General features: G+C 42.7%; 8 protein-coding genes and 1 long non-coding RNA gene across 36 annotated transcripts; 4 read left to right on the top strand and 5 right to left on the bottom strand.

Moving 5' to 3' along the window:
• Positions 1 to 24,602: 24,602 nt before the first annotated feature.
• POF1B (POF1B actin binding protein) lies at positions 24,603 to 41,982 on the top strand. The gene is made up of 15 exons (XM_050310326.1): positions 24,603 to 24,935; positions 30,722 to 30,760; positions 31,156 to 31,257; positions 32,315 to 32,515; positions 33,739 to 33,869; positions 34,874 to 34,901; positions 35,739 to 35,813; positions 37,770 to 37,862; positions 38,516 to 38,629; positions 38,771 to 38,923; positions 39,007 to 39,117; positions 39,567 to 39,695; positions 39,974 to 40,047; positions 40,379 to 40,493; positions 41,482 to 41,982. Exons 1-15 carry the CDS (start codon positions 24,603 to 24,605, stop codon positions 41,485 to 41,487), a joined length of 1,704 nt encoding a protein of 567 aa, XP_050166283.1. The 3' UTR covers positions 41,488 to 41,982.
• Positions 41,983 to 45,615: 3,633 nt separating this feature from the next.
• On the bottom strand, positions 45,616 to 65,975 carry ZNF711 (zinc finger protein 711). 3 transcript variants are annotated; one of them, XM_050310322.1, is made up of 9 exons: positions 65,858 to 65,975; positions 60,981 to 61,085; positions 59,578 to 60,108; positions 52,039 to 52,197; positions 51,566 to 51,712; positions 50,842 to 50,979; positions 49,647 to 49,694; positions 48,977 to 49,120; positions 45,616 to 48,521 (listed from the first exon to the last, which is right to left on the bottom strand). In XM_050310322.1, the coding sequence occupies exons 2-9, from the start codon at positions 61,057 to 61,059 to the stop codon at positions 47,344 to 47,346; spliced, it is 2,424 nt and encodes an 807-aa protein (XP_050166279.1). In that variant the 5' UTR covers positions 61,060 to 61,085; positions 65,858 to 65,975; the 3' UTR covers positions 45,616 to 47,343. The 3 variants fall into 3 exon arrangements, with proteins under 3 accessions (XP_050166279.1, XP_050166281.1, XP_050166282.1); XM_050310324.1 differs by having other exon boundaries at positions 49,085 to 49,120; XM_050310325.1 differs by lacking the exons at positions 59,578 to 60,108; positions 60,981 to 61,085; positions 65,858 to 65,975 and adding an exon at positions 55,524 to 55,808.
• Positions 65,976 to 66,823: 848 nt separating this feature from the next.
• LOC126637334 (uncharacterized) lies at positions 66,824 to 75,692 on the bottom strand. 3 transcript variants are annotated; one of them, XR_007628309.1, is made up of 8 exons: positions 75,330 to 75,692; positions 73,010 to 73,115; positions 72,037 to 72,210; positions 71,232 to 71,334; positions 70,172 to 70,266; positions 69,253 to 69,391; positions 68,708 to 68,870; positions 66,824 to 67,329 (listed from the first exon to the last, which is right to left on the bottom strand). XR_007628309.1 is itself a non-coding variant. In XM_050310511.1 (7 exons), exons 1-7 carry the CDS (start codon positions 75,499 to 75,501, stop codon positions 68,862 to 68,864), a joined length of 798 nt encoding a protein of 265 aa, XP_050166468.1. In that variant the 5' UTR covers positions 75,502 to 75,692; the 3' UTR covers positions 68,241 to 68,861. The 3 variants fall into 3 exon arrangements, 2 of the variants coding, with proteins under 2 accessions (XP_050166468.1, XP_050166469.1); XM_050310511.1 differs by lacking the exon at positions 66,824 to 67,329 and having other exon boundaries at positions 68,241 to 68,870; XM_050310512.1 differs by lacking the exon at positions 66,824 to 67,329 and having other exon boundaries at positions 68,241 to 68,870; positions 71,232 to 71,331.
• A 2,356-nt stretch (positions 75,693 to 78,048) lies between these two features.
• On the bottom strand, positions 78,049 to 91,558 carry APOOL (apolipoprotein O like). The gene is made up of 9 exons (XM_050310661.1): positions 91,516 to 91,558; positions 88,680 to 88,784; positions 87,693 to 87,812; positions 86,565 to 86,619; positions 86,102 to 86,200; positions 85,641 to 85,732; positions 84,482 to 84,568; positions 83,442 to 83,598; positions 78,049 to 81,751 (listed from the first exon to the last, which is right to left on the bottom strand). Exons 1-9 carry the CDS (start codon positions 91,525 to 91,527, stop codon positions 81,654 to 81,656), a joined length of 825 nt encoding a protein of 274 aa, XP_050166618.1. The 5' UTR covers positions 91,528 to 91,558; the 3' UTR covers positions 78,049 to 81,653.
• Positions 91,559 to 91,899: 341 nt separating this feature from the next.
• LOC126637552 (connector enhancer of kinase suppressor of ras 2-like) lies at positions 91,900 to 265,131 on the bottom strand. Its single transcript, XM_050310900.1, is given in 25 exon segments — positions 91,900 to 98,979; positions 99,618 to 99,817; positions 100,142 to 100,306; positions 100,309 to 100,648; positions 101,989 to 102,092; positions 102,811 to 102,881; positions 113,328 to 113,399; positions 118,889 to 118,962; positions 120,401 to 120,576; positions 121,962 to 122,010; positions 124,679 to 124,727; positions 128,985 to 129,019; positions 138,075 to 138,329; positions 139,513 to 139,598; positions 142,252 to 142,457; positions 142,938 to 143,071; positions 147,193 to 147,339; positions 156,807 to 156,875; positions 160,600 to 160,659; positions 169,907 to 170,026; positions 174,086 to 174,127; positions 180,390 to 180,477; positions 181,756 to 181,958; positions 201,448 to 201,611; positions 264,834 to 265,131. Coding segments are annotated over 25 exon segments (3,192 nt in total). The 5' UTR covers positions 264,901 to 265,131; the 3' UTR covers positions 91,900 to 98,763.
• Positions 265,132 to 284,894: 19,763 nt separating this feature from the next.
• On the top strand, positions 284,895 to 326,217 carry HDX (highly divergent homeobox). 2 transcript variants are annotated; one of them, XM_050310901.1, is made up of 11 exons: positions 284,895 to 285,051; positions 288,877 to 289,022; positions 292,411 to 292,557; positions 294,881 to 296,005; positions 299,687 to 299,740; positions 308,098 to 308,244; positions 311,840 to 312,047; positions 314,912 to 314,991; positions 317,711 to 317,794; positions 319,831 to 319,953; positions 320,189 to 326,217. In XM_050310901.1, exons 3-11 carry the CDS (start codon positions 292,411 to 292,413, stop codon positions 320,312 to 320,314), a joined length of 2,094 nt encoding a protein of 697 aa, XP_050166858.1. In that variant the 5' UTR covers positions 284,895 to 285,051; positions 288,877 to 289,022; the 3' UTR covers positions 320,315 to 326,217. The 2 variants fall into 2 exon arrangements, with proteins under 2 accessions (XP_050166858.1, XP_050166859.1); XM_050310902.1 differs by lacking the exon at positions 288,877 to 289,022 and having other exon boundaries at positions 284,918 to 285,051.
• Positions 326,218 to 342,675: 16,458 nt separating this feature from the next.
• On the top strand, positions 342,676 to 379,056 carry RPS6KA6 (ribosomal protein S6 kinase A6). Of its 3 annotated transcripts, none has more exons than XM_050310298.1 (22): positions 342,676 to 342,799; positions 350,634 to 350,693; positions 354,370 to 354,486; positions 356,763 to 356,844; positions 357,604 to 357,684; positions 358,224 to 358,303; positions 361,116 to 361,222; positions 361,502 to 361,539; positions 362,498 to 362,640; positions 363,419 to 363,489; positions 364,736 to 364,824; positions 365,248 to 365,312; positions 366,886 to 366,988; positions 368,034 to 368,158; positions 368,466 to 368,588; positions 369,041 to 369,130; positions 369,737 to 369,895; positions 370,309 to 370,470; positions 370,880 to 370,956; positions 371,631 to 371,748; positions 372,959 to 373,099; positions 374,016 to 379,056. In XM_050310298.1, the coding sequence occupies exons 1-22, from the start codon at positions 342,728 to 342,730 to the stop codon at positions 374,139 to 374,141; spliced, it is 2,229 nt and encodes a 742-aa protein (XP_050166255.1). In that variant the 5' UTR covers positions 342,676 to 342,727; the 3' UTR covers positions 374,142 to 379,056. The 3 variants fall into 3 exon arrangements, with proteins under 3 accessions (XP_050166255.1, XP_050166254.1, XP_050166256.1); XM_050310297.1 differs by having other exon boundaries at positions 368,463 to 368,588; XM_050310299.1 differs by lacking the exon at positions 342,676 to 342,799 and adding an exon at positions 343,215 to 343,276 and having other exon boundaries at positions 368,463 to 368,588.
• Positions 379,057 to 411,786: 32,730 nt separating this feature from the next.
• On the bottom strand, positions 411,787 to 415,060 carry POU3F4 (POU class 3 homeobox 4). Its single transcript, XM_050310278.1, has one exon. The coding sequence runs from the start codon at positions 415,020 to 415,022 to the stop codon at positions 413,907 to 413,909; it is 1,116 nt and encodes a 371-aa protein (XP_050166235.1). The 5' UTR covers positions 415,023 to 415,060; the 3' UTR covers positions 411,787 to 413,906.
• Positions 415,061 to 415,764: 704 nt separating this feature from the next.
• Positions 415,765 to 502,075, top strand: LOC126637227 (uncharacterized). 21 transcript variants are annotated; one of them, XR_007628280.1, is made up of 13 exons: positions 415,765 to 415,963; positions 416,105 to 416,214; positions 440,700 to 440,827; positions 459,554 to 459,666; positions 461,522 to 461,705; positions 462,400 to 462,498; positions 465,907 to 466,020; positions 467,652 to 467,938; positions 491,154 to 491,264; positions 492,000 to 492,283; positions 493,969 to 494,280; positions 494,386 to 495,783; positions 496,787 to 502,075. It is a non-coding gene; the product is annotated as an uncharacterized LOC126637227 (long non-coding RNA). The 21 variants fall into 21 exon arrangements; XR_007628291.1 differs by lacking the exon at positions 415,765 to 415,963 and adding an exon at positions 492,530 to 492,806 and having other exon boundaries at positions 415,974 to 416,214; XR_007628292.1 differs by lacking the exon at positions 415,765 to 415,963 and having other exon boundaries at positions 415,976 to 416,214; positions 496,787 to 497,520; positions 501,063 to 502,075.
• The last annotated feature ends 2,226 nt before the right edge of the window (positions 502,076 to 504,301 follow it).

The raw sequence follows: 504,301 nt of genomic DNA, 5'->3' as shown, positions 1-504,301 counted from the left end.
ACAGGTTTATTTTGCAGAAATGCAAATTTTGCACAATGGTGGCATTTGGAAATAACTGCAAATTCTCTTTATGGATTTCACAAAATCAACATTTCTCTGAGTGCCACCTGTAGGCAATGTGAGCTCACATCCCACAAATTAATGACAGTTGAAAATGTAACTTGCTTTGAGTTTTTGATAATTACAGCCTTAACAAATCCCATGAATATTCTGTCCTTTACATAGAAATAGGGGCACAAAATTACACTATTTTTGTTCCTTGTATGTAACATAAAACATGACAAAAGAATACTTTATTATGAGTGCTTGCATGCAAGTGTTGTGAAAAATACTGCAATGGTTTTACATTAAAAGAAAATGTATTAAGCAATATATTTAGCTCATGTAAGCATGAAAACCCCATAGAAAACTGGAATCAGTGAATTCATAATTTCATTTGATGTAATTATTCCACATTTGATCATGTGCTCAGATCAGGGTTTGTTAAAAGTGAGTTTATTTGGTTTATAATCATATTTACTGAGGTGAGGTTTTTTTTAATCTTGATTATAACAAGGAAATCAAAAGCTTAAGAAGGAAGCCCTATTTTTCTCCTTTTCCCCAATTTCTTCTTTTCTTTGAAGTGCCATCAAAAAGGTAAGTTTTGACCAGGCTGTGTAAAGGAAGCAGCTAAAGTAGAGAAACTTCCAGAGCATCTATAATGGATATCTGCTTATAAATCATTTCATTGTCAAAGTTTGCCATGGCTTTGAGCATTCCAAATAATATGATACAGTGTTTTTTGGGCTTTCTCATCTTGCTTGCTGAGAGGTCGGTGTGGGAGAAGAGGTTACAGATTGTGCCTCAGAAAAAAAACAACAACAGGGATGTTGCCTGTCTTTGAATTTCCAGGGATTAGTTTTTGTTGGGGTTTTTTTGGCCTGGCAGTCCCAAAAGTTGGCTTTCCAAAACTAGCCCCAAACTTGCTTTTCCAGCTAGAAGAGCTCTTTGTCAACCCCAGTATCAGGGAGAGGGGGCAGGTCAAGAACATGCCACGAAACTGCCTTTCCTGTGGGGCTGCTCAGCTGCCCCCTCAGCTTCTGGACCAACAGGTTAAGCTTTTCTTCTGAAAAATTAACCAAACATTAGGCCACAGAACATCAAAAAAGGTCTGTGTCACCCTATGGGCCACAAGTAGTAAGATCATTGTACAAGTGTACCCTCTATCTCCATGGAAAAGCTCAGTTGTAATGAGAAATCCTTGGCACAGTTCTTAAAATCAAGAAATTTATGGATATCATACTAAAAAGTAGTTGAGCCAGACACAAAGGATACTGGGAATGACTCACTAGTTTAGCTTTTAACTTCTCCTGGACCACACCTCAATCCTGAAGTGTTCTCACTCTGTAATGCCACTGCTTGCAGCACTGACTTGAAGTTTAGTTGCTGAACTCCTGTTCTCATTCACTTTTTTTTTTTTTTTTTAAACCCATAAAGCAGGAATCTTCCAGTCATCCAGAGATGGAGTTTTGCTTATTTGGAGCAGAAAATTATGACAAGAGCTGCCTCTATCACTGCTGATGGTGTTTCTTTAAATGAGTCATCTCCTATCCCTGAAGGTACAGCACAAATCCTATTTCTTTTTGCTGGGTTTTTAAAATTCTTTTGGGAATGCTTAGCACAGCAAAGCCAGCCTGCTTGCACGTGCATTTTAATGCCATGCCTGCATTTGGCCAAACTCTGTCCTTTTGTAACCCACTGGTTGCAGGGGGGGATCACAGATACTGCAGCTGAACAAAGTGAGAGTTGCCTCTGGAAATATTGAATAAAAATCCCATTTAAAAAAAAAAAAGAACCCTGCACATGTGGCACTTACACATTTCCTTTTTCATGTATGAAATGCAAGATAAAAAGTAATTTAAAGTGTGAAAAAGCATGAGAATTGCAGAAAAGACTAATAATTAATTTGTACCATAGTTGTTTATTAATCTCTTACAGTTCAGTCCTGAATTGTGTGAACTTCCTGGAGATTGTTGGATCGTGCCTTTCCCTTTTGGGAATGCAGCCACATCAGGGGCTTTTACAGTCAGGCTTGACTTTCATCATAATCAAAGCACAGGTACAGACAAGGAAAGTAAAATTCAAACTGATCTCAAATTTGGCTTGGGAAAGACACCCAAAATGTGTGGATGTTTTATTCAGAATTTATTTTAAATTAGCTTTGGTGGTGAATTTCTGATCCAGCTGAACCCAGGGGCAAATTTCCCTTGGACTTAGAAGTGGGGGGGTTGGATATAATGGTTGGGATAAGGAGAAGTGATTGAAAGTAAATGCAGGGTGATTATTCACTTAAAAAGCAGATAATTGTCAGCAGGGTGCTTTGGAAGAAGTAAAAGGCAGTACTTGTTCACCGAAGGTGGAGCTTTTAGTATGAGAAAAGGCCACAGTCTGGCTGGGTCCTTATACTTCTTCCTTAAGGATTGGCTCCTAGACCTTGAAGACGAGTTCTTTTGCACTGTGGCAGTTCTCTGATGCCCTTATTTGATTAATTAGGATAGTTATGGAGCCTAATTCTTAGAGTTTGGAATATAGTGTATTATCCCGGGTGCATTTCTACTTCCAGCTTTGATCCAGACCTACTCCAGCAGTATGTTTTCAGGAAAGCACCAGCAGAGAGAGCTGTTCTCTCACTTTCCCATCAGCGGCGACTCTGACGTCACTCCTGAAAATCAGGTTTTCCCCATGATTTGAACGATCTGTGACTCCAACAGCTCTTACAGCACTTTAAACGCTTGGTGTCTAAAACAGAAGGTGAAATAGTGTTGTAAATGTCCAAGAGACTCAGCATATCCTCCGGGACTGAATGTGAATGTGGCCATTCAGGCACTTGGAAGGTTTTGTGACATCCAAAGGCAGACGATTCTGGTTCTCAAAATTCAAATAATCCCACCAGGGCTGACTCCCAGACATATATTTTAATGAAAGTAATTTTATGGATTTTGAGTGTCTGGAAAAACGTGATCATTGTGATTGTTTTTAAATTTACTTTTGAAGGTCAGATTAATTTTTAAAGCATGATTCCAAGTTCTGGCCTCCTTGCGGTTTCCTAGGGCTGGTTTCTGTGCGCTCATACAAATCGGGATGCGCTGAGCTGCAAGTCCTTCCCCTCCTTATTACTGTCCTTTGTTGCTTCCTCGTTCTTTCATTGTCCCAGGAATCCAGCGCGTTCCTTTTCCCCTGTCCTGCCCACGCTCCTGTTTTCTCTTACAGCCTCCCTGCATTAATCTGCACGTGGTTTCCTCTTTCGGACACTCCTTGTTTCAGGGCTCAAGTCTCCTTCTCTCTCACCTGTCCCTGCCCTCTGTGCCTTTGGGGCCATTTGCTCCGTGTATTTCCCACACGGGAGGACCCTCAATTTGATATATTTTCATGTATTCTCTTATCACCCACTTATCACCGTATTCGGACCCTTATTCCTCTTACCCTCCCCTTGCCTTACTTCCTAAAATCAGCTCTGCTTCTGTTGAACCACGGGGGAAACAGCAACACACTGTCGAAAGGTGTGCGGTCTCAATCCCAACAAAAACACGGGGACAGAGGCAAGTCCCCCCGAGCCAAATGTCCCCAGACAACCTGCCACAGTTTGCGATGAGCCAAACACTGACACGGAGCTGGTGGTGGCAGGGGAAGTGCCCGCACAGCCCCAGCTGGACGAGGTTTGTTCTGCCGGGGGGTGGAGATGGGTTCTGTCACTCCAGACACACGGATTCCTTCCCAGCTCCTTCCAAAGGGCTCTCACCCGACCTCACTTGTAAATGGGGGGAACAACACCTGCTGCCTCCGTGTGGGGTCTCTGAGCAGTGGGGTGTTTGAAGCCCCGGCTCTCGGCTCCGGCCCCACAGCCCGTCCCTGCCCCGGACGGGGCTGTCTGTGGCTGTCCCCGCTGTCGCTGCCGGTCACACACACGCTCCCAGCCGGGCAGCCATATGGCACACCCGCTCCTGGGCCGTGCCCTTGACTGGGTATTTTTCTTTCAATTAAGCGGGGATTGCCGGATCTGAAAGAGAAGCCCGAGGAGCGGCCGCTGGTGGCTGAAGGAGAGGGCTGGAGGAGCCGGGGAGGGAGCGGGCAGGGGATGCGAAACGGGCACAAAGTGTGGGACCCGGCAGGTAAAACCGCGGACAAGAGCACGGAATTACACACCCACAGTTTCGGAAATGGGGTTGTATAGGTTAGCAAATTATTAGCTTTTGGTTTTGCTTTACCAGAAGACAGAAACGAACTCTTTGTTAACCCTGTTTATCCTTCACCCGATGAGTTGTTTTATATGCAAATTGGAGTGGGACATTAATTTTCACGTGTCTGTTCTTTCCTGTGCGGAATCGCAGAATCCCGGGCTGGTTTGGGTTGGGAGGGACCCTAAAGATCACCTCGTTCCACCCCCTGCCATGGGCAGGGACACCTTCCACCAGTCCAGGGTGCTCAGAGCCCCGTCCAGCCTGACCCTGAACACAAAGCTGTTTATGACATGTGCTCCTGTTAATCTGGGAGTATGAAAGTATGAAAACTTGATTGGTACATAGATGCAGTTCATCTCTGTAGATTTGTAACAAATAATGTAAAACCGGCATATTTTTTTCCCCAGTCTTTAATTTAATTCCTGCTGTATTGTTTTCAGGATGGGGGTATTGATAAGTGCAGATACCTGAAGCAAACTTCTATCACTTTTCCCAAGAGAAAATAGTTTAGACTGAAGTATTTTGCAACATGGACAGCATAAAAAATTATGCAACTTTTACTTAATTGGTAGAACGTCCATGTAGGCACATTTATAGAGAAGTGTCTAGTGCTTGCTGGGGTTTTTTTACCATAAACATTAGTAAAAACCCACAGTCAGTAATGATAGGAGTGAATTATTTCTGTTTAGGATGAACATTGCACTATTTTGACTTAAAAACCAGAGAGGAATGCCCATAATGCTGTTTGCTGACAGGTGAACATGGAATCTTAAAGACCAAGACTGTATTTTCACAGAATTTTCACGAGCAGTTATTTAATTTAGGATTGTAGTTATTGTGTCTACTCATATCAAGTCATGTAGTTGCATTATACAGATATACACTTTTAGACACAATTTTTATTTGCATCCAGAAAGAAAATGTCATTAGGGAAAATTATTTCAGATCAGCCACTTTTGCATGTCCTGTGGAATTTGGCTGGTATGGAAAATCTGCTACTGAACAAAGTAGCATCAAAGATGGAATTCCAAATTCACCCCCTAGAATTTGGCAAGGCTTAAATGATGGAAAATAAACTGCTGGGGCTTGTCTAGTGTGTAGTACAGTAAATTTATTTTTCATCTCAGTGATAGTTCTGTGGAATCTAAAAAAATGTTTGATTTCTTACAGGAAAAGTTACTAAGAACTGAGTTTTAACTGTGTCCTGATAAATGGGATTTTGTGTGGCACTTCATTTCAGAAGATTTAGTGAGGACTTCACAGTGATGTCAAATTCTGAACAAGTGAGCTCATGAACAGATCCTCCCCGTCCAGAAGGTGAGGGGAGGCTTCTTGATCTCACAGTTTGGTTAAGGAGGAAAAAGATCTTGGATTTGAGTGTAGCGTCCTAGAAAGGTCCTGAGGGACACCAGAACCCTAAAATCAGCATGGAATAAGCAGACTCAGCCATTCAGCTTGAGGCAAGTTGGTGTTCCTCCACTCCTGTGGCTGTGCCTGTGCAGTGAATTGCTTCAGGTGGAATTATACTGAAGTCTCCCTCCAAGAAGGTAAATTCATAACCTGACTAAGAGTGCTCACTGGGCCAAAAAAACTCTGCACAGTTTAAAACAGTAAAGAAAGAGACATTAAACACGTCCCTGAGATCAGATGTGTGAGAACTCTGGAACCCCAGGCTCTGGCACATGTTTGTTCCACATGTCTGTCAGCTCAGAGTGTGGTTTTTATGACATGTCAGCAGGACATGTCATTTAAGTGTTGATTTCGGGGGAATAAACATTTGAAAGTGAACAGGCTTGCTGCTTGCAAAGTATGTTTGAATGACAGCTGTTCTGTTTTCCTAAATTTCAACAGGGAAAGTGTTCAGGAGCTAAATCTGTCAGCTTTCTGATACAAAGGAAATTTTGCAAGGCTGGAGCACTGACAGAAGTGGGGGTGGAAGCACAGTGGCAGAACAAAAATCAGAAACAAATACAGCTTTGCTTTACATTCCTGCCATATTTTAGAACCCAAGGCAGGGGTACTTTAAGGCCACTGCTAGTAAAAAATATTTTTGAAAGGCTGTGGGATTGTGTTGTTTGCCTTCCCCAGCACATCCAGGGACAGTCAGAGCTGGGGCAGAGCTGGGATGTGAGGCAGAGGAAGCACAGCTGGGGCTGGGCATCCTCAGGGGTGACCCCCTGCATCCTGCACTTGCCATGGGTTTACTGCACTTGGGAATGAATGATAATGGTGATGCTAACCCCTCATCAAACTTCAGTATCCAGTGCATGGTTAGAAATTAATAATGCTTTGGGTATCACATCTTTGCTTCTGCAACTGCTGCTAATGAAAGCTCTCCGTGTGCAGATTTTATTTAAATCCTCCTTTTCTTTTGATCTCGCTGTCAGCATTTGAAGTTGACTGATATTTATCACTGCGTGCTCACTGCCTGCCCTGCTTTCCCTGGTCCATCCCCCATGGCCCTCTTGCTTAATGCTGAACTGGCAAAGATGCTGCCAAGCACCAGACAGGCTGATGAAGTCTGACTAATGACTTAGGCTGGGTTCTGATCCTGAAGCTCTGGCCATTTTGGTCGAGGTATTTTTGTGTTTTGATTTGGTCTGCGAGAGGTAGGGGGTGTTGCACCCAAAAAACCCTCTTGGTGTGGGGCAGATACTGAGTGAGCTTAGCTGGGCTGAGCTTACCGTTTGGGGAGCATTCAGTGATCCATCCTGCAGGCCTGCAGCGAGTCAAATAAGTAGTTTAATTCATGGTTTTCTCCTACTTGTGGGTTATTCATGTGAAAAGTGGCCATATTTTACTGTCAGTACCATTTGAAAAGGAATAGTGCTCGTTTCAGTATAAATGAGAGGGAAGTGTTACCACAAGACAAATTTGTGACGAGTGTTCTTCTGTTGGTACAGATGGCATCTGTGTATTTTTATCACTATAAATCACTCACAGTTGGAGTCATACTTGGTCCAATATCTTGCTTTATGTTTATTGACATAATCACAGTTTTAGAGACGATATTAATCAGTTCTTTGGAAACATTTGGATTGGTAGATGGAAAAACATATTTATTTTGAGAAAGCAAATGTTGCAATTAATTTCCACATATTTATACATTTACAAATAATAAACAAACTATATTGCAAAACAGTGAATTAGTACATTGAAATATTGGTTTGTAAGCCTTGTTTTTCTCATACAATATGCTGCAAGGGAATGATAAATTAGGACTTCTATAGTACCAGGAAATGCAGTGGGGAGAGTTACCTACATTTAAATGCAAACTGTGTTTTTTCACGAGTTTGTCTAACTTGTACTATAACATGTACATAAAATGGACTATGAATGCCTGCAAATGATGCTGGAAACGTTCCACATCACAACAGGAATGAGCTGTGGCTTGTGCTCCCCCGTGTCTTTGCAGAATGGTAAAGAGGGAGCAGGTTTGCTCCAAGCTTTGCAAACGAGGAGCTACAGCCTGGAGGAGAACAAAAAGAATAATTTCTTCATTCTCTCAAATGAAAAACATTTAATCTGTCCCCTGCTTTCCATAGGCTGTGTGAGGAAGGTGGGCCTGCACATCCAACAGATGTGAAGTGATGCTGACTGGTTGTGTACCCTCTGTGACCCGACCAAGGTAAATGACTTCTTACCCACTGGGTTTTTTCCATAATTAGTGCAGTTTTCCTTTTCTGAACCCCAGCAATTACCCAATTGAATTCACTTTTAAAGACTGGTATTCAAACTATGAAATACTTAAATTCAGCTAAGATGTAGCCAGATAATTTTGCACCAGTAACACTCATTGAAAACTAGAAGAAAATGTGTGTTTCCATAGGCAGACACACCCAACCCAACCAGTTTCAAATTTGTACACACTTGCATTAGCAAATTGAAGCTTGCTTTGCTCAACTGAAGCATGAGTCATAAAGATATCAAAGAAAATAACATCCAGAATTCCACCTGAAGAGCAACACGTAATTATAAAATTGGTTGACTCAAACCAACAGCCTTCTTCCCAAGCAGAATTATCTTCAATGCCCTTCTATCTCAATGTGCCTTCGCAAAGGGCAGCACTCACTGTCCCTGTGCATGGGAACCCTCTGAGCAGAAATATTCCAAAAAGTCAGGATAGCTTTGGCACTGCTGGGGTGCAGGAAGGTGGGAGGTGGGTTTTAGTTTGTCTGTTGTTCCTGTAGTGCAGGTATCAGCTGGAATGGAGTGTGAGTTACTCTGGGTGCACCAGAACAAGGCATTTTTACCTGTGGCATAAAATCTACTCAGAAAGGGTTTCCTGTCTTCACTGGATTGGTGAGGGAATGGAAAGGAACAGGAAAAGAACAGGGAAAATTCTTCACTTGAATTTTCCTGAGGGGAGTAACTCCATGAACTCCAGGGCAGTGTGCTCAGTATTTACTGCCATGTCCCTGAGGTCACAGCGTGCCCCCTCGGATTTGAGAACACTCAGAAGACAGAGGTGAGAAGAGGAGGTTGTGATGGGGAGAAAGGAGTATTGCAGAAAATAATTTGCCTAGGCTGTTTTATAAATTCGTATTTACACATCCCTGCATTTATATTTACATATTTACACATCATAGAAGAGGGACATCAAAAGTCCCCCAGCTGTGATGAGCTGGATCAGCTTTGCCTGGAGCCTGTTACATGAGAAGGGATAGTTTACCACTGGGACTTGGAATTCTGCACTTCACAACACGGTGCAGGCAGGAGATAGAAAGGTTTTACCTTGATTAACCTGGAGTTCATAACAGAACCTGAGAGAAAAAAGCCTGATCCCCTACAAACACATTTTCCTATCGACTGAGAATCTTTGCTGTCTTACCATTCTAATGATGGATCTGTCACACTTTCCAGCTGACACATTCAAATAGTGGGGCTTTGTGGGGGACTGGCTGATAATACTTTACATATTGAGGTGTTATTAATGTTTAGAATAAATCTGGATGCATTAAATGTACAGCATTAGCCATGTTCATAAACAGAAATTCATGCTATTAAGAGATAATTGGGTGTATTTGTAATCAAGTAACATTCTCTGGTGAAATGACACACATTACACTTCCTATATTAGTTCAAATGTCATTAATATTAAAATACAAAGCAGACTTCCTTTAAAGTAACACCAGAAAATTTTCATTTTAAAAAATTAGGTGCAAGATGGAGTTATTTTCCTGTGCATCTTTCTGTATCCGCAGAGTCTGGAAGGAAGAGCTGGAGCTGTAAAAGCTCGGAATTGAGGTACTGCTTTGCAATTCTTTTGGAATTTCTCTGCAGAAAATTAAATGTCCAGCATGTCTGAAATGCCCTTAGAATCACAGTGACCTCAGAAAGGAACTTTTCATTTACTTCCTCCTCCTTCCCCTTTATCAGGCAGCACAAGATACCAGCGTTCATTCACTTGTATAATCTGTAATAATGTCATGATGTCATAGAAAACACAAAACCCTATGGGGACTTTCTGTGAAAATACTGTATAATTATTTCTTTCTGGCACTGGATTATAAGGTAAAACAACAAAAAATAATTTAATTCACACATACAAAATATTGCTGGAGTTACAAACTGGAAATTGTCAGATATGAGAAAGCAGAATTAGTTTTTGCCCACATGTGCAGGAATGCCCTGGGTGAGTTCACAAGGCAGATTGTGTCATTTTTCTACCAAATTTTGTAAGATTGCTTTGTGAGATCTCTGCCACCTGCACCTCATTTCAGTGGGACCAGCTGTGCTGGTGTTCCTTTGACCACATCCAGTTCATAATTGCAAAATTCGTCTTTTAGGTTTTTGGATTTCATCCAAAATACGATTTGCAAAGAGAAAAAAATATAAAATGGCAAACTGCAATGCCAGATCCTGCCCCTCCCATCCCTCTGCACTTTGGATGCAGTGGCCTGACATGTCATACTCTGGCTCAGCTCCAGAGTAAATGGGAACGAAAATCCAAAAATCCCATCAGAGCCCCTTTTATCTGAGTTCCTATGGAGTATGTGTAGCAACAGGTTATACAATGGCATAAAAGCAAGAGATTAGATAGTATTGAAGCAAGGTTTTATAAATCTGTCTCAGACATCACACATGAAAGAGATGTTTAATAGATGGGATTAAAAGTATTCATAAGTATTACAATGATTTAAAAATTCTTCTTGATAACTTGCTGCCTTGAATAAAAGAATGCATGAACAGAAAATTCCTGGCATGTATTTACAATTGTTACTGAGAAAATAGTTGTTTTAGATGTTTGATGTCAAAAAAAGATAAAATATTTGGGTATGAAATGGTATTAAAGTCTGTGTGCAAAACACATCAGAGTAATTCTAATAACTAAACCTTTCCCATTATTAGAATGAGAAACCTTTCCACTGCACTCTTCTGCTTAAATAAAATGTTATTTCTATAAATATTTTTCTCCCTGCAGGTACTAAGACTGTCCTGATCATTAATCTTGACACAGCACTTAGATTAAAACCTGTAATGATCTGTTGTTTGCTAGGATTATAACCAAGTTTTACCATTTTTATTTGTGTACACAGGCTCAGCTGCTGTGACTCTGTTGGCAGGTGAGAACCACGGTTGTTCCTACGTCTTGTTTGTGGTTTTAGACGAGTATTTTCAAATGCAAATGACCAACATTAACTAATCTTGGCCTAATCTTCAGCCCTGACACCCCTGCTGCATCAGGGAATATTCAGTGGTTTGAAATGTCCTTTTACTGGCTTGGAATATTATCTATTTCTTTCCTACTGAAGCTCAGAAGTGCAGCCTGTGTTCATGTAAGTCCTCTGGCGTTAGCTGCTGAAGAAAGGGAATTTATCAGATGGAATAGTTAATCCAGGGACTGGTTTATGTGTTTGATAATGCAACTTCTTCTGCAGTGGCTGTGGACAGGTTGCAGCTTGCCTATAATTATAGATCATATAAACACATTACAGCAGGAGTTTCTATAGGCACGGTTCCAGGAACAATCTGGGTTTGTTCTAAATAACAAATATAGCAGCAGTGCAAAGTGTGGGAAACAGCACATCCCATCCAGGGCAAGTGCTCCTGCTGCTGGGGCTCCCATTTGGCTGTTGTGCACAGGAGAATGCAGGAAAAAAATTAATTAATTGGAGATTGTTAGGAAGCAGTTGGAAGTAATTGTTTTGCCAAATTAGGAGCCTTGAAGATAAGACCAAGTTCACAGGAAAATTCCTTCCTGTCACTATTTGGCAGGAATTTGTGAAAGGGAGGTTAATTGGCTGTTCTTTACAATCATTTTTAAAAGCCTTTTTTTTTTTTTTTTTTTTTCTGAGAAAGCACCTCCTTCCTGGCAGCCACTGCTCCTGCCCAATTCCTGCTGCAGGTACATCCAGGGGAGGGATGGACATGTGTGAAGAATGTGCAGAAGCATTTTTGGTTGATGACACGGACCAAGCTGGGAGCTCCTCGTGACTACATTCCTCTCTTCATCCTGAGAGGGAATGTTCTCCATGGCAGAGTAGCTCCTGGAATTCAGGCAGTAGCTTTCACTGCATCTTTGCATTCAAACCTGATGATTTCTTCTGCTGGTTCTTCCCTGTAACTTGTTCTATCCCTATGGGACATAACGGATACCTGGCCTTTCCAAGAATGCCCCGTAACAGCCTTTCCCAACCAGCAATAAGGATATCTCTGGTGTTTTTTGTGCTGGGTGGAAGTGGCTCTCTGAAAAATAAACATACAAAACCTCACAACAAAAGAAATTGGCCTCAAATAACCAGCTATTACATGTGCTGGAGGAATCGGGAAGGCAGGAGGAAAAGATACAAAACCCACAGTAGGGACTGCTGATGTTCATCGACTCCTCCTTTCTTTTTCACCCCAAATGCCTCAAAACCTGCACTTTTTTTGAGTTTTGGTTGGGTTTGGGTTTTTTTGTTGTTGTTTTTGTTTGGTTTGCTTTTTTGTTTGATTATTATTTGGTTGGTTGATTGTCTGGGGTTTTTTCTCCTTTTTTTTTTACATTTCTGTCACACTTTTATTGTTTTCAAGTTTTACTCAAAAGGTCTGGGGGATAGGTTTAAAACACCCATTTACTGAAGGACAGTTTATAGAATTCCTGTGCTACAGAAGTAGTTAATGGATTTATCTAATCCGTATATTAGTATATGGATATATATATAATAGTATTAATAGTATTTATGAGTTGTAGTGAATCAATCATTTGCCTTTACTTGCTCTGTAATACGGTGCAAAATGACAATTTTTAATTAATGTGTTCTGACTAAAAAGAGCAAATTATTTCCCCTCTTTATAGGGATAAACAGATGCAGTACAATGGCAGAGGATTGTTGTTGTTTCGTTTGATGAGTAGGAGCCGTGGGATTCTTTGCAAAGTTTCTCTTTAAAGAAAGAAATTTATCAGGAGATGTTCCAGGGAAATATTTTGGGCAGTCTTTATGCTCTGGAACGACTTGTCTGTAACAGCTTTTAGAAACGCTGGCCATGGGATCTTGGCTCGTTCTCAGGACTTTGGTGATGATGCTTATCATTCTTATTACTATTATTATTATTTTTATGTAGCTGATTAAATGTCATAACACTTGGAAATTAGTGTCCTGTTTAATTACAATAGAAGGACAGCTGTTAGGTGTAGTGATGACTGGTCTTTATTTCACTGCCTTTGAAGTTTAACTCCACCCTACAAAGCACCCTCTTCCTGATTTATACCCAGGATTCTCCCTGTAAAATGCTTGCACAAGGCTGGTGTTTGTTGCCATCGACTCAAAACAACACCAGGGTTACAACCAAAACTGTTTTGAGTCTGAGCCACCCGTGAAGTTGCCTTGTCACTTTTCTCTCCCAGTGCTTTGGGTAAGATAATTCTGTAATACCCCCATTTCTGCTCTGATCTGTAAAGAAATTACACAGCCTGGTCTGTGCTGTTCTAGAGTTATCTGACTAGAAACATTTGATTATGAAACTAAATTACATACACTTATTTTATTAAAATTAGCCAGATCACTTATGTGCAATACTATTTTATTTTGTAATTTTTCTATATTTTCTATATTTTCCTATATAAATACCTTCATGGCAATTTCTGTCAGCTTACTCACTTTCCCTCTGTGTTGTATTTTGTCCAGTTATTGGCAGTAGTGACAAAGCTACTTCAAATTCAAGACCTGTTTTCAAAGTTTGTTTGTATTTTAGAAATCCCAGGACCAGGTAACTTCTAGAAATTATAACACAGAATTGATCTCAGTGGGAGAATTAAGGTGCAGAACACAGAACATAATCCATAATTTGTAAAGGTAAGGAAAAAAAGTTGAAGGTTCTCAACATCGTGTTTTATTGTTTGTCTAAAAGTACTACACAGAGTACAAACTATCTCCATTACAGGGATGCTGTGGGTTTATTTACGAGATTATTGAATTTGATGTCTCACAGTCTTTGTGAGAGGAAATAGCATTTTTCTTTCTGTTTACCCTGAACAGTTCTAGAAATAATGGTCTTAAGTGGCAGCAAGGGAAGTTTAAGAGAAACTTGAGGAAAATACTGTGATGACAACAGTTTAGCTGTGGAATAGATTGCCTACAGAGGTTATGCTGTTGCTAGAAAGGGATTGACAAAGGTTAAGATGCATTTAGGCGTAGCTGATCCTGCCTTGGCACGAGCACACATGGGACAGGACCTCTCAAGGTCCTTCCACTTTCCATTGTCAGTGAATTAAGAAAGAAAATAAAGCTTGTCTCATTCCTTTTTGGCCTCAGAGAGGCTGGATTAGATTCCTTTCCTTTCCTTGTCAGAAGTTATGACCCTGACATGCTTTTATTCTGTTGGTTTCTTGGCTTATCACCTCTTCAGTTAGTGTGGCTGGAGAAGCAGGTTTTGCAATGGCCCATGACAGAGACTGTCACGGTGCTTTGGAGTTGTCTTTCATTTTTCTTCCAAGGCTGACAAAGGATTTTACAGCATGAATGGAATCATAACGGGCATTCTTACAGGCTTGGGATGCCACAGTGATAAAATACACACCAACAAATGCAAGCCCACACAGAAATGCTGAAGGACAGAGATGAGATTTCCATCTGCAAAATCCTGTCCCTCAAAACAGGACACTGGAGGCGAAAAAAAAACCACCAAAGTTTGTCCCTAGGGAGATATTCTGCATTTTTTCCTTGAAATATCTGTCGTAGGCAAATTCAGAGTTTGTCATTTCAGCTCTGAAATCCTGATCTGTGAAGCCAGCACCGTTTTTCCAGGTGCAAAGGTGTCCAGGTCGCTGGGATGGGGGAATGGTGGCTGAGCTCATTTGCCAGAGAGCTCTCTCATGTCCGAAATCCCAGAATGAAATTCTTTGCACGTGTTTATGCATTCAGTGAAATCAGAGGTCTTTGTACTGTGTTTACTGAACAGCTTTTCTGAGATATAAATACCAGCACATTCTGGTGGGTTTCTAACAAACAGAATGGTCTGCTCAGCCCCAATATGGTCCTGTGTTAGAGCAGATTGGATGGTACCCTTCCACGATGGGAAATGCATTTAAATCCCATCCAATGGCAGGGATGGTTTATAAATTTAGAGGGGCTGTGGGTGTAGAGGAGCTGATTGTGTAGCATTATTCCTTACATGCCTTATATCAAGTTTTGGCTCCTATCCTGTTCAGTGATTGCACATTAGCATTCTTCTTGATCTTTGGTGCATGACGCTTCCTGCAGGACTGGTTAGAACTAGTCCTCCTGCTTGAAGAAGATTCTTTCTTCTGCTCCTGTCATTAGAAAAACTTATTATTGATAGTTGATGATTTTCCAGAACTCTTCCCAGTTCCTAAAACTCCAGACTGGATTCTCAGAGGCCAGCCATGTCTCTGGAACAGCGTTGGTAGGTGGAGAGATGAGGGACTGATGGATCATTTAGGAAAGCCTCCTGATGGTCACCTTCTACTTTGGCCACAGGGAAAAGTTTCTTCTGTGTCTTTCTGGCTGATCAGTTGGGTTGGCAGCTGAGTTATAATTAAAATAATGAGACAATTACTAAGTTGAGTTCTGGAAGTGATAGTGGAAATTGCACTGACCACAGAATGAGTAGCTTGTGAGGAACACAGTTCTCCCTCTTCACTGTCACCGACTGCAAAGCACCTGCCTCTTTCTACCACACTGAGTTTATTCTAGCCCTGTGCTCTGTGGTGTAAAATACCTTCTTTTCCACTTTGAGGATAATCTTCCTTAGAGACAGAGAAGCTGGGCTGCAAGGAATGGGGAAACATCTTTTCTGATACAGTTAAATGGTGGTGGTGGTCATTGCTGTAGGTATTATTGAGCCAGATTTTTAGCAGCAGCTTTAACATGTGATAAGAATAGCTGAGAAGTGAATAAAGCCAGGTATGGCACAGAAAATCCCCAAGGACAAACACCTAGTGAATGAAATTTGCCACCTCTTATTTATCCTTAAAAAAACCCACAAAAAACCCACACCAAACAATTCCAATATTCTTATCTTACAATAATAAATCTTGTTTTTCAGACGGTATAAATTAGCATGAAAGACCAAAGCAGTGGAAGTAAAATGCCAATTTCCATTGCAAAGGAGGTACAAATGTCTCAAGCTGATAACTTTCAGCAGCCTCCCAAGCAAGGACCGTTCTCTTTTGGGTATTACCAAATATCCCATGTTGCCCTTAAGGTCTTATGCAAAGAGGGTAGTCTTAAAACAGCCTCTTCGAAAGTTTTTAAGCCTCTCTTAACTTGCCTCAAAGCCCCAAGCTGTTTATGACTGAAGATCCCAGCTTGTTCACTGGTCTAACAGCAAGAGGAAGTGGGGAAGTTGCCTGATATTGATGATTATTCGAGATACTTGTATCGATTTGTGTAGGTCAGTGACTGAAGTGACTAAATAGGAGTGAAAACTTTGCTGCCAGCCCCAGCTGCCTTAAGGTCACTTCTTTCAGCTCTGTGGACAGAATAAAGGTCTAACACAGCCCTTCACTCAAGAGAAGCAGTTTAACTCTTGGTGAATAAATTGTCTGCATAACAGATAAATTGAGATGGAAAATGTGTCTTCCTGAACGCTGGAATGTGCTCCAGGCAGAACAGAACTGCAAAGTGCTCCAGAACCTGCTGCTGTCTGAGCAGTTGGTAGGAAGGGGTTGTGTTACTCAGGTTGTTGTTTCAGGACAAAAGAAACTGAGTGTTAAAGCAGGTTCTTTAGAAGTGAACTAATGCAGCAATAGAACATCAATAGCACATCAATAGCACATCAATAGTCCATCAATAGTACATCAGGCAGAGGCTTGTTTTATGTCTGTGTCAGTAAACTTGCTTTTTGGTGTGTGTATACCTGAGAAATTATGCAAGTGAAGACTACTCTTGACAAATACAATAATGCACGAATAAAAATAGCCGTAAAAGAACAGTTATGTGTGAACCAGGCAGCTGAAAGCAGAGCAGGGAAGCTGAAGTGTTACCTGTGTGTGAATAAGGTAATGTAGGAAAACACAGTCTGGTGGGGTTTAAATGCATCTTTGTCAAATGGAAAAATGTTTGAGGAAACAGTAAATCATCTGATATAAACACAAAAGCACCAGCTAATTCAGACTGAAGTAACAGCATGAAATGTTGGTATTGTGCCCATCTAGACTCGTAAACCTCCATAATTCATCAGCAGTCCCACAACAGGGAACCTCTCCCGAGTGCTGCTGGCTTAGAACACCAAAATCCAGGGATGAGGGGAAACTGCTCGTTTGTTAAGCTGCTGTAAACGAGGAAAGGGAAGGCAATTAGTGAAAGCCAAGACTCTTTAATCTCTCACTGCTCCATGGACTTTGTTCTTAGTCTGTGGCTTTTATAGACACTGTGTGTGTCTAGACCTACCTGGGAGGAAGGTGCAAAGTGTAACCTATTCCTAATAAACAAATAATCCTCCACATCACCACGCCATGATACTCCAGATCACCCAAAGGTGTTTGAAAACGTCATTTACAGCCCAGCTGAATGTGTTTGTCCGAGCCAGGAGGAAATTTATAGAGTTGAGGAAAAGAGTTATCAGATTGAGGGGTTAAAACTAGAAAGGGCTTTGAGTCTGTGACAGTACTCCCCAAAACGGTGAGGTGTGTGTCACCCCACACCTACCAACTGATTCCTGAAATGTTAATGAGGGGGGAAAACTGAAGGAGAGAATCCTGCAGGATGGATGTTTGTGCTTCCTAAAGCTCCTTTCCAACGCTGGCTGTGTTCCTGGCTCGGGTTAGTGGCTGTTTTTGCCACCAGCATTGGACAGGGGTGGCTTTGCTGGGGTACAATTGATTATTTATTCTAGTTTGGGTAGAGGGGCAAAAAGCAAACTGGGCAGCTGCTGTGCTTGCAGGGGGCACCAGCAAAGCAAAGATGAGAATAGACAGTGGAACTGGGCCACAATAAAAATGCCTTCCTCAAAAAACCCCAGCAGTCATGAGTTTAAACCGCAGTTGTTCAAATTGTGAAATTTAAATCAAAATACGCATTTAACTGGAATGGTTTGATTTTGATTTTTTTTTCCAACTTGAAATGTAAATAGAGTGGTTATAAAATTAAGTGTAACAGCACATTCTGTGCCTATCAGCACAAGGATCTCACTTTTGGAAGAATAAGTTAAAACTTGTCAGTTGGCTTGTGGGCTTAAAAAAAAAATAAATCCAAAACACACCACAAATCATCCAATACAATCAGAAAACCAAATATTCATCACTTTACATGAGGCTTCCCTCTGAATTCCTTCTTGTGCTAAAAGGTTTTAAAAGATAACACAAACTTTTATGCTCAAGTGGGTGATAAAAGCCTTAAACGGGAGCTCTCGTAACCAAAACGCCGAGTCCCATTTAAAGAACTGTTTCGTGTTTACTCTGCCAAGTTGCTGATGGTGCATAAAGTTGTTCTCTTAATAATGAGCTGGGTAGAGGAACGCCCAGCACCCAAAAATGTGTTACCTCCTCGGAGATCTACATTTTAATCAGCTGATGAAACAGATGTGGGAGGATTGTCAGGAGCTCTGGCTCTGAAATCCCCGAGAGGCAACTACAGATCTTGGGGGGGAAAACAAAATGATCAGGTTGGTTTCCTGCTTTCTATCTGCCCAGGAAGAAACAAACCAGAAGTTCAGCTTTTTCACAAATGAAAGTCCTAATTTAAGGACTCAAATTGAATATATTTTTTTAAAATTAAATCCAGCAAAACCAAAAACTTGGTAAATGCATCCACAACCTGGAAATTTTTCCACGTTTGCATAAAGACTGTATTCAGGGAAAATTGAAATTTCCGGTATAAATTCTAGGAATATAGCAAAACTTTCATCACTTGCAGGGAGAGGAACTATGGAAAACCCCTTGAATTTCATGACAGAAAGATATATGTTATGATACATAATATATTTATCCAAATAATCTGGTGTAGAAGAGAGGCTCTATAGGTCCCAACACGGGACAAGGTATTTCAGTCAGCCTGTCTGACAACTTAACAACTGTTAATAGTTACTGGTGGCCCAGTAGCATGGAGCAGGTCAAACCACCCCTATTACTATTCCAATTTCTATGCCCAGATTGCCCAAAATATTCAGATATTTTGATCTAATCTGTGTATATCCAGGACATGCATCGAGCAAAGATTTCCTCGTTACACTTGTTATTTTAAATTCCAATCACCCCTCATACCTGGCCATAGAAATCTTACAGCAGTTGAATAACGTGGAGATAGATGATGATGCATCAGAAATTAAGTATACCTTAAGCCATTCTTTCATCTTGATAAGTTTTTGGGTGGAAAAATAGCCTATGAAATCTATAGTAGATTTTATTTACAAATGTTAAGAACTTATTCACTTGCTTTTAACAACTTCATATTCTAACCACTTTTCTCTGTTCCTTGCTTAATGATTTCAGATTTTCTTTACAGACAGACCAGCTGTTTCTATGACACATTCTAGTCATATCCAAGTAACAGCAAAGATAAATAAATAACCCAAATATCTCCCTTGTTTGCCTAAAGAAATGCAAGGTACCAACCTTTATTTTAGTGTGTCACAATCCCAGCTCCTTTATCTCCTTTAATAAAGAGGATTGTTCCTCGGGGAGTCTGTCCAGGAGAGGGAAATGCAAATTGTTGCTTTGGAACTGAACTTGTTTCCTGCTCTTTGGTCATAATGAATGCAATATCTTGGCGTGAAACTTGAAATATCTGAGTGCTCAGCTCAGCTGCTGTGTTCACATGTCTGCAGGCCCTGTCCTTTATCAGTTTGCTTGGAGCATCCCTGAACTAGAAATTAGAACTGACAGCATAATAGAGACACCACTGCTGGCTGCTCAGAGGGCTTCTGCAGTGTCATGAAGAAAGTGTAGCATCATCTTTTTATTTTGTACTAAGCTTTATCAATGGGTAAAATCTCGTGTTTATCACACAGTGTTATCTTCCTGAGGTTCTGGGTTTTTCCCTGGTCAATATTTGGTAAATGATAACTGCCAGTGTTTTATTAAACTGAGGCTTTCACTCCTTAGGATGCTGAATAAGGTCTTTAATGGGTGGCAGAAAAGTTGCTCAGCGAGGTGTTTTTTCTGTTTGATCACCAATGTCCTGTGTAGGATCAATTATTTGAAACCAAGTAAACTGACTGGTTAAATAACCTCAATAATTCAAACAGGTAAATGGTTAGGAAAAAGGAGTGACTTCTGCTTCGGGGTAAGGACAGCAGGGTATTGTTTCACTTCACAGAATGATGTTCCACCTTTTGAGCAGCTGAAGATCCTGACAGCCCTCACACAGTGTCCTTATGAAACAAAGTCATTTTATTCCATCTTGGCACTCCAGGTACTGTTGTTATAATATAATACAAAGATTATTTTGCCTCTCTGCTGGTACAGGAAAAGTAGAAAGCGTGTATGTGCATGTTCCTTGACAATTTTAGATTATAATAATCCTAACTATTAATCAAGAGATACAATTTTTACGTCTAGATTTTTTTGTACTTTCCAGTGATTTCTCTTTCTTTTTGAAGTGTATAAACTTCAACTGATATCACAATTTATTACAAGGAATATATTAATTGGATAAGAGAGTTCTCCTTCAGACTTTATGATCTGATAATGAGTTAATGCCATCAAGGTAAATAATAGTCTTTAAGCCTAATAGTATTTAAGCCTAAACTCTGTTCAACCCTTATTTTCTTACCACTGAATGTATAAAGAGAATTAAAATTCTGAAATCACAAAAGAAACACTTCAGATCCAATCCTGCTAGCTGTACTGGGAGATATCTTGTTAAAATACATTACTAAATAAAATCTAAAATGATAGAGTAGATAAAAAGTCATTGTGGGGGAGTACACAGTGATGCTTGTGTGGAATATGGGAAATGATGAGCTCTGAGCAGCCTCTTGCTGCTCCAGTGCAGGACAGATAATTCCAGGGAAAAATCAGTTTAGGGACAGTCAAAAAAAAAAAAAAAAAAAAAAAGCAGCAAACCAAGCATTAGAAGCTGTTAAGAAAATAATAGAGAACAAAAAAAGTAAACATAATTGAACCATTGTGTAAATCCGTGATTTTTCAACACCTGGAATACTGTTCAAGGAACAGTATTAGAACAGGAAAAGGGTCATGAAAAAGACATTAATCACCCATTATATGGAATAACATATCTGTGTAGATGATTGAATAGGGCTGTTCTTTTCTAGACTGGAAAAGAGAGGATTTAATGGAGAAATTATGAAGTTGTCTAGAAGAACTGAACTAGGAGCCAGGATCAAGAGGAGGTTCTTCAGTGGCAGATCTGCTGGAATTCCAGAGGACTGTGTGGGTGCCAGGGGTTTACATGAATACAAGGACTGTACTGAGCAAGGCCATATATGTGAGACCAGAGGTTACTGGTGAGAAAAAGAACATATTGTCCTTATGGAATACCCAGAGCTGAAAATAATTAATGAGTGGGAAAGTACTGAGAGAGAAGTGTTACAGTGACTCTTCCTCTTTGGACACTTTTTGGAATACACTGGTGGTTCTTTAGCACCTGCTACTGCTTGAGGTCTAGTTGGTGTCTTGATCTGAACTGGTAGAGTTGTTCTTTTGTTTTTAATTAAAATATAAATAGCCAAGTACTGCTGTCCTAAAACAATTCAAGGTATTCCCATTATGTGCCTTTAAATTTTTTTCTTGTGGGAAATACAGTATGCTGTCATTGCAGAGGCATGAACCAGAAGGGCGAAGGATGAGGCAGTATGAAAAACAACTTGTGATCCTTTCTCTCAGCATTCCCTACCCTGAAACTGCCGTGGAAATGTGGCAGATGGGGCTCCAGGTGCCACAGAGCCAACACTCCAACGCTAGCTGGGTTTTCCCCAGCCAGACCTTTGCTCTGTACCCTTCTGGTGTTTCCCCTTCCCCACTCACCTCCTGCTGGCTCCTCTAAATCCCCTCCACCCCGGGATGGACCCCAGGAAGCACAATCTGCTTATCCAAGCAGCTCCAAAGGAGGCAAGGTCAGGAAGCCTGACCTGCAGAAGGGGGGATGTAGCCATCACCAAGTCATTTTTGCTGTGAACACACAACTTCTGACTGAAGAGAGCTCGGCTTTTTAAAAGCCAGTGATGTGCTTGTGATAAGAACAGCGAGTTCTAGACACCTGCTCTCATGTCTGGAAATGCCTTGCATCGTCCCTACAGGCACTGGATGGTGCTCAGCTTTAGCTGGTCCCGGAGCAGAGCCCTGGAGCCAGGCTGTCCCAGCCATCTGCAAGGAGGAGAGAGGCATTTTCCTGCTTTGATTGCCCCTCTGCCAGGTGTTGTCCCACTATCAGCACAGCCCGATCCAGGCAGTCCAGGGTTAAGAGGTTAACAGGGACACAGTGGGTGCACTGGGCTATCTGGATCAGTGACAGGCACCTTCCACCAAACCTCAGGTGCACTGATGGCTCTGCCTTCAAGGGGAGGATCACAAAAACAAAGCCTCTGCTCACCAGCTGGTTCTGACTTCACTTCCATCTCTCAAGCCTTCCTTTCAGCTGAAAGCAGATTTTTATCTCTGCCTCATCAAGCTGCTTAAGGGCTGCAGCTGCCTGCCAGGCTTCTTAACCCTCCCTGCCTCATCCTTCAGACAGCTTCTCACCCCCACGTGACAAATAACTTAAATAATGAAAGTGTAAATGTTGTAAATATTGTTTCTTGTAGTGGTCTTCCCAGGTGAGTACTTCCCTCTCCTATTTTATACCCAAACACAATTTTGTTCCTCCCAGCCCCAGCTGCCACAGCCAGAACTCCTCCAGAACAGGCCACAGTGCAGTACCACCCCAGGTTTGGATGTCACTTTGGTCACATTAAAATTCAAAAGCTTTGTTTGAGGCCCTTTTCATTACCTGGTAGGGACGTTCCTTGCTTTTGTGATTTATGACTCCAATAATCCTCCACATCTACAAAGCCTTCCAGAAGTTGTTCCGTATTTCCATTACAATGGGATGACTTGGGGCTTGCTTTGTGCTGACCCTTGTAGAAATGTCTTTATTAAGCAGGGCAATATGCTGCACACAGGTAACATTCCTGAGCTGGCAAACCCACAGTGTTCCCACATTTTATATTACAGTGCCTTTCTTTCCCCTGAGGAGCATTCCTGCAGTTTCTGTAGTTTCCTACTGAAGGATAGAATGGTTTCTTATGGTCTATGTAAACTAGAGACTGGGCTGTTGTAACCATATTTTATTCCTTCAAAGAAATGGCCTTCTTTTAAAATTGTTTTGTGAAAAACCGTCAACAGCTTTTCCAAGCTGGTGAACCAAAAATAGGGGTTTAAGAGAAGGTTTTCTTTGCATGTAGTTCCTTTGAAATCAGTGGGATAGAATTTACCTCAAATGCTTTTTATACACACTCCTATGTAAAGTAGGATGTCTGTTTGGGTTTAATGCCTGAAGGAAGAGGAGAACTCTGTATATATGTGATGAGTATGTCTCCGGATTTCACACTTCCTTAAAATATTGAATTGTTGTAGGCCCTCACCCTAAAATGCACGCTTCCCACAGCCCATTGAACAGATCTGGTGAGCACTTCCTAATTTCAGAGGCAGAGCTTCAGTGACTGGCCAGTGTTGCTCTATCACCTCAAAGGAGTTTTGCCCTAAGACGGTCCTATAGAAACTCCTTTTTGTTTCTGTGTGACTGTACTGTGTGACCTTACAGCACACTAAGCATGTAGGGGAAACAAACTGACAAAATTAAGAATCTCCAAGTTTATTATTAAGGATAATATTTATTACACAAGATTGTACTTGTATGTTATTGCTACATTACCTTGCAGAACAAAGTTATGTTCTCAGTTAGGGCTTGCCTCTGACGCTGCCAAAGGAACCCAAACCAAAATATGCTGGATTGAGAAACTGAGTTCACAATCTTGTCTGCACAGTGAGATTTTGAATTAGTAACCAAAGCCATCCTTTCTAGATAAGTGCCATGTTGTATTGATCTGTGATGATGAGGGACTTCTGACAAGGGCCTGCAGTGACAGGACAGGGGGAATTGCTTCCCACTGCCAGAGGGCAGGGTTAGATGGATATTGGGAAGAAATTCCTCCCTGTGAGGGTGGTGAGGCTCTGGCACAGGTTGCCCAGAGAAGCTGTGGCTGTGGCTTCCAGGGATCTGGAAGTGTCCAAGGCCACGTTGGACAGGGCTTGCAGAAACCTGGGACAGTGGAAGGTGTCCCTGCCCATGGCAGGTGGAACAGGCCGTAAGGTGCCTCCCAACCCAGCCCATTCTGTGATTCTGTGAGCAGTACCGTTCCCAAAGGTGGCCTGTGCTCTCCATGCAGGTGCAGGGATTCATTTAGAGAACATTCTCCTTTCCCAGGCAGAGTTTGCTGCATGAGGGTCAAGGCAGTGGCTCCTGCAGATGTGAAGGGCTCTGTGGGGAAGTTCATCACCTCCTGTTAACTGAGTAGCAGACAACTAAGGATTTACACTAACCCCACACACGCTGTAAACAGATAATAACAAAGGGCTTCACTGAACGCAGTGGTGCTTTATTTTATTAATTTTTGCATTACAGGTGCTGTACCAGAAGCTCGGGACCGTGGCCGGTACCGGGGGAGGTGGGGGGGGCAGGTAACTGTGCTGCAGCCCCAGCCCGGGACCCACAGCGGCCCCGCTCCGGCGCCGTGTGCCATGTCCCATATCCTGTATGCCATGTCCCATATCCCGTGTGCCATGTCCCATATCCCGTGTGCCGTGTCCCATATCCCGTGTGCCATGTCCCATATCCCGTGTCCCACATCCCGTGTCCCACATCCCGTGTGCCATGTCCCGTGTCCCGCCCGCGGAGGGGGAGCGGCCGGCGCTCCCCGCCCCAGGTGCGTCCCGCCCAAGGCGCGGCTCTGCAGGTACTAATCCCGTCCTGCCGCCCCGCCGCAGTCGCCGCCGCCGCCGGGATGTTCGCGGGGCAGCAGCAGCCGCAGCCGCCCGCGCTGCCCCCGCACCTCCCGCAGCCGCACCAGCAGCAGCAGCAGCACTACTACCGGCGGCAGCAGCACTACAGCACCCTGCCCGCCCGCCGGGCCTGCCCGGAGCCGCCGCCCTGCCCCGAGCCCCCGCCGTGCCCGGAGCCGCCGCGGCCGCTGCCCTGCCTGGACCAGCCCCCGGACGGCGCCGTGCTGTACGACCGGGTGCGCACCTACGGCCCGGGCTGCCGCCGGCTCAGCGCCTCCTGCTCCTCCCGGGCCGCCTCGCCGCTGGACTGCGGCCACGGCTGCGACCCGCCGCAGGTACGGGCACCACCCGGCTCCCGCCCCGCCAGGGCGCTGCTCCCGCGCTCGGCTCGCCGCCCGCCGGGCTCGGCTCCGCCCGCCGGGCTGGCTCCCGCCCGCCGGCTCGGCTCCCGCCCCCGCCGGGCACTGCTCCCGCACCCCGGGCACTGCTCCCGCCCGCCGGGCACTGCTCCGCCCCCGGGCACTCCCGCCCGCCGGCTCCGCCGGGCTCGGCTCCCGCCCCCCGGGCTCGGCTCCCGCACCCCCGGGCACTGCTCCCGCACCCCCGGGCACTGCTCCCGCACCCCCGGGCACTGCTCCCGCCCCGCCGGGCAGCTCGCCGCGTCCCGCACGCTCCCGCCGGGCATGCCCGCACCCCGGGCTGCTGCCCCGCTCCGCCCTGCACGGCACTGCTCCGCCCGGGCTCGGCTCCCGCCAGCCCGCCGGGCACTGCTCCGCACCCCGGGCACTGCTCCCGCCCCGCCGGGCACGGCTCCCGCACCGCCCGCCGGGCACGGCTCCCGCACCCCGGGCACGGCTCCCGCACCCGCCGGGCACGGCTCCCGCCCCGCCGGGCTCGGCTCCCGCACCCCCGGGCTCGGCTCCCGCACCCCCGGGCTCGGCTCCCGCACCGCCAGACCTGCTCCCTGCCTGGCCTCGGGTGCTGCTCCCGGGCACGCCCGGGATGAGCCGTTCCCCGGCTGCGGGTCGGGGCTGCGGGCCGGGCCGGACTCCCCGCGGGGGTGGTCTGGTTCCAGCCCCTCATAGCCTCGTGGGTTTTCCCCTGGAAAATCCTCTTTTTCCAGGCGGCTGCCCGCCGTCCCCAGACCCGCCGGGCTGTCCCGGTGCAGAGCCCCCCTCGCCGATGGGCGATACCCCGTGCCCGCCCCACTCCCCAGCTCCGTCGCCCCTTTTGCCCCAGGACACCGTTTTTGCCCGTTTTTCCCGTGGAACAGCAGCAATCCCGGCGGAACCGCGGCGGGCGCTGCTCCCTTCCCACGCCGGGATGTCCCCAGCGCTGCTCTGCTGAGTCGGTGCTGCCCGTGTAAATACAGCATAAACCTGAGTGCTTGGTGGTGCTCTCTGAATCGGTGATGCTTATGAGGTGCGCACCGAGGTGTTGGAGCTCAGGTTGAAAAGCCCTCACCATGCAGTTCAGCAGGTTTGCGCTGTGTGTGTGTTTCAGGACGTGGCTTGAAGGTATCGATGGAATTTAATGAAATTTTAACACATACAGTTGGTGTCTGGAAACTAGAAGCCAATAGTTTAAGAACAGATTTGACTATGAAAACAGAAAAGGAGAGCAGACTTTATTCTCAAACCACTTTTTCCTCGTACATCAGTCTGTCATTAACATCGGTAGGATTGCTCTGCTATACTCTTTTGGCAGCGCACAGTTGCTTCAAGATGAACTCCTACTGACTTTTTTTTGTGTGTGGTAACTGTCAAAAAGAATTGAGGTTAAGACCGATACAAGGTCTGATTTCCTTTCAAAGCAATGTTTGCCCAATTTCAGGTTGCCTTCCTCTCTAGGATGGCTCAAGGACAAGAGGAAACAGCCTCAGGTTGTGTCAGGGAAGATTTAGGTTGGATATTAGGAAAACTTTCTTCATGGAAAGGATGGTCAAACATCAGAACAGGCTGCTTAGTGAAGTGGTGGAGTCACCATCCCTGGAAGTGTTTTAAAAAACATGTTGAGGACGTGGTTAGTGGTGGCCTTGGCAGTGCTGTGGGAATGGCTGGACTCGATGATCTTAGTGGATTTTCCAACCTGAATGAGTTTGTAATATTTTTATCTGACTTGGTTATGGCAGAGCCATTCCCGCTGTTTCCGAGCTGTTAATCCCTCTTTTGCAAGATGTAGGACGGCAGGAGTGTAAACACTGGTGTCTCACCTCCCAGATAAGTGATCTGCTCACCTGGGCTGGATGATAGTCTGAATTGCAGTCAATTAATTAAATATTCATTGGAGTAAACACTGCAGTCCCAGGCTTCCTCTGCCTAGATAAGTCGAGCAGTGATTACAGACTCAAATGCTGTCGCTGCCCTATGAAGGATGTTTAATTTTCAACATCTTTTAGTCACTGAATCCATTAAGTCCTGCTGATGAAAACTAATTTCTTGCTGAAGTGTTTTGCTGGACGAGACTTTAAAGACAAGAGGGTGTAGTTCAGTGAGGCTCTGTGTGGGTTGCAGTTTCAGCGGTGGAGAGGGAAGGTGCCTCGATACCGATTATTAGGAAGTTAATAAAGAAGAAAACAGTAATAGGGAAGTAACACACTTGGTGCTGAATGGGAGTTGGCAGGGAGAAGCCCTGGGAGGGGTGTAGGACATTCCCAAGAGCTGGTTCAGTTGCACTTTGAGCTGATTGAGAAGTAAATAATGGAACAATACCAAACTCACATCCGTGTTTCAATGGAACACGAGCGTTTTTGGGCAGTGACATCCCAGAGCTGTACTTGAAGCTCTGTACTGCTGGAAAAGCAAAGGGCTCTTGGAGCAGTATTTAATTTGCTCTTGCAGACCTTGTGGGGATTAATGATAAATATCTGCATCCTTGCTGATATGGCCCTGGTGTTTAGTCACATGGTTGGTGTGTGCTCCTGTGTTCATGTATGGTTTTAGGGAGAATGAGAGGGAGGGAGAATTTGAATTTGAAAATTGTTGTGTGCACAGAATACAAGTGTGGGCATTTTTTGGGGTTCAGGATTCAGTTGGGGTTTTTTTGTTTGTTTGTTTTTTTGTTTTGTTTTTGCTTTTTTGGTGTAACTCTGTAGAGGCCAAATGCTGCTCCCAGCCACCGCAGGCTTCATCTGGTCTGATTCACAGCAAATTTTGCTCTGCTTGATCTAAGTGAAGAATGTTTAGAGTGATTTCCAGTATGGCTTATATGTATGAACCCCTTCACCATGGTCATGAAAAGGCACATGCCAGTTGTTTGCTGTCAGTGCAGAGGGCAAAACCCTGACAGGCTTTGTAGGGGTTGTCTGGTTGTGTGAGAAATTTTGTCTTTCCACATCTGGGCTCAGCTCTGTGACGTGCAAAGCGCTCTCGTGAGAGTGGTGTAACATTAACCAGCTTTAAGGGTTGGTCTGTGTCGTAACAGCCCTCAAACACAGCCTGCCATTTCCCCATTTCACCTACCAAATGGAACTCATAAATCCTGATGAGATGACTGGATTGCTTGTACTTAGCAAGGCAATGTGTTATGGATAAAGGGTTTTGACAGAGGTGGAATTCTGACCTTCATCGCTGGGTTGGCTGGAGTGAAGGTAGAGCTGTTGAAATAAAAGTGAATTTACTGATTGCTTCTGCATAACATCGCACAAACTAAGTGGATGAATCTATCAAATGCTTCTCTTAAAATTTAAAAATCTGAAAGACCAGCAAAAATATTTATGGAAGTGTTAATGTTACCTTTTGAAATTATCCTTAGAAACCCGATGGCAGGGGGTTGGAAGTGGATGATCTTTAAGGTCCCTTCCAACCGAAACCATTCTGTCATTCCATAAAATAGACCCAGATTGATTGGTCAGGCTGTTAAAAATTCCAAACCCAGTCATGCCACTGACACACAACAGCACTGAGCTCTCCCCTTTGCAGTGCCACCTTGCCCTTCCTTCTCCCATGTAGAAAATACTGCACCCCCAAAGCATTGCTGGAAATGGGAGAGTAGCCAGAGCTGTGGCCCTTGGGAATGATGGAAAATGAAGTAGTCTGAGGTCCCCTCCCATGGTCCTGCCGAGGGAGCAGCTCCAGAGGCCTCGGAGCTGGCTGTGCAGATTGAAGAGCCACGTGTGGGGCAGTCCAGGCTGGCACAGACACAGGGTCCCCTCCCAGCCTGTGCCAGCCCAGCCTGCTCGGCTGGAATGGGAGGAAGGGCAGGCAAATCCGTGTTTGTAAAGCAGCCAGGGAAGTGTATCTGCATCAAAGTTCTCTGGAAATGAAAGAGTTTGGGTATCTCAAAAATAAGCATAATTTTATCCAAGCAAAACATTCTTAGGTTCTGTATGTTATTGCACATAGGATTAGGGCCTTGTGAATATTGTAAAGGCCTATTTAAACTTAAAATTCTCCAGTCTTCTCTGTTCTGGATGTGTTCCTCTGGGAGCACACAGGTAACGAGGTAAAATAACTTCCTTGGTATCCTCTCTAAACCAGCGAGAGTTACGTATCCCACGGCCCTGTGGCAGCGTGGTTTACTCCAGACAGGTTTGTCCAACTTCTCAGTGAATTCAAAAAGTGGTTTTTGTGTCACACACAATGGTTACCTGGTTCCCATGTGCCGTTCTGTCAGCGCTGAGTGGAACAGTCCCTGCCCTCCCACGGCTCTCGTGTGTCGCGGCTCCGAGTGCTCCGGGATGGACGGAGCCAGTGACAGGCACTGGGATCTGGGCCGTGCCTGCTCTGAAACTGGGCTGGAGGAAGGACCAGTGGGCGTTCATTTGTTGGGTATTTTACTTTTCAGTTCAAGTCCTGCAGGTGTCAGTGGTGCAGGACTGGGCTGTAAGTTCTAGAGCTCTGTGTTGTGTCCCTTCCATGCCAGACCTCCCTCTGGACAGTGTGGGAGGAGCACTGAGCAGCTTTCTAAGTTTCTGCAGCAGTTACTATTTTTAATTTTGTTCTAGTTTTTTAATTTTGAAATGTCTTAATCACTGCGATATTGCTGCTAAAACAGTTTCTTTTCTACTTCGGCTTCTCTTTCCTGGTGCTGTTATGATTCACTTTTGGGAGGTTTGGAAAACTGCTCCAGGCTTCCTAAACTTATGCAACAGTTGACAGGAAAGCTGACCTACTTCAGAGCTGCTCTCACCTAGTTGACAATGTCTCCAAGACTGAACTGCAGCCACATAAACTTCCCCACAGGTTTGGGGAAGAAGTGATTTATTATGAAAATTGGAGGTTTGTGCTGTGAGGAAGAATAATCAGGATGCTGTAAACTAACAAGTTGCCAAATCCTTAGATTGGATTAAGTGGGAATTTTGCTTGCTTTGCTACAGTATTGGTTGTGGAGACTTGAAGCACTGTGTGCAATTTGTTAAAACTGGTGGTGGCTGTCAGCATGGGGGATAATGTCTGCAATTGCTTCTGGACAGTGCTGGGGAAAAAATATGTTTGGAAAAATGCACAAAGCTGCTGCCACCTATGGATTTCTGGAATTTAAAAAGGCACTTCTCATTTTTTCCCTCAGGAACGTGCAGATGTTCCATGTGGTTACCATTTCCATAGCTGGCAATTGTGAAGTTGTGCCCTCTGGATGTGACCCAGTGGGGTTGGTGGGCAGCATCTCTGCCCCTCCAGTTCTGAATTTAGGGAAATTACAAATTTTCTTTGTGAAATGTTTTCAGTAAAAAGTGTTGAAGACGCACCTCCATTTACATCAGCTGACCTTGGTATGTAAAATGAAAAATCAAAAGTGAAGGAGGGTGTCTGTGGAACAGGGAGATGGAATCCATGGAGACCTCATCCAGTTTTGATTTGTAGCCTGTTCTGCTGCACTTAGAGAAAATAAGGACTAATTCCATCATACCTGCAAGGGTGTGATTGGGAAAACCCAAACTAATAAAAAGGAGAATGATGGAATGTGTGGTGCTGTGCTGTGTACGGGCTAATTCCTTTGGGGTGGGAAGGCTCTGGATTTAAAACATCTCCAGGCTGATTGTGGCCCATGGATCCCAATATATTTACAGCCAATGACTGAATCCAGACACTTTGGGAATCCATGTGATCCTGAGATCTGTCAGGAATGTTTCAGAGGTGGAAGTGCGGGAATACTGAACCTTTGCTTATTTTCCTCCTTGCAGGGCACTATTCGAAGGATCATTATCGAGAATCCTGATCAGGTAGGGAAGTGTTCAGTGCTGGAGTTCCCTCAGTTACCCTCATTCCATAAAGTCCTCTAGGGATGAGAAATACTTTGGGATCACACAGCTCACACCTCTGATGGTGAGAGATGGCATTAGTAGGGGTTGAAAATACTGCAGAATGGCCAGTCGGGCTGCCACCCTCAGCAGTGAAGTTTTATTAAGATTAATTACTAACTGTTCCACTGTATTTATTTCACGTGGTCTCCATGGAAATGGCCATGCACTCAAATGGACACATCCTAAAGGAATGTCTCACAGTGCATGTATCTTCAAATCACAAAAACCCCTTGTAGTTTTTAGTCAGAATGACACTAATCCTGAATTTGCTGTTTGACAACATTGATGGATGTGTTTATTTCCATGCTTTCCAGGAGCCATTATCCCCATTTCTCAGAGCGGGGAGTTTCGGTCCTGGAAATAATGTCATCTATGAAAAGACAATAAGAAAATATGAGCTATTAAATCCCCTCCAAGTAAGTTGGGTGTTTATATTATCTATTATTGATATTTCTAGATTGGTTGGGTTCTGGTTTTTTGTTTGGTTTGGTTGGGAATAGCTGCCAACCTGAGAATTACCTTGCTGTGATATAGGCCACAGTCTCACAGTAAATGAACCAATATTTAAGGAGAGCAGAAACTGGAATGTTTGCTTTATATTTCCTAACAATTTATTCTTTCAGAATAACAAACTGCCATTGTATCTCTAATACTATCAGCTCAGCATCTGAATATTGACTGAGAATTGTTTTCTTGCAGTAGCTCCACAACAGAACAACAAAGATAATTGTTTACAAAAAATACATTAATAAGGTGCATTTTTTTCTCAGTCTTAAAAAAATGTATTTGGCAGAACTGTCTGAAATTTCCTCTTAGAATTGTTGTTTTGTCAATTGCAAAATAGTACTCCTTTTTTTATTGCTCTGAAACATTTCCCAAGGAAAATAATTGAAATTAAGGGTATTTCAGAATGGTTTATCTGGCTTTTTTTTACTTTGTTATTTAAAACTGAAGTTTTCATGCCACTCTGGATTTTAATAGGTGAATTAGGTGTAATACCCATTCTCTGAAGTGGAAAAGGTGGGGGGGAGGTAATTATAAATTATAGCTTTTTAATTTCCACAGCTGGTGTGTAAAGAAAATCATAAAAAAATTGTGGAGTCATATTTTTTACTTCTGGGTTGTTTGTTTTTTTTTTTTACCTGGGGTATATCTAGATTTAAGTCAAATCAGGAGTGTAGTTTTGAAGAAAATTTCCACGTGCAGTGGAACACACCATGGGAAAGGTGTCTTTTCTGTGCTTCTCACTTGCACCCTCTAAAACGTGAGGGGCTGGTGAATTCCAACCCTGAAGTGTGAAAGTGTGAGGCAAACTCAGGAAAAAAAAAAAAAAGGCAGTTTTATTGGGATTATTAAAATACCTGAACCCGCCATCAGCCTTGCCGGTCCCAAACCCATTTCATTCCCTTCGGTGTGAGCTCCCGGCTCACTGGGACGTGTCCAGCGGCTGAAAACACCCCTCTCTGTCGGCAGGAGAAGCAGTACCAGGTGTCCCAGCTGTGCCAGCAGGCAGAGCAGTGCCAGCCCTGCCCGGAGCCCGCCCCGGTGACCCAGCAGTGCCAGCACACGCAGACCAGCAGCCCCAGTGACGCGTTCCCGGCGTTCCCGGTGCCGGGCGGCGATGACTGCCGGGCACACCCCGTCAGGAGGGTCCCGCTGCACTCCTGCGAGCAGGTGAGGGCCACGGGCTGGGGGTGCTGCTGTTGGGTTGGTTTGTGTGCACAGGACACAGTCTGGGGGGTGAGCGGGTTTGTGTGTCTGTGATCTGCGGTTTTGGTTCACACTCTTGGTGTGTGGTGCTGAAACAGCAGAGTCTGGGCTGCGCTGCAGGTAACTTCGTGTGCTGATTGCAGACTGGCCTGGGGCTGTCCAAGGCTTTCTCCTGTGCTGTTAGTGGGGGGGGAAAAAGGTTGGTTTAGGTGTTGCATCCTATTTCTCGTTTGCACAGACCTGTGCTCAGGTGTTCTGAGCATCATTCTGAGGTCCTTTAACTGTGTGAAGTCTTGCTGATTTGTTTGGTTTTGTTTTTCTTTATCTGGGAGCATTACCATTGACTGAGTCAGGTTTCTGCTGTCAGTCTGTACAACAAAGACTTGAGGGATGCACAACTTCTGCCCCTAGTTTTGGAGAAAAGACATGTTGTTCTATAACCTTGACGAGCATCAGTTCAGGATTTCTTTCCTCCTACAGTGATCAACAAGGGCTTTAAAATGTATTTCCATTTGATGCAGAGGTTTTTGACACAGATCCACTGGAAACACTAAATGAGCTTTCTGTTGTACCTGTACCCTGTTAGTGGAGCTGGGGAGGGAGTGCAGAGTCCCTACTGAGCACCCAGTCAGTGTTTGGGTGACAAGACAAACATCCTGGGGACCTTGGTGTCAGACCTGTGAAGGACCTTCATTGCCAGGCACTCCCATAGACCAGCTCGGGCACACTTGGCTTGTGCTGCCTCTGGAATTCTTTCATTGTTCACACAGGAAAACATTTGGACTGTGCAGTGCAAACCCCACTGCTGCCCTAGGAGATCCTGCACCCACCTGGTCCCATCTGGGTGCTGCCCACGGGTGTTTTATCCACCTCAGCTGTGACAGCAGGTGTCTGACAAGATTTCCTAGTTCCCAACACTTCCCATTTTAGCATCCTGACGTTTATATTGCTGTGGAAAAGAGTACTTTGCCTACTCCTTGTTGTAAAGGGATCATTCATTTCTGTACAGTTTACTGAGAACCAGGAGACACAAAAGACTCGCTACCAAGGAAGAGCACAGTGTAAACAAATTGCAGATTAGTAGGAGCAGAGAAGCCCAAATCCATCACACCTGTAGCATTCTCATGTTCAGCTTTCATCCCAAAGGAGGGAGCTCCCTTCTGACGGCCCTGCCTGTGTCCTGCCAGGTGAACTGCTCCCAGCAAAGCCCGGAGCAGCTGGACTGTCGCTACTTCGGGGAGCTCCTGGCTGAGCTGCACCGCAAGGGCAACGACCTGTACAGCTGTTTGCTGCAGCACGTGGAGAAGATTGGAGGCAGGTACTGCCACTGGATCTGTGCTGCCATTCCCATATCCCATTAATCTGTGCACTGCACAGCTGAGAGGACGGTGTTGGTTGAGAGATGTACTTTTTTTTTTCTTTCCTGACGACTGGAACTGACTGGGTGTTTTACATGCTCATAATGTGCAGAGTAACTGAGGATACAAAAATGCTGCAAGCCAAGAAAATTTATTGAATTTGATGCTTTTTCAAATTCATTAAGGAATATGTATCCTGTGCCTGTTTGCACATCAAGCAAACAAGTACTTACAGCACACTCTGACTTTTATATTTAATGACATGATTCTACTGCTGTGTTCTGAAAAAACGACCCAAACATCCAAACTTCCTCTGTCCTGTTGTGCTGTTGGGTCATGGATTAAAAGACAGCCACCATGAGGTATAAAGCTCGGTCTCTACATGCAAATTAACACCAAGCATGTTTTCTGCAGAGCTCTGCAGACTGTCTGTGGGAAGAAATGCAGAGTCACAGCAATCAGTGCTCTGGGGCTGCACAGCCTTCCCACCCTTCCCTCTTCCCCCTCACTCCCAGTCTTAGTGCTTCCCAAAGCCACTGAAATAAGGAAAGTGGTCCCTGTAGCAGGGAAAAGGGGAACTTAACCATCACAGAAACCCTGACACTGCCAAGTAAACACTTTTGGCATGTCAGTGGATTGCAGCAGAGTTGTGGGCGCACCATTACCCAGGCAATTAATGTAATTGGGTTAACTGCCCATAATTGAGGTAACTGCCCAAAGAAATGGGCATAGTCAGCCTGTGTCAGCTGTGCTGCTCTTGGTACTCCAGGCTCCTCAGGAATTTCACCATGGAGTGGTGTTCAACAGGTCACATTGCCTGGCACCTCCGAGGGAAGGAAACGGCTCTTCAGCTGATCGAGGCCCTGCCCTGCTCAGTGTTTCATAGACAGTCATTCAGTGTTGGATGTGGGTGTGGATTCTTAAAGTTCTTGTTAATGGATCCTTTGGATTTTGTGTTTTACAGGAACCACGACATCGAGTTCACGTCTCAGGTGAGCACAGGCTGATGTCAGTGCTGGTACCAGTGGTGGGGGGGCTGCAAGGGAATTAAGCTCAAGCCACTTCCCATAAAGCAGGCTGGTCTATGTTAGTGAGTGATTCCTGCTTGGCATTAACATTCAGAGCCTGACACTTACTGCCAGGCAGGTATTTGCAAATGTGATAATGCTGAAAGAAAACTTCAGTAATTTGCATTATTCCAGTACAAGAGTCAAATTTTGGAAGTCTTCCCTGCAGTGTCAGTAATGGTTTTAGTGGAAAACAACTTGCATAGGTATCTGTATTTCACAGTGTGCTTTTGAAAAGGATCCTTCACTCTCTTGCCAGTACAGCTGTGCTGAGCAGCACGAGCTGCACCTTTAAAGGCACTGTGTGTGTGGCAGAAATACTTGTCCAGGGTTCAGCTGCAGGAAGCAAATGCCACTGAACAGCTGGCACAACCTGCTGCTGGTCACCTCGTGGTCAGTGACAGTCTGTTCACTGCTCAGAAACACGAGATTTGCCCCCACCATAAAGTGCTGGGAGATGCTGTAGCATCAGCTGTTTTCCCTTGGGAGAGGATTGGTTTGAATACTGCTTTTAAAATCAATGAGAAACTTGAGGATTTGAATATATGCTTCATGTACCACTTCATCTCACTTTGTATCTGCCCCACATGTAAAAGACTGGAGATTTTTTGGATATTCTTTAATCCATTCTCATTCTTATTTGCCTCATTCTAAACATGTTTTTCATAATAGAGCTGTGTAATTAATGAAGAAACCACATTACTATCTACCAGGCAAAATTCCTAATCAAGATGTCTCCCCTTTCCTCCCTTCTTTGCTCAGTCTGAAGATATTGAAGAATTAATTCCCAAAGGACTGTCTGAGGCAACAAAGCAGCAGATTCGTTATCTCCTCCAGGTATGAGAGTGTGGAAGCCAAGAGGAACTTCAGACAGCACTTGGCTTACTCACAGCAGGGCCTTTGTACAAAACATACCTCAGAGTCCACTCTGTATTCCCCTCATTCCATTTTTCTGGTGTGCAGGGATGGGATGGTACAGGTAAGGGAAGTGTGGCAGCTGCACCCACAGTCCACATTTTTTAAACTGAGCTTTTATTGAGCTTTCCTGCAGTTTCACTGGAAACTGTCTTGGCTTTTGATCACTGACAGCAGAACTGAGACCTTTCATCTTTCTGTGTTGTGTATTAATACTTTGCTTTAAAAGCCAAAACCAAATAGCAGGTGCTCAAAACACATGGCAGAAAGTATTGCAGTGCTGGGAAACAACGAAATGCCAGCCAGGAGCAGAGCCTGCATCCCAACTGCTCACAGCCCGACCCCATGGCTGGGGAGGGACCTAAAGAACCAGATCAGGAGGACAAAATCCTTTATAAATGGAACTGCAGCAGGAACAGGGCTGGTTGTTCCCCAGTGCCACAAGCACAGCTCAGCACTTACTGCTGCATTTGCCAGGCAGGAATGTTGGGGCAGGATCCAGAACAACCTGCACTGCTCTGCAGGTGTGTCCTGAGCCAGGCTCCCTGAGGTGGGGGTAGGGTGATCCTACCTGGGAGCTGCACCTTGGAATTGCTTCCTGTTAGAAAAATATCCATTGAAATGAAGTTGTGAACAAGCAGCCTGGCCTGAGCTCAGAGCTGTCCTGCTTTAAGCAGGAGGCTGCCACAAGATGAGCTCCCAAGTCCCTTCCAACTTCTCTTAGAAGGGAGATGGACATTGACACCCAAGTCACTGCTGAGTGGGGTTTTACTAAAGTTTTTATAGTCTAAATTCAACCATTTTGACTTAATTCCTTCTTTTAAACTGCTCTATAGTGTATTTCACGGTAAACCCAACAAAACCAGGAGTCAAAACTGAAATTCCACTTTAATTAAAAAACAAAGAGGTGAGTGACACCAGAAATGTGATTTTTTGAAGCCTCAGTCACACAATGGCACCAGTGGGGATAAAAAAATCACACAAGGGCCAGTCCCCACATGGATGGAACTGCAGCACATCCTGCAGTTGGGATGAGCAGCAAATCAAGGGAACAGACAGGAAGGGTCACTTTTGTCCAGACAGTAAAGAACAGCTTTTGCACAGAATATTCAGCCCTTCCAAGGGAGTCACAATTTAAGGATTTACTTGGGTGTCCTTTCAAAGTCTGTATTTCTTCTTTCAAATACCAGAAACGTATCATGAAATGCAACAACTTGTGTTTTCACCTGAATCAACAGACAGCTGTTACAGGCATTAAAATTAACATTCCAAAGGAGAACAGTGCTTGGCTGTGATGCACTCCTGCCTTTGTCTTTCATCCAGGTGACTCCTTTCATCTTTGGGAGCCTTCTCCTTTTAAAGGGAGGAGTTGGTTGTATGAACTTTTTTAATTTAAATTTTTGAAAATGTTAATTAAATTCCCTCACCCTTGAGCCCAAAGCTTTGCAGATCTCAAACATGACTCATTCCATGGCTTCTCAGGCAGGGCAGTCATTTTTTTTAAATCAGTGTAAGCACAAAGCTTTGAATGCTCAATAATTGTGCAATATTAGCACGTTCATTTTTCCCTTTATTGGTATACAAAGGCAGTTCCTTGCCCTCTTATTCCTTCCATTTTAGAATGTTGCCCTGTGTTGCAAGGCAGCAATTTAAAACTGGCACTTGCAGAACAAAGTGCATGAAAATATTTCTTGTAGAAACTGTGGGCACTTCAAAGGATGTGCAGTAGTTTAAAACTTATTTTCAGCTGTACAGCAGTTTCTGTTCTACCTCTTGTCAAGCATATTGTAAACAGAGCTAATGAATCCTAATTATCCATTTCATTTTGTAAACAGGGCTAATTAATCCCAATTATCCATTTCATTCTTTCCCTCCTAGATGAGAGCGACGTCGGATAAATCCCTGAGACTCGTGCTTTCCACTTTCAAGAATCTCCGTGAGGAGCTGTGCCATTTGCAGGATGACCTGGGGGTGAGCGGGTTCCTCCCTTCCCAGGGCTCATCCACCTGTTTTCCCTGGCAGCAGGAGTGCAATCTGACATTCCAGTGCTGGATCCAGGTTGGGGCTGCTCTGTTCACGCAGCAGAGGAGTTTGGACGGTGCTGGTGGCTTTGGCAGCTCCAGAGGTTCTGTGGGTACAGCATCCCGGTTTGGAAGCCGGAGCTCTGTGGCTGTGGATACAGACAGCTGTTAGGGAAGCAGGAACGTTTCCCACACCAGCACAAGTGCTTGGTACCCCTGGGAATGTCACAGGATTCTCCTGTAAAATGCAAAGTTTTAGGGAGAAGGTGTTTTAACTGTCATCTTTAACAGAGAACAAGGAGGTCTTAGGTTTAGGTTGGTTGTTTTTTTTTTTTTTTTGGGGGGGGTGGGCTTTGTTTTGGGGTTTCTGTTTTGGGTTGTTTGTTGGAGTTTTTGCTTGTTTGTTTTTGTTGGCTTCTGTTTAAATTCATTCTGGGGCAGACTGGAAGAGCAGTGTCCAGGATCCCACAAAGCCACAGACACTCCAGTGTGTGACTATTTTCTCAGTTCTAGAACATCACGAGTGACTCAGTGTGTTGCACTTCATGGGAAGAGTTGACTGAAAAACTGCAGCTGTTGACTGTGAACACTTTTGTCCCACAGAAGCTGGAAACAGACAATGTCTTGCTGAAGAAGGATTTGGCTTTTAAGGATTCTCAAGTGAAAGAATATGAGACTATGTTGGCTTCTCTGAGGGAGAACAATCGTCAGCAGCAGGTAAATCTAAATGTAATTCAGATTTCAGTGTATTCCAGTCAGCAATTTGCTGACTTTTGGGTATTCCCTGCTGTCTGGTGTGTGTGTGGTGCTGCTACTCCCTTGTGGAACTCGTGCCCTCATTCCCTGTGTGTTTTCCAGCAAGGGCTGAGGGACAGCACTGCCAGGTGCCGCTCTCTGGAGGAGCAGCTCCTGTCCCTGCGGCTCAGCGAGGGCGAGAAGGACTGTCAGCTGAAGGAGCTGGAGTATGGCAAGAGGGCCCTGGAGCAGGAGATCCAGAGCCTCAAGCTGCAGGTAACACTCACCTGCTCCGGGGGCAGCAGCTGGTACTCACAGATAGATTAAAGTATGACAATAAAAATGCTTATTTCCTGCAGAGCTGCTCCAGCCCCACACTGCAGACCACCACGGATGAGCTCTCCAGCCGATACGTGGAGATGATCAATAACCTGAGGGAGGACAAGGACCGGGAGATCCGCAGTCTCAGGGTGAGTGGTTCCACCTGGCACCTGTGTGGGAGCAGGGAAAGAGCTGCTCTTGTCCTTAACAACAGGAATGGGCATTGGTTCTGCAGTTCCTTGATTCATAGACACTAATGATGGCTCAGAAACCCTTATATAGGACATAAAACCTTGATTGAAAAAACCCCAACATTTGTTAGATGTAGAAATTAGGGGTCAGTTCAATTAGCAGGGTTTCCTAAGGGGTTATCTTGTGTGTCCTGATAAGGTAAGAAATTAGTCAAAAGACTGAGTTATTAAACTACTGAACTAATACTGGGTTGAATTCAGTCCAGTCAGCACTTTCTGAATTTACTGTGCAGCTCAGCTTTCTGAGTTGGAAATCAGTGGGTCTTACTGTTCATGGTGGTAATGAAAAAAATACACCCTTCCTGCCCGGAGCACACACCCCTGACTGCTCCTGCCCTGTTCTGCAGTCCCAGTTATGCCAGTTCCAGCAGGACATCTCCAGGAGGGAAGGGAGCAACAGTGACTTGCAAATGAGGCTGCACGAACTGACATCGATGCTGGAGGACAAAGAGGCTTTTATTAAACAACAGCAAGAGGTAAAATAATACAAGTTGTTTCTCTTTTAAGAATTTGTATATTAAAATCTCCAAGTCCTGTGTAGGTGGAAGCTCACTGGGAAGTCACTTGTCCTCTCCTGGCTCAGGAATTGGGGTTGGGATTTGTTCTAACTGAATCCTCTGCCAGCCTTCTGGAAGGACAGACTTCTCAGACTGTTCTCTGGGAGGAATTTCTGCAAATATTTTGTAGTGACTTTGTTGAACTGATACTTCAGAAAACATTATTTCCTGTGAATGTTTTCTGTTGGTTTTCTCAGGAGCTCTTCAGACTGAAGCAGGAGAAGTTATCGGGCAGTCAGTCCCCTGGAGTGACAGCCATCATCACTAAAAAGTAACGTGCTTATTCACCTTCCTTAAAAACATCCTTTGGCTTTTCCTTTGTTTCCCCTCTGCTAACCAAGCTGTTCCTGCAAATGTCTTCATCCTGCCTGTTCAACCTAAAGGGGTAAAAGACAAGAGAGGTTTTCCTGTACAGGGAGGGTTCAGCATAAAGCACTGGGAGAGAGGTCTGGTGTGTCAGGGTGACACTGAGGTGTCTCTGCTGGCTTTGAGCAGGTTTTTGGGGATTAAGTAGTGGCAGGGCTGTGGGGCAAGGTCAGAGTTAGGGATTTGGACACAGGTCTGCAGCTCTCACTCTACAAGTTGGCAATTCTCTTTTACAGGTACAGGAATCAGTATCCTATTCTGGGCCTCCTGTCTGATGACTACAAGGTCACATCACCTGTCAATAAATCCCAAACTATTGTCATTGAGAGGACGGGGGAGATATGGAAACATGTAAGTTTACCTGGAGATGGACTATTCCCTCCCTGCAATCCCCAAGTGTTCAGTTTAACTCCAAACTGGCAGCTGAGAGAGGCTGTCACGTTAACTTAACTCTGCAAAAAGCAAAGTGACTGATTACAGTCAAGGAACTGTCCTGGCTCTTGCAAGCTGCAGTAATTGGTGGGTGGGGTACAAATAAAACCTTTTGTTGTTTTCTCTGGCATGTAATTACCTTGAACAAAAGCAGCAGCGTTGCTCTAACACCAGTCCCGAGGGTGTTGCTGTACTGGGCAGGGGGGAGGGACTGTGTCCCTGCTGTGCTCTCAGGTGAGGAGGGTTTTGGGTGGGCAGTGCTCTTTTGAATCAGCAGCATTAATGACTCCAAGCTATTACTAAAATATACCAAACACCCCATCCCTGAAACTCACCTTGAGCCAGGGCAGTGGCTAACCCAGGAATGCAGAAGAGTGGTGACAGTTGAAGCAGTGATTCAGAGTGCAAATAGAAAACAGGGCTGCAGAAGCTATTTCTGTTACAGGGCACGGGCTCGTGGTGCTGAGTCTGGTTACACCAGGCTGGTGTAAAGTCCAAGGCTGGAGAAATATCAAGGTGCTGGTCCCCAACCAGGTGTTCTGGTGCCTGCAGGTGGAATGACACAGCAGCACAGGGACACAGGGTGGTTTTGGGGGGATACAACCAAGAGACAGTTGAAGGGTAACACACCTGGTGTATGTTACCTGCAGGAGGATGAAGTAAGTAAAAGGCAGAGGTCACTGGCAAACAGCAGAGTTTTATTACTGATGCCTAGAACTCACTCAGTTGCATTGCAACCTGCACTGTCAAGCAATTGAAAAATAAAGAGTTTGGTACAAAGGAAGGGCTCACTGGTTCCCACAGACACTCAGGCTGCTGGAGAAAACGAGTAAGATGCTTCATAGTAGGTAGTTTTGTTTTAAAACAGAAATAAGTTTGTTTCTAACAAGCTGCTTGTTTCTTTCAGGAATGAAAGAAACCTCTGGGCCGTCAGAGCTGTTTGAAGGAGTTCACAGCCACTACAGCTGCTTTACTTTCTGCTACTCTGCACCCAGAAAAGGTTCAGTCTGAGAGTGAGGAGGGCTGGGAACACATTGAGGACTCACTTTTCCCTCAGAAGAGCAGGATGCCATCCCTCTGTGGACTTCAGCTTTTCTTGACTAACTCTTGTTCTTCAGCCAGTCCTGAAGTGATCTAAGAGACAAAAGGAACACACCTGAAACCTTTTCCTCTTCGTCCTGGTACCCATGTTCCTCTGTCCTGTCTCCTCATGCTCAGAGTGGGAATGGCACCCATGTCAGTCCCACACAGCATGGGGCTGCTTCCAGTGCAGTCTCAGGCTGCCCTCTGGAGATGATACAAACCCCAGAAACCACCTTCACAGGGAACTTCAAAAATACCTCACTGAAAACTGCTTACCTTCACCTGCCTCTGTGTGGGAAGCTCAGACACAAAGGACAATCACTTAACTTACACCAGCCACACAACTCCTCAAGCCCAGCTTCTGACCTGGGTTACCAGCTGTAAGTATTTATTTGCTGTGCTTGAAATCTTCAAGAACTTGGTATATTTTTATATAGAAGAACGTTGTATGAAAATAGCTCATGGACTAAATTTCCTTATCAGAACAACCTGCCTTTTACAATTTCTGCTCCTTCCAGGACCACAGAAATTCTTTCAAAATAATTTGGTATTCATGAGTAAGTTGTTGTCTGAGCAATACAGCACACAAGAGAATCACAGGGCAAAGCTTAAACCAAAGGTGCTCTTTCTAGTGGGGTTCTTGCTTTGCTTTACTTCTGCAGCCATGTATTTCTGTTCACAAACACTATATAGCACAGGCAATGCTGTACCTGTAACCATGAAATAAACCCAAGTGTAACTTTCTGAATCATGTCTGTCTGTCCTGGAAACAGCTGGAGGGGGGAGTGAGGTGGTGCTGAATTCTTCCACCTGAATCTTGACAAGTGAAGGACCAGTGCTGGGTCCCTTTCCTGGCCCCTGATCCCAGGCCTCCCCAGAGGTGATGCTGGATGTCCAGCTGAGCTCGTGCTCTTCAGAACTTGGAGAAAGAGCCACAAGGAGAACCTGCCCCTGATGCTGCTCTTTGAGTGTGCCCAGGCTGAGATGGGCCAGGAATTTCAGGAAATAAGTAAGAGTTTGCACCAGCAACTGTCAACCACTTCAGCCTTACTCTACAGAAAGAGGGTTTAATTAGTTAAATCCCATCCTTGGAATGAGGATGGCCATGCCCATCTGAAATCAATTATTATTCTAAAACAACCCCCCATTTCTGTATGAGAGGTGGGGTACATCTATAGAGCTAAGAGTAGTGACACAGAACACAGAACACACTGTCTTCTATCCCAATAAATAATCTTAGGCTGTCCTTAAATGACTTTCCACCTTTGGTGATCTACAAAACAGAACAAAAAAAGGCTTAAAAGCGGTAGAAGGTCATGTGTGTTTAAAGCCATCACTTACCTGTGCCTGACTGTGCAGGTGTCCCAGCACCATGGGTGTCTCGCAGCCCTGGAGAGGCTACAAAGAGCAGAAATGTGAGTTACTGATGGGCACAGTTACTGTGTGCTGGTGTCAGCCGTGCCAGGGCTGTGCAGATCTACTGACCATGCCCTCAGTGACACCAAGCCCGTGTTTCCTGTCCCTGGCACAGCACAACACGCTCAGGGAACGCCCTGACACAGGCTCTGAACAGGAGCTCCTGGGTGTGGTGGGACAGTTCCCTGACAAAGGCCACCATTAGCTAATGATCTGTTTTGCATATGCAGCTGGCAGGATGGCAAATCCCAGTGAAAACACCATGCCTGTTCCCCACACTGGAACAGAGAGGAACGTGCAGCCTGTTTAAAACCAGCCCAGGTTTGCTGCTCAGGACAGGTGGCTGTACTGGAGGTGCAGCAGGCTCAGCTCCTCGAAGGTTTGGGGTGTATTTGAAGATTGTGCACTGTAAATGTAACAGAGCACAGGTTGTAACTACACACTGTACCCACAGACAGAGCAACAGAGAGTTGTTAAAAAGCTAAATTAGACTAGCAGGTAAAGCATATGGCCGTTCATTTATGGGCTGGGCTTTGGTTTCAAACCAGATTTATTTAAAAAGCAAATTTAGTATTTTTCATTATAAAGTACCTGTTACTTGCTGTGGTCTCAGCTGTCGCCCCTCTTCTGTTGCACTGGACCTGATTTACCTAAAAGTGCTTTCTGCTGGAGTTTACAGAAACACATTTTTCTCATTTACTCAGCTCTGTAAATGCTAGTTGTAAACACTTCGCTTGAGATAATTTCGCACCTCAATATCAGAGAGGTCCACCAAGATTTCTACATTTTTTCAGGAACAAATTAGAAAAATCAGACAGCATTTACTTCATATATTTACAACAATAGACATTCTGCCCTATTTGACTCTCTTTATCAACAGTGGTATTAGATAACCTCTCACTGCCTGAACAGTCTGAGTTTGCACTGAAGACCAGGAGAAAACTGTCTTCTGGTTTTTATGACTGACCTTTCTTTAATAGGGAAGTTTCTCTCCCTCAGCTGTGAAATAAAAGCCAAAGAGAGCCCCAGTTCAGAAGTTCCTGACAGCTCTGGAGTCACACAGACCACACCCAGATAACTCACCTTCACCTCCAGAGTGTTGTGCTGCTCTTCTGCCCTCTTTTCTCTCTATTTTAGTTAATTGTGGGCATTTGAAACCTGAAGAAAGAGAAACACAGATGATCAAGACATAAGTCATTTTTTTAACTGCACCTGTCAGTCCGTCACTCCAATAAAACTGCACCAAACAACTCTGCCATTCCAGAGCAACCCTTGCAGAGTTTGTGAACTGCCCTTGCTCAAGCCCCATTTGTCCACTGTCCATCACATCCAGCATGGCAGGAGCAGAGGAGGGACACAAACAACAGCTGAGCTTCCTGCACGCGCTCCCAGCCCTACCCACAGCAGGTACTTCACCCCAGCCCTCTCCCACTCCAGGTTCTGTGGAGTGACATCCCATCACCAACACTGGGAAAGGGATGTGTGGAAGCACTGACAGACACCTGTTACTGTGACTTGACAGGAAGCATTTTTAAAGTCGTGACACCTCCACGGTGACAACACAACAGCCACCAAAATCCTCTTCAGTATGAACAGGGAAAGTGCACTGAAAAGGATCCAGGGACTGTGCCTTTAACTGCTGAAGAGTCAGGTGACATTGCATTTCTTGCATTCCAGAAGACTTAAAACGCCACTTTCTAGTAAAATCTTATGTCAAGAACAGCAACCACCCTCTTGCTTTGCCATAGAATTATTACCTGATTATTCTATCCATCTGTATGGTGTGGAAATGAGCCAGCAGGGCTGTGGGCTTCGGCACAGAGCCAGGGTGATCATCTTCGGGCCGCTACAAAGAAACTCCTTCAGTTCAAGTATTCAACATAATGCTCAGGAACAAAACATTAACATGGTCAGAAAAGCACAACTTTTAAGACTTTTTTTGAATGCTACCTCTGACTGCTGGGCATGCAAAGCAAAGCAGCAGCAACAAGAACCAGATAAATACATTCTGCCTGTTTAATTTCTGCTTTTTGGTGCAAAACCTACGAGTTCAGTGGCTCAAAGCCCGTGGGAAATCCTTGATGAACTGTTCATTTAAAATCACACTTCCTTCTTCAAGTGTTTAATCTATTACTGATGTTGTAATTCAATTATCCTAAAAAGAGAGGGAATTTAAGGATAGCAGCATTTTTAGTATTTCACTCTGTAAGCTGTTCTTATTACACAGATAAAAAGAGAAAAACCCACCTACCTGGGTTTTCCCAAAACACGTGAGAAGTTTTATGTTCTCTTAAAGGAAAAAAAAAAGTCAAAGGAATGTATCACATTTGAGAATAATTTTAGAAATAAACAAAGTAAGCACATTACCTGTAAGTTTAAAGGGTTAGTCAAATCAAAGCCAATGCTCTCCCCTCCATAGTCTGACAAATATACCTCCAGTAACCTGCTTACTTGAAAGGTTATTACATACTAATGAGCAAATAACACAATTAAAAATAACAGCTAAATTTCCACAGAATGAGACTTTCCTAAACACCACAAATGAAAAGCAAACTCCAAAACATTTGGAGTGCAAGAGATGCGTTTTATTGTATGCCCGTTACGATGAGTAACACATTTAGAAATAATAATCCCACAGAACAGTGACAATCTTATTTTACAGCGTGTACATCATTTTTTACAGCCACATAAAACACGTATTTGTCTAAGAGATTTCCCAAATTTAACTTTCTGAAGTTTAGAAATATAAAAAAAATTTATTCTCAAGGAACTGATTCTCATCTGGTGCAAAAAAAACCCCCAACAAAATATGAACATTATCTGGAACACAAAGCCACAATATAGCATGAAGTTATAATTTCTCATGTGAACAGCTGTGTGCAAACATGAAGCAACTAAAAAAGTAAAAAATACACATTATATGCATAACATTTATGACCAGGTTTTTCATTAAATAGCCCTAGACCAGCTCGTTATATAAGCGCCATTGGATCTGCAGCATGCTAACACAAAGCATTGTAAAGGGATGCATATTTTAAATGTATACACTGTAAACTCAAGATCCACCTCCAAACTCTAGTGGCAGCAGATTTTTCTGGTTAAATACTGCATATATACTTTCTTACAGATTGAAAATGCATGTTTATAGCATGGTATAGATCTTTTTATTTTAAAAAGAATCCATCGAAAGGTGCAATTTTATGTCTATATGGAAAATTTCCTATTAGGAGGTAGGACAGTAATTGTCATACCTGTTAAGAACACTGCCCTAAAGAACTTCTAAGTACTCTGAATTTTAATTAAAAAAAAAAAAAACAAAACTCTACAGTTTTCAACTGTTTTTAATATTCTTTTTAAAGAAGATTTTTAAAGTAGCGAGAAGAAAAATTAGTGTTGAGTCACAACACTATGAGCTGCATCCATTTTATCCTTAAAAAAAAGTCAAATTCAAAGTTAATTTTGTTATATGTGCCATACTGAACAACATTCAACTGTAGTTTCAGATAAAAAAAGGGAAATTATGTACATATATATCTTTAACCCTAGCACCAGAACACCACCTCTGAGACCATAACATAGTGCTCTATTTCAAACATCAAATCCTGCAATAAAATAGGTTAGCAGCTTTGAAAACCAGTAAAAAAATGCTTCTTGGACCTAAACTATTAAAGGAAACCAAAAAGTTTCCTGATGAAATGTTCAAAAAAAAAAAATTAAAAAAAAAAATCAAACCAAACAAGGGACAACCCCCGCAAATTTGAGCAGTTCTGGAATTCAATTTCTAGGCACAATTAAAACGTTGGGATGAAGTGACTGACTGAACCCCCCCGTTCAAAACTGCACAAGAAGTGAGGACTGGGCTCCTTTGCAAACCTTTTGTAACTCACCCCACCACGACTCTGAACTGTTTTCATATTGGAGACAAATGTTACTGACAAAATGGGTCACACAATCAGCTCTGCTCTGTCTTCTGTACTTAGCCATGGGAAATAACTGTTCACCTGAAGACATTCATCCATCTTTCTGCAACTTTAAGACATTCATCCAACCTCTCCATTCTATAGTGCTCTTTAGGTTCTGATAAGCAACAATCATAGGGCTATGAGATCCCCTGCCAACCCTAATACTTTTAAGACTTTTAATACAAAGAATGTAAAGTTATGGTTTAATATCAAGCTTTGAAACCAGGAGAAACAGTTCGTGAGATTTATTTTTTTCCCCAATTAGCATTATCACAGTTTCTACACCGCCTCCTTCTGCAGCTCCTCTGTCACATTATGGCCTCCTTGTGGTGCCTCATGATGTGCTGATTTTTCTCGGAGGGCCTGCGGAAGCCCTTTTTGCAATACTCACACCTGTGGGGGTAGTCCTTGGTGTGGATGGAGATGACGTGCCGCTTGAAGCCCGACGCGTCCGTGGTGCTGTACTCGCAATACTGGCACTGGTACACCTTCCTCCCGCTGTGGGTCTTCATGTGCTTCTTCAGTTCGTTCTGCTGCCTAAAGCCTCTTTTACACCGTTTGCATTTAAAAGGCAGGTCCTTGGTGTGAACTGAGAGGATGTGCCCGCTAAGTACAAAAGGATCTGAGGTTTTGAAGTCACAGTGCCTGCACTGGTGGATCTTTTTCCCTTTGTGGGTCTCACTATGCTTTTTGAGCTCGGAGGGCCGGTGGAAGCCCTTCTCGCACACCTCACACTTGTGGGGGAAGTCCTTCGTGTGAACCGAGATAATGTGTCGCTTCAGGTCACTGGAATTGGTGCTCTTGTGGTCACAGTGGGGACACTGGTGAGTCTTGTGCCCTTGGAACAACTCCATGTGCTGCTGCAGCTCCTTCTCGTCGGCGAAGGCCTGGGGACAGTGCTCACACTTAAAGGGCAGGTCGGTGCCGTGTTTGGTTTTGATGTGAGTTTTCAGGTTGGACTGGTCAGCACACCTGAACACACAGTGCTGACACTGGTATGGCTTTTCCCCCGTGTGGGTCCTCATGTGCTTTTTCAGCTCCGAGGGGTGGCGGAATCCCTTCCCGCACTCCACGCACACGTGAGGGAAGTTCTTGCTATGGACTGCCAGCAGATGCCTGTTGAGTAGTCCCTGCTCTGCAGTCTCATAGTCGCAATATTTGCACTTGTGTAGCTTGGGCTCCTTGTCCCTCAGGATGAGTTTGTTGGAACTCAAGGGGCTCGCTTCTCTGTATCTTCTCGTGTACTCCGTAAACTCGTGCGTTTTATCAACCTTATTTATAAGTTTATGGCTTTCCAGATGATTGTGGAAACTTACTTTTTTGTTAGTTGTAAAGTCACAGTCTGTACACTGGTACTTCTTCTTAATCATATGATCGGGATGGTTCTTCATATGCCTTTTCAAGAATCCTCTGGATTTAAATTTTTTCCCACAAATATGACAAGGGTAAACTGTTAAGGGCTGTCCATCAGGACCTATTATAACAGCTGTTTTTAAACAAACAAAAACAAGTTATGAAGGAAACACATTTACTGACGAAGTTTTAAATCAGCCAAGTGCTGTTCAGATTCATGCACTTACACTTGCAGCAGAGAGAGTGGTTCAGTAGTTTAAAAACAACCAATCCACAGCACCTATAGTTTATATAATTTTAGGAACCGCTCCAACAGATCAGGAATTATCACATGTGCAGTGAATATAGCCATGGTTACTTTCTAATAGCTTGCAACATTCCAATGAATTGCATCAGCCCTGAGTGTACTGACTCTGAATAGCAAAAATATGACATTTTCTCTGCACAGAACTGGAGGGGGGAAGGACACAGGAAATATGCAAATCATCATTTAGAGCTTTTAATTCTGCATCAGCTTAAACAAGAGAAAAGGAATAGCACAGGAGTAGGTGGCACTCCATGACAATACCGTAGCCATCCAGTGTTTACCTGTTTGCCATTGCCTGGCCTCTCCTCTCCTCCTTTTCTTGGCTTTTTGTTTGAGCACTCTATTAGTGCCAATGCTATCACAAATCTGCAGGTACTGTGTTGCATTACCGTTTTTGTTTTCTAATCGTGTATCCAAGTTATTTCCTAGAAACAAAAATTAGACACCATAAAAAACCTTAAACAACTTGTTTCTTTGGGACTGACGACTGGAATTGCACTGCAGCATTTTAAAAACAAATACTGCCCTTTCATCTACCATGTACACACATAAAGAAGAGCAGTGCCAATATAAAGCACTATCTCTCTTTCCTGGCAAAAGTCAGGAATATAATTGCTTAAATACTGATTAATTTTTAAATATATTCCTTGATCTCTCTTACTTCTCAAGACATTCATTTCTTATGAGTTATGCTGATTGTTCCCTTTTACTTAACTTGTTTTTACTTCTTAAGAGCTGCATTATCCCTTTTCTGTCTGCAAAACTGCATTAACAACCTGGCAGTGCCTCCCAACTTCCCACCCCTCCAAAGGCCTACAGACAACTACAACTGTTTTAACTCAAAATAGCAGAGAAAGACTGTGGAGTCCTTCAATATAGAATTCCCTGACACATAAATGCACATATTTTCAAGGACAGCACAGCAGTTTTAATGTTGTTACAAGTTCTCACCTGCCGCTTGACCATCTTCGTATCTTCGGGGAAGCCTTCTTTCATCTCCTGCAGAAAATGGTATTTTAGTCATTATAAATTAAATTTATTTTTAAACACGATGGCTTTGAAAGTCTGATAATGAGAGAAAACTAACTTATGTAATAAATAACAGCTTAACACCACCCAAAGGGAGATGTGCAGCTCACAATCAGATCAGTGTTCTGTAATCACGAGCCCCAGGAAACAAAATCCCATCTTTGTGGAGAGTTAATATCCACTAAATCTGTGCTTGCATGCCTTGCCACGCTGGCTTTCCTGCTTTTCAAAATTAACATGCTTGTTTCTGCAAACTTGCAACCTCATCCATCAGCTCAGATACCAATCCAGAGGCTATCTGCAATGTTCCTGGGATGGAATCACGTTATCTTTCTGGAGTAGGACCAGGCTGATACGAGGACTTGGCCCCGATCAGCCTCTCATGATCTACATGAGGCCCTGTGGAGTTTTGGAAGATGTGTAAGGAATACCTTAGGAGTGTATTCCTCATTTTGCACTGGAAGTGTTCATTGCTATGTGCCAAAGCTCTGTAGTTCTGAACCCTTTCATCAACCTGGGCTCACATCATCACACACAATGAATTTAACTGACTTGATTACTTAATTGTAACATAAACCACAGACGACCCAATACCCTCTTAATAAACATTTAACACACCAAAATCCAAGAAAATCATATAAAAGAATAGACAGAATTCAGAATATATCCTAAGACAGTTCCAATATTTGAAACTCTGTTTCTAACCTGAAGGACTAACAGGCCTAGAACACTTATATAAACTGAAATTATTAGGAACATGTTTACACATTTACTCCCTACTTGAGGTTTTTCCCCCTTCCTCCCAGCTAATGTAAAACACTTAAGGCTGTTCTTGTTGTTCTAAGATCTTCAACAGCCACCATGAACCATCAAACCCCACACACGCCTGAGCTGGGATCGGGAACTGCATAAACCTCTCCTAACAGCTCTCCTTTCTCTACTCCATGAAACAAAGCACCCAGCAACGCTCTCCTTATCTGACAGACATCAGGAGGAGCTGTTTCCAAACTCCTAGAACAAGGTGAGAGATTGTCACGTTTGCCCAGATATTCTGGAAGCTGGATGAGGGGAGGGATTTCAGGAATGGGAAGGCATTTCAGGAAATAGAGATTCCTACCGTAAGCAGCAGCCCAAGCAACAGGGACAAACGTTTTATTCACGCCAGAGTCCTCGAGTTGGGTGTCTGGAAGGGATGTAGCTTCTTCTTCACCTACAATAACTTCCATATAAACTTCATCTGCTATTTCAGCACAGCCTGGATGAGGGGAGAAGAATAAATCTTTAATTTTATTCTGCTCATCCTAACTTTTCCTTTATTTAATTTGCTCTCACTCTGCTTGATACCCATTATAAATTACTTTTCTTTCTCTGGCATGTAGGACCACCCCTGCCCTTAGAGGATCACTGTTTATTCAGACATTCCTTAAAGAGAGAAAACACTTACCAATAAATATAAATCCAAACCAAATACCAACAGAATTTCAAATATGCAAACTTACAAATTTGCAACTGATAGCATTTGCTACTTTGCCAGAAAACAGCTTAATTCACAGAGGGAAAACAGAAAAATGAAAGTCTGACTAACCTCATTAACTTCATCCATGGGCACGTTAAATTTAATATAAATAATGAAATGATTGCACAAAGTATGCATAAAGTGCACTATCCACAACACTTTAAAATAATCATAGACTGCTTTTTATTTTTAGGGAAGATGAACTTAGTTTTCTACTATTCCAGGCTGAAGAATTCTTCAGAAAAAATTAAAAATGTCCTTGAGATGATGGTTATATTGGCATACAAATAGCAAGAGAAACAAAAATGTTTCTTGTTATGCTTACTAATATCTTCATCTTCCTGAGAGGAGTCCTTAACAGCCATGTAAACCATTTTTTCTCGTTGCATTCTCCCAACACCACCTTGCTCAATCACTCCAGCTACAGAATGGCCATTGTGAAAGTCACTCTCAGTGACAATTTCTGTCCCACCTTTAACAAAAAGAAGTCACAAAGTTACACATGTTTAGTAAATGTGAACAAAGCCACCGCTAATTTCACATTTAAGTATTTTTTTCCTATTTACAGAAAAACTGTTTGTCATAAAATTCCAATTAAGTGTTTTTACGTCCAGGTCTGTCATAAAACCACACAGGTTTGATACTCCAGAACAGAGGAGGAAAAAGGTCTCTCGGTGTACCCTGAAAAATTCAAGCCCAAACACTCCACTCACTGGGTTACACGGAATTCAGAACAACACACAAAAAGACCCTGAAACTCCTCATACTACTGGAGGAATAAAGAGAATTTAAAGGTACCTATTTCAACATCATCTTCAGCTTCAGCTTTAAATATGTACACTTTGATAACTTCTGAGCCAAACCCGTCATCTTTGGCAACGTCATCGTTCGCCACCTCGGTGCTGATCTTCAAGGGAGTGCTTCCCATGTGGTCCAACTTCTCCCCAACATCATCCACTGTAATGAGAAGAGAACAATGATGAGGCTTCAAACACGTTTTTAGAAGTCAAAGTAACCAGCAGCATGATTTTCTCCACTATTCTCCCCATGCACAGTAAAGGGTTGTATTCGTAAGTGGCCTTTACGAAACAGCTCATCTCAAGGAGATTCCACAAGTTCAATATCATTTTACTGCAACTCGGGAAACACAGCAGGAATTACAGAACGAAGGACACAAGAGGGAGCCTGTCATCAAAGGGAATGAGGTAACTGGCTATGGCTGAAACTATCACACTTAGAGACCAAAAATGTATCAATAATTAAACATCTATCCAACAATGTTAAAAACTAACCCAGAATTTCCTGTTATAGCCTAAGAGTCCCCAAAAGTTTCAGTACTCTGACACACTGGTGACCCAAATTTAGTAGCTGAAACTCGTCAGTTGAGTTATATCCCCAGTTTAAGTGTGCATCAAAAATCTGACACCTTCTCCCTAAAAGAAATTATGATTTTACCCACTTTATCACTTGAAAACATATTAATGAAGATTATGGTATAATATAGAGCTGATTAAATGATGCAGTGACAATAAATCCAAATACTGCTACGTGAGATTGACTTCTCATCCTTTATGCACACAACTCACTGGTTAGTTGGTCTACATATCCAAAATGCTCATGTAGTTCTACAACAAAGAATACACTCAAACTACTAAAAGCAGGGCATTCTTATAGATGTCCTAAGATTTATCCCAAACTGCCAGCACAGAGGCCACTGAACTAAGCATCTTTCTGACATATGTACCCACACACTTCTCTCGGGGGATAAAATTAGCTCCTGTGCAGATGGGCAGCACAAACCTGTGCGATGCTCAACACCCACTGAAGGGCTCAAAACAGAATTCCACAGAATGGAAACCAAACCTGAATTAAACCCATTCCAGGGAAACAGTAATTTACTGCACAGGTGACATTAAACTCTGTGTACACTAGGAAGAAACAGGGTGGAAATGAGTGTCTGGGGAGAGCTGTGCTGCTCCCCAGCTCCCTGCCCCAGTGCAGTGGTGACAGCGCCTGCCAGGAAATGCCCCTCCTGCAGCAGGGCAGGAATCCACCCCAGCAATCCCAAAGTAAGCTCTTCCCACTCACAAACAGCCTTCCACAGAACACTATCCAGCTACCACAGCACTGAGAAACCTCATCTCTGCCTCACTAGCCCTGGACTGCAGCACATGAGCACACAAGTTACTGAGGACACAACTAGATAAAATGTAGGTAAGTACAAGGAAGTATTTCTTTTAATTTCAGAACCTCTGTAAGGTATACATTCCAATGAAAATTAAATGGAAAACAATTAAAAAATGCTGTGGTATAGAACAGATTAAGTCCATTGCTGAAAAAATATCAAACTTGGATCAGGAGAAAAAAAAAATTAAAAATCTGCTTGGCAAATTGGGTTTTTTTAATAAAAACCATTCTAAATCTCCACTGAAATTGATGCCAGCAACATCACACCTTAATCTGGGAGAGTCTGACATGCAGTGCAAGGGTGCTCAAGTTACCTGGCAGGACAGAAGAGTCAGAGTACAAACACCAGACCTGAGAGAGACACAGAGCCTGGAATATTCTTTTGACACTCAAGTTTACCAGCACCAGGTTATTAGAACCCTTTTATATCCATCTGCTGTAACAACCTGACATTTGTTATGCTGCCATGGTGGAGTTATTAGAACTCCAAAAGGGAAAGTGGAGATGCTGAAATATACTTATTTTGGAAAAAGTATTTCCGTACATTTACTATGGTTGAATTTATTAAAGACCATTTTATTTTCTGCCAGGCTTTTATAATAAAAAGTTTCTTACAGAAGTTATTTATAAATAAGTTTGCCATCCATATTCTTCAAAATGATAAATGTCTGATTTTAGTCCAATGACCATTTCCACTGCATGTCTGAGTCTTTGAAGGACTGGAGAGAACTCACAACTCATACAGAGTTGTATGACTAGAAATGCTGCCAAAACCCAGAGAGAGTATTTCAAAGCTTACTAACTGTAAGCTGTTCCTGTAAATCTAGAACTGGGAGGTGGTAATAAAGTTGTTTTCCAATCTTCAACTCAAGTAACACCAACTTTTTCAAAACTCCCAAATTTTATGATATTGTAACATTATAATTTTATAACATCAGTTTAACAGAAATGAGTACTTTGTAAATTGGGAAGTTATTTAATAATGGCAAGTTCCTGTAAAACAGGGGGGTAATCCCATATGTGCTAAGTTTTCTTTATGGCAAAATTTCCAACTATTTAACCACCACTGTGTGGCAGTGACTCTGCACCACTGTGGAGCTGGTGAAATCATGTAAGAAAAAACCACACAATTTCAGATAGTTGCCTTACCAGGACATCAATTGCAATGCAACAAAGATCACATAAAGGGAAAAAAATGAGGATTTTTTTCAATTTTTATAAGAATATTTTCAGGAAAAAAACGCCCAAAACATGAACAGAGCATGTACACTCACACACTGGGTTCTACCATTTCAAGTAAAGCTCCCAAATCTTCAATATCCTTTAAAAAGTGGGGAGTTCCATCTTGGAGGGGCAAACTTACAACGGTACTTTAAAAATTTATGGTTACTCCCACAACATCAACCATCGTGTGCTTATTCAAAGACCTTCAGTCTTTGCAATTTAAGCTTAAAAAAATGGAAACCTATCAGGAAGTCTGGGTATCCAGGGCCTCTGGAATGACTTTTCTACGAAAACAAATGCATAACACAATGAAATTTGGAAAATATAAACTGGACTGAGAAAATGATACCAATATAGACTGTTATCTACAAGATGTGCCTTTTGTTTCAAATACCACCACTACAAAACACACTGAATTGGCAATTGCTGCTGCTTAAATTGCTGTCTGAAACGAAGGGAATTTCATGGCTTCCATCTATTTTTTAAACACGTTTGTATAAGAGGAAAGCAACCAACACAGCAGGACAAGTAATCTTTGTCAGATTAGAAAATATTGCCTTTTTTAAAAGCACATCATGAAAATATTCTATTGTCTTAGTAATGACTTCAATCACTGCTATCCCATGAGTGCTAAATTATCCCTGCTTTTCGCAGGGATGCCTCACAGCAACAGGAATGTTTACTTTCTGTCAATGGAATATCAAAGTGTCTTCCAGATCTGACTTATCCACCAGAAGCACTACATATTATTATCTTGTCACTTAAAATCGAGTGAAAAAACACAGCAGAGAACCTTAATAAATATATGCTGAATCCTCCTGAATAAACAAGGTTTAAAGGAAAACTCAGCACAGCTCCAGTGTTAAACTTACCTTCCTTGGCTGTTTTCAGGTGTGTGATGTCCAGATTCACCGTGGATTGCCAGCTCCCAATCCATGTGATGCCTCAGCATGCACTATGCTGGTGATATCACACCCACCACAGGAGCCAGAGGGACAACACGAGGGCAAGATAAGTCCCATGGTTTGACAATTCTCCGTGTTTTTCTAATGTCTGATCTACTCGTGTCCCGTAAAATAGAGGAGCAGGAAGACTAAAATGCTTAGCAAATTATGCAACACTGTACTGTAAGACACTAAAAAGGAGGTGTTGGTGGCACAGTACCTTACCCCCGGGGCCAGCTCCAGGGTGGATCTGTGGTGGGATGGGGGTCACCAGCACAGTGCATGCGGGGCCGGCACACGGGGCGGGGGCTGGCAACCCGCCGGGGCTCTGAATATCGCAAACCTGAAAAACAAAAGAGGGGATGCTTTCAGCTCCAGCCTGCCCACTGCCCCCTGCACACACAGGGGGCTGTCACAGCCTGCCCACTGCCCCCTGCACACACAGGGGGCTGTCACAGCCTGCCCACTGCCCCCTGCACACACAGGGGGCTGTCACAGCCCACCACTGTACTCATCTCCTCTCCATCAAGATATTCTGATTATCTAAAACAAGGGATCGTGAATATACCCTGTGGTATTCACGCAGAGAGGAGTTGTAAAGGTAGCAAATAAAGATTTTTTTACTTTATGCTTATAGAGCTGGTTTAAAAAAAGCTCAGTTCATCTGCACTGAGACACAGTTGAGGTGATAACCTTGTGAACATTTCCAGTCACAAAGTCATACGCAGCTGGTCACACAACTATCAAGACAAACGTACTGTTCTCCAAAAAAAGAATATCATTATCAAAAGTGTATAAAGTCCCTACATGGGAATGTCACCTCAAAATGGTGAAAAATCACCTTTCAGCAAGGTCCCTCCCAACCCAAGGTTCTATCATTTGAGCTGTAACTCCCAACAAGTTAGAATTCCACACTCAGCCCAGCTCCATACCCTCAAATGCAGTATTCTGGAAGTTCCCAAACAAGGAATTCTCCAAATGATACACATTCTCCAAATTATACAAATAAACTAATTTCTGTTCCACAGAACAGCTCATGGCATTCCCTAAGGACATCATCTGGCATTTTATGCAAAGTCTCCCCTCTTCAGGTGCTAAAAATTTCATTAAAAGACAGCTAAGTATTTTGAGATTCTTTAAGGCTGTCACTTTGATGTGATTTACATAAAGAAATAGTTCAACAGTCCTATATGTCCCAAAGGAAATATCATGAAGTTCACTTTCTACACTATTTACTGAACATTTGACAAATTAAAAATATAAGTAAATAAAATGGGTTTTGATCTGCTTGATTTTTTTTGAGGTCTATATATTCTACACAACAGATTATATATATATATATATATACAAAACATATTCAAGGCTAATTCAAAAAAACTTTTAAAAACACACCAAAATACAACTGCATAAGAATGATACATTTTTGCTGGCAAAAATACAACAGTAGTTTGTGGGGTCAGGCTGCCACACCCAGCACAGCCTCAGAACAGCAGGGACAACAGACCTGCAGATGACACCAAGCTGGGGGAGTCTTGATGTGCTGGAGGGCAGGAAGGCTCTGCAGAGGCAGCTGGACAGGCTGGATCCATGGGCTGAGGACAGCGGGGTGAGGGTCAACCAGACCAAGAGCCGGGTCCTGCACTTGGGTCACAACAACCCCATGGGAAGCCACAGGCTGGGGCAGAGAGGCTGGAAAAGACCTGGGGGTGCTGGTCAGCAGTGGCTGAACATAAACCCAGACAGCCACGAAGGCCAAGGGCCCCTGGGCTGTCCCAGCCATGGGGTGTCCCAGCCCCAGGGCAGTGCCTGTCCCTGTGCTGACCCTGCTGGGGCATCCCCAGTGCTGGGGCAGCTCTGGGACCCCCAGACAAGAAGGACATTGAGGGGCTGGAATGTGTGCAGGGAAGGGAACAAAGCTGAGGAAGGGGCTGAAGCAGCAGGAGCAGCAGCTGAGGGAGCTGGGGGGGCTCAGCCTGGAGAAAAGGAGGCTCAGGGGGGACCTTCTGGCTCTGCAACTCCCTGACAGGATGGGGGAGCCAGGGGTGATCGGGCTCTGCTCCCAGGGAACAAAGAACAGGACAAAGGGAAACGGCCTCAAGCTGTGTCAGGGGAGGGTCAGGTTGGATGTTGGAAAAAATTCCTTGCCTGAAAGGGCTGTCCAGCCTTGGCATAGCTGCCCAGGGCAGTGGTGGAGTCCCCATCCCCAGAGGGATTTAAAAGCCCTGTGGATGTGGCACTTGGGGACATCATTAGTGGTGGCCTTGGCAGCGCTGGGGCAATGCCTGGAGTTATCTTAAAGGTTTTTCCCAACCTAAACAATTCTATGACTGCCTTAATTTATCTAAATGATTGCTTAAAACAAAATCCCAGATGAATAATGTAGCTTCCAACTGTGATTATTCAGGCACATCACGATTATAAATATTATTTCAGTAATTTGCTGAAAACCAGGTCTCAAACTGGCTTTGACTCATTGCAAACACCATGGGTGGGTCTGAGAACACCTGACAAGAGCAGGAATGTGTCAGACACACCTGGGGCCAGCAGGTAACTGGAAGTTTAGGATGCTCTGGTCGAAGTGCAGCGATCACCAGCATCAATGACGCTTTCTCTGTCTGAGAAGGAATTCCAAAGAGGGCTGTACTTACAATTACAAGGGTGCAGTGGGAATAGCGCAGTTACAGAATAACAACTCAGCAAGTACTCTGTCAGAAAGGAGGAATTTGTTCAGTGAAACAACTGACTGTGAAAATGGTGCTCCTTTAGTTACAAAAACACACAGGATTGTTTTGTTGAAGGTCTAAATTACTTCAGAGGTTCATTTTTTTAAGTTAAGTTCTTTTTCAAAAAAACCCCACCTTCTACTACTGATGGTATTGCAGTAACGATTGAATGCTGTAAAAATCATTGCTGTTCATTCCATACTGAATAAGTATCAAAAAATATTTTGTATAAGGGACATAAATGCTACAAAAGATTGAAATCATAACCATGAATTAGTTGTGTCCTCTGTCATGAAATTTTTAATAAATGCAGCTCATTGTAAATAGACTGACACTTTGACACACTTGGCATTGACTTTTTTTAACATATTGCTCCTGACTAAATAAAATCTGTTTTGACCTACTCACATTTCAACAACTGATTTGGAGAAGTCAAAAATTATAAAATTAACTATCATACACTTTATCAAATTTGTGTAACAGTAACAACTGGTACCTTGGGCATAATTTAACCACTGAGGAAACACAATACACTCAAGCTCCTCTCAGCAGTTTGCACTCAACAGGTAGCAGAGGACCATACAACTTCCTGGAGTTAATGCTGTGTGGGAACTGGAATGGGAAGCCCCTTCCCAGTGTTAATGAACCAATCAATTAATGCACGTGACCCCCTAATGCCAAGTTCAGCCCAAAACAGCACAACAGACAATGAAATGCCAATTATAACTTTTTAATACACTAAACAAACTGTAGTTTGTGGACACACTGAGAAAACTTTGAGAGTCAGAGATCTTAAAACCCCTTTTTCTTTGTGGATTCTCCTGATTAAACCCAACATGCTATTTTTACAGGAATCTGCATAACATTGTAGTATACCTGTGGATTTTTTTAAAGAAGCGTCATACTTAAAATAAATGGAGTGTTTAGCTTTCCAAGGTGTTTTCCTTAATTTCCTGGAATATCTTGTTTAGCTTTCCAAGGTGTTTTCCTTAATTTCCTGGAATATCTTGTTCCAGAAACACAAACATACACACACACTCACTCGACAGCATGAATGTCCTTCTCTTTTTTGCTGTATCACCAATAAGGGATTTTGCACCAAAATACCCCAAATCCAGACACCAAGAATGAACAGGGCACCAGCCTAAGTGAGCATTCCAGGATGGAGTGAGGCAACAGTCCAGTTACAGAAACTTCTCCCCACCAGACCACTTGTACTGCAGCTACTGCCTGGCTGTGTGTACCTCTGTTGAACTTACAAGATATCATTAAGTAGTCTTCAGACGTGCTCTTGCCATCATCGTCATCCTCTGCTTTGATGGTCACTGTGGAGCCAGGCACAGTCCCAGCTGCCTGGATGACCGCTTCCGAGTCCGAGTTCGTCACCAGGACCTCCTCCGACACCACGGTCGGGGAGGTGGCTCCGGACACAGAGTCCTGCACCACGTGCTCCAAGTGTCCCTCGGCACCCGCGACGAGGTCGGCCACGAACACCTGGTCGGGCACTCTGACGGTTTCTGTGATGAGGTCGGAAGTCAACACGTGGTCACTGGTGTCCAAAGCCTCTTCGATGGCAACGTCAGCCTCCAGCACAGAGTCGGGGACAATGACCCCCTCCGTGACAACGTCGGTTTCCGTGATGATGTCGGGCCCCTGGACAACCTCAGCTGCCAGGCCGTGATCCAGAGTGATCCCGTCATCCGTGACGACATCGGACACCAGGACAGCTTCGGGCACGGACACCACAATGTGGTCTCCATCGATGTGGGCAGTGCCAGCCATTCCAGCCACTGTGGAACAAGGACGAGCCAGGAGAAAAATGTTACAATCACTGTACGAGGAACTGGTTAATGTAAGGAACTGAATTATCACAGAGACAAGTTACACACAGATGTAAGAATCTCTTACTTCTCAACATCCACATTTCGCATTTCACCCAATAAACATTATCCAAAGCAGCCTTTAAATTAAGAAATTTATATTTAATTTAAAGTATCTTTTAAATTAAGAAAAACAAAACATACCACTTCAAGATATAATGCAAAGTTTTCCCCAAACTTAGGTCTGATAATACTGATCTGTTAAAAACTACAGGCCAGTTTATAATTTAAGACTTTTTTTTTTTTTTTTTAAATTCCAGTTAGAAAACATTTCATTACAGCAGCAATTTGAACATTCACAGAATTCTTGCATGAGGCTGGAAGTGAGGTGACAAACCATTAATTGCTGCTACAATAAAAGGACTCTTCATCCCTTAGATTGCATGGGCTTTGAGATAAATAAATGCTCAGTTGTATCCAATATTTATAGTACAGTTTCCCACAACTTGCCACATCAGAAGGAATGGCCAAAGGCAGAAACCTGGTTTTCATTAACAGACTTGACTGGCTGACTACTTTTCTAGACATAACAAAGAATGCACAGTGAATTATTTTAACACACCCATAAATAGCAATTTTAACCTTAATGAACAAAACACTCAAGAAAACGGTTCTTATCAGAATGAAAAAAATAACCGGCATTATTCAGTATTGTATTGCGAATGCAATTATCCTGGTACACTCTGAGGGGTGTTAATTCATGAGAGAACAAAGACATGGTCCTTCCTGAGAAGGTCATCTCCTGGATTTCACTCATTATTTTTAATAGTTAAAATGTTTACCAAAATCCTGCATAATCATAGTGTGAGGCATTTTGGATTCTTGTGTTTGCAATCCCAAACTTCCGCCACCTGGATCCATATTCAGCTAAGTGCATTCACAGATAACTGCAATAAAACAAAAAGGAGAATTTACGGTCAGCGATGCTATTGTGTTATCGGCTTGACTGGATTAATGTGTCACACTGACACACACAGAGAAGTATTTACCCAAAAATGCAAGGAAAACATAAGCAACACTTTGTACAATTCAGTTTGCTTTATTATTTTGTTTTCTACCTTAGCATAATAATATTTTTTAGCTACTGAGCACAAAGAAGTCACCTTTGCTCTGCCTGTCTGTCTTGAGGATGCTGAATCTCTTTGTCGAGGCACAGCTACACAAAGTCACTTCCAGAGCAGGAGAAAGCACGTTACCTTTCTTTGACAGACAGCAGGATAAATCAGCATTCCAACATGCTATTTGCATTGCTACACTGAAGTGTGGGGAATCTGAATTATTTTGCAATTTGCTGCAACCCAAAGGACTTTTACCCAAGTTCTCAGTGCAGATGAAGTGACTCCAGGTCACACAGAGCTCAAGGTTTTCCCTTTCCAGGTGAGAAACCTCTGGCCTAAAAAATTCTCTGTTGCACAAGACTAAAATCTTGTACTGTCCTACCCTCTTGTATCCAAGAGTCAGAAAAAGTGACAGTATCACGCAGAAAACAAAGAGTTTTAGGAGCTGCTGGAAGTGAACAGAGAGTAAGAGCTGAGCTCAGAACCACGTGAACCGGGTGGTGCAGAGAGGAACTGGGAGTGCAATTTCTTTGTGAGTCTCAAAGGTGTAGTCCTTTCACTGTTGTAGCACCAACCTTGACTTTGCTCTTCAGGATCTCATAAAAGAAAAATTACCATTATCCTACCACAAGAACTGATTACGTCTAAGCATCTAAACCCAAACCATGATGGAAACTCCAGTGACTTTGGGGTAGAAGACACCTGACAGCCCCACTGCAATGAGATCCACCCCAGGAGTCCAGAGCCAAAATGGCCAAGGCAGGTGAACAATAAAACAAGCCAGGTTGTCAGAATAAAGGCTGCAGTGCCCAAAACCTGTGACACCTCTGAGGCAGAATCAGGGGACCCAAGAAGGATCTAACACAGCTCCTGGACTCTTCCAGCAAGTGGTGCCCTGACATGGTAATTTCAAGGGGAAGCCACTGATCCACCCCAGAATATGAGACTGAGAACACAAAAGATCCCCTGACCGTGTGCTGTCAGCCTTTCAACACTTCCTCCCTCCCAAGGCATTTACCAAACCTACTTCTCCCAAACTGGCTTTAAAGCTCCAGCACTAACTCCTGGGGATGATGAGGTAACATCCTTCTTGCAGAACTACAAGAATTTCCCAGTGGAATTCCCTGATGGTGCCATAACAGAGTAAGTCAGGTCCACAGATCAGACAATAATATAAACACAAATGTGAAACATTATCAATAAGGAAAGTTGCCAAGGATTTTACTAACTCAATTCCGCTCCAAAATCAAATTCTTTCACTATTTTAAGGATTACAAAGCATCTTCAGAACCCCAGTGCAATGCTCCATCACTCCCAAATTATGCTCACAGTCATCTGAAATTCCTACAGTAACAAATGAATACCTGCTAGTACAAAATATGATACAGTTCTAGACCACAACTGGCTAATTTAATGTAACTATCCCAGAATTAATGCAATGCTCTGGCATTTCCTGACCACAGCCTTTACATTCAGTTCATCCTTCTTTTTTAATGTAAATGGATATGAAAAATTATCTTAAATTATATCAACCTGAGCTTACAGGAAGAATATGCCAGACTCTTCTTCCTTTTTTTTCTTCCTCATTTTCATATTAGTTAGATGCACAACCAAATTACATATTGTGCTACATGAAAACATTCAATACAAAGTAAGTCTATAATTTAAATTTAAATTTCTGCAAGAAAAGCAATATCACTAAAATAGGCATTTTCCCCATACTTAGCAGGACTAGAAAAATTCCCAAAGTTATGGGATGGCACCTTCTGTGCATGGAGTACTATGAATCCCTTAGCCTTCCCCTAAAACCAGAGAGGAGGAGGACACAGTGGCAACAACCACACTGAGGCTGTACCAGCCCTACTGAAGTCTCATCTTCTAGACCCTCACTGCAGACAAAGGATGGAGCTGCATCAACCACACAATCACAAATGGATTTGGTATTTCCACCCTGGGGTCTTGCAGGACAGCAGTGACAGCAGGAAGAGCCCTTCCAGCTAAAGTTGGAAGAATCCCCCATGGATAAGGCCCAAGATTCCCCCCTAAGAGGGTGGGTTTGCTGCCAGGTTGCAGCAGTGCAGGAGATGCAGTTTCACAGCCACACAGGCAGGGAAATGAAATCTTGTAATTGGAAGGAGCAAAAAAACGCAGAGCAGTGATTAACTGTGGCTCTTCACAGCTTCCTCCTGTAGTACACCATGTTACACACCCACACAACCCCAGACGGATCCAATCGTGGGTTTCCAGCAGAGAAATCAGGCACAAAGCCACAATTCCATACATAATCCAAACTTATCCATTCCTCTCTTGCCCCTGACTAGTAACATCTCAAGCTTTTCCTCTCAATTCCCCTTCTCCTCTGGGTATTTAAGACAGTGAAAACACTTGATTAGCATCAGCCAATAAAATATTCACTTTACAACCTTCCACTAATATTTGCATTGATTTTTTTAATTACACCATGTTATCCTGGCCCAGGAAGGAGCAGGTTCCCATCAGATCCCAAAATGAAGTATTTCATGAAACCTACACTGGGACTCCCAGAGCAGCGTCCTGATGTTAAATTTTTTAAATGTGTCTGTATCTAAAGTGGTTTTGCTTTTATGAAAAATAACAGTTGTCTTTCTAATGAGCTTGAGCTGATTTCAACCTATTTCACTCGTTATGCCAAAGCTCTTGCTTACACAGGGCTCAGCTCAGACAAGCAATGAATCTGAGAGGAAGGGGAAGGGATATTTGACCTCTCTGACTACAGACAGGAACACCACTGTAAATTACTTCTGCACGTGGAATTTTTAAAAATCAAAGATAATGGCTGGCAGTTTGGGATGACCTAAGAATACACAACAGCAACGCTCAACCGAAAAGCTGGCAGAAGCTCCCAGTAAACACACTGATCTATTCTTAGCTTACCCTTCCTATAAAAATATCATAGCCATTAATATTTTAATTTTGGGGAAAGTTTAAGAACACACCCTAAATGGAGAGATCCTCAGCAAAGCATTTTAAGGAGGAGGGATACAAACCATTGCTTCAGGACACCCAGAGGTGCAAGGAAGCTCCCAGTTCCTACACTGGCTTCCAGGCACTGCTGCCCTAATTGAAACGTGTACAACATGAACAACATTTCTGCAAAATGCCACTTGCTACTTAAATACGTGCTCTTATTTATGTAGAGTTCTGAACATGTTTTGTTATACCCTAAACAGTGTGGTCCTGCAAATGTTAAGCCCCACTTTACACATACGATTATTCCCAGTATGTTCAGGTGATGCATTTTCACATAAAGCCTAATTGCATGGTCAGCCCTTCGTCTCTCCTTTAAAGGAGTAGATTTGTTCTAAATAATATTATTATTTAGAATATATAATATTATTTCTTCTAAATAATACTATTATTTCTTCTAAAAAATATTTAGGTCTTGTTTACATGTTCTAAAGGAAAATGCAACACCGTGTTTTGTCGGTGTTTTGGATATTCACAAGCTGCGCAAGCTTTTGATTAAACCAAAGGGACCAGGCTCAGATACAGAGCCATGGAACAATAAATAAACCAATGTAACAATAAATAAACTTACACGCAGTTGAAAAACGCAAACCAGATGTTTTGTAATCATCTTATTTCTTAAATAGTATTTAACTTGAAAAGGAGAATTATCTTCCTCTCATGACACTTCACGGTTTGGGGATTTCCCCCCTAATTTTTAATGCAGCAACCGACAGAAACGCAATGAGAAAACCTTAAGCAGAAAACCCAATTAATGAAATAAGGTGCAGATTAACACAGACCCGTCGCAGAAAGGGTATGAAAAACCAACATATCCATTTCAAAATCCTTTATTGTGTCCACCTACAACGCACCCAGGGCAACTCATAGTCTTAAATCCATTTAAAACGACACAGACAAAACCAGAGAGCAAGATTTTTTTTTCTCGTTGCCTGAAACGCCTTAAAGGTTCTTAATAAAAAAACAAATAAATAAAATAAAAACCACGGAAAAAAAAAGGTACATCGGCGGCAGTAACAAAACTTCCCCTGGTAAATAAAAAGCACAGTAACGGACGCGGCTGTTTGAGGGCCGGGGCTGCCGGTCCCCGAAGGCACGAGCGGATCCCGGCGCATCCCTCCCTCCTTCCCTCTTCCCTCCCTCCCTCCTCCCGCGCGTGCCCGGCGCGGGCGCGCCCGCGGTGCCGCGGGGCGGGGGAGGCGGCGGAGCGACCGCGGGGACAAAGGAGCGGGAGGGAGCCCCGCGGCCGCGCAGGCCGGGGCGCGGGGACGGCGCCGGGATCGCCCCGTCCCGGCGGGAACAGCCCCGTCCCGGCGGGATCGCCCCGTGCCCCGGCGCGGAGCCGCGGCCTCCCCGCCCCGCGGGCCCGGCCCGGCCCGGCCGACATCTTGTGTTCCGCCATTTTCTGCCCGCCCGCGCGGCCCCTCCGCCGCGGGGCCCGCCCGCACCGCTCGCCCGCCGCGGCACCGCCGGGCCCGCCCGGGGCTCCCCCGTCCGCCCGCCCAGGGCCGCCCGCGGCCCGCGGCGCCCGCGGCGGCGGGCCCGGAGCGCGGCCGGCCCTGCCCCGCCGTCCCCGCGCCCGTGCCCCGGCTCACCTGTGCAGGCCCGGGGTGCGCCGGGCCCGCGGGACTCGGCGCCGGGGCCGGGCCGGGCCTGGGCCCGCTCCGCCCGCAGCCTGGGCCGGGCGGCGGCCGCGAGCGCGCGCGGCCCCGCTCCGCTCCCCGCGCACGTCACGCGCGCCCCCGCGCGCCGAGCAGGCGCAGCCGCCGCCGCCCCCTCAGACCCCCCCGCGCCCCCGGAGCCGTGAGGGGCAGCGAGGGGGGATAGGAGGAAGCCCGCACAAACCCCGGGGGACCGGGGAGGAACCCCGCACACACCCCGGGGCACCGGGGAGGAACCCCGCACAAACCCCGGGGGGAACCGGGGAGGAACCCCGCACACACCCCGGGGGGACCGGGGAGGAACCCCGCACACACACCCCGGGCGGCACCGCGGGGGGACCCCGCACACACACCTTGGGGGCACAGTGAAAGAATGACGGGGACCCACCCCCCAGACACGTTCCCTGGAGGGCAGTGAAATAATCTCCATAATAAAACACCCAACCTTTAAATAGCCCGGGGCATGGTTTTGGTTCTGTGGAGCTCTTCTATCAGCATGAAAATCCTACTTATTTTGTTAAACACGAGAATTCAATATGAAGTTGAAACAACAGTATTTTAATATATAAAAGTAGTTAGGATACGGATATGAACCTTCTCGTGACAAGCATAAGAACTTTTGGGAACTTTGTATTCCTGTTTGTCACAAGGTTCAGAGCCTGCTGTACAAATGCGAGCAAAGGAGGACTTGGGCAAGGCTTGGTGCCTGCTCCATACCTTTTATTCATTGGCAGCCAGGGAGAAATCCAGTCCTGGAGCTGTGTTTCCAGATAGTTCGCAGGGTACAGTTTGCAGAAGGGGACACCTGAGAAATGTGACCCCAAACCCTGAGGTGCTGATCTCCACGGGAGTCAGAGGATGGTGCCCAGCGGCAGGATGAGGAGCAATGGCCATAACTAAAACACAGTAAGTTACACCTCAACATGAGGAAGAACTTCTTCCCACAAGGGTGGCAGAGCACTGGAACAGCTGCCCAGGGCAGGTGTGGAGTCTCCCTCTCTGGGGACATTCCAAACCCACCTGGAGATGTTCCTGTGTCACCTGCTCGGGGTGACCCTGCCTTGGTAGGGATGGCTTGGACTGGATGATCTCCAGAGGTCCCTTCCAACCCCACTATTCTGTGACTGCTGGGTACCTCCACCATGTCCAGGGGTCTCCACGGGGGCAGAGCTGTGGGGGTGGGATCACCTGAGCTCCTGTCACGGACCCAGCACGGCAGTGGGAGCTGAGGAGCACCATGGATATGTGACAGCATTGCCTTATCTCTTCCTCCTATTCCTTTTCAAAGCAGTGGTGGAATATCAAACTGAACACTCTTGAATCCTGTGGTCACTCTGAGGTTGATAAAACAGCTGGATCGAGGTCAACAACAACCACAGTTTGTCAGATTGTGGCACTTCCCGAGGCTGAGAAGGGACAGAGAAAGGCAATTCACTGACACAATTCCCTGACACCTTCAGATCTGAATTTATGAGGTCAAAAGGGCTTAAACTGATCACCTGGGATCTAAACAGATGTGCCAACACCATTTCTGTGTGTTTCTGAAGATAACAGGAGGGAACCATTCTCACCTCTCCTATTTCTGATAGAAAATGAAAAGCAGCTGGATGACAGGAGGATGCTGTTATGGACACGCCTGTTAAAGGACCCTGGGTGAGACAAGGAAAAGCAGGGCCATCCTTCCCTCTTCCTCCTCTACTGACTCCAGCACAAGGTGCTGCTTCAAAGCTGGCTCTGCAGGTGTCACCACTATGAACATTCAGCTCTTTTGTGCTGATTCAGTTGCTTTAACCGGCAACTAAATTCTCAACGCTGATAAGCACAAGCATTGCTTTAGGCTGCCTGCACTCTCAGAAGCCATTGCAATGAAGGTCTGCAAGCAGTCCACATCCAGAAAATGTCTGGATTCTTTTTAATGAATTTTTGTGCCTGTGATTTCAACTATCCATGAAAAGTTCCTCTGACAGCATTAGTGATTTAACAGTTGGCAAATCTGCCCTCAGTAGTTTCAGACTTTAAGTGCCCACAGGTGTCTTGCAGCAGTAGAAATAAAACCAGTGAAACTTGCCCACTTTGTGTATTTGTGACTTTGGGGGAAAAACAAAAACCAAACCAAACAAAAAGAACCCCAACCTTTCTAAAAACCTGACGATTCCGGTTTTGTCATATACTTTCACATATTACCTAATATTAAGGTAAAGAATCTTCTAATATAAATCTCAATATAATGTGCTTCAGACTTTTTGGAAAATGGGAAATAAATCCAGGACTTCAGTCTTATTAATTTGTTAGTGGCAATCTTCCACAGCTTCATTTATTTTCATCATTTGCAGAAAAAGTTACAAAGAAAGCCACAGCAGTATTAAAGGCAAACCATTCTAGCTCAGAATTATAAATAATTTGTTGTTTTCTTTCTTTAAATATTGGCTTTTAAGGGGAAAAGCAAAGCAATGTCAGTCAGGGCACAACAGGCTCTACTTGCTACAATGCCCTGAAGAATCTTCAAAATTAGAGCTAAGAGAAATTCATGGCCCTGTAAACAGCATCAATGTCTTCTGAGGCAGCTTCTTGTGCCGGGGACTTCTTGTCATTTAGGCACAGGAGACAAGGTTAATCCCAAAGAACCTGTGTCCCAACAGATGTGCAACCACCTCAGCAATCCTGAGCAGCAGCTCTGGGAACTGTAACGTCAGGTATTCACAAAGTTCTCACCAATTACACACTAAACAATCAGGTGCTAAGATCATGCAATATCATGTTTTGGTTTATAGTTATCTTCTGTACCTTTTCTTTGCAATAACTTTTAGTGCTTTCTAATGAAAGTGATGGCCATTTCCTCTGTGTCCCAATCCACAGGGTCTCACTGCCCTTTCAGCATCTGGATTACCTGGTGATCAGCAGCATTCCAAGATATTTCTGATATAGGAAGCACTTGTTCTTAGTATTTCTGCAAAGAGATTAGAATTAAATTAATAGCATGACACACACTCCTGCTGGCTATTAAGATAATTGGATCTAATCAAACTACATTTATATGTATTTATTAGTATGTGCTGCTTCTGAGCGTGCACTCACCAGGAGCTTTGGGAGGTGATTTTCATGCAAATAACTGAGTGTATTAGGACTGTGTGCACACAAACTGAAACAGGTTTTGAAACATTTAAAAACATTTCAGCAGGGCCAATTCCTGTAAAATTCCCGAAGAAGGAATTTTATATCCTCAGTGGAAAAGGTGGCTTTGATTTCTATTCAGCACCAAGATAGACAATTAAATAATCTACATGCATAGGTATGTAATTAATATGCATAGGTATGTAATTAATATGTACCTGATACTGTCTCCCCCCTGCATAATCAGCATAAGGCAAATTCCTGCTGGGATAGTCAAATCCTTCCTGCTGGGGCCTGGGCTGAGAGAAACGGTTTGGGGCTGGGTCTGGTGTCCTCAGGGGCTGGGGATACACAGGACTGTGCAAAGGAGAAAAGGGTTGTTAAAAACCTGTGTTATAACACCCTGCAAATTGCATAAGGTGTTCCTTTAAACTGAAATGTAAAAATATTAAAGCTCACTACTGCACTGAGGCAACATCTAAATCTTCTTTACCTTCCTGCAAACACAGAGAAAAGTGATTTTACAGAAGAATTTACAGAAGGTATTCTTTGAGTTTTTATTTTCTTTTCACTGACACACCAAACAGTGCCATAGTATCTAATTTTCTATATTCCCATGATTATTTTCAGAATGTTTTAACTGCATGATAGCTATACTTTCAGCATTTTCAATGTTTATATTAAAAAAATCAGACCTTCTTGGTGGACTGAAACATCAGCAAGCTCCAGTCTGTGTCTGCAGCAGAACCCTGTTACGTGTGAGGAAAATGTTCTGCTGCCATTGAGCTCCACTGGGGCAAACAAGTGCCCTGCAAAACTTGCAGGGAGGAGCTGCAGCAGTTGGCTGGATAATGGGGAGGGTCAAAGGGAGGAAGCACAACCAGGGAAACTGTGCTTCTAAAAGTACTGAAAATGAAGACATTTGGAATTATTAGAGGAAAACCAGAGAAGCCCCTGGATAAATCAGTACTTTAGGATTTATGTATGGGAACGTATGTGAATAGTCCAGTCAAAAGCTTTGCCATGTGGACCTTTGCTGGTTGCTGTGCCACTGGCAGAGCTACAAAGTCATTCAGAGCCTCCAAACCAGAACATAAAGGGAAAATGACCAAAAAATACAGAAAAAGAGCATCATACACGTAAGTCCCTCTTTGGCTTGGGATTGAGACATCATCAAAATCTTGTCTTCTCAGTGAAGCTTTTGGAATTTGTCCACTCCAGCTATCCAGATCCTGATGGAGAGGATCAGGTGGTTACACAGAGCAAAATGACAACAAATGACAAACCCCAGCTCACCAGTATGTTGGAAGTTAAAAACCAATCTAGCACTTACAAAGCATTTGTTATAGACACATTTTCAAATGTATAAATTCAACTCATCTAAAAGACTCAGTAGAAAAGCCTTTACAGACTGTATATTATATAGTCTATATAGATATAACAGAGGAACACCCACCCAGGTAAGTCTTTGCACAATTAAGTAAACCAGTTATTAACCTCGAAAACAGCATGAGCTGAACCAAATTCAGAACTAGTTCAAAATTAAACAGCACCATCTCCTGGTGAAGGCAGGCTCAGGCTGCTGCACTGCCAAGATAATGATGCTTTACAGACAGATTTAACAGAAAATAATGGATTAGAAGAGATTCTTTTCTTAATTTTCTCAGGCAGCCCACAATGTATTCTTGTCACACACGCACACTCCTTAATATGTAAAATAATGACCTGAACTACTGAGTGAGCAAAGGAACACACACAAATATATTTCCTTTCATGTTTCTTTGTATTTCATATTGGTTTTTAACTGTATTTATCCATCTTTTCCACTACTTCAAGCAATGATCTCTACTACAACTTGTCTAATGGAGAAAACTGGCCCAGCAGAGCATGACCCTGGCCCAAGAGACAGCAGCTGGTCCTTTGGGGACCAAAACTGAAATCCCAGCTCCATCACAGACTATAAAGGTGGTCCTATAAAACACTCTCCTCTGTCTCACAGCAATCTTGAAGAGTTTCACCTTCTCACATACGCTCAGTTGATCTCAGAAATCAAATATGAGGGAGATTTTAAACCTGGAGTACCTTTAATTTTACCAGATGACCTTTTCTTTTTGCTGTTCATACACTATTCTTCTCAATCCCCCCCCGCTGGCTCCCCCCAGCCCCAGGCCCCCGTGGTGTGCCCCAGCTCTCTTACCCTGGGTGGCTGTGGGTGCCTGTGCCCCTGGGGAACAGGGGAGTCAGCACTGAAGGCAGGGTTGTGCTGAGCCTCACGGTAGGGAGAGTTTAGCTGCTTCCTGCTGGGGGGGAACAGTGGGAATTTAGAGCTTGAGCAGTGCTGAGGGTCTTGACAAACCTTTCTGTACTGCAGATTGGTTCAACAGCCGTGGCACAGCTTCAGATGTGGCACTGGCTATACAAGAGCTATGCATTATTACAGCTGTTCTATGACACACATTACTGGGGCTCAGTGAAAGAAAAAAACATCTTGTCTATTTCCTTGAGAGAAAAAAAAGTGTTGGAAGCAAAAAGCAGCTCCAATTGCCAAAGTCTGAGACCAAAGAACGGGAGGAATTGAGTTTAATCGTCCAAACTCTTGTCGATGTTGTGGCCTTATTCTTTTTTTATTAAACTGGTGGAAAGCAAGCCAATCCTTAAGAGCAAATAAATCACAAAGACACATTTGGTAGTCTCGAGTTTAAGTAGCAAATGGACTTATTGATCTTTAAAGCTTGTCTGGTGAGTCCTAAAGAAAAGAGGTAATGACTCAGAGTGAAGTTCTACACGTAGTAGTAAAATGCTGAGTAAATGTTGAGTGCTCAAGGAAGATGCTTTGATTTAGTTTTAAATTGTACAAACTCTATTTTGGCAGAGGATGCTTCAGGGCAACCTTGTCCATTTAAATATCCAGAGGTTAAAAATTAACCAGAATACCAGACTCCTTTTGCTTTCCTTCCATTTGGATTATAACCCCCCTTCTACCTGCACCCAGAGTCACTTACCCAGTTTTTTCACTTTTACAGCAGTAGAGAGATGAAAATATTACAGTCACGATGAGAACCAGTGTTAGTGCAGGAACAGTAGCAACTAAAATGAAATCTAGAGTGTTCCAAAGGTGGTTACATTTGGGGCCCATGTACCAGTAGTCCTTCCAGCCCACTCTGAAGTAATTACAACTGCAAATAAAAATATTCATTTTCAGCAACATCATTTTAATTCAAAAGTCAGTAATACAAATAAAGGGTAAAATATTTTGCTATATAACTATTTATTATTGAATACTGCAGGAGCCAAGAGATTCACTATTTTTACAGTTTGTCTGAAGGTGTTACTTTTCTTAGTAACACACATCTTTTTCCAGATTTGATGCAAAAGCACTTTGCCAGGCTCCAGGTTGGCATTTCAGGAGGAGATAATCAGCTTTGCTGGAACAGGGTGCAGTACCCAAGTCATGGCATGACTGAGGGCAAAGATCCCTGTGCCAGCTCTAAGCATGACAAAGGTGCTGAGTTTCCAGACTCTGCAGATGTAAGTGAAACGTGACAGTGATATCTGTCATTATGACACTGATTTTTTAGAAGGAAAAAAAACAACTATGTAATGGAGAACAGAATATTAAGATATCCCATTCGGGTTTTTCTAACTCTCAAGAAAATTTGATCAGCCTGGGAAAAAAAATGAACATGCCATTACACAGATAATGCAGTTGTAAAGTAAAATATCTGAGACAAGAAGGAGCATGTGAAAATTCAGGATTACAGTGATTACCTACATTAGAAATTACTTGTTTTAAAGAAGAAAACTCTGAGCCCAGATACTTTGTACCAGAGTTATAAACTTATGCAGGTTGTGAATGAAGATCAACATCTACTTTCATGGATCACATTGCAGGGTCTAAATTTAGTTCACATTTAAGAATATATTTGACATTTACACGGTGTATATTTAAACAAACAAACCAACCCCACACCCTACCTGCAGAAAGGTTCTTCATTTTTACACAGACAAGAAATATTGCTGGGACAGAACTCAGTTGTGTTACCCAGGCAGGCCTCAAAGTCCTCCACTCCAGTGCAGTTGGCTGTGAATTAAAACAAATCAAGTACTTAATGCAACTATCCAGTAACATACTGTCACTGGGCTGGATTGCTAATGGCACCAGACATTTAAGCTTCATGACATACTCTAGATGATACTAAATCTTACTTTCCAGTGCCTTGCCCCTTGAAATTTTTGAAATTATTTGAGAAATAAAGATTTACCTGCTTAAATTCCTTTACTCTGAATGTGGACCCATCTCCCAGTTGGCCAGTAAATTGCATGTTATTATGATTTTTATCACATCATTTAAGCGTGGTTGTATCTGAATTCCACTGTGTATTATCTCTGGATTGCTGGCAAAGGCTGAAAGTCATGAAATCCATTGGAGATTCCAACCTTCTAATTATAATCCCAGTTAAAACCTTTGTGTGTGTTTTGCATTGGGTTTATTCCTTATTTTGGCCTACCAAAGGATTTGGTTCGTGTTAATGTCAATCCTCATCTGTCTCTTTTGCTCTGTAAACATTGAGGGCTGTAAATCATGATCTGGAAGCTGTTTACACATCCACAGGTGTATGAGTGGCTAAAATACCTTCCTCATCAGCCTCAGTCAGACATCAAACATCACCAGGTTTGTCCCTCACACCCTGCACTCTTTGCTACCTGTTTCTCTCCCACGTAGGACTTGGACTCCACACCAAGCACCAACCTGAACACTCAAAAAAAGCCCCAAACAGCCAACATAGCTGAGTATAATTTGTCATAATTGTTCCCAGTGAGAGGATACACATTTAGAATGAAGCCAGAGAGTCAGAACTGAAGGATCTCTGGGCAGATCCTTCTGAACCCACCAGAGAACTGACTGGAAGCAAGGAATGTCAGAGCTTGGGGCATTACCAAACCCCTGACTAAAGCATTATTAGCTAGAGAAACTCTGCTCTGAGCAGTCTGGATTTCAAAAAGAGGTGGAAGCCTCCTGCCTGTCCAAGACAATCTAATCCAACATTTCCTGCTAAGCAGAGATAAATCTAAATGATTACACAGTGAATCAAGGCTTGCATTTGTACAAATCTATTTCCATGCACTGCAGGCCTTTCTCTCAAAAGGGCATCGGCACTGAAGCATTTTCCAAGACCTCAGTAGAGATGCCATGTTATGCCTCTAAACACAGAACAATGAAGTCTCAAGTAGCATTTGGCATGGCTTAGGAGATAAGCAGCAGTAACACAACCACAATTCTTTCAGCAACCTTAAAAAACATACTAAGGGAGCAGAAAATAACCAGCTATAATTGTGCTGGGGAGGGAGGGAGGGAGTGGGTGTCCTCTGACGTTAGTGCTCTAATATTCCATGTCATTTAGGAACTCACTGCTCTCAAATCTGTATCAGTGCAAAGCTAGCCTTCAAGGGGGAACTTGTTTTGGTGACTAAAAGGCTGAAGTAGCATAAAAAAGTTTCTCAGATCACAAATCAAAACTAGTAACTAGACAATAGTACCTGCAGCTGGTTTCCATCACTGTGAGGTTAATGATGCCTAGTTACCAGTAACTGGTAGCTACCAGGTAAAGAGCAGTGATGATAAAATAAATAAATATATAAAATCAATGAATAGAAAATCCCCCCATTAAAAAAATACCTGACCAATACTGTATACTGTAAGAGAATCGAGACAATTCCATATTAATTAGCTTCTCATTTAAAATTACTTTGCTTTCAATGCATTCTTGTTGTCATGCTCTTAATTACTGATGATTTTCTCTGTTAGTATCAAAAAAATCTAAGAATACTTGTTATCAAAAGAATCGTGTAATTCTTTAACCTCTATACCAAGTACTTCTTCCTACTGAAAAGAACCAAGGCATTCAACTCATTTAAAAACATCCTTTTGGCCTGGAGAGACTGACTCAAAATGACTCAAAGCCACCAGAAACCTGAGTATTTCAGTTGTAACCCATATGGTTGGGACCTTTTTGATGTGCAGAAGACACAGTAACAGGTGACAGCCACAGCACATCTAGGCCTCCACAGAATATGCTCTTGGCAGCACAGAACTCAAGAATTATGACACAACACAGGAAAGCAGCTGCCGAAAGTTCTCCCATTTACATTGTTTTCCTGTGATTTAAAATAAACCCCATCTAAGCCATAAGGAGAATTCCCATTGGGACTGCAGTGCCACGGCAGCACTCCCGCAGTGGATGGACATGGACACGCCCCTGTCCTGACAATTAAATCAAATCCCACCATGTCTTACGTTTTGGAGCTCCTTGTTCACCCAGGGATCCGCTGGCCAGGAACAGGACACAGAGCACGACTTCCACAAAGGACATCCTGGAGCCAACTGGGATAAAACACTCTTTCTTCCAGACTCTGCCAGCAGCAGAATGAACCCTCCTTTCTGCTACCATAGGAGAGTCAAGGATCATGGATTTTGAGCCTGTTTTACAGCATCCTTCTCTATGAAGAATTACTAATTAACTTAAAACTGATAGAAGCTTCCTGATAACTTATCCTGCATATTTTCTTTTAGGAAAACTGGGTAGTTCCATAAAAGTGTCTCATTAATCGTGCTACTTCTGAATTTTTCAATACATACGTAAAGTTTTTGTTTAAGGACATTAAGTTTCAACAGACTGAGGTATCTGTCAGGAGCATTTATCTACTCTCCTTTTTGGGTTATGCTACCTTTTACAGATAACAAACTTGGAATCTGAAGACAAAGTTCCTGGAAGAGACGTTGTTTTAAAGACATGCCAAAGCCACAATCCTGAAGCCAACTAAGAATGAGACAGGAGCCAGGAGGGAATCCTGTCATTGTATGCATCTGCCATTAAGTTTTATTGGTTAATTTTTCACTCTTCTGAGGAAAGAATGGAAAATCCCCCTCTGGCAAGGATGAATGACAACAGAAACTGATACCTTAGCACACTCTCAAACTGTCATCTGGCCTTTTTATTATTTAAAGATTGTTTCTCTACTATTCTCAACATTCACTGCACGAGGTCCTCAATATGTGGTTGCTTCTATGTGAATGATTTGTCATCCTGAACACTGTCCGGGACAGACCCAAAGTCTGTGGGAGATGAACTGTGTTGCAGTTTCAGTTGGCACAAGCATTGTTTTAGGATGGTGCCCTCCAAGTTTCTCCACAACTGATAAAATCCCAATGTGGATTTCCTAATTTGACAGGGGCTGGCTGCTTATGCAAACATGCCAACCACAGTTACACTAACAGCAAAAGGTAAACTTTAACCTTTACCTTTCAGAGGATAAATAATGATCTCTAAAAATCAATGCCTAGCAAATTCTTGAAAGAATACTGCTCTGGATGAAAGCCCAGCAGCAGTTAATTTTACAGCAAGGGATAAGAGATTCTCAGCTCTGCCAGAAGATTGCTGTACAACACCCAGGAACAGAGAAATTACATAGAGCTCAGTAAAGGAAATTGCATGATCCTTCTTCAGATGAAGGCAGGAGTGTGAAGAACCAGTTCATACAGATGCTTTGTTCCTGTGGCTCACAGGGAATTCTGCTCTGGCTCCAGCTCACAGCTGCTGAGTGCCAGTCCTTCAGGCTGGGTGATGAACAAACACCTTGACCTGGGGCTTTGAGATTTCATTCAAAGATGCAGAAATGCAATTTGCAGTTTTGACTTGGGTGAGATGTTTTAATGGAGCAGATCATAAACCCCAAACTCATGACTTTGTTACACCCCTGGCATTTATGAACACAGCAGGTTTGGACATGGTCCCATAGAAGGGCTGCACAGCCCATCAGGCTTCTCTTTTTAGTGCTCACTTGGGTAACAACAAATAAAGCCAGTGCCAACAGACCTAAACAGCTGTGAGCTTTTTATTTCACAGCACACCCATTTCCTCCTCTTGTCTGAGTTTCTGGAACACAGCAGAATCGGGTGCCAAATTAGGCATTCTCTGACTAGACTAGGTACAGTACATCTAGACTGATCTCACTTCCTCAAATACAGAGCTATAACTAAAGCAAAATTACTGTCCAAAGTTCATGGAGAAAGATGCTCAACTGCTCATTAGCTTTACTCTTAATTAATGTCAGATCTGGTTCAAGATGGCTTTGGAGAACACCCTCCCTCCCTGCAGAGGTTCCGAGGGTGGTGCAAACAGAACACCAGCTGCTGAGTCCTCACATATTGGGAGTGCCCCAGATACAGCACAGGAGGGGTTCCCCACACTCAGAACCAGCACAGGCTCAGTTCAGACCTACTCCCTGCTCACAGCACGGGAAACACGAGCAATTCCTTTCAGTTGTTGCACCAAAAATCCACCTCCCACAGCCGTTCACTGAAGAACTGCACCCTGGACAAGGGTGTGGGACTCTGCCCCACAGGGACCTCGGGACCCCCTCTGGTTTGGACACTGGCTCTGGGCTGCAGGAGGAGCACAGCAGTGCTGTGGTAGGGTAAACAAAATCCTCATTTCTGCAATGTGTTCAATCACAGCCTTTCTTGACTGCAGTTTACCATCAGCGCAGGGCTAAGCTTTGCTTCTTGGAATCCCTGCAATTTAAAATAAAAACTACACACCATCTAGTGCATACTGATACTCCTTAATAAAAAGCAAAGGCTTTGTAGGACCCCACTTTCATTTTGGATTTAAAATACATTTTCAGTATTTCAGTGTGATTCAGAAACCTCCAAACTTTCACTACAATATAACTACACTGATGCATTAAAATACCTTCACAAGAATTCCTTCCTAAGTTGTTGAAGAATCACAATGACAATCACCAAGGAAAGAAAATGGAAGCATTTCTCAAAATTTAAGACACTCAGCATTAATATGTCCTGGCTGTTACTTCAGTGGTTTCTTCCAGGAATGTTTCAGTACTTCAGGGGTGAAGTTGTTTCCCCAGGTGTGACTTAGTCATGTTTACCAACTTAACTCTTAAAGAAGAAAGGAACTGACAATTCGTCCTACAGATGAGACAACAGACAGAAGTTAATTTTTAAAAAGTATCTTATCACCCTTTATTTCCAGGTGCTTCACAGCGATATGACAAAATAAAGTATCACAATCAGTTTTATGTAAATAAAAAATTAATATCAACAAGTCCCAAATCTCCCTATATCGAATACAATCAATCATAAATAAAAAAACATGCATTAAAGCTATTTCTGTATTATAAAACACACGTGACCCAGTTCTTTAAGACACTGAATTTTTCACAAATATATAACATATAAAAATTACTGGATATGTTCTTACTTTTATGTTACTGTATTATTGCATTGTGAAATAGACTTGAAGTGATACATTTGAATGGTATTTCAAACTGTTTCACTATAAATTAATAAACCCATGTCTCACAGTGCAACTTTTCCCTTGTCTTACGTTAATTTTTCATTATAACAGATTTGCCTGTTGGGTCTGAAATCTTGAGGAGATCAAGTCAGGCACATATTTACACTGAAGACTCACAAGCCATGGCATCATGGAGATCTGAATTTGCTTTTTTAAAGACATTGCATAGCACCTTTACTAGAAATTACCAATACAGACACGTGGCTACAGTTGCTTGCAGTCACCTGGAACAAGTCAGCTGTAGAGCATTATATAAACCCTGGAGGCTCAGATGTCTGACCTGAAAGCACAGAACACACCACACAGAATACAAAACCTTCCAGACTTTTGTCCCACCTTCTCTGGCTGCAGATAAGGAACAGTTTTCTTCAGCTGGGTGTGTTTCAGTCCCCAAACCCAAGCCTCTAATCTTAGCCCAGCTTTTCAACTGTGGAGGGATATTAAACAAAAACTGTTGACACGAATGAAAACAAACAGAACATTATCCTGCCTTGTAGAGAAAGATGAGGAGGAGAAATCTCAGCTGATGAAAAAAAACTAAGAAGTGACACTAATATCAACATTATCATGATGATAATGACACTTGGGTTGGAAGGGACCTTACAGACCATCTTATTCCATCCCCTGCCATGGCAGGGACACATTCCACTAGACCAGCTTGTTCAGGGCCCTGAAGAACCTGGCCTTGGACACTTCCAGGGATGGGGCAGCCACCTGGGCTGGAATAACCCTGTGCTGGCTCCCTGCTCTTACCCACCCAGAAATGACTGAGCACAGGGACACCATTCTGTGGGCTCTGGGGCCGCATCCCTCATCCTGCTCCTTCATCACAGCAGGCAGCAACAACAATTTTAGGTTATGTCCCAGAAGCTGTAGGTAAGACTTCTGAATGCTGAGTTAACTCTGAGATGTAGATCTACTACAGTTTTGTCCTGAGCAGTAATTTGAGACTGAAATACAGCCTGAGGACAGCTTTGTGTACCATGGCCATGCACAGCATGAACAACCTGCAGGATCAGGGGGTGGAACACAAGCTGTTTGCATAGAACACCTGAGTCTTGCCTGCCCAGCCAGCCAGGAGCTGAAGGAGCTCGTACAGACCACACACTGCAGTTGGAACTGCCCTCCAAGTCTGGGAAGGCCCAAAGCAGCTTTTGGCACTTCTCTTTGCCTGGAAAGGGCAGACATGCTGGTTCCCTAACCAGCTGTCCAAGGTGGCTTCTCTCCCTGCTCCCAGGAAGCTTTGTCCTAGTTATATTATTACTATTACTCTTAGTCACAGTTTTTCACTATATCCTGAAAAATGTCACCACAGTAAACTCCTACAAAATCCAACCAAATCTGCATCACCTTACCTTTCCTGTTGACTTGTGACATCATCAAAGGGCAGTTAGAATTTAACAGAATCAAGTAGAGGAGATGGGTTTTCCTTTATGTTTTTTATCCAGAACCTGATCACTGGGAGACATAATACAATTCCTGCCATCCAGTCTTGCAATTGAAAACGATAATTTCTTCACCATTTCTACTTCCTGCCTTATGTCTTCACCTGTTTCCCTGGAAATGGTATATGAAGCCCAGCCATCTAATTTTTCTACTCCTCTCTGTGATGAAACACTAAATGTGTCTTGTCCAGGAGCTCTCTGAAGATTGATTTAATATCCTCTGATTGCTGCCTGAATTCCTGGGCCTTAAGAGATGATTAAAGAAACAAAACACATCAAATCCTAAGTCAGCTGTCCCAAGCAAGCTGAACTAATAGAATTCCTCTTCTTTAAACTTCACATTTACTGACTTCACCTTCCAGTGGACTCTGTGTAACAAAATCCAACACTCTGCCTGAAATTTGGGTTTTAAAATACCAATACTTATCCGTTTCTGAACCATCATAAAAGATTTACTAGTTCTTTTGTTCATTCACCACTTGTGCCTTGTGCACATTCCATCCTGCGGCATCTCCTCACAACTCCTGCTGGTCCCACAGGGACACTGGGAATTCTGTTTCCCTGTACGTCACCAGTCGTTTCCCTTGGCGCCAGCAGCCTTGGAAGAAGGAATGAGGTTGTGAGATCTCTTCTCATGGAGAACAGGAGCAGACATCCCTTCACATCCCAGTGCTGAGAACACAGCCATACAAAGCAGCATTTCAGGTTTCAGCCTTCCAACCACACTACCTGCTTGTACAGTTTGTTCTTGCTTCCTCCTCTGCTTTAGAGCAAAGCCCGTATTTTCATGAAGTGACAGATAAAAGAATGAAGAGAAATGGGGGATGAACACAACTAGAGCAATAAACACAATGAAAAATGTAATGTTTGATAGTTTCATCATTAAGGAAACAATTTCCATTTTCATTCTTATGGAAAAAGAATGTCACAGAAATCCTCCCAAGGTCAATGGGTATAGCATACAAAGTTCTGGGGAGAAAAAGCTGGCTATTACTTCTGCATTTTTAGTATCTGTCAGCACTTTAAACCTTGCAATTACAGAAGGTTTCCAACTTTCTAAAAGCTGCTAATGGATTTTATATAATCTCAGTATCACTTTCATGGATTGAGCAATTTACACACAGTTCTTCAAAGTATTAGAAGGAGGTGAAAAGTGATTCATGGTCTATAAAGGATGTTTAGAGATCAGTTGTGTGGTTTTCCCACCTTCAGTGACATTTAAAAACATCAGAAGCAGGACAAGGAGCTGTTTCCATTCACCTTTGTGAAAGAGGCAAACAACAGCAAATTATTTTGCAAGGAAAAAAGTTTACAGAAGCATTAAAAACAATGCTGTTCATACAATATCACCACGAGGTTTCAGGGGTACTCAGACCAGTAAGAAGCTGCACTTCATTCCAGAGCTGAAAGAAAAAAAGGCAAAGAAGCCTCTGCAAACCCCCTCATTCCTCTTTCAGATCAATGAACACCTGAGCCGAAGCAGAGATATGTTTACATTGCCAAATATCCTTTGTGAAGTGACATTTATTGACAAGTTTGGCACAGAGAGACCTCAGTGGGAGAAGACACCGACAAACCTCATTTTCTCCGTGTCTCCCTTAATGGCACTGACACTGGGTGAATTCTGTCAGAAATAAAATATGCACCAAGCAGAATCATGGAAGTCAATAATGCAAACTGAGATAAGGAAATGTCTGATTAAATTATACCTCCCAGAGTGTGTACTGTAAGGGTTATTCCTTCCCTTCTTCCCTCCCCCTTATCTGTGACATTTTGCAGTTTGTAAGCAGGCTTGGCTTAGCTTCTAGTGCTGTACATATCCACATCTTCTGGGCTGGACTGTCCATGGTCCATAAGTTTGGGATCAGGTTTAAATTTTGATGTCTTCACTGTTCCTGTGAGAGATGTTAAAAAAAAAATTAAAAAATATACATGTATTTGAGCTGTAGGGGGAAAAAGCTTACTGACACATTTTGAGAATTGCTGTATTATCAAACACAAAAAGATCAAAATCTGTCTGTTCTAGTTCAAACTCCGGACAAAGCAAATGGGTTGGAATTATGAGCACATAGCAGTGGGTGGAGAGCGGGACTTCCTCCCACTGTCTCCAACACCACTTCCTGAACACAGCAGAGTGAGAGAAGAAACAGTGATGCTTTACCCCACACATGGAAAGGAAGGGAAAGTTTGAGGCATGGAAAGAAATCTCCAGCCTTTCTTGCCCCACTGCTCCCAGGAGCAGAGCTGCCTCCCAAAACCAGCCCAGTCAGGATCTTCCCTGAAGCTGCTGCCAGATGGTAAGAATTCCAAATGAAGACAAACACTCTTACCTACTTTCACTTCATCACTTCCAAAAGCCTTGAGCTAAGTTTGCTAAACACTGAGCCCTCACACTCGCCCTGAATGATGATGCACAGACTGACAGATTTAATGACACTGCAATTCCAGCTTGAAGGGAATATAAAGGCAGCTTTTCCAGGGCTGTGCCTCCTGCTCCTGGGCTGTTTCTTTTCCAGCTACATCCCTTGGTTTAACAAAGGGTGCTGTGTTCTCCTGAAAGCTTTGCCCCATTTGGACTAGGGAAAATAAACATCTCTGACAACACAGATTAATTTAGGGCATGGATATTTCTGGCTGTATTAGGGACATGAACTAATTCCACCCATGAAAGCAGAGACAGAAGAGATCTACATACACCAAACCATTAAAGACAGTCTGGCCTGAAGCAAATGTAAAAGCACATCAAAGCACTCCACAAATTAAATCAGAAAAAATACAGGTGCAAAGGAAAGATGTGAATGGAACTAAAGTGAAAAAAAAAAATATTAAAGCTCCCAATCAAATACATTCTTCTCCTTTTCCAGGAAAAAAAAAACTCTGGTAATAAACAGATAAAGAGAATAAAGAGAAGTAACAGGTTTTGGTAACAAAATTCAAAACCTGCCTTTACAAAGGTAACAATATTTTAAAACAATTTTAGTTCTCCTTTAATAGGCAATTCCACTACTTTTTTTTTAACCAACTGGATTATCAAATATTTGTATGTAAATAGGCTGTCACATGATCTAGTTGATCATCTCAACCACTCGAGATGCACAAAGAACCCCTGCAGAAAACCTGCAAAACAAAACCCAATGCTTCATTTCTCAATTACACATTCCTCTTTTTCATTCCACTATGTATCATCTCTGGACTGTTGGCAAAGGCTAAAAGTCAAGAACTCATTTGAGACTTCAACCTTCTAATTATCATCCAAATTAAAACCTTTCTGTGTGTTTTGCATTGGAATTATTCCTTATGTTGGCCTACAAAAGAACCTGGTTTGCACTATTGTCAGTTCTCAGACATTATTGAGAGAACAGGAAATATATAAGAATTCTGATACTGTGACAGGGTCCACAGTGAGAAAATTATCCCCTCCCTGAGGCTCTGAAATATGTATTAAATGAGAGTGTGTACAATATACCTCAAGAATAATCTGCAGTGACAGTCTGCTCCATTTTGCAGCAAGAGTAACTACAAAATTAAGTCAACTAATTGGATTTGCAAGTTGCCCTGAGATTACACTTGAAACATTTAATTCACCTGATGAAGGCACTGCATCTTTATTACTCCAAGACTCTACTGGAGAAGATTCTGTTCTGTTCAATGATCTTGACTCAAGAGCAGACTCAGGTTTGGTACCAGAAACTCCTTTCTTCTTCTTATCTTCTTGTGTAACTGGTTTTGACTCTGGCTGCAGCTGTGAACCAAACATTAGTAACAGAAAGCACACAGGGCTTTGCTTCATGCATTATTGCCAAATCAAACTTTCCGTCTGGAAGCTTCTCTTTTACGAAATTATTTTCAGTTTTGACATCATCCAGTGCTATTCAGCCAGTCAGCTGCACACAAGGAACACAGCTGGGAGAAATGAAAGGCATGGAAGAAGCCCACAGATCAGACAGAATGACTTTATTATCATGTGAAAGGGAATTTGTCAGGAGTAGATATTTAAGTCTGACACTGTGTTTTCACCTGAGCTTCTCAAAGTCCTTCCCAAGTTCATTCACAGCCCAGGAACCTCAAGCCTTACAGAGGGTTGAAACAGCACTGAGTTTTTACAGAACACTTACTACCCCTAGTTAGCAGAAGAAGGAAAGATAAATCAGGGTAACAGCCTAGTAATGAAAAATAATGTTTTGGGAACAGGGTTCACTCAGGAGAAAAAAAATGAAGTTAACAGAAACTGTCTGTACCACATCAATTCTTGTTTCACTCTCAGTTTAATGCCAGTTATCTGAATGTCATTTTCAAAACTCAGGATTCCATTTGTGCTCCTCAGAGGAAATAAAGGTGAGGGTTACATAACAATAAGCACTATAAATTTATAGCAAAATTCTTCTAAATGCTTAATATAACTGAGAAACTTTCATTTTCTTTGAAAAGGGCAGAAAAAAATTATGTGCAAAGCTGAAATTTTACTTAGGGAAGTGCTACTTCTATCAAGGGTTTATAAATTTCCACTTGAGAAAAAACCCTTTCAGGTTGCAGAAAACCAACACATTTAATTGTGGGATTACTAACCCAAATTCCAGATGTGATTTACAGGGGGTTAATATTCCCCTCTACTTCACAAGTCCTACCTTGGTGACAGGTTCCTTTTCTGCCCACAGCGATCTCACAGCCTCGTAGGTCTGACGACTCCCACAAAGTAACTTTTTCCCTGTTACCTGTTTTTTTAGAAAAACAATTTTACACCAGCTCTGAAAATACAAAGATACCCAGGTCATTCAAATGAAATTCATCACATTTGCATGAGAACATGTTTGGCCCCACACCAAGACATCTGAACCATCTACCTTTCCAGACCTACTTCTGGTTTCTCTTACATCAAGCAAATCCCAAATAATACTTAAATTGGTATCAGAAATCCACAGGTAACAATCCCATGCTAAATTCACCTCCAAATGGAATCAATATTGTTTTGTTGCCAACAGTGTGCAGTGTTGGCACAGCAGGCTCAACACCAGTTTGAAAGGATCCAAACTTGTCTCACTGCATTGGAAATGATCAAACATAGAAACAGAAAAAGTCCCAAGAGATGCCCTGGCCCAGTTTTTTTTTTCCCAATCAGATTTCAGGATAATGTGTCACAAATCCTTCTGTCAAAACTTAAGCCTCATCACTTAACTAAAAGATTGGTAAGTCCTAGAATCAAACACAACTAACTAAATTTTCCTCTCTCATCAATTTAATACAGAAGTGAAGTTTTGAAACTACAAGCTATTCTTATTGGAGCAGTGTGTGCTTTTCTAAACAGGGAAACACTGGAAGACTTTTCAATTTGCTTTTTGTGTAGAGAAGTACTGGGTGCAAACAATTCTTGCCTACAAAATAATAAATAAGGTTCTGTTTTTCTACATAAACAGCTGAGCCCTAATCAGGTAGACAATGGCAAGATGACTAACTGGAAAACAAGGAATTCTGACAAGGGTTATAATTGTGTAGCATCTCAAACTGCATCTCTGTGAAGTTCATGAAGGCTTTATTTTTTATTTACTTTTATTTCAGCAGATAGAATAGCCTTCATTTATTTGAGAAATGAGGGTTAAAAATTGAGAGACTGTACTTTTAAATTCAGTTCTTTCATTGATTTTTATAGCTATGCAATTAACACTATGTATTTTAATGAAGATGCACGTGGATTCTGACACCCAATCCCACAATGCTTGATTCAAATGAAATGGGAACGCTGTGACGAAATTCAATGTAAATTCAATATTCAAATACAAGTAAACTTACCTTAGCAATGACCACTGACTGAGCTGGGTAACACACAGAAAACCCTACAGTGGTAAGTCCCAGTGGGTAAGCAATTTTCTTAAATCTAGAACCTGTATAAAGCCAAATATTTTGAACAATTAGACAGTAATGAAATGTAAAGTTAAGCAATTGCAGCAGTTAAACACAACTGTTACTACAGACACATGTGCAGGACATCCTGATATTCTGAACTAGGCTTTCCAATACTGTGAAAAATGAGGAGAACAACTGAGTCATTAATCTGGCTAATCCAGCTCTGTGAGCTCTTAGCCAGCTTCTGAAGGTAGTATTGAATAATGTCCCTCCAATTTACCAGGAAGGAGGGTTTTAATACAAGTTACACAGGCTTTTGGCAACGTTTCAGAAAAGTCTTCTGACCATTGAAACCCTTCCATGCTCCACATTCATCACACCAATAACGACAATAAGCAAACTCCTACCTTTTCTTGCCAGTGCCACACCAGCCAAGCCTGAGACCGTGATTACACCGACCTTGGGGAGAAATTCTGGTGGGGGGTTCTTCAGGTAAACATAAGCATCTTAGAATTAAAAAAAGGAAAGAAATACAGCAATTCAATTGAAATCCTTTCATTTCCCTGCTTAAGAAATAAAGATGGAAGTAAAATTGTGAATATCCAGACCTGCAAACAGCCCATGACTGGATATTTTGAATGAATGAGAATGTGCATTTTCCAGATGTCCAACGTGCAGCCTGTGTTATCAGAACCAGAATCACAGCCCTCAAAACACAGCAAAGTTCACAATTTTTCTCCACAGGTACTTTTTTTTTTTTTTGGTTTGCAAAATGTTAGTTCTTAGTAAAGAAAAAGGAAAGCTTAGTTCTAAGTTTTGACTATACTGTGAGTCAATATAGATGAAATGAGAGATATGTGACTTGCTCACCTTTTCCAAATTGAATTGAATCGGTTATTCCATTTTTAACAAAGACATAAGCAGCCTGAAAAAAACAACCAAACAAAGAGTAAAATCTCTGCAAAAGTAGATGTTTATGCATGGCTCAGCACAATGAGACAAAGGAATATTGTGTAACTTAAAGAAACCCAAACCAGATCAGTGACCTTCTACAGAGGCTGTGCACAGATCTACCCCATTTGGGACAAACATATTTATACTTATGAAATTTCCAGTGACAATTAATTAAAAAAACCCCACCTCTTTAATGTAAGCTCACTTTCAAAATTGACATCTCAGGAACAAAAGTGTAGAGTAGGAAAAAACCTGGACACTGACTGTATAACCTAAGAGAACTCAATTATAAAATACAGTCTTCTCTTCCCTAGAGAGACTTTCCCAGGAAAACTGACTTTGCCTGTTAGTTTGTAAAAGCAACAGGGAATTTGTACCACCAGAGGTCACTGCTACTCAATGTCAGGAACTTTCCCTCAATGATTAAGGGCGTGTAGAAGACTGATACAGATTTATAACCAGATTATTTCAGCCATGCAGTCACTGACAAGATTTTCCCAAACCAATAGAATCACAATTTACAGAAAATAGAGGAAGACATTTTTTTTTGCTTTTTTCAAATATTAGGGTCTAATTTGTTTGTAAGTGCAAAAGGCAAGTATAAAATCTATTAACAAAAGCCAGGGTGAAGCTGCTGTTTACCAGCAGGTAAGAGAACAGTGACAGGTATCACAGTTCTATGCCTCGGACATGCAGTAACAGCTGGGAGGTGTTTTGGATGACCAGTTACTAACAGACTATTTTAACAGGTACACGGGATGCAGTTTGTCCTCCCTAAAGCACCTAAATCACGTCTATTAACCTGCCCTTTGGAAGCAGCTCACTCCATGGACTGGAACTGCAGACTCCTAAATGCTACCAAGTTCTGCCAAGAATGGACCTACTCCTGCCGTAGAAAAATGGTTCGTTTTGCCATCCTAAATTATCAGTGTATGCCAAGACAAGGTACTGCACAAAACCCCACAGGGTGAACTGAGCTGTTGTGCAGGGTGTGGGGCAGCGCTGGCAGAGGTGCAGGCAGCTGTGGGTGCAGGTGTTCCTGACCTGGCACCACCCCAGGTAGCGGCCGGTTGTCTGTCGCACTGTCGAGAGGTGTCTCTGCAGCTGCCCCGGCTGCTCCTCGACGTACCTCGATGTCACAGGGGGTGCACTGTAAATTGGGAGCTGCAAAACAGGGAGATGGTTCTGTATTCTCACAGTGGGTACACTGTAGAGGGGTTTTCAAGCCTGCAGACCCTCAGTGTTCCCACCACAGCAAACAAAGCCCCCCCCTCATGGAACTACAAACTTTTAGAGTTACAAACTGACTCTGCACAAGGGTGACCTCATCTTAGTCTTTAGAAATTAAAATTGAAACCACTCTATAGGATCTAAGAAACAGAACTACTGAGTATGACAAAATATCTTTTGTTCAGTAGAGCATGAGCAAGAATAGTTGGAAGATGGATGTGTGTATTACTAGAAACTGCACAATAGAAGACGACTTTTCTGGCTTCAGCCTGGCTATATTGTAACAAAGAAAATATGATAAGACTTCACTAATTTAGTACTGCAACACTTCATGTTTTATTGTTGTTGCTGCTGCCTAAGACAGTGAATTTCTGGTCTGAACAGTTTCTCATTTGTTTGCACTGTCAAATTAAATATATAATGTGGTGGTTTGGTTCCCATCTCCCTTGAAAATGAGAATGCACACTTAGATATGTTTTAAAAAATTGGCTTTAATGATCCCTGATATTTAATGTATTTGTATATTTTTAAACTGTGTACCAAAACAAACATACTTGAGGGTTTTTAACAAACAAACATACATTGAAGGGTTGGACTTGATGATCTCAGAGGTCTTTTCCAAGCCAGTTGACTTTGTGATATGATTCTCTGATTTGAGCTATAGGGGTCAGCTGCTTTATTATCCCATATTTCTTTCCTGTGTGTTTTATTTTCTGGGTTATACAATTCAATGGAAAGAGCTGGCACTCTGCAGGTTTTTCTAGCATTGTTTTAAAGATGAACAAACAGTAAGATCTGTACCTGATCTGGCTTCACCAGCTGACTTTTTGATCCCTTCTCCGTTGCTGCATAGACAGTGATACAAATAAAAGGCAGCCCAGAAGAAACAGCTGCCAGCTTTGCCACCTGGGACAGACAGAGGAAAAAAAAGAAAGTCTTAATGCAGAGATAAAAATTCCCCTTGGGCTCGATCAAATACTGGATTAAAAAAGTCACTTTTAAAACCTTTTATAAACCTTATGCCTTTTAGGAACTTCTGACTGATACAATGATTTTCTCAAATGACAGTGGTAAAGAAAAGGTTGAAGATCACTGACAAGAGTTCTGTCTAAAATATCAGGAAGAATTCTGTGTTCAAAGCCACACTGATGCTTCCATCACCCCTTAAGGAAAAAAATAAGTTCTAATCCATTCAGCACAGAGGTACCTCAGGTTAACTCTCCCAGCACCCAACAGCTCCAGGACACAGAGAACAGGTGAGGGAGGAGGGGGATAATCAAAATAAGTACCAATTGACACAATAACTGTGTTATTTTTATTTCTGTGTTATTTCTGACAGTGTTTCTTGGAGCAAAATGCCACAGCCTGAGCTACAGAAGAGCCTCTGTAAGGAATCCAGAAAGGGACATCCATCATAAGAAGTCCGTATTTTTGAAGGTTTACTGAAAAAAAAAAAAAAGTTTAAAACTTATCCTAATTCAGAATGCTTATTTCAGTACAAAATGCTAGCAGGACAACACCAATTTTCTGGAGCTACAAGAAGAAAAACTAAACTTAAAAGTGAGAAAGCATGAAGAAATTGTATTTATTTCTCCTTTTCCTTATTTAATGATCAGGTGCATTAAAAACACCTCGATTAGCTGAGTTGTTTCTAGTATCAATTTATTAAAATGACTTTATTAAAAATTACTTAAAAGTAAAAATTACTCAAAAGAATTACCAGCCTGAATGTTCTGGAGGGAGAGAAGGTCAATGGCAAGAGTTCAAATATTCCCTGTGACACCACTGCCACGCTCCTGCCACTGCAACACTTAGAACCAGCAGGTTTATTTTCCCCAGGCATGAAAAGCACACCAAAGACAAACAGACAAGGTGTTACTTTTGATGGGAAGAATGAATAGCAATTATTTGCTGAAGAAATGTATTACACGCTCTCCCAGCAGGCAATTGTTACAGCTATGCCTCTTAACAGTAGAACTGGAGTAAAACTAATCAAAATTGAAAAATAAAACTGTCAAAGGTACCTGGATAACTTTGGATTTAAGTCTTTGCATTTCAAACAATCTGCTTCAAAGTGCTGGAATCTTATCAAGTATCAAAAATACAGATTCTATTAAAAAAGAAGTTAAAGAGCTGCATCACTACAAAGAATTCACAGTCTTCTACTCAAAAGATGCAGAATACAAGCTAAACCATAATAAATCCATATATTTCATTTAATCTCCAAGACACTGCTTCCCACTGAAGCTGTAAATTCTGTGTGCTTGCTTCAAGACCTGGAGCACGAGTCAGGAAATTCATCCTGAAGGGAACAAACCAAGGTAATCAAAGAGTGGAGGATATGCAAAAATCTGATGCATTTATATACAAAAAGACACAAGTTCTATCACAAAAGGAGAACCTACTAGCCAGATTAAAGTAAGACTAACACTTATCAGGTACCTCATATTTTCCATGAAAATATTAATTAAAGGATAAGAATCACGGGTTTATGGCTATTCTCCTGCCACTCAGATGTCTTAAGGTAGACCACAAAATGGTCTCACATCTTTTTGCTTTATTATTCCCAGCAGTTACAAGAGACAGGAGCATTGCCAGAAGCTTCTGTGCCTGTATCCTAATTTGGGTATACACTTATAAATCTCTAATGACAACTACCAGAAAACCATACAAAGGGGAGCAGAGCATCCTCCTTCCACTTCAGCTCAACTCACTGCCACTCCAGGGATTTGGTTTTAATCTTTGTGTGCCAGACGGGGACCCACAGAATGAAATGCTATTGATTCTTCATAGTAAATAATAAAGAGCATACATAAGGTTAGGTCACCTCACTAAAGGTACCGAAGCATTCAGATTTATGTACTGAACTGTAACAGCTCAAGATCACCCAGACAAACAGCAAAGCCAAACACAGGTCCTTTTCCAATAATACACTAAGGTAAAGTGCTTCATTTTCATTTCTCTGGCTGTCCCCACTTGCGTCGACCTTTTCTTTGCGGATATAAACACGTTTTAAATGCCCTTAGAAAGTAAACATGAAGATTCACGTGAGAACAACCTATTATTCATCAGTTTAACCAGGAACACTGCAAAACCCGCAAAACATTTGAGTAAAAGCCTAGGTCCTTACACGCACGTTTTGCTCTGTTCAAAGACGCTGAGTTATCTCTACAACTCCAGCTATTTCAGATACTCGCGCCCCTGTTCGTTTGTAACAGCGCTATTTCACAGCCTTGTTTCAGTGATGCACAGCACCACTAACACTTCACAGCGTCACTACCGAACTACCGCCCCGATATTCACCTCTCCGGCAAGGAGCTGCAGGTGTTTCAGGAGCTGCAAGCGGGCGGAGAACCACCGGGAGAAAAACATTTACTTTATTCCCTGCTGCACAACTGAACCACCCTCTCGAACCAGCCCCTTCCACCTACGGAGCCCCGCCACCGCCCAACTCCTTCACCTGACCCCGCGTTCCGCAGCACCCGGGGCTCCTTCCCGGCCGCACCGGAGGAGCCGGGCGGTTCGCAGCAGCCCCGCGGAGCGGCCCCGGCTGCCCCGAGCCCGGGAGCCCCTGAGGGGAGCGCGGCCGGGCTGAGGGCGGCGGGAGCAGAGCGGGCTGAGGGACAGGGACACTCACCTTGGCCGCCATGTCGGGCAGCGCCGCGTACGGCGGGCGGGAAGGGCCGCGCCGGGCGGGGCTCGGGGAGCGGGGCGGGATCGCCATCAGGAGGGGAGGGGAGAGCCCTCGGGGGGACGGGGGTGGCCCTCGGGGGAGAGGGAGAGCCCTCAAGGGGACGGGGTGGCCCTCAGGGGGAGAGGGAGAGCTCTCAGGGGGACGGCGATCGCCCTCGGGGGGACAGGGATTGCCCTCAGCCGGGATCGCCCTCAGGGGACCAGGGATCGCCCTCAGACCGGGCAGGGATCGCCCTCAGACCGGGCAGGGATCGCCCTCAGGCGTGGCAGGATCGCCTTCAACCGGGATCGCACATAAACCCCCACAAACACCCCTTAGCACACAGTCTTAAGTGCAGATAATTCGTTTATTGAAGTCCAATTTACAACTGAAGTTTACAACTTTTTTTTTTTTTTTCCTCCCCTCCCAAAACAAAAGCTTTGTTTGAATTTAGGAAGAATAAATGTTTTTTTGTTTTTTGGTTTTTTTTCTTCTTCTTCTTTTTTTTTTTTTTAAATAATGTACAGACTATATCTCTTAAATAAGTTAATATCTTTGAAAAAAGAGCAATATGTTCCTTTTTTTTTAATGTTGCAGTGCAACTTACAACTTACACGTCTGTGCAATGTACCATGAGGTATATGCCCAGTGAGCAACACACAGTGAAGTTTTCCATTCATAAATTTTCATTGTAGACACACAAAAAGTTAACAAGGTAATAATCTGTGATAGAAAAAACGCAGCCGGTTACAGTAATTCACACAGAACTCATCTGGAAAGAGGGGAAAAAAAGAAACCTAATGTTCACTGCCTATAGAAACTATCGGGTCATCTCTCAACATAGACAAGTATAAAATTAAAAATACTGTCGTGAAACTGAAGAAATACTGTATTATCCAGGGGTTGAAACCTCGTTTGACCTGTATAAGTCTAAGCAGTTAATCTTCTCTCTGTAGCATCTTGAGCTGAGGATTTACTATCGGCGGAGTATCTGCTCAGGAAAGCGCTTAAGCAACATGGGCATTATAGAAAAGTTGCAGAATGCTCAAAAACTTCCAACTCCGACGCTTTCCCTGGCATGGACAGGGGGTTTGCCTTTACCTCTCAGTTCTGATTAGAAAAACAAGGCTGAAACATGGAAGATTGCTCATATTTGAAGCCTGGCACTTCAAATGTCTCAAGATGGCTCTAAAATACTTACTTTTTCTTAATGACAGAAAACATATATTCATTTAAGAAAGAGTCATCCACGACATAACTTTGTGATAAATAACAGTTCTGCCTCTAATACATATATACATACTGCTTGTAAACAAAAATGCCCACAGGTCATGGAGTCTCCATGATTTTTATACAAGGCGCTATAATTCTTTTGTTTGTTTGTTTGTTTTTGTTATTGAAAACAGTCCTAGTGAAAGTTTGGTTTACAACCTCCTATTGCTACAGAAACAGTAAGAATGTTTCTATTTACAAAGAAACAAAGACCATGGAGACCCCAGAGCGTTATTTGCTAAAGGTTGGAGTTGGTGGGGTTTGCGGAGCACACGTGGGACAGGTTGAACACCAGCAGTACGAGACTCCAGTGCTTTGGCATTTCAACCCCTGAATATACAAGGACATTACTACAGCCTACTTCACAGTTTAATGCAAGTAAAGTGCAAGCCATAGTACAAGGGTGTCATACATTTTCATACATGGAAGCGTTATCTAAAAAAGGCTCTATACAAGGTTTATTAGCTAGTTAGTAACCTAGACAGAAGTCACCTATGGCCCAGCAATTAATGGTCTTACAAGGATATTGTCTTTGTAATACAGTATGTGTCAAATGTAAAAAGTTTATTAGTACTAGTGCATTTCTCTTATATCCTAACCTGTTTTCTCATCATCTTTTTAAGCTGAAGTCCTTGTTTCTCAGTAAAACAGAAGTCTTAACTGGTAACAGGGTCTTACTGGTATTTTGGCCAGTGAACACGGCTTGTTAAGACGTATTTTCTCCGTGGTTGCTTGTGAAAAAATGCAGTAGTTAACATGTTTAATGTGACATCCTTAGTTAATCTGCAGCATTCGGACAGACGCATTTACCGTCAGTAAAAAGGTCTGTATTGATACCCTCACCAAAGCCTGAGGATGAACAATATTCTACAAATGTGAGGACAGAAGCTAGAGGGCTTGGCTGGTCAAACAGCAGGTTGTTGACGTATTTTGTCATTTATACAACATTGCTTCCTTTCAAATACTGCTCATACAGTGGCATTAATGCATAAAGTCACTTCTAACACACGTGTGTGCTCGATGAAAATAAAGATAGATCTGCCTGGCCTGCACTGAGAGTGAATGTGGTTCTTTTCCTGAAGGCAGTATCTGTCTGAATTATATAAATAATTTTATAAAGAGTAGCTCCCAGCAATATATCACCTATCTCAAAACCTGATAAAAGCTTAAACAACATTATTCCTAATCCTCCTCCCGAATGTGCAAGTGTGGTATAACCCGTAACGTGTAGAAACTAAGCTTTAAAAACCTGTTTCTTTGTTTATTAGTTATATCAAGAGTAGAGAGTCCCCTGCCTACATATTAATGAGTGGACCTGATGAGAATCACAAGACTCTGCTTGTATGTAATGGCAGTAAAGAAAATAATTATGAACATCAACTAGAAAATACAACATACTAGTTTTGGTTTAAATAGCCATGTATTTTCCATACATCAGCTGATAGAGCTCAGGGGGGATTTTCAGATGTGATTTTCAGATCTGTGCCCACTTAACCCACTGAGAGCCTCAGCCACGCAGTGTGAATTCCTCTGGGATGGGACATGGGGGACCTGTCCTCACGGCATTTTGCCTGGAAAACCTACCCTGAGCCTTAGCTTAAATGGGGGAAACATTCCAGAAGAAAAAGAGCTTTTTATTACTGGATAGAAATTAATTGGCTAATATTGCTTCTTCAGTATTTTCTGTTATTACCCATTTTGTCCTAGTGGTAAATAAACATCATTTGGCAGCAGGGAAGACACTGTGTTGCCTCTAATGAGATTTTAGCTCAGTGGCCTAAGGCATGTGGTACGTGGAAAATCTACCATGGAAAACCCGTGCCCTTCTGTCTTCCCTGGAAATGCATCATTTCCCTTCTGTGAAAACTAAGGAGAAATTAAAATCCTTTATGAGACCAAGTCACCACTTATTTCTCAAACATTTCTCTACAGGAATCTGGATGTACCATAAATGGGATGTTCAGGCTGAAGCCCAGGAAATCCGACAGGCCTGTGCTCTCTTCCTTAAGGAATCTCCCCAGGGCTGGATCCAGAGACAGAGTCAGGATCTCTCTGTGTTGCAGTTTGGGGGCCGCTGCCAGTTATGGCAGATGGGGCTGGTTTTATTGATTTACATTACTCGAGACAAATGCAAGAATTTTCTCCACTCTCCTCAGATTTGTGTGAAGTTAAACGATTCCTACCAGATTCTTCATTTTTCTCCCAGAAGTCCCGTTAACATTTAAAGTGAAGCCTTTTAAAGGTCAGTAGCAGAATTCTGCAGTTTTTGAGGAGGCTGAGCCTTTCCCACTAAAGTAACCCCTTCCAAGGTCCCTGCCCTGTCCTTCACCAGGACCTTGGAGCAGAGGGAGGGCTGGGACTGCTGAAGAGTAAGGACAGAGTTAAGGGCCACGTACACAGAGCAATTCTCTGCAACACTCCTTTCTTTTTCCTTGGAAAAAGCCAGTGGAGCACCACAATTTCCAGCTTAAAAGGCAGCAGCCTGGAGCTGAATATACAGACTGGTGAGAAACCCCTGCTCCTCCTTTGGTTCTTGTTCATATCAATTAGGGCAAGCTCAGGGAAGTTTTCACTTAAATTAATGAAACCAAGAAAAAGGTCTCAGTTTCCTCAGGAAGTGATGCTGACAGAGAGCTACCAAGACACTTTCAGAGATCTGAGATGTCACTGAATACAGACCAGTATTAAAACAAGAGGGGAATCAGTAGCTCAGGGGGAACATTAAATCAGTTGTAATAAAAAATAGCCAGTTAGAAAAAGACTCAGCTTGTGGAGTCTCAGGAGAGTCTGTGGGCTGAGACATTTTACCTGCAAGAATTCTGAATGAAGACACTAACTTTCATAAGATCCAGATCAATAAAACACATCCAAGTAGTCTCTTTGTGTAGTTGTGCATGTTAAGAACCAAGTTTAACCTGAGCATTCAGGCAGGAAATCTTGTAAATTACTAAATGTATTGTACTGGGACTGTTTATTTCCCTTCATGAGCTCAACAGCCAAGACTTGTTTTTTTCTAATTGAAAAACATGGGATCCAAACTACCACAACAATTCCAGCTGCTTTGTACAGTGTGTTTAAGCACCTGTTGGTGCAGGAGAATTGAATATTTTCTAATACAGAAGCAGGATTTGGTACATGGATTTTTAAGTAGAGTGTCTGTATTGCACTTTGCTTTCCGGTGATTTCAAAGGTGGTGAAATTCCAGATAACTGTGCTACAGTGATTTTGGACATTACTTTCTGCAGTACAGCCAGGTTGGTACCTACAGCCAGAAGGAAGAAACTCGTGGTGGGGAGGGCAGGGCTGCAGGTTGGAGCTGAGTTCATATGCAAGAAGTATGACAAGTTCCTGTGAAATGACTCCCAAAAGCCAGCTGACATTTGGGAAAGAATAAAGTCTTTGTATTGCTTAATTTAGCAATTAGATTTTGCTTGCTCTAAGGCACAAGCAATGCCAGATAAATCTTTCAAACTTTTCTCCCAGTTAATCTTAAGCCCATTACAGGAAATTTCTCTGGTGTATCTCATTTCACCTTATGAGTGTCCTGGATAATTTATCTGGCCTGTTCAGTGCAAATCACATTTGCTGAGAGCTGCTCTCCAGGAGCAGAAGGCAGACTCACGATTCTGAGAATATCAGAGCGATCCTCTCATGACACTGAAAGATTTGAAAGATAAGCTGAGTTTAGGATGATGTCACATCTATTTATCTCTTCTACTTGCATTTCAGAAATCTCGTTTAACTTCAAATTGAAATCATCTACTTTCCTTACTATCTGTGTTAGTTCTGAGAAATAGATCTTCCCAGTTATGTTTATAATTTTCAGCTGTATCTACAAGTAGCATTTTAGAAGAGAAATACCTTGTTTCCCTGTTTACTCAGCCTTCACTGAATAGGCTCAGTGGACAATTGTCATTTCTGTCTTGAGTGACAATACAGTGGAAAGCTATTTTAAAATAATATAAAAGCACAAACCATCTTTTGGGTTTGAAACAAAAGGCATTTTTAAATTTCTTTAGGAATATTGAAAGTTCCATCTATTTAACTAATTCTGTGAGCATCCATCAGTGCTTTCATCTAAGTATGAATTGGTTTCTAAATAGAATCTACAATTTATCCAGTTGCTTGCTGGGAATGAAGGGATGAAATTGAACCTGGAAGAAAGGGAGGAGGCAAGGGAAAGGTGTTTTTAATTGGTCTTTTTTTTTTCTCACAATGCAACTGTATTTGAAATTGTCAGTAAATGAATTTTCCCCAAGTCAGGGTTGTTTTACCCATGATAACCATTAGTAGGTGATCTCCTTGTCTTTATCTCAACCCAGGAGATTTTCCACGACATTTTCTCCCCCTGCCCTGTTGAGGAGGGGGAGTGAGGGCAGGCGACCAGCCAAGGTCACCCCTCACAGCTGCTCTGTGGGGACAGAGCTAAACACACAGGACACCTTCACCTGGTTCTGCATTTGGGAAACATTAAATCTCTTCCTGGATTCTGGGATATCACTGAGTTAACATTTTTAACTAAGTTCAATATTATATTGAATAGCATGGATTTTATACACCTTGACGTATGGGAGACAACTATGTTTATCTTGAGCAAAAATTCTCAGTGAATGTCTGTGTTTCAGTGAAATGACATCAGTTTTGTTCACATCCCCTTCCTTCTGCCTTTCAGAAATATTCTGGCAAGCAGAGTCAAAGAAAACTGTGAATGTTTTTGATTTTCATGTTCAGTAGCATTCAGAACCAATTTTTTTTCCCCTCAAGAATACAAATATTTTCCCCAAAATCTGAATCTTAGAAACCGTTCTTCACCCAGGCAAGGAAGTGAAATACCCCCTGTGACTTGTGTGTCTTCCCAAACCAATCCATACAGATTGGTTTTCAAATGATGCTTTGAATCACTTCACCCACGTGCTAAAAGTACTGCTACCAGGTAAAAATTATTGCCAGACATTACATAACTTTGAATAATTTACTCAGCTATAGATGTCAGAGAATGTAACTGAGTAGCTCAGGAGTTTTTTAAACTTCCTTCTCATTCTCCTTTTGAATTTTGTGACTCACAGTCATGTGTCACTTAAATTCACAGTGAAGAAAGGATGAAAACCTGCAGTAGGTACCTTACTCAGAGCAGATGGTTTCTTCTTTCACCATGAAATACTTCAAATTCTATTAAAACCAGTTGAAGTTGCAGCATTAGTGAACAACCAACATTGTTCCACCTCTGTGCCTCACCTGCTGGCTCCTGTTCCCTCCCTGGAAAGGCAGGCACAGCATGTTACAAACACAGTATCTAATGGCATGTACAGAGTGCCCATAGGGCCAGACTGGGGTCTATTGTTTGATGTACAGTGTACATTTTAAGGCACACTATAGGGATTGAGTTTACATTTTGATAACTCTGTCCTTTTATTTGCAAAGATGGTCACTACCTGGAAATGTTGCAAAAATAAACGGTCATCTCTAAGAGTGGCCAATGGATTTATGCCTTCATTTTTATATATGTTTTTTTTCCTCAAGGAAAACTGTGTGAAAATGTGAACTGTAGGGCATTTTAAAAGGAAATGTCAACTACCATGTGTTACATTTTATATACATAGATATGTGTTTACATATATCTAAATATATAAAATGATTGTAGGAGCTCATACTATAAGCTTAATTTTAGTACAGTACTTTAAATATACTGGTATTGATTTTCAGTTACACTTCTGCACCACTTCTTCCTAATGCAGAGCTTGATACGGACATTTGTTGATAATAGCAAACAAAAAAAAATCCATTTAAAATAGTTTTGTCTTCTCATGCAATGTAGGAGGCATCCTGTGGCACTATTCTCTTACCCAAGTATTTACAGTACTGCTGAGTGTGTTATCAATAAATATGCCAGTGTTTGACTTGGTGTTCAGGGCACCCAGCAGCTACTCAGGCTGAGTCCTGTCACACGTGGGTCTCGATGAAGGAGTGTGTGTGTGTCAGCATTGGGGCTGAGCTTCCCAGTTCAGAGGCTCCATTTTGGGATTTCCCAGCAGCACTGTACTCACAAATGTCCAGGAAAAACTCATAGTTCTTTAGTTTCCAATCTTTGAACTTCTTTGATGTTAAGTTGGGATCATCCAGAAGGCTGTTGATAACTGTGAGGTCTCCTTCCTTTGCCTGGTAAATTCCAGAAAGACATGTCAAAATGGAATCTTGTATTTCAGCACTTTATTTCTTCTTTTACTTTAATGCAAAGTGCCAGGAACACTTTAATATTTTACCTAAATTCAGAAACCATTACAGCTTAAACTATTTGACAGCTCAGTCCATGGCACCTGCTACAACATGCCTATACAGAGTGCCAAATAATCCTTCTTTTTTTTCCTTAAGCTGGAACATGTTTGCTTTCAAGGATTTTTAGTTTATTTGCAACTTAATTTTAAAGCTACAGAGAAAGTCTCATCCACGGAAACCATTGAGAGATTTAGGGCATGGAGTGACAGGACAAGGGGGAATGGCTTCCCACTGCCAGAGAGCAGGTTTAGATTAGATATTGGGAAGAAATTCCTGACTGTGAGGGTGGTGAGGCACAGGCTGCCCAGAGAAGCTGTGGCTGCCCCATCCCTGGAAGTGTTCAAGGCCAGGTTGGATGGGGCTCGGAGCAACCTGGGATAGTGGAAGGTGTCCCTGCCCATGTCATGGGGTGGGACTGGGTGGGCCTTAAGGTCCCTTATAACCCAAACCTTTCTGTGACTCTATGATTATACTTTCACTAGGCTGTGTTCCTTACCACAGAGCCAATGCTAAAGCCTTACTTTTAAAGTGCTCTTGAGAACTCTGATGTGGTGAAGCTTCTCATTGATAACGGGGTCGTTGCATCGCTTTACGAAGGACTTGCGGAACTCCTGCTTGGTGGAAGGACGCTGCTCCCCAAAAGCTGACAGACTGGCTTCTTCCAGGGTTTTGTACAGCTCCTGCAGACCATCTGTGATTTCTTCAATCTCTTTTATGTTTTCTGAAAGGAAATATAGAAACCTAACAACAAATCTAATTGCTTCAGCAAAGTCTCTAAACCCAAGCTGCAATACTGCAGCTTCATGAATAAATTAACCCTATTACACAGTTCCCCAGTGTTTGTTTTGATAAAACAACAACTTTCTGATCATCCCAAAGCTCTTAGTGTTAGCTCCTGGAATTTCAAATATGAATTCCTGTACAGTGATGGATGAATTTGCCAACATCCAGCAGTTCAACCACAAAAAACCTCCAGGGAATACCAGCAACACTGCCCTGGCTTTTGATGGCAGTCAAGAGGATCGAGGCACCTCCCAGAGCTTACCTTCTGCACAGAAACTGTTGTGCCTCCTAATGGGAACTTTCTCTTCCAGACTGTCATCCATCCCTTCGATGGACTTTCCCCGGCCCTTGACCCTGACGTCCCTGTTCCTGGGGAGGCTTTGGCTGCGCTGTTTCTGGGGCCTGCCGTGGGAGCTGTGCCCCTGGGACACTCCACCAGAGGGAAAGGCCCGTCCTGCTCAAAATGATGTCTCCTCTGGACCGGCAGCGTGGCTTGTCTCCGTTTGTCCGGGGACATTCCAGGCCGGCCGCTCGAGTACTCGGCCTCGGGAGGAACAGTCTGCAGGAAGTGCAGCCCTGAACTGGTTAAGGGGGTCTCGATGAGGTCCTGCCACGAGCGCCGCTCTCGGTAGGGGGGTCTGCAGCCCGAGGAGTGGGTGCTGCCGGCTGCATCCTGCCGGGAATCCTCGGCAGACGACTGGGAATACGTCGATTCGCTTGAAAAGTGTCGGCCTTGTTTGGCTTCGGGGAATGGGCTGGAGGAATTCACCTGGGAAGACACAGGAACACCTGACCGTGAGACAGGGCTTTGAACAGAGCCCAGCAAGGGACTGCAGTGTAGAACGTGATGTGATACACAGTAATCAATGGACTGATGTGCTTGATATGTCATAACATGAACCTCTGGAAACAGAAGATAATTAGAGGAAACAGAAGATAATTAGCAGTGAGAACTTCTATGCAAGTGCCATATTTTAACCACTCCCTATTCTCGTTTTGCACATTCTCTGCCCACAATCAGCTCCTGGTGGAAGGAACAGTATAACACTGAGGATGGTTTCCTGAAGACCTGCCCAGCTCACACTCAGTCCAGCAGTATGCCATGAAGACATGGGAGTCTCCAAAAGAAACCATAATTGGATTTACTTTCCCTTTTTAGGGGATATGTATCCAGCCAAAGGAAGAAAAACAAAAAGTAAACCCAAGCAACAAAAATTTCAGCACCCAAGAAGGTTTTTGACTGGGGGACTGCTGAACTTGTGGAATTATTTTGGTTAATTCTGCTGGGTCTGTGTACAAATTTAATTCAAAATAAAAGAGAAAGGCAAAAATGTGGAAAAACAGAAAGGGAGGGGCTTAACCTGTATCCCAGTTGATAAAACAGCATCACATGGGTGAAAATCAGTCTGAACTTCACCCATGTGATGCTGTTGTCTCAGTCACTCTTTCTTTGGTTCTGGCTGTGTGAGGATCATGTCATTCACGCTGAAGAAAAATCTGAAAGAAAAATAGAGAACAGTCCTATCTGTGTTTAGAAACATAGAATAATTATCACAGCCTGTCTGTGTTTTGTCTAATAGAAATGTTCTCTTTGCAATACTATCACTGCTATGGTATTGTAACAAAAACCCCTTGCCTAGAAAGGTTTATTCTGAGAAGAACCAAAACATGATTACTGTGTGAATGTGAGCTGACCTTAATCTCTATCCCCCAGTATCCAATACTCATACTTGAAAAACAGTCTCTTTTAATCCAAACTATCCCATCCACCACATTCTTTTCATGTTCTGCAGTGAAGTCAACGTTTGAACATTTGTTCCTATTAACAGGTGTAGTCTCACCAATCCTACAAGAAAAAAAGGTCATATTTACAGTGTGGCGACAGATCTGTGTCAGGAGATATTTACCTCTCCTTCCTTTGCAACTGACTTGCTATGGAAACATCCAGGTCTTGGCTCATGAGGAACAGCAACAATTTCATTCTTACAATGAGATCCGGCTTTGTTCCACCTTTACAGCAATTAAATATTCCGGAACGGGGAAAGCACAACTCAAGGCACACAGAGATTTTTTGGTGACCTACTGTCAAATGCAACATTTGGGACTCACTGAGGGTGTTCGATGGTAGGTGTCACACAGTGTGGAGGAGCCCTCCTGCTTCAGGGTGAGTGAGCCATCGATGTCGTCCTGGTCGCTCTCGCTCCAGTAATCTGCTAACAAAACATTCCTGGTTTCACTCCTGTGCTTTTCTACAACAAAGCAGGTCCCACATTTTACAAAAATCATTAGCAAGGCAAGGTAAACATTCCCCAGTCACCCATAGGGCTTGGCAGCCACAAGGAACAGGCTTGTGGAAATGTCTGGCACTGAGAGACACAGATCTATCTGTATGTGAACCTCCAAACGCTTTAGGGCAGAGTTACAGAAAGCAGGTTGGGCACCTGACTCCCATTGCATGGAAACCCCAACTTCAGGGCACAGACTGTCAAAGACAAACTTCATTCCAGATGCCAAAGTAGAACTGAGCCTGAACACTTTATTGTGTCAGCATAATTCCACTGTGGGTGGTGGGAAAAGGCAAGGCTGGCACCTGAGCTCAGGAGGCACAAAAGGCACATGTTGCCTGTGCTTGGGGTGCCTTCACTTGCTTTAGGGGAATGATCATCCCTGAGGGCTGGGATCTGGGAGATCACACCTCACCCTGAATTCACTTTATCACTTATTTTAAGTATTTCTTAAAATCGTTACTCAGGATTTTATTTTCTTTGGTGGTGGCACCAATAACTGGAGTTATTCAAGGATAAGGATTCTTATCAAAGTTGGCCATATGTTAATAAAGGAGTCAGTTATGACATCTCCAGGTTTGTTGAGACACTGAACAGATCTGTGCTGTCTGCTCTCCTCTCCTAATTACAACCACTGAAACATTACCTTCATCTGGATGAATGTCCTTGTCATCAGGTGTGTAACCAATTGCTGCGAGACCCAAACGATTCATCCATCTGATAGAACGATAAAAAACAAGAGAGAGATACTTAAAAGGCACATCTCATGTAAATCTGAGGGCATACACATTCCTAACTCCTGGAAAAGCCAGAGACAATGGTTAATGCAAAAGCTGAGCACTGTTCAGGCTGTTAAAAGCACAATCCAGGCATGTTCAGAGGTGAAAAACTGCGAGTGAAGGACATCCCAGTTCGGGCCACTGCAGATGTTCTTCTGGACTTGTGGCCACATCTGCTGGAGGTCTTTACCTTGTACAGCATCACACCTTGGCATTTTATTCTGCTGCCTGGAAACCTGAAGGACCAGGACATCAATCATCCCCCTGTCACCAGGAAAGTGTGGAGCTCTCACACAAGCATGCCAACTGCAGCAAGGAATAGGTGGAATTTTTACAGCCTGTGGAGAGCAGAGAATGTCCCCCTAAAGCAGAACCAAACCCTCTCTAAGCTGCTTCTGCAAATGTGTGGAGAATGGTTTCCAGAGACGTGGTGTGCAGGAGCATATCCCATTTATTCTGATTGCTACTCTTATTAATTCCAAGAACTTGCCTGAATTTCCAAAATCCTAGAAAATAGAATTATGATAATGACTGTATGAAAACCTGTATTAGGGAATAACTTGTATTAAATTCGCATCATCAGAAAGCTAAAACAGCCTGATGGTAGAATTCCACTGGCTATTTGCTAGTTTGGATTCTCAATAGTAGTGATATAAATATTTAGTTTTGTTGAGCTGTGACATCAACTTCATGTTCCCTTTTTTTTTTTTCCATGGAAGCTTAAATTTTCTAAATGGCAATTTACCAAGTTTCTAAACCAAAACTTGGTGAATTGGTATTTCCCATCAGATGTTCTGGTTTCTTTCTTTATCCTAAAATTAATTAGTCTGATCAAAGATAAGATTTTCTGCTTCAGTGGGAAAAGTATTATAGTTTATGTTAGGTTCAGAGTTTTCTTCATATAAGATTACTGAATATTCATACAATATATAGTTGAAAAGCTCGAAAAAGGGGAAATGAACACACAGAGGGGAAAGTCACTTTGTAATGTTCAGCTAATGGAAAATCAAGAATTATCTTATTTTCATCAACAAGGAAACATAACAAAAGAAAAAGCCCTTTAATGCCATCTGTAATGGCTGGGATGTGTTCTTAAGCATCCCCTTACTCTGTGACTAAATTATTTACCATGGCATTAATTTTCCAATATATTGCACGTGAGGGTTTTCTAGGAGCAGCTCTTTTTTCCTTTTTTAACATTGCAACATCAAATTTGTTAATAATTATGTTCTTGGTTAATGAATAAAGGACAAAACCATCTTTCAGAGACTTCAAGAAAGACATTAGGGAACAACCCTTGCGGTATCATAAGGACAAGTTGTTTTGCAGATTAAAACAGGGAAAATATCCAGGGTAATTCTTTCCCACTTGTAGTAGAAGAGAAAAAAGGAGATGTGTGATTATTATTGTCTAAGAGGGGTGTGTGGAAGGTGGTAGGCACAGCAGGGAGGCAGAAAATGAAGGAAGAGTGAACTGTCCACTAAAAATAGCCCCCAGTTCAGCACTATTGATCTCCTGGTGGAGGCTCTGCAGAGCTCAGAGCCACGATCCTAATCTGTAATATTGGATACAGCACTGACTCACTGCAGCCTTCAGCAAAGCCCTCCACGGGTCTCACGGCTTTCCTAAGGAGCCAAAGGGAACAGCAACACCTCCTTCTCACAGGGAATTGTGAGAGGGCTTAATTTACTTGCAGAACTATGAAAATATAAAGCATTGTACAGTCACATTGCTTTGCCTTTCAGGAAAACAGAAGTGAGCAAATTGGAACTGAAACCGGGAATGATGATTAGTTGTCACAAATACCAACTGCAGGGTTTTAGCTCTGCTTACAGACATTGTTTGTATCAGCACATCAATAACTCATCTTTATCATCAGGGAAGTACATTTAAAATGGATTAACAGGTTTGCAGAGCAGCTTTTCCACACTGCTCACCAGCATCATTTCAGTCTGCGAACGATCGTTTGGCATTTGCTGCTCCTGCAAGGCAGATTCTTTATGGCAGGACTGGAATGACATCATTCCCTGGCCATTATTAAGGGTTTGTATTCACTAGTTTTTCAACAGTTCCCGAATTTCTGTACTCATTAGCATTGGAGCAAAATAGTTTTAGTCATACTTTGCCATATGCCTCTGGCAATTAAGCAGGATGGCTCAGTGCCTTCAACTGAGGTTCTGCTTAAGCACCAATGATAAATTAGGACTAATTACCATTTTCCAAGTTAAAACAGACTCAGCCATTTGGGTGGGCAGTGGATGGAAATTCAGATTGTCTTAAATTTCCTCACCAGATTGCTCCTGCTGCTCATTGTTAATTTGAAAGTTCTAGATCTTGGAAGCTCAGGTAGAACCCAAAGTGTTAGTGTTGATCTCCCAGAGCACAGGGGTATCCTTAGGATATACAGAGCATCAGCCTTATACATGGCCAAAGCTGGAATTAGCTGAAGGTAATCTTCCTTCTCTAAGGCTGCTCAGACTTTTCTCTTTCAAAGGCCAAGATGATCCCCAGCTACACTTACAAGGACTTTCTTACCTCATTTACCCCAGTTCAGAGTCAGCTCTTTGTCAAGCCGACATAATGGGTTATCTGATGACATTCAGTGGCTTATAATGATAAAATCTCTTCTGAGAAAAGAAGTAGAATCTCCATTTTAGGCTTTGTGTTTTAAAAAAAAGCATGAGTGAATGTTTTTGAGGTTAATCAGGAGTTATACAAGTGCTGAGATTACAGATCATTTTCTTACAGTTAACTTCTCTTTTTTTTTTTTCCCAAGGAAATGCAAACTCAGTTCAAAAGGAATGCTGCATAAACTTGATGAATTTCCTTGATGAGCAAACCACTTTCATTTTCAGGAAAACTGGCAGTCAAGGTTATCAAAAGTTCTTTATGGGGAGCTTGGAAACTCCAGAATTTGGTTCTGAACTGTAGGCACTGAAAGCCTTGGGGGCAAAGGGCAGGTCCCAGGAAGGCAGTGGGAGCATCCATGAGGGATGAGCTCCCCAGGGATGGATGGGGAGCACCTGGGAGCTCTGGGCATGTCTGAGTGAGGGTCAGGCAATGCCAGGCTGTGTATGCCACACCTTACAAGCAGCTACAGCAAAACCCCAGGAGATGGTTGGTGTAATTTGGTTTCTAAGCTGTACCCCAATAGCTCTTTGACTGTCCCACGGTCAGAAGCAGACACACATGTTCTGGCAGGTGCCATTTGCAGTCCCACTGGAGCTCAGCTTCTCTCCCCACCACCAAACCACACCTTTTTTCTTTGGTAATTTCAAACCTCTTTTCTTTTGGTAAATAAACAACTTAACCAACATGTTTCACTAAGTTTGACTCTGGGCCACCCAACAGAGCAGGGGGTTTGCATTCCAGATGGAAATTGTGATGACATGGAACGGCACTAAATAGCCCAGGGATCCTTTGCCTCAACATTTCACCTTCAATACTGTACAGCATCCCCATGGATATATAATCTCTGTCTTACCAAGGCACGTTGTAACAACCTACAGGGCACCGAGAAGTGGGTTAATTATTTTTTATTGCCCTGGTGAACCAAAGGCAGGGAAAGGTGAGCCTCAAGTAAAGCCATCAAAATGCATAAATAAGGTTTTTGCTTTGTCTCAATTAAATTCTAAATAAATCAGACTTGGCTTTAATTAATTCTGTTGGTTACAAACAGGCACTGTTGTCATGGCTTTGGGAGAAAACAGAGCTGCCTGGTAGGATGTAAAGTTAAATTTACTGAGATAATTCTGGTTAGAATGAGGGGTTACAGCCCAGGGCCTCCAAGAGTCTGAGTGGCCCCCAGGCTGGACAGTGATGAGCACGAAGGCACCCAGGGCAGAGGGGCTGACGAGCTGCTGCAATAATCAAAGCTTGGTACTGAAGAGTGACTCACGCCTGAAATACCCCCCAGTTGTCAGGAGCACATTTGCTTTCTGATCACCCAACAAAAACACTGGACAAATGTTAGGGTGGGACAAACAATTTCAAATGCTGGGAAAATATTTCATATTGCCTTGCTCTTCAACACGTGGCGTTAAAAACAAGAATACGCCATCCCTCAGTGTGCAAATGCAATAATCTCTGATGCCTGGCTGCTGGAATTTACCTCCTGCTGGACGTGGGGCTGAGCCATCCCAGGGTTAGCGAGAGGTTCTGGCATTAAAGGCAATTATAGTTTTCATAGTGGAGTCACAGTCACCCCCTTTTCCACTCTGTTCCTTTCTAACAGGCCAGAGTAAAAAAAAGCACAGTTAAAAATATAAACCAACTCGACAATCTCAGTTATTATAAATTAGAGAGAACTAACACCTTTAGTGCAGAAGAATAAAAACCAAAGGCAAGAGAGAAAACTTAAAAAAAGTGGTGCAAGAGGTTTCATAAACTGACAGAGAATAGGTCAGGAAGAAGTGGGTTTCTGAGGCACAGATAAGTTTCATTTGCTAATATCCTCTGGATGTACTTATTGCACATACCAGATGGCTGGTTTAGAGAAGAAACTGTTTAATTCAAGTGGAAAAGTAAATAAAGAACATATCCTGAGAAGGTGTAAATTCAAGAAAAATCCACTTGCTTTCACCACTTCTTTCTGTTAAACGTTCCTTTAAAAATTAAATCAATGAAATCCTGAGGCACTAAAGGATAGAATAAACAAACAGTTATATATTTCCTAAATAAATAAATAAATAAATACAACTTGAATACAAGAACTGCTTTCTTGCTTCTTTTCATCAATAATTCTTGCACTCCTTTGTCACCTCAGGTTTGAGTTATACATGTTTCAGTGCAGCAGTAACTCTTCCTTAATTTTTGAGACTGCTTCTAGACTTAGATTATTTGGTTAAAAGGAAGAACTAGAACTGAAGTAGATGCTAAATTTCACTTGCATCAAGTTACCTTTAAGTCTATTAAAATAGAGATTCCCTTGAACCATTTATTTCATAAACAGAATTCATTCAGTGCAGTTTATATTTAATTTCTAATAGAAAGCTTTGTATTAAATTTCTTTTTTACATCAGTGGGATAATCATATTTCAGAAATCACTGCAAAATTCTCTGCAATACAGAATTAGATTTCAAAATTGATTTTGTACTTGTTATGCTGCTTCTCCCTGACCATTCTTTCCTGCTGGACACCTAAAAAATCAATACATTTCCCATTTGGGTTCCTAAGGTACATTATTTTCACTATTTCCTAAGGTTATGCAGGTAATATATTCATTTAACAGGCTAAAGGTTCCTGTGATAGGGATGGTTGAAGTGATGCTTTGATTTTCCTCAACACAAAAGAAGCCCAGAAATGTCTCCCAGTGAAATACAGAGCAGACTGTTCTCCATGAGCTCATCCCTCCCAGTGTATCGACTCTCAGCAGCCCCTCTTTCCACTCCTCTGTTTGTCACACTTGCTGGGATTTGTTAAGTAAAATCATTCATGGGATAAACTGTAAGTACTCTCTGATTTGATAATTTGACATGACTGTTGATCTTGTTTCATGCATTGTCTTCTTAGATTTGTCAGCCTGGAAAAACAGGAAAAAAAGCCCCAGACAGCTCCAGAGCTGACAAGTGAACCGTGGCAATTCGTGCCCTCTTCGCCTGTGCATCTACTTCATGCCCTTAGTGGGATATTTATTTTTGTTTTCAATTTTTTTTTGAACTTCACCCTGTCAAACAAAGGCACAATTATGCCTCTCTGCTCAGAAGTCTGGTTTGGTGTAGGGTTTTCTTTTGTTTGGTTGCTTTTGGTTTTCCCCAGTGGGTAACAGACAGAAGTTTGTTACTTCTGTAGCAAACAAATTACCCTTCTGGTAATAAAATAGCCTTTGTTGTATAAATATAGTAATGTAGCACAGGGAATATGCACACAGTAACTGATAGACCATAATTCCATATAAAACCAATAGCAATCCCTAAGAAAATCTACCAAAACAGTCACAAAAACTCACTCCACTGGAACTTTTGACTCATGTATTCAGATCTCTGCCCCAGCTTTCACCAAATGATTGGCCCAAAAGAAAGCTCTGGAGAAAGGAAACATTCCTTATAAGCAACAGAACTGAGTTTAGCATGGTCTGAAGTTTGGGGGGGGTTTTTTGGAGATTTAGAGGGGAATTTTTTAAGAAATGGGATGATTTACTTGAGAAATTATGTAATTCTACTTCCACATAGTCTTGAAGAAATCAAATCAAATAGGTCAAACAATCCTCTTAAGTGCCCAACTACTTAATTATGATATTACTTATTTCACTTACTAAATCCTCAGATCTGGCAGTGTTAGCCCAGTGTCTCCCACCCCAGTCTGGACTGGGACACAGGCAGAGCTAGAATCACTCTGCAATATCAAATGCAGCTGAAGAAAACCTGCAATATTAAATGCATCCCAGAAGAACTGGATCAATTCACAGCGGTATTATTTACAGCAGAATTAATTTTGTAATTTAAATTAGTGCAGAAAGCCAGTGCAGGTCCTGCTCCTGCACCAGGGAGGAATTCACACCTGAATGCTAATTTGAGTGGATAATTGCAATTGTGGATTGCAAACTCCTTTAGTGCCATGCTATAAACCAGAGGGCCTCAAACTGAATTAAGGGGGAAATGGAAGTTCACAGCTCTACAGTAAGTCATCCATAAATCCTAGAAACGAGGAGCTGGATGACAAGCAAGGAAAGGAGATTTGGAAGACTTACAGCTCACTCTTAGGAATTCCTGGTGTATTCCTCCACCATTGCCCTGCTCACTGCCATAAACATTGTGGTTTCACCCCGTCCCTGGGCCTGCAGCTCATTCTGATCACAAAATTGTTTTCCTTGTGCTGCAACTTCAGAGCTTTTGATGTGAGAACAGTAAATCAGAGGGCTGACGTGGCCTCGGGCAGGGGTTTGAAAGAAGTTTATGGGAACATAAAGGAGGGAGGGGAAAACCTGCTCTTTATGTCTACTTACAGCACCACTGGGAACTTCCATTTCAGGGATATTTGTTTGAAAAGCACCTTTCCTGTTCTGCAGAATTCTATCCTTGCTTTTCATGGGGTAAGAGCTCTGCAATAACTTACTCAGCCCTATTGTTAAATTGGGCCAGGCAGGTGTGACACTTCTCCAGCAGCTCTTGGCTAAGAGGGAAAATGTCTGATAGGGCCACATGTACGAAACTTTGAGTTGCCAAGACCTTTTCTGAGGTGTTGGTTTGTTTAAGGTGAAGACAAAGTACATTGAAACTGTAAAAGATGTGTTAATCCTGGCTCACCATCTGATTTGGCCGAGACCTCTCAAGGAGACTAAATCACCCCAAATTTAAGGGAGACAGTTGAACAAACTTTAGTAATAAGCAGGATGATTTAGGGGAAGTCTGGAGTAACTCAGTTATACCCCATACATAAAGGTAGATGGGAGACACCATAAAATTTGCTTGTAAACAATAGAGTCTTAATTCAGAATACTTCAATTTTCAAGCAGTTTCATTTTAAAAGAAATATTGAACTATAATATTTCAGGTATTTCCTTGAAAAATGTTGGGTAACCCCTATAAAAATCAATCATTGTTCTCTTTCAGGAGCAGATATTTGTTATGTGTTTTGAATGAACGCAAAAGATTTATGGTAGTTATTAAAATTGCAAAGTTAACCCAGTTATTCAAATCAAATGTGATCAAATTATTCAGCCTAAAATAGAAACTTTTTTAAATTTAATATTTGGAGCCCATGAGGAGGTTGCAAATGCACTGCACTGCAGACTTCAATGACATGGAAGTTTTAAATAAAGTAGATATTGTAAAACAACCGAATATTAAATTCAATGCTAATTAAAGCCATAAACAGGTTATGTGTGGGGCGGTAATAGATGAAGCACTTCTGGGAAATAAGACCTTTAACAAGCCTGGAGTAGCAAGCAAAATCTGAGCTCATCAATTCCATTATTAATTCATTTCCAAGAACACGGCTCTGCTCGTGTAAGACCTGACAAAACAGCACGAGCATGAATTTTGCAGAGCCGAGTGTGTCTGCACTGGAAAGCACAGCAGGAAAAGCTCAGCTCCAGCTGAGCACCTCGATCTGTACAGACAAATCAATTCCTGCCTGTTGGGTACAACCCTCCCACCAGCAATGCCGGGTCAAAGGCAGATTAAAATATTCTGGAGTGGGAAAAACTATTAAAGAGTGAACCTGATGTAAGAAAGTCTAAAAAGAGCTGTTAAAACAGGAGCTGGTGGCAAAGGCAGTTGAAGAAAGAGCAAACATTCCCCACATAGTGAATAAAGGATGTTCCTCTGCATGTTAGAACTCCTTTCCTTTTCAGCATGAAGGATCTCCCCTTCTGTCAGCACGGAAAATCCAGTTAAATTTTGTGGTGACAGCAGGAAAGGGAGATGCCATGCAAACCATTTGCCCTGTTTCCTCACATTACATGGTCAGCAATTTGCTGGGAAGAGAGAGATTTGTGAAATTAGTATTTCAAATGCACTTCTCATCTATGAATCTTGCTTCCTCGTTTTGAATTTCACACAGGGCATGTGGGAGAAGGAATTCCAGGAAGCATGGAGAAGCTGCAGGGGATGCCCAGGGATTTCACAGAGGTAGCAGAGTCATCCATCACTTGGGTGAGGAGTGAATTACAAATGTTCTACAGGAACAGCATTGCTGAAGGGAAAACAGTGCACAAAATACTTCAAGTGGAAATTCACCCTTTGCCTTCTCCTATGGGAATCAGACCCCAAAAATCAGGAAAATGGCTCTTGTAAATTCCAAAGTAAAGGATATGAAGTGGTGGTATGATATGAAAAGACATGCTGGCACCTTCCCAGCTGTTCCTCTGCTCAAAGGCTGTACACTGCCATAAAGGCAGCTCCCTTGGCTCCCCATGGAAAAATCAATGGATATTATAAAAGCAGTTTATTGAGCTATGTCAAGACTTGCAGGTTTTCCTTGAGTCAGAACCTTTTATGTATAATAGATAAATGTGATCAATGGCACTTCAGGAAAGGAGAGCTCCCACAGTAACAAAGGCCAAGGCAGAGCCCACGCTGAGTTAAACAACAGAACATCCTCACTGCTTTAGTCCAAACAAACCTGAGCCACACAACAGAACTGAACAATGGAACACGGACAACATGGAAAAAACATGTTCCAGCAAACTTATACCCTGAAAGTATCCTGATAACTGAACCTCATCATCCTCCTCAGTGGACAATAAACTGGCCTGAGCTGTCTCAAGCCAGCCAGTCTCCTACACCAGCACACTGTGTCCTGTAAACCTTGGAACAGAAATGGTCAATGCAATAATAATCTGTAGGCATTAGTATTCCAAAGAAAAATCCAGCTGTATCCTGATGTAGCTCTGTCTTTCCAAGCTGGCAAACAGTAAGAACAAACTAAATCTTAAAGTTTTAGACAACTGTGCCAGGAAGGATTTCAGACTTCCCAGTGCGGTGACATTGTCCCACCTGTCCTTGCTTTCCACCTCAGCTGGGAATACACAAACTCCTGATGTAACAGGAGGGGGTAGGACATTTGACTGTGCCTTTTGGGATCAAAGGCACTGTTCCACCTTTTCCTAACCTCCACTTTCATCACTGAATCACAAGAGAAGCACAGAGTAATTTGGGTTGGAAGAGCTCTCAGGAGGTGTCTGTTCCCACACCCACCCACGGCAGGACCAGCTTTAATGTGGGATCAACTTGTCTAGGGCCTTGTCCAGTCAGAAGTTTGGAATGTCCTCCCAGCACATCCAAGGATATCTAAAAGCACACTGCAGCCCCCAAAATGGAACTTTACTGGCCTCTGCTCTGTGTTGGGACAGTGATGTGGTGAACAAAATGAGTTACTTCTGATTTTCAGTGTTGAGGTTTTTTCTTAGGGGTGGGGAGGAAGTTGATTCTTATTTCTTTTTACACATAAAAAAATAAATTAATGTCAATTTCAGTCCCATCCCTGTCACAAAAACTACTCCAAGTTGTTTTTCTCTGGTTTTAGGTCATGTCGTGTTACTGCGGATTGTCACCAGAGCTAACTTTAAAATACCTTGTCCCATCACTCTGCACGAGCCTTGGTGTGCTTGCATTGTTTTTATATAACAGAAACATTGATCCCACTAAGACTTCCCGCCTTGATTAACAAAAAAATCACAAGTGTGATAAACCTTACGCCCATTAACAAAACCCAATTTCTAATTAACGTAAATGAGACCAACACAACTGACTCTCCTTTGCAGAAAATTTCAGCAAAGTGAGCCAGAGAATGTATTGTGCTTACTAAAATTAATGGAAGCCTGAGTGGACTAAGTCCTGAGCAACCCATCAGCCAGCATTACATGAGTATGTTCGTGTGGAGATGAAATGCTGAAGCACCAGGATAAAGAACATCCCACAATCAAGAGGAGACACAACTCACCTGTTCATTTCTTCAAGGCAGTCAGTTGCGAAGTAGAAGCTCTTTATTTTGGGGTGACATGCTTTGAAGGCGCTGTGAAAAGAGCACAAAGAATAAAACCCACCTTTTTTCAGCTTGTCTACAAATACACAAGGCTGCCCTGCTCGGTGGTTCCCCAGCATGGGGCAGGTTTCACAGGCATTTGTAACCTTCAGGCTGGATCTTGCTGCACAGATTTATAGCTGGAGTCCTCCTGCTCTGATTACATCTCCATTTGTGAACCTCATACTTTGTTGTAAAAATTCCAGAAGCCCTTGAAGGACTTAGAAATATGAATCCTTTCAATAACCACTGATGTTTCACATCTAACAAACTCCTGAAAATCTTATTGAGTATATTGAAGTACATCTTAGTTGTATTCCAGAGATCAGCTAGAGGACTAAGGGTCTGATCCCCCCTCCACTGCTCATATATTTAGAAGAATGTTTTGTGTCCTACAGAAAGAAATATAGAGGGCTGCCAAGTTCTGTTAAATTAGAAATCACTGGAACAATAGATAATAATCAGTCTGACAGCATGGGTGATTACAGTTCACATAAAATGCTTTTTATTAATGCCTTTATGTGATATAATCCCTGGGCTCTCCCTCAGCTAAGAACAATAATCATATTTTCACAAAATTTCTGTATGGGTATAATGAAAAGGAGCATTGCTATCAAGGAAACCACAAACTCCCAGCTTTAAAGACTGTTAATTTGATTAGCTGGCAAATGTTAAAAAAATGCCACACTATCATTCATAACATTTATGTTAAAATACTGACATTTAGGCAGTAATTGCCAGATGTAAGAATTAGATTAGGAATCATTACACGTGTAATTATGAAGAACCTGTGATGCAACGTTTCCACTATTAATAGCTTAAATGCAAATGAGTGCTTTATTAATGACTACAATTTCTTGCAGTTTTCAGAGACAAAATGAAAGCTGAAGAAGCTTCCCTTGGTCACACTGATTTTCCTATATGTTTTATTAATTGAAATGCATCCAATAACAGGCTTTCTTAACAAAAGTGCAGTTTCCTTTCTCATGAGATTAGAGGTGTAAAGGGTGAGGTTATCTTTGCACAGAGGGTCATCACAAAACATCTAAATTCCACGAAGAAGACTGCAGTGGTATTTCAGCATTGTTTTGGTGTCTGGACAGTGATAATTCCAACTGCAAAGTTTCATCCCCCTGCCTACTTCTATTTTGCAAATAAAGGCAGTGAGTAAATGTGGAATCCCACACAGAGTAGAACCTTTCTGCTGCCCACTAGATGGCATAGGCCTGTTAATTATATCTACTCTGGATCATTATATAAATGGAGTTTTAAGGATACTCTGATCAAACTGATGATTTCTTTGACCCAATTGGTATAACGTGATTTTCCTGTCAAAAATTCTTATTGTTAGTGCCCTGCTTCTTGTTGCAGAACTTTTTACTCCCCTGTGCCCACCAAGTCCCAGCACCTCCAAGTGATTCTGTGGAAACAGCTGCTATCTGTCTGAGGGTGAGAAAAGTGGAATAGTTTTGTGCAAGTCTTTATACCCATGTGAGTTAGAGCAGGACACTACACATCATTAATTACACAGTAATTAGCAAACACTGCACCTTCTTAAAGAAATTCCTCACGGAGCTAAATTTTTAGTGCTCAAAATAGAAAATCATGATTGAACAAACACTCCTGCATAGTTATATTTTTGGTCTGAACTTTCTGCAACATCTACACCTTCTCCTGTTCCATTTGCCCGACATCTCCCCGTGCTGAGGTGTAAGGATTGGCTGGAACTGAGGAGGATTATATGGTGGATCTAAAGGTTCTAATCCTCTCAGCTAATCCTGAGAGAATATCACATGATGGAGTGCCTGCTTGTAAATAGGATTATTTTCCTAGACAGGACATTTACATACATAAAGGCATTAAAATGCCAGTATTGGAGTTTCAAATGAACCTTTTAAAAGTTAGAAAAATGTCAGAGTTAGTGTGATAAACACAATTTAATTTGGTTCCACTGTGCTCTGGTGATGTCATCCAACCTGTGATCGGTAGATCATTTTCTAGTGGGAGGTGTCCCTGACCACGGGCAGGGGGTTGGAATAAGGTGATCTTTAAATGATCTTTCAGGTCCCTTCCAATCCAAACCAATCTGTGATTCTGTGATTATTTATCTGACTGTTACATTCTCACAGTAACTCTACCTCAGTCAAGGGACAGGGAGGTGATATCAGGACTATGCAACAGAAGAGGCACCACAGGCTCCTGCCTTGGAAAAGAATTTGTGAATGGGTCATAAAATGCAGAAAGAGCAAGAATTTTGTCAAGGGCAGATTAGTTAAATGTTGCAGGTCCTCCTGCAAAGGAGTTCTCATGTGCCAGGTCCCAGCAAACAGATTTAACTGGTTACTACATGAATGTTCCTTAAGATCTTGTTGCCTGATATTGTGCTGATTTCCTGAGATGGTGAGAATTCCATCTGCAATAACAGATTGCACTGTCACATGTTCACAGACTAAGAAAACAGCTCTTTATTGTTATGACATGGAGATCCCAATTCTGTGCAAACTCTTCATTGAAATGTTTTGCAGTTCTGTGTCAGGGCTGCAAAACATGACAATAAATCCATCTTCGTTTCCCAGCAATGTCACAGAGATTATTATTAGGGAAACATTTAGATACACCAGCATTTGGAACAGAAGAAAAGTCTCCAGGGAAACAATTCGAGATGTATAAATATGAATAATGCAAAAGAATGATATCTATATATTTTACATTTTGCTTGTTTTGGAGGGCCCCAAACTGGATGCAGTGATGTAGGTGTGGTGTGGCGAGTGCCAAGGATAAAGATAAGGGAATAATCCCTTTTAATATAGCCCAGGAAGCTTCTTCTCTGTGGTGGTGACCCACTAGTTGCTCAAGTGGGGTTTGCTGTCTGCAAGACTCTCAGGTTCTTTGCAGAAGTAATAAAAATTACTAAAACTGTAGTAATACTTAAGCTAAAACTTCATGTCTATGTTACTTAAAACTTCATGTCTACTTGTACCACATCAATGACATTTGTGTAGAGCAACTGCACAGTTTCAATACAAAGTGCCAAATTATCCTTGATAAATTTAAGACCTAAATTTGCATTAACCAGGCAATCAAAGTTCTCACTATGTGCAAATTGCTGAAGGTTCAGGCAAAGCACTGGTTAATAATGATTAATTATATCAGTGGTTCAATTAGTCTTTATATCTGGGGATCAGCTTCATCATGGGGCATTATAATTACCAGTGTCTTTGAAAATAACACAATATTCATGTCACGCCACAGCATGCAGACTGAAATAACTGTGGTTCCTCATGCAGTATGATCATTTCTAATCAGGAAGATGCAGGTGTTGCCTAAAAGCAGTGGAAAGGTTTTCAGTGTCAATGCAAAAAGCCTCCTTTCGTAGGGATGAGGTCATTCTAGGTCCAAATATAGCCCGGAGAGCTGAACCAGCCTGAGATAATAATCAGGGTACCTTCATTAAATGCATTACTGAGGCAAATCATCAAACCATACAGAATAATGCAATTACTGTATATTCTTGTGAAAGCTTTCTTAAGGCTATTCTGTCCCCCGTGTGCTGTGGACATCAGGAGCAGTGAGGCTATGAAACAGAACTCTCCATCCAGCACAGGAGGGGGAGAGAGAAATCCATTAATTATCCCAGTAAGGCTTCAAATCCTTTTGTTCAAAGGGGTTTGAACATTTCACATCAGTGGCTCTGAAAATAAGAGAAATCTGAGGGGAAATCCAAGCTGAGTCCCAACACGTTCTTAGCTTTGCTTTTGAGAGAGCTGAAGGAGCGACACTGGGATTTTAGATTTTCACTGGAATCAGGCAATGGAATCAGGCTCCTGTCCTTGGTAAGACAGCACAGGACAGGGAGGTGCTTCCCAGTGTGCTCCCAGGGCTGTGGGTTGGAGCTGGCTGGATACAAGCAGGACCCTCCGCTCCCACATGCTGGATATACCAAATTTAGGTGAGCCTGACCCTGCACTTAGATCCTCTGCAGTTTCAGAGGAGCAGATAAAATAATGGCAAATGTAAAGGGTGGGTTTTGTGATGGGGGAAATACATAAATGATAGGCCATGAAGGAAGAAATCAAAGGGAAATTCAGCTCAGGAATAAAGGGAATATACTATGAACATCTTCATTATACTTTTACCTCTGGACCTGCCTCTTTCTGAAAGGATTCAAAGCCTGAAGGTTCTGAGCTTTCAGCCGTGTGCAAAGTTTCGGTTAATCGGACTTTTTCCTGAGCACACACCCTCCAGAAACGGCTCTCTGAGCAGAGCTCTGAGGGATTGTGTTCTCATGCTTAGAGGAAAGCTCTGGAAGCTATTTCTAGCTATGCACAGTGACCTCCTGTTTGATCTTGCTTAATTCACCGAAATCTGCTAAGTGCTTTATATTCTAACAAAAGGGTATTATTTTTCCTGTATTTTTTTGTTCAATATCATTATTAATATCGACTCATTGCTCTGAGGTATTTATAGTGCTCAGTTCATGTGTAATTTCTATAGTGATACCCTCAGCTGAAAGGAGGAACAGAAGTATAAATTGCACTATCTTGTACTTTTCAGACACAGTAATAACATCTCCAGAAAAGAACAGGCAATGAAGAGGTTTGATTTTCTGATGAGCAGACTCTGTTGTAATTCATATCTTCAATATTTCCACTGTATGTGTGTTCATAGTCGTAGGACTTGTGTTCCTCAGACCAAACCTGCATTCAGTCATTGGAAAAGCACACCAAAAATCCAGGATGCTTAGTTGAAAGTAGGAAAGTGTGAAGAAAACTAATGCAAATAACTGAGGAGTTACCAGCAAAGTGCTTGTCTGAAAGCATTGGAATTGTTCTGTTAAACATGTTAATTCCAATCCCAACACTGCTTGGAAGCAATTTCCAGTGAGTGTCTGTTATTAAATATGCCTTAATTATGGAAAAGCTTATAATGTGCTTTTTACTGGGAGCAAAATGTAGAAGTAGCAATCTGCACATAAGCAATAATGCAGTGCTCATTTTGCATATGGAACCTAAATATTTTAGCAGTTGAGAACAACACAATATTGGGTATGTAAAGCTTCCTCCATAAAGGAGAAAATTAAGATTATATTTACCATCAGTTGCTATGACATTTTTAATGCTGTTTCCTATAGGCATTTATTGCACACTTGATTCTTATCAACGTGGCTGTTGTGAACCTGAGAAAGTTTTATCTCTTGAGTAAAGTGTTATTTGTTTTTTACTTTACTTGCTTAGCTGAAGTTGTAACTGGGTTATGTGGCAACCTGAGCAAAGAGTTACTCAATTCACTGTAATCCAGCTATGAAGTTTACATTACATTATATCTTCTATAATAAAGAGAAATACTAAAGCTTAAGGGGATCTATGCTGAACAGATATCAAGGTTTTCTCAGTAACTTCCTTTGCTGGACTTTGTTTATTCCTAGGTACAGTAAACTTCCAAGAGTTTGGTTTACAAACAAAACTGACACTTTTACTCACTGTTTTCGTCTGCACTCAATTGCTCTGTCTATCCTGAACTCGGGTAAGCTAATGAATCCTTCTGCTTTCTCATCCTGCCAAAAGAGAAGGAAAAAGTGATGGTGAGGAAGAACATAAAATTAAAGAAGCGAGAAACGAGCAGCAGCCATTTGGGTTTTACACAAAGAACAACCACCCAATCCAACAAAATATTGAACATATTTTCCCCATACTGTTTTTACTCTGAAATGTGTTTAATTCATCACACAATGTCAATAACTTTGTGAATTAACTCAACTGACATTTTCTTAGAGGAGGCCCAGTCATTCTAATCCCCCTTGTTGAAGATCATAGAAAACCTTCCAGCCACAGACACAGCATCTAAAAGTTGCATTTAAGGCCTTAACAGAGAAGAGTTCTCAGTGTCTTCATGATATACCTGCATTTTACAGGTGTTTGGTGGATGTCTCCCTTCAAAGGCACAATTATCAGCCCATCTGCCCTGCTGACAGTAACTGAGGAGGCTCCTGCAGGGACCTCACTGTGATTAAATGGAGATGTAATACCTGGGAAGTGCATATTGTCACTTTTTTCGCTTCTTTTGAAGTAATTTAGCAGGAAAAGCAAGGAGCTGTATTAACACCTGTCAGATTTTTGAAAAGTATTAGCGAGTGCACGATGAAGTGTGGCTTGGATGTACCAACAGCCTAATTCTCAGTGGGACCCCCCCCGTGCCAGCACCCCGTGAGTGGCACTGTCAGCAACACGTACAGCACCGAACCCCAGGGCCTTCATCACCCACACTGCTTTGGCTGACAGAAAAATACAAAAACTGAGGCTAATTATGCTACTAAAATTGTTCTCCTGAAGAAAATGGGAGATAAGGAGTAAAATGCCCAATAATCACTGCACCTGCACTTTGGGGCTCCCTGCAAACAAATGGAAAAGCAGCATCGAACCATTTGGGGTTTCTCCCCTCTGTTATTTCCTCCTACATTTCTGCAGATTGTGCCAGTGGTTTTCAGTAAAATTTCACCAAGAGCAGCATTTTACACATGAGAAACTGCAAACTCCAGACTAATTCAGCAAAAAGCAAGAGGAGCATCTATATAAAAATAACTTTTAGATAAAGAGATCTACACACCCAGATTTTCACATCTGCTTCACACAATGCTTAACTAAGACAAATACACTTTATTCATGCCACATTTTAAACATCCCCTCACACAGCTGAAACTGAGGAGAGCTGAGTGTGAACACTGTGTTAGTCCAAATAAATACTACCTGTGGAAAAGTATTAACCACTGATGTATTGATTTCTTTGAGAGCATCAGGAACATCTGCTGTTTTATTAAGCTTGAACATCGACTTAGAGAACTTAAAAAAGAATATTTCCAGCTAGAGTCACCCAGCCACCCAGCCCTGGCAATTAAAGTGGCGGTTCAGGCACACAACCAACCCCACAGTAAAACAGACTTCATGCAAAGGAATTACAAAGCTGAAGGTTGCAGTTTTCCTTCCTGCAATACTTACATTCTGGTTTGTGTACCAGTACAAGGAGGAATCCTTCAGAATAAACCAGTACTTTTTCCATTTCTGGGTGAAGTAACCTTTGGCATCCTTCTTCTTCCAGAGCCAGCCCTCGCAGTCGCCGTGCCCCAGGTCTTTGCAGGAGATTCGTCTCCTGCTCACACTGGACAGGGAACTCCCTGAGAACACCACAAGGGAAATGCTGTTCACTATAAACACACCACTCCTTTTCAGCGATGGCTCAATTCAAAACCCTCCAAGCCAAATCCTCTCCAGTTTCTGGGAGAGGAGGTGGAATGAACAATTTCCCAAATTCCACAGCAATTTTGGTTCCAGCGTGAACAGGAAATGAGCGGGGCCTGGTTTGTGCGATGGTTTATTTAATCCCTTGAGGCTCATCCCTCTTAGGAGTTGCACTTTTGTTTGATTAAGAGGGGCAGTATAATTCCAAACTAATAATTTTTATTTATTTATTTATTTATTTGTATTAATTTATGTACTTATTTAGCCTCAGTCAGAAACTCAGAGCATGACACAATCTGTACACAAATATAAACCTTATTTTTTCCTACATATTTCCTCTTAGCACCAGAAGGCCTTGTCAAATTCTGGGAATTTTTAAACCCAATTTTTATAGTCAATAAAAAAGAAAGATTGCTAGCTTCCATAACAATGCAATGTTTACATATCTTTTATCCTGAGTTTAAGTGAACAGCAATATCTTAACTTTACAACATTCTGTTAAAGGCACAGCACCAGGAAAAGGTTTTTTCCCTTGGTGTTATTTCAATAAATCCTAATGGAGAGGGTTAGAACTTTAGTGTGCCTTGTAAATATTATAAACCAGGGGGGTTAAATTATAATATAATTTTCCCTGAAAAAAACACTGTAGGAAATTTCATAGAATCAAAGAATCAGCTGGGTTGGAAAGGACCTCTGAGATCATTGAGTCCAACCCTTAAGATATTGGACTTTTTTTTTCCTGAGAAAAATCAAGTTTATAAAGATACAAGAATTACATTTGTCCTGCAGCTGTGAAACAGGGAAGAAATTTAGAGAACATCCAAACACTGTCCTTTGTTCTGCAACGCCCCACAGCCGAGCTCTCAATGATTTGCTCATTTAGAGTAACATCCTGAGCTGTGTCCTGGGTGGGTTTATTTGTATCAAAAACATGCAGTACAATAAAAGGAACATTTTAAGGAGATTAAACCGACAAACTGAATTAGAGCCACGTATTTTCATATGAATGTATTAACTTATAACTATTTTTCTCTTTATTGTTTTATGTCTCAAGTAGGCCATGGATAAAGAAGAAGGAAATAGCAAAATATACAAATACTACCTGTCTTCTTCCTAAGGCAGAGAATATTGTACCACCCAGCCAAGCAATATTATACCTTATAACACAGTTATTTTGGTATTTTAATTCAGTGTTTTCCTTTGGTGTTTGCTATCACATTTAGAAACACTGGAGTTGAGCTTTGGCACTTGACCGAGCTCAGTTGTTATCAGAGAAGGAGCCCTGATTTCTAATTTCCAAACGTTAACTGAAATCAGTTACCTTTTGACCATTTCCTGCTCTTTACCCTGAGGGAAGCGTAGTGGAATGACTGCAAGGAAAAAAAGAAGCAATTATGAAACACCAAAGCAAGTAACAGCAGCGCCATGTACCAGCTGCCACTGCCTCCCATCCCCAGGGTCATCTTGGGCTTAGTTATCACAGCACCACTTGTCACAGAATCTCCTTTTTGGCCTTTTCTCTTCTTAACTGTTATAAGTGTCATAAAGAAAACAACACAGTGCCAAAACTGCACATTAATATCCAATTTTTTTTTTTAAAAGTTGCTGGTTACTGATTGCAGTCAAACTTTTAAGGATTATTTGCATGAATAGCTATGAAGTAGTTTGAAAACTCACCTGAATGATACATAAATGACTGATACTTGAAGTTTATTGTAAGTATCAATGAAATAGTTACATAAATATTCGTTCAGAAAGAAATATGAACCCCAAACATTATCTAGTTAACGTGGAAAGTCATGTGTTCAATGATGTGTTGAAGTCAGATTCTTTAATTGTTTCCAGCCACAGAAACAATGAAGTTTGTTGTGTTGGTAGGTTAACAGAATAACTCTGAGGAGAAACAAAAATAATTCTTTCTTTCTTTCTTTGTGGTTGAATTAGAAAATTGTTACAGATTCTGAAGAAAACCCTCAAGGCATCTCATGATTTAAACCTTCTAAAGGCAGGGTTAGTACTCAAGAACTGGTAAGAATTTACCTCAAAGATGTAAATGTTTAAGCACTCTAGAAAATAAACAGCTGAAAACAAGGCTCCAAGCTACTGGACAGACCAAGTTTGATTTTAAATAAAAATAGAGGAGGGAGGAGTGGTTTTGGACATTTACAGACCTATTTGTAATTTAGCCCATTCACAGCTTTGAACATTTTCTAGTGACTTGCAGAAATCAGCAGTTCCTGAGCACTTGAGGAGACAAAGGTTAATATTGTTCCTGTGCTGGAGGAAATGGAGTAAAATACAGCCAGCAAACCAAAAGGCAAAAGTCTGTGAGAAAGTATTAAATGTGCACAACAACAACCTTGGGGGTTTTATTGGTGTATCTCAAATCACAGCAGCAGCATTGGGCAGTCACGTTGTGTCAGCTGCAGTTCTGTGGTGACTGGGACTGAAACAATCTGTTCAGTGTTCCTGCCTCCATAAAAATGCATCAGGGCAAAGCAGAATCCTTTCTGAAAAGGACATCACTGAATTTTGACACAATTTAAATTAAAGAAATACAGTGGTGGAATAAAACCCTGTAATTAGACTGCAATTTTCATAGGTGATTAAGTTTAGAGAACTGCCAGACAAATGGAACATCTGGAGGAGATACACATTAGGATACTCACCAGAAACTGGTGTGCCATCATTTAATAAGAAAGTTTGAAAAATAATGAAAATACAAGCACAACAAAAAAAGGAGAGCTGAAAATATTAGTTCTTCTAAGGAGCCAGGTTAATTAGTCTTACTCTGTTTTGTTTCTGCTCACATACAACACATTCAAAGCAAGAAAACCAGAGAAAATGAAAGGTTTGCAATACCTTGGGAATCAGTAGTTAATTAGCACTGCTAATGTACAAAATTCAAGCTCCATATTCTGAGAGATAAAGGAACCACTATAATATAATTAACTTGGTGGCAAACACTGTAAGAAAACAGTCAGAACTCACAGACTCTGAGTGACTCAGAGTTGCCATGGGAGACAGGCAGATGAGGGGAGAGCTCATCATCCCCCGGGGCTGTCAGCATCTCAATCCCGATCTCAAAGCCACACCACAGAGGGGAATGTCACAGAGTGCACACCCTGCCACCCCAGCCTGGAGCAGCACAGGGGGGAGGTTAAAAACCAGAGTGGTGGAGTTGAATCTGTGCCACGTGAAGGTGAATTGATGAGATCTCACTATAATCAGGGGTAGGAGAAGTGCTGTCACCCAAAACACCAAATGAAAAGCAAAACTGGTTCCTTGGAGACCTCCACTAGTTTGGACCTTGGGAGTTTGTAAGGAAAATTATTAGTCAGAGAGTTACCACAACCACACAATGGTTTGGGTCGGAAGAGACCTCAAAGCACATCCAGTTCCACCCCCTGCCATGGACAGGGGCACCTTCCACTAGACCAGGTTGCTTCAAGCCCTGTCCAACCAAATCACTGTAAAAAGTGCCAAGTCAAAGTGAAGAGCTGACATCCTACAGGTGAAAGTTCTGGGCTTTGTCCTTTGTATGAAATATTTGCCAAATACTAAAAAAGAAAACAATGTCTGGCTATCTTCCATCGAAGAATGGGGTACCTCAAAATTGGTACCCAAAAAATACTTGAAAATCTTAATCTTATCTCTCCCTGCCATTGTATTCATAGTGTTTAAATATTTTTAAAAGTTATTTTAAAAACTTTCTTTACCTTCAGGACAACCCCCCCTCTAGAGGTGTCTTCCAGCCTAGACATTGTGTATGATTCTTTATCCCAAACTAGCACATACTTCAGAACTCACACTACGGTTCCTAAATTTAACTAAAGTACTGCAGCCACACTGACCTGCTGTGCTTGCAGCAGCCAGTTTTCTGAACATGGAAATTATGTCTAGATTTTTGTTTTCAGCTGTTTCATAACAGACAAATGTCAAGGTTTGGGATATCTGAAATATATTCTAAAAATATGACAATGCATTAAACAACTGAGATTTTTTTTTTTTGTTTGAAGTACATTTATAAATCATTACCTTCCTCATGGATGTGCTTCCTGGATGGTCAATGGCAGAACTTGCATATCTAGGACAGAGAGAAGAAAGATGTCAAATGACCACAGGAAAAAAAAATAACCTGAATATGTGGTGCATACACACAAACACTGTGCATTCACAGCATCCTGCAGCAGAGTTTGTAACATTTTGCTACAGGATGCCACAAACACAAAAATGTTACCCTTCAGAATGCAAAAATACTCTCTCTGGTATATCTGAGCTTTCTCTGGAGAATGGAGAACAAAGCAGGGCAACATCACCAGAGGCCTTTCCTTGTAGAGTGCAAACAGTGTTGGCCACTGATGGAAATAGGACACCGAATCAGGGTCAAATCTGTCTGCTCTGGAACAGAAATTCTTGAACACATTTTCCCCTCGTGCTTTCAAAAGCAAGGAAAAGGAGAAGCCTTAAAACTGTGCCTGCCTTTCCCTTGCAGGCCTGGCTGGTGAGCAGAGCAGGGAGCTCTGCACACCCGGGGGCTCCGTGCTGATGTCACGGTTACACTGCACACTCGTGGAAGATGTCAGGGTTTCCTGTTATCAACTACAAACGTCTCCTAAAGTAAAATGAAGATGAAAGAACACGGAGAACCCTGCTAAGCACAGAGTTCTGTAAAAAAACTGCATCAGTGACTCCAGGATGTGTGCTCATTGCCGCTTTCTCACCTGTGAACACCCAGCGGGGCAAAGGCTCCTGGTAAACAGGAAAGCAAAGAGGCTGCTGCTCCAGGAACAGTTAGTTCAACTCGCCTTCCTAAACCTCAGAACACCCCCACATTTAGTGATTCCACCTCCAATGGCAGACAATGTCATTTCCTAAATCACAACAGAAGTGGAGTCACAGCTTCCCTGTATCATTTACCAGAAGAACTTCTCGAGACATCTTAGCGTGCAGGAAACCACCTGCACATCGTGGTTTGGGTTCTGCAGTGTCTTCTGCAGAAAGCAATAGCATCTCATAGTAAGAAAAGTATCTGAACATCATAGTTGGAGACCAGGAAGAGGTTTGAGGTAAAGCATGTTATATTTACAGAAGATTACCTGTTAGGTAATTTAAAAATTGGTATTAGCACAAGAATTATAAAGAGATTTGATGAGCGTCTTAAAGCACCACATTTAGTACTAAAAGGAGATAATGCTGAAAGGGGAAATATAATAATGGAGGAGGAATAATAGTGAAACTGCTCAGCTGAGGTAGTAACCAGTTTTATTTTGTATTTTTGCTAAGAACTGTGGGCTAAAATGAGGCCCCAAGGTGGGGACGACTGAATTTCCCAAAGGGACTTGCAAACGTATGAGAGGAGCTGAACTGCCTCGCTTGCAGAAATGCATTTTGATGTAGTGATATAAAGTGATGTGCCAAGTCCTGATTCAGGTAAGTAAAACGAATGTTTGCTGTCAACTCTTCAAATTCAGTAGCAGGGAAGACTCAGGTAGGACAGACCTGACTGTTTGATGCGGCCCTGGAACCTCTCCAGCCACAAGATGGGTTTAAAGCAGAGCTCAGGATTCTCTGCCAGCTGTGCCATTCAGGGGCAGGGTTTGGGTGTGACTGGACCGTGTCCTGCCCTGAGTGGGGGTGGTGAAGGTCCAGCCCTGTGCCAAGTGCTGGGCCAGCTCTGGGATGTAGGTGTGCCAGAAGGGTTTGGTGAAACCAGACGTGTCAGGCAGAGATACCTCACTTTTATCCTGCTCGAGGCTGTCCCAAAGCTGCTGGGCTTGCCCTACATTCCACTCATCCCAGGAGTTTAAGCATCTCCCTATTCCCAGTGACACTCTGCAGTCTTGCATTCCTCACACAGCTGCTGGTGCTTTCAGCACGTGTTCCCTGCAGCCTGGGGGACGTTCTACTATGGACAGGAAATTACTTCGGTTTTTGGCTTCTTTTTTTTTAGCAAAGAATACAACATCCCAGAAACTCAATTGGTCTCTGAACAGCTAAAATCCCAGAATCCCAGCCTGGTTTGGGTGGGACTTTAAAGCCCATCCAGTCCCACCCTCTGCCATGGGCAGGGACCACCTTCCACTAGCCCAGGTTGCTCCAAGCCCCGTCCAACCTGGCCTTGGACACTTCCAGGGATGGGGCAGCCACAGCTTCTCTGGGCAACCTGTGCCAGGGCCTGCCCACCCTCACAGGGAAGAACTCCCTCCTAATATCTAACCCAGATTTCCCCTCTTTCAGTTATTGGAGATAATGTTATTTCACCCAAATATATCAATCTCTCCACACAGTTTGTCTCCCATTCCCCAAAGCCTAACTCTATGGGATAAATATCTGAAGAATTGTTTTTATTTTGGTTTAAGCTGTTCAAATCACTTAAAAGAAGGTTATTATGGTGGAGAAGATCTAATTCTGCCTCTTAAGCTACTTTTCAACATATTGAAAAGATATAATATGGTTGTGTTTTGGGCCTGAAGTCTGTGTGGAGAGTCATTTTATAAAAGAATATAAAAGAATAGCCTTTTGCTATGAAAGTTTGCCAAAATTTCATCAAGTCATATGTCCCTGGAAAGTGTCTGTTGGCAGATGTCCTGTGGAGATGTGTGTCCTGTCCACCAGGGATGTTCCATCTGGATTGTAGTGTCCCTGCCAAACTGAGCATGTGCAACCCTCAGAATAATGAGACACCCTTTGCTCCGTGAAGAACAAAATTCCCTTGAAGAACAAAATTCCTTTGCAGCTCTTCCTTGTGGCTGCACAAAGCTGTGGCTTGGAGAAGGAAATAAAAAAGGGAAAGATGTGTGAATGGTGTTGTGAAGGGTCCGTGGTTTCTTTCTGATACAGAAAGTCGGGGTGAAGGACCCAAGGAGGGCACAGCCAGAAGAAAGGGGACAAAAGGGAGTGACTAAACACAAGGAGAAGGAGCTGAGAGACTAAGTGAAAACAGCAAATAATCTGGATTTACAGACAACAGCAGGTTTTGAAAACTCACGTATAAGAGATAAGAGCAAAAGGCGAAATCCAATTGTTACTTAAAAAGAGACTGAGAGCACCACTTTTGCCCAGGTAACCCTGCCCTGCACAGGATGGGAATGCTCTGGGTCGGAAGTGGAACAAAATACTAAGCAGGCCTATATTTAACTTACTGCAAAAATACTCCCCCATTTAGCTGAGGTAATGATGGTGAGATAACACAACATGCCATGGTGATAACAGAGAGACCAGACTGGCTTTTATGAGGAGTGTTATCTGTCCCTCCCTTTCCTCTCTGATACCAATGCTGCTTGATTAACTAAATCCCATTTTAACCACGAACAGCACCTACACCTGAGAAACACCAGCACATTCTCACCACTAGAACTGCCTTTCAACTGCAACTGCCATGTTTACTGCTCATGTAAAGAGGCAAAAATGCTGCCAGTCCTGAAAAATCAGGCACGAGGTGACTCGTGTTTGGTGATCAGCAACTGATCCTGTTGTACCTCAGATTTCAGCTGTAATGCAGAGGTGTTTGTAGCACTGAAGGAAATCAGCAGCAACTGTAAATCCTTTAGACTGGGCAAAGCACTCTAAATGTGATTAATTATTTTATATCCAGTGCACGGTTTGGCTTCTTAAATAGGTTTAGGCCATACACAGGGTAAAAAAATGTAAAAAAGAACAAGTATCTGTATGAACAGATTCCAATTAAGCTTAATTAGGATGTATGATGATACCAAAGTATCTTTTATTTCAAACTTATTCTTTTAATATGACTTATGGCATGCAACATGAATGCAACAAACAGACATCAGACAAACTGCAAAGGAACAAATGAAAAAAATCACTATTTTCCTCATTATAATTAATTGATTTGATTCAGATATAAAAGCCAAACTAAAGACCCCGTTCTTAGTATCTATCAAATATGAGTCACAAATATAACCTGGGATTTTGTACTGACTGAAGTAGCACGTAGGTGTCCACTGAAACATTCTGCCCATTGGTTTCAAAAATCATGTTAGACACACATTGTGCTTTTCATCCTCAGAGGGAGTCTGAAATAGTGCATCTCAAAAGGAAAAATAAACAGTGGGGCAAAATATATACTACTGTGTAGAAGTATAATTTCCCCCTCTTAATAATATTTTATAAACTTAAATCTGCACCTTTGTAATCTATATTTATATCAGATGTTGGCAAATGAAAGTTCTGACATTTACTAAATTGTATCAGTGCTGATATCTCTAACCCCTGAAAATTTATTGCTCAAATACCGCAGCAAAGCTTCTGAAAGCAAACCAGTAAGTACAATTCATAAATATATTGTGCATATATCTAAATACAGAATAACAGAAGCATTTACCTTTCAGTATCTCCAGTGACTGTGTCCCCTGCTCTCTGTAGAAGGAAAATAAATAGCATTAAGCACGACTGTAAACCAGACTTCCTTGGTGCTCTGAGCACATCGGTGTCTGCAGTGAAACAAGTCACAGAGGTAAACCACAGTCATTCTGTAACTCTGAGGCAAAGGAAATGGAACATTTAGTTCAATTTCTAACTAAATGTTATTTTAAAATGAAGATGGTGTTTAAATCAACTTGAGTCTGCACGTATAAATTAGTTTAACTGCTGTACAACTGTGAGCAAAGCTCCTTAAAAGAAGAAATTTGTTAGAATGTCAATGTTTGCAGAAATGTTAACATTTGAAAGGGAGTTGAAGTGTAAAGGGCAAATGCCACCATATAGAATACAGAATATCAGAAGGATGAACTGGCATCAAAAGTTCCTTTTCTGACACTCTTACACAGCTTTACAGAACTTGATCTACTACACCCATAACTCCTCTGAGGTTTGGAAGTGAACGTGTCTTTAGTGGTAAATAGTAACTGAAACCAAACTTTATATAGGAGAAGTTCTCTCACAGCTAAAAAACTAAATTCACAAAATCTGAAATTACAAAAAAAGAGAGTATTTTTTAAAATTAATGTGTATTTTTTTTACAAATGCCAAAACCTGCACTTGCAAAATCTTTGACAATACACTTTTCTGAATGACCAACCAACAAACAGATCATTTTTGTAAGCATGATGTTCGTGTTTTAATGTCACTACTCAGGCCTGCAGAAGGTATTTAATCACTTGTGGCTTCAGGGCACAGCTACAAAACCAAAATGTAAGAGGCAGGATGTTTGCTGGGGCTGTTTGACCACAGGGCCCTGCACAGGGATATTTTCTCATATTTTCTAAGAAACCCTTAAATGTGCAGGGACAAAGACACTTTTTGCCACCTCCTTCTTGTCGCACCCCACTGGGGGACCCACCTACAGAACCAGTTACCAGCTTTGACTGGGCTGTTTCTACTGCAGGAAGAGAGGAACTGCCACCTGGAGCTGGCAAAAACCCTGAGGTGGTCAATTAATCCCCAAAATAACCGAGAAGTTTGCAGAGGACCCCACAGTGATATTAAAATACTTCATCCCCTGCTTGCACCCAACAAGACAGAGGGCAGAAAGGCATTTCCATGTAGATCTACACAACTGCTTTCCTTCTTGAGCATCCCTGATATTCAAAGCTTTCCTCAGATCCAGAGGAGAACTGGGAACATGGGGAACATGCTTTTACCTTTCACAATAATTGGGATGCTACAAATTTTACAACTAACTCCATTTCCTCCTGTTGCCACATTAAATACCAGCCTTTTACTTGTTCTGCTGATTGCCTCAGCTAAAATATCCCAGCCAACGTGAGTATCAAAGACGGAATCGTGAAATAAGAGACCTTATCTGATGAAAAATAATTAAATAGTGCCCTTGCACTTAAAAGCAGGGAGTTCTCTGACACACCTTGTTGAAATCAGGCAGAGTAGAAACTCCCCATTGAGTGATTGGGTACACAAAACTCTTAACAGGCTTTCCCAAGTGCTATAAATACCTCAACTCTCCTTAGAGGACACTGAAATCCAGCTCAGAGAACTTATAAAAATGAAATACCATCTCCAAATATTCCCATTTTCTCGAAGCAGACTGTAAGAGGTAGCAGCACACACCTAAAACAAAATATCTGCTTGAAGAGCTGTTGTTTTGGTGCTGCCAATGCAAGTGATAAATACCAGTGAACCAGCCTGATCACCCCCGGAATGACTGTGCACAGCCCAGGCAAAGATTGTGTGGCCAGCCAAGCAAAAGCACTTTGACAGCAGCACTCCCCATCCCACTGGTATAAAAATAGAACTTTATTCATACCAGAAGGCTCAAAGCTTCTCTTATCCCTCTGACTTCTAGAGTTTCTAATTTTAGCAACCAAAAATGGATTACTAATTCAGTCAGGGTTGCCCATTCTATTGCCTCATTTTCTGTTTCCAAACTGCTCCCAAACGGTTCCAAACCAGGGTTTATTCGCCCTCTCTCCCAAATGGGACTCATCCCACACTCCCTTCCCTGACAAAGCTAAAACAACCCCCCTCTCACTGTGCTGCTCATTAGTTGTTCATCACCCATGTTACAAATTTTCCCTGCTGAACAAACCCAGGTACTTATTTGCTTCCAGATAAATGCACAGGGAACACCCACACCACAGGTGATCACCTTGGATCGTGATTCCCAGGTTCCTTTTGATCAGATATATTCCATCAGCTGTAAACATTTGTGAGGATGATGTGAACCTGCATTTATTAGGCTGAAAAAAAAGCCATGCTAGAGGGAAATGTGCTCCTGTTAATAAAGCACATTTTTCTAGAGGTCAGTCTTTCAACACCACTAATTTTCCACATTACCAAGCACTAATTTTTAAAGATATCGAATAATGCAATATAATTAACTAAATCATGGTTTGTAGTAGGGAAATATAAAATGATTCCATACCATGGGGAAAAAGAAAAATAGGAGTTAAGCATTATGTAAATTTTAACTGTTTATTAGTTCACTGGAATTTAGAAGAGAGCAAAGAAGAGCATCTACATAAATACAGGAAATAGTTGATACGAGTACTTGAAAGGTAGAAAACCTATTTGTGACCTTTTAAAGTTTTTATCAATACTGAATTTATTAAGAGAAAAATCTCTGTTCCTGACTAGCTCATTACTAACATACAGATTATTACCAGTGTTTAAGTATGGACACTCAGGTTTACTACAGACCTTCATTACATATTTATGACCTTTCATTTGAGCGATTTTTCTCCCCAAAGAACCCCCCATGGGAGTACAATCTAGTAACTAGCAACCTTTCAAAAGGATTTCTGACAGTCTTTATGGAAACACCCCCACACTGACATTTCTATAAATGCCTACATGCAGATATAATTAACTTCCTCGTGTAATTGTAATTACATGCAGACACAATACTGACAGTGACTTCCACATGGAAGTTTCCTACCTGCAGTTTCAGCCACCTCATGTATAATTTTGGAGCAGTTTGTGACACTTGAGAACAAATTGCCTTATTCCTGTTCCCAAACTAAAACTTCATCTTTCTAAAAGGCCGCTTTCCTGACTCGTAGACGTGTGGGAGGCTCAGGAGGCACAAGTCTTGTCGTGCTGTCAGAGGCTATAAAGCACAAATTCTGTGAAATTCAGGTCACTGGCACCTCTCAGCCTTCTTTAGTCAGCTCCACATTTAGGGAGCTCTAGGGATTCCCAGGGATCTGCTTCTGCCTTGCACGAGGAGAAATGAAAGGACAAAAAGCCTGTATGGTCTCACAGGCAGATCTGAGGGTCCTCTCCCAGAGGAAATCCTGGAACTTCTATAAATAGCTTATAACAACAACAAAAAATGGTTCCCTTGAATCAGAATTTCTTCTACTTCTAAGAAATAGAAAAATCACACAAACCACAGAAAACAGAAACCCCAAGTTGCAGAGATAGTGTGGAAAAAGTCATTGTCTACTGTAGGAAGACACTGGAATAGTTGTTAATGAGATTAGAGCAGTTTGATAATGTGTGTTACTAATCTCAACTGTCAAATGCAATCTAATCATTCCATCTAGATATGTAATTTATTCAGATGCATTATAAACTGTTCTTCCATTCCTCTGTGCTCAGATACCGGATTATTATTAATAAAAGTAAAGAAGCAAAATTGTTTCATCTTCTGCTTCCTTAACTCACCCATTCAACATCCTAAACATTTCCTTACATGATGTGTGTTCAGAAGTGGTCTTGTTGTCAGGAGATTTGCTTATCTCTCCCCCTCAGTGAGCTGATGCTTCAGCCACTGAATATCCTCTCAAAATTATTGTGCTCATCTAAAAACGAAAGCAGCCTTTGAGGTTTTCACTCCCCTCCCTCTGGTTGAGGGGAGAGATAACAGAGACAGGAAATGATCAAATATAATCTGCATCTATGTACAGTTCAGAGGGACTCAAATTCACGCTGAGGAAACCAGAAGGGCAGGTGAGAAGATTAACTGGAGGCAAAATAAAAATATCCACTCGGCATTGGTAATGATGTGGCAATGCTGAGCGTTGTGGCAGCTCTGTAGGTAAGAGAGGAGGCAGCCAAAGGTGAGGGAAGAGGAAGAGGGGAGTGGCTGAGGTTAAAGGGATGTAGTGAAGCTCCAGAAGTTACACACACCAGGGAAAACCAGTGAATTCCCTCCCCTTTCTTTTCTCACTTCCCTTTTGTGCCGGGCAATGCTTCAGTCCCCTAAACCCCATCTCCTGCTGGGGAAGGGAGGGAGCCTGAGAGGGGAGGGGGGGAGGACAGGGACCACGGGCTGAGCCAGGGACTGCAGGGGGAAACTCAGAGGAGAATCTAAAATGAGCTCCAACCGGCTCCCTGCACACTGATCCTTCCATCAGCAGCAGCAGGAGATATTTGGGTGATAATGGAGATATTTGTATTTGGTGCATCTTCTGGATGATGAATATTGTAATTATCACAGCAGTAATATCAGTTGTAGCCAGTGTTTATCAACAAATGCAGAGTTGTATCAATCTGAATGGCTGTTAAGTTTAGCTTTAGGCTACATATCCCATAAACCACTTTTTTTTTTTTGAATTCTGGTGAAATAATAAAAACAAGCCATAAATTCGTTTGCTGCAATAATACAATACAGTAAAATTCAGTTCTGTTGTGGCTTCTGGGGTCAAGAACTTGAGAATATTTTACAAATGGCAATTTACACTTGAAGGTACAGCAGGTTAATGAATGCTTTGTTTGCTGACCTTCATTAGTAGTTTGTAGTAGTTTGTTTGGAGACTGCAGAATGTCATAATTTAAATATGCTCTAATACAGCAAAATTACTTATGAAAACACTGCATATGTTTGGATAAAACCAGCTCATATTTGCTTTGCTGTAAAGTGTCCTAATATAACTCCCAATTTAAAGAATTCCAAGCCAGCAAGGGAGCCCAAACATTTGGAAAATGTCCCGTAAAATACCTTTTTCCTTTTGAACTGTTTATAGATCAAGGAGGAATGCAGTTTAGAGAACCATGTCTGAACAGAACTTGATGATGCTCCTCAAGGATCCACCTTACAGTCTGAGAGAGATACTTATCAGCTCAGGCTTTCCTGTGACTGTTCTGGTACAGTACAAATGCAAAATAACAGTATTTCACAATCAGTGCAGCTGGACAGAATCAGTCTGCAGCTACAGAAGCCAGAAATACTTCAGTTAGTTTCTCTGAGCAGCCAGAATCCAGACAATCATCCTCAGAGTGATCCCCCTGCAGAAACGCAAGGCAGGGAAAGAAGGTTTTCTGTGTCACAGGTACTTAAACAAAAAGCCAAGGTAGAATTTATTCAGCAATCCAGAAAGGAAATAAAACTCTGAAGAACGTAATTCTCATCCCTGACAGCACAGTTTTGTTTCTTCCTGAAAAAGCAGGAAGGAATAAATAAAACATGAGCACTTTTCCTGCAAAATTGGCAATAAAAGACTCCTCCTTCAGCCAGAGGAGGTGAACACATGATTCTCCCAGACTCTCTGAATTAATATACTTATCACACCAGCTCTCAGACTGCCTATCCTCCCAAAAAAGGCATCTGGAACATCTGGCACATCCCAGCATGCCCACACCGCAGGAAAACCAGCCCTACATTGGTTTTGCACACGTTTTAGTTCTCAGCATGTGCCATTAAACTTTATGTCATTTGTCAAAGCTGCCTCTGCAGTTCCAGGAGCAGTTAAAGAGCATTTCCATCACCCTGTGCTAAAGGGATGCATTTCCAGCTTCCTGTCAGCAGCAAGAAGGAAATAAAAAGCAAGTTAAGCCAGTGCTGTGTAACAATGACTAACCTTAAACTACTGTAATGCTTCAAATTATCTTTACAATCAGAAGTGACTGCTGGCACAGCACTCTCGATGACTACCCTAAAGCAGCCACTATTTATCTTTTACTATGTAGGGAACATTGAAATGAAATAATTGATCTTAAAATTCATTAATAATTAAGTCTTTCTACACAGTGAATTCTAATTCACACACACACACACAAAATAAAATTAGGAGATTCAAATCTATACTCCAGTTTCTTAATATATGATACTACAAAGCAAAATATCCAATTACTTTGTAGATAACAGGCCCAGAACATTTATTGCCAAGTAAAACCAGATGAGAGGTCATTATCCTATTGGAAAATTTAATGTGGGAACCAGCAAATTGAATTTCAGAGCTTCAGAAACTCGTGCAAATCTGAGGCAAACCCACAAATTTGAACACCAAGTGGATTTCCAGCCAGGATCTGGAATAAGAACTTCAATATTCTTTCTAGATAGGAGCTGGCCCCCACAGTGCAAAGTGGAACCAAGCAGCAGAAAGTGCACCATTTTCTGTAACTTTTTAAAATCAGGAAGACTTTTTCTAGACTTTTTGTGTTTCATGTCATGGGCAGAACTGAAAAATGAAAAATTCCTCACGTACGTCTGGTCTAACGTGCAGAAGTCGTACGTGACAAGTTAATTTTCTTCAGAATGAGCCCTGGTAATATAAAACAAAAGCATGCTCAGATTTTAGCTCTGGTTTTGTAGGCCCAGAGTTTATTCCAGTAGTGCATTCCAACCAAGCTGTAGTGGATATACTTTTGTGATCTTTACAGGTACCTCACTATTTAGGCTGAACCTGGTGAGCTCTGTCACTCCAGAAGTGAAGCATTGATAAACACAGAAAGTCATGTTCTAAGAAACACTCTATTAATTATTAATTATTTATAACAGCCTTGCTAATTGTAATTGACTCTTGCTCAGGTTCTGTGCCATGCATCACAGAGCTGCATATCAATTCAATTAGAGCTGGAAAGACACCCTGAAAGGGGGCAGTGTTTCTTGACAGGAATATTTTACTGCAACGTGGCTTCATGCATCAGTTTGTATCCTGGGCATACTGCCAATATTGCATTACCTAAATATCCATTTTATATAGGAACTCTGCATCCTCACAGCAACTTATGAAATCAGGCTAATTGTTTAATTTTAGGTTCCAAATCAACATTCCTTCCAAAGCATTAATCTAGCGGTGAATCTCTGCAATTACCAATTTTGCAAAACTTCTTCTGTCTGGTAATTTAAACTACTGTTAAGTAAGTGTCTGGTTTTTTTTGTTTGTTTTGTTACATATTTATGTAAGTGCTTAGAAAATGAAGCCGTGGCTAAGGGAGGCTCAATTTTTCCTGCCATCAAGCCATCCTTGTTTGCTGACAAGATATTTTGATCTACACGTAGAAGTTGTACTGGGCATCTGTTAAGTGGAGAGGAATTAATGGAAATGTGATTCTGACAGTTCTGCAATTTTACTTCCATTAAAAAACCCAGAAAAAATGCAAAAAACCCCAACAAAACAAACCCAAGCAAAAAACCCTAAATCAGTTTTGTCAAGTTTTCTAATACAAATGTAGCAAAAGCTGGTTTAAGGTGATTTGTTTGGGTAATGTTTAGAGGTATCTTGTTTTGATTAACCTTAGCCTTGTTGTAGAATGGATTCTTGACAGAATAAAATCTCCTTATCCAAATAAGCAAATATATTAAAATGCTTATGAAAATCCTGCCAGCACCTTTAGGTATTAAGGAATTGAGCTGACCTACTTAAAACCTGAATTTCTACCTAAGAACACAACACCTCTGATACTTTTCCCTTCCTTTTGGATCCCAAGTTGCCATGAAATGTTCTGTGATATTTACCATTTTCACTCAGGGCAACTCTCTTTCAGGACAGATATGCCAATTTTTTTTTTGCTTTGCTTTTCAGAATTCTTTCACTGTTGCAAGTAGAAAGACGTTAATGTGGATGATTCTGTGCTGGCAAGAACCCAACAAATCTGTGTCAGCAACTCTCGTGTGTTTGTCGACTCAGTTCCTCTTGTGCATCTGAAAGGCAGTTGACGAAGTGCCTGAGATATTCTGATTCCTGTGATTATCTCCTGAAGGGCTAAAAGGGTCTGTTTTAAAGCTGGTTGAAAATTTATGGTGGTAAAGGAATTAATACCGCTCTGTCAGTCCATGAATAATCATTTTCCACGTGCCCTCCTCTGTAGTTACTGCCCATTACAGCAGAGTTTATGGGACAGGAACTGCACTGATGTGTAAGGTGGACCAACCCCCACATGGAAAGTTGTCTCTTCCCATAATAACACCTCTTTTCCAGTTTCCTGCACTTCCTTCACACCTTTTAGAGTTGACATATTTTGTCATTAGGGTATATTTTAGTATTTATTATGCTATCAGGCAATGTCATACTGCTGGTTTATCAGGGCTGTTTCAACTAGTTGCATGATGCTGTGGAAATCATGCAAGAAAATACAACTTCACTTCTGGGTGTAATTAGCATCTTACCCCACAAGACCCATTTTCCTTTCTTCAGAAGTTAGGGGAATCAACAGATAATCCACAGTCTTCCAAAAATTGACTAAAGCCAGCTGATACACCTACCAAGTTATGAAATATTGTTGGGTTTTGTTGCAGACTTGTCTAATAATTTTCTCATTCATCCTAGAAAATGAGCCACTGCTTTTGTCTCTGGGTTTGAAATCCTTTGCTTTGACTTTGTGGCACTGATAATCTCTGGAAGAGATTCAAATCTCCACAATTTAAATAAATAAATTTAAATAAACAGTAACTCCATTAAGCTCATCTGTTTTTATAAGACACAGTAATCAAAGTGGAAATATAAAAGCTTATAAAGTAATCTATAATAAATTATTATCAGAGGCTGAGTATAGGATCCTTATGAACCTTCAGAGATAATACAGTCAAATTAAACTAAATCAGTGAGACTGAGTAATTAAGAGCACTATTTTATTAAAGCATCTGATAACAAATCATTCTTGCCTTGTGTTTTTCTGGTTTGTCTTGACTCTTAAGAGAAAGTCACGAGACTGGCACTGAGCAACCTCCTTGCTGCTAAAATACAGCATTAGAAGAAAAAGTAGAAGAAAATGCCTTTATAGCTGTATCAGTGGTAAAAATTCCAGTGTTTTCCATGTAGATTATGGAGCAGAGGCTTGCTGAGGCACTTACATGATAAAGTGGGACTGTGTTGTTCTCTGCCAGGGAGAAGTTGAGGATGTCCTGCTGTGCAGGCTCCAGCCGCACGTTCATGGTGGATGTGAGCACAGAGGGGCTGAGGGGGTAGCTGGGATTGCCTGGGGGTTTGCCCTTTTTCCTGGACCTCCTCCCCGTGTCCCTTTTGTTGTCCTTCTGTGTCAAAGGCTCCTCTTGGATCACCAGGATCTTGTCGTCACTCAGGTAGCGCAGCAGGGAATTCTCAGAGTCAGTTGTTGGAAGGGAAAAAAAAAAAACCAGAAAAAAAGAAAGATTAGTAAGAGGAAACAAACAGAGAAACCCTTTGGTTGGCCAAGGACCATCACTTGGGGCTTTTAAACTTGGGAAAGAACCACATGAATGTTGAGGGAACTGGGGGGGGACTGCCCTGCGCTGGGTCCCACATGTGCTGCCACCACCCCCTGCCATCTGAGGGGACAGGGAGTGCACACAGAAAACGTTCCTTGTGGTGCAGGGAACAGCTCTGGCACCATTCCAGAGACCAGGACTGTCATGTCAGGGAACCTGACAAACTGGAATGATGGTCTTAGGGAGATGTGCTCTGTACTTGGGCACAGTTACAAAATGGGACTCGGCCAGGCAGCGAGCCTGAGGAAAGGAATCTGTAACAGTGAAATAGAAACTGAACATAAATCAACAGATTTGGAATAAATCAGAAAAGACTTGTGCCTTAAATGAAAATTATTTCCTTTTGGAATGGAAGATTACTGAAAAAGTAGTTTAAAATCCCGTGTTGATTTTTAAGAATATCATTGTTTTTGTCACATTTAAAGAGTCAGGTTGAACCCTCAGCTACCAGACTGGGCCTAAAAGATTCTGAAAAAATAGCATTGAAGAATCTTTAGCAATTGGTATCACAATAAATATGTTTGTATATTTGATGAATATTCTTTTGACTTACCCAATCGTTTTTTATCAGGGGAAATAAAGGAAAAAAGGAACTTTGCTATCACCATGGTTCTGGCAAAGCTGATAATTCCCACTAGAATCAGTAGAAGTTTATATGACTAGAACTGCTGGTCTGAACACTGACAGTACAATTGCTGATTCTTGTTCCAAATTTTCATTCATACTAATCAAAATGTGTCTTCAAAGGATTGTTTTCTAGAACTGTGAAGATTTAAAACTGATTTCAATTAACATATCTCCTTCTTTAGAGTCTTCTAAGCCTTTTTTTCCTTGATGTTTGCCATTCTTTATATTAGGATTAAATTCCTCCTACTAATGCAAACTTTTAAACTTTCAGAAATAGAAACACAAAAGCACAGATACTAAACAGGCTCTTTCATATTCTCTGGGGCACTCAGAAAAACAGATTTGGTTCCTGTGATGCTCTCTATGTTAAAAGAGAAAAAAATGTTGGAGAACAGCAGAGAAAATAAAAATACTCACCTCTGCTCCCCCTCTTGTACATGTTCTGTTCTTTGGACTCCCCTATCCAGCTGTACTCAGTGGGCATCGAAACAGGCCTTAAATCTCCTGGAAACAAGGCAAGAAAAACTAAATAATTTTTAAAAGCTAGAAAGAGAATCCTGTAGAGCCAGTAATGCCAGTAAATTCCAGGCACGACATGACCCTCCAGAGCAATCCATTCTTGGAGCTGCAGCATCCAGGGGCAGTTGAACATCACGTGTGTGGTGGGTTCTCCTCTTGGTCACCCCCACCTGAAGGGAAGGGCCACTGACTCTGGTGAAATCACTTCTGAATGTAAACAGATTCCAAATTCATTTTTAATAATTTAATAATTTCTTTCATTGCTCACTCATTAAACAAGGGTAGGTTTTTTTGGAATAAAGAGAGAAGTTTTTAAAGTGGACTGATATTCTTTAGGAAAACTAGAAAGACTGTTAATATAGGTAAAACATCACAGATCTATCAGTGAAACAGTAAAACTTGACCTGGAGAATCCCACGGTGAGTAATGAGGGGATCTCATTTCAAGGAACATTAATTTCAACTGGCTTAAAAAGAAAACGTGGAGCACAGGTTGGTAACAGCAACCACAGCAAAGAAGGTTCAGCCACTAGGGTTTTAATCAGTAGGATTTTAGGGCACTAAGGCTGTAAGATCCTAATGGGGCTCAATCATTCCCTAGTGGAGTATCAGGAGAGGATTGATGACATCAAACCAGGAGCACCCAGAACTGCCCAGAAAGCATCAACATCACAGAGAAACACCCTCCAGATCGTGGGTTAAATTCCTTCTGACTTGTAAAGCCAGGGAAATTTAGTCTGTTACTTTAACACTCAAGCAAATTTTTTTAAATGAGTTTTTAACTGTTTTGTTTCTTGGATAATTATAGAATTTGAAATGAGGGGAACATTTTCATTCTCAGTATCAATTTCACCCGGTTTATTACAGGATCAAGGTTCTTTTTGTGGATTATTTGTATGCTAACATAATTTTTGAGTAACCTTCTACCAAAATACAGCTTTTTAGCTACTAAAATGTTAGGGGGATTTTAAGAACAAGCAGGTATATATGACAATTATTCTTCTGGATAAACATGATTTCCTGAAAATTGAAGGGGTGACATGCAGACTACTGAGATTTTCCCATATTATACATTGGTTCATACTGTAAACTCAAATTCCTTCCGGATTTTCAAAGTTCCAGAAAAGCAGAGCTGTCCCTCACAGACAAAAGCAAACTCTTGTGTGTTCCTGGGACCAGGCAGAGCGCCCAACATTTGAAGTCATCATGCAGCAAGAATTTATGAAAGCAAGCCAAATACCTCCATCTGGCTCCAATTTTAATCACAGTTAAGATTTATCTTTATCTTTCATTCTAATTTTATTCTAAAATAGTGTCACTTAACAGGGAGATAAAGTCTCAATAGTACTAGTCTTAAGAGGGAATCCTACTCTCCAGTGCCACAGCCTCAAGTAAAAGGCCAAAGAAATCACTAAAATATCCCGTATATAACAAAGAGTTATTAAAATTTCCCAATTCTGAAAAGGTTTTGAGATATATATATATATTATCAAGCCCATTTTACAGTTGATATTCTGCCCTTTTTTACCATAAATCCAGCAAAATTCAAAATCAGGAACTGCCCTTGGGATTTGCTCTACTGAGCTGCAGCACCAGTTTATTACCAGTGTTCTTCACAGACACATTTCCCTTTACTGCTCTGAACCTGTAAGAGGTTTTCCCTTTCCTAGATTTCAAAGACAAAAATTTAGGAACTCTTCAAAAGAAAATGAAAGGAAAAAAATCCTTTGTCAGAGACTTCCTATATACATATATATATATATGTAAAAAAAGATAGCAGTTGCCCATAGGGAATACTATGATGATTGCTTTCTCTGAGGGTCAGAAATAATGACATTTTCAAAATCAGATATAATTGCAGTTTTTAAAAGAAATCTCTTATTTGAAACCTTCAAACTTCATGAAAATGTCTTACTGCCTTGAAAATTAAGCCACTGAATGGAGAATAAATACACTGCTGTATTTCAGTAGTGTTTTTCTCAAATTTACCAAACACCAACTAAATCAGTTTAAACTGATAATTCATTTTCAACAGTGGCTTTTATATAGATCTATATTCTCACATACAAATACACATTTCCATACCTGTACACTGAATATGGATTTACACACACTGGAAATTGCAATGTAAACCAGAGTTAATTATTGCTTTAATAGCTTTTTATATATTTAAGCAGTCCCCATTTTAAGATTTTGAAAGATGGCTCTAGTACAAATAAATGCCCTGCAGGAAACTCCTTGTGCATTTAACTCAGCACTGAATTTTGGAGGACCTTATAGCTTAGAGACACTTTCATACCACGAGCCTTTCCAGGCCCTTCATTGATGTTTAACAGCCCAGAACACTGCAATGAGAAACTTCTCAATGAGTAAATCAAGATGCTGGCTGCCCAAACAATAGGAACTGAATTATCAGTCAGCATTAAAATATGTACTGCAGAATAAATGTATAAAACCCCTACTCCTGATCATGAACGTTAGAGCGTAATTATGCTAATTGTTCCTTCACATAAACTTTTGTCTGGTGTTCAGAGCCAAGAGGTCTAACAAAGAAGGACAGGTGTTTGGGGGTGCTGCAGTTTGAACAGCACAGTTTGTAAATTTAGCCAGTTAAGGAGGGGTGAAGAAACGCAGCCTACCATGGGTGGGGGTTTTCTCCCTTCTCCTCACTCCTGCAGCTCTGCTTCTCTCGTACTCAGAGCCCCCAGGGGGGCCTTCACCTTCTATCAAGGTGTAGTATTTCCCACTTTCGTGCTCCAGGAAATAGTTTGGAGACTCAGAGCCTTTCATCCCAGACTTCCCAAATTTGCTGATGTCATCACAAGACATTATTCCAACTTCATCCCTAAAAACAGCAAACCAGAAGGTGATGGAGAAATTACCCATTTTATGATGAAGGGTACACATACAATTGTCTCTGCCAAGCACTACAAATCAAACATCCCATAACTGAAATGTGAGAACTTTTGTAGAAGTGACAATATTCAACAAATGTGCATGAATTAAATAATCACAGATATTCAGGAATTTTCTAGTATCTGAAAGGGAACATAAGGAATTGTTAGAGGTAAGCAGACAAGAGTTTCCTTTGCAGAAATGCTCGAGAATGAAATACAGGTGGACACGTGAAAGTGAATAAAACTGATTAAAGACTTCTAGAAATACTTTGTTTAGGACTAAAACCAGGTTCTACTCGGCTTGTATCTAAGTGAAAATTAAGTCACTCAAAACAATGATATGCTGCTTAATGTATTTCTAGCCCTTCAATTTTACTAAATATAAAATTTTATTTTTCAAAACCTGAAAAGAATCAGGTCATGGATACCTGGGGCCATAAAGTCCTGACATAGGAGACAGGATGAAAACATCCTGGAGCGCCGAGTTGTCCATCTTTGAGGACATGCCCATCGTGCTCGTGGGTGTTGTAGAGCTGCTTGTTGGGCTGGTTGGAATCACAGGCTGGAAAAAAAATCAAGGGTAAATTGATAAATTAATGTTTTCTGTGCTACAAGTAACAACAGAGTCAATCTGTAGAGTTTTAGGAATTCTTGACCTCTTTTTTGGATTAGATGTTTCTTGAGTTTCTGAAGTTTCCTCTAAGAAGATGTTTAGTGAAACACTGGGGTACCAAAGACCTCGAGACTAGTTATGAAAGAAACTGATAAAAGACCATTAAATTAATTTAAAAACCATCTCATGGGAAAATCTGAGACTCAATCAAAATATGATTTTTAACCATAGCAGAAAATCAATTATATAGGGAGGAAGGCCATACTCTGTTAGATGCCATTAATACAAAAGTTAATTAAAGAACTCTGGAAAACTTGTACTGAATGAAATGATAACGTTGGTTTCAGTGGAAGATTTATTGTTAACAAGGGCAGAAGACCTTGGTTTTTTAAAAGAAACAGAATTCCTATTAATTTGGTTTCCACAGCTGTGACCATTGTACCACAGCAATACAAATACAGGTTCTGTGGAAACTAGGAAAGAAACACAAATTAACCTCAGCAACAAAAGTGAGCATCATAAATACTAAAAGTAATAATAAAGTGGGAGGGTCCTTTCAGATTTTTATTTCTTAAACTTTTACATGACATTAAACACCATTTTTTTGACTCAAATGTCCTTGGGAAGCTCAAGTCAGTGGTTGACAAGGACTAGAAGGACTATAACCAAATGTTCTGTGCAGGATAGAAAGGAAGAAACAAAGAATATTTTCCAACCAAGGTACAGCCTGTGTTGATGTTCGAGAAAGAGAAAATTTATTTATTTACAAAATTGTTCTTTGATACAACCACTTTTCTACTAGTGGGAGGAAAACAAAGTGACCTAAAATTTGGATGAAAGCTGCAAAGACCAGTTCTAGTATTTTTAACTACGAGGCTTTCAATCTTCTAGAAATAAATACTGAAATTAATTTTGTGTAATAATAAAACTGTTTAATCTGCCCCCCAACAGTGAGATAACCAATAGGTTTTTAGAAATCTAACCTTATCACATGATTTCCAAAATCTGAAATGAGCTACTTAACAGAACTTATTCTGAAGCTACTTAGAAAGTTGCAAAGCATAACAGGTATTTTCTAACACGTAAGAAGAATTATGAAACTGTCACCACTGACAGAAGCTTTTCTACTCATGTCACCTGCCAGATTCTGTGTCTCAGGCTAAATCATAAACAGTGTAATGTTCTGGATCAAGTAGTTGAGACAGGAAGGATTATTCCAATAGGAAACTTTCTGCAAATAAAAAGAAAAAAAAAAACCAAGAAATGTTGTATTTTGGGAAGGCAGTTGCTGGTGCTCACTCAAAAAACCAGAGAACAATTTGTCGCCACAGATGAAAGAACGTTTTTTACTGAAGTGGGAAGATAATCACAGAGGTTAAAAATTCAAAAAGTCTTCTAATGTCACATAATACCAACTAGAGACAAAAGGAGAAAGTGGTGTCACTGATGTGTGTCACTGACAGATAATGTAGCACAAAACTTTGGCAAATGTTACCACTCTGCTCTTGGTAATTAAGCATCAAGGGAAACCACACAGCAAAGGAATTCTATAGCGAGCCCAGGAAATACATTTTACAAGGATTCACAGATTCCATGGCATCAATAATTCATAAATTAACTACGTGGTATAATTTTAAACATAATTATTGTGGGGAAAATATTAATAACGTCTCCAAATGCCTTAAGCAACAATAGAAAACATGACAACTCTAATTTAAAAATTCCTGCTGTGCACCAGCCCAAGGTAGCAAATATTATTCCTGGCCTCTGAATTTCAAGTTCCTAAATCCTGCTTCCTTTCTACCTTCCCTGGTTATGGACTGCTTTTGTTTTGTTTTGTTTTTTGCCAGCACTACATCAGAATGGAAAAATTGCTCTGCATGTGGATATGTAGATAAATGGAGTGCACCACGAGATAACAACGCAGAGCAATATCTGTGGGCCCATATATGTGACACACCATGAAATATAACATTATCCTTTCCTGGGGCAGTCTGACATTTGCTGAATTGTTTGCAGTTTTGATGTACTTTCAGTGTGATATTCTTCTACAGATTTGCTTTGCTGCTCGTTGCACCTGCTACTTTTGTCTCAGGATAAAACTCCTGTCTGTGCTGAGCGAATTCTGCTCGTTCCCCAAGGTCTGTCAACAACCCCCGACAGCGCCTGTTCCCTGAGAGCCAATTTAATCCATTAGTGGTAAAAAACTCCATAAAAAACCCAAATAAATAAAACCAGGAACCTTCCTCCAAACTGAACAAATTAAACTGATCTAGAGGGTCTAAAAAAATGCCAAAGTCGAGCAAAGGCAAAGGGCACTCCGAGCCAACAGGAGAGGGAAGTGAGATCACTGCTTCCAGCAGCAACAAGCTGTTGTGTCAGCTGTCCAGGAAGCACAGGCTTTAGAACCATCTTGAAATTCGATCCTGCTAGTTCCAAGTCATTACTGACAATAATAAACAATACCAGATCCAGGTGAGAGCTGCAGGAAACAGGCAAACCCAAAACCTGCGCCCTGAAACGGATCCAGGTCCGAACACTTGAGCTTGGCTCTGTGGCAGGAAGAATAAAAGACCTAAAGATGCTAAAAAAGACCTAAAGTTGGCTTTCAACATCTTATTACAAAATCTACTGTTAAGAAGTAGCACTAACAATGCTCTTTTTATTTTTCAAAGTGATTTATATTTTAATTTAAATCCCTCTGTTGTCTGGTACAGAAGAAATATATCCCAGTAAGGGAGGACACTGAAAGCACTCTTTGATCCTCAGGGGCTTTTGCAATCTGGGTGATCAGGAGAGGACACATCACAAAACCAGAACTGTTGATAATTCCACACAAACAGCTTGGTGCACTTCCACTTTTCTGGCTACCACTCCAAAGGTTGGCACGCTTTGTGAACAATACCGTGCCATCTTTACAGTACAGACTGTTCCCACGCTGACAAAGCTCCCAGAACTAGTTCTGCTTGGGAATTATGATTCTTTAATATATGAATATAAAGGGAGGCTCTCCATGGAAGCCCTGTGCAAATGCAATTCCCACTTTGCTGCCCCTCGAGGCTCCATGTGAGGTTCCCAGGTAGATCCATCGTGATCCGGGCAGAGCAAAGGATGCTATTCCTGCAGCACTGGGACAGAAAAATCCCCCTGGGTGTCACAGGGCCCCTTCTTCTCCCCTAGAGGCAGGCACAGAGACAGGAGAGGTGGCCCTAAATCCCAATGTCAGCATTCCTGAGAATTCCTGCAAGGATTTACACAAACCCCTTAAGTGAAGCCACTGCGATTTAGGCACTTGGAGGAATGAAAGATTTAGGAAGTGCCAGGCAGGGAGGAAATCTGCCTGGATAGGCTTGAGAGGGTTGGTTTTTTTCATTAATTGAAAAATCATTCAGAAACACAGTCATGTATGGTTTGATCCAAACAAAACAGCTCTGAGAAGCCTCCACATTGTGCAAGTGTTATATAGCATTAATATGCTATATAACAACCATGAACAGCTTCTGACTTACTGACAAACCTTTCCTCGAACAGTGACATTTTTGGTTCAGGGTTTCACCCAGTTTCTCCTACATATTGCTGATGTTGTATTAAAAACCAGCTATGATGTTCCCAATTATTTTTTTTTTTTTTGGTACCAACATGTTTCAAAGAGGGCACAGAAAATAGCAGAGGTTCCATTACCACTGCTACCAAAACCTCGGCTTGATGAGAGGTTTGGAACAGAAGAGGAATTCTCCTGAAATTTAATAGATCTGACACACTGGACCATAAACAAGTAGTTTTGACAGACTGAAATGATGGGAACAGGGAGGCACTGCTGCCTCTGCCAAAGCAGCTGCTGAACCTTGTTCCTCAGAACCTCAGCTGTAAATATTCTTTCCCTCTACGAATTCCTGTGGCTCCACCCAAACATGGAGAAAACCACCTTATTGCCACACATACTTGTCTTGGCACCCTGTTCCAAAGGAGTTTGGGACAGGCTCTTGTTCCTTCTGCTGGAAGGAAAAATTCCAGTGTTTTGTCAGGAACAAAGGATTTACCAGGACACCAGTGCTCCAACAGCTCCTTACCTGCAGTGCAAGAGGCTTCCACCTGACGTTCTTCAGAAGGGCAGGAGCAGAGACCAGGGTGTTCTGAGGACGTTTTTTCAGGGTTAGAATCACTCCATTTGGGTCTTCCCACAATGCATTTACCAGGTTCTTTAACTGCCAGCCAACCTAAGGAAAAATTCCATAATTGAATTGTGAAAGCTTTCTGTTGGACTTGAAATGTGAAGAAAACAGTCTGGTAAACCAAAAAGGCCTCTTACAGCCTCTCTTTGCAAACACAAGCAGTTTTTATAAACTCTGTCTGATTCCTTCTGGTGGACTGAAATGATGCTGCTGAAGCTGGATTTTTATTATTTTTTTAGTTCTGTTTCTCAACAAAGTAAGGCAGAAGTGAACACTGTATCACTTTTGATCATTTGGGAGATCACTGAGCATTTTAAATCTAAAGATGAGGTTTAGAAGTCATGTTATAACAACATATGTAACATATATGTAACAGCTGTAAGACCCTAAATGGAGATAAATAGTCATTTATTGATTTATCTATAAAGCCCCTGGACACAGCTGAGTCACCAACTTACTACAAATTGCAAACAGAGCCATAAAAAAGGACATCACTGGTACTGAAAGGGAAAAAAAAATACTTAGAGCCATTTCCTAATCTTCTTGATTAGTTAAATATTAATTTACCATGAATTATTTACACAGGAAAACAGAAAATATATTTTTAGGGTTTTTCTTTTTTCCCCTCCCTTTTCTGTCCTGGACATGGCAGATTTTCACAGTGGCAATAAATGGCCACAGTAAAGAACCTGCCATAAATGTTATGACCATCACAAGTCTTAAGCCCTGGTGTTGAGCAGGAATGGGAATGCTGGGTCCACACAGCAGCTTTCCAGACACAACCTTCCTGAGGCCAACTGAAGTAGCCTTAAAGTAAAAATTGCAGAACAAGAATCTCAGGAAATCCAACAGCAGGAACTGTACAAATATATGCCAGTCAGTGCTATTGTATCTGCTGTGCTATTTGATTATGTTTGACCTCTCAGAGTTCAGTATAAATTTTTTTCTTTTTTTTTTCCCAGAGTTAACTAGTCAACCATATAATTACCCTCCTGACTAAAATATGGATTGCCACTGCTATTAAAAACCAAGAAAATAAAATATTTAGGAGGCCAGAAACAGAGCAGTCTACATATATCCCCATGTTATATATATATATATATAGCTATATATAGGTATAGTTTATAATTATGTAGATGTAATTTATAATTACTTCCTCTTAATGGAAGATAATATCTGATTACACAGAAAGGTGTAACATAACAGCCAAACAAATCAAGAGTGTCAGCTCAGATCCCAAACACTCCTCCAGTCTGTGCTGTGTTTGGAAAAGGACAGAGGCTCCCTTCTTTTTTCCCTTTTACTCAATTCCTGGAATAAAAAGGAACTCCTTTGATTTTTATAGATTGCTGTAATTTTCAGATTGCTGAAATCTGTAGAGTTCCATGAGCTCCTTTTAGAAAAGAGTGATAAATAATTAAGTTAACGATAAATTACTCCAATGAGAACCTTAATGACAAAACCATTAAATCCCAAGATCTATTAGAGAACAGGCTGCAGTCATCACTACTGGGTGATGATAAAATGCTCTTAGGAATTTGGACACGTTATTATAAATTGTATTACTAAAAATATCTTCGGAAAAAAAGAAGCCATTACAGTGGATTAAAAATCTTAGTTGAAAACCAGTCCTGGAGACAGATTTTGACATTTGCTCTTAAAGAATCAGTCTTTAAAGCAATTACTAACTTCCAGCTATGGTGAGATGTATTCACCAAAAGGGTATTTTGCTCCTTTAAGATTTTTGGCACAAACATTCAGTCAATCAGATGCTACAACATGGGTTAAGATATTCCAGCAATGAAAGTTAAATTAAAATTAGACCAATGGAAAATGAAAAAAAAAGACTAATATGATACTTTCTTATTTATTTTCCTGCCTAAACAAAATTGGATGATAATTTAGATGCTAAATGTGGAATAAACCCAGAAGAATGGAAAAGAACTCACTGAAAATGGTCAGACAGGCAGAAGTGTACAATTTTGCTGGTTTACTCTTAGGATTGCTCTAATCATTAATTTTAATTTGTTTGTACATCCTCAGTGTGGAAAGAAGGGCTCTAGGGAAAAAAACCCTCTGTGTATTTCTATCTATATTAAAGAATCTGTTAGTTTTCTCATAGAAATAAAGTGGAAAATTAGGAATATATCAACTTCAAAAATCATAGTTCCAAAAATATTAATCCCTCCAATAGTAAATTTCTTCACCAGGAAATTCCAAAATGCTGTGGTAATTTTGTAGAAGTAAACCTGATAATTTTCTATACCTAAACCTGATAATTTTATGTATCTAAACCGGATAATTTTGTAGCTGGGACTGCATAACTAATATGTTCAGAAAAACATAACTCACTTTCATTAACCAACAGCAAACAAGTGTTTCCTAGTTCTCCAATATCTTCCTTAGATTCTCTCTGTAATGACTTTGTTCCTTCTCATTCAGAAGATCAGGATTTGCATGGGTGGGATTTGGGATGCATCTTACCAGCAGTAGGGATTTCAGCATTTTTATAAATCCAAACTCAGTTTGTGCTGGGCAAGCACCTTCTCTCCTTTTTTTAAAATAAAATCTACCTGGCCAGTGATGACTCACTGAGAATTTGAATGAAAAACAAACTAACACCAAAAATCCCTGATGTTACAGACAGACACAAAAAAAAGCCTGAAGAAAATCCAGGCTGGTGCCTTTGTGGGTGACTGCAGAGGCATGAAGTGCATGAGAGACTCACCCATTGAAAGGAACTGAAAAAACAGCTGAGCTGGTGAACATGGTGATGTTTGTCACGGGACTCCAGGGCTCTAAACCACCCCAGCACGTTGTACATATTTGTTAGGGCACAAATTTAGAAGGGAAATTGAGCTCAGGTAGTGGGACCAGGGGTGCAGAGTGGATAGAGGACATCTATTCCTTCCTCTGCTTGCCCTCAGAATTCTGGGGACAAGGCAGGGATGTGGTTCCTCAGTTCCCTCAGTGCCTTCTCAAGCCCTCTCAGGACCCTGAAGAATGAAAATGTTCACTCAGTCCCCTCCCAGAGGGAAGGCAGGTTACACCTTCCTTTGTTTGGGATGCTTGTGCCTGTTCTATTCACTGCCAGCTGTAATCTCACCTGGGGTGGAGACAGACAGAGCAGTAACTCACAGGAATTTAAAAGCTCCCTCGTTGGGCATTTGGTCTGGAAATCAGTTGTGCACAATATTTTCTAAATATTTAGCTCATATGATATTGCACAGCACCTGAAAACAAGGAATTCTGTTCTGACTGCAGTAACCCCTCCCATGAACCAGAACAGATGTTTCCCCTCCAGACTCTTCAAATACAGAAGCAAAGCCATCTGGATATTTACTCAAACCTCCAAAATTTGACCTCTTTTCTTATTTGCATTAAAAAACCCCAAGACAACAACTTGTGTAAACTCAACTTTTTTGTTAAGGAAGCAGACTATCATCCTTTCTTATTTTAAGTCTGTAATTCACTTTGTATCTTTAGGGAATTAATCAAGGGAACTGGTTTGATTAACATGGAAATCAGAAATTATTATTAGACAAAAATGTGTTGGAAGATCATAAGACTTTTCTGTCACTGAAGGGGAAGCTCGTCATTAACACCTGTAGCTGATTCACCCTTATTAATATTCTGTCTGTTCCCAACAATAATTGATGATGGAAAACCAAATGTTCTCCCATTATCTTACATAGTTATTTTCATTAACTAATGGAGCAACACAGCAAGAATCCAAGAAGCAGCAAGATGTACTACTGGAAGACTTGCTTTACTAAGCCTTTTTGAAAGGCAGAATCTGGAGAATAATATAACATGTGGCACTTTGTTTGGAAACAGAAGGACATCTTTTGGGGAAAGAAGCTGTAATTCTCATGACATCTTTTGTCCTTTTTTTTCTTATTTGTATTTCACAACACCCACTGTGCTGAAACACAGATGGTGTGACCTGGCACTGCAGTTACAGATTTACCTCCACCTAAAAGGAGCTCTCATTAGGACTCAAATTTACAATTCAACAACCATACACTGAGGGTATTAATTCAATAACTATCTTAACTCCAATAAATTAGTGCTGAAATTATTTCATTGTGACAGGCTCTTGACACACTTAATTTCAAGGATGTAATTTGACAATGAATGGTTTAAAGGGGCTGCTGGATCCTGTATTTCAAATCACAGAATATTCTGGGTTGGAAGGGACATTTAAAGGTCACCCAGTCCCACCCCCTGCCACGGGCAGGGACACCTTCCACTAGCCCAGGTTGCTCCAAGCCCCATCCAACCTGGCCTTGGACACTTCCAGGGATGGGGCAGCCACAGCTTCTCTGGGCAATCTGTGCCAGGGCCTCCCCACCCTCACAGGCAAGAATTTCTTCCTTATATCTGCTTTAAATCTCCCTTTTTCAGTGTAAAGCCATTGCTCCTTGTCCCGCTGCAACAGGCCCTAAAAAATCTGTCCCCATCTTTCTCCCAAGCCCCCTTCCAGCACTGAAAGCTCAACATCCATCAGTTCAGAGAACAACCCCGTCCTGTGTGAAAATACAACAATTTTAGTTAAACTATTCTCTTTAACTATTTAAAGAGAACATAACAAACAGGAAACACAACCCATTTATTACAGGTATTTCCATGGCTGTTTGCTCTTGCAGTGTTTTATACCTTAAAGAGTTATTTCTCTTTCTGCTCTTTAGTAGTCTGTTAAGAAAAAGAAATTCTATCTCAGACCTCACTGGCTGGGTTATCCAAACTGAAATCCTTAAATAATTTCACCTCCTATGAGACAGACAACACATTTTCTCTTTTACCCATTACATTTCTTTAATGCTCACATCTAACTTAACACCTTTGAGGACCGTAAATGACCTGCAGATCACACAGTATTTCAGACCAGATATTACTAATGTCAAGACAATGGTATCAAAGCTCAGTTTCTCCAGGAAACCTGTTCCTGATTAATTCCAAGTTCATCTTTGCCATTTTCAGTCCCATCAGCTCTCTGGTGCTCAGTTGGTTTGGGATTAATTACTACATTCTGGCTCCTGGAGGCTTGCCAGTTGCTCCTGAGTATCATCTAACTTTCAACAGGAATTACTAAGAACATTATTATTGCTTTCTGTCCTATGAAATAACCTTCAAATCCCAACATTCAAAAAAAAAAAAAGACAGAGAAAGGTCAGTTTTTACAAAGCACTTTTCTATACAAAAGTAGAGAAGATCTTTCTAAGGAAAAAATCACTCTACAGATGGTCAGGTAGCTAAATCAGTACTTGTTTGGATCTCCAGTGTTTCTGCTGCCTGACAAATTATCAGAAGTGGAACATCAGCAAAACTAAATATTCATAAATTTATGCTGAAAAATAATCAAATTTTACTATTTCAACCAAGCAGCAGAAAATATCCCATCCAAGGGACCTGAGGTGTAATTGTGAATTTTGCAAACACAGAAACGCTGCAGTGGCATCTTCAGCACTTCTGTATGATTTTTATGAGAGAGAAAATAAAAATCCACAATGCACAGGCAGAAATAGTGCCTGTTGTTATTGCAGGGAAAAATAAAGAGTCAGGGTGGCAGCAATGTAGAATGTATAACTTATTTTTAAAGTTTCTTATGCTGTTTTATTAAAATCTTAGAAGCAAGAACAAGTAGAAAAGCAAATAAGGAAATTGGATAATGATTAAATGATCTTAACAGCCAGTGGTGAATCGCTTGATTTAATTAATTTCTTGCTTTAAGTACTATTATTTTTTCTTTGATCTTTATAATTATATTACAGAGTGTTCCTTGGTTAGACCAGATTCCACATAGTAAGTCTTTTATTTTTAACTCTTTCAATTGTTGTATTATATAATTTGGAAGTAGCTTTCCTTTGATATTTTCTGAACTGAGCTATTTGAAAAGTAAACTAAAACTTATGAAAGTCTTGGTTTTGTTAATATTTTATTTGTTAATATAAGAGAAAAAAGAATATAAATATAGCTACCTCCTAACTATCTGATATTTCTTAATAAAGATACTGTTTTATATAAAAGGAGCATATTAATTGGAGGTAATAAGAATAAATTTGAAAACATACAGCCAGAATATTCTGGTCATATCAATCCCCAAATGTTTAACTCCACACATGCAGCAGTTCAATGGCACTGGCACTGTCAGCGTTCCTGATACAACCCCAGAGAAGCATCTCCAGGCTCAGAAATGTTCTCATCTGTGCTGACTCCACTCCAACGAGGGGACACTCCAAGATTTCCAAGTCTACATCTTCTTGAACCTCTTGGAAAGCTGATTGCTCTCAGCTTCCAAACAAATCACACTTCTCTTCAAATGCACTTCCCGATGGAAGGAGCCAAACTTCAGTTGAAATGGAAGGGTGTTTTTAAAGACAGAAGGAAATAGCACTGTCCTCTTAGATTCATTTCTGCCTATGTAGGAATGAAACAGGAACAGCCTTTTAAAGAGCAAACAGCTAGTTGGGAATGGCTGCTTAACGTGGACTGGAATATCCTGAGCTGGAAGGGATCCAGTCCAACCCCTGGCCCTGCACAGACACCCCAACAACCCCACCCTGTCCCTCAGAGCGTTGTCCAAACCCTCCTGGAGCTCTGGCAGCCTTGGGGCTGTGCCCACTGCCCTGGGGAGCCTGTTCAGTGCCAACCACCCTCTGGGGGAAGAACCTTTGCCTGAGATCCACCTGAGCCTACCCTGAACAGCTCCAGGCCGTGGAGTCTCATCTGTGCTGTTGCAGCACCGAGTTCTGCCCTGCCCAGGAACGAGCCTTTCCACTGGGCAGCTTCTTCACTCAGTGTTAAAAAGGCAGGGTTTTACAGCTGGCAAATTAAAGAGGTTGTTGAGGAGGGTCATGCGTTAGGATGACAAACTGGAAGTGCTCAAATTATCCAGCTTACTAAAAAAAAAAAAGCGATGAGCTAATTTGATTGCATCCTGAAAATACCTAAAAGAGAAACCTGCTCTCCTGCAATTTAACAGATAAAAATATATCAAGATCAAAGGACTGGAAGCTTGTGCCAGACAAATATAGACTACAAATAAAATGACTTTTTTCCCCCAGCCATGAGAATAATTAACTACCGGAACAATTTATTACAGGTTGTGGGAACATCAATGAAAGTTTTAGAACTCGAATGATCATATTAAATGAGGGAATATGAATTTATCTGGAAAATACATTGGCCTAGTTCAGTCAAAACCAGATTAAATGATGCCAATAATCAGCTGTAAGATTGGAACCTATTAAAAGAGATCCATACTTTCTCTAGTCAGGGAAGTATTTTCACCAGCGGCAGTAAAAAAATTACTCTATATAATCATCTCCAGAACAGGTTCTTTCAATACATGTTGTGTTGAGTGAGATTTATACCTGACAGACTACCAACATGCCAAAGAAACATCAGTATTATAAAAATGTCTTTGTTAGGATAACAAAGATAAAAATCTTCTCTGGAAGATCTGTAAGAACTCCAGAGATATGCAAGGTCTGTTACTCAGCTGAGCCCCCAGTCATTAATTACAATTGGCTTTCACCTCCTTTTATGAGCTGGTCTTGCTAATATTAAAATATTGATTATGTGGGAATTTAATGAGCTGCTGCCTTTGAATTATCCCAGTCCACTAATGGAAATAATGCTAATTATAAGCGTACTATTGATCATCACAATGGGATAACTTGGGTGAAGGAGGAACACAGCTAAGTGCAGTTTGCACCAAGGTGTCCCAGAAGTGACTTAAAGGACACACATGAAGATCTAAGGGATATTTAAAATATAAACAATTCTAATCCATGAGGGAAAGAGGATTGGACAGACACCTCTGGCACATGCAAACACTCAGCATTACTGCCTGTCTTTCGAAAGTCCCAGTGCAGACAGAATGAGGCTTTTCCAGCCATGTCAAAGGAAGAATAAATTTCCAAAAGAAACCCGGGGTCGTTGATCTCTTCCTTAGCCTGTTATAAACTTCAGGATGAATAAATAATATATTATGGGGCCTTTTAGGAAAAAAAGAGTCTTTTATGCCACTTAACTCAGCTGTTAGTCCTGAGTCCCTTATCTGGAAAGGGATTACAAGTATCCACCACCTTGAGCCTGTTGTGATAACACCACAGAAAGAGTCACTGTCCAAAATGCCAGTTCCTGAGTAGCTGAATGTGGGGATTTCCCCTCTGGGAGTAAAGATTAAATCAGATCTGTCTCTTGAAGGGTGTGTTTGATGGAGAAACCCAGTCTAATACATATTTCAACTTGTAACTATGACAACTCCTAGGACCTCTTCCATACAGATAAGAGCTGTGTGTTGCATTAACATTTAAAGTATAAATGAATAAGTTATACTTCTTTTCAAGAGAAAATATTTGCTCTCTAATCATAAGATTTTAATAGGCAGACTTTCATATTTCCACTTCACACAAGTGACAGACTGAAAGAGATTTCTTAATTTTGCAGCTGCCCTGCCTGGAGATGGGGCTCAGCAGGACAAAGCTGAATAGCTCAATTAGAAGTTTATTAGGAAGTTATCATGGTCATTGTCACAATGCTGCTCGTGCCTAAGAAACAATAAATGCTAATGTTCCTTTCACCTGTAGCTCCAGCAGCACTGCTGCCATTCTCCTGCAACACAGAGTTATTTGTTTTAAAAGGCACAGCCTCTGTGACTTCAGACAGTACAGGACAAAATTTGACTGCATTTTTTTCCAATAATCATCAGCTTTGGAACCAACATCAGTTATAAGGAGCAGCTTTGTGGCATCACAACACAGGAAGAAAAATACAATCATTCAGCCTTGGATGAGACTCTTAGACAGGCACTCTGAGAGGCCTTTAGAGCTCAATTACAAATAATCTGATCTACAGAAATAATAAATTATTAATAAATTAATAAATGTATTTTCCTCTACCTGCAGTACACAACACAGCTCACAGTTGTGAAAGGAATGCAACAGTGGACACGACAGTATTAAAATAATATATTTCAATACCTGAGGCTCAGCATACATTCCTGCATACATGTGCTTATGGGCATCTTAAAAATAAATCCCCTTGCAAGAATTCACAGGCCTAAAACTGACAGATTTCTATCAACACTAGTAATTTTTACATTTTCCTCCCAACAGATTCGAATACACGGCGGTTACAGCACTTCTGCATTATTTATCTGACTCCTGAGTTAAACAGAATGCAAAATTCTGATTAAGAGGAAAAGTTAAACCAGCTGGAATATGCATAATGAGAAGTCTAAGAACTTCAAGGAAATACTCTGGGATCTCCTTATATAAAGAGTAAGATGTTGAACAGCAGTTGTGCAAAATGGAAATTTGGCTTAATCCTTCTGGGCTGGTAACAGACTCAACTTGTGCTTTTAAGCACAAGCAGTGGATGTGAAGCTTTAAAAGACATAAATAATAATATAGTTGGGCAAAGTTACTTTCCAAGAAGAATTATTACCTTTTTAGCAGTGGGAATAGGCAATGCCTGCAGGACAGAATTTCCAAAATACTTACCACAGTTTGGTGATTGACCTGGATCACCTCATCACCAGCATGGATTTTCTTACACTGGTCAGCAGGAGACTAAGGACAAGAGAGAATAATTAACTTTACATGGAAAGTGTGGAAGGAGAAGCAAAAGAGCAAGAATTAAAACAATGAATGCTGAAGGAGGCGAGAAAGTTCTGCTGAAAGTCTTATTGCTATGAAATAATTGGTCATATTTATGAAAACTGTATTTATAAGGAACACTTTTTTTCCTGGTCACATTCAATGAAGTAATCTAGAATTCCACTGCCACTTTTGAGGGGTGGAACTATTGCAGCTTGTTTACCTGGGCAGTCCCAATCTCGCTGGGGATGCACTGGGTGAATTTACATTCCATAGAAGGAAATCTTTAAAGTCAACAGCCACAGGGCTGGACCAGCTGTGGTGGAACAGAAAAGCAGGTCTGTCCTTTACAGAGCAGTTTTAGTGCTCAGGTGCACTGAGGGCACTCTGCAAGCACAGAGTATTTGTACCTGCAAACACGGCTCCAGCACCACCAGGACAGCAGATTAACCACTTGGACACAAATGGATAATGTCAGCAATAGACTTGCTCTTCAAGAGGTTTGCTGTACACACACACACAATTCCTTATGCACTATTCACATAATTTTGGGATCACTGAGCTGACAAAACTCCCTTATTCTAAATATAGCTTCTTCTGGTCACGTTATAGTGGATTAAAAGCCATTGAAGAGCACTCAAACATGGCCAACTGCTATTTAACAAATAATTTTTAGATGCTTTAATGAAACCAGCTCTTAAATGTGTAGGACAAATCCATGGGGCATTCAGGGGATGAGCAGTCAGGGCGTGCAGGAGATCAGCAGTGACACTCAGGAGCAGAGATCTGAGAACTCAAAGCAATGTGCTGGCACTGTGCATGAGCTCACAGGAGTGTTCTACTGACAGTACACAACTTGGCAGTCAAGAGAAAATAACCAGGAAAGAATTAAAGAGCTGAGACATCACCTTGAGAGAGAAATCCCAGTGGAAAAATTAGCTACTAAGGAAGTAGACCAGTAGACTTAGACAAGGTTGAAGGTTTGGGTATGGGATCAGAGAGAGGAGAGGACACATTGTCCCTTCTCAAAGAGTGCAGAAACAATTAAAGCAAAATGCTCTTTGAATAACAGTTCAAGTTCTCTGTCCAAGTAAAGAAGAAAAGCAGAAAAAGAGTCACTTGCAGCTACAGAGAATGGCCTGGTTCTAATGCTGTTGAAATTGCTCCTCAGAGAAAGGAGTTATGGTACCAAAATTTAGTTGAGTGCCTGGACGTCTTTTGGAGCCAGCCTATGACATAAATTGTTAAACACAATAAGCACAAGAGCCAGGTGTCAATGCCAAGGAAGAAAAGATTTATCTGAACTAAATGTGATGTGTAGATGCTCACAGCCACAACCTCAGTGTGTACCAGTCCTGACTTCCAGGAAACAGGCAAGAGCTCTTCAGCTGCACTGCCTTCAACCCAAAATCCCACCCATGCCTTTTGTGGATGCAGATTAAAAACGTAAGATAAACAAATAAAAGGAACAAAGGCAAGAGGAGACAATACAACAAAAAACCCAAATTACCACCGGGAAGAAAATGACTGCAATGATTTCTGAATTAAATGCAAAGAGCCTCCTCTCTGAGGGGGTCAAACAGCTCTGGGATGGTGGCACCTGCTGCCTGGCGAAGAGACTCTGCCGAGAGCACAGCTGTGGAGAGCAGGAAACCTCAGGCATTATTCACTCGTGAAACCCCAGCCAACAGGGCAAAGAGCCAGTGGTTGACACAGTGATTCCAAGGGTGTCACAGGTGCTATTCCAAGCACAGCTTTTTCCTTTGGCCCGCTGCTTGATTGCCATTCCCAACCTTCCTGTGCCCAGCACAAGCTGCATCCCAACTCCTCACCTGCTTGGCCTTTCAGAAGGGCTTGGGTGATTCCAGTTTGGAGCTAAGCCCTGGTCATTTGAGTCACCTCCTGCCACCTGAGTCCTTCTGTACTAAAGGAAATGGGATTTTACCTGCACATTTTACAGGATGATGTGAAGAACCACCTGGCTCAGAGTCACTTTCTCCTTTCAGAGGGAACTGGTAGAATTTTGGCTGACTGCTCTTTTACACAGGACTAAACATGTAACAGAAGTATTTCTAGAATTCAACATCAATACAAACTTGAGTGCTTTAAATGGGGAGAAGGGTGAGCGAGAAACTGCAGTTCCTGATGTTTAACTTCAGCTGACATGAGGTAGAAAAGCAAAGGCCTGGCTCTTTCTCTTTTTAGCTCCTTTCCTGACTTGGCTGAGGCTGAGCTAATTAAACACTGGCTCTGAGGTCAATTATCCCTTCAAAAGGAATGAAAAATCAATTTGCTGAAACATCAGAAATTACAGGTCTTTGAGGCTGGTTTATCTGCACATGTGATTACACTTCCAGCAAAATAAAAAGAGCAACTTGTTCTAGTGGTGCCCTATTAAAAAGTTTTGGTAGTCAAAATAAAAATTTTAAAGGCTGGCAATTTAGTAACTCCTCCTGTGAATTTCAATTATAAATAAATAAATATTTTCCCTACCAACTGCATTATATTTCTGAAATTAATTAGAATTACAGTAAAAAACTGGATTAATTACAGCATGAGTAATTCATTCTGTGAACATAATCTGTCCAACATAATCAAGATGGATCATTCATAATTTCCAGGACCCATGATACACAAGGAGTTATTTTAAGACTTCTAAATGTTGCCAGTGGTGACAATATAAACAAGCAAACAAATTTTAAGTTTAATTTGCATTAGAATTGTCTTCCCAAATTGTGACCCACCAATCACGAGGCTTCCCGTGGGTTTGCACTGACAGAGCCCACATGATGCAACACTTCAATATAGAGAAATCAGGGAGAACAAAACACGACACAGGAAGCTCAGCCACGTGGGCCAGCCAGGATTTCCATCTTTGCCCACCTGCACAGAGCCCATTTCCCGTTCCCTGGGTGTCAGCAGGGCAGAATTTCAATATCAGCTTTTATAAAACCCAAACCTGTCGCTCCCCCCCGGCTCTCCCGTGCCAAAGAGCTCCGAGCCCGAACGAGAACAGTGTGACTGAAAGCTCAGATGGAAACCAGAAGGGCCTTATTATGAAGCCTGTCACAGTAATTAGACTGCAGCAGTTGAAGCCAATTTATTTTGTTCACGTTTCTCGTTATGAATTGCACGTTGAGTAACGGGGAGGGTTATTTAGGAGCTCGGTCGTTCCTCTCGTCACACTGCTCGGTTTTGCTGTGATCAGTCACGCTGATCTATGGCTGCTTCTGCTTCGGATTTGTCTCACAAGAAAAACCATAATTAATACATTTTTCTTGATCTCATCTGCATTTTTGCTACAAACGACGGCAAACGTAAAATACAATTTATTTCCTGTAACAGAAGCCATTTGTGCCAGGGAGAACATGTGCAGGAATACAATCAGAAAGGTGGGTTTGAAGAACTATTGAGAAGTTCAAGAATTTGATTTTATTATATTGTTATTTATAGGTAATTTCAACATAGACACTTTTCTATGTCTGTTTTCAAGGGTAACAGCTTTTACAAAGGCAATATATGTACATATAAAAAACCCCCAAATAATTATTAATAAAAACTGGCTTGATTTAAAGCAAGCTTTCATATTACAAAATGCACTGAAATACAAAATGCATTTCATAATACAAAATGCACTGCATAGACCCAGAAAATAATTGTATGCACGATAAAAGGATTTTACAGTAAGGAATCTTACATTTTCAGTTGTTCCTGTGATTACATGGAGTCCATCATATGTTGATTTGATGTACATTCCCTGGAAAAAAGAGCAGAAAGGGTAATTAATATTTGTAGGAAACAAATACATGATATTTGCATGATAATTCAAATGGAAAGTTTACTCCAGTCTGAGGCCCATGACATTTGAACTGACTGGAAGGAACTGTGGACAACTAACCTTTGCAAATCCAAGTTGAACAAATATATATAAAGACCATTAAACATTGCATTGTTTTCTCCCCTAATGCTTTTATTTTATCCCAGAGTTTGTGGACAGAATTGAACACTGAGAATCAGCATAAAGGGTGTGTATTCAGTACCTGAAACATTTAACAGGACCTCTTTTTAGTCCTAAGGATGTGAAAGAAGCATTGAAACCGAGGGCATGAACGGGAAGAGCCTTTCAACTTCAATGCCCCATCTTCACAGAGCCCCTGATCCAATAAAACCCAAGCCATAGCCTAACTCAGAAGAGACACAAGCCAGGGCTCAGATTGCCAGTTTTTGGAGGAAGATGAGCTTGGTGAACTAAGAGCAGCCTTGTAATTAGTCCAGCAAGAATTCTGCTTCGAGGAGGTGACTGACAAGAACCAGAGTGATGAGCAGGGTGGGGATCTCTCGAGCTGTGCACACACACAGAGCCTGCAGTGGCAGGAGGCTGCATTGCCTGTGTGCTGTGTCCCAGGAGTGAGCTCAGAGCTTCACATCTCTGCATGTACCACCCTTATTCCATCATATCTTGGAGTCTAATTGATCTAATTGCCACATTGTACTGCTGATTTATCACCCTTTCAGTAATTCTGCATCACCTTGTGCTGTCAAAAGCAAAGCTCAGAGCCCCCAGTGATAAGGAGGGACATTTTGTTCAAAGAAATCAGTTCCAGGATTCCTGAATGCCAGTGAAGAACTTTAGGTGAGATGTTCCCACAAACATCACCCCCAGTCCTCCCCCCAAAAACCCCAAAGTTAACAAACTCTGAAGTTTAGATGATATTTCTCTCCACATCAGCCTGAACTGGAGGACTAAAGAGGAGATGGAGCCAAACTCTTCCTAAAAGTAGGAGGATGAGAAGCAAGGGACAGAAGCTGGAACTCAGTTAAAGAATTTTTATTTTTCAGTTTTACCATGAGGATGATGAAACACTGCAACAGGCTGGCAAGGCTGTGGAATCTCTGACTTGGAGAAGATCAGGCCTTGACAAGGTTTGAGAAACGCACTCCTGCTGCATCTGTTTGGAGTTTTCGTCAGCACTAAAAGTGACTTCTGCCTTGATGTAAACTAATTCCACTTCAGCAAGTTTTAAATTGATTTAAATCTTTAAAATAAAGACTGGCTAAACCTGATGAGGCTGCTTAACTCTGCTGCATAAGAAACTCCATTTTAGATCTTACTCCTCATGGCAAGATATTTTCTTTAGAGAGTCTGCTTCATTCATAAAAACCAAAGATGTCCAAATTAAATGTAGCCAGTCTTGAAAAATCACTCTCATAAAATATGATTATTTGGAAGAAACAAGGTTGTGGTGAGTCTTCCAGGACATTCTTCTCCAGAGGAGTGTTTGCCATTCCATTGTCTCTGTGGTACCTTCAACAGTTACTGGCAAACGTGGTTCATTCTCTTTGCCATCTCAAAGACAGAAACCAGAGCACTGGATCCTGAAAAACTGGGAAGGCTCTCATGGAGAACGGGATGTGGAGTCTCCATATAAGCCATAAATAGATATTTAATCTCTCTAGTTTGTGTTATGCTGGATTTCCAGAGTGAACTTTTAGCCTGAACGTTACACAACATTGCTGCCCACCCCAGGGGAGGCTGTTCCTTTAGCACATGGGAGACCTCAACAGCACATTTACAGCCACACTTTTAATATCCAATTTGATATCACAGCTCTGACATCCTACTTGCCTTGACAAGGTTCATTGCCCACTCAACAAACCAACACAACAAGATTTTTAAGGCCAAAAGAGGACACTGTGCTAAACTTCTCACTAAATTTGACCCTATATTTCTTCCTGAAGTTCTTAGCCTCTTGTTAATCTCTGTGTATTTTTGGAAAAAATCAAATTACAGTTTTATCTCTTAACATATGCCATCTGAGAGACATAAAACCTGACTAATGACTAAGAATTACCCTACATTTTGCTATCTGCTCTTTCATCTCAGCTATTAAAATTTAAGAACATATAAAAAAATAAACAATTTTACTGAGTGACTCATAGCCTTCAAATTATCCTAGACAGAGCTTTCATCCTTATTTTCCCAAAAGAAAGATAATGAGCTTGTTTGTTATTGACCATTACAGGAGCAGAGTATCCCCCTGACGTCTCTGTTACCTGAAAACCTGGAAAGATTATTCTACACAAAAAAATATAAAAGTGTTGTATTATTCTTTTACTTTGTGTAGTTGAGAATGCAAGGTACTTTGTATAAAACAGATATATACTACACCTACAGATTTTACACTTCAAAAATTTAACTTGCTCATATATATATATATACACAAAGTAGTTTGTGGATATAAACAAAAAGTTTTAAGGGGATCATTTTCATCAGATTTCCTGTGAAAAATTAAGATTATCTATTCTGGCTCATACAGAACAGCCAAAACTGCAAAACTCAGTCATTTAAAGAGCTGTTAATTCTGTGACCCCTGAAGAAGCAGGCAAGTGTTGGTGGGTGGGCTAAATCAGGCAAAAGAGCTGGACCTTTCTTTCAATTTAATGGGCTATTGGCTGTCTTGATGTTCATCGTGGTTTCATTCTGTTTCCACTTCTGTAAGCATTTTTTAAGGTTAATAAACCAAAAAATAATAAAAAAAAAAAAAAGTTTGAAAAATGTTGCCAGCTAATATAATTTCCAGGCTAACCCTCCTGTAATGCTGCAGCTGAGGAATCGAACCATAACCCTCTCTTTTCCCGAGCCCAGATCCTGTTGTGACAACTGTTAACACAGCTGGGACTGTCGGGGCATTTCTTTGGGTTTACAGTGATTTTCTGGTTTACCTGTGGCTCAAAGCAGTCACACTGATGCAGCACATCCAAGAGAGTGATATTCTGTAATTTGGAGGTGTGTGAGGTCAGGCTGAGTGCCCTGGTCTTGTGGGAGGTGTCCCTGCCCAGGGCAGGGGGTTGGAATGAGATGAGCTTTTAAGGTCCCTTCCAACCCAAACCTTTCTGTGATTCCACGATTTTTACACAAGCAGAACCTTTAATTAACTTGCACAGTAATTTATTAAAAGACTATCCACATATCAGCTATTTGGATCCTAATCAGTTCTGTTATGAAGTCTGATGGAAATTAAGATATTCTCTTGTAAACTAATTATTCTCACATAACTTTTTGCACAAACTGCTTGCAAACTCTTCCACAGGTCTCAGTTATAAAACAGCAAAAACACTGGGCTAAGACTAAACAAGACAAATCTTTTGTCAGTGTTTTTCACAGACAAAAAGCACACAAAGGAATCTCTGGAATCTTGGAATCCATGAGGCTCTGGATGGGAGACCTTCAGTGGGAAATAAGGGTTTTTTCCTGTTGTCTCCCACATCCCTCCATCTCTCCCCCCCCTCAATTAAGTCTTTTTGCCTCTTCAGTCCCCATAACACACTGGTCTATTTTCTGCCCTTAGAAGCAGACTTTTACTGGAGTTCTTTCTCAAAATTACTCATCTCCTTTTTTTTAAAGGATGGGTGTTTATTCTCTCTGGTTTCTCCTGGAATTCCACTGAGCACAGAACAAGGACAAGCTAAAGCCCTTCTCTGTGGGCAAGGGTCGAGGATTATCCCCCACACTGTGAAGGTGGCTCAGATTAGTCAACAATTAGTGAGTTAGAAATAAACAGTTGCTCTTCAATAATCATGACAATCCTCAGACAGGAAACTCTGCAGAACGGTGCTGATCTATGCAAGTTACAGAACAAGGAAGGCATCACACCAAGAACCTGACTGTTCCTGAGCAACTCTGTCACTGTCCCCTAGTGACAAAGTGAATTAAAGGTTTTTAATTAAAATCTGACCTTTGGAAGCGTAGGGGGAGGCATCAACCATTCCAAATCCCATTTTGAAGAGACTTTTCCCCAGAAAACAGCATACCCAGTTGTCAGGGGAATTACCTTGAAACATTTCTCGCAGAGTCATCTGGTTAATTAACCAGGATATGATGACAGCAGTGTGTTTTTAAGTGTCAGCAATTATTCCTGGGTTAATTTGTGGATATTTCAGATAATACTTGGAGAGTTCTGAATTTGGAAAGAATAAACTCTCTTGGGATGATCATTTCTGGCTAGTTCTTCCAACACTTCCAGCTGTTGACCATTACTCATTCTTGGGTATCAATGAACTATTATCAGATGATTTGTGTTTTCATCCCAGTTATTTGCTGGAATATGACAAAACACTGCATTAAAAATCTGTTTGTTGGATTGTTTCCCAATGATACATAGCTGGTTTTATAGAAATGTTTATCCCACAATCTTTGCTTTCCTTAAATTCTTCAAATGAGACAGGAAAAGTTCCCTCTACAGAAAAGTTAACAAAGCTGTGGATGTAAGTGTACATCTTCATTAAAGGGTGGCAGATTACACTGTTTCTATCAGCAGTAGGAAGCTCAGGCACAAGAGAGAACAACTAAGTGAAGGGAAGAGGAATAAAAGTGCTCCTGCATTCCAGAAGGAAAGAAGCAAAACATTCCTCAGACATCAGAAGATACAAACCCAAACCATAAAACCCCAACTGCCCCCCCTGCTTAGAATCTCCTGCGTAAGAGGACTCATTAATCTCATCAAAGCAGATTAAAGCTGCATGTCACACAGAAGTATCTCTAAATATATGGACAGCACATCAAGTTCAGAAGATTAAAAAAAAAAGTTTAGTCCAAAATAATACTGGTTGTGATACAAAAAAAATTAAATAAATAAAAATCTCCCACTCCAGACAATCCCTGATCATCCAAGAGCAGGAGGGGGAAAAAGCCCCAAACCTCAAGAAGCTTTCACTGATCCCATCCTATGGAAAATCTCTATATCCACCATCTCAAATGAAACACTGCCTGCTTATCTAATGTTGAAAGAGCTCCAAAGCTGGCTCTGCACTTGGTCTGAGGTGATTGATGGTAAGGTTCTCACAGCCTTTCACCCATTCTCACCCTCCAATTTAGCAGCAAGCTCAGGAGCTGCCAACAGTAATAGCAACTCCTGACTCAAGGGCTTGTTTCTCATTGTGGATCCGTGATGCCAAGAAATTTAAAATGGGAAAGGAATTTTCTTAAATTATTCTTTTATTCTATTCTATTTCCTACAAACTTATGTGTGCATGCTCTGTCACAGCTAGCAGTGGTTCTCACAATGTAGTACCTTTTTAGCACAGGAATTCGTTTGAAATTTGTCAAATTGACAGTTTGATACAAAGCTTTGCCTTCTAGACCCCTTATTCAGGCTGGTCACTTCAGATATAAATGGTGTTATCATGCCCAGTACTACAGTCCAGGAGAAAAAGTGGTTTACAGTCTTTAAAGTTACTTTAAAATGAAACAGAAAAATTATTTGCCACGGATGATTCAGTGGCAAAACGGGGAAAAGGAGGAACCAGTTTGACTGGCACAGCTTGGGAAGGGATGGGAAGACAGAGATAAAAAACCCAGTGTGTTCCTGGAGGCCAAGAAACGCCTGCAGAGCTCAGGATGCAAACACAGCCATCAGGGCTTGGAACGGAACCTCCAGCGGGTGTTTCCCAGTGCAGATCCTTTTGCCCAGCAAACTGAAAATACCAGCAGAGAGTGGGCTGGGCAAGGCAGGAGATAAGGCTGGTTTTTAGGAAAGCAAACTGCAAAGGAAGGTATTTTGGTAGTGGTGGGGAGGTCGACTTTAATCTCAGAAAAGCACGGACAGAAAGTCAGAACATGCTCAGACTGAAGATACTCGTTCCAAAGACTTCGAGTGCCTTTGTAATCCCGAATTTATTTACACAATTAAACACACAGACACTGCTCCACAGGAGTCCTGACTCGGTGCAGGAACCGCATGGACTTGGACCTGGAAATTAATTCCCTTTATGTGGGAGCTTGTGCAATGTCCAAAGGATTCCTGGCTCGTTTGGGGAAGAATTAAAAGGCACATGATGAAAATTTTGCCAGTGGAGTTTTGAAAATAGTGAAAGACTCATAATTAAGTCAACCGAATATCACTCCAGATAACTGAATTTGCATAAATCTGAGCCGTTTACAACACATTTTTCACTAGTGGTGAACAACTGTGTTAATTTTCTAGGTGCCAACCCTGTGTGAACCCCGTTCTCAGGAGCTGTGGAAATCTTAGCTACACTTAAACCCAAGAGAGACTGTTTTAAATTACGCTATAAATGCTCTGAAAAATTGTGCAGTAAGCTGCTCTCGAAGAGCAGATTTTTGGTGATTTTGACACAAATTGCTGTGTTAGATTCCTACCTGTAAAACTCAAATTACAGTATCCTTTTCACAGGCGTGTTGGGAGGATGAATTAATTAGTGTCTGTGAAGCACTCAGTAAGGCCATATAAAAAATAGATAAACCAACTCAGGGTGAAATTAGTAACTCCAGGGAATGCAGAGCTTAGCTGAAGTGTGGTAAATCAGGCCTCAACCCCTACACTGAATGATAAGGATAAAAATGGAACTCTGAATACTTTCCATTCACTGAATAGTGCTCATTTTTCTCTTGAATGGAGCAGAGATCCTGTGGAAAAAATCTGCTATACAATCATGAGAAAGCCATTTGTAATTCATTACTGTGTTCTATATTTGATTCTGATTAATGTTTTCTTTTCCTTTTCACATGATTTTTCTTTTATTCCCATTTATAGTCCTTTTTCATATTTTCTTCTAAACAGAACACAGTGTCAGCAAAACTGATTACAAGGAACTTTCCAACCTAACACGTTATAGAGCCTTCACAATTAGGCACAGAAAACTCAGTCATTCACTGTGATTTCACTTTATCTAAGGGAAAAAAGGGGGAAAAAAAGGATAAATTGTCAGGCAATTCTGATTGCAGTATTTGTCTCATGTCCTCTGTCAGCAGTGCCCACTCACTGCCCTTTTCTTGGCTATTGAGAATGGAGAACTACACAGTGGTTCTTCCACCCAGAGAGAGTCCATGCAGCCCTCACCACCAGTGCAGCACAGGTGATGATCTACCAGAGAAAAGGGAGATGTAGGAAAAGTGTGAACCAAACAGGCCACACCAGCACAGCCAGCATCTCTCACCTTGGTCACTCGTGCCTTAAACGTTTAAATCATACTTAGGTTAGATTAGAACATAAACCTTTCACGTCCAAGGACTCCTGGCAGACACCTGGCTCAGCCTGCACACCATTACATTTCCAGTTTCCCATAGGAGATGTTATTTTTGGAGCTGGTTCCACTCCTCCTGTCCTTCCCCAGCCTGCACCCCATCCTAGATCTACAGCCATGACTGGAGCGAAGCACCAGCAGTGCCAAGCCCTGCTTATTGTGCTCCATCATCTCTGAGGGAAATACATCCACCCTGTGTTCATGTTCTCTTCAGCACTGATAATGGACTTTCCTCTAATTAGTCCAGCAGAAATACATCACATGTGTGCACAGAAAGGAAAACCATCCAGAGATGCAGAGTGCTGGGTGGGACTCAGTGCAAGTCAAACCTGCTGAGATTTACAGCACATTTCCTTCAGGAGCTGCAAACACACCAACCTGGATTTCCTGATACCCCAAAAAGTCAGGGTTAGAGGGGAAAATGGGCCATAAATGGAACATGTTTGGCCATCAGGATGCAGCAGCACAGCAAGCAAGTTGTGTCCATGTTCAGGATTACACATTGGGCTGAGCATCTGCGGTGGCACAGAATGGAAATGAAATGTGCTTGAAGCTTGGGAATGTTCTTTGTTGACTAAATCGGTCTAAGAATAAAGTAAACTTGTGCAGCCACACAACCCCCCCTGCATGTTATTAAAATACATCATTCCCAAATTAATATGCATACCTCAGAATAATTATGCCCTTGCAACTCTGACAGGATTTGCATATGATGTTCGTCACTATTCAATGTCAGAACAAAGAGGAAGATGTTGAAATCATACAAAACGTCTCAACTGGCAGAAATTTAAAATAAATCTGTAAATCACGCTGAATTACAAGGAGGAAACGTGCCACACTGTGTACAGTGGCACTCAAATGGATTTGAATTTGTCAGTTATGGAATTTTCTGCAGATAAGCCTTGCAGATGCCAATTTCTCTACCCCCTTTCTCCCTTTTTTCCTCCTCCAACTGCTTCCTCCAGAAGGAACATTCCTGAGTTACTCCTCTCGTAGGGAAAAGGAAGAAATTAAAAAACTTCTGAGAAGGCAGCTGAAGACAGTCCAAGAGGTTGGACTGGGAAAAGCAGCCTGGCTCTGGAGGAGAACATGCAAGAACATCCCTGTGCCCGCAGTGCCACCTTAAATTCCAGTTTTTATTGGGATCATAGATTCCCAAGCACAATCCTCATCCTCCTACAGCCCACGGATATCAGAATGATTGTAAAGTGAGGGACTGTTGAGGGGAGAAATAAACCTTTACCAACTGAGCACTAAAACTTCACCAAAACCCGTTGTCCAAAAAAAACCGCAGTCCATGAATATTTAAAAGCTGTAGCCAAATAATTCTGAAACTCATCTCAGCAGAACATTTCAGTGCTGTGACCCATCACTAACACAGAGCAGCTGGGATGTGCAGGGCACACCGGACCAGGCTGCTCAGTGAACAATTTACAAATAGAAGGGATTTATTTTGCTCCTGGGCTGCTACTTCTGGAAGTTTATTTCAACTGATCACGTAACTATTTGTATGCAAGTCCAAGAAACAAACCTGATCAGATGTGATTTTCAAATGATTAGATGTCATTCAAATGGTTAAATGCCATTAATTTCATTAAGGACATTTAGTTAATGTTATTTGTATGTATCTTTGTATTTGGGGATTATTTCAGTATATTCCAAAAGCTGCAATATGGCTATCAAAGGACCAGAACTTTTCTTTAGCTGCTCATACAGTCACCAGTTGCACATGAAGCCCTGGATAAAACAAGCTTTAATTAAAAAATATAAAATACAATCCCTTTATTCAGCTAAATATCAATTAAATTACCTTTAGAAATTTGATTCAGCTTACCAAAAGAGAACACTACATAAAAATACATTTTGATTTCTTGATAAACTCAAAAAACGAGTCACCCTAAGGAACTGAGGCTTGTGTTGTGTATTCTAAGAGTTAAACTTTAAACTGCTTTGCTACTTACCAACCCCTCACTGGGCATGATGCTGGTGAGATGAACCACCTCAAGGTGTGCTGACTGTGACACCAGAGAATCAGATGAGAGCGAAATGATGTGGTCACAAATCCCAGACAAGGTTTTACACTACGAAGAAAAACAAGTCAATGTAATTCCTCGTATTAAATAAACTGAAACTACCAGCAAAATTCTTCTCCTAACTGAGAATAAACAGACCATTTGAACTCCTGGCACCGTAGAAACTACAGGTGTGTGAAAGTCAAGAACAAGAGGTAAAGGGAACAGAAAACATTCATAAATGTCAGGCAAATGTGCATGTGTGTACAGTTCACTGTGCACTGGGAACATCTGTATCTCTAAAATATCTTCTCCACTCCAACTATGTGCACTTCAAAAAAATATCCCCAAATCCAATGAGCTTTATTTTATCTTTGTAATGTGTGATTCTAAATACGATGGAATTCGAGTGAAATCTGTAAAAAGAAATGTCTTCTGCACCGACTGAGTAACCTATTTTGACTACCAAATGATGAGATCATCCCTAAGAACTGTGAAAATTCAGTGAATTCTGCTCTACAACTTGGAAATTTTTTTCCTTTGTTAAAAATTACACTGACAGTGAAGTGTCTTGGTTAATCCATTTCCTGAAGTAAAATTCTTATGCATCTTTGAGCACATCCTTTAACTGATATTTCAGATCACTCCAACTATGCAACAATTTTATTTTATCCTGCCTTCCAGCTAAAGATCTCAAAATCTAAGTGCCAATCCACACAAACACCTTGCATAGCCCATTGCATGGGTGGTGACAGTGAGTCTGACAGATTAAACCCATCCATCAAAGGCAAAGTCCAAGGATCAGAGAGGAGCTGAGCTGTTCCAGAGAACATTCATGTGTAAAGATTTATTCCCAAATTTCCATGTGTTGCTCAAAGCATTCCTTCAAAAAGGCTACACCTAAAAATGCTTGACCCTAATATGAAAGCACTCGTTTAGATGAATTTCAGAATGGGTTTCCAGCTGAAGCTGTGCATCTATTTTCCTTTGGGGACTATACTCTCATTTTTCCTAATTATAGCAAATTCTAGTGAAATCCCTTAAGGGAAGTTTTATTTCAGGCATTTGCAAAAGCATGAGGCTTTCTAATATCTCATTTGACACTATACATATAAGTTAAACAAATAAAGTTGTCACAATGAATAAGTTAACTGCCTGAATTTGTAGGCTGTGTTTCCATTCACTGTACAGTTACTCATGTGGAAATCCAAGGACAGCTCTGGAGTACTGGATGTGGCATCTGCATTTTGCAGCAGCTGCAGGATGCAAAGCATCCCATTCATGTGTGTGGCTGCAGCTGGAAGTCACCAGTGACAGAATTATTTCAAACAGTTCAGCTTTGGGCCAGAACCCTGAAACAAAACTTTAGGTCCTGTCTTCTCCCACCAGAGATGGAGAAAACTGGTTGGTTGAAAAAATGGACAGAAATGCCCTCCTACAGGGGGACTGGTGGCTGTCTGTGAGCACAGGCTTTGGAATTATTGGCCTCTCAAATATTACTGAGTTCCAACTGAAACCTCTCCTATGCCTTAAAATTCAAAGGCACATGTACAGACTAGATGATGAGTAAATCCCAGAGAGAAACACTTCCTATTTCCTGATGCAATGTTTTAAAACTCTGGAGTTGTCTCATGCAAATACTTCCTCGGTAAAGAAACGACAAAGAATTTTCAATCAAAGCAGCCTGGTCTGCTGGAAAGTGTCCCTGCCCGTGGCAGGGGCTGGAACAAGGTGGCCTTTAGGGTCTCTTCCTATCCAAACAGTTTTATGATCATATGATTCTATGGAATTAATTGTGGAAATCTTTAAGATCTCCTCACGATTCCAAAATCAACTAAAATCTCTGTAGGAAAATACTTTTTAGAATTGTATTAGGCTAATCAAAAATACCAGTTTGCTGCAACAGGGGCCTGAAACCAGCTGTAAATAACATAAAGGCTGAGGCTGCATAAATGGGAGCAACAGAGCAGAATCTATGAATAAACCACAGGCTCAGGAAGCACTGTTTGGAGTGGCACTGGCAACATCAGAGGACACATTAGCATATGCTGAAGTATTTTTGGCATGAAAGTATCACAAGGGACCAAAGTCTTGTGTACCAGTTCCAAGCCCACGGAGAAGCCAAGTGAACTTAAGAACATCTCAAACCAAAAGGGTTCCTTCAAGAAGTTCAGTTGCAGAGGAACTTTCCAGGTGTTTTACAGGCCATTCAACACCCAAACCCATTTATGGCATTTCTTTCAATGGGCCACCACAAGAACAGAATCTTTAGGAGATCACTAAGCCTTGAACAAGTCATGCAAACTTCTACATCAAAACTCATAATTTTCAGTGTGGCAGCCACTGCTGGGGTGGTGCAATGAATGAACTGAATAACCTCTATTTACTGCTGAGAGAAAGAACAACCAGCAGGTTGTAATTTTTAATTATCTCAGGTGTATTATCGTAGCCTAAAGAACTGATGTAGTCCTGATAACCACATTTGGCTGAACAGGTATCCAAACAGGCATTCCAAAAAAAGGAATGCAGTTCAAGTGATCCCAAAGGGATCTCTCCTTCCTAATTTAGCTTTCCCCATAATTCCTGGGTTGCAGAGTAGACACAGTCTAGACGTGGGACTCGGGAGGGAAGGGGAACTGTGCACCTGCAGTCACATCTCCTGGGCACATCCTGCCCTGGAGCTCTTCCAGGCAAATCTGCACCTCTGGGAATCTCTCCAGTCACCAATGAAGAAAATCAATCCTGGGTCATAATTTTATAAATCTCTTTTGGATTCTAGGTGTATCTTTCCTAATATCTTTCAGAAATAAAACAAAATGCCACGTGGTGTTTTAAAGTCAGAGATTCTCTTAAAACTGTAAAAATTTTACTTTACAACATCACAATTAATTTTCTTGAGTATTTTCTATAATTTTGAGTTTGATTTTTAGGAATAAAGGGACCACAAAAAATAAAATAAAAAAAATTCACAAATCTTATCCTTGAATTCAGTATTTTTGAAGTAATATTTCCTTTTAAGATGCTGTGAGAAAAATAGTGCTGCTTCTCATTTCACCAAGAGTTACAATGCTAAAGGGGTTGATCCTCAGAGCCTGGATTCTCTGAGATGCTCAGGTTGTTTCAGGTGATTTTGCTCAGGTTAAAAGGAGTTCTACTGCCTTGGGATCCAGGCTCCCCAAGGTTCATCACACTTTCACTGCTGAGCTTATGCAATACTTAAAAATGGAAAGTTTTCTCTTTTCTATCTTCGTAGGTTTCCATTCAGAGCAGGCAGAAAAGTCAAAAGTAACATTCCTACTAAAGATGTATTTCTACAAGTCCCACTCAGAATTGTGAACTAAAAGATATTTATATATACATGTGTGTGTGTATGTATATGCACTCCAAATCTCAAAAGATATCAGGTGCTTTTAAAAGTTCTTTGTGGACCCAGGTTTGCAATAGTAAACTTTTTTTTTTCCTGAAAGTCACTGCATGCTTTCTGAATTTAACAGCACATCAATGTTTTATGAAGAATTTTAATCCCTGCTGGAAGCAGAGTATGTGTAAAAGACTGAAAAAAAAGGAGTCAGGCACTTGGGCAGAGCTTGTCAAAAGCTTATCTGAACTTGTAAATCCTTTGAGAGTTCACTTTCACCACAGGCTTTAATTCTATCTCAGTGTCAGGACAGGTTTTCAGTGCTGGTACCAGGAATATATGAAGTATTTGAAGTTAAAGGCTGATATCTAATCAATAATCTCGAATAAGATTCTTCTGTTCCCCTTTGTCATCAGAGTTTTTGGAGTGTTGAAGGCACAAAGGGCTCAGTGTGACAACCAGTGATGCTCCAGGTCTATGGCTCTGGGGGCTGGAATTCCACACCAGCAATCCCAGCAAGAACATAACACCAGTAAGAATATTGTGAAGCTTCCAAAACAACCTAAGAACGATAATTATGTATGCAATTAACTGCAGGTATAACAGGCAGCAATACTGCAGGGAACTGTGACTTTTAGCTACTGATACAGTTTGTCAGAAATTAAGTCAAATAATAAGGAACTTTATTTTCCTAGAGTAGCCTTTTTTTTTTTTTTTAAATCATTAAAGCATGCAGGGTAAGATTAGAGAATAAAAGCAGAATTACTTACCACATGAAGAATTTTATTTTCTGTTTCGTACACTGTACAATCCTGTGGTAAAACAGAAGGAAACCAATTAATGAACATCATGTTAAATTTCCTGCTAAGGAATAAGAGAAGGCTTTGTGCTGTTAACTATTTCTTAAATATTCCTGATGAACCTCTTATTTAGTTTAAAAGTTGTAACTTTTGGAATAGCCATTTTAGCTACCATTTTAAGAATAATCAATCTTGCTGCTTCAGAACTTCATCATCACCACACCCTTACCTTTTGATATAGTGATATTACAGGGGCTAGAATGTTGATTTTCCTTCATCAAACAACTATACAAATTGTTAAAAGACATCTACTGCCTCTGTTGCTTATTAATGTGTGAAAGGTCCCTCAGTACAACCCTCTGGAAAAGGGGACCCAGCCATGGCATGGTGACATTTGAGCATCCCTGCAAGAGAGAGCCCAGATGAACTCAGGCAGCTCTGCCCCCACCTCCTCCTGCCAGTCAGCACTTCAAACCTCAGGCTATATTTTAGTAAAATGGAAAATAAAAAGGGAAATGCAGAAAAACAACTCTTCCAGGCAGAGTGAGCTGAGGATAGAGTTCCTCAGAACCTTGGTCCCCTCTGGCAGCAGCCCCAGCCCTGACCAGGCTCCCTCTGCCCTCAGCCCTGCCCGGGGAGCACCAGCAGCTCCCACCTGTCAGCAGAGAGGGAAGTTCTGTCACAAAATCTGAGGAGAAAACATTCCTGAGGCATCCCAGGAAGGCTGAGCCCCATCCTGGTGGTTGGTGGGAGTCCCAGACCCTGGGAGGGAGAGAAGGAGCGACACACTGAGGGCAGGAGCCTCATCTCACTGGGGGTGTTTGGCACAGCAATCTCATTTATAATGCTATACTGCCCCAGATTACTTACATTTAAGTGAATTAATGGCTAATAGCACAAATTACCTTGGGAAATTGTTAAGTACTTCTCCAAGGGTTATGCCACGTTGGAAAAAGCTTTCTATAATGCCAGGCATGGATTTCAGGACACGTGTTTAAGGATGAGATTATGACGAGTCAAAAAGCCTTTCTTGTTTATTTGGTTTTATTTCCTTGAATAAGTTTTCAAGTAAAATTTAACTGTGATACACCTGAAAGATCCCTTCAAGTAACTTAAGATTCCCTAGTTCTCCGGATTTCCTCTTTTATGGATTTTAATATATTAGCAATAACAGCTAATTGCTTCAGCCTTTCTATGATGCAGTTCCAACATCCTCACTCCATGCACTCCAGAGACAGGTTAGTGTATGGTCACTTTGGGCTGGACACTCTGCCAAAGAAATGGGAGCTGCCTGGCAGGTCTCTTCTCCCCTTGTCCAGCATCCCAAATCCTTGACTGCTCCTTATCCAGCTCCCAAACCTTCTTCCTTGGGTGCCACTTTGAGGAGGCTGTCCCTGAGCCCAGCTGAGGCAGCTGCACATCAGCTTTGGTCTATCCGAGCCCTCAGCCTGGGCACAGGGAACTGTCACACCCTCAGCTCTAAAGTCAATATTTATTTTGGTACTTCTGTGAAGAAATTAATTTCTAAGCGAACGCAGCTTAAAGAAAATTGCTACGGAACGAGAAAGTTAAAATCAGAAGATTGTGAGCACCAAGGAACACAGAAGAATTTATATCAGCATTTCATGGTCAAGTATCCCTTTGATGTTTCTTCTGTATTCATACTGTTATTTTCTAGAGCACAAAAAAGAATTCAATTAGTCAGTTTGGTTGACAATGCCCAAGGCAGTTTTCCCTACAAGTTTTACACACTTCAAACAGCACATCCAACATCTCCTTTTAACCCTCCCTGCACCGAGAGAACAGAATGATCACAGCAGGGCTTCCAGCCTGACTTCAGAGCTAATGTTCCTTTCTGAATTATTCCTTTAATTTCTGCACTAGAAATACAATATGAGCTTCATTCTGAACAAACTTAATTACTTCAGGTCAAAGAAGAGAAGACTTATGTATAGTAAAACTGAAATTTTACTGTTTTGTAGAGCAGAATTAATGTTAGCTGTTCTTATGTTGCACATTCAAGATTACATTAGCATGAAAAATGTTAATGGCTTTGGGATTCCTTCCAAAACAGATGCATATTGACTTTTTTTCCTTTTAAATACATCAGACTAGTTTAACTGAGAGGTTAAAAGCACTTGCAATATTATACCAAAACATTAAGATATGTAGGTCACAATATTCTTCTGATTTATTTCTCTCTGATACATAGCAATGCACTAGGGATCTCATTAAAAAATAATCTTTCAGGCTACCATTTATAGAATGTTGATCTGTTTTTCTTAGAAAAATAAATAATAGTTACGGTCACATTCTTTCTACATCCTCCAGTAACAAGATGACATGATAAAAATATTTCATCTCAGAGTTTAAAATAATCTGAAAAAAATGTAGAAGCTGTGTTCCATTTCCCCTCTGCAAAAGGATGAAATACAGGAATTACAAAACCAGTCACAGCAGCAGGACTGCAAACAAGCCAAGTTCTGCTCTGCCCTGAACATCCCACCTTTCAGAGGTACAGTCCACCTTCATCACTCTGATAAAGTGAAACAGCTCTTTTGAATATTCATGAACAGAAAAGGTCAGGAGCACTTGTGCTCACCCAGGCTGGGCTCAAAATTATAATTTCTAATTCCGAAAGAAAAAACTACAAGGACTCCAGAAATCTGCAGATACCATAAAGAATGTTTTATGGCAAGTCTTGAGGACAGTTAACTACACATAAAAATATGTAAAATCCTTAGTTCATTAGCTTAGTACAATAAAGCAGCATGAGTTAAGTCAGCTACTAAAAAGAAACAGAGAGCCTATAAAGCAGCAGCTTGGAAGAGAACTTAAAACTTTGTGGGGTTTGCCAGTTGAGTGGCATTTCCCAATATAACACTGCAGTCAAGTCCCACATGAGCCTTGGAGTGGTGGATATGACAGAGGGATATTTAAAGATGCATTGCTTACACACAGAAAATGAAACACCTCTGAAATCCTCCCATTGAAAAGAGAGAGATGGCTGTGAAATCAGGCAAAGGTACAATGGTAAATGCACTAAAGCAACTTATTTAACCTGCAGTATTTAAGGTAGAGATTTCATCATAGTCTATATTTGGAAAAGAGTGAACAGATGTTAGATAACAAAATGTTCTTTAGCAAATGCAAGCAAAATAAGATCGAGGGGCTGAAAGCTGAAGTCTGCAAAGTTCAACCTGAAAATAGCACCCATATTTTTCATGGCAGTTGCTGAATCACAGGATAATTCAGGTGGAAGGGACCTCTGGAGGTTATCTGGTCCAAGTGCCTGCTCAGGGGAGGCTAATTTAAAAATTACTAAGAAACCCCCATTTCTATCAGTTGCAGTGCAAACAAGATAGCTTTAAAAAAACCTTAATCCTAAACACACAATATTTGACTAAAAACAGGGTAAAAATTCATGATATGGTCTCTGAATTTACCTCAGTGAGGTTAATTAAATATTCATAAAGAACAGGTAAAATTTTGTTTGGCTTTTATTGGAAAAAAGTTAGGCTGAGTTGTGCTGACATCCTTTGGAAAGACACTTTTCGTTGAGAGGATGGTTGTTCAGGCAGGTTAATGGTGTTTCAAAAACATCTATCTCAGGTTTAAACATCTTTGACTTGATCAGGAAAAGAATAGTTAGAAACCCAACTTTCACTCGAACTGGTGAACTGTTTCTGCTCAACAAAAGATTCACCAATGGGAACGTTTTATGAACAAAAATAGAAACCCATTTTGTCCCAGTTATTCCAGTTGTCTTTCCCTCAGGGCAGCCTTGGTGCTAAAGCACGAGCAAATCCAAATTCTGTGAAGTTAGTCTGGTGGATTCCTTTTCAGAGCAAAAAGTGTACCTTGAAACTAGAGTTATATTTCAAAATTAATCCACTTGAGAGCTGAAACATTTCAATACTCTGTTTTCTAGCATGCTTTTTTGCATACTATTATAAATACACTTTGATGAGACACTGCACCTCAAAATCAGGATATCTCTGCAGCTTTCTGCATGGTGCTACTCTTTGGTAGTACTTTAGGGGAGGTGATCAAAAAGGTTGAGAAAACTGAGTAGAATAAATTACATTTCCAAGCATAAATGGAATACTTAATGGAGCTATAAAACTCCCTTAAAATCAGAGAATAAAGATCAGTTTTCTCATAACCAACATGAGAAGATGCTGTTTACAGATAAACAAGTGACTATTCATCATAGCATTTACATGGTATGTAAATAATAATAATAATACATAAAAATATAATTTTTGAATGATCTCATCTTCACACTCACACAGAGAAAAAATATGACCTAGAAGCCGAAAAAGCTGCTTTCTGCTTAGATCTAAGGGTATGTCACCCACATCATTCAGTACATGAAGATTCACAGGCAATATTTATGTTGAACTCAGGTTCCAGAGTCATGTCCCCACTTTGGAAGGAAGTTCCCCTGGAGTGGCAGCTCTGGGTTATGCACACAAAGCCTGTTCATTTTGCACAAAATAACTCTCCATGTTGAAGACATCCCTCACTTAATGGGTAGCCTCGACTGCTGCTTTCACACTGGCTGAATTAGGAGTTTAAAATGCACATAATTCATAAAACAAGGATTATCTGAAAGGATCTGGGATCTAGGTTTGTATTAGTTATGCCTTTCAATTCATATTTCAGCCCCCAGTCGAGACTGCAGCTCTGGCTTAGGTGACACATTTCTGCTTTCACACATTAAGATCAATTTTCCTCAGATTTAGTAACAGCAAAACTGTCTCTCTGCGACTGAGCTGGTTGTATCTGCTCTGTCTGATGCTAAGTTTAATACACTGTAAAAAGGTCTGAATAGGCATCTATCAAACAACCCAGATCTGACAAGAAGATAGGGAAAAGACAAAACTTGATTTGTAGCCAACCTGAAGTACTAACTAAGCGTTTTTCATCTTGGAAGACCTTGGAGTTTATGCTAAAAGATTGGGTTTAAGTTGTCAAAGGAAGGACAGCTCTGGGACCAGAGCTGAAGAACTGGAAAAAATAAAGAACCAAACTATTGCTGGCAGAGGAGAAGAGAATTTCATCTGCCAAAAGCAGGGACATGAATGACAGAAATGGAGACAGCAATTCAAAATTACACTTTTTTTCACCCAGAGCATGGGGAAAAATCAAACTTACACAAATGAAGGGCAATATCAGCTGAAGGGTGGAATCAGAATCCAAACTTTGTATACTGTAGAGAAGGTCTTTTTGCTTAGTCTGTAAATCAAAAATAGCCTCGTGCTATAAACACCTTGTAAGAGAAAGCTTAATAAAGATACATAAATAATTAAATGCCGACATAGGAATTTTTTCTCTAAGAAAAGAGAAAAAGGGATCACTGTCTTGCACTGCAAAAACGCATAAAGGACACAATTTCCAAAAGGAATAAAGCTGAATACTACAAATTAGGGATAGTAGTGCAAAACACAAAGGCACATCTCTTTTGCTTCATTCCAAGACAGCCCTGCCTGTTCTCTGACCTCTCCACACGTTCCAATAACACTATTCTGTCTCATCAATATTTGTATCCACTCACAAGGCGAGAAGCTTCACTGTAAGTATTTATAAAGCTAATTTACACTCAGTCTTTCTGTACCTGTGTGTCACCCCTTGTCTCATTTCAGAGGCAGACACTGTTAGAGACTATTGTTATTTATATATCATATAGAACTACAGATCAGATAAATGAAATTCATGTACCTGTGGACTGTGACATATCACAATGAATTAATGCCAGTGATGATAATATTACTACCCTTGTTTGTTCCTTATTTGAGTTCTTTAATGTTATGAATATTTAACATTCATCACTGAACAACTTCCATGTGAGTGGCTCTCCTTTCAGTGAAGAAGCCACAGTACAGCTTCAGGATGTATTTGTATGTATTTTCAGAACTTGTCCCTGAAAGATTCTGGATCATTCATATTTTAATCTGCAATAACCTGTTAGCAGCAGTTAAGCTGTTTCCCACTGTGGCTTTTTGTGTAACACTGCATGGTGGGAGATATAACCTGACATGAAATTGTCTACTCAACAGCAAAGTGGATTATCTGTAACTTCACACTGTCCTTCAGGCTCTCCAGGTGCATGAGGATCACCAAAGCCCAGAAATTTTCCTGTCACTCCCAGGGAATGGGAATAGATGCTCTAACAGCTTTTCTGGGGATGTAAAAGCTCAGCTGTTTTTACTATTGCAGTTTTTCAGCAGAGGTGTGAAAAGGACCCAGAGCAGAAGACAACCCCTCCTACCTGTTGCACAATGGTTGTGAGTTCCAGGCACAGTTGGACAATGTTGTTTTTCAGCAGTGAATATTCTGTCACGCTGACAAACGGAGACCTGTGACGGGGGAAGGACAGGTGGATACAGCATTAGGGGGTTTAACTCCTGATTACAGCATAAGCAGATATAGTTAACACAGAGATCAGTTTTACACCACAGAAATGTCAAACACCAAATCAGCACCTCCAGCAGCAAGTTACACACCTTTTGCAATATATGCCTTTGAAACAAGAAAAAAATGTAGGCAGATGTAATCTGGAGTTTGGCCAGAACACCAGAAGTTTTCATTCTTATGGAGAGTAGAAACAGGATTTTCCAAATAACTCTAAGCAGCCCAGATTCCCTTTGTGCTGCTCATTAAAAACGTGGCTTTTGCAGCATGACATCACTCTCCAGCAGCAATCAGCACCTTCTTTCAGGGAGCAAAGCAGTGCTTACTTAGTCACAACAGCTTCCTGCACGCTCCAATCTTCTTCAGGCTTTCCAAACTCCAGCTGAATCTGACCCCCTTTGAAATCATAAGAGCTGACAAGGTCATAGCCTGAGAGAATATGACTGCTGGCATTAGGTTAGGAAGATGTCACCAGGATTATACAAATCCTGTAAAGGAGGGTGATTCACTCTCATTGTGATTTCTAAGGTGCCATTTATACGTTCCAGAGCATTCAGATTCAAGATAAAGCTATTCACTGCTATAACTTCAAAGAAAAACAAACCTTAAATGCTCTGATGCTATTTTACATTTTGCTCTCTGCCTTGCTGCAGTCAGAGAGATATTTTTCATCAAATTCTCGATTCCTAAATTTAAAAATAAAACAGTGGTTGATTGCTGAGCATTAACCAATACAACTGTATCTAATACATCAAGCCTACTCTTGAAAAAACTCTAACATAGAAACTTTAATTTTCAGACTAAGCAAGTATTGTCATTTATTTTGAATAATCTTAATTTGCTCAGCTCCACGTTTTTGTGTCTTTTTCATGGTTGAAAGATAGTTCAGACTCTACAAGCTTTTCATCCTTGCCCTTCACTCTGAAATTTCCGATGGCATTGCCACTTGCAGCAGTGAGATGTCACCTTGGAATGGCACAGAAGTATTCATTTCACACAAAATCCAGCTGAGAGAGCAAACATTAACACCCTCCTGAAAGACAAGGGCGCTAAGTTTTGCCTCCAATATTTGAGAAACCTGTGAAATAAAATTTAGAGCTAAAATTCCAGACCCGCCATTTGAATATTAGAATAAAAGAGTATAAGAGACAAAGAAAGAACAACGGGAAAACTCCTCAAATAATTATTCTCACGTGTAAAGGGACCGAGGAACAGTTAATTACCTGTCCAGCCAGGCGAGCAAGTTCTTGGCAGCACCAATCAGGTCAACGACAGAGGTAAGGAAATCGTTTGGCAGCCGCCTGGAGGCTCTGCCGTCATAGTGGCCGCTCCTCCTCCTCCCCGTGATAAAGTTCTGAAGGTTTTTGGCTGAGGCATTCAGCTTGTGAGACAGAGTCCTCAGGTTTTCAGTCTCCAACCCATAATTCTGAGGGCAAAGAAGAAGATGAAGTGATGCAGTGTGCTGTCAGCTATGTGAACACAACTGGGAGGTCACACAGCCTGAACGGCACTGCTAGAAGGGACGGGGTGGTTGTGGATACCTGGTTTGACACTGAACAACAGGGTACTTTGTCCAGAACACACAGGAGGCACCCACAAGCTCTGCTGTCACCAGCACTCACAGTGCTGGAGCCCCCAAACCCCTGGGTCTGACTAAGCCCCCGAGGGAAAGGCAGAAAGGATCCCCATGTGCTGAGTGCCAAGGTCTGTCAGGGAGCCAGTGCCCTGTCCCCTCCCCTGTCCACGGCAGTGCCATTGCCCCAGGGCTGGGTGAGCCTCTCCACCTGCCTGGAATCCCTTCCCCTGAGCAGAACTGCCCTGTCACGGGCTGGGAACATGGAATGCAGCCCTAGGTGGCCCTGCTGACAGGAACATTCCTTCCTGACCCCGGCTATTGTTGGAGAGCAGCTGTCCCCCATGGAATGTCACACGGGAAGAGTTGAACCAGGTCAGAGCAGAGATGTGGTGCTCCTGCCCCCTCAGTGGCTGCTTAGGGAGGAATCTGAGAGGAGAGCAGGCATGTAGGATCAGCTGCTCTGGTTCAGAGACTCCAGCCAGCAACAGTGCTTCACATTTAACAGTTCTTACCACATTTTCATCCATTGCTCTAATTCTGGAGGGGGGAGAAGGGTTGAGTCTAATTAAAGGTTTCCAAACCTTTATCCACATTCCTTCATCCACGTCACAGTCCTTTTATCACCAAGCCAATTCCCTCCTTAGACCAGGTAACAAGCACAAAGATATCCCAGCTCAAATAGGTTAAATAATTCAAATTCACACAAAGTGTCAAACGTGTTGAATCAGACCCAGATTTCGTGCAGCTCCAACAGGATGTAGCACATGAAAGAATTTAATGAGCATTAAACTGAAATCAGCTCTCAGAGTTTGATCTGATTGCCCACTATTAATTCCAACTATGCTTGTGTTACAGAGGATGACTGATCATGAACATCACATGTTAATTTTTTTGCCTAAGCTGCTTCCTCAAAACAGAGAATAAAGAACTGCAAAGAATACACTGTCCTGAGGGATGTTAACATAAATATTTGTATAAAAATAACAATTTTCAACTCCAGAAAGGAAAATACACTGACCAATAACAAGCTTGTGAAATGGGATTGTGTGGAAGTCAAGCAAAGTAAAAACAAACACTTGGTGAAGTGGCTTGGACCACTTACAGCTGGCACTGAGCACGGTGCCTTCTCTGCCAGACATTCTCCCTGTCAAAGTTCACTCAGAAATAAATCAAGCCCTTGCCTCCAGCTTGGAGGGCGACCTACGAGGGAGGAAGCACTTTGTTATCTCAGTGAGCTCACTGCGAACTTGGACTTTAAAATGATTTTGAATATTAGGGACAGAATTAATGCTGTTGCTGTACACATATCACGCCTAAAGCACCACGATCAGTGTGGGCTGCAAGATCCAGTTCAAGGCTGAACAGTGACACAAAATAAATCACTGCAGATGAGAACAATTCATCTTTTTTTCCAGAACAAAGACTGGACAATTGGCCACAGTCATTCTATTTTGGAAAAGTTTAAACTTCAAAGACAAGTTCTATTTGATATTAATATGTCATCTGTTTAATGCTGTGAGTAATCTTTCTTTTATTAAAGCACTGAAGGAATTCCCTCCCCTATTCTATTTTCCTCTCAGCTTCCTCTCCTGCCAAGGTGATGACTAAGTGGATGTGCTGGGATAGCTTTTCCTGCAATAACCAGCTCAACAGGGCTTGGTTTGCCCTCAGAAAGAGTTTCATTTTGCACACTCAGGAACACATTACAGGGATGATAAACTAGATCCTCCTGGTTCTGTTTCCAAGTCCAATATTACTTATTCCTGTGGAAACGAGCAGAAAACATTTCTCCCAATAATTCATTATTGCATAAAAGCTCTGGACACCTGTCACTTTACTTTGAAGAAAAGCCAGAGCAGGAAAGGAAACAGTTCGACTACTAAAGGTATAAAAACCCAGAGAGTACATGAGATACCAGCAAGTGCAATCAGCCAGAGCAATTTCTCAAGTCACTGGAAAACACAGAGAATTGAACAGGAAATGTGTTTGAGGAAATCCACCCAGCGAACAAGCTCTTTGTTTTATCTTCAGGTTTTTAATTGCCCACCAATGGCAACCTCAATTGGTGTCAATATAAAATAAAGCAAGGCATAGATAGAATGTGTCCAGAAAGATAATCAGAAGATGAAAGGAAATTTTTCAGCACAGTAAAAGTGCTGATGCAAGTTGGTGGTTTAGCTGAGACCGAGCGAGGCACAATAAATGGAAAAAGATGTCACAAAAATGACAGTGAATCAATACCTTTGTAGAAGACTGAGACATTGGATTGCTCTTGATTTCAGCTATTTTTGAATTGAACAACCATAACCAACTACCACTTGGGAAAAAGGTGGTTAAAATTAGTCTGAAAGCATCCCCTCCAAGCACCTCATCTTAAAGTTCTGAGGCCACCAAGCCCCACAAGCCCTATTCCATTGTCAGCAAGTAATGGGAAACAGAGGGGATTGTTCCAGAGGAGAAAAGAGCAAGGAAGTGGATACAGCCCCAAGTTTGAAGTGCATGGATTATTGTTCAGTGGACGTGTTTGGAAACAAAGAGCTGTAGTTGATAATGAGTAAGTAGGTGAAGAGCCTTGTTGTGTGTATGTGGCCCTGCCAGTCCCCACATCTCCTCTAATTCCTGTAGGCATCTCATCTACGTGTTGCTAACTGAGAGAGTCTCCAACCTGCCACACTAAATCACTGTCACAGCTGCCAGAGCAGACTTCAGCTTTCCCAGCCACGTTCTCTGCTCTCCCAGTGTTAAATATGTGCTGTTACTGTGAGCCACACCACAGAAATGATGCTCCTGAGCCTGGAAAATTCTGTCTCCTGGCAGGTGATTTCTGTCTTGCACAGTAAATCCTAGATAGAATTTCTGCTTTAAAAAGACAGAAAAAAATAAAAGATACAACCTCTAAAAGGGCCAAGAGGGTGCCATTAGCATAAGCAGGGTTATTTTTCATTCCAAAAACAGGGGAAAAAACCACAAACCCAAGCAGGATTTATTCTATTCCCTGTTTTTGTTTCATGATGCTTCAAGGTTGTTGCAGCATTGTTTTTGTCAAATGACTGAATTAATGGAAATGGATGTACAGGCTTAGGGAATGAATCCTGACTGTTAAAGCAACTCCAGATGCTGTCTGTCTAGAACCACACAGCCATGCAGTTTGTCAAATTCCCATGATTTCTGGACCAGAAACTGCTTAGTGGGAATAGAAAGTCAGCTAAAGTCAACTACACTCCTTTTCAGTAAAAGGGGCCTGGACAGGGACATTGCAGAAAGGGCAACTGCTGGAAGAAAGGGCTGAAAAACATCCCCCCCCCTGAACACAGAAAGACATGACTGGTAAAGCTGGTAAATATTTACTTAAGTTTCTTCCCATAAAAGCACAGTTCAAACAATAAGCAATTCTGTATATCCACTAAGTCTAATATATGACAGCATTTTTACCTGCACACACTCCAGAGGGCTCCACACAGATTATCTGATTTGCTCAGTGACAGATTGATTCCGTGTTTCAGGTTGGAGCTCAGCGATTCCTGCCGCCCCATTCAATGACAGGACTTGGAAAGGAGGATTTCAAGAGGCAGAAAGTGTGAGATCAGAGGCAGACAAGCTTATTATAGAGGAATATCATTAGCAAAATGCCAAGCTGGAGCTGTGCTTGCAGTGACACCTCTCAGCGAGACACACAGCTGATTTTGGTGGAGGGATAACTCTGCTTGCAGCCTGTAAAACACAGCCTGTAAAATCCAGCAATTCCATTCCCTAATGCTCCCATTTCCAGGCCATCAGGGAGCATTCCCTGCCATGCCCTGGTTTCCCTCTCCTGCTCAGGCTGAGCTGCTGTTTTGCTGTTCCTGTGACGGGGGTTATTGTAGGTGGTGAGGGAACAGACAGGACAGGTCCCCTCCAGGGCTTTCACACTTGATCAGGTTTTCTGAAGGACAGAAAACAGGTGGCTGTTGTCAGAAATGGTAAAATTCAGAAGACAGGGGAAAATGTCTTTTTTTTTCTTTTTTTTTTTTTTTTTGAGCAACCTGAAGCAGGCTGTTGTTTTTATTAGTGCAGAGTGGAAGATGTGGTGTAAGGGATAAGTTGCTTAATACTCCATAGAATTAAAAACGCATACTGGAAACTGAAAAATAGGAAGTCTGCCTCCCAGCAGATCATCTATTTTATGTCATAAAATCAAAAATTCAGAAATAGCTAAATACACAGTGGTCATGAACCCTCTCACCTTGTGTCTGGGTCACAATCCCAGTTAAATACTCTGCCTGTTTTGTACATACATCCTGGTTTGAAACTCCATTTTTAAAAGACAGTGAGAAAATTAAGCCCATTTTTTTATCCATCTCACAATATTAGATATGAGGTTTTTTATACTCAGAGAAATGGAATGAAAAAAGTCTTCAGCAATGAGTGTTTTCATACCTTACTGCAGGTATGCAATAACATCACAAATTAGGATTTTATGCTAATAAAGCAATCCAGGAACATTTTAGGTACCAAGATAAAATGGGCCAAATTATTGTAGCAAGCATCAAGATAAAAAATAACAAGTATAATGGGGAAAAAAAGCTAAGTGCTAATCAATTTTTTCGTAAACAGCAACACCCGAAGATCAAAAGCCGAGTGAGAAATCCCTGCAATATAAGAAGAGTTTATTTCTTCTGTGGAACCTCCCCCAGCATCTTTTCTTACAGGTACTCAAATTGTTTTGCTATAATGTGACATACAGAGATAAAAATAATGTATGCACATTGAAATTTAATAGACACAGGATATCATTTTAGCTAAATAGTTTATATTGCATAAGTAATGACTTTAACTTACCTTAAAAACAGATTTCTTTTTAATTATAGTAATTTTTCTTGATGTTGTCATTCATGTAAGTACTCAGTGTAATATATGTATAAATATATATAAACATGTGGATGCACATACAGGTTTTCTTTTTCTGTAGGTGATGCTTTGAGACTTAAAATTTTCACTGAACTGAAATAAAAGTGCAGAGCAGGAAATCTGAGTGAGGAGATTAAAGGAAACAACCCTGACTGAAATTCAAGCATCTTAGCTAAAATTCACCACGTTCAAGGCATTTCAAACACCACAACCTAAACACTGTGCCACACTCCCATTTTTATGTTTGATGCACAAGCTGGAATCCCCCCCATTCACGGGTCCAGCCCCCCTGTGGCAGCCAGAGCTGCAGGTCCCAGTCCCAGACAGCTCCAGACCCTTTGTGTGCCCACCCAGCCTTTGCCCCCGTGAGTCCCATCCTGCCCCGACACTCCGAGGTGCTCCTCCCCACCCTGAAAGCAGCACATCTGGCCCCCTGGCACTCTCCACTCCTCCTCAGGGCTCGTTTCCCACTTGCTTTAAGCTGATTTATCTGTGAACTGCCCCAGAACTGTGTGCCCTCTTCCCAAGGCATCACCGTGCAACGAGCAGGGTTAGGAAATTAATTTAAAAGCTCCATCTTCAGGCACATCTTCCCCGCTTCAGCCTGGTTTTCAACCCACTCTAAATTACCCATAATTGACTTTTAGAGTTGCTGTGGACTTGCACACCTGAAGCAGCTCTGCAGGGATGTTCCAGCTCGCTCCCTCCTGGTCCCCAGAGCCCTGTGCTGGCAGGGACAGGTCCCACGGCACATCAGCTCTCCCACCTGCCTCCCTGGGGCTCTCAGATCACTGGGAAAGGAATCCCCAAAGGAGGTCTGGGATTTTGGAATCCCCTTTGGGAAAACACAACGTGCCAGATGGGATCCCACCCCTCCCTGCTGTGTACACTGCTGTGGCTGCTGCTCCTTCTCTTTGCCGTGGAAATACCAGTGTTTGGGATAGCGTGGAGCCGGTCCAGCACTTAATGAAACCAAGCAAACACAGCCTGTTTAACAATAAAATAATAAAAATAATAACAAACCCCCAAATCCCAAATAAACACACACTATGATTTTAGCACAAATAGTTCTGACACTTAAATAGAACGAAAACCATCAAAAGACACCTTTAAAACAAAATTTCCTTCCTGGAGGAATGTTTTTAAAGGTTAAGAGCCTATACAGAAAACACAGTGCAAACCTGATTCTAAAACACTTGCCTCTCTAATCATTTCTTTGATTTCATCAGAGATCCACTAAAACTTTGTGGTGATGTTTTTATGATGCAACTTTAAGGAATCAAACCAGTATGAAGGTAAAGCGTGTGAGGCAGTGCATTGCCTTAAGGGGTGGTAGTTTTCCCTCTGTAGAAAGAATTTACAGGCTGACTATCCTTTCTAAGAACAGAAGTTTGAAGAAGGCAAAACGAGTTTTTCATTAGTGATCCTATGGATCAGTGCACAAGTTCATGGTCTAAAGAAGTTCAGCTCTAGAGACTGGAATCTTAAAACTTGACAGTTCCTGAAGGGTAAAAAAAAATGGGACAATGATTATAATCAGATGCACGTTTTGACAACACTTGAGAAGTCAAACAAAACACATCAAAGGAGTAGTGTAAGTTGTATTAAAGAGACCCGGTGTCAGATGCAGTTCACACACTTCATACACTAATATATTCAATAATTTATGTACTTTATATCTATATAAAATCTTAGCACTGTCATCTGGAAAATTATAAAAGTATTAGGAAAATCCTTTTCATCTTCATGGCTGTGAACTGCAGTTCCAGTAAAACATGGCCCAAAGGTGCCTCAGTTTTTTCTTTAAAAGCTGTTCTTCTAAATTGGTAAATTAGCAACACCATTTAATAAAACTAATCCTTCTCCCTATCTTTAATAACATTTGCCTATCATTTCAGTAAAATTGCAGTATTATAAACCTGGTTTATGTGCACAGAAGGTGATGTTTCATAAAAACAAAAGTCTGGAATTCATTAATAACTATGGTAATTCTATGCATATATGCAACATCACACTACAAATCAGTCTATTATCTGAAACACCTCAATGCTTTTTTGTGTGTAGCTTTCCTCCCCCTTGTTCTCCCTTCCATTGTAATTATCCCACCTTGCACGAGCCAATTGTGTCACAATTCTTTGTCTCCTGAGTCTATAATTTGGAACTCGTCACAGTGCTGCTAACACTTCATACACCTTCCTATTATCTTGTAAATAGACAAATTAAGTAGATCTAGAACTAAGATTAAATATTTTAACCTACTAAAAAAAAATTAACATTTGCATTGTATTTTTTTACCTCCAGAAGGAGCTTTAGCCTTTGCATTGTAATTGATACATATAAATGTCATCAAGCACAATTAAGGTGCCCTGGAAAGTATTTTATTTAAAAATGTGGGGTTTATTTCGGAAAAGAACTATGACAAGATAGTCTTTCCTTTTAAAATCAGACTTAGACTGTGTCTAAGAGCAACATCTGAAACATCTTTTAGAAAATGGTATTTACATAAATTTTTAAATTTAAGACTTAAGAGAGTCAGACGAGTGGGCACCTGATAAGAGTGGGAGAAAAGCAGCAGATGAGGTTACAGACATAGAAGCAGATTTGTTGTTCATGGATTTCAGGAGCAGGAGCACTGATTACACAAGACTTGCCCCACTCTAGGCCAGCCTAAAGCTGCCCAGTGCACCAGTTTCTGCTGGGGAGTGATTAGGATGATCAAGAATTAACCGGATTTCTTAGCTCCTGCCTAAACATTTTGTAAGTAGCTTTTACATTGCAGCTCTTGCTAAAGATCTCTGAACAAACTGCATAAAGCCTTCTTGGTCTGCTTAATCCCAGTGAGGCAACATGATTTAAATTGTGTAAGAGCCAAACACCCTCCCTTATTGGGTGAGCTTGAATAAACTGGAACATCCCCCTGTTTTGTTTATGTAGATCTACACAGCAATCTAAGGAGAGGGAGAACAGGTTACTGGAGGATAAAAATTTAAAAAGGTATGAGGAGAGTGAAACTCATTACACAAAGCACAGACATTAACAAGTCAAACCCACTGATTTCACGAAGATACTTATGTGAAAAGCGTGCATTTTCTGAAAATGCATTTCAAGTTCTCCCTCCCAGTGTTCCATGGCCTCACAGGGCAATCCAGCACATCATGGCACACCAGCAAGGGCATTTTGGGTTAAGACCTGTAAAAACAAGGAATCTGCTATTTAGTTATGTGCAACTGCTGATTGCCATGATGATGTAAAATATAAAGACAGTGCACTTTGACACAAACAAAAACGCTGTGATCCCTATACCTGATCCCAGATGACTTGGGCCACTAGTCCGAGAGACTTTCAAAACAACCAAGGTTCACTTTATGATAAATACAAACACAATTTTCAAGACCATGCTACTCTGAGTAGCTGACCATGTTCAAGAAATACCATAGTTACTTTTTTTCCCCAAATATTTTTTGTTTTCTTCCTTTTTTCCCCTACTCCTTCAAGAGATTTTATTAATTCTTTTAACATCTGAAACTTTCTTATCTTTTTCACAGTTTTAGATTACTCATTCAACAATGAGTAAGTCCTCGAATTTTATTCTCTTAGTAAACAGCCTAAACACATGAACATTAACCAGCTATTTGTCTATTTAATGCCCATGCTCAAAAGCTTTAAGAAAGGGAACTTTTAAGAGAAGAGATTCCCTCTGAAAGGAGAGCTCATGTCTCATTCCAGTTGTGAGAGTGGAGCACCATCATTTCCATATCTGAACCACCAGCAGTTATTTCTGTGGAGGCATTGAACCATCAGGTTCAGAAATAGGAGAGATTGATCCAAACCTGTGCTTGGAATAGATTTTTAACTTATCTGAGAAAACCCTTTTCCTGTTTTCCTGTGAACTTCAGCAGCATCCCTTGGAGCTGTTCCTGAGTGCTCTCCCACTCTGCTTCTGATTCACATTTTCTGCTCAGCTCTGGCTTCACAAAGAGTTTAGATCTAAACTCCCTAGAAGTGAATTTGCATTTTAAAAAACATCTCCAAAATGCATTCAATGCCTTCTTGTGGGGTTTTTTGTTTATTTGTTTTTTGAGCAAAACCTTAATATTACACAGCATGAAATAACAAAACCTTCTCACAAGAATAACAACCTTATCCAAACCATAATAACCTTTTCACAACCACAATAACCTTCTCACAGCCATGCTGGCAAAGTGGTGAATGCATTGCACCATCCACTCAGCACCTGGTCTCTGCCAACCTGACATCTGGGCAGATTAAACAGCTTCAATGTCAACTCGCAGCAAAAACACCAGTGGGAAAATCGAGCTGTGGCAGCATTTCCCTTTCTAATAGGCACAAAGGCAAGACCTAAGAAGAGGAAGGGAGTTGGGCTATTTTGTGGCTTCTTTTCACATCCCAAGATGAATTTTATCTCAGCGATTTTATCTCAGCATTAAGGAAGGCCTGATCTGCATATGGCTTCAATCAAAGAACATATGCGAGCCAGGCAGCCTGGTGCCTTGACCTCTCCCATATGTGGAGGGAAACAAGCTCTGAGCAATGTGCTGACTGGGGATGCTGGGATAAACAAACAAGAGCAAAGCATGACCAGTAGATATTGCCTCCAAAAAACCAGATTGACTGTGAGCTGCTGACTTTTTAAAGTTATCAGCAATTCCTGCCTGCATTAGTCATTACCAGGCCTGATGGTGTTGGTCCTCAGTGTGCTCCTGCTGATATATCCCTCTTAGAAATACCTAAATTACACCCAAAATCTCCTTTAGATTCCCTGTTGCCAGGGAACTCCCCTGGTTTTATTTCAAGGGTAAAATGTCTCTAAAATGTATGTCCTTCCAGCACTCTTTGATCTTCATGGATGTGCTGCACCCTTCTCAGTATCTATGAAGCTGTACACCTGTAACATGCTGTTCAACAACTTCTATTATTTGCTACTAAAACCTGCATAACCAGTTCAACTTTGCTATTTCCTTCATAATAATCATAGTTTTGTGTAAGAACCAACCATCTAATCATAGGAAGTCTCATTTTCTCGGTGTTTTTAAGTACCTCTCGAAATGAATTATGAGGCAGAAATGCAAGATTACAGAGAAGAGATTCAGTACACAACACAAAATTAGAATTTTAAGCAGTACTGAATTATTCAAAGTTCAGAGAATAAGTGATAGGCTTGTCTTGGAAATATAATGTCAACACTGACCATTTCACCTGGGTCAGACATTTAACTCAGATTCCTACAGAAGTGTTAGTTCCACATAAAAAAAGTCTGTCATTCAGGAGAAATGCTCCATCTATTCATAACAATTCAGAGAAGCATCTAGAAATTAAATTAGTAACAAGATTCTTCTGAATGGGCATTAATGAGTGTATGAAAAAGTTCATTTATCAATTTTTATCGTGAATTTGCTGCTCAAGCAACTCAGTCAACACCAGTGAATATGCATGTGCATGCATATGAATTTATCTCTGACAATAACTGATCACAGAGAATTACTCAGAAATTCAGGCCCCTCACAGCCATTGATAAAGTAACACAGCAGAATGAAAAATATCTCACTGGGAATTTGTGAGGGAAATTGCTCCCTGCAAAGTAGAAAAGCAATTTTTTTGGTAGGGAAGATGTCACTGTTTTTTCACTTAAACTGACCCATTCCCTGTATTTCCTTGGCACAGAGAATCTCCATAGTATATATATATAGTATGAGCAATATATAACAATATATAACATGCACTGCATGTTATATTTTATTAGTGTATTTAGTGTTATTATTAGTGCAGATTTCAAATCAGGATCCTAAAGAAAAAGTGATCTATTGCTTTCTGCAAGGGAAAGATTTTTGCAAATGAAACACACAAGTCATAAATAAAATAATCATTTCCAGTGGAAAATAAAATTTAAATCTTAGAAAAAAATTAGATGCTAATTTTAGTTGTTTGTAATATTGTTTATAGCTAATTATTTGAAATATTGTATAAGTAACAGTGCAATTATTAAAAGCCTTAGAATTACCAATGTACCTCATGTGGACCATTGGAGACAATAATTTCTTTGGTGTTTAAGATTTTGAACCCATGAACAAACCAAAATAATTTCTGTGTATCACTGAGCTTTTGGGTTATTTTAAAGAAATTTAAATCCACTATCAGTGGAATTTAGATCTACTATTAGTGGAACTTTTTTCTTTTTTCATTGAAAAGGGGAAGTTAATCTCTTCCTGCAATAGTGTGCGTTCTTCTTCCTTTCTGTTCCAAAAATAGAATCCTCTATCCTCTTTAATCTAATGTACCTTCCCCCTCCTATTTAACATGCTTACCCAGGGCTGAATCAATATCCCATTAGCTGCACCCAGTCAATGGAGTGTCTCTCAGTGCCTGGATCCAGCCAGTTCTCAGGGAGTCAGTCCTGGCACAGCCCAAGCAGGAGTGACTGGAAGAAGCAGGAGTCATGCACAGATGTTCATCCATTCAACACAACCTCAGCAAACCTCACCTGCCTTGGGAATGACTCCCATTTGGATGGTTCTCACACCCAGATAACTGTGGGAATTCCAACAGCCTCGGTGAAGACTTTTAATAAAGCACACCATGTCAAAATTATCAACCTCAGCAGGCTAATGGATATAAATTATCTATTCAAATGTTTAATGCAGTGACAATCAGTGAAGTGTCGTCATGCAGCAATAGACACAAACCCCGTGCAGGTTTCTGACAGAGAACACAAAGCCCTCTGTGCTGCAAGCCATGATTTTGGAAAAGGAATGTTTTCCTTTCACACACTCTGGTTGAATTCTGATTTCTGTGTTTGCTATAGAAGAATCAGAGTGGAAATGTTACCACTGAGCACTCCAGAATTTAGAGTTTAAAATGACTCAGTTTAACTCTTGTACAAATGGATGGTGGTTTAGTGGCATTTTTATGAAGCCACAACAAACTGCAAGATCTGGATTTTTTAGGCTTTCCTGAATGGAGCATTGGCATTTTAAAATCTCACAATGAGAACAGGTCAACAACTCCCAGCCATGTTCATTGTGACAGTGATGTGAAGTCAGTAGTAAGAATTACTATATATAAGAATTATCATATATATGAGTCATATATATATGAATCATATATCTGTAATAATCTAATAAGCAATAAAATGCAAGAACACAGAACTGAAAAGTTGCCAATACTGAAATGAAACTTTCTCACCACTGTTAATTTTCCCCTTCATGCTCAAGAATCAAAACAAGAAGGATATTTTAAATTAAATGCCCACTTTCTAAAGGCCCTGTGAGAACATAAATGCATTCTCACCTCAAAGTACCTCACAAATATCATCCAGAAACGGAAAGAAAAAAAGTGTAAAGGACTATTTTATCTCTTAGAGATTGTTTGTGGTAGCAGGGATGAGAATCTCTCACAAGATTTCATTTTGTGGAAAGATTGGGTAACATTAGCATGTGCTTGATTGAAAGCAATGCAGGAATCCAGCAACACATTTTATCATGAGAAGGAGATGACACAGGATGCAAACATTACAAGCATCCTTCTTTCTAACTCCTTCAGTGTAGAAAGAAAAAGATGGAAAAGAAGCTGTGAATGCTCTGCTGCACAATTTGTTCTTGTGTCACTGGCAGGCTATTCCATGCACTTCACATTGAGATTCCAGGGCAAGCAATAATTCATATACATTAATTGGACCTGTCAATTCTAATTCATAAATCACAAAGGCCAGGTAAGCATCCTTAGGAGACCACAGGGCACCTCCACGTTGCTGCACACAAATCAAGTATCCAAATTTTGGTCAGTCTGAGGCTGGGGACGAGAGAGAGCTCACGCAGAGCAATTTAGGTTAAAATTAAGGTTAGAACACAAAAGTTTGCTGTCCTGTTTCTGTCTCCACTGGTTTTGGCAAACTGGACTAGCGTGCAGGAAAGGACTCCTGTGAAACACCAGAGAAATCAAAGCAAAAGAAGCAATAAAGAGTCACTCAACACTGCACCCTGCAATGTCACAGCAGCTGGTTCCAGCAGAAACAACCATGAAGGGAAACAGGGTGTTGCTTTATAGGTTTCTCTTTTATCCCTGTGCAGGCAAAATGCCCATTCCTTTATCCCCAGTAGTGACTGTGATCAGCCTTGGAGGAACCAGGCATCCAGCGGGGCTGAAATTACAAACACAGTCACTCGAGAGAAATTGAAATGGTGTCAGAAATGAATGTTCATGTCCCTTAAACCAGGGGTACAAAGATATGCACAAATTATGAGGTATTCCAACAGTATTTGGAGTACTTTGAGCCAGTGTTTTCCCTCCTGCCCTGGTCTACAGCATCAGACACGTGTGGTTTTTAACATTATGTCATTACCTCCCTATTCATTTGCATAAATTTCTGCAACTGCACTGGTCTAATGAGCAGTAAATCAATTTAACTGGCCATGCCAAGGTGTGCTGTGCTCACCTGGGAGGGGCAGGAACTCAGAACATGGAAAGGGGTACAATGCTCAGTGACAGAAAACCACTGAGTTTACCCAGACACACAACCTAAAATACAGCAATGGATTATTGTAAAGGGATTCTTTTATACATTTATAAATGGAAATAAGCACATTTATTTGTCAGAAGCATGCAGGAGCTCCTGGAGCAGCCCATTCACCAGCCCAGCCTGCAATGGATTAAAATCCTCATTCTCACTGGTGCTTAAACAGATACATTTTCAGAAGAAAATTACAGGCTTTGGAACAGGTTTAACACTTGGAATAGAACACGTTTCTCCCTGTTTTCTGAAATAGAATTACAGTGTGACAAGAAGACACCTCTCAGCCACGTCAAAAGACAGGAAAAACAGAGCTCTATTTCCTCTCATTTGCCTGTTAAGGTCTGGTGAGGCAGCATGGGGGGGATTTCAGAGAGGAAGGATTCCACTCGTGTGGGTAATCAACACAAACCATATGGAATTACATCCAAACTCCTCCTTTTCCAGCACACCAGTTTAGCAAGACCATGGAATTCTTACCTCTTCCCAGTAAGACAAAACTATTATGCACAGATGTGTAAAACACCCGTGAACAGCAGTACTTAAGGCTACTCTGATTGTATAATTATCATCCTTCCACGTCCTCATCCTAAGAGATATCTGAAAAGGCCAAAATTGTCAGTAGATTTAAAAAAAAAAAAAAAAAAAACCCACCACAACAGATAACCCTTAAAACAAGATTATTTTTCCAAACTGCATGATTTGAAAGAATGAAGCCACTAATTAGACTAAGCAAAAGATGATCCACACTTTCTAATATGTGCAATAATTAAACTAACTCCATTCAACAGTATTAATTCAATGTTTTGGCACAGCACAATAAATAGCACTGGACTGCCAAAAGCTGAACTTCTTCTCCAATTGAGATTAATAAAGCTCTCTGGATGCATAGATGTTTGTACAGCCGAAAATAATGGATGTGCCAGGTTCCTCATTACACTGAGGAGATGGAATATCTCTTCATCTCTCACTACGAGGGATGGCATTCCACTCTAAAGAAAGAAGATTTATGTCCATATACTCAAGCATAAATATATATATAAAATGAAGATTTTAGTCTCATATAATCACCTTTGAATGACCCCTGAAATATGGGTGGAAAATAAGTATTTGACATATTGAATGACTTGTTAAAAATGAAATCTGATTACAAATCAGGTAAAGTAAGAAAAAAATACTTCCTAATATACTCCCAGAATTGATAAATCAAAAAGTGCATTAGCAGAATGAAAAATGAACAGGATTTCAAGAGAGATCATTGTAGGCATGGCCACTAAAAGGTAGTATTAAATTAAAAAAAACCCCTTGAATAATTTTAATTCAGAAGAAACAACCTCATCAATAGATACAGAGGCAGCTATGAAAGACTGGCTGCTTCGTCTCCAGCATGGAATTCTCCAAAATAAATCCCTGCAAGCTGCTTCCCAGGTGACCAACAAATTCCTATTGCTGCTGTAATTTTGTTAGAGAGATGCCTAGTAAAGAAATATGTTAGAAAAATGATAGGAAAAAGAATTTATTTGGTAGCTGTGTCCTATACATGGGGTTTTTTTTTAAAAATACTAAGTATATAAATAAATTCTACTCCTGCCAGTTGTTGTAAACATGTTGACCCACAGGTGACTTTGTTGTTGGGGAACCCACCCTGCCTGGGTTGTAGCTGTGAAGGATCTGAAGGGAAAGTTTCCAATCTTTATTTCTCCTTGAAATCTCCACAGCACAGGGCCCAATTTCACCAGTTGAATGCCTGTGAATTAACAGTACTTTTAATTACTGGAGATACAATCTCCATTGGAGCATTCATTTCATTTCATTTCCCATTCATTTGTCTTCCCTTCATTATCAAAGTCTTCCTTCCCACTGGACTGTTTATGTTTTAATTTGTGCAGACTTTACCAATATACTGACTCCAGTACTGTCCTAACTAAATTAAATTTACTTGCACAGGTTTGAACAGCAACCAATGCTGACCTCAAAAATGTTCCTTTTCTTGCTTCCAGTACCCTTTACCCTCTAGCAAAAAGTGATTTTCACCAGGTCCTACTACGTCAGATTCAGCCCCTGTGCAACAAGTCCTCCAATGCATATCCCAAGAAATATTTCAACTTGAATAAAGTTACAGTCCAAACCCGAAGTGGCCCACACTTTTTAGCCCATAGATGTTATTTAGGGCACTTCCAAGAAATTATTGGAGTTCCCGACCACACCAGCAAGGAAGGACTTTGATGTTCAAGGTAGGATTCCCCCCCAAACCAGCCATCATTCCCAATTTTCTTCATAATTAAAAGGCAACTCAAAAATGTCTTTCCAAAATGGTCAAAGAACTGAAGTTGAAAGTAAGGCTCACCTCTGACTTCCCTTTCATAGCACATAAATTCATCCCTGAGCAATCCCAAGAAAGTGCCTGTACTTTCTTTCCTACAAAGAAAAGTGCTCTTCCCTTTTGCACTTTGATTTTACCCTTTCATAAATGAGATTATTCTAACATTTTAAATTATTGAATTTTAAGGTAAAATCCATACTCTTCTATATTCCTATATAACCACTTCTCTTATTACGGGTATATCAAATACTCTTATTATTCCTTATTTACATCTCTTATAGTTCCTTGTTTCCTACTGCAGGTCGTCTTCCATTGTGGAATCTCTCCTATACAGGATTCTCAGATGCAATTCCTGGTTGAAAAAAGCTCTGAACTCAGTTTTATTTCAAAAGAAAAATAATGATCTGTGATTTTACATATTAGTAATATTACTCCTGATTTTATTCTGAAATAATGTGACAGTTGAATCAATTAACAAAGACACGTTAGTTTGTGTTTCTCATGGGTTTTTTTTTTGGAAAAGTGGACATAAAGTCATGCCAAGGGCAGATGTGTAATAGTTTGCATTTAATAATTTGCATTTGGAATCTGGATAATAGGTGGTTTGGGACAGGGAATCAAAAACACAGGAGGTGCCTCCTTTATTTTTTGTTTTTCTCTTGCCCTCAGAACCCTCAGTGTGGCTCAGCACTCGGATCTGTGTGTGCTGTGCAGGGTTTGCATCCCTGTGACAGGAGAGCAGCCTCACTCCCTGATGTGTAACCCCACCAAATCCCCACTCCCAAAAACCAGCGGGTCCTTAGGAAAGGCAGGTGGAAAACACGGCACAGCAACAAGCACAGAATTCCTGATCATCCCTGAGCCTACCTGGGACATTCCTACAGAGCACTGGAGCTGCTCCTGCTCCAAGCCTTGCACACCCCACCTCCCTGAGATCCTGCTAACACTGCCTGGAATGGGTCATGGATCCTGGGCAGTGCCACCTGCCAAACAGGGATCAGTGGGGAAATCCAGGCTTGGGAAAAACCCAAAGTGTATCGCTGCTCATGGACATGGCCCAGTGAGGGGGGACAGGCAGAGCTCAGAGCAGGGCTGATGGGTGTGGACATGAACAGGAACAGGTTATCCATGATCCAGACCCAGAGAAAAGCCAGTGGATGCTGGCAAACTCTGCTCCTGCTGCTATCCACTCCCCACAGGTGGGATTTTGGACCACGTTGCTGGAATTGCTGTTTCCCTTCTTTTATTTATTTTTTTTTTTTAATAAGAAGCTTTGAAAAAAAAAATAAAGTATGTATATGTATGAATCTACAAATACACTGCATTCTGTCCATACACACAGTGCATTAAAGGATTGAGCCCTGACTGACTGGGGCTCTATTTTAGCTGCTCAGAAAGTGCATTAATTTAATGTGCCTCAGGGAATCAGGGGTAAAATGACATGATCCTTAAGACCTTCTGATCCTAATAATTTCTTGTATGTTAATTTCTGTTTAGTGGCAGAAACAAAAACCAGATACTGCTACATCCTCTTTAAAAAGTACTTTTAAAATAAGGTATTTCCTCTGGGTTTTTTTAGACTAGCTAATCTAAAAATCTCTAACAGTGAGGAGCTCCAGTTCACAATTTTCACTGGTCACCAGCAGTCAGGTATCAGGATAATTTATTAATATTTCAAGATTTAGCACAGAATAGGAATACAATTGTGATATTTTAGAAGTGTATTCCAATTATTAAAGGCAGGATCAGAATTTCTACCATTCAATTATTGCCAGTCTTTGAAAGAATGGAAGAGAAATTCTTAATAACTCTTTTTGGTTCGATGGATTCAAATTCTCCTAAATGATCATAGTTTTAAAAGAGCTATTATACTTAGTCTGGTGAAACTTTTCCCTGTGATCCTGCAAGAACTGAAGGATGTGCTGTGCATGGCAGCAAGGCAGAAATGTCAGAAGCAAGAGAATAGCCCAAGAGCAGAGCCCCAGGCTCCAGACTCACTCAGCAGAAAGCACATGGAACAGGCAGGGAGAGAAAAATATAGAAGTAGAGGGAAAAAAAAATAAAAAGAAAAAGGCATTTTAGAGCAGAGTGAGAAAGGAAGGGTAAGGGCTTAAAGGCAGGAGGCTGAATAAATGATAGCAGGAGCTGGAAAATCCCCATCCTGCTTCAAAAGAAAGAGGAAGGTCATGAGACAGCACGGTAAGAGCTGCACTATTGACCAGCAGCAAGAGGTACATTTTCTTTGCTTAAAAAAGAAGAAAAAAATCATCTTAAAAAAAAGCCCAGCAAGGGTCCTCCTGAAGGGCACAGCGACCGAAGGGGAGCTTTGTCCGGGGGAAACTTCCTGGCTCTGCTGTTCCTGCCGGGTGTCGGGGCACGGTGACACCGCTCTGGAGGTGACATAACGTGACACTGGGGGGGTGGTGGCTCTTTTTAATGTGGCACACAATGTCTCAGAGGGAGAACTCTGAGTTGAGGTGTTTCCAAAAGCACAGCAGGCTGTTGGTTGTGCAGCACAGCCCAGTCCCAGGTACAGCTGCAGCGAGGCCAAAGCACTCCCTGCTTGGCCAGCTGTGCTCTGCAGTTTGTGAGGACACATCTCAAGCCACACCGAGTGTATTTTGTCATTCAAGAAGAAGACTAATAAGAGGTACTCATTCAAACTGGGTGGGTTTTTTTTTTTTTCCTCAGATCAAGTGCATTTTACCCCATTTGTTTTCTATCTTACTTTTAAGTGCCAATTTCCCTCTTGGAGGCAATTTATCTTATCAATATCCCACGGGATAACTTAGTTATGCAGAGGCAAAACTCCTGATAAAGAAATAAAATATCGGGACTGTCATATACAATTTACCTACATAATTTTACTATTGACTTTTACTATATTTTTTTCACCCATTCACCTACACAAACAGAATAGAGTTATTTTTTCTTTAGAGTTAATACATTACATTTTATTAGCTGGTAGGAATTATGCAGCAGAGGAAAAAAGATTTTTTTGATATCTAATAGTGTGTTAAGAGTTTATAACTGGATTAATAACCTAATAATTATAATATGAAAAAACAGTGTTCTTCCAAGTGCTTGCAGGTTGCTAAAAAAACCCAAACCCAACTTTTAATTGACACACGTGTCTGTAGTTTAGATAAAGTCAATTTTACCACTCCAGTCTCTTCTTAAAGCTCATTTTAAACAATCTTCCAGTCTAATTAGCATTACCTCCTGGCCCTGTAGTACCATCCTTTTGAAGGCTGGCACGGTTAAAGCACTCAGGTCTGCTTGGTTCAGGGTAGTGTGGCAAATGTCAGTGAAATACCAGGGCATATGGCATATAATTACAGGACCATATGGATGCCAGTAGTGATAGTCAACAGCATTTGAATACAGGAGCAAGAAATTCAGAGGAAAAGCAATAAAAGACTATAACACACGATCATAAAATCATTAAATGATAGTTCCTCTACAGCTGAGAGAAGCCAGGACGTGCCTGTCCTTCAATGAAGCAAAGCCACTGTAGCTGGAGAGCACATTCTACACTACTTTTATGTAGCTTGGAGATTCATAAACCCAGATGATTAAGGTGAGTGATGCAAGAAATCACTTACCAAAGCACAGAGCAGATCAACTGCTTCCAGGATCAGCTCCTGGTGGCCGATGCGAGTGACTCCCAGCTCCTCCAGCTCCTGGTGAGTGATGTGCAGCAGCTGCTCCCCATTGATCTTCTCCCTTTCAAAATTTTTGATGTATTGTTGGAGGCAATCATCCAGGCCTGTTTGGAAAAGCCAACAATGCATATTCAGAGAGCAGATTAAAAACAAACAAACAAACCAACCAGTTATGTGATTCACAAACAGAGAAATGTCTTGGAAATACAAGTGTATTTCCTTGTTTGGAGTTATTATGGAAAATGTGCAAAAAACAAAAAGTGGTAGTTTGACTTGCATAATACAGCACATGGGGCTAAAGAGAAAAGTTTATATTACTGATGTTATTTACAATGTTTTTAAACACTTTAGTACTGATTTCACACCTTCATGGTACTTAATATGGAGACTAGGGAAGGATGAAGCAGCACAGAGAGTGACATTATAGAAAAACTTTTTCTCCTGATGTCACAAAGATCTAAATATAAGTTGATCTTATGCTTAGGAACATATTCTTCCTGGTAGTGCTCTTCCAGGACTCTTCAAAGTCAGATGGTGTGGTTATCACTGATTGGGAAGAGTGGCTTTAGGCTCAGTTACCACCTGCACTAACTCTGCTACACCCACTGCCAATTCTCCCCCCAAAGTCAAATCATCCAGTTTTCTGAATCTCAATAACATACAAATGGTTTTGCTCCAACACCTTCAATTAATAACACGACTTTGCCCATGCACAAAGAATTGCTGTGTTTCACCCTGAGACTTGATCAGGTGGGAAAAACGGATTATTCTGTATCTCAAACCAGAGAAGGGACCGATGAACAACAACAGCTGAAACACTTTTCATTCCTCCAAAGCTGTTTCTGAACCACCCGTGCTCTGAGCCTCCACAACAATTTAGCTGAACACGAGGCTCTGGTACTAAAAGCATTAAAAGCTACGTGAGGTTACTCAGAGTTCCCTCAAGGACTCTGTCAGATCAACCATAGCCTGATATGCACATGGATTTCTGGAGACCTACAAAATTCACCTTCAATAACTTCACCCACCGAGCAGAGTGAGTAAAACACTTTGATCCTCAGTTATTTGTCCTACAGTGATGCAAGCAAACCCGAGATCCATAAAACTACAGAGATCCAGAAAGCACAGAAATAACAGCTTGGGTGTTTAAGGAAGACAGAGATTTGGAATATAATTTCTGCACACAGCAAGTTACCAGTGGGGCTCAGTTAAGGAGAAAATGTGCAGCCAAGCTCTAAAAGACCATGATGTATCTAAAGAGAAGGAAAGCAACAGAGACATAAACAATATTGTTCTCATCTTTCTGTTTAAAAGTTCTCACAAATGCAATATAAACAGAAATAAAGGAAAAGTTCATTCATTTCATTTCCTGGATTATTAATCTAAAGAAGCAGGTAATTCCATTATGTGCCTCGGTATCTTTTTAAAGAGAAATTGGCAGTTGTTTTAACATTTTTTTCCAAAGGTCCTTTTACTTAACCAGATGGTACAGTCTGGCAATGATGAACAGAATTATATTCCTCCAAGTTAGCACAGGAGTGCTAAATGAGTTAAACAAGACAGTGAAGGAATTTCACTAAAGACAGATTAGAAAATTACATTACTATCTATTACTCTGTTTCTAAACACACCTCCTTAGATAATATGAAGTGATTGCCTTCAATCTATTAAAACTGGTTAATTTAATTGTCACAGAAAGCATTAACACATTACTGACATGGAAGACCTGACTGATTCCTGGGATCAGTGTCCAGACATGGATTTCTAAACGTTATCTGAGAAGTTGTCAGAATAACCAAACCAGCTTGGGGAAACTCAAGTCCAAAAATGTGAAATTTTAAATTTCATAACTTAAAACTATCCTGTAGACAAAAATAGCTTATATTGGCCATGTTCTTCAGAATATCTGAGAGAGATCTGACACCTTGTACTTGGCATGTTGGGTGCCACCACTGTGAGTCTCAATTAACCTAATTCAGTTGAGACACAAGAACCGAATAAACCCAAACAATGTGTTTGTCTTCTGTTCATAAATACAAGGGGAGATAATTCAGTTTCATTTAATTAGCTTCTCTTTCAACATGATCCAATCACTTACTCTGTAAACTGATAGTCCTAAGTTATGGTGCAGGTAGAGATCATTTATCATTTACCAATTCATGTTCACAGCTTTATAGGCACTTACATCACATGGAAAACTAGATCAGTGATAAAAATATCATAGTTCATGTTGTAATTCTTAAGTATGTGGTAGTTTGGGGTTTTTTTTTTTTTTTTGAGGGTGTGTGTTTTTTAAAGCTCAACTCAGCAGTCTGCTGGCAACTAATACCTATACCTTTTCTCTGCTCTGTAATGGTTTGCAAGTAGAAAACTATTCCTCTGCAGCTGCTCATTATTTCAAATGATCTCCTGAATGATTTTACAGAAGTGTATTTCAGTTTGGATTGCTTGAAAAGACTGTTCACTGCAAATTCTGTAGCAAATATTTCACATTTAAACTCCAAGCCATCACACATTTCTCTTCCCCGTCTGCCCAAGAACAATTCTTGCAGCAAAAATTCCAAATCTGCTTTTAGCGAGCATTTCCCTAAAACTCAGAAGAAGTCACTGAGACTGCTACTAGGTAATAAATTATTTTGAAGCAAAGCAAGTTAATTAAAAAATTTAGAACCAGTGGCCACAAATAAGCATTTGTAGCATTAAGAGAGATTTAGAAAAATCCAAATGAACGTGGCACGCTGTGAAAACCGCACAGCGAGAAATATTAAACCTGCCCTTGTGCCAGAGAGGGTGTCTGACAGCAGAGCAAAATATGAAATTTGTATTATTGCTCCTGCTCTGTAATAGCTCCCCAGGGCACCTTTGGAAGGCTTTACTTACTGGTGCAAACAGGGAGGCAGCTGACACCGGGATCCAGGGATGTGTCATTAAAGGGCCAGGCTGGCTCAGGGCTCATCAACATCCACAAAGACAGAGATTTGTCCATCTCTTTTTTTTTTTTCCCCTTGTCTCTCTGGAAGGCAGGTACTGCACTGTGAGATGTTACCCAGGAAAATTTCAGCTTTCAGGAGCTCTGCTCTTCATTGTCACGGCTCTAATTGTTTTTAGCAGGAAAATATCGAGGATGCAATTAGGAGGGTACAGAATGAGATCGTGTTGACTCACCAAAGCCAAATGAAATATTTATTTCCTCAAGCCACTCAGGCCTCATTAGTGCTCTTTATGCAATTCCTGATATAATTTCTGTTTACAGATAAGTCTTGAAGTAGTTAAGATTCACATCCACAAAGAAGTAAAGGGCATTAGCTCTGCTCAGATGTAGGTAAATAAAATTAAACCCCTATTCCCAAGTTACACAGCATCAGTGTCACAAACTTGCAGTTCTGTTGCTGCACGTTCTTTACTTGGGTACAGTTTATAACTTAACTATACATCCTTCAGAATGCAATAAATTGATTCAAGTAGAAGTGTTTAAACACATGTATTTTTTATTTTAAAGCCAAGGGTTAACACCCACAATGAGACAACTGTGGTTGGTGGTGGAAGAATTTTTATTTTTCCAACCCAGCTTGGCTAAAGGACTTAACTCACTTGACCAGGGAATCAGTGAGGGTTGAAGACATTTCCTAATCTTTCAGTATTATTTAATAGAGCACACTCCAACAACAAAGGAGTTATCCATTCAGTGCTGACTGAACCAGTTGGGAAGAAGCACTGGCTGAACATAAATCCACATGCTCAGAAAGGGGTCTTGTAGAAAGAAATTGATTAAAACATCCCCAAAACCACATTTACCTGAGAAGTCCTACAGTTGGACTCCATGATCTTAAAGGTCTTTTCCAACCTAAAAATTCTATGATTCCACATTGCCTCTTTCCATTTTTAAGTAAAAGAAAGTTTAATAAATCCACAAGGACCAGGAAAACCCTCTCTCTGTAGTCAAAGAGTAGAGGAAAAGTAAACAACTCTGATATGCTGACTGACCAAGTTGATGATTTTGCAAATAAGACATTGTCTGAATCAAGGAAATGTGAAGGAGAAAGGAGGTGGAAAAAATGAGGGAGAAAGGGCAGGAAAACAAAAGCCAGTTAGCTTGAAAATGTTTATTTTCAGAAGTGCATAATTAGGAAAAAAAGAGTCATTGAAATAGAAAAGCAAACCAACATCTTGAAAAAATTCTCTGTAGCACTGGCTAAAATCAGATTTAGGAATGAAGTCAGAGCAAACATTACAAAAGGGATGCTCCACACACTGTGGCAAATGAGGTCCACTGAGGTTAAATGAATCTTTCTATCAGTGTCAACAAATGTCAGGTTTGGTTCACATTACAGCACAAACATTGGTGCCATGTTATGTAAAGATCTGTCCCTTCCTCTGCCACTGGCCAGAGATATTGGAAAATGTTACCATTACTGAAAAAAATTACTATGAAATAAATGGAGGGAAGGCACAAGTTGCTGCCTTTCATGCAGCAGTGATGCAGACAGGGCAGCTCTCACAGGGAGAACTGGGGGGACAACAACTTTGTCAAGTGCTATCCATCACAAAAGTAATTTTTAATTTAAAAGTCTCTAGTTTCCAATTTTTCCATAAATCTCTCCCTAAGCTACATTTACTCACTTCTCCTTTTTCATACATTTTAATACCTTTTTGATTCCTGACTAAATGATGGGCTTGTTGCTGCTGCATCACCATTCCCGGGGGAAAATCCAGGACATCTGGTTGGAACAGCAGGACCCTGGCTGGGAAGGGAGGGGTCACAGGGAGGGCTCTGCCAGTCCAGCCTGTCACAAACACCACTGCTCTCACCAGGTCACTCTCCTGACAGATGAGGACGTGCAAATCCAGACCCTCTGTGAGGAAAATGCCGCCTTGCTCATTCTGCTCTAGGGATGAACGAGCAGGAAAGCTGCTCAGTGGAAATGCTGTGACTGCTCCTGACTGGGGCAGTTCAGCACTGATGCAGCACTGGCAGCCAGCTGGGCAAAATCCCTTTGATTCAGGGCCTGAGAAAGCATTGAATGTTTTTTCCTAATTAAAATAGTCTTTAAAATTAAAAGCACTTAGAATACTAAACTCGCAGTTGCACAGCAGCTCACACACAACAGCAAGTCTGAGGTGCAGATGTCTGTGGAATCTGAATCTAAAAGGACAAAACTTCAAAGTCAACAGAACAATCTGATTGCTCAAAAGAATTGGCCTGCCAAGACAAATTAATAACCTTTTAATGTACCTCATTTGACGAAGTAAAAACTATACAACAATCATATCTCTGTTGTTGCAGAGTGGCGACTAGTAAAAAAAAAAAAATCAATATATCAAAGTGAGACAGGGACAAACACCAATTTTCAAGTGTGGCTGTGCTGGATGTTGAAGGGAACCCACTGAAGTTGCTGTGCCTTGCAGGGGAGATAAATGCCAGCAGTGACCATGCTCAGTGAGGGCTGATGTCTTGTGTGACGTGGAAGGCTAAAAAAAAAAAAAAAAAGGACAGAAACACTGCAAAGAAGGGCAAAGAAAACGCAAAAGACAGCCAGAAATTGTGTGTGCTTTGAGAAAGGGCAGAGAAAAAAAATGCTCAAGTAGGTTTGGAGCCTTAAGTATGGAAACATCTTGTTTGATTCCTGCTGGTTTGTGCGGGTGAACTCACACATGACCTTCCAAACAGACAGGACTGCACCTGAAACACCTCATCTGAACCACCAAGGGCTTCTCTTTGCGGGCAGAGCAACTTGCAAGGCCAGAAGATTGGATGTTCACTGTTAGGTGACATGAAAACTCATTTCTATGGCAGAAATTCTCTGATTAATTGGGGAAGGCAGCACGAACTTCTGCTCCTGTCACAGCCTTCAGTTTACATATGCAGATCTGCTTAAATATATCCAGTGTTAACAGCACCCACAGCCTCAGTCCAAGTGGTAGATGTTACCGAAACCAAAGAAGTTTGGGTGGGTTTTTTTTAAAGAAACACAGGGTATTTTCCATCTAAAGCAATATTTAGTAGAAAGATCTGGAAGAAGGTGACTGCTTGGCTGACAGGGAGAAGGAGGTAGAGAATTCATGCCTTTTCCTAAATGTGATTTTATTCAATACACACGTCAATTCATCCATGTTCTCCATCAAAAACCTCTCTGATTTATTACACTGGGCTCAGTTTCCAATTCTTATATAACTTGTATCAAGGAAAATCATCAGGTGGGTATTTTTGCCAATGACATTAAAAAGCTTTTTAAGAATTATTCAGTCCAAATAATAAAAAAAAGGAATAATCCTCAAGGCCTGTTCACACTAAGCTGACTCTCAAATACCAGATATTGGTTCTTAAGCCCTTCAGGAGAAATTAAAAAAAAAAAACCATAAAAAGTCTTTAGAGTGCCTGAAGAAAAGGATCTTCATACACTCACAATTCAGAAAGAGTCAGAGGGGATGTGTCTGAGGACATTCTAAAACACCATCTTGAAGCATTTCATAGAATCAGAGAATGGTCTGGGTTGAAAGGGACCTTAAAGATCATCTAATTCCAACTCTCTGCTGTGTCCAGGGACACCTTTCACTAGACCAGGTTGCTCAGAGCTCCATACAGCCTAAACTTACCTGAAGTTTAGAGTTCTACCTAAAAACTGAAGATTATCTTAAGGACTTCACATCTTTAAGCCTGCATGTCACAAATCTGATCTTCAGCACCACTGCAGCTAGAGTACAAAATTTCCTACAAAAACTCCATTAAAAACCGCCAGGCACAGCAGGAACGCCCAAACACACAAAAAGGAGAGAATTCAGATTATTCTGAAAAAATTAATCCCTCAGCTCTGGCATTATCTGACCTTTAAATGCTTGGCTGTGCAAGTAGAATGGGTTTAAATGTTGCTTCCTGGCTGAGTTTCCTCTGCGTCACTCCAACATTCACAGGGATACAGATGGATGTTTTACATGCAAATACAGGCAGGCTCTGCTGCTTGAATTTACAGACCATCATCTGCATGAACAGGAACTGGGGCGGGATGAGCACTTGGAATTAATGCTTCCCAGGCACCAACTGACACCAAAAATGTTGGCTTCCATTCCAGGCTTTGAAGTGGGTTGAACTTACTGGACATAAACCCTTCCACTTGTGCCAGACCTCTGGCTAAGGCTGTGCAGGTCCACAAAGTACTTCCCTCGCTCCCATTTTTCTCTCCTGAGGGTGCCAGGATCCACACCTATCCCATCCAAGCCCACTGCAGACACACTGAAGCCCCAGGATCCAGCTGGGCTCTTGGCACCAGAGCACTTCTGCTCTGCTGGCCCTTCATTCAGAGGGCTCTCTGCTCCTCATCCTGTCCATGCTCATCCTGCAGCTACATGCCACACCCAGCCACTGGCACTGGCCCAGCAGTCCCAGCCACAAGTACCCTCTCACCACAAAATTCTCAGCTTTTTCTCCCTTAACAAAATCCTGTATATCTGCAACTCCTTTCATTCGTTGCCAGCTTCTATTTCCCAATATCACATTTTTTCTCCTGTAAAAAAGCGAGTTCCTGAGCAACCCAACACCCTTTTGATTTCCCTCTGAATCAGGACAGACACCACTGCCACTCCACCACAGTGCATGTCTGAGACACAAACCAGCCCCCCAATTCGGTCCAATATGCAAATCCAGTGGCAATACCACATCATCACTGTAATTTCAGTGCTTTATTTTTAGTATGGCTAAAGCAGGGGGTTTTCCCATAACCTCAGAGTCTCTGACTCCAAGCTCTTTTCAGCAGCAATTTTCCAAGATAACTATATTATCAGGACAAAAGCTCTGCTGAAATTATGAATATTTTAACAGTTCACAGCAGCTGAGAAGGTTTTGTAAGGGGATGTGTCAAGCAATATTAATAACAAATGAACAAACTGCTGAACTAATAAAATTTGATTTAATGATATGCCATCCCCCTTAAATTGACATTCATATATATGAGGTAAATGACTTAATATAGTTCTGCCTTCATTACCTGTGACTGAATAATAGGAAGTGAGGACATTCTAACTTTGTCCTCGACATTTGACAGGTGTTGAGCTGTGTAGTATTACCACTGAAGTAATAAACAGCATTTTCTCAAAGCTTGGTGGAAATTAGTCCTGACCTTAAAGAGGTTTCTGGAAGTAAAGGGTCTCAGACAGAATGGATCACATTTTCAGGCACAAGTCCATGCTCCTGGTTGTCACATTCCACAACAGCCTTAACCTCGAGATAAGTCACTAATGCTGTTACTGATGAATTTCTCATAAAAGTGATGAAAACCAGAGGTGTTTTAATTAGCTTTTTGTGCCAATGAAAATTTACATCTTTCCCTAGCCTCATTAATCTTCTCCTTGATGAGGATGTACAACATGGCCTCCAGCCATTTCTGGAAGTGCTCAAGTCCCGTGTTCACACCTCCCATTTGTTTGAGGAGATGCTTCCACATTCCAGGCTGACCAAGCTGAGGATACTTGGACCCTGAATTTGCCTTGTCACATTAAAAGTGCCTTGCATTTGACCAAAGCATTTCAAGCACTTCTATACTTCCTACACCCTAAGAAATCTGCCTTTGATAATCCTTGGTTTTCTCTCCAAACTGCTGAGATGATGAAATTAATGATCATCATCCCACCCGCTATTCCAGACATCCTGGAACACAAACCAAAATTTTAAATAACTTTTAGAATCGGCTAAAAAGACAATGAAAAAAATAGACTCACAAGGCCTAAAATAGCTTCATACTTAGAAGAATCTTCTTGATTTATGCTCAAACCAAAACGCAGAACCAGCACAATTAAATTCTCAAATCACTTTGCCCAACCAACAAAGGAGCAAAGATCTCTGTATTAGAATGATTCTGGTGATGAACAACCATCTCTAGGATCAGTAAAAACAAAATGACATCCACCCTGCACACACGTTGCTTAGAAGTGGGGAACTGGTGTGATCAGGGTTCATATTCCTGCTTTTTGCAGTAAGTGCCAAAGGGTGTCTTCTCATCTCCTCGGGCTGGAGGGCACTGAGAGGTGATTCCGAGAGCCTGTTCCAGTTCTCTGCTTCCAAGAGGATGTTTTTGCAGTAACCATTAACTTGCTGCCAGAGATGATGGGGAAGGGGGGGGGGGGAACAATTCAATGTAACAAAAACTACAAAGAAACCACAACACCCCAAAACCACCGATAAAAAGGAAGGATTCTTAGGTGGAAAGAAAACCAGGAAATCCGTGTAATTTCCTTCACTAGAGCCTGAGCACATCAAGGGGAGTTCATTTCAGACCCCTATAGTTTTCATTTTAGAAAGGTCAGGAAGTCTAATAAGGAAGGAACAGCATTAACCACGTCTGATCTTAAAAGCAAAAGTACTAGAACAAATAAATATAACTGCAACCTCCTTTCTCCGGCTTCAGAGGATTTATCCCCCTTTCACTCCCCACAGGAAAGTCTTAATCATAGACTGACCTTCTAAAAACTAGTTTGATATCATACAAACCCGAAGAAAACTATCACACCAAGCAAGTTACAAGTACTACAGGGATGTGCCCCACTTGTCCCTGTCTTAAGAGTGAAGAAAAAGAAATACTGAAGAGAGAGATAACGAGTCTGTCTGAGCTAATCAATAGAGAGACAGTGACTTGCCAGACAGAAATTCATGTAACAGCAAGGCAGACAAAGTTGGGTGAAATGAATCGTGCCCTAAAAGTATCTCTGATCACCTTGTTAATAGGGCTCCACATTAATTCAATTCATAACCATATCAAACCCCTTGATATGAGGCACAGACACCTCAGAACAGTGACTACCCAAAGCACATAGAAAGAAATGAGTTTTCTGAGGCACACACACACAGCTGTGAAATGTTATCAACTCCCCAAACCCATCCAGGACAGCAGAATCCCTGAGCATGTCCTCCCTCAGCAAGTGCTAACGATGCAAAGCTGAGCGGGGATAAAGAGCTGACAGAGGAGATCAAACAAAAAGCGCTACAGACGTTTCGGTGCCAAAAGACATTAATTCTTGTGCCGACTTCACTGACATATTTTGCTAAAAATCCTGGGTATCAGAAGAACAGCCAGATTCACTGTAGGCTTTGGGAGTGAAAAGCCCAGACAAATCAGAGTTCTGCTCAACCCAATTTCTTCAGCAGCTACAAGGCCACGACCTAATTCACGTGTAATGGTTTAGGCACCTGCAAGGAACAATCCCAGGAGTGGAAGGGAGCCTTGGCAGCTCCTCACACAGCTCTCCACAGAGGCTCCAAAAATCAGCTTGCTGCGAGAAATAAAGAGAAGGGGGAGGATTCCCTTTTTCTCAGGGATATTCAGAAGCTTTGGTGAAGGCACCTGCTGGCCAATATTTGGGCAAGGCTGTGGATCAGTTGGTCTGGAGTTTCACACATGTCCCTCTCTTTCCTTGCATTCCAAGGAAACCCTGAGGAAGGCACCTGCAGCACTCTTGTGTGTGTCATCCTGGTGACTCTATAAATCTGGATGATCTCAAATGAGGCTCTTTCCTTAAGCAGTTTGGAGGAATTAGCTCCAGCAGACAGTGCTTAGCTCAGTTAGAAGTCAGCTCGGTAGCAGGAATTGTCAATTCACCGTCAGGAAAATCCTGAACTAGGAATCTGTATTTTTATCCATACAAACTATAGGAAACCAACAAGAGCAGGCAAATAGGAGAAACAAAACAGAACCCAAAATAAACAAAAACAAAACAAAAACATCACAGAAATAAAAATCAAACTGTAAATCCTACTGAAAAAGGAAGCTTTTCCCTTTCCTTACATTTACCCATTTTCATTCTCCATTTCTGTTACAAGGTGATGCCAGAAATTTATTATGGTTGTTATTGAACAAAATGAGAGGTAGAAATTTTTATTCACCACCACTTTTCATGGAGTACCAGCTGAAGATAGATTAAATCTCTGGCTTCAGCTACACAATGGAAAACATTACTATATCTTAAATCACTATTACTTTGTGGTTTAATTCTGAATTCAAAATGTTTTGCTACTTGATCTGGACACAGCTTATCCAAGATTAAATACTTCTATGAAGTACCATGAAACAGGCAAGAATCTTATCATATCTAAAGAACTATATAACCAAAAGTCCATGAATAAAATATGATTGCAGCTTAATGTAAAGAAAATTTTAATCCATTCAGCAAAGCAATAAATTTACTGGTAATTCAGTACAAAGTAAAAAACAAGCGATTACAAAATATTTCAAAGCCATAGCATGTCACTCACTCATGTTTTAAATAAGACTTTTTAATATGCCTAAGATGATTAAATCTTTTAGATGGCAGCAGGCAAAAAAGGGACACAGGGCAGGACTAGTGCTTGAATTTCCATCTCTCTGACAAGGAGGCATCAGACTGGAAGAACTACAGAGTTCCCTTCTACCATTCTGAGCTGGTTTTATGCTCTTCATAAGGAAATAAAGTTTTTTTCTCAAGTCATCAGGCAAGGAGTAAGAGATCCCCAATAATAACATGTCAGTGGTAAGCACTGTCCATAAAACCTCAAAATAGAGCTGCTGGTGAAAAGGTAAACGTAATAACTCTCTGTGAAAAGGTAAATGCAATAACTCTAAAAATACAGAGCCCACAGCCCGGAGCAATGCACTGGAGTGAGCAGGATAAATTAATTCTGTGTCAGCAAAAGGAGCACAATATGAAATAATGTTTCTGGGGCCATTCCTCATGGTTTCTTCTGCACTGCCCTTGCAGCCATTCCCAGGGAAGCCTCAGAAAAGAAAATTATCCTCTGGTTTATTTGCCAGAGAACAGAACATAGAAGGGTGTTAGAGCTTGGTCAGCTCCTCAAGAACACTTTGGAAATGGTTTGTTCAAACAGGATCAAGCAAAGCGTAACAGAAACAAGAACTTACTGGGGAAAAATGAGTACACAAATCAATTAAGGAACTACAGGTTTCTGTATAAGAGGGTTGCTATTAAAAAAAAAAAAAAGGCAGGAAAATTAAGATTGAGATAATCCAAAAAGGTCAGAAGAGAGAAGTAGATGTGGCCTTCATATTTACGAAACATTTTGTCTTTAAATCATTGCGTGATTAGCTGCTTCCAAACTGCCATTTTCCTGAACTTCTAGAAATATGACACGAAACAAAGAGAACTTTACCTTAAGAAACCAAGATACTATTCAATTCTCCACTGCAATTCATTGTGTTACCCATCACTGCAATTGTTTCTTCCTGTAATATTACTTAGCAAAAGAACAGGTAAATCTGGTGGCTCCAACCTCCCTCAGGCATGTACTATGATCCTTCATTTTAAAAGCTTTGAGATCTACTTTAGATAAGGCATTTCTATCATTCATATCCCTCCCTAGTTCAAGGCCTCTGCAATTAAGAATTTAAAGAGTTTCAGAAACAAAAAGGTGGCATTTTGATCTCAAACACAGGAGCTGTTAAACATTGTAACTTATCTGACCAAAGAATAGTAAAGGAAAAATCCAAATTCATTCTCAAACGTAGTTTAAGCAAGTTGATAACAAGGATGAACTGACAATACCATTAACTGTGTTTCTTTTCCTTAAAAGTGTATAAATGGGACTGGAAAAATTCAAGTTTTGGTAACTTTTAACACACATCCAACCCTGTGAGCAATTTGAAAATTCTAACTTAAAAAACCTCCATGATCAGGTACCTGCAAAAATGCTAAAAGTGATTTACAAAACTTGAATGTCCTTGACTTACTTTAGTCATTTTCAGGGACAGGCAGAAAAATTAGTATTTCCTCTAGAGGGCTTCAGGGTCTGCATTCTTTCCCAAGTCATCCAAGTTATATTGCACTAAGTGGCTGCACTACTGAGGGTCAGAAAGGCTCTTTGCTGTTCTGATTGCTCCTGCTCAGGGAAAAAAAAATAATCACAATTCATTAAGTGCAAGATAAGCCCCTGTGATCCTGCCATGGTTTGTGTCCTCACCTCCCAACACCAGCGCCAGAAACCAAAGCTGAGATGGTTATGTGATAATTTGTACTAGAATTGCTGAAGTTAATCAATTTTCACTTTATGTTTTCTTGGACTATTGCTCCTTAAGAGAGCCAGTTCTTTCTTTAAGGATTATCTTAGTACTACATTAATATGAATTTAGATTTTAACAAAGCTCTCTAAAACAATGTGTATATGAAACTCATACACTAAATGAAGTATTATTTATTAGTTTAAAATTTTTCTCTAAGCCTGTATTGTGATAATCTTGTTAAGCCAGCTCCTGAGTCAAAGAATTTATGTACTAAAAGAAAATTTGACTGAAGTTTGGAGCTTCAAAGTTAATCACTTTACTACCTCAATGTTTCCTCCAGAAATCCTAGGCTTGATCAGCCAAGATATTCTGTATTTTATAATTTTGCTCTGTTTTTGTACTAAACTTGTACTTTCTATGTCTCCTTTACTCCTGAGCCTCTGTGTTATTTGCTGCCTCCCAGCAGCTCTTACTTTTCAGGTATCTGATGTGTCAACCATCCTTCTAAATATGATATATTTCTTATCTTTTCAGATATAAAAATGCTTCTAAAGGTGCAGGTCTAGAATGGGCTTAAGCCAATTTCAGACCTCACCACTGCCAAAAGAGGCAACAACTTTTCCTCCCCTCTTGTCTTGTGCTGGCATCAGGAATTTCATGGCAGCACAGGGAATCAGCTCAGCAAATGGAAAAGAAAGGAAAAGAAAGGGAAGCTCGGTCTGTCTTGTCAACAACCTCTGAAACATCTTTGCTTTGAGGATTCAGCAGCTAAAACTCCCTGGTTTTGCTCTTCTCTGCCTCGCTGCTCCCTCCTAACGCCTTTGTGGCTGCTGTTCCCTGAACTGGGGAACTGATCCATCTGAGCCACAGCCCCAAACCAGAGAGGAAAAGTGGTTATTGTTTGGAGGGGGAATGTTCCCCCAGCCAGTTTGCAATGCAGACACAAACCAGGGACAGGGGAAGGAGGAGCTGCAAGGAGGGAGCAGCAAGGGGATGGAGCTACACCCTGAAACCAGGATGGCCAGGAACCAATCAACTACACCTCTGAAAAAGCTTGGAAAGGAAAAATGATTCTGATTTACCAGACTGCCCCTACTTACTACAGCAAGATTTAAAAAAAAATGTATTACAGAGCACAGCAAACGAGTCCCTTTCCAACAGGCACAAAGTGTTTCAGTCCCAGGTGTCTCTGCTGGGACTGGTGGTCCTTTTTATAGCAGTGTGATGTAGGAAAGGAGCAGGAAACTGAAAACTGTGTCAATGAAACTAGAAAAGCGATTTTGAAATCTTGCACTAGGAATTAAGAAACCATCAGTTAAATCCTTGACAGTTACAGGAAATCTTCTTAAGATGTAGCTTGTGTTTAATTTCACAACTGAAACAGCTGCCAAGCCTGTACAAGTCTCTAAATCAAGCACATTTTCTTTCAAATTAGATTTATCTCCAGTTTGATGTTTGTACTTGCAGTCTGGAAATCAGAGCACCAAAGCTCCCACCAGAAGATCCCCCCTTCCACAAAAAAACATTACTGGACACTTTTTTAATGAATCCTGGTGTGATCCTGGAGGGTCTTATCCTTGGTGCCACTCCTGATTCAATATAGGAAGCACTACAGTGATGATTTGTGAGTGTGGCCTTGATTCAAGACAGAACTTAAGTGGCTGCCTCACTTCTCTGCCTGTTGCTAATCCTCCAATTGATTTTCACCGGAATATTCACGATTCAAATCAGACTTAAGTGCATTGCTGGAGCAGAGCCAGAGTGCTCTGAACATGGCATGACTGAGCCCACACCAGGCAAAGGTTTGGAGATGGTCCCATTCCCTCTCACAGATCAAAATTCCCATCTCTGGAAGGACAACCCACTGAAAATTTATACCTCACTTAAAGCCTCCTCCATTCTGAAAAGCCCTCTACAGGAATTAACATCTCCCATGATACTTCCTGGTTACATGAGTGCTAATTTCCTCAGTAGAGATGTCTTTTGGTGGCATATTTACATTTTCCAGTACTGACCATTGCACCACTTCTGATGTCTCTTCCACTCCAGGATGGGCAGTGATGTGATTTAACCCCTGCTTGTAAAGAGATTACATTCCTCACAATACTGGGAGGGTGCTGATTCAAGAAAGAGAAATGTTAAATAAAATCTCTTTTTCTGTCTCATAATCTATATATTATCTCATAATCTATACATTAACATGCTTCTGTCATAACCTTTGGATAGTACTTCGAGAAATTTGTTATAAAACCCTTTAAAATTGTACATAACTATTGGCTTAATCAAGAAAATACAATATAACCTTTTAGGGACTCAAAGTCATGGCTTCTCAGGTGACAGAGGAACAAAAAAATAAATCAGGGGATGGAAATATGAGAACAGTGGTCACATCCAACAAAGTGAAGTCACTGATCACAAAAAGATGATGAGAAAAAGTTCCTCCAGACCACGACTGATGGTTGGGTCAGTGCTGAAGACCTGGAGCCAGTGGGGAGCCAAGAGAGGTGGGAGTGCCCTGCTGAGCACTTTTCAGCCAAGGGACAGGAGTGTGAGATACAGGGATGAAAAAAACTCCCAGCTCCATTTTCCCCAGACAAGTCCCTCTTGTCAAGGTCAGAACGGTACATACCGTGAGTCTGAACTGAAATCAGAGATTTGGTTCTATTTATGGGAAGACAAAAAGTCAAAACAAGTTCCTTTTTCAAGGATTGAAGGGGGAAAAAATAAAAATCCTTGGAGACCCCACTGATAACAGATGGTACCTAAATGAATCCTGGAGACCTGGCAGATCCACTGAAGTGATCACCCAGGTTTGAACAACAAATCCAGTGGTGGAGCTCATCAGGGGACAAGTCAGGGCATTTTTTCACCTCTCTTTGCACCTATAAATGCCCAGTCAAGTTCTACATTTTGTTGAGATGGTCTTGTAAGGACTATACTCCACTTCAGTCCTATTAAAAAAAAAATAGACTTTAAAGAAAGGATGATAACAAGGCTGACAACAACATGTAATGGGTTTATTTTTCATGTTAGGAAATTTTCGTGTTTCTTTCCCAAGCAGGTTGTTACATCTTGCTACTACAAAGTTGGCAGTTGTGCTGTATTTTGGATATACTGTGAACACATTTTGATTGGGTTCTGGCAGGCTCCCAGTTAAGCTGAATTACAATGAATGCCAACAACACATTACAATTTCTCTCAGTAAACACGAGCCCCAGTTCTCAGGCGAGCAGCCATATGCTGTGTTCTCACACTCCTCTTTTTTAACCCAAAGAGCTGAATTCAGCTGTTGCTTCGGAAGGAAAAACACAGTCAGTGGATCTCATCTCGTACTTAAAGCTGGATTTGTCTCAGTGCTGGAGAAAGACCTGTGTGAAACGGCACTTTGCACGTGGAGAAAGGTAATCCCACTTGCAAGGACCAGGGACAGGTGACCAGAGTGGGGGGGATTGTCCTCTGTGCTCGTGCCCAGGTTTCACAGCAGCTGCAAACCATCGGCTGCTGCTGCAGAGACATCCAGCCTGCCAGTCTGAGCAGTGTGTTCAGACTGAAGAACAGTCCCTCTGGGAACACAGAAATCCATTTTAGAGAGAACTTTAGAATTTCTGTTAAAAAATGCACAGAGAAGAAGCAGGGCACGGTCAGAACTGAGAGTTCAGCCCTCGGTGAGGATCTCAGTTCTCACAAAGGACATGGATGTGACTTGAGCTTTCAGCCAACTAAATATGGAGCTCCACCAGCTTCTCAGAAAGCTGGGTCTGTTCAAAGTCTAAAACTGATGAAAACACTCCCAGAACCTCACCAGTTTTTCAAGCCAGTTCTGACAAAACTCTGCTGATGTGTCAGTGACAGGCAGAAGGACTGTGAAGGGATCACTCTCTTGATAATCTTTTTCAGCCTCCCAGAAGTGACAACTCTCTTCCTTGAAGCCTGTCCAACAGACAAAATGCAACAGGAGAGCTAAAATTCACCTAAAGAATAAAAAAAATGGGGATATTTTCTAGACTGGAGCACTTGCACAGGTGCAATCGCCCTCCTGCTGAACAGGGTGGTGGTGATGGGCTCCAGCCCCTCCTGCACATTCTGATGCACTTCCTTTGCTGGTAAAGCTCAGACCTCGTTATAATTCCCTATTTCACAGGTAGAAAAACCGAACTGAAGAGATGCAAAGCAATTCTCATCAAATCACATCAAAGAGCAGTGAGAGAAATAGGAAGAGGCCCCATATCTGCTCACAGATTTCAGGCATGGGCTTAATTAACTGGGAAAAATTAGAATCTTCTCTAGCCAAGAGTGAAAGGGAGCACACACACTACCTGATCATCCACCAAAATATTCATGGTCTTAGAGAATAAAGGAAAATTGATGGCATACACTTCACCCTTTGGTGTTTTTTAAAAGAATCTTTCAATATTTGCAATAAACCCCGTTCGAGCCACATTTTCCTCTAACGCATTTCGGTTCCCAAGTGCTCATAATCAAAATAAATTCCAAGTGCTGCAAATGAGACACGGAAAATTACATCCCCTCGGTCTGCCCCATCTTTATCACATTCTTCATGCCAAAAAATTCAAATTACTGTGTATTATGTATTCACACATTCTGTCGCTTGCTCTTTAACTCGCCTTGTTTTCCCACGCATCTCTTGTTCATTTTGCAAGTGTTGTCTTGTCCTTTTTGGTTCAGCCCTGTGTCCTCCCATTTCCTTATCTCGGTGCCTCGGTTTTCAGATAGGCCCTTCTGTTTATCCCATTTGCATCCTGCAATGTCAGCTCCAACCCCCATTTCCTAACCTGCAATTTGTGCTGCCATTTCTCCTAATGTGCAGCTGAGTGGCTGCTGAGAGCACAGTAATGATGCAGATATATTACAATTTGCAGTCCACCCCTCTGTGCAATCCACTCCATCCCCTCCTAAACAGTTTTAATTCCACTCTAAGTATGTGGCACACAAGGGCTTTTTTAATAAATTAACAAAACCAAAAATAAATCTATTCTATATTTTTCCGAAATTGAGTGTGTACAAACATAAAAATTCTTGCTCCTTGATTTTCAATTATTTTAGCCCAAAGTGTTCTCAGAACTCTCCTACAACCCCTTCTCTTATTGCAATATATCCCCAGTTCTCTGCATCTCCTCTGATCACTAAATGGGTCAATTGAAGAGTCAACTTCCAACTGGAGGAAAAATCTTGGGGAAATTTCAGGAAGGTCTACAACTACCACCCCTCAAATATATGAAACAGTTCACCCTTGTTTCCACAGCTGAAAGCCAGCATGGACTACAATATGAGTAAATTCTAACAGAAATCATTCTAGAATGTGTCTAAGCTGTTTCTGCAGTGGTAGCAGCTCTTGACCATCCACCTGGATGAGGAAGAGCTCATTCTCAAATTTTCACACCCAGCTCTGGTGCAAATTCTGTCTTTTCAGAAGTTCAAGCAAGAACACTCATTGCCCAGATCCATTTTGTAAAGTCTCACACTCACACAAAACACCTTTCCTCTTTGAGTCTCCGTCTCCTTATCCTTTAATTACTCTGTCCTTTTTCATCTTAAACAGCCTTTGCTTCTCTCTCTCAAAAAAAGTTCATGTCTCTCTGGGAATCCACCTCCAAACTCCTTATAGCCCCTCCACCACTTCACCTTCCAAGACTCCTGGCTTATTTTCTTCTTCCTGCACACATTTCCTTTCTCCTGCCTTTTAAAAATTGGCTTCTTTCACATTCCATCATAACTGTTCCCTTTCATTTTCATAGCCAGAGCAGGCAGAGTGTGCTCATGAAGCACATTAACAATAAACTTAAAAGGCTGCATCAATAAAAAGACTGAAATATTGTCTGAAGAGAACTGTGGGGCTTTGGGAACCAGACCAGTAGGAAGGGAATGAAATACAGTAACACAACAGGTCATGCCATCTGGGGACTATTAACAGATCACTGCTACTGTGAGGAGAGGCACCAGCTCAGGGAAAAAGATAAAGAGAGAGAAAAAAAGGAAAGAACCTGAGTCCTCCAGTGACCAACAGCACTAAGATGAGGAAGGGAAATCCAATTCACTTGAGCTTTGTGAGATAGATTTTTAGTGTTTTAATTTACTCATCCTAAAATTAATCAAAGTTCTGTGGAGATTTCCTCCTTTTCTATTGTGAACCTGTCAAAAGTTTCCTTAATAATCAGCTTTATTGCTGCAAAGCAAAACCACGCTGCTCAGATTTTGCCACAAATAGAAATGACTTGGAGCACATCCTAAAAGCTCATTGTCTTAATAAGAAGAGCAAATATAAAATAATTCAGTCTGGAAAGCCATACTGGATTCTCTTCAAATGCAGAGCCTACAAGGTGTGCTGCCTGTCCACATTTCTTCTCCATAATCTAGATCTTCTTTCCCTAAAAGCCACTTTCATCCAGGATGGCCAAAACAGGGGGAGAGAGAGAGATGCATCTTACTCTCCCACCCACTGACACAAGAGTTAGCTGAAGAATCATCTTGCTTAATTAATTTTTAGAAGAGGATGCAAAATTTCAAATAAGATCTAAAAGGTCACAATCAAATCACCAGAGCAGCTTTCTCACCACTGAGCACCACTCAGAAAAATTAGTTCTCCCTTCCAGGTGTTTTCTGCAAGGCATGCTGCTCCATCAGCATTTTTCCACCCCTCATTTTCCAGAAGAAAAAAAGAAAAATAAAAAAAAAGGTAAATCACAAAATCTAGATCATCACACTGAGGGTGTTCTTATTTTCTGCTCAACTCAGTGTGATTCTGATTTCCAGATTTATCCTAAAATCCTGGGTTTATGTCTAAGAAAAACAAAACAAGGAGGAGGAAGAGCAGCACTGAGGACGTGGTGACAGAACCTCGGGTGTGACTGATCAGCAGAGTTTTCTTTATGACAGACCCATACACAGGAAAAATAATAAAGTGGGGTTGTATGGAACAAGTGAGGTATCCCATAGGGACAGTTCTCTTTTCCTGCTACATCTGCTCCTACAAGCTTTCACAAGAATTATCCTTTGCCTTGTCAGGTTTCGAGTGCCTTAGGAGGTGTTTAATTCTCTGCCACTGAATTCAGTGTGGATGCAACTACCAGTGCAAGTTGCCAGCATAATTCCTGGGTTAACCAGGCACTTTTTCACATCACATTACGTTAACACAGCGTAAAATTGGGTATTGTCACATTTATCAATTTATCAGATTCCCAGAGTTATCACATTTTTCTAGCACGTTTGCAGTGCTTGTTATGTAACCCCCAACGACCTGCTGTTCCCTCAGACTTCATTTCAACTTCCATGGCATTTTGTTCAGGCCTGGGAAACTTTGTGCACAGCTATCAAGGCTATAAATATATCACAGATGCATTAACAAGAGTAGACCTGAATGTAAAAATCATCTGCTCAGGTGTGCAAGTCTTGCCACGGAGGGATAAACACAGCAAGGTTTCCTGGTGTAAAGAACCAGAATTGGAGGAAATCACCAATAATTAGAAGGGGTTGGGGTTTACCATTGTCTAAAAAATAAAATAAATTAATAAAGCATGGAGCTGTGTAAAAGTTCCTTCAAAATTTAGTTTGAATCTCTTCTTTTTCTCTTCAAAAACTGATTGAATCTCAGGTCTTACACACTAAAAAATAATCAGTACACAAACACCTGTAGGATTTGGCTGCAGTATTATTTCATCTTGGATGCTCGTGGTGGTTTTTTGCCCCCTTTAATGATGAATTAAAGTCATAGTTGATATTTATAACTCATCCTAAGGCAGAATGCCCAGAGGAGTTTTGGAAAGAGTGAATCAAAGGACTACACTGAGGAGATTATAAAGTTCTACTTGTAGAGACCCAACCATTATATAGGAAATCTGTGGGAGTGTTGCAGAGAAAATATTGATTAGTGCTCATCTGTTATTGTGGCATCCCTTACAATATCTTCAAAGCATCAGATGGGTCAGAGATGCTGAAATGTTCTTTTTCTAAACATATCTGGAATTCTTTAATTTTCTTCAAAGGTCTCCCAAAGTCATTCACAGCAGCCACAGCAAATCGAGTGGCAGATCTGAGCAAGAGGGTGTCCCAGAAACAAGCAGATTTTGATTTTGAGTATCTTTAAAGCCAAATCAAGTCCCAGGAACTGCTTCCCAGCATGGTCACTGCAACTGCAGGAGTCAGTGCTGTCAAAGCCAGCACTGGCACTACTCTGAACATCTGCCCACGCTCAGAGCAATCCCCTTCAATGCACAGGATTTTCAGCCAGGTGGTTACACATCAAAACTTCTATTTCAACTTTACTCCTTGAAGTATATGTATGTTTGAAGTGTTTCATGTAAGGCTCACAACTCCTCCCCCTGCAGGCAGTAAAAATGGGAAACACAAAATCAATATTTTAAATATTAAAACTCCTTTTGCTCTTCTCATGAATGAGGCAGGGAAAAAAATGCCCTTATTTATTGAATTCCAACAGCATTCAGTTGCAATTAAATTTGGTCTCTGAACTTAAGGGAATCTTAAATGCTAAGAAGACAAGAACTGCCTGTTACATCACACACAGATGTGGAATACCATCAACAAGATCAAGGATGTCTCTCTCTGCATGTTCACCAACTCCCACCAAGAACTCTGGCAGAGGTAGAAGCACAAGTCCATTTCTAAAACCCTGAGTGACTCTTTCCAATGCATTGTATTTTTTTCACGCAAATCCTAATTCTTAACAGCAATTTTGACCAAACTCACCCAGCAGGGAAATCAGATTTATTTCTCCACTATACCACGGTGATAATTCCTTTTCAAGATTTATGTTTCATTTGCAATCTTCTGCCCCATTGGTACTAGGACTGATTTGATTCAAAGATTATATATCCATTACCTCACATTTGAAGGTTTGTTGCAGTTTGTTTTGGTAGAACTTTCAGACTCACTTTAGTAGGACAGAATGTACCAATTCCTTGTTGTCCACCAGTTTATTACATAAACTGGCTGCTACCACTTCCATTTGAGGCAAAGCTCCAGACACATTTCCTGTAAAAAAATATCCTCCTGACCTTCTCTAGCAAGGAGTTATTTATTTAGTATTATATCTTCAAGTCAGCAGACAAAAGACAAATGGTGTTACTTGTAATACAGCTTAAGAGGAGCATATAATGCTCAAATTAGGCAATTACTTGTAAAACAGTTGTGATGAATATTGCACTTAAACTAAATCTTGTTCTTTTTTTCAGTATTTTTCCTCTACTGTGTACAGGCCACAGCTTCCTAATAGATGTAGATATGCAAGTACAGAAGTGAATCATTAGCAGACAAATTAAACTCGTTATCCAAATGCAACTCCATTGTTAACAGATGAAAAATGAGTGGATCAAATGAAAATCTAATAACAGCTCATCTGCCACCCGGCATCTCCTGCCACAGCTCTTAATTCAGAGGAACACACTCTCACCAATTATTCTGTACCTGCATTTGTTTTTCGCTCTCTAAAGTAATTTCAGGGTTCAGCTATGCAGTTTAATTCCTGAATTAGTGGTTCCCAGGGAATGGGACAGCAGAGTAATAGGCTGAAGGAAAAGAGTGGGGGGAAAGAAGGAAGTTGGGAACCTGCCTGGAAAGCAGTAAGAGAAGTCCTTCAAGGTTTGATCATGAAATGATGGGGAGAAAAGAAGAGTCTACAATTCAGTCACGACCTTCCCACCTCTGTGCTGAACTTATTCTGTGATTCTTTGTTCTAAGGGCAGAACAAGGCAGAGGAAGGCGACAGAGGGACTCAAACAACAGCACACAAGGTCTCCATGGCACCAATCTCAGCTGTGGAAAGGTGGCCAGGTTTTCCTTTAAATACCAAGAGGTACATTCATGTCACACCAACCCCTGAGAGAGCAAGCCAGGGAACACAGCAGTGCTGCAACAACAGGGTCCAGCAGTGTCCTGGAATTGGAGTTCTCCAGCAAGCAAAGAGAGGATCCTACTTTTGAACAGGAATTTCGCAAACCAAAGCACTGAGGTTTCTTGCTGAGTGGCTCTCAGAGGTTTTACAAGTCATATTCTCTAATTTATTATATGAAGTCCAAGGATGAAGGTGGGACACAATCACAACAAAGAGACTTCAGAGTTTTGGGACTTTGCTGTTAGCCCAGTTAACACCTGAGAAACAAAGGGCATTAGACAGAAGCAACATCACATGGCCCAGCAAAGGGAAACTCCCGAGGGAACAGTCTGCTGCTGACAGGGACCTGGGATAAGCCTCAAAATGCTGGGTTAAAACAAATGCTTTCCTAAAAATGAGAAAGCACCTCTTACTTCTTGACTGGCATTTAAATGAATCACAGCACTGAGAAGAAAACATGGATTTGTCAGTTATATTCATTACTTTTCTGCTGTGTTGTGATGACTTTAAAATGGCCCATCTGAACCATCAGTCATTCTGTAATCTTGAGGTTTTGAACTAGAGCTGCAGGAGTGCTGTGAGACTGCAGCTGCCTCAGATCTGTGCTCCAGTGGGACTTCTCCCTTCCCTGGCATCAGGGAGAGCTGATTCCTGCCTAAGGGAAGGTGAGCTGGGAGCCAAGGGTGACACCAGCACAGGCAGGGTGTGATCCCAGCACCCAAACACAACGGGTAGAACTGGCTGCAGGTGACGGGGTCCATCAACAGTCATCATGAAATCATATTTCTGATAATATTCTAATAGACACAAACATCACTTTGTTGAAATGCAGCTGGTATGTGAAAGAAAGGAACTGAAAAATTGAAAGGTAATCAGCACACAGTGGAAAGTAAAATATACAGGTATCAATGGGATAATAAATCCTCTGACAGCACCTGGGAAAGCTCTGGAGCCATCACACCATTATTCAAAGTATTATTAATGTGAGGGAGATCTTCCTAGAAAGATTATCCTTATCTGCCTGGGAAATCCATGGTACTTTGGGAGAAAAGCATCAAATTTTTCCATGCTCAGCTTTCCATCACAATCTCCTGCTGATAACTCCTGCCAGCCAGCCATCCAGGAGGCTCAAAGGGCTTTTGCTTGGGGTTTTTTAGATGGAAACAGAGGGTATAGCAAAAAAAATCTTTTTATGCCTGGTTCACTTCAACCCTGAATTTTCTCATTTTCATCAAAGGCAAAATAGATGAGTCAAAAGGCAATGCTTGACTCAGCAGGAGAGGGAACGACCCCCTTCATGTGCAGACCTTTAAATGGTGCGTCCTTCATTCTTACAAATATTTTGAACCACTTTCTGTTATCTATACTATTAGGAAGCATTTATAGCTTCACAGCTTTTTCAATTCACTGAAATTATTTTTATATTTTCACAAAAAAGTCTCTCCCAAACACAGGTCCTAAAGTCCCTGTCTCCAAAAAAACCACATGGCCGAAAACACGGCCGAGCGTGGAGGCAACTTCCTTTGTGTACGTTGTTTCCATAATGTTATTTTAAGCAAAGTATTTCTTAAAATTGCATTTCACAGCTTTAAAATTTACCAGCCAGTAATTGCTTTCACCAACAGACTGAGAGAAGCCATTAGGATGATTTCAGTTCTGTAATCAACACACACTCCCAGCCACACAATTCTGTCTGACTCACTCCCTGCACAGACTCTAATTAACTTCCCAAGGAAAGCCAGGGGATTCCTGTTGGAGTAATAATGCTGGGGAGACATTATGCAAAACTTCACCTCTAGGAAACGATCCTGTCTACCCTGATTGCAGCAGCCAAGCAGAAAGCTTTCTAATTTGGTCAGGAAGAGAATGAAATCAATCTCTGAGCAGAGTAAAGGGAAGAGTTGGTGGTTTTTTTTTTTGCTTCTGAAGTGAAACCATATCCAGAAAAATGATTGAGAAAATGCCACAGATAAAACTGGATCCTTTAAGTTTAGAATCTATACAATATTCAGGGAGCAAAATAGGAAGTCAGTGATTTCACACTCAGCATTGCTGAGGCTGCCCATCACCAGCACCTTCCTCCATGGACAGAGGGGAAAAGAGCCAAGAAATCTTACATAACTTAGAGCACATCATGGACATGGCAGGACTGAGAAATGCAACTGAGAAATCCCCAAATTTTGGTCCCTGGAGAATGCTTTGGCTTTGTTTGTTTGGGGTTTTTTTCAATGTATTTTACATTGATTTAAAAAAATATAATAAGGGCATAAGGGCACACTAAAAAAAAAGAGAGAGACAGGTAAAAAGATGTATCATTTCAGTTATTTGTCTTATACTTATTGCTCTGTTAATTATATAAAACACTGTAGTCCTTTCTCCCTTTCCTATCCAATTCCAACAGGACGTTGGAACTGGAGAGCAGACTTACATTATTTACACCTTATTTGCTTCTGCATCACAGTCAAAATCCTCATTTTCACATTGCAAGTCATTCTTTAACCTCATTTAATTCCTTTTGTGCATTATTATAATCATATCAATCTTCTTTTTTCCATTCCTTCCTTTGAACCAAGTTTTTTAATGTCTCTTCATTATTCCCATCCATTGGCAGGTGATTCATTTTTGACATGTAATTACCACAATTTCCTCCTGCCCTTCATTATAAGTTTCTGCTGGTAATTAATATTAGACCACTGGAAATAAAATGGAGAGATCCCAGACAGATGGATAAAAATGTTAACAATTATGACATTAGAGCAATTGTACAGCACAATGTGGATCATTCAATGAGTTCGATCCCCTCAAAGTAAATTTTTTAGCTGGGCAAGTCCATTTCCCAGTGTTTCAGGAAGGGCACACTCAGAATGGGGCACATCAGGGAAATCAGATACTCTGGGAAAGACTTGAGATGGTCCAGTAAGTTAATCTGAGCCCCAGGGTATAATTCCATGGTGAAAGACACGACTTGAGCTTAGATAAATATGGAAGAATGCATTGAGAGAAATAGGGGAGGGATTTTACCACGGGTGAAGTCGTACTTAAATACTGAACCCAGCCTGATAACATCCTAAAACTGTAGGTAATAAAAATAAAAACCAGAGAGGACTCATAGAAGTGGTGCAGGATTTTGAAGAACATCCTCAATTCATCTCCCCAATTTATTTAATTTATAAAGAACTAAGACTTGAGTGATACAGGTCCAATTTATTTGTACCTGTTCAAAGAAAGGAAATACCAGGAACTGAAGCTCTTTAATTCCAGCAGTGTAGGAGATTAAAGGCAGACAAAGAGATGGGAATGAGCTGCTTCAAAAAACAAACAAACAACAGAACACTAAAAAAGGGTCAGTGAATGTAATTAAACAGAAGAACAAGTATCCTGGAGAAGGGATGGAAATTCTGGGTTTTAACGTTTGAAAACGCAGTACAGAAATCTTCCTGCCTCTCTTAGAATACCCTTACTGGAGTTGTTATTCCATCAGCTCTACTTGTCATAACTTACTGCTCACAGAACTGTTAATTTATTACCAATATTACTGTATTTAAACACTGTGTGTAGCTGCCAGTTTCAGTTCTTCTCATTGCAGACCTTCAAGAAGACCAAACCAAGAGCTGGAAGCCTTAGGAATGAAAACTTTGGAAAACCAAAAGTGAGAAAAAACAAAGATAAGATGGAGATTATATCGGGCACACAAGGAAAGAGCCAAACTGCTGAGCTCTCACTGCTGCTGGCTTCTGGTTTGTTTTTATGAACATCACCTGGCACAGTCAAGAACCCTCATTCCCCCCACCCCTCCCCCTATGACTCCGATTCTTGTTGATTCTAATCTACACTTCCAGGAATGCTCTCCCATGTAAATCAAATCTTGCCCTGGGCAGCAGGCTCTGAAGAGTGAAAAAACAGCACTCGAAGGTCGTTAGAGAAACCTTGCAGGAGTCTTAAATGTCAAAAAGCAGCGTTGTGCCTGAGAAGGGGAACATTAGAGGGGCTGTATTAGTGTATCATATTTATTTATCATTACCCATTCAGACAATCTGCCAAATCCCAGAGCAGGAGTTTGGGCTCTGAGCGATGTGTTGTGCTGCTTCCATCCAGCCAGACCCGGGGTTTTGGTGTCCATGTAGATGTGCTCCCACTTAAAAGATTTTAGAAGATTATGTGGATAAAGAGCTGAACAAGCTCTTCAATGTCTCTGGGGTTTGTATTTGAGGAAACAAATGGAAGGGGGGGCGGGGAATGGAAAAATAACAACAGAACAAGATTTGAGAAATCATCATAGTGTCTAAGTGTGTGTGGAGTGAAGATTCTCTTAGAATTATAGCAGTAATATTCTTCATTGCTTTGCAGTGCAATCTGGATTTATTCTAAGACCCTTGGGACATATTTTTCTCCACTTAAACAAGAATGCCTTGAGATGGAAATGATGAACAGCTGTTTCAAGAACCCAGAATGGGGAAACAAGATTTTTTGGGGGGAAGGAGTTGGCTTTCGTTTGCTTTTGTTGTCTGTTTACTTTGTTATATTTCTGGGTTTGCTTTGTTGGTATGTTTTCTTAGATCACTGTGCACCCAGTATTTGCTTAGAGTTACACAGTTTTAGGGCCCTCTAAAAAAATTTTTCTACCAGCTGAGGACTGGAGCTTGATTTTTAAAACCAGGTTGTAACTTGAATTTTCATTTGCTGATGCAGCACAAAATGTTACAGAGTTGAGAGTCCTCAAGAACACGTTGGCTGTGCTGTAATTAGGGCTGCAGGTATTCTGCAGAAATCAAGCAGAGCTGTGCAAGGCAAGTCACATCCCTGGCAGAAGAGATTCTGTGCAACTTTGTCCCCTCCATCAGCAAAACCTCTCAGAAAGGTCCCTGCCCTCTTTGCAGGATCCCTGACCCATCTGTTGAGCTGCTGAGAGGCTGCACAGAACCACATTATAAATAGGATTAATGACATGATCTTGCTTAAAATTGACCCTGGAGCAGAAAAAGGAGGGGAAAGAGGCATTTTTAACCCAGTGATTCATTTCCCAGCCAACCCTACATATGGTGGTTACTTGCACAGGCAGGAGAAGCGGACCCATTGAATTGGATTAAGCTGAATTTAATTAATCTCACTTGAATTAGATTTATCTAAACCTATATTAAACGGTGTTCATCCAGCAGTAAAACGATAATCTTGGCTCTTCAGCAGAGGTTCCTTCGTGTAGGTGCTAAAAATCTCTGTATTACAGGAAGTACTAAATATGACAGCAATGGAATATGGCTGCACTGCTGCCCAACAGCTACAGTTTGAATTATGGAGTTAATTATTCAGTGGAATTAAATAACACCTATTAAGTTCACTATCGTGTGAAAGCCACTAAGGTTTTGTGTGTGAGAAAATCATTTACTACCCAAGCTCCTTAATTAAAGCATCAATAATCATGATCTCCAACTGAAATCTCGTCATCTCTGCAAGTCACTCCTATGTCACAACTAGGATGCAGAAAAGCATAAAATCAAGCAGTGCTGGTATTATTTAAGCTGTAATACAAATAAAATAAGATTAAAACCAACCCAAATCCAAACTTCATAGGCAGAAATTACTTGAAATAAATCCATATTGTCTAAATAAGAGACAAAAAGCTGGAAAAAGTGCTTGTTTATTCTCTTTCAAGAATAAAACAAGGTCTAAAGTACTTGAGAATTCCAGATATTTTCCTCAGGATAATCATAGGTAAAGACTAAATTTTCATGGAACAACGGCAGAACCAGTTAGACCAGTTGCACACTAACACCGAAGCCTCAGGAACCAGCAGAAGGTCATTTTGGACAAAGATATTCAGCACATTCTACAGTGACATCACTATTGAGACCCAGGTCTTCAAAAGGGCTTTCCCCAAGTAATGAAATGCATGAAAGAGCTGTGGTTTTCCAGAGGGACCCTCCACCAGCCAGAAGACTGCAATAGATTACTGGGGTATTTAGGACTGACCTTTCACAAGCACAGCAATAAATCAGAGCTTTAATCCCCTTCCACCCACGCACACAACACCCACGACTAATCCAAAATATCAAAACAGAGTCGCAATAAAACTTGTGTCATGGAATCTAAACCAATAAAGGCAAATATCTGAGAAGGGCGGCAGCCAAGTATTTCACATTTCAACCAAAATTTACTGACCTCCTTTCTTATTACTAACTCTGATATGAACCAGAAAACTTCCCCAGGAAGTGACTTAAAGCAAAAACAAACCCCAAACCAAACACTTCCCCCCCTATCCCCCAGAATTGGAGGTTTGAACAGGTTGGGAAGAGTGTTCTGGGGCAGAGACAGAGCCCAGGGTAAAAAGCCTCTATTTCTCATTAAATCAGCAGTCCCTCTGTTGGAGAAGTGGCATTTTCAATGCAACTTGGGTTTCCAAGTTGTTATTTCCAACATCTTCCCTAAAACCACTGAAGTTTCAGGAGCATCAAAGAGCTGTGTGTGATCAAGAGACCTCAGGAACCCACACTCAGCACCAAGGAGTGGAAGCTCATTAATGCATCACCCTGGCACTGGCAAAGCGCCAGGAACTTCCCTTAGACACAGAACTGAAAGTTTGAGAGGTTTTTGAATTGCAGTGCTGGATGATTTTATGTAGCTGTGTTAAGTTTTGTTTCTTACTTGAGGAGAATCAACATGCACACATCTAAACCACAATGATCAGGAGCATTTAGCCAGTCCACACCTCAAAAATTATGGCACAGATCCTTCTACAACAGCATAACCTATGGCATGTATATGCAAAATTAGGTACATTAAAAAAAAAAACAAACCACTTTTTAAGCTGAAGAGATATAAAACAATTGTAAAGACGAAGAACAAATTATGTATCATTTGTAGGCATTCAAATGACTGAAATCCATCCAGGCTTTATAGAAGAAGTCAACTCTGGATGTTGTAACCAAAAATAAACTGATGTTTTCATAGTTCTCCCCAAATATTTCTAAGAGTTACTTTCCCCTATACCTGGGACTATCAAACATACCCGAAAGCATTTGAAAAATGAAAAAATTAACATGACATACCTGCTTTCTTCTTTGAACATCACGAAAACCAAATATGCTTCTCCTGAGAGAACACGCAGCAAAGGTCTCCTGCCTTTGAACCCATCTGAGCAACCACAGAAAACAAAATTCACTCCCCAGTGGTCTCAGACTCACAATTGTTAGGGTCACACACATTTAGTGCTCCACTGGGAATGAAACTGAGTTTTTTAAAAGCATTGCTTTAAAATATATATTCTAGAACTGCCTTCTAAGTATCCTTTTTAGGACCAGAGATAGCTTTGTGCTTAATAATGGAAATTTCTCTAACACAAATGTTTAGGGGACAGCACTCCAAGCCCATAAAAACTCTGGTCTAGTTCGTGGGGAGCAATTCCAACAACCACCAAAAGCTGAGCACAGTTCCAGGAAAGGGCTGCCTGAATTTATCCCCTCCAAAAAGGAAATCAGGCAATCACATAACGGAGACAAAAGCCTGCACCTGAGAAAGGTCAAGCCTTCACTTCTCAGATGATTTCTCCAGCTGATCCGATAGGAGGGTGTTATCACCAGCACATCATCTTCCATAATTAAACAGGAATTCAAAAATCATCGGCAAACTTTGGATGGAAGTGGGTTCATCACCCTGAGAATCAGCCTCCTTCTATCATTAGCAAGCTCATTATTTACACTTCCTGAATACATTTCCCTGTTAGCAGAGCTCTAAATGTGGCTTATTGCGTTCAGCTGAAATGCTTGTGGCCACATCCCTGAAGCTGAGCTCATACCAGCTCTAAAACACATCAAACCCACCCCAAAAAACCCCAGATACACAGTCAATAACCCCCAAATCCACAGTCAATAATTCAACAGGGAGAGGAAAGTATTAGCTGTACTCAAAACAAATCAAGGCTCAGCTCCACGTCTGAATAAGCCCAGAAAAGAGCAATGTAACATCTAATGAGGCACTTGGCAGATTACACACAGTGCTCCTTATTTTGGAGGGAAATGTGGCATAAACAGAAACATGGAATCCTCCAAAGGATGACGTTTCACAGCTTGAGCATTAAAAATAATGTCCAGCAGAATTCTGCAGATATGGAACAAAATGTCAGTCGAATTTGCCCAAATTGTCTGCAGATGTTTGCTGGCCATGCAATCAGCCACAACCAAAATGGGATTTAATTCAGCCCTGAAAAATCAATTACACAGGACCCCTGTCCTCCTCTGCTCCTGAAAAGATGCCAAAGCTCCCTGTACTGGTGTTATTTTCACTCATAAATTCCCATTAGCCTTGTAAAAAGCTATTTATTCCTGAATTTTTTTGTATTGTATCTGACTCCAATTCCTTACTTCTACCTTCATGTGTGTGGATCCCACGAAACCTCTGGAACAATCAGAACCTTCACATCATGGCAGCAATTTGAATCTCTTTTCTGCATTCTAATAAATTGCAAAGCCAGGATAAATTTAAGTGTATCCACAGCAATATGCTTTCAAAAGGAGATCCTGGAGTCAGCCTGTCCACAGACCCCTTCAAAAGGGGCCCAATAAATTGGCAATTATTCTATTAATGATTAAGATTTGCTGCATTTATAGGAATTATGTATAATGCATACATCATCTTAGGAATGGTATTTTTTTAAGAGTATTCACCGTTCTAATTCTCACACCTTGGCCAAACCCAAGGGAATGTATGGACTGTAAATGCCAAACATTGGTCTTTATTAATTAATAATTAAATAATTGAAGTATTTTTTTAATGTGAAAATATAACATTGTGTCACTGGCACACTACGAAAAGCTAAAAGGAATTTTCCTTGAGGGAATCCATTTTTAGAACCATTTTATTCTGCTTTTAGGTCAAAGCAGATGATTCACACCAAAAATGTAAACACTTAATGTTTCTATTTTTGCAGGGTACTTAATAATTTCCACAAATCAGGCCAATCATAAAAATGTACCAAGGTAAAATTTTGATGCTAAAATTTCATATGCCAAAATTCCATTTTAAAACGAAGAGGTGTAGTAAATAAATCCACATGCAGCTCAAAAACTCTTTTATTTATAGATTGAGAAGGTTTCTACCCCAACCTCTATAAAACATAGAATGGGGGCCATGTTTCTTTTCTTTTCTTCTGATTCCACATGCTGTTCAAGAACTCAGGTAATAATGAAAATATATGAATCCCTCTTAGCTAACAAAAGAAGAGTTTTATTCAGCCAGTAATTTTTTCAGCAAGACTGATTTTTGAATTTTAACACCGTAAAAACTGCTTATAAACAGCATTAATCGCTATTTGTTTTTCCTTCAACAACTGGCCAAGTAATTTGCTTTCCTTAATAAAACTCAGCTTTGCCAGATATGGCTCGAATTAAAAAAACATGGAGGAGTAGAACTATTCTAGCTGATATTCTGCATATCTTAGCAAATTTTTTTAATTCATATTTTATGTTCTGGGTAAGTCTACATTCAGGAAATGCTTTAAAATGAGCAAATATCTGCTCATTCCTCTTTGCAGCCCTTCAGATTGAAGCCAACACCTATCTGCAGGTGCCTTAAAATCTACATTTTGTTCTTTGGTTTCAAGCTACTTTAAAGGTAACCAGAAAATTTAACCAAAAAAACCAACTAAATGTTAAAAAGATAACAGGGAAAAGTTATGTTTCCTTTAGAATTTCTCTGCAATGACGTCTATAAAAACATCAGTGGGAACAACTAGACAAAATTCAACCCTTTCCCCTTGTTTACAGAGAAAATACCATAACCCATGAAAACAGAAGTTGAATTTCCAATTCCCGATTCAGAAATGAAAAAAATCAGATTAAAAAAAAATTAAAATATATATATTTCTTCTTGTTGAAGGTCTCGGAGCAGAGCTGTGCTCCAAACACACCTCCATTTCTGCCAGTGTTGTTGTCCCAACCCCCCTTTCGGAGCACACTCGGGCAGCTCTGCTGGCATCAACACAGAGGGAAAAACTGGAGCATGAATAACTCCTGAATCACAAAGCCATTAAGGCAGCACCACCATCTCCTCATTGGGAGCAAGTTTCAGAGATCTTTCAGCAAATATATAGGTCAGCATCTGTCACTCAGAGCCCCACTTGACAGAGCTTCTCCCAGGGAATGTTTGGAGCCGGGTTTGTCAGCGGGGCCTGGTGCTGGGGGATCAAACAGCACAAAACATTTACACTCGGCTCAGTTATCCTCACCCAACACACGGCAGATGATTCCCCTTCTTCTTCCCCCTCCCCAAAAAATCCCATCCCTCATAAAAAAATCAGCAGGAATACGGAGTGTTTGCTGCTTGGGACCGAGTTTGGCTCAGTTTTCTGTATTTAATTTCTGAGCCAGTGTGGTGATCCTTATTTACTGTGAGTAAATTGGACACAACTGCTTATGGTAGGAAAGTAGGAAGTTTCACTGAATGCCAATCGTTGGATAAATTCAGTTCTTAATATTAAAAAAAAAAAAAAAAAAAAAAGGAGGCTTTCAAATGTAGTTTTGATTGAGTCTCTCAGTGTTCACTGGACCTCTTGAATAACTGAAATATTTTTTTGACTGGGAGATACGACTGCAAAAATATAAGAATAAGATGCCAAGCAAATAAAGAGAAACTTGTTACAATCATCGTGTTCGAATTAATTATTCATTCACATGAGAGACCTTCTTGTTTCACACCAACAAGACTGGAACAAATCTACTTCCAGGACTCTGGTCTGGTAACCGTTCCTTAGGACCCAGGGAAAAAGTTGCCAGGGAGGAATGCAGTGACTTTCTGATCACAAAAAGCAGAATTATTCTCAAGAGATCAGTTTCATAGGGAAGATGCAAAATTACTACCACCATAAGCAAATAAAACTTTCCTCTATTTTAAGTGGAAGAGAACTTCAGGACTAAAGAAATGAAGGCTGCACTCTTAATTCCCTGCATCTGTAGGTTCATGAGTCATGTATTTCTGGAAACTGTTGCTCTGGTGTCTGCAGTGGAGCCTGGAAATAAAATGAGTGAGCTTAAAAGCTGTCTGGGACCAGAGAACCAACCTTGTTGTTGTGGGTTGGTTCACTTTGCTGGCTGTGGATTTATCTGAAATTGGATTTGAGGGCTCTATGCTGCAGTTTTCACTGCAGACACTCCATTTATTTACATTATCCTGATTCCTTCCTGAATGCTCAAAGCAAAACAAGAACATTTTTAAATTAACTGAAAAACAGACCAAAGCAATCCCTAATGCCCAGACTGGTCTCAGAAAAACAAGATGTTCATGATCAAAAGGAGATGCTGTCAACAACACTATTTATAGTGGTTTAAAGTCTATTGTCTATTTTATCTTTACAGTTTGTACAGAACTCAAGATTGATTTGTAGGAGTATTTCTCTGAGCAGCACGGGTAGAGGGTCAGTAAAAGAGTTTGCCCTTAGGTTGCATTTGGAAGATTTTCTCCACAGCAAAATCTGGAAATACTTCGGGAGCGACATTTAGATCCTGTATAACCCTCCTTCTGTTATCAGCCAGTGTTTGCAGACAAAAGCTGCCCAGCTATTTGTTATGCCCTTTGTCCAATGACAAATATCCCACTCAAAATTCCTGGCAGGACTCCTGTGCTCCCACACAGGAACAGCTTTGGTGCTGATGGACCAATCTGAGCAAAGAGCAGGATTTTATCCTGGAAAAAAAAAATCTGCTGCTCCAAACTCCTGAGCAGGTTATTTCCTTATAGGAGTGCTCACACTATGGCAGGATAACAAAACAATTGCAATCCAGGTAATGCTGTCCCTGTAAAAAGGAATAACTTGGAGCTCTATCCAGGATGCAAACTGGGCCAATGTAAAGGGGTCCTTTGAAATTCCAAGGCATGTGGTAACATAGCCCTTTTTTCCTCACATGAATATGTAACTAATATCTCACCTATAAGGTCTCCACCTTACACATTTTGACCACGGCTTGTTTGTTTAGAGGTATAATCTTCTTGCTTACACAGAAAAATAAAGGGCATAAGATGAATATTTAAATATTTAAAACCTGCTGGATATGCCCCGGAAGCTCCTCTTTAAACACTATATAATCAGGCCTTTGTTTGATCTCATTTCCCTTTTTTTTTTCCTCCATCCCAAGCTTCCTTTCAAGTGTTAGACAAATCTCCTCCAGTCTAACATCAAAACATGCTGACAGGAATAAGACTGCAAGGCTGCTGAGCTCCTCTCAAGCAATGCCACCCATTGATCCATGAATAAATGTTCCAGCTTCAAGGCACATCTCTGCTGTAAAGTTATCTCTCTGGAGATTCAAAGAAGAGCTCCTTGTCTGGTGCCCGAAGATCTGAAAACCTGCTGTAGTAACTGGGGGATTCGGGAACTTGACATCGTGGTTTGCAGCATTTGGCAGGATTTACCCTCGTTCCCTGATGAAATAGCAATAGAATTTTACAAGAATCACCCAGAAGATTTAAACACTCTGTTTTCACATGTTGGCCTTCTGCTGCCAGGTTAATAATTGGTTGAAATAAAAAACCACCTTGTTTTCAACCACTATGTTATATGTTATAATTATGAACTGAAATTACAAAGGTCTTGCTTTCATTTTGTTATCAAATACTTTTTAGTGATATTGTACCAATGCTTTACCTAAAAAAGTAATAGAGCACAATATTGCCTACAATATTCAAAGAGTATTGAAGATGTAACTGAAATTCTGAATTTAGAAAATCTTTGAGACATTCTCTAACAACAAAGGTTTTCAGGTGTGTGCCTTTGGTTTCACTGCCATGTAAAGAATACAACTTAAAATATGCAACTTCTGCCATTTTGCCCCAAAAGCCACTGTGAAGGAGTAGCCTAAGTTAATACTCAGACTGTGTTTAAATCCCAACCCAAGATTAGCTCCTGGAAACCAAGTCTATCTAATGTTAGTACAAGTGGTCCTGAATCACCTTCCAGATTAAAGGTGAAGTAAACTTGTTTTCAATCTCTGTGGCTTTCACAGCTTCAAACACTCCCTACCATTGAGACATACAGGCTGAAAAATGCTAAAACATCTACACTTAAAGTGAGTATCTATAACAACAACATTTTCCTGAAATTTTATGGCACTATTTTATTTTGGGTCAAGTGCTCTAGTTTGTAAACAAGGCTGAATGAGACTGTCTGAAAAGAAAAGGGGAGCAAGAAGGAAAATAACAAATGCAACTGTTCCCCTGACTGAACCTTATCTGAAGAGCTGTGATGAATGCTGCTATAATATATCAAATGCCAGTTAACAATAGTCTGCTGCAAAAGAGCTGGCTTTGGGAGATATTTACTCACGTCATTCTTGGCAAGCACTCAAAGTATGAGTCAGTCCTGGAACATTCATACTAATGGTTACAGTTAAAAGAGATTCAGGTCTGCCTATTAATACCTAACTCACTTTTAAAAATTGGTTTTTCTACATGGCTGTTTCTGAAATTCTGATGTTTAAAATATATTTAGGTTCTTTTTAAGGAGAAGGTACTGTCTTGGAAGCGAGAGCCTATTTGTGAAGCAAAAAGAGCGACGTGTGCTGACCGAACCCGATTCAAACGTATCTGAGCTAAACAGAGAAAGTGAAATATTGGCTCAAACTAAGCTGCCAACCTGTTTATGACAGAGGTTTTAGCTCAATACCCTCACACCTTCTCCAACAGCTGCTATATTTGCAAGAACTGTCATTAGTTTTCCAGTGGAAAATGACTGTAAAATCTGTTCTGAAATCACACCAAGTTGCCAGAACCCCAAACACAACCACCTTTCAATTACCTGAAGTAACTGAGAGTTCTGGTAACACAAATTAAGCAAGAAACCGGTGATTACACAAACACAGACATCATAAACTGCAGAGAGCAGGGAAGCACCAGGCAGGTTGAGGACTGGAGGACAGAGATCCCACAGGGAGCACTGACCCAGGTCCAGGCAGTCCCAGATCACGGTTCCTCTGCTTCCACACCCACGCAGCTCTGAGGGAAGCAGCTCCACGGAGCTGCACCTGCAGCCTCAGTAACTGAGAGGTGATTGCAGATGGAATCAAAGAAAACGAGCAGCTTTTACTTTCTGCAGAGCTATTTATCACAAAAGCCTGACTGCGGTGCATATGGATTGTAATGGACTAGGGAAGGAGTGGGAGATAATGGACCAGCGCTTCCCTCAACAGCCTAAAGTAATTTGATTTCAACTTGAACACACCTCATCATTTCCTAGAAAATTATACACAGGAAAATTTGCAGCAAGTGTGGAATTTCAAATGGGATTTGGAATTTTATTCCATCACATTCTCCAAGGACATTAGATAATGATGGTTATTCGCATTTGATATATGAACAAACAGGCACATACCAAACATACTGAGGCTGAATATAGGCACTTTTTTAGTCAATAATATCCAAGGGAGAAATTGCAAGTACTTCAGTGAGCTGTTCCTTTTGGCAGAAGGAACATAAAACTGTTGGGAAAAAGATTAGAGCAGGAAATCAAGGTGTGGGTGAGGTTAGAAGTGAGTGTGGGGTTTGTTTTTTTGTTTAACAGCCAGCACTTACTCAATCTGTGCCCAGTTTAAGAAACTAAACAGACAGAGCAGCATGACTGACTACTCTGGTTTTAACAGCTCCTCATCAATATTTGGAAAACAACAGCAGCATCTCCTTCACACATATTTGCTCAGCCTCCCCGCATGGCATCTGTTTGTCCCGCTCACTCCCACGCGTGTCAGCGAGCGTTCATCCCACAGAATTAGCGCATCCCGAGCGGGCTCCATCGCATAGCCGTGTGTACAAACAGTGTACAGACAGCACACAGACAGACAGGCACTGATGCACACATGGCTGGCACCAGCGGCTCGTCCCTCTGCTCCAGGTCCACAGCCAGGTCCCCTCCGTGCAACCCCTCATGACAGTGCTCTTCCCGCTCATTTCGGGCACGGTTTGGGCCCTCGCACTTTGTCAGCATTCTTCCTGCTAGTGCATAGATAGATGGATGGATAGATAGATAGATAGATAGATAGATAGATAGATAGATAGATAGATAGATAGATAGATAACGTGCATATATAGAGAGATTTAGATATATCCTCATTCTCAGACACAAACCTGAGTTTCCTCCCTCAGCCCTCCACCCCAGACCCTGAGGGGGACGCACTCAGGAAGGCAGCAGGAGTTCCGCCGGCTCACTGGCTCCAGGTCCTGCCACCCCATTTTTTCTCACATTCTTGTTCTCCTCTGCCATCCCACCACCCTCACTCCTGCCCCTCCAGAAACACTCCAGCCCCTGGAGCGCCACATCATGTCCACCGTACCCTCAGCACTCTCAGCCCGTCCCAGAGCCCTCCGTCCTGAGGCGCAGCCATGCTTCCCCAACCCTGCCCCCTCACACTCCCACCTCACCCTCTGGGCACTCCTGGCCCCCTGAGCCCACCTCACAGCAGAGATCCCTCATCACAGCACCGTTTTCTGAGGAGCAGGTGGTGGTCCCTGGGATGGGGGTCCTGCAGGCTGCCCTGAGGGGAATCCCCTCGTCATCCCCCCTCTTCCTCACAGAGGGCAGAGCTGCTGCCCAACACACGCCCGCTCAGATGGGGAACGTGGCTGGGACACTCCTCTCCATGTCCCTGTGATGCCTCAGTGACTGGGACCACCTGTATTGCTCTGGGGAGGCTCTCTTGAGGAAGGCTCGGAGCCTTGAGGGAGCCCTGGATGTCACCCTGCCCGGGGCTCCATTCCCTGTGGCTCGGGATGGACATGGCACAGGAATGTCGCTGTGTTTTATGGAATCATGGAATGGTTTGTGTTGAAGGGACATTAGAGGTCATCCAGCCCCACTCCCTACCATGGGCAGGGACACCTTCCACCAGCCCAGGTTGCTCCAAGCCCTGTCCAAGCTGGCCTTGGACACTTCCAGGGATGGGGCAGCCACAGCTCCTCTGGACAAACTGTGCCTCACCACCCTCATAGCCAAGAATTCCTTCCCAGTACCCCATCTAAATAGGAACATGAAATTAAGAAGGCACGAAATGCTGATAAGAGTGATCAAGTTTCTAAACAGCATCATGTTTTGGAAGTGCAGTCTCCATTATATTTTCCATATCCTATGCAGTTTATTTTAGCACAGCAAAATGCATAGAGGTTGTTCACATTGATTGGTTATTTAAGAAGAGTTAGATTTATCTATTCAAAGTGTCTTTTCTTGACATCATCTTGGTGCTGTAAGCATAATGTCCATTATTTACTGTGCAATGTGGTAATTTCTTAAATTTAAGTTATTGAATGAAAATTACATTTTAAATCCACACACAAAAAAATCCATATCGTATACCTGACATCCATATAAAAATCAGGAGCAAGTTTTACTTGAGCAATTTTGTTTATCTTGGAGACTCAGGCAATTAACTAAATGTCCAAGTGTGTTATTTAATCAGTGACAAGCGCTGCAGCTTTTGCTAAAATAGCTGGAGGTGGTAATGAAAAACCCGAGTTCTACAGACCCTCTCACACCTTACTCCGTGTACTGGAGATCAAAGAGACCCTTGAATCTTTTTCAGAGCAGCTTTCTGGAGGCTGCAGGGAGAGCTGGATCAAAATCTTTTGCTCTGTTCTGCTCTGAAATGTTTCTCTATGCTCAGGATATTGGATGTTTAAGGCACGAACACCTCTGAGCTGATTGATTGTATTTTCTGGGTGCAGCTCAGTGTTAGTCTGGGACCTATTGAGCAACATAATCATTAAAATATTGGTTTCTTAGAGCCAAGCAATTTTGGTAGTATTTTAAAAATAGCACTGTTTGCACATAGACATACCTTTTTCAAAACCCTGCTAAACTATATTTAAGAAGAAAATAAACACCAAATAAATAAGCAAGTCTTTTTAGTTAGAATTGGTCCAGTGTCAACGTTTACAATATACTGGGTAGATACTATGGGCAGATTTATGAACATTTAATGGCTAATAGGTGAGTACCATTCATCCAACCTGGTGCAGAAACACCATCAGACTCTTGTCATGGGCTTTCTTTTCCTTGGATTTTTTAAATAGTGCTTAAAAACTTAATAATGAACAAGATAGAAACCAGTGCTAGGCAAACATGATAGAGGCTACACATCAGTTTTCATGTTTCACTTGCTTTGCCTTCCTTTGCTTTCAGATTATTTGGGGAGAAAGAAGCTCAGGAGAAAGGAATTTATCAAATAGAAAAGGAAAAGACAGGAGGATCCCATCCCATGTGGAAGAACTGCACTGGAGAGAGGTAAAAACTGCAGATGCTCAGGCTAAAATGGTGGGAAACTTAGACAAACCCAAATGTACTTGCCTGAGGATCAGTCAGATTGTGCTGGTATGTCTATAATTGAATCTGCCTCATTTAAAAGCGAGCAGATAAAAGTTTTGACCTTATCAAATCACAGGAATATGTGTATTAATCTCTGTCAGCAAAAACACGTATGGCAATATTGAGATATAAGGATGCACACATGTATTTATTATATATATATATATATGCCTGTATGTATGTATTTTTACAGGAATCCAAGAAATAGTCCTTTTGTTGGGCAACTCCAAGGACATTAATTCACTTTCTGATATGGATGTGACTGTGCAGTTTTCAGTGAGGCAGAACCACATTATTGGACTGAGTGAGTTCATTGTAAGACCTTTCCAAAGGCTGAGTAGCTCAGTACTCAACTCTCACTTACATATTTATGTTGTTCCTTCTTTCCAGACAAGTTACCTTTTGAGTGCTATTAAATATTTACATGCTGTCAGGAGTAACAAGACGGAATAGGAACTGACATTATCAAAAATAGTAAAGATACACTTAATCTTACTTCTCTAGTTTTGTGAGGAAAAAAGACACCATCTGCTAAGTAATTTTGGTAGTTTTTCCATGGCCAAGAACTTTGTAGAAAGCCCTGGAGTTCAGGATAATTGTATCTTCCAAGGAGCAAGACAATTTCACAAATATATATATATTACAACTGAAGAAAGCAAGTCTACTATCTGAAAACTGACCCCAAATAATTTATGCTTCCATTGCTGTATAGTTTTAGTCTGATGTTAAAACCACAAAACTTTAACTTCTTTTTTATATCAATGTAACCTAGTTCATTACTCGAATGTACATCAAAGCAAAAATACTACTTTCTCTGCATTTAGCAGAAGCAAACATTATTTGAGTCAGAATAATGAGTTATAGCCATAATTTTCATTGTTTTCTCTACACTATTCCATAAAGATGACTTAACCCACAGAAGGTCTTCTAACTTCAGCATTATTCAGGGAAGTTGCTGATATATAGCTGTAAATTTAAGCAATTGTTCAGTAAAGGACATTGGCCTTATTACCAATTTACAGCATTTTTTAAAATGAGATTCAATATTAAAGTGCTTACAAAACAATTACTGAAAAATTGCCATTCAGTATTTTATTTTGCTTTTCTCTTCTTAGCTCAAGTTCCCGTTTTCATCAAGCCCTCTGTCTTTGTTGCACATGTTGATCATCATTTATTCCTAACTTTTTAGGGTAACTCATTAGGATGTGGCAAATAACACTGTTGCAATAACCTGTAATAACTAAGATCCTACAAGTGCTGGCACTTTAAGCTCTGTTAACTGAAAAGGTCTGTTCAAAGGCAATATTGGGATTTAGGCCCAAAACCAATATAAACATGTAGGCAGCTCTGTTGCTACAAAAGGAAAGGAAAAAACCTGTTTATTTTGAAAACTCTATTTTGTCAAAGAGAGTTTATTTTACAGGCTGCTTGGCCATATTTCTGGATTTCATAGGTATAGAAGACAATGGACTTTTATACTACTAAACAAGCAGCTGTCCCTTACTTTTGTGACATCTTCATGGAACCAAATTGTTCTTTCAGCTTTTCACCTCAGCTTTGCAAAAAGAGTTGGTGTAAATTATCCCCATATGCACATGAATTTGCATTTCATAGCACCCACATTACTCTCTTCATTCACTGCCTTAAAAAAAAAAGAGAAACACGGTTGAAACCAACAAGGTATGAAAGAAAATAACTGACCCATTTACTTCCAGTAGACTTAATTTTAAAAAGTTAATTTGAGTAACCTGCTAACTGGATAAATCATGCAGATCTGTTGGTATAGATGCCTGATAACGGCAGCACAACCTGTGGGACACTTTGCAGGGCTCCAGCCCTGATCAAGGCGCTGATTGCTTGGCATCACCTCACTGGGAGAGTGGCTGCTGAGCCAGGGGTTGTGACAGGGCTGTTGAAAGCAATTTTCCTGTGTAACCCACTGGACTGGACTGAAATCAGCTGTGAAAGCCATCTAAACATGCACTTTATCTGTCAGGCTGGAGGATCCAAGTGAAGTTTAGTAGGTGTGTCTTCCCAGGATTCCTGCTCTCCCATGGAAATAGGTTTGGAAAGGCAGCCTGCACACTGCTCTGCCTGAAGAGAAGGCAGCACAGTGAGTCACTGCTGAGCTTGACACTGCTCAGGATTCATTCACTGCCTCTGCCTGGAACACTGAAAAAACATCAGCACAGCCTCCCTCAGCTCCCCCTCCTTTCTTCCCCTCTTTGTGGGTTTCCACTCCTCTCTTTGATATTTTATGTAAATATTACAGTTGGGTGTAAAAGCTCTCTCTTGGGTCAGCACTTGCCATAATTCCCTGTCTCAGACAAACCAACCAGCAGGCTGCATTATGTCCTAGGCACCATCCTTGTCAGATTCCAAGCTTCCATCACCAATTCCAGTACTCTCAGTGTTTGTGTGGATACTGGAAAGCTTGGGAATGGTCTTCATTAGAAGAGCAAAGCAAAAATCTGAGATAATCTAAATGAATTCCTGGCATTTCAGGGGCACATTAAGAGGCACCAACAGGTGGATCATCATGTTTCCATCGTGTTTCTTTGTCCTCTTCCAGAGGTTATTCATCCTTCCCCCCCCACATCTCTGGGTAGAAGCATACATATACTTTTTTATAACTAGACTGTCAAAAACCTCCAGGTTAAAAGCCCAACCATGAAAAGCTTAAACTCAACCAGAGAATTTTCAGAACTGATGTTCCAGAGATGTAGCTGCTTATCAAAACTGTAGTCACAGAATCACTGAGGTTGGAAATGACCTCCAAGATCACTGGGTCCTCCTGAACTGGTGGAAACCAGCAGGGATTTACAGCTGGTGGTACCCTGAAGCATTCATGTGGTTTTTAACAGGCTGCCTCTCATTTTAAAGTTTTTATGTTAATCACTGTGCCTGCTGGAAATAAATACATCAAGATCATTTTTAGTGAGTTAGCTTTAGTTCTTCACTTCATCCCTGGGAGTTTCTGAGTTAGGAAAGCTTGTCCTGGGATCATTCTTAGAACCAGTGGACTGAACTGCTGGAAAGTTGTTTCTGTAAATTCTGCCTTGACAGAAGCTCCTGATCTATGCAGGCTGATGCTGTCAGCTGTTATTATTTCTTTGTTAAATGCAGTTGTCTCTGATTGCCCTCAGTATTAGGTAAATCATTCTTTTCCCAGTTCAGAGGCTGAGAACTTAATGCAGCAGTATAAATTTAGACATAACCTTATGTCTGTTCTTTTCCAGCTGCAAACACGATCCTGTTGAATCCCCCACAGGTACTGCCAAGATCTCACTCTCATGATGTAATCTTGCTTTTTCTGTCCTTCCCAGCCAACTCTTTCAGTATCTTATTGATTATTGTGCCACTGTTGGAGCCTATCACCTTTCACAGCCATGCATTATGCATCTGCTTCTCTTAATATTCTTAATATATTCTTAATATTTATCTAATGCTTTTTGTTGTTGTTGTTGTTGTTGTTGTTGTTGTTGTTGTTGTAGCAAATATAACTGGGTTTACTATCTTATTTATTCTGGAAAAATGCCAAATACTTCTATCCTCTGTATTGTCTTTTTTTCCTCTTTAAACCATGCAGACACACAGTCTGGAAGGTTTGCTGGCTGTGGTGATCTTGATATGAACTGATTGTCCTTCATTAAGTACACTGACTCTTGCTTCCAGCTTCAAAGTGGAAGGTGCTCACTTTGTGTGGGATTCAGGCCAGTGGGAACCTGACTTGGAGTTCCTGTTTTCTGTGTGAGCAAGACCCTGAACTCCACTAAGTTCCAGGGGACTTGTACATCACAAACCCATCTATATCTTTTCTTATCTCCCGCTGGAAACACTCTCTACATGTCTGGGTTCTTGGAGTAGAAGTGTTTTAAAGAGAACTGTTGCAAGGGCTATGAGATAAAGGCTGGTTTTTGGCACGTATTTTAAATTTCTGCTCCAGCCTGACTGTGTTTCCCAGTGTCACCCACACTCACGTGCAGACACCGTGAAGTCTTTCAAGCGAGGTACAATAGCAGAGCCCTTGGCAGCTGGAGCCTCCTGCTATTAGGAGGGATGATTTGCTGAATATTCCTCTGCATAGAGAGAGGTTTTGAAGTGGCTGTGATTTGCATGGCATGTGCTGATGTGCACTTTGCTGTCATGGGAAACGAGGCTCTTTTGTGTGTGGAAGAACACAGCTGAAAGTGCCAGGCACGGCTGCAGTGGCTGAATGACTTCCATACCCACGGCACGAAAAACCCCCTGCCATTTGGAAAGGTCAATCAGCTTCTGTTGGGGTTGGTTTGATTTTAATCAATATATGGATTTACTGTGTGGCCCAGTCCATTCTGGGCACCCTGTTGTCACAACCTTCATGGGATGCCTGGGCTCAGGAAACTCTACTTGTTATTTGCTTTGTTTTAAAAACAGCTGTGACATTGGGAGGCATTCTCTTCATGCACCTCCTTTTCAAAGACCTTCTCTGCCCTCAGAGCTTAGTTTGGGTTTCAATATATTTTTAGAGAGCAAGCACAACACTTTCTGCCTACACAAATTTAAAACGAGCTGCTATTAGTTCATGTGCTTTTCCTGATTTGCTTCCTTTATAGTAACTTGATGTCCTCAGTGCTGGAATATCATCATTTCAGGCAAACTGAGCCTCCTCCCACACATAGAAGTTCCAATAACCATAATGCAAATACTCCTGTGAAAATATTTGAGGCTGGTTATGAAGTAAAGGAAGAAATGTTCCTTCTTTATGGGTGCAATCACATCAGAAGTTTTCAGCATTTGGTATATTCTGTGGTCATTTTGTCCATCCAGGGACCTTTCAGGCAACGCTTTAGGGAGGCAAAAACATTTTATTTAATCTGTTTTCCATTTTATTTAATTTAATTCTTTTGATTCCTGTGATTTCAAAGTCATTCACACAAATATGAAAATCAAAGGCAAGTGGATGAGACAAATGCATTTTATTCTCCTACAGAACAAGGCACCTATGGGGATAAACTAAATGTGACCCTGAGAGCTGTCAGGACAAATTAACTGGTCAAAACCCATCTGAACAAATTCAAATTTAAACTGAGTAAAACTAAAAAGAGAGGTCTCTCAGCTGTCATACTTAACATTTAGACCTACAGTGTTTAAGGAGTCAGATGTACCTTCCATTTTTTTCCTAAAGGACAAACTTATTTAAAAAATAAACATTAATATCTGAAGTATTACTGAATTCTTGCCAGCAGCCAAAAAGAGCTTAAAAAGTCAGGGGAAAAAAAAAAAAAGACTTTTTTTGAGATGGAAATTAATTCAGTAAAAATTATCATAACTGCCAAAGTGGTAACGTGATGACTGGGAATTTAAACTGTAAGCAAAACCAATCTTAATTTTTTAGGCAGATGAGACAGATGCTACAGGAGAGTATTAAATCAGAGATATTTCTTTGGAGCAAAGTCCTTTTGGTGAGTAAGGTAATTTCTGATGCAAAGAGATACAGCTCATGTCCTGAAAATTGTCTAAATCATACTAGTGAAATTAAATGTGAATGGTAAATGTTCCTAATTGAGCCCAATTAATTCAAGAAAACACCACAGTGAAGATGTTGTAGACACACAGTGAGGGCTGCTGACCACAACAGTGCACCAGATGTATCTGAAGTAAACAATACTGTTTTCCCAGCCAGTGCTTCCCAGAAAAGCATCCAACTGGATTATAATTGTACCGAAGGTTGCCTTTAAATCTGTTTATTTTTTTTTCTCCTGGAATTGATAATTATGTGGTCAGTTGGGAGCTTTTAAGATACAAAAAAAGACCTATCTTTAAAACATACAGAGAAAAGTACATTTCATCCTGTTTTTCTCTGAACTGACCTTCCCTGTAGTTGTCACCTGTCACAAGGGACAGCCACGGGTGTCCAAGGGGACTGCCAGAGAAATCCAACCCCAATATGCCAGAGCCTGTCCTATTTCTGAGCAGTGTCCTCTGGTGTATTTGAAACCCACTTTTTCCTGCCTCTCAGCACAGGTGAGTTGTTTTGTACCATCAGTTGTTTATCTGTGGCTCCCCTCAAGATCCTTCTGTCACTTCTTCTTCCCCCATAAAAGCCCACTTGCTGCTCGTATCGATCTGTGCTGCAGCCTCTCCCCAGAGCTTTTTGTGTTTCCACTTTTGTGATGGTTATAACAGCAGTGCTCTTCTGCAAAGTGGAGATCCCATCTATAATTGATGCATTTGCCTATCAGAACAACCACGGGGTTTTTTTGGGTTCTCAGGCCAGCTTTGCCTTCGAGGCAGTTCTTGGTCCAAGCAAAGCAACTTTGACTGGACTTTGGAGCATTTCTGAAGACGTGGGGATTACAGGATTTGATTCAGCTTCAGCAAAACCCTGAAGAAGCCTGAATTCAGCTGCTGAGCTCAGGATGAGCAGGATCAGGCATTTTAGGAAGAGAACACGCACATCAGTCAGTGTTTGGGCGTATTTTGGGATGCTGTTTCCTGTGCTTGAAGCACTCGGTCTTCTGAGACAAAATGTACCGAGGAATGAGCCCTTGCAACTCTATCTATGTAAAATAAACAAAAAAACTGTCTTATGGCATCAAATTTGATACAACTTTGTTCCTTCTCCCTCCCTCGCCCCTCCTTTAACTGCTTGCTTCCATTTTCTCCTGCTGGAACACTTAAAATGGAGAGGTTGGTTAGAAATTCAAAACTTGAAGTGAAAATTGTGTAACTCGGATGTACGTGTCAGCGTTCCACATTCTAACTGTGCCTTTTAATTTTGTAACAACCATTATAGTGGAAGGGCTGACAAATGGTAGAAACCCGAAAAAAAAGGTGTCAGAATAATTCCTCACTCTCCTCTTTCTTTTTCCCTGCTACCTACAAAGAGCAAAGGGAGCCTATGAGATTACATCAGCCAGGAAAAAAAAAAACATAGAGTCAAGAGGCAGAGATGTGATGGAACTTCCTATAAAATCTATTCTCTGATTAGAGGTATCAGAAAGTGTATGAAGAAACACAGGGGATTGCCTGGAGTTTTCTTTTGACTCAGAGGCATCAGCACATGGCAGGGCAGACAGCTGTAGTCTGTGAAGTGACAGTCTTATCTGGTATATTTATTACAAGGAAAGGGAAAAAAATATTATATGTATGTCTTCAAGTAAAAAAGAGAAAGGCTGAGAGCCTGTTTTGAACTGAAACACAACAACAGTGCCTTCTCCAGATTCATGAACTAATTAAAATCTATAATGCAGGGAGTACCAAGAGAGAAATGAGCACATTTTACATATTCTGTCAATGACAAACACTGAGTGCAATTTCTTGTCTTAAAGTCTGTGTAGTGCAGAACTGAAAAGAAATTAAGCACAGGAGTTTTGCTCCATCAGATTACTAAAACAAATATTTCTGAGTGTAGGACTGGGCATGAAGAGGGAGTTCTCCCTTCCATGTTTTAAGGTGGGAAATGGGAGAATGGGAAAACTGGCAAGGTTCTTGGTGCTTTTAAGCAATGCACTCCTGAAATCATGATGGTTTTGGACATTACCCATGGCTTTAGTTCTGGGAGTTCCATACCTGGAATTAGTGCACACAGAAACCATCATTTTCATCAGCTCAAAGGAAATATGAAAACAACCTGCTCTCCTTGCCCTGAGAACGGTGTCCCCTGGCTCTGTGTTACCTCCAGAGTCACTGTGTCCCTCCAAAAAGGGCACACAGACCTCACGTGGCTCCTCTCCCACATCCTCGTGGCCCGGGGGCTCCAGCTGCTGCTGTGATCCCAGTGTGGCACCCAGGCAAAGCCTAGGAGAGTCTGTAATTAAATACCTGTTCAGGCTTCAGAGTTCAAGGTTGGAATTTGCCATGAAGTGTCAGGTGCTCAGGGTGCAAAGGGGTGCTGGAAGTTCAGCTGAGGAGATGTGCTGCTCTGTTAGCATAACTTTCTGCCTAAAATTCAGTATTTCCTTGAAAAAAAAGGAACATCAAAAGGGAAGATTAAAGAGTTTTGACACAGATGACAGTCAGAGCTTTTCCCGGGAGTTCTGTGGCAGAAGAGTCTCCATTTTGATGAGTTCTCCTCAGTTGTGCCTACATTTATCGGCTTAGTGTACGCGAGGAAAGATTTTTTGTTTGTTTGTTTGTTTGTTTTGATGTTTGCTTGATCTTTGCAAGAATGATCAACATTCGAGGCCAACACTTCCCGCAAAGCATATTGCAAAGACCCAGCTACCTCCTTCCAAAAGGGCTGCCTCTTCAAACACAGCGTTCCGGAATTGTCCAGCTGTCTCATTTGATGTCTCCCTCAGCCGGCTGCTCCTGCTTCCTGGATTTCGCGCTGATGGGCGATGGTTTTCGAGGATCCCATCAGAGTGCCCGTCCATCCCCCCATGGCACTTCGGGCACCGCCGGGGTCTGTGTGATGGAAATGGCAGAGAATCGCCCCCAAAGCAGGGAGTGATTGAAGGAACAGCACCGAGACTGTGTGCCAGGAATGTTAAGGAGCCCGTTCACGTCAGCAGCTTTCCCTGCTGCACTTTCCCTTCTCCCTCCTTTTCCAAGCCAACTGGAACGCAGGGAACTGCGTACTCAGGAAAACCTTCACCCGAGCCTGTAATCAGTCTGGCTGCAATCAATGCAGCGCAGTTCATCATCTCTATTAACTGAATTAGCCTTTCTTATTTATTTATTTATTTATTTATTTATTTATTTATTTTCCCCTTTATCTGCTCCTCTTTTGAGGCTGGAGCCCATAAGATGTTCAGAAAACTTTGGGAAAACTCCCTTTATACTTAAAAGAAAAATATTGAGGTTAGTCTTTCTAAGAAGAACATACAGGTAGTACATATTTAAATAACAAAACCATGGCTTATGTATAGTTTAGCACGTGAGTTTAGCTTTGAGGATCTGGCTCTTGAAGCAGCAAAAACGTGAACTGATACCACTGAAAACAAAATTTACTGAACAAACTGTAAAACTTCCCTTATACAGAGTTTGCTGGAGGAATTTCTGCTCAACTCAGTGATGGGATCGGAGCCAAGCTCAGCCCACAGGTGTCTGGAGAGACACAGGAACAGACAAATGATCCCTGCAAGAGCTCTTTGGGTTCACTGAGCCAGCGCGGGGTTTGGCTCAGCAAGTCAACAAATTTGACATCAATTCCTGTTCAGAAAGGTACAAAAGGGCCTTTGCCATTGGAGCACATCAGTTCCACCAAGCACTATTGATTTGTTGAGTTTGTTTGTTCACAGACACAATAATTTATGAAACAACACCATATTCTGGATGTGGTCCATTGATTTAAGTGAACCACCCAGTGCACGTGCTGTTGATGTCACCCAAGGGTGAATAAAGCAGTTTCAATTATCTGATAAAATATATAAGTGGGCTTTCATTTACATTTTATAAGAGACAATTCCTTTCCTTTCTAAACTAGTTTGGATCTGTAGCAGTTTGAGGCATCATATCCCTGGACGTGGTTGTTTTTCCAATATATTATAGAATTATAGAATGGTTTGGGTTGGAAGGGACCTTAAAGCCCATCCAGTTCCACCCCCTCCATGGACAGGGACACCTTCCCCTAGCCCAGGTTGCTCCAAGCCCCGTCCAACCTGGTCTTGGGCACTTTCAGGGATGGCACATCCTAACTAAAAATTCCACTGTTATTGCAGCAAAGTCAAATTTTCTAACCTGTTGCATCCTTCAAAATAAATGAAATATCAAAGCATTCAACACTAGAAAAAGTAATCTGGGTAGTAAAATATTTCCCTTTAAGACAGTTGTTTTTAGCACCACAAGATAAAGGAAATGAATGTTTTTATAGAAATTACTGAGTTTTTAGTCTAGCAGTGTTTCTTCAGCATAAGTAAATACACTGTAGTATTTAAATGCCTTTGAATTCCAAGGGATTTGACACTCCCAAGTGTAATTTCAGCCTTTTAAAAGTAATAAATATTTTATAAAAATACAGAATATATCACAGTAAAAATACTTAGGATGTCTTGCCCGGTGTCTCAGAAGTTTTCTGTAATTCTTATCCACTTTTTCTGTAGAAAAATGTTGTTATATCAAAAAAAAAAAAAAAAGACACCTACCCACATACTTTAGACTCATTTTCTTATTCACATCTTCTTGTTTTCCTCATCATCCTTCTCAGCCTCATCCTGATGCAAATCAAGGACCTAATTTGCATGCAATGCTTTAATTTCAAGCCTGATAAGGTTACATTGTTAAATATTTGCACTATGTATTTTTACCAGTGGATTCCTTTTCAGCCACATATTTCTGCGGCAGCAAATATCAGCTAAAGTCAAGGGGCACGTGACTTCATGTAGAATTTCAGTTTTCTTCCTGACTGACCTGCTTAAAATAATTAGCTTTTTTCCTTATGCTGAACTGACAGCTACCTGAGAATCAGCAGGAATTCTCAATGTTAATAATGGCAGGCAGCCCAAGGCCTTTTTTCTTAAATTCTTAGCATAAAGAAGATTGCGGCAAGTCATATTTGTTGAATAAATCGTGAAGATGTTTTAGCTTAACAGAATCAGAGATGAAATCAAAATACACAAAGAAAGGAACGGAGAGTTAATACGATATTTTCCTGTGGGGAAGTAGTTGGCTTATGATGACCAGATCCATAAGTGATTCCTGGTTAATACTTGGGCATGAATTAGTACATGAACTAGCAAAGACATCTGTAAGAGAGGCTTGGATTTAGACAAGGAGAAGGTTCTCCAACATGACCTGGAATTCTTGGCTGTGAGGGTGGGCAGGCCCTGGCACAGCTTGCCCAGAGAAGCTGTGGCTGCCCCTGGATCCCAGCAAGTGTCCAAGGCCAGGTTGGACAGGGCTTGGAGCAACCTGGGATGGTGGAAGGTGTCCCTGCCCATGGCAGGGGGTGGGACTGGATGGGCTTTAAGGTCCCTTCCCATCCAAACCATTCCATGATTCCATGCTCGGAACATCCGTACTCAGGAAATCCACACCAAGTCACCGCAGTGCAACAGGAATCCCCAGCACACACACATTTAGAAGGCAGGACAATTTACCACCCAAAAATCAGTGCAACATAAAACATTTTCTGAAAATGAGTCCTAAAAGCTGTTTGCTACTCTGAGCATGTTTCAAACTAAGTAACCTCAGTAACCTGACAGGCATCACATATGTTTTGGGAGAGCTGTGAGGCGGAACAGGGGCAGGAAGGAGCTCCCATTCAATAGGGAAGCACATGGAGCCATCCTGAAGGCCTCGATTGTCTCATCAAAAAGACATTTTTCTTGTATTTTTGTAACAATTATCTAATGATTCCCAACCCATATGCCTGTACCAGATGTCTGAACCTTCACAGGCCAAATCGTATTTATTCCTGCAGACGAACCACTTCATATTACTTAATAATAATGCTCAAGATCATTATTATAATTCTCATCACTTCAAATCCAAACACAGCAAATATGATGAATAACATGCCTCAGTTTTTTCCCTTGATTAATGGGCTATATGTGTGCACAAAAACGCTTCAGCCTTGAAGATGTGATTTCCCCAGTGAAGCCACATCTTTCCTGGAGCAGATTCCCTGCACCGTGGAACAATGACTCGAATTCTAAAGTGCAAACAGCCACGATGAAACTTTTTGCTGCAGATGCTAGTGGTATTAATTACCACCTCTCTGCATTTCACCACGTCTCTCTGTCATTATTAAGAGTTGTTGCTCTTGAAATACTTGTTACCTGTAAAACTCAGAACCTTTATCTGCATCATACTTGTGCCTCTTCAGTCCCTACCAACTCTGCCTGCCACTTTAGCAATCCAAAAATGCCCTGAACCACGGAACACTGGAGCTTTGTGTTTAAATACTGCTATATGGGAGACACCAGAACCAATAAAAAGAGTTAATAGTCCACAATGTAGATAAGGTTGTCATTACCCTTTGATAGCAAATATTGCTTTGTCCCAGGTTACCCGATCTGATAAAGAGCAGAACCTCCCAGCAGCAGGATGCTGATAATGATCCTGCCTTTCCCCAGTGCCTCTGATCTCAGCAGCTCTGAACTGCCTTGTAAAAGCTGCACAAGGACAATGTCATCCTGCACTGAAATGCCAGCAAGGACTGCAATGTGATTGTCCATTAGAACAGAAATGAAGCACTCAGTGCAGGGAGAACAGGCAGTGCCATCCACCTGCCCCTTGTCTGCAGGAGGGGAGGAGGAACAGGTTTTAACAGTGTTTTTCAAAGCATTTTCACTGCTTTCTATCACCTCAGGCTGTTGGGCTCTTTTTAGATCACATTAATGTGTACCCTGTTTTCATTTTACTCTCTCGTCAGGGTAAGGATGCAAATACCACCACAATGACTTGGTTTAATACAGATTCAGAAAAATAATCAGGTTTTTTTTTCCCATATCCCATATTTACCTTTACCTCAGTGTATGCACTCTCAGTCTGAAGTTCTGCAAACCAGTGACAGTGAATGGGTTTATAAACAGCACATTTAGTTTCATAAAATCAGAAAATCCCAGAATGGTTTGAGTTGCAAGGGACCTCAAGGACCATCCAGTCCCACCCCCTTCATGGGCAGCGACACCTTCCACTAGCCCAGGTTGCTCCAAGCCCCATCCAACCTGGCCTTGGACACTTCCAGAGATCCAGGGGCAGCCACAGCTTCTCTGGGCAAGCTGTGCCAGGGCCTCCCCACCCTCACATCCAAGAATTCCTTTCTAATATCCCATCTAAACCTTCCCTCCTTCATCTTAAGGCCATTCCCCCTTGTCCTATCATTACCTGCCCCTGTTCCATCAACAGTCACAGTTGCATCATTGCCTCTGCATCTTTCATCACTCCTGGATAAGGAATGCTACACTGTGAGTGTGGATTTCTCTCAGAGCACAACTCGTCATCTAGACATGCAAATCAAGATAATTTGCCAAACAATCTTGACTACAGGAGGTGGTAGGATGACCTCCAGGCCAAAATAACATGAAACAATCTTACCTTCAAGCTCTTCTGTACCTCTTGGATGCGATTTAGAAACCTTGTTTATTTTTGACTCTCCAAAGAATCACAGTTCCTGTTTCAAAATGTACTTTCTTAGAGTAACTTGGCCAATGTTTTAACACAGCCACCATATGGTCTTTTTTTTTTTTTTTCCCTGAGAAATTTGTGTTTTTCCTCTGCACCAAACCCAAAATATGCCAATTCTGTTATTGTTTCGGGAATGCTTAGTCATGGAGCTTCATTACCATGTTTTGGGAATCGTAGTTGTGGAGTACAGGGAGCCACTGGCTCCAGAAGAATTAGTGAAGGTCCGAGAGACATATATAATTTATTCTGGTATATCCTGAACTGCTATAAAATTATAATAATTATGTTAGCAGGCATGGATGCCTACTAGGGTTAATCAGAGATGTAATTTATTTTCTTCTGCCCTTTCACTGTTGTTGGTTACTTCATTATGAGAACAAATAGAGACTGTTCCAGGATGGCACTAACACGGTCTCACAGTTTGCTGTAAGGTTTAATCTTGTCCTTTTATGTGACAGCTTGCCAGTTTGCAAGCAAAAATTGAAATATTGTCTATCATTTCCCCTCAAAAGGTGGGGTATTAATGAGATTTGAAAGAATAATTTCATGAGACTTTCAGCAATTCAAATCAAGTGTGACATCAGATGGTGAGAGAAAAGCAAAGAGCATTGAGGTGAATCAAGGCAGTCTGACATCACACAGAAGAGTCAGACAGTTTGGCTTCACTTGGAGTTTCTGCCTGGATCTATGACATGGAGGCTGGAGATCCATCAAACACATTAATTGGATACTTATACACCTTTGAAAAACAAAGCCTTTGACAAAATCACAGGGGTTACGTGGAATTAACTCATTCCAAATGCCAGGGTTCCTCAAATATCAACATCCTGCTATTGAAAAAGTTGTCCAGAAAAGAAAATGGGAATATCCAAAATGTTTCAAGGATAAACCATGTTATTGTGATACCAGAAAAGAGACCTTATTAAAGAAATAAATGCAGAACTACCTTTAGAGACAAAGAGCAGCCCCCAGAAAATGGGGAATAGAGAAGCTTCTTTCCACATTCTCCATGATATTGATGGCCTTGGGAACGATGCCGAGATTGAATTAAAACACTTCCATCGAACGATCGTTTGAGCAATTTGGCTCCTGGTTAAAGCACTGCCTCAGTGCTGATATGCAAATAATGATTTCTGTGCTGCCACAGAAGCCATCGACAATTTGTCCTGAGAATGATCAGAGAAACAAGAAATAGCTCACATGATGCCCCAGTGTTTCTTTCTTTCAGCAGGTGATGGTTTCCTCAGCACATTTCCTAATGTTTTTAAGTCCACTTATGAAAGTCTTGAGAAAGGTTTTCCTCCATTTCTCTAAGAAAATTGCAATTTTTTTAACTTTCTCTGTCTTTGTTTTTTATTTCCTAGGTGAAATTTTAATGTCTATTTATTATTATAATTTATCTGTTTTATTACTTAGATAATTATTTCTTGCTTTTGTTTGTTTGTTTGGTTGGTTTTTAAATGGATTATTCACTAACTCTCTTCATCCTCCAAAATTTATTTCTGGAAGAACAGCATTGCTGAGCTACTGCCCACAGTGGATCCATTTTTTTGTATGACATTCAAACTCTATTAGTTCTGAACTTCTCTTACATTGCTCTGCCTGTTCCCTCCAACTGCATGACACAAATGCAAATTTCAAGGTGATTTTTCTCTGCTTTGAATGTCTTTTTCCTCTGGAAACTATAAAGTTGCGTTTTGTGCAACTGAGGAAAATTCTCAGTGTGGCTTGGCAATGAACAGTGCAAGTCTCTTGACAATGGGCAATTAAAACCTCTCCTCAGTGCTCTGTAATTTAAGGCATTTTCATTATGAGCACATTGCTGATGCTGAGTGATCAATAACAGATTCCTCCATCTGTCTTTCCTGTGCTTAGGAGTGTGCCCACTGCATCACACTGCTGGCTACTGTAAGATATTTCCTATCCACTGGAAAAGGTTTCATAAATAGATGCTGAACTGCCCCCACCACCATCTTCCAGGGCAGCAACATTTCCCAGGCTGAAAGAGCAACGAGAAGCAGCCTGGCCATTCACAGGAGGTTTTCATGGAGAACCAGTGGAACATCAGTGTTTGCACCTCAGAGCTCCCAGAAGCTCTGCTTGGCTCCTTGAGGCAGGGGGTTTCCACCTTCTCCTGGATTTTGGATGTAGTTCACTTCCAAATCACCTCTCCAAGGTATGCAGGGCTAGAAATGTTTAATGTTAAATTAATGAATTCCTTCACAATCTGATGGTTACTCCCCACCTCCTTGTGAAAAAGGCAAGCAAATGCTGCTAGAGAGGAAGAGGAATAACCAGGAGAGAGAGAAAAAGGGAACAGGGGAAGCTGGAGGAGTCAGACCCATAACATGCTCCTAATTCCAGGGATCATTGCCATGTCTGAGCTGTCAGATGACACCAGTGTCTGAACTCAGAGATTTCCCTGTCAGCTGGAAAGCAGAGGTGCCCAGTGAATCCTTTCTGCAGCTGTAGCAGTTTCAGTACTCTCAGAAAAAACACAATTCCTGCCTTCAGAGCTCCTGGAACCCGGGGAGTTTTTCCAGGCTTTGTACGATTTTCAGAATGAAAGAGGTGGACACGTTTGTAGGGAATAAAGCTGAATGTATTTTAGAAAATTACAGGCTGCTACATTTTTATTTTAAACATACCACCTACGTTAGGACTAAAAAGGCACCACAGTCTTTTACAATCATCTTTTCTGGAAAGCAGTTGGCAGAGGATTTGAGTAGGAAAACCCAAACATTGCATTGGCCTTGAATTCTCCTCAGCTCGTTGCTCCAGGAGGTCGACAAGGACACCTGTTGGAGCTGTTGGAGTGTTAGTTAATCAGAAATAATTTCATTTTGATTCCTCACTAGAGCTCTTCACAAACACAACCTCATAATTTTTTCCTCCCTCTAAATCCTGTAATGTAACTCCTGAACCTCCACTTTCCAGCTCCTGCCTTCACTACAACAGCACTGGGGAGGAGAGGGCCATGTTTGCTAAACTACAAAAGTATCATCTAGAAGATATCTACAAAATCATTCTGGGTGGGCAGGATGAATGCATTTTAATGCCCAGCAATATTTGATACTATTGCAGTTTATTAAGTAAAATGCTTCATTTAATATCAACAGCATCACTAATTTCACCAGCAGAACTACAACCTGCCATTTCTGTCGGCATGGCAGGACATGTTTGCAGAAGGAAGGGCAACAAAAGGACAAATTCTCACTGTTTTTTTAGCTTTTCAACCTTCGTAGGTGTTAAAACAACTGTGCAAAAGACAAATTGTAACAAACTTTTTGCTTTCCTGGCAGATGCAAGGGTTGCAATATTTGCTGTGCCTCGTGCATCCTCTCCTTCATTGCAAATAGAAATGCAGGACTTAAACCCACCAGAACGAGATGTATACAAATGTCACTAGGGAGGAATATTTCTTTACTCAAGCCAGTTAGAAGATTCTCTTGAGGACAGAGCCAGGAGTCCTGGAGCTGCCTTCCCGTGGGTTTGGAGACAGGAGCTGCAAGAGGACTTTGCCTGACACTCCACCATCCAGACAGTGTTTTTCCAGCATGCACTAAAATGCTACTTGGAATGTATTTTTCTGCAAAGTTTAATGTTTCTCAAACGGCTTTCCTACTTAGGCAGCCAGAAATCCTGTGACACTGAGATGTTCTGCTCTTTTTTAGGAAATACACATTTTATAAACTGGTAAAAGTGTTCCACACGGAGTTCTCAATGTTATGGTACACGGGGTGGTGTCATTCCTGCCAAAGCAAGGAAAAATTTAGAAACTGGGATTAGCAGGGCAAGAAAGTTTGGGAAGAGACCATGAAAGTCTCCTATTGCTGAGCAGGATCCAGTGTCTTTGCAGTCCCTTGACATACAGCACCTCATTTGAGGTGATCTGAAATTGTTATCCACAGGAGCCAGTTCATTCTGAATTTTGCTCCATAATATAAAACATTGTGAAATAATGGAGAGCTGGAGAAGGTTGATCCCCTCTGATCCACTCTGTCCTCCCTGCAATGGTCAGAACTGGGAGAACAGTGCATGACAATGGTGTCTGACTGCTGATATTAAGCTGCAAGACAATAAACCAAATTTCTTTACATAATGACCTGGAAGATTAGTTACGCTTGATAAACGTGACTGGAGAGACTTTCATTCAGCTCAGACTTTTCCCTGTGAGCAGAATTACCTTTCTTAAAAGGTCTGAATGTATCCGCTTTATAGATAGGGAAATTTCAGAATATCTTCCTAAATAACCTGATAACAAATACAGCCCATTAAATTGCTAAATGTTGCTGAAATCTTTTATGGAGACAGTGCTAATCCAGTCGGTTCCTAGAAGATATATAGACCAGTTTCTAATTGGTCCTCAAAAAGACAGTAGTAAAAATGAGGTAACAGAGATGGGGGTGCAGAAATACCTCAGCCAAATCATTTCCATGGAGTATGACAAGTCCTGGGGAGGGCTCTGTACAGTGCCCAGTGTGCAGGCCGTGACCCCAGCCATGACTGCACAGCTACTGGCAAGGCACAAATTGGAGTCAGGGACTCAGCAAAGGGTTTCCTTGTCCCTCCAGGCTGCCAGCGGTGCACAGGTTGAATTAAAAGTGATAATAGTCAGAGCCCTGGAGGCACTGGCTCTTAGTTATCCTGCCAGGCCTCTGAGCTCTGTCCGATATTTTAAGCTCTCAGGCTGAAAGGAATGGGCTGTTCGTAAATTGTCAGTGAAAGCAGGACAGGTCTGTGTTTGCTGCTGGGGCCGAAACCCTGATGAACGCTCTGAAACTCTGCTCTCGGGAGGCTGTGCTGTTTGCTCCTCAGAAAACACAGCACTAGGATTTTTGAGCTTTAGACATATTGTCCCACAGGTGTTCTGGGAGATGTAAGCCATGGAATGTCCAGGAGGAAGGCAGAGCTGTAATCTCTTCGGGGCTGTTTTCACGTGTCAAAGGTGAGGGTCAATCCCATGCGAGAAACCATCAAACCTTGCTGAGGTGGTAGATGCCCTGAGAAGAGCTTAGGACACTGCTGTGGACAGGCTGGGTACAAAAACTCTTCCAGAGGGATGCTGGAGCTCTTCTTAGTTGTATTCAAAACCTCCTACAAAGAGAATGGCCAAACCAGACAGCTGCCCAGACAGCTCATTCCAACCCTTAACTGTATGAACATTGGAAGTCTGTTCCCTGAAATCTGATCTTAACCATTGACATTGCAAAGTAGTCAGCTCTGAGATGTGCACTGCTGACCCTTTTAAAGTTAATAGTTTACAACACTCAACAGTTGCTCACAAAATTAATCACTTAGTAGTATAAAAGTCCGAAACTTGCAAGAGGAATCAGAGAGGAATTGCAGCCAGTTCTGCTTCAGTGACTTCCTAGTGTGACAACTGGAAATGCGATGCCAGTGGAACACAGGAATCCAAGGGGGAGCCACAACAGTAAATTGTTTGTTTCGGTTGTAAAATTGGTGAGAGCAGAAGGAAAACGACAAAACCTTCACTTTAGAACAGCTTGGAAATTCAACAGTAATTCTGAGGGCGCCTGTACTGGTGGCTCAGAGCTCTTCCAAACCCATTTGTCTTCGGGAAGAGCTGAAAAGATGTTATAAACCCTCCATTTCCCTAAATAAGGTAAACGACCTCGCTTATCCACTCCGGGTCCAAATTGTACCTTGTGAAATTGTGTTCTTTGCATCACGGGTTTGTAAGGTCAGGCAGGGGGGCAGGGGAGCCAGGAATCCCCCAGCTCTGCACCCACAGGGCTGCTTCTGCAGCAGATCAGAATGGTGAGCTGTGCTTCCAGCACATTCTGAGATTTTACCAATGTATTGTCCTGCAGATAGAGGAGACTCCCTGGCTATGACACATTGCTCCAGAACAGGTAGTGATCTAATGAAAAGCAAAGGAAGACTGAGAGGGCTTTGCCGGAGCCCAGCGTGATGGGAATGTTAACAAGTCCACTCACGTCATCAGCTTCCCTGCTCCCCCTCCCTCCCTTCCTTTCTCTTTTATGAGCCAGCCTGAAATCAGGGAATTACATGCTAAGGAAAACCCTTCAGCTAAACATATAATTATTCAGCACAGGATCAGTGCAGCACAGTTAATCAGTTTACCAACTGAATTAATTTTTATTTCTTCATGTCTGCATCTCCTGTTGAGAGTGGAGAAATTCTAGGTTTAAAGATGAAAAAAATGGCTTGCAGTTGTGAAATGAGTGTCTAAAGCAGAGCATTCATTATGAGAGAACCCTCCACTGAAGGCTCTTTGGGCAGACAAACCTGTCAGTCCCCAAGCCTTTGAATCCCAGACTCCATATGGAGTTATTGCTTACAGGTACTTAAGAAATAGCTGGTTTCCCATTTTAATTTTCAGCTGTTCAATAACATTCCATTCTCTGAAAGTCACAGCTGTATTTCACTGCATTGTGTTTCATTTCATTACATTGGGCTGCTCTGAAAAGTGAGTATTTATTTAAACAGAGGTGTCACTTCCCTGTAAATGAGTTCACATTTTAAATGACCTACTTGTAAACTGCTTCCCTTAGGAAGCACAACATCTTCAATGCTCTCAGTTGTGAAAGTACAGAGAATACCTTTTAGATTCTACTTACAGTGGAGACACAATCTAACATGCTTTTATTAATTCAGTAACACATCAGACCTCCTCTCTGCTCCCCAAGCCCCCAAATTCTGTGCAGGACTCCCAGTGCCCGGTAAAATAGATGGGCTTTGGTTTTTGAGGGTCACTGAAAACCTGCAAAGCCTCACTGAGTCTCACACTGAGTTCCTGGGCCAAGAAGCAACCAAAGTCTCCAGATAAAAAATTCCAAATGTACATATTAAAGTCTAGTTTGTCATTTACTCACGTTAATATGTTCTACTTACAGGTTAAACTGGCCAAATTAGAAACTCCTCTGATCCTCAATGTACTTGCAAGCTCTGAGGTCAATATTTGTTTTCCAACAGGGCCACAATGGAATTCGAGCAAGGCAAAGGTTTTTCTTAAAGTACCTTTTGGGTCCTCAGTACATAACCCCAGGAAAACATATAAGTTATGTAAGAAATGGGTGTCTATCAGGGGAAATACTCGCTCATTTTCTGAAGTAAAATTTTGGAAAATCTGGGGGACAAAAAGAATAGTGACTGAAAACTGTTGTTAAAAATCCCTTCCCAATTAATGGTTTCAGCTCCTTCAAAAATATTCCTTTTGACCACAGTGCCTTCTGCTGTGTAACTGCTAAACTTTACAACGTCTTTTTGCACAAGGACAATTTCTTTAACACGAAAGTACCCAGAGTTTTAACTTCTGTATCCTCTGTGAGCCTCAGGAATCAATTTCTCAAGACTTGCATGGCCTTTTCAGGTTGTCCACACCATCAGCTGCAGTTCCCTAATTGAATTCCAGTTGAATGCGCTCCCCAGAGAGCAACTGTGGATAAATACAAGATGCCAACTTGTCATAATAATGTTCCTTAAAGCCTACCCATTTTTACTTTTTTGGCAAGTAACATTTCCTTAAGGAAAAGAACAGAAGGGTGTCTCCTCTCGTGGGGGGGGAGGGATGCTCAGGCTCTGATTTCAAACTGTAACCAGGACACATTCTGGGTCCCCAGGTCTCAAACCATTAACATAATTTTTGTGGCTTTCTTCCATCTTCTCTATAATTATTTGATGTTGCTGGTACTCACTGCTAGTTACTTTCAAACATGTACTTTGCTGGGAGATTTCAGAAGTAAGTTACAATAGCTTAAATAACTGTGCTAAGTGCAAGTTTAAAAAGAGTACTGCTCTCATTTCTCTCTGGAATAGATTCTAATTTACAATTTGCACAGATAACAATTATTGAATTTTTTTTAAGCCCCCTCCCAAAGGTATATTACACTTACAATATTTTTTTATATTGATTATTAACATGTTGCTATTGATAGGAAAGATATTATCGCTCATTCACGAAGTGGTAATTTGTCTAAAATGTCTTTAATTCATTCTTTACTGCTGTCAAAGAATTGCACTTTTCAGAATAGAAGAAATACATAAAAAGTACTTTATCCCTGAGAGCTACCTGTGCAGACCTTGGAGCTCCCTGACACCTGGACTGAGCAGAATGACTGCATCCCACCGAGCTGAGACACAGAGCACGGGCAAATGCAGGCAAATGGGTCACAATTGGGCAATTTTTGCCAAGTGAGGTATTTACAAGTAGTTTTAAACTCATTTTGGTCCACTGCCATTTGTGTGGGTCGGGTCTTTTCTTTGGCTGCAACTGAACTGTGCATTGGAAAAGGCAAAGAGTGGGATAAAAAGAAAGGGGCTTGTAATATTTGTGTGGGGAAAAGGGAATAAAGGGCAACTGCCCTGTTTGTGGGTCTGCAGCTCATGTCAGCAAGGAAAATATTGATGTTTTAAATGCTCCAATGTTCATTGCATTATCCTTATTTATGCCTAAGCCCAGAGGCACAGCACTGGCAACCCTGCCTACTCCAGACGTCCCTATGGATGCAAGATGCAGTCTGGGAGACAAATCCTACTGTCAGGCAACTCCAGTCATTTTAAACCTTGTGTTTGTATGACCTTCTTGCTTCCCATGGCATGCACTGCTCATCATGGATTAGTGCTGCCCAGAATGTAACCAGTTTGCATCAAAAAGGATAAAAAAAGTATCAGGAAGTATTTTTAAATTTAGCAACAAGTATTCTACACACTCTGACATTTAATATACATTATAATTCAAGTAATGAATTAAAAAGCAGAAGGATCTGTCCACTTTTTAACTCTTTTATGTGCTGAAAATAAAGGCGTGGATCAGAAAGCTCTCCTCTGCACGGACACCAGGATCTGCTGTCAGGTAATGACACTGGAGCCTGGGAATCAGTCCTGTGTCTAAAGGTTTCAGGATCCATCCCAATGACCTGCTTAAGCCCTCCCAATTACCCTGAGTTCCCAAACACCTGAGAAACAAAGTACATGCATTCCCCTCGATCCCATTTGCTTCCCAGTACTCTGTGCCTGTCAAAGAATAATTAGCTCATCCTGGTACCGTGTCTAATGAGCACCCAAACAGCCCCATTTCAGGGAAGTGTGGGGATGGAGCTCAGCAAAATGAGATCGGAACCATTCCCTTATTAATGACAACACTTTGAAAGCTCTAAGGACATTACTGTGGGCATCCAGTTCAGCCCCCCAAATAAGTCAGTACTCACATTACAGAAATCATTTACACGAGTAACACACCCCCCCAAAATTTGCACCTCTTGTCCTTATGTAACAGAGATCCCCCGTGGCAGGAACTGTCTCCAAGACAGACAGCTCATCAGAAGCACTGTAAAACAACACTAATGCATCCCACCGTGGGAATACATCCCCCCACCACCACCACCACCACTCCGGAGCGATTCAAACCACCCATCACCAGGAGCAATCCCCCCTTCCCCCTCCCATCCACCCCGGTGTGTTTGCAGCACAGCCGAGCATTGTCAGGCACAACATGTCAGAGCTGACGGCTGTGTTGGGAAACTGCGAATGTGCAGGGAAATCATCGTTCCTGCCAACTTATCCCGACGAGTTTCCCCGGGCTCAGCCCTGCACTGCCCACGGTCCCCGCGGCACACGGGCACACGGGAGCCTTGGACACAGGGCTGGGAAGGCTGGACACAGCAGGACGTGCCACCAAAGGAGCAGGATCCCTCGGTCCAGCCACCGGCACCTCACGCTCCTTGTGGTACCCTAAACTACAGCCAAGTGCTGCACAGCCACTGCATCAGATCACCTGATATGAGCGAACCAGACCTAATCAGGGCAAATTTAAAGCAGCCCAACATCCCGACGTTCCTCCGTGCGAGGCGATGATGGAGCCCTGAGACACAAACACTTTCTGTCTGCATTCCCCAACAAACGCATCCGATCCCGCTCCGCTCTCGGCAGCGATTCCAACAACGCGCTGCACGGCTCAGCCAGCCTCTGCTCAGCCTGCCTGTGACAACTACGGAGCACAGCAGCACCCCGATTATCGGGACTGAATAAACTCTTCCCGAAACAAAGAATACCAGAGCAGACATGGAAATTGCAAGGATCCAAAGTACAGACAATACACGGTAATAAATGATCCTACCTTTCATCCAATCCACTACTTGCTTGGGCGTCCACTTGCTAATAGGTTCCATAACGAGAGCCATCATCAGATCACTTTATCATTCACACCAAAATCAGGGGAAAAAGGAGAGGAAAAACGTATCAGAGCATGGCTGGGCTAAGACAGCTGTCGGATTTTACAGTGCAGTTCAAAGAGAAGATGATGCTTTGTCCCTCCAGGTTTCTCCTGCACTGATTCAGTAATGTATAAAATTACACTGCTTGATCAGCTCTGGCACCTCCCCCACTGCACACAGCCTGCAACACCCGGAGCTGCGAGCCAGGAAATGGTGCAGTACGTATGGACTCACTTACCAAAGCTCTACCCACTGATCCACTTATTGCTCTGGCACAAATATATCAGCATATTACACCGAGCGCCAGCCACGCTGGAGCCCTTCCAGACACCGAGTTTTAAGGAGCTTTATTCCAACGAGCCCTGGGATCTTCATCAGGGAAAATGCCACTACTGTAACTTGATAGCAGATTGTCTTGGCTTCATTGTGAATATGCTGACTGTCACTCAGCTCAAAGTGAAGATAGAAACATCAGAATATCACTTGGCATCTGGCAAAATGCTGAGCAGCTCCATCCTCACAATGCGAAATGTTGCTGGAGTCTTGCACTATATAATCATGCATTTCAGAATGTCAAACACAGTATGAAAAGTCTTACCCGAGACAAAAACTACTGGAAGAAAACTCTTTTTTCCTGGCCACATTCAGAGCCAGGAGATTTCCTCCTATGAGCTGCTCATTCTGTAGTGAAAGAATGACAGCACTGAGGAGTCAATTTGTACTCCTACAGCACTTTAGACAGACAAGTGCAACAACTATTTTGACTCTTAGCACTGGGACCACTAGTCAATCTCTCCCTTTTGTTATGAAGGAAAAAATGTTTAAATTACTCCTAATCCTGAAGTTTACTACCTTTCTGACAGATGAAGGTGAAACCTTTTAATGAGATGTGCCAAACAGCATTTTTTGGCCCCATTTGTGACTGCAGCACAAGTTTTGCATCCTGTGGTTGAGGAGGTGCATTCTGTCTCTGATCCATTGTCTGAGATCTGCAGCCCCACTCTTTTATGTTAGGGGGAAAAACTCAGATTCCAGAAAAAGAGGCAGAACAAAGAAAGTAGTTCAACCTTTCTCTTTGGTGATCTTTCATCTGTGCTCTTTTCTTCCTGTGCTGTTCCAAGTTCCCCCGGCACAGGGGATGATGCTGTTCCCATGTCTGCTTCCCTCCACTGGGGCTGGGTTAAAGTGCACAGGCTGAGATCCAGCCTCTCTTTCCCATCTGTATGGGACAATATGAAATACAAATGAACATTTACCACAGAATCACAGGATGGTTTGAGTTGGGAGGGACCTTAAAATCATCCAGTTCCATCCCCCTGCCATGGGCAGGGACAACTTCCACTATCCCAGGTTGCTCCAAGCCCTGTCCTACCTGGCCTTGGACACTTGCAGGGATCCAGGGGAAGCCACAGCTTCTCTGGGCAACCTGTGCCAGGCATCACCACCCTCCCAGCCAAGAATTCCTTCCAAGTATCCCATCTAAGCCTGCCCTCTGGCAGTGTGTGCTCTACCCTTCAGAGTTCTTGTTTATACAGTTAAGGATGCAGACAGGCCTCCCCTTTCCCCCCCTAAAATGTCCCCAAAGAGCTGTACCATTCTCAGCTCAGTGATGCACTCTACCCTTTTTTATTTTTCTTTTGCTTTGGGAAATAGTGTGATTAGTATTCTGTGATGTATTTGGAGTGCTCAGAGCACAGATCTCCTTTACAAAAGGATTCACATCAATTCTCCAAGAAGGCTGAACAGCATGTCAGCTTCCTCTCTGAGTTTTGGGAGACCACTTTCAGTAGCTTTAGCTCTGTCCAAATAGCTGTTTACAATGGACATAATAATGACAAAGCTTTCAAAGGCACAGTACTTCTCTTTTTTGGTGACAGTGGGCCAGAAATGAGAATAAATATTTCCATTAGCTCTTGGAAACTGTACAAGTTGTTTGGGGGCTATTCTTTCTTAAAATTCTTAATTTAAGTTCAATACAAGCACAGAAGAAATTGAGATAAGCTATGTTGGCTGTGAACTTGGTATTTTGACACAATTACTTTAAAAAAGAAAAAATCTTCATTCATGATTGTTTGGACTATTTCCCTGATTCCTGTCATTTGACAGACATTATGTCAACACCCTTTTGTCTTACATTTCCTACCCAGGCTTGACTGGGCAGACTTTTTTATATATTCTGACACATTTTGAAAGAGGATGGAGCCTGAATTGAAAGCCCATCAATGTCAGTGAGCATGCTTCCACTCATTTGAATCATCCTTGGATGACAAAAGAGGCCCAAAACTATTATTTTGGAATCAGGACTTCTGTTTCCAGAATGAGAACTTTCTAAATATTTTGTGACCTGTTACTGAAGCTCCTTCTGACAATTGTGGTTTGCATTTTCCTTTATTCAGGCTGTTATTCACCACCATGGTTTTAGTTCAGGTAGTAACTATAATTTATCTGAAAGACCTTGGCTATTAGATAATCTGTGATTTCCTTATTATTAATACTAGTCATGGTTAGTCTGTATTTTGGGTTTCTGCAACCTTCAGGACAACTGTCTACTTTTTGTTCTACTTCTTGGAATAAATATTTACAGCTGTTAAAAACAGTAACTCTGTTTCTTTCTTTCCTGAGCAGATGATTAATTCAGCTTCATTCTCCATTGCAGAGATCAGTGCACATGGCCCTGCTTTGCCACCAATCCTTCCAACCCCGGAGAAATGTTCCTTCACCTCCTCCCATGGCACTGTCATCGTGGCAGCCCATGGATGGTCACACCTGGGCATTTCTTGTGTCGTTGTTTCAAGAAGGATTTATTCCTCACACCCAGGAGAACGTGACAGGACATGAGAAGCCTTGTCTGGATCAGCCAAGGAGCCTGTGATGGACCACGGGACTCAGGAATGGATCCAGCTGAGCAAGAGCTGAGGCCAAGCAGAGGTGAGATGTGTTCAGACTATTCCTGAACCACAGTGCAAGGCAGCTCAGAGCCCTTTTTAATACAGGTTGTCCACTGTGCCAGCTGAGGCAATGACTCTGAAGTGAGTAACCATGGAATGTGCCACCCACTGCACCGAGCCACTGTCCTCATTCCTGACAGGTCCCACACAAAGCTGTGCTGGAGTGAAACCACTTCCCTCACGGTTCTTGTCAGCCATGGGCCACTGTAGTGAAATCAAGTTTGAAAAGTCACCAAACAGGGAACTTTTTTTTAAAAAAATAAGCAAAGCTCTACAATCTGTAATCCCTAAAGCTATTCCATGTGTTTTTCTGCCCGTTTATTGCGAGGCTTCTGCTCAGATCTATCCCCCAATCTCCCCAGCACCGCTTCCTAATGCCGACATAAAAGCAACAATGCATTCCCATGACTGTGTTTTTCTTCCAGGCTGAATGTAGCAAATCAAGAGAAAAAAGATCAAGGAACATCTTTCTCACTATTATTCTATCTAGGTCATGTAAATGAGCAGCACTTTCTGACTGAAGTCTGCATAAGCATCGGAGCAAAGTGAGGCGTTTGCGACAGAGGAAGGAAACGGAGCCTTCACCAAACGCTGCAACGTCATTGTCAAAGGCCTCTATAAAATAATCTGGCAATTGCAGGCCATAATCATCACTATCCTCCTTGACAGCAAAGGCCTGAGGCTGAACAGGCTGGTGGAAATGTTTTGAGTCCCTCCTTCTTCACAGCAATAACGCTGGTAGTGCTTTAGCTTTTGAGCACTGCCTGGTATCTCTGGGATTGCTAATTAAACCATCATTCTCTGGATTTTCATGGTCACTGTGGGAGGCACTTAAATGTTCTTGTGTATTTCATGGCCAGTGATAACTTTCCAATTAAGGATTAAGCTCAAATCTGGTAACAAAGTCAGTCCAACACTTAGAACAATCATATATTTCTTGAAGTTTTCATTTGGTGACAATTATTCTCATATTCTTTGATGAAGAAATAGCCCATATGTTGTGAAATAAGTCCTTTATCAGCAGGTTGGTTCAATAAAATCTTGACATGGCATTTGATGTCCATTATGGAAGAACAGGAGCATGCAGTTCCAGATTAAATAAGTCATGAATGCCCTGGGAAAGTGGTATGTAATGTTGTAACTTAGGACATCTATAATTTATATTATTAATGGAAATGTAAGCAAAATCTCTAAGGAAATGACTGTTGAACCCTTGGTTATCTTTAAAGTTTTTTAACATGTAACAGCTGCTTTTTGTGGAAAATAACATTTTAAAATAAAGAAGGAAGTTAAGTTATTAGTTTTGCGCAGTTCTGTTCTAAGCCAGGTTGTGCCTGGTGCTGCCTCCACATACCCTCTTCTTTTCCTCAGAACCCTCAAACTCCTCTTTCAGAGATGCAGGGCAAGAAAATGGTGGATTTGTACAAGAGAAACAAAGCTTGTTCTGGGAGGAACAAACTCCCAGCTTAGGCTGTGACAGGGATCAACAGATCTTCCTACCTAATGATAAACCTTTGCCTTACTTAACCCTGGGTTTACAGGCTGGGTTTTGAGGGTCAGGAGAGCTGGAGGATGATCCTGTGCTTGGAGCAGCCTGTACAGGGGCTGGAAGGAATGGGAAGGGAGGATCAGTGCCAGCTTCCAAAAAGGATCAACAAGAAGGTGCTACACGATCCATCAGTCCTTCAGGTGGATATTCCATCTCTGTGCCCAGAAGCTGTGGCTGCCCCGTCTCTGGAGTGTTCCAGGCCAGGCTGGACGGGGCTTGGAGCAGCCTGGTCTGGAGGGAGGTGTCTCTGCCCTGGAGTGACACGGGCTGTGCGATCCCTTCCGACCCCAACCATTCCATAATTCCCTGATCCCGCGATTGCTGCGGTTGGTGCAGGAGATATCTTTCCCAGTGGATGCATCAGCCCTCGCTGTCGTCTCCGGGAGTCCCCGGGCTGTGACCCCTCGGCGAGGGGCTCCCTGATCCCCTGGGCAGCACCCCCAGCCCGCGGGGCCCCGGGGAGGGTGGGGATGGAGTTCCACATTCTGGAGTGCCATCTACTGGCACCGCACCCGTGCTCAGCCTCCACCGAGCCCCGAGACACACTCTGCGGGCACTCAGGAACCTCCTTTTTAATAAGCACCAATTCATTCGTTCATTAATTAAATAAATCTCATTTTCACTGCTGATGTTTATTGTCACGACGACTTACAGTATTTCTTCCCCAGGATTGCAGTCTCTGCTCTTCACTCACAGGTATTAATATTCCAGCGTTTTTTTACACGGAGCCTCATTAGAAATTTATATTTTTCACGCTCCATTAGGTGATATAACTGTTTTATTAATGTGTGTTAGTCATAATTCATGATGCTTTACATTAATTTGGTATTAAAACACCCTTGACAAATGGTTTGGAAATCTGGGCTAACATTACAAAAATGCAAGAAATGCTCAGTTTTTCAGGACTGTAGAGAAATGATGTCATAATCACTTGCTAAAAAATATGTCTTGGCATCACTGAGATGGTTGTTGTGCTTTTTTTGTTAGTATATTCTAGTGCTCATGGAAGGTCCTACTGTGACATCTCTTGAGACTGAAGTCCTCTCATGAAGCCACAAAACATGTATATCCTGGACAGACACTGCAAATTTTATCCTGTCTTGCATCACTCTCCTCCTAATATCACCTATTATTTCAGAAGTTGCCCTCCAGGTACGTTGCAATCAATAGAAATTTATATAAAACAAGTTCTCAAGATTCCATATCTCTGGGAAGAAAAGAACACTTTTCACAGCCACACTCAGAGTTTTAAATGCAACTTATGTGTGTTCATGTCAAAAAATTAACCTAAAGAATATAAAAAGTCTAATTTAAATCCCTTGACTTCAGTGAAGAGACTGAGAAGTTACAACTGGGATAATTTCTTCCCAGAGGTGACGAACTCTGTGTTCTTTGACTCAGACAACAAATGTTCTGCTGAGCAGAGAATACTGAAATATTTTAAAATTAAGGGAAACAGGTCATCTGTTTTTAGTCTGCTTGCCAACATCACCAACACGTTTACACGCTCCAAACAGCTCCAAATAGCAGGGAGCTCTCCAATCTGGGAATCTTCAAAGCTGAGACACTTCTTGAAGAAGAGCCAGGGAAAGAGGCTCCCACCTTGCCAAGGAGAAGGATGTTTTCATGTGGAGATTTGTGCCACCACAACCAGTCCCAGCTTCCTCCCTGAATAATCTTCATGAGGTCACAGACATTTGGGTAAATCTGAACCTTGAGCTGCTGGGAAACACGGGATTGGCAGTGCAGGGGCCTCATCTGCTGAATTTCTCTCTTCAGTTTGCCATCATGAGTTTGGTAAAAACGGCAGAAAGGTCCTTTGTTATCATTTTTCATTTCTCAGAATTCCCCAGGGGATAACTATAAAGTTCTGCTAAATTCAGAATTGATTGGAGAGGAACAGGAAAATATCTTGCAGCAAGTCTGTTTGAGTCTCACACTCAGCTTCCCAGGGGATCCTGGAGCACTGGGCAGGCAATTCCATGCTCAGAATGGACTCCCTCCCTTCATTCCATTTTCCATAACACAGAGTTTAAAGTACTGACAGTCATAGGGCCAACATGAGAATTTCTGAGGGCAAAACCAGACAATCTCTTTCCAAAATATGCTCCAACACAACAGAAATCAACAGTTTGTCCCACGTGGACCAATGGTCTTTACTATGTAGGTGTTAAACTACATTTATGTAGGTGATCAAACTACATTTTCAGAACTCTTCTTTCTGGCCCTGAAACCTTTGCATTACTGAATTTTAAAATTTGAGTGCTGCTAAGTCCAGTTTCTCTTCTTTACATGAAACAAAATATTTGAATATTTACGACCACAATATGTTCCATTTCCTGTCAATACATCCATATTCGTTTATATACAATACCATTAATGTTTGCCTTTCCCCTTCTTCTAGTAAATAAATTGAAAATATTTATTTGACAGAAACACAAGAACTGTTCAATATGCTTCCTCTGCAAGAATCACTTAACAGCTTATAAGCAATAAACCATCTGCTTCTCACTACATTAGGTAAACCACATTACTTTGGAAAAAACCCAGTAATAATGGAAAACTCGACAACAGTAATAAAACTTCCAAACTATTGATAACCAGATTCCCTTGTTATTCATTATTTGCTGGCTGGAAAGTTGGCTTTGAAGCCAAACTGCCCATTGATTTCCCTAATGTGTTCAGGGACCCTGGTCTGTATATTCTGTGTAACATTTATGGTTCGAAGGAAACGTCAGGCAATGTTGCAAAGGGACTTGTCTTGCCCTCGAGGGACCCTCTGTCTGGTGGGAGAGGAGGGACAAGCTCATATTCAAGTGTTCAGGAGAGCATGGGGAGAGCAATCCAGGTGATGCTGAGGACAACTATTCCACTGAGAAAAACCACTTCATTTCTTTTGTGTTCCATCATTATTTTCTTCTCCATCATCCTGTGGCAAGATCTGCCTTATGGAAATATTTGAACACGGGCTTAAATATTAAAAGAGTCATTTTGCCTTGCAGAGATGTCTGATGGGGTCACCCAGGATGTGCTGACAAGGAGAATGTCAGATCCATAAAATTATGACAATTATTATTGTGCCATCTTCATTTTTCCGTGGGATTTTCGGTCCAAGCCCGTCTTTCATGTTGCCAAGTGACTGGTGACAGGCAAAGCTTCTCTTCAAGGCATTCTCAAGATGGCTTTTTCTTTATCTTAGCATCTCTGCAAAGCCCTGCTATTATTAGGTCTTTCTAATGCCTTGGTTAAAACCTCAGAGATTATGCTCCTGTTTCTTAGTCCAGCAGCCTCTTCATTCTCCATGTTTAGTTAGACTCAATATTTGCTGTGCAGGGACTACAGGGAGATTCCCAGTGTGTGACTGGAGCCAGAGTTTGTGTTGCCTTCAAATTGGGAGCAGAAAGAGAGAGATAATAACCTGAAAGCTGGAAAGAGAAAATTCATGTAGGCTGTGAATCCCTGCCAGACTCACCTGGCATCAAAACATCCACTGCAGCCTTCTCCATGTGCACTTCAGAGAATTTAATACCTGGAGCTCCCCATCCTGCCCTTGATGTGTCTGTGAATGATGAGACTGGGTTTTACTGCAGACCTGGAAGTTTCTGATCCTCTCTGTAGTAACACACTGGCACGAGTTAAACACTGATACAAAAGATGCAGAATCAAAAGGTCTCTTCCCTTCAGCCTGTCTGCCCAGATTAACTTGATTTGCTGTTTAGAGACCAGGAAGATGATGATGATGTGTCCTGTCGTGTTTTCCTCTGCATCCCAGCAGCGTGGCCTTTGCTCTTAACCAGGAGCCTTTGCAGCAGCATCCAGCTCCCCTCACGGAATTCATTGCTCGGGACTCTTCCTTTGCTCTTTCCATTTTCCACACAGCTCTGCTCTCTCTTCACATGCAATGGTAGCTTTCTTTTTAAGGAGTCTGGGAAGCAAATAACATCATGTTTTCCTTTTGGACAACCTGAATCCCATGTTAGATGGTGACAAGACGTGCTCTGATCAAGCCAAGGTAGGTATAAACTAATTACCCAGAGCTGGCAAGCTCTGCAGCTGCTTTCAGAGTCAGCTTTCGTTTCTCTCTTCCTCCCTTGTAGTCACAAATTGCACAAGCTCAGCTCCAAAATAAAGACCTGCCATCCAGAAGCCCTGTTCAGAAAAGGAGCTGTCAGAGCCCCGAGCCATCTGCAGCTCCTGCTCTCCTTCCTCCTCCCGGCCCACAGCATTTCCTTCCTTCTGCCGGGTGTCCCCCCAGCTCTGCAGCCAGACACGGTCCTTCTGTCCCCTCTGGGAGAAGGACAGTCTGTTCTTCAGCCACCAAAGAACATTCACAGCCCTGCCACTAAAATCTGAGACTATCCTTTCATGTTTTCTGGTTTCAGGGTTCTTCCCCTATTGCAATTCCATAAATGCTCTCTAATTGCTGACATATCCAACCCAGGGGTGGTTTCCTCAGGCCCTGTGCCCTCCAAGCCTTACAGCAGCGATTTTCTTCTCAGGTCTCCATGAGGAGTCCACCTTCTCTTTTTCAGTCTCTTCACAGTGACACAAACCTGCATGTTTAGCTCTTCTCGTACCAGGGCTTGTTTTGCCCGTGGGAGTGATTAGAAATGCCCCGATGGCTGCAAGGATCAAAATACACAACCCCCAAAAAAGGAGCCCAGGCTTTTAACACAACTATGACCATGACCATGCCCTTGGAGTCCCCCTGCACGTCCACCAGCAATTCCCCATGTTTTCCTAGTTTTGTTCTTCAAGCTTAGTTGGTTTCCCAGCTGAATTCAGTCCATCAGCTCCAGGACAGAGGTTTTCTCTCCAGGAAAATCCTTCCTTCAGTTCGAGCTGCTTTGGTTTAACTTTTCAGTTCAGTGCAGGAGCAGCAGCAGCAATTTTTGGCTACAAAGCCCCTCAGCAGGTGGTCCCACTGTGAGCCAGTGCTGTGAAAAGGTGAGACAAGTGAGAAACGTGTTAAGAACTTGACTCTTCATTTCCCAGACCCCTGGAGAGAAGGCCCTGTGTCTCCTGCCTGGAAGAGCTCAGTGATTTCAATGAGTATTTCAAGTCATAAAGTTAAAATAAAAATCCAAGCCATATATTCCATTATTATCTCCCTCTTCCCTGTAATTCCTCCAAGGCTAATCTCAGGAGAATAACTCTCCATCGTGTGAGCTGCCCATTTAACATCTTCCTAACTCTTTGGGGAAGGGGTTGTAACTGTGCAGCTCCTTAAATTAATTTGAGAGAGTTAGAAAAAATCAGAGGATTTCATTCATCTCTCCGTAAAACTGTTCAGATTATCTCCATCTATTATTTATAAATTCATTTTGCATTCCGAAGTGAACCCCACACCGTCACTTATGTTTAATGCTGCCTGCCCGTTTTCCTGATGAAGTGCCACGTTTGCTGCATTTCTGCATCACATCTTTTTAATAAATGTCTCATTTCCACCATCATGTATCTTGCTAGGAAAGTTGGGACTCCTTTTGTACAGCTCACCAGTTTTGTTGTATTGCTGCTTTCCCACAGTACATCATCACCAAACTCAGCAGAACATTCCTCACATTAATTGAACGTTCTGCCCATATATACAGATATTTATAATCTCCTGGGGGGGGAAAACCTGTTTTAGTGCTTTTTTCACAGTGCAATTCATTTTCTTATTTCTACTTATTCACAGAAAATGTTAGGATTAAAAATAGCTTAGGCTGAAAACTTTGTTGAAAGCTTTTTCCCCTCGAATTATAAATCACATGATTTCACACAAACAAAAATATGTATCATTAGCTGTGTCAGAAAAAAAGGATTAATGTTGAAATATATTAATTTCTTGCAAAGAGCCTTGTACTGTTTGTAACTGTTTGTTAACATATCGGAGATGAACTTTTCTGGCAGAACATTATCCTGGTTAGAATTCCAATATACATAGCAGAATGCAAAAGTTAATTCTTTTGCTGTTAAGGTACCACTGGAACCAAAACCTTTCAGGAATTGTGACTCCCATTTTTCCTGTCCTTCCAGTTTTGGGTTGCTGCTTCCAGGCTGTGACCCTGTCAGTTGAAAGAGTATTTTCAAATGTTTGCACTTATCACAAATGTATGTCTTGGACACTAAAATGTCCCCCAGGCAAATAAATTTCTTTTGCTGAAAATAAGCATTCCCCTTTGTACAATTTTAGCTGTATCACGTTAATAGCTCCAAAATGTGACTTGATTTTCATTTCAATTTCCATGCACTGCTTTGCCAGTGCAGCACCTGGAAAGTGATACAGAATCAGGGTCTTTGCAGCAGCACCTGGATGTGACAGGGAGAGGATTGACATTAGAAAGCAATACAGAATTAAATTCCCATTTTCTGCAGCTCAGGTCATCACCCTTCATGGTCCTGTTGGGTCACTATTGTGGTTAAATGCAACTGTGATTCTTGGAGTTTTCCTTCCCTGTCAGTTTTGTCCCTTCTGTGTCCCAGAAATTTCAGCTGGATCACATTTCCAAGTTGGCTCAGGAAAATAATACCATTCATAGTAAAATCACATTTATGTCCAGGAAGAATTTTGTTGCCTGGAGTAAAAAAAAAACCTTTTGGACTCATAATTTCCCTGTTTCTTCCTCCAGCCATAAAAGTGAGGGCTGTGGCAATCAGAATGTATTCATGTACTAAAGCACTCAAGCACAGCATAAGGGCCTGCTTTGACTTGGAAAATGGTTATGTTAATTAGCTTAAATTTGCAAGAATTTGACTCAATAGGAGCAACTTGACATTTAGTCTGAAAGGTCTAAATGTTTCTGTAGAGTTCAGATACCAACGCTGCTGGTAAGATATTCCTTCCCCCACACCTCCCCTTTTCATAATATACAAAAAGTTCATTTGCAAATGTTTACCTAAAATCAAATGACTTACACAGGGGCCTATCAAGGCAGCTGACACAGATCCCGATTAAGTGGAATCCCTGGCAATAGACTGTGCCATGGAGTCGGGCTATTTGCTTTTCTTGAATCCTCTCTGGCTTTAGATGCTTTCAAATCTTCCCTAATCCTCGCTGAAGGGCACAGCTAATTAACCTGGGAAGGGGCTGTGCTGCTGCTTTGCAAACTCCAGTGACACACCTGCACAACACCCCCGTGTCTGAAGATGCCCCGAGCAGCTCAGGGAAAAATGTATTTGTGGAATGGCCCAAAGCCACCTTTTTCTCCCCTTTTTGAAGCCCTATAAAGGATCTCACTCCTCTTGCGAGGCATCAGAGGCGCTCTGCTTCCTGGGCTGTACCTACCACATCTGATTGATAATTACTAATTCATTTCTTTCCATGCCTTATACTTCCAAAGCACATTAGTTCTCCAAGATATTCCTCACCCTCAGCAAACAAAGTGATCTCTGGCATCTCCTCTGTAGCCCAGTTTTCACCCAGTTAAAGCCCTGCTCCCCGGAATTGTACGAGTGGGATGTCGAGTTGACCACAGCTCTGCTCTCCGCTTTTTTAATTCCCAGAGTTAGAAATTGATTAGTTAATGGAGCTTAAGCTCCATGGCTTGCAGCACATGCACCCTTTCATCAGCTGTGGATCCAAGATAAACACAGTGATTTAGGGCCGCCCAGCAAATCCAGCAGCTCTGTAACGTGACTGGCTGCTGCTGCTGCTGCTGCTGCTGCTTTTGGGGCTTTATTGCAACACACTGCTCACAGCTACCAGGTTTTCCCCCATCTTATGTCCAAGAGCTTTTTTAAGGTGATGTCAGAGAGCACAGAGTGGCAGGTCCTTCCAGGGAGCCAGGAGTAGTGGGTGCTTCCCATGGGAAAGAGTCACAGCCAGGGCTGAGGTGGCCCAGGGGGCTGGCAGGGCGTCCTGGGCTGTGGGGCTGGAGAAGAAAGACATCAGAAAGCCAAGAATATGAACGTGTCTGCTCTTTCCAGATGCCTCTGCACCTTTTCCAATACAAATTGGTAATTGAAATGATTTTTGAGTCATTCCATGCGAGCTGAGACACTGATAAATCAGTACTCAACTAACCCAACTTGCTGGGTGTTTAATGACAAACACACTTTTGTTCTGAGTGTTTTATTGGTATTATTAGAGGAAGTCAAGTGACAAGCTGATGAACCAGCAGGAGACCCTGAGTGTTGGTGGTGCAGACCTTACTCTGACACAGAATTGGTGCATTTGAGCATTGCTGGAAAGGCAACACACTCCAAACTGCAGGTCTCAGCTGAATTTAAATAGTGGCCTGACCCTCCATGTCACAGTGTACACCACTTACACACCACTCTCTGCATATCACCATCTGTATGTGCTACTGTGCTTCTTGCAGTTTGGCATTTATTTGGGAAAAGTGACCTTTCATAACAAAGAATGTGGTAAATATGCCTCCCTTTAAAGCAGTGCAGACTTGTCCTGATTTTACTCACTGTGGAATTAAAGCACAGCTCACACTGACACTGATACATTCACTGATGTTATGCTGCTTGCTTTTACTTAACAACATAAAATATTCTCCTAAAACATACCTGATAATTAAAAAGTAAATATTAATGAGATTATTGAAACGTGAAGCCTTCAACAGGGACGTGGTTTCAAGTTCACCAGTGCTTTTCTGACCTCCAATTCTATTCCCTATATGGAAAAAAAAAATAAGGTGAAATGAGAAGGAGTGACGAAAAATTGTACTGGATGAAGCAACAGGATCCCTAAGGCAGAAGAATGTGGGGACAAAATGAATCAAAATGTCCAGGTGAGTGTAAAATATATTATTATTTTATAATGAAATGTATGAAATACATATTTTCATCAGAAGACAAAGAGATCAGAATTAGTTATTGATACTGATGAATGCTGATGAGTAAAGTTAATTAAGGATTCATAAGTGGAAATTCCCTGGTCACCAATACATTGATACTGTGAGGAAACTCAAATTCCCCCACTGGTGCACTAAAACAGGATAAATGCAGCATTTCTGTAATCGAAAACTGGAACCCAACTGTGTGGGTCACTCTGTGTGTGTTACTCCTGCTCTTCACCACAAAACATCGTCAGCCACTGTCAGCCAGGGCTAAAAAGGTTTTGATATGATCCAGCACATTTGTCCTGAGTTCCTGTGCTCTTATCTTGCAGGAAAAAGGAGACAACTCTATTTCTGCACCAAAAGCTGCTCTGCCTCCTGATAACAGGCTGGGTGACAGTGGCTGGGTCTGGATCTAAACCAGACTTGGCATCCTTGGCTTAGCTCAGAGCAGATAAAAGACATTTCCTAGATAGGGTTGTTGAAGAGGAGCCTCCATTAGGAACCCAACAGTACAGACTACATCACCAGCAGATACAAAGACTGGAAAAACTGCATAACCTCCCCCTCCTCTCACAAAATCTTCCCTCTAATGTTACATCATTCCTTTTTATCTGGGCTGAGATTAAACAAGATTATACTTGTGAAGGGATAAAACAACCTGGAAACAATAATGTAGTCCTACCACAACCAAAACCCAATTTAAAGAAATTGCTTAAACAAATAGGGATTAATACAAAAGCTGTCTTCCTCCATGAAAGAAGTCATTTGCATTTAAACAAATTCCTCTGTATGCAGATGAAATAAAGTGACAGGGTTACTATAAAGGGAAAAACATTTGGCAGCAAACCATCAATACTTCACTTTTATTGTTATCTCAGAGACAAAGATGGAAGATTACTTTGTAAACATATTTCTTAATAGGATAATTTTCTAATGAGTGATGGCAGTTTGTGATAAGATTTAAACTTACCGAAGTCTTGCTGTAAAATAAATGTGGTGTTATGGGACTGGACAAAGTAGGATATTTTCTCTACAAAACACAAGGAGGACACTTCACCTGATGCACTTGGTCTCCCTAAACCTCAGGAATCATGCTGAGCTTTTAGAAACAGTCACAAGAAACTCATTTTTGTGAAATAGTTAAGGAAGAAAATGTGTTTTACAATAGACCAGCATGAAAAACACCAACACAAAACAAAACAAAACAAAAACCAAATCCTTGCTACCACCTCATGGATTTCTTTCCCTGCTTAGATTTGGCAGTGCCAGAACTGGCAATTTTAGCTGATCCTGTACTTTTAGATGCACATGAATGTCATATGAAGACCATGGTTTTAGTAAGAGGTCCCCAGGGCTCATAGTGGGCTTTATATTATTTTAGCAGTTTCATGCTTTCCTTTCAGGAACTGCTTATGGATAATTTTAGCTCTTCCACATCAAAGAATTTCCTCTGGATCCTTCAGATTTTCACCCTTCTTCTTCAAGGTGAATGTGGAGCTGTTGAGGAACATCAGGTGTTCTGTACCTCTATTTTTATTTGTACTCTTGATGCCACAGTTTTTATCTTCATCTTTGTTTTTATGATGCTGCATCTTTTAGAATTAAACCTACACTGTATTTTGTTGTTTCATTCATTTCCCTTACTTTGGCTTGCTGTGACTGGGGAGAAAAATCACCTTGCCTACATCAAAAATAAAAAGAAACTGAGAAACACTGGAACAAACTGGTGAGTGATGCCTATTTCCTTTATCCCCAAGGACTTGAGACAGCCATTGTGCTTATCATGTTTTTAAAGGAAAAAAAACACCACTTTTCAGACCCTTTCAGGCCAGTCAGGGGTACTGGAAAAAGGTGAGGAGCTGGTAACAAGGGGGATGAGCTTTGGTGGACATGGAATAAAGTGTGGAAATGAAGGAGCAGAGGAATGTGTGCTTGTGGGAGAGCTGAGCAGATGGGAAAACCTTCTTAATGCTGGAGAAGGGTAAGTCAAAGAAAAGGAAAGTACTAACTAATCTCATCAATGCTTTGAAGAGTCCAACTCAACATTTTCTCCGTTGCTTTTCAAAAAAACCACAGGAAATAAGAACTGCTTGTGCATCACCTTCAGATGAATCACTTTGCCAGTTGGAGTGGGGCTTATAGGAGACAACAAATTACCAAAAGAGGGGATGTATAGATTTTTGGAAAAAAATGATGGATTCCCTCCCTGGTTCTTTGCTTCCTCCCGTCTTTACTGGTTTTATTCTTATTTTTAAAATATATTTTAACTTTCTCTTTGTACTATAAAACTCTCTATGCCAGGAATATTAATGGGTAGGAAAAAATATGAAAAAATTATCTCCCTCCTTTTCTTTGTTCATTTTTAGTGTATTGCATTTTTATATGTTCCCCAAGTCCATAAATTTCCCTGATCACTGCATGAAAAATTATCAAAGGCAATAAAAATTAAAGGAAACAGCACTTTTTGATTTTCATAAAAATACCCCACATAAATAAAAAAGTGGAACAAACCCTTAAAATATCTGCCCAGCCAGACTCTTTTGCATTTTTTCCCACCAGCACCAGCTGTTTTCTGCATACCAGCAGAAGGGACATATTTGCAGATTCAGTTTATGGGAGCTTTGTTTATGCACTGGGTGAGTATTAACCACTAATTTTAATTAATGTGGGTAAAGCAAGTTCAAAGAAGACAGAAAGTTTGTAAATCTTGCAAGAGCACTAAGTCTGGCTGTGCTTTTAGATGCAGAAAATGTGCTGCACGGAATTTGCCATCTTAACATTTTTCCTGAGGTTTACACACTAATCCTTTCTCCATCACAGGGAACCTCCAGACTTCGTGGATCTTTAAGGCTTTTGGAACAGGCAGACACGGTGCTCCTGTAGTGAAAGTGAGGAGCCAAACCTCAGCACTGGCTCAGGAGCCTCTCACAGAACTGGCATCACAGTTTTGCAGCAAAACGAAAGGACCTGCAGGGCTTTTCCTGTGTTCAGTCTTGAGCCTGAAGTTTAGTAAATCTCTTGGGAGGGTTGGTCAAAGATTCAGGATGAATGACAGCAAAATTCCCCAGAGGGAGGATGGTTGAGCACCAGATTAATTCCAGGCTTTTCAACACTGGATTCTCCACACATTTTCCCAAGTGCAAGTTCAACACTTTGGGGATAAGGAGACAGATTCAGTTCAGTCCCTTTGTGGCTGATGCTGTGTAGCTACAAGATTTAATTCCTTGGAGCAGTTTAATAGGCAAATTACTCATTTGAGATCCAGAATTCAAAATAGAAAATTGCAGGTGGAATGTTATCAGGCTCCTTTCCAACCTGTTTCTGCTCCTTCTTGAAAGGCCACTGGCTCAGTCAGGTCACCCCCAGGGCTGGTTTAGAGCTACATCCTTTCAAGCATCACCCAAATAACAGGATCGTGAGCTGAGTAAACACTGTCCTGAGAAAGGGTTGGGTGAGGGGAGTTGGGTTTGTCTCATGGGCCCCCTGGAGTGTTTTCAAGACTCAACAGAAAGCCAGGAAATGGAAATAGCAGCCACTGCTCTAAACTGTGTGGCCAAAGCTGTTCAGGCTCATTGCCCAAGGGTCACACACCAGCTTCCAGTTAATCTCTGGGAATTCTGGGGAATCCTTACAGATACTTCTCTTAACCTGCGTGATCTGCTAAAAGTCTAAAAATTATGAACTGAAGTGAAAGGTGGATGGAGGGCTGAAGAGAATTGTGTGATTTTACAGTCAGGTTCCAGACTGTGGAATACAAATTAGAGCTTCTGCCCTATTCCTGCCCCTGTTCCAGCAGGGAATACCCACACCCAGCGCTCGGGAAGCCACGCACGCAGCTCAGACACGCAGAGACAGGAACCCAAACCCAGCTAAGTAACCAAGAGTAAGCTGAGCTAATGAGTTTAATGAGCTCATACAAAGCAGCTCCATCAGAGAGTCTCGCTTTGATGCCAATTCCCCCGTGCAAGGACTCCTTTCATGTCCCAGGCTACTGTTTAAACCACTGCACCAATCTGCCAGCCCCTGTTAATTTACATCTGTTATTAATGAAGGAGGAAGCATGTGGAGCTGGTGGCAATAAGAAGAATATTTGGCTTATTTCATCCTGCCATAGTTTTTTCCTCAAGATTTGTCTCATTGAGAGGAGACAACAGGGAGGGAAATAAATATCATGAAGTCCTTTCTGGAGCTGGGCACTCCTCTGCTGCAAAGAGCAGCAGTGTTTTGAACCTGTACATTGAGTTTACTCTTCTATATTGTAAAGTACCTTACAGTGATCTATAAATCTTTTTTGTGGCCACAAGTCTGCATACTGGTTTCTTTGACAACTTAAATACACAGCTCATGTCTCCTTTATGAAAGATCCTATGAGTTTTTGATAAAAACTTCAGAAAAAGCATCTGTGAGACCACTGTTAATCAAATTAGAGCCCTTGAAATATTACTTTCTAACATTCAACATTTTAAAGGAGTTTAATAAACTGTATTTTATCAAACTCCACTGTATGTATGTTTTTCAAAGGATTTTAGAGAGACTATCTCACCATTTTTGTTTCCCAAGCCCCAGATAATGTGAGAAGAAAACACACCAAATTTCTCAGGAATCATCCCACAGCTAATTCCAAACCAATATTTTCTATTAAAGTGGTGGTCTAGAGGTTTTACGGTTGCTCTGTGCAATTTTTACAGGCAGAGTGTTGATAGCACACAGAGGAAGGGAATATATCTAGGAGATGAAGCAACACAGTAGAAGATTTAGGGTTTAAATACATGGACTATCCCTAAGATCCTGTTCCTAAATTCAGGTATTTCCTACTGTGTCTAATCCAACTCATCTGTTAAAATTGTTAAACAATGTAAATAACTTGCTGTAATTTTAAAATAAACATAAACACTGAGCTTTTTTCTCCTCCCTGCCCACAATGAACCAGCAGCAATTCTTTTATTTCAGTCCTGTAGAAATATTTACCGATAGTTCTGATTAAAGCACTGCACAGTATTAAACTGCCTGTTTAGTATTTTAACACTGTGACTTGCAGAGGAAACTATCTGGGATAGGGATAGAGGGGTATTTAGAGGCTTTATAATTAATACAATGAGGTCTCAAATCTGAATGAGACTTCTCAGTGCTCCTACAGCCAAGGCAATAAATTATGATTCTACATGATTTCTACCACACAATCCATCAGGAGGGTGAGCAGTATTGGCCTTCATGCTCATTTGCTGACGAGGCTTCCTTTTGGAAGGGAAACGGAGCCCCAAGGAGGGCTGGCATTGATGCACCTGGTTGTCCTGGACCCCCATAAGGACATGGGGTGTGTGTGTTGTTTGTGTTGTGTTCATACCACCACCAGCTCCAACCATGGCACTGAGGAGGTGTCCTTGCCCTGTGCTGCCCCCCTGCATAGACTGGCATTTCATCCCTTCCCAGACCAAACACATCCACCTCAAGCAATAAAAAGTTTATTTCTTAAGCACCGTAACGTTCACACAAACGAAACCCTGGTGCTTCCAGGAGTTTTTTTGGTATCCCCAGGCACACCTCCTTGTGTGCCCAGGCTGCACAGCCTGGTGTGGTCACACAGCCAGCCATTCACTGAATCCCGGGATGGCTGGGGTTGGAGATCATCTGGTCCAAACCCCTGCCAAGGCAGGGTCACCTGGAGCAGATGACTCAGGAATGTCTCCAGGTGCATTTGGGATGTCTCCAGAGAGGGACACTCCACACCTTCCCTGTTCCAGTGTTCTGCCACCCTCACGGGTGTTCTTCCTCATGTTGAGGTGGAACTTGTTGTCTTTTAGTTTATGGCCACTGCTCCTCACCCTGTTGCTGGGCACCACCGGCAAGGGCCTGGCACCATCCCCTGACACACATTTGTATGTATTGCAGACTCCTTCCCTCCCCTTGGACACTCGGGGATCACCTCCCTGGCGCGTCCCTCGAGGAGGGATGGCAGAGGGTGTAGATGGGGGGTGTCCCGGTGTGGGCAGTGCGGTCAGTGGGGTGTGGGCAGTGCGGTCAGTGTGGTGGGGGCAGTGCTGTGGGGCGGTGTGGGCAGTGTGGGCAGTGGGATGTGGGCAGTGCGGTCAGTGTGGTGTGGGCAGTGGTCAGTGTGGTGTGGGCAGTGTGGGCAGTGTGGTGTGGGCAGTGTGGGCAGGGCAGTCAGGTTGGTGTGGGCAGTGCTGTGGGGCGGTGTGGGCAGTGTGGTGTGGGCAGTGTGGTCAGTGGGGTGTGGGCAGTGTGGTGTGGGCAGTGCTGTGGGGTGGTGTGGGCAGTGTGGTCAGTGTGGTGTGGGCAGTGGTCAGTGTGGTGTGGGCAGTGTGGGCAGTGTGGTCAGTGGGGTGTGGGCAGTGTGGTGTGGTCAGTGTGGTGCGGGCAGTGCAGTCAGTGTGGTGTGGGCAGTGTGGGCAGTGGGGTGTGGGCAGTGCGGTCAGTGTGGTGTGGTCAGTGTGGTGTGGGCAGTGGTCAGTTCGGTGTGGGCAGTGCGGGTGGTGCGGTGAGGCCGGTGCGGGCAGTGCTGTCGGGGCCGGCTCTGAGAGCAGTGGGCTCGGTGCCGGCTGTGTCCCTGCCCCGTCCCCTGCCGGTGCCGGCTGTGCCCCGCTCGGTCGCCGCCCGTGCCTGCCCGGTGGCTGCCGGGGCCGCGCTCGGTGCGCGCCCCCCCTGCGGGCGGCGGGGGCGGGCGCGGCCGGGCCGCGCTGATCGCAGCGCGCCATTGGCCGCTGTCTGCGCGCACGTCACGATCATGATGAGAATTAATGATCGGGGCCGCTGATTTCATTGTGTGACGCCGGGACCGACCCAGCCGAGCCCGTCCGAGCCCGGAGCCCCCGCGCCGGCCCCGCGCTGCACGGTAAGCGCGGGCAGGAGGAAGGCGATGCCGCTGGTGGTGGTGATGATGGTTACGATGATGATGATGATGGTGATGATGATGATGATGATGCCGATCCCCGGCCCGGCTGGGGGAAGGGGGTGGCCGCGCGGGCTCGCGCGCGGACCCGCCCGGCGCGCGCAGGCGCCGCTGAGCCCTCCCCCCACGGCGGGGGCGCGCCGGGCACGCGCCGGGAGCCGCCGCCGCCGCGAGACTGCGCATGCGCGTGCGCCCGCGCGCTCCGGCGGAGCGGCCGGTGCGCGTGCGCCGGGCGGGGTCTCAGTGCGCGTGCGCGCCGGGCCGGCTGGCAGCGCTGCGGGTCCCGCCTCGAAACGCTGGGCTCGGCCCGAGGGCCCTCAGCGCCCTCAGAGTCACAGTCACAGTTACACAGTCACAGTCACGGAGTCACAGTCACACAATCACAGAGTCAGACGGGTCGGAAAGGACCTCTGAGATCATCACGTCCAACCCTTGATCCACTGCCCCCGCAGTTACCAGACTATGGCACTCAGTGTCTCATCCTGTCCCTTCTTAAACACCTCCAGGGGTGGGGACTCCACCCCCTGCCTGGGCAGCCCCTTCCAATGTCTGACAGCCCTTCCTGTGGAGTTCTTCCTGAGCCTCCCGTGGCACAGCTCGTCACTCGTTGCCTCAGTCCCCGGTGCCTTAGCCCGTCAGCCCTCGCTGTCCCCGCTGCTCCAGCTCCCTGCTGGCCCTTCCCCGCACCCTGGGTCCTGCTCACCCCACATCACTGCCGGCACCCCCCAGGCAGGGATGGTTCCCCTGCATGCCCTGGGGGTGGCTGGGGAGGGGAAGGACAGCCATCACTGTTGCCTCTGGGTGTGAGGCTGGGGGGCCACAGTGATGGACAGGCAGGGGATGGCCGAGTGGCCACCAGACCTCCCAGATCTTGTTCCCTCTGAGGCCCTTTTGTATTTCTCCAAGGGGTGCCAAGAGGATGGTGCCAGGCTCTTCTCGGTGGTGCCCAACAACGGGACAAGGAGCAATGGCTGAAAACTAAAACACAACAAGTTCCACCTCAACAAGAGGAAGAACTTCTTTATGTTGAGGGTGGCAGAGCACTGGAACAGCTGCCCAGGGAGGGGATGGAGTCTCCTTCTCTGGAGACATTCCAAACCCACCTGGACACGTTCCTGTGCCACCTGTGCCAGGTGACCTGCCTGAGCAGGGGGGTTGAACTGAATGATCTCCAGAGGTCCCTACCAGCTCCAGCTGTTCTGTGATTCCACCCCTCAAATGCATATGTGGCTGCCCCATCCCTGGAAATGTCCAAGGCCAGGTTGGACGGGGCTTGGAGCAACCTGGTCTAGTGGAAGGTGTCCCTGCCCAGGGCAGGGGGTGGAAGGAGATGGACTTTAAGGTCCTTTCCAACCCAAACCATTCTGGGATTCCATGTACCTGCTGTGGTGCCAGGCACAGCCTGTGCTGTGAAACAGGGGGGCCTTGTGCTGCCAAACTTTACTCCTCAGGTGTTTGGGGATGAGGGGGGAGAAGTTGACTGTGCTGTTCTGGAGGGGTGATGGTGCCCTGGAAGTGCTTGTGTAGCATTTTCCTGCCCCAGGCAATCCCTAACTCTGTCTCCTGCCTTCCCTTTTTTCCTGGCAGAGGTCTGACAAACACGTCCATGCTTTATTTAAAACATGTGGTTAATCCAGCTGCAGTCAGGAGTCTCATTTACATCAGTAAAGTGGGATGGGGATGCCTAAACCTGTGGAGTTGTGGTCACGGGTTATTATGTTATTAAGTTACTGAGGGCTGTCTAATTTGTCCCTAATAAAGGGCTGCATTTTATAGGTAGGACTGTAATACAATCCTACAAACACTGTACTTAGTGGAGAGGGAAGCAATTATGCTGCGAGTCACGGATATTTGGAAGTAGTTTTACAAGCTGGGCTGTGCATTACACTTACCCTGCCCTGGGAGTGTGTGCTTGTAACTGGTTTGGCCTGTGTAGGAAAGAGGCACCAACCTACAAATTCAGATTATTAAACGCTGTTGCGTGATGTGCATCCATCTCCACACATCACAGGGTGGGTTGGTTGGTTGTTTTCTTTCCACTGGGGATGTACAAGACATGGTGAGTTTTTGGCAGCCATGGAAAGTGAATGAGGTTCCTAAAGCTGGAGGAAAAGTGTCACTACTGCAGTCTTGTTTTATTTATGTCTAGAGTACATTTCTTATCAGAGTTCCAATTTGGTCTCATATTTATATTGGCACTGAGACTTGTTGGTTTTTACCACAGGAGATCTGTGGAGGGAACAGAAAAGAAGATAAATTGAGGAGTGTGCTGATTTTCTTGTTATACCTGTTATGGATGAACAGACTAAAACAGAAATAGGCTTTGCAAGCCTATTTTTTATAAATAAATACTTGTTTGGTTCTGAAGTTAAAAAGAAAATTCTCAGAAACTGCTTGTTCCCTTTTATCCCTGTATTAATCCCTGACAGTTTTATTATGTTTTATACCATGAAGATTTTATACTTAGTAACTTTGTGGTGGCTTGTACTCTGAATGAATTATTTATTATTTATTTCACATCCCAGGTTATTTTTTGTTGCTATTTGAAATTATATTAGTTGGAATTTTTATTTCCTATTTTCAAATTGAATACAATTAATGTAGTGATGTAGAGATTTACTTTGTAAATGTTTACTTCTTTCAGCAGTCTTAATATTTAGAGGCTTTTGGACACTAAGATTATACTGCTGTACTCATAGGCAGACTTTTTTTTCCTTCTTATGCTGCTACTTTTTTATTTTTGTCCCTTTTTTTGCCCCCAGATTTTTCAAGTCGTTCCAGAACACCTAAGTAACTCTTGAATTATTTGATTACATGAGTATTCCTGTTTTCTTTTAGTTGTTCTTTCGTCTTACTCCTTGACATCAAGTTGTTTCCATGAGTTGCTAAAAATGTATGACCTGGCTTGACCAGGTCTCCCTGGAGAGATTCCTAATTTCTGGCTGTTGAATGACGTAACTGGGCTGGAAGGACTGGGCATTTGCAGCAACCCCAGTGGGACAATGCCCTGAGTTCCTGTTCCGTGAAGGAAACGTTCAGCTGCTTCAGGAGCAAACTCTGCTTTAGGTCTCCATGTTCTCCTCTCTCCACTCCTGCTCGCTCTTCCCACAGGAGGGAAGGAGGGGGGATGCTGTGAAAAAGTTGCTTGAACAGCTTAAGAAGCCTAAAAAAGTTCAGCTGTAAGAACAGCCTTAAGGTCACCTGACAAGGAGCTGCTGTGATGGTCACAGGGTGTCTGTGGAACTGTCCTTGGGACAAACTGAAGGGCACGGAGTTCCCATCTTTGTCCTTGTTGCTTGTCAGTCTGGGATCTCACACGTCACAGTCCCTGACTCAGCACTGGGGCCACGTTTACATCTCCTAAACCACTGCAGATGTCAGAGGGATCTTACTATGGGAAGGTTTTCAATTAGTATCCAGTTTAGAAAGGAAGTGAAGAACATCTTTATACTGTTGGGCTCCTGGTAGGCTGAGGAGTGGGAGAGCCCCAAAGTGAAAAGTTACGTGTTGTTAGTTGGCCTGGGACACAGAGCAGGAGTGAAGGTGCCTTTTCATTTGTCACAGGTTATTCTCTGCACTGTCAAGACTGTGAAACACTTGGCCAAGGCTAGAACAGGCAGATGTTGAATCCTAAGTACTGCTTTGCCACTTTTGTCTTTTATTGAAGTGAAAATGCAGCTTATATTCATGGAATTTGTTTGCATAATGTTTTGCCTGATTTTTATTAAATTTCACGGAGTTCTTTTCTGTAACAAACTCTCTTTTCAGTGCCAATGTGTTGCCAACCAGCTGGACACCCGGCTTCCCCAAAGCTCACATGCATGTTTGCTAAGCTTGGCAAGTCAAGATCAAAATGAAATTATGATAAAAATCCATGTGGATTTCTAACTTGGAGTCTGAGGTTCAAGACAAAGGTGAGAAATCCTGAGGAGGCTGGAGTGCTCCCTAGGTGCACAAACTGGGAAAAGGAGTTTATTTCCTTAGAAGTTACTGAGGTTGTTATGAATAATGTCTGTGATGAAGGAGTGTGACCTGCTGATTCCCTTGGTACTGATGTGACTGCCTTAATGTTCAATAATTTTAGCACTTTGTAAGTGATTTTCCATGTTGGAGAAAATGTAAGCCTTAATATCTTGTTCTAACTACGAAATCTGATGCGAAATAGGTAATACTTCCAAAAAAAACCAACCAGTGTAATCCTTTGATGCACATACCCTGTATTAATTTGTCTCAGAGACAGTAACATTATGTTCTTACAGATGTTTGAGTTCTCAATGTAGGTCAGATCCCAGGTGTGAGCAGAACTTGTTGCCTGTGAAGGTGGCACGTGCAGAGGCAGCTCTTCAAGGATTCACTTTGGACTTCATGGGGTTCTGATGGAGCTTCCAAACATCCAGGAATTGGTTTATTCAATGCAGGGTGCTGTTACAGATATTCAAAATAGAACTGTCTATTGATTTAGGATTCAGTAGATCTAAGACACAAAATGCTTTAATAAATTCTCACCTGCTTATTTGAAGGTTTAAATGTTGGAATGTAAACTCAGGTTATGACTCAGCTGCCGTAACTCCGCGTCTGTAGGATCCTGTAACCTAGTTATTTAAATCCCTTTCTGATGGCCTCTCACAGATCCCCTGAGGTGGACTCAGCTGGCTTCAAGGCAGAGGTTACTCAGGAATCTTCCCAGTTGGCAGGTGTAGCTCACAAGTGATTAAAATACACTGCAAAAATGCGTTATTAAACCAGACCGTGACCTCTCTGGAGCTTAGCTGGGCCAAGCCTGTCAGACAGTTTATCTGAAGTTCAAGTGATTTAATCAAAATGCTCCACCCTGTCTTTATCTAAATTACAGATGTCAAATGCAACAATGAAAGTGTTTTAACACAGAAGTGACCTTGGATACAGAAACCCTCATAATTAAAAGCGCGTCAAGGACCTGTCACGCGTCTTCCCTGCAGGTCATCAGGTCTGACTCTGAAAATTTATCTTGCAGTGGGGAGAGTCTTTCACTGCAGTTGATGAACTATTTGGAGAGCATGATATGATGAGCCTGTGGATGGAAGAAGTGTTGAGCTTTGGGATGGCACAGCTGGATCTGGAAACATGGAAGGTTCAGAACCATTTCTGATGAGGTCGTTTGTGGGAACTGAGCTCCACTAAATAGAACAGGACCTCTGGTACTGAAAGAGGAGTAGACAATGGAAGCTGGGTCCTGCCAATTGTGCAAGAACCACAAAACTGCCTCTTGTGTGTCCTTTAGAAGGGACATAAATCAGTCAGTGGCCACATCACTGTGTGTATCCACATGGGAAATCTGAAGCCAGTTCCCAACATTATAAAGTAGATTATTATGAACTTTATTGATTTGTTAATGGACTAATAATTGTCTCCTCCGTTACTTGCTATAAATTTCGTTAAACAGTAGATTTTTCAGAGCCAGAGTCTCCTTTGCCCAGCTCTGGCTGTGACTGAATACCTGTTCTGGGGGAGGCAGAACTCAGGCAAAGCCTGATTTGTCATGTGGCTGGTGCTGCTGCATTTAATGATGCACTGCGTTGAGAGGGTGAATAGGAGTTGGGAACAGAGGTAAAAGATATGATTGAATCATCTTCTGCTTTAACTATTATTTTAAAAACCCAGTAATTTTTACAAATTGATTTTTCTATTGTCTGTTGACATAGAGAGGAAAGTAAACTCTGAAGTCAAAGCTCTGGCCTACAAGCATTTTACTCCAAATTCTAGATATTAATCCTTTTCTTTATACAGGCCTGTTGAACTCTAACATCCATTACCATTACATAGTGTAATCATCTTGGAGAATAATATGAAAGCAGTTGGGTGTCTGCTCAAGCTTTTGAGCCCTTAATAATTTTATTTGCTCTATATCAGAAAGTAGTTCTTGTGCAAAAAAAGCTCCTTTCCATGCAAAGTTTTCAAAAAAAGCTTAGTGGCTGCAAAAGGTTCCCTCATCCCCTTTATTTCCCTACAGGACGATGGTGAGGTTTCTTATTCTTTAGTTTGTTCTGCATTATTATGATACGTGTGCTGTATTAAAGTGACAGTTTTGCTTCCCGAGGCACAAGGTTGGATGCAAGTTGTTCCTGGCCAGCATTTGCTGTGTCTTGTTTGGGACAAATAAAGGCCCTGCTCTGGAAATGGTTGATGATTGGGATCCTCTTTCTGATCTCTAACCACAGGGTTATATTTTTTGCCAGTACCAAGAACAGAAGGGTCCAGTGTGCCCTCAGGCGTCTGCTCTGCACTTGGTCATGCTCAGCTGTGTGCTTTACCAAGCCAGGGGGAGAATTGTCACGTGGAACAAAGCCATGTGTGGTTTGGTGTGTCCATCAAACTGCCCCCCCTGTCCTGGGCCACCTCCTGTCCCCAGGGACACTGAGATTCTTGGGGGGACCCAGTGCTGGGAATGGGACTGAGGAGTTGCTGCTGGCCCTGGGTCTGATCCTGGTTGAGTTCCTCAGCATCACTGTGGACAAACCAAGGAGCAGGAACACATCCTGAGGTCCTGCCATCAGCATTGGCTCATCTCCCTGGAAAACAACCATTATATGTTCTCAAAAATGCTGATTTCCAGCCTTAGGGTGCAGTTCCCCAGGAGCTGGACCTTTCCCAGCCCAGGCTGTGACTCGGGTGGTCCCTGCTCTGTGATGCTGCAGGATTTGCATTGGGTGGCTCCAGAGCTGCCTAAAGCCCTTCCTGGGGGTTGTTTGCCCCAAGTTGGTCTCCAGTTCTTGATCTTTGTGACTTTGCAGCTGGAGGTGCTGGTGCTGACCCAGCAGAAGGACCAGCCATCACAGAGTGTAGGATTTGATGAAGCTAGAGACGGTGGAAATTTTACCCATGTCAAACAGTCACCTTTATTTTATCTTGGATTTTATCTCTTTTTTTGGTATGTGAGGAGAAACCTGCTGATATTGGAGCTGCTCATGTTACTCTGCTTTGCCTAATGCCTTTATTTTATTTTTTTAAGGGAGAAACTTTTTCTTTGAAACTAGAGTTTCATGGACTTAACACAATGTAATATTTATTTATTTATGAAAAGCTGTCATTGTTGTTGCAGACTTGTAATTCACCTGCTCAGCTTGAGTCTGTCACAAAGGAATCACTAATGCTGACTGTAACAGGTTTGGGTTTTTTTGAAAGTAAGTCAAAGCATTGGTAAAAGACTCTGTGGAGAAAACATGTCAACCCTTAGTGTTATCTCAGGTATAAATGAGAGTTTGTGTATTCTGCAAGTATTACAGTTTTTATTCCAACTTTCAGAGCATCTTCTTTTATTTCCAGATGAATCTGCGCTCTGTATTTACTGTAGAACAACAAAGGATATTGCAGCGTTATTATGAAAATGGAATGACAAATCAAAGTAAAAATTGCTTTCAGCTCATATTACAGTGTGCACAAGAAACAAAACTGGACTTCAGTGTGGTCAGGGTGAGTACTGAGGCCTTCCAAATTTGCTTGTTAAACTTGTACACATTTATTGCTTTACATAAAATATTTAGAGGTGTGGAGTCTCTTAACTCCATCATTGCCTCAATCAGGCTTCAGTGTGTGTATGTGACATGTTCATTTTTATAGTTTGTTTCCACTGAATGTCCTCACGTGATTGTTGTATTTAGGAGGGGCCTGGGTTGCACAAGGAGTAATTTTTGTTTGTCTTTTGTTGGGATTTTTTAAATTAGTCTTTAATAAATTACAAATCAGTTTGCCCTGTAGGAACTTTGTGCAGTGTATTGTATGAGAGCAGGAAGCGAGGTCATGTTATTAAGAAACTGTTGTTAAGCTGAAGAAGTTTCTCTAACCTGATGTATTTGGGGGAATAATTGTGAAACTATTTCTTTCTCTGTCACACTTGTATTCCACATCACAATCATAAGTATTGTGGTCCCTCATGGCTATTTACAGTGAGGACGTTCTTTTCTTGTAAAACAGGAATGTCACCAGTGCTAACAGGAGCTCTTCCAAAGTCTATGAATTCCACAGGAAGGGAAATAATAATCCCTTTGTGAAACACTAGACAACAAAATGGCTCTTGGCCGAGAGCAGAAATAGAAATCATGCAGCATTAGCTGAAAAAATAACAAGGGCAGTGCAGCTCCCAGGAGCTGCTGCAACACTGGACACTGAGGAGGAAGAAGGGAGACCAGTCTGGTTTGTTTTTAATTGGTTTACCAGTGATACACTGACAACAACCACCCTTCCTGCTCCCGGATTATTACCTGGATTCCCCTCCCTCCCAACAGTCTGGAAACTTGGTGGTGGGAAGCTGTGAAAGTCAGCCAGGGATTGAGGCTCCTGGAACAGGCAGGCAGTTGTAACAGGAATCTGGATGCTGGTGGTGCACTCAGGGCCTGCTCTGCTATTTTTGTGCTGATTGAATGTCCTGGAGGAGGCAGCCAGTCTCTCCTCTCCGGGCAGTCCTCCTTCACTCTCCTGATTTCCTTTCCCTCTCAGTTTCCCTTCCTGCAGTAAAGTAGCAGGGCCTTTTTCCTTCAGTTTTATTCCCTCCCTGATTTGCAACCCTTAGAACTTGTGAAGGGTTTTTTTCCCACTTGTGAAGTGCAATCGAAACAGACCCCATGTTTGTCCTGCATTTGTCATATTTTTGCATGATCTTACCTTTCTCTTCTTTACATGCTCCTTTCTTCCTCTCTTAATTCCCCCTTTTTTTCTTTTTTTCTTTTTTTTTTTTTCCTACAAAACCCTTGGTCAGTGACTGGTTCTCCTTTGTACAACATCCAGCAAAATGATACTTGGGTTCCAGCTGGCACTTGCAGATATGATTGTAATAGGAACATGAATTCCCTAAATGCAACTTAGGCTTCAAATACCATAACTCCACGAATGCATTCTTTCCCAGAATCAGGATTTCTGTAGTCTCATCCCATAGAACTGCATCCAGTCTTTCCAATCTTGAGCCGAGTTGGAAAAGAAAAAAAAACCCTCCTATTTTCCTGTTTATGTATTTTCCTATTTTCCTGTTTGATGTAAGCCTCTACAGATCTTCTTACTGCAATACATGAAATATATTCTCCCTTGCAAAATTAGGAGATTTGAAGAGTGTTTGCAATCTTGCCAGTCTCCCAGATGGCAAATGCTTTTTCTCCTCTCTTCCTTCTTGTGTTCATCATCTCTTTATTAAGTCTCAGAGTAACCCAGGTAATTTTGCTAACCTCACCCAGGCATTTGTTCTTTTTTTTTTGTTTTGCCAATTCAGTTTTAAGCCTTTGGGGGGAGTTCAGGTGGGTGTTTGGATAAACGATGGGATTAAGAACTGGGGACATGGTCAGGAGGACTCTCAGCGGAGTCAAATCTGACTTATGCTGTCTCATGAAACTGTATTTTAATAGTAGTGCTAGTAAGCTAGTGATGCTAGATGGCTCTGCAATCCAAGGTGCTGAACACTAAAAACTTAAATTTGGGGGGATTAGTCACAGTGGTGTCAATGAAATACATCTTGAAGGTAATTTTGGCAGAGGAGGCATGATACGGTATCAGGACTTTTGAGAAACTGGGGCTTTGGAATTGAGACTGGGCTTCTCCTGTTATTAGTGTGTGGATCCCAAGCAGGAGGGGCCTGGTTTTCCACCCTGCATTGTTCAGACTCTGCATAATGAGTAGATGATTTACACGTTTGTCAACTTAGGTCACAACTTCAACACTTAACATTTCACCAGACCTGCTTCAAAATGGAATTGCCTGATTTTTGTGAGTCTTTAATGCCTGGTTTTGTGTTTGCTGTTGTTGTTTGCAGACGTGGGTTGGCAATAAGAGGAGGAAGATGAGCAGCAAGAGCGCGGTGGAATCCGGAGGGACCCCCCCGGGGACGGCCCCTGCCACTCCCTCGGTGCCCCCAGAAGCGGCCGTTCGGAACGTGGTCAACATTGCCCGATCCCACAGCCAGCAATCCTCCTGGAGCTCCTCGAATAATGACGTGATAGTGACTGGGATTTACAGCCCTGCCAGCTCCTCGGGCAGGCAGGGCTCCACCAAACACACCAACGCTTCCGTGGCCGAGATGCACAAAACCTCCATCCCGAGGCTCCCAGGGAAAGGCAGCGCAGAGTTCCAGCAGCAGCACATCCCTCTAGGACGACAAGTGCCACACTGTAAAAATGCTTCCCTATTGGTAGGGGAAAAGACCATTATTTTATCCAGGCAGACGAGTGTGGTCAATTCTGCAAACTCCATTTACAGCCACACGAAGAAAAGCTACGGCGGCTCCTCGGTGCAGACGGCGGAGCTGGTGTTACCTCAGAAACCCATGATATGCCACAGGCCCTGCAAGGCTGAGCCCGTGGGCTGTCACAGGTTACATAAACCGGAGCACGTGGCTCTGGCATCGCACGTGCCCCACGGGCAGAGGGCTCACCCCAGGGACCCTGCCTGCAGCACCCAGAACCTGGAGATCCGCGAGGTGTTCTCCCTGGCGGTGACGGACCAGCCGCAGAGGATGGTGGCGGGAAGCACAACGCAGAAACATTCCTCTCTGGAGGGCAGCTGCCTGTCCATCGCCATGGAGACGGGGGACGTGGAGGACGAGTACGCCAGGGAGGAGGAGCTGGCATCCATGGGAGCACAAATCCAGAGCTACTCCAGATACTGTGAGAGCAGCAGCTCTGCCCGCGTGGAGAACCAAAGCGCAGCCGTGCCGGGGCCGGGCCGCAGCGGGGGCTGTGGGGCACAGGGGGGCAGTGCCAGGGACCTGCCTGACGGTGTCCTCTACCACAGCAGAGATTACCACCTGCCTGCACGGACCTCACTGCACACCACAGCCAGCACAATGTACAGCAGTGCTCATGCAGCCAGGAGTACCTTTTCTCCTCATTTCACATCTTCAAGTCAACTGAGGCTGTCACAAAACCAAAATAATTACCAGGTAATCCGTCAGTTTATCTCTGCCTTCAAACCTTGAAGCCAAGGTTGTAGATAAATACTGTGTATAAATATAATGTAGATAAATGTTGTCTCTCAAAGCTGGTAACTGCTAAGAAATAGGTTCACTTTTCTGCAGGCTTTTACTCCTTTCAGTGGAGATTGTTCCTTCTTAAACACAGTGCAGGCAGCACTGCAGGGTGGTGCCACTCTTACCCGTCCAGCTGAGCCCCTGGTAGCTGTATATTGAAGATCAGTGAGGGTTTCATCAATTCAACAGCTCAGTTTTGGCTGCAGGAGGGTCATAGCCCACGAGCTGATGCTCACACCTGTGCTGCCCTGACCCAGCAGTACCCTGGGCTGTTCTCTGTGCACGTCACGTGTGGCACAAGAACATGGGATGGTGCTGACATCGGTGTGCTCTGCAGTTGCTCACCCTCACTGATGTCAGCGTGGATTCCTGTACCCCCTGTGCAGGTGCCAGTCTCCTGGAGCTGTGTCTGTGAGGGATTAAGATCTCCCGTGAAGAGTTAACACGATGGGACACACTCAGGGAGCAAATACTCATCCTTCCCCACAGCATCTAATTCAAATACCAGTTTTACATTCAATCCCTTTATTCCCCACCCTGTACTAAAGTCCCTTTAGTGATCCTGAGGGGAGAATTAAATGCAGATAATTGAAGAACTAAAAGATGTTCAGAAGAAACTGCAACATTTGATACATTTTTTTATTATTATTTGTTATTACTAGGGGAGTGAGAGTTGTGCAGAAAACATCCAAATTGCTATTTTTCATGGATTTTTATGCCAAGTGGCATGACATAGCCTAGAGACACTGAGATAAAAGTCTTTCAAGGCTGGCAGGGTGTGATTCTGCATGTCTTACCTTCATGCATTTGCTTGTTATTGCCTTTTTAATTTATCCTGAAAATGAACCATGTCAGCACCATACCAGCTTTTCCTGTGCTATCTCTATAACTGTTTTTAGTTTGTTTTTTTTACTCACCCCTGTTATAATAATCTACCTAATTTTTTGAGAACTGAATTCATCTATGCTTTTTTTGACCTCCCTGTCTGCCTCAGGGACCTTGTTCTTTGGATTTGGGAATGCAACTCGTACGGAGGAAGCTTTTTTTTTCCCCGTCATATCCCTTGTCATTCCAGAGTTCTAAACCTTGGAAAACCTGAGCAGGTTGCTGTTAATTCCCTTGCTGCTGTGAGCAGGCACCCTGTGAACCTCCTGGCTATTAGAGGTTTCATAAGGTGCTGTCTGAATCCTTTTCTTGTAGTCAGTTCGTGTTCATTTTATTGCCCATGTTTAGCTAATTTATCCAGCAGTGTAGGAATGAAAATCCTTAAACTTGGGGAGATCTTCCTGAATTTAAAAATAGATTAAACCTGAGCTAAATGATTATTGGAATAGCTGGAACATCCAGGCAGATGCTTCTTCAAAGTCAGGGCGGTGTGATTTGTGTTTTGATGAAGTAATTACTGTCGTGTATTGGTGGGGTATCTAATTAGCAATTAGTTATAGCTTCCTTACTGGTTCAATTAATCAAATTCATGTTAGTGTAACTTAAGACTAAATTTAATTAAGTGATCAATTTTAATGCCTGAGCAGTTTCAGTAAACAAATTGTTCAACCTTCTTACTTGTCTTAGTTTGACTTTTAAGTGTGTAGAAGTAGAGAGGCTGTTTGTGCTGTCCTTGAGGCTGAATTGGGGTTTAATCTTGGTTTCTTTCCCCTCCCTAGAGGACAAAAATACTGTTGAAGATGTGTATTTTTAATTCCTTTGTTATAAACACTGAAACACAGTATCTAATTTAACCCTATCCTCTTTAGGGGAGCATCCAAAGCCTTGCAGTCAAAATAGATTATGTAGGTTTATACATATATTTATTTAATTCTAGGGTTGGCTTCAGGGATGCTGCTTTGTGGAATGAGTGGGGAGAACCTGTGAGGTTCCTGCAGAAGCACCACATGTGGCCCCAGGCAGTGCTGGGACTCAGCAACCAGCTCCTGGTTTGGTCCAGTGCACTGAATTTGGGATATTAAATCTAAAAGTGAATTGGGAAAAGATTGTGTGAGGCCTTGTACAGTGTAACCCCTTCAGTGAAGAGACAGCTCCAGGGTTGCAGCACCTCTTGAGTGCCTCTGGCATCTGCCAGGCATTTCAGGTCATCACTTCTGCAGCTGTCCCACTTGGACCAGGACTGGAGTTACACCTGTGGATGCAGGATATGGATCCATCTCACTCTAAAACTACACACATTTTCCCCCCCAAAAAACCCCAACCCCAACCCTTCTGCCTTTTTCATCAAGACACTTTACAATTCTGCCATGCACGTTGTCTCTGCTGAGATGAACTTGGATTGTATTTGGCCTCCAACCTGTCAGAACCTGCATTTGTCTTCCCAGCAACTCTTAATGCTCTGCCAGGCTGATTTTGCTTTATTCACACAGGAAAACACTTTTTTTTTTTTATAGCCCCACTTGAAATTTGTGAAGAGGAGCCACCTGGGTGGATGCTCAGGGTGCCCTGACAGTGGATTCTGTGGTGTGAAACTGCTGTGTGGGCTATGGGATTGTAATAGATGTAACTTGTTTATACAGAATTTATAACCTGTGTGTGTGCAGTGAAGAAATTAATATTTTAGCCTCAAATTCTGATGCAGACTTGCCCTTAGGAGGGGATGGAGCTCATTTCTACCCTTTCAACCCACTTGGTGCTGTAATGAGAAAGTGTCTGACCTTGGGCAACCTCCAAGTGCTTCCAGCTAAAAGCTTGAAGAATAAAAGTGTCTTGTGGGCTTGTACCGCAGCCAGCCATCCCAGGGGTGCTGGTCTGGTTGTGCTCATGCTGCAGGAGTCACCAGGAGAGCACCTTGCAAGCATAAAAACTCTTAGTGGAGTTTGGCTCAGTCAGCAGAAGCACACAGGTTTTTCTTCCTCACATACATTGCAGACAGGACTTGACATGGATTAATGTCAGAGCTGTGTTTGTTGTCTCAGGCATTGCTGTCTGCAGCATAAGATGAACATGGAATCCTAAATAAGCCTAAAATATTCCTGGCTATGACACATTTCAGAGGGCCAGGGAAAACAGTCTGAGATTATTATTTAATAAAGTCTGACCTCTGGGAATGATGGAGAAGCAATGAAAATTGAGGCAGCTAACCTTTGCCTTCACACCCTTCTCTTTCCTTCTCCAACCTGATATCCCCAATTTTTCTGCTAATGCTCAAATCCTTGACATCTGACAGCGAACAGCTCAGTGATGAACACGAGAGCATTTTTGCAGAAAGTTTAATTGATGTAGTTTAGAAAACTGTGAGGGCAGTTCTGTCACACATCAGCCCTTGTCTGACTCCAGTCTGCTCGGTCCTGCCAGTCTGGGGACAGGCTGAAAGTGAAATCTGATGAAACACAAGTTTTGAGATACCAAAAGTACAGCCAAGTTGCCACCTCGTTATCTTAACCCTCCCCCAGAGAACAACAGTGTTTCAGCTTTAACAGAAAGGCCCAGCGGGACTTTGCTTGTAAATCTTAACCTGTTTAACAGACATTGGTACCTGAATTGAATGTACAGTGCTGAAGTCTCATGAAAACTGCTAAGTTTTAGCTCTCACAGCAATTTAAGCTGCTCTTGTTTTCTGTTCTGTTTCCTCCTTGCCCTCTACAGATTTCAGGAAACCTTACTGTGCCTTGGATTACAGGTTGTTCCAGAAAAAGAGCAGTAAGTACATTTCTATTTAAGTATCTAATGCATCAAGTGAAGCAATGGAAAGCTGATAAAAATGTATTTTTGAAAATGTCAGTCCTATTTACCTGGTGTTGAATGTTCTCTCTTTAACTAAAACCAATGCTATCTGCAGGTGCAGTGTTTCAGGTGAGGTAAAGTTGATGTATATCTTTAAAAGCAAGCCAAGGTCATAATCCAGTGTGAAGTGATGTGATGCTCAGGTGTAGGAATTGTCTACTAGGTGAAATATTGCATCAGAATTGATGGATTGGGAGTTTGGAGCTCAGAATATGTTTTTTATATTGCAAGTAAAATGATTGTTAATTGAGGCAACTGAGTGTTTAAGAGAGCAACTCCCTGTGCAGCATCTCTGCACATGCACAGAATTAGTCTGGGCTGTCTGTAGGAACTTTAAAGTATAATTTCATCCACATTCATGTCATTTCACATTAGCAGAATCAGCCAGGTTGGTGTCCTCATTTCAGAAATGACTCCAAACCATAACAAACAGCTTTTGTCAGGGGAAAAAAAACCCCTCTGTCCAACTCTTTTGTTTGATTACTGCTCAGCATTTCTGGCTTCTCTTTGAAGACATTTCAGTTCTGCTTCATCACCATGAAAATGCACCCTGAGCCTGCAGGTTGGATGGTACAGCCAAGCTCTCCAGAGGCTGCTCTGCCAGATCCAATGGGAGGTGTCTGTCATGGAAACCAAACTTACCCATCCAAGCCCCCAGTCCATGGAGCTGGCAGTGTCCTGGCAGTGGGTGCTGCTTTGGCAGACCCAGTGAGGTCTGGGTAGTGGAACAACCTTTCCTTGCCTTCTCCTGCTATAACCAGTAGTTTTTTCTTTATTAATTTCAGTTGTTCTGTTTAGTCTCCAAAAGGTGTGAGTTTGGTAGTTTCCTGCATAAGTAGGTATCTAAGAAGCATGGCATTGTGTTTTCTCTCAGACTTTTTCTAGGTCTCAGCTGTAGCACTTCCAGTTTCTGCAGACTTTGGTGGTATCACTTATTTCAGTTTATACAGAGGGCACTTCAGAAGAGCATCTCCCAGAGGAACTGGTACTTTCATACAAATCCTGTTGTGCTCAGTCTTTCTTTTCCCTTCCCTCAGTGCTAATTCTCTTGGGTAGGCTTTTTGAAATGTAGCTCTTGTGTGGAAGGCACCTTCCTTTTCGAACTCTTCCAGGGCTGGTGGCTCCTGGGCAGCCTGTGCTAGGGCTTTCCATGAAAAAATATGTCCCAATATCCAACCTGACCCTCCCCTGGCACAGCTGGAGGCCATTCCCTCTCCTCCTGTCCCTTGTTCCCTGGGACCAGAGCCCGACCCCCTCCTGTCAAGGAGTTGCAGATCCAGAAGGTCCCCCCTGAGCCTCCTTTTCTCCAGGCTGAGCCCCCCCAGCTCCCTCAGCTGCTCCTGCTGCTCCAGCCCTTCCCCAGCTCCATTCCCTTCTCTGGACACTCTCCAGCCCCTCAATGTCTTCCTTGCAGTGAGGGACCATTAAAAATGGTTATTAGGGAATTCTTTTTCCTTAGACCTTTACCCCTGTGTATTTTTAATCAGCCAAATGCCTAAACCCATTGGTTAATACAATCTGCTTTGACAACATCAGTGTCCAGGTTTGTGGATGCACTTTCCCAGTTTAAATGCAGGATCAGCCTTCCTAAGGAGACAGGGTTAGGACCTGGCATCCTAAAACTGCTGTGTACACACAGGTGTAAGACAACAAACAGAGAAGCAGCTCCCACTTCCTGAGAAACTTCACTTTCAACAATGAAATCCTTTTGAAGAAAGAGCGTGAGGGAACAGAAATAGAATGGCTGGAGTTGTAGAAGTGCCATTATGGCAATTACTGCCATTCAAACAGGAAAAAGGCTAATCTGGATTTTGTTTAAAATGAAGAAGATCGTCTTTTAGATGCTCTGAATTTTTAATCTTTTGCCTTGATGTTTTGTTTTCCTTGTCCTGTCCTTCAGCTGCATCGGGAGAGAAATAAAAGCTGTGCAGTTCTGCAGAAACTCTTTCTCTCTGCTGGAAGATGATGTAATCCTGATTGTTAATGAATATTAGGCTAGAAATATCACCCTCTCAGTTACTGATGAGAGAGCCTTTGGAAATTACAGAGTTCTGTGTTCTGTCCTGGTGCATGTGCATTGGCCTTTACAAATGCATTGATTTTTGGTTTTTCACAGGGTGGTGGAAGGATAACAAGGGTTCAAAAATAGCAGTGGAGATACTGGTTAAAGAGAATTAAAAGGGGGAAAATATCCTCACTTTTGCCCTTAGATTTAAGTCTTGTGTTTCAGCTCTGTGTCATCTGAGGTCCCAGCAGAGTGGTTCGTGTTTGGGGTATATTTAAAAATGTTGGTATGATATGGGAAACATTTGTCACACAGGTGATGGCTCTGGGTAAGCTGTGCCTTAGCTGTGAAGTTTTTTTTGGGGGGGAAAGAGGGGGTTTGATCTGCCCAGAGCTTCAGCTTGGGCTCTGTGGGCTCTCAGTCCGACATGTATTTGAGGAGAGGAAATACCTGAAATGGGTGGAGAGAGAGTTCCTGTGCTGAATTTTGACTTTAAATTGCTCTTTGCACATGGCCTGTTTGAATAAAACTCTGGAGAAAGTGGCATTAAAGTGTCCCTCTCGGAGTCCTCCTGCCACAGGAGGAGAACAGGGAACACACTTTGGGTCAGGGGAAGGAGCTGCTCTAACCCAGGTTGGTGTGAGACCTCCACCAGTCCTGTGGCACATCCATGGGCATGGGGAATACAGCTGGATTGTGGGGAGGAGGCTTCAGTGGGACTGCTAAGGAAAATGCTCCTGGGAGTGGGTCTGAAAGGCTCCTGAAAACTGTCTGCTGCTGTAAGTGGATGTGAGCTGGAGAAATAATACCTTAGAGCAGCTTTACAGTGAAGCCCCCACAGGGATTAAAGCTGCCTGGAGTCAGAGGGCACCTCAGCTGTGCCTTTTGTTTTCAAACTACACCAACATGAAGTTCTCTTCACCTGCAGATTCCTCTGCTCTCCCAGGAGGGAGGAAAAGTGGTTTAGTCAAGTTGCTTGGAGCATGTCTGAGAAAGACAGGTGGGATCTTCAGTGAGGGAGATGAGCCAAGCTGAGGGTCTCCACAGGGCTGGCTGGGAAACTGTGCTTGTTCATCCCTGGTGTCATTTGGAATATTGGTTAATGTGTTTCCTCCTCCTGGGAAATATTTCAGCACCTGTCTCAAGATACTCCTCCATTCGATGATCCAGAGCACGTCCTGGCCTTCCTCCCAGGAACAGCACCTTTGTCCAGGAGCAATCCTCAGGGAATGCAAAGGGAGACCAAGTCTGGTCATCATTGCAGATAAAATACCTCTTTTTATTTATTACATGACACGCTGCACTGAAGTGCCACAAACCACCTTGGCTTACAGGCCAGAAATATCTCACATCTGGGCAGGAACTGGAAAACAGACTCTCTGGTCTAATGTGAGGAAGATATTAATAGATTGAGTAAGAATCATGATAATTACCACCTAAAAATCAGTTTAGTTTGGCTCTGAATGTTCGGTATTGAACAAACTAGTTCAAAATCTCAAGAAGAAGGGCAAATTTTTGGTTTGTTGGATTAAGGGTTGGTTTGGAAACCGCAGAGTGAGATGACAGGTTCAGAGTGTGACTTTTGGCTAGGCTGTTGCCTCTTTTTTCTTTTTTCTCTTTTTTTTCATCTCCTTGGCTGAGTTTGGTTTAGAAATAGATATTAACAGAATATATATAATTCTGGCTGAGCGTTGAAGCTCATGAGAGAGTTACAGCTCTTCTCACACTGGGGTCCTGTGAAATATTGACGAGTTCTGCTTCCATCAGAGCAAACTTCAGGCTTCCCCAGCCAGTGGGAAAGGATGCAAACCATCTCTGGTGCAGAAATCTAACAGTGTGTGCCCTAAGAGTGTGTCAGCAGTAAGAGTTGAAGGTGCCTTCAGATGCTGCTTTTCCAAAGTCCTTTGTGCCTGCAGTTTGTGCAGCTGTGTGTGAGCAGCAGGATCGGGGTGTCACTGACGTGGGGGCACTGGTGAAACCTGAACCTAAAACCTCAGACTGAAGGAATGTGTCATCTGGCACAGCTTTAATGAGGTTAAATGTCTTGGCAGTGTTAGGGGACAATGCAGACCTTCAGAATTTGTATATCAAGAAATAATAAACGAGAGTAAGATTCATATTAAATGGTGCAGATGGGAAAGGGGAAACCATAGTCAAATGGTTCAGAAATAACTATTAATACATATAAATAAGATCTTGAGATAGGAATCGATAATCCCCTGAAAAAATCAGACATTAATTAGTGTCAGGGTTCAGAGAGCTGAATGGTGGTGTCACTGGGAATGAAAAACTGACATGGTGCTTGTACAGAAGAATCCGGGATTTGTTCATACCTTGAATGCTGTGCTCGCTTCTGATCTTCCCATCCCTCCCAAAATACAACAGAGGAGCAGTGACAGGGATCAAAGGCACAGCAAATTTGTTGTGAGAGGTTTGTTTGCTAAAAATAACCATTACCTCAGCCTGTTTCATCACCGAGCATCAGAACTGAATGTTGATTTAATGTGATTTCACTGCAGTTTAAATGAACACAACACAGAGTGCTCAGCTGCAACATAAGTGCAGTAGCTACTACATTTATATGAAACCCCCAGTTCTCTCGTATTTGAGCATGCCTTTGATTAATAATCTGAGATTTGTGTCTAGCTTTTGTGCACGTGGCCTGAAACATTTTCAACTCAGGCATAAAACTGGATCTAAAAAAGCAGGATCTAATAAAAGGCAGGATAAGGACACTCCAGTGCCGGGCAATTATTCATCCCAATTATAGACACCGGATTTGCACCACAGATCCTGCCTGCACAGTGGGTGTGATGAGGGGTCGGCACAGTGCCAGGAATGTCTCCAATAAACTGGGTCATCTCTTCCAAGGATGTTGTTATTACACTTGGGAGGTCGGGGGATAAGCCGGGTTTAACCCTGCGCTCGGCACAACTGCCGATTCAGTTTGCTCGCCAGGATTGCTTTTCCTTGGGAACTGAGAGTCTGCTTTCTGCTGGAAGAAGCTTCTCCTGATTTTTTTCACTGTGGACAACAGAAGTGGTCAATGTGAGGAATTCAGCCAACAGCCAACGCTGCTGGGGGTAAAGCCGAGCCTTGAATTGGCAAACCCGGGATCTGAAGAGAGGAAATGAGAACTGAATTCTTAGTTTGATTTAATGAAGCAAAAATAAGAACTGAATTACTGCCTTGTCTTCATCTACAGGAAGTATTGCCATAAATATGAAGCTTTTCAATATTATCCTTTGATATTTTTTCCTGCAACTGTGACTATGAAAATATTTGTGGGACTTGAGTTTTTCCTCTTGCTTCCTCAGTTCCTCTGATGATATTAAGCATGAGAAGGTTATTAACTACGTCGATGGAAGCACAGTTACATGTTCAGTGTAGAAATTCTTTACCCTTTATTTTCTCACAAAAGTCACCGAGTGTTGTAAAAGCATTATGTAATTTTTAAGCAGTTTATAATGCAAGAGTCAAACTTGAGTATAATCCATGTCAAGGGGATGATCCTGTAATTGAAGGTAGTTTGTGATTTCCCTAAGAAATTGCTGATTAAGGCACATGGCACAGCATGTTACACGAAGGCTGTTAATCTGGATCTGAAATTTGGACATGCTGAACTGTTATTAACATCCAGAGAGCTTTAGGGCTGACACTGAGCCCAGGATGGTGGTGCAGCAAAGGAGAGCAGGGTGTGTAAATGATCATCCTTTGGGGTCTCTGTTCTTTTCCTCTGTGCCCCGAGATGGGTGTCAGGGTGATTCCTGTGCTGGATGAGGTGCCTGGTGCAGCAACTGCAACAGCAGTAAGTAATATTTTTGAATGTCAGATGGCTGCTGCTTTCTTCTTGTCTTGAGTAAGTAAAGGCTGAGCAGGCTCTGCACCCTTCCTGAGCACCATCCCTTTGGTAACTTGAGTCAGTCACTGTGTGTCTTTGTGCAGTGCAGGATCCTCTTGCATCTCACATTCTTGTTGGTCAATTCTTCTCTGTTTTTTTTTCAGTAGAAGCATTTCTTAGATAATTGGAAAATCACGTGGCAAACAGAAACCTGAGCTCCCTCCAGCAGCAGCTGCTCTTTCCTTGGGTTTTGTTCTAGTCTGACTAACACAACAAACTTAAGTGGGAGAAGACAACCCTGAGTGGGGCTGCTCCCTTCCCTGGGCAGTAACATCAGACAGGTTTCTTTTTGCTTCTCCCATTTCTCCCCTCTGCTAGCAGGGGGAATGTCCCCAGCGTGTTGCAGGGGGTCCTTTAGCTGTGCATGTCGTGTTCTGTGCTCTGGCTGAGCACAGATCACAGTGAGCTGTGCTGGGGAGGTCCCTGTCAGTGGTTGCAGCGGTGCTGTCACTGTGAACTCTCCAGCAGCAACAAGAAATGTTATTTATTTATGTTTCAAAAGCGCTCAGTGTCCTTTGGAAGGTGAGGTTGCCCTGAGCACTCAGGAACACAGGCCAGGCCAGGGTGACTTGTTCCTTTGTGTATTTGGAGCATTGGTATCGCTCTCCTTCCTGCCTTCCCTTTCCTCAGCTCCCCCACCACAGAGCAGTCCTTTTGGAAGTCAGTCTGTTTTGCCAGCAGCTATAGAAGGAGCTGTTGCTGCAGTGATCCAGGAGATAACTACACTTTTGTTCCTTGTAAAGGGCTGGGAGGTAGGAGCAGCTCAGGTCAGGCGTGCCAGGAACTCGACTGGGCTCAGGGTGAACGGGCCCCAGGGATTTGACTTTGCTGCACTTTGCTCAGCCTGGAGCAGTCTTGAAATGTGCCAAGTGGAGTCCTTTTGGATGAAAATAGCCTGGAGCTTGCTGTCTGGGAGCATCTCCTGTGCTGTGGCTGCTCAGGGGGTGCAGGAGGCAGGAGAGCAGCTCTGGCCGTGCTGTGTCCGTGGATGCTCTGCTCTGCCCCTGGGTACCATCAGCCAAGGATGGGTGGGATGGAAACACCTTCTGTAATTCTGGACTTGGATGGATGAAATGACAGCCAGGAAAAAGTCCTGAGTGCCTGGTTGCAGTTAATAATCATAGAATCATAGAATTGTGACAGTTGGAAAAGATCTCGAAGGTCATCGAGTCCAACCAGACCGTCTTTGAATATACCTGGTACATTTATTACTGTGACACCCAGGATTATTTTAAGGAGGCAAGGGTTTGATACCCCTATTTTGAGTTTAACATTAGGGTGATTCAAGTGCTTCTAACATTTTTGTAAAAAGTGATTTTTAAAAGAAGAAAATTGCAAGGATTACCATATTCTGAAGATTAACAAAAGCTAGAACTGGTAACTCTACGAGGTTGTCAAATGATCCTATTTCTATAAAATTGCTTTTTACTCCATTTTAAAATTACTTCATTCTAACTTTTCAGTTTTTAAATGAGCAAACACAGATTTTCAGCTATTGCAATCATGAACAAAATGAACTACTGAAATAATGACAAATGTGCCACGTGGGCTACAAGTTCACAGTGCAGATTTGTGGTTTCATTTCTGTGCTCTGAATAGCAGGAGAGGTGACAGACATGGGTTGGTGTAAAGAAACTGTAGATTTTAATTAAAATTCTGTGTGAAAAGCTTTTGATAAAGGCTGGAAGCTCTACCAGAGAAATGCACTGTTTGCCCACCCCAGTTCAGGCAGTGGTAGGATGTTCAGGATTTCTTTTTCAGTGTTACTCCTTTTATCAGTGATCCACTATCACATATTTTGACAAATGTAGACAAAGGGTTTGGGAACTCTCAGATAAACAGTGGAACCAATTTAACTCAAGCTTCCCAAATAAACATTAAAGTATTCCCTTTAGGAAGTCAGAATCCTTTGAATTATGCATGCATTGTAGTTTGCAGTAAGATAAAAGAACTTTAAGGGGGGGAGGGTGAGAAACTTGAAAAGCCGTAAGGAGTAATTTGCATAAATTGGGTGGAGAGAGTAAACAGCACAAGGGGAAAAAAGTTCTTTTCAGTAAAGCTTTATAGGATGAGATTAAAAAAATGACAAAAAAAAATCAGGTGGAGTTGAAACAAAGCTGATGTGCTTTAAACCTGCAGCTGCCTTTAAAGCAAATCCCAGGGAACTCTGAACTGCCCTGCATTAAAAAAAACAAACAAAACAAAAATACTTTGAAAAAATAAACTCTTAAGGGAGATCTAAAAGAGAAGAAGAGCCATGGAGACAGTACAACTTATGCCTTACTGTACATGAGACCTCTGGCAATGAAATGATCAGGGTAAGCAGATTTTTTTTTTTAATCTAACAGTGTGGTTTTTATCTTGCAGTTACAGGACCGCACACAGTTCAGTGACCGAGACTTAGCCACCCTCAAGAAATACTGGGACAATGGCATGACCAGCCTGGGCTCAGTCTGCAGAGAGAAAATTGAAGCTGTGGCTGCAGAATTAAATGTTGACTGTGAAATAGTGCGGGTAAGAAATCCAGAGTCTTCCCTTATCTTGTCGCTGGAGCAAAAATAGGACAGATGAAAGGCTTTAAAAATTTCATGAGGAAGCTTGAAATAGATTTCACGTATTACATAATGAATGACCACGCTGGGAAGTGCTCTCCTGCTCCTTCTGCATCTATATATAGTACAAGCCCTCAGGTAAGATCTTATTGATCAGCAGCAGAAGCAGCACTACAAGCTGTTTGACATCCTCTGGAGTAAGATTTTAAGTAAAAGTGTTTCATTTTGTAGGGAGATCCTAGAAGACTGAAAGGTGCTATTTATATTGCTATTAAGATACCAAAAAAAGGCTTTTCCGTAGACAAAGGCAAAGGATTTCTCATTCATCCTTGTAGGAAAAAAACATGTGAAAGAAAATGCTCCAAAATAGGAAAAAAATATTTAACAGGAGTGTCTTGAGGGCAGGTTGAGACGTGATGGAGAGCACAGAGCACTGTGAACAGTTCTGGGTTCAATTTGATAGTCCATGTAGGTGTGGCTGAGGAGGGACTGCTTTCCCAGGTACAGGTGTGGTGGAGATCACCTGACGCCCAAGAACACTCCACATCATCTCTTCCAGAGGCTGGGAAGTTTGGTACAGCCTCAGCTGATGCCACTGTGTCCCACATGAGCAGAGATACAGCATCACTCTCCAGCTGGGGGGTCTCAGTCACTCCAGCTGTGTCCATCCTCAGGAAACACTCTGGCTGTCTTTCAGTCAGACAAAAACATGACAAGAGCCTCCATAACAGGCAGGACAGTTGGGATCAGCCCTTTCAGTCTCCATCCTCTTTCTCCACCTCCTTCCTAAATTCCTGCCATTGCTGCAGAAGCAGAACTTGGAGCCCTTATTGAAACCCTCCTGTTGGTGAGACCTCTGGGTTGGAACATCAGAACAGTACCAGAGCTGCTCTCAGTGTTAACACAGATCTGATCATTTACTTGTTTGCCTGAATTCTAAAAAAAACCTAAACTGCACTTTTGGAGGCTGAAAAGAATTACCCTTTTCTCTGTAGAGAACAAAGCTTCTCCCTATTTCCCAAGCTCTTCAGTTTGCTTTCTGAAAGGTGGAGCTGTTCCCACTGCCAGCACCTCCTGGACATGACACAGCTCATTTACAGGACAGTGACATCCATTGCTCCCTTAGTTTGTTCCCTTAGGAGTCACACAGGGTGACACTGGGAAGTTCTGTGCATACATTTAATCTGCTGCAATGCTTTTGTCCTCAGGGCAGGGCTCTGGCATAACCTGTATCAGAACACACACAAATGAAGCTAAAAAAAAGATGTCTTTTCTTCTTTATTGTTAGCAGTGACTGCCCCACCTCTGCCCCTGGTTCCTCTATATGGCAGACTTGGGAATTGCAGCAAGAATTGTGATGTAAAAAATAAGTGCAGCATATCTAAAATAGTACTGAGTATCTATATAAACCCAAGTGCACATATATATATATATATTTATACAAATACTTGGGTTTATATAGATATGTGTCTATAAAAATAACAACAAATTTATATACATGAACTCCCACCAAAATCTCATTAAACTTAAAATATTTCTCTTTTTTACATTATAATATTGCTGATTACATTTTGGGTTGGGTTCTTTGTTTTGTGGGAGTTTTTTTGTTGTGGTGTTTTGTTTTGGTGTTTGGGGTTTTTTGTTTGTTTTGTTTATAAATGTTTATTAATTCATTAAAAAAATAGCAGAATAGCCCTTTTGGCAGCAAGGCAGACATTTGCTAAGGAGGGATGTCAGCTATGGAACTCCTCAGAAATATGGGAGGAACATAAGACAACTTCATAACAATTTTATTTTTTCTTTTTATTAATAGAATAGAAAGCTTTTGGATATAAGAGATCAAAGCTACTCCTAAGCACCCACTGTAGGGTAAAGACATCTCCTCCTCTTTGCCAGCAGTTCACCAGGTAAAAGCTGGTGACACTATAAAAACATGTTCATCTTCTATGACATATTCAATATGTTCAGTGAAAGCTTTTCTGCTTTGAAAGGTGCATAAAAAGACAAAACCTGCCTTTCCCAAGTGCCTCAGTTTGTTCTGAATTTTTTACTAAGAAAGAAGTAGATTCAATTTTCAATTTTCTAGTTGTTATCACTGTTTATTACTGTCACAAGATTATGGGAAAATGTAAAGAATGGCATTGCACAGCTTGGAAAAAAAGAGATACAGATCTCAAAGGGCTGCTTGTGGGGTTCTTTTTTCTTTTATTTTTTCCCCCAAACAATATAGAATATACAAAATTATCTGGTTAGCTCTCTGCATACCTGTTGTGCATTGTTCAAAGAGGAAAGCCAGCAAGCTGGGAAAGCAAACACCACCCAACAAAAAGGATTTGCCAGAAATAGTGTTCAGCATGTCACCTTTTAGCTAGTTAGAGATGCAGCTTGAAAAGGTCTTTTTTTCAAGGTTAGCACAGCATGAAACTGCCTTTAGTAGTTGGGACTGCTGTTGATATTTTTTTTATTTTTCTCTTTGAAAATCAAGGTATTACAAGCAGCAAGTTTTTTACTAAACTTTTTCACGCTCTCCATCAGAAAAAAGCCCCAGTAATGGAAGGGAAAGGAGAGAGTGAGGAGGAGCAGACAGTTCTCATGACATCACGTTAAACCCTGGTTTGGGTCTTAAATAATCTTTAGTGTAGACTTTTCTTAATCAGAGAAAGCAAATTAATGAACAGTTGTACAGACCCACTTGGAAAATTTGGAATGTGAGGGGCTTTTTTCCCTTTTTTTCTTTTTTGCAACTTAGTTTTATTGATGTCAAATGAACCTAAAGCATCCATACCCGTCCCACCAAGGATGGGTTTCCAGGTTCCTGGGCCTGTTCCATCTTCCACCACTGTTCCCAGTGGGCTCCTCTACCTTCCTGCAGGCCTTGTCTTCCAACCACAGGGGGCTGGAGGATGCTGCTGCTCTGAACTGAGAGTTCTGTCCTCAAAACGGAGCGATGCAGATCTGTCACCTTGGCCAATTCCCTGGGGGAAATCCTAGAACAGGTGGGATGTTTGGGTCACTTTAGTCCCCTTCAGGAAATTGCAGAGTGGGAGAACCTGGATCAAAGATCTTAAGTTAAATTTGTTGAATGATTTAGGTGGGGAGAGACCTTACAGAGTCACCCAGTCCTGCTCTTGATTTGGAGCAGGATTGATTTCGCACTCAGGGCAGGTTTCCCAGGATGATGTCCAGTAAAATGCTGAGTTCCCTCCAAGGCTGGAGGTCCAGGGTTCCTATGGACACACTGTTCCTGTGCCTCACTGTAAACAATATTTTTCCTTTTTTTCTCAACTCCAGTCAGAGCTTCCCTTGCTGCCACTTGTGCCTGTTGCTGCCTTTCCTTTTGCTGTGCATCTTCCCTTCTGCCTTGTGTTGGAGGACTGGGAGCCTGGACACAGGATCCCAGGAATCAGCCTCATGAGGGTCAAACAGGGGGAATAACCCCTCCCCTGCAGTGCTGCTGCACTCTTGTTGCTGTAGTCCAGATGTGCTGATGTCACTTGGTTGGGGGCCTGTTGCTTTGTCATAGTTTCTGATTCATTCATGTTTATTTCTCTTACAAGACTTGGATTGGGAATCGAAGACGGAAATATCGTTTAATGGGGATTGAGGTCCCACCCCCTAGAGGAGGTCCTGCTGATTTCTCTGATCAATCTGAATTTGTTTCTAAATCAGCACTTAATCCAGGAGAGGAAACTGCTACTGAAGTGGGGGATGATAATGATAGGAATGATGAAGTGTCAATCTGCTTATCTGAAGGAAGCTCACAAGGTATTTGAAATGCAGTTACTGCTGTGCCTGTATTTTTAATTTTGTGCAGTGTGCATGCTTTGGATTCTGTTGTTCACATTCACAAACGTCTGAAAGAGTCTCTCACAGTCACAAGGGCTCCACCTCGGCTTGCTGAAGGTACTGTTTGGTCTCTTTCTTCTCTCCCTCTCTCTGAGTTCTGTTGGGTTTGTTATCACAGAAATTGCAGGAGCCTTTTCTCTCAAGAGCTCCATTTCTGCCTCATTCTCATGAAATTAAATGACAAGTGCACATTCCCCTGGTGCAGCTGAGAGCTGGACTGACAGCACAGATGGACAATCTCCCTTCCCCAGGAAGCCAGGTTAAAAAAATGCTCTCTGAGGCTCCTGGAGCCTCAGAACTGCACCCACAGGGTGTGTAAACTGCAGGAGTGAGAAGTGCCTGGCACTTAATTCCCTTTTCCTCCCACGAGCACATGGAATCGATCCCTCCCTTCCCCTCCTGTCCATGAGCTCTGGGCCCCATGAGCTGCTCTGCACATCCCCAGCTCACTAATTGCTCCCAGTGCTTCTGATTAGAGAGATCAATAAAGCCTTTGCTCTCCAGACTAAAAGAAAGCCTGACCTGGGGCCTGCTGGTGCAGCTCAATATGCCAGGCTTGATCTTGTCATCTTGTCAGAACAATTTCGAGGGAAGAATCAGGAAAAGGGAGAGCTGCTGGGAAGGAATTTGTGATGGCTTTGTCATAACCTGCCGGAAAGAGAGTAAGATGATAAAGAAATGGGTCAAGTGATTGAAAGGCAAGTGAGATGCAGAATCTCCGAGTCCTTGATTTGCCTGAGGTGTGGAAAGAGCTGATTTAAGTCAGATCTGCTTGAAAGAAAACAGTGACAGGGGAAGAGTCTGAACCCTCTGTAGTTAAAGTGAGAAATAACAGCACTTTCATTGAGCAAGGCTTTCATAAAACAAGATAAGGCTGGAAGACTTTGAGTAGATTATTGGTGTCAAAGCTTAAGGAAGTGCAAGAAAAATGACAGGATTTCCACAGCATCCAGGAATCCCACTTTCATTCCTTTATTCTCCCACAACAATTATTTCTATTCATTTCTCCAGTTCAAAGGAGGAGGTTTCACTGCTGCAGCTCAGCTTGTTTTGAACTCCCTGGAAAATATTTCCCTTAATACTCGTGTGCTGTTCAGTCACAGATAGGGATTGTTTTAATGTTTGAGAACTGTAACTTTTGGTCCTCATTTATTAAAAACCCAAACCCACCACAACAAAAACCACTCTGAAAGACAGTTTGTCACCTAATTAAAGTGACAGTGGTGATGGCTCTTGCTTTTAAAATGTAGTGTGTACATAAAATAAAGTGAGCTGTACTGTGATGCAAAATGAAGCATTAAAGCCCTTCTATTGCCTCCCCTTTTTTAATTGTGTGTTAATTGGATCCACGCTTTGTGTGAGCACAGCCCTGTGGAGGGTCAGAGCTGTACTGGGTTCTGTGAGCTGAGGATGAATATTTAAAGAGTTGGGAATGCTGTAGGGAGCTGTTGTAGCATCCAAGGGGTGACTCCCAGGGTTATGGAGTGGCTGGTGCTCTGGAATGTTCCCAAGTCCCTGAGGTGCCTCCTCAGTGCCCTTCACCCCCTGGGTGTGATGAGGGTCCTTCACTGCTCCTGCTCTGCAGTTCTCCCATTTGATCCCATTCCTGTTGCTCCTGGCACTAATCAGCCTCTGAAGCCACGACTGATGGCAGATTAAACTTACTGGAAACAATTTTAAATTAAAAAGTGTGCCCAGGTGGCCAAAAGAAAGGCCAATAGCATCAGCTACATCAAGGCTGGTGTGTGCAGAACAGGGCAGTGATCACTTCCTGTACTCTGCATTGGGTGAGGCCACCTTAGTGTGTTCAGCTCTGGGCCTCAGTTCAGGAAGGATATTGAGGTGCTAGAAAAGTTACTTAAAACAATAAACTGTCTCTGTATGAGCTGGCCTAAACATTATCCTGTCCTTGCAGTGTTGGTAATCCCAGGGAAATCCTGTTATCCCTGTGTTTGTGTGGAGCTGACAGAGCCTGGCATTGCCACCTGCCCCCTTCCAGTGTCCAACTGCACCTGGCTGCCCATTCTCTCTTTTCTTCTTTATATTAAATATATATACTTATATATTAATGCCGAGAATTCAAGTAAATATGAGAAACATACTTAATTTTAGGGATGAGCAGACTTACCTTCCTTTGGGTTACGTTTTGTCATTGGCCATTAAGGCAAATGGAATCATCTAGTCTGTATTTCGTCCGTATTTTATCCTTGTGATTGAAAAATAAGGCTAAAATCTGCTCTGTTTTCAAGTGCTTATACATAAACCAGCAGCTTAGGTTCAGTGGGGATAAACATTTGCCATATGAGAGGGAAATGATCTGCTTGCTGAGTATTTGGTTTAAAACTAATCAATATCTGCAAGGAGGAGGGGGGTTCAGACATATACCTCTAATTTCAGGTGATATTCTGATATATGTCCTATAATTTCAGGGAATGCAGAATTTTTCATGCAGTAATTTATTTGACTTTTTAAAAAAAAAAAAAGTTCTGAACAACTTTGATGTGAAACTCTTTGAATTCCAACCTGAATCAAAACCCAGGAAGATTTTAAGAGAATAACTGATAATTTTCCTATTGTTTCAGGTAGCAATTGGCAAATTGGCTTGAAATCCTTGTGACAGGATGTCTTTTTTAATCAGACATATGTTATTTTTTTGAATAAACATTGTTACTATGACTTTGCTCTTGGATTTAGCAGCTGTGACATATTTATGGTAAAGACTATTAATGTTCCTGCAGCATAAAAGTGGCATGAAACCTGACAAATCTAATTTATCTCTGCAGAAGAGACAAATGAAGCTCTTCAAAATGAAGAAATTGGTCACAAAGATGATGACCAGAATCCAGCTGCCACTGACAATGTGGTAGGTACCTTCCTTTGCCTCCTGAATTCCTCATGCTGGGCTTGTCCAACATCAGTGTTTCTCATTAGGTGAAAACTTGAGGGTGCTAAGAGGGGTTCCTGGTTGGGAGCACTAAAACTGTACTGAAAATACTAAAACATACTAGAAAAATACTAAAACATTCAGGAGAAATGGAATTACTTGTTTTTTCTGTGTTCTGCCAATCTGCTGTTCTTCCTCTGGAGGGCCAAGCCCAGCTCTTGGGTAGAGCTTTGAAAGTACCAAGTGTAGCAAAACAGAAAGAAGGAGTTAAAACCAGAATTAAAGCTGGTTTTCTGTAGCATTCAGCAATTATCTCTAGTGGTTCCTCTGCCTGGCTGACCTTGGATGGGTGAGTCAGGTGGGGTGGGAATGTGCTGGATGATCCTTGGGGATCCCTTCCCATTCAGAATGTTCTGGGATTCTGGGATCCTTCACTCCCATACCCTGGTCAGGACATTGTTCAGGTGGTTTTTGTTTTCCCCCTTGCTGGTTTAACTGAGTGCAGTGAGACAGGGCAGGAGCAGAGGGAGGAGTCCTGGCATAAATAATGCAATAAATCCCTGTGTTCAGCCTGCCCTCTCCCAGATTAGAAGAAAGGAGAGAAGACCCCAAGTGAGTGACTTCTATCTGGAGTGACCTGCAGAATGATCAGGGCATGGCCCAGCTCCCCCTGCACTCCTGGGCGGGGCTGAATCCACAGCCCAGAACATGGAACAACATTTGTGTTCCATTGACCACCCAGAACCTGAGGGGGGAAGCAACAGGAGAGTCCCTTCCCCTGCCAGGAGGAGACAGCTTGTCCCTTCCCTTGCTAATTGTGATCATCCTTTGGATACAATGAAACCCCCCAGGCTGCCTTTCCCCTCTGTTATCCCCACTGTCCTGCTGTGACCTCAGCTAATCCCTCGCAGGTCTGGCTGATGTGTCTCCCATGGAGAGGCAGGATCTGAAGTGACAGAGGCAAAGGGTTTGCAGAGATGAAGTCCCAGAGACTCAGCTCTCCGGTTACCTGAACCCCAGCACTGTGCTGTTTGATGTAATAATGGGAACAAATCCAAGGAATAGTTTCTTCACACTTTGTTCTGAAAACACTGTCACAAAACTTTTTAAAAATGCAGTTAAAATTGGACTAAAATACATTGGATTTGCATAAGAGATGCAATTTTCCTATTTGAAATTCTAATCTGTTCTTTCCCCTACTATCTTAACGTGTATGTCTAAGAAAGATAGTGTGAATGTTTGGCACTTATTTAGAGACTCTTTCCTCAAGCTGAGCCTAAAAACAAAAATATTTGAATCACAGTGTTGCTGAGGGTAGGATGGAGCAGCAGATCTCAGGGACATTAAGCCTTTGAAGTGTTGTCACTTCAGCTGGGCTGTCAGACACGGGAAATGTGGTTTATCCTCTCTGCTTTCAGCACACGCTTGGGACCTTGGTGGGCTCTGCCAGGGAGAGCCTGGTAACCCCCCTGGAAGGGTTTCTCCTTGGGATCAGAAGAAAATTCCTGCTGCCTGGAGTGAAGGCAGCAAGAAGGGACATGGATGTGCTCCAGGGAAGGAGCCTCCTCTGGAATAACACCTCAGGAACCAACCATGAGCCTGGACTGGGCCCTTCCCTTCATGGGATTAAACACTATCCTAAAACCATAGTAAAATTGCTTTATTATAGGCAGTCTCATAGATGTTCACAACTATCAAACCAATTAAAAATAGTTAAAAAGCAGTCCCCTCTTCTTACACTACCACTGCTTCCCCCTCAAATATAGTGAAATCTGGGCAGTCATTCTTCCCATTCCAGTCACTAATTCACATTCACTTCATCTGTTTGATATATGCCTTCGATAGGAATAAAAATTCAAATCTCATAGAGGCACTAAAAACGTGTGCATTTTGTGTTTTCTCCTGTTGAAATAACCTTTTAACTGAATTTTCTTACGTGAAAAGAAAAAACATTCTTTTCTCTTGGGAGAAAACAGAGCATGCCATTGGTAAATAATGTAAAAGTGATTTTTTTTTTTAAATTTGGGATAGGATTGGGATGTATTTCTAAGTTTTAATCAGTGTTAAGGTTGGTCTTAACATTTTGCTTTAGGTGTCTTTAGAAACCCAATGTAAAAACCTCTCCAGATTTTTGTGAATGAGGTGAAAATGTCCATGTTTATGGATTTGGAACTGTCCTTTGGATCAGCATCCTCTGCTGTTTAGGGCACTTCACTTGCCTTGTGACCAGAGAAGGCCAAAGGGGAACTCCTTCATTTTTCAGGCACAAAATGGATCAGGACTTGCTGTAACATCTGGTTTGCTCCAGAGGGAAAAACTTCCAGCACCTCCTTCAGTGCAGGAGGTTCTCATCAGAGCAGGGGCTGTGAGGGATTCTAATGTTCAATTTGATGCCTAAATCCTGGAGCCAGGGAGCTCCTCCCCTGTACACAGCCCAGTCTCCATGGCAGCAGCTCCCGTGGATTCCCGGAGCGTTCCCGGAGCGTGGCTGAGGTGCAGTGTTGCCATCTAATGGGGCTGCAGGGCTGGGGATTCCTGGGAGCCAGCACAGCCCTGCATCCTGCCTGCCAGGCTGACACATGGATTGTTGTCCCCTGTCACCTCCACCCCTCCCTGGCGCTCTGGGATGAGGATCCAGCTTGGTTTGTCTTCTCTGTGCGTTGGAATGTTCCAAATGAACCATTTGCTTCTCTTCCAGAAAATAGAAATTATAGATGACGAGGAGAGTGATATGATCAGTAATTCTGAAGTGGATCAGATGAGTTCTCTCTTGGATTATAAGGTGAGTAACTGGGCTGTGTCAGGCACAGCAGGACAATTCCCAGGGAGTTCAGGGCAGAAATTCAGCAAAGGCAGCCCCTCTGCCCTTATCCCTGTGTGCACATCCTGCCCTCAGCCCCCTCTCCTCCCACCTCCAGCCACATTTTCCACATTTCAACCCCGAGGGAAGCAGGAAAACCCCACTTGCACAGAGCAGTTGCATTACTGTGGCTGCAGCTCCTGCCACGTGTCCCAAACCAGTTTCTGGAGCCTGTAAACCACAACTTCCTTTTTGTGGGACAGTTGTTCCTTGGAATGCTGCAGCACACTTTTCCTGCTGCCAGCTCTGGAAGGGGCATAACAGCTGGGATCCTTAATAAAATGGGGGATCTGAGGAGAAGTCATTTCCCAGGACATGCCTGGAAGTGGTGGCTGTGGGAGGGAGGAAAAGCAGTGGGATCCTGACAGCTGCCAAAGGGTGAAGGGGTGTGTGTTACTGCTCTCCTGAGCTGCCATAATTCCATGTTTTATTGAGCATGGCCTCCCCTGTGTAGCTGATTTTTTCATTTAAAAAAAATCAGGTCTGTTCTCCTGGTAACAATCAATTACCAAAATCATAAACAGATCATCCCTTCAGAACAAAAATTGCTCCTTCCAGCAGCGTTTTCCTGGGAAGGGCAGTGGGGAGTGAATGTGGAGAGGGAATGACCTTTTCTTAATGTCACTCTCACTGCAGTGAGAGGCTTGTTGTGACAGTGCCCTGCAGACCTGGGGTTGTTGTTTGACATCACTGATTAATCCATGAGTTTTCTACCTAAATCTGAATTCTTCCTTGGCTGGGCAAAATCCAGTGCTGAACTGCTGAGTTCTCCTCTGAAAGAAACTCAGATCACTTTTTAATGAAAGCCTCAAAATCACAGCCCAAATATTTCCCTCATTCCCAGAGCTGTTATCACCTGAAGCAGTGTGGGGAGCAATGTTCTCACTCAAAAAATGGGAATTTTCTGGGGGAAAAAAACCAACAAGACCAGAAAACCTTTAGTGCATCACATAATCTCACCTTTTCCTATCAATTAAAGCTGAATTACAGCCAGCAAGTGCAAGCAGAAATAGCATGTTTTTACTCCTGGAGGATGCACAGTTGGTGCTGTTAAGCAGGGCCCTTTTACAACAAAATGAGCAATGACTGATCCTGTAACCTGAATAAACAGTTTGATTTTCATGATCTTTGCAAAGGTAAATAACCACAGAAAATGAATTTTAGCTCTGCACTGATCACCAGATTCAGCATTTTGATGTTGCCCACCAATCAGTTGGTAAGTTTGAGATAGGAGAGGAGATATTTGGAATAAACAGAAGTACTTATCAAATCTGAATTCTTAATTAAGGGATTTGGAAGTATAGCTTGGAAAAATGTCTTCTCAGCCACGACATGCACATTATTGACAGTTCTGTATTTTGTACATCTGATTTCAATGCCCAGAAATAACTGTATGAAGGTTGGAATTAGATGGTTTTTAAGGTCCTTTCCAATCCAAACCATTCAGTGAAATGCCTGTTTATTGTGACCCTGAGGAGGTTGGTGAGCTGACACTTGATGGTCCCTGTCAGGCCCAGCTGCACTGAAGATGCTGCATTTTAATTTGTGGTAGCTTTGGGGAATTTTCAGGTTATTGTCACTGGTTTTTGTTTCCAAGCCTCCTGCTGCAATAATGGAATTTATTTGCCTCTTCTCACAATCCCTTTGCCTTTTTAAGATCACTGCTAGGAAGAGACCTGGGCTTTGGTTTTGGTTTTCACCAATAACATTTAGTTTGAACCCAGGTGTGTTTCAGTGTCATTAAAAAGCTGCAGTGGGGGTTCTTCCAAAGCTCTGTCCTGCCCAGGGCTGGAGTCCCATCCCTGCAGGGATTTACCAGCCCTGTGGATGTGGCACTTGGGGACACGGGGTGGCCTTGGCAGCGCTGGGGGAACGGTTGGACTCGAAGGTCTCAGGGGGCTTTTCCAACCCCAACAATTCCATGAGCATTCCCAGAACTCCCTGTGATTTCCCCCCAGAATGAAGAGGTCAGATTCATGGAGAGCCAGCTGGAGAACCACAAGCAGAAGTATTTTGAACTGCAGACGTTCACCCGCAGTTTGATACTGGCCATTAAATCAGATGATAAAGAACAGCAGCAGGTGAGCCCTGGAGTGGGTTTGGTATCAGCTGTTTGGCATTAACATCAGAATGTGTTTGTCATCAGCATCAGGTGTTTGTCATTCTGTGTCCTGCCACTCCCTTGGGTTTATTCCACTGCTCAAATTATGACTGAAAAACCCAATGAAGTTTTTCACGCTTTGCTTAAAAGACATTTGAATTCTGACATAAAAAAAATACACCTAATACTGTATTGTCATGGCTTTTCCCTCCCAGGCACTGCTTTCAGACTTACCTCCTGAACTAGAAGAAATGGATTTCAACCACACCTCCCCAGAGCCTGATGATACCTCATTCAGCTTGTCCTCTTTGTCAGAGAAAAATGCCTCAGACAGTTTGTGATTTATTTTTTTTAACTGACAAACCAGAACCCCCCCTGGGACGTGCAGGTTTCAGGAGAAGGGCATTTTGCTCTCCAGTGTTTCCTCAGCCCAAAAACAAAAAGCAAGTCCAAGGTGAAGGAGCCTGTCCTGAAGGATGGCTGGGCCACAGCCCAGCTGCAGTTTGCACTGGCAAGGAATTTGGAATGGTGGTTTTGCTAAAGGAGAGAACTGGGTGAGAGAAGGTTTCACTTGTAGCAGTTTGGCCTTGGTTGGGAGAACTCCTGACTCTCCAGAGTAACTCTGGCTCTGTAGCAAAGTCTTTTCGAGCAGGGATTTCTGAGTGGAAAACAAATCCTTCAGCCTCACGTGCTCACCAGGCCTGTTTATTATATTTTTCCCCATTTTTACTCAGGTAGGTGGACTAAAAATTGGGGGTCCCAAATAAAATAACGGGCTTTCTCTGAGTTGTGCTTGAACCCTTTGGAAAACCTGAAATTAAACTAAAGTGTTTTTTGTTCTCTGACTTGAGATTGTTGAATCTTCCATTTTCTGACCAAAATAGCTGAAAAAACCTTGAAAGGCTAACTCAGAAAACTGAATTATTACCAGTAAATTTTTAATGTGAAGAAGCAGTGATAAGTGTTGGAAGAAATGAGATGGAAATGGGAGCCCTGATACCTGCAGGGCATGGCTTCCTGATACAGTAGCAGTGGAGTTGGATGTTTACATTCTTTAGGGTTTTAGGATTGTAGTCACAGTTTTGATTTGTCAAAGCCTGAATGCTGAAGTTCTGCTTATTATTTTAAGTATGGGTTATGTATTTTGCCACAAACTCTGCTCCATTTTACCAAGCCAGTCAGAATTCCAGAGCTGTCATTGCATCCTGAAAGGTTTTCCAGTATTTGGAACTCCAGGATGATCCTGGGTGAGGCTGTAGCTGCCTGCCCATGGTATTGATGCTCTAACTGGAATCTGAATCCCTCAGCAAGAATTTTTCACACAGTCAGGTAAAAAACCAGATCTTTCCATTTTATGCCAAATAATAATTGACTTGGGGGAATCCTTGTTCATCCAGGAGAGCAAGTGATTCCCTTAATTTCAGTGGGAGGTCCAAGGTGTAGCTCAGAGAATCCAGAGTGCTGGGGAAATAACTCCTTTTTTTCCCTCCCCAATACTGGGATTAACTCAGAATGTAGGGTTTTCTCAGTCTGATCTGTTCCTCCCTAATCACTTCTGCAGCTCTTTTTTGTTTAGTGCCAGTACTGAGCTCTGTTCTTTCAGGTTTTTTCTGGCTCTCTTGTCCTTGGGCATGAGGAGCTTTTAGCAATACTATGAAATACCAGCTGCATAAAGGGTAGGGACAGTTTGAAAAGGTGTTTTACAAACCAAGTTTCACAGTTCTGACCAGTGTATGATTCTGGTAGTTCCTAACAGACCTCTGACCACACAACCTGCAGAGTAACCCCAGAATTCCAAACTGCTGGGCCTGGATGTGAGTGGGGCATTAAAACTGGGAGTGGCACCCCAGGAGAGAGGGAAGGCCCCGTGTGAGCAGGAGGTGAGGGTGGAATATCCTGTCCTGGCTGGCAGACACGTCCTTGTGGCCTCACCCCAAGAGCAGCAGTGTCTGCCAGGCTGTGCCAGTGACCCCAGTCTAAAATGAAGGTCTGTGGGCAGAGATCACAGTGCTGTCCTTCCCATGGAAGACACAGCTCAGCTGGAATTCTGCTGGCTCTGAAAAACTCATTTATAAAGGGTTTTCTATCCCAGGCTGACAATGGTTTCTATTGCTGTCCCCTCCAGACAGGAAATCAGGGCCACTGACAACGAAGCCTCTTGTTTTCTGTGTTCTAGTACTGTCATTTGCCACTGTTTGGACCCTGTTTTCCTGCTGCTTCCACTGAAATTCCCATGACAAAAGGCAGGATACTCTTCATGGGAGCTCTCGATTTCTTGGTCAGTTAAGTCACCCACCTTTCTGCAAGAAAAGCTCCCGTTGATGATTCCCATTTTGCTGTCTTGTTTCTATTCCATCTCCAAATGGAAGGAATGAATTTTGAATGAACTGCTGCAATTATGTCAATCCCTTTGCTGGGGGAAGGTTGTTCTTTGGTCCTTTCTCCTGTAGGGAGACACCAAAAGCCCAGGGAGGCAGTGGTGCTTCCACAGCTGAGACACCTCACAACTTTACAGGATGTTCAGGAGGGAAGAGTGTGAATTCTGTCCCTGATAACAGAAAGCAGTGGAGGAAGATACTGTACAGCTCTTTGGCTGGTTTTTTTCACTGTTAGTGCGTATTTTCAAATTTTTAATGACATTTAAATCCCATTAGTGATATTATAACTGTAGATGGAAAGCAGTGGGGTGGCTCTGTGGGCCCCTGGCCTGGCAGGATTTGGGATCTGGTTGTTTCCCCATCTGTAGGATGATAATGAGAGCCCACATTAAGGGCTAATTTATCATTCCATAGACTTTCCATAACAAATAAAGCCAATACCAGGCTTTTTAGGGTGACAGAAATCAGCCCCCTTTGCATTTCAGTGATTTCACTAATCTGAGTAACCTCCACAGCAGAAGGGCCACGTGTCGATGTTTTGCCACCCTGTGAAGTCTCTCAGTTAATCTGCCCATGAGCAGTGACTTCCCTGGTGTGCTTATCCCTGCTGCATCCGTGGGAACGTCAGTGATGACGTGTGTGTGTCTGGAGCAGCCCAGGTGGGGAGAGGCAGCTCAGAGCAGATGTTGAGCAGAGACAGGCCGGGCTCTCCTCGGGAGCGGAGTCTTTGATGGGACAGGTTTGCTCCTGCTTCAAACCCTGTGTCCTGCAGCTCTGCCTCCCTCCCTTTCCCTGCTGCTGCCACTTCTGTGGGTGTGACAGGTGAGGAATAGTAACTAGCAGGTACATTTGGGGCAGGTTGAGGGTCCCCAAGGTACATACAGGTGTCAGTTCTCTGCAGTGCTCGGTCCTCGAGGCACCGCTGCGCTTTCATCTTTCCAAGGATTTCCTTTCATTAAGGCAATAAAAAGTCCGAGATAAGCAGATCATGAGCTTTGCAGCCCTTTGAGTGAGGGAAGGAATGTACTGGTTCTGTCTTCAGCTTCAACTGGGAACAGCTTTAGCAAGTCCATTCTCCAGACAGAGACAGATGTGTCTGCTGTGCTCATACGGGTGAATAGAACAAATCCACACCACCGTGGGCATCCTGACTATGGAAATGGGAATTACTGCTGCAAGTGGATCCGCTCTCTCACTTGGGATCTCTTGCACCACTGTATCCCTGACACTGAGGGCAAACTCCTGCACAGCACTGACCTTCCCTCAGTGCTCCAGGCAGAGCAGACTGTTGGTTCAGGCTCCTGGGACTGGAAGGAAGGACAAGAATATGGAAGGACAAGAATATGCAATAAGGGAATAGCAGAGCATACCTGAAACAGGAAGAATCCATACCTTGCTCCAACCCAAAATTTGTTGTCCTCCCTCCAGTCCCTGCCCCACTCCCCCAGGCTGCTCTGAAGGACTGGCACAACTGGCAGGGCCAAATCCTGCCTTTTCTGCCCCGAATCATCACGAGTGAGTGAGTTGTTTGGTTGTGAGGTCCCTGAGCAAAGTTAGGGGCTGGTCAGGGAGAAAACTCCATCTGGTTCCCACAGAAAACAAGCTGGTTTGTGGTGGTTGATTTCCCTACTCAAGTAAATTTTAGCCCATTGGCCAAATGTGAAATCTGAAAAGTTACGGGGGAAAAGCAGCAGCTGCTTTGGTCAGAAGACAGATGGGGCAGAACCTTGGCCTTGTGGTGGTGGTTCTTTTTCAACAAATCAGCAAACCCTCTTGGATAAAAGAGGTGCTTAAGAATGTTCCTGTAAGGAAAACAGGGCAGTGCTTTGGTTCTGGGAATGTTTTGCTGTGTTACTGAAGGAAGTCAGTAATTCTTTTGCAGCTCTGTATTACATTTTACACACTCTACCTCTGACACCACCCTTGAACCCGCACAGAAAATGTGAACTTAAGCTTTTTTTTTTTTTTTTTAACCTTTTCTAGGCAATAAACTATTTCCATCATGGACCCTTCAGTTCTCTGCTTGCTTTTAGATGAGTGTGAGACATTCACTTGGTTTATTTTAGTGCTGTTTTTCTGTATTTGTCTTAAACCCAGTCAATGGACAAGAAAATACCGAAGGTGAGATCTGAGGGAGGAAAGATCAGCAGATGTTGAGCGAGTGTTCAGCGAAAATGAATCAGTAGCAGGCTGAGGTTAAATGTAGATTTAGACCATGTTTGTAGTTAAGTTTCATCTTAAAAGAGTCCTTTTGATTTTCCCCCTCACATTTATCTCCCAGAAATAGAGGGGGAAGGTTGGAGGATGGAGGAGGGATGGGAGGGGATGAGGCACGAGGAGGCAGAAATGAAGGGCCTGGGGTTTAGGCAAGAAAATTGAAGTAAACTGAAAAATTTAAACTAAAGCTTTCACTTTAGCTGCAAATTCTGTGAATTACAGCTCAAAAAGTTATGGGCAAATCCACTGAGCTGTGTTGGGGAAAAATTGTCTTCTCCAATGGGAATTTTATAATTTCTGTGGTTATTTCTGGAATTACTGAGTGTATGTGGATACACTGATGCAGATTGATGATGTGCACAGATATACTGAACTTGATTATATTAACATCTACAAAGGTATTTTAACTTGAAATATTAATGTGATTCTTCTCAAATATATTTGATTTGCTCTTATTTTTATGTCTTACTCTATATGGATTACATAGTTCTGAAAATGAGTCAAATACATCCATAAAAATATGGTTTAATGTTTATCTCCTTTAAAATCAGTAACTTTTAGGCTTGGGAATTTATGAAAATGCCCATAATAATGACATTTTAAGTGAACTTGGCAAATAAAACAAACTGCTGTATTTATGAAGAGATAATGAATCTTCTGCCATGATAATTCTTGCTTTATTTTCACTTTAGGTGTCAGTTTGATTTAAACAAACAAACAAACAACAACAACAACAACAAACTATTCTGAAAGTTTAAATATTATTGTAAAACTTGGATGTTTTTCCTTAGCCTACAAAACAATTGATGATTCTAAACCTGTTATCATTTCTTTCTGGGCCAATTCCTTAAGCTTTGTGTATTCCTGAGTTTCTCTGTGAAAATCTCTATTTATATTGCATTTTTATGATTTGTATCAGTATGTGTAGCAAAGAAACTACTACAAACCTTCAACTGAAGTACCTCCACTATGGTCCAGGACCCCAGACCTGGGTGTTTGAGTGCTGGATGCCCAGAGAAAGGGTCCAGATGTTTGTATTGCTTTGGGTTCTGTGTAAATAAGGGTATTTATAACCTTGGATTCCCAGAGTCATCATGAGAAATGCTTCTTTCCTGCTTTAGGAGCCTGCTCAGCTATTTTTATATAAAACGTTGGTCTTCGCCTTAATTTTTTTTTTTTTGGTGAAAAGTTGTGCCATAGATATTTTAACTTATCCACAGATACTTTGCAGAGTTTGCTTTGACTTCTCTTTACTTCACTAATTTTTTTTCCTCCAGTTATTTGAATTTGTTTCCTCCTCCAAATGCATCTCAAGGTTGGTTTGCTTTCTTAATTTTGTTTGGTTTTTTGGTTTGTTTTTGTTTGGTTTTTTTTCAAGTTTTGGAGGATCCTTTCATCTGCATGCTTTGGTAGGTCGAGTTTTTCCTCTGTAGTTTATTGTTTATAGTTTAGACAAACCTTTTCTTGAACAAAAAGCCTGAAGTAATGCTTGTACAAATGTATTTAGGGTGGCCCAGATGGTCAGAGAAAAGGGCTATTTAGCGTTGGCAAATTTGTCTGCCAGACTCAAGGATATTTTTCTACGTCTGTCAAGTTTGGGACTATGGAGAAATGAAATAAAGGTGAACTAACTCCTTTTCCTATATGAACTTCTCTGTTTCTGTTGTTTTCGTGGCCTTGGAAATGTTCAGTTCTGTTGAGAGCAGCAACAGTGAAATCCCCGTCAGGGCTCAGGGCTGTCACGTTCCACGTCCACAGTTCTTTAGTTCCCACCAGAGAAATTAATGAGTTATTTGGGAAGAGGGTTTTCAGGATTATAAACAGAATTTTGTGCAGATCTGTCCTGGGGGACACTGAAATGTTCTGCCTTCCCATAAGAGGAATTGGTGTCTGAGGAAGGCAATGCACCCCCAGCACTGAGAGCTCAGGTGAATATATAATATATATAATACATAATGCTGAAGGGATTTGAGCTGGGTTTGGGGTGGGTTTTTTAAGCTGTTTTAAAGCTAAATGTGGGCTCTCTGTGCTGCTGTAACCACGAGACCGTTTCTTATCACTACCTTGAAAATCTCCGGAGCTCAATCCTGTGGCCTCTGCCCTCAGCCACGACCCCTGTGCTTTGACACAGGGATGCAAAGTGGGGAAATTGTGAGTGCTGATGGCTCTTGGCTTTTGGAGGAGCACTTTGGTGCTGAAAATAAGAGCCTGGGTGTCCTGGAGAGTTCCCAGCGTGGCCCCACGGCCAAGGGGTGGGATTTAAACTTCACTGAGGACCAGGAGTAGCGACAAAGAGCTGCGGGGGACCCCAAGGAAAGGGCTTTGGGGAGATGCTCAGGCACATCCCGGGATGGTGCCGGACAGGGATACACGAGCCATTCCCCGGTTTTCCAGGCTGCCTTTATTGGCAGAGGCTGGCAGAGGGCGGTGTGGCCGCATCCATCGGGATCCCACGGGCACGGGCTCCCTGGATCTGCCCTTGCACTGCGGGTTTGCACAAACCTGAGGAATAAAACTCCCGATGCTCTGACATCACCCAGAACTCGGCGCTCTGACCCCGTCCCGCTCCGGGATTACGGCTGCAGCGGGGGGGGAGCCTGGAAAAACAGAGGGAGAAACCCATGACTGGAGAGGAGTTAAAGCAGTGTGACCCCGAAGAGTTATTATCCACGGATAATGTTCACGTGCCCCCAACTTGGATGTTTTGGGAAAGCCCACCCCGAGCGGGGCGGCGGCTGCAGCTCCATTGCCACCTGGTGGATAAAAAAACCCACAGGGACTGAGGAAAAATGCCTTACAAACTGTCCCCACACTTCATATCTCGGAATCAGCAGCTATTTTTTATCTCAGCGGAAAATAAACGTAATATTAAAATAGATCTGGCCTTTAGTAACGAGGAGAATGGATGTGCAGCCATAAGCTGGGAGCACATTCCAGTTGGGGTTCCCCGCCGGGATTCAGGTTTGGGGGAACCCAAAGCTGCTCCATGAGATGAGGGGACATGTGACAAGCAGGGACAGCCGAGGTGGCCGCTCCATCTCCATGGTCCTGGTGCAGGGGCTGAGATAAAAGGGCCATAGGGGGGAAATGAAACAGAAAAAAAAAAAAAAAGGTGTTTTCTGGTTATTTATTTGTTCATGTTATTTTAGTGGGGAAGGAAGGCAGAGGAAAGGGAAGGAAATGTGAAAATTTTCACACTTTATCTATTATATTTTGTTGCTTTTCGGTTATTTCCCACTGGAAATCTGGAATAATCTTGGACTAGGTAGAATTTTGCACCAGAAAAATCTCATTTGATTTTTTTTTTTTTTTAAATTTTGGTGAAAGAAAAATTCTCCCCAGCCTCAAACTTCCTTTGACAGCCTCCTCCTCTTTTCTGTGAATTTTTCAATTAATGAACTGTCTTTCTTGGGAAGGTTTTGGGCACAGGGGAACCCACAGTGTGTTGTAGTGGTTGGGTTTCCAGCTGCTCCCAGAGCTCCCTCCTGGGAGGGACCGAGGGGTGGCAGCAAGGCCAGTGGGGGAGAAGGAAGTGAAGGCTCAGAGGGAAGGGAATTTCGATTGAATGAAGGAAAGGAAGGAGACAAAGAGCAAAGTGGACAGGTGAGCAAGGTGGTGAGAGGAGGTGGAGATCAAGGGAGGGGGAAGAAGAGCAAAACCCCCATGGAAGGGCTTGGAACGGAGGGGAACTGGAAGTGAATGACAGAGGTACAACCCCATCAAGGACAGATGGAGGCAGTACCAGGAGAGCAGCAACCACACCAGGAGGGCGCATTTTGGGAAAACCAAGTCCTTGGAATGGCACCTGGGAGCAGACACTCACCTGAGGAAGGTTAATGAGCGTGGGTTTAGTGTTCTGTTAACACTTCTCCTCTGGAACCGTTGCCAACCCACTGCAACCAAAGCCCCTTAGACCCTGAGTCCAATAATAGTAAGTAGATGCCTCACTGTGATCCAAACTATAAACAGATTTTATGAATTCTGCCAGAAATTTAATATTGAATTATTTCTTTATGCCCACATGTCTTTCCTGGTTTGCTTAATTCTGCCAAATATTTAGCTCAGCCATCTCTTCCCTCAGCAGCCCACACTCTCCTGGCTACATCAGCCCATTTTTGGACTATTATTTGAAATTTCAGTGTTTTCACCAGAGCCTGGCCAAAGAACCAAAGCTGTTCTGAGAGGAATGAAACAACTGAAAGTGTTCAGCTCTGTTTGGGGATGTTCACTCCTCATGTGGCACCTGGACAGCCAAGCAGAGGGTTTGACCCAACCCAGTAATGCTGACACAGACTCCCTGGTTTAGCCCTTTTTCTGGGGAAGAATTCCCCTGTAATGTGCCTTTCACCTCCCTGCTGAGCTCAGGGCCACGGCAAGAGAATGGACACATTTTTACATGTTCATTAAGACATGATTTCCTGAGCTTCCTTCCTCATATAAACCCCGAGTTCTTGGCTGAAAATGCCATTTATTGGTGCCACTAGGGGCTGGGAGTTCACTCAACACTTGCCATGATCTGTGTCCTCATTCCTCCTCAAGAACCAGGGTACACACAATGATTCCTCCCTGAACAACGGGTAGAAAACACCAAGAAAAGAAGCTTCGCTCAGAAATCAGCTAAAAACCACCCCAATTTTGTGCAAAGGTTCCCAGTGAAGAGTCACACCACCTTTGTACGTTCTGGTTCGTGTTGTTCCCCCCTTTTAAAGCAACTTTCAGTTGGAGAAGCCAAGGTGGCACATCAGCCCACCCGCTGCCTGCTCCGTGTCCTGATGTGTCCTACCATGTCCCAGCCCGGGGACAGGGACAGGGATGGGCACAGGGAGGGGTGGCATCACTGGCTGCTCGCTGCTCCCACGCTCAGGAGATGTGTTGATTCACTCTGTAATTGATTTGGGCAACTCGAGGCAATCGGTTTCCAAGATACCACATCCCTCAGATATTTAAAACCATAACTCTGGCAGTATATTATATTTAAATGTCGATGTATAATGTGTGTGTGTGTATATATATATATATGTACACACACAGATGGGGCTCTGTGTGAATCAGGGCAGGGTGTGTGGCTGGAGCTCTGTGGGGCTGGGCCAGAGGGGGCCCCTCTGGGTCCCCCCAAATCAATAACCCTGCTCAGCCTCAGAGGTTCTGTCAGCTCTGCTGGGGTTTCAGTGCAGCTCCAATTAACAGCCAAGTTATTAAAGAGTGATTCCAGGTTTTCCTTCACAGCCTGGGGGTGGTGGTGTGGTCCAGGCAGGTGAGGGACATTTTGTTTGCTGTTCCTGCTGTTCCTCGCTGTCAGCTCCTCACCTGCATGCTGGGTTTGTCTCTCGTAGGGATCGTTGCCTTCCAGGGGTGAACGTTGTCTTCTTGGATAAAGGAAATTGGAAATTTCCACAGAAGAGAGAGGAAACTCTGCTGTGATCCCCCTCTGGCTTTCCAACAAACAAAAAACCCCAAACCTGTAAATATTGGTTACACTGGGTGAATGTTATGAGACCTGGGGCTGCACACACATCTGGTGAGCTCGATTTTCAGTGCATGGAAAGAAAACTCGTGTAGATAGAAGAAGCCTTGAAGCAGCAGAGGAGGCAGGGATAATCCAGGAACTGGATGGGGACAGGAAGATGTGGGTCACCCTGTCCTGGATGGGCTCTGCTGAGCAGAAATGACAGGAAGTGCCCAAAGAAGCCAAATTTCACTTAAGAGTTGGACTTGATGATCCCTGCGAGTCCCTTCCAACTCATGATCCCCTGTAATTCTGAATTCCCAAACTCCCTTCTTTGGGCTTCAAGAGCAAGAGGAAACACCTAAATCCTGAGGCCTGGCATGAGCCAAACTTGGGCAGTGCTTTGTTTTGAGGCCAAGACAAGATGTAAAATACACTAAGAATGGAAATGAAACAAAGGTTGGGGTTTGTGTCCTCACAGGTTTGTCACCACCACGATGTGGGTTTAAAGTGGGGATCCAGGGTCACACAGGTGCTGATCAGTCACAGCTTGGTCTCAGTGATCTCCAGCCTAAATGATTCTGTGAAATCCTCCTTTCACCCATCCCCTGGGGGTAGGCAACAACAGGAGACCGTGGCAGGGGAGGGAACAGGACCACAACAGCCTGAAAGTGCAGGTGATAAAGGTTAAACTGAGAGACAAAGGGTAAACTGAGGAAGAAAGGTAAACTGGGAAAGCAAGGACAAGGCTGTGAGACAGGGTTGGGAATGCTCCAGGTGCCAGACACGGACAGAGATCCTGGGAGAGAGAGGGAGGGCAGCAGGAATGGGACCATCCCACAGCTACTGCTGTTGGGGTGCTGGGGGCCGATCCTGGCTGAGCACACCAGGAACAGGGTGGGAGCAGCAGCTGAGGGTGAGGATGTCATCCGGGGCCACTCTGACTGTGCCTGGCCCCAGTTCAGCAGGAACAGCTCCCGGGAAGGGCCTGGAGCGGGATGTGTGAGCAGGAGCTGCCTGTGGGTGGAGCAGTGGGCTGCGATGACGGTGGATTTTTGGCTCGATAAGGGAAAAAATAAAACCCAACCTTTTTTTGTTTGCTTCAATCCCCACTATGAGCTTAAGACTGTGGGCCTTTCATTGAAACGCTGCAGGGCTGAAACAGTGGGGGAAAAAAAAAGTGAAATCTGTGCACAAATTAATAATTTGTGTTAAAAGCAATGTAACAATAAGCAAAAATTAAAATCCGTCAGAAAATCCCCTACTCCAGAGGTTTGAAGAGCTGTTTTTACCCTTATCTACTGATAATGTTGAGTTACTTTTTCTGTTTCACATCCTAGAATTTTAGAATGATGAGTATTTTCTCCAGAATTATTTCTTAGCTCAAGGAATGAGAACTTGAACTGATTCAGCTCATGCTCTGAAATCAACTGAGTCATTCCAGCTTTCTCAAGCCAAGATCTGACCTGATAACTTTGATTTACGCTTTTTGGGTGACTCCTTGAACTGGTTTGTCTCTTGCAATAGAACTGCAGGGTTACAAATGTGTGTTTCTGATTTGTTGTAGAAGGAGGGGGTTGAAGCCCTAAGGGGCTCTTGCAGGAACCCTCTGGCCCTGGAGGAGCTGGTGTTGTGGGAAGCAAAGCCAGCCCTTCCCAGCTCAGCCCTGGGCTCAAGCAGATCCCCCTGGGATGCCATTCCAAGAGATTGCTGGATATGCTGCCCCGGGGTGGTGATAACCCAGCTGCACATCTGGAGCTCCCTGAGGAGTTTGGATCTCTCCAGAAATCTGAAGGATGTCACAAAAAGGGGTTTGCAGCCCTCTGGCAGCTGGAAGATGGACAGTCTGGGGGCAAAACAGCTGGTTCTGGAGCACTTGAAGTGCTAAATGATGTTCAGACGACTCAAGAAGAAGTGAAACACAAATTGAGAGCTCTGCACTCTTCTGGAGATAAAACAGGAAGAAAATCTTTTTACACCACGAGTGGGATGAAGATAAAGGCAAAGAAGGGCTTGGGGCTGTGTTAAGGTTGATCAACCTGCTCATCCCTGGGGGATTAAGTACCCCCATAAAAGTTCCAGCCATGATTTCCAGCTCAAACACATCTTGAGGGAGGAGGGACTGAGGTCCTGGGAGGGTGTGTTGATAGGAAACAGAATCACGGAATGGTTTGGGTTGAAGGGACCTTAAAGCCCATCTTGTTCCAACCCCTGCCATGGGCAGGAACACTTTCCACTATCCCAGGTTACTCCAAGCCCCATCCAACCTGGTCTTGGACACTTCCAGGGATGGGGCAGTCACAGCTTCTCTGGTCACCCTGTGCCAGGGCCCTCACCCCTCTCACAGGGAAGAATTTTTGCTAAAATCCAGTCTAAACCTCCTCTGTATCAGAGCATGTCCTGTCACTCCAGGCCCTTGTAAAGAGTCTCTCTCCGTGCTTCCTGCAGGTTCCCTTCAGGTCCTGGAAGGCCACAATTAGGTCACCCCAAAGTCTTCTCTTTCTCTCAGCCTTTCCTCACAGGAGAGGTGCTCCATCCTTCCAGTGACCTTGGTGCCTCCTCTGGAATCTTTCAGCACTGCTGAACCGTGGCAGTTGTTCTGGCAGGTGTTCCAGGGAGCCACCAACCTGTGTGGATCCATCCCCGAGCTGGGGAAGGCTGGGAGCAGCAGCCAAGGTGTCTGCAGGTGAGCTCTCCCTTTATTCCAGCTGTATGGAGCGTTAATGAAACGGAGGTGTCACTGTGACATGCCAAGAGCTTTAGAAAAGCACTCCCAGAGTCTCCAAACGGCTTTGGAAGAAGCCAGAACTGTGGGGTTGGAGTTAAACAAACAAGCAGACAAACAAGGAGTGACAATTTTGGGCTCCCCTGAGCTTTCCACAGCTCTCAGCGGGTTCAGCAGATCTATCAGTGTGACACGAGGAAGGAAATGCTGAGAGCTCAGTGTGTGTTTTCTGGAGGAAAAAAAAATCTTCTGTGGAGAAAATATTTATGGCAAAATGTTCTGTACAAAAAAAAGTGATACGTGTTTATCCCGTTGAAATCATATCTAACTTGGGAAGGGGACTCATCACTGCGGGGTCTTGTGCTGGTTCTGTGCTCACATGATCATCTCCCTTGCTCAACAAGTGCCATTAATTGAGTCCATCGGGTTCATTGGGTCAAAAAAAAAAAAAAAAAAAGCCATTAATTGTGTCCATTGGGCCCAAAGAAATGCCATTAATTGATCTTCGAGGGGTCCACGGTTTTATTCGTAGCTGTTAATACAGACAGAACCATCTCTGAGTGAAAACACCCAGCAAGCTAAATAACCAATATTAATAGCTGAGGTAAAAATGTCTATGAAACCATCAAACTCTTTCTACCTGTCTTATTAAAATGCATTAAGCAACGGGGGCTTTGTCATAACGGAAGGAATCCGTTACTTGTGTTGCTGAAAGCTGAATGATTGTGCTTAATCACCCATTGTTTGGTGATTCAAAATTTAGAAGGGTGTTTTGATTTAAATTTTTGAGAGTTCTCAGGGTTCATTTCTCCAGAAAGGCAGTTGTGGCACTCCAAAAGGCTCAACTCCACAGTAAATCCAAGTTGCAGAGCTGCTGCCCAGGCTGCCTCAAGCCCTCGCTGCTGAGCTCAGTGACAATTTTAGATACCATTTAACAAGGCTCCCTTCCTTCTTTGAGTTGATTTGAACTTCAGCCCTTTATCATCTGCCTCTGTTTATGTGCTTTTAGCCACACTTGAAAATTTTCAAATTAATATCTCGATGGGAGCATTGCAAGTATTTTAATTCTGACTATCTCTTTCAATGGTTCCTGTAATTACAAGGCACGTCATTCATTTGAGATTTAAATCTGCTTCCTTCCCACACAAACCCAGCATTATTGCTTTTTTTTTTTTCCTTGAGATTACTGTTAGCATATTTTAAAAGTGAGGTTTATTCTTTATATATATATATATATATATATATATATATTAAAAAAGCATGATCCTCCTCTTTTTAAGAGTCCTGCCAGGTGCTTTTTGCTGGCCTTCCAGAGATGGGACTGCACTGTTCTGGTTGCAGAAGGAAAAAAAAAATCAATGGCTCCTCCTCCTCTTTTTGTCAGATGAGGGTTGATCGCTCAGAATGACACGGTTTAAACTTCCCTCAAAACACCACGACCTGGTGAAACGTTGTAAGCTTATACCAGGCTGGGGCTGATAGTTTAGGGTGTTTGAGGTGCCCCCAGCAGGATTGTTCTTGCTGTTTACAGATGGTTTCTTGTTTACCCCGCGGCTCTGCTGCTTTGTGGGAAGAGCCTTTCTTTACGAGTCTGACCTCATTCTATGAGATGTTTCCTCCTTGAGTGCTCGCGTTTCCCGCTGAAGCCAATGCACAACATCTACTAAAAAACCCTCCCATTAAAGGCAGTGAGAATGTGCCTCTCAGACGGCTTGGGCTGTGTTTTTCCTCGTCATTCAGGAGTCTGCTCGTCTGTCAATTTTTTCACCACTTTCAGCTCTTGTGCCACGGCTCCTGATCGATGCCGGCGACAGCTCATCATTAAAAGGAGAAGCAGCTCTTTGGGTGTCAAAGGCAACTCGTTGAAGACTCTTCATAATCCCTTGTCCCCACAGATTTGGGGAAAGGAGAAAATAACACAAAGAACTGGGAGGGGTCACAGCCCTGTCCTTTCTTGGCTCAGCACTGGCTGCCCCGTGGCTTATTAAGAAGCTGCAAGATCGTGAACTGGACTGGGAAGCACCTTGTGGCCTTTCCCTGTACGAAAGACACTGGTGAAAGACAAATTGCTGAGGTAGCTGCTGGCTCAGGTTTGTCCTGGGAGCACGCTGTGCTGGGACAGGCAGTGAGTGCTGGGCTGGCAGTGAGTGCTGGGCTGGCAGTGAGTGCTGGGCTGGGACAGCAGTGAGTGCTGGGACTGGCAGTGAGTGCTGTGCTGTCCCGCAGCTCCTGGGGCCGGGCAGGGACCCCACGGGGCACAGAGAGCTCCGGGATCAGAGTCCACCCTGTGCCCGATGCCCACCTTGTCCCCCAGCCCAGAGCACTGAGTGCCACTTCCAGGCGTTCCTGGGATGCCTCCAGAGATGGGGACTCCAACCCTTCCAGTGTCTGACCACCCTTTCCAGGAAGAAATTCCTCCTGATGTCCAACCTGACCCTCCCCTGGCACAGCTGGAGGCCATTCCCTCTCCTCCTGTCCCTGTTCCCTGGGAGCAGAGCCTGACCCCCCCCTGCTCCCCCCTCCTGTCAGGGAGTTGCAGAGCCAGAAGGTCCCCCCCGAGCCTCCTTTTCTCCAGGCTGAGCCCCCCCCAGCCCCTTTTCCAGCTCCATTCCCTCCCTTGGACACGCTCCAGCCCCTCAATGTCCCTCTTGCAGTGAAATAAGGAGCAGATTGGAGTTCTGGTGTGTTGATATTCTGCATTTAACACACATGTGTAACCCCAGCTGAGAGAAACGTGAGTTAGAGGCAACTCCCATCTTTTCTTAGTCTTTTCACCAGCCCAGTGTGTGGCTCCAGAAGCTCCTCAGCCTGGCATCCAGCCTAGTAAAGAGTTTCAAGTAAGTTCTAGTCACTTACCTGTTCATCTCCATTTAATACTGTTATTTGTCTAATTGTTTCTATTCTTGTATGTTTGCTATGTAAAAATGCAGTAAAGCCATTATGCAGGAAAAGAAAAGTGGTTGAGATGATTATTCTGTTATCAGTCATGACTAAGATGAAGAGAGATATACTAGCAAGACATTGTTCCTAAAATAGAGATCTTGCAAACAAGAAATGTCAGTCAAATGAGGTTTAAATTAAATTCCTGATAGCAATTACTTACAGAATTACCACGCTCCCATTGAAATTATTATGAATATTGTCACCATTTTTAATAGGAAAAGAAGTTGGGCTTCAGATACTGCTTCTGGAATGTGTTTCAGAGTGTCCTCAGCTTGTGTCCTGCTGAACCCAAAGTCACGGGGCTGTAAGAGGCATCCTTGGCTCAAGGGTGGCTCCAGGCAGGGCTCCTTGCACAGGGCAGTGGGAAAAGGAGAACCTGAGAGATGGGCACTTGGGGAAGTATTGAATGGCCACAAACAAGTGACCTCACTGGGAGGAGAACTGATGAAGTGAAGAAATGTGATGTGCGTTCCAAATAAAGAACTGATGAGTCAAGTTGTGCCCCAATTGGAACAGGAGCAAAGTCAAGACAGCTTGGAAATAACCTTGGTTGTAGGGGAGAAGAAATAGCAAGGGAGTTATGGTGACCCCCCAGGAGCCAGGAGAGCGGCAGGGGGATGGGAAGGACACGGATTTCTCTCCTTCCAGGAGTGGGGACTTTTTAAGAACTCACCAAACTAATAAGACCCAAACTAATATTCCTGCAGTGGCATTCAGTGACCTCCCCTGTGTGCCAGTAATGCAGATATTACTCGTGCAGTTAATCCCTTTGTTACACAACGTGGAGAAAACAATTTCTAAAGATACAATTTTAAATCAGTATCTTTATCCTGCAAGACACAAACAGCTACTGCTGAATTATTTCTGACAGATCCCAAGTCCCTATTTAATCTTCCAGGTTGAGGCATTTTTCTAAGCATGGCTCAGTAGGAAGTTAATTATAATCTTCCAAAATGGGAAGAATTTTCACCTGAGATGATTAGGATACTGGTTTGAGGCATGGTATGTGGGCTCCTAGCTAAAGTTAGGAACTGGCAACATCTTTGGCTCTCTCTCATTTCAGAAGTAACACCTTCTGCTGTCACAAAAACTTCCCTGAAGATGGAGATCACGATGATTCTGGATGCAATCAATCCCTTAAGTATTCAGCATTGTTGATCCATTTGCATATTGGAACCCTGTGGTGGGTTATTCTGTGCTCTGAGGCAGAATTCACCGGGAATTCCCCTTGGATTTTTCAGGCTTGGTTTCAGCTTCAAGGATTAAACAGGCTTGAAGAAATATAATGAAGCAAGTTCTGGAAAAAGACAAAAGTATGTGAGACTGAGTTTAAAAAAAAGGCTCAATTGCTTGTGGTGGCTCGGCCATCTGTTGGTGTGTGCACACTGCAGCAGGGGCTGATTGCAGGATTTAATTACGTTTTCTGACTGCATTTGGCTCAGCCAACCTCGGGAGTGTCTGTGAGGAATTGAGTTGGTTATATTTGCTTCGGTGGCTTTTGGAAAGAGCTGAATTACCAAAGAAATCCTTGTCGAGGAGTCCTTAGGAGGAGGTTGGACAAGGCTGGGCCTTGGGGTTTTCACTGGGAGTCATCATGAAGAGGCTGGAGGATTTCTGGGCTCTCTGCTGGGCTTTTCTAAGCTCAGCCTCCAAATCTGCACATGAAGCCTGAGTGTCCATCCCCACAGTGTCACTCATGGATGTAGAACCAGCTCCCTCCTTGCTCAGTCACTGCTGTTCTCCAGCCCTTCTGGAGGGCCTGGAATTTCCTTTGAGTCCCTTATTGTTTCCCCAGGACTCTGAGAGCTAATGATTGCTCATTACTGTCCTTTCTCTTCATAATTTGTCCAAATATCGAGGGCTATTTGATGTTTATTTCCAAATCACTACTGAAAATGTGTGCAGAGAAACAGGAATTTCCCCACCCTTCATTTACAAGTGACTAAGCAGCCCAGGAATCCTCGTCCTGGTGAATGGAGCAGCAGGGTGGGACGGTGGAGGTGGGATATCTACCACGTGTAAAATCAGAAGAGATGTGGAGAGGGGGATTGATCCCTCTCCCTTGCAGTATAAGGCCAGGGAACACTACATGAAACAGCAGTGGGTCAGAGTGAGATACTTTGGCAATCAGGTTTAGTTGTGGAATTTGTGAGGTGCTACGGTCGCTGAAAATGTCGATACCCAAGAAGGTTTGATGGAAAAAATATCCAACAAGATTAATCTCTGTGCAAGATAGCACTCTTGGCTCACGAAACCTGAATTGCTGGAGGCTGAAAACAAATCTGGAGCAGTGTTCTTAGCTATTGCTTACCCTGTTTGTACCTTCTGTCTGGCATCTCCTTTCCTGGCCAGCGCTGGAGACAGGACACTGCAGCGTTAATTTGAGCTTTTCCTTTGATGATACAGAACTTTGAGATGTGCCACTGGGCAGGTTTGTGGCATTCACTCAGTTTGGGGGGGGAGGGAATACAAATTATAGGGCATTTAATTTCAAAATGCATTTTGAAATGAAGAAGAGCTGAAAGGTTCTAAGTGAAAAAGCATCAATAAGTGTAGTAGGCTCTTCATTCACTCTGTCTATCTGCAGTTTTCATCCCCTACTGTCAAAGCAACGTGATCAGCAGAGATAAATTCATTTTATTTTCCATATGGCTGAGATATTTCTTGAGCTCATTTTGGACAAATGTGGCAAAATTTGCTGCTAAGTCTGTCCTGTGGTTCTAAAATAGCCCAAAAGAAGAGTGTTTGCTTTGATGGTGAGAATGAAATAGTGGATCTTTCTCAAGGTGTTGGTCTCGGAGCATCTTCTCCAGACACCTTCCTTTCTTCTCCATAAGTGAGCTTTCAAAACCTTGCCACGAAAGTATGAAAGATGGGGATGGAAAGGTGTAATAAAGCTGAGGCAGGGATTCAGTCCAGGCCTCTTCACTCGTGCTTTGTACATTCACAGAACCACAGTGGAGGATTAAAGTGATTCTTGCTGTTTCCTCACACAAGTGACTCTTCTTGCCTTTGTAGGGTGGGACAAAGTGCACAATAAACTGTTCAACAACGTCAAAGTGTTTATATTTGACACCACATTTCTGTGCATACACACACACGAGCCTGGCTCCAGCTGAATATGTTGAGTATCAGGATATACAGGATGTGATGTGGACTCTCACATTTCTGTTTCACGTTTAGACTAACACAGATTTGGTCGTGATACTGTTGCACAGCTTAATCCAAATACAGAGATTTGGTATGGTGACACTGCTTTTTAAACTGTGAAAATCTTGCTGTAGTATTTACTTTCTCAGGACCTGAGCAATTTACTCTGTGTGTAGGATGGCCATGAATGTCCCCCTGAACTTGTCCCACACCCCTGTGAGAGCTCCTCGCCCTCTGCATGAAGCAGTTCCTGCTCTGGAACAATTCTGGCATGGACACAGGGATACAACTGTGCATTTTTATTGCACCAGGACAGTTGTTTTTCCTCCTCACAGGAGAGCAAGTCCTGCTAACAGAGGGTGCTTTGTCCCCACAGAAGTTCCTCACGCAGCTGGGAGGAGTTGTGCTGCTCTGTGCTGTTCAGTCGTATTGTACAAAGCATTAAAGGTGAAATGATGATGAACTGGGATAAACTCACCCTGAGAAATGAATTTCAACACCAGAGTTCACAGCCTGCTCTGAAATGGATCTCCAAAAGCCAAATTTGTAGCTGTTCCTTTCTCGGGGCAGTACCAGCATCACAAAACTGGAATAAAAACACCAGGGGCAGCTTCACCAAACTTTGCTCTTTGTATAATTTCCTTCCTGAGGTCTTGCTGAATGAAACACTATTCACATATTCCTCTATTCCCACTGTTTTTCTGCTTGGCTTTCCAGGATGGAGCTTTGCTGTCCTTGCTGGGGTTTGGATTCAGTATCACTAACTGGGGGAAAGAGGGGAACAAAAGACACTGGTCTGATGATAATATTATTATTTCTCCTTTCTTGAAAAGCTGTCTGGGTGAATGAGCACAAAGTTTGCAGGATTCTCCTGAAATAATCTTGCTTGGGGTTGCTCCAGATTGACAGAAAAACGGAGAGGGAACACACCTCTGTAATGTGCCTCTCTTGAGAATATCCTGCTAGCAATGACATGCAGGAAATTTGCTGGGATTTTTCAATTCATAAATAATCTGCTGTTCATATTTTCAAGGGTGTGACTGCTACTTTCAGGGAAATTGAACAAGTAAGCTAAGAGTGGATGTTGTCAGGCAGCTGCAGCCCTGGGGTGCATAAAAGGGACGACTGAGTGCTTCGAGTTCATGTTGCTGATACTGAACAAGCTGAATTTCAGCTGCAGAATCCATTTAATAATGATAATGATAATAATAATAATAGTTGTTGTTATTATTATATTGGTGGCGGTGTTATTATTATTCTTTTCCTATTGGCTCGGTGTAAGACAATTCTCAGCAACCTCACCATCTTGTAGAATTACTTTTGGAGTGGATATATATTAAGAAACTAATTACTTTGAACCCCCCCCATCTAATAAAGGTGCCTGAGAGGAAAGAGTGGTTGTCACGCTGGTCATACACTGGCCTGCTGAGGGGCAGAACCTGCTGAACAGATGAAGGTACAGGAATGTCAAAAATACTCATCTGCAAACTGCTCACCACGTGAGATGTGACACCCTCAGCTGAGACCTGAGCACCACAGGAGATGTGATACCCCTACAGGCACACTGGGTGCTCTAGAAATAGGGACAAATAATATCCAACTATATAATATTTAAATATTCATTTGAAACCTGAGACGTGAGGCTTTGGTCTTCCTAAACCAATCCCTTGCTCCTCCCATCTTGTTAATGTATTTTTGATGGTTTATTTCTTTGTAAAAGAGCACGTAGGGAAATCTTGCAAGTTTTTACATTTCAGTGACACATTGTTGCCTTTTTTATTGAATATTCTTTGGTTGTGAGACCAGAGCAAAACAAATTCTGATTTTATTCATTATTATATCTACATACATCATAATTTCCCTTTTCTAGCCTTTGACATAAATAACAATCCTGATTCTTTTGATTATTGCTTTTCCCCGAACTTCTCAAATCCCCGGGGATGCAGAACACTTGTTTGCAGCCTGTTATTATCTGGAGCAATACAAGTCAGGTGCTGGGAAATGGCATCAGCCACACAAGTTTCAGACACAAGTTCTTGCTGAGCACTCCAAGAACTCTCAAAGTCACTTCTCACTTGATTTCCTTTATATTTAAATTAGGATCTGCCTCATGGCACTGCTTCAGCGTGTACAGATTTAATGTCACAGGAAAGGCTTGGCCATTTGTCTCCCCGTGGATGCACACCAGTGACACCAGTAGAGGCACTGGGGTATGGCCGTGTGTGCACCAACAGCCCACAGAGTTGGGGTTTGTCCCCTCCTCTCCTGTCACTTAATTGCTCTAAAAGCTCCACGTTCACACACTCCTACTAGAACCAAAATAAAGCGACCCAGCCTAACCCCTTCTAATTTAAACCACGAATTCTCTGTGTTCAACATTAAGGACCGGTAACTTCGCTCCTCCATTTTCTCGCCCACTTTTGAATTTCTGAAGGATGAACGTTCCCGGTGCACACTCCAAAACATTTGTCTTCCATGGTTGAGTTACAGACCTTTAAAAATAGGCTTGCAATGGAAACGCTGACATGCCAGCTGGCTGCTGCTGCAGTGACACATTCACAATAGGCAACTCTTCAGCAGGCTCAGCGATCAGGAACTGGGGTTTGGGGGGCTTTGTGGGACTGGTCGCTGGGATTTAATCATGGACTAGAGCAGCACAGCATCTTACACTTGTCTGTACAGTGGCTGACTTCTGAGCCAAAAAAAAAAATCAGCATGGCAAAGCTTTCTGGGCTATGGGGTGCACCAGCTTGTTCCCTCACTCCTGCTCATTTCATCAAAATTATCTGGCAATTAAGAACGGTTTGAGTCTTCCTTTTCCAGCTCTATCTAAAGGGCAGGGCTTATTAATAAGTCGTGCGGAGTGCTTAAATAAAAACTCGGTGTCATCGAGGCAGCCTTCTCTCCTTGAAAATGTATTTTCCGACAGCCTCATCTCGCGTTTTCCAGCTCCTAAAGATCGAACGGGGAAGGAAGGGGAAATATGATTTTTCTTTTTCATCCGTGGTGGTTTTTCCTGCCCCCCCATCCCCCTCGGGTTTTGGGAACGCTGTTGTTTTGTCCCCGAGCACACGCTTGGAGACAAAGGAGCCCGTGCCCGCCGTGTCCGTAACCAGGGGGAAGCTGCTCCACGCGGCTCCCCCGCGCTCCGACCCGACACCTCGACATTCCGAAAAACAAAATCAAACTAAACTTTCGTGGTGTTTTTATATTTTTTTTTGTTTATTATTTTTTTTTTAAATTTTCCTTCCCTTCTGTCAGTTCTCCGGGAGAGCCTTCCCTCCCTCCCTCCCTCCCTGCTCACCGGGGTCCTCCCCGTGTGTCGGCACCGTCCCCTCAGCCCCGATCGCCCTCACTCCGTGTCGCCCCACCCCAATCCCCTCCCCCCAATTCCCTGATCCCTGCCCCTTCACCCGTCCCCCCTCGACCCCTGTTCCCTCATCCCTGTCCCACTCATCCCGTCCCTCTCTCCCAGTCCCCTCATCCCAATCCCACTCACCCAATCCTTTCACCCCACTCCCTCACTCCCCTCACCTCCTGTGCACCCCAATCCCCTCATTCTCACTCCCTCACCCCTTATCCCTCATTCCCACTCTCCTCACCCCGTCTCTTCTCTCCGTCCTTGTCTCCCCATCCCCAAAATCCCCCATTCCCACACTCCCCCCATCCCCTCTCCCCTCGGCCCCTCCCTCCCGCCGCACCGGTGACGTCACCGCCCGCCTCCCCCGCGCCCATGCAGGGGATTCTCTCCGTCCCGCCCTGACGTCACCGCGGGGCCGCGCAGGCCCCGCCCCCGCGGGCCGCCATGTTGGGGGCGTGCGCGGAGCAGCGCAGCGCGGCGCCGCCCCCGCCGGCCGGCAGCGCCCGAGCCGCGCCGGGCCCGCTGCGCCGGGACATGGTGCCGAGCGCGCCGCCCGACGAGCCGCAGCCCTGCCGCAGGATGGAGCTCTGCGTGAGCGCCGCCGAGGTCAGTGCGGCCCGGGTGGCGGCGGTGGTGGGGAGGAAGCGGGGACGCGCCGGGCCGGCCCCGCGCCCCGCCCGCACCTGCGGCCGGCCCGGCCTGCCCTGCCCCGGCCGAGCGGGGCTCCGCGGGCGAGCCGCGCTGCCCCTCGCACCGCCCGCCCTTCCCCGGGACACCCCCCTAACCCCGGCCCTCCGCGCTGCCCCGGCCCGGCCCCGCTCGGCCCTCCCGCGCCGCCCGCCCCGGACCGGGCTGAGCCGCCCCCCAGCCCCGGGCGGCGGCCCCGGGCCCGGCGCTGCCCCGGGCGGGCGGGCACACGTGCGGAGGTAGCGGGACTCGGCCCGGGGAGGCCGGGGCTTTGTGTCGCCTCCCCCGGGTCACAGGTGTCCGGCCCCGCTCCGCGCGAACTCGCTCCGGGGGCCGAGCAAAGTTACTTTAAGTTCCGCTGAATATTTGCGCGTGTTGTTGTGGCTGCGCGGCCAGGTGGGTTGTCGCCGGAGAGATCCCTTTGCCTTCTCCGTGGATAACTATACGTTAATTATCACGCACGCATTCTCTCAGCGGGGAGAACCAGGAGCGCCTGAGTGAGCTTTGGATGCTTAAACGCTGAGTAACTAACTATACATTAATTATCACACACGCAGCGGGGAGAACCAGGAGTGCCTGACTGAGGTACAGGAGTGCCTGAGTGAGCTTTGGATGCTTAAACGCTGAATAACTAACCGTGCTTTAGTTATCACACACACAACGAGCGGAGAGAGCCAGGAGTGCCTGACTGAGCTTGGGATGCTTAAACGTTTTTAAAAACCGGGGGAACATCTCCTAGGTATTGCTTAGCACTCGGGCTGCTTCCATCAGCAAGCACCAGACGCTGTTTAAAAGGAAATAAAAAGGTAAAGCTGGTTGTGTTGCAACGATCTCTGGTGCCTCAGCAGAACGTGGTGCTCGGGTATGAAAACTCTTGCACTTTGAAATCAGAAGCGTGGGATTGCGTATCGAGTATCGTCAGGTATGACAAATAAAAGATTACACCGAGGTCTGTTAGACACACAAAAGATGTTATCTAAATAAAGCTGCTTCAAACTGGTCGGACTTGCTTTCTGGGATGCAGCAGACCTCTCTTATTGGAAGTAAAAAGGTCTGTGGCAAAATCACATCTAAGTACAAAGTGTGCAAAACAGGCATAAGGGAAAGTTTTGGGAAGAGTGAAAGGATGTCCGATTGAATTTTTATGCTCTGATAAAAATGCATACATAAAAAGGGAAAAAAACCCAAATTTCTTGGTGTCTTTAATATTTGGGGTTGTTTAGTACCACTTCCAAGTATTGTAATTACTGGACATGCATTTTTACACCAGGCTGCTACACTCTAATACTTTAAAATATTCTAATGATTTAATAGCACTTTGATGCAGTGCCTGTACCTTAATATTAGAGAAATCCTAATTATGTTAGTGAAGCTACAGGATTAGAAAGTCAACTGAAGTATTAAGGCTTATTTATTCATCTTATGGTTTGTAAAAACAGTGTGTTGTAGTTGAGGTATGAAACTCAGTGAAAGTCTGAGAACTCTCTTGGTCCTGTTGATCTGTTCTTCAGGAATATTGTTGTTGTTGTCAACAATACTTGTTGTCATAACCGTTTCCAGAAGTGCATCTCAGGGATGTGCTGTGCTTTTCACTTGTTGGATTTTCACTTTCACGTGGTTTGGGGACGTAGCAAGGCGTGTTTTATGTTAAAATGGATTTTGGGTTGGAGTTTCACTTTTAATTTTAGAGAATTAACTGTAGCCCATAGTCCTTGGATGAGCAGAGAGGTCTTGGGGACCTGGGCCTTGCTGGAACTGCCGTCAACAGAGTCACTGTGAAATAGGTTTTTGTTTTGAAGATTAACTTGTGCTTCCTGGTGTTCATCTGCTGTGGAATAGGAAAAACCTGAGGAGTCTGCTTGTTGACAAAATTCAGGATTATTAGCACTAAGTGCATTTCCAGTAGCACTTGTGTTGATTTGAGTAAATGCAGTTGGCGAGGGAGGGATGTGATCTTGAAGCACCAACATTTGTTTCTTCCCTTCAACTTACAATAACAACGTGAACTTTTGGGAGAAATTACTGATATTTAGGATTGGATTATTCTGCCCTTTTTTTGGGAGAGTCTTTGAAGTGCTGAGGGGTTTTGGGCTGAGCACTGTGCTGTTCTTGGCTGTCCTTACATTCCTGTGACTGTCGCTTGTGGAGCAGTTTTGGGACTCTGGGAATTCCCTAAGCCCAGGTAGGAAGAGCTGGTGTTGTGCTGTTGAAGCATCAAACATCCAGCGAGCTTCTTTCCTCCTGAATATTGGATTAATAAGCGTTTTCCTGGTAATAAAAATAGGCGTGAGGGTGTTGATGATAATCAGCTGTTGCAGATTATTAAAATGTGATCACAGTCTACAAAGAAACAGGAAAATAATTGTTCACATTTTATTGACGAGCTGAGCGAAGTGCAGAAATAGTTGGAATTGGGCAGAATATGATAATTTGGGAATTTTCTGCCCACTGGACAGGGAGGATTGCATTTAACAGGACTGTGTAGTTGACGTAAGCACATGCTGTGTGCAGTCCAGGAATACTGGGAATTGCATAAATGCAGCCTCACACTCAAATACTTACTTTTGCAAGAGATACCTCAGGAACCAGTTGCTTAATTGCCTGATTGTGACAGGGAGGACAAGGCTGAAACAGCAAAGTGGCAGAAAACTCAAGTATTGTGCTGGAAAACTGGGCTGCATTGGAAGTTGGTGCTCTCCCAAAGGCACGCTCGGGAGCTGAGCTCTGCTGCTGCTGTGCAGGAGCTGCTGCCCATGCCAGCTTCAATAAACACAGCTCTGATTTGGGGCAGTGTGTGCAGTGCATCCTCTGGAGCATGTTGGGAGCCTGCTCTGTCAGAGGCCACTGAATTTTGTCAGTGCTGGGGGTTGCATAACTCCTTTGTGAGTAATTACTGGCAGTGACGTGGATGACTCAGCTACCTAGTTGTGCATCTCTGAAAATCTCCACAACCCCGTGGTGTTACCTTAAAGGAAAGAAAGTAAAAGTACTGCCCCTAATTTGAATTAAGTGCCCTTGGCCACTGCAACAATTTTAGAAAGACTTTTCAGAACAAGTTGCCTTTAAAAAAAAAAAAAAAAATATGCACATTAATGCTCTTAAAGGGAAAACAATGAGTGTCTTTATGCATTGAAAAGTGCTGCAATGCAATAATAATGATTTTCTGGTTTGGAATACCACTTTTAAAGATAATTTTGGAAATGTGCTGTGATATTCTGGGCTCTAAAAGGAGCCAGTGGGCTGTTGCAGGTGGCTCACCTTGCTTCCTGCAGGAGACCTTTGGAGAGACTTCCCAATAACCCTAAAGCCAAGGAATGATGTGATTTGTTAACCCATGATATATAAAATTTTGGTATTTATGTAGATGTACTTCTTTGCTACATTAAGAATAAAATTCAAAGTATATTGTTTTCACCAAGTTTAAATCTTACCCTTTTCCAGAACTACCTGCCATCCATTAAACGTGATTTTGAGGCTGGCTGGTTTATGCCCTCTGATTCTGGAGTTACAATCATGAAGATCTCAAGTGCTTTAGTAATTCAGTGATCCCTGTGCTTGGGGTCAGGTTTGTGTCTTTGTCAGAGCTGGAACCAGTTTGAGGCACACGTCATTCTCCTATCTCAGAATGGGAAGGATCAAAATGTTCCCTTTAAGATCAGTAATTATATGTTGCTGAAGGTTTGGTGTCCTGGCTGAACGTATGATTTATTTGCCACAGGAAAAGAGCTTTACAACTTTCCCTCGTAATTGATTATGGGTTTCATTTTTTTTAACTTATTTTATTTTAAGGCAGATTGCTTGATCTTCCCCTTCCAGTCAGTGTGTTAAAAGAGTGTGTGAGAAAAGTGGAGAAGAGTTGAGGATGTTTCATAGGAAGATGATATGTCTTTAAGCTTCAGTTTTGTTCACATTGACTTTTAGATATTAAAAAAAAAAAAAAAAAATAGAACCCCTCACCTGTTTGGCTGTGCACAGAACCCCCAAATTCCTCAAAGCTGTCCCAGGAATGACTCAGTAGGCCAGTGTGTTGCTAATTAAATTAATGATTCAAACTCTATTAATGTAATTAAGAATAAATGAGGAACAAATGTAATTGTCCTAACAGAATTTTTGTTCAAAGGATTTGTTTTCAAAGTCTTTTTGAAATAATTGAGGTTTCCAATGTAAGCTTCCACTGGAATATTTTGAAATAAGTATTTGAGGTGGCACTTCTGTCTGTGGGGAAGGGAACTGGTTAGTCCTGTGCTCATTTGGGAGAATTAGGGTGCAGGTCTGGTGGCCCTGCAGTGACTTCCCAAATGGAAGGAGGAACTGTGGAAGAATCAGGAGCTTTTGGTGATCCTTAGGTAGAATTTTACCTGTTTGAAGCCACCAAGATTTTATGTGAGTGGAATGTGCTTTCCACTTCTAATAATAGTGTGATGATAAAATTCCCAGTTCTGCTTTTTCTAGAGAATGTTTAATTCTTTTGAATGCCTAAATGAAGACCTGTAGAAACAGGGCAGGATGAACCGGCTTTCCACCTCCTGCTTTTCCTTGTGGTTTGGCATTTTTGCTGACCTTTGGCTTCTTTCAACCCAGCCCTCCAGACCCACCGAACCATAACACATTTACCACCTAAGTGGCCAAAACATCCTTAATATGGGGGGGGGGAAAGAGGGTTCAAATCTTTGGTGACACTGGGATTCCTCTGTAATTAGCAGAGGGAAAACATGTGCAATAGCAGCTAAGCCTTTTAGCAGCCCACAAAGCCCTTTGGATGTTCTCCCAAGGGAATGGGGTCTGGTCCTGGCCAGTCGTGGGATCCAGGGCAGCTGTTTAAATCAGGAGCAGCTGGGACTCAGCATTGGCTCCCCTGGACCTGCACCCCTGCAAAAGTAAGTGCCTACCTGCCAGGTGGGTCCCACCTAAACTTGGAGCTCATCTATTGACATGGTTTCTTTTGTTACTTTATACCAATCAACAGTGTGAAGCACTTTCTGTAATTTCCTACATTTGTAGGTAGATTGTCACTGTTTGCTGAATGTCTTGAGTTTCAGGTTGTGTTCTCCTGGAAGTTAATATTTAAAATGTTCAGTTGGTTGTAGGACTCTCACAGCACTGAGCAGCAAAATGATTCGAGGATGAAGGAATCTCTTTAGAATCATAGCATGGCTTCTTTAACTGTTCTCTTTATAGAGATTTGTGCTTTTTAATGATAATTTAAATTTCTGCATTCATAGATATTTAGTAACATAAGATACAAGTAATTACTTAGAGGTGAAAATAGTCATGCTCTACATATGTTTGTGCATAAATATTCATGATTAAATCACTTTGATTGAGGAAGCTGAATTTTGTCTCTGCCTTCCACAGAGGTGGGAAATAATTATTAGTTATCACTTTTTTGCCTATTGAGGGGGACAGTGGAAACTTGGCCAGTATAAGTAGTTGAGCAGTAAAGATTTAATTTTTGCCATTGACTTTTCTAACTGAATGACTCAAACTACTTGAGTTCCAACAGATTTGTTATGTTTTGTTTCCTGTTTTGTTTGTTGGTTTGGTTTTTTTTTTTAAATGGACAGTGAGCAGGGTTCACAAAGAAATAAGGCAGAAGTGTAGTTGTTACATCAAGTAATAAAAGTAGCTTCATGCCCTTGAACATGAAATTCTCTGGACTCAAAGCTGGCAGGTGTCCCAGTCTGTATCGGAAGAGAGAGACTGGGCAGGAAAAAACAAACACAATCCAAGGAGCAGCAATGAAAGGGAAAAGTGTACAATAGGAAATTGTTAATTAAGATGATTACTTGCCATAAAAATCCAGTAACTTAGTGTATTTGATTTGTCAGCAGGTTGAAAGTATGATTAGATGGTGCGCTCAGGGACAAAATAGATCAAATAACACGCTGGTTTTGGGTTCAAAACCCCAGTTTTTGTGGCTGATTGCCTGGAGTTAAGTGCTGTTTTCAGTCTATCTACAGTTCTTCTGGCTGGAAGTGTTGGTTCCAGAGCTTAAATTTAACAAAGCTTGGAAAATGTGGACCATAAAGAAAGAAAAGGTGAAATGTGCACTCAATTTACTTCTAATTTAACTCCATGAATGAAGAATGTAATTACATTTCTGAGCATCTGGAGTGGAAATCCCTTTTATTACTAGGTCCAAATAAGCTTCTTGGGCAATTTTGGTGGGTGTCACATTAATTCACACTTAAGTGTTATCTCATGACACTGTGCAAGGAAATGACATGGCATCATCTCAAGTGAGGTTGGAGGTCAGAGCTGGGCTGAGATTTGGTGTTATTTCATGGTGTATCGAGTTAATTCACACAGTAACAAGCTTAGTGGGTGTCTCACCCCTCCCAGCATCTAATTTGGAAAAAAATATTTGGGCAAAAAAAAGAAACAAATGATGTAAATTCGTAGCATTGGGTTCTCAGTTCAGGGTAATGAGTGAGTGATTTGAGGCTTTTAGAAACAAGGGGGTGATACAGGAGAGCTGGATGGTGAACATGGGTTGGTTAAACTGAGTTCATGTGAGGAGAGTGTGTATAAACTGGAGTTCTAATAAACAGAAACTTGAAGAGTGAAAACAAATGAAGCCTCTGCTATTTCTTTAATTTTTTAAAGTGAGGATATAATCCAAAAACAAGTGCCAGCATCTTGATGCAAAAAGCGGCGATTTAATTTTATCAAAATCGTGAATTTGTGAATTAGCTTTTAAAAGCTCCAGTTGAAACCAGGAGTGTGTAGCAGCAGTGGAAGTGGTTGAGGTTTGCTGAGGTGGTACCAACCTGCCTCTCCAGCCCTTCCTGTTCATCCACATTCAGGGTTTGGTTTAAACAAGGGGCACGGTCTGGGTGGCATTTCCAGAGTCTCTGTAGTCCTGGGTTTTACCAATTCCCAGATTTTGGTATCTTAGGCAGGGATTTGAGATAAATTCAGAAGTACAACAACAACAGTCATTACCCAGTCTGAGAACTAATTGGTTCAACTTCTTATTTCAGGAAAAATATAGTTTGAGTTTCCTCCTGTTATTTCTGGTATTTTGGGGTGAGATCTGTGCCCCGTAAAGGTAGTGATGCTGAACCATTCACATATAAATTAGCAGTTTTTACTAGCAAAATCCACAATGGGATTTACCTATTTTTGTCAGGTATTTCCAGTTTTTAATTAATGCTTTGCATGTCTGAGCAGAGCATGTCCTTCATATTTCTGGGGTTTGGTATTTTGTTAAAGTTTCACCATTGAATTGTTTGTAACTTAGGCAGAGCTTTAACTTTTAAACTTGTTGCAACTCTGGACTTGGTATTTTCAAAAAGACTCGAAATTACTTGTGAATCTTTTCTCTTCAAACTGCAAATTAATTTTCACCATCAAATTTTAGCGTTTTAGGTCTCTGAAAAGCACCTGTACACAATTTTTTTGCATAGCAGGGGGATTTTGTATGAGTGTCCTCTTGTATGGATGGTGATCATAGCTTTTAGAAGGAATTTTAAACTAATTCCAATTAAATAACACTGGCATAATAATAATGATGGCATTTACAAAGGGATCTGCTAAATGATACATAAGGGAGATGCTAAATATAACTACTGAGTAGTAGTGTTTGTTTGAAACTACAGTTTTAAATTAGAGCAACGAGAACACGAGTTTTCACTTGTGTGCTCTGAAATGTAAATTGGTCAAATGAGGAACTTTGTTAATTTGGAATTGTTGTGGTTTAATGTTGTTTTTTTCTTTCTTTTTTTTTTTTCCCCCTCCTTCCCCTCTCCAGCTAAATGGCCTTAAAATGGCAGATGAGCCCATGGAGGAAGGTGAACCATATTCCTACCACGTAAGTGTGCTTGGTGTCTGTTCACTGCAGACACTCAGTAGCGTGACTTGCTTTGGAAGTAAAATTTATGCATTCCCTGCTCTCTAATAACTTCTGAACCCATCATTTTATTTGACCAAGATCTGAAGAGACTCTTCAGTCTCCAAGATGAATTTGGAAATTAGTACCCGGGTAGAGGCTGTAAGTGACTCGTTTGGGAGCATCTGCTGCATGAGGCAGAGCTTTATGGACAGATTCCGTGAGCTGGAGAGAGCATTTGCTGATCCTCAACCTCGGAAAATGCTCAGGCCACCCTTGAACCTTTTTATACACGTGCTTAATGTTGCTCTTACTACACTGTCATCTGCTCTTCCTTTGTGTTTTTAATACATTCAGAACTCCAAGGTACTTAATTCCTGCTGGTTTAGAACAGAATTGATTTTTACACCACTATGGTAATTTTGCTTTTATGTAGGAATATCCCAGATAAATCCTATTGAGCATGGTTTTTGTGCAGTGCCTGGGTGATGTGTGTATTTGGGAGATGCTGAAGGTGAGTGCTGTGTGTGCTGGCCAAACCTGGCACTGAACTTCAGGCTAATCCTGTGTGTGGTGAAACAACCGACTTTGCATGGAAAAATTGGACATCGCTTGTCAACACAGCCATCCTTGTGTTTTTGATCAGGGTCATAAAGAGGGTGTCAGGTATCTCTTGCCCAGAGAGGTGATGGACTCCCCATCCCTGGAAGAGTCCAAGGCCAGGTTGGACGGGACTTGGAGCTTCCACCTGGAATAGTGGAAGGTGTCGCTGCCCATGGCAGGGGCTGGGACTGGATGGGCTTTAAGGTCCCTTCCCACCCCAAACCAGCCTGGGATTATTTAAGTAAATCTTATTGCCAGCTGTAACCACTGCCTTGTGTTGCACCACCTTTTGTAAGTAAGGGATTTGGAGGATAAACTCTTGGGGATAGAACCATGTGGGGGCCTGACCATTTCCTGGTGTGGAGCAGTAAATAAACAGTGTCAGAGCTGCCTCACATGGAGCAAGGTGAGCTGAGCAGTGGGTTGTCTTGCTTTTCTGTCTTTCACTGTTCTTGAACCAGGAGGAGGATGTTGCTGAGCTTGTTTGTCAGGTGCTGGAGCCACATCCCAGAGAGGCTGTAACAAGTCAGGTGGCACGAAGCCACCCAGCGTTCCTTTGAGCACTTTGGCTCCCGGGGAACCTGCTGGGGAGAGTTCCCTCTGGTGCAAGGCTGGGTGGGAGCTGCTACCTCAGCTCAGAAATAATCTGCTGCTCGAGCAGCAGAGCATGGAATCAGATAACCAAATCTGCAATGTGTGGAGGCCAGACTAGAAATGAAAATGAAACTGGCTGGTGGCTGTTCAGCTCTTTATCTGCTCGGCTCTTGTCGAGGTGTCTTTACACTTCAGTCATGCCAGTTTTTAGTACCTTAATGATAGTTAAGTAGGTGAAATTACACAGACATCTTTTGTGAAGGTGAAACACTTTTTATAAGAAAATAACTCATTTCATCCATCTCAAGTTAGTCTTTATTTGCATAGAAAACATTTTTCTCCCGAGTTCACATTCAGAAATACTCTCAGTCTCCGCAGCAACCACGTGTGATGTCACAGGCTAATGACTCGAGGTGGGTGATAAACACGGGAGAGGGTGAACTCTTAAAGATCTTTTCTCATGCAAAGGTTCCCAGTGTTTAGGAATACAAATTAGGATGGTGAAGAAAAAAGGCTTCTAAATAGAGTATTTACATAGTTCTTAGGAAGAACCAGCCATTAAGTCTGTTGTACAACTTGGTGTATAATTAGACAACTTGCTGCTTTCATCAGATGACTTGAATTGCTGCCATTCTTACCTGCCTTAAATTAGGCAGTGTTTAAAAAAAATAGATGAAAATGAACAGATAGGTGCATCTTTGCTCTGAGTACATATTTGCATAGTCACCAAGATGGATGGAGGAGATGAAGGTGGGACATTTGCACTGGATCTTCAGCTGGGTGTTGTGACCTGAGAGGGAAATAAAGTAGTTTGGAGTGTGACTTACAGAATGAACATTGTTTCCAGCAGTGCCTTGTGTTCAAACCTGCCTTTGTGTGGGAAGCAGGTGGAACAAACAGGCCTTTCCCTGAAAGAGGGTGAAATAAGAGATAGAGGGGAGGGGAAGGACTCTGTGCAGTAACAACTGGACTACACTCTGTGAATACACTGAGATGTGTGTTTGAACTCCTTCTTTCCCCCTCTGGACAAACAAAGCAATTAAGGCAGAGGCAGTTAATGCAGTGTGATGATTGCCTCTTTTTTCCCCTTTAATTATTGCAGTAAGGATGTATGAATGTAGATGATCTGATTTCTAGACTGAATTTCTGTGTAAACCCACTTAGAGAATTTCATCCAGAGGCTTCTGTATCAAGCCTGATAAAGTTGATTATAAGTTTTAATGCACAGTCTTGGACAAGCAAGACCTTCTGTAGTCAACCTGAGTATAGAAACGTTACATAGAATGAATACAGAATGATGTTCTTTCTGAAAAGCAAGTGTTTCATTAAGTGGTCAGGCCTTTCTCTCGTGCTGTTTGCACTGCTCATCCAGGGACAGTAACACCCAGGAGGTTGGTTGGGTGTTTCTCTGGTCTCTGCTAAGAGAAGCTGTCAAGATGAGGACCTTAAAGAGAGTTTAGGAGACAACTAATAACAATTTGGATGCCCCAGAGGTGAAGTACTGCAAATCAGGTGGGAGTTTTCTTGTGATTGGGTTGTGTACAAGAAATTTGTTGATATTCTATATAGGGCTGAGAGTTGCTGTTCCTTCTCTGTGCAAGCTGGGGTGGCTGTTGGAGGTCTTAGCACGTAACTTTTTAACTCCAAGGGTGTTTATTTCGCCATCTCACTCGTTTTGGCTCCCAGCAGCTTCTCTTACACCATAAAAGCTGCAATACATCATCAGAGTTGTTTTCATCAGGAATGTTTGTCTTTTCACAACTACTTTGCTCAAGATGAGAGGGACATGGAAAAGTCAACAGAACATTAAATCACTCAGCTACCTCTGAATTACCCTCCTGAAGGAGGTCTCCACACAGGATAATCTTCCCAGGAGCTCTGCACCCAGAGCTGTTTCTTCTCTTGGGTGCAAGAATTCTCAGAGTCCTTCAGATGACTCACATCTTATTTCTGGTCTTCAAACGACGTGTGTTCCTCAAGCTCCAAATGGATGGCCAGAGTTATTATTTGCTGCTGTGAAAAGCAATAATTACCCTAAATGATGAAATTCAATTTGGCTTTCATTAAGACTTATTTCAGGAAAGGGAAAGATGAGAAGAGTAATCACTGGGAAAAGTAAGGGCTGCTAAAGAGAAGTGAAGCACAGAAGTCTTGGTTAAAAAAATCTGTACGTTTATCCCTTTCATGTAAAAAAAAAAAAAAGGCATTTTTGCTGTAGCCAAAGTATTTCTGGCAAAAGGAAATTCAGTTTAGAAATTGTAGATGCATCTATTTAAGAAAGGATGGATGGGAAAACTTTTCATTCGAACAGTTTTCTTTTATGCCTTGTTAGAATGTCAAATCTTTTTATTAAGGTAAAACCAAACCAAGAAAAAAACCCGAGTATTTACATGCTCTTCTAGCAGGAGTTGGTTAATTCAGGCCTGTTCACTGTTGTGTTTTGTTTGCTTTGAAACAACAGGATGAAGGAAGCGTGAAAGAAATTCCTATCACACACCACGTGAAAGAAGGATGTGAGAAAGCAGACCCAGCACAGTTTGAACTCCTTAAAGTTCTTGGACAGGGATCATTTGGAAAGGTAAGATGATAAAATAACCTGGGAAACATATTTTAGGTTTTTCATTTTGCTGTCTCTGTCAAGTGATCTGCAGCTTAAAGACACTAAGTGAACAATTATTGAAATAGCACGGAGAAGAAATGCGGCAGCTTTGTTACAACAGTTTCTTTTTGTGATGTGCCACTTGGTGTCACGTTGCAGAAATGAAATCTAATATCTCAGTCAACTAGAGAAACAATAGGAGTTGAAATAGTAATCCAAGTGGAGAAAGTGGTAATTTATTTTTTGAAACCTGACTCAAACTAGATCTTCTGCAGCACATACAGAGTAGTCAGTCAGCTTTACACACGTTTCCATTTTCCTCTTCTTCTGCTGGTTCCATGTGTTTAAGCAGGAACAAACCTCTGCATAGGATTGAATGAGAGAGGAAAAAACCTGACATTAGGAAGGCATTCTCTGAATAAGTGATAGTGTAGGGAAAAGACTTCTAAATATTTCTGAATGTTTTACAGCTCCAGAAACATTTCTCTGTCTGGTAATGTTGGTTGCCAGTTCCCTCCTACACTTCTCACTGTCAGAGCCTGAAGGGCCCCAGATCTTTATGACTCCTGAGCTGAGGTGTCCTGAGCTGTCTTAGGGTTTAGCACATCTGAGCCCAGACTCAGCCAGATTTTCCTTCCCAGAGTTCAGGCTTTTGAAACCTGGCAGGTTCAGGAACCAGCTTTAGGAGCTGGGTGGTGCCTGAACAGAGATCTTTTTTATCTCTGTTGCTTTCTGCTGAAAGAGAAAACAAACAGGGAAGATCAGTGGCTGTTGCCTTCACAGTGTTTTGTTTTCTCTTTCCACTTTCTGCTTCCCAGGGACCTTCCTTTGGGGCTGGCAAACACAAAGCTGGTTTGCTGGAGCTTGTTTTTGACATCAGGGCAGGATTTAACACTTCCACAGAAACAAAGGGTTAAATTTATCCATCACTAAGTTTCTGTCTTGGGTAACTTTCCAAGGTAGATGTGGGGTTATGGAGACTGCAAATTAAATAACGAGGTGGTGCTTCAGCTGTTTTGGGCCTTACCAGCTTCAATCTGTAACCTATACATGAAGTCCTTACATCCTCACAAGCTGCTAGTTATTAAGCACTAAAATATTTGTATGTGCTTATTATTAATATTTATCTTCAGAATTGTGATTGTGTTCATCTACAGACATTTTTTTAGTTGCTGGTGTTCAAATTATTCCCTCTATTTCAGCATCAGCATGAGCTCAGAGGAGAGCAGTGCTGTAGGTCAGTCACTGGGCAAAACATAAAACAAAAGGCCTGATAACCTTGAAACATGATGATTTTTTTTTTTCTAACCAGAGCTTAAAATAAAAACAACCCTCTCCCAACCTTGTCCAATTTAGTCAGTGTGTTTGATTTTTCTGATTCTAGAATGGAAAATTTGACAAGATTATGTGAAAAATACATATAATTTCTAGATAGTTAATAATTTTTAACAAAGTATATGTGTAAATAAATCCAATGTTAATGCAAGTCTGAATAAGGTGAGATCAGAGAGGCAGTTTTGGGGAGCTCTTGGCTCTCTTGTGACTTGTACATTGTTTTTTTACAGCAGAAACATTCCTCATAACTAATAATTGCTCTTATAAGAACAACAGTTTAGGAACAGAAGCACCTACCAAGCCATTTTGTAAATTGAAAAGCCCAGGAGTTTAAATATTAGTAGAGATTCATGTCTTTGGAATGTGTTATTTTATCTCATATTAGGCTTTTCTTAATGTCAAGTTATGTTCCATCTATCTTTAAAACTCTCCTGGAAAGAAAAGAGTGGATAAACCTGTTGGAGTTGCTATTCCAGAGGGAAAGGGTGCTTTGATCTTAAATGGTGAGGTTTCCTTGCTTTCATCTCACCACTTGTACAGAATTCATTAATAAAACCTGTTCCATGCTGGAGACTTCGGGTCTTAAACCACAGAAAAATCTCTTGGGACGTGGCAGAGGAGCCAGAATTGTCCTTGTCCAAGAAAGTGACAGAAAGAAACAAATTTCTGTAAATAATTATTTGGTAAATAAGGAAAGAATCCATAGTTTCTGACCCCTGTGATAATTCAGAGAGCTTGGTGCTGCTGCAGCTCTAATCTGATTAAGGAAATGCAGTTCTGCTCTTCCTTGAAGGTGTGTGCTCAGGAAAGAACACTGAAAAGTGCCTGAAATTAATAGGGGCTTTGCAGATGCTTTGTGAGAGTTGATATTTGATTACTCAGCTTGCAGTAATTTAAAAAAATGGGCTTTATCTTGCCAGGTCTTCCTTGTGAGGAAGATAATTGGTCCTGATGCTGGGCAGCTTTATGCAATGAAAGTATTGAAAAAAGCTTCTTTAAAAGGTATGTGTGTGTCTGAATTGAAACTTGAAAACGTGGTGTACCTGCATTTTAAAAGGTTTTTTTAATGTGAAATATTTGTCAGTGAGTTTATAACAGCAGCTTTTTTTCCAGGCTGGCTTGTGAGTTCATGTTTGAGAATTATTTTAAACCTGACCAGGTAGCTTTAATTATGTGGTCAGAAATGCTCTTTGAAAGTATTAAATTGCATTATTTAATTCTGGTTAGGTTTGGTTGGTTTTTTTTTCATTATATGAAAACAAATTAATTTCATAAACAATTTTCCTTTTGTCTTTTGTTACGTTAAAACTTTGCTGTGGTTAAAATTAAGTCACTCCCTCTCGTTCTGGGATCCAGAGCCAGGAGCGTTTTGGCTTTCAGGAGACACTTTAAGGGGTGCAGGTCCACTGTGTGTAAATAGGGACTGTTAAGAGGAAAAACTGTAAGAAAAGTAAGAAAATATATATTCAGTACAGATAGTTAATTCAGAAGTTGATGTTGAAATCCAGATGGGAGCTTTTTTTCCTGGAAGTAATGTGGATTATCACCAAACACTGGGATGCACTGGGAAAATGATGGCAATAAGGAAGGAACACAATCGAGTTGTGAGTGTGTTTTGAGGGAGCCTTTAACATGAAAAAGAAACAAAGCACAAGGGAGGATCTTCCTTTGGAGCCTTTCCACGTGCCCATTTCTGCTCTGTCTGTCCTGTACCAAACCCGTTTGTTTCACTCTGGTCTCTTCTTTTCTTTTTGCCCCCAGTTCGGGATCGAGTTCGTACAAAAATGGAGAGGGATATTTTAGTAGAAGTAAATCATCCCTTCATCGTCAAGCTGCACTATGGTGGGTAGAGATATTTATTTTCCTTTTGCTGCACTTCCTTTCATTACTTGAAGGCAGGGCTGCTCTTTGGCATTTTTGTAAGGTCCAAGTTAGGTTCTAGTAACTTTAAATCACAGGGCTTAAAAGAAAAGGCATGTAAATACACACCTGTATAAAAGTTTTAGCTGAAGTTCTCCTGAAATTAAAGATTTGGAAAATACTTTCAAGTTCAGCAGAGATTTTTTTTTTTTTGGCTTTTCATTGAGTAAAATCGAACCAGAGTAATGAACATCCTTGCTGTTTCCCTGTTTGACAAAGGAGAAGTGAAGGAACAGTATTTTAATCATCTCTCATGACTAAGATTTTCTTCTGTGAAGAAGTGAGGAATCATTCAATAAATTACCTCATGTGCTGCTGAATTATTTCAGTTCCATAACAAAAGTATTGCCTTTGACTGAAATTTCCTGGTTGTAAATCATTCAGATCTATTTTGTGGATCAGCTTTGTCACACAACTATTGATTTTTTTATTGTCCTTTTTTTTTTTTTTTTTTTTTTAAGCCTTTCAGACTGAAGGGAAGCTCTATTTAATATTGGATTTTCTCAGGGGAGGAGATGTATTCACACGATTATCCAAAGAGGTAAGTACCTAAAATTTTATCTCCACTCACTCTTAGACAGAGGTTGTTTTTTCTCGGTATGGGATTGCCTTTTAAAGCTGATTCCCCCCCATATTTCTTGTCATGCTCAAGTTTTTATAACTTCCTTGGGCTTTTCCTTACATATTCTAGAATATATTCTGTCCTTAAGAAACCTGAGTGTGTATTGATTAGTAGCCTAAGTTTTAATTTGGTATCTGCAAAGTACAGTTCTTTTGTCTAAAAATGTTTTGTTGCTTGGAAACGTAACTGAAGTAAATGAATATTTAGCACTGAAGAAAGGGGATATTATAGCTCTCCTGCTCTTAGTCAGCTGAGGTGCTCCTGGAATCCTGCAGCCCTGGGAGATTTCTGCTGCATTGTAAAATTTCAGGGGGCTGGAATACAAATCCTAATCCTTAATCCCGCAAAATGGGAACATGGAGTGGTTTTAAACCCTCTCCCCCAAACCCTCACACACAACTGGACCTTGAATTCTTCATTTCTCTTTCTGTTTTCTGCAGAGAATCCTCAGAGGAGGGAATAGGATGCAGCCCGTTGTTATTTTTTTTAAACATTTGCCATCAAATATTTATCACACGTTACCTTGAGTGTTATGAACGTGTTTAGAGGACTTTTATTTTCTTTTTGCAAACCTTTTATAGAGATCTGAATTTTTAATGGCTCAACAGCTTCCCAGTAAGAGAGCTTTTCAGTGTTTCCACTGAGCTCTTCAGTGTAAATCCACTTACATTGCTAAAGCACAGGAAAAGCCACTTTCTTAGATGAGAAAACAGTGTTATCTGACTGATTTTTTTTTCATGGCATGAAAGAGGTTGTTTATCACCAGAATGTGAGGACCTTGAGATAGTTTGGTGGGGTTTTTTTTCCATATACTTTCTGTGAAAATAAAGATTTTAGTTTAGGAACAGGCAAAAGAGAAGGAAGAATTTAAAGGGATTTTTACTTTTAATTTTTATAAAAAGCTGAGCTTGGTAAACAGTGATAATGTCTAAGAATTGAGCTCAAAATTAACTCATCCTGATGCTAAAATGGCTGTTAAATCTTAAAGTGACCAACTTGTCAAAGGTTATTGGAGCAGTAGGTAGGAAAGAGGTCAAACTCTAATGAGTAATTACAGAGGAAATTCTAGTACAGCAGAGAGCAGAATTCTCTTGCACCAACACAGCTGGGATTATCCAGAATGCAGCTGAGATTAAGAGTTAATTGAGGGGTGCAAGTCTGTCCATCATAACACTCGCTGGGGGTTGAAAGAGGTTCCCTTTGGGAATAAAAATCCTGGCTGTCAACTGTTCTCACTGCTGAGGCTCTGTGTGTTTTTTGGAAGACTTCAGTTACCTTCTGTGAGGACTTTTGCATGTTTACTGTGTGTCTAGATACACAAAAAATCAGGTTTTTATGTTCTGGTGGGAAGAAAAGGTGATTTCCAAAGTCCATGGAAAAGCCAGTGGGCAGTGCATGAGGGGAAATTGCCCAGGGCATTTCACAAGGAATATTTTAGATTAGTTTGCTTTACTGTGAAGTCATTAAAAGACTTTTTTTGCTCTTTAAATTCCAATGTGGGTGCAAGAGTTTCACCTGTGGATGAGTATGTAATGAAGTTTTTATTGGTAACATTTAATGAAGTTGACTTGCATCATGTTTAATTTGACACAGAGAACAGCTTTAAATGTCATTATTATGGGGAGATTGGAGATTGCCATTTAGCATCGTTGTGTATTCTGAGATTTGCATTTTGGCTACTCCAAGGAGCAATGCCATCCAGGGAGTGAGGACATGACTCTTGCTTTTTTGATGCAGATGAGAACCAGTATCCACAGTGCTCTTCAAAGAAATCAGGTGCCACTGTGTGGTGTGACAGCTGTATTGTTCCTGCCAGGTTAACCCCTGTCATTATGGAAATGAGGGAATATTTCTGTGCCCCTGGACCAGATTACATATGTAAAATTCAAAGTACAGATCAGGGCAGCTCTAAATCAGGGAGCCCAGGGACTTTAATTTAAGCCTTGTTAGGCAGCTCCTGTGCAGCAGAGTGGCTGCACTTCTTACTCCTGCTGCTTTCAACAAATAAGGGAATATTTCACTTAAACCTCGCATTCAATCCAGTAATTTAAAGATTTCAAGGTTCTCCAGTAATTTGTAGTACATGACAAGAGCCAAAGCAGCTACAATTCCTGTGTATTAAATTAGAAGCAACCTATGGAGTGTTATGAAGGGCATCTCTCTCGTGCTCTATAAGCAACATCAGTTTTTCAGTGGCTCACCAGGGTTCTTGAATTTTGTTGGTTTTTTTTCCTAAGAGCAGAGCAGGTTCTTCAACTCCCACTGCAGATTGTCATTGTTATTTTTACCAGTGTTGTGCTTTGCCTGCTTTTTTCTCAATTATTTCTACTTTTCCTTTCCTAAATATTTCCTAAACATTGTTAATGTGGATTCACAGTCACCCAGTACAGCAGCTGTATATTAAATTTTATGATGCAGTGGAAAACTCTCTTTTTAGGATTGTGCCAGAAGGAGTGCTGGTGGTTAATTACACCAAATACAACAATTAAATTTATTACCTAAAAGTTAACTAAAGCTCTGCAGTAACTGCTGATGTTATTATTTAAATATCACAGGTAGTTCTTTTGTGTACTTTATAATTAACCTGTATTAGTAAATAATTTCTCTTGGGTGAATTCACGAGTTGGGAGACTGATTTTGAAATTTAGGCAGACAGGACTATATTTTTTTAGATTGCAGTTTTAAAAACTGAAGACAAGATCAGAAGGTAAATCTATACAGTTCTTATTAGGTTATGTTTACAGAGGAAGATGTGAAATTCTACCTCGCAGAACTGGCCCTTGCTTTGGATCACCTTCACAGCTTGGGAATTGTGTACAGGGACCTGAAGCCAGAAAAGTAAAGTAAAATGTATTTTACCACTATTATGTGTATTTTGCTTGTTGCTTTACATTTTCCACTGTAGTGATGTAAAAAAAAAAAAATTAAATACATTTTTGTTAGACTATGTAAACAAATATAAACCATAAAATATATAGACATGATTTAAATTAAATAATGTTCACTTATTAAAGTAATAACAGTGGTTGGATATAATGCTTTTTAACTTGTATTTAAAATATTATGTGTAAACATTGCCCTTTATGTGTTTTGGTGAATGTGAATTTTAATTTTCAGCATTTTGCTTGATGAAGCAGGACATATCAAGTTAACAGGTAAGGCAGCACTCTTTAGAACTTTCTGAATATCTTTCTGCATAAGCTTTTTGTGTGTGTTTTTGGATTATCACTTTGAAATACATAAAAAATGCAGGAAAAGAGTTCTGTGAGGAAAATTAAAATAGATCTTTTCTAGGAAGTGATGTCTACAAAAGGCGATTTGGAAACCAAATTGCTGTGAATTTTTGAAAGCTCTAAATTACTTTTAAGGTGATGCTTTTGTACTGCAGATTTCATTATATATTTGGATCTATAAATGTTGCTGTTAGATTCCAAGAGAAGAGGAAGTGTTTTAAACTCTCCCAGATTTGATGGAATAATGGTGATCTTTATGAAATTCCACACGGGTCTGTTTATATTTAATTCAGTCTTAAAGTTCTCCCTTCCTTCTGCAACTGGAAATGACGATGGATTATCGATTGGCAATATTTCCCCTATGAAAAAAGGGATATTTAAAAACCTCAGTCTGAGAGCTGAGCCAGTATCAAGGACTTGTGTATTCACTGGCAGGAAAAAAAGGATTCTGGGAACTGAGGAGCAGAGATGCAACACTGTTCTTTGCTGAACTCGAGTCAGGTTGCAGAACCATGTTGGCTTATGTAACAACAATATTTTTAGTCAGATTTTACTTATTCATCATTCAGTAATACCAGACCAAGCAGGCTGTGTTCCTGCTGAAACTCCTTTTTTATTTCTGTCCAATTTTTTTGTGTGAATAAAGGAGGCAGTAGACACAGAAAACAGGAACTTTTGGTTATCTTAAGGCTCTAAATGTGTAATGTTTCAAATATGAAGTTATTTCAGTAATAATGTCGATGGCTGCTTGTCCATTTAATGACTTAGAGAATGGTTTTGGTGTATGCAGTGAACTAATGTCTGTGGTATCTCTAGATACATACTGTTTTTTTCCCTGAAATTCTTTACTGGCTGTGTTCTTCTGATGCTGTTGTTGTAGACTTTGGACTCAGCAAAGAATCAGTAGATCAAGAGAAGAAGGCCTATTCTTTCTGTGGTACTGTAGAGTACATGGCACCTGAAGTGGTAAACAGGAGAGGGCACAACCAGAGTGCTGACTGGTGGTCCTTTGGGGTCCTCATGGTACTGTGCTTTTGCTTCCCTTCCTAAGGTCACAAACACTGCATTGCTCGAAGAGAATGTGGCTTAATGCACGTAGAATAAGCTTGTCCAGTTTTAATTATCAGTGCTTGGGGTAAGGGGGTGAATTCAGTAACTGAATTGCCACTGTAATGGCAACTCAGTCGAAGAAAATTGACTTTTCACCTGCTTAGCCCTGTATGGAATCCTTACAAGGCACCATAAAGCTCATATATGTGCTTTCCATACCATTGTATGGGTGTGAAATGCCAGTTGGTGTATTTATTTTGCATGTTACTTGGTAGTTAAGGGGGAAAAAAAACCATACTTGAAACCTTGGTTTGAAGGAGTATTAATGGCATTTTGAGGAGTGAGCCTGTGGAAGGAATGCTGGAGTGGAGCTGTGGGATAAGGAACTGCTCCCACTTCTGCCCTTGCTGGGATGCCTCAGAGCATCAGGCTGACACTGATGGGCATTAAAAGTAAAGTACTGTTCCAGTATTTATTGTTCTTGCAGTTTTTAAAACATGGCAACGTCTGAAACTTGGTTATGGAGGAGATTTTATTGCCTTCAAGTGGCTTTACGGATGTAAAATGTTTCCCCATCCTCACTATGTCACCTTGCCACTGTTACCATCACGTAACTGCCAGTGAGGACTGTAGATTTGTGGCGTTTTGATAATGTTTAGAGATGATGTAGGGAAGAGTACAGTGCTTAACACTTTGTTTCAGCAGCTGGGGGGAAGAAGTGTTGATTGAGGTGAACATTTGTTCTTTCCAGTTCGAGATGCTCACGGGTACCCTGCCGTTCCAAGGTAAAGATCGAAACGAAACCATGAATATGATACTGAAGTAAGTACCTGTTCTTACTCCTTGGGGAAGTCAGAAAATGTAATTTTAGACATGTTTTAACAGCTTGTTATAACTCACTGTGCAGCCTGGTCCAGTGGAAGGTGTCCCTGCCCATGGCAGGGTTGGAACAAGATGCTCTTTAAGGTCTCTCCCAGCCCAAGCCATTTTATGATTCTGAGAGCATTCAGTTAAAAACAGGAACAAAAAAAATCAAAGCCCCCTGATAAGATTTAGATCCCAGATCATAAATACCATTAAGGATCTATAGGAATTAAAATCTTAGGGATGAATTTGTTTCCATTGTAGGTGTGTAATAAAGATAAGAAGGGTAGAGGGAATTAGAGCAGCATTGTTTGCACCCGTGTTGTTGTACTCCCTTGCCACTGTTACAGCACACCTTGTTTTGTAAGCAGCAGGTGATGAGGTGTTGCTTTGTGTGTGGATGGATGGAAGGCACTTACAGGCTCTCAATTCTCATCTTAAATTGCCTCAGTTACAACAGAGGCTGTTGAGCCAGACAGACTGGGTGAACTGGTGCTCAGTGAGTGGAGCTGTTGGGCAAATATGTTCTTGTCTGTGTTTGTGCTCAACTCACAAAGAGTTTCCTCCAGAGCCCTGAGAGCCCTGGGCCCTTGAGGGGCTGATGGGGAAGGGCAGGAGGGAGAAGCTTCACTCCCTCAGTTGGAACTTGCCCTGAGTGTGGGTTTACAGGTTGCACGTGAAGGGATGGATTAGAGCACAAGCTGCCCCACTTGCAGCTCCCAAGTGGTGCTGCAGTTCTGCAGGGGAATCTCTTGCCTTAGCATAATAGTTTTCATGAAATCAAATAAGTGCTAAAGTCAGGGAGCTTTCATGTGATGGCTCAACGAGCTACTTGAGGCCCTTGCTTCAAGAGGAAGAGCAGCAATCACTTCAGGGCAAGTAATTGGGATTTGGTGACTCCCTTCTGGTGTTGATTCTGGTGATATGAAGGTATCTTGGAAAATACTTAGATATTCCTCTGGAATACTTCTTTTACTCTGTTTTAGCATAAAGGTTGGGGGGCTTGATGGTTTGAGTCCAGCATGTTCTTTCTTTATTGTTTCTTTTAAACCACACATATAATGTGAAACTTTAAAAGTTGGTGAGTTAAATACATGCACTCTTCAAGCTTTTAGAATAGATCAAACTGTTCAGTAAAAGTCTATGTAGATACTTTTTAGTACAATATATTTCTTTCTCTTACTTGTTCTCTGGTTCTTTTCAGAGCAAAGCTGGGAATGCCTCAGTTCCTCAGCCCTGAAGCACAGAGTCTCCTGAGGATGTTGTTTAAAAGGAACCCCTCAAATAGATTAGGTTGGTTCATTTATTTGGATCTTTAAATAACTCAACCCAGCTACTGTCAGTTCAAAGGAAGCAGTTGCCAGAGACTCCCAGGCTCTGGGTGATCAGTAATATTTGGGCTTAGATCCCATTTCTTAGCTTGGATTGTGACCTCTGGGTTTGGTCAAGAATGATCAGAGCTTGAATCTGTGACTCTTGGTGAGCTTGGACAGTGTCAGAGCAAAGAATATTTGCTCTGTATTCGTGGGGCTCTTGTGTTCTGCCTCCCTGATGAGGTGTCCACTGCTTGATCACATCCTTGGAATATTTGTGTATTTACAGTTCATTCAGATAACCACTGTGTCTGTATGGATTTTTTAGAAATGAACTAATTTTTAGTGAGATCTTCAAAGATATACCCAAAAGTGAGTTAAATACACTATTTTCTCTGTTCAGGAGCTGGTTCAGATGGAGTTGAAGAAATCAAGAGACATCCTTTTTTTTCTACTGTTGACTGGAATGTAAGTACAAAGTGATCTGAATGCTAAAGCTGTTGTGAATTTTTCTGTGTGTTGTAGCATTGTAAGTATTTGCATGTGAATAGGGCCCAACAAAGTGCAGCAGTGCTGACTGTCACATCCTGGCTGCTGCTCTCATCTTCCTTGGCATCTGGAGCTGCTGTATTTACGGTACAGAGAGTATTAATTATGAATTGGGCATTTAATTTTTAAATAATGAAGAGTTGCAGCTTTCTAAAGCTGGAGTTGTCTGTCAGCATTTGTAGCTGGGAGAGGATTCTGGTGTTCCCTCTGTGCAGGAATCCTCCTCTCCAGTGTCTGTCTGGTGCTTCCATGCAGGGCACAACTCCCTGTGAGTGTAATTCCCTTGGATTTCTCTCCAGTTGCCACAGCACATCCCTGATTGATCGCTCAGATCCCATTCCCAGTTGGAATATTGACTCTGGTGCTCTGAGATGATCCAAAGCCTGTCCGAGATCACAACTGTTGCTCACATTTTTAACAAGCACCTTATGATTTTCCTCTGTGGTTCTGGTTCTCCATCTTTTGAGATGTGTTTCCCAGAAACGTTCTCAAAAGCAGGATGTTCCATATCAAATAAATCCCCTCTGAAAACCCTCCTTTGCTGTAAATTCCTGCAGAGGAGTAGATGGAATAAACAAGATGTTGCTCTGCTGACAGGACTACTGGGCCAGTGCTGTGCTCACCTATTTTCTTTTTCTTATCCTTTTCTTTTTCTCTTGGGTTTATTTCTGAAAAGGTGTTTTGTTAGCTGTGTTTATGCAGAATCCACCACCAACAGCAAAACTTCACTGTTTTATGTGAATACACTTGATAAGTTGTTGTCTTGTTTTGGCTTGATCATCTACTTATTTTTATCTTAAGAGACTGATACTGAAATAAATACCAGCAATGAAGTTTGGAAGATCTGCAGTTCTAGCTCTTTCTTTTTTCTTCATAATTTTTTTTTAAAGTTGACAATAATTTGTATTTATTTCATTCTGGTGGTGGTGATGACCATTTCTGGATTTCATTTCATTTATCTCATTATCTCTTTGGGATGAATTTAGGTCTCTCTTCCTTGGTGATTTTTTTGATGTTTGGTTTGCCTTTTTTTTTTTTTTTAATTGAAATATATTCTGTATTCATGTGCAAGAAGATTAAATGAAAAAAAAAAAAACAAACCAACCTGCAAAAAATAGATCTGAAAGGAGAAGAGAAATAGCAAGAAAATGCTCTCAGAACTTCCTGACCTTTGCATGGGGCTTTGACATCATTTAACATGAAATTTTCTCTTCCTGAGCTGTAAATGGGACTTATTGCAGCTTTGAGATCACTCAGGCACTGCATTTCTCTAAAGCATGTTAAGTAAAGGAGAAAAAAAAAAGCAGAGCCTTTGTTCTCCTTTCCCTGATTTAGTTTGGGGCTTTAGGACAAACCTGGACTGGAGCTTTGAGAAGGGGCAGTGCCAGCCCAGAAGGACGTGCCTTTACCTGGGCAAAATCACAGCCCCCGTGCAAGGCTCAGTGACTCTTGATTAACTGATTTTTTATTTTTTTTTTTAACTTCTACTCAGAAACTGTTCAGAAGAGAAATCCAACCTCCATTTAAACCTGCTTCTGGAAAGCCAGAAGACACCTTTTGTTTTGATCCAGAATTCACAGCAAAAACACCAAAAGGTAATTAATTGTGCATGGCTGTAAATTGGTGAGGTTTGTGGGACAAGAGGGTCAAGTTCCTGTTAAAACAACAAGCAAAAAAAACCAGTGACAGAGTTAAAAGGAAAGGATGCAACAGGGTTTCCAGTGCTTTGAAGGAGTGTGTTCTCCTCACAGGGTTCCTGGTCTTTGAAATATTCTGCTAAACTTCGATTCATACAGAAAAAAGTGAAATAAATGGAATGTTAACGTCTGAATTGTGGTTTCTAGTTGTGATTTAAAGTCAGACACGCACTGCTTGGGGGTAATTAATACTAAAAGCAGACTCAGTTTGATAGCAACACTGAATATTTTTAGGGTCAGTATTTCACTAAGAAGTACTTGCTTTAAGTAATGATTATAATTAGTGTTGTTTAGTCTGCTTCAAGTTTCACTTCAGATTTTCTTTTGTGATTTTTTTTTTCTTCTTTCCTGCTGCACCCAACTCTTAAACCCATTTGTTTTTGTTTGGAGAAGGTCTGTGGTCTCAACAGGCTGCACAATATTTTCAAGCTGTGCTTACTGTGAGACTTCATAGTGAATTTAGAGGTGCACATAATATAATCTGGGGAAAATTGGGTTCTAATTATTCAGTAATACCACTAATTAAGTACTCTTGCACTGCCTCACTTGTGCCTTGCCAGCAGCACATGCACCACTGAAGCAGCACAGTCTGGTTGCTCTTCTGTGTTATGAAGTTGTTGAACACAAGACCACGATCTTTATTTCTTTTTCATAAGGGAAGTTGTGTTTCAGTAAATTTCTCCCTAAAAACATATGTTCATACACTAATTCCTGCAGTGCTTCCCAGTTCAGATAAGACCCAGGAACACTTGCTTTGTGTTTGCTACAGAAATAAGAGCAGACAGATAAAAATCTAGAAGTCTTACTCAGCATCTGGTGTTATTCTTGGTTGCTTCCCTTCCTTCCCTCAGAACGTTTCTTGTGGGTTAACTCTCTTAAATGTTGACAAATGGCCTTGTTTTGCTGGGATTTATCCACACTAATCGCTTGTGTCTGCCACCAGATTCTCCAGGAGTCCCACCGAGTGCAAATGCCCATCAGCTCTTCAAAGGATTTAGTTTTGTTGCAACTACTACTGTAGAAGACCATAAAATATCCCCTCTCACCAACATTCTGCCCATAGTACAGGTAACACTTCTTGGGTTTTGGGAAACTTTGTTGACATGTCAGAGACTGACCAATATTTAGTATTTACAACCTGTTCTTTTTTGGGGGGAGGGGGGAACCATTATAAAATGTGCCTTATTAAAATACTTCCCTGGGATATTTTTGAATTTTAAAAAAGTCAGCTGCTGTTTCTCTGGAGGCAGAATTCCAAAGAGAAATCATGGGCAGGCAGGAGAAACTTTTGCTGTTGGGAAACTGTCATGGCAAAGAGCATCTTGTTGGTTTAGATGACAATTTGAATTTGTTGGTTTTTTTTTTTTTGAAGCAGCTTCATGGGAACAGTGCCCAGTTCACTGATGTCTATGAACTGAAGGAAGATATTGGTGTTGGTTCCTACTCTGTTTGCAAGAGATGTATACACATAGCCACAAACATGGAGTTTGCTGTGAAGGTACTGGAATAAATTTCCTTGTTAACAGTTCAGAAATTATTGTGCAGCAGATTTGTAAATTTAAATTTATGAATTTTCCAATTAGTGTAGCTGTTTTTGTAAGTCAGAAGCCTGAAAATACTGTACAATTATGAGAACAGCAGAAATGAGATTCACAAGGGTGGAACTGGGCTGCAGAGGGAATTAGTGATGCTTCAGACAGTCCATTGCATTTCCTTGCCCACTGGAGCAGGATAGGCTGCATTAATGATAGAATCTTAACAAGGATAGAGCAAGAAATGAATAAACTATGGGATGTGAAGCTGGAACGTGAATTAATCGTGATGAGTAAGAAGTAATTAACTCTGGAATTTTTTTATTCTGTTGTTGAAGCAAAGATGTAAATAGGAAAAAAATGTCTTTATTAAGCAGGCTTTGTTTAGCCAAGTTGTTTTTCCTGTTATATTTTGCAGATAATTGATAAAAGCAAGAGGGATCCCTCAGAAGAAATCGAGATTCTCATGCGTTACGGACAACATCCAAATATTATCACTCTGAAGGATGTATGTACCTCTGTCCCTGCTACCTCTTACTGCACAGTACTCAAAAAACAAGTAGAGATGCAGGGAGTTTATTGGGACTCATTAAATTTCCTTTACATGGTAAAATGTATTGTGAGAGCAGTACCTAATAGTAAAGGGAGTATTTCAAAATACAGTGTTGTCCTGATACTAATTCTTTCTAAAGGCTGTTTAATGAAGCTGAAGTGAGAAATGATGTAAAGGTTAGAAATGCCATATTTCTTATTTGAAATGAGTACTGGTGTGGGAATCTGAGAATGCTGTTCATGTCCTGTCTATGCCAACTGCCAACAGCTAAAAGTTATCTGTGGATGGGAAGAGCAACAGGGAGTGGTGGGGCTGCTTTCCTCTTGGAGCAGAAGTTCTGAGACTGAAAAATGTAATCGAGAGTCATGAATCAACTGCTGATTGACACATGAGCTGCCTCACACTCCGTGCTGTGCCAGGGCCTGCTGTTTGTGCTCCACGTTCCTGTGGGAGGAGGGGAACAGTCCAGTCTGAAACTTCGGTTCATTGGGATGTGTAATCGGAGATGTTGGTTTGGAATAGATACAGTTACATGCTTACACTTGTTAAACCTCTCCTCAGGTGTATGATGATGGCAGGTTCATCTACCTGGTGACTGAGCTGATGAAGGGGGGGGAGCTGCTGGACCGGATCCTGAGGCAGAAGTTCTTCTCGGAGCGTGAGGCCAGCGCCGTGCTGTTCACCATCGCCAAGACCGTGGACTACCTGCACTGCCAGGGGGTGAGGGTTCCTGCCAGCCACAGCCTCTCCCACATCTCTGAGAGTTACACATCCCTTGTGCTACGTGCCTGGCTTGTTGTTATGGCAGAAGGGAGAAAGGTTTTGTATTTTATTACAAAGGTGAATCATATCAACAACTCGTCCTGTTCTTCTGGCAAACCCTTTGGACTCTGCAGTTTGTGAAGCAGCAGATATTTGTTCTCTTGTGCTTGTTGGCAAATGGTGATGTCAGTTCCAGTCACATTATGAGCCAGTGGGATTTTTATTACCTTACTTGAACTAGAATTTTCTGTTACTTAATAAGTGTATTCGTCTAGAGAACAGTTTCTATAAATTGCAAATTCGGTACAAACAAATGCACTTTGTTTGGTGCTCTTTCTAAATGGTGCCTTTTCAAATTTCTTGGTTTAAAGGTGGTGCATCGAGACCTCAAACCCAGTAATATTTTATATACAGATGACTCCAATAATGCTGATTCCATCAGGATTTGTGATTTTGGATTTGCAAAACAGCTTCGAGGAGAAAATGGACTCCTTCTAACCCCGTGCTACACTGCAAACTTTGTGGCACCAGAGGTATTTTAAGCTGCTCTGTGTTTTCTTTATGCTGTTTTTGATGCATCAGATACTTAAACTTGTTAGCAATGCTTGAAAAAAAAAAAAAAGAAAAACTCTGCTAGTTTTCCTTAAATATAATCACACATACTTTACAAATACTGGTGCATGAGTTTATTATAAAACTGCTTTAAAATAGCAGAGTCTACCCTCAAAAATAAGATGTTAGCCTGTTGAAAATCTTAAGAGATGATGTTCTAGGAACAGGAAATATTGTTGGTATTTACTACCACCTGTATATTGAAAAATCAGTAGTCAAACCTGTGACATGATGCAGGGATTGCCTTACCCTTTCTTTGGGCTGGGTAGTGCTGTTGGTTTGGGGTGGTTTGTGATCCATGCAAAGTCTTTAACACTCTTTGTTTCACAGGTGCTCATGAGACAGGGCTATGATGCTGCTTGTGACATATGGAGCTTGGGTGTTCTTCTTTACACCATGTTGGCAGGGTGAGAAAGATTTCTGAGCTGTTTTGTTTACCTAAAATTCCAGCATGCTGCCTGAATCCCTGCTTCCCTTCAAATGGTAAGGGATTACCTCATGGAATGACACACTCAGGTGGAACAGTAAGTCAATAAGTAAACACAATAACCAGCCTTATCTTACAAGGAGGTTTAAGGCTTCTCTTTTCCATAGGACAGGATTGGGGGATGCCAAGGACTTCCCCCAGTTCTCTGGAGAGAATTTAGCCTGTGAAAGTACCTGGGGGTTTTCTTTTTACCCTGCAACCTCTCATCCTCCCCACCCTGCACCCTTGGAGTCACCTTCTGGCATCTCCTGGCCCTGTTATAGAACACACTGGTTTATAGTTCTCTAACTCACCCAGACTGATGCAGCTCTAGGAAGCATCTAGTGGCCAAAGGAGAAAAGGTTTTCTGAGTTTTGCTCTAGCAGAAGACTAGCAGGCTTTTTTGTCTAAGGGCTAAATAATTGGAAATTATTCTCTTCCTAAATTGGTACTTGTGATGTACTATGAGAAGTGTTCGTAGTATTTAACAGTACCTGTGTATTCTGTGATATGTTTCTGTTGGCAGTGGAATTCTGAGTGATTCACGAGATTTCTTCCCAATTCCTGGCAGTTTTTTACCCCTAACAAGGTGCTTTGTTTTTTGTCTCTCAACAGCTACACTCCCTTTGCCAATGGTCCCAATGATACTCCTGAGGAGATCCTGGTACGGATAGGCAGTGGAAAATTCTCCCTAAGTGGAGGCAACTGGGACACTGTTTCAGATGCAGCAAAGGTGGAAATGTGTTCTGTTTTGACATTTTTGTAGAATTCAAAGGAATGTTGCTGAACATTATAAACTAGACTGGTCTGTCAGGGCAGGTTGTTTGTGGGGTTCCTTCACTGCAGGGATGATTTTTACAGTTATCTGTCAGTTGTAGTAGCTGCCCAGTCTGCCATTAAGTTGAATTTTTTATAGTGCCATTTCTTTGTTGTTCAGTGCTGAAGTCATTGAGTGTCTTGTCTTTGTTAGTACTTTAACAACCAATTAGATCTGCATATCTTGCCAAAAATCTTCATCAGCTTGATTATGCAGCTGTCCCTTTTTATTTAAAAACACTCCATCTCTTCTCAATTGCTGCATGGGCTCCCTGGTGTTGACCTGGTATCTTAATCACCAGTGTTACCTTTTCTAAAGATTGGCATTAATATTATTAATATTTAATAACTATTAATAATACTTACTAATATTAAAATCTCCTTTCCTGATCCTTTGGAACTGTACTGTTTGTTCAGTTCAGTAGGAGTGATTCAGAATGCTGCTGTCTTAGCACAAGTAACTCACTTCTGTGTATTTAAGAATGCTTGACAGTTTGTACCTCAAACAAATGGAACATTCTGTCTGCTTGTCCATATTTTGTTTTTAATTCAGACTATTCCTATCTCTGTTCTGTGCCCTTCCCACCCAGCTCTGCTTTTGACCAGCACTGTAATTAGTAGCTTATTGCTGATGCTTCTAACAGGCAAAACCAAGTGGCCATTGCTGTTGGATTTATGCTTTATGTGGCTCCTTGAAGGAAAAGTTCACTGCTGGTGTGTCACTATCAATTAATTCAATTGTAATATGTAGTCAGACCCCAAACATGCAGAACGAACACGGAGAGATGTTTGCAAATAATAGCTTTCCTCCACAAATTCTGTCTGCTAAATTCTAATAGGATTTCTAGTCTTTTAAAGATTCTGTTAATAACAGACATGAAAGGCACAACAGCAAGTTCCTTTGCAATAAAGGCTTGCTCTGTTGAACTGCTGCAATAGTACAACACATTGTTTTGAGCCTTCTGCAGTGTCAAGGCACAGAAAGATCCAGTCTGTCTGCTGATCTGGGGGGGGGGGTGTGTGCATTGTGTTAATCCCTCTGCCACAGTGGGTCCTTTGCTCACTGCTGCCATCAGGACTGCTTTAAAGATGATTTCAGGTGAACAGTGTGTTTGGTTTCCCTGCAGGACTTGCTCTCCCACATGCTGCACGTGGATCCCCACCAGAGGTACACGGCAGAGCAGGTGCTGAAGCATTCCTGGATTGCCTGCAGGGACCAGCTGCCACATTATCAGCTCAACAGGCAAGATGCCCCACATCTAGTAAAGGTAAAACACCCTGCACTGTGCTCAGGGTGGTGGCTGTGCAGTGGGTTGGGTTGGTTCACAGCTACAGACAGAACTTTCGTTAGTTCTTTTTGTTTGTTCTTTAGAAGAGGAATTAACTTCCTTTTCTTTCCCTTAGAACCTGCTTATGTAACTACATGAGAAATTCATGGAATGCTTTGGGTTGAAGGGACTTCAAAGTTCATCCAGTCCCACTCCCTGCCATGGGCTGGGACAACTTCCACTATCCCAGGTTGCTTCAAGCCCCGTCCAACCTGACCTTGGACACTTCCAGAGATCCAGGGGCAGCCACAGCTTCTCTGGGTAACCTGTGCCAGGGCCTGCCCACCCTCACAGGGAAGAATTCCTTCCCAATATCCCATCCAAGCCTGCCCTCTGGCAGTGGGAAGCCATTCCCCCTTGTTCTGTCACTCCACACTCTTGTGTAAAGTCCATCTCTAAATTAATAATAAATCATTTGTTTACCTTATGTTCAAAGGAAGAGATTTTTCTGGGTGTTTTCTTTGCAAAGATTAAGGTAGTTTAATATTGAGTTGTGTCATGACTGTCAGGATGTGAATAGCCTCTGAACCTGCTGTATTTGATAAACTGGTGCTGATCTCGCTTGGAAGGTGCTAATTCTGCCCTACATTAAAAGGTGACTCCTACATCTAAGGTATACAAAAGAAATACACAGGAAAGAAAAAGAAATGTCACATGTCAGCCATGCTTAGAAATCAGAAGGATTCAGCAATAAATGTATTTTTCCAAGCAGATTTTAGAGGTGCCTGTGACCTGCCATAAGTAATTTGGTTTTCGTTGAGTTAACTGAGAACTTAATTTTCAATTGCTTTATTGTCTGATAAAAATACTTTTTTAATATATATATATAATTATTTTATATTTCTTTTTTCCCCAGGGAGCCATGGCTGCTACATATTCTGCACTGAACCACAAGACATTTCAGCCAGTGTTAGAGCCTGTTGCAGCCTCCAGTTTAGCTCAGCGACGGAGCATGAAAAAGCTCACATCCACAGACTTATAGATCCACTGGCACACCTGAGCACACAGAAGCAAGGGGGAAACTCAACAAGGGGCTCTGTTTCGCCTGACCTGTGATCAAAAAGGCATCTATGGTTTCCTGCTACACTACTTGAATTCTGTAAAAGTCCTTTTTTTTAAAAAGAAAAAAGAAAAAAAAAAATCCACAGGTTCATACTGTGTTTGTTTTACAGGCTGTATCTGTAAAATTAATTTAAACATCAGGTACACCATGATGAACTTCTCTACACTGTCCTTTGAGATCTGTTGCAAATATTCTTTCACATTCTGTATAGTTTTGCTGGGTTCAGTTAAAAAAAGAAGTGGTTTAGGGGACCGTTGCCAATGACCAAGTTGTACATAAAGTGTCAGTGGGAGTTTTCTTTTCCTCACACCTTTTAGACCCTGTTGTGAAGGACAAATTAATTTTGTAATTGGGCACTTAATTCATTCAACTTGATTCATTTCACTTGTCCAGGACTCTTATGCAAAGTTGGCTCATGTCTTGTGCCAGTGTTCAGTTCATTAGTGTGGGTTTGGGAGGTCTGTGTTTGCATGGTGCCAGTAACTGATAAATTTATGTGAAAATACAAAGGGATGTGGAAAATTCTGCACTTTACCCATCAACTTAATTTGATCACTTGTGACCCAAAAAGAAGTGCTGATTGTGGCCTCTTAACAGGAAAATGAACATTTCTAGTTGTTGCCACAAATTGTGTTCTGCACTGAGCTGGAAGAAGTTAAAATGTGCATAAACTGTCAAAAATAAGGATCTCAAAATCATTGGTACCACTTTGAGACAACACCATGCAGCTCAATCTTTGTTACTTCTATCTGCCATCCATTAGTACAACTACTGAGTTACATCCCTCAGCAGTCTTTCCACTGAATATCAAGGTTTTTGGCATATGACACAAACTGACACTTTATTATAACAGACTTGGCACGTGGATTTTTATTTATTTGATTTTATTTTTGTTTGTTTTAAAATAGAACGTTGTTGCTTCTCTCTGAACCTCTCGCTGCATGTACAAATATTACAGAACAGAAATGCAAAATTCTCTTTGCCTAACTGTAGGGGTAGCTTGGGGAAATTATTAAGCCTTGCAGTGTGCCCAGATAAGGGAATTCTGACCAAGGAATGTCACAGTTATGGATGAATTCCTGTGGCCAGCACTCCCTTGCCCTCTCTGTCTGGTGTTAGGACTTGAGCTGTTCCTAAATGCTGTGATGAAGAGGAAAGAAATTGCAGGGCCAGAATTATCTTGGGGGTTTCTGCTTCAAAACCTTTGCTAACTGCTGGTAGACTGGGAACTAAAGCATTCAGAGATAAAAGTGTTCTCCAAAGTTGTAGACACTGAACAGTTATAATTTCATAGCAGGATGACACACATTTTAAATATTAATTAAATTAGTGACATCAGACTGTGAAGAGGTAGAAAATCCAAGTGACCAAAAATCAAATCTGATTTGTCATCATTGAATTTCCACTTACAGGACCCCAGTGATGGCAGAACTGGGGCGTTTTGAGACAGAGGAAAATAAAACCTTCCAGGAGAATTCTGGCCCAGCCACCAGGAGTGGTGATGGGAACTCCCATCTTACAGGAGGGTGTTGGCTGGGTTTTGTCTGTACCTGTGAAGCACTTGGGGGTGTTGGAAGTTCTGTTAGATAAGCTGCTTTCTTCTGTTGTGATGGGGGAAGATGGGAATTACCTGTTCAGATATTTAGGTCTGAATATACCTAGATTTGAGACTTCCTGAGGATAGCAAACATAGGTGTGCTCTTTGTATCCTGCAGAACGTGCCCCATGTGGAATTTCTGGAGTGCTGGAAGCTTTAGGGGCCATTTGTGCCTAGTTTTGAGGTGCCTGTTTGAAATGCTTGAAGCTTCTCAAAGAGCTCAACTGCTTCCTCAAAAAGCTTTTTGTTTAGGACAAAATCTGCTTTTGCAGCTGGTTCATCTTCCTTTTCCCTACCCTGGAGACCTTTGCCAGCAAGAATGCCTGTAAAAACCTCTTGTCCACACTCTGTCATGGTAATTCTGATGTAAATTCAGGGCTGACTGCCAGAAGAATTTGAATTCACTCAAAAAAAAAAAAAAAAAAAAAAAAGCAAAATGGTGGAAATGAAGCTCCCTGAGCCAAGGTCAAGGTGTGATGTGGGTTGAAATGCAGTGGTAAAAGCTGTGGTGGGGATGAGAGGTAAATGCAAGGCGTGGAACACAATGGAAATGTCAAACTTGAACTGTCTTCAATTGCCTTTCCTGTAAGGCAGCAGCTGGTCTTTAATGGCTTTACCCATGAATCATTTAACAGTGTTTCTATTGGTATTTTCTTTTAGCTTGTAGAAGCACCACATTATAAGCACCTTAAAAGCATTTTGCACAAGAGCAGTTGGAAGCAGCTGAAGGTACTGGAGTTGTTCTTGGTGTGCAGCACAAAGGTGGTGAGAGGAAAAGTACACAGACAAGGCAGAGAACACAAACAGGGTGGATGTTCTGATTCTTGGCAGAGTTAAAACAGCTCTAAAGTTATCCCTGCTGGTTTCATATCACTCCTGGCCTTTGGTAAAGGTGATGCTCCTGGGGTAAAAGCGAAGTGTCAGTGACTGCAACATTACAGAGTTGTCTTATCATGAGGAGAAGGTGTGGATATGTTATATCTGACAGGCCAGTGTACCCTGGTATGCCAATTGTAATCCTTAATTTAGGGGGGAAGTTCCCTTGCTATGACTGTTTCAGCATATCACTCCTTGAAACATTTTGGACGTGCAGGAATACAGAAGAGTTCATGTGCAGTTTGCTCTTTCTGTGTCTAACAATCATCTTTGAGATGCTCCTTTTGGAATTTCTTCCATATTTCTCATCCCTCCTTTTCCCAGCTTAGGTTTTGTGATACAAAAGTAGCATGATCTGCTCATGGACTGTCAATTAAATGTTTGAAATAGAAGAAAAGGTAACTGGAACAGAGGTCAGTGCACAGTGTTTAACTTTCATATCATCTGGGCACAGCTGAAGTTCACAAATTGCTTTATGAGTTGGGGGAAAAAGTAAGTTTTTACAAAGACTGGTAATTACACAGAAATAGGCATTCAGCCTAGAGGAGTTCCCCCAGGACTAAAACTTAAATGATACAATAGTTTGGCAGTGGCTTCTGTTCCTGCCAGAAAAGCTCCTGCTCTGATGTTTGGCGATAATTATCAATAAGCTCCAACTCTCTGGTACACAGAGGGCAGATCTCACTGACATCAGCTGGAGCTGGAGCAGGCTCAGGACATGCTTTGCTGGTCTTTCACCCCTTGGATATCACTGATTTCCATCTTCAGTTACCCTTTTCAGAAAAAGTGAGGGACTCTGTTGTATTCCTGTTACATATCCACAAACTCTGCAGTGGCATCAGTGTGAGCCAGTGGTGGGTGACACAGAGTGCCCACACCCAGAGCTTGGCCTGGGTGGGTTCAGTCAGTCTGTGACTTCTGTAGTCTCAGTGTTGTGTGGTTTTGGTTCTTTTCCCTATTTTCCTCAAAACCAGTAAACTCTTGACCACAGCAAGAGCCTGAGGTGCAGGTGCTGTGCTGTTCACTGTAGTGTGGTTTAAACATCCCTGCATCCAGAGGGGGAATCCAAAACCTCGCCCAAGTCAGTCCCATTGAGCTGGAATTCTGTCTTCCCTGTTTCAGTTCGTTTTTCAAAGCTGATTTGTGTTTGTCCAATGTTTAAATGACCTCGAGCAAACTTCAGCAGTTGCAAGTTCCTTGTTACAGGCTGCTCTGTGGAATTGAGTTCAGTGAATTAACAAGGCTATAATAATTCTCCTGATTTGTATCAGTGAAATTAGGCTAAAACATCAGTGCAAACGTGGGGGTTTATGTACTTCTGTAGCACTTAAGTTTTTCAGTCCTATCCAGAATTAAAAGTTTGCAAATATTTGTGGGAGGGGAAGAGAGGAGCAAATTTTTCTTTCTTGTGAGTTTTCAGAAGGCTCCTGAAGCTGTGATGATAACAGAGCCCTTATATAATCCTGTAAGGTTAAAAACCATACAGTTCTCCTTGGAAGTTCATTCAGAAACCACGTGGGGTGTGTGCTGATACCTGTTGGTAACACACCTCCTCATTCACACTGTACCATCCATCTGCATTAACATCCTCTAGTCCAGCACATTCTGAGTACTGGTTGTCTCTGCTTCAGTGTAGTTCTTAAATGTTTGCTCCCCCAATTTATGTTGTGCCTTTGGGAATAGAAGAAAATACAAATTTGGGAAAACCCCGCCCTGAGTGTGTAGCTAAAGCTGACTTGAGTATTTATAACAATTCATACAATTAGAAGCCCCCATAAAATCATCAGCAACTGGTTTTCTCGAGCTTTTTCCTGTGTAATGAAAGCAAACTCTCTCTGAAAGCTTTAGAAGATACTTGATTGATTATATCTCAATATTTGGGCAACAGCTCATTACCAATAGCGAGTCTGAATAACCCTGAATCCTCTCCTGGGGTGTTTCTGGGACAGCTGTAGGTGCTGGGGCTGGCTCTCCTTTGCAGGCCCAGGGGTTCAGGTGTGGGTGTTCTGCAGTGGGGCAGTGTTGTTGATGAACTGCATTGTCATCCTGTCCCAGGCACTTTGGCACCTTGCACTGAGCCTCTGGGCAGAGCTGGCCCTGCCCTGGCACGGGAGCGGTGACAGATCCGGATCCGAAAGGGCATTACCTGCAAGCAGTGCAATGAATTCCGTGCTCTCTGAGGTACTTCAAAGATGGAACTATCCAAAAGGTCCCCATTCTCAGATATTGTAACTGTCATTTCTTTCTCTTAAAGCATATTGTGGATTTTGTATCATACTGTATTTATTTCATTTAATTTTAAAAGAAATGTTTTCTTTAAAGCTCTGTATATATTGACATTAAAGTTTGCATTGTACTACGTTCTCCTCTTCTTGCAAGGCTGAGTCTGGCAGTGCAGGGTGTGCTGTGGTGCTTTTCTTGGCACCGTTGCCAAATTGCAGCGTGCCAAAGACAACCTGAAAATGGTATTTATTTTTGTTAAACCTTGTGAATAATCCTAAAGGTACAGTTTTAAATAGCTGGCAGTTCTTTGAGCACTAGAATAAAAAGGTTGCAAATTCATAACGTTTTATAATTGACAAAAAACCATCACTTATGATTTGGAAGTTCACCAGCTCTTTTTTTTTATTATTTCCACTTTAAATGGATGAGCAAGCATTCCTAAATTAAATATAAATTGTATTACTTGGTAAATCTTGCCAAAAATCTCACACACATCAAGAGCTATTTAGAAATTTATCCTCAGTCAAGTGTTTCATGCCACACTTGTAATAAAACAGGCATTCAGTGGTAGGATTGATGTGTTAGGGTGGGATGATCCACCTTCTGTGTGTTTTTCAGGTATCTGTTAAATTTGACTTAATGCATTGAGAGGAAATAATTTTCCTGCAAAGATCTGGTCCTTTGAAAATAGACACTTGGACTGTGAGTGCCAGGAATCACATTAATAACTGCCCTGCATAGACACCTGGGCAGGGTTATGATGATAAATCACTGCAGATTATTGAACTCCTCTGTCCTAAACATGAACTGTTGCAGCAAAGCCAAGTGTTGTTGATGTTCTCACTGCCAGAGAATGGAACAGCTCAGGATAATATCCCATCATGGCGCAAGAAAATGAGATTTCAGGATAATGGCATTGATGGTAAATTGTAATATCTGGGTTTTAAATCACTCCTGAGGTATTTGGTAACTGCTGTTGCTGTTTGTATTCAAAATGGCTTATGGATATTTTTGTTTTTCCATCGTTCCCAAGGCACAGAAGGGTTTTCCCACAGTTGCCTCAAGTCCATCTCTTGGGTGATGTTTGCTCACACAGAAGCACTTTGGGGCCTGTCTGCTGGGTGACTGAAACCGTATAGGAGGCAACAGGTGAAAAAGATTCCAAGATGGTGATGATTTGCTTTGATTTCACTGAAGGTAGGCAGGAAAAAAATAACCAAATTGGCCAAAAATATTACTCCAAAATACTTTTAATAGCCCTGAAAACCCCAAAGTCTCAGTGAGTTCCTGGAGGCTTGGTGAAGATGTTGCTGGTGGGAGAAGAGACAAGGCATGGATCAAAACCCAACCTTACTGAAAGGTTTCAGAAACCAAGCAAGTGTTAAAAAAGGGACTCCAGAGTGTGCCTTTATCACATCCTGCTCGTCTTGTTTTCCTGCACATTTTGGTTCTCAGGAGCTGTTTTCCCTGTGATTCATCTCTGAAGCTTTATGACTGTTAAGAGGCACCTTCCCACCTGTTTTTTGTGCTTGTATGGGGTGGACAATGTTTTAAGGTAAAGAAAACGCTCCCACCTCTGCCCCAGCACTGGCACGTAGCAGGACGAGGGAGCAGGTGTCTGCTGGAAGTTCTGCCAAAAATAAGGATTTAACTGTATTGTAATGTTTATTTAGCAGTTTTCCCCAAGAACAGGTATTTTGTTGTCTTCCACTTCTTTTGGGCTGGATTCAGTCGTCTCAGGGGTGAGGAAGCAGTGAGTAGCAGGGGTGAAGCACAGCCCCAGGGGACGCTGCTCAGAGGGGATACAATTCCTTATTGCTCTTCTCTTGAGAATCTAAACTCGAAATTATTTCAATCCCAGTATTGCTGAGGGTAGGATGGAGCAGCAGATCTCGGGAACATCGAGCCTTTGAAATGTTCCCATTTCAGCTGGGCTGTCGGACACTGGAGCAGGAAAATGTGCCTTCACCGCAGCCTCGGTGGGTCCTGCCGGGGGGAGCCGGGTAACCCCTCGGGGAGCATTTCTCCTTGGGGATCGGGAGGAAATTCCTGATGCCTGGAGTGCAGGCAGGGAGAAGGGACACGGAAGGAACCTCCAGGTGGGTACAGAGTCCCCAGCGAGCCCAAAACCACCGCCGAGTGTCGGTGCCGAGCCCCGCGGCTGCTGGGCCGGGCTGGTCCCATCGCGGGGCCGGTCGTGGCAATTCCCGCTGGCCGAGCCCGTCCCGGGGGACCCGCGGGGGGCCCGGGGGTCGCAGCCTCCCCTTTTCCATCCCCGAGGCCGGGCTTGGTCCCGCAGAGCCCCGGGAGCAGCGGGAGCCGCCGCCGCCCTGCGCTCCCCGCAGCTCCCAGGAGATGGAGGCAGCGACCGCCGCTCCCCGACATTCCCACCCTGCGTTATCCCGTGGGAAAACCTCCCCGGCTGGAGGATGCACGGCCAGGAACTGGAGTTCTGTTGTGGTACTGCAGTTCGATCGCGTTTTGGTATTTTATTTGTTTACTTTTTCCTTGTCGAGAACACCTTGTTCTGCTTGTTCTCTTGTTTTCCTGCCTGTAGGATGTGATGGTGGGATCCTGTGGGATCCCTTCGTGTTCATATCCCAGAGAATTTGCTGGAATGGCTTCAGGTTTGCTGCTCAATAATCTGTTCTGGCTGAAGAGCAGAGAAGCAGCACTAGCACCGCTGTGAAATGCTCAGGACCAGCCTTGGGGCATCAGCCACAACCCAGAGTTCACAGCCCGGCAAGGATTTTCTAATAGTAGCAATACTGGGAAAAGCAGAGTAGGAACCGTAAAATCACAGCTATCCCGAGCTGGAAGGGACCCATAAGGGTCATCCATCCAACCCCTGGCCCTGTACAGACCCCCCCAAACAATCCCCCCCTGTCCCTGAGAGCTCCTGGAGCTCTGGCAGCCTCGGGGCCGTGCCCAGTGCCCCGGGGAGCCAGGAGGATGCCAGCCAGGAGGATGGAGTGTGGAGTGGGCAGGATGGCACACGGATCCACGTGGACACCTGGCATGGCAGTGCCTGGGCAGTGCCTGGGTGTGGCACTGCCCTCTTGCAACAATTCACCTGCTCCTCCTCAGTGCCAGAGTTTGTGCAGCCAAGCACGAAAGCTCCTGGTTTGGAAACGGCAGCAAGAGACGAATTTGGGAACTTCTGATCTAGAGCAAAACCCTCCAAATGCAGATTTCCCAGGTAAATAGAAACATTTTGGATCCAAATAGAGACCAGATATGTATTTTTAGTGATTTTGCAAAGCTATGGAACTGAAGCAAAGGTGACGTAAACACCTGTATGCTTCAAATACAACTTTGTACATCTTTGCTGTTTTGATTAGGAAACTTATTGCAATTTAATGTGCTCTGATACTCCAGGGTTCAGCATTCTATGATAGAAAAACTCTCCTTAAATTCTGATAATAAGACAAGAATTTAGGAATAAAAGTTATTTAAAAGCTTGCCTTGCTCAGTTAAAAAAGCACATTATGATCTAGTTAAGGTTGTCCCTGCCCATGGCAGGGGGTTGGACGAGATGAGCTTTAAAAAAACCCAAAATAAGGGATTTCCTTGTGCTGCTCAGGCTCCTGCCGGAGATAGGGGAGCAGAAAATGAACCTCATATTAATTAAGAGCTCCAGCCCAGGAATTATTGGGATTGCTCATTCCTTGTGCCCCGTGGAAAATGATGAAACTCAAAAACAGTGGAAAGAGTTGATTTAAATGCTCTGGCAATGGTTGTCAGGGAGGGAATAAGGGCAGATTTGAGGAAATTAGTAACTTAAAGATTCCAGCAAACTCCTGACAAAGGCAATGTAAACTTGGTCTCAAAGTAATTATTGCAAATAAACATTTGAAATGCTACAGGCCAAATTAATATTTCAGAATTCTTCACTATTTATTACTGTGCTTAATTTTCTTACTTAAATATATTTTGGGCCTCGGGCTGTTAAGAATTTAATTTTTGAGGTACTTTAATGAATTATAAAGCGTGTTTTAAACAGAAATGAATAGCTAATAAATGCCAAAAGTAATTAAATTTTCTGAAACACGGGGAGGCCTTTGTATTTAATTTAAAAAAAAATGCCCTAAATTGTTGGAGGGTAAAGAGAAAGAAAATACAAAGTGGATCATCTGAAGTTTTGATTAATTTACTAAATCAGAAATTGTTTTCCCTTTGCTGTTGCAGTGTTTTCTTCCATGTGGCCCCAACCCATTTTCTGTGTCCTTTAGTCAGGGTGGTGACACGTGGAGACCACCTTGCTCTGGACCCCAACTCTCTGCATGAACAGCACTTTACCTTCTTTAAAAATTGCTATATCTAAACTTTTCCTGGGATCAGACAACACCCAGGATTCTTGACTTTTACAAGCCCGTGGTTTCTGAAGGTTTTAACATTTTAACATGTATATTTATATATTGTAATAATACATTAAAATATATTACTATAATATATTTAATATTTTTAGCTTTTTTCTAAAGCGAGAACAAAATAGGATGAAGAGGTTTTCATAGGTTAGGGGAGCTTTTAATATAAATTTTGCATCTGGGGCTTGTGTGATGCTGCAAATTATACGAGCCTGAGCTCTGTGGGGATTTATGAGCAGAGCTTCCTGCATGTTGAGATGAGAAAACCCACCATTAATTTTTTGTGCCTCGAAACTGAGCTTGATTTAGGTGCTTTCATCCCAGGGGGAGAGACATTTTCTAAAATCCCCCCAGTGGTAATTGTTTGGAGTTCAGAGTGAACTAACTGAAGTTCCTCATGAATCAATTGTGGGTGGTGGATGATTTATGCCCCAGCACATGCCTTCAGATGTCCTTACAAATCCCCCAGGGCTCAGAACTGGGTGATTTGCTGCCAGTGACGCTTCGTGGACTGTTCAGCAGGAGTGTTTGCTTGCAGCTCCTGTTGGAGGAAGCTCCTGCTCATCAATAAAACCCCAATTCCCTCCGAATTTTCCTCTTTCTGGGCGTGTACGCCGATGCTCAGCAAGGTGAGCTGTGACCCGGGTGCCCCTGCTGTTGGACAAGGGGGTAAGATCAGGAGGAGCAATTTGGGGGATGCAGGGATAAAAGGCCATGTGCAAGTTAGTACTTGGAGGAGAATAAAAAGGAAATTTATCCTCTAAACCGTGAAGAAATTTTATTGAGGTTTTATTTTAAAGTAATTGTAAAAGACATCACCAGGAAAGAAACACTAAAAAAACCTCTACCTGTGACATTTTGCATTTCTTGGCAAGTTTCTTTTACCTGCTGTATTTCCCCCTTACTTTTTAAGGTAGGATTTATAGAAACGAGATTAAGGGCCTTGAAATTTCCTAAATTCTCTTTACTTTGAAATTATTTTTCTTCAGAGCCTTTTGAAGGCTTGAATCGATTTCTGTTTCTTTTCTTATTAATGAAACCATTCATCCAAGAAAAACTTTGGAGAAGAGAGATCTAATTTACAGCCCTACCCTGGTGAAAAGAAATCAGGTGAACAATCAGCTGGACCATCCAAAGGATTATTACTATTGCAACGTAAGCTATTTAAGAAAATGTCTACAGGGAAATATCTGGAAATGTAATAACTTAATCCTAAATATCATGAAAACAAAGCAAATTGCTGGCTATAACAGGGGTGGAGAATGGAGCAGAGACAGACACTCACCCAGGGGGTTTGTTTTAGGCAGGCAGAAAGTTTTTGTTTCGCAGCAATCTAGCCCTGAAAAAGGGCTGGATGTTGCCAGGATGGAATGCAGGTTGCTGATTCACTGGGAAAAGCCTCTTTCTGTAGTGTCTTGATGATCTAGGACTTGCATTTGATGTGCTTTAAGGCCAGAGGGGTGAACAGTTGTACAGATGGTATCAAATTCAGTTGTGTTTGCTGTGGCAGGTGCTGATTTCTGCTTGAACTTGCACATAAATTCTCTTCACTTTAAACACTTCAAATGCCAGAATACCAAGGATCCTGCTTGCTGTTTGTTGGTCCATTCCTTTATGCCTTAGAAAGGTTCCCATTTCTCTCTGGGCTGTTTTACATCAGGAGCTGCAGAAGCTCATCACAACTGGCCGGAAGTTTGTTTAATTATTTCTTGCCTTTAACCAGCCTTTGCATCCTCCTTTTAATTAACTCTGTGCAAAAAAAAAAAAAAAAGGCTCCTCTTTCTGGCTGATCTTGGAGGAGGGACACAAAGCTGAGCACACGAGTTCGTTTTTGGGATGGAGGAGGAGCTGTGTGCGCCACGGAGCGGGTACAGCTGTCTGCTCCAGGCACACTCAGTTCTTGCCAGCTTGTGGAGGCAGCCACAGGTTGGACAGACAAGACAGTGCCCAGCTGGGGGGTATTTTGGAGCCTCTTTCGCTGTGGGATGCTCCAGAAATGTTTCCTGTAGGATCATGTGCCCCTGGATCAGCCGTCTCTGCTCGCCCCATCCCATCCCTGCCCGTGCTCCGTGTCCCGCCCGGCCGGGGGGAGCGGAGCCAGGGGGCTGAGGGAGGGCTGGCTGGGTGTGGAGATGTCAAGAAAACCTGTGCTGTGCCCACTGCCAGGCCTGTGCAGAGAGATTATTCATGCTGGAGACCCAATGCTAGGAGACATGGGCTCGGGCACAGGGAATGTCTGGTACTGGTAGGACGAGATCATTGTGCCGCAAGTTGAATGAAAGGCGTTTTTTTTTTTCTTTTTTTTTCACAACAAAGATAAGACAGGCAGTGAAAGACACCCTTTTCCACGAAGGAAGAAGGCGTTATTCCTGCTTAAATGATTTAGACAGACTTTATTTTGCAGGAAAGCCATGAGTCTCTTCATGGATCATTGTCTCCAAGCTGAGTTGCTCAGTGAGACCTTTCGTCGACGGAAAAGAGACCCAAAGAGCGTGAGGGGAGCCCGTGACCTTCCACCACTGTAAGTCAGGAGCCATAGAAATGTGTGTCAAGGCTTTGAAAAGAAATGGTTGTACTCGAGATGCTTTCCTTGGAAAAATCCCTCCATCTGGAGCTGCAGTGAGGCGAGATTTCAGCCCAGGACACATGAGTTCCTTTTTCCTTCCAAACAAAGTGTGGAAGTCAGCTGGGGTGCCTGAGCTTTTGGGATATTAGAGGGAAAATATTCCATCTTCTTATTTTTAATTCATGTGAGATGAACTCTGTGTATAATTAGTCTTTTTGGAAGTAAAACAAATATTCTTTTAATACTGAGAGACAAACGGGGTGAAAAAAAATCCTCTGTGTGAGAACTGGGTTTGGTGGCCTCCCATCTGGGGAGCAATCACAGAAATCCCTGGGTCCCAACTCCACCAAAACACGTGGCCACCAGCCCCAAGGGTGTCTCTGCACCAGTGGAGGTGAAATCTTGTCTGATGTGCATCATCACTCCATAGAATCACAGAATGTGCTGAGTTGGAAGGGACCCATCAGGATCAGCGAGCCCAACTCCTGGCCCTGCACAGGGCACCCCAGATGGACCTTTAAACACAAGTATCTCTTAACTTTACTTCTGGTAGTTAGTGATCCCAGGCTGCTCAAATCCCAGTGATCCTTCCTTCCTGAGCTGGGAATTTCCCTTTTTTGCTTCCCTCCCCTTCCTTCCCCAGTTCTTGACACGTATAGGACGAAAAAAGGTATTGCCATAGATTGAACCGTGGGCTAACAGGAGGTGGATGATGTATTGCCATGAAACAATATATCCTCCTTCTCATTTACAACACTTAATAATTCCTGGGGTTTTACCTTTTTTTTTTTTTTTCCCAATATTATTTTATAAAGCAGGGCAGCATCTCAAAACCACTCATCGTGGTGTCCCTGCCCACGGCAGAGAGGTCAGAATTAATGGTCTTTAAGGTCCCTCCCAACCCTTCCCAATTTTGTTAACATGGCAGGATTAGCCTGCCAAGTTCACTTATCCATCTGACATGACACAGGAGACAGATGATACAAGCAGATATATTGCTTAATCAGGACCTAACGCCGTACTTTAAGTTTTTACCCCTTAATTTGTTGTTTATTGACAGAAAGGAAGGAGAAGTGGGCATGAGTTGGACTCCTCCTCCCCCTGGCACGGTGCTAAACCCCCACTGCTCTCGGGCAAACCAAGCAGGACTCTCTGCTGGGACTGATTTGATTTGTATGCGAGGCTGCAGCCGGGGAGAGCCTTGAACAGTTGCCCGTGGGACATCTGAGAAATGTCTCCTTAAGGAAATCTGTATGAAAATGGAGGAAGCACACTGCCCTGCAGAGGAGGGGCTTTTCTGGGGGGGATAATGGGATTTTTCTTCTTTAGAAATGGTTGGAAATTGCCTCGCTTGGGGTTGTAGGTCAGAACATCATCCGCTTGTGTAAATGAGCCAGAACGTTAATTCCTCCTAAATCATCACACTGATGTTGGTAAGTTGGTCAGCAATGACTCCAAACCTGTGTGGTGGCTCTTGACCTCTAACTAGGGCAGCATTTGGAGGAGAATTAGTTGGAGGGTCTCCTTCCTTCCAAGCCTTGCTGCTGCTTTGGGTTCACCCTCCATTAAATCCCCGCATCCAGTTGGGAATCCTTGGGTGTCTCCTCCCCTGGGTGGAAGGCTCCTGCAAAGAGTTTTGTGTTTGCTGAGGAGTCTCCTTCTCCCAGGCAGCTCTTTCCTTCATTCCTTGTTTGTTGTTTATGGGGAAAACATAAAATCACTTTCTGCGCTTCCCCTCATTGTGGTAACGCTCTAAATCCTGCGCTTAAGGATGCTTTTAATTAAAGATTGACTATGGCATAAAGTGGAGGTTAATTAAATACCAATCAGTTCCTGTATAAAATACATACAACAGGGCTTTGACTCAGACAGTAAAATGAGTCTCCAGGAGGAGATTCCCTCTTGCAGCTCAAGAATGGTTTCCCACACGCTTTTCCCTGCTGTATTTACCATTCAGAATGTTAAAGTCCCTGGAGAAAACCTGTGTTTATGGAAGCAAAGCCGTGGTCTGACCAGTTCCTGCTGTTCAGAAGAGATTTCACAGGGGCTTTGGCATTGGTTTCCATCAGATCTTCACTTCGTTGTGATGATGTTTGTGTAATCAGGAAAAAAAACTAATTGATGGAAGAATAACTTCATTGTTTTTAAGATTTTTTCCAAACATTTTTGAGATGGTCCCTTATAGAGGCATCAAGTGAAACCTGAATGTCCAAAGTTCATAAAACAAGATGATTTTAATGAAACAAGTTGTTAAGCTGTAGAGGGCCTTACTGTGGGATAATGTTCATGCTGGAACTCAGGGGAGCTCCGGGGAGGAGTTCTGGAGGGTCTGGAAGAGGATTCCAATGTCAGAGAAACATCATGTGTTTTTATTTTTTTGGGACGTTTCACAAAGGTGTATCTGGAGTTTGTGCCCCCTTTAACATGAGGCCAAACGGAGAGACTTGAAATAAGAGGCATTAAAGTTTACAGAGGGGATCAAGGGCAGAGTTTAGTTTCTCTTCTAACTAGATCTGTTTCTTTAGAAGAGCTTAGAAAATTGACTTTAACGTGCTCTCCATGCTCTGCAGTACTTCAGGAACATTGCTTCCATGGTGAAAAGCAAGTTATCCTGCTTCAGAATAGGGCTTTCTTTTAAAGACTTTAAAAATCCTTGATTTTAAAGTTGTTCAGAACTTTCCTGTTGGACATTCTTGTGCTTAACCTACCAAAGCTAAACGTATCAGCTTTATTCAGGAGCAAAATAATTCATGTAATTTTGAAATATTTTCGTTTTTAAATGCATGGTTCCACTAAAAACATTATTCTTTCCACTAAAAACATTGTTCTTTTCTTTCCCATAAATCCCCTTGAACCAAAGCTTTTCTCCGTGCATCTCCCAGAGGTTTCCCTCTCCTTAGGAAATCTGCTTTCCAGGACTCAGGGGCGTCCCTCCAAGGAGCTCAAGGCACCTGGTTAGGATGGCAGGACCTCTCTGAGGTATTTTCCTAGAGGGAGAAAGGTGTGGGAAAGCCTGTGAAGAACCAGCCTGGGCTGCAGCAGCAAAAATGAAGTTGGAAGTTAATTGTTCTTGTTGCTAAAGAGCCCAGGTTAGTCTGTGTCATTACACTCATTTTTCTCCCGTCTCAGTGACCTTCATATCACATTAACAATTTTATATTATGTTAGCAAATTGCTCTGTGAGAGCTGCTGCTCTGATTGCATTCTGAAGGTCATTAATATGATATGAAAATATTATTGTATTCTCTCCTTTCATATTTTATTAGTGATATGGAAAGCAATAAAGAGGCTGATTTTTGCTGGGAGGTTCCCCAGGGAAACATGCTCTACAGCAGTGGTGTCCCACATTGGCTCCTAATCCAATCTCAATGGGAAGTTCAATTTCCTCATCATTAATTATTTAGCTGTATTTAACTGCTGTAAATTCTCAGATTAATTTTTTTTAACTGTTGAGTTTGATGACCTCTAAAGACATTGGTATGAGCCAGAGCAATGTGAGACAACGATTGCTTCATTGCAGATGGAAGCGACTCTTCCACGAGGATTTGTGTGAAGGAATAATGATGGCAAATTTAATTGTTCTGCTGTGAGGGTGAAGGTTTATTTTATTGCCACCTTTGGTGCAATTCAGTGCTGCAGAATGAGGGAGGAAGGTGATGGCAGGCAGGGCGTTCCCTGTGGATGAGCCTGGCCCGGATGGTCCCCGGCACCAGGGCTGTCCCCAGGGAACCCCTTCCATGGATTTCGCAGTGCCTTTGGATGCTGATCAGCTGCACCAGCGCAGTTCAGTCACTGCCCATCTCAGTTTGGGCTCTAAATCTTATTTATCAAGTAATGTAGACTGGAAAAGTCCCAGCACAGGGCCAAGTGTGAAGGCAAGAGCATTTGGCAGACTTTGTTATTTAAGTACAATGAAGCTTTGGACTTGCAGAAAGAAGTTCAGAAACTTTAAAGACTTAATTGGAAAAGAAAGGTTTGCAAAGGCAAATTATTTTTAAGTTAACAATTAGAGTGATTTCAGTCAAAAGGATGACTTTGGTGAGCAGCAAGTTAAATGTTTTAATGCTTTACCAGCCTCACAGTCCATCCACTCGCCCATAAATGACATGTAATAGTAATTTATTAAATCACTGTAAATGGTAATATTGAACTAGAATATCACAGGGTCCAAATGTTGGTTGGGGTTTGAACATGGTTTTGCCACACAGAATGTTTTAATGTTTCAATTTATGCTTTAATGTTTGAATTTATGCTTTAATGTTTGAATTTATGCTTTTTCCCTGCCCCAGTGCGAGGCTGCTCCGAGTCCATTGGCTTTGGCCCTGTGATGGCTGCAGCACAGGCAACACAGGGCCCCTCAGATCCCGGGAAAACACTTCCAGGACAGATTTATAATGGGGTTGTTGGTGGTCAGGGATTGCAGGAAAGTTGTTCTAGAGGTTCCCACAGCCTGGGAAAAATCCCAGCGGGTTCCTGCGCAGCACTTCAGCAAACAGGGATAAAAAAGGGCTGTATTATTCCATGGAAATCCGGGCTGAGGGATGGGGAGTGGATGGAAAACTGTGCAGTGCTGCTGCAAGGCTGTAGATGGCAATGCTCCACCGGCGCTGGGAGAGGCTCCAGGGCCCCGGCACCGATCCTGTGCCCCGGCACTGATCCTGCACCCCAGCACTGGTCCTGCACCCCAAAACCACTGAGCCCAGCACTGATCTCGCACCTCAGCACTGCTGTGCACCCCTTACGGCCCCCCAAGCTGTGGTGTGTCCAATCTAATCCAGCCCTGTGTCAGTGGGAAGTCATTCCCCCTTGTCCTGTCCCTCCATCCCTCGTCCCATGTCCCTCTCCAGCTCTCCTGGAGCCTCTTTAGGCTCTGGAAGGGGCTCTCAGGTCTCCCTGGAGCCTTCCCTTCTCCAGGTGAACCCCCCCAGCTCTCCCAGCCTGGCTCCAGAGCAGAGGGGCTCCAGCCCTTGGAGCACCTTGGTGGACTCTCTCCAGCAGCTCCAACCCTTTGTATTGGGATGCTCCGAGCTGGGGGCAGCTCTGCAGGTGGGGTCTCACCTGAGCAGGGCAGAGGGGCAGAATCCCCTCCCTGACCTGCTGCCCATGCTGGGGATGATCCCAGGACGTGGTTGGCAACCCTGGAACTCCATGCCCACGGATTTTTACTGTGATGCTGCTGCTTCCCCTCAGCTCTGTGTCCTCACCCACCCAGGGCAGGACCTGCGTGGCAGGAGATGCCCCAGAGGCACCACACAGGGCAGCACCAGGTCGTGTTCGCTCAGGGAATGTCCGTGGCACCATCTGGCCTTAAATATGGGGCTGTAAAACTCCATGAAAACCGAGGACAAAACAGGCAGAGCCACTCCGAGCCCCAGGAGGGATTTTATGGACAATAACAAAGTTCTTTGGTGTCTCTTACAGGAGAGGGGAGCACATCGAGTGTGGCGCTGCTTAACATCATCTGAGACAACATTTTGAGGGGACTGAAGGTAAGACCCTGTGGACTGAGCCATATTTCATCACAAGTAGAGCCCTTTAACCGGCAAACTTGTTCTGGGAAGGTTTCCAACTCAGACAATCTCTGGCGTTGCGGGGCGGTGGGATCTCTCACGCAAGGAGCATCAAAGGAGTCTCCGGAGACGCTGGAAAAGAGGGACAGGAGCCTGGGAGGGAGACTTCAAAATCCTGGCAAGTGTACAGATAAAATACACTTTGGTCTTAAATTCATGTAAAATTTTATGAAACTGCCTCTCGGAGCTTCTTCCCAACGTGGAGATAAAAAACAAACAAGCAAACAATCCCACCCCCCCCAAAAAAAGATCCCTGGCTGGTGTCCACGAAGAACAAGTGCTGTGGTTTCTAACCTCTGGATGACATTACCCTCCAGGAATTGCCTCTTTGGGAAGACTCCACATCACCAGGCTTTATCTGCATCCTCTGGTTAAAAAAAAAAAAAATAGAATTTGCCCCTTGGTCTAAACCACTGATTTATGCAAAGGCTTTCCCTGGCAAATCCTGCCAGGGCTGTGTCCAGTGTCTTGGATGCCACGGGGCTCCACTGACTCCAGGCTCATCCTGGACAGCAAAGCTGAGCTGGGAAAAGTGGCTCTCCCCATCCAGGGCCTCTGCATGAGATGGGATGTGTCTGTCCTGGGAGGCAAACAAGAAATGCAAGGCTTGAGGAGGGGAAAAAAACCCCAACAACAACAAAAAAAAAACAACACAGAAAAACCCCAGCAAACAGAGCTTGAGAAGAGAAGGAATTAAAAGAAAAGATAATAATAATATTATTAAAGACAAATTTTAATTAATAAGCGGCTAATTAATTTTATAAGCACCATAAAATTGCCATAACGGCCTAATTGCTTTGCTTGTCTTGCCAAGAGCCAGGGAGGAGATGAAGTGCTCTAATCCCCCGGATTTCCACGTGGGAGGCAGCGATGGAGGGGACACGGTGGGGTCTGCACAGGCAGTGCCACCACACTGGGACCTGAGCCATTCCTGGGCACGTTCCAGCGGGAGGAGCAGAGCTGGGGCAGCCCCTGACACTGGCCAGGGGGTCACAGTGGGGCAGAGGCTCTGCCCACACCACAGGTACAGTGACCACAACTTGCTTTGCAATTTAATTTCCACTTTGCCGTAATCCTGGGGAGAAGCACCAGGATGTCCTGGGATTCCTGCAGCCTCTTCCATACTGTCTTTCAAACCCTCTTACTGCCCTTCTGAAAAGATTTTTTGACTTGGTGCCAACCCAGATTATTGTTTTTATATTTCTTACTCTGTAACAACCACGGACTGATAGGAAATTACTTCTGGTACGTCAGGCTGGAGGGATCCAGGATTCTGAAGGCACAGGAGCTCTTCTTGATGTCCCCAAACACAGAGGCTCCCTGTAACTCCTGGGCTTTGTTTCCCTGGGCACAGCCCAGCCACCTCCTGTTCCAGGGCACTATTCCAGTGGCATTGTGGTCCCATTTGAAGTGTTATTCAGGGAGATGGGTTTGTGGTTTTTATTTCTGTTCTGTTTTTGGCAGTTACACCCTTGCCATCAGTTGTGATGAGCAGTTTGGATTTATCTGTGCTGACCCCTCTCGTGGTGTTTTCAGGAATTAGTCCTTTCCTAAAGGTGGTAGTCAAGTGAAATCACATCACTGTGTGCCATAATCTTATAGCTAAATGAGTTTTTGTCTGATTTCTGAAGAGAAAAATGATGGGTAGTTGGGCACTATGGGTTCTGTGGGGTACAGCACAAATTCCATTATTTCACATAATTGGTGCTGCTGACTCTACTGTCTTTGCATATTTATCTTCCTTCCATTCCTCACAAACATGTTTTTTCAGCACTTCTTTGTCATAAGGATGATGAGGATTAACTAAATGCATGTAAACATAACCATAAAAAGGGGGAAAAATACACTGCATGAGCAAACCTGATACTCTTCCCAGTTCATTAGAATTTAATGAAGAAATACTCAGTGCCCAACAGGGGAATCCTAATTCATTATGTCTTTTGAATTCTCATTAAGCATATGTACAGTGACTACTAGAAACCTGCACCCTTTCAGCTCTGTTGTCCATTACACTGGCTAATAAATAGTCATCATACTTAAATACTGATGAGGAGACTAAAGGAAGTTTTATTCCTGTAATTAATTTTCCCTGGTTAACTCCTGATGATTTCCCAAGGTTGTGCTGGTGGTGGCTGAGTCAAAATCATTGCACAGGTGAGGTTGGAGAGAAACTGCTCTAAAAATGCTTTGAGGATGGAGAAGGGGATGGACCACAATGAGTCCTCACCACATCCCTTCTCTCCACCTCAAGGATGTTGCTTTAGGGTCGAGGGGTTCTGCTGGTTTTTTATAGAGGAAAAAGCTTTTTATGCTTTTAAACCCCTGGAATTGTCCAAGGCCAGGCTGGACGGGGCTTGGAGCAACCTGGTCTAGTGGAAGGTGTCCCTGGCCATGGCAGGGGTGAAATGAGATGAGCTTTAAGGTCCCTTCCAACCCAAACCATTTCAAGATTCTAAGTGGTGTCAGCTGGTTTTGGCCCATATCTGAATGATCACGTAGTCTGAAGTTATCCCAGAGGTAATGCCTGGCACAGTTTTCCACCAATCCTGGGTGAAAGCTTTTGAAGGAGGCCTGTATCGAGAAACATGGTGTTACTAAACCCTTCTGACTTACTGTTTTGCTTAAGGCAATGATTAAAAGCTGCTTAATCACTCAGAGCTGTATTTTAGTTCCATAAGTGGCAAAGGGGTTATTCATTTCCAAGTCTCTTCCCTTTTATTAATACCTTTGTCTTTTACCTTTATTACTAAAAGTGGCTGATAGCTGTGAAATCAGGAATCTCTTGGGGTGTTGGGAGTCAAGAAATGACTGGTTCTATTACAGCTGCTTTCCAGGGGATTTTTTTTTTTCCCCCTGTGCCTTGCAGTGTGTGAGGAATGTATAGGAGGTTCTTGTCTGGCTCTGCTCTGAGGGGGATGCCAGCCCCAAAAAATCCCCAGCTCGTGATGTCTTGATGATGTAAGTGCCAGAAATGGTTGGGTGGTGTAGGAGGGGGCTCAGGGGTGGGGCAGAGGTTTCTCCGTGTGGGAATTGTTGATTGAGGTGGTTCAGGGGCTGAGAAGCAGCCGATAAACTTGAAAATCAGAGTCAGAGCAGTGATAAATGAGCTATCCAGGAGCTACAGCTTCCCTGGAGATCCCGGCCCCGAAAGGAGTGAGGAGAGAGGCGAGGAGGGAACACTCGTGGTGTTGTTTACAAGGAGCTTCATGGCTTGTTTGGGATGACTTGGCACTTGGCCTGGGATCAAAGGGGATTATGAAGGAGCTCAGCAGGAATGACAGAAAGGACTGTTGCAGAGGAGCATTTGAAGCATTTCAATTCCTGCCCTGACAAAGGCACGGGAGGTCGGGGCTCTCCTGGGGTACAGGTGTATGAGGAGGAGGGGACAGGAGCACCCCGGCTTCCCTGGGGAATGCTGCAGCTTCTCCCCTGTTCATCCAGGGAATTACACCTTCTATTAGACCTTAGAGCCCCTTCCAGCACCCAAAGGGGCTCCAAGAGAGCTGGAGAGGGACTTTGGACAAGGGCCTGGAGACAGGACAAGGGGGAATGGCTTCATGCTGACAGAGGGCAGGGTTAGATGGGATATGGGGAAGAAACTTTGATCTTGTCCTTTGCAGGATGACATTAAGTTGTTTAAGTTTTCACAGTGGTGATAGTTCTGTCAAAACAAAGTGTTCTTTGGTGCATGTAAAAATAATCTGTGTATCCCATCTGAAATCCACGGCAACAATTGGAAAGTTGATCTGGCGCAGACTGAAGTTAATGGGTGCATTCCAATCAACTCCAGGTGTTTTCCCAGAGCTTCCCCCCCCTGCAGTGGCACTGGTGAGCTCTTTGGTGGTGTTGGAGCTTGTGCCCATACACGGCCTTGTATTGTCCCTTTGCCCTTCCCTGAAAGGGCTGCCCAGCCCTGGCACAGCTGCCCAGGGAGTCCCATCCCTGCAGGGGTTGAAGAGCCCTGTGGATGTGGCACCTGGGGACATGGGGCACTGGTGGCCTTGGCAGTGCTGGGTCAATGAGCTGACTTGATGATCTTAGGGGGCTTTTCCAACCCCAGTGATCCTCTGGTTCTGTATTGTCCTGGGCTGAATTTGCTGTACCACTCCACTTTCACAAGACATGGGAATTTTCAGATTTTTTACTGCTTAATATTAGATTTTATTTTCCTTATAAAGGGACAAGTGAATGTAGTAAACCTGTGTATTAAAAATAAACCGTATTTGTTGGTGTCTTCTAACCTCTTGACTGCTCCTGGCATGCCCAAAGTGCACATGCTCACTCTTGCTCTCCCAGGCTTTGGAAATCAGTCTTTATTTGTGTCACTCCAATGCCCCTATGACGAGGTTTTATCCTTTTAAACCAAAATAACTTTTATTAATACCTTGATTTAATAATTAAATATACCTTGATTTAATAATTGAAGCCTTGACTTTAAGGGGGGGGCAGGTGTTTGTTGTGATTAATAGGGCACATTCCCTACATATCACACAACTTTTAGTAAATCTTAGTAATGGTGTGGGGGTCAGTGTCACTGTTATTATAGTAATGATAATTATATCTTTGGGAAACTGTCAGAAAAGTATCTTTTCTAGGAGTCAGAGCAGTGTAAACAGACTGTACAGGCAGGCACTACCCTTTCCATCAATAGGTAAACAATCTTTGTTAAGCTCATCTTGATAGTCTTATTTTGTTGCCACATTTTAATTACTCATCCTGTCTGTTTATGTTCCGTTGCGTTTTGCTGAAGATACAAGCTTTAAAAATCATTGGTATTTAGGAAAATCCAAAGCTGGGGTGATGCATGCTCAGGTGCTAATTTATTTACATCAATTAATTTCAGGCCCCTGATGTAAACCAATTAGTATTCAACACTTAATGGAGTCATTATCTGTCAGATTAGCTTTTAGAAATGCTTGTCACTGCTACAGGACCAGGCAGCAGAACTTTGCTAATAAAACTAGGAGAATTAATGGAGTGAACAGCATAGATAATGACTTAATGTGGAACATACAGTATAGAAAAGACACTGAGCAACTGTCTTCAAGAAATTAAGATATCACTGAGCTGGCTACTTTATTCCAAAAGTGAGCTCAGATGGTGCTCTTTGGAAACATCAAAGGTGTCTCAGCCTTGGCAAAGTTTTATTTCAGAGTGAGTGACTTTCCCCCTTTGTGCCCTCACACACAGTCCAGCCTGGTGTGGCACACCAATAAATGCCTCGTGTTGTCCCACCCTCCTCGGGGCTGTTATTCCCAAAGGATTAGGAGTCAGTGGGAGTGCCGGTATCCAGGTTACAGAGCTGTGTCTGTGGGAGGCATCTGCAACTTCCCCAGGTGAGTCCTGCTGTGTGAAATGCACTGAGCACCTGCCACCAGGGCTGTGGGACGCTGCAAGATCAGTTATATTTGAGAAAGTCAGGCAGGAGATGGGAATTGTTTGGGCAGCAAAGCCTGGCATCACACCTGCAATCACCTGGTGGGACCTGCAAACTGCAATGAGCCCCCAGATAATCAACACTACAGTTACGTGTGTTTTCAGGAACTTTCCTTGTGGCTGTTTGTTCTTCCAGCTTAAATGTCCTTTTTCTGATGTTCCACCAAGGCAGTGTTCCACGTGTGCTTTGTGGTTATTTCAGTGCCTGCCCTGTGCTGAACTCATCCCTGCATGGAGGGCAATCACAAAACTTAACTCCCGTTTCAGCTCCTAAAGAAAAATTCAGGTACAGCTTAACCCCCCCCAAGATGGTGTGTTCATAATTGCATAAAGAATTCCTGTGTAGTAGTTATATATATATATCTGCCTGTGTTTGAGAAAAGTCACTAGAAGGGGCTGTCTAAGCCCCAGGTGCTCTTTGCCTTCAGGTGTTTCCCTGGCACAGCACCAAAACTTGAACTGTAGCATAAAATAAGACAGAATAAAGCTATTTCTGTGTTATTTACTGTTCTTATTTCGTATAAATCATGGTGCCTTGCCAGCTCTCTCCCTGTGCTGCCCAGCTCAGCTTGATGACCTCTTGTTCCTGCTGGGGAACCAGATCAGTTCTTACAGGTTTAGGTTATGCACCACTTAGATAACACTGTGGGACAGTTGTCTTCAACTCTGGGCATAATTTCATCTTATACATAACTTTTAAGTGAAATAACTGCATTAACCCCTTGGATATCTCACCTCTCCTTATAGAGATGTTGTATGTAAGCACTGATGGCCATTTACACCTAATTTACAGTTATATTGGTTTTTTGCACTGGTTCTGGTTGTTCTCAATGGTAGTTTTCCACCACCCCAGAGGGACTCAGTTTATGGTTGTAAAATCAATATTTATATTTGATTTTCAGCGTGGCATGTGGCTGCTGAGAGCGACTGAGTGAGAAACTGTGCACCCCCCTGCAGGAAAATCATCTCGTTTCAGCTCTGCTGCCCAAGAAACTTCCTCACCTTCCCATGGCTTCCTTCCAGGAGGGTCCTAAAGGAGGAGGGGGACAAATGTCTTCATCAATGACTCTTCAGGGGGTATAGGAGGTGATGTAGCACTCCCCTAACTTCCAAAATTTGAAAAAAGCACTTGATGGCAGACAAAGGGCATCCTTTCCCTGTCATATCCATCCCCCACGGAACAGTTGCTGTCCCAGCACTCCTGTGACAGAGGTTTTAGACGTATCAGTGACAGGGAATGTTTGTGGATTTATTTTTCAGTAATCACAGCAGAAAATCCTCAGCTCTGTGATGTTCCCCTCCGGCTGTTTGTCTACACGATCCCTGGAGTGGGAGAACTTGGAAGGAAACCTTGGCCAGCAGCCTTGGGAAGGTACAACTGGTGACAGAGGGACGTGTTACGTGTCTGGGCAAACAGGGCATCAGCTTGGAGGGGTGGAGGGCCAACAGCCAGAGCATCTGTATCACTTTTGGGAGCAAGAGAAACAAGCTGATTTTATGAACTTCTGGCTCAGCCGAACTTCATTTTAATATCTGCAAAGAAACTTAAACCCAGATTAACCTCCACTAGACTTGGATTTCATTGTGGACGTTTTTTACAGCTGTTCAGGGTTTTCTGCTGTTCCAGAGAACAATTAATTCGGGTAACAATAATTTGTGGCTTCAAAGAGTGTATCCATATGGCCAACAAGACAGTTTGTAATTCCATAATTGAAATCGTAGATCGCTGCTGCAGCATCCTCAAAGGGCATGGGGGTTTTGGGATGTTTTTTGCTTTCCTTCTGCTTAGCCTTTCTCATCAGTCTAAATATTTGCTGGTCTTACCTCAGAACTGGTGATGTGACCCCGCTGTGTCCTTTGTAGAGGCACAATATGAGGTGTCACATTCAGATGCTGCTTTATGGTCCTACCTACTGGAGATGCCCCTTTGAAAGGGGAGGAAATTGCTTTTGGATAACATCACTCCCTCCATCACAGCTGGCGTTGGCTGCTGCAGATACATGTTTACATTTTGCTTGGAAAATGTAAACACTAATTAAGCATTAATGTTAATAGGGCCCGGGCCCCCGGCTCTGCTGCTGGCGCTGCCCTGGCTGCAGTCCATCCCACCCCACCACTGGCTGTGTTTCCTGGCAGAAAACAGGGATAATTATTTATTCCTTTCCGAAGAGGACACCGGGGAGGGTCACGTAAGGACAAAATATTGTGTTACTGGGAATAAACCTGACTCCTCCCAGCCCGGGGAGAAGGGCAGGAGGGGTTTGTTCTCCCAGGTTCCCCCGTGGATGTGATGGCTCTGGAGCGAGGCAGCCTCCAGGGAGAAAATATCCTCTCTATTTCCTGTTCTCATTTCCTGCATCCCAACTCAGCTTTCCTGGGCAATTTACTGGGAAAAGCCTCTTCAATATAGCATAACAAAGGTACCAGAAGTATTCAGCAGTGAGCGGAGGGGATGTAAAGCAGCACCTCGTCCAGCCACGGACGCGGTTTTAATTCACTCTATAAAAAGACTTTCTCATTCTTGTTCCCATTTTTATGTCCTGCAGTGGGATGAACTGGTCCCTGAGGTGCCTCTGCTGCTGTCTGGTCCTGGTGTGGTTGTAGCCGTGGCCGTTTCAGGTCTTTGATGGCAGATTTTCCATTTTCCCTTCGCTCAGCCCCAGCGAGAGCAAACAGCAGCACTCCTAATTAGGGAGTGTAATTTTTCCCAAACGGGTCCTCTCCCTTTGTGAGCCCCTAGATTTGCCAGGAGAATAAAAGCTCCCTGATTGTCCCCTCCTTTCAGCCCTTCCCCTGATGAGGAGTGTTGCTACACCTAATAAATTAAAGGACACAAAGTTAATGAATTTTTCATTTGAACTCACAGCTAGGTATGGATTAGCGAGGCTGACGTTGCTGAAGAGCTCAGAATTAGGAAGGGTCCTACAGGGACATTTTCCTCTTTACTAAAATCTTTTCATTCACCTTTTCAAGCATTATCTTGCTCGGGAGAAAGAGTTCTTTTCACGCCACATAGCCCGTGGGGTCTGCTTTCTGTCCGCGCCAGAAATGGGATCATTCATTTTGTTTGTCTGATGGATAAAAATAAAGGGCAGCGTGAGTGACATTCAGACAGCCTTTCTCCTGAAAGGGAAGGGGATTCATAGGATCCTGAGCAGCACTCTGGAGCAGACCTTTACTGAGCATTAATGCTCCCAGTTCCTTTAAATTCCAGCTCTGCCAGTTTGCACCAGCAGAAGGTTGGCTTTCCTTCCGCTTCAGCGGGGCTTGGCCTTGCAAATGAAACTACACTCAGTGTGTTTAAAAAATAATCGTAAATTAATGCCAAAGGACCCGTGTGGTTCAGAATTATTTTCTGAATATAAATTTCTGCAGCAGTTTTTAGCGTGCAAAGTGATTTCTGGTTCCTGAAGCTAAACCCTCACGGGCGACCGCTGGGAAGGAAACTCTAATTTGTTGTCCTGTATTTCCCATCCAAATTGAACCTTTTCCTAAGAACTTCAGTTTTAAAACTCACTTGCCTTTTGGTGCTCTGAAAGGCTCATTTAAAGAGTGGATCAGGTTTTGGTTCAAAACAGAAGGTGTTGGAGTGCACAAGACGTTGGGGAGGGTGGTGGCACTCCTGAAGCCCCTTTCCCAGGGAGTTGTGGCCTTTCCCACCCCCTAAATATGTGGCTGAATTAACTTAGAAATGATTTCTCATTAGCACAGAACCAAGTGGGACCTCTTGTGATGCTTCAAGACAAGATGGGGAGGAGGGAAAGAAAAAAAAAAGGGGAAAAAACCTCTCAATAAATCCCTGGGCTCTTGCAACAACCCTGGTGTCTGTGACATATAGAGGGGATCAAAGTGGGGAGCCTGAGCATCCATGGGGAAAGGGAGAAGAGGGAGAAGTTGGAGAAGGGTGAGGGCAGGAGGGATGGGATGAGGAAGCTGCCTGCAGCCATTTGTTGTGAGAACTTTTCCCAGGGTCTCTTTCTGCCTCTGGGGTTCCATCTCTGGAATTACCCTCTGCATTACTGAAGGTGGCTCTGGGTGTTTCCCATTGGAAGAGTGTTTGCCCAGGTCCTCCTGTTGGGATCCCACTGTGAGGTTTCACTGTCTCTGTTTTTCTCACCATTCAAACTGGAAATGACATTTTTATTCAATTTCTGCTCTAAACTTTTAAGTTATGTTCCTAAATGCTTTTAAAATAACTGTATATTGCACCTATAAATGTATTTCAGTAGCAGATTATTTTATGACCAAAAAAAAAAAAAAAAGAGTGCAAAAGCCTTTGGGATAAACCCATTTCAAGTAGAAATGCCCCATACATGAGAGATTTTTCCCCTTCCTAAATAATTTGGGATCAAAGATCTTGGCACTGGGTTAGGCAAGGGTGAGCATAAATCTGGGTTTAACTGAGATTCATGTTTCCATTAAAAAGTAATCGCAAAGAACGAACCGTGATTGTCTTAATAAATGATATTTATGCCCCTGAAGGAGCAGAAAGGATCCATCATTTTATACGTGGCTCTAAAAAGGAATTAATACTCCTTGTATCCCTTTTTCCAGCACTGTCCCTGTGTCTGTATTCCCTACCCCCTTGTCTTGGATCTGCCTCTCCCAGAGCCCACATTTGAGTTACTCAGAATTCCCTTTCCCAACCCATTCACTGCTGTCACCTTGCAGTTCAGGTGAGTGAGAGCTGGGAAATGATCCCAAGTAGGGAAAATTTAATTTCTAGTCCTAGAAACAAGTTTAAAAAACCCCAACATGATGGGTGAGGAACAATTCCTGTGCCTTTGGACCTGCCTGCACTTGCACCATATGCCAGTGGGAGTATTTTGAAAACTTTTGGGGGTGGAGGAAGGTTGTTCCAGAGGGAAATGTTTCTCTTGAGATTCATTTTGATCAGATCTCGCTGTGATACAGCATAGAAACTGATGCCCTTGTTAGTGGGGTTAAAATCAAGGTCACTCCTGCTTTAATGGCTAAGGAGAAGGTTCCCCCAGCAGCTGCCAAGGGGGCACTTTGCAGGTGAAGAGTGAAATGCACTTTTAATCCAGAAATGAATTAAAATTATTAGCAAAGTTAATTATAAATCTCTCTCAGAGATTCAGATTTTTTGCTTATAGAACAGGTTTACCATTTCCTTCTGGATTTTTTTTTTCCAACATGAGGAGAAAGTTATTGCAGTCTGTTGATGTGCATCAGCACGGGCTGGGAGTGATATTCCAGTGTCTGCTTTTACAGTTAAAATATTTCCAAGTGCTGCTGGTTCCCTGTTTTTCAAGGATGACTAGTCTTGCTGAGAATCTCTGTGAGTTGTTTTTGCTGAATTTTTAAACGAATATCAGAAGGATCAGACAGAATTTCAGTGTATACATTTGCTTTGTGGCACTGTCTAATCTGTCCAGGCTGATTTGCAACTCAAATACTAAGAAAATATATTTATGAATGTACTTTTTAATGGAAACAAAACAGATTTCAGAGGAAACATTCAGAGACAGCCAACGTTTCTGCATCATAAATGTGCTGCGTTTCTTCTTATTTTCCCTATTCCTTATTACCCTTTGCAAACAATTCATTGTCGATAATTAATATTAATTCCATCCTCTTAATTGACAGTATTACCAGGGGGTGACTGGATGGGCTTGCCAGTATTAAATAATTTTTACCAATTTGTACTGCTCAGCTTGCTGCTGCTCTGCTGATTTCCCAGTTGCTTCATCTCCTCTGCATCTGCAGCCATGCGCGGGGGGAACCGGAGCGAGGCGCCTTCGGAAGAGCCTCGCTGGGTTCCGTCCTCCGTGGGATCCCCCTGCCGCTGGGACACCAGATGTTTGCACAGTATATTGCTGGGCACAGGGTGGAGGTGCTCAGCTCTGCTCAGAAAGCACTGTTTTTGTCTGATCCCGAGCCTGCCTGCTCAACTCCACGGCGCTGCAGCTTCTCCTGCTCAGCGCCGCTCACGCCTGGACGTTTGCTGGGGGAGCACATCGCAGTAATAGATTTTCAAGTTCAAGCAGGATGGGAAAAAAATTAATTCTCAATCTGTGGTATTGCTGTGGTAGAGCCCAGAGAGATCCCCTCAAAAATAAAAATTTACAGGAAGAAATAATATTTGTGCTCTAGAACGGAGACCAAGTGTTCTGTGTGTTGGACGTGAGGTGGAGTGAAACGACTCCTGCTTCAGGAATTTATTTTGTTTGGTAAAATTAACTGCATTTTCAAGACTGCTTTTTTCTGTAGTAGAAGAATAATTGTCCTGATGTGTAGCATTCAGAGGTGATGATTTACTCCCCAGGTGGTTCTGGAGCACGAAGATCAGATGTTGAGGAAGGATCTGTGTTATGTGCAGCAGTTCAGTAACAGCCTCAACACTTTGCTGTCTGAACCCAGCACTCCACACACAGCAGAACACCCCACAGGCTGCACCTACACCCCAATTAATGATTGTTCCTATTTCTGTCTCCCATAGATCAACCTGTACCAGAGCACACCCAGCTGGGCACAGGGGAGGCTGAAACCCTCCCATCTCCTGGTCGACAACATTTTTGGCTTTCCTCTTCCCATCCCTCTCATTCCCCTTTCCTCCTCCCTTGGTTTTGCAGAGCAGGAGGAACTTCCCTTGCCCAGGAGGACAATGGGAACTCATCACTGCAGGGCTGGGATACCACACATGGAGCTTCCTCAAGTGGGGTGAACACCCTGGGAAAACCTGGCCCTAACTGGGAATTTCCCAGTAGTTCAACAGGGGAGGCAAACGATGGACACAGTCCAAGAGAGAACGTTGAGTTCCTGTGACTGGGTTTAAATGTCTGGGAAACCTGGTGGGACTTTGGCTTTTTCTTTTCTGTAACTTTAATTTTATAATTTTTTGCTTTTCATAAAGTATTTGGGACGTAAAGTTTGTGATAACTGGTTTAACCACGTGCCTTTTCCCACCCAACAGCCCAATTCTTCCTGTCCTCTTCCCCTGTCTTAAGGTACCTCAGTCCCTGCTGGGGACCACATATTAGTTCACATTAAATGCTGTTTTTCTGTCTATGTGATACCAATCCTGGCTTGGTGCCTACACTACATTTCTAATTCCTTGCAACTGATGACATTTTATGTACACATGTATATTTTTAATACTCTATTACAAAACAAATAAAAAAGGATGTTAGTGATATAGCAGAAAGTAAAGTAAATATCAATGACATCATTATATTTGATGCCTTGGTTTTACTTTTCATACACTTGCAATAACTGCCATCTTAATGACCTGTTATTTTCATTACCAACTATCAGATCAGATGTGATTTTGAAAATAAAGTGTAATTTTCCAAAGTAATTTGTTTGAGGTAATAGAAGGAAATAATACACTTAACTGATTTTGTGTATTTTATTTTCACAGCTCTTCCGAAAGAGAAGTTGCCTCCAGTTCAGTCCCTGAGTAGCTCACAGGAGCCCAAGGCTGCTGATGGTTTGGGAAGTTTTGCCATCTCCAGCACTCAGAGGTGACAGAAAGGAGCATTATGTTTTTCTATTCCCAGAAGAATTTGTGTGTAAATGCAGCGATTTGTGGTGACACTGACAAGTTTTACCATGGTAGGATGAGACCTTTGAGTCCTTAGGCAGCAAAACCCTGCTCTGGCTGCAGAGCTTTAGCTTTTGATCATGGACCAAACCCCACCTGCTCAGACCAGCACTCCAGCAATCCCCATCTTCAAGAGTTGCCTGTGTCACCTTTTTTGAAAGATGCAAGAAAACCGAGGTCATTGTGGAGTAACTTCTCTGAGGGTGCATCTTTCCTTTCCAGGTCTTCAGGTAAAGCTACTCTGTGTTGGCTTCTCCTCTCTGTCCTAACTTTGGTCTAAAAATTTGTTTTAAAATGCAAGTTTGCAATAGCAGGGAATCCAGAGCCATCAGAATGGGTGGGAATGTCCCGTTCCTGAAGGTGTCCAAGGCCAGGTTGGACGGGGCTTGAAGAAACCTGATCTGGTGGGAGGTGTCCCTGGGGTGGGATTGAATGAAGTTTAAGGTCCCTTTGAACCTTCTTCCAGCCTGGCTTTGAATGCATTCCCAGGTATTCACAGGACTGGATTTACATTGGGGATTAATAATCTAACCAGACCTGAGGGATGTGTTTGGAGTCTGGCTGGAGAAGGTGTAAATTGTCCATGCTCATGAGCACTTGTTAATGTACTGTGGGCATCTTATGACACACAGTGAAATTAAGATGTGATTTATTTAGAAGATATAAAAAGAAAATAAAACATGTACAGTGTTTAATTGGCCCATAAACCCCTTTTTTACATGTAAAAAAAAACAAGCAAAGAGCTTGTGGTGGCCTGGGCAGCCTTAAACAGCTTGGGAACAGGAAGGGTGTCCCCAGCAGCACAGCTCTGTGCTAGAAACCTCCAAAATGTTTTACCTTTTGCATTTTAGCCTAAAAACTCTGAGGACTGATGGAAGTGTCTGATCTCTGTTTGGGTTTGCTGATTCCCACTGCAGCATTGGGAGATGGGAGGCTGGGTGGGATGGGTCGCTCGTACCTCCTGGCTGGGTGGCCTGCCTCATGTCATGGTTTAGGTTCATGACATCATCTCTTCCTCTTGGACTGTTTTAAAGGCGTGAATTACCCCTGTGCTGGTTTTGCCCCCTCATTCCAAGCGCTGCCTCCAGCCCAGGCTCGTGCTTTGCCGTTCCCCGCTCTCGTTACAGTGTTTGTTATGAGAATGAGATATCATAATTTTAATGCCTGCTGTAGCCTGTGAAAGCCCATAAACATTTAATAGACTCATAAACATCGACTTTAACCTTTTCAAAATGCTGTAGCTGGAGTGGCCCCCACCACAGAGTGTCCCCACAGGTTCCTGCCGGGAGCGCCAGGGATGGCCACGGAGAGCGGATCCAACAGCACAAATCCCAAAAAGGTCAGAGCAGCACAGTTTATTATTATCTCCCGTGGAATATATGAGGCATTACAATCTGATAGCACAGTTTTGTGGCTTAGGTTGGGGCGAGAGGAAGAAATGGCCTGGCATAAATCCCTGGTGTAGACAGTTGTAATGGGGGGTGGAAACCACAAGGCACAAGGGGTGGTAGCAACTCAGGACGGATTGTGGATGTGTTTCCTTTAGGAGGTTAGGAAAAAAAAAACACCCTCAAAAATCTTCTGATAAAATGCTTGTTTGGTGTGTGCTTTATATTGTTTAAACCAGCAAAAAGTATTCTATAGGCAAGGATGAAGGATGTTACAGAGCAAGGAATGTGAGTTTGACACTTAAGAGATGATCTGAAATGAGTGTGCAGCAGAGTAGATGGGCATAAACCAAGGCAGACTTTGGGTTTTAACCTGGATTTAGGATGCAGGTGCTGTAACACATGCTCTCATTCCCTGAACTGGGTTTGAATTGCTCCAGGCACTATTTTTGTCCCAGGAATGGTGTTTACAGAGATTCAGCAGGGCTTGTTCCCAGGAAGGAAAAGCTGCACGGACTGTTGAGAGCCAACATGAATGTTGTTCAGGTTGTGACTCCAACCCCATGGAGTCAGAGGCAGGACAGAACAGCTCACAGGGAGGGGAGCCCAAGACCTCACTCAGTGACTGTTGTGCTGAATCTGAATCCCATCCTGGGATGGCTGGGGCACAGCAGTTTTCCCAGGTCCAGCTGAGACAGCCCAAGTGATGCTGAACCGCAAAGGTTCTCCACCAGAGAGAACTGTAGGCTCAGAAAAAAAGAAAAAAAATCACAGTTTATGATTTTCTCATATACCATCCTCCGAAATCTTTGAACTTCAGCTTTGTACTTGAAACCTAATCCTGTTATAAATATCTTATTATGCATATTTTCCTGAGCAAACCACTGCCAGCCACATTATCATGTATTCACTTCTGCAGAGATCTGGTTACAAAGGCAGATTTTCTTAGGCTCTACTACGGCTTTACTACACTGGGAAGAACCTACAATAGTAAAACCCATAGTGTGTTGTTTTCCATTAAAAACTTACCGTGGCTGTATAAATGGGAGTGTGTTGCATCCTCTTTCTGCTCCAATTGGGAGAAGTTTGAGCTGAGCAGGGCAGGATTTTGTGTTTATAGGGTGCTGAGTCATACCTATGCTCATTGGGTTTGTTTAGCATCACCTGCAGAGATTTTCCTACTCTACTGAAAGCAGGATTGCACAGAAGGATTCAACCCTGCAAAAAGCTTTACATGGACAGAATTCCTCCTGCTGAATTATTTCCTTTGTGAAGAATCTCTATCAAAGGTAATAAAGTTCTAAATCAATAGTCTGAAATGTATGCAGAGCTATAATCTTCCTGTAGATTTGGTAATCCCCCGTGACATTTACAGGACAGTTTCTGCAAACTCAGAATTCCAGGGCTGAATTAGCATTTCTTAGGTGGAAGAGATCCCCTGTGTGTGAAGCAGCAAAGAATCACCAACTCACGGCTGACAACGTTTGTATTTATGCATCAGCAACTCATTTTCAGGATTTAGAGGGGGGGGGAAACAGGCTTTGGCTGATTTTCCTTGTCTGCAAGTGTTTTCTGGCAGGATTTTGATTTTTCCCCTTTCTCCCCCACCCTTAAGGAGCCTTGGGCAGCCCGGCACGAGGCCAGCCCTGCTTTGCCCCCGTAACTCCCCGAATTTGTGCCGCGGTGTCGGACCCCCAGCACCTGCTGGGCGCCTTTCAGGCTGCTTTAACTGGATCACAAGTTCCCAACTGTAGATGGATGTAACAGAGACTAATCCCATAATCTAGACAGAAGTACAAGCCCTGGATGGGGAGCAGCTCGTGTTACTCCGGTTGCCCTCCAGCCGACGTGGCAGGGGAGCTCAGAGCCCGTCGTGCCCCCACAACCATTTCTGGGTGAGTAAGAGCTGTGGGGCTGATTTGGGTTGATTTTATTTTCCCTTCCCAAAGTCTGAAGATAAATATGCAAAACAAAACTTTGTGCTTTGGCCCAAAAGGAAAACAACTTCAGTTCAGAAAAGGCGCTTCTGCACTGGGTAAATATTATTTGTACTCGAGGCGCAGAAGTCAAGGACTGGCATCACTTAAAAAAATAAAATAAAATCCAGCAGCGGAATAATGGAGCAGCATTTTGGGTGCTGTAACAGTACCAGGGGTGAGGAGAGCTGCTGCCCAGCTTTTCAGAGTCGCTGCTTGAGACATCCACATTTTTAGAAGTGTTTTTTGCAGCCCCCACCTCCTCTGTGCCAGCAGAACATCGATCAGGAGCTGCCGAGCCCGGACCTGGCGGTCGATGGCTCTGCAAACCCAGAGCCTGCAGAAATGAGATTTACCATTGGCTTTTTAACTTCTTGTTGACAGGCTCTCGCCAGTGACAGCTCTTCCTCTCTCTCCTCTTTCTCTCCCATTCCAAGATTTAATACTGTTTTACAACTCTAATTAAGGACGTGGCTCTACAAATATTTACAAGCCGCCGTGGCGCTCGCTGGGAATCACCAGCCATGGATCCACCTACAGATCCCTTCCCAGGAGGGCGTAAAACACAGCCCCACTCAATCCCCACCACATAAAATGGGAGTTTTAAATCCCCTTTCTTACCCTGCTTTCCCAAATCTTAAGAATTCAACCCAAAATCCATCTGGAGCAAGATTACTGCTCTTCAGCAGAGAAGTCTGGCTTTCTTTCCATGACATTAAACCAAAAGTTATTTACTTTGGCCATTTCCATCTCTTACAGTGTTAACAAAAATAGATGCTTATTGCTTTAATAAAGGTTTTGATTTGGAAATTATTTACCATTTAGACTTTGTACACTCTAATTGCTTTTGATTCTTCGGAATATCTCTAATGGAAAGCAGCTGAAAGACTGAGGTTTAAAAATGGGCTCTTGCACATTTGAAGTAAATTTTATCCTGCAATCAGTCGTAAAGATCTTAACTGCAGCTATCACATATCCTAAATATGTAATTGCTGTGGAGCCTTTCCAGTCTATTGGTTACAGGACTCTAGAAAAAGGGGAAAGTGAGTACAAATGTAGGCCCTGATGTCTGTGGGGCTTTTAGTGGATCAGCAGGACTGTTCACCTGCCTGATATATTGTGTGTATATATATATTTTCTAGGCTGGAATCTCAGAATTCGACTGTCCAAAGACAAATGAATAATTCCATTTGCATGGGAAGCTCACTGGATTCCAAGGAAGCTGCTCTGGTGAGTAAAGCAGTGAATTTTGTCCGGGTTTTGGGATCAGACCCTTGACTGGAGGGCATCCACCCCCAGCCCCACATGTTCCTGGGGGAAGGACTTAGGTTTTCAATGGGCCTCCATCCATGTGTGGATCCGCCCTGAACTCAGAGGGGACTTTGGACATGGCCCAAGAGGACCAGGTTGCTCTAGTCTGCTCTGCCTGAACCTAGGGAATTGCTACTTAAAAACACAGAAGGGAAAACTCAAAAGTACCCCAATTTTGAGGGATTTTAAAAGCATCTTGGTCAAATGTAGGTATAGATTCATTGGTCTGTATTCTGAATGGTCTATAATGACCAATAAGAAAGTGAAATGGCATCTCTGCTTACTTTTAGTAATTTTTGCTTTGAAAACAACCCACTCCTATGTCCTGGCCTTCTCTAGAGAGGAAGAGAACACAGCTTACAAATATTTGAAATTTAAAAGCAAAGAAAGCCTCTGGTTCTCTTCTTTTTGTATAATATGAAAAGCAGAGAAGATTCAGCCTCAAAAATTGCTTAAGATGTTTAACGCTCTCCACTAAAATCACAAAACCGGTGTAATTTATTGTTACCAGCAAAATGCTTGCTTTCAATCCTTTCTTTAAAGGATTGTGAGGTATTTCTCTACTAAATTAGTGTGAATGGCTGCTAAATACACACCAGAATTCCTCCAGCTGGGAGACATGGCTGTGCAAAGGCCAGGCCACTCAGGTCCTTGAGGAGAGCAGAGGGAGAAGCTGCTGCAAGCCCAGAGGCTGCTGAGATGGATCCTTGGTGGTGGGCAGCTTATATAAACTCTGGATATGCTCCTTCTGGAGTTACCTTATTATAACAAAGACCAAATTTGGAGTCTCTCATTCTTATGATTCTACCCCGTGCTTCCTTCCACCCCCTCTCGAGTTCTTTTTTTAAAAAATTCCTAAATTCAGAAGGTAACCTGCTCTGCCACTGCGGAGCTGAAGTTTCTCTCCCTGCCCTTGGTTTGGTGGGACTTTGGGATGCTGAGCTCCACCTCGATGGGCTCAGCACCCCGAGGCCTCCCCATGCACACCATGGAAGATGGGCAGCCAAGAAGACAACAGTGATCAGTACTTAACATTAGGTGGCACAAAAGAGTTTCCTTTTGCTCGCAGAACACTGAAATCGACGGGCAATAACAAGCAGAGATCTTCTTTTCTTTAAACAAAATTCTCCTTCCCTATTTTCCCTAGCTTTCCAGCGGCCTTTGAAGTGCTCCTGTTTATAAACTTACTTGATTTCGTCTTTCATTGCATCTCTTTTGTCTCTTAACCTAATTTGTTTTAAAATAAGACATAGCCCAGCCCTCGCTGTGCTTGTATTTACAGAGCAGCCAAAGGGCTCTAAAACAGGCTAATTTCAGTGAAACGCCTTCTGTCCCTCCTCCAAACCAAGGCTGCATTTAAGAGCTTTGCCTCTCAGGACCCTGCGTGCTCAGAGCCAGAGTGACCACGCAAGGGCATGTTTTAACCTGAAGCTTTTCATCCGTGTCCTTAGCTGGGGTTGTTTCCAAACCGCGGCCGTTTACTCCTGGTTTGGTCCCTGGTGTGCATTTATCCTGTTCCTGCAGTTCACTGCAAAACGTGCTTTTGGGGGTTATATTTCCTTCTCCTGCTGCTGTAATCCTTTCGGAGAGAGCCGGAGGTTGTGGTCCCTCTGTGGAGGCTTTGCTGCCCAGCACAGGGGCAGCTGCCCTCAAGGCTGCGGTGCTGCAGCTCGCCGAGATTTACAAATGAAATAAATCAGTTTTATGGTTAAGAAACAAAGCCTCGCCCGCTGTTTACATCCCAAATCCCTCTCGCTCCCAGGTACAGGATGGCCGGGCTGTTGGGAAGGCGCCTGTCCGCTCGCTGGCTATCGAAGACAAGAGCTCTCTCTCTCCCTGCTCGGGTCGCTCCTCGGGATTCCTAAAGGTAATTTTCTCCCCCTAAACTGTTGGCAGAAGGGCTGGGTATTGTTTTCTCCCGAGGTTCGGCCTCAGAGCGGGCGAAAAGAAAGAAAAGAAAAGGCCGTTTCGCTGCCGGTTCCTTGAAGTTGTCGCTGCCTGCCTGCCTCCCCCAGCAGCCGGCGGGCGGCGGGGCCGGAGCGGCCCCGTCTCCCCCCGTTAGCCGTGATGGAGTGTTATTGTTCCGCCGCCCGCCCGGGGGGAGCGGGGGCGGCCGCAGGAGCCCCCGCGGCCCGGGCAGCGTGGAACAAAAGAAACTTCCTCCGCGCCCCGGCTCGGAGGCGGGGGGGTGGGGACGGGACCCCCGGGCGGGTCCCCGGGGATGCCGGGGGGGACCGGCCGCGGGTGGAGGGGGAGATGCTGCGGGGGCGCGGGGGGCGAGGCGGGGGCAGCGCTGCTACTGCTGCTGCTGCTGCTACACATCACCGAGATCCACAAACACCGACAGAAACTGCACCTACACGCACGGCTCTCTGTTTATGTTCACACGCTGCCCGGCCCCGCCACCCCCGAAAAAACCGCAAAGACCTTTTTCCGCCCCAAAAGCGCCTTTTCTATCCGAAAGGGCCTTTTCTCCGCCCCCGAAAGCGCCTTTTCCATCCCGAAAGCGCATTTTCAACCCCCCTAAAAAACCGCCTTGGCTGCGGCAGGTGTAAACCGAGGGATGAGCCCCCTCGGACCCCCCTGCCCCGAGGGCACCGGCCCAGCCCGGGGATGCGGAGCCCCCTCCGAGGAGCCCCCGCACCGCGGCTCGGCCACCGCACAAACCACGCACCCGGAGCTTTCGGTCTTATTTTGGTTTTCTTTCGTAAAAATGTTTATTTAAACTTTTTTTTTTTGTTTAATTTTTTTTTCTCCTTTTACAACAATAAAATATTGCGTCAATATAAACCCCTTGACTAAAACTGGTCGACAACCAAACGTTACAGCCACTCGTGTGTTTCGTTATTATTTTTATCCGACACCCATTTAGGCGCTTTTTTTTGTCGTTTCTCTCTGAAACGTTTCTTTTTTTTAATCTCTCTCTTTTTTTTTTTAAACATAATGCGGAATTTATTGAAAATAAATAATTGTTGGCAACTGCAATAGGCAATTTTGGATAAAATAGTTGAAAAAAGCAACCTTTAATGAAAATAGCGTTTATTATACATCAGTTACTAAATGAATAAACTAAATGATCTTTCTTTAAATTAATAACTTCCAAAAAACGTTTAATATACAAAACTGTACAGTTATAAAGTTGGCAGAAATAGGCAGGTCCTCAGTGTCATTTTTTTCTTTTTTTTTTTTTCTTTTTTTCTTAATTTTTTTTTGGTTTTTTTTTTTTTTTTAGCGCTTACTGAAAAATACTTGAAAAATATAAATGTGGAAAGGAAAAAATCATCTGGAGGGCGAGGGGAGGGAGCGGGGCTGTACGGGGTCCCGGGTGCGGGGGGTCCCGGGTGCGGGGGGAGCCCGGCCCTGCCCGGCGGCCCCGGGGGGTGCAGGAGCACCCACCCACCCACACAACCCCCGTGGGTGGGTGCGTGGGCGCTGCACCCCCGTCCTTGTGTCCAACAAGGGGCGAGGAGAGGGGGCGGTTACAGCTCTGCACCTCCCTGTGCCCAAAAAAGGGTTCTGCGTTTAGCATTTTACTGACTTTTCCTTTGTTTTGTTGTTTTGGTTTGGTTTGTTTTTTTTTTTCTCCCTGTTCGTTTTGTCGCTGATTATATTTTTTCCCCCTCCCTATAAAAGCTTTTCCACAAATCCAGCATCTCCCTGTGACACGGAAAGAAGCTCAGCGTGAACCAAATGCAGGTGTTTTCTGTCCCAATCCATCCCTCCCTCCCCCCCTCTCCCCGAAATTCATGAGACACCTCATTCCTCTTCACTATCGAAACAAAATACAGAGAAACCGATTTCCGAAGCCAAAGCGCAGAAGGATAAAGGTGTTTTACTACAGACCTCTCAGTCTGGCGCTGATCAAAAAGCCCAACTCATCTTCGGAAAGAAAAAAAGACTGGCAAATGCCACGGGTTTGGTTGTGATGCTTAATTTCGGGTAAATCTCTCAGAAATAATTATTTTTTTATATATATATATAAAATTTTTGTTTTCCTTGGGAGAAGAATGGCGGGGGGGAAGGTCAGGATTGTTACCCGACCGTTTTACGGTGTTGGGAAGTTCTTGAAAAAGGAAGAAAAAAGCTGCAACAAATAAGCCTGTTCTTCACATCGGTGCGGGGGCTCCGCGGGTGCGGAGGGACCCCCGTGTCCTCGGGGAAAGGGGGGAAGGCGAGGAAGGGCCGCGGCCGCCCTGCCCCGTCCCCGCTGGGTGACATTGCCGGTGGCGTGGGCAAGGGAGAAACGCTTTTGACTGCTCGATTCGGTACAAATTAGGTCACAAATATTGTGTACAGTTTGTAGTAAAACACCTCAGACATTTAAAAACGCTATATAAGTCTTTAAAAATGCAAAACTAGTCTATTGTAAAACAGATTCACCTGAAATACAGCTGATATAACCAAGGCGCTGGAAGGTTATTCATAGGCACACATCTGTCTTTCCTTTTCTGTCGGGTTTTTCGTTTTGTGTTTGTTTTTGATTTTTTTTTAAATTTTTTTCCCATGGGTTTTCCTTTTTTTTTCTTTTTTTTTTTCTCTATTTTTCCTTTCCGTTGGGGTTTTGTTTTTGTTGTGTGGTCGGGTTTTGTTGGGTGGGTTGTTTTTTTTTTTTTTTTTTTCCTTCGTCCAAGCGGAGCCCGAAAAACAAACCTTGTCTGCGAGTAAACACCGTGTGTGACCAGCGGGAAGGTCGGAGAGAGGAATAAAAATATTGCCGAGGCGGCGGCGGGCGGGGACCCCGCGCCGCGACTCCCGAAAGCATAAGTTAAAAGAAAGCCCCGAGGGCAGTCCCGCGGCCGGACCGCGGTCAGAGGTCGTGGCAGCCCGTGTCCGTTTTCACGCCGTGGGAATACACGTCGTGCTGCGGCTGCTCCCCCGGAGGGGTCATGCGCTTCTCCTTCTGCCGCCGGTTGCAGAACCAGACCCGCACCACCTCCTTCTCCAGCTGCAGGCTGTCCGCCAGCGACGAGATCTCCTGGGCGGCCGGCTTGGGGCACTTGAGGAAGTGCGTCTCCAGCACGCCCTTGACACTCACCTCGATGGAGGTCCGCTTCTTCCTCTTCCTCCCCTGCGCCGCGATCTTGTCGATGCTCGTGGGGCTGCCCGTGGAGGAGTCGGCCTCCTCCAGCCACTTGTTCAGCAGCGGCTTCAGCTTGCACATGTTCTTGAAGCTGAGCTGCAGGGCCTCGAAGCGGCAGATGGTGGTCTGCGAGAAGACGTTGCCGTAGAGGGTCCCCAGCGCCAGCCCCACGTCGGCCTGGGTGAAGCCCAGCTTGATGCGGCGCTGCTTGAACTGCTTGGCGAACTGCTCCAGCTCGTCCGAGGTCGGCGTCTCCTCGTCCGAGTGGTCCTGGCAGTGGTGGCCGCCCAGCTCGCCGTGCTCGCCGCCGCCCTCGCCGCGCAGCCCCGGGTGCAAGCCCTGCCCGGCGGCGGCGGCGGGCGGCGGGGTGAGCCCGCCGTGCTCCAGCATCCCGCCCACCGCGAACCCGCCCTGCGAGTACACGCCGAGGGGCTGCCCGGCGGCGGCGGCGGCGGCGGCGGCGGGGGCGGCGAGCGAGGCGCTGTGCGCCGGGCTGGCCCCCCAGGCGCTGGGGTGGTTGGCGTGGGGCGAGTGGTGGGAGACGTGGGGCGAGCGGTGGTGGATGATGGCGCCCAGCTGCAGGTCCTCGCGGCCCGGCTTCACGTCGGGCTGCTCCAGGGGGCCGCCCGCCAGCGCCGCGGGCCAGGGCGCGCCGTCGCTCAGGCTGGTCACCCAGTGATGCCCCAGCGGGTGCCCATTGCCCGGGACGCCCTGCAGGTACTCGCTCTGCAGCAGCTTCTGCGGGCTGCGGAACGGGCTGCCCTGCTGCATGCCCGCGCCCTCGGCGTGGGCGAGCGCGCCGGCGCCCAGCAGGCCGTAGGGGTTGGAGGCGGCTGTGGCCATGGCCGCCGCAGCCCCACGAGTTATACTGAGCGGCCGCCGCCGCGCCGGGCTTTGACATCCAGCGGCACGGCGGGCCGGCGGCGGCCGCGCCGTGACTGGCACCCGCCGCGCCCAATCGCGCCGCGCGGCCGCCCGCGCCGACCAATGGGAGCGGCGCGGGGGCGGGGCGAGGCGGAGGAGGGCGGGGCCGGGGCGCCGCGCGGGCGCGAGGCAGGAAGTGAATCACTCCGCCGGCACCGGGGCCGGGCGCGAGGCGGCCCCGCCGCGTTAACTCCTTCCGCGCCGCGCGGGCACCGGGGGCTGCGGGGGAGCGACGGGAACGGGGAGGGAGGGGGCGCGGGGGCACGGCTTAAATGGGGAGCGATTAGCACCGGGGAGAGCGCGGCAGAGGTTAAACGGCGGCGGCTGCGCTGCGGAGCCACCGCGGGGCTGCCCCGCCGCCCCCGCACGCCGGGCCGGGCTCCGGGGCTCAGCGCCCGCTCCTCCCGCGGTGCTGCCGTCCCGGGCTGCCCGGCCCTGCCCGCCCCTCCTCCCCCAGCCCCGAGCCGCCGCGCTCCGTCGGGAGAGAAAACTCAGAAAAAACCCCAAAATAATAAAAAGCAGCCCCGAAAGGAGCTCCCCCGGCCCCGCCGCCGGTGCGTCCCGCTGGTGTCCCTCGAAGTTGGCGGCGCGGAGCGCACGGGCGCTGTGTGCGCCCGGCGGGCGGGCTGCGGGGCGAAACGGCAAAAAAAGGGCAGAAAAGGGAAAATAACGGGGGAAAAGGCGAGCGCGGTGCCCAGGCACCCCCCGGGGGGCAGCTCTGAGCCCACCCGGCTCGCCAGGGCCCGCCGGGCACAGCCCCGCACCCCCCGAGCCCCGGCGGGGCGGGCGGAGGAGAAGCCCCGGGACCCCCCGACCCGCTCCCGAGTTCCAAAATGACCTTTCCCCGCGTCGTTTCGGAGGTAACCGAGCTGCGTAATTATATTTGCACTTCCAGAAGACTGCATCAGAGTCCCCTTATTGGTTTGAAATTCCATTAAATATATTGCAAGAGCTCCTAGGTTAAGCTTGATTTAAATTTGCATACATTTTCATATATTTAGCAGAAATAAAAGAAGGCTTGCAGCTACCAGAAAGTCATTAAGGCATTAGTTTCTCTGAGAAGACAGATCTGAAGAAAATTCAAGAAAATGAGAAAATAGATCTAAATAAGGTGAGCGCTCCTCTGGTTCCTTCCGAGCCGGGTCCCGTCGCTTTGCTCATTATAATAATAATAATCACAATAATTTCTCGCCGGGGCAGCGTGTGAGAGGGGTAAAGGCAGGGCCGGGTGGTGAAGGAGCAGAGCGGGCTGCGTGGCTGGAGGCAGATCGCGATATATCGGGGAGGCTGCGGGTCCCCGGCGGGCACCGCCGCGCTGCGCACCCGCGGGGGTGCGGGGAGGGGGGGGCGGCTGGGGAAAGGCATAAAAAATAAGGCAAAGTAAATAAGAAATGAAGTTTGCGGGTAGAGCGGCGGCGGTGGGGGGGTGTGTGTGTGGCAGGGGGGGCGGCGGGGGGTCGGGAGTGGGAATGTCCCTGCCGGAGCCCCGCTCCCCGCGCGGGGTGTGCGGGCGGTGCGGGGCGCGCAGCACCGCGGCCGAGCCCGGCGGAGCGCGGGGAGGGCAGGGAAGGAGTTATAGCAGCAGGCTCTTCCTTGTTGGTTGGGTTTTTTTAGCCTTTTCATTTTTTCCCCTTTCCTTTTTTTTTCTTTTCTTTTTTTTTTTTTTTTTTCCCCCACTCTCCGCCTTCACAAGCTCCTCGAAATAAACATCCCCGGAGCCCGCGGGAAAAAGAGAGGAAAAAAAAAAAAAAAAAGCCAACCAACCAAAAAACCCCCCCAACAACATCAAATCCGCACTGTATAAAAACGTAACTAAATTATTTAAAATTAATTTGCACTTTAACTTCCGAAACAATTTTTCAAATCCCATCGCCCGTGAAAATAGATGTTCAGATCCGTCGTTTAATTAAGGCAGAGTCTCTAGCAGGGAAATAAAACCCCGAACGTCCCATTTTAATCTTTGCTGCAAATGTAGCTAAGGCAGAGCCCGGCTCCGCTCCTGCCGAGGCGGCTCTCACCTCGCCTAGAGCAGAGTATGGTGGATTTTATAGTGTTTTTATCTGCATATAGTTAAATCTTCTTGCTGTTCTAACTAATCTGCTGGAGAGGGTTTCTTTAGCTCTTTCCTGTCAGTCTAACTTCCCAAGTGTAACAGATGCCGCTCTCAAGCGGTCCTTTCTGCTGCTTTTCTTTATTCAGCCTCGCATATTTCTCCCCATGATCTGGGTTTCCATAGAGAGAGGAATAAAAGGGGGACCATGGCCACAAATCCCCTGCCCCATGCAGAATAAAAGAGCCTTATTCAATAGCCGACCCCGTCTGGACATGGGAGAAAAATAAGTACATGCAAAGCTACTGTTGCAAGAATTTGTAACTTATTTTTCATAGACCGAAACCCATTAAAGTTTTTTTTTTAATTAAAAAAAAATTTAAAAAAACTTTCTGGGTTCGGACCGTGCGCTCCAGCCCTTTGGCTCCGGGTGCCCCCGCCCCGTAGAGACCCGCGTTTGCCCAACAAATAACTCGCTTTAATATCTATTTTTTCTGCTAAATCTTTGGCGTGAAAAAGCTCGCACAATAGCGGGAGGCAGCACCGTCCTGGGGCAGCAAGAAGTCGCTGGAGGGAACCCCCCGCTTTGAAGTGCAGGGATTGTGTGGAGTCCCCCCGGCACAGGCGGGACCGGGGCTTTCTGGGGTCACCCGGGTGCGTGGCGTCCCCTCGGTGTCCCCCACGCGTGGGGCAGGGCGGGCTGTCCCCGCACCAACCCCGCACGTTCCCCTTTAAGAGCTCCAACCCAAGGCGGGGTGCGGTGTGTTTGTGTTCCATAGGAAGGGACCTGGCGCAGAGCGAGCCCAGGAGCGCGTTTATTATCGTGACAGAGCTGATTTTATTATATTTAAGAGATTTTTTTTTCCCCCCTCATTGTTCATCCGCGGGAGGGGAAGGAGGAAAAAAAAAAAAAAAGGAAAAAGGAAAAAAAAAAGGTCTAAAAGGGGTTCGTTTTGATTGTGTTTAATACAGCATGAAGCTCGGAGCGGTAAGCTGTGCCTCGGTGTCGTGACCTCTATATTGAAAACTTCACCTTCAACACAAGTTCACTTTAGAGACAGGACGAGTTAGATTGCGCTTGGTGGGAACAAGTGCAAATTTAAAAACAGAGTCAATCATAACGGGGGTGGGGGCTGGGAAAGGGCAATTTAACCGTTTCTGGAGCCAGGAGTTAAGGTTTGCATTGTGTACATCCAGGCGCTGAAGCCCAGCCACCCATCAGGGCTGAGAAAGCGGCTCCTGGAGCTCCGGAGAGGCTTTGGGAACACCTAACCTGCGTGGGGGAAGCTTAAGAAGTGAAAAGGAATTTACAGAGCATTAGCAGAAATTAGCCAATACCGACACAAGCTCAATTAGTTCTTTTTTTTTTTTTTTTTTCCTGGTCTCTGTTGGCTGCTCTTGAACGTGAGTAAATGCTGTGCAGGGAGAGAGGAGGGAGAGAGCCACACACTGCCATCTCAGAGCCCCAGCCAGGAGATGGACTGACAGATTGCAAATTAAACTAGTCCTAATGTAAGAATGAAAGCAGCCCCCCCCCCCAAATCTTTCCCAGCACCAGCCCGGCAGCAAAGAGCCCGGCACGGAGGGAGCGTGGCTGCGGCTGGGCTGGTCCAGGGAGGGACAATAAAGCCAGTCCCCGGGCAGGAAAAAAATCTCAAGGTAAATAGTATTTGTGTTCTAACTGCTGCGGTTTCCGAAGCGTTTTGGGCGACTCCTCGCTCCTCTGCTCGAATCGCCTGTTATTGTTGTTATTATTATTGTTATTAATATTTCTTTCGACGTTGTTGATGTTTGGAAAAAATGTACTTGCTGCGGGAAAAAAAAAATGTCGTTCATTCGTGCACTACCCCGTCATGTTCAGGTCACTGTTATTTTGGAGTCGGGTCGGTTTTAGCAGGTCTCGTCTCGAACATTTGGTTGATGGAGCGAAAAACCATCAATATTCCGGGAAGTCTCTCCAAAGCGCACAGTTTTGCTGCGGGACCGGTCTGGCCGTTTATTAAATCCACGAATTGAAACGTCGGGTTTTGTTGTGTTTACGGAGAAAAAAGGGATGGGGAGAGAGGGGGCTGCGGCCGCGGACCCTCCTCGGGCGGTGCGTGGCAGCTCCTGAGGTCACGGCAGGAGTTAATAGACCCGCACAACAATGCGGGTCCTTTCCCTTTTACGTAGGCGCTTTCCTCACCGTGCCACTCACACGGGCGTGATGACAAGAATGCGTTTGTTTCATCCCGGACCGAAATCCCGTGGTTTTTTAGTGGTGTGGTGATGTTTTGTTTTGTTGGGTTTTTTTTTTTTTTTTTTGTGAAGCTTCTCGCAGCAAACGGGGGGATACGGTTAAGGATGGGTACCCCCAGCCCCTGAGCAGCTCCTGCCACGCCAGAGGCCATCCTGCCCCAGCTTTAGAAATAATCCACACACAATTCCCGAACGGACAGATTCCTGCTCAGACATATTTAAAAGAAAATGGGTTGGATTTGAACACGCACTAACTGGCTCGCTAGTTAACCTCTGTTGACTAATGAGACACTGAAGACGAATCGCTCTGTTCCTTGGATGACAAATACCTGCGTTGCTGTTTGGTAGCTTAGCGAGCAGTTTCCATGAGGGGTTTGGGGTTTATGTGTTGTGGTTTTCCCCTTTATTTATTTATTTATTTATTAACTATACGTTTTCCCAGCTGTAGCACTCCTCGTGCAAAGCATCCAGCGATGCTCCTGATCCCGCAGAGGGATTGAAACGCCTCCTGCATTTTGAAGCGCCTCGTCGTTCCTAGATTTACGTTTAGAAATACGTAGATGCTGCTGCTAATTCTTGTTTTGTCACAGACTTTTCGCGTGTTTACGGCTTGGTGGAAAGTTTCCTCCCCTCTTCATTCAGGTCGCGCCAACCAAAGCTGTTATAAAAATGAACTTTCAGGCCAGGCTGCCTTGCTGAAAGATGTTTCCTTCGTGAATCGCTCTTGGGCAATGCAGGATGGTGACGGGGGTCGTGAGGCAGGTTGGGCGTGTGCGGTTCCCTGGCACTTCCTGGCACCTTTTCTCTCCCCCCTCGCCCGGGAGAATCCCGGTGAAAGCCTCTGGAGGCTGCAGCATCCCTGCCCCTCTGTGCCCTCCTCGGGCGGGGGGTCCCGGGCACGGCGGGGGCTGCGGGGGAGAAGTTCACGGGGAGGCGGGCGGACAATAAATCACCGCGGGCCCCAGGGCAGCGCACACGGGAGAGTCTCCATCAAAGCGGGGGAGACAGCCCTCGGCTGCGAGAAATAAATGGGAATAAATCAAAGCGGGGGGTGCCCGGGGCAGGGAGGGGGGCGAGCCGGTCCCGCTCCACCCGGGAGCGCCGGAGCAGAGCCGGGGAAAGGCACTCTGCAAACTTTTAATGAAATCACCGGTGCTATCGATTTTTGCGGGTTTTCTCGCCGTGCTTCAGACATTGGAAAGTGTCCCTCTGGGAATGGGGGAGGGGGCAGAAGGCAGCGGTGCAACACGAGCTGTATTGGACATGCAGTTATTTCATATTTTCGAAAATAAACGGCGTCTTTGAGGGTCCACCAGAGAGCAAAGGGACTCCGGGGGCGCTTGAGCCAACTCTTAAAGCTCGGGGTTTAAGCGTGCAGGTATCAGTTTGCAGGCCCTTCGTGGACCTCTGGAGGACCGGGACGGGCTGTTATCCCCGCGATTCCTGATGGAGAACCCCGGGAGAGCGGGCTCTCCCCCTCGGACAACACGGTTGTGAAGTGCCACATCCAAGTGTTTCCTCTTTGCCTCTTCTCCAAACTGTTTAGAAATTACTAGTAGCGGATAAGTAAATTGCAAGTAAACCTAGTGAATTAGGATGATTCTCTATCAGTTTAATTTATGTTTTATAGTTAGTTTAGCCTTCTGATTTGATTGCCTTAGTAATGTGAATTGCCTACAGCTGCTGATGATACAGCTTTAATTCTGTTTTAAAGGTCATGTAAACATGTGCCTGTAGCATAAGGAATGCAAATTCAATTCCCTTTTAATGCTTCCTCACATTCACTTCACAGCCTTCACCTAGAAAATTAGCAGGATTTAATAGGGAACCGTGTGACTGTTGTGATTCCATTAAAAGCCCCTCTCGCCCCCAGGCGTGGCTCTCCCGGGCCACCCCACGCCCGTGACACGGACATGGATGTGCTTCCCACACCCGTTTTGGGGGAAATCGAGTTGTTTTCCGCCCCGTGATGGACTCATCACCTTCACGTGGGAGCTTTAGCTGCAGGTAACTATCCCAGGGCTGGATAAGCCTGCGGCATCACGAGTTACCCCTCAAAGCAGCGGGAGGATCCCACAGGTGTACATCTCTGCGTAAGGCTGGAGTAGAGCTGCGTGTGCCTTTACGTCACGGTGAAAAGCGATGCTGGGAAGGAGAAAAATGGATAAAAATACTTGTTTTTGGGCCGAGGTGGGCTCCCCGCAGCCGCAGGGGGAGAAGCGCGGTGCCAAGGTGATGGGCGTCAATGCGAGACGCCTGCGCCTTGAGGACAGGCATGGTCGAGTTAATTTTTAAACACAACCAGCCCTGAGCTCATCAGAGGTCGCTTCACCCCAGAGCAGGTAAAAAAATTTAAAAAAAGAAAAAAAAAAAAAAAAAGAAAAAAAGAAAAGAAAGGAGAGGAAAAAAATTATGATACCAGTCTGTTCCCCCTAATTCAAAGGGTGTTAGTGAAGTTGCTGGGAAGTTTCGCCTTTGAACGGGCGGGCTCTAACGAGCGGGGAAGAGCGGCAAAAAAACCCACTCTGGAGCCGCTTTGAAAAGGCAACGAGGCGCTCACTGCGAAGAGAACCGGGGCGAGAGGCGATTTCGCGGCCCTTCCAGCAGCAGGGACCCGGCCGGGGCCGGGCGAGCGGGGCCGGGGGCGCCCGGAGCCCCGGGGAGGACGGAGCGGGACCGGGGGGACCCGGGGGAACCGGCCCCTCTCCCCCTGCGCTGTGACGGCGGTGTCGCAAGAGGTACCCCCAACCCTCCTTTGGTGATGGGGTGTTTCCCTGCGCTCGGGGGGTGCCTGTGGGATCCCTCAAACACTTCCCGTCCGCCCGCGGGGTGTGCGGGCAGCATCCTCCCCCCCGGCTTCATCCCCAGCCTCCTAACCAGCATTCCCATCCCTGCCTTCATCCCCAGCACCCCCTGCCTCCACAGCCCTGCCTGTGCCAAGGGCCCCGTGGGCCACCCCACACCTCACTTGCTGTGAAAATGGTTCATTCACCCTCGGGGCCCCCCCGAAGGCCAAAGGAGCCCCAGGTGCTGAAGGCACCTGCCTCCCTTTCCTTGCAGTGAGGGATCCACACCAAGCCCGTGTCCCTCCCTCACAAAAATGTTTTGTTTTTGTTTGGTTTTTTTTCCTTCAAAATCTAAACCTTGTAGTAACAGCTCATTGGTGATTCTGCTAATGTTGCACACCTCATTAAATAGCCCCAAACACAAGGAGGTTTAAATGACTTTATTGAATTAAAAATAGCATAGGAAATCACCTATGGTACTTTCATCAAATAATTACTGTAAACTCTATACATACAACCAGAGATTCCCTTTAACAAATCTATTCATAAAACACGCGGGGGTTTATTTAATGGCTGAAATAACTTAGAGCAGCACAACTCGCTTGAAACGTCGAGCCACACTCGTGCACTTCCTAATACGTTCCTGTGTGTTTCCCTGAGTGTTTTTCTTCCTTATCTTTTTTTATATCTGAAGTTCTATTCCCCTCCTCTACTCCATGTATTTGATCATTTTTTCAAGTCCCTTGGCTGAACCAATCTCTTTTCATGCAGAGGATAAAAAGAGAAAAACTTCAAAGTAGGTTCAGGTAATTAACAGCTGAGGGGAATATAATCTAAACCATAGGCCCTGCTTTGCACCCAGGTCTGCTTTCAGAGCCAGCCGGCAAGGGAGTGCCTATTCCCTATAGCATCCAAATCTGCTTCCTCTGAACAGCTTTGCCAGGCCTCCAGTTATCACATCTGCATTTCAAACACCATGTCTCTGGCATTAATTATTAATTAGCCTACAGTCACCCCAGAGGATTTAAGTTCCAGCCTGCACATACTTATTCATTGACCTCTATCTTAGTTTTTGTTGGAAAAAACCCACTAGAATGCTTAATAATTTCCTTTCTCTCAGACCCTCTGTTCTAGTTTCATGGCAGGGAAACAGTATATTTTGAGATGGAAAATCACAGGGTTGTCTAGAAATTTGTTTAGAGCAAAACGTTATGTCAAGAGTTTGAACAAACCATTTCAAAAGATTTAGAAGGAGTTTTGTGTGAGTGTTTTTACCTCTGACAAATGAATTTATGGATTTCCCAGAACTGAGAGATGGTGGATGCAAACACGAGGCGGTTTGGGGCTGGGTGGAACAGGGCTCTGTGTGCACTTTAAAAATACAAACTGGATTTAATTACTGGGCAGCACATTTATAGGATCAAACTAAGGCAAACGTTTGTTTGAAAGCTCTGGGGTTACTCTGCCATTGACACGGGGAAGAATGAAAATAAAAATGCTCTTGCAAGGCACGTTAGTGCTTGGGCATTAAATCTGTGCTCCATCCTCAGGAATATGGAACTGCAGAAGTCTGTTTTGTATCAGTCCCAAGGTAGTTTGGAAGAGGCTCTTTAGACATTAGAATAAGAACAAATCTTACTCCTGCCTTCTGAGCCGTTGTGTTTCTTGATATCAAGGTTCCAGTGGTTAAAAAAAAAAAAGAAAAAAAAAATCCAAGTAATCACGTTTATATGAATCTCTTTTCACAATGCTCCATGAAATTCAAAGTGTTTGTCAGAGCTTGGATGAGCTGTATGTTGGATGCTGCCTTTTGTTAGTGGATTTTGATGCTACAATATCCCACTCCCCTGACTGAGTCCTTTTTTAAATGCAATTATCCCGGGACAAACTTCCTGAAATATTTGCCCTGGCTTCTCATTTTTATTTGTGGCAGTGCTATCTCAAATAATCATTGAGACATAAAATATTCCTCCACTTTGTTTCCCAAGGAAGTGTTTAGTCTGTAATCACGAGGTCAGACTGGTTAACTTCTGTGCCAGCCTAGAATTGATTTTTGAAAGCGTTTAATCTACGCCTAAGACTCTTTGAATTTCTATTTAGTGAAGGATATGGAAGAGAGCTCTGATGCACAAACACACGTTGTTAAACTGCTGGGCTATCTCGGGAAACTAAAATGCATTTTTCCAAAATTGCAGCTAAACCAGCCCTTTCTGGAAATCACAAGCCTGGTGTGCCTGTGCTGCAGTAAATGAGCACCTGAAAATAGATGGAGGGACTGAGGCTGTTGACTTCCATGAGGGATCTCTCTCCTCAGCCTCCCTGAGAGTTTTGAAGGGTTGGCTTGTTGCTGCTCTTTTATTATTTTCCCATTTTATGAACAGATCTGGGGAGTGTTCAGCGTTCAGTAATAACTATTTTTGCCTCTGCTTCAAATATTTAGAATAATTCCTACATTCAATTTAAACAGAAAAAGTGCTTCTATTTTACAAGAAAAAGAGGAACAGAAATACTTCAAATTTAATTTCCAGAAAGATGATTCCCATTTATAAACCAACAGATTGTATCTTGGTGTTGAAGAGGGAAGTAGATCTAGATTATTTTAATAAGACATCCAGGACCTTTTAATCACTTCTACAGTGATACTAATACCAGTAATAACAGTGATAATGGAAAAAAACCCTGGTGTGAAACCAGGGCTGGAATCTGTTCTTGGTAAATGTCAGAATGTTTCTGAAATTAAAACTTAGCTGTTAATGTAGCTCTGTACTGTATGAATATTAAAGAGGAATAAGGACTAAATTTCTTCCACAGCAGAGTGAGATGTTGTTTTAGAAAACAAACCACGTGGCAGCTCCATTTGCAGGGATGGATCTGGGGTGATTTTAAGGGATGGTGGGGGTTAAGGGCTGCTGGGCTGGGAGCTTGCTGGTCTGAGCCCTCAGATGTGTCTCCTCGTTTTTCCTGTCATTTACATCCATTGCCATTTATTCACCAGGTTCTTGGGATGGAGGTTCCATGCCCCAAGACTGGAAAACTGTTACCAGTGCTGTTAAATTACAGTTTTGTGTGGTTATAATGCCAGGAGTGAGGAAAGCATGAATGTACAGATACAGTGGGTTTGACATGTTGTGAAATATTTGTACTGTTCTTGTTATGAGAGATGAATTTCTGTAAGAAGCCTATTTTATGGTTCATTTTATATATATTTGCACTTATAGTTTTCTGTTAAAGCTCAAATATTTTACTCTGTTGGTAAGAACTAACCCTTGGCAAGTCTGGAAATGCTTTGACCCCTGTTGGTATTATACTCTTCCTTTTTTTTTAAATTTAATTTAATTTTATTTTTTGTTTAAAATAACTCCTGCAATAGTTTTCCAGCAGTGCCTGACATCCACCAAGGACCGAGCTGTAACTGCATTTTGTATTTCGAACGTTTCACATGAACATGTCTTGCATTCAGATTTGTAGGTTGCAGCTCACTTTTTATGTAGAGAAGCCACATGGGTAATTCTGATTTTCAATTACTTGAAGAGTGATTATAGCAAAAGACTGTTGATTCCTTGTGTGTTTGAAGTCCATGGGCATCTCTTGATGAAGCCTTGGATGGTGTGTTGAGGGAATCTCTCCCACCTGTGCACTTGTGGGTGGGGATAAAAGCTCTTGTACGAAGAGTGGGAGAAGGTGGAGATGTCTGCAGGTAGTGCTGTGTCAGCAGAGATGGGTTCTTATCAGATTAAGAAGAGAATGTGGGGCCAGACCCTCCACTGGCATCACTGGGCACGGTGGTACTGGAATTTGGGGGCAAGGCTGAGTTGTGCGGGTGGGAGCTGTGCGTGGTCTCTCCAAAGGGGTGAACGAGTGGCATCAGAATTACTCTGCAAAATGCCTGAAGGCACCCCAGCCCCTCGAGGATCCTTTGCCCCCTTGATGGTGCCATGTGGTAAAGGTCGAGTGGACCTGGTGTGAGGAGGGTGTGAGCAGAGGTTAGCAGGGAAGGGCCAGCAGGTGCCTGTGGCACAGGAGGTGTCACAGAGGCTCAGGCTGTGACAGCAGTGGTGGCTTCAGCGTGGTGCCCCTTCCCTGAGGTGTCTCTGTACGTGCCCAGAGCACCAAAGCCCACCTGGAACCCACCCTTTCCCTTAGCACAACCTTATCACAAATCCACTCCTCAACTTTGCTTTGAGCCCCCTCAGCCCTGAAAACCCCCAGGTGTGTCACCCTTAGCCCCCCTCGCTGCCCCCAGCCCGGTGTTCCATCTCACAGTGTACAACCCATCGTGTTTTAGCTCCTCCCGAGGCCGCGCTGAGCACTCAGGGCTGAGCCTGGCCCACAGCCAGCCCACAGCCCCCTGCTCGCTGCCAGAGTGACCTGCAGGCTTTGTGGGGTGGTTCCTGCCAGGCAATCTCTTGGCACAGCCGGGCACATCCTGCCTCTGGACCTGCCACCTCCAGCCCGGGGCTGCCGTGGCACTGGGGCCACACTCCACAGCTTCCCCCTGCCCAGAGGCTCCCTTGGCCCTGCCTCTAGGTAGAGTTTTAAAAACTTCCTAGAGTTTCTTATCCTCTCCCTTTTTCCCCCTATTTTTTTGGATATGTTTGGGTTTTTTCCCCTATTTTTTTTAGTTTCTTTTTCCCGCTCCAAGCATTAAATGGCTGGAGCTCCACTTACTGCCTTTGTTGGGGGTTTAACTTTATCATGGAATGAGTTAATGGGGCCAGGATGCCCCTTGCAGCAAATTATCACAATCTGGGTGACTTTTTATCAGCTGAAAATCCAGCCCACCGGTTGCAAATAATGATTCCTGCAATTAAACCCTACATCACCAAAATCATAGAATCTTAGAATGATTTAGGTTGGAAAGGACCTTAAAGATCATCTTTTTCCAACCCCCTTGCTGTGGCCAGGAGGAAAAAAAAAAAAAAGAGCAGCATGCTTAAAACTTGTTTGTGTATGCAATCCAAAGAATAAGGATGGTATTTGAGAATTTTTGCCTACTATTATTAAGTTTTTAAATCATAACCCAGAGTGTATGTGTGTGCCATGTAACAGCTACCACCAAATCACATGTAACACTCAGTGGTAATTGTGTTCATAATTACGGAGTTAATTGAATTTCTGTAACAGTTAAAATCCAGCATATAAAAAGTCTCCCAAGATTGAATGTTTTAGTTAGGGAAGAACGGGCTCTTTTGGAATATTGAATAAGACGAAAGCAGTTCTCATATACACGTGGGCTGAAGACTAATAAAGTAACCTCCCCAAATGAAACTTCTCCATAAATGCTGTTCCAAATGAAATGGGGGGGGGTCACAGAGAAGCCACGAATTTTTGCAGTGCCCCACAAAGGAGAAGCAGTGTGTGCTGAGGTATTCGAGAACTGGAGAGAGACACGTTAGAGAAGCTGCAGCATCTGCATCTGCCAGGCTTGTGAGCTGTTAGGAGGGCTCTAGAAATGCACTGCTGCCAGATTAGCACAGCTGTTAACAGTGGAATGTTGTAACAACGGGCTAGATAGTCGAATTTTGCTTTAGTGTTTGACTGCAGAAGACTGGTATCTTTTAGTTCTGAATTTTAGTTTTTATTTTGTGATCCATTTGGTGTTTTTGTGCCACTTTGGACCAACTTCAGGCTGATTTACAACTCACCAATTGCACAGGGGAGTTGCAGGATGTTGCACCACACAGAACGTGGAGCTGTGTGTCTGCTGTGTGTTATCAATTGATTTAGCTTTGGAGAGAAAAGAATAAGGGCAAGAATTGCCAACATGTTTGATATTAAACCTGGATATCTCACCATGGGCAGAGGTGTCCTCCTGAAAACGAGAAAGGACTGATAAAAACATATTGGAGTCTTCTCTCTTCTCTTTTCTCTTTTCTCTTTTCTCTCTTCTCTTCTCTTCTCTTCTCTTCTCTTCTCTTCTCTTCTCTTCTCTTCTCTTCTCTTCTCTTCTCTTCTCTTTCTCTTCTCTTTCTCTTCTCTTTCTCTTCTCTTTCTCTTCTCTTTCTCTTTTCTCTTTCTCTTCTCTTCTCTTCTCTTCTCTTCTCTTCTCTTCTCTTCTCTTCTCTTCTCTTCTCTTCTCTTCTCTTCTCTTCTCTTCTCTTCTCTTCTCTTCTCTTCTCTTCTCTTCTCTCACTAAGAAAAATAATGCCTCTTTTTTTTTTCTAAGAAAGAATTTTTTTTTTAAATTTTACTTATTGCAAGAACAGTGGCAGCTAAACATTTTTAGCAATGAAATAATACACATTTGGAAAAAAACAGTCTCAAATGTCAGCAAAGATAGTAATGACCCAGCTCTGCAGGAAATGCAGCTCCAATACCCCTTTTCCAAAGGATCATGTGTGGAGTTTCATTATTTTCTAGTAAGATTCACAGGAGGCTGTTCCTTTTAATATCCTGTTTTTCCTACTGACGAGATCGACCTGAGTTGGGTAAAATATAAAATATTGATAATTAGACCTGAGGACCCTCATCTTTGGTAGCAGAGTTTCCACTCACCGCTCCATCTGTTAAAAAGTTGCCCATTCGTTTCGGTGGCTGGAATTTATTTTAAATATTCTTGATGTGAGTTGATGTAGCTAAAAAAAAAAAAAAAAAAAGGAAATTCCCCCCAAAGTCCCCCGAAGTGCAGGGGTTTATTTGTGTTGTCTCTGCCTCCCAAGCCCCGCTCCCCTCCCCCAGCAGCCGCACTACAAAGCGTGTTGTACAGGGACTCCATTAATCCTACATTTCCTAGATGGTATCTGAGGCACAGTGGGTTTCCACAGAAATTAATTTGTCCTGACAACAGGCCTAAAGATTGGAGTCCAGGGATCACTTGGCAAATTCCCTTTAAACTGAGCACAATAATAAACAGAAAGCTGATAACGACAGTTCTCAAAGACCACACAGAGGCCGGGCCCGAGCCCAGGGCTCGCCGTGGATCCGCCGGTGCCTCCGATAACAGCACCGGGGCTCGACTCCTGAGAGGAAAATGAGCCCCTGCTTTATGCACCTTTTAATGCCCCAGCCCTGAGCAGGGCTACCTTCAGCCAGCAACCTGCTTTTTTAACTCTTCTCTGCAATAACAAAAGTTCAGGACCGATCTGGCTCTCACCGTTCTTATTTAATATTTTTATTACGTTACACGGCCGTTTTTACGTCTTATTTTAATATAGCTCTAATTGTCTCACTGCACCTTCCACATGTAAACTAACAACAGTTGAACAGTGGGTAAAGTAATATTCCCAGGGATGAGTCCAGAAAGTTCACTATTTAAATATATTTTCCTTGAGACTGTGGCAGTTTAGGGTTAAATCATCTCCTGTGCAATAATTCCTTTTAAGAACAGGAAAAAGTGTTGTAGACAGACTTATTGCTTGTTTGCTCAGTTTTATTTATCTTTGCCTTTGGTGCTTATTTAAATGCTGTTGTTTTCCCAAAGTTAAGGTGGGGAAATATATACTAGTAACAGTGAATAAACAAACATTCATTGGGTGTTTTAGAGCTTGTCAAGATGAGAGTGTTTCAACCTCTGATATTCATCAATATAGAATTTAGAGTTTTGATGATAATTAGGATTTGTGGCGTGTCAGTAAACCCCTGCCAGCTGCATTTCTGAAAAAAGTCATCACAATATTAAGAATTAGGACTGATGGGGTGGTGTTAAGTAAGAGATGTGTTGCATAACTTTTCACTGCTTAAGTAGACGGTATGGAATGATTTAAGTAATGAGTTAAAAAAAGGAGGACAAGTTAAAAAGATGCGTGAAAAATGGATTTTGTTATTGAAAGATACCTTGAAAGTAAAGGCTGATTTTACTCTCAGCATCCAAAATCTGAACTAACAGGCTCTTGACGCAGAGGGGACTGTGTAACTATGTTAAAAGGATGATCCTAAAGGTCTTTTCCAGCCTAAGCCACTCTGTGATTCTCTAAGGCAAGTGGTGCACTTGACAGGTATGGCTGTACCCAAACAGCACGAGGCACCTTTGATCACTTTTAATAGTGCAGATGTTTCGCTGAAGATGAAAACTCAGCACTTGATATATCCAAACTCCGCGAGCCTTGAACGCGGTGCCTCCCTCGCAAACTTCCCCCTCCCCAAGGGAATTCTGCTGGGCTGGAGATGAGCAGCGGTGCTAAAGCTGTGGATACCCAGGGAGGGCAGGAGCAGGTGGGTGATCTGTGTCCATGCCCTCCATCCCTGCTCCGAGGGAGGTGGCAGGATGCCAGTGGCAGCGTAGTTACGGGCCTGGAATGCTGAGCCCTTGGCATTTGTGGTACGGAGGGTTTATGTGTGAAAAAAGTTCTGTCTCACGTGCTTTTCCAGTGCAGCTGATGCCAAAACCACCCCTGACTTTGATAAGGGCAGCACCAGATTCGTTGTTTAAGAGTTTAACAAGCTGAGAGGTGGGACTGGCGTCCCTCTGGAGAGGGGAGTTTGAGCCCCACCTCCCTGCTGGAAAACAAACCCTTTTGCTTTCGGTATCGACTTTAAATTAGTCTGTACACCACAAATTAATCAATTACAGCCGTTGTATTTTGGAGATGAAATCCAGGACGAGCGGGGCAATTTGTATTTGTCACACCTAAAGAACTCTGTTGTACCGAAACGCAGGGGATTTGAAAACAACTGCTTTTAATGCTCTCCAGCTCCTCTTTGCAGAGCCCGGTGCAGGAGCAAATTGACTTGCTGTGCCTCTTAGTTCTGCAAAGGAACAAACCAAAATACTCCCCTCCACTTTTTTACATCCAAATCACTCGGAGCATTTCAGTGTACAAGCTATTAGGTTTTTTTTTGAATTTGGATCAAATCAGGCATCACCACCTCCCAGCAAATAGTTCTGCTTTTATACATTTGATTCAAAGGCCTGTGTATTATTTGATGTTCTTAGGAGATAAACAATAAACTTTTGAATATGTTTTTTCCATTTGAATACAAGCCTAGGGATGCTTCACCCTGCATCCTAAAGCCTGATTTCCCCTGGGACTCATTATCATGCAGCTCACATGTTCAGTCACCTACACTGTTGAACTTACTATCAAATAACCTTCGAAATGTTACTAGTTATTACGTGTCAGAGGGCAGATTTATGATAAACTAACTTTGAAACAAAATAATGAATTCTCAGCGTTCTCTTTCCAGCCGCATTTCTGGTAATTTTGCTGGATTTAGATTTTAAACCAGTAAGTTGCCTTTTTTTCTCTTATTCGATCATATAAAACAGCTCCCTCCCCTCATGAAACTTCTCCCTCTTTAAATATGGTTTATGATGATTTCAGCACTGCCTATAAAGAATAAAAATGAGAGCATTTGTCTGGGAGCTCCCAAACTGCCCACTGGAGTTCATTTGTGATTAAACTTTCAGAGCTTTCTAACTTGGTGAAAGTTAAATTAACTTAACCCTTAGCACAGTCCCCCTGTGTCCAAAAATCCAGCTGGGCAATAGGTGTTTGCAGACAGAAATATTTGCTCCTTGTGCCTTTTACTGCCAGTATTTTGAGGGTTTAGAGTGATGTTCTTGCATTACAGTGACAAAATCAACAGTACTCTCTTCTCAGAGAGCAGAAACGTGGTTTAGGGCAGAGCAGAGAGGTTTTCCAAGAGGATATCCTGAATTTCAGCCCTCCAAAGTCCATATTTAGGGATCTAAATAATTGGCCAGTTTTCAAGAAGGCTGAACATGACTTGGGGGGTTCTGTAGGCACTTGGCCTCTTTTAAATGGCAGCCAGAGCGACCAGGACTGTTAATGAGATTGTCTCAGAGGGATGAAATTCAGGTAGATAAATGCTAAACACTCCTTTTGGAGGTGATTAGAGTACAAAACATCTACAGGTGACATTTAAAAGCTCATTGTGTCAAAACTAAAGTCTGGCTAATTTGGAGAAAATTCGGTGGAGCTGCTCTTGGTATCAATGGAGGTTTTTTGGTTGTATTTCAGATGAGGATCGGGCAGAGTAATGCCTGTAGGACTTTCATCTCCTACCAGACAAAGTCTGGGCTTTGAGGTATCGCTGATCTGCGTGGAAAGTGCCTGACCTAGGGTAGTTCTGTGAAGCTGGGGATAGAACCACCATCTTCAGGGCTCTCTCTCATCTCCTGTGCTCCCCTCACCGTGATTATGGTTCTCCAAGGGCATTTCGGGCAAAAGTCCCATATCAGGCTATATATTAATATTTATGCAGCAATTCAGCAGGTAATGCATTGTTAAAATACAAGTTGGAAATGCACCAAATTTAATCACTTTTAGTACCAGAAATTATCTCTTTCTACATCAGATAGAAGGGGAGGGAGGGGGCTATCATTACAATATTCTATTTTTTTAACCAAGTTATTTGCCTGTTCTAACATGCCTTGAATTAAAGGGTAATACACGATCTGGTGTAGTTGAAGTTTTTCCAAGGAATGCAAGATGCCTATGTGAAATTTAATGGGAAGAGTTAAAAAATGTTTAAAGTGAATACATACTGAGTCAGTAGGTCCGTGGACCAGCAGTGCCATGTCAGTCAGTCCCTGTCTTCCTGTGTAGGATGCTGCTGTACATGGAGACCAGTGGGATTTGCCCTTTGCTTCCATGCAATTCCTGCTGCCTAAATGTAGAAAGAATATTTTTATCGCTGATATCACTTCATTTTTGCAGCTGTCTGCTCACATCAGGCTAGTAATATAAACTCTGTCAAAGAGCAATCTCTCCCTTCCAAAGGCTGCAAAATCCGCAATTATTATTTAGAGTTAACCTCCTAAGAAAGTGTTCCTTATTTAAACTGTTCAACCCCCAAAAGAATTGTTAGTTATTGTTATCTGAGGACGTCCTACAGCCTTCCCTTGGTCAAATAAGGCTCCTTTTGTTTTCAATGGCAGGTTTTTTTTTCCCTAAGACCAAGCTCCGAGCTTTCATGCGAGTGAAATAAATCCAGTGAAAGTAAAACATCAATTAAAATATATTAAAAAAAATTAAAAAAAAAAAAAAGAGAAGATGTTGAAGAAGAGCTTGGTGCTCAAATAGAGCACTTTTTTTTTCAGGTCACTTGGCTTTCTGATGTCATTTCTGGCAGATTCGTTAGCCCGGCTCCATCACGTTCTGCTCCGAGCGATAACGTGATGGGAGATGATCAAAGTGAGAACGCTTAAAGGCTCAGGACATTTAAAAACTGTTCTATTCTGGAAATCCATCTCAAAACTATAAACAGATTACATTAAAAATCTGTGTTACCCAACATGGTTGCTCATCATCCTTTTTTAGAAGGAACTATTGAGAAGTTTGGGTAAACAGCCTTGAAGTCTTTCTGACGGCAGGTTGAAAATTCCTCCGGAATTTTAGGCAGGCCAAGGCTCTCTGAGACGGAATGTAACCCATTTCTGCTGTTAGGTGTCTTGTTTTAATCTTTCTACTTGAAAGTGGCAAAGCATATGGGTCAGATCACCCACTCCTGCTAATGGACACAATTCCATGGACTTGGGTGTCCAATTATGCCAGCTAAAGATCTGACTGTTGCTGGGTTTTATTTCCTTATTTTTCTTGTCTTCCCGATCTTTGACCCTTTATCAAAGGAATGCCGTCTGTAATATGATAATAATATGAAATTCTGAGCTCTCTTTCTAACAATATATCCCAAAGAATTGTCAAGATGCTCACCTTTATGGGAAAAGCAGCTGATGAGCAGTTTCAGCCTCGTGATTGTCTTTTCCTGGCACAGGGAGGAACTTGGTTGCCTCTCCCTGGCCTTGCTGTGGGATATTAACCCTCTTAGCATTTCCCTGGAACAATTTCTCTGTGGGATGAGTGAGCAAACAAACTTACTGGCAAGTCAACAGAATGACAGGAGGCCATTTTTCCTAATTTTGGTGCGTTTTGGTGCTCAGGAAAGTGAAAAATGTCTGAGTTTTGAAGGGCTACATCCCCTGGTGCTCTCGATGAGTGTGAGGATGGGGCTGGAGCTGGAGGCAGGAATATCCAGGCAGTGTGACCCCTCAGGGATGTAATGGAGCTAGCCAGGAGTATAAGGAGGATTTAGGTCTCCAAGCAGGATTTGACTATATATTTTGATTTATGGGCTGAATAGAAGTGTGTGTTTTAAGGAGTCATTAGAGTTTGTGATTTGAAATATGCAGAGAGCGGGTTTGTGTAGGAAAGGTGCTGGGGGCTCCTTGCACAGGCACTCTTCTTTTTAGGGCAAATGGCAGAGAATTGTCTGCAGCAAGAAAACCCTTTGTCTCAGATGCTCTACACCAAATAAGTGATGGAATGGTCAGGAGCAGGATGATCCATCGCTCGCTGTGGTGCTGGCTGAGAAAGCAGGAAAAGGAAAAGAGATAGGGAATACCTGTGCTGTGCTTCATTGTAAAACATTGAGTCCAGATGTATTCTTAATCTGGATTAGTGTTGGTGCTGTTGGTAAGGCCACAAAAATGCCTGAGAATGGTTGGGGCTTGTAGGTGCAATTAAAGAAAGGCATAGCAGGATGGAGTGGAGCTGGCCAGAGCATGGCTAGAAACTAAATATTGTGGGAGAAATACCAGGACAATCAAGTCAAATCTGTGGTGAGAGGTTTTGGCACCTCCCAGCCTCCCCTGTCCCCCACCCTGGTGCAGGTTGTAGCTCCTCTCCTTGGGTGGCAGCTGCTGACCCTCATTCGGTGCCCTTTGGCTCTGCCTTTGCTGCAGCTCTTCTCCTTTGGGTAAATGCCCTTTCTCGGGGTGATTCCCATCTCCTCCTCCGTGCAGGTGGAGCTGGGAGGTGAGGGAGGAAGGCTGCTCCTTCCCAATATCCCCACACCCTGCGAGCCCCAGGTGACTGTGCCAGCCATACCTTCAGTCTCTGCAGATGTGGGAGCTGCTGTTGATCTTTCTTCCTCCCCTCTCATCCAACAGCACTTCCCTTCCCAGCTCTAACCCCGGCAGCCCAGGAACCCTGGCTGCAGCCCGCAGTTTCTTTCCTTCACCTCATCGCCGGGGGAAAAGGCTGCCTGGCCGTGACAAACTGTGGCTGGCTCTGTGATTTGTGTAAGCTCAAATTTTCCACTAATTCACTTCTATAGACTCGGTGGCAAACACAGCCCGGGGCTGCTATAAACCACGATAAACCACGCTGCTGTGGCCACGGAGGGCAGCGCTGCCAGCCGGGGAATCGCTGGAGCGTGCCAGGAGCCGGGGAAGGAGCGGGATGGAGCTCTTGTCGCGGTGTGGGAGCAGCTCCAGCCCTTCCACGTGGTGGTTCCAGCGCTGACAGCACAGCCTGGCCGGTGCAGGGACGCTCTGGCTGGACCATGAGCAGGAGCCAGCGCCGTGTCCTGGCCACCGCTCTGCTCTAGGTGAGTCCTGACTGCCTAAAACCAGCCACTGTTTGGGGCTGTTTGTTGGCAAACATCGTGTCTTGGCTCTCCTGCAGCTTCCACCCGCGGCAGGGCTTTGTTTTGTGCCGGGGTGCAAAGCCCCCAGCGTTAATTTTCCTTATAACCCACCGATGGATGATTTCAGAGCATCTTCCTCTAGGAACAGCCAGAGTGGCACATGGGCTGATTCCCCAAATGATTGCTTGTCTTGTTACAGGGAGCTGTTGACCTGCTCCTTTCATGTCACAAGTCTGCATCTAACTGCTCTCTTAATCCAACCTACTTCCTCCTTTTTAATGAAATTGTCCCTTTAGCCCTTTTCCTGGGCTGGCTTTTCAACACTAACATTAGAAACAGGCTGCTCAGTTCTTTCCTCTGCTAACATCTTGCCCAGAGCTAACTTGCAGCTTCACTCTGTCAGCTGTAAGATATAGATATACTGTTGTCTTAATTACTCATATTTCTCCTGCTGCTCATAATTCTGCTTGTTCCACCAAAGAGCTCTTCAGAGAGCTTTGCTGCTTCCCTTTCCCTTTCTTTGGGGGTTTAAAGGTTGTCAGATATATAAACGATCCTTGTTGCAGAGCTTTGGTGGTGACAGTGTCCTTTGTGGGGAAGATTTAGGGGGATGGGAGGACTAAATACGGATGCTTTTAGGCTACATCTCTCTGGAAGGAGAGAACACACACAGCACTACCTTGCATAACAGAGCATCAGGGAGGGTGTTTGGCAAATCCCTTCTCTAATGAACAGCGAGGCAGCTGTTTCTTCTGCAGCTTAAAGTGCAGATGCTGATTGTCAGGAGAAGGGTTTTCTTTATCCACCACTGATTATCCGTGGCTGTATCTGGCTGACTGCTATTCCTCTAAAAATACTGTTGAAAAGGGACTGGACACTTAAAAAAATCACTGCTGTGCCACAGGGAAGCTGCAGTCCTTCGTGGTTTCAGCTCTCTTTTATGATTATATACCACTGTTACTGTTATCTCTATTAATTAATCTGTCTGCCACAGCAAGGACTGCATGTTGAGTAATGTAGAGCAGCCTGACAACACGACATCCATGGTTTTTTGGCAAAGGTTTGAACAAGTTTGGTTGCTTTTGCGAGCTCTCCAGTGGGTTACACCTTCGGCCAAAGTCCTTCCCTCCTGCTATTTGGGGTCCACTCTCCCTTTTAGCAACTCTCAGGTCTGAGGTAGTTCAGTGGCAGAATATATCTTAGTATTCAGCTGGTTGTCTCAGTTCAGCTGGCTGACAGGTTCAGGACTCAGCACTGTGAGTTTATTGTTAATTGAATAAATTAGGAGCCTGTCAAACTGCTGTGGTTGAGCCTGTTCCCATCAGAAAGCTTGTGCTGGTGGAGTGATTGGAGGTAGGACTGGGCAGGAGAGGGGCTTAATCCCCCCACTCCAAGTTTTGTTGTGGTTGCTTTTTATATACATATATTTAATAACTCATCTGGTGAAAATGCCGTGCAAGTGTACAGGAGGAAACATTTTAACAGCAGAGCAGTGAGAGGTGAGGACACCAAAGGTAACACACGGGTTTAAAGTGACCCAACAGCAGTAACAGGCAAATAAACAACAGGCTGCAGCAAGTCATGACCAAACTCTTGCAGTATCACAGGTGTAACTAGAGAGTCTGTTAGAGGAAGCAAATGGAACCGGATGAGGGAAATTGGTGAGAGAAATTAGAAATAAAGAGCAATTCGGTTCAGTGTAGAGGAATAGCGTGGAGAAAACAGCTCTTCAAGGCAGTGCTCTGCTCTTGAGGAGCTGAAAGGGATCAGAGGAGCTGTCTCAGATAAGTCAAGTTCCAGACAAGGTCACAGGAGTCAGGACACTTGGGAGTGTCTCGTTTCAGACCATCGTCTGTAGGAAACTCAGAGTCAGGAACACCATTGGAATAACACACAGGGCAACACAGCCCCAAGGCTGCACAAGGGGGCTGGGGAAGGTGGCCCTGAGAAAAATCCAGGTTCCCTGGCATTTGCCACAGAATTTGTGCAGAGCCAACAGACCTGTGGTCTGTGGTGCTCAGTGTGGGCCCCTGCCCCTCTCCCATCTGCAGGGTGAGCTCTGCCTGTGGACAGGCTGCCCCAACATCTCATTGCCTTTGCAGAAGAACCACCAAGGTCCACAGGAAGGACTCTGGGGCCACCAGCTGAGTCTGGTGCTGCTGTGAGGGCTGGTGGTGTGTAGCTGGAGGCTGCAGAGTGCAGGTGGTGAGCAGGTATTTGGCTCTGCTTGCTCAAGGTTTCCTCTTGGAATCCCAGCACTGTCTCCTGAGAGCAGCTCTGATGGCACAGTGGTTGGTTAAATTGGTGGCCATGCAGCTGCTTTGGCACCCAGTCCAGTCTGGCAGCTACTCCACAGTGAGTAATTTCCTGCCCAGAGCCTCCTCTGCAGGGACATTGGGCAAATGCATTGACCTTGTGCCTCAGCTCTCCAAATATAAGGATGTTTCCCTATTAGCTCCTCTCCACAAGCCCAAGGGCTGTTAAAAGAAGTAGGTCTCGTGACTGTGTGGTACTTGGATGCCATGGTAATGTAATTAGCTGCACAGCAATCTTACTAAAAATGTCCTTGGTGGAGGAGAGGATGGGGTGGGGGCTCCTTTCGAGGAGGGATGTTAAAGGAGAGGAAGTTTCCAGACCTGTGGCTTCACCACAACTTGGCTGCACAGGCCAAGTCCTCCAAGGCAGGTGTGAACCCAGAGGTTCAGAGCACAAAGTTTCCTGCAGTGTCCATGGGAGAGAGAACACAGCACAAGCCATTAGGAGTGTTAATGGATTATGTAACAGCTTCCCACCCCCAGCAAGCCTTTGGAAATTTTCATGTGGTATCTCGGGCTAAAAGCCTTTTTGAGCAGAACTTGAAGTAAACTCTAGAAAAGTATTCCCATTATTTTCTTTTTTTTTTTTTTCCCCTCTTCAATGTTATCTATGGATCCAGGAACTTCTGGGCTGCTTAATCCAAAGGAGAGAGACACGGGGCTCTGCACGGCACTCGGAGAGCTGTGGTGCAGGAAAGCTGTGCTGCTGATTAGGTTATCTCTGCTCCTCTGCCAGACCCTCAGACTTTGGCAACCTGGGTCTTTTCCCCACCCCCTTTTATATCCTTTAGGTCTTCTTCCTTCCTCCCTCAGCACGACCTCTGTGGCCATTTTTGCTAAATGTGAGCCTTATTAAACACGAGGACTTGTATCAGCATCCACTAGACAGATCCTCCCAGGCTGCTGAGGAATCAAAGAACTCCAGAATCCTGGAGTTGTGTGAAGCATTTGGAGTTAAATTTCAGCTCTGGTGAGCTGGAAGTTATTGTAGAGTTCTTTCACCAAACTCTATTCTCAGTTGTACCATCCAGTGAGGAAGAAATTAGTTTCTGTCATTTATGGTTAACCCAAATGCACATTTATGTAAGAGATTATAGTCTGTATTTTTGAGTGAAATGAAGACTAATAATAGTAATAAAAAGTAAGGTTTCATAGTGACATTTAAAAAAAAATTAGGTGACATAATGCAGTGATGCAATGGAGGGTGAGCTGGGATTTGGTGTCTATTCGATGGATTTCTTTATTTAGGTGTTGTTCTCCCTCACTTGAATTTTCTTGCGTGTTAAGACAAGGCTCAACCAGCCCTGTTTTCCATCCCGATCTCAGCCCAAGTAGTTGAGTTGAGATTGGCTTTCTCATGCAAGAAAGATTGCTCTTTGTCACCTGAGTCAGGGTTTTAAGGCATGAAAACTGCTCGTCAGGAAAGTGGCATTTTAACTCCTGACATCTCCTGATCTCTTCAGTGTTAAAAAGGATTCCCCTTCACTGGAGTTGCTCAGAGTTTGCTCTGGGTTGCACAAGTCTGGAAGGTCACCTTGATCACTGCTCAGCAGTGTGGCCCTGACAGTGTGTTCTCCACGAGACAGCCCAGTGCTGGGATTTAATCCAAATCTGTTTAATCATCTATAATCCACAGAATTCAAATATACCCACCGAGGATCCAGTGTTAGAGCCGTACTGAGGGAGGGAAATCTTGTGTTGTCACAAGTCCTGCTGACATCAGTGGGGTTTCTTATTGATGCAGGACTTAGTGCTTGCACATGCAATTACAGCGAAATTTGGGGTTTAGCATATTTGCAATCTGCTGCATTTTTAGGAAGTTGTTGCTTGGAGGGGAGTAAATGGACTCTGGGCCACATCTACCAAAACCCCTGAGTTGTGCCAAGTGGTCATTCCAGGGGAAAGATATACAATAACCTGGAATTATCTGTGATGCTCTTAAATATCCTAAAGGTTTGATTTATGGTTTTGACTTCTCACTTTTGACTTTTCACTTGATACAAATTAAAAAATGCTATATTCCCCCCCCCACCAGGCTGGCTCTGTTGGGTCAGAAATGTTTCAACAGCAACAAAAAAGTAGGATTTGTCAGCACAAATCATACCCTGCTGTTATTGCAGTGTTATTTTCATCTCCAAGACACCAATATCTGATCACACCCCGTTTGTAACTGTGGGCTGATGCCTTTGTAGCCCTGTAAGTAAAAAAAAAAACCTGCTCCAACCATGGGTAACCAAACAGCTGAGTAATCCTGTTGAAGCCAGTCCATGCACCCATTAACTGTGCAAACTAATCCTTAAAAAACTGATGGAAAGGGCAAAAGAGAAAACACCATGTTTTCCAAGCCAGTGAAACTCCAGATGTGCTTAAAGTTAAATCCTGGAATGAATAAACAGTGCATGATCCGAAAGGCTGGATCTGGGAGCCACAGTTTGTTGCTTACCCAGTGAAATTGTAAAATAAGGTGAACTTTTTTCAGCTTGCAAACTGTGTCACCTCTGGTGCATTTCTGCCTTGACTATATTTTTTTGTTTTCTTTGTGGCCATTTTGCAGTTTTCTGTGGATTTGTTTTGACTGTAAATAGGCACACACATTAGCTAAAGCCAGATAATTTTCTCCTGGCCAGCTTTGCCAGTAAATCACTGAGCTATGTAATTGGGTTTGTGTAAAATTATGCATTGTGAACTTGGGAATAGGTAAAACAGAAACAAGAAGTTGATTTTTGTAAATATAATTTTTTCCATACAAAAATTTCTGTTTGAATTAGTTTTTTTTTTTAGTTCCCTGTCCTGACCATTCTTTAAATGTTGAATGAAAATCAAGCTACAGGATAAAAACCCAAGCAAAATTGGTAATAATTTCTGGTTTGGCTTGTAGGTGGAGTTGAATACAATGTGATTAACTACAAGCAATATGTCGTGAAGATGATGGTATTCAGACACATACCCAAACAATTTGATTCAGATAAATTGGATACAAGACTTTGACCAGCATGAGAAGAACAGGTGAGAACCCTTGAGACTGAAGCAGAAATAATCAGTATTTTGATGGTCAGGAAAAATATTGCTCCAGTAACACAATAGATCCATTAGAAACTCAAAATACTAATTACAATCTGCCTAAAGACTTATTATAAATGAAGTGGAGATAGAAACATGTTTATATTACGGGGAGGCTTATTTGCAGATAAGCAGGAAACCAGTCACACATCTTCACAAACATAATTTTAGCTGTTTTAATTAGCAGGTTTGCTTTGATTTAATTTAATTCAGCGATTCCTTCTATCTTTGCTGACACATGTGCAAATCAGACGTGCTGCCCCGGCTCCTGACACCCCGTTTCCTTTCTCCTCTCTGTTGTTGCTGTTGTTGTTGTTGTTGATTCCGGAGTGTCCCTTCCCTCGGCGTGGCCGGCAGGTGCAGGGTGGGGATGACAACTGCACCTTTCGGGGGGCTCTGCTCACCCCAGCGCTCACTGAGTCCCCAGGTGCTGGCAGCCAGGGTGCCAAAGGCCAGCAGAGTCCCAGCAGCCTCTAGTTTCCAATCCTTTCGAGGGTTGAAATGACAAAAATGAGTGCTTTTTTTGTGTGTAGTTGTGGTGAAAGTGAAGCGAGTTGTTAGAGCAGACCCTACAAAGAAGCCCCACGTGTGCCTTTAGCAACTTACTGCAGTGTGTGCATCAACTCGGGGTTGATAAACAAGCTTTAAAGCTGTCAGAATTCATCTATTTAATGTTTGGAGATTTGGTGGTTTTATTTAACAGTGAGAGTAGTTATTGACAGAATAAGAACACATAGTCCAGGATAAAATCACGACATTAATATACTGACAAAACCCCCAATCTGTGTTGACTTTGCTGAGCTTTTTGTTGGTCTGAGGGCTTGGAAACTGTTTTTTTTTTTTCCTTCTTTATGTGACAAAAGCAATTGGTAACACGCCAGGTGTTGTTCTCCCTTCCCTCTCCACCCCTCCCTTTGCAGTGTCTCACAGCTGTATGAGAGGTAATTAAAACAATCACTGAAATGTTTCAAAGCTGTTGTAGCCTTTAGTTGACTTTTAAAATTCCTATTTGAAGAAGAATGGTAAAATTAATTTGTATCCGGCTCAGCAAAGTGCTCTTTACTTGAGCAATGGACTTTACAACATTGCCAACAAAAGGAATGAAATTAATATTATACTTGCCTTTATCTGGGGTTATTCTGTTAACTGTTTTATACTGGAAATTAATTTCAATATCGTACAGATGCCTACAAGTCCCGAATGCAGCAGTTCTAGCATTCAGTCACACAGCTCTCCTCATTCCTCATTGTGGGTAAAAATAAGAATTCATCAGGAATAAACTTGCCAGGACAATTAAATGATTCTGCCTCTAGATAACGGAAGGGCAAAGTTTATATTCTTGGACTGTAAAATATGTAAGAGTGAAAAGTGCTGCTAAAGAAGTGTTATGTGGTTATTTTGGAAAGAACGGTCATTTTACAAGTTTATCTTTCTACTGAGAAAAAAATCCTTTGGAGCCTGGGAAGCAGACTTTGGGATGGGCATATTTTTTGACGTGGAAATGCTCTGCTCTTTTTCTTCTCTATTTTTTTTTTTTTTTTTTTGGTGTTTCAGTTCCCTCCCTCAGCAGGGCTTTGGAAACCTTGTAATTCATCCCTTACGGAATGCTTGGTCTGTGGGACAGGATTTTTATCTTTAAAATAAGCTTCCCTGTAATATATTCTATTTGATGCTTAAAAAGCCTTAATCTTTACAAACCAGTGTGTTATGTCAGTGCAAAGGGATCCTTCTCTCCCCTTTTACCCTTCCCTCTTTGTCTGATTTGTCCCTCTTTGGGGGTTGGCACTTCCCTGGCATGGGCAGAGAGGGGGCAACAAAAGGTAAGTTGAGGAATTTTCGGGATGAATGGAATTGGTTCAGGCTTCGAAATGACTAATTAAAAAAAAAAAAAAAAAAGGAAAAAAGCCTTGTAGGGTGGAAGGCTTTGCATATCCCTCGTTGGTGTGTGGGGAATCCTCGCCTGGTATATAAGTCAATATGTGGATAAAGCAAGTTTTTACATTTTCCCTCATGAAAATCTGAGAGATACCAGGGAACAGTGTGCAAACCAAAAATATCAATACCAATAAATACAAATAAGGACTTTCCCCCATCAAATTTAAAATATACATCTATTTGTGCAAATATTTCCTATTGAGTCATGGCAGCATAACCTCTTCCTCTTTTTTTGCTCTGTGGATGTTTCCACCCCCCCCCACACACACACACAGGTATTGCAAACAAATTTACAAACGTGGATAAACCCACCACTTAAACCCTCATCTGTGCCTTTGCATCCACACAACTCAACCTGACAGTGGATTTTTGCCAGGTGGAACAAAGAGCAATAAATTAGTTTTGAACATTTATGATCTTGCATTATAAAGACTCCAACAGACTGTGTTCAAAATCAATTGTCAGTGTGATGGGGGATTAATAACTGTGGGACCGTAACCTTTTCCGTATCCACAGCCTGGGGAAGGGCACGTTTCAAGATCTGCTGCCATATTTCATTATTGCCACCTCTGTTTGAAAGACCTTTTTGATGCTTTAAAAAAAAAAAAAAAAGGAGAAACAGATTAGTTTTTAGTAGTGCTGGATGAATAACTCGTAATTAATAATTCATTCCGTGAATTTTTGCCTTTTAGTCCGTAGGAAGAATGAACAAAAAAAAAAAAAATAGTTGTCAAAATTTTTCTATTGACTGATTGGGTTGTTTTTAATCAAAAGTAGGAATCAGAATTCAGGGTGTGTTATGTATTTGTGATTGATCAGTCATGTGGTCTTGGTTTAATTCCCCAATTAATTGAGGACAAATACTAGAATAAATTTCATGATCAAATATTTGAGGAGAGTGTATTTAAAAAGCCCTTTCCAAGCTTAAAATCAGGTTTTGAAAGGACCCTTGAAAGTAAAATTCCGAGTGCATGAAAATGGTTGGAAAGGAGATGCAAACGAGGCAGGAATGTGGCCAAGCCAAGTTCATTACAAGACACAAATGAGTTTCTGAGACTTCTACAGCATTTTCCAGCTGGAATTTTCCCTTCTTAGCTCCAGCACCCACTTTAGGAGAAAACTAGTAAATATTGGGGGTAAATCTGGGAGCAAGGGAAATGAGAGGTTTATTGAATTTCCTGACCTCCCCAGCTACTGTGCTTTAGTGTTTTATGATAGTGAAATGTTTTATAAACATTTTATAAATGTTTATAATGTGTTGAAACCACCTGAAGAATTGTCATCCTTGGGCTTTCTTTGCATCCCGCCCATGCCAGGCTGCCTGGCCTAAGAGGCACCTGTGACTTCTCCTGCATTTTTTTTCGTATATCCACTTTATTTTTCTTCCTAAATAGAGATAAACCAGTTAAATATTTCCCAACAAAATAAGATGTGTAATCTCCAGGGCCGTGCATACCATCAAACCGTCATTTCCTTCGATTAACCTCCACCTGACCTCCCTCCCTGAGGCGCTTCCCGAGCCTTTTGTTCCCCCTTTCCAGCACTGAGCTCCATCAGGTGAGGGCATCTGTCACTCAGGAGCTGGACACTTCACTGCACAGCTCAGAGGAGATGCTGGGATGGAAAACCAGGCAGGATGTGCTGGGTTAGACAACCCAGACCAGAAAAGGTTCATGACTCAGATCTGCAGGACTTTCGTTGTAGCTCCTTCGTGTTCCCAGTTTGAGGAGAATAAAATTCCTACCAGGAGAGGATCAGAGTTAACAAATCACCTCCTTACAACGGCAGAGTTTGGAAATTGCCGGGGAATTCATTTCATCATTTTGAAACCAAACAGGCCTGTGTTTAACCTCAACTTTTTTCTGGACAGATAGCAAGAAAATGGAAATTAGGAAGAAGTCCTGTTGATCTTAACGAACCTTTTTGTGGTTGGCAGTTTGAAAGAAATGTTGATGCCTGGGAACCTTTTATTTATTTATTTATTTATCTATCTATTAAATATATTTATTTATTTATTTATTTATTTATTTATTTAATCCTGGAAATTCATTTAGGGTGAATAATATGGAACTGAGATATGAATGCAGACAGATCATCAAGCACTGGGCTGACAGCAGTGAAGAGCAAACATCGAATCCATAACTTCTGCTTGTGGAATTCTGAGTGTACTGAGGAATTTTGAAGAATGTTCTTTGGAATGATAACAGAGGCCACGTGTGATGAAGTATCTCTTCATCCCAATGAGAGCTGGTGCAGTGGCTCATGGTGGTTCCTAAGGGCTGTTTCTATGCCCCTTGGTCCTAATTTGACTGTTCAACCTCTCAAATCTTTTGCTGACAGATTAAAAATGTGCCATCAGAAGCCTCGGCATCACATCAATTCCTACAGATGATGGTTGACTCATCCCTTAAATCAGTCTCTGATGAAGTAAATTGGTCAGAACTCCATCATCATTTCATCATCAGGCATAATTTACAGATCTCCTATGGTTTTTCTATTTAGAATCATAGAAACATTTAGGTTGAAAAAGGCCTTTAAGATCAGCAAGTCCATTTTTTGCCCTATCCCAGTTTGTCCTTTTTTAAATTATCCCATTAAAGTTTGAAGAACAGAGTCTATATATGCAGCATTCCATGATTTCTGCTCAACCCCCAAGATCATGAGACTCGCTGAAAAATAGGGAGTTTTAAAATAAGAAAGAACCGCACTTTAAGATTTTTGTGCAAATATTGAAGGGTGGATCTATTCCTTCTGCCAAGAGTTTATGATCTATTTGTTTAGTTTTTATTCATGCTGGCTTCCCCCCCCCCTCCCCTCCATTCCAGGGGCATGTTACATTTATAAATCATGAGGAAGCAGATATTCCAGATGCAGAGAGATGCTGGTGAGAACTGATGGGGTTGGTAATTCTGTACCAGCCAACAGGACCAAGGGTCCTGAAAAAAAAGAAAAAAAATAATGAGATGATTTTACAGGGATTGTAAAAAAACCCCAGATTTGGAGAAGATGTGACCTGTTATCATCCCTGTTAAGGTTTTTTGCAAATGATTCTCCAGAAAAAAAAAAAAATCAGCATTTTCTGTGAAATCCTCCCCAAAACCAACCTGCTCTGCAGTCAGGGATGTACTCACCTGGTGTACCAAAGAATTTAAATGGAAGAACAAAAAAGAAGCTGGAATTGCCTCAGGGATTGAGGTCAGGTGAAGGTTAATCAAAGGAAATGACAGTAAAATGGCATTCAGAGCTCTGGGTACATTTTTAATCATTCCTCTCTCTCTGGCTCATAAAAGACACGAAAGATGTCCAACTTTTTGCCATTGTGTTTAGTCAGGGATGGCTTTTATTTTTGTCTTGGTTGTTTTAAAATATCCTTTCTTTTCAGTTTCTCTCGTAGTTTTAGCTCCTGAAAACTTGCTTTGCAGTGCCTTAAAAATGTGTGTGGGAAATTGGGAATGTGTGTGTGGGGGGAAGAAGAATGTTAAGAAAAGGGAGTAATTTTCCCCAGAATATCTCTCATTTTAACTTCTCTTTCTGAAGTGATGGATTTTGAAGGATTTCTAGAAGTCATGAGTTTAGGGAATAAATACTCAGAAAAGCTAAATATTCCCATTATTACTCAGGTGTCAGGTTAAATGAAGTCCATGATTGCAACTACTGGAAACAAGAACAGGTTTTTTTCCCACTCTGTTAATCTACAAGTTATTATTCTGTTTTTAAGTATAGGTGGTTTGTATATTTTTTTGTAAAAATATCAGAATAATCTTCGTGATCCCAGTGAAATGTTGGAGTCGTGTCCTAATTTGCAGGCTGTTGGTTATATTCTGATTTTCTTTATGTGAAAAGGCCTCGGTTGGGAACTTTTCCAAGTTAGGAGTCGTCACTTTGTGCCATTCACCTCAGATAACTTTGCCATAACTACAACAGGAACAGGAGCAACTTTATGTAACTTATAAGAGCCTAAGGCAACTTTAAAAAATGTGAGCAATGCATTTTTTTTTTATCCCCAAGTCTGTTTTTATAGTTCCCTTCCTCCCATAAAGCAGAGGATCCCAAAGGGTGTGGATTAAACCCAGGCAGCTCTTAAGTGAGGTAACTTGGTGTAGCACCTGTGCTCTCCCTGCTCTTTAGACCAGCCTGGAATGATGCAGTTAGAGCTGAGCTTGGGCAAGGCCCAACGTGTGGCTTAAAGGAAAGTTGTCTCTGCAGCCCCCTGTTTGAGTCTCACCATTGTGAGCTGCAGTTAAAGGAAAAAAAAAAAAAAAAGAAAATGCATTTTTATACACATGAGATGCTCCACACCTCGGGGGCAAAAAGATAAATAGTCTGGAAGTCATTTCCCTGGGTGTTGTGCTGGTGTGGCCAGTGACTGCTACTGGAAACGTGGCACTTTTCCAGCGGATCCCACACAGCAAACGCTGCCACGTGGATGCCAGATGGGCTGTTTGCCAGGGAGGAGGAGGAGGAGGAGGAGGAGGAGGAAAGCCCTGTCCACCCTGCAAAAAACCTGTCAGGGAGTTATTGGTCAAAAAAGGGAAAGCAAAGTTGTTGGGTGGAGGTTGAGTCGAGTTCTCCTGCGGGGAAGGGAAGAGAGACCCGGTGGGGAAGGCTGGGATCCACTGCTTGGGGTGCAGAACCTCCCAGCAACAAGTGGCTGGCTCTGCAGGCACTGCCAGATGAGGAACTCCAGGATGTTCCTGTTTGCAGGGTTTGACTGTGATTTTATGAGCTGTAACAATGCCAGTGTTGTGTTTGTGGAGGGCGCTTTCAACAGCGCTCAGCATCAGCATAAGCAGCCGCTTCTCTCACCTGTAACTCCCCCCACCTTGTCAAACTTCTGTCCTGCTAATAGATATCCAAGTAATTTTTGGCCTGTCTTTGGCAAAACAGGAATATCTGGCTAAGGAAAAGGACAGTAAAATGGGAGAGAGGTTGTTTAAAATGAAAACTGAATACCTGAGGTGAAGGCAGAGTTACTTCCTGACAACAGGAAAACTGTTGGACTTAGAGAATATGATTTTTCCACCTGGTTTGGTGGAAGGTGTCCCTGCCCATGGCAGGGAACTTGAAACTGGATGAGCTTTAATGTCCTTTCCAAACCAAACCATTCTAGATTTTTTTTTTCCCACAAACAACATGACCTCAGAATTTTGCTGAAATAAATACTGAAGAATCATAGCCAAATCATATCTCTATTTTTAAAACATCCAATAAAAATATTCAGTCTATTATATAGACTGAATACCCAAATTTTTCAAGTACAGGAAATATTAAGTTGGTTTTGAGCATTTTTATTCCAGCCATTTGGACCAGGTTCCAAAACAGAGCTCATAATTTTCTTTCAAGGTTTCTTTTTAAAAGTGGCTGAATTTCTTTAGTGTTTTGTTTTGGTTTGGTTTTTTTCCAAAAAAGCAAGAGTTGACTGGGAAAACTACCAAATCTAATGTTCAGTGGAAGAAATTGAGACTGAAATGAAATCTCCCAAGTGTGGTGTCTGAGCACATTGAATTGTACGTTTTTCCTGCCTGGGCTGGTGGTCAAAACAGTGGGGGCTGGGAGTGGATTCAGCCCTGCACCCTTGGATCATCCCAGGGAATATCCTGTGCCCACGGGGTGGGAGGACAGCTGGGATCATCACTCCCTGTCCTGCCCATGGAGCTCATCCCACGTCAGGGCTACCTGTGGGGACAAGAGGTTCTCGTGGGAATGTGGGTGGATCCATGGTTTTGGGAGTTTTCCATGTTGGAAAATGACTGTGGGATAAAATACGAGTATGTAGAGTTTCCCTGTGGGCAGAAAGTGGGGTCTGAGGGCGGAAAGTGGGGTCTCTGCTGAAGCTGAGCTGAAGACAGTGGAGTAGCTGAGCTGAGGTGAAGCTCTGCTCACTGACTTGCAGTTTTGGGGCTGATTTTCACATCTTCTGCCTAATTACCAGCACACCTGCCCTAAAAGGGGGGGTTCAGGGTGAGGAACCTCATTTGAGCCTCAAAGGAATCCGGTGAAACATGGTGGAGGAACAGCAATAGCTGATGCTCTTGCATTTCCTTTCACTCTCTGCTTCTGGAGAGAAACCTTTGTGAGTATTCTGAGGTGACGTCTTGGTTTCTGCTGGAATAAATTGCTTGTCTCAGTTTGATCCCTGAGCCTTCTGAAAAAAAAACCAACATGTTTTTATACCTTATTAGGAGCCTTGTTGAGTCCAAACCCTGCCAGACCTTTGCTGTGTGTGAGGGATCACTGCAGGTCAGGGATGTGCTGAGTACAGAGGCTCCTGTGCCTGTGGCACGAGTGTCCTGCTGACAAACACAGGGTTTGTTTCTGCTGCTCTCAGGTTTCCACCTCCATTTTCCACTCTTCCAGCAGGATGCAGCGATGCTTTGGAGAAAATTCCTGCTGTCTAATTTTAGATACCCAGTTTAGGTTGCTTCTGGCTGTAACAAAGCACAAGCTCTGCTTGCTGCAGGTCCAGGGTTGGGCTTCAGTTGCAGAGTCAGCTCCTTGTTGGAGCCCAAGGCTGGGTGAGCAGGGAGCACGGTGAGGAGCTCAGCTCCACACCCCAGACAGGGCTGTTCCCCTGCCAGAGCTCCCACCAGGCCACTGGGCTCTCACCTGAGCACCCGAATCTCATCCCATGTTGGGGCAGAACAAGCCATTTCAGGGCAGTTAATTTTTTTTTTTTTCTGAGGGTTTCTGTGATAAATCCTCGATGTAAGCAAGGTTTGAAAAAGAAAGGAGCCAAAGGCTTTGAAAAGATGAAGTGGGCAAAGTTTCCCACCGTCTTTGGGGTGAAGCACAGGTTTCACCAGGTGCCCAGTCAGCTGGGAATAAGCTCCTTGATAACCTTGTGCCAGCTGGGCCATCACTTCTCCTGGTGTTTTGTACCACTGGTTCTTGCAACACTGGGAGCAGTGAGGAGGAGAAGGCAGCATCTCTGTCAAATGAGGGGAGGTAGACACCCTTCCTCAGGTTATTTGTTCTATCATATAAAGTTAGTTTAGTGCTCAATACGTGCCAAAATGGAGGCAAACCTCTTCTGAGGGATTTTAACCTGCAAATGCAGCGTGAGCAGCCACTCCCTGCCCTCCCTGCTGCAGAAGGGTGGGCATTCCAGAACCATCTGGACACAATCCTGTGCCATGTGCAAGGTCTAGGAAGACCTTGCCTGAGCAGGGAGGTTGGACCAGATGACCCCACCAGTGGTCCCTTCCAACTTAGCCATCATTCCATGATTCTCTGGATGAAGACATTGACAACAGGGCCATTCCTCTGTGGGCTTGGTTTCGAAAGGTGATCCTCGGCAAGAGCTGGAGGGAGGAACCTTTACAATCAGGAATGTTGTCCATCCCAGAATCATCAGAAATTTGGGAGGGTTGTGGCTGCCTGGGCAGCCCTGAGAGGCTTTGGACAATTTGCTGTGCCCACCTGTGGTTCTTGGTTTAGAGAACGTGTCACTGTTTTACTCTGGCATCTCTTCAAAGTACTAATTCTGTGGCTCAGTGTCTTTCAGATGAAGAAAGTGAAATCCTTTTCTGCCCCTGGTGTCTGAGTAAATTGATATCAAATACTCTAATGAAAAGACAACTGTTGTCAGCAGAGGCAAGCAACAGGAAAATCTGGGACAGGAGGTAACTTCATGATGGATTCTGCATCCTCAGGGACTTTCTGAGCTCTGAGGATTAATTTTCTATTATATCCACGTGTGGGGCTTTTCTTAAATACACTTCTACTAACAACATCATACTTTTTTCAATTACAGTATATCATAAAATGCTACAACTTTTTTTGACATTCTGCCACTTAGAGGCCAAAGTTTTCATCACTGTGAAAGTTGTTGCCCCCTTTCATTTTTCTCTAATGAGGCATCTTTTTGCTGCCCAACTGAAGTCGTGTTTGTGGAGAAAGGGTTGTTTACACAGGGGGGATAAAACCCTTGGGAACTCCACTTCTGCAGTGGTTTGTAGTGAATCCTCATTTCCATGAAAGATGGCTTGATCTGCCAGTCCTGATGGGCTGGCAGATCATTTTAGTTGAGTTGGTTCAGTTTACTTTATTGTCTATATCTTATTAGATTTATTTCTATATTACTTATTTTGCTGTCTTTATTTCATGTATAGCAACCTTAAGAATGCATTCAGAAAAAAAAAAACAGGGTATAAATGTGCCAAAATGTCCACAGACTTGACTATGTGAGATAGAGCCAGAGCACCACAGAGCCAGAATTTCCTTGTGCTGCTCCTAAAAATGAATTATTCAGGGTGTGACAGCACGTGAGCCGATGGTTTATAAATAAGTTGGATTTGGGTAACTACAGGTTACAGGCTATTGCAGGAGAGTGGTCAGCAGCTCAAATAGTTTGGAGTTCTCCACCTTGAAGAGTAGAGGGTTGGAGAATAAAAATAGTGTTAGGTGCCTGAAAATTCCCTGAGTGCTAAGAAGAGGCTAAAAGTGTTGGTGAGGATGTTTTCCCCTTCAGGAAGTTGGATCAGAGTTGCCAGTCCCATCATATCACTTCTGTCAGAACAAGGCTTGAGAGGCTTCTTCATCCTGGGGACTTGCTGGACCCTTTGGATTTTGTTGGCCCTGAGGAGGAAGGATGCAGTGACTTCCCAGGGCACCTCAGAATTCAGTAATTTGGGAAAGACTTCTCTAGTTGCCCCCAGCTAGATCAGTACTTTTAATGTTTTTATGATTTTATAGCATATATATATATTTATAATATAGATTTTTTTTGTGATTTCTTAACAAAATATTATTAAATCCAGAAGAAGATGGATTGGGAAGTTGGAGGTGATGTCTGTAGAAGGAGCTTGGGCAGATGTGGAGTTGCCTGTGGGAGAGCAGAGGATCCTTGTGTGGGCACAGAGCAGGCTGGGACTGAGGGATCTGCCTGTCCCCCAGCCAGGACAGAATCACTGAATCCCAGACTGATTTGGGTTGGAAGGGACCTTAAAGCTCATCCAGTCCCACCCCCTGCCATGGGCAGGGACACTTTCCACTATCCCAGGTTGCTCCAAGCTCTGTCCAACCTGAGCTTGAACACTTCCAGGGATGGGGAGTCCACAACCCAAAGGGTTGGGTCGACTGGACTGTTGGTATCCACTGGAAAACAAGGCTTTCTAGCTGCTTTCCCACACATTTTCTGTCTCCTTCATTGAGGAAAACAGGCAAAGCCCTTCCTGACACACTGCTCGTAAGGAGCCACGTCACCCTCTGTCAGTGCACAGAACATGAACTGAGTTAATCTCTGCTTCCTTCCTCACCTCCATTTTATAAATAAAATTGGAAGAAAATTATGGCCACCAAACCTGATTTCTGCCTCAGTTCTGGTCTCTGGTACAGAACTACCTGACAATTAATATTTGTGTATGCCTTTTGAGATAGCTGACCTTTGGGGAGTTGACATAGCTATAATATTAGTCTTTGTGTGCTAGCATGGCTTTTAAACTCCCTGCCTAGTGGCTGTAAGTTCAGTGGCTACAGATCTGAAACTTGATTTCCTCAGTATAGCTGCATTAGCATTCAGCTGTGGGTATGTAAGATAATAGTATTAAAAGCAACCTTCCATCCTGTTGTCATGGATGCAGCACAGCCCAATCCTGGGAGCACTATACCACCAGTCTTTGTACAATCTCATTTTTATCTACAAATTTTGATTTAATTACAGCAGAAATTCGGCAGTGCTATGTAATATATGATTTTATTTTCCATTCTGAGCATTAAAATGTAAGAATTGAGCAGCTCGTGTTCTTTGTCCGGTGCTCTTTTTTTTTTTTTGGTGGTGTGTTTTTTTTTTTTTGCATTCCAAGTATCTGTCAGTATTAGTTATGAGACTGTGTGAAATAAGTAGCCATGAAAGATGCCTGCTTTTATGACAGAATGAGTGGTTTCATGAATTTTAAAGGAGCGCATTTGTATTTTCTCTTCTTGAACTACACGGGCTACTCGCAAATATGACAGAAGATAATTGTTGGAGGAATTATGATGCCTTTCAAGATTTTTGCAGGATATTACTATTTTCATAATCTTTCATTTCTCAGGTGCTCTGGTTTGATTTATTTATGTGTGTAATTTGGAAATTAAAGCACTCCCACTCTGTCAGCACAGGTACATGTTTTCTTCGTGGGGCTCGTACTCCTGTTAGCAGAAAATAATGAATGTGCTAATTTTTTTGTCAGATCCTCCAGAAGCGTGTCGGGATCGGAGGGGACTCGGGGATTATCCTGGGCCACGTGAGACAGTGTGGAAGGGCTGGTGCCTCCGGATGGCGGGAGCGGGGATTTCAATCTCCAGCCCCAACTGTGGCACCAGGCAGGGCTTGTGCTCAGTTTGTTAAGATTTAAATGAATGCATTGTTAGCAGGGATTTTGTGTGAGTGAGTAAAGGCTTGGAGCCTTTAATTGACTAGGAAAATCTTTTTAGTTGTGATTAGAGGGACAGATACTCAGCTGGCGAGGGCTGATGGTGCTCCATTGAATCAATTTTCATACCCTGGCTGCAGTCAATGGAGCAGGGCTCGTTTATAATCCACTACCTGGCCTCTTATTGGGAAAAAAACACATTTCAAGCTTGATATCTGAGTGGTACAGTAACCTTTTATCAGGGAGCTGCTTGGCTTGATTTAAAAATAGGTATCAAAATCTCTGGTAAAATCCTTGGGCTAATAAATTCGGTGGCATGAGCTGTTTTCATTTGGGTGGGAGTTTGGGCGTGGAAACCTCTGGCTGTGTCCTATTTGCTGGAAAGCAATGATAGATCTGCCATGCTTTCATATTTAGCATAAGGTTGTCTTCTTAAAGGCCAAAATGAAGCATGTTTATATCTGTATGAAACATCTCTATATCTGCATGAAACATCTCCATATCTATATGAAGCATCTCTATATCTGCATGAAGCATCTCTATATATGAAGCATCCTTTAAAGACTAAATGAAGCATCTCTATACCCCTTCCTGTTTTAGCCTTGAAGTATTTGTATTTTTTTTTTCTCTTGGTAATATTATCTCACTTTCCATCCTGTGATAAAAGCATCGCAGGGTTTTATTTTATGGTTAAAAGGAAGAATTCTGAATATCTTTGTGTATTAAACTTGTCCCGAACATCTGAATATTATCACTGAAAATCCCCTCTCGAAATTCTGTGCACGCCCATAATTAAACTGCTCTGAAAGGTGCAGTCAGGAAAACCAGGCACCAACATTATGGAGTGAAAATTAAAGAGGCAAAAACATCAGAGTGTCTACTGTATGTGCCTGCTGTTAGACACTCAAGCATGGAGAACAGGATACACCTCCATGGATGGATAGTTTTCCTTATTAAAAAAACACAGTAGGACTCACAGTAGGGGAACACACTAAAACAAGGCTTTGTAGTAATTTCCTTGAAAGAAATTTCCCAAGATAGCAACTTAAAAAGCTTTTAATCTCGCGACTGGCTGTATGGTGAGTTTTTCTGGGGGTGGTATAAAAAAGTCCATTAGGGTACAGCCGATCTGGCAGAGCTGGTCTGGAGCCTGTTCCTGTCCTAGAAAAGGATTAGGCTTTCCTTGCACCAAAACAAGGGGTGATTAGGTTGATGTGACTCCTGAATACATTTATGTCAGGTTGGGAATTATGGGGGAAAACACAAAGCTCCTTCAGCAGCCGAAACACTCGACCAAACCTGGTGCTTTGCGACACCGACCCAGTGCATTAGATCAAGGTTTCTTCTCCAGATCTAAATGTGAAACTGCTGTCACTCGTGATTTTGGGCTGATATTTTCCTTTGGGTCTCTGGGCACTGTCCTTTACCACTTGGGAGGAACATAAAGTGTTTCTCATAAGTTCCTGAAGAAGTGTGTGACGTGACCGTGTCCTGCAGCAGCTCGTTGTGCTGTGGCACTCCAGGAGCTTCCTCACTGGACTTTGCCTGTTCTGTACAATCTATTCTACATGACTGTTGGACCTCTAAGTAAAAAAAAAAAAAAACCCACACCTAAATCTGGGTGAATTTCCACTTAAACATGCTGGAAGGTTGTCAGGTGTGTTGTGTTTATAACTTTTAAACCAGTGTGTGCTCCATGCGGCTCTTGGTGCCCCTGTATGTGTTGAGGGCCACCCTCTGAAATGCTGGGGCTGTCCCTCAACCACCTCCTGCCCTGTTTTTTGGTGCTGTGACTGTGGGCAGGTGGCCCCAAAAGTTTGGTAGAGGAAGGTGGAGGCTGTAGGTGCAGCAGGAGCTGCCCAGCCAACGTGTGTGAGCATCGGCAGAGATTTAACATCTTGTACCTATCTTGTGTCAGGGAGCTGAGAACAGAGAAGGAACATGTCTGATAATGTGTTTCATATTGAAATAATTAAAGAGAATTGTTGCTGGAGGGAAATATGCCTTTAAAAATTAACCCTGACATCTCTCTGACAATTTGGTGTTTTACAAGAGATCCTTTTTTCCCTTCCCCCCCCCCCACCTTCTTTTTTCTCTTCTTCTTTAGTTTTACTAAACTTGATATGCATTTTTCAGCACTTTAGAAAATGCAGAGCCTTTGAAAACTTCCCTGCACGAACAGCCTGTACTTCCAGGAGCAGTCCCATCTATTTTCCACTGAACTACTTGCAGGGCTGATGTCTCAAGGAACGGGTCTGAAGTAAATGACACGTTCTGCAACGCCTGGAGCCTCTGCTAGTTATTATTGTTTGAATCTATCTCTTGATTGCATATATTGCAGTCTTCTATCACACAGGGAGGCACTTTGGAAATCTCAGTGTTGTTGCTCAAATCGCCATCGAGCAGCTCGCTGTTTTATTTCTTCTGACGGGGGAAAAAAAAAATCCTTGGAAATCGAAAGTAGTCGTTTCCATTAAGCACTAAAAGTTTAAAGATGTTCTTTTTGATGGAGCTGGAGTGTTTGAAAACAAATGGGAACATCTCTAGGAATGGTATTCCTTTTTCTTTTTTTTTTAAATTCTAGATATGGCAACAGCAATTATACTCATGTTTTTGTCATCTGTAGAAAGTTAAATGTACAAGCAGATGTCGGTGTTCAGGAAGTTTGAATTCGTTGTATTGTGGCTATAACAGTTATTTACCAGTTCAAGAATTGTGCAACTTTTTATTGGGGTGAATCACTGTTATTTTCAGGTCTGCATTTAATCATAATTAATCAAAATAATCACAATTGTTAGTCCAGGGATAGGCAATATGGGATTTCTCTCACTTTGATTATTTACTCACTAATTCGAAGGTGGATTTGAAGGTTGTAAAAGGGTGGAGGAGGTGGCAGGATTTGTGCCTGATGCTCAGGCTGTTTCTCCTCTCTTTGCTGTGGCTGGAGCTGCCTCAGCCCCTGTGTGTCCCCGGGAGGAATCCGAGCCCGTTATTCCAGCCACTGATGGCTTGGAATCTGCCCTTGCCCGGCCTGAGGAGAGGCTGAGGTGCTGCTCAGGCATTTCTGGCTTTCAGCTCTGCAGCTCAGAAAACAGACATGCAAATTGGCCTTCAGATGCTGCAAAGTTGGGGGTTTTTTTAGTTTGGTTTTTTTTTTCTTCCTTTTTTTCTTCTTTTGAATGATGTGTGACCTCATGGGAGGCAATCACAGTGCAATGTACAGGAGCGAGAACATCCTTTAAATTTATATTTTTAATTTAGATTCTCAGGCTGCAGAGGAGATTCCTGGCTGACAGACTCTGTGTCCTCTGGTGCACCCCAGTTTGGTGTAACTGGTCTACACCAACAGAGAATTTCCTTGCAGGAGCCAAACCCTCCTTCATCCTTTAGTCAGGGGGAAGAGATTCAGCCCCATATTTCCTCTTCCCCTGAACTTTTAACAGTTTGGGGATCTTGGGGCTCAATCCTGCAAGATGCTGATTACCCCCACGGGTGCCTAAATCAGGATAACTGATGGCTTGTGATGCTTCTTACGACTGGGAGCTTCATTAGCTAAAATTCAAAACACAAAATACTTTAAAAACACTTCTCAAAAACATTTTTCTTGGCTTGGGGAATGATTTTTGCCCTTTTTACAAAAACAGCAACTGCAGAAGTATCTGTTAGCTGCTGTGATGTGCTATAAACCTATCTGTACACAACGTTGCTTTTTGGCTATTAGAGGCTCATTAAAAAAATTAAAGTCCCCACAATTTACAATATTTTCCATTGAAATAGCATGTTAACACATTTCTTTAATCAGTGTGTAACTGTCAAGGGAAAGAACAATTCATCTAGTATATGCATACATTAGGAAAAAAATTATCAGATTTAATTTTATTTGTTTTATATTCAGGGCTTTTTTGAAGGAATTCCTGCAGGGAAATGGTTAATCTATTTTTAACTAAAGCTTACTTTTGTAATCTATCCAGTGCTTAGAGTTCTGTCATTGATCTATGATTTATGTGATTTAAACCACCTCTTGGCTGTAACATTGGTTTCTATCCAAGATGCTGAGCTGAATACTAATTACGAGATCAAATTTATGCTGTTGGGCTGAGCAGCTGAAGGAGCTTTCCAGGCAGGACTCCCTTAAACCAAACCACCATCGAGCATTAGGGAAATATTTGGTGAGGGGGATGGGGGGGAAAAAAAAAAAAAAAAAAGCTGGAAAAGATGGGGGGGAGGGAAAAATAGCAGGAAAACTGAAGTGTCCTTTGCAAGCTTTCTAATTTTCTGTTCTCTTGCCTGGGTGTTCGGTGCCATGGGCAGATATTCCGTGTGTGTGAGCCCGTGAATATGCACATGGGGCTGGTTTTTTTTTCCAGCAGAATCTCACTAATTCACCCTAACGATTGGGAAACCCACTGAGAGGAGCCAAATGGCACGAGTGAGCAAACAAATAAATATGATTGAGGATATTTTATTCCAAGACGTATTTTCTGCCTTTATTTTGACAAGTATCACGTTGTCAGAATGATTTATGGTATTTCAGAGCGTACCAGGAAATGCACTGTAGGATGGGTTCTTACAGTAAGAAAGTCTTGGTAACAATAGCTTTGCTTTACCTCTCCTTAAGGCATTTTTTATTGCTGAGAAATAAGCCAAAGCCACCAGTTTTATAGAAAATACAGGTTTTAGGCTTTCCTTCAGAAAGAATCAGTAACGTTCTTCCATTTAGCTGCACCACCCTTGCAGGAGAGGTCGGGATGGCAGCAATTTTCTTGGGTGTAGGGGGTCAAAACACGTGCAAACAGCTCAGAATCCAAAATCCAGTCAGAACAAAAATGAAATTTGGAACTGGAATTTTCTTGATTATAATAATTTCTGAGCGAAAACATGTTCTGACGCATCACCTGACGTTCACCTCTGTTGGTATAACCTTGAAGTGTTTCATTTTGGTGATGCTGAAATGGTTTAATTTGTACAGGATTCATTTTAATTAATTCATTCATTCATTCTTTTCATGTTTCCCATATGCTTTGGCTTATTTTTTTTTTATCATAGGGCAATTTTACCATTTTCAGCCTGCCACTGCCTATTATTAAAATATAACTGTCTCATAAAATGTTTGCACAAATTCAGTTTTACCAAAATCTTTTTTAAGCATCTTTCAGATCTTATAAGAATCTTTTTGCCTTCTGGACTGGGGAAAATACTGGAATTCCTCACAGAGCAGGAATTCCAGGCTGTGCCTGTGGTGTGTTCTGCCCTCAGGGCTTGGGAAACACCACCTCGGCCAATGGATTTAAGGTGTAGGTGTTGTCCTCAGGCAGACCAGGGGAAGGATTGGGATCCTGTTTTGTTTTCCCTGTGCTGCCATTGTTGTCTGGAGCTGCTTGGAGGGGCTGTGTGTGCTGACACCCCTCCCCTGGCAGAGGTTATGGAGCCAGCAGGTCATCCCACTCCGGCCGCAGGAGGCCCTTTAGTGGGGAATTAGTTTCCTTTTATCCTTATTCTCGCTCGCTTTAAAAACAAAACCCAAAGCAAATACTAATAAAAAAAGCAAATAATGATAATAAAAAGACCAACAACAAAAAAAACCCCATCCCAGAAACAGAAATAAAACAAATAGAAAACCTTGAAAAAGTTTCTTCCAAGGACAGTTTTAAATAGCTACCTCCGGTTGTGTGTCTATTGCTTGTGATCTCCCTCATTTCTTATTTCTCTCATTTCTAATGTGGAGAAATTAATATTTCAGTTAGATCCTTCTGCCTTTTAAACTGAGATTATTTATAGTCCAGTTGATGTCATAGTGGCTTTTTTAATGTGCATTGTTACAAACAATTTGCAATGAAAATAATCCCCGTTGTGTACACTTGGGGAAAAGTTTCTGAGTATCCACATGAACATGTGATGCTGAATGGGATGAGCTTGGGGACAGTTTTGTGAAGAGGAGCCACAGTTCCTGAGCCCATCTGTGTGCTTTGTTCTGCTGTGATGCCATCCTTACCCACCTCCCCTACACCTACAGCAGGTTCATCTCTAAATGCTGCCAGTCCTAAATGCAATGAATTTCCTTGCAGTCTTAAATCTACAGAAATTACTAGAAATCCTGCAGGAACCCAGGGACACTGAAGACACCCCACATGATGGCTGTAATTGCAGTCAGGTCACTTTGCCAGCTGACAGTGACTGCTGGATGTGAGACATTCCCTCACTGCTTATGCAGGGAAATAATTTGCACCATCAGTGATGTTGTTGATCTCGGCTGAGATGAGGTAAAACAACAGCAGTGAAGATGGGGCTGGAGTTAATTGCTGTCACGGTCTGAGGGACTTCAAAGGAAGGATTTTACCAGAAGCCTCATTAAATGGATTGGATATTTTGCTGTGCTGAACAGGTGGCTGAAGTGCTCCAAAAGGGAGAGTCTGAAGATGGGAACCACCTCCAGGACTCTCCGTACCTGTGAAGCTGCCAGGGGGCAAAGGAGCTCCAGCTCCAGGGATACCCAAGGTGGGCTAAGGGGTGTCCACGGGTCAGGGAGGGTTTGGGGAGTCACAGACCCCAGGACACCCCAGTGGGGTCCAAATCCTGAGCAGGTGCTGCTGTTTCCTGGCACCATTGGCTCGTGGGACTGGTGCTGTGACTGTCACGCAGGACGGTGGCTGTGCCCCATGGCCAGGGCTCTGGGGGCCAGGGCAGCCTTTCTGCCTTGTCTCACCTCCACTGTGCCTCTCACACAGCTTTTACAGAGCAAAAAGTCATCAAGGAGGAGAGAAGTGCTCTATATAATACAGTATAGTAACATTCTGGAGGAAACATATACAATATTTTGTGTGTATATATATATATATATACACACACACACAAGTACATGTTCTGCTTTTCCTTTTCATTCTTTGCTGAAGAACTGTTAAATTAACAATTGTGGCTTTGACAATGATCTGTGGGGATTTTCACTGAAAGTACAAAAACTAAAATCACAGTGGTTTAACACAAAAATGTATATTTAAAATGTGATTTCTGCCTGCTGGATAAGTGGATATTCTGTATACCTTCACATATATATCAATAGCACACAAGGGAATTTATTTCCTCAGTCATCACAAAATCAGAATAGAATGGTTTGGGTTAGAAGGGACCTGAAAGACCATCCCATTCCACCCCCTGCCATGGGCAGGGACAACTTCCACTAGACCAGGTGGCTCCAAGCCCCGTCCAGCCTGGCCTTGGACACTTGCAGGGATGGGGCAGCCACAGCTTCTCTGGGCAAGGGAATCACGACAAGGGAAATTCAGGTTTCCTCTATCTCTGCTTACACAGGAATGCTCACTAGCCCCACAGATATAAAACTGTTTGAAGAGTAAAATGTTTTAAGTCAACTCAGGCTGCTGAACATCCAAGAAGAGAAAGACACCAACCTCCCTACCCCCCCCTAAAAATGGGTTGTTCACCCTTGGGAATCTATTTATCAACAACACCAAAAAAAGGCTTCTCCTTAAGTTTAAATCCCAGCAAACAAACATCAGAGAAATCCAAACCACAACAAGGCAAGATTTGGGATCCCTGCTTAAGGGAGTAGGAGCCCCAGAAGAGGTAACGTGCCTTTGAAGCACTGCTTGGTTTTCATGGAAAATGGATATAAGTTAAAATATAAGTTCTAAAAAAAGAGTAGGAACTCTGTAATTTCTGCAAACCATTGGAAATTAATAAAACCCAGGGCTAGCTATTAGATAAACCCGAGCAGACAAAGTGTGGGTAACTATGCGTAGAGGTGCTGACATGATGAATGATGATGGATCCAAACTCATCTGAAGTTCTTTAGGAATAACAGCGGCCTAAAGTAATTTCTGTAGGGTACCTAAATGGGCCTGAAACACAACACTGTATTGAAGATTGCATATTATGCTTAGAATGACAAGTATTTATGATTGGAAGGTCTATGCGTTGGGATTATCAGTTTTTGTGTATCTTTTCTCGGTTCTTTAATCTTTGATTTAAAGACCCACCCAGAGATGAAAAAAAGGGATGATTCCTGTAATTGTCCCACAGAGACAGTAAATACCTTCTTACCTCAAGAAAATCAACAATGTCTGGTAGTACACAGGTGTTTTTCTTTTGGAATAAGGAATGTCCTCCTTGAGGAACAGCTGGGGAGAGGCACCTGAAGGGCTGGAGGGTGGGTGGGCAATAGTCCAGTTCAGCTAAGCTCAGCTCAGCTCAACTCAACTCCTTCCTAGGAATGGGAAAGAAAAATCCTACTGTGCAGTGCCAGTTTTGTCCAGTGAGTTTTATGTAAATGCAGTTGCAAATGTTGTTGATTTTGTTTGGGCCTTTTTTGATGTGGTTTTTTATTTTTAATTTACAGTGGTAGCACTTGTGGTTCAATGTGGCAGCTGAAGACAAAGAACAGGTATAAGTGTAAAGGCTCGACAGAAATCTGTGTGATCACGAGGGGGATGAAGTGGAGTTTTAGAAGCAAAATGCTCCTTCTGCAGAACTTCTGCCTTCCAGTTGTCTCTGTGTCTCTGGAGTGTTGTTGCCTTGTTCCGGTGAGAGCGAGAGATTTTGATTGCAGGTTGTTCTGAACGCACGGCAAACACAATCCACATTTGTCTCAGCTGTGGAAGGGGAGAAGCTGTGCAATGCACAGATTGATTTGCAAGACCTTAAGGTTTCCAGCTTTCCCTAACCTTTGCTAACAAACTGCAGCAATCTGTTCTTTGAGCGTGTTCCTCCTCCTGGGTCTGTAAGAGCCTTTGAGACAGAGCTCATTTTTTCAGCCTTGACTATGGAGATTTGTGATTTTAGATGTGAATGTCCCTTTCTCAACCCTGCTACCAGTGACCCAGTGCATAGCAAGTGTCTCACATTATAAAGTGGTTATTCACAGAGGGCTCTGACCAGCGCTATCTGGAGGGTGGGAGATGCTGTCCCGGCAGTGGGATGTGGATGTCGTGGGGCAGATCTTCAGCCAGGAGAAAAATCCTGCTTGGTCCTGCAGCTCAATGGGTGTCTGTTAATTCATGTGGAAAATTCGTGACCCCAGGGAGATGACAAAGTTCAGTGTCCTTGAGTGAGGGCTGCGCTTTGCAGTCAAGATCAAAATGTCTTTCTCCCCAGAGTTCCCTTGAATTTGGATTTTTCTGTCAGTCCTTCAAATTGTTTTATACTGAAACCTACACTATTATCCAGGAATGGGTTATTGAGGAATGATCCATGTGTTCTCCCTTTCTCTTTTATTAGGTTATTGAATTTCCATACCCTTGGGAAGATGGAGCCCTGAATTTCACCTGGATCCTCTGCTCATAGGCTGCACCCATCCTGTGTGGAGGTTGAGCTCTGGTATGGTCATTATTACCCCAGCAAACCTTCAGGACTTCATCTGGTTATCCTTGGAGAGCCTCAGTCTTTGACTTTCAGCTAGCTACACTAAGTTTTTGAGGAAACTCTCTCAGCAGAAGGATTCTGGAGGACAGGCAAGGGGCTGGTTTGCTGTCAAGTGTGTGCTCCAGGAACTTGCCTCTTGTGTTTCGGTGGGAAACAGAGAGGTGGGATTGCCTTGTGCTGGAGCAAATCCCCTGAGCAGAGGATTTGCAGCTCCTTGGCACAGGTGCAGTGCAGCCAAGACCCTGGAGGCAGTGCAGCTTTCCTCCTCTCCTTTTGAGAGCAGCCAGGTATTTGGAAAGATGAATCATCTGCTGGCACAAAATCTTTCATCCCTTTCTACAGGGATGTTTGTCTTCTCTTTGGGGGACCAGACTGCAATTAAAACTGTGGCTGTTGTTCACCTCTCGAGGCACAGGGAATTTGACTTCACTGAAAGCAAACAAACCCAAGAGGGCAAAGGGCTGTTAAGAAGAGAATTAACCTGGTGACAGTAGTGACATCAGCATCGCTTGTTGGTTATGTAGGAGTTGGGTAGATGTGTGAGATGTTTTGCTGTTGCACCAAAATGCCTGTTTTCAGCCAGGGAACAAGCCTTTTGTCCATCACTCAGACAGGTCAGAGGATCTCCATCTCCCTTTTCAGTCTTTGGTCCCGATCCCATCAGTGCTGGAGGTGATGGCAGGGGTGCAGGGCAGTCCCATGGGGCTCCCTCACTCCTAGCTCATTAACACCTGGGTCACTCCCCCCTGTAATCCAGTCACCAGTGCCCCGGTGCAGATGTGTTTCAGAGCTCTGCCGTGTTTGATTGAGGCTGTTATTTGTGTATGCAGCTCTCTTGTTTATTTATTTAAATTTCATGGAAGCATAAAAATGTAGGTTGGGGACCTTCCCCCCTTCCAGACAGCTTCTCATCGTGTCTTCTACTGGGCAGTCAGGCAAAGTTATCTTTACTGCTGTGAATTTTATCAGCTCAAAATGTAAACAATTTAAAAAAGAAAAGAAGTGGTTTCAGGCAGCAAAGTGGCCTTTGAACACCTCAGTCAAGCGTTGCATTTAAGTGCTGAATTTATTCATTTTTCATTTTTTTACATCATTTTCTTCCACTTGTTGCTTTATGTGAGTCCACAGAACAGATGAAATGAACTACAGAGGAAATGTGGAAGTTGTTAGCACACAAAATGATGTCAAATGCAGAAAGCAGGCAAATGGACAGAGGTTTAGTATTTCCCTGCCCCTCCCTTCCAATCTCTTTGGTTAATAACAACTTTCCTCATTACACAGAGCAACTGCAGATCTAGAAATCAGCAGAAAAACTTCAGTTTGAAAATGTGAATATTCAGTGTGTGAGTAAACTTCACTCTTGGGAAGGTCTGTCGCCTTTCATTTGACTTACAAGTGGTGTCTCTGGAGTTCAGTGTTGGAAAGGTGCTGGGGCCATGTCACAGTCCTGAGCAGCGAGTGCCAGAAATATTTATGAGTTACTGGGGAAAAGATTTGTGGGTGGTTGTTCCCAAACACTCTGGAGGAGGGAGGGGAACCTGCTCTCTGCTCTTCCCAGGGGAAAGGTTCTGGGGTGCAAACCAATCTCCTGTGTGCTGCTGACTCCCCACAGAGGGCTTTCCCCCCGTTGTCCTGGTGGTGACACCTGGGCCACCTGTGCTGCCCCTTTCTCTCCATCGAGTCCCTTCTCTGGGTCAGATCAAGAACCTGAAAGCCAAGGTCTGTTCCTAGCAGTAAACCCATCAATTATAAACTCTGTGCTTTATCTGAGAGCCATTTGTGTCATTAACAGTTGGACTCAATGATCTTAGAGGTGTTTTCTGACCTAAATGATCCTTTGATTAGCATGGTACTTGGAACCAATCGTTTTAGCTGGAGGTACATAATAACCCTTTCCCAAACCTGGCCCCACATCAGGTATTCCCTCTGGAATGCTTTCCAGGTTTTTCTCCTTTTCACAAGCAAGAAGCCTTATCTCCAAGCAAACACCAACGCTGCTGTCTCTCCCAGTTTACCCTGTATGATGTATTTGCTAATTTGTGCTATTTTGACCTTCTCCAGCAGAAGGTGTGGTAGCCCTTCAGTGGAGCACTGTGGAAGTACCCTTGGGTCCTCCTCCCTCAACCAATGAGTGCCCTGCTTCCTTTTCTGTTGTCCTAAAAATAAGAATTACATTGCTCTGTGCAGTCTCATCCCTTGGTCAGAGCTTCTTGAAAGCAGCAGGCTGTACTGTAGAGTCAAGCTTCCTGGATTCCATTAACATTTTGTTAATGAAATAGTGCTTTGTCAAAGAGTCTTGAAAACTTAAAAGGGTATTTAAGCTTCTTCCATGAGTCAATACCATGTAATGTCAACATTACCACGAAGGGATAATTCAGAGATGTCACACAAAGCTTGTGTTATGCCATTTGCAGTCTGGCAAAACAGCTCAGCATTTATGTTGTTTAATCCATCTTCGAAAATCTTTTGTTCTGAAAAAGTTTGAGATCAATCTTGTCAGTATTTACTGACACAAAGCTGATGTAAGTCACTGTGCTCCTATTGACTCCATCTGAGTTGTAACGATTTACCCCAGCCTGGAATTAAGCCCAAATTAGGCATATGAGGAACTCGATATCAAACTTTTAAGGAACATGGAGCTGAATGGAGCAGATCCTGGGAATGAAAATGTGGAGAGAAGTGGAGTAAATAGTTTGCAATGATCTGGGGCAGGAGAGACACAACTGGAAGAGGCACAACATTATCTAAAGCTTTGCATTGGTGAAATAATGGAATTCCCTGGCTAGAGGCAAAGAGGAAATACAGAAATAGGCAGTTCAGATGTGAGTGCTGGCAGTGACACGGGGGATGTGGGGGCTGAATTCCAAACTGTGTGTGCTGCAGTGCCCCGGCTTTACGTCACCGTCGCAGCGAGCCTGGTCAAGCTCCATGAAATCCCTCCTTCCATTCCTCCTTCCCTTCTTATTTTTTTTTAACATTTCTGTAATCATACCTGCCATGTCAGGGAGTTGTTTCATCCTACTGGACGCTGCAGCGACGCTGTTTGTTTTACCTTTGTACTTTTTAATCCTTTTCCAGCAAGGCTCTTTAAACTGCTGCAGTTGAACGTGGTGAACAGTGGCCTCAGCTTGCTGGGTTGAAAATAGAGTGCCTGACTTCATCCTTGGCTGAATCCAAAATGCTCTCCGTGATTATTTCTTGGCCGTGCTGAATCTATTTCGGTTTCAGACCTTGCAGATACGTGGGGGTCAATTGTGCAATATGTAAAGTGATGTGAAGTTCTTTGGAAATAATTCCCATATTTTGCTGGCAAAAGTTTAGCATTTCACTCACGTTTTGGTTTGTTTTTTTGTTTCAAACCAGGCGCTGTGGAAGCAGGGAGCATCCCAGACCCGTGGAGGAGCTCAGCAGGAGAAGAATCAGTAGGGGAAAATAGTCCTAATGTTGTGTTGCTGCTGGTGGGTCAGGTGTGCCGAGGTAATTTGCAGGTTCTGGGGGAGTCAGGGATACTTTCTGGCTTGATTGCACACAGCAGGAAGAAAAATATCATGAGGCTCTTCATTTGTACTTTTATGCTGTTTTACAACCTGGGAAACATTTGGGGAGCGAACCAATTGCTCCTTCTGTGAAGAGCTACAGGGCCTTGCAGCCTCTTGCTCCAGGTGAGGTCACTGCCAGGGAGGCAGAAGGGAGAATAAAATGTGGGCAGAAGGAACCACAGTGCAAAAACAGGGTTTGAAACCATCTGAGAGCAGGTTGTACAGCACAGTGTGTGTTCCAGCTGCCCTGTATGGAAGGGTCTCAAAATGCTTGGCTCTTCTTGGGAGATGCCTTGTCCAAATGAGGCTGTACCTGTGTTTATGCAGCACAAGAAGAATTTTACAATTAAATTAAATTTTAGCATTATCTCCCCCATCCCAGAATATTTGATAAAGTGCTTTAAAGGAATAAAATATTTGCTAAATATTAAAATGGGGGAAAGCCACAAATGTCACATAAGAAGTGGAATCAGATATAAAGTTTTGATCCCTCTTGGCCTGCTGTTATAAAGCAAATTTGGAGGGAGCACCATGAACCTGAAACACCTCAGTCAGCACTGCAGCAAAATGAGCACGGCAATGGAGGGGATGTTTAAATTGAGGTTAAAAGAAAAAGAAACCCAGGTACTTCTAGTAAAAAAACCAAAATAATAATGTTATGGGGAGTAATGCAACTGTACCTGTGAACTGCCACTCAGGCACAGACTGGCCCAAAGGCTTTACAGCTTTTAATAAAAATATAATATTAATCAGGGGAGTCTGACAAAGCAAGGCAGGATCTTGTGCATTTTAATCTAGTATTTAAAAAAAAACATAAGAAAAATAAAGTCCTTGAAGACAGTTGAGACTGAAGAACTGATACAGGAGGTAGAAACTGTGTACAGAGATTTGTATCTGTGACAGTGGATGTTTGAAGGAGGAGGGAAGTGGCCACATCGAGGGTGTGCTGGCAGTGGGAGCAGGGAGAAACTCTGCTGACCCAGGGAAAAGGGATCAAGTCCCAGGAACGCAACTGCCCTCTTCCAGTATCAAAATGAGACTCCCTTGCAGATGCAGAGCTGATACATTTTACAAAAAATCAGGTATTACAAGGATTTAATCTAAATTGTTTTTAAAAGACATCAGGTGCCTGATACAAAAGCTCTGCAGATAATCTGCAAGACTATTATGCCTCTGCTTCTCTTAAAAATCCTTTTCTGATTTTCTTTACCTCATCAAAGATATTAAACATCTGTAGATCTGCTTGTACGTGAACCTGCATCTCCCCTTGTCTCAGTTCTCCGCGTATAAATTGAAGAGTATTTACCTCTGCACCTTTCCGTATTTCCTGTGTAAAGGATAAATTCTGGGGCAAGCAGCACTGTATCACTCTGTGTTTAGACAGTGCCCATCCAAGCAGAATGCTTTTGTTGTCCAAGGCCTCCCAGGTCTGACAAGAGAACAGGTAATTTCTGAGCCAAGCAGAGTATTACCTCTAGATTGCATTAACCTGGGTAATTGAAAGAAATCAGTGTTTTTACCACTCTATCATGTGTTGAGCAACTGCTGATGGCGGTTTCCTCCTTCCAGGCAGTTTGGACAGAGGTCTGCGGCGCTCCAGCTCGTTGGAAACTTTTGTGCTCAGACCAGGAGGATGCTACAGATGGAGCTGATCTGTGAGTAAGTTTTCTGGAGGCCGTTATGTCTCCTACAGTTTTGGTTTGGTTTTTTTTTTTTTCTGAAGGAGCCCTTGCTCTGCCCGTGTCTGTGTGCGAGGGAGAGAGAGGAAGAGCATCGCTCGAGGCTTTCACTCATCACACTGCCTAAATACCCCTTATTTTTAGCTGGAGTCTTCTGAATATGAGATCCCACTGCAGGTAGGTGAAGTGACCTCTCTGGGTTTGAATCTGCTCTTCTGTGGCAGATTCGAGGCTGCAGCTTTGAACGGGAGCCCCCTCCTGCTCCGTGCACCGCTCTTTGAATTGCCCCTGATCCGCTTCAGAGGCTCCCCGGTTGCGTGCGGGGCCCTTTGAAGATGAATGTCCCAGCACAAGGCAAACATGAAACAAAACCTACTCCCTTATGTCAGGGTGAGCAGCAGATTCCTCAAAGTCCTCCAGCACAATGGTGGCTCTTTGGTGGGCGAGAGGAAATAGGTTCCCCCGCTTGTGAGAGCAGAACAAAACTGCACAGGGCTGTGCCTTGGGTGGCAGAGCAGGGAAAAGAAAGGGGTTTTTTTGGGGGGCTCTGCAGTGTTCAAGGCTGGCCAAACTTATTTCAACTTGACTTCTTTGGATCTCACTGATGAAGGCAAATCTATAGTTATCAGTTTTCCTCCCCCTTACGGTTGCTGTGTTCAAGGGGACAGACATGCCATGTCTTCTGGAGAGGGAATATTTTTCTTTGTTTCCATGAAAATCATCACCCCAGCCCCTCAGACTGTGTGTAATCATCATTTTCTGGTACATTTGGGACACGATGTAGAGCCCTGGGAGCTGAAGGGCCCATAGGTCCTTGGGAGAGCGGTACAGCCGTAGGAAGTTGTTTTGTTATCTGTCTTATTCTGAATATTTTTGTGACAATTGACACTTAACTATCCATTAATGTGTTTTTTAAACCTGATGGATCTGTTCTTCTGGCCCAGGTGAGCACTCAGGTAAGATCCAAAAGTTTTCATTAGCATCAGATGGATGAAGCCAGTTCCTTGAGGGGTTAATGGGCTTCTAATGCAAAAATTGAACTGATGTCCTGGGAGAGACTCAGTGTAGGAACAGAAGGGAAAAGAAACAGGAAAACAGATTAAAAAAACCCCAAAACAAGAGATATTTGTTAATAGTGACTGGGGGACATTCTTCTCACCTGTCCTGGATGACTGTGAAAATGCAGATGCGTGAACTCCTCTGCAGTAAATGAGGAAAAGCAGAACCCTCTGGGCCATAATTCTTTTCCATATGTGATAGATCCCTCTTCCTTCCAATCAATTAATTGCATCCTAAAAACATCTATTTCTCCCCATTGACTTTAAAGGGATTTTAGATGACTGGCTCAGATAGAGCTGTCTCCACAGTCAGTGATTAAAGTTGGGTTAGATGAGCTGGCAGACTACGACGGGGTTTTTTTTCTCCCTTCATGCCAACCCTAAATCAAAAGGCATCTCATCAGAGTATTATAAAATACAGCCTTCAGAGGGAGAGTCTTCTACTTCCATATTCTGGCATTTGAAGGGAGGAGGGAGACTCCCATCAATTTAGAGAGAGGTAAAGATTTCATCTCCCTCTAGAAATCATGGCCATAATGGGAAATTCAGACATTTATGAGATTTGCTTGGCCAAGGCAGAGCTGAGCATGTGAATGTTTCTGTTTGTCTTTGTGGTACTGCAGCAAAAGCAGAATAAAAGATGGGTTTTGGGGGTTATTTTCATTCTTCCCCCCCTTTTTAATTATGCTAATAACCCAGCTTCTACCTGAGGAGGAGTTTCTGTGACCTTGTAAATTGAAACCTTAACCAACCCTCTGCCTGTGATTGGAAAATAGGGACAAACTGCTAAATAGGGCTAAATACAGGTGTTTATTGATGGGGAACCTCCCAAAGAAGCATTTCCCAATTCACCAGAGAGGAATTCTCACAAAAAGCTCTTGCAAGCTGTGCCAGGCTTAAGTTTGAATGTTAAAACCAGGTAAGGTTGGAAGAGATTTAACCAAGTTTCTGGTAACTGGTGAATATTTCCCTTGGGTTTCAAAAGTTGGCAAACCTGGTGTCTGCTGTAAATATATATATGTTTTAAGTCAATGTGAATTTCAAATACAAGAGAAAGCAGAGCAAGAAGTGACTTATTTTAGGTTTAAATCCGAAAGGGACATTTATTTGGTTCCTCTAAATGTTCATTTCTTGACATAATGGGTGAAGTATCATCAAATTATTATTTAAACCTACAAATAAAGTGAGGGTCCCTTTTCCCATTTATAAGTAATGTTGTTATGCCAGAGGACAGACATGGCTGTATTTTTTCCTAATGGAATCTGCATATCTTTTCCCTGATAGCCCACTGCTGGATATTGATGGGTGCAATAATTGGCCTTTTATTGGTATATTGTGTTTTCTCTGAGATCTTTCAACTTTCTGCAGTAAATCCTTTTCAAGTTTTCCTTCTTTTCCCGTTTAGTGCTTACAAAAGTTGAGAATCTGGAACAGCAGGACTGTGAATAAGACTCAGTATTTTGATTTGTTGTACAGATCATGTATTGGTAGCTGGTGTCTCTAAATTTTTATCTTTTTTAGTAGAAATATCTCTGTTGGTTTTGACTATATTTAGCAAGAAAACTCAATCTTTCTCCTCTATTTTTTTCCCTCCTCCTTGTCCCTGGCTCAGAGGCCTGGTGGCAGTCAGTGGATAAATGCAAGAAAATCTAATAGTGCCTTTCTAATATACCCATTTATCTGGTATCATATTTTATTTTAACTCTTCATGCAACTCTATAATCACTGCTCTGTTGCTATAATTGGATTTCAAAGTATATTTGTGCCATTAAATTACATCTATAGCTCCTCTATAAGCGCATTCAGAGTAATTAGTAATCCTCTAATTTTTAGTGGAGTCATATTTTATATCAACTGTGCTCATTTTTCTCTTCAAATTCTTCAACACATTTGCACCCATTTTGCTTTTTACACTGGAATTTCTGGCATAAATAATCATTAAGTTGTTCTGTTTTTTTTCCCCACTGTGAATGTTAACAGAGTCTAATCCAGCTTTCACTGAATTTAATGGTAATCTTTTCATTTACTTAAGTGGAAACTGGATCAAACCAATGGGTTGCAAATTGCATTCAAGTCCTATCTCCTATCTTGTAGAAATAGTTGTGTAACTCACAGTGTATTGATGGAAGGTGCAAAGTAGGTGATTAGTTCTATTTTTTCTTACAAGATAATTTATAGATTCTCCTACCCAACTTTATTTTTAAAATTTTTTTATTTTTATTTATTTTTTGCTTGTTAAGTTATGATATTGCTGTCACATTTAAAAGACTATATTTAACCTTATTTTTCTGATAAATTGAAAAACTCTTGATTTGAAGATTGTTATAAGCATGTCTAGAACTTTGCTTTCCAGACCTCAATTTAACTATCTAGTCATCTCTATTAGAATAGCGTGAAATTGAGCATTTTTAAGTTATAAAAAAATATTTTGTCTTCATTTTAAATTGAAAACTAAACATTTGACAATTTTTTTTACCAGCTCTCTGTTGTGTCACTTCAGAGCTGTGTCAGTTCATTAATATAATTACTCCTCTTGCTGCTGAATATGAAAACCTGTAAGCACTTCCCTCTAAAAGTGTCATTCCAGCAAATTATGTTCCCAAGTAGGCAGAAATTTATGATGTTCACTTTTTCCAGCGTTTTAATTTTGTGCCAAAGAAGATTTTGATTTAAAAAAAAACACAAAAAACAAACAAAAAAAAACCACCCTCTTGCAACTTGCTTGTTAAAGAGTTATTTTGCTCTTCTGCTCTGCTCCCACTCCCTTGATTAGAGGTTTGTTGCTTTGGTGATGTGCTTCTCCTCCAGGCAATTAATGATTACAGGCAACTCTGGAACCTGTCATTTTGGGGCAAGGTTATTGAGAAGGTGATATGGCAACAATTGGAATTGTTCCTATAGCTTAGAAATGTCCTTAATCTTTGCTGGGCACACATCAGGACTTGGGACTTGGAGTGGGAGTGGTGCCCAGGGTTAGAGATGCTTTCCTGTGTTGGTTATTCCCAAATTGTGCCAGTTTGTAAGGTTAGAAAGAACACTGTTGAAAGGTGGTAAATTGTTACTTAATTCTTAATAAAACACCAGGGCAAACGGTGCCTATTCCATCCCAAGCAGAAGGTGACCTTGGTAGGCTTGAGGATGGAGACTCTTGGATCTCCAGGGAAAGGTGCTCAGCCAGTGGCAGGATGGTGCTTAATTCCTGGTGTGATTTTTAGAGCCTCGGGAACCTTTGTGAGCTGGAGCATCTTTGCTTTTAGGTGGCAGGATAGCAATCATTTATTCATCCAGCTCTTTGACTGAAAAGAGATAAATTGAACCATTTGTATTGAAGATTTTGTTATTTTTCCAGCATAGAGGAGGGTTGTTTATGAGCCTTAAATGGAAAAAAACCCAACCCTTAATATAATAATTTGCATACAAATAACTTGAATGGAGCAGCACAAGCACCAATGCACCTAAAATTCAACCCCTAAATGCTGCAGTTATTTGCATATTGTGTGGAGGTGCCTCCCCACTAATGGGAGCCACGTTCCCACCTCACAGGAACACTCCTCCTTGGGGGCTGGATTTTTCCAGTGGATGCCTACGAGCACTCTGTACAGAAATTTTGTCAAAGAATGACTCGTGTCTTGCCACTTTAAAACCATGGAAACATCACAATGTTCTTTTAGAAATGACTCCAGGAATTAATTGCAAATGACTTATTAATGAAACAAATATTCAGCTGTCACTGGAACTAAACTCCATGATCTGCTTAATGATTATTTTGTGAGAAAACACTTTTGTGTCTGTTTGATCTGCCTCGTGTTAACAGCGGTAGGAAAAGGGGAAAGCGTTTGGTGTCGGAGTGGAAACTTGAAACGGGCAAAAAGGAGAGGAAAAACATCAGCCAGTGACTGGAAAATGGGTGAAAAGCCTAAAGAAATAGCAGATCCCCAACAGTTATGTTGGAAAGCTGCTCCCCCAGGCAGCCCTGGTGGGGTAATGAGGGTTAAACGTGGGGACACAGGCAGGGAAGGGTTTCACAGCAGCATTAATTTGTGTTCTGTGGCTGCAAAACGAGAAGGAAAAAAATTCGCCTCACACGGGCTGGGGGAATGTTTGCAAACTTCAGAGAGGCTCTCAAACGAATGAGAAATGCCAGCTGTAGTTCTGCAAATTTTATAATACAAATAAACGCTGCTAATTAGGGAATGAGTGTTCCTCCTGGCTCTGGAATCGCTCTGGGACACCCCACCAAACTTCCCTGTGTGGGGACCTTGGACCGTCGTGGTGACCACGACCCAAGGGAGGTTTTTCCACGGGCAGCCTGCTGAAGCTGTGCATTTTTTCCACGTGTTCTCCTCTGCAAGGCACAGATATAAATAGGTAATAAAGCCTTTCCAGGGATGGTGTTTACAAGAGCAGGGACACGGGGCAGAACACGAGCGAGGCAGATCCGCCCGCCCGGGGAACACAGCTCAGGTGTCCTTCTGCTGGTGCTGCTGAATTATTTACCACTCAGCAAGTGTGTGCCTGTGTGAGAGATTCAAAGGAGGGAATCTGAGGTGAAACCCCATCCGTTTACCCAGAGCTGACACTGGAATATTCATTATCACATTAAACCCAACCGCAGTGAAAGGGAAGGCTTCCGTTGATTATGTGCTTGCATAAAAGGCTTCTTTGGTGGCAAGCCCGTGTGCCAGAGATGTGAATATAAACCCTAGTAAGTGGAAACCATTCTCTTTAGGGTGAATTTGCCTTCTTGGAAGTTATGAGACTTGGCAGGTTTAAATTATGTTTTAAACCTGCGGTGGATTATATGATTTTTCTAACTGGCCACAAGCAATACTAGATGAGCACACAGCACACGTGCCCAGTCCCAGCCACAGGCATGAGCCAGGATTTCCAGTGCAAAGTAAAAATAAATGCAGATTTTATGTGCAGAGAATGATGCGTATTTATCTCGGAGCAGTGTCAGTTTGGCAGGGTTGGTATGAAGGGCTCCTCTGGAGTGCTGGCTCTGTGTGCACGCCTGCCTTTCCCTCTCCCTCTTCATCCCAGGTTTGTGCTGGAGCAGAGGGAACAGCACATCTCAGAGGGGTTTGAGAAGCCCATTGGATTTATGTGGAAAAGTACAGTAAAATACATAGGACTGGCCAAAAAAGAGGCACAAGGCACTTCCTCTCTCTCTTCATCCATCCCTTCCTGCTCCTTCCCCCCTCACCAGGGATCCTGCTGAATTTGAAGGCTCAATTAAATCTTCTTCTCTGGGAGGCACAAAAGATACTGAAATGCTGAGCTGAAACACCACCACACAAGATGAAAGGCCACCTCTGGAGCAGGTTGTCCCACTGGGAAGCAGGAGGGCTGGATGTTCCAGCTTAGGTCTGTAAAGGAGCTTCAAAGGAACCTGGCACAGTGAGGACTGGGTTTGGTGGACGTGGGCATGTGCAGAGATGTGAGAAGAAAACCTATTTCTGTTAGTGCTAAGAGTGAGGATTCGCCCACAATTAGTAATTTATTGAAATATGCAACGATTGCATCAGCACAAATAATTTAAAAGGATATAAAATTAAGGTTTCTCAATCCCATAATACTTACAGAAGGCTTTCTACTTTGGCAAACAACAGGGAAGAAATAAGATGATCAGAAGCCAGGCTTACCTGGTCATAAATAGTGATGGATAAAGCTTGATTTGGAGTGTGGTTGCAATGAAATCCTGGGCTTATTTTCTTGTAATGCCAGAGATATTTATGGCATGTTCTTCCCTTTAAGCCTCCTGTTTTCCTCTGTGGTTGGAAATGCACTTTGTGAGTGAGAATAAAACGTAAACATATAGTAGATACAAAAGTGCCAAACACCTTCAGCTTTCACTGATCTTTGGAGAGAGCAGGGACAGAAACAAAATGATCTTTAACTATAACTGAGAGGCAAAAAATTCTGTGTTTAATAATAAACACTTAAAGGAAGAATTACGATGCCACAAATCCCCTTTTATATTGCACTTAAAATCTCCTTACCTGCCCTTTAGTTTTCATGGTTTTCCTTATCTTTAGTGACACTTAATCATATTTCAACAGGATTTGCTTCCCCACTGCCCATCTACCCTTCCTTTCTAGTGCTGTGTTAATGCCAGAACACCATCCCAGGAGTTCCCTTCTCCCAGGCTTTGATGTCAGACACCCAGGGATTCAGGTTTTTTTTTTGTTTTTGTTTTTTTTTTGTTTTTTTTTTTCATTCAGATTCAAACAGAAAAGAAAAACACCAATACCTGGTTTGTGGGAGTGACAGATACTGTTTTCAAGTGCAGATGTCCAGACTTAGGGCAGGGGTTTAATGGGAGGTGACACAACTCTTCTTTGAGTCCCACTGATGTTGAGTGTTGGAACCTGCTGGCCATGGCAGTGCTTCTACATCATTTCACTAATCCTGAAAGCACTGAATTAGTAATCTTTGTAAATATATCTGTCTTATTTTCAAGGTTAAGGAAGACTTTGTGTATTGTGTCTTAGCTGAGGAGCATAACAGTGTGGAAAGGCCTCCTTGAAAGGAGAGAATATTTTTCTTTCAGGGTTGACAGAGAAGTCTACCAAAATAGTTATGTGCTGCCTCCTGCACTAACAAACTTAAAAAATATTATATAGATCCATTCTAATTCATCATGTAACTGTGAGTTAGTCTTTGAGTCACTGATTGGAAGAGATCTGTGAGTACAGCAGGGGATATTATTTTCTCTCTCACAACTATCTTTGCAGGACATTAAGCTCTCATGATAATTCATAAAAAAACTTCTGTTTTCAAAGATATTCAGTGTCTGCAGCAAGCAATATTTGAACCTCTGTTCTTGAATTATTTTTTAATTAAACATAAAATTGGGGTTTTTTTCTTATAAGGAAGTGCCTCCTGACTTGCTTAGTCTGGTGTTGCTTGAGCTGGTTTTGGTGAGAGCAAACCCAAATGAGATGGGAGCCACCAGAGATCCACCAAGGAATGGTCCCCTTCCTTGGGGGAAGCAGGGGACAGGACAGAGGGACAACTGGGACAGACCTTAGAGGACAAGTTTAGAAAGAAATGGTGGCTTGGAGGAAGATTAAAGAGGTGTCTGCTTCCAGACACAGACGTGGCAGCGAGAGGGGAGGCAGAAGCAGGCAAGAAAACCAAGGAAAGGCTGTTGCTGAGGCTGAAAACCTGAATAATAAGAGGAAAGCGTTTGTAAAACTTGGGTTTGTTTAATGAACATGTGATGAAGGCAAAAAAGCACAGAGTGATTGTCTGGGAGGGAAGAGGCTTTAAGAGGAGACATGGGCAGATGCCTGAAGCAGAGGAGAAACCACCACAAGGCAGGTCATGGGACCAGTAGAGAAGAAGGGGTCAGAAAAGGAGGGCTGGCTTTAGCAGTGGAAACAGGAATTACCAAGAAAATGGAAAATGAAGGCTGGTAGGAGCTGTCTGTAAAGCATTGTTTATTGTTATTACTATTAATTATCGTTACTCTAATTATTATTATTATATTAACTAAAGGCTGGCTTGTTTCAAGTCTTATAAACAGCTTCTGTCAGAAAAGTAGAAAACAATTTTTAAATGTTGGTTTTTAGTTCTGCTTTTTTTATTAAAGACTGTTAATTCTGTTTTATTAGTATCTTGTAAGCAAACAGAGTGAGAACGTTCGGTGTGATAGAGATGATTAAGATGATGAACCATTGAAATTTGGTTCCACACTGGGCACATAAGGAAGAAAAGGGTTCCAATTAATGCATTACTGTAATGGAAACACGACTAAAAGTAGTAATAATGGTTCTCTATTATTTATGGTTCATTTTTGGAGAGAGAGAGAGTCCATGAACAGTCAACATGAGCATTGAAGGAGGAGGAAAAAACCCCTTTTAACCACGTAGAAATTTCAGTTGTGATCTGTGAAAGGAAGTTGAGCTGAATATTGAGGAAAATTCAAAAAGATAAAAATGATTTCAATTTGGTAGTTCTTCACTGGTGCTGCAGTTTGGCAGCTGTCAACATCTCAAAATATCATCTCACCCAAACTGTTGAAAGAAAGAAACCCTTTGATTTTTCCCTTGAGACTCCCAAGCTGAAAATGGACTCTTTGTAGTCTCAGTCTCATTTCAGACAGTTGTTTTTTTTTTTAAACATTCTTGCTGGCAGAAACAACTAATTCATAAATAGACTCTCTGTTAATTAAATAAGTTTTATCGTTTTAACTTGCCTTTTAAAATGAAAAAAGAAAGAAAATCTCTAACATTTCCTCCTTTATTACGAATCATAGGGGACTAAGCATCACATTTCTTGCACCATTAATAATGCAAATTAGTTTTTGTTTGCGTCTCCTATAAGTTTATAGTTAGAAGTAAATATTTAATGCACAGATCGGGGAAATCAAATCACGGAGAGCGGAAATTTTCCTTTATAGAAAGTTAATGTGAGAAAGATGGGAGGCACTGGGGTTTCTGTTTATTTAACCTTTTTGCTCTTGCTTTTCTTTCAGTAGAACTCTTTGTAACTTGTCGTTAAACACCGCTCTGTTCCTGCAGTATCTGTTTTTACTATCTTTACAGTAGCCACAGCGTTTCAGCGTTTAAGACCGTTTAAAGGAGAGGTTAAACATATCCACAGCCTACTTAGGGTTATAAGGATTATATTTTTTTTGATCCTGATTATTGCCTGGAAAACCAGGTGATTATTTATAATAATAATACTACCTAAAAACTTGTTGGCTTTGCAGCAGTTTTTTTCTTAGTTTGCTTAATGAAGCAACAGTCAGCCAAATCAGATTAAACTGCTCAGGGCCTGTGTATCATGCCCAGTAATGACTCAGGAAGGTAAAATACTTGGAGTTGTTTATTTGTTAGCACAGGTCAGATTGCAGTTAGTGGATATATCCCATACTGGGCTTTTCCCCCCTTATTTTCACACATTGTTGTTGAAAATATTCTGTCTCCCTGTGTATAAAATGTCTGCAGGAACGACACAAATTACAGATGTTTCCCCACATCTGTGCTTTCTGCAGCCACTCCTTTCGTGTGTGTGGTGGATAACAAAAAATAATAAGTGTCCTGTTATTTTGGGCGTGAAATCTGATAGTGAAAAAGACACCAGAGAGAATTCTTGGGTGATAAAAATTTAAATAGACCCATTTATCAATATGACAGAGATTTGACCTGAAAGTGAAAGTGTTTGGGAGTTAAGTGGGGTTGTGTAAAGAAAGTTGAGGCTGCGCTAAAGATAGACCGGAGGGTTTGTTAAGTTATTAAATCAAAATAAAAGGTATTGACAAAACAATAAATTGCCTGGATCACCCCATCTAATAGATTCTGGGAGCACTAAGTACATTTTCCACACTAAAGATGTGTGAAGCCTTTTCCTTTCTCATACTTTTGTTCCTCTCCTCGGAAACATTCGCACCGTGGTCGGTTTTGTCACAGACTTGGCACCAAATTGTGCCTGGGAATGCTGTGCCAGAGAGCTGGCTCGGAGCAGTGTGGTGGGGAGCAGGAGAGGTGGCATCTCTGCTCTCCACAGGATTATTGCACTTTGCAGGTGGGCTCTCAATCACTCTCTGGGTGATTAAAATAATAATAATAATAATAATGGCAGTATTAAGTTCACCGTGGAGATATTTTGCTAATATCTTTTAAGGGAGAGCATGCTGAGGTGCTCTTTGCTCTCCTTGGGTGTCCTCAGCAGCATTTCCGTGCTGGAAATCTGTGGGATTCAGAGGGGGAGCAGCATCTGGCTGGGATGCTTTGGGGAGCATTAAATGCCACCTGCTTATGTCCCCCCCTAAATCTTCACAGTGACCACCACAGTGCTTTGGGGAGCAGTTAATGCCACCTGCTTATGTCACCCCCTGAGCCTTTCTCAGTGACCATCATCTTCCTCAGAGAGGGGCTGAGTTTGCTCGTGGAGGGGGAAGGCAAAGGGCTGTGGGACGTGCTGGGACTAGAGGTTTGGGGAGTGGGTGGTGGGGCAGCTGTTCCCCCCAGAACCATCAGCTGGGACCTGCTTTTCCCTGACTCCACAGGGCTGGGGGTGACTACCCCCTACCTACGGCTTCCCTGCCGAGGAGGGAATGAGCCTGGCTCCGTTTGCCTGGAAAACGACACAGATTTGAGACTATTTCCCCTCCTGTGGATTTTTTCCGTGGAGAGAAGCATGGAAGACATTACTATTTATAGTGCACAGTACGAGTGCACAGCGGGACATTCCCCGGCTCTGCCAGCAAACATCCTACCAGTTTGGAGGGGGGACACCTCCCAGCCCCGTGTCCCCGAGATGCCCTGTCCCCTCTCCCAGGGAGGTGGGAAATCACACAGGGTACCACCATCTCCCCTCATCTCCAGCTTACTTTCGCTTCTTTCGAGATGAGACGCTCTCCCGCCCCTGCCGTGCAGCTCATCGTGAGGCTCCAACTCAGAGCAAGTTTTCAGCGCAAATAGTGGGAGTTTTAAGGGCAGAGGGAGAGGAACCCAAAAAAAATGAAGGTGCGAGGGGGTTGCAGAGCATCTGCAGGGCGTGGTTTGGGGATGGACAGTTTGGGTGTGTGTTTGAAATGAGGATGGAAAAGTGTGTTGGTTTAACTAAGGGGTTTGGGGAGTTTTCAAGCGAATGAGGGACTCGGGATCCCTCACTGCCCACCCCCTGCCCTGTGTTCCTGTATGGCTTTGGGATACCAGAACCTCCTCATCTAAGCTCAGTGACTGCTACAGAAAAGATATCTGACAATGGCAGTGAAAACAACAGTAAGCAGTTGGAAAAGCCCAGCTCAGATCGTGCTCTGTCAACAGCTTTGCAATCTGTATAAATATGAGTGGAAAGACAAACAGTTCTGATTTCTCTTTAAGAATGTGAGTATCCATTGTCGTAGATTCAAATTAGGATGTTTTACTTGTACTGTATGTAAATTCCTTCTTGGCAAATAACCCATGTCCACTAATGTATGTGTATTTTGGGCCTGTATAGTTTGGGTCTCTGTGAAATACAATGAAATTTGATAGCACACAGAAATACTTGCATGGAATGTCGAATTTTTTTGTGTGTGCTTCTCACATATCCATAAAAGAGTTTACACATTTCTAATTACTCATTCAAAAAGAGACTTTACAGCACTTTTAAAAGAGAGCCAATTTTTTCCCTACTGTGTTCTGTTTTTACAGCTTGTGCAAAGCTTATTTAACGAAAGTTTAAGTAATCAGCGAAAGTCATTTCTGAGCAAAGACTGACAGATATGAAGCCTCTTTTCACACTTCATAAGAGGTGGAGAGGGTAGCCATAAAATTTACAGCTGAATAGTACTCTGTTCAGCTTAACTTTGTAGAATTATTAGTGTTCCAGGCTTGTGATGGATTTTATGATGGTTAAATATTTTAAACTATTCTCTGTGTTTTGTGGAGCTGAGCTGTAAGGGCAATAATAGCGACCTACCCCTGCAAACCCAGGGACCTGAACGCTCCCATGGGGCTGGTGTTGTGCTAAAAATGTGTTTGCAGCTGAACTGAGCTTCATGAGATATTAATAAAACACCAGTGATATGTTCCCTGTGCAGACTCACCTCTGGCTATGGAAGTACGAATTCCCAGGATATGGAAATGAACAGATGGGGTGTGTGGGTAAGAAAGGAGTCAGGAGGGAGGTGGCACCTTCAGCATCTCTGTCCCGGCTCCTGCAGCACAGGGACACACAAGTTTTGCTGGATTGGAGATGTGGTGGAGAATAAGTGACTGCTTGGGATCATGGAATGGTTTGGGTTGGAAGGGACCTTAAAACCCATCCAGTCCCATCCCCTGCCGTGGGCAGGGACACCTTCCACTAGCCCAGGTTGCTCCAAGCCCCATCCAACCTGACCTTGGACACTTCCAGGGATGGGGCAGCCACAGCTTCCCTGGGCAACCTGTGCCAGGGCCTGCCCACCCTCACAGGGAAGCATTCTGAGGACATGACCAGTTATCTGGTAAAAAGGCTGAATAAAAGAGGAAGAGCTTGGCTGTATTTTGAGACTGAGAGATGAGAAGTCTCCATTTCAGCTGCTCCAGATGAGCATGGCTGTCAGAGAGAGTCACAGGCATTTGCAGTATGAGCCTCTTGAAACGTCATGAGGTGCCCAGATGTTACAGTGAGGGGCAGCACAGACAAATATTTGTCACACAGTGGTTTGGGCTGGAAAGGATCTCTAAAGGCCACCTGGTCCAATCCCCTGCCAGGAGCAGGAACACCTTCCACTAGATCAGGTTGCTCAGAGACTCATCCAATCTGACCTTGAATGTCTCCAGGGATTGGACATCTACCACCTCTCTGGGCAACCTGTGCCAGTGTTTTCTGTAGAAAAGTTCATCCTTCTGACAACATATAACTAAGCAAACAAAAACAATTATTGAAGATATTTGAATTGTCTGTACCCTCCCCTCCTTTCAACCTTTTTTTTTTTTTTTTTTTTTTACAGTGCTTACCTGCTTACCTTTTCTTTTACCTGCTTACCCAGGAACAAACAACAGAAAGGCTTCCAAAATTCTTTTAAAATAATATAAATTATGTGAACTGGAGTAAAGTCCACTTACTTTGAGGTTGACCAAGGACTGAATCAGGGAGGCAACTTTAGCTACTGCTTAGCCCTGGTAGAACATGGACACAAGGAGGTGGCTCAGTGTACAACTTATGTCAGCACATGGTTTAAATACACGTAGTGTTATGTTTATATTTTTAAATGACTTTTTATGTGAGCACCAGATTAAAGCAATGTCTTTGCAGCATTTACTGTGGTTCATAAATCATGGTGGCACTTTGTTCCTGTCCACGAGCTGGCTTGTGTGCTAAAGGTTTCAATCATTAGGCTGTACAGTATTATCTCAGGCACAGTTGTAGTCCTACAGAAATTATGCCGAGGTGCATTTGTGTGCCTGAAATTTGTGGAAAAGCTTTGTGTACTGAGTGATGTTGGAAAGCTGAGACTCAGGGTACCTTTAGCTGCTGTGCTAACCAGCACTGATGCTCTTGGGCACATGGTGTGACCCTCGGTGATGGTCCTGTGGGGTTGGACTCGATGATTCTTGTGGATCCCTTCCAACTTAGCATATTCTGTGATTCTGTAACTATATGGAAAATTCTCCTGTCTTTGTGCAGTTCAGGAAAATCACTTCCCATTTCAGTTCGCAAATTCCCAGCGTTTGCCTCCGACATCGACTTCAACCCGATTTAAGGTCTTCTGGGTGCTGAAACCCAGATTTCAGGTAAAAATCTCAGTTCCAGGGCAGTGTTAGGGCCTACAGGTTTTCCTTCCTGGTTGTTAACACCAACAATTCCTAATCCTGTTCCGCTGACTCTGAAAAGTGCCTTTGGGAGGTGCCGGGTGATCCCGCACTCAAACGGTTAATTTGCGCTACGTTCTGTTAAAGAAAAGGAAAACTGTCACCCTGTCATTTTAGAGTCTGACACTAAGCTTGTCAAAAGAGACAGCTGTTAAACTGAATTACTGTTGACATGCAGAGAAACGGCCCTTTGCCAGATGTAAAGGACATCTGCGGCAATGAAGTGGTACAGGGTGGCTTTTAAAATGTGGTCATACTGGTATTGAATGGGGCGTCTATGGCATTAAAACGTGGCCTTGACTCAGACAGTTTAAGGCAGCGAAGCAGAGCCACTGCCAAGCACAAAGAAGTGCTGATCTGTTGCTGTATCCATAACTTATGCATGAATATGAAAACAGAGCGGTGTCAAAGCTATTAAGCTCTTATCGTGTCTCCGGGAGGATGTGGGTTTAAAACACACAGTGGGAAATATTGTGCGTCTCGGGGTCCTTGAATGTGCGGTAGGTGAGGTGTGAATTCATGAGGTGGATTATGCAGGGAATGAATAGAAATAAGTCGTCTCGTCCTGGGCTAACAACTGCTCAGACAAGAATTGCAAAGGGCATTAAGCTTAGGGAAGTGAGGCTGGATGTGCCTCGGCGTCTCCCGATAAGGCTCTCGGCGTGTGGAGCACGTGGTGGGTGCTGGGGAGGGTCCCCTCTGGAGAAGGGGAGCAAGGAAAAATGGAAATATAGGGGCCTGTGAAATCCTGTCCTTGTATCTCCATGTGATTTTCATAAAATAGCCAAGATACCAAATGAATATTGTAAAAAAAAACCCAGTTATTATGAATATTTTATAATGTAGCGATTGAACCAACAGTAGGGAATTCTACACATTATATAAGAGTGCAAGGCTTTGATTTGCTGTTTTTAGTGTAGGAAAAAAACTGTTTGGGGGGAAAAAATAGTATCAGTTAAGCAATTTTGCTAAATGTATGAAAAATGAAATGTTATGAGATGAAATATGTATTCATTACGGAATGAAATTGATGTTTGAAGCTAAAAAAAAAAAATATTCTGGCCAAACATCCTTTTGAATATGTTAGCAGATCATATCTTGATTTATTTGTATGTTTAGTGGTGGCAGAAACTGAAGAGTTTGCCATCTGGGGGGAAGGAGGCAAATGATATTTCTGAATCAGACAGGGTGACCTGCTCCTTTCTGCAGGAAACCAACACCAGTTTGCTCTGGACAGGGAAAAAATGCTGGAAGAAGTGGGTCTGAGAGGAGGCTTCTTCTCTGAAAGAGGAAATTGTACTTTCCACCTCTCTGCAGAAATGCCGATGCCAGTTGAGGTGGACTCATTTCTCTACAAGGTGGTGGAAAGACCAGGGCTTGTTTAGGTCTTGAGGTGATTTGGGCTGGTGCCCTGCACTGCTCCAGGGAACATTCCCATTCCCACAGAGAACATCCCTTTCCCATGGAGAGCATTTGACCTCTCGTGCTGCCGTTGTCCTCCACCACAGTGCCGAGGGGTGGATGATCCGTGCCCGTGGTCCAGCTGGATGGATTCCAGGCTGCTGGGGACGTGCTGCAGTGTGTGATTTATGGGGGTGGCTCTGTGCACGTGGAGGGAGGCTGGGCAGTGCTGCTGCCACGTCTGACCCGAGGGCCAACAGCACGTGTAGCCAGTGGTGCTCCCACCGGTCCATATGGCCGTGGTTGGCTGGGGCACAGCAGGACACGGCAAATATCTGGGATCTAACATGGCCCTTCCTGAAATCTCATTTATCAACAGCTCCAGAGCTCTGCCATGTGCTTGGGAGGCAGGAAGGAGTGTCAGTGTTTAACCACCATGGCACAGACAGCAGGCAGAGGGTGGTGGTTTTGTCTGTGCAGCCTTCAGGAGTTGATGGCTCGTGCTTTGTCCTGGCCTCTGCAAGAGGAGCAGCCAGGATGACTGTGCCCCCCTGGGATCAGAGAACATGGGTGTGTTTTGGGGGTTTATTCTGTTGGGAGAGTTGTCTCCTCAGGACTGGCTTTGATGACTACATTTGGAATGGTGTTTTAGTTTGTGGAATGCAAGGGAACAGGTGGCTGCCTTGCAGGACCTTCACCATCTCATGGGGGTGTTCCAGGGACTCCTGGAAGCCATTGGAGCTTCCAGCCTGGTGGGGTAAGGGCAAGACAGACTCAAGAGGAAATTAATTTATAGTGAGAGTGGTAAAACACCAGAACAGGCTGCCCAGAGAGCTGTTGGATGGCCCATCCCTGGGAACATTCCAGGTCAGGTTGGACAGGGCTGTGCAAGGACAGGGCTTGGGTGGTCATCTCCACCCTGGCTCACACCGCACCTGTTTGGGCAAAACATCACACACACCTGCAGCAGGATGTTTGATTCTGCCATAAAAAGGGCTGAAATCTCAAACCCACTCCTCACAGGTTAGGCAGAGTTCAGTGCTGCAGGTTTGAGCCAGAGCACACTCACCTATTTATGTAGGTTTAACTCTGCTGCAGTGATTAACTTCTTACAAACATGTACAAGGTGGAACATCTAAATAAACAGGAACAAGCTTATTATTAGATGTCAGGTTTTTCTGTGATAGCTCTTATAATGTCATCATGAGTTTATTAAAGCTTACCATGAAAAATCTCTCTCCTAATCTGAGCTCTTTCATACAGCTTCCCATTTTGATTGACACCAAAATAAAATAACTAACCTATAAATTATAATGTATGATTTAAATGATGGATAAATGCATTATTTGTAAGGCATTGCAAGGATCAATATATGCAGCTTTAAGAAAATAAAAAAATATTTTACCAGGATAATAATAGGGCAGAACTCAGCTCTTTTTGTGAATATTCTCACTGAATACTGATATGAGATGATCTTTAAGGTCCCTTCAGACCCAAACCACTCTACGGTTCTATGATTAATTTTAATAATCAAACAGATCTGGGAAAAAAGGCTCAATGTAAACAACCATTTCAACTTCATCTTCTAACCATCATTTCAACTTCATCCTGTAACCAGCCCAAGGATGCTTTGTGTTGGAAAGGACCTTAAAAATCATCTTGTTCAATCCCCTACTGTGGGCAGGGACACCTTCCACTAGACAAAGTTGCTCCCAGCAACACTTCCAGGGATAGGGCATCCTCAGCTCCTCTGGGCAACTTGTTCCAGTGCCTTCCCACCTCTCCATTCTCCTCAGAGACACTTCCCAGCTTCGTGTTGTCGAATGAGCAAATTTGCGTCATTGAAATGACCCCGAAGTTTGTAAATCTGTTCCTACTCAACCTGTTTGCTGATGTTGGAAAGGCAGGTTTCTTGTCATTTTTTTTATTTTATTATGTATTTATAAATGAAACTTCCTGAGCTCCCTGGGAGATGTTCCCTGGGAATGTTCTCAGGCACGGTGAGCAGGGCTGAGTTACTGCAGGTCTGTCATTGACCAGCAGAAAATAATACACAGTGGCTCCTTAGAATACATCTCTTGGGAAAACAGGGATCTCCAGACAGGGAAAGGGCTCCTTGGCTACTTTTCACACACCCTATTTTAAATTGAGCTTTTAATTCAGCTTTTATGTGGCCTGATAACTGCTCCTTACTGGAAGCAGGACCTCAGATAGGATGGAATGTGCTCTGCCAAGGCTCAGACGTGGCTCAGTGAGGTCACCTCACGGTGCTGGTGCTTGGTGAGAACCACTAATAGGCTTCAAATCTGACTGTGCAAGTCCCAACATGGAAAATGTGGCTTTTGTCCCCGGAGTTTTGCAGCTTAAAATGAGTTGATAGCACATCTCAGGCTAGATCTGGGTGCATATTATAAATGACTAATTTATTTCTTGAACTTAGCATTTCCTCCCGCTTAGAGTGTGTTCTCTATGAATAATTTCCTCTATAAAGGTACTTTTTTCCTCTTTCTTTGTGGTTTGAATTGAAGAAATATTTGGAAACTGAGGGGGTTGTTACCTTTGTGTGCTTGGATGTTCACAGCATTCTTTTGGCCATCCGAAATTCAGTTTCCAAGGCTAAAAGGCAGGTCTTGCAGAGACAAAATGAGGCTTCACAGCACGATGGGAACCCTCTCAACATTTAAAACCCATCAAGACAGGCATGGATGCTGCAGCTCCGTGTTCAGTCCAAATGTGAGGCAACATTTACTCTGGATTTATAGAGTTTAACACTGCAAGGAGTTTGGGATCTCTGTGAACTATAACTGCACTGACTCTAACGTATTTTAGTGCAAAATCCTTTGTGGTCCCAGTTGGTTGGCTGTGGGGCTGGTGTCAGGGTAAGGTCAGGAGGAATTATGTTGTTTCTTTTAGTGTAGTTTTGCCCTGTATGTAATTCTCACAATCGAGCTGCACATTTACTCTTTGCTGACTGGTTGGATAAACCACATCCTGCATAAATATATTGATAATTAGGTGAGGTAACATCAGCTAAAGAAGAATCAGAGCTGCCCCAAGGAGGAAGGTGACTCCTTTTCCATCTTTGTTTGCACTGAACATGTTTCTTGTTTCAATGACTTTTTCAGGAGAATTTAATCTTTTTGGAAACACTGTGAAAAGCCATATCTTTATATCCTTAAATATCTTTAGTCATGTCCCACGCCCATATTTTAAGATTAATTTCACAGGTACAATCAGCTCCTCCAAACATCAAGTTTTTTTCTTTTTAACCATAAATGCAGCTATTTTACTCTTCCTTCTTTGTTTTCTTTTTTAAAAGGCTGTTTATTAGTCTAAATGGACATGCACCAAGTAGAAGTTTTCTCTAAATTAAACGGAAAATCCATTTTTTTGCATATATTTTCTCATGTAATCAACTATCACCTTGTCTCAGGGAATGTAATTTTCAACAGAGGAACTGAGCTTTGGTTATATTTGCTTTATCTGCAGGGATTTTTCATATTTTATAGAAAGGGTAGGTACAGGTAAAGAGGAGGGCAGGTATTGGTGGGCTCACTGAGGAGCTGATTTACAGAAATGGGGCTCCCCTGGGCCTGACTTGCAACCCACACACTTTGCCTTTTATTTATTTATCTGGCTACTTAACGCTTCTTACTGTTTCTCTTAAATGAATTAATTTACCCTACAAAGCACTCCTCGCAATAATCAATGACTCATTACACTGAAAACCCGCAGGAAATACTAATTAAATGAAAAATGTGCAAGAGGAATGTTCAGCCTCTGTATTTCTAGCCAGCCAGATAATTTAGTGCTTTCTTTTCCCCAAGTTCTCTGCAGTTACAGGAGGGGTTTTTACCTTGAGCCCCAGGGAGCTGGGATGGCTTCAAATGTGTGGGGATGTCTCCCAGACACGCCAAATCCAGTTCATTTCTCATCAATATCCACAGGAAATAATAATCTGTTTCTACATCACATTTCTCTGAGCTCTGCAAGGTTCTGGTTATGAATTCCTTCCAGCTGCTTTTCTCATTCCCACAGCAGAATTGCATGGGAAGGGTTACCCCTCGTCCATCAGCTGCTCTAACAATTATTGACTGATAACCACTGGTCATTCCAACCTTCCCCCAAGCTTTGATAAGGATTTTATGTACTTATTATGCTCTAAAATGTCTCCTCACCCAGAAAAGTCTTGAACTTCAGGTTGGGCAGCTGACACAGCCACCTTTTTGGGATGATTGAATAAAAAGAGGTTAATAATAATATGGAAGGTGGAGGTTTTATAGCTTTAGAAATGCTGAAACTGAGAGTGGGTTTGAAACTCTTGCTTTTTGAACTGTGGGAGGGATTGTGTCCCGTTCCCTTCAGCAATGCTGGGTGGGCAGAAATGGAGATTTCTTTTATCCATTTCAGTTTGGAGAAAGTAAGTTCAGTAAAGCCATAAAATAAAGAGATTGGAAAAAGATAAAGAAAATAAAACCGCAAGAAACAACCACCACTAAAAAAAAAACCAAAAAAAACCAAAAAAACCCCACCAAAACCAAAAACCAATTAAGACCAAAAAAAAAAAAGCTGTGGCAAAGCTCTTCTCCTTGACATCCTTTGCATTGCTGGTTTTGTGCACCTTGGTTTTCTGTTCTGGTTGGTTCTCCCCAAACCACTTTTCACCTCTCTTAGTTTCTTTGCATGTGTTGTAGTTTTGGGTTTTCTTGAAGATCACTCTGTACCCGAATTCAGGAATATTTGCACCACAGCAGAGCAAATGAGCTGCTCCCATTTTGGTTTGGCAGGTGATCAAACACCAGCCTGGGACAATTCCCACCCTGGGAGGGGTCAGGGCACACTAACCAGCAAAAACGACTTTATTTTAAAGTAATATGGGAAAAGTGGAAGAATAAGGAAGAGAAAGATGAGTTATCAATTCAGTTTTAAGGCAGGCAAGAATTTAAGTCAGTTTAGCTCCCCATGATAATTAACCTACCCAAAGAACTGTAAAGGGTAACAACATAGAGGATGAACTCCTTAAAGTGTAGGTGACCCATAGAAATCTGGATGAACACATGGCACTGCCTCTGATTTTGGTTTTCAGCAATAAATTGCATTAAAATGGTGGCAATGCATTGAAGATTTTTATCTGTTCTCAAGTTCAAGGAGGTGTTTCTGTGGGGGTGTTGGACTGTGTTGTAGGACAGGGAAGGCAGGACTGGAAGCTTCAAGTAAGGGGGAGAAAATACACTTCAATCCCAAATGGATGAAAATTAAGATAGAAATACATGTTTTAACCCCTAACTGTGGGGGTTTAGGGAGAAAAAAATGGTATTAGTAGTGTACTGAGTCTGTTTGTTCTGTGAATCAAAAGCTTGATGTTTTCCTTGCTCCTTTGTAATTTTATTGAAGGAAAATTATAGAAATCTTTGGCTTTTACTGGTCCAATCTTTTCAGTGCTTCAAGGCATTGATACAGGTTACCCAGCTGGCTTTTTGTCTAGTTTCTCCCTCATCAGCTTTTGGAATTCAGTGAGACTGATGGATTATAGCACTCTGGAAATCAGGCCCTATATTCTGATGTCTACAAAACATAAAAGAGGTTGGAGTATATAAATTTTGCCCTCAACCTACAATATATTCCTTGAAGACAATGGGGGGAAAAAATCATATAAAATTGTCTCTTTATTTGGAGGTACTTTAAAGTCAGAGGGGATTTGCTTCCAGCTAAGAAAACCTTTGTTACAGAACTACAAATGTTTGATATGCTGCAGTATCAGATAAACTTGGTTAGTGCACAGTGGAACAGAGCTGATAATTGAAGAACTTACAGGATTTTGGGCAGTAAAATATCCCCAGTGAGTGCTGAGCTCGGTGGGAAAATGGGATGTATAAATCTGCAGTGAGAGGAGAGGAACAGGAGGGGAGAGTTCTGCACTCAATTTTGGCAACCCCAAACCACCACTGAAGGATGTTAAAGAGAAACAAAAGTGAGGAGGTGATATCTTTGGGCACAAAAGTTATTTTTCGAAGAATTTTCTCGTTAAATGTAATGTTGGACAAGAGCCCATGGAAATTCTCAAGTCACTGGAGACTCCTGCTGTCGCTTGGCATGGGGGGAGATGATCTGATCTAGTGGAGGAATCAGCCTCTAGCCCTGCATGGTCCCAAAGTATCTCCTGCAACACAGTGTTGGGCATTTCATTCAGTAGGAATGGTCACTGGAGGCATCGAGGTGGAGAAAGTTCCAGGCAAGAAACCCACGGCCAAAACTGATGGATGAACTGGTGTCATGTGATGGGATGAGGAACATCAACCCGGGAGGAAGCACTGCTGCCTGAGAAGAAGGTTTATCACATGCAGAGTCAGCCAGCCCTGGATGATTTCAGAAGCAATTATGAACCTGGGAAGAGCAGGACAGGGCACAGCAAAGCCACCAGAGGAATCTGACAACAAACTCGGGAGAGCAAACGCGGTGCCGTGGAGGGGGAGACGCTGGGGCACCTGTTGTGACAGCTGTGCCTGAGCATCCAATGACCAGATCAGGGTGGATAACGAGACAATCTGCTCATTTAAGAGTGTATATACAAACCCAGCAGGGCCATGAAACTGTTTTGCTTTGTTTTACTGATAATGTGTTATTGGAGTCATGTCTCTGACTGTGTCCTAGAGTGGGTTCAAAACAATTACTTACATAACACGGGATATATTTAAGTCAGAGAAGAGCAAGGAGGGGGGGAAATGTGTGTATCTCAATTTGTGGTTAAGAAGCAAAATGAAATTATGTTTTTCTGAGTAGATTTATTGATTTCTGGTTTTTCCAGCATAGGGATATCCGTCTCAAGGGCTGGATGCCCCTTGCAAAACTTGAACTGTGGACTAATCAATGGATGAGACTAAGATGCATCTCTTACCAGCTGCTGGGTCATACTCTAATAACTGCATTATTCTAAGAGTAAACTTAAAAATAAGCTCAATCAGTGCATCCTCCAGAAGTTGGAGCCCATGTCTGTGTGGCTCTATCTGGTCCAAGGTGTCTAGAAAATATCTGGTGCAGCCCCTGCAGTGTCCTCTTGTAGTGCTCTGCTTTACAGGTGGTCAGGCACCTTCTGCAGCAACTTTGACGTTGATTTTGAGGTGGCAAAGGCACAGTTTTAACCAAATTTCATCCATGTGTGAAAGAAAATTGTATTTGCTGCTCACTTACAGAGCAGAGTGACAACATCAGGGAAAACAAAAGGAAAAATAAAACTCACAGAGCAGTTCTTTGGGCACCAGGAATTAGCAGAGTCCGGGGACTCTGCCCACACTGCAAACCTGGCTCACAAAGAATGGCATTCCACGCAGGGGTGACCACTGCTGCTTTGATTTCAAAGGAAAACCGTGTTGAGAAACTTTGAATGGGGAGACAAGATTTGTGGAATGTAAATACCTGGTGGGTGCAGCCAACCAGCACAAAATATGTGTAGAGGGAGCTGGAGCGTCCCTGCCAGAGCGACTGTGCTTGCAGATCATCGTGTACAAGGAATAATTACAGCAGGGTTTGTCAGCTGAGTCGGTGGAGGGGGGAATTCTTTATCTGTTCATCAATGCAGGGAAGGATGAAGCACCTATAAACCATTCATCTCACTTTAGCTTCTTGTTTATATTTAATTAGAGTTGCTCTGATTTGATTGGGAAAAATGGAGGTACCTTGGAATATAGAATTGTCGGATGGAGCACCTTGGAGAGCGGTTCCTGCTGTGAGATCCCTGGGACAATGGGTCCAGTAGGTTGGACTTTTATTTCCAAAATTAGCAGCTCTGAATTGGTCACAGGGTAGGAGCCCTAAATCCCAGGGAAATAAGAGATGGTCACAGTGCCAGCACCTCACCAGTGTGAAGGAAGTTTTTAGCAGTGTGAATTAGGTAATTTCTTTCATCCCTCTTTCCTCAGTTTCCCCATTCCTTTATTTTTATATATATGTATGAGGAGGATACTTAACAAAAAACTTTGTTTCTCCCCTTGTTTCATTAACCACAGTCAAATCAGAGTGAGACCAATGCATTTTTTACTATTATTTTTTAATCCCTTGTGAAATTGTTTACCTTTTCTTCCCATAATTTCCATGGGGGTTATAGATAAGGCTGTAGCACCTATACATAGTTATGGGATGTTTTATAACTCACATGTACTGTGTGGTGCAGATAGATGCCAACTGCAAGCACAGAAAACCCCAGTGTGCCACTTGCATTTCGTTTCATTTTAATTTGACTTTAAATCAGTGATATTTTCTTTTTCTTTTTGGTAAGAGAGTTCTTTAAAATGCTTTTATAAATTGAGAAGTTATTGCTAAACCTTGGAGTCCCAACATACGAGTCTCGAAAACTGCAGCTTCACTAAAAACCGTGCAGTAAATGTGACATTCCTTGATGCATGCTTATTATGGGTAAATATTTCTCTAGGTAGTGCCTGGAAATGTTAATTAATTTCAGATCCACCCTCTTTTTGTCCACGTATGCAGATTTCAAATCTGTGCCTCCACCAGTGTTGACACGGTGCAATGATGCAGCCGAGCTCTCAGATGTCTGGCTCGAAGAGTTGTGAAATGATCAAGCAGACAAACCCAACCATTTCAGCCTTGTCAATCTAGTTCTCAGTGGACAGATGCCCTGGTGCTGGAAAAGCAGCATGCCCTGCAACACCTCTTGGCAGCGTGGAAAAAAGAGCCAGAGATCTCCTAGACACGAAGCACGACCGGATTCTCAGCTCAAAAAATCGTGTTTGTGGCCCCGCTGGAGCTGCTGGGTGAGGCTGTGTGGGTGGGGACACGTGTGGGACCTCTGGTTTGGGCATGGGGAAGGGGGTTTCTGCTCTCTCAGACTCTCCATCTGATCTGCTTCTAAAGCAAGTTGTCTTGGATTAGTGGGTGATGATCCAGGTTTGTGCATTGAGGGCTCTGGAGTGAGCCTGGTTCGTTAGTGGAGTTTGTGGATGGCATAATTAATTAATTAAATGGTATAATTTAAAATATTTTATCGGTTGCTTATCCAGCAGGAATTGACTAAACTGTCTAAGGAAACAGGAGGCTTTGGGTTTCTGTTGGCACAGCAGCAGGGACAGCCCTGTCCTGACTGTCTATGGTCATGTCCCCTTGAAGGCCATCACTGGAAGTCCCATCCCAGGTGTCACAGCAGGGGAGGGGGATGAGGCTTCAGTCTGCTCTGTCCACGCTGTCCCTGGGGATGCCTTGGTAGGGACAGTTCCAACAAAGCCCAGCCTGGTGCAGCTGAACCCCCCCCCAGTGCACAAAACCTGGAAATCTTGCAGGGTGGGTTTAAAACCTGGCAGAACCCACCAAATTTATGGTACAGAAATGTGGCAGTGACTGTGACAGACAGACAGGGAACTATTCTGGTACAGAGGAGGTTTTCTTTTTGGCTAACGAGTTGTTTTGAATGTCACACGTGGCATCACAAGATCTTGCAGCATTGGGGCATTTTTAATGAATTCCTATCACTTGCATATTAGCAGGAATATTTCCACTGCAGCAAACCCCATAAACAGTTCCCACACTGGGCTGTGTTATACTGCCACCAGAATTGGTTCTTCTGATGGTTCATTTCTTTTATGCTGAGAATTCAGGACCAATTCAGCTTGCTTTTATGCATCATTAGAGATTTACAATTACTTTGCTATAGTTTCTTTCTGGAAGCCTATCTCTCATGGTTAATGCTATGGGAGTCCTGTTGTGTAGAGACTGGTATGAGCCACCTTATAGCAATAAAGCGTTTGAGAAGGATTTAGAATTATGAGGGGCTAAATTCTCTGTGCACAGACTGTAATGCTGTTATCCCTTGCTGAGCTTGGGTTGAAACCTTTTTTTTTTTTTTTTTTTTTCTCCCCAAATTAGGAAAAAAAAAAAAAAAAAAAAAGCTCTTTCTTCAAGAGGTTTTGAATCATTTACATGTAATTTTTTCTGTTGCACCACTGCAGTCGGAAATGAAGAATTGTGAGAAATTCCATTTGGATTTCATGATGCTTAAAATACATTTAGGTTGTATTAGTATATAACGAAAAGAAGGCCTCCTCATTTTTTTTAATCTCGCTTTTTAAAAGTCTAATCGTTATTTGGGACTTTATTTTGATTTTTTTAAAATATATATTTTATGTGTGTTGTTAAAGCCAATAATTTCAGAAGCTTTGCCCTTGCACAATAAGCAGGAGCTCTGTGTTATAATCCACATAATTCACATTTTACATAAATACACTATTGCACTGAAACAAACATGATATGCAGTGAATAATATGGGCCTGATCTAAAGGCCATTAAAATCAATGAAAAGATTTCAAATTAACTTTTATAGCCTTTAGATCAGGCTCTAAATGGGCAAATTACAGTTATGGAGTTTCCCATTTACATACCTGTGTGCTGCATTTAATGTATTTTATGGAATTGAAATTACTTGGTCCTCTTTTTCATGCTTTTTTAGGCTAAGAACTTGCCAAGGGCATCAACAGCAGTTTTCCCAGGCTTCAGCACAAGGATTATATAGTCAATCCACAGATGACTCCAATCTTTGAAGAAAAGGACATGGTTATCAGAGAGGCTTTCACGACAGCAAGGACTGGAGCACTATCTGCCTTTTTCCATCAGAGATTCCCAATTCCCTCTCATTAACATACTCAGGACATCAGCACAGCCATCAGTCCCAGGGAATCACCTCAAACTTTTCAGGGAATATGCACAAGACCCTGGCCCTGTGTTATTTCAAACAGATCAAACCAGATCTGCCTCGTGAAAGGTTCGAAGAAAGGCTGGGGCACAGCAGCGTTAGGGGAGGGATTCAGAGGTTGCAGGGAATTTTCAAATCCATTGTTATATCTTGGTCATCTCTCTTATTTTCCAGGGTTTTTCAATGCCACCGAGGATGCAGAGCTGATCTGTGATTGCTGCTGCTGCTGTAAGTGTGAAGGGAGGTGCCTCTACCTGCTCCTTCCCAGTGCCCTGTGATGAAAAATGCTTTTGGAGGAACACTGGAAACAAGCCATCAAAATATCTGATTAAACCTCTTAGGAAACTCTCACTAATCACCTTCTCTGCTCTTGATGGAGTGTATTTATGCATTATAAATATACTTACTATGTGTGTGTGCTCCATAAATCACATCCAGCTCTTGTATATGATGTATAAGCACATTCTATAGAACACACACAAATACAGATGCCAAACTCCCACAGAGTTCATCACTGGAAAAATGTTTGAAGGATCTGATCCTTAATATTTAATGAGCAAGATGCTATTTCCTTCCTCAGCTTTTATCTCTGGTTTGGCATAGTCATTAAATTCGTTGTTTCCTTGCAGGATTATATAATTTATGACCTAATTTTAGACTTTTGTGTAACCGTGCTGGAACACCTCGTGGCGGATCCGGATTTCTCTGCACGGAGCGCTCCAGCATCAGACACCAGCTCAAACATGACTCCTGTGAGCTGCCCATCAGCAAGGAGTTAGAGGCATTAAAGGCAAACAGCCCAACAATATTCAGGCAGCATTACAGGATTAGACAGGGTTTATTTTTTTTCCCCTGTAAAAATCTGATTTAGCAGCACTTGCCAAGCTGTGCTCAGCGGCTGCCAGGAATCCCCAGGTACCACAGTCAGCACCCAGCAACTCCCATTACTGAAAGTACTTTCATGCAGCAGCTTCTGACTTTGAGACCCCTCTGGGATGAATTCATTGCAGGGAGGGATGGAGGAGGTGGGGAAGCAGGTGAAGAATGACTTTAAAGGCACTGCCAGCCCCTCACCCTCTGGAATTTTCCCCTCAGCACCAGCCTGGCTGCTGGGCTGATCTTTTGCTGCACAAGGTGTTGCCAGATAACTCCTAAATGAATTATTCTAAAGCTGTAGCCGCATTTTTTTGGTGTCTTCTGTGTGTCCAAGGTAATTCAGTGGTGCTGTAAATAGTACTGTGAGCTGCAGGTATTTTGTCAATTGAAACCACATTGTTTGGACCAGCCCTTCATCAAATTTAATCTGTTGCCTATTGCATTAATGCATTTTGAGAGCACTTTATTCTGGTGTCCCATAGGGAAGTGGCTTGTGCTTGAGGAGGGTCGAGATGCTTCCTTTGTGCCTGCAGTGCAGTTAAACAGGAATTTTTCCTGTTTTTCTACCTTACCCTGGGATATCCAACACGGAGGACAGAGCTGAGGGGCTGCAGCCTCAGAGCAGCACCTGGAGCTGTAGGAACCACGTCCCTGCAGCCCAGCACCTCCCTCTAACACAACAACTTCATGCACAAGGTGAGGTGGGTGCCCACACGAAAGAAAAAGCATCCTTAGGAAAAGCTGGCGTTATTTCTTGGATTAAGAAGGATTGGAGAGTGTCTGTGTTTGGCTTTAATGGAGCAGTTCCAGGAAAGCAGCAGCGACCGAAGTATTTTCAGTAGCACATAACTCAAGAGCAAAATCATAATCCCAATTACCATTTCAGGCACTTCTGGCCTTGGGAAACCTATGTTAATATTTATTATTATATGATTGACCTCTGATTTCTTCATCATTTACATTAGCAGCTCTGATATTCTTAGTAACACCCTTTAAATCATACGAGCAGGTGTCAACAGTGCACGATGAAGTCACATCCTGCAGCTTTTTTATTTACTTAGTCCATTTTTTTTTTCCCCTGGTAAAATAACAGTGTGAGTTGCATAATCTCACCTCCATGGGGCCTCTAGGGGGGTACATAATCACAGAGTGCAGTTTCTATAATCTCCCAATATGAGTCAATCCTATCAGAGGTACAAACAGTTGTACAAAGTCAGTATTTCACTCCCATCGCTGCCTGACATCATCTGCCACACAGCACAAGAAAATATTTACTTAGCTCTTTGACATTAACTGCCACAAAGCCTTTGAAACAAAAAAAATCGAGGAAAGAGAGGAACTAAAACGGAGTAATTTGATTTAATGAATTTAGCCCATTTTCTGTGCACAGGAGTTAGATTCAGATGCTTTTTTTATAACGTCTGGGATGGCCAAGGGCATCTCCAATCTCTGTTCTTCAGTGAGGTGCCCAGGCACAAATCAGAGTTGTCCAGAAAAGCTGGAAGCTGATCCTTTTCTCCATTATTTTCTTTGCATAAGTGAGCATTTCTTTGGGGGAATTAAGACCCTGTATTTATTTTCCAGGTGCAGGTGAGGTGCCAAGGGCAGCCTGAGGCTTCTGGCTTCCTTCAGCAGAGTTGATAAAATCGTATTTATCCACAAAGAGACTACTTTTTTTTTTTTTTTTTTTTTTCCCCAGATTGTTCCTGTGATGTGTCAAGAAGTTTTAATTCTCTGTCTCCTGTATCTACTGCTCATCTTCCTGCCTCAGTGCAGCTCCTGCTGTTCCCCTGCAGAGAGCACAGCCACGGGCTCTTCAGCATCTCCTCAGGAAAAAATGCCACACCTGGAGCTGGGGAAAGTGGGACCCATCGGTGCCACCCGGAGGGGGCTGGCCTTGATCATCTTCATCTCTCTTCCATCCTTTTTTTTTTTTTTTTTTTTAACTGAAATTAAATCCTTCTGAACTTACATTGCCTTGAAGGGTTTACCTGGCTCAGCAGGGGGCAGGTTTGGGATGTTTCCCGCAGGTTTGGGATCATTCTGGACACATTTGGAAGGTTTGTGAGCCTGGCACAGGTTGTCAGGCAGTGGGATCTGCTCTGCACTCTGGGCACGGAACCCTAAAACCCCCCTCTTGATTTCCACGTGTCAGGGGAGGGAGAAGAGTCAGAACAGTGCTAGGTCACGTTTCTGGAGGCTGTAAGTGCAATAATCCTAATCATTAACAGTTTCTGTAACAACACAGGTTACAGACACGGGACCAAACACCTGCAGGGAACCTCCTCAGGCGAAATTCTCCTCGGCTTCAATCATGTTTTTCCGGAGAAGAGACCTCTGGCTGCGCTCAGGGCCATCCGCCTGTTCCTGGCTGAAGAGCCTCTTCTAATCTACTGCTAAGAGACTTATTAGCAATGTAAAAAGGAATTTGAAGTAAGGAAAGTGTTCTTCCGAGCAGAAATATGTTTTGTAAAATTAGATTTGCTGACAGAAGTGATTGGGCCAACTCCTCATGACTGTGGATGTTATTTGTTGCCCCTTATCTTACCAAGGCAAGGGGTACCAAATATTTTGAACTTTGTAAATAATTGTTTCCAAAGTGTTTTCTTTTTTTTTTCCCCTCTCTCTAAATTCTTTAGAGAAAAGCTGGTTTGTTGGTTTCTAATCTTTTCTCTTCCAAAGCTTTTGCAGCTCAGCCCCTTCCCACTCTAGATATCTTTTATTTTCCCTCTTAGGATTTTAATATTTGTTAGATCTTGTAAAAATCACTTTTGAGGGGAAATGTAGAGCTTTTGCTCGAATTGGAAAAGTCATTCCTAGAGCTTTAGGAAATGGTGAAAGAGAGAGAATTATCAAATAGAAGAACTTTCTCCCCCAGTCTGACAGAGTCTGGGCTGTGGAGATGTGCGTCCAAACCCTGACCAGTGCCCAGAGCAGGGTCCTGTCCATTGGTCTGGCTGTTTTTTCTCACTCCAGATTCCTGCCCAAGGGATGGATTAGCCCTTTGCTGGTTGCTCATTCCTTCTGGGCTGAACCAGAGCCAGGACTTGTTCTTCCTTACACCACCAGTGCTCGCTGTCCCCTCTGGTGCCAAGCAGAGGGGCACTGTTTGCTTGTAAACACCATTATTTCTTAGTTTTGCATCCACAGCAACAAATATTAATGCAGAAAGAGGACACAAACTGTCCCAGCGTTTGTGCTATTAAAGTCATGTCAGAGCCTGCAGGAAACCCACACTTATTTGCATAAAGCCAGGCAGACTCATGGTGTGGGAAAACTGAAACGCTGGAGAAGCAAGACGTGACTTTCTCCCTCGTCCTGGCAAATTGAACATGAATTTTTTCCACTGTCTATCTGCCATCTATCTGTTTCTTTACTCATTTTGGCCAAAGACAAAAATGATGAGAAATATCTCTCTGTAATGGACAGTTACCCCCTGTGGGGTCTCAGGTGTCACAGGTGGGTGAGGTTTGGGCAGAGCTGCAAGACCAGAGAAATAAAGGACAGCTGCCTGTGCTCATGTGGCCACTGGAGCAGGGGTGGGGGTTAAATCCTGGTCTCCAGCCTCAGGCAGCAACACAAAGCAGGGACCAAAAAGCCCAGGAATCTGTGGTGACTTCTGGAGCCACAGGAGTTCAGAGCAGATCCCAAAGGAAGGATCCTCGTTGAGCTGCCTTGTGTCAGTCTCAAACCAAGCACACAAGACCTGCATGGGATGTCTAGTCCAGGTGCAGCTGCTGTTGAGGAATGCTGATGTGTTCATGCCATGGTGCAGTTCCCCAGCTGTTGTCCAATGCCAGCAGTGGGAGGGGAACAGTAATTCCTGGGAATTACAGTTTTTGAACACTTCCAGGGATGGTGATTTCACTTCTGCTCTGGGCAGCCTGTGCCAGGCCTCGACAACCCCTTCTGTGATGAAATTTTCCTAATATACAATCTGAACCTCCCTTGGTCAACTTGAGGCCATTTCATCTCATCCTGTCACTTGTTATCTGGGAGAAGAGACCAACCCCCAGCTGAAAACACCCTCCTGTCAGGGGGTTGCAGAGAGTGAGAAGGGCCTCCCTGAGCCAGGCTGAGCCCCCTCAGCTGCTCCTGCTGCTCCAGCCCCTTCCCCAGCTCCATTCCCTTCCTTGGGCATCCTCCAACCCCTCAAAGTCCTCCTTGTCGTGAGGAGCCCGACACCGAACGCGGGGTTTGAGGCGCGGCTGGGAGTTATTTTTTTCCCCCCTTAAAAAAAAAAACCCTAAACAAATCCATGATTTTCACGAAGGCACCTTCCAGCAGAGCCCAAATGGGAATGTTTGTGTTCCGTACCATCCATCAACGCCGCAGGAGCGGCTCCTCCAGCTCCTCTTTGGTGGCCAGAAGGAGCTGTCAGGGAGCCGCTCGGCCGCGGCGCCGGGCAGGGTGGGAGCCGTGCTGGCACAGATCCCTCTGCACAGGGGATTTCTGCTCTGACAATTTTTGGCTCCTTTAGGTTACTTTGTGGAGCTGCACGGAATTTTTAATGCTCTGCGCTCTCGCAGGGGCTGACAGCGAACTTAAATACAGATTGCAAGGATAGATCATCTCCCGGCACCACTTTGTTTGCTGCTGCTCTAAAATCATTCTGCTTGTTCCTGCAGCTCCTGTAAAGCCAGAAGAGCTCTCTATATTTGCTTCCCGGATGCCTTTTTCTCCTCTGCTTGCAACTATAAAAGCAGCTTTTCATGCTCCAAATCAGAGATAAATTGAAATCGCTGCCGAAGAAATAAAACACGAGGCTAATCAAATTGTGGCACAGGAAACAGCCTTCAGCCAGTGCACTTTTTTTGAGAGCTATTTTTAGACTATATTTTTATTTTGTCACTCCATATGGGAAGTCAAACCCATATGGTTTGGGAGAATGGAAGGTTGTGCTTTTATAGAGATCTCGCAAACCATCCCAGCTCAGCCTTGTCCTTAAACAGGAGCTTAAATCCAATTGTCTGCCGTGGGACTGGAGCACTGAAATGCTCAGGCCCTGCCTGAGGTTGTAGCAGCACAATTCCCTCCTGAGGTGTAGAACTACTCTACATTCGTTAAACCAGTCTCCAGTTAACTTGGCTCTCCTTAATTAGGACTTTTGTCATTTGTTCACCTTCTTTTTTTCCTTTTTCTTTTTGATTTCTCCATCCTTCCAATGCCCTGACAGATGAGGTTGGTCCAGTCCCAGCCAGGATGCAAAGCTGAGCATCCACAGCCATCACTCTCCTGCTCTTTGGAGTAGATGTTTGTGCCCTCCAAATGCCCAGATTAATGGGATTTCAGGGAATACGACTTTTTTCTGCCCACAACACCGTGGCACCTTCTGAGTATGTTGATGAATAAACACTTGGCTAGAAAAATGTCCTGTCCTTCTGATAAACTAAATGTATAAAAATAGAAACATGTTCTCGGTGTTCACCCACCAGAATATCTACTTTGCTTGAGTTATAGGTTGCTCATGACACTGAACCAAAAATTATGGGGTTTTTAAGGAATTTTGTGGGATGGTTAAAAACACTGACAGAAAGTTTCTAAGCTGGTAAATTCCAGAGGATCATTTTATGAATTCTTTAATTGTAATCCTAGAGTTTCTTCCCTCTGCAGTTTCTCAGAAGGTGGAATTATAACAAAAATGACATAGCAAAATGCAGCTGGATGCTTTTACAGGTAAAATAAAGAGCAGAGGCTCAGAAATGTTGGGGACAGGGTTTAGTGGACATTCAGCTGAAGGCTGGATTTGATGATCTTGGAGGTCTTTCCCAACTTAATGATTCTGTGATTTAATGGTGTGAATTACAGAGGCTCAGGGGAACAAATACCCTGTGGAACTGTTCTGACTGAAGGAAAAGTCATTTTCTGTGTTCCTTTTGATTTCAGAGTTGCATTTAACCTCAATGTGGAAGGAGAATTGAAAAAAGAGGAGGGTTTTGGCAGGTAATATTTTTCCACCTTATTTTTTCCCTTAGGAAACAGTTCTCCCCCTTTTTGAGGGGATAAAGTGCAATGGGAATAGGATTGTTCAGTGGAGAATTCCACGTGGCAGAAGGATTGGCAGCTTGGAGACTTCTGAGATGGTTTGGACGTCACTCCCATCAAGTAGAAGAAACGTTATGCTAAAATTGTTCATCAAAACTGAGACCTCATATGGATTATTTATTGGAATGTCCAGAAAACAACCACTCAGTTTTTTCCTAGAGCAGAGATCTTGTGTTGGAGGAGCCAATGTTAAAATAGCCAAGCCCCAGAAGTGACTGAAAGGAAAAACCTGAGATTAGAGCAGAGAGAAATTATCAAAATTTGTAAAAGTGATTTGATGAAGACTTATTTGTATTTAAAATCTGTGCTTGTTTTGAAATCCAAAGGACTACTATAAGTTATTTTATTGTCTCAGAGGAGCTCTATAGCCAGGAAAGCCCCATCACCTGTACCTCACAAAAATACACTTTATACCATTCTGAATCCCAAAAAACCAGTGAAACCCCTGGAATTATGATGTTTGGGATTATAAGAATTAGATACAAGTAGTTGGGCTTTCCCAGGGATTTTTATTCTGGAATACTTGAATAACAGAACTTCTAGCCTAGGTTTTTGGGGGGTGTGTGATGTGGGCACAGGAGCACTGTGAGATGGATTTGTGATGTCACTGTGATTCCTGGACATCCCTTGGCAGCCAAGTGACTTCAGAGGGGCGGGATTTTCATCCCGGGCTGGGAGCAGCTGGTGGAGGTGAGGTGGAGCAATTTCAAGTCAGTGATACAGGAAGGAAAAAATTCCTTGTCATGTAACTGATCTCATCAGCAGCCCAGGATTTCACTCTGGATTTTCTCCTGAGTTTCCATTCACAGCACTAATATATAGATAATATGTTAAGGCACAATCCTTAAAAAAGGAAAGATATCATTTCTTTATGATATGGGCAATTTGTAGAAGACATTTGTGTAATTTTGCATTCTAAATGTGATTTATATTTATAAATAAATTTGCATCAAACCTCCAGCTCTCGGTGTCATAGTTCTATTTTATCTTTATTTCAGATGCTCGAGAAATGTAAATTATTTTTACAGCTACATAAAAGCTACCCAAAGCTGCCAGGAATAATGAGATACACATTGTGCCATGCAGCCATGAGAAATCCAGCAGCACCATGGTTACAGCCAAACTGGGAAGCCATCAGAAACCAGGGAATATCAGCACATGTAGGTTCCTCCGAGCCCATTTTGCCAACTAATCTTAACTGGGGGAACTCACATAAGAGAAAATATTTCACCTGAAGGATAAACAGGCCCCTAAAATGAGGAAAAGCAGTTGGTTTCTATGGTAGGGGTTTATTATATTTATTATATTGTTTATGCAACATCAGCCATGGTTGGACCAGGCTCTGCATGTGTGCAAAAATAAAGATATCAGCCTTCTTGGAACACAGAAGTGAGGTTTGCAAATGTTTGGTGGGTTTGCTGATGATGTTTGGGTTTACAAAATATGGCTTGGCTACAAGAGTGGCACCAGAAGAAGGGACACTGTTGTCCCCTCAGCACCTGTGGTAAAAGGTGCTGGTGCCTTGGCTCGGGGCTGAAAATAGATTTAAAAATGGGTTCCACTCATTAGCAATGAACTCAAACAGGTGGAGATAATTAGACCAAATGAGGGTGTGAAAAACCTCAGGTGATGGTAGTCAAGGCAAGGTAAATAAAAGGTGCAGGGAGGCAGCAAGCTCCCTTCCTCATGAGGAGCCTTAAGGAACAAGTTGCCTGAATTTTGAAGAGGATCAGCCTTGCTTTCTGTGACTGGCTGTGGCTGATACAGGTAGGCTTCATCATTCTCTGGTTTTATCTCATCTCTGACTGTGTTTCCCAGTAAAAGTGGGGTTTTGGTGGGAATTTTTGCTGTTGGTTTGCTGCTGGAAGTGTCTTAATCCACCCTACACTTCAAAGTTAAGCTGAGAAAAGCTGATACGCACAGCCCTGCTGACTTGTTGCTGTTCCCTGTTTGCTGAGTTACAGTGGTCTTGCTTTAATTAAGCTCAGTGTTAAGGTCAAACAGTTCCAAGAGTGACCTGATGGTCTTGGAGGTCTCTTGTAACCTTTAGGATTCTAACAGAGGCTGTGTGGCTGCTCCAAGGCTTTTTGAGGAGAAGGAATGCAGTGATGATGGGATGTGTCCGGTGTTTTCTGGATGTTTAGAGGAGTCAGCTGTGCTGAGCTCTGCAGTAGAGCCTAAATTTTGCAGAATGTTTGTTCTAGAACCATCACTCCAGTGTTATTTCGTGGCACCAGCCACAATCACCCGGTGATTTGGGATCTGCTGCTTTTCCCCTTTGGGTTTCCTCTTCCAGACAACAAAAGAAGCACCAGTTTTGTGCTAAATTTTATGCTGGCACCAGACAAGACCACGTGTGATGCTGAGCCCCTCCTTGAGAAGGTGCTGAGCTGTTTAAGCCCTCCAGGTCCTCAGCCTGGAGAACTGATCCCCTGTGATACTCAGCTTTCCCCAGAGCGTGGACAGCAGCTTGCAGTGAGCAGGGACAGCCTCAAACTGGAGTCAAAAGCAAGTCTTTGTTGTGCTGAATCGGGGCAGGGAATGTTTGTGCATCCCAGAGAGCCTGGCCGGGCCTGTTGACTCCTGAGGACCACTCGTGTGCCTTAATTGGGGCTGGGCATGAATGCTCAGCTGGGTGGGAGCAGCACAAACATCCCTGAATGTCAAGCTCTCTTCTGTGCTATTTTTGTAAAGCTAATGACCACCAGGCATTAAAAAACCCTGTTCTGCTCTGTGGAGATGCCGAGGCATCTCGCTTCATATTTGTAAAGGTGAATGCCTTCACCTTAAAATAAAATGTCTTGATTTTGGAGATGCTGGAACACAGAGCGCTGTAAACTCAATGCCCCTGGAAGCTTTAAGATATTTTTAAATGTCCATAACTTAAAAAAAAAAAAAAAAAAAAAGGAAAATAAGAAGAGATAATGCTGCTTAGAAACACTTAAAACCAAAAAATCATGCTCAGCAGACAGCTCTTATGACAAGGCTCTGCCCAGAGTGAATTTTTATGCTTGAGTTATAAACCCTTGAAAAATGGGGATCCTAATACAAAAGCTGACACAGCTTTAACCAAAGCAGCTCTAGTAAGTGCTGCTGTAATTATTTGCTCATTAATTACAAATTTTGCAAGACATGAGAGTAACACAAATTGGAAAATAGGAATAATTAT

This window comes from Myiozetetes cayanensis, unplaced genomic scaffold (assembly GCF_022539395.1).
Source record: "Myiozetetes cayanensis isolate MyiCay16 unplaced genomic scaffold, myiCay2020 scf15, whole genome shotgun sequence".
NCBI classification, from domain to species: domain Eukaryota; kingdom Metazoa; phylum Chordata; class Aves; order Passeriformes; family Tyrannidae; genus Myiozetetes; species Myiozetetes cayanensis.
This window is presented reverse-complemented; position numbering and strand designations above follow the sequence as displayed.

Excerpts from the sequence above, each read along its gene's own strand:
- POF1B (XM_050310326.1), top strand. The coding sequence starts at position 24,603 with ATGTTCGCGGGGCAGCAGCAGCCGCAGCCGCCCGCGCTGCCCCCGCAC. Across the intron at positions 30,761-31,155 it reads TTATCGAGAATCCTGATCAG|GAGCCATTATCCCCATTTCT; the intron begins GTAGGGAAGTGT and ends CATGCTTTCCAG. Across the intron at positions 39,696-39,973 it reads TTATTAAACAACAGCAAGAG|GAGCTCTTCAGACTGAAGCA; the intron begins GTAAAATAATAC and ends TGGTTTTCTCAG.
- ZNF711 (XM_050310322.1), bottom strand. The coding sequence starts at position 61,059 with ATGGATCCAGGTGGCGGAAGTTTGGGATTGCAAACACAAGAATCCAAA. Across the intron at positions 52,198-59,577 it reads AGACTACTTAATGATATCTT|TGGATGATGTTGGGGAGAAG; the intron begins GTAAGTTCAACA and ends TTCTCATTACAG. Across the intron at positions 49,121-49,646 it reads CGAAGATGGTCAAGCGGCAG|GAAATAACTTGGATACACGA; the intron begins GTGAGAACTTGT and ends TTTTGTTTCTAG.
- LOC126637334 (XM_050310511.1), bottom strand. The coding sequence starts at position 75,501 with ATGATCCTTGACTCTCCTATGGTAGCAGAAAGGAGGGTTCATTCTGCT. Across the intron at positions 73,116-75,329 it reads TGAACAAGGAGCTCCAAAAC|CCAACTGCACTGGAGTGGAG; the intron begins GTAAGACATGGT and ends TTTAATTCACAG. Across the intron at positions 69,392-70,171 it reads AGCCAAAGAGGGACTTACGT|TCCTGTGTATCCCCAGCCCC; the intron begins GTATGATGCTCT and ends TCCTTTGCACAG.
- APOOL (XM_050310661.1), bottom strand. Across the intron at positions 86,201-86,564 it reads TTCAATTCAATTTGGAAAAG|ATGCTTATGTTTACCTGAAG; the intron begins GTGAGCAAGTCA and ends TTTAATTCTAAG. Across the intron at positions 83,599-84,481 it reads AAAAGGAACCTGTCACCAAG|CTGCAGCCAGAGTCAAAACC; the intron begins GTAGGACTTGTG and ends TTTGGTTCACAG.
- HDX (XM_050310901.1), top strand. The coding sequence starts at position 292,411 with ATGAATCTGCGCTCTGTATTTACTGTAGAACAACAAAGGATATTGCAG. Across the intron at positions 299,741-308,097 it reads GTTGTTCCAGAAAAAGAGCA|TTACAGGACCGCACACAGTT; the intron begins GTAAGTACATTT and ends TTTATCTTGCAG. Across the intron at positions 317,795-319,830 it reads GTTCTCTCTTGGATTATAAG|AATGAAGAGGTCAGATTCAT; the intron begins GTGAGTAACTGG and ends ATTTCCCCCCAG.
- RPS6KA6 (XM_050310297.1), top strand. The coding sequence starts at position 342,728 with ATGGTGCCGAGCGCGCCGCCCGACGAGCCGCAGCCCTGCCGCAGGATG. Across the intron at positions 356,845-357,603 it reads GAAAAAAGCTTCTTTAAAAG|TTCGGGATCGAGTTCGTACA; the intron begins GTATGTGTGTGT and ends TTTTGCCCCCAG. Across the intron at positions 373,100-374,015 it reads ATGCCCCACATCTAGTAAAG|GGAGCCATGGCTGCTACATA; the intron begins GTAAAACACCCT and ends TTTTTTCCCCAG.
- POU3F4 (XM_050310278.1), bottom strand. The coding sequence starts at position 415,022 with ATGGCCACAGCCGCCTCCAACCCCTACGGCCTGCTGGGCGCCGGCGCG.